The sequence below is a fragment of the Pelodiscus sinensis genome, chromosome 9, assembly GCF_049634645.1.
Source record: "Pelodiscus sinensis isolate JC-2024 chromosome 9, ASM4963464v1, whole genome shotgun sequence".
NCBI lineage: Eukaryota > Metazoa > Chordata > Testudines > Trionychidae > Pelodiscus > Pelodiscus sinensis.
In genome coordinates, this window is record NC_134719.1 from 35,226,272 (window position 1) to 35,802,987 (window position 576,716).

Genomic DNA, 576,716 nt, shown 5'->3' on the forward strand with positions numbered 1-576,716 from the left:
GTTGGGGACCACGGATCTATAGCATCTATCAGTTCCTGCTTGCTTGGCACGGCATCAAGTTCTTGCATTTGTTCCATGGTGGGAATGAAGTCCCTGGTTTCTGACATGATGTTTCATTTCTCTGAATACAGCTCTGAATAATGCTCAATCCATCTGGCCATTTGCTTGCTCTTATCTGTAATTGAGATCCCCTCCTTACTTTTTAGGAGAGCAATCTTAGTAATGTTGGGACTTAAAGCTTTCCTAAGGCCTTCATACATGGCTCTTGCATTTCCTGTATCGGAGGCAACCTGGATATTACTGCAAATATCTATCCAGTACTGATTTATGCAGCGCTTGATCTCTCTCTGGAGTAGACCTTTTGCATGCTGTAGTTTGGCCTTTGCGCTGTCAGATGGATCCTTGATGTATTCAAGATATGCTTCGTTCTTCTGCTTTATGAGGGGCATCAATCTGTCAGCATTTTCCTCAAGCCAGTCCTTATTGGATGACTCTTTTTCACCAAACGTGTCACGGGCTGCTTCATAAATAGCTCTACAAAAAGTTTGCCATGTTTCTTCAACTGATTCTACATGTGCATTCTCTTCCTGCTTTTTTGCAAAGGCTTTGGCAAAGTCTTCACATTTAGTACTATTCCTTGTGTTCATACAGTTAATTTTTGGCTTTTTGTTCAGTGTAGTTCGATGGAATTTTTTCACTTTTAGTTTTGTTTTACTGACAATGAAGGAATAGTCAGTGTCACAGTCAGCACTATGATAGGTACGTGTGGACTTTACGCAGTTTAGGTCCTTTCTTCGCACTAGGACAAAAGCCAGTTGATGCCAGTGGCCTGACTGTGGGTGGTGCCAAGAAACTTTGTGGAATTCTTTTCCAGGGAAGAAAGTGTCTGTTATGCAGAGTTCATTAACAGAACAAAATTAAAGTAGCCTTTGGCCATTCTCATTCATTTTTCCGATGCCATGATATCCCAAGCAAATATGCCATGATGAAATATCAATGCTCACTCTTGCATTGAAGTCTCCCATGATGAAAAGTTGTTCAACTACTTTCTGTAAGCTCTCATAAAAGTTATTTTTATGAGCTATTTGTTGTCAGAGTTGGTGCATAGGCACTGATGATGTTGATGTACTCTGATTCAGTGAATAGTCGAAGAGTCATGATGCACTTGGATTTAGCACTAGGTGTGCCTATTGACTTGAGCAGCCAGTTGTGAATGGCAAAACCAACTCCATTCAGGCGTTTCTCATCACTATGTTTTCCTGGACAAAAAAAGGTGTAGTGGGACTTTCTTATGGATCCAGAATTGTGAAGTCTAGGCTCTTGAAGGGCAGCAATATCGATGTCCAACCTGATGAGTTGTTGATCTATTAGCACAGATTTTCTGAGGATTATGGTCATATTGTCAGAATCATTATTAAGTCCAAGACACATGGTTCTTACATTCCATGTTCCCATTCTGAAATCTGAAGTTTTTCTATTACTGTTAGGCACGATTTCGTCTGCTTTTTGACTTTAGGTCTAGTCCCATGCACCCAATGAGACAGGCAGACATGGTGGGTCAGCACCTAACTGTCTGGGGACTGCCCAGCTTAAGGCGGGCAGTAGCTGACCAGAGGGGTGTGATGACTCCTCCCACCATCGAAAGTGACCCCTGGCATCTTTCTCTTCACCAATTTAGCAAGGCTTATAACCAGTTTCCGTGTCATAACCATGCTTAACAGCAAGGATAGTGTGTCCTCTCCATGTTGTCTTCTGCTGCATTGTCTGGGCAGATAATACGGAGATCGTGCATTGCCCAAGGACACTATCCTCCTGTCGATCCTTCCAATTAAGCCCAAAGGAAAGACAAAAGTCTATACATTTGGAACTGGACTGTGCATTAGATGCTGGAAAACAGACTGAACATGTCCTTCCTGTTAACTGCCTTAGGGTCTCTGCTCCTGATTTTCTGTTTGGGTTTACTCTAGTAGCCTTTGATTCTCCCGAAACTACTCTCAAGGCAGTGAGGGATTTTCTTTCAGGGGTTTCTTCCCTTAGCCTTCCACCCTCCCGGGCTAACCCACAAGGCAGTGGGGGCAGCAGCCTTACTTAATGGTGGGCTACATTCACCATGTCACAATGTTGTCATTGGGAACACGTGATTTTTTATCAGTACAACAGACGCCAACTGATGTCCCATCACACCCTGGTAGCGTTGTCACTGCTGATCCACGGCTGCATATTAGCACAATCATAGAATCATATGAATCACAGAATACTAGGACTGGAAGTGACCTTGAGAGGTCATCGAGTCCAGACCCCTGCCCTCATGGCAGGACCAAATACTGTCTAGATCAGTAGTCCCCAACCATTTGGGGTTGCCAGGCGCCAGGGGGCGTGGCCGTTCGCCCGCCGGGCGCCCGAGGGCGGGCCCCCCCCCCCCCCGGCGCCCGGGCCCCCCCCATAGCCGCATTCCCGGGGCCGGCGCTCTCCCCTCAAGCGCTGCGCGCCCGGGGCCAGCGCTGGCGCTCGCTCTCTCTCCCCCCTCCCCCAAGCACCGCGCGCCCGGGAGCCGGCCCTCTCCAAGTGCTGCGTGCCCGGAGCACCTTGCAAGCACCGCGCGCCTGGGGCTGGCACTAGCACTCCCCCCCCCCCCCAAGCACTTCGCGCCCGGGGCCTGCGCTCCCCCTATGCGCCGCGTGCCCAAAGCGCAGGCGGTCAATCCACGGCGCCCCCAGGGGCCGGTGCTCGCCATGCGCCCGGGGCCGGCTCCGGCACCGCGCATGCGCCACAAGCCCGGGGCCAGGCCAGCCCTGAGCACTTGGTGGGCGCAGACAAATACCCCCGCGGGAGCCATGGTGCCCGCAGGCACCGTGTTGGGGACCACTGATCTAGACCATGCCTGATAGACATTTATCTAACCTTCTCTTAAATATTTCCACAGATGGAGATTCCACAACCTCCCTGGGCAATTTATTCTAGTGTTTGACTACTATGACAGTTAGGAACTTTTTCCTAATGTCCAACCTAAACCTCCCTTGCTGCAGTTTAAGCCCATTGCTTCTTGTTCTATCCTCAGAGGCGAAGATGAACAATTTTTCTCCCTCTTCCTTATGACACCCTTTTAGATACCTGAAAACTGCTATCATGTCCCCCCTCAATCTTCTCTTTTCTAAACTAAACAAATCCAATTCTGTCAGCCTTCCTTCATAGGTCATGTTCTCTAGACCTTTAATCATTCTTGTTACTCTTCTCTGGACCCTCTCCAATTTCTCCACATCTTTCTTGAAATGCGGTGCCCAGAACTGGACACAATACTCCAACTGAGGCCTAACTAGTGCAGAGTAGAGCGGAAGAATGACTTCTCATGTCTGGCTCACAACACACCTGTTAATGCATCCCAGAATCATGTTTGCTTTTTTTGCAACAGCATCACACTGTTGACTCGTATTTAGCTTGTGGTCCACTATAACCCCTAGATACCTTTCTGCCGTACTCATTCCTAAACAGTCGCTTCCCATTCTGTATGTGTGAAACTGATTGTTTCTTCCTAAGTGGAGCACTTTGCATTTGTCTTTATTAAACAAATACCTCAATGAGACATGCGTATTTTGCAGCAGACCTCTCACAAGAGAGACTGCCTCTTATCTGCCACCTGGAGATGTACCGCATAGCAGGCATTAAATACACATCAATATATTTAAATACACCCTGAAACTGTGGGTATATGAAATACAAAGCTCTGTTTAAACCAGGAATTTGCTCCAATGTCAGCAATTTGTGGCCAGCCAATGATTTGTACATGTTTGAAACTGTGAAACTACATCAAATTGTAGCTTATGGTTTATACTTATACTGTCTATGCAACAGGCCTGTAGGCTGACTGCATGTCGTCAGCCTGTATCCCAGCATAAACAAGTCCTTAGACTAGAAAGATCCCACAAACAAGGTAAAGTTTCCACACTGTGATTCTGCCTTTGTTTTCTTTCCCATGCCACCTCCACAATTTCAATTCACTAAGCTGAATCCTTGGCATTTAACAAAATGTTTCCTAAGAGTAAGTCTATCATGCCATAGACATTATAGCAAATGTGCACTTAATTTATTATGGAACACAATATGTTTCATGCAACTTTGAGTGACAATTTGGATTAAAAAAAGATCACACTGGCAAAGCTACTATCCAACTATTGTAGGACAATTCTTAAATGTTTCATAATCAGTGTGCCTTTAGGAGATGTGAATAAAACTCATAAGAGTGAAAAGAAAATAAATATTTTTAGTTCATCTCCGTTAAAATAACTATGATCTCGTGTACCAAAAATAAACTGTTTTCCTGTCAAACTGATACAAAACTCTGGTCATCTGAAGAAGTGGGCTGTGCCCATGAAAGCTCATGATACCATCTACACGTTTTGTTAGTCTAGAAAGTGCTACTAGACCATTTGCTGTTTTTTAAGTTTATCTTGACACAAATATGTAAGATCAATTATCAGGTGACTATTACATAGTCCATCTTTATATAATAAAAGATTACTGCCTACAGGAAGACTAGCTACTTATGACTTTTAACACTAGCTAATTATTTAACACCAAATTAATTTTATTTCTAACACCTCAGAATTCTTAAGTCTCTTAGAACTCTGGCCAATTTTGAGGTGTTGTTAGTCTTCAGAAATTAACAATTTCCTGGGGTTGGATGTAAAGCATGATGTGACACAGTGGCACAGTGTTTCTGAAAGTGTTCTGTGAAACCACTTTGGCTACGTCTACACTGGCAGCTTCTTGCGGAAGAACAGCCGTTCTTCCACAAAAACTTGCCAGCTATCTATACTGCACAAACGTTCTTCTAGAAGTAAATTTACAATATAGCGTTGTAAAATAGGGCTTCTTCCGGAAGAGTTATTCCTCTCCCCACGAGAAATAAGCCCTCTTGTGCAAGAGTTCTTCCAGAAGAGGAAAGTGTAGACAGGCAACATGAATTTCTTGCGCAAGAAGATGGTTAAAATGGCCATCAGAGCTTTCTTTCGGAAGAGAGCGTCTACATTGCCATGGATGCTCTTGCGCAAAAGCACATGGCAGTGTAGACGTTCTCTTGTGGAAGAGTTTTTGCACAAGAAGCTGCCAGTGTAGATGTAGCCTTTGAGAAACACATTAACCGGACACCCCGGTTTGTTTATTTACTGGCACTGTGGCCACGGAGCCTCGCGGCTCCCATTGGCTCCGTTTCGCTCTTTGTAGCCAAGTGGAGCAGCAGGAAGCGGTGGCTCGGCCCACACCTCTACCCACGGCTCCCCTTGGCCGCAAAGGACAAAATGTATCAATGGGAGCCATGAGGCTCTGTGGCCATGGTGCCAGTAAATAAACAAACTGGGGTGGCCAGTTAATGTGTTTCTCAAAGACTACGTCTACACTGGCAGCTTCTTGTGCAAAAATTCTTCCACAAGAGATCGTCTACACTGCCATGTTTCTAAATTTGGTTTCTAAAATTGGTTTCGCGGAATACTTTCAAAAACACTGCAGTAGCAGGAGGAGAGTGTATTTTTCATAGAATCATAGAACTGGAAGGGACCCTGAGAGGTCATCAAGTCCAGTCCCCTGCCTTCATGGCAGGACCAAGCACTGTCTAGACCATCCTAGATAGATGTTTATCTAACCTGCTCTTAAATATCTCCAGTGACAGAAATTCCATAACCTCCCTAAGCAATTTATTCCAGTGTTTAACCACCCTGACAGTTAGGAAGTTGTTCCTAATATCCAACCTAAACCTCCCTTGCTGCAGTTTAAACACATTGCTTCTTGTCCTATCATCAGAGGCCAAGGAGAACAATTTTCCTCCCTCCTCCTTGTAACACTTTTTTTAGATACTTGAAAACCACTATCCTGGCCCCTCTCCTTTCCAAACTAAACAAGCCCAATTCTTTCAGTCTTCCTTCATAGCTCATATTCTCTAGACCTTTAATCATTCTTGTTGCTCTTCTCTGGACCTTCTCCTATTTCTTCACATCTTTCTTGAAATGTGGTGCCCAGAACTGGACACAATACTGCAATTGAGGCACAATCAGTGCAGAGTAGAGCAAAAGAATGACTTAAGTCTTGCTCACAACACTCCTGCTTTTGCATCCCAGAATCATGTTTTCTTTCTTTGCAAGTGTCACACTGTTGACTCATATTTAGCTTGTGGTCCACTATGGCCTCTAGATCCCTTACCTGTCCTTCCTAGACAGTTGCTTCCCATTCTGCATGTATGAAATTGATTGTTCCTTCCTAAGTGGAGCACTTCATATTTGTCCTTATTAAACTTCATCCTATTTACCTCAGACCATTTGTCCAGTTTGTCCAGATCATTTTTAATTATGACCCTATCCTCCAAAGGAGTTGCAACCCCTTCCAGCTTGGTATCATCTGCAAACTTAAGAAGCGCACTCTCTATGCCAATATCTAAATCCTTGATGAAGCTATCGAGCCTAACCAGTCCCAAAACAGACCTCTGTGGAACCCTGCTTGTTATGCCCTTCTAGCAGGATTGTGAACCATTAATAACTTCTCTCATAGAAAGGCTATCTAGCCAGTTATGCACACGCCTTATAGTAGCCTCATCTGTGTTGTATTTGCCTAGTTTATTAATAAGATCATGCAAGACCATGCCAAATGCCTTGCTAAAGTTTAGGTATACCATGTCCACCACTTTTCCCTTATTCACAAGACTTGTTATCCTAACAAAGCAAGCTATCAAATTGGTTTAGCATGATTTGTTCTTTACAAATCCTTGCTGGCAGTTATCTATCACCTTATTTTCTTCCAGATATTTGCAGATGAATTCCTTAATTACTTGCTCCATCATCTTTCCCGACACAGAAGTTAAACTGACTGGTCTGTGGTTTCCTGGGTTGTTCTTATTTTCCTTTTTTATAGATGGGAACTATATTTGCCCCTTTTCCAGTCTTCTGGAATCTCTTCTGACTTCCATGATTTTTCAAAGATGATAGCTAAAGGCTCAGATACCTTCTCTATCAGCTCCTTGAGTATTCTAGGATGCATTTAATCAGGCCCTGGTGACTTGAAGATATCTAACTTTTCTAAGTAATTTTTAAAATTTTATCTTCTAAACCTACCCCATTTCCACTAGCATTCACTCTGTCAGGCATCGCTTCATCATCAAACTTCTTGGTGAAGATCGAAACAAATAAGTTATTAAGCACCTCTGCTATTTCCAAGTTTCCTGTTATTGTTTCTCCCTCTTCTCTGAGCAATGGGCCTACTCTGTCCTTGGTCTTCCTCTTGCTTTTAATATATTTATAGAATGTCTTCTTGTTAGCCTTCATGTCTCCAGCTAGATTGAGCTCATTTTGTGCCTTTGCCTTTCTGATCTTGCCCCTGCATACTTGTGTTGTTTGCTTATATTCATCCTTTGTAATTTGACCTAGTTTCCACTTTTATATGACTCCTTTTTTATTTTTAGATCATGCAAAATCTCTAAGCCAAGGTGGTCTTTTGCCATACTTTCTATCTTTCCTATGCAGCGGAATGGCTTGCTTTTGGGCCCTTAATAATGTCCCTTTGAAAAACTGACAACTCTCTTCAGTTGTTTTTCCTCTTAGTCTTGCTTCCCATGGGACCTTACCTACCAACTCACTGAAATCCATTGTCTCTGTTTTGCTATTCTCTCTTCTACCATTCTTTAGACTTTCCTCATATTAGGATTAAGACTAAGTGCCTGTCTATATAAAGACACTCAGGGCAAGTCTACATGGCAGTGCAAAAGTCAAATTAAGATATGTAACTTCAGCTACATCAGTTACTCTTCCGTTGACTTCCCTTACTCTCTTGAAATGAAGGTTACAGGAGTCGGAGTAAGAAGTCCTCCATCTCGAAATTAATTTGAAATAATGGCTTGCTGTGTAGACGTGCACTATTGTTATTTCAAAATAACAGCAGTTATTCCGAAATAATGCTGCAGTGTAGACATGCCCTCAGGGAATTAACTGAATTAACTTGGTCTACACTTTAAATTTTAGATCAACTAGCTATAGCCCAGAACTGTAAAAGATCTTTGCATCCTGTGTGATGTAATTGAGTCAACCTAACCCCCAGTGTAGCTGCGAGTAGGATTGATGAAAGGATTTTTCCATTGACCTAGCTACCCCCTTGGAGAGTTCTAAAGGTTAAACTGCATTAAATTCCTATGCAGATGCTCTCTTTTGGAAGTAAAGTGGCCTTAGGCCATGTATAGGATTCAGGTGCCACCCTACGTGGAAGGGGTTTTTCCATTGTTGTAGGTGATCCACCTCCTCAAACAGTGGTGAAAAGGTCAATGGAAGAAGAGTTTTTCTGTCAGCCTTAATCCCTTTCAACATGGCCAACAGCAATCCTCTTGTAGCTCTCCAAATAGTCCTGCAATTGGAAAGATTGAAGTGTCTTTCACTTTCTCTGACCAGCTAACATGGATGTTGGTGCAGTGCCCCAGTGAGCCCCCAATACTTGCATAAACATAGAAAAAAGCCCTTTCTGCAATGTATTCTGTGGCAAGGTGTTCCATTGCCAAAGCACAGAGTTGAATACCAGCTATTGTTCCACCAGCTTGGGTTCCCCATTGCTGCAAATCCACCCACTATGTCCTGCACAATGCAGAGAATCAGTGTCTCATGTAGCAAAAAATAATTAATGGCCCCGCATACTCGCAAAACAATGGCCTCTGTTCTGCATTTTCCCCACTCCAGAATTACTTCCCACTGACTAGTAGCAATCTGATATTGCAAGTTTCCACCATTTGTTTCTCCATTGTCAGTGCAGCTCTCATTTTGGTGTCCCTGTGCTGGAGGGCTCAGGCTACCGAGCATGCAAATCTTGGGCTGACTAGACTACACTGTTTGACCAGTTGCAACTCCAAGGGCTCATGCTGTCAGACATTACACATGCTCTTCAGTCTGAACTGAGACAAGTGGTTTTGATTACAATAGCTCAGATGAGACTGACTTAGTACCCTCACCAGTTTAGTAGTAGGGATATACAATATCAAATTTACTGAGCCAGCCCATCGATACCTGCATTCATATATTCTAATCCCAATTTAATTTACTTTAGTTTGTTTGTTCATATCCTTAGTCTAAACTTCCATATTAGGTTTCAGTAGCCAACATTCTGACAGTGTTTGGAAGGGCTCATCTATGGAATGAAAACGCGATAGCTTCTGAAAAGAAAATCATTTACATAGCTATTGTGAGCAGGCTAACCTCTAAGCTGTTCCTGCAAACTGGCATTTTCAGCTCAGTCTACACTGCTCCTTCTTGCACAAAACCCCCCTCTTGTGCAAGAGCCGTTCTGCCTGAAAATGGCGGCTCCTTAAATATGCAAATGAGGCACAGCGATATTCCTCTCCGCACCTCATTTGCATACGTTCTTGCAGAAGAAAGTGCAATGTAGACGTAGCCCTCGAGAGGTTTAATCTATACTAGTATAATACTGGGACATTCAGAGAGAGGTTGGAAGTGGCTCCATTTTTTAACTGAATTTAATGTCTGAACAGCCTGAACTGACAACACTTGACAGACATTGTTTAGCAGTAGTGCACCGTTCCCCATGGCATAGTGACCATGTTTCTCACTTTGATCTTAAAGCAAGGGTGGGGAACCTAAAGTCTGGGGGGCTGGATGCAGCCCATGGCTTTCCTAGATTCAGCCCGCTCCTCCCCCCAGGCTCAGGGATCCCCTTCCAGCATTGGAGAGCCCACGCTTGTTCTCTAGCCCCTCCCATTAACCCTCCATGGGGCTGGAGCACACAAAATCGATTAGCCTGGGCCCCTCAAGCTCTGGTGTGTGAGGAGAATGTAGGAAGTCTTTTTCTTCTCAGTTGGCCCCCAACTGATTTTTCTGTGGATCAGTGGCCCCCCAAAAAGGTTCCCCACCCCTGACTTAAAGGATCACATCTAGCACTGAGGGGGTCGTTTAGTCTCTGTGCTCATTCAGTTCATAGCCTCATACAGAGACTCTCAAGACTGCTGTCAATTGTGATAATGTTTCTGTGATTCAGAATCTTACTCTTCTGGAATGAGACTCAGGCTCCTGAAAAGTTGCATATTTACTATTACTATTAAATTAGTTGTAAAACCATAGTGCCTATAAGCCCCAGTCGGACCAGGATCCCAATATGCTAGGAGCCGTACAAAACAAGAGCTTACATTTATTTGGTTGGAAAGTATCAATGACTATCATCAACAGGCTCTTTGATTTACAGACAGACAATCAGACTTTACATGTCTATTCTGCACCATCATCATTAAAACTGTTAGCACTCAGTGGACAAAAGTTATGACAAAAAGCAACAACGTGGACAGCACATTTTAAAGGAAAAACCAGCACCGATATACAGAACCCCTACACATACAAAAATATTAATTCATGAATATTCAGAACAAACCTTATAGGCAGTGCTCACACTTTCAGTATCTCCATTCAGCATATAGCAGCTGCCATTTTAAATTATACTTAGCAAGGATCCAATTTGTTGATATAAAGACTGAAAGTTTGATAATGACTTCCTATCAGTCTTAAACTGGAAACCAAAGAGTTCTAAAATGTTTTTAATGGTGAAAATTAATAAATTAGCTATTTTATTTTAAAAATTGTTATTTTACAATGCTAAAACTGTGATTTTAAATACTTCAAACCGTGAAGCCAATTTCAGTTCAAATTAGAGAGGAGACACCTAGACTCTATCTCTAAGCATTCCTTATTATATTTAAGACACTTTACTAATTTTAATAAATTTACCTTTTGAAAATCCACATAGTGCTCAAAGGTTCTTTTCTGTTACGTGAGAGTTTTCTTTTAAAATAATGATTAGTACTAATGTTTCTAATACAGACTTGATACAACTGTAAAAATAAAAAGGTGTGTTTCATAATTTCAAGCACAGCCCTCAAGGTAAACCAACATCTGTTTATTTAAATAGAGGGAAAACAGACCTGGAAAAACATTTGAAACAGATCAGCCACCAAGATTATAATTGCCACGCTTATGTACTGAATTACAAAACAGCAAATAGAATAGTGGTGATAGTTTCTAGAAATGTCAGCACAAAGTTTCAGTGGTTTCCCCTGCATCCTGGTTGCCCTGCTCCCTATGCGCCTCACACACCAGAGCCCAACATTTTCTACACCTCCCCATCCCTCTCAGCACGTTCAGAGTGTGCAAATCACTGGATTCACACTCCATCCCTGCTGCTCACCCTCCCTTGCAGAGCTGGAATGCCACAAATCAGCTGTTCATGGTATTCCAGCTCTGGGAGGGCGGGGGAGGAGAGGGAATGGAGCTTAAATCCAGTGATTTGTGCACTCTGAAAGTGCTGGGAGGGAGGTGGAGGTGCAAGTGATCTGGTACCCCAGTGTGAGAGAGGTGGTCACAGTTGGGGGGGCCCCCATGTATGGAACCCCAGTGCGCCACAGGCTGCTGCAGCCCACTGAGGTGAAGGAGGGCCACTCATGTAGCCCACTCACTATTAGTGGTTGCCCATCCCTGGTTTAGATGCACATACTTACGTTACTTGTACTTAGTTTGACAGTGTATAAACAAATTGATTTAACTGCAAAAATAATTCCTTCTTTACAAAATGCAGAGGGAGAAAAATTCTGCTGTGAAAATTCTTGCTACCATTTCAAAAGCTGGAGAAAAGCAAAAATCTTGAACAAAAAGAGATACCTGCCCATCTAGCATACTCTGTAGCAGAATAGAATGGATACATTTGGTGTTTGAAGAGTGGACTGTTGGCTATTTATTGCCTGATTAAAACTGGGTGAAAAAAAACTATTCATCTGATATATTTAACAAAGATAGTTTTGGGCTGACAAACTATTCATGAATTCATGTGATGTTTAAACCAATTCCAGTGAACGAAGGAAGTCAAAAGGTTTGATAATGTTGAAAAGAAATGGTTTCAACTACAAAAATTGTGTTTAGACTTTGATAAAGGCAAAGAGGACTAGATTCACAGAACAGGAGAAGGCATGCTGGCCACATTTGAGAAAGGCTGATCTACAACCACAGGTGACATACAAGGCATAAGTACGACAGGATCCTAACTGCTTAAGTTACTGAAGTTAAGTCAGCGAGGATTGTGCATGTAAACCAAGCAGGACTTGGCTTCATGTAACATAAGGGTCTGTGCCAAATAGCATAAAATATTAAATGTTTGCATGACTGTCTCACATGATAAAATGCTGCCAGTTATCTAATCTTCACTCTCCTGCTATAATCTATCAGGAGTAAAATAGGGGAGAGGTCCTGCAGGCCAAATTTAGGTTGCTAAGCAAGAGAGATTAGAGTCTAGGACCTCCATGGTAGCATTCCCTGAAATCTTTCCAGCTGCATGTGTAGGGCCAGTTAAATAGGCTAGACTGCAGGGTCTCAATGTGTGGATGAGACGATATTCAGAGGAGGGGATTTAGGTTTATTAGGAACTAGAGAGAACCACTTGGGCAAGGAGGCACCTGTACTGAATGGATGGGATCCACCTAAACCAAAATCAGATTGCTGGCATATAAAATTTAAAAGATCAGAGAGGAATTTTTAAACTACGGGTTGAGAGGAAGCCACCAGGTGCAGAGGAGCACATGGTTCAAACAGAGACGTCCCTTAGGGAGGATGTATTAAAAGGAGATACTCTATAATAGTGATTTTCAAACTTTTTTCCCTCATGACCCAGTTGAAGAAAATCGTTGATGTCCGCAATCCAACATATTTTGGCTAGAGTTTGGGCTGGAAGAAGAGCTCTGCTTGGGGGAGGGGTCAGGGCTATGGCAGGAGGAGCTTATCTTGAATGGTCCCCCGTCTGCAGTGCAGTGGGGGTGCCAAGGCCGGTTTCCTGCCTCTCCTGGCTCCGCAAACCATGCTGACCCCCCAGATGCAACCAGCAGCATGTTCCCAGCCAATGGGAGTGCAGAGTTAGTGCTCAGGGCAGGGTGAGTGTGGGGATCCCTGTGTGTTCTCCCCACCTGGCCCCTCCACACCCTTCCCCGCACACCTAGGAACCTGCTTCTGGGGCACAGTGCAGTCTGTGGTGTCAGTAGCCAGCCGGCCTTAGCACTGGGGTTCCCTGTAAAGTGCACGCCAGTGCACCAAGAATTTCAGTCCCCCCCTCCACCCCATCCTCTCAGCAGAAACACACAGCCTTGGCCCCAGCTTCTCCCGGGGTGGGAGGGGCCATGAGGTGGGTGGCTGCTCCACCCCAGGAGCAGCTGGGCAGCCAACACATGGCTTGTGCAGCTGCTTACAGAGCTGGAGTCTGGGCTGTGGTACAGGTTGGACCTCCCTGCCCCCTCTCTCCTCTCTTGCAGCCCAGCTGAACCATGCGCTGGCTCCCAGGCCCCCACCCACCATACCCACCCTACTGTAGTGCACCAGGACTCTCTGGTCCCACATGACCTCAGATATGCCAGGACCATGGATGTTGCTGGACCAGAGAATTCCAGATTTTAGAGATGCAACCTGTACTAAAAATAGCATCAGGACCTCAGCTCCAGTCCTGGCACATGGGGCATGGTGCCTCGAGCACCCGAGGAGTGGAGCTAGACAGCTGCCACTTCTGCCCTCAGGGAAGTGGAGAGGAGCCAGCAGCGTGCTAGAAGCTGGATTTGGCCTTCAGCTAGCAACCAAGCCACGTTTCTTTCTTCCCTGGGAGGCGCAAGGGCCAGTCCTGTGCTATGGCCACCTCTCCACGAGCTCTGCGGCCACCTTCCTCCCCACTTTTCCTTGTCTCCCAGCTCCTGCCCATCTCTTCAGCCCTCCCCACAGTCCCGCCTTCTCTTCCCTTCTCCTGGTCTGCCCTTACCACCCTCCTGTCTCGGACTTGCCTCACACCCTCCCTTCCTAGCCATCCCTCTCCCCAACCTCTTGCTAGATTTGGCAGCTTGGTGGTAGCAGCCTCGGTCGTTCAGACCCGTCTACAGCACCCCGTGCCAGGGAGCTACAGCTATGCACCTGGAACCAGCTTCAAGAGGAGAATGGATCTCCAAGCTCCATGAATCCACCAGCCCAGAGGGTGACCGGGGGCTGCCAGCAAACCGCAGCCTTCCCTCTTGTTCCCCCAGCCATAATTTTGTGCACCAAGGCCTGTCAACCCCCTCAGCTGCCCTGTGTGCCAGGACAGAACCAGGGTCATGGTGCTATTTTCAGTACCAGAGTCTTGACCCCAGGCACCATGCAGTTCCAGCCCCAGCTGCTCCTGGGGCTGGGCTGCGTGGCGGATGGCTGCCCCTTGTGCCGGATGTGGAGCTGGGCCGCAGTGCAGCTGCTCCTTCGTTGGGGCCAGGGTACTAAAAATAGCACCATGGCCCCAGCTCTGGTCCCAACGCCAGCAGCTGCCCACCATGAGGCCCAGCCCCAGAACCAGAGAGCTAGAGGGGGCTGAGGGATGCAAGTGTCAGGATGGCAGAAAGTAAGGGAAGGGAAGAGGAGAGGAAGAGGCTTGTGCTGAGGGCAGAGGAGGGGGCCAAGGCAAGAGAAGAAAGGGGAAAGCACCACGGGGCAGGATGGAGGAGAGACAAATGCCAGGGGGCCAAGAGGAGACAGTGAGGGGAAAGGGTTGGGGAGGGGAAATGGGAAGGGGTCAGTGGGAGTAGAAAGGAAGAGAGGAGGGGCACTGGGGGCAAGAGGAATGAAGAGGAGAGGGGAGGAGTGTGTCGTGAGAAAAGAGGGGTTTAAAGGAGGAGTGGGCATGAGGAAGGTGTGGAATGAAGCAAATCATGTATGAGGGTACCGAGGGACATGAGGAAAACTGGGGCACAGGGTGGTGAGCACCAGGGAAGAAGGGGACGAGGGGGGCAGGTGTTGGGAAAGCAGGGACAGTGAGGGAAGGGGGAGGCACCAGGAGGGTGCAGGTGCCAGGTGATTGTGGGGGGTGAAGCAGAAGGGCAGACACATGGAGGGGAGGGAAGGGCACCAGAGGAGATAGGTAGGGCAGGAGGATATAGGGAGGTTTTAGGAGCAGGGATGGGGAGGGGGGCTAGGAGGTGTGGACACAGGGAGGAAGCGAAGGGCAAGTGCAGGGCTCAGAGAGGATGGGCACGGGGACAGGTCCTAGGAGGGCTGAGGGGAGTGAGAAAGTCAGTAGCCAGGACAACAGAGGAGGGGGGCAGGGCAACAGCAGGCACCAGGGGAACAGATGGGGTGAGAGGAGGGTGGGAGACATGGCAGCAGAGGGGAAAGGGAACAGTTTATAACTTGGGTGCCACATCCAAACAAGTGCACATGACCTCAATATTGGTGCATAAGACAACACTCACTCTGTTCATGGATGGAAAAATCTCATAGAGAACACCACTTAGCACGCCCACAGGTCATCTGATCACCCTGCAGCAACAAGACCTAGTGCCTGAAATTCCATGACCCATAGTTTGAAAATCACGGTGCCGTAATATTACCTCCCCCATTTTGTCTCTCTCAAGCCACCTAGCAGGTGAGCAAGCCATAATGCTAGTACCAGTCTGTGGAAGAAACTCAAGAACAATTTCTGTTCCAAATCATTTTTTAAGGAAACGACTAAGCTCCTAAATATGAAGCAATGGGTGAATATGCCTCATCAGCTACTGAGTGGACCTGATGAGTTCCAAAGATAGTCTGTTTCAGTTCCCCTTGTGCCAGGATCCTCAAGTATTTCAGTTCAACAAGAAATTCAGAGCAAAACAAAACAAAACAAAACAAAACAAAAAAGGTCACATCAGAGGATCTTGCCATGAAGTGGTAAATGCAGTTCACAATGAATGTTGTTAGTAACTTCGGCCACCTTATGCTCATTCCAGCCTACATACTAATACATTTGATATGAAACCAGAAAGCACAGATACTCTCCCTTATACACACTAAATGCTGTCTCAGCTACAACAGCCATCTGCATCAAGCAGCAGCAGAGCCAGGATGGGACATGTGGGTGGATGGGCAATGATGGGGGTAGCAGCAATAGGGCCATCTCTCCCCACCTCCAGCTGGCCTTGGGGGAGGGCGGGAGAGACACACTGGCCTGGAGCCCCATTGAGATCTGCACCCCTACACTGCACACTCAAGGCTTGTGCCCTCTACCTATAGGGCACTTATGCTGGGGAGGAGCATCAGGGCATTGCCCTACTCCATACACCAGGGCCTCCCAGGGGTTGGGATATGGGGACCTGCCCTCATATTCCCAGTGAGGCGTGGGGCTTGCCATGCTCTGCCCACTCAGTGCTCAGAGCAGATGGCGGGGTCAGGGTGTGGGGCGCTTGCCCCACTCTGCCTGTCCAATGCGCCCCGGGATGAGCGGGGTTGGGGTTTGCCTCACTCCAGCCTGCTACTCCCATTGGGAAGTGGGGTCAGGGCTTGCCTTCCCTTGACCCACCTGCCAAGACCTCTGCTCCCAGCAAGAGCAGGATCTGGGGCAGTGGCTTGCCCTACTCTCCCTGCCCAGTGTGCTGGTGAGGTGTGGGGCACGCTCCCAGCAGCAAATGGGGTTGGGCACCTGCTCCTGTGCTCCAGCTATCAAGCAGGATTGGGAGCTTGCCCCGCTCTCCCTGTCCACCCGGCCCTTCTGCTGGGGATGGGGGTTGGACGCTTATTAGTCCCCAACTCTGCTCCCTGGCAGGACTGCCAGGTGAGCGAAGCAGACCTAGCCCCAAAACTGCTGTCCAGGCCTATCTGGAGCATCAGATGGAGAGGAGCAAGAGCCAGGACTGGGGGTGGGTGGCAGTGTTCCCTCTAATTTTTTGTCCATATATGTGAGTAATATGTTTTGTTATGTGCAGATGTGCACCACCAGTAGAAACATGCTGCTGGCTTTGGGCACTCCACTAATCAGCTGCATGGCATTTGAATTTTTTCCTAGGTGGCCACCCAAGTGCTCAGCTTTCAGGAAACATTGGGTGCACCTGGATCCTACGTGGGTGGGCTGTGGCCCAGTCAGGCCCACCCATGGCTATGCCCCTAGAATCAAGTTTTTGCTTCTCTTGTGTGATAACTATAAAAGTTTATTTTCATATTAAAAACCTTTCATTGGCAGCACCAGCCCAGCGGATGATATAAGAATGTATTACTCTCTTTCTGAGGACTTGAGAATAATATCAAAACCAGCCCTGACTCTTCAGTCACAATAATCTCAGGTCACTCATTTAGTAGGCAGGTGGAGGTTGAAGAGGAATTATATTAGGCTATTTTCCTGGGGGTTATTATATATTATTTTTCACTCCAACACCCCCTATTGTCACTTGATGAACATCATTACATTACAGGGAAAAAGACTATTCTATGAGGTAAGATTATACCACAGTGAAGCTATGGACAGGGAAAGGAAGAATAAGATTCTAAGGCACATAACGGTGCCCTCAGTTGGAGGGGCAGGTAAAAAAAAAAGTTGGTGTTGTATCAGTGCATGTGCATTTGATTCCAAGAGAAACACTTTTACTGTCAAATCATAACAGAAGCAGAACTCATGTCTGAATCACTCTGCTTTTAAAAATATGATTTTGAAGCTTGCATATTTTAATATAAACAAGTTCATGTTTCCTTCACTGATACAGACTTGCTAAACTGAAATTTACAGATTTCATTAAAACAAAACCCAAACACTTTTCAGCACATCATTTATACCTTGCATATAAAATGAGCACAGCATTTTTTTTAATCACAACATGTTTCTGAGCACAGAAACAAGTGCAGTCATGCTGTTGTCAGAATGAGAAGAGTAGACTTTATGCTGTCTGGACAATACAGATGCTTCTTTTGAAAACCTTTTTTCTGTGCTCCAGTGTTATCAGATCAGATATTTGCAGGGAGCACAATAAAGTTTGCACTTCCAAATCTTCAGCTTGTATCTGAAACTGATAAACTTTACTAAAGGACAAGGATGAAATTAAATCAAACCAAAATACAAAGAGAAGGCTACAGCAAAATGTTCTTTAATTTCTTCAAAGACAACTGAAAAGACTTCCAACAATAAGATGTGTTTTCTCTTTTCCTATTAACTCCTATGGCAGCTCTAATTTGCCAGAAAATTCAGATGACTGCAAAGTACTACTCTGAGTAAAACACATTAGGAAAAGTTTAGTGGCATTCGTGAACTTCTGAAGTGTACTGTACATGCAAGTTTTATGAAAGAGAAAGTAAAAATCTTGCTATAGTTAAAGGAGTTTTTTTAAGGAAGCAGATAATACTGTGAGTTATCTAGTTCCTCGTAGATTTTTATAGCATCTTGTCACATTACATGTTTAGATTTTGCTAGCATCGGAACTTTAAAAGCTATGCTGACATTGCTTACTGCAGAATAATTGCTGTTGCTATCTAATCAAGATTTTAAATTTCTCTGATCTGAAATGTCTGCACATAAACAATAGCTCAGGAAAAACCTCTTGCTATGCCTAACAATTGTTTATTAAAAACATTAAAATAATCAGTTCCAAAACCATAAAGCTGTATGGATTAGAAAAAAAAGTATAACAGTTCTTACCATTCAAGGTGGTCATCGTATTCCATCACTATTGCTAGAACTGCAACAGCGTCTGGTCAGAAGACACACCTTGAAAAGTCCTTCTGGCCAATCAGTGATCAGACTTGTTTCAGAGACTGCAACTGATGAATCATATTAGTGATAATCAAGCCTGGGGGGGTTGTTTTCTTTTAAATGAAGGAGAAAGCTCTGTGCCTTTTCCCTAAGGAATACAGGGAGCTGTTCTTTTTTTATTCCTTTCTTTCTAGATGAAACTATATGCCAGCTACATTGCCTGTAAGTTCTAATAAACGAAATACAACTGTGCACATTTCTCTGAGATTTGCAGGATATTTCTGGAAAAGAGAAATGTCTATTTACTAATCAGGATAAAAAAAATTAGAATTAAACTGGTTTTATAACACACACTTAAAACAGCAATTATTTAGCTCTTAGCCCCTGTTATCTTGATCTAACTTTTCAGAACTATACTTATTTACACTAGATGGGGACTGGTGCCCTATTTTTAAATTTTGTGAAATGAGCCAATAAAGATAATGCCAATACTCATTCTGCTACTTGTCATGTCCACCCCCCTGCCAATGTATGGATGTTCCTTACAGGACATTCTCTAGCATTTTGGCTAGTCTGATTTTAAGTGCTTTATGAACTTTGTTTTGCATTTTTTTTTTTTTTTTTTTTTTTACACAATTCCAAATAGATACTTAGGACCCATTATGACAATTTTCACATTTGTCTGCTTTCAAAATTGTGTGTGTGTATACACTTGTGTAAATAGAGAGGGAGGGTAAAATATTTTTATATACACATACACATTGTTTGTGCATATTATGTTTACAAACACAGTTTTTAACAGATATTGACCTAATGCCAATTACTCTATCAAAGCTAGCAAGGTCTTATTAAATTACTATATACTTAGGCAGTTTTAAATATGCATTATTAATAAACATACCATTACTATTGTTTGTGCTATAGTAGTATCTAGGAGCCAGGTTTAGGCTCCCACTGTGCTAGGCTCTTCACAAGCACATAGTAGAGACAGTTCCTGCCCTGAAAAGGTTAGAATCTAATAAAGAAAAGATACAGAAAGGTATAAATATAAATATTTATTACAGTGGTTCTTAAGCTTTTCCATATCCCCTGTTACAACAGAGAAAGGGTTGGACATGTAATGCTTTTGCATCTTGCCAGAGAGAAGGAGGGTGGCAGTGACCCACCTGATACCTAGCCATAACCCTCTGGGATTCACACCCCTTTCCCTGGGGATTCATGATTTCTGTGATTGAGTCACAGCACTTACCCATTAAAGATTCTGTCAGGTTCCTCAGTTTCTGAGTTTTCCCCATATCTCAAGCTTTTCCAGGGCTCTCCTCCAGGTCCCACATGTTCTTCTCCAAACTTTCCTCCTTTAGACCCCCCCCCTCCATACAGACCTTTTAAACATTACATGGGCCACCTTCTTTTAATGATTACTACACTAAGCTGCATTATCTCAAAGTTTGGCTGTTGCCTGTCTGGTCTACTTCATGATATTGCCTCTCAACTTTTCAACTTGTGCCTGCATGTTGAATTCTGATTGTTGCAAATCCTGTGCACTAGACAACTAGCCTTTAGGCATGTTACTGAAAGGGGGGGGGAGGGAACAGGTGAGGAGAGGGAAAGCTTCCCTCAGGGTCCTTATCAGCCAAAACAGATTTTAGATCCCTCACTATTCATAGTGGCACTCTGCAGAATACCAAGGCAGCTAGACAGTGCAAAGGTAACAAATGAATGCAATCAACCTTAAGGCATTAAGTCTTTGAATGATGTATGCACTGTTTTAAGATCTTTTAAAATAATGGTATATAATGTCTGAGCATCCTGGATAACTATTCAATTATAGAAAAAAAACAGATGGTCTGGTAGCACTTTATAGACTACAAAACATGTAGATGTCAAAGTTGCTAGCTCCTCTCCAAACTGTACCTTTTAAAAGGATTCATGTTGTATATTACAAAATTCCTCTTGGAATTTAGGGCAGTCCTGCAAGGGAACCCACATAGGTGGACCCTAGCATCTTCTTGGAATCCCAGCAAATACTTGTATGTCAATATTCACCTATACGGAACCCTTTATAGGATGAGAGCTGTCGCTATGGCTATGTTTGCATTGAGTTTTTTATTTCAACAAAGTTTTTTTAATGTGTTCTGCTACTTAACCATTGAAAACTGGCAAACGTCAGCAAGTATTCAGATCTGTTTACAATTGCATTATTCAGTCTACCCCAGGATGGACTAGACAGTGCATAGTGAGAAACAGTTCTGGGGTCAAGAATATTTCATAAAATGTGGAGGTACCAGACCCTTAAAGTGCCAGCTAGTTTTGCTTCAGTAATAGTGGTACCATACTGATACATTTAGACTTCAAACAAATTTCTGAGACTGCCACATTATCTTAGAGTCCAAATGTTTTTATGGGAAACTAAATGAACATGCTGGAGTTAACTCTGTCCTTAGGAATATCATTAACACTCAACATCTGCCAACATTTTGAAAACAAAATTAAAGGCCCTAGAAGAACAACGTGAGACTTTATTTCAAAGTAGTGCTCTAAATCAGCACTGAATATTCCTAAATTCTAGCACCACAGCTAGCACTGCACATTCACCACAAAGAAAGAAGCCTTTGTTTATGCACTATCCACACAGAAGAGCCTTTCATGTATTGTTTTGAGTGTCTTCATATTGTAACTTTTGCAGGCTGGAGAGATGAACTGCAGTAACTTGAGGGACAGGCTCTACATGCCAGAAACAGAGGGAAAATTTGGCACAAAGAATAGGTGGGGATCAGGTGGGGATCAGAATAGGTGGGAATCATCTTCTAGCTCAGTGTTCTTCAGTGATGGCTGTTCTGGAAAAGAATGTGGTTCCTGGGTGAATGACACTTTAAAATGCTCTTCAGCTGTGAAAAGTGACTCCCTAAATGACACAGAGAAAGTCTGTTTACTGTCCCTCAATGAGTTCTTAAGGAAATTCACTGAATTTACAAATAAAAATTAACTTCTCATTGCTAGCCTTGAAAACTCAACCTGGATCTGAAAGAAATAGAGCTTATCTGGCTTGTGCATCATTTATTTAGCTACCTAGATACTTCTATAGTTCCCATCAATGTAGCAGATGGGTGCTTAAATGATGTGTCTAGCTTCTGTTTGCCAGAAGATGGGAATGGGCAACAGGGTATGGATCACTTGATTATCTGTTCATTGCCTTTGAAGGCCCTTGCATTTATCACTGCAAGAAGACAGGATACTGGGTTGGATGGACCTTTGGTCTGATCTGGTATGGCTGTTCTTATGTTCTAAGATTCCACAGTGTATTTTACAGCTGTAGAAATCCATGGTCTTCAGATTCTGTGTTTAGTTAGGTCTGGGGAAGACAAGGTAGGTATCAGTCCTGTAAAAAACAGAACTGGAATGGGCCAGACAAGAGATGGTGGTTTGGCACATGAGCATCATTGTGAAGCTGCGATCTTGTTCTATACAACCTCAGCTTTTGTTTTCTTTTAGAGTAAGTTTCTAAACATGATGGCTGTGAAGAAAGCCTCAAAAACATGAGCTGAATGCAGCCTGATGCAGAGGTATTTTCAGGAGCTCTGACGAGACATGAACCTTTGTTTCAAAGAGGTGTTAGAGAAGAGTTCCCATGATGATCATTTAAGTGTCAACATTGTTAATTATTTCAGTCCTCATGTAATACAGAGAGAATCATAGCTCTATACAGCCTACCATAAGCAATGCCTCATTTTGGAGTCACTGGTGAGCGACATTCAGGAGATATAATCACAGCGCTCAATTGCATCTTTATTCTCCCTCTGTCTACCAGAAGCACCCAGTTTTAGATTTCTGCCTGCCAAGATATCACCTGTGCTGGGCAGAAACATTTTAAGTAGTTAACACAACAGAGCACATGAAGTCAGAAACTCTACACAGTGCTTGTAAGATCATGCTATCTTTTGTTCTCAAAATGGCATCCTCCGTGTGGCAAGAGCACCGAAATCCAGCCCCACTACAATGCCTCCCATAGGGAACTGCAAAAAGACATTGGAGGACTAACAGCACCCAAGTTAAATAACCAGAGTTGCAGCCTGTATTGACACTTCAAAGTGAGCAGGTTAAAGCCCAAAGTACAGGCTGGGCATGACACATACCTCCAGCCAGATAACCTAGACCACATTTAGAGCACCTCCAAACGTGCCTTAAATGCGTGTGGGGATGGGAGGAGTGTGAAGACTAAACCCATGCTTGGTTTGTGCTGGGACTGAGCCCAGCACTTCTAGGTTTGCTGAGTTACAGGGACATCAGAATGGGGGGGGGGGGGGGGGGGGCAGAGGGGCACCTGGCCATGGCCCTCTCACTTTGCAAGCAACAAGCAGAGAGGAGCAAGTAGGGGCAGAGTCTTGGAGGGTGGCATGGCACAGGCAGGCACCTGTGGCCCTTCCACTTTTAGGGTGCTTCCACCACTCTGGTGAGTTATGAAGGTAAAATAATTGCTTGAACTCCAACACCTAGTTATTTGATCCCTGGCAACTCTTAACTACAAATTCAGCACAGGACTAAGCCCTTAAGAACACAAGTTAACTCTGTAGTGACTTACTCAGTGCAATTTTTAGGTCTGCTTTTGTTGGAGACTATTCCATAAAATTCATTCTATTAAATGTGGTCTGCCTGCCTCCTGGCTTGTGAGGAACACCTAAGCAACCGCCATGGTCCAACACGGATGTTGCAGGAGCAGCGAGTGCCAGCAAAGGGCCAGTGGCAAGGATCCCTTCAGGGACCGCAGGGCAGTGGCCTTCCCACAGGGAGCCTGCTGTCAGCGTGTGGCAGCAGGTCTACCCTATGGGACTCAGACCCCCAGGCTACGTCTACACTGGCCCCTCTTCCGGAAGGGGCATGTAAATTTCAAGAGTCGTCGTAGGGAAATCCGCGGGGGATTTAAATATCCCCCGCGGCATTTAAATAAAAATGTCCGCCACTTTTTTCCGGCTTTTAAAAAAGCCGGAAAAGAGCGTCTAGACTGGCCCCGATCCTCCGGAAAAAGTGCCCTTTTCCGGAGGCTCTTATTCTTACTTTGAAGTAAGAATAAGAGCCTCCGGAAAAGGGCACTTTTTCCGGAGGATCGGGGCCAGTCTAGACGCTCTTTTCCGGCTTTTTTAAAAGCCGGAAAAAAGCGGCGGACATTTTTATTTAAATGCCGCGGGGGATATTTAAATCCCCCGCGGATTTCCCTACGACGACTCTTGAAATTTACATGCCCCTTCCGGAAGAGGGGCCAGTGTAGACGTAGCCCCCAGTGTGCAGCTGCCTGGTGGGACTTGGAGCCAGATCAGCGATGGCTGCCCAGCGAGGTTGGCAGGCAATGGTGCCAGCAGGAGGTGAAGAGCCAGGCATGGCGGGGGGGGGGGAGGGGGGGGGTAGGAAAGCAGCAGCAGGGGGTCCAGAAATGACCTCCCTTGGTCCATCAAAATTCATCATCCGAGACTGGTTAGATCCTAAGGGTGCCTAACCAGGGAGTCCAATTTGTAGAGCTAAGGCAAGAAACCCCCTCCCCCCAAGTATTGATTTTAAAGATACTATCACACACATGGTTGTGCCCCCATTGAAAAGCTGTACTTTGCTTGACATACCTAAATTGTACAACATTTTAAGTCAGAGTTATCTTCATACCGGGCCTTTTAGCAATCTGAACAGATTGCTAGGAATCCTGGTTTGATTACTGTTATTTTCTATACTTTTAGCTAAGTGATTAATGTGCCAGATGTGTAATCAAATTCAAAATATTAAACAACATGGATGTATTCTGCACAGAGAAGGGTGACAATTGGATAACAGCAAACAATAATGGGCATAGCCTACACGGGTTTCAGTTTCCCAGACCGGCATGGGAGCCTATAGTTTCTAACTTGCTTCCATTGAAGTGGATGGGAGTTTTGCCATTGATTGCTGTGGTAACAAGCATGGGCACCATTACTTGTAATTGTATATTCAGCTTTAGAGCTAAAAGGCCTGATCCTGCAGAGGCTGATGCTGCCAGCGCTCATCAAAATTAACAAGGAGGTTAAGTGCACTCAAGCTCTTTTAGGGTTGGGCTCTAAATGAGGCCTTTTCTTCCAGGCAGGATCACAAAGAAGGATGGTTTTATCGCTCAGAGGGGAAATAAAGTGCTTTCTGATGGCACAGTTTTAACACAACTCCTACAGTGATGCCACAGTCCTTGGAAGGGCTCTCGTATAATGTTTATTCCAAAGGGTGTGATGCTAGAAAGCTCTTTGGTGTTACTAGAGTAAAAAGAAGAGCTTGATGGAGATGGCTAGAAAATAGAGCTCAGACAAAAAAAATCCTGGGATTTGGAAAGATCTGGCTGGGTTTGTGTTCTCCTTGGCCCTTTTAAAGAAAATGTACTGTACAGTACAGCAAAGGCTGTTGTTAAGAGATCATTACACATTTTACTTCTCCCAGCTCTCTGACTTAAGAGCTGATGGGAACAATAAAAAACTCAGCACTTTTTCCACACACACACACACACACACACACACACACACACACACACACTAGAACAAGTAGACCACCTTACAAATTCTTTTGGGAATTTAAAAAAAAAGTGTCTTTTCCCCATGAAAAGTAGTTGCTTAGCTACTTTACATTCAGGTCATAGCATTGACCAGGATTTCCAGCTAAATACCTGGCTGGCAGCCTCAAAGTCAATTCTATTAAAGTGAATTTCCCTTCTCCTTGAGAGGGGAGCTCTTTGCAAACTACAACCCAATCTGAAGAGCAGTGTCACAAGCCCCCAATATACTTGTAGTTACCAATGATCCATTTATTAATTAGTGTCCAGCTGTCCACCCCCCTAAAAAAAAATTCAGAGATTTTTATCCCACCATTCCTAAATCATGTTTATAAAACTACCTGCTCTGCACTGACAAGTTCCGGTTAGAGTTTACAGTGTAGGACACTAGAATTTTTTCCTCACCCATTTCCTGTGACGGATTTGCTCTGCTCATTGCTGGATAGTACTGTCTGCTACACAGTTCTGCAATTTGTTAGGCCACACCACTTCCAGCAGCTCTACCCAGTCAGTTTCTCCTCTCAGGAAGTGCAGCTGTCCTCTTCATGACTCAGTCTTTCCACCGGATTACTCTCATGGTTGTCCTTCCAACTGGGGGTGGGGTGGGGAGAAAGAAGTGTACCAAAGTTTCTGCTCTCCAGTGGACTTCTGCTTCACTATAGTGTCTGTGGGAAACCCAGGACTACTCTCCACTCTTGGTTCCAGCTCAGGGACCCTCTAGAGAAGGTCTATTCTTGGAGCTATTTCTATACTATACCACCTTCCCTTCCTCTAGGTTTCCCACCCTCCTCCCAGGCAATAGCTTTAAGCAACTAGTCTCTGCAACTTCCAACACTCCTCCCAGGCAGTCTCCTTCCCTAGCACCCCTTCTGTTGCCAGCCTCCTGGCTTTTGTAGAAGCCCTGGCTGCCCTTCTCTAGTTAGCTGCTGCTACAGGAGCTCTTCTGTTTGCCTAATTAGATAATTGGCCTCACCTGGGTTAATTCAGCTCTTTAAGGGCTAATGTGGGGCATATACCCATTGCACTCTATTCCCTCAAGACTACAACCCAGGGGTGGGCAGGCATCCTCTGAACCTCACTCTCCCATGCTACACCTAGGCTACGTCTACACTGGCATGATCTTGCACAAAAACTCTTTCCCGCAAGAGTTCTTGCGCTAAAGTAGTTGCTCAAGAGAGCATGTACAGTGAACCCTCGCTACTTCGCGGTTCGACCATCGCGGATTCACGACTTCGCGGACTTTTTTCATTACATTATGTATATACGTGAATCCGCGATGGTCGAACCGCGAAGTAGCGAAGGTTCACTGTACTGTGAACATAAAATTGATCCTTACCAAAACTTTAAAAAGCCTCGGGGGAAGCCGGCGGGGGGGCATCCCAGGCGCGCCTGGGCTGCTCCCCCGCCGGAGCCCCTCCGCGGCTTTCAAAGCCTCCGGGGAAGCCGGCGGGGGGGGCATCCCAGGCGCGCCTGGGCTGCTCCCCCGCCGGAGCCCCTCCGCAGCTTTCAAAGCCTCGGGGGAAGCCGGCGGGGGGGCATCCCAGGCGCGCCTGGGCTGCTCCCCCGCCGGAGCCCCTCCGCGGCTTTCAAAGCCTCGGGGGAAGCCGGCGGGGGGGCATCCCAGGCGCGCCTGGGCTGCTCCCCCGCCGGAGCCCCTCCGCGGCTTTCAAAGCCTCCGGGGAAGCCGGCGGGGGGGCATCCCAGGCGCGCCTGGGCTGCTCCCCCGCCGGAGCCCCTCCGCGGCTTTCAAAGCCTCCGGGGAAGCCGGCGGGGGGGCATCCCAGGCGCGCCTGGGCTGCTCCCCCGCCGGAGCCCCTCCGCGGCTTTCAAAGCCTCCGGGGAAGCCGGCGGGGGGGGCATCCCAGGCGCGCCTGGGCTGCTCCCCCGCCGGCTTCCCCCTAGGCTTTGAAAGCCGCGGAGGGGCTCCGGCGGGGGAGCAGCCCAGGCGCGCCTGGGATGCCCCCCCGCCGGCTTCCCCCGAGGCTTTGAAAGCCGCGGAGGGGCTCCGGCGGGGGAGCAGCCCAGGCGCGCCTGGGATGCCCCCCGGCCGGCTTCCCCGGAGGCTTTGAAAGCCGCGGAGGGGCTCCGGCGGGGGAGCAGCCCAGGCGCGCCTGGGATGCCCCCCCGCCGGCTTCCCCCTAGGCTTTGAAAGCCGCGGAGGGGCTCCGGCGGGGGAGCAGCCCAGGCGCGCCTGGGATGCCCCCCGGCCGGCTTCCCCCGAGGCTTTGAGGATCCTACTTCGCGGATTTTCATCTATCGCGGTCGGGTTTGGAACCTATCTACCGCGATAAACGAGGGTTCACTGTACACTGGCATGTGCTTTTGTGCAAGAGCATCCTTGCCAGTGTAGATGCGCTCTTGCACAAGAAAGCTCCAACTGCCATTTTAACCATAGGGCTTTCTTGTGCAAGAAATTCATGTTGCCTGTCTACACTGGCCTCTTGCACAAGAACAATTACACAAAAGGGCTTATTCCTGAGCAGGAGCATCAGAGTCCTTGCGCAAGAAGCCCTGATTTCAAACATTAGATTGTCAGTTTACTTGTGCAAGAACACGCGGCCAGTGTAGACAGGCAGCAAGTTTTTGCGCAAGATCGCGCCAGTGTAGACACAGCCTTAGGCTCTCAGGTCATCACTTTCTTGTCTTAGGTCTGAGAGCATGAGCTGCAGGCCTCCAGCCTATCCTCCTCCTCCATTGTACCTCTGACTTCTTCACACAGGAATTCCAAGTCCTGGGCAGCCTCTGCCAGGCCCGCTCTGTAGTTAAAAGCTTCTGTCAGCTAATCCACCCACTCCTCATCCTCCAGCATCCTGACCCCCAAGCTCTGAGCCCCATTGTTCTGTCCCCCCTCCCCGCCACCAGTGTCAGATAGGACCATTTCCAGATAGGAAAGTAATTAAAACAGGGGCTGTCTCCTCCCCCCACCCAATGTCACCTCACATCACTTCTCTTGGGCTTTCCCCCCATTCATACAGACTATTTATGGCCCCGTGGCTCTTCCTTTCTCTCTAGTGGCAGCCCCAGTCCCTTGCCCTTTTCTTGACTTTTTCCCTATAGGAGCAATGGTTCTTTATATGGCCTGTTGACCCTCACTTCTGATAGCACATCCTCCTCTGACCCAATCACTTTGAGTGGGGATTTCTGGGCCCCCATCTCAGTCCTGAGCTATTAGTAGCGCTCTTTGCTTCCCTCTACAGAAAGGAATTCCCTCTTCAGATGCATTCTGCTCCCACAGCTGTAGCACCCTCGGAGTTGGCCCTCTGGCCTCCTCATCCCAGAGCACCTTTCCCATTCCTGGCCCTCATACCACTCCTGCTTCTTTCCTGCAGGATTCTGTACAGCTGCTGATGACCAGCTACCTGCTCTGTGCAGTGTTGGAAGGACACTTGAGTTTCCACAGTTTGTGCTGGTTTTTCAGTAGCTGTCTCCATATATCATGTGCCCAGCCCAGTTGCTTCTCCACTCCCCTCTGGGGAGCAGCATACTGGCATCCACCGTAGAAGGCAACAGCTTCCCTCAACAAAGCAAGTCTATACTGTGGGCATTTCCATTTTTGCCTTCCCTTAGCGGGTCTCTGTTATAGCCCCTTGCAGTAGGGTTCGAGTCCCTCACAGTTTCTCTGCTCCTCACCTCAGTGTTCTTGTCAGACAATCAGTAACTGACCCTTGACTCAGAGGTGACTTCCTGCCAGTGTTCTCCAGTTGTGACAGGTTTGCTTTACTCACTGTGGGATGGTTCGGCCTGCTGGCAGTTCTGGGGATTAGCTGATGCCCTTCTAGCAGTAAGGTCTTATCAGTTTCGCCCCTCAGCCTCTCTCCTGCTCTCAGGAACCACAGCTCTCCTCTTCACGATTCAGCCCTCTGGCCAGGTCACTACTGTGGAGTCCTCTTCAGGAGGGAGGGGAAAGCAGATCAAGGTTCCCGCTCTCCAGTCTCAGGTGGTCTTCCACTTCATTGTCTCACAGCATCCCTTCTGCAGTGGCTGGCAGAGAAACACAGGCCCATCCTCTACTCCAGGTTATGGCTCAGAGACCCTCTACACATCAGCCAAGTTCCATTCCCTGCACCCTACTCTCTTTGTATCACTTCCCCACTCTTCTGGATTTGCCAATCTCTTCCTGACTCATTCCTGGCTGGGAGTATCTTTAGGATACACTAATGAGGTGGCATATGCATGTTTTAGCTGTTAAGATAGAAGAGAAGAGAAGGGTCAGATATCTGAAATGTTAGCATAAAGGAAGCAACAAGAATTAGTAATGGCCTGATGTGAGGGGAGATGTCTAAGCTTACTCCAAGGTGGGATCTTGAGTCATGGGAAGTATTGACTACAACAGTAGAGAAAGATGGAGATAGAGAGGGCATAGGAGAGAAGTAAGGAGCTCTGTTGAAGCCAATATTTAGCTCGCAGCAAGCCATCCAGGATTAAGTATCAGAGAGATTAATATGTATGTCTGAACAAAGGAAAACAAATAAGATCAGGCAGAGTCACCAGAAAATCATCATTTGTTATACTGGATTACCCAGAAGCCCCAGTTGGGATTGTGCTAGGTGCTGTATAAACAGAGTAAAAGACAGGCCCTGTCCCAAAGATTTGACATCTAAATCAAAGATCCAATGAAAGCAGAGATAGGTGATAGGTGAAACTGTTTGGCTCAGAATTTACAAATTCTGAGCTTTGCAAAGTGCCTACAGAACTTGAGTTCCTGAACCATATCTTCTGGTTTGACAGACCTTCTGGAATCCACAAGTCTTATCTCCTGTTACTTGTACTCATCCTCTGACTATGTCCAGAGCTCACCATCCTCCCCCTGTGGTCAGAGGCAATGACAGCAGGGACAAGAAAGCAGTTGTGCAAGGATGTAATTGCTCCTGGCCCCGGGTTCTGAGCAGGATTAGATGGCATAGTGGTTAAAATGCTGGCAGCCAGCTTACCCTAATGTTTTTGTTGTTGATTTCAAGCTGAGAGTGTGGCAGTGGGATGTTTGAAGAACATTAGTTTGGACAAGGTTTTGTCCTTAGACACTTGCAGACTCATCAGGAATTGTCTGCAGATTTAATGAATTTCAGAGACATCACAAACTTATCAGATACAAATTTCTGTTGTGAAAAAAAACCCTCAAATTTATCACCCTATCTTCTAAAAACACTCCAACATGAATCTGCATTGAGGACACAAAGAAAACAATTTTCCCATTTCTAGATTATGACCCTGATTTGGAGCTCTGGTGTAGCCCCTCAAGGCACGAATAAGAATGTCAGAATCTTGCTCCATATAATCAGTCTGAAGAATTCTCCTATGAGATAGGCATTATCACTTTTATTTTACACACAAGGTAAAATGAGTTGTCCAAAGCCATACAGCAAGACAGTAACAGAGTCAAAATTAGAACCTGAAATTTTCTGGTACCCATTCTCATGCTCACTCAGACCACATTGCTCTTTATGGGCTTGGCCATACTAAGAATATTTGGATACATAATCCATCACTGATACATTTTCACCAACTGAAAATTATAGGCTCAAATGCTGCCAGCATAAACAAGATCTATTTAAAGAACACACCCTTATGACTGAACACACATTTCCAGGCACCAAAAAGTCAAACAATAATAATTTAGTTAAAAGAATAAATGTCCAATGCAAAAAAAGTATATTCCAAAAGATCCAATGAAAAAAAGATGGCAAAGATGAATGCACACAGTACTGTGCTAGCAGCCAGTTTAATAAAACAGTGGAACCCTCTTAAATAAAAGTCTGGAAAAGGACAGACTACTTAAGTTAATATTGCTTCTGCAATTAGATCGTGCATTCACTGTGCATGTATTACACACAATCAATAAATCATACTCAGAGCTGGGTGAACTGGCAAAGAAAATAAAATTCAATCAGGAATAAAGCTTTTCATCCTTTCTGAATGTGCTTAGCAAGCTCTTTCCAAAAATAGTGATGCTTACCCTTTCCCCAGAAAGTTCTGAACAGTTTATAGGACTCTGACCTCTAACAATCTTTCAGCAAGCAGCCAGCAAGAGAAACTCTCCGTAGCTACATCTACACTGGTGTGATCTTGCACAAAAACTCTTTAGCGCAAGAGTTTTTCTGCAAAAACTCTTCCAGAAGAGAGCGTTTGCACTGGCATGTGCTTTTGCACAAGAGCATCCATGCCAGTGTAGACACTGTCTTGTGCAAGAAAGCTCCGGTGGCCATTTTAACCATAGGGCTTTCTTGAGCAAGAAATTCATGTTGCCTGTCTACACTGGCCCCTTGCGCAAGAACAGTTGCACAAAAGTGCTTATTCCTGAGCGGGAGCATCAGAGTTCTTGCGCAAGAAGCCCTGATTTCATACATTAGAACATCAGTTTACTTGCGCAAGAACATGCGGCCAGTGTAGACAGGCAGCAAGTTTTTGCACAAGAGCGGCTGCTTTTGCGCAAGATCGCGCCAGTGTAGACACAGCCCTAGTGCAGAACTTTAGGTAATCACACTCCAATAAACCTAATGGAATGAGCAACAGGATGGATCACTTGATGGTTACCTGTTTTGTTCATCTTCTCAGGGGCACCTGGACTTGGCCACTATTAGAAGAGAAGATATTGGGCTAGATGGATCTTTGGTCTAACCCAATAAGACCATATTTATGTTATCACACACTCATAACTCATATGAAGATAGCATAAGTCTGCTAGCATTCTAGCCTCTTTGCCCTTCCAAAGAACAAATTATACTTAGTGCAGGGTAAAAAGCTTTGCTCAGCAAAGACAGTTAACCTGAATTTGGATGTGTTACTGAGAGAGAGTTCCAAAGACATGCTTGGCAAGAACCAGCAATATTTCCTTTATTAAAAAGAACACACTGTGCCAACTCTGTTCAGTCCAAAAATAAGATGTGCTGGGCAAATTTTGATCTCATTTACGCAAATATAAATTTGAAGTAATGCCAATTAATTCAGCGGTTCGTTCAGAATTATACTAATGCAACAACACACAAAATTTATCCTACTGTTCCCCTATTCTCCACACTGAACAAAATGACCTCCTTAGTCTTGCCATACTACACTACTTATCCTTAAACCTGTTTAATATATGCAGACCATTCAGAGCACACCTACACTGCAGAGCAAAAGTTGAATTAAGCTACTCAACTTCAGCTATGTCAATTGTGTAGCTGAAGTCGAAATAGCTTAATTTCGGCTTCTACACACCAAGAAATCAAAGGAAGAGCACTCTTCCTTCAACTTCCCTTACTCTTCATGAAATGAGAGTTACCATGAGTTGCAGTAAGAAGTCCTCCAGCTCCACATTATTTTGAAATAAAGGCTTGTAGTGCAAAATGCTTTGCAAAGAAAATAGTCTTCACAACTTGGGCTTGAATAAAGATATTAACTGGTTAATGCTCTACAAATGCAATTTCCCCCACCTTTGATATTAGCATTTGATGTGGGAATGCTAAGAATGGGACACCTCCAGCCTGACTTAATTAGCTTCATTAACACTGGTCCTGCAATTGATAGGTAACTGTTTTTGCAGTTTCTGTACACCTTGAATTCTGTCATTTCCAGTCCAACTAATCTGATGAAGTGGGTTTACCCATGAAAGCTTCATAATGTAATATATTTGTTCATCTCTAACCCCTGGTCTACTCTAGGGGATAAATTTGAATTAGGAGACACAACTTCAGCTACATTAATTGTGTAGCATAAGTTGAAGTATCTTAACTTGAGTTTTGGCACCACCCACACTGTGGGAAGTTGAAAGAAGCACATTCTCCCTTCAACTTCCCTTGCTCCTCATAGAAGCAGGACTCCCAGCATTGACGGAAGCACTCTCTCAATTCAAATTAGTGTGTCTTCACTAGACCCGCTAACTTGAACCCTGGAAGTTCAACTGCTTCAATGTTATCTGTAGTGTAGACATGGCCTAAGGTATCATAAAACTGCTCATTATTCTCACAGTTACAGAATAACACGGCTACCCCTTTGAGACTTACAACCATGTGAAAGAGATAAGGTGGGAAAGGTAGCTTTTATCGGACAAGTTTTTGAGTTTGAAGGAGCTACAACACCACTGCAATTCACAACATATGACATAGTAAAGTATTAATATCTTCATTTTAAAGATGAGGAAACTGAGGCAATACCTCATGTCAGTTGCAGAACTGAGAACCCAAGAGTTCACACTTTAATCGCTAGACCACACTTACAGACACTCACATTCCTACACTGAACTGTGTAAGAGGTATTAAAAATGTCCTCTCAACTGAGAAAGGCCCTGCTTAAATATCTGTCAGACAACTTCTGCATTTAACTTGTGTTACCCATGAGAACATGTGAATTGGTCATGTCTAGACTTCAGCCTGGAAGAGTATTTTCACTGAAGATGAAAGTTTGGCAGGTCTGCCTCCAGGCAGAAAGTGAAAATTTTTGAAAATGCAGCTCTCCATTCCCTTGCAGGACTGACTTGGAATCTGAAGCGAATCAAAGCACAATGTCCCCGATCTTTGAGGATCTGGATGAGGTAGAAGTAATATTGATAATCTGTTTAATTGTGATAGAAATGACATCTGAGTAATGATCTGCAGAATACCAAAGAAAGACTGAGTAATGATCTGCAGAATACCAAAGAAAACAACCTGAAATGGAACAAGAACAAATGCCTAAGCAGGCTAAATGAGAGCAGATATCTAGGACACATTCAGTAATAAAGGAGTTTGACCACATTAAAGAAAGATGGAGGCAACTGTAGAAATAGGTTAAAAAAAAAAGGTCTTTACAGAGACTCCGATATATATGGATATATTAAAAAATTATCTCTAATTTGACACAATTAAATTCTCCATTTAAAAAACTGCTTGAGAACAGGTCAAAAAGAGAAAGAGTGGCAAGAGAAGCACCTGAAAGGGTTACAGTTGTCCCCAACACACCCATACTGTGATATTATGAAATTAACAAAAAGACTAAGATCTCAGTCAGTACAAACTTAAATGGATTGGGATCAATCAGTGATATGCTTCCAAAGCACTGACTAAAACACAACAGAACTATGTAGAGACTGGAAAAAAATGTTGAGAAGAGTTTTGGGTGTGAAAAATTACATGAATAAGAAAAACTGTCAAAGCACAAACATCTTTGGAAATTGTTGGAGGTTATTATGCATAGCACGGCCCACACTTCAAAAATGATCATGAAATTGCAAAGATACTCATCAGTTGTGAAACACAGATCCTATAATCATCCTAGTATAGAGATCCCCATTTCAACAGTGCCTATAAACAGAAAAAGCAGGGTACTGCAGGAAGTTCAAAATAAATACAACTCAAATACTTTCCACATAGGAAACAGAATTTGATAAGCTTAGTTAAAAGACATTGTTGATTCAAATTACAACAGTACATGTAGGATTTTGCTCAGAACTTTGAGCCTCAGATAGTTGCTTAGAGTGCCAATTGACACCCTGACAGAAGACATGGCTCAAACTGGCACCTAGCCCCTCGAAGTTTCCTATTACCCTAACGTACAGTGCTATGAGAGATTCCACAGATGAACCTATGGACAGATCTGGCACCAATAGGGCACTGACTTGATGTAATTGTTTAGCAAATTGTTAGTTCTTCATTTCTCCAAAATGGATTTGTTTGTACATGTAATCAGGGACATTCATAACAAAAAAGGGGTTGAATGCTGAGAAATGCTGAGCACCTCCTGAAAGGGGCTAAGTATCCTCCACTAAAGGAAGTCTGTCTGTTCAGACTTTTGCATAATCAAGTTCTAAGTTTTCTCTGTGACAGAGACGTAAACCACATTAGATTATGGCTCATCTCTGTTCTATAATCTCATCTCATCTCTCTGCGATGCACAACCCCATCACTGTCTGCCAGCAGAGGTTATGAAATTCATTGCTCCTCTAAAAAGACATCTTACTACCTTTGCTGGGATTTGCAAACATTGTTTTAATCAAAGCACTAACCTGTTTTATAAGAAAAGTAAAACAAGTTTATTAAACAAAAAGACATAGGTTTAAGTGCTGCCAAGGATAAGACATAGAGACAGAGTTACAGGCAAACAAAAGTGAAAATACTCTTCTAGGATATGATTAAACCTGATTTTACAAACTACTCCAGAGAAATGTTGCTAAGTCACTTCAACATGGCTGACAAGAGTCTCTCTCCAGGACCCTTCATAGAGATCCTCTGGTGAAGGATAACTTTGAGATTCTCTCCCCCTTTTTAAAAAGTCCAATAAGCCTTTGAAATGTATTCTGAAGGGTATTCCTAGATAAATTTCCTTTTCCCTGCTGGGTGTAGAGGCCATACTGTTTTATGAAGATTTTAGGTTTCTTCCCCCACTGGAAATATTTTACAACGCAAATGTTAGGGTTGCCAACTTTCCCAATCAGATGGACAATAGTGTGACAACTGGCACTGGGGAACTCTTGACTTAATCAGGTTTCTTTTCAGGAGTGATATCATGCACTTCCTCATGCCCTCCCTTCCCAGAGTCATATCCCATGGGAATTAGTCATCAGGAGCATCCTTAATGCCTCACACACATCCTGGAAGCAGGTTCTACCCCAGCTAACTGAGAGACAAGCAGACGGGGAAAGTTCTTAAAGGGACAGTGTACATTATGTGCCAAAAACATCTCAAATGTCCCTGCAGAAGCACCCACTAAAACTGTCCTTTAAGAAACATTCTCTGCCTCCTCATTATAGGATCAGAGTAGCCACATCCCTTTTATAATCCAGGGAGAGGCTCTAAACTCCTAGTCACAGATGTGTGCATTTTTCATGTAAATTGCTGAGAAGTGCCAGATGGCAGCTGTTTTCCCTTCTCCGTTGGCACCAGTAGCTACAGCGGGGAGGGGAGTACTAGGAATAAGTAGAAGGGCTGCTCAGGAGGCAGCAATCTCATTTATATTAGTTGACTCTGAGATAGTTATCACAGAGACTGCCTCTCTGCAATCTCCCATGGTCTCAGCAAGTAGGTTTAAGCTAATATTCCCTCAGGTAACACTAGCAAGGCATTCTCTATAGCTAATGTGCAATTCTGCAAATGCCTACCATTAGAAAGCCACTCATAGTGGAAATGCGGAAGATGATTGTGAGGTCGAAGAAATTAGGTGGTGTACCACAATCGTTCCTTTTCTGCCTGCATTTTGTTACAGGCCTGGATGCTCTAGGCAGCCATTTGTGCTTTTTGCTTCTTATTATTCTTTTGTTATTCTCAAAGAGTGAGCGGTTTGCTCAAGATGGTACAGTGTAGGAATGCACTGTTGACTTTCAACAAGTTCTGGGACAGATCTCAAGGCCATGCACCTGCTACGGCAGTGCCGGAGGGCTTGGGAAGATCACATAGCTATCTTTGGGTTTTATTGTTTTATGGTTTGGGACTGTGAATCTGATGTCTGTGCTGTTCGAAATGGGCATTCCTCTCCTTTGTAACTAAGTTTTGGCTCATGGGAGTCCCCATGAGTATATTAATTGGCAGGGCTCGACAAATAATACAATCTACTCGCCATGGGCAAGTAGATTGTAACCCGGAAGAGCCGGGTTCAGGCGATCTGCGCATGTGCAGAATGATCTGCGCATGCGCAGATCGCCAGACAATGCAGCTGGTGAGTGGGGCTCGCTGCACTTCAGCGAACCCTGTTAATTGGTGACTTTTTCCATGTAGTCATTATGCTTGTAACAGGAATATTGTTTTGATAATAAAAATTTTCGTTTTTATTAACCCAGTATTGGTTCATTTCTGTGTACTGGAAAATCTGTCTGTGTGATCTGCATGCCTCTTCCTAGGGAATAGCAGCCACAGACTGCAGTTTGTATTTTCTCTTTCTTTTTTTCAAGCTCTTTGGAGAAAAGAGCTTCAGGTGTCCTGGGGTTGGTTTCAAGGGTCCACCCCTGTTTGAGTTCAAAAGCACTTGATGGTGGCAGCGGATTTTTATCCCCAAAATCTAGGTTTTTTGGATAGGGGGGTGTACCAAAGCCTGGAAAGATAAGGTTTTGGGGTACTTTTGCAGGCCCCCACTTCTGCATTCATCGTGCTAGAGTGGGGAATCAGTCTTGACAAGGTGCTTGATCATTGCTACATGGTACATATCACTTACATTGACTTCAAGTCACAGGACAAAATAGTTATCTGCTGTCACTCACAGGATCAAGTTCATTAGTGTCCTGGTGCACCTTTTTGACAGTTCAAAGGGATTCAAGACAGTAGATCTGGCACCAGGAAATTCCTTCTGCAGTACAAAGCCAGCATTTCAGCACCACAACACAAACGTTTTCCAGCCTGCTTCAAGCAGGGAGTGAAGCTACAGAGATGTGGGCATGCCTAGAGCATTGCTGCACTTCAGAGGAAACCAGATGAAAGCCTGGGCCTGCAGCTGAAGCACCCATAAGCCCCAGAACAGGAAAAGCACAAAGGAAACAAACTCACTTTTTCAGGTCCAACACCAAGCAGAGCTTTGATACAGGGGTGAATCAGACTCACCAGATCTTATTCTGCAAGCTCCATATATTGCCCATGGGCTGCTGGGATAAGACGTTTCTCATGCAGCAGCACCACCTGCTGGGCAATACACGAGGCAGATTTTTCACTGGCGGACATTTTTTAGACTGTAATTTAGAATGTCCCTTTGGGCTTCTTTTGTTTAAAATAAGTGGAGGTTACTGGCTAATAAAATAGCTACTTAGTGGAGGAAACTTACAGGGTCAGTTTGCCAGCTGGTAAACTCCATGTATGATAGGCTGAGCTGAGAAGCTAACCTACAGACTATCCTAATGCACCAACACAACAAACCAGGGAGCTACCTGAGCCTTTTAAAATGCATATTTGGGGGATCCTCCACAAAATATCCTCTACTGTGTCCATCCTCAGAGGAGAACTGAATGACCCTAGGTCCATGGAAAGTCACTTAAGTCTTCTCCGCTCATTTTACCTCTTTAAATCGCATAGCAGGACTTCTTCAGGGACCTCATCAGCAACTATCTTAGCTCCTTTACCAGGATGTACACAAATTAAGCACAGAGAAAATTTTGAAGAGAAGAGGTTGGTATGAATCTGAGGCCTTCACATGCATATATTCAGCATCAGGCTGCTCACTATGAATTCAGGCCTGATTCATTACTGTTCAGCAGCTTGCACACTCATTTCTTCCTGTGCTAAGCTGGTATGTAATAATATTGAATCAGAATTCCTTTAAATACATTAGGAGCAAAGGGAAAGACAAAGGAAAATGTGGGTACTCTACTTATTAGTTCTTCTCTGCTAACTCATGCCATCAAGAAGCCTCGAGGTAGTTAATGCATGTTTTTGCATGATGTCATTAAAGGACAATGAGCAGTCCTGTGGCACCTCCGAGACTAATATATCGTAAGCTTTCTTCGATAAGGCCCACTTCATCAGATGAGTTGGAGTGGAAGTTAAGGGTACATAACAGCAAAATCAGTTACGTGTCAGTTGTAGGACCAGTGTTAGTTTCATTAACACTGGTTCAATTGATTTTGCTGTTATGTACCCTGATGCTGAAATTTTCACTCCAGTTCATCTGATTAAGTGAGTTTTACCCAGGAAAGCTCATAATATATTTGTTAGTCTAAAGTGCCATATATTTTCATGTCACAAACTTCAGAGAGTGCAAAGGTTTCAGCCTTCTGGTTTATGTTTCTCATCCAGACAAAGCAATGTTAAGAAAAAAGATTATTAATAATTCTATCAACAGTGATATAAAATGTGCTTAGAAATAATATATCTAAGACTTGTTTTATTTATGGAGATTTCTTTACTGTTCATTGCTACTTGAGTAACAGGACCCAATCCAGCATACATGTATGTATGCAATTTATGTGCAAATTTGTAGAGTCAATGTCACAGTATGCTCTAATAATATTTTCTCAATAATAAAAGAGCTTAATATTAAGTAGTAGTGAATAATAAACATAATTATGTTTAACATAAAACACTAACAATATAAATTCTTAGTGATAGAAATAGCACTATTAACATGATTTGTTAATGTCTGTACAGCACTTTGGATATGTGCTCTGCTATCATTGATATAGTTTGTACAATACTTTCATAGTAGTAAGTATAAACCTAGTCATTTAAACTAAAATACAGAGAAATATTTAATATTCTGTCCATTAGAAATTATTAAAATATATCAGAATAAAATAGATTTTAAAATTCTTTCCTAATATAATTGTACTTTTTAAAAGTTTTGTAATTAAATTTGAGAAGCTACAGTTTAAAGAAAGGCTGCAGCACTGAGTAGGGTTGGGTTGGTGGCATAACTCTTTTCATGATCTAATAGTCTATTAGATTAAAAAGGGACAACCCCATCTCCACACAGAGACCCATTGCCTCTAATGCAGAGAACAAGAGTACTTTGTCTATAGGCTGTATAGCTGATGTGCGATGAATCCAACAGGTGGCTCCGTGGCGCAATGGATAGCGCATTGGACTTCTAGCGGGTGAAGAGATTCAAAGGTTCCGGGTTCGAGTCCCGGCGGAGTCGTGATTTTCTTTCTTTTTTATTTAAAAAGTATTTTAATGCTCACTCCCGGCAGCTTTCCCCGCGCAGGCGGTTGGACCCGAGCTGCCCATGTGCTCGAGGGAGCGGCCCAATCTGGACCCTCCCTTCCGCCCCAGCGGCCGGGCTCGGAGCCTCACTGGGCCGGTGTCCCGGTCGCTGCCTCGCGCAGCCACCAGGGTCGGGCCTGAGCTCGGGGGGAGCAAGGGCGGCGGCAGCCCCAGGGCCGGTGCCACGTACGGGGCAGCTCCGGCTGCGGGAGCCGCCCGCCGGGCCCGAGCGCAGGGGCGGGTTGAGTTGCAGCTTCTTTCCCCCAACCCCGCCTGAGCCATGAACCGCTGATTTATCATTTTATTCCAGGCTCTGCGAGAGCACAAAAAGCAAAACCAGCCTCCCTCCATCTTTCTACCCCCGCTAGCAAGGCAGTTGTTCATTTCCTGACTAAGTGCAAGGGGGGAGCTTCTTGTGGAAATATACGTGGAGCTCCTCCAAACAGCAGTTGCAAAAAAGCAATCCTGGAGCTGGCTTTAGGTTGGGGGTACAAGCCCTCATAATGCACACAAAACAAGCCGTTCTCTTTAAAGAAACACCCCGTTTGCACTGACCATGGAGGTAGGAAATCATTTTCATTTTTTTTTAATGGCAGGTCAAATTCGTCCTAATGGGCACTGCAAACCAGTTAAGTGTTGAAAAACGAGGGGAGAACTGATTAATGAGGGATTTCAATTAACTTTAAAGCCAGCAGGGAAGTGGAAGGGCTATTTTAGCAAAATCAATTAAACATTAGCCCTCCCAAAAAAAGTCAAATTTCAACTCCTCTGACTTTGTCATATGTAGTTTAGCCATATGCTTTAATGCAGTCTTTTCCATCTTACATTTCTCTTAGCTCCATCTTCTCCTGCCAATTTCATTAATTGTATCTAGAAGATTTACCCACATTCAAGTTCTTAGCTCAATTTTTGGTTTTCTTCATTTAAATCATTGCTCTGGGATGGGGCTAGGAAATGAGAGGTGCAGCATATAGGTTGCCCCAGGGAGAGGACCGCCCCAGTCCTCTCTTACTGCAGCAGTTTGGAGCTAGGGGAGAAGCACCTCTCCATGGCTGCTGCAGCAGGCACAGCCAGGGGAGGAAATGCATGTCCCTTTGCTGGGGAAGATCCAGGTTCATCTGCCTCTTGTGCTCCTCTGCCACAGTGAGGCATGCAGCAAATTGCACTTTCCCCTGGGGGAACAGCCAGCAATGTTCTGGTATGAGTTGGGGTGCAGGGAAAGTTCAGTCCCTCCCACCCTCCACAAAGGGTGGGAGGCTCACACACTGGGCAGTCCTAGAGATGGGGTACCCCCAACCAGCCCCTTTGACCTGATTCTTTCTTTCTGTATGGTTTCATGAAAAGCCAGCCTTTTCTGGGCACATCTCACTTTCCTAGCACAATCAAACCCTTACCTTGCTTTAAGTTATGATAAGAAGCTGAACGCTAAATTTGGTGGTATTAGCTCTTACCACTCAGGAGTTCTTGGACAGACAGACTCACTCATGCACTCTCAAATATATATATATATATAGATCATGACACTTGTGTCTTTCAGATTAAATAAAAATCACTGAGAAATGGGCCCATCAGACTTATAATAAAAACACATAGCTACTAATGTAAAATGCAATACTGGCACAGCATAATAATCCTGTTCCATGTAAATGAGGTGGTGACAGAGGCATTTCTTTCAAAGCAGGAGACATTAATCCACCATGTTCACAGCAGTGAATTTTGTCAGACAGTTTCCCTCTCCTATGTGCCAGCTGACTTCTGCAGCTTCAAATCTCTTCTCAGAAATCACATTTTGGTTTTGTTTCCATGGTTTCTCTTAGCTATGACACTTACCCATTATTAAAAAAAAAGGTGAAACAGTATGAAATAGTTTATGGAATCTGTTTTCTATGTAAATGCATCACTAACCCAACAGATGTATTTCCCTTCTCATTGTTCAGTGTTTCTCCTCCACTTTGTCCCTATGCTTGTACTAAGCATGCTTACTGCTATCATTTGTTCATTATCTACTTTACCTTGCAACAGTTTCAGGGCACAGAACCTTTTCTTATACTATTGCAAATAATTTATACAATACTTTACAAAACTAGATAATCTACCACAAAGAGCCAACCATGTAAATGAGCTCAAGAGGAAATAAGCTGGATTCTTAAATGAGATGTGTGGGAGCAGATAAAGATAAGGAAAGCCCTCCAAGGGGAGGGGAATGGCTGATAAAAGGCACCCAGCTGAGAATGGAGAAAAGAGCAAAAAGGCGAAGTGACAAGAAATTGTAATATGACAATGTAAAAGAAAACCAACAGAGGAATTCAAAAAGAAAAGTGACATGGTTGGAGTGGGAAGCAGAAGTCTATGTTGGGTGCAGCATTTTGGACCAACTGAAAAGCAGATGGATATAAAAAGCTGGAAGCCGAGAGACTAGGTTACAGTGATCAAAGATGATGTGCAGTGTTTGGACAAAGTATTTTAGTGGACAAACGGTAGATTAAACAGAAAGTAACAACTTTGTAAAATATTAGCTACATGATTCAAAGAGTCACATAATATGGTGGCTAGAATGGTGTTCTCTATGGAAAGGAAGAACATTTAAGAATAAAAGAGAGACCAAGTGGTCAGAGAGGCAACTAGAAAAACTGGGGAGTCAGGGACATGTCAAGAAAGTTATTTGGGAAATCAGCTGCATAAGAGTCTGTGTCTTACTTTTGTTTGCATTCACACAAAAGGCATTGTAATGGTACCCTATTCACTATACCAAGTTAATCATGATACCATTGCTAATCTTATTAACAAATAATTTCATTATATTACAGTAGTGCCTGTAAGCCCTACTCATGGACCAGGACCCTATTATATGAAGCATGTATAAATACAAAACAAAAAGGCAGTTCCTGTCTCAGAGAGCTTACAATTTAAGCATAAGACAAGAGAAAACTTGGATATAGACTAGTAGGAAGTATATGAAAATAAGAGAACAAACCTATTTGTTGTTTAAGTTTATCCTGTACAGACTAACTCGGCTACCCCCTGAAGCTACTTTGAATGTTCACCAGAGAATATGCAACTATCTAGGGACACCTAAGCCATCAGCAAGTGCACATGTAGAACATAGAACCATATCACCTGCTGTCTCAGAATCACAGGTTTCTACAATATGAACTAAAGAGGAATCTCTCTTGTCATTGTAAAGCTTATGTTTTCAGGCCAGTGTATAGAAAGCAATACAATTAAAATATCTGGTAAGGTCATTCCAGTACAGGATAATAAACCTAAACTAATATATTACATTCTGTTTACACAAAAAATGAAGTTTCTCAAAACCCACCATTCTTTCTTAAATGTATTTCTGACAGGCTTGTTTTGTCGGTGTTGCTGATCAGTGATTTGGCCTTGTGATAGGCATCTGGAACATTATGAGCGCGCGCCAATATACTGTTTAATTAGAACTCAAGAATTGCAGCCATGTGCTCATCTTTTAATTCTAAATTGTCACAAATCTTTTCATAGAAAATAGTCTAATAAAAATTTTAAAATAGTTACAAAAATTCTATATAATTTTCTACAAGCTCATTTGACTATCAGTCATAATCCTCTTAAACACTACAAATATCTCTTATCGCAATTTTGTTCTTTCCTGTTTGTCCAATATTGACATTCTTCTGCCTCAACGTTTCTTACAGAGCACAAGAGCACAGTTCTGGTTTTATTTCCTTATTCTTGCATTGTCATCAATGGTGTATGCACAGGTCTGCGATACAATCACAGGACTGACCATAAAAGAACAGAAACTACACCTCAGCCCAGATTTGCAGAAATGATGGGTGTCTGTATTTGTATGTCCTCAATCTGACACTTCAGCTCAGGTTTCAAAAATGAGAAGCTTCTATAAATCATTGAGTTGGCCACCTAAACTCTCTACAGGTTGAACCTCTCTAGTCTGGCACCCTTGGAATCTCACTGGTGCTATACCAGAGAATTTGTCCAGCAGCATTGCCAACACTTCCACTGCTTACTCTCAGAAATCATTTGGGGTAAATTAGAGCTAAATAACAGCACAGAACACAGAGAGCCAGCACTGTTGGCTGTAAACAAACTTTATGGGATCATAGAAAACTTGGCCACAGCCATGATAAGCGGACATCCAGCAAACTGAAATCATGCTGGCTCATGGTAGTTGTCAGGCCAGAGAATGTCAAACTAGAGAGCTTCAACAGGTAATTGTTTTTTAAACTCTTGGTCCTAGCCTGTCTCCAATACAGTGACTAATGTTGGATTGTTTTAGAAAAAACATACAAATGCAAGACAGACATGGGAGAATTTTTTCATAACCTCTGCTGGTGATCAGTGTCTGGCTTGAGCCATGAGGGCTGACTGCCTTTCTAAGTCTATCTTAGCTGCTCAGAGTTGAAGCCATTTTGAGACAAATGTCCAATCTCTTAATTAAAAAAAAAAAGTCAAAATTCCTTTTGTAAGAAGGTATAAAATAGGACCCTGAAGGCCATTTTCAAACATTTTACTTCTATTATATCTTCCCAAATTTTCTTCCTTTTCTTTCCTAGCACAGACAGCCCACCCCACATAATCCCACTATTGTTGAATGACATACCAATAATTTCCTATTATCAACTTCTATTCTACCATTACATTTTCTGCATTATTCTCCAGCCTAACATTAGTAATTACAGGCAGTTCTCAGACTTACAACAGGAACCAGTTGCGTAGTAAGTCAAAACATCATAACTTGGAACCGTAATCACTTCATTGTGGGATCAAGAGTCAAAGTGGAAACCAAAATTGTAAGTCGAATCAGGATGTCAATTCAGAAATGTCATGAGAATGTCGTACGGTCGAGGACTGCCTGTAATTTGAACTGTATTAGCTGCAACACCAATACAACAATATTATAGGGTAATTCAAAGGCAGCATAAACTTCTACTGAAAATACATGTGATTTTGAAAGATGATGGACTGATAGGCACAGGAACTGAAGAGCATTGGCACCTACAGAATCTGCAGGGGCAGTGCAAGCTTCCCACACCTTTGTTCCAGTTTCTCTGAATCTTGATTTAGAGGGACTATCATTCAGGTTGAAAAGAGTTCTGTTTGCTCATCCGTTCATTTCTTAGCTTTGCAGCTAAAACTGCCAACAAGAGTGGCAATTACCATACCACCAGTGTGGCAATCTTTGTATACTAAAAAAAAAGATTGAACCGCAGATTCATTTCATATAATCTTCAACATGAAACTGTGGATTTTTAAAACATAGATATTTAGAATCTAGAGGATACCATTCTATGTTCAACCTTCAGATGTGGAACACTCCACCACCACCGATCAAACCACAAAAACAAGAATAATTATATTTAAAAAAGCATGCCGGAATCATATCCCTGCTCAAGTCATTTCTCATTAATGGCTGCTAAAGAATAGTCAGCAACATCTTTTAACAAGCAACTAAATTAAGCAAAACAACAGGGGAAAGGTGAAATATAAGCTCCTTTCAATAGAAACTGTGTTTCGTAAACTATGTAAATAAGAGGCTTGACCCTACAAAGTAAGGATGTTAAATATCAGTTAATTTACTAGTTGAGTAGTCGATGGAATTTCCATGCAGAGTCCGGGCTCAGCTGGTGACCCTGGGCTCCATGCAGCGCTGCTGCTTTGAAACGCCAAGGTGGCGTTTCAAAGAGGCAGTGTCGCACAGCTGATCCCGGGCTCAGCTGTGCAGCACTGCTGCTTTGAAGCATCTCCTCTTCCCCCCACCCCCTTTGCGGGGGGGGGGGGGGGGGGGTCGATTAGTCCTTAACATCCTTACTGCAGAGACCAAGATAGAATTTTGAAGCTGGCAAATGTGATGAAGCCTTAGATTTAGCAGTATTTCTTGAAGTCTACATTTTTAACTTTATGTTAACATTAAATTAGACCAATATAGTATATGAACACCCACTTCAAGATAAAGCTGATAAAGCCTCTTGAAATCTCTTAAAACGCATCTCCATATGTGGCCAATTTATTTATCGTATATAGCACATAATACAATGCTATTTTTATAGCCCAGGTGTAAGTTTATGATTTTGCAGTGACATTGCTCAGTAAATCGGAATGGCTGCTCAATGTGACATTTAAAAAACTCAATGATTAGTTAAAAAAAATGTGTATTTTAATCCCAACTCTTTCACATGACCATTTCCATCAACAATATATTTGTACAGGATGTCTGTTTTTTCTTTTTCTATAAAGAATGAATCATGCTGTCTCTATTGCATATCTGTACCAGTCTACAGAACAAAATCCCATTGCCTCTCTCAAATTTCACTCTTCCCTGTCAAAATATTACAAAAGCAGGGCCAGCCCTGCCCTAACCCAGTCAGTATGATAGCTTCAATCTTAAACCAATCACCACCAAAATGTTCCATAACCAATTTCATAATTAAAAAAAAAAGAATTTCATATTGTTATTTTCTCCATGTCATTTGTGAAATTTCTTCTTCTTCCGATTCTTCTTGCCTGCTGCAAGAGCTGCCTTTTCAGTCATTATCTCCTGGTACTTCCTTTTATTGTATCTGAACAACAACAAAAAAGCATTTTTATTTAATATGTCAAAAGCAACAAATAAAAGATTAGTGTAACCTACCAAAAAAAAAAAAAATCACACATGAAATAATATTTTGTCAGAGTAAGTTTTGTCTCATTTTTTGTTTCATGCTTCTTCAGTTTGTTAGGTGTACAATTAGTAAAAGAGAAGTGACAGTGGTAGTAGAGCTGATATGATATGCTAATATTCTGAATCCTTTTAAAAATACTTCTGGAAGAACTAATGCCAAACTTAGGGGAAAAAAGGCAGCTGCATCACACAACACAAATGAAACATTTTAGTTCCTCTGAGGAAAAAAAGCAGCAATTAAATCAAACGCAAATCTGAAAAAGACCCAAGCATTTTTGCATTAGCAACTTTTACCTATACTAATGGATTTTTACATCATGCACACAATTAGGCTTCTAACGTGTTTTATAGCTCGTTAAATGCCTGTTTGTCAACAATGACCATGCTCAGCAAGAACTGTGGTGCTAATACCACTAATGTTGTCAGCAGTTTATGTTAAATGTTATGTTATCCCCTCAGTGTGCTCTTGTTATTAACAATCAGTAAGGCTACAATCAAGTCACAGGTATTTTTTAATAAAATCACACAGATTACAAGCAGTAAATGAAAATTTACAGCCCAAGATCTGTCCGTGACTTGTAGTCTATACCCCTAATTCTTGAGTGCTCTGGGGGGGACCCCTGCTGCTGGGGGGAGCTTGTGAAAGCTGATAGGCCCCCCTACCTGGTTCCACGCAGCTCCCTGGAAGCAGCAATTTGTCCCTCAGTTCTTTATGTTGCCTCTGCCCCAAATACTAGCTCTACATCTCCAATTGGCCAGAAACTAGTCAGAGCGCGCTGCGGTGACAGTATCTGCAGGCAGAGGCAGCATGCAGAGCCACCTGGCCGTGCCTTTGCCTAGGAAGGGAATTGTTGCCGATTCCGGGGAGCCCAAGAGGTAAGCGCAGGTCGCAGTTCTCACCCCCTCCTGCACCTCAACCACTTGCTCCAGCTCCTAACCTCCTCCAGCACCCAAACTCCTGCTGCTCGTGGGGAGAAGCGGTGCAGGCAGTGGGCTGAGACTGTCCAAACAGCTGCCACTGCTAACAGGCCCAGGGACTGCTGAAGGTGCTCAGATGGCCTCTGGACTAAGGATTTTAAATTGTGGTTACTTAGCTGATTGTATAGTCAATACAATTTGTATCAACTATACGATTACTCAATAGGACCACTCTGCAGAGCTGCAGTTGGGGTAGCTTCAGGAGCTGACTTAAGCAGTGCTGGCTCATGCTGGCTCTGGAAGCCACTCGTGCTGTCGCTCAGCATTTTAAATATAGTAAGAACTTCCAGGCTCTTACTACATTTAAAATGCAGAGGTGCAGCGTTCCAGACCAGCACAAGCTGGGACTGCTTGGTCCAGACTTCCACTGAGTGCAGCAACCTGTTTGCGGTGCAACAGGGACTGGTGCCGGAGCAGCTTCTGTTCCAGCATCAGCTCCTGTCAGCAGACGGAGGAGGGAAGGGAGGCAGGTGGCACCCCCAAAGATGGTGCTGGGGGGAGCTGGTTCCCCCCAGCACCAGCTCCTGTTCCTCACCCCCTTGCTGTCTCGCAGGGGTCGGGAAGGCAGAGGCTCAGCAGCAAAACAGCACCCCCACAGGACTCTTGCTACATTTCAAAGGCTGAAGTTCCACAGTGGGAACCGGCACACCATTTCCCTGCTGTGCCTCTGCCTCCCCTGCCTCCTGTGGAGACAGTGCTGGGGGGAACCAGCTTTTTGCTGATAGAGGCGGGGGGAACGACTAGTTGGGTCACTACTCAACTATCGGATAAGCTCATGCTTATCCGATAGTTGACTAGTCGCTTACATCTCTACTCCGGACCAGTCAGACCAGCTCCAGCACAAGTCACAGAGGTTCTGGAAAGTCACAGAATCCATGGCCTCTGCAACAGACTCACAGCCTTAATCAGTTTTATTCTACTGAAGATTTGAGAGAAGACTAAGATTAATAAGATTAAACAGAATGTACATAGTGAAGACAGGCTGACTATAGTTTTCTCAGGGCAGATTCTCCTGTTCCTGCATCATTTAGCAGTGTGAACAATATCAGCATTTTAAGTGCTTGCTAAGGCAGCTGTTTATCATCAGGATACTTGACAAACAGTTGTAATACCTAAGTGCTTTATTCAGTTAATTAGGTACAAAAATTAAAATTGTCAGGCTTCATGAGCAATTAATCTTTAAGCACTGTTTTTAATATTTTAATTAACTGGTAGCTATGAAATAGTACTGACTAAAGCTAATCATACTAGTAGGATATAGCTAGGAAGTTTCCATACACTATGCTGTCAATATGTTTAAAATCCTGACTTGCAATCAACTCCTGATATCCCAACCACAGTTCTCTTTGCATGTGCACACAAACAAAAAAAGTCATTTATATGAAATGATGAGAAATTGCAGCATATCATGTTAACAGATCCAAAATGGTTAAGGCTGCCAATCCGTGCCAAGAATTATCGTTACCAAATGTTCTATCAGTCTTTAAATACATTTCAAAGACAAATTTGATTATCACAAAGGTGCCCTATCGACCACCCTGTACAAAGAAATCCCATCTATATGCATGGCTATCTGACTGGCAACAGCAGAGCAGGTTCACTTCCATTTCCCCATCAACATGCCTAAATCCTATTCTGAAAAAAGTCACTTCCAGAAAAGAGGGGGTTGGCCAGGCCTAGTTCAATAGTTGGGCTCTGTGGCAAGACTGACACTTCTGTTGATTTCTGCACCTGTTATGGAACTAAACTAAGATCACTAACTCACCTCCTATAGTCCATTAGATAACGGACAACTTCTGTACAGTGCATATTGCTTCCAATATACTTCTCTTAATTGGTATTAATCAACACCTGCTATATACTGATCTCCAGAATAGAAGTGCTTCATGGAGGCACTAAGCTGAATCTAATGAAATTTTAAATACAAAAAGTAATTCAAGTTAACCGAAAGGAAAAGTTACTTTAATCAAAATTGTAATACATTCCTGACTCTCATTAATCATACTGATAATATTACAATTATAAAGACATTTATTTTACATACCTCCTAAACTCAGAATCTGCAAGCAGCTCTTCAACAATGGTTCTCTTTCTTTGTTTCTTGGGGATTCGAGCATGGTAAAAGTCTACCGGACTGTCAACCACAGTTCCAACCTGGGAAAAGAAAATTTAAAATGAACATTGCTGCAACCTAATAAAAGCGTTTTCTGTTTGCTTTTAAATGTCAAAACCCAGGTGTTTGAGGTGAAAAATTGGAGGAATCATGAAAAATTGTACTGTAAAGCATCAGACAAAACAAGCAGTGGTTTGTATACATAATCACCATTTTTCTTCTCATGTATAATCCAAAGAACAGCAACTAAAAACAGTGCAGCTCTGAACATAAGGATTGCTGCACCAGGCAGTACCTACCATGGTAAACACATCCTAGCTCTCTGAATTTACACGGGATTATATTTTTGTTTACCTGAGGGAGGGAAAGGACACCCGTATAAACTTCTGGGTAATTAAAATATTTCACAGGTCTTGTCCTTTCCTTTAGCCCAGATGTAGGGAACCTTTTTTTAGGTCTGGGGCTGTTGACTCTCAGAAAAATCTGTTGGGGGCTGCACATAAGTGAGAAAAGTGAAAAGCAAAAACCCCCAAACAACCCTCACTAATGTAGCCTAACTAAGCAGCAGCAAAACAACACTACCCACATTCCCCTCACACACCAGAGTCTAAGAGGGCCCAGGCTAGTTGATTTTGTGTGCTCCAGCCCCATGGTGGGGGCAGTGAAGGGGCTCGAGTACCAGCACGGGCTCCCCAATGAAAGGGGGAGGGGGAGCCCCATGCATCAGGGGCCAGATCCAGATGAGCTAGGGGCCACATCCAGACCCTGGGCCTTAGGTTCCCCATTCCTACTTTAAGCTCCACAAAGTTTTTGCTCAACAATTACTGTTACTTTTTAACCCAGTACAAGATTTAGGGGCCCTACTGTGCAAAGGTCAGATCTTTCACAGAAGTTGGTTTGTATAACATGGAGATAAGGGAGGCCCATAAAGTATGTATCTCCTATAATGGTAAAATGTATACCTTGAGTTTAATTAAACAGACTGCATCTAATAGTTTTCAATTTCTCTCATACCACAAAATACAATAAGTTGCAGAGTTATCGTAGCAGGAATTTCAGTAATTCAGTGGAGTCAGACCACTGAAGAGAATTTTGACTAATAAGAAAACTAATTAATTATTATTATTATAACAGACTTGTAAAACAGACAGATATTAGGGATGTTAATGTGTACCCGTGCACATGGTTACATGCACCTCACCCCCCCCAGCTGCTTCTCTATCAGCTATCTGACTGGCAACAGCAGGGGGGGGGGGAGAAGAGGCAAGAGCTGGTACTCGCGGGGAGCCAGCTTAAAAGTCTCTAATACAGAGGCAGCAGTACAGAGGGCTGGACGGAGCGCAGGCGGGGAGCCAGCTTTCAAGCCAGCTCCCCACAAGTAGCAGCTCTCATGGAGCTGCCTGCCCCCTTTGCTACTGCCTCAGATATAGTGCGTGCAGAGGGGAGGCAATTTCAGTGGTTACACATTTTCAAAAATAACTGTATTTTAACTTCCTTAACTGATATACTAGAGAACACTAGCAAAATCTGACAGGTTAGATATAAATTCATTACCAAGAAAGGGATGTACTGCATTGATCCTATGAAATCAGTTACAAGTCGGAAAACAAAAAAGCAATACAAAACGTGTGTATGTAGAAATACACAGATAAGGTTAAACAGTTGGTTGCATAAAATCCCACTTGTAAACGGTCATCAAGTTCAACTGTAAGTAAACAGAAATCAACAATTTCATGGTATGTACATCTAATTGTAAAAGTGAATTTGGACAGACATCTAAAAATAACTAGATAGGAAATAAGCCTAACTGTTCTGGACTAGAAAAGTGGTAAGAGGATTTCTTTATTTTTGTTGGTTCCTCACCTGAAAGTATTTGGGAAGCCCATCTCTATCATTCTTCTTGTAAAAATGTTTGGGGTCTATGGAAGCTCTCATCTTCAGCGCCTTCAGATCATTTTTTAATTCATTTGTCATTTCTGGAGCTTTCATACCAAACCAGCCATCACCTGTTGTTTTCTCTCGCTCTGCCTATGACATAATATAAAGAATAAAAATGCACCGAAGAACTTGTGGTGGAGACGAAGAAAAAAACAAAGGGTTGCTGCAATAAAAAGTTCATATAATTTAAGAGTGTTTTTCAGAAAACTCTACAGTCTGATTTTACAGAACAGCATTAACTAGCTTTAGCAACTGGTGCCTACCAAGGACCCGATCTCTATTTCTCAAATGTTCTGAAGAACGAAACATCTATGTAAGCAAAGATGTTTTTATAAAAAATACATGGAAACAAGATGACAAGGAAGCCCCAATCCAATTTACTTAATGCTGCAACTAGGACAAGGAGTCCTTTCTGGCTAGACATGGGGATGAGAATTTAACCTTTCAGTCTCTCTCAACATTTCCACAAGGCCGAATCTCAAATTACTGTTCAATACCGATATGAATTTGCAGTTGCAAAAATGGCTATACAGGCATGCCACCTCTACGTTTTCATTTAACAGAGATTATAAACAGGTTTATTCTACTTAGGGATGTGAATGGTTAAGTCTTACCCTTAATGAGTGAGGATTACCCAGGGGTGGGCAAAAGGGCCTCAGCGGGCTGGATCTGGCCCGCCAAGCGGGTGGATCCGGCCCATGGAGGCCCTGCTGCTCCCCCGCCCCCAGGCCAATTATGTCCTGGGAGCAGGGGAGCACACGAAGCCTCCTCCCACCCTGCCAGGAGAATGTGGTGATTTGAAGCACCACGCGGTGCTCGCAGGGCAGGGAGGTGGGGGGAGAGAGTGGAGGAGGCTTCACACACTCCCCTGCCCCCCAGGCCAATCAGGGCCTGGAGGCGGGGGAGCTGTGTGAAGCTTCCTTCACCCTGCCCAAGCTCTGCAAGGAGCCCGCAGCACTTCTAAGTGCCATGTGCTCCTCGCAGGATGGGAGGAGGCTTCCTGCGCTCCCTCGCCTCCAGGCTCTGATTGATCTGGGGGTGTGGGAGCATACCAAGCCTCTTCCAGAGCATGAGCGCCTAGTGGGAAGGGGGGCAAAGGGCTCCCCGACCCTTCCTGTTTAGGCCCTCCCCCTTCTGGGGTGGCGCCCAGGCAAAAATTATTGCCTACCCCTGGGCTTACCCATTCTGGTTAACGGGAGGGGGGCTGGAATAGCTCCCTGCCCACTGTGGGCAGGGGCTGCTACAGCTGTGCGGGGCCTGCCATGGGCGGCCGGGGTGGGGGGCGCTCCAGCCCAGCTGCAGCAGCCTCTGTTGGCAATGGGCCCAGCTCAGACACACTGCAGGCCGGAGCGTTCCAGCCTGGCCAGAGCACTCCAGCCTGGCCGGAGCAGCCCCTGTCAGCAGATGGGGCGGGAGGAGCTGCTTCTACCCTTTAATCAGGAAGGCGGGGGAGAGTCGCTTGCCCTTTTATCAGTTAACCAGTTAAACGCTACATTTAACTAGTTAAACGGGATTTTACATGCCTAATTCTGGTTTTTTAGTGCCAGTGGCACTACAGCCAGAGGCTATCCACTTACCTTGCGCTGTTTCTTTATCTGACGGATTGATTCCTTGAATGGTGGCACACACTCCTTTTTTTCAAAATCGGGAGTTATTATACTCTTCTGCAAGAGCTAAAAGATATCATTAAGATATTGTTTAAATAATGCTACAGATTCATATTATTTAAGAGTGTTTTTCAGAAAACTCTACAGTCTGATTTTACAGAACAGCATTAACTAGCTTTAGCAACTAGTGCCTACCAAGGACCCGATCTCTATTTCTCAAATGTTCTGAAGAACGAAACATCTATGTAAGTAAAGATGTTTTTATAAAAAATACATGAAAACAAGATGACAAGGAAGCCCCAAACCAATTTACTTAATGCTGTAACTAGGACAAGGAGTCCTTTCTGGCTAGGCATGGGGATGAGAATTTAACCTTTCATTCTCTCTCAACATTTCCACAAGGCCAAATCTCAAATTACTGTTCAATACCGATATGAATTTGCAGTTGCAAAAATGGCTATACAGGCATGCCACCTCTACGTTTTCATTTAACAGAGATTATAAACAGGTTTATTCTACTTAGGGATGTGAATGGTTAACTGTTAAGTCTTACCCTTAATGAGTGAGGATTACCCAGGGGTGATCAGATCTGAATTCTATTACACATGTGGTTACATAAATAATATAGCACAGAAATTATGGGGAATCATAAATAAGCATCAACTAAAAAATTTTTTTAAAGATGTTGCTAAATGAGACAAGCTTCCCTGCCCCATGATGGGGAAAGCAGAGGCTCTTAATACCAAGGAGAGGGCAGAAGGCTGGCTAGCTATAAAGTAAAGTAGAGTGGCATTGGAAGAAGCAAACCAGCAGGCAGAGTAAATGAGGAAACTGGGGATGGCATTACCTAAGAAAATAACTTTCCTGGAAAGCAATGCATACCAGTCATTCACTGGCAATCAGCCTAGAATCCCATCTCATACAGCTATGGAGGGGTCAAATGTCCATTCAACTCAACAGTTCTCATATTAAGTATAGTAAGCAGACCTAATTTTGCGGGTTTTGCACCAAGTTTTAGTTCCTGCTTAGGGTGTAACTATCTGAAGTCACAATATCATCCTCAATCTAAGTCACAACTAAGTGCACGAGAATTATTATCTAGGACTGCAATGATGCAGTTAGGGTTGCCAGGTATCCGGTTTTGAACCGGACAGTCTAGTATTAAATGAGAAAATATAAATGTCCAGCATTTTCTAAATAATATGTAATGTAGATTGTGATGTAATGTCAAGTGTGTCCAGTATTTTTGTTGAAACCATCTGGCAACTCTAGATGTAGTTTGGCAGAAACTCAAGTCATGAAATATAATCCGTAGATAAATTCCTGCCACATTTTAGCATACTGGACTTCTTCCTATTCTGTAGGAAAATTCCCTGTATTTACAATGTACTGTGAGTTCTATACTCAGTGGGTGGGTTCTACCATAAAAACAAATATAAATAAATGCTTTGGCCATAAAGAACTTATCTTCCCTCCAAACTCAACTAGCAAGACTTTTCTTTTTAAATATGTCACTATTGGACTAATTTTAATATCTTTGAATTCCAGACACATTTGTAAAATTATAACTTTAAATTAATATTACCTCTTCTTTCTTTTCCTTCTTTAACTGTTTAACTACACTTGGGCCAGCTTTTTGTTGTCCTGCATCAAAGCTAATATATAAGCCTCCAAGCCTCTTGATGTTCAGACCAGGATCTATGCTGCTTGACAGATGTAAACTGAAAGAGAAATGGCTAGTTAACCAATATGTAATATTAACAAGTTTTTTGCAATCTTCTGCTGTGCCCTCTGAAGAAAGGCAGGATAGAGAAAAATGTCTTTTATCCTCCTTCTCTGTGCACCTGGTGCATATATGATAGCTGTCCTATGGAGTTTCTAGATTACAGTGCTCAATGGGGTTTAACAACTAAAAAGGGAAGAAAGGAAATACAGACAATATAGCAAATCATTCTGTACTTCCAATTGCCATAACATAGACCATTTTAATCAAAGTTTGTTGGATAGAACTACAGGGGAATCGCTTCCACAACTACAGGGGAATCGCTTCCACAAAGCCTCCCTGAGCTGTTTGACTAGCTAATGAAAGACTAGATAGATTATCAATGTTATCAGAATATTCCTTGTCAATGAGTTTTGACTTTCAAAATGAAAAATGCAAGCTTGCTGTCTATCTTTTATACATTTTGTAATTTGTTAATAAGGAATCCATGTAGAAAGGCAAGCAGCAACAAGAACAAGCAAGATTATAACAAGTTGGAAATACAAACATATTGGATGCTTGAACACTAGTATCTGTATACTTGTTATCATTAGACATACACTGGGACGTGTAATGTCCTTGCCTGTATTCCTAACAATACTTTCCATTATTAGAAACTACATTTTGAAAGTGTATCACATTGCAGCATTTGTTCCAGTACTGCAATTCCCCAGATTAACTAATTCGTGAAGTATATTTGATGGTCAATTTGAAATGTGTGTTTGCTGTTGACAAGATGTATTGAAAACCATCAAATGTTAAGAAAACAATGATCAGTGCATGCACTTAACACAACAAATCCAGACTAGTCAGTTTCACCCCACCCTAGTTTGAATTGCAAACAACGCAGGAGGATGTGGAAAACCAAGTAAACATTTTTACTTAAATTCCAAAATATTCAAGTGTCTACTGTTGGATTTTGTAAATTTTTGGATGCTTAAATAAACAAAATACCCTAAATTTGGTCAGGTAGCTTAAAAAGTCTCTTGTGGTATTGATTAATATCAAACTCAGTGACAGTTAAATCTCTCCACTTGAGGCAAGTGTAAAACTAGGCTACTTATGCTTACTTTTGGGAATAGATTTGAGATCTATAAATGAAAACACTGTCTATGCAAAACAGGTTTTTAATATGTGGTAATCAAGGAAAAGAGAGGCTTAATAACTTGACCAGGGCACACTATGACAAATTAGTTAGGCTTTGCTAAAGAACAACCTGAGTTCTAGGCTCAGGTCTGGTGCTTAATGTTCTTTATTTTAAAGCAATTTTTACAAATGCTTGGAGCGATAAAAGGCTGTGATCTATATGCATATGGACACAGCTTAGCAACATAGGGAACTATTTCATCAAATGTACAGTGAAAAAGGCAGGTTCACAAATATCCAGTATATGTTTGGACAGCATCATACATTCCTGTTAATCTTTTATCTAAATTTAAAAAATCTTTGAAGTCCATTTACCTACCCCAAAAGAAAAAACAAGGAATGATGTTTGTTTTTTCAACTGCCCAGTTTTTTACACCTCATTTAAAAAAATAATTAAGATTACATGAGTGTTTTCAGTACTCAGTATACTGCACTCCATATCAAAAGTTCTGTAATTCATAGGCAAGCTGAAACAACTATAAATTGTTATGAAATTCAGCCAACAAAAATATGTAATAACAGAAAGCGTGTGAGAAGAGCCACTCCTGTGGCAAGGAAAGGTACCACTAAAGCTGGGAGGATAGTGATAACCAAAAAAAAAAATCAAACACTCCCATCCCCACAAAAAACAGGGCACCTGCTGGATGGGGAAAACACTGTTAAAGGTTTCTTAAAGGACAGTCACGCTAGTGCAGTGGTCTCCAACCTTTTTACACCCAAGATCACTTTTTAAATCTCTGAACAGGCGAAGATCTACCGCCCCGCCCCTTCCTTGAAGTCCTGCCTCTTTCTTAAAGTCCCGCCACTCTCTATTCTCCTCTTGTCCATCACTTGCTATCCCCAGCCCTTATCTACACACTCTGATAAACAGTTTATTTTTAAATTATGTGATGTATACAATTAAAATCACAGGTTTATAGTTATGAAATAAATTATCTGTTTTTTATTCATGCTATTTAAATCTAAAATGAAGCATCTATAGTTATACATTTTGTGGGGACAGAATTCTGTGGCGGGGGGCAGGGAAGAGGGAATAGGGTGCTGGGGGGGCAGGGAACAGGGTTCTGCAGCAGGGGACAGAGTGCAAGTGGGGACAGGAATGGGGACAGAATTCTGTGGCTGGGGACAGGAGAGCGGGGACAGTGTTCGGAGAGTGGGGACAGTGTTCGGAGAGAGGGGAAGGGAGAGGAGTAGAGGGGAGGGGAGAGGAGTGGGGAAATGAGGGCTGGGGAATTGGGTGCCAGTGGGGCAGAGTCCCCTGCATCTGCCTCCTCCCAGGATTTCCCCCCCGAGGGAAACCCCGCGTGCGCCTGCCCCGGGGCCGACCCTCTCGCGGCGCAGGGAAATCCCTGCGCGTGCATGCCTGCCCCAGGGCCGACTCCTCCCCCCCCCCGCAGGGAAGCCCCCCCACGCGTGCACACCTGCCATGGGGCCAACCCCCCCGGCGCAGGAAAACCCTGTGCGCACCTGCCCCGGGGCCTGACCCCCCCCCCGGTGCAGGAAAACCCCGCGCGCACCTACCCCGGGGCTAACCCCCCCCACCGCGTGCGTCTCCCCCGGGGCTAACTCACCCCTCCCGCAGCACACCCGGCAGAGCAGCTAGCGCTACTTCCGGAATCGCCGGATGTGGCGCTAAGCTGCGGGACTTCTGTCCATCCCCAGGAAACCGACACTAGCTCCATTTTCACTTGAGGTAGGTAGTGGGGCTTCTCGGGGGTAGGAAAGAAATGGGGGCGGGGCGGACGCCTCGTGATCGACCGGTCGAGGCCTCGCAATTGACCTGTTGGTGACCATGGCACTAGTGGAACCTATGCAGGTCACAGAGCAGCATCTGGATATATGCATAACAGAACAATTGGTTGAATTGCGGAGCTATAATTCCACTTTGGAGTTCAAGGAACTCCAGTTTCACACATTGATTATATCATCACAAGAACTCCCTCATTATTTTACATCACTGGATACTAACAATATGCCTGTTAGAATTATATGTGGCTGCTTAAATTATCTGTAATTCAAACACTTACATGTTAGGCTTTTTATTTTTCAATAAACTTGCATCCTCATCTTCATCTATGAACTCCTCCTCATTATCTTCCAGCTCTGAAGACTCCTCATCTCTTTCACTTTCTGCATCCTTACTTTCTGCATCCCCCCTTGTGTCTTCCTGTTCTAGGTAATACTTTTTGTTACCACCCAAACCAGGTTCTGTGTCTATTACAAACAGGCCTCCATACGATGAATCATTTTCTAAAGACTTGTTTGCAGATGACTTCTGATTTCTAGTTTCTCCACAAACCAGATTCTCTCCTACATCACCCACTTCTTCTACATCACTGTTTTCACTTTCATCACTCTCATCGCTGCTCAGGAGCAACATGGCACATTCCTTTTTATTACATGATATTTTGGTTACATGTGGAGAGGATTCAGTAACTAGTTCTGCTTGACCTTCACCATTGTCTTCATTGACATCAGACATTTTGTAGTCACTGACACTGTCATCACCAACTGGTAAGAGGTGTATGACCTTTTGTGGACTGTTTGTTGTGGTAGCTGGCTTGTCAGCTACCATTAATTCATTCGCTTGGGTGAAAGAACTCTGCATAACCTCCTCAATATCTGTTTTTTGATGTTCTGGAATTATTTTGCTTTCATTTGGGGTTGCCTGCCTTTGGGACTTAACGGAGTCATCAGGGTTCTCATGGTCAGAAAGAAAAAGGGACACAATTTTCAACTGTGATTCTTTTCCGGTTATGTCACTCTCCTTTTCTAACATTTCCTCTGAGTTATCTATAATTTCAGAGTGTGTCTCTTTTATTGTTTCTTTTTTAGGAGATTCTAGGATACAACTTTTTCCTGGTTTTTTAGGACTGTTGGGTATTGTATCAATTAAAATTGGTTTAGGATCATCGCTTGGGTTTGTATTAGTACATTCAGGCTGGCATTCGGACTTGCAAGGGCTGAATTGTTTATTATTGTGAGTGAGGTGTCTACTGGATGAAATAGAGGAAGCTTGTTCTGTATCAGAATCAGATTTTGTAGCATGTTCAGTGTCAGATATGGTTACTGTCTGGGATTTAATTCTGTCCTCAGTTGGTTTCTCATCTTCCAGCACAACTTCACTATCTTTTTTCTCAGTTTGTCTAATGGTTTCTGCTTGCAGTTTCAGCATACTCCTAGTTATTCTTTTGGTAGTTACCGCTGGCTCCGCAGAAAGACCAGAGCACCATGACTCTGCATCAGAAACTTCTTCTGCTTGAACTTCACAAACTGGATCTGGGTGGAGTTTAGCTTGGCTTTTCCTGCTTCTTGTAGTTCTTGTAGCACCAGTTGTACAGACTCCAGATACAGCTGAAGAACATGACTCAGCTTCAGAGACATCTTCATCTTGAGATTTACTTAATTCACTTGGAAGAGTTGTCTTATTAGACCTATTTTTGGCTGGAGATTCTTGCTGATAAGGAATTGTGATTTGTCTTCTCCTTGTTATCCTTATGAATAAAGGTGTCTGATGTTCAGATATAGAGTAATTTGATTCTGCTTCATCTCCATCAGCTTGTGGTTCAGCAACTGATTCTGCTGAATACCTATTTTTGTTTATATTCTTATCTGTTTGTGCCTCAGAGGCATCACCAAGCTCTGATTTTGTTTCAACATCTTCCAACTCCTCATCCTGAGATTCATGAATGACTTCTGGCTGAGAGTTTCCTTTAGTTCTTCTCCTGGACATCTTCACAGAAACAGGAGTACTAACTTCAGCAGATGACAGCTACAGAAAGAAAAAAATAAGATTAGTAAGCAAGACATTTCCAAAGAAAAATACACTTTTAAAAGAAAGTCATAAATAATTCTGAGCTCAAATTCACAAGCATTTGACTTTTTAAATAACTGCCTACAGAAAGTTAACCTGATGACATATATTTTGCGATTCTTAGTACCACAACCTGCAGGTAACAAAGCAGCATTATTCAGCACTCATTTGCCCACCTATGCCTTTTTTAGAATTAGCATCAGACTTTGCCCATATTGCTTCCTCCTGGCAGAATCCTACTTCCTCAGATTTGTGCTGTTGGAGACCTCAAACTTATGCTTTAAATCCAGCAACTGATTTTCCTGGTTTTTTTCTGCTTTATACCTCTACGCCATCTTTTATTATGTCTGCCAAAGTAAAGTGTGACTTATTCATGTAACTAGAATGAGAATGTCCTTAGTTCCAGAAATCTCCCTCTGTCAGAATAACTCCATGGACTGTCCTCTAGAACCACAAAGGTGCTCCTAATAGTGATTTATATATCAGATCCCACATCAAGGGAAGTTCTATCAGACCCAAGAATCAAGCTATCTTTTGGTAAGCACAAAACACACCCAAAAATACATACATTAAACCAAATGTCCTGAATCTATTTCAATCTGGGCTTGGCAGGCTCTCAGAAGAAACAGATTCCAAAGATGGAATTCCTAAACTCAGACAGCCATCCCTAGCCAGAAACTGTTAAGCATAGGAACTGATAGCAAGAGCATCACAGTAAATTGCCCCATTATTATGGTAGAGCCTTTCAGAGAGCTTCCCCCAAGACCATTCATAGATACAAAGATTGCCAACCCTTTGAACTGGTACTGGTAAATTACAAGAAGTCAGTACAAAGAGCTGGATACAAATGTTATATATTCATTGAAGCTCCTTCCACAGGATGCAAATGCAGTCTGCAATACCAGGAGCCTTAATATGCTATGCTAAGACTATACTATCAGAGTATTCCTAAACCTTCCTAACTTAGTGGTATCTATGGAAGAATGCTTGGGCAGTCTAGACTCTAGAGGTATGGATGACTGTTGCAAAGTCTGTATTGCATAGAAATACTCAAAACCTCCTGACTAGCACTGGATGATGAAAGGCACCATAAGTCACTGCTGCAATCTAAAAATGCATGGTGAGCCCAACAAAATCCCACCCTGTCCACTGTGATTCCTATTTGTCAATATGCTACCCATTTTATTCTGAACACCTTTGTCACACACACTGCCCCCCCCAACACTCCCCCCCCCCCTGTCAGTCTAAAAGACAAAGAATGAGAAAGCCATTCTAGAAAACATAAAAATGCAGAAATGCGACCAATTATTAAAATCCTCCTCGGGTCTCAAGGCCTTTGAACGGTCTCCTAGCACAGTCTGGAGCTACAACTGACACACACTATTGCACTTCCAAGCCTGTGGCGTCAGGCAGGCGGAGCGGGCCAGCCTCACAGGCGAGCACCCGCCACCACAGGCATCCGCAGGAGAACCAGGAGCCGGAGAGGGGACTGACAGAGTGAGCGGCTGCCACCCACCGGAACCACCCAAGGACGCCAGCGGACCATCCAGGGCCCTGCCGGTCATGCCTGAGAGGCCCATCACTGGGTTATCGGAGGGGGGGTATCAGGCTGGCGGAAGCAGCGGCCAGACCGAGCACCGCTCCCCGGCCCACCTCACGGCGAGCTCCAGGCCGCCCACCCGGCCGGGCTGCGTCCCTCTCGGACAGAGCAGCCTCCGCTCGGCGCGCGCAGCCTAGCCCGGCCTTAGCACGGGGCTTGCGAGCGCCTCCCGCTTCCTTCCTACCTCGGCTGCGGCAGGGGCAGCGGGCTCCGGCCCGCGCCGCGTAGCTCGCCGGGTGGCCACCATCTTCCGCCGCGTGCCGCCCGGAGCGTGCGCAGCGCCTGCCCGCTCCCTTCCGGCCGGGCCGCCGCGGAAAGGCTCCGGCGGGAAACAGCCCCGACGCGGCCGGGCAGGGACGGGACAGGACAGGCGCGGACACCGGGGGCGCGGCCTCCGCCCCCGGCTCCATGTCAGGGCGGGGCGGCTCCACCTCGTTCCGCGCCTTTCTAGCGGCCCCGGGCCCAAGCCCGAGCAGGGGGGGCCCCGTTGAGGCTCCGGTTCGCAGAGCCGCCGGTTGCTGGCGGTTGGCCCCGCGTGAGTCCAGGCACCGGGGGGAGGGGCAGGTGCAGGAAGAGCTGCACGGGGAAGCAAAAACCCCGGCGAGGGTCAGCAGGTGCAGTGAAGCCGCCCCCTTACTGCGCTCGTAGCCTAACTGCCGTAGCATGCACCGTCCCAGCTCCTCCACTGCCCTAAGCCTGGCACAACAGTTAACCAGCTCCGCGCTGGAGTCCAGCCTTCTGCCTTTGCTATTAAAACAAATCTAGAAATATCCCCACGCGTATTCTGCCACCATTTAGCAGACAACACTGTTAGAAAAACAGTAGGTGATCGCTGACTGGATGAGAGGCGCAGGAGCATGTAACAGTCAGGCAGACCAACGTGTAAAGGTAAAGTGAAGTGGTCAGGGCATGAAGTGCTACTACAACTGCGATTTCAAAAGCATGTGTTATGCGTGGTGGCTACAAATTCCCACATGAATTCTCCAGCTCGTAGACCTGTTGTCAAAAATAGGATTATACTAGAATACTGGCTAGTTTGGGAAAAGGACCAATAATCCACCACTACAGCCTTCCATAACTCATTCACTTATTAGAGAATAGTCAGCACTAGCCTTTATTTTAACAAAATATGTATATTTGTTCCATGTTACACCTCTAAGGAAACATTTTACCAGTGAACAAAACCAACAACAGAGGATTAAATAAAACTATGGGCAGGGAGGGGGTTAAAAAAAGTTTTTCTAAAGTCACATTGCTATTGTGTTTCCCAGAAATAAATGCTTAAGGGATATCCGTTTCACAGTATTAGTGAAAAAAATTCAAGCTTTGCCACATTAAGCAGCTAACAAAGGAACATTTAAGAGACCACTAATCATAAGCAAGTGCTTCCAGATTTTTTTTAAAGGTGCTAGAAATAGTTTTGAGCCAAATTCTGCCCTAACTTGAAAAAGAAAAGAAAAAAAAAAAAGGACTCCAGGCTGAGTCTCTGAAATGTGTACTGCCAGATTGGAGAAGAGGTTCAAGTCTCATCCCCAATGTACTATTCATAGGGAGAGGGATGCTGCCTCCATCACAAAATAAATTTGGGGGTAGGGGAGAAAATGGTGTTGATGTGTTACAAAGGAAGTTACCTTGTTTTTTTCAGATCTAACAAAATACAACCCAGCATTTATCTAGATATATTTGGCAAGATTTACATAATCTATATTTTAGTATAGATTGAGTATTTGTTTATAGGGAATCTTTAGTAAGTGCAATACAGGGAGGAACTAGATAAAATTAATGAAATCTTGAAAATATTTTTGTCATTATTTGATCAGTGATAAAACCATGTCCACAGCACTCTAATTTCAACATTAAAAACAAAATTGTACAAGATTATACATATACATTTTTATTAAGCTTTTCAGTGTTTGAGAAAACAATATTCAGCACAAGAACTACAATTTAAACTTAAAGAATGAAATTGGCTACACTCCAGGATTAAATAATAATCAATATACCTAAACTTGCATAAAATACACTTTATGCAAGAAATAAGTTACATACAACTAAATGGTGCTTTGATTTCTTCCCTTCCCTCACAGTTCGTGTAGAAGACCAATGATAGTTACAGAGACACACCTGGAAAACCAACTCCCCAAAAGAAGAAATGAATGAGATTGAGGGAAACATGGTGGTTAGAGAATTTGGCATTTGTGGTTTGTTACTTGTAAATGGGATCTAGCATTCAAATTAGTGAAGGGAATGTGCGCTTTAAGTACCACCTTCCTCTACCCCACTATGTCAATAAATTGAGGCATATCTTGAGTGATCTGATGTTCACCAAACTTATTTTCTGATAGGAAAGTAGAGATTCCTGCTTGCCTCCCAAAGAAACCAATGCAAGCAATGATAGAGAAATTTAGAATTCATACAAATCATCCACAAAAATGCAAGTCTCAAGTAAGGACATATACTATTACAGTAATTCCAATTTTTACATTTTCACTTCTTGAAATCTTACTTTTATATTCCTCCTCTAGAAAGGAATTCCTGTTAAGTATCTCCATAGACTAGAGTAATCAGTGCACTATTTAATTAACCTTAGCTCAATTAAGGGCTTAGCTATATAGTTATAGCACTTTTAATGTTTTTAGTCTTGCAGATTTAAACATATACATGTCAAGTAAATGTAAATGCTTGTCAACAGTCAGACTGTGGTATGCTCCATATGCAAAGAAGAAAAATGAATTACAAGTAGATGCTATACATCAATGCCTACCAGTTCTAACCAATAAGGAGAACACCTGGCATATAAGTTTTAAATAAGCATTATTTTGTAAATATGATGCACAAATAACCCTCCACGATCAAAATCAGTTTCTTCTATCAAAAGATAATGTTTCTAAATTTTTTCCTCTGCATTATCAGTGCCCAGTCTCCTCCAAGCCCACCTCATATTTATCACGTAATTGCATAAATCTAGACTGATATTTCCTTTTTTAGGGCAAGTCTAAGTTACGTTAAGATCTGAGTTATATTAACAGTGTAACTCAAATTGAAATAGCTTAGATCTACTCACTATGGGGTCCACACTGTCCTGGTTCAACAGAAGAAACTCTCCTGTCAATTCCCCTTCTCTCATTCTGGTGGAGTGCCAGAGCTGATAAGTGTGTTATTGGAGGTCAATTCAGTGAGTCTTTACTAGCCCAGAGTCACATACATAAATATTTAAGAACTAACATTTACCAGTATACCAAATCTTTAAAAATAACAGAAAGACTAACTCAGTGGCATGAATTAAAAAGTTTATATCTGATCATGTAGAAAACATTGTGATTTTTCTGATACACAAAACAATTAGTGTAAATTCATTGCTTTAAGCCACAAGTTCGAAGTCTAGAGAAAACTAAGTTAATAATTACCAGACTATGGCTTGATCTCACTGAAATCAATAGCAACTTCACTGATGCAGTATCAGTTGACTATGAAAAAAACTGAGCTACAGATAGCAATCGCATTGAAAAGATCTTTACTGCTAAATTGCATTAGATAAAATGTTTTTGCAACAAACAAAACTATTTTTTAAATGTCAAGTTCAATCTATGGATATATTCCAGGTCAGAAGACACACCAAAAGCCAGTTTTAGATCCAGCATTAGGATCTTTAGATTCAGACACCAACAATACTACACATGTTAAGATGGTAATGCAAAGGAACAAGAACACACAGGTTTAATAGTAGTTTGTTATTCTGTTCCCTGGATGATACCTGAACATCAGTTAATTCCCTAGGTAACCCAAATTAACAGACATTACATCCTTTAACCAATTATACAATGTACATCCCATCAACATTTATATAATTAACTGTTCTGATTTTATGCTCATTCTTAAAGTATCTGTGGCTCTTAAGCATCTAATACATAGATTAGAACAAAACCGGGCACATTCTGGTTCCAGTTTAATTTGATTTTGACTGCGTAATCCCAGATCTTGGTTTAAACACTACGTTTTACAATTTTAAGACAGAAAATGGCATCACTCCTATTCACATGGTAAAACACAGTAAGAGGAGTACAGAATAGGGATGTTAAAATGCACGTATTTATGTGCAAATTCAACAGTTGCACATTTACATGCAGAGAGCGGCTCCCTGGGAGCCAGTGCCAGGGGAGCCGTCTGCCCCCTCTTGTTACTGTCTCTGTATCAGAGGCAGAAGCACGGGGAAACGGGGGGAGGGGGAGCAAGTGTAACCGCAAAGGCCAATCGATGAGCCAAAGCTCATTGGCTAACTGTGTACACTATTACATCCCTAGTACAGAAACAAACTAATTTTTATAAAACACATATGCCTTTAGTACCATAATGAAAAGAAAGCCAAGTTTTCATTCATGTGAATTAAGCAGCTAACTTGCTATACCAGTTAATCAGATTCCAATGAATGTTTACTTACAGAATTTTCCTATGGATAAAAAAAACAAACAAAGAAAACTGTTTAAAAGTTATTCAACTGCTCTAATCCTATATAGCTAACTAGCGAGTAGCAATAAGCATTTCAGAAGAAATTCAAATTGTTTAGTTTCTTTCTTGAAAACAACAACAAAAATTATATACATTTCTATATATTACCTTAATGGCAGCCAAAATATACTTAGTGATAATTTTATATCAATCATAAAGAAAAATATTTCTTTAGATAATGTCAATTAGAAAACAGTTTAATGAACACAAAGTATTTCATATATTAGTGAACTGGTCCCTATGTTAAGAAAGAAATGTGCAGTATTTAACAAAGCTGTCTGAGCACTAGGCCTCTGAACAACCCAGGCATTACTGTCACCACTTTTGGTCTTCATTACAACGTATGATGGTTTCATCTCTGTACAGTTTTTAATGCAAAAAAAGGCAGTATGTTTCCAAAGCACTAAGACAGCAGGCTGTTGTCAAAATGAAAAATGTATTAAGAGACATTTCTTTTTGCTTGCAAGATATAGCCTTTGGATTTGATAATGCCTCTGCTTTTAACAATGACTGAATACCGGAGAAGCCACAATGGAGTCCATTCCTGTGCTCGAATGCTCTGGATACTTTCCTGAAGAGCTTCTTGAAAACTTGATTCACAAAGAAGTTCTAAAATTAAAAAGGTATTTGGTTAAATTTGAATCAAACCAAAATGTAAACAATTCCTTTCATTGTAAATAGGGTTGTAAGCATAAGCTTATCGGTCGACTAGACAGAGAGAGAGGAGGGTCAGGGCAAAACTGGGAGGTAAGATCAAATCAGTATCTTAGATGCCTCTATACAAATGCGAAAAGTGTGGGTAATAAGCAGGAAGAACTGGAAGTGCTAATGAATAAATACAACTATGACATTGTTGGCATCACAGAAACTTGGTGGGATAATACACATGACTGGAATGTTGGGATGGAAGGGTACAACTTGCTCAGGTAGAATAGAGAGGGAAAAAAGGGAAGAGGTGTTGCCTTATATATTAAAAATGTACACACTTGGACTGAGGTGGAGATGGATGTAGGAGACGGAAGTGTTCAGAGTCTCTGGATTAGGCTAAAAGGGGTAAAAAAAACCCAAGGGTGATGTCATGCTAGGACTTTACTACAGGCCACTTATCCAGGTGGAAGAGACGGATGACGCTTTTTTTAAACAACTAACAAAATCATCCAAAGCCCAAGATTTGGTGGTGATGGGGGACTTCAGCTATCCAGATATATGTTGGGAAAATAACATAGCGAGGCTCAGACTATCCAATAAGTTCTTGGACTGCATTGGAGACGACTTTTTATTTCAGAAGGTTGAAAAAGCTACCGGGGGGGAAGCTGTTCTAGATTTGATTTTAACAAATAGGGAGGAACTGGTTGAGAATTTGAAAGTGGAAGGCAGCTTGGGTGAAAGTGATCATGAAATCATAGAGTTCACGGTTCTAAGGAAGGGTAGAAGGGAGAACAGCAAAATAGAGACAATGGATTTTAAGGTGGAGGATTTTGGTAAACTCAGAGAGCTGATAGGTAAAGTCCCATGGGAATCAAGACTGAGAGAAAAAACAACTGAGGAGAGTTGGCAGTTTTTCAAAGGGACGTTGTTAAGCACCCAAAAGCAAGCTATTCTGCTGCGTAGGAAAGAGAAAATATGGCAAAGGACCGCCTTGACCTAACCACGAGATATTGCATAATCTAAAAATAAAAAAGGAGTCATATAAAAAATGGAAACTAGGACAAATTACAAAGGATGAATATAGGCAAACACCACAGGAATGCAGGGGCAAGAAAGGCAAAGGCACAAAATGAACTCAAACTAGCTATAGGAATAAAGGGAAACAAGAAGACTTTTTATAAATACATTAGAAGCAAGAGGAAGACCAAGGAGAGGGTAGGCCCACTGCTCAGTGAGGAGGGAGAAACAGTAACAGGAAACGTGGAAATGGCAGAGATGCTTAATGACTTCTTTGTTTCGGTCTTCACCGAGAAGTCTGATGAAGGAATGCCTAACATAGTGATTGCTAGTGGGAAGAGAGTAGGTTTAGAAGATAAAATAAAAAAATAAGTTAAAAATCACTTAGAAAAGTTAGATGCCTGCAAGTCACCACGGCCCGATGAAATGCATCCTAGAATACTTAAGGAGCTGATAGAGGAGGTATCTGAGCATTTAGCTATCATCTTTGGAAAATCATGGGAGACAGGAGAAATTCCAGAAGACTGGAAAAGGGCAAATATAGTGCCCATCTATAAAAAGGGAAATAAGAACAACCCAGGAAACTACAGACCAGTTAGTTTAACTTCTGTACCAGGGAAGATAATGGAGCAAGTAATTAAGGAAATCATCTGCAAACACTTGGAAGGTGGTAAGGAGATAGGGAACAGCTAGCATGGATCTGTAAAGAACAAATCATGTCAAACCAATCTGATAGCTTTCTTTGATAGGATAAGAAGTCTTATGGATAAGGGAGAAGCAGTGGATGTAGTATACCTAGACTTTAGTAAGGCATTTGATATGGTCTCGCATTATATTCTTATCAATAAACTAGGCAAATACAACTTAGATGGAGCTACTATAAGATGGGTGCATAACTGGCTGGATAACCATACTCAGAGAGTAGTTATTAATCGTTCTCAATCCTGCTGGAAAGGTATAACAAGTGGGGTCCTGAAGGGGTCTCTTGTGGGACATCAACTATTTAGATATTGGCATTGAAAGTACGCTTATTAAGTTTGCAGATGATATCAAGCTGGGAGGGGTTGCAACTGCTTTGGAGGATAGGGTCATAATTCAAAATGATCTGGACAAATTGGAGAAATGGTCGGAGGTAAACAGGATGAAGTTTAATAAAGACAAATGCAAAGTGCTCCACTTAGGAAGAAACAATCAGTTTCACACATACAAAATGGGAAGCGACTGTTTAGGAATGAGTAAGGTAGAAAGGTATCTAGGGGTTATAGTGGACCACAAACTAAATATGAGTCAACAATGTGATGCTGTTGCAAAAAAAGCAAACATGATTCTGGGATGCATTAACAGGTGTGTTGTGAGCAAGACACGAGAAGTCATTCTTCTGTTCTACTCTGCACTAGTTAGGCCTCGGTTGCAGTATTGTGTCCAGTTCTGGGCACCGCATTTCAAGAAAGATGTGGAGAAATTGGAGAGGGTCCAGAGAAGAGCAACAAGAACGATTAAAGGTCTAGAGAACATGCCCTATGAAGGAAGGCTGACAGAATTGGATTTGTTTAGTTTAGAAAAGAGAAGATTGAGGGGGGACATGATAGCAGTTTTCAGGTATCTAAAAGGGTGTAATAAGGAAGAGGGAGAAAATGTGTTCATCTTAGTCTCTGAGGACAGAACAAGAAGCAATGGGCTTAAACTGCAGCAAGGGAGGTTTAGGTTGGACATTAGGAAAAAGTTCCTAACTGTCATGGTGGTTAATCACTGGAATAAATTGCCCAGGGAGGTTGTGGAATCTCCATCTGTGGAGATATTTAAGAGTAGGTTAGATAACTGTCTATCAGGGATGGTCTAGACAGTATTTGGTCCTGCCATGAGGGCAGGGGACTGGACTCGATGACCTCTTGAGGTCCCGTTCAATCCTAATATTCTATGATTACGGCTCTTAATATATTTAATATGATTCTATGATTATGGCTCTTAATATATTTAAAAGGCAGAGCTGCAGTGAGGTTAGCGCCCAGAGCCGGGAGCTAACTCCACTGCTGCTCCCCCGCTTATTGACTAATTGATGGAAATTCCACCAACTAGTTCATTAAACTAAATTTACCTTCCCTAACTATAAATAGCAGGAGGCAGCGGGGCTAACAGCCACTGCAGAAAATTTCATCAGTTACATGGATACAAGCGGGAGTATGTAGCTCCCACCTTCTCCCTTGCACTGCTGCCTCTGATATCAGGAGCTTGTGTGCAAACCATGAAGGTTAACCGATAAGTATGGGCTCATCAGTTAACCATGTACATGGTTACACTTTCACATGCCTAGTCCAGATTCATAATTAGAAAAAATTAATATGTTTGACCAAATCCAGCAAGGTACTGAGCATTCTCAGTTCCTACTGAAGTCAGAGTTTAAGGTGCTCAACACCTTGTACACTAGGCCCTTAATAGTTACAGGTCTAATGAGGTAAATTCATATGCTGCATTGTAAATGTTTTCCATTAGTTTAAAGCACAATGGCCCTTATTAACTAGCATAAGATTGCGGAGTAGGGAACAAATCTCACAAATCCCACTCTGTCTCCGCTCTCATAGTTATTATTGGTGGGTATTAATGAATTTGCAATTTGTTTTGGTCTGCAGATTGCACTTGGCGCTTCAGAAGATACTGTGGTTGCAGCCAGCAATTACACTGATGTGTGTGAATACTGAGGGCTTCGTCCTTGATGAAAGATTGGTGGTCCTGGGCATCCTGGGGCATCCTGCTGATCTTGAAGTCTTATGCAGTTTGTTGGCACAGGCACTTTAAAAACATATATAGTCAGTTCACGTGGTACTATTTAACAAATCAGCATGGGTTTTGCTTTGTTTGTAATGTGTCCTTTATTTCACAATATCATAATCCAGGGTGCTAGCTCCTGGTAGCAGGGATGTAAACACCCTCCTTTTCAGTAGTGTAGATACTGATTTGGTAGCATTGGTTTAAACAGGCTGCTAAGTTCTAGTTCTATGATGTTTGGAATTTCTGTTACCAGCCTTCTACTTATCAATGATGAGAGAGCACTGGTGGAGCTGTTCATTTTCACTCTTCCCAGGCCAGACTGCCTCAAGAACTTACCCTATTACAGAGTTAATAAGTTTGAAGCTTCTTGCCCAAAAATCTGTATGTTTTCTGCCATTCACAAATTCTTGAATTATGAAAATTTATTTCAAAAAGCAGAAGATGCCCAGGAGCCAAAGCATAGATCAAATGTAGCGCAAGCAGCTATAATTTTTCAACTCAGTCTCTGAAGAAGATAGGGGACTGCTTAAATAGTGGTAGAAACTGTCCCCTTTTCTCCCCCCTCCTCCACGCAGTGAGCTTGCTACCACCTCTGCATAATATCCACCCCGCGTCTACATGAAAGCCAAAGCAACAAAAGAGCTGAAGATTTGGATTTTACAGTTTGCATAAGCAATGAAACGCCAGTTCGTGTGAAGAAGGTGAAACACGCCCCCCAGGGCAGCCTGTGTGCAAGGCAGGAACTGCCCCAGGCTGCTCTTTGTGGGGCAGGCTGAGAGTCTCTGCCTGGGGCAGAGGGGAGCAGCTGCCAGCACCCAGGGTTTTCAGGGAGTGAGGTGTTGGGGGCGGGGCAGTGACATGTGAGGCATGAGGGGGAGGGGGAAGCCAGAAGGGCCTTGAGGGGGAGCAGGAGACTCAGAGGGCAAGAGAGATGGGGGAGGGGAAAAGAGGGATACAGGGAGCCCCACACCAGGAGCAGCCACACCACAGCCTGGCTCTGGCCCTGGTCCCAACCCCGACCCCAGGAGCATCCATACTGTAACCTAGCTCCAGCTTTGGCAGCCACCTGTTATGTAGCCACTGTTCCACGGAGCGGCAGCCCACCAGGCATCCCCGGCTGTAGCTCCAACCCTAAAGGGTTGCGTCTCCTACCCCGCTGCCTCTAATAGAGGCAGCACCATGGAGCTTTTAAGCTGGCTTCGGCTCCCTTCAGTACTGACTCCCACTTGCCCCCCAGGAAGCAGAGGAGAGGAGGGAGGCAGGTCCTCAAAACCAGCATGTGCAAGGAGCCTACTTGAAAGCCAGCTCCCTGCGCGTATTGGCTCCTGCCTGCTCCCTTCATGCTGCTGCCTCTCTATCAGAGGCAGCAGCACAGGGCTGGAGGGAGAGGCAGGTGGATCCTGTTCTTCCGGGGAGCCAGCTTTTAAGCCAGCTCCCCATGGGCACTAGCTTCTGCTCCTTCCCCCACACCTTGCTGCCTCTGATATAAAGACAGCAGGGAGGGAGGAATGCATGTAGTTGAAAAAGTTAACCAATAAACCCAGTCTAATCAGTTAATCATGTGGTCTTCTTCATGTTGATGTCCCTACAATTTAGTATTTTAGGAATATTTTACAACAGCAACCTGAGGAGATAACTCCTCAAGAAGAGTTTGGAACCCAGAAGAGAAGCTGTATGATTCTACTCTACTGTGGTCATTATATCACCATGTCAAAGATATTAAAAACACTGTCAAACTAGGGGTGCTAAGTAGCATTTAATTAGCTAATTGAGTAGTCAATGGAATTTCCATCGACTATTGATTAGTTGATATGAGGGAGCACTTGCTTACCCCCTCTGCAGTGTGGCAGTTTAAATGTACAGGCAGTCCCCGGGGTTACGTACAAGATAGGGACAGTAGGTTTGTTCTTAAGTTGAATCTGTCTGTAAGTCGGAACTGGCGTCCAGATTCAGCCGCTGCTGAAACTGACCAGTGGCTGATTCCAGGAAGCCGGGCTTCCTGTAGTTAGCACTGGTCAGTTTCAGCAGCGGCTGACTTGGGAACGCCTGGGGCAGAGCAGCTGGGGTGCTGCTGGGTTGCTCCAGTAACGCCGCTCCTCAGCGCTACTGGACCAACCCAGCAGCACCCCATCTGCTCTGTCCCAGGCGTCCTGATTCAGCCGCTGCTGAAACTGACCAGCAGCGGCTGAATCAGGACTCCTGGGGCAGAGCAGCTGGGGTGCTGCCGGGTTGTTCCAGTAGCGCCCAGAGCGGCGCTGCGGGACCAACCGGCAGCGCCCCAGCTGCTCTACCACAGACGTCTTGAGAAAAGCCTGGTCTGCTGGGGGGGGGGGGGGGGGGGCAGAGGGCGCGCACTAGCTACACCCTCCCCCCAGCAGACCAGGGAGACGCGGGCGGTGGACCGAGACGCACCGCGGCTTTGCTCCGTGTCTCCCTGGTCTGCTGGAGACCAACAGACCAGGGAGATGGGGAGCAAAGCCGCGGAGCACGCGGGCAGCGGGACAGCCCAGACGCGCCGCGGCTGTCCCGCTGCCAGCGTCCTCCGAGGCTTTGCTCCCCGTCTCCCTGGTCTGCTGGAGACAGCAGACCAGGGAGACGGGGAGCAAAGACAGCCGCGGTGCGTCTGGGCTGTCCCACTGCCCGCGTGCTCCATGGCTTTGCTCAGCGTCTCCCTGCAGCAGACCAGGGAGACGCGGAGCAGCTTTTCTTGCCCCGGAGGATGCGGGTGGCGGGACCACGGCATATCTGGGCGTCCTGCCGCTCCCGTCCTCCGGGGCGAGAAAAACCCCGTTTGTAACTGCGGATCCAACATAAGTCGGATCCGCGTAACTCGGGGACTGCCTGTAGTAGGTGCTGGACGTGCAGGCGAGACCATGGGGATGTCAGTTAACTAGTTACCAACAAACATCACCTGGTAAGGGTGAAGCTTAGCGTGTAACCAGTTAACTGTTCACATACCTAATAAGATTTTCAAGTCAATAAATGATAAGAGGTATACATCTGAATCCAATGCACAGGGCTTTAAAGGGAAAAGTTTGCACTCTAATTAATACTATGCCCGGTCAGAGTCAAAATTACCCTATTCAGAAGTTTTCTGTTAATTTTGTCAAGTTCAACTACTGTCTTACCTTTTGGATCATTATGAGTCAACAGCTGGATGTCAAATTGTTTTGCAAATGCTGTGAGGTCAGGTGGCATCACACAACAGGAAGCTAAATTTACTTGGTTACTATTTGGTTTCACCTGAAAGGGAGAAAGATCCTTTAGATCAAAAGCCACTACTTTAGACATGTTTCAGCAGCTTTTATTATTGAATAAAATCTGCTCTGTATCGTTATTCTGAGCATTTTGACTTGAACCTTCTTTCAGATACCAGAAATAACAAACAAACCACACCCCTGACCCTACGAAATGCTGTCAAGCACACAAGTCCTATTGGCTGTAGTGACCACAGAACAAGGGTAGACTGTGTGGGTAGACTCTGCAAGGAAGGGTAGACTCTGCAAGGAAGGGTCTGATACACCTCCAGAAATCTCTCCCGGCTGCAGGAAGTGTTACATTCTAGGGATGTGAAGAACTAGTCGACTATCCGATAAGTAAATGCTTATCAGATAGTCGACAGGATAGTCAACTAGTCACTTTTTCCATCCTTTCTGCCTCTATCAGATAGAGGCAAGCAAGCGGAGTGGGAAGAAGAGAAGGGTACCTCAAAGTGGCAGCGCCACACAGAGCCCAGAGTCAGTTGCTCCATGCGGTGCTGCAGCTTTGAATGCCACAGGGAGCCCAGCATCAGGCTCTTCATGCCATTTCAAAGCGGCAGTGCCGCTTAGAGCCTGGGATCAGCCAGGGACTCCCCAGCTGTCCCTGGGCTCCATGTGGCTCTACTGCTATGAATGCCCTGGGGAGCCAAATGCCAGGATCCCCATGGCATTTATAGTGGCCACACCACACGGAGCCACCTGAGAAGTTCCCAGCTAACTCTGGGCTTCATCGCTTTCCACTTCGAAGTGTAGCAACAGCCCTAGGGTTGTTGCTATACTTCAAAGGCGGAAGTGCCCTACTGACTAATTGAATAGTCGACGGAAAAATGCATTGATTATTCAATTAATCAACTACCCGATACTTAACACCCTTATTACACTCCCCTCCCCTCCCCTTCCTGTCTTCATTGCTCCTCAGCCACAGAGGGGTCACTGTACAGGGAGCTGCTCTCCTGTCTGGCCAACCCATATATATCCAGACCATCCCATGCCCAGACTCATCCTTCTGCTATCTGAACTCCCACTTCACTGGCACCCCCTGCATCATCTCTTGCTGTGCCCCACCTTCCATACATGTTGAATCCCCCCTGTATCTAGACCTCCATTTAAGCCCCTCTCCTGTACCCCAGGACCCCAGGTTTAGCTCCTTGCTCCTATACTCCCCAGCCTCTGCACATGGTCTATCTTGACAAGCCCCCTGCACCTGCCTCAACCCCACTAACCCCCAACTAGCTGCACAGGAACCTCCACCACATCAAACCCCACTCCCTCAGCACTTGATCCCCAATGAATCTCCCCCAACCATCCCCATCCACTAATCCCCATCCTCACAGCCTCAGGCTCCCTCTACTGAGCCCCACACACCTTCACTTGGATCCCCCTGCAGTGTCCTATCCCCCTGTACCTGAACTCCTCCCCCACCCCGCCAAACAAGACCCTATTCATCCAGATTCCTACCAAGCTACTCGGGCCCAGATTGACCCACAGAGAATCCTCCTATTCCACACTTGGATCCCTCCACACCAAGCCCCTTCACATTTGGATCCAGTCAGGCTGAGCCCTACACCTGGATAGGTGGCCAGGGCTGGGCATTCATGTGAAACACTATCCCTTTGACTTGCTATTTTAGTACACCTGGCATGGAGGGGACAACGAGGAGTGTTTCTGAGGCAGGCCTGCCCCTTATACTGTGTCTGGTACAACCTCTCTGAGTCTATGTTCTGTGGGCTGGCCTTGCAAGATGATCTGCCACCTTGGTGCTCCCTACTGCTATGCTGAGGCCTCCACATTTAAATTTTAAAATTAAAAATCTTATTTTTATATATGTTGAACTAAATATGTGACATACCAAGAAAATAGTAAATACCACACCTTAGAGTTACTATGGTTCAATAGCCTGTCCTTACCTGTGACCACAGATACAGTTGCTCCAGCAGTGTTTTATCTAGATCAGAGGTACCTATGGCAACAATCTTTTTGTGTTCAACTAAGTTCTCAAGTTCGCCCCAGTAAGGCTGTAAATACTCCAAAGAAAGATTAGTTCCATCTTCAATAGGAGGTGGAGCAATGATCACAGAATCTAATTGGGCAACCCCAAGGGCAGAACATGCTGAGGGGAAAAAAAAAAACCTGAGATAAGAATATAAAGAGTAAGCTGGACAAGACATCTTTCAAAAACATGAATATATACTTAGCTTTACACCACTTCCATTTCTGAATCATTTTAGAGCCTCAAAGTATCTTTGTACCGAAAGACAGTAACTGAATTTCTGTACTTAGTTAAGAATCAAATATGGAGCTGAAAACTGAATTTCAGATGCATCTTGTGATGAAAAATGACTTCAACAGAGCCTGTAGCTCCCTATTCCTTCTTCAATCTTAACATATTTGATTTTACATCAAGAATGGTTGACATTCTTATTACTGGTTGCAATTTTGACTTCTTGTTCTAGTCTTTTACCCTCAGCTTCCATAGCTGCCCAAGTTCTGGAAAAGACCATGAAGAAACACAGAGGCTATTCACATGCAGCTGTGATTGAGGAGTTAATTGAAAACCAATACTGGATAGAATGGATCTACACTTAATATGATTGACATTAATAGTGTATGCTGTTCCAAATTTTGTCACAGTTTTGCATAGGATAACTTTGTAAAGGTTATCCAAGTTATTTGAGGTTTATGGAATAAACATAAAATATTAAATCAACTTAAATTGGCAGGTCACCCAAGCATCTTTCTGAATTATCTGTTAAGTTCATATCTGAAAGTCTTATAAATTATATAACTGAAGCATAAAGTAAATCTCTTTCTTTTTGTTGGTAACAAACTCATCATCATCTGACATGTTATTAGCATATGTCTACACTAGAGATGTCACACTGGGCTCATTAGTTAATCTGGACGGTAATGCGTGTCCACACTCCGCTGCTGCTTCTGTATCGGAGGCAGCACCACAGGAGGGCAGGTGGGAGCCACTATGTGCAGGAAGCTGACTTAAGCCATCCTGCCCCTGCTCTGCTGCACAACCTCCTGCCTCCGCCACATTGCTGGTTCTGATACACAGGCTTAAAAGGCCCCTCTCCCCAGTAAATGTATATCCACTGAAAGTTTCGGGCAGTACACATTTACCAAAACAAATTATAACATGCCTAGTCTACACTAAGCTACCAAGCTTCCATCAAACACATGCTAAAAATAGTAGCATAGTGAAAGTAGCATGGCTAGCTGTGCCTTCTACAAACTTGTTTGAACACATGGATATGTTATCATATATTGCTTGTAACAATGCTCACAGCTGTCCATGCTTTGCAGTTACACTACTATTTTTAGCACGCTAGCTTGAAAAGAGCTAGCACAAGCATGTCTACATGAGTTGGGAATCACACCCCTAACTCAGTGCAGATGTACTCTCAAAGTCATATCTTTGCACCCTCTGCTGACTTGCCCAAAATGAGAAAGATCTGGAAGAGGACAAAGTCCAACAATAAAAATGTAATTTGAATTAGATTCATTATGTACATTTACCTTGTACATTAGAAGTGCAGAATCTGTCAATAGTCTAAGTATTAAAAGAAGACTATATTAAAACTCAAAGTGACTTTGAAATCTTGTTCACAAAAAGTGACTGGAAGGAGGAATGAAAAGAATACTGTAAGGGAATTAGAATGTCTGTTCTTTACTCAGTCAATTTCTAATTTTCATTTATACCTGGTTTCCAACCCCTTAAGAGATTGTCTGTGAAAAGCTGACAAACATGTCAAATAGTCAGATGTTGATGTCGTTGAAAAAAGGATAAATATCAATTTAATTTTTCATATTCATACTAGTGATATAAATTAAGTCAGAGGTTCACCATCTGTAACATGTCCATCCTTAAAAATCAAAATGCTTTTACAAGTGATTCCAGGATTTTCAAACACATTTTTCAAATATGCATTCATATGAACTGAACATTTTTCAAATATTTTAAGAAAGCATAAGACAAGAGAACTAGACATTTTCTGACCCTCAGGAATTGTGCAAACCCAATGAACTTTCAAGATGGTATCAAGGTCAGTGTTCTTGTTTACTTCCCTTAAGTATTTGCAGGACATGCTTAGTTCCTCTTTGGACAAATAAGACTTCAGATAAAAGGTGTTATATTGACAGCGTATTAACATTACATTCACTTTTATTAAAACAAATATTTCAAATTTGCTGTTGCAGAGTTAAAGTTACATTACTAAAAAAGAAGCTTCAGGGGATAGCCAAGTTAGTCTATTACAGAAAAAAACCAACAAATGGTCTGGTAGCACTTTATAGACTAACAAAACATGTAGATAGTATCATGAGACATCAATACTGTTGTTTCTGCAGTATTCAGAAGTAGGAAGGGAAAACTGGAAAAACATTTAAAGTTTCACCCATGAGCTCAGAATCAGATAAGAATCAATTGCACATCTTATGCTAAATAGGGTTTGTTTAAATTAAGTTGATATCAGACAACCTTATTCCTGCAATTAGATTCACACAGGGGGGCTTATTGTATCTACCAGAGCAGGGCAAACAGATCCAACTGAAATGTGGGGACCTAAGTGCCTATATTATATTTAATGCATTCATATGAACTGAACATATAAATTAGACCTTAAAAGTAAAATGGCCAGACTTATTAAATTAAAATTGTTAAAACTGCTAAAGAAATTGCAGAATAAATTTAGGCAAATGTCATATTACCCTCTTCAGCACAGAGAGGAAGACAATCTAATATTAAGTATTACAAATTGAAGAATTCTTGGTAATAATCAGAAAGTAGAAAGCCTTAAACCAAGTTTCTGTTTTGCACTTACCGATATCAACTGCATCTCTGATTGAAGAAGAGTTTGATCCTGCGACGAACAGTTTTGCTGCACATTAAAGAAATGTGAGTTAACTAAAACCAGCTCTTCGAGAATACAAGTAAAACGCATACAGCAAGAACACCTCCAGTTATCTACTAGAATTCAATAAATCTTATGTTTTGGCAAGAAAGAGTGCTTAGGACACAAGTCAACCACCTAAGGAATTGAAAGGTATTTAAAAAAGATGTTCTTAAAGGAGAAACAGAATTGTAGTATGCTTTGTGAAATATCTTCAGAAAGCTTTTAAGACAGGAGGTTACATAGAAAGACAGTCTCTTGCAAAAGTGAAACAGATGTGTTTTGATAGTTTAAGAAACACTGGCTTAAAGTATGTTCCGTGAGCAACTCGCAAGTGTGCCGTGACCTCTTCTTTGTTTTTGTCTTTTTTTGTCTGACATTTTTTTTTTGAAGAACATTTTCATAGGTGTTCCACATAAAAAAAATCATCATTTGGTGTTCCATGGTCTCAGAAAGTTTAAGAAACACCACTTTAAGCAATCACAATAAGAGGTTTGTTTTTACAACCGTTAATCTCAGAACCAATAGATCTCACTCCTCAACTTACTGAAGCTCAAAGTTTACCATACATAATTTGTTCTTTTCCCTCAAAAAAAATTTGTACTAGATAAATCATTACACTAAAAATATGCTTTCAATGTTATTCCTTAATTACAGAATTTGTCATTCTGTGGACAACCTGGAAGGAGGAAAAGGGGCTCGCAGCTGGAGTTCTGAAGTTGACAAGAATATGGATTTCACTGCTAGTAGGCTCCCTGCTTTGAAACTGATCTCTAGGCTGGGCTCAAACTCAGGCTGTGAGCCTGCCACTGTGCTGACAGTAAGGAATGGGGCAGCCGTGAGCCTTTTACTAGACTCAGTTTCACAACAGGGAGCCTATCTGCAGTTAAACTGTTATTCTTCTTAATTTCAGGACTTCCACTAGAAACCTCTCCCCTCTTATAAGGGCAATAGCAATCATGAAACTGACAAGAATGACAACCAACAGCCCATGTGAGTCTCCCTGACTACATCAACATAACTTCATTTCCACAACACATGTAGTGTTTATGATGTCAGTGACGCAAGCCATTCACTTCGGCAGAAGCACCCTTCTAGTGTAGACACTGACGTAATAAGTGATAGAAATGTAGCCGTGTTAGTCTGGTGTAGCAGAAACCAAATACAGGACTATGTAGCACTTTAAAGACTAACAAGATGGTTTATTAGATGATGAGCTTTCGTGGGCCAGACCCACTTCCTCAGATCAAATAGTGGAAGAAAATAGTCACAACCATATATACCAAAGGATACAATTTAAAAAAATGAACACATATGAAAAGGACAAATCACATTTCAGAACATGTTCTGAAATGTGATTTGTCCTTTTCATATGTGTTCATTTTTTTAAATTGTATCCTTTGGTATATATGGTTGTGACTATTTTCTTCCACTATTTGATCTGAGGAAGTGGGTCTGGCCCACGAAAGCTCATCATCTAATAAACCATCTTGTTAGTCTTTAAAGTGCTACATAGTCCTGACGTAATAAGGTAGACATAAGCTGCCTTATGTTGATCAAGCCTCAATTTGGTTACAAACTAAGAGTATGTCTATATATAAACCCTACAGCTCCTCAGTGAAGACAGTAGAATAATTCCTAGTTGAACATTGTAGTTATTTTCCTGAAAAAGCTACTTAAGCAAAACAATGTTAAGTGAATCCAATTTCTGCATAAGAATTAATGTAAATAGGGGGTTTAGGTTCTAGGGAAATTTTTTTCAGCAGACAAAAGGATGTATATTTATATACAGTATAAGTTTTAAAATATAAGTTTTAAACAATTTAGTATTGTATATGGCAGGGGAGGGCAAGAAGCAGTTATCAAGCTGGATCCTGCCCACCAAGCTGCTGGATCTGGCCCGTGGCCGCCTTGCCAGAACTCTTTCTACAGAGTGACTGCCACTGTTTTAAACTGCAGTCTGCTGATTGCTATGCATTTGGGCAGGGAGGAGAAAGCTTGGCATACTGTCCCTGCACTCCAACAAAATCCCTTAGCTCCCATTGGCCAGTTTCCAGCCAATAGGAGCTGAGAAATTTTGCTGAAGGCAGCGGAAGCGAATGAAGCCTCCTTGTTATGCTTGTAAGGAGCACATAGGATCTTTTTCAGGGGAAAAAGGCAATACAGGAGGGCCCCCGACTTGCAACGTGATTGGTTCCTGGGGAAACGTCATAAGTTGGGGGTGTCGTAACGTGAACCCTAATTTACAATAGGCACCATGCACCATCGTAAATGTGGGCCAAGGACATAAGTCAGGGTTTTTCAACCCCTTCTGAACTTACAAAAATGGTTGTAAATGTGAGGGGTCAGAACCTGGGCGGTTGCAAGTCGGGGGACTCTTGTACACCATGTTTATTGAGAATACAGTAGAAAAAGCAGCTAGCATATGCTTCATAAAGATAAGCACGCACGCACACACACGTATACACAGGTACTGCAGATGGTGTATAATTACCAGTCTGTCGTGGCTCAAGTCCATCTTGCTGGCCAGGCAAAGCTGACTGACTGAGGCGTCAGGGTTCCTTTGAGACTCCTCTGACGCTTGGCTTTGCAGGACTGAACTCAGAGTTTCACTGGCAAAAGCCAGTGGTAGAAATGTAGCCATGTTAGTCTGGTGCAGCTGAAACAAAAAACAGGACTGTATAGCACTTTAAAGACTAACAAAATGGTTTAATATGTGATGAGCTTTCGTGGGCCAGACCCACTTCCTCAGATCAAATAATGGAAGAAAATTGTCACAACCATATATACCAAAGGATACAATTAAAAAAAAATGAACATACATGAAAAGGACAAATCAAATTTCAGAACAGAAGGGGAATGGAGGGGGACGGAAAGGGGGGGAGGTAAATGTCTGTGAAATTTGATTTGTCCTTTTCATGTGTTCATTTTTTTAATTGTATCCTTTGGTATATATGGTTGTGACAATTTTCTTCCATTATTTGATCTGAGGAAGTGGGTCTGGCCCACGAAAGCTCATCACATATTAAACGATCTTGTTAGCCTTTCAAGTACTACACAGTCCTGTTTTTTGTTTTGGCAAAAGTAAGTAAGCCTTCCTTTTTTTACATGTAAGTTCCCATTTGAGTCACTGGGTTTTGCAATGTCATGCTGCAAACCTTCATATGTTCATCTTAAGGTGTTTTTTTCCCCCAGTTATCCTTTGATGTTTGTGGTCAGGTTTCATAATCTCTTGTTAGTGGTCTCACCTTCAGGAGTGTCTGCCTGTTTCCAGGACTCAGCTATTTTGCTAATTTCTTCAGCCTTTATCCAGCCTCAGGCATCATGGATGTTTTCTTATCTCCAAGTATCTCAAGTCTTTTTGACCTCTGGACCTTCCTGATGACTTTCACACACATTCTCCACTCACACCAAACAATTTACAGAGCACTTCAGACAAAGGATTATAGAGTTACTAGAAGACACAACTTAGTTTGCAATGCAGACATTGTCTACTCATGAGAAACAGTGTGAAATACAAGCATATAGAACTTTATTAGAGGACTGTGCTCCCTGCTTGTACACTCGCCAACCTCCCTCTCACAGTCATCTTCCATCTACATTGGTCATCTTCCTTTCCAAGTGCAAACTAATGGTTCTTATCAGCCTCTTGTAACTATTTAGTTTTTAAGGTACTACTAGACTATTTGTTTTTTCACTTCACCAGGTGGGTATTTCAGTTTTAGGAAATTAATATCACCCTCACACTGGATGAAGCAGAAGCATGGAAGAGATTACAAACACTTCCTTGCAGAAATTGAACATGATATTGATCCCACACTATCCTGCTGGAATGCAACACTCTCTCATCACAGTGCATATGCAAATGCATAGTTACAAAGGGGGTATGTGTGCAAGAGAGAGTGAATGCCAGACAGACATGCATTGCCACTTTACGTACGCTGCCCTTATAAATAGACCAGGAATTCCAGACATATGACTCTGTAATTGTGATATCTAGCTTTGTAGAGATGGGGTTCTGACTGGGGACATCCTGACATCAGCAACCCTCTCCGCCTCCCTTGCACAGCAAGCAGGAGGCTCCCTGGAGCAGCTCCAAGCTACAGGGCAGGAGCAGCAAGACAGTGGGGAGAGGGGAAGCTGAACTGCAACTGCCAAGTTGCATACCTTACAGGGAACTTAGGGGAGCTGCCAGCCCACTCTGGTTTCAAAACTCCATAAGGACAGGCTGCTTTTCCAGAAAATTCAGCAAGTGGTGGACAAGGCAGGCAGCCAATGTTATAAAGAAGCAATGCACAACTTTACACATGCATGCGCTCGAATAGATAAGCAACGTACAAACTAAACAACTTTAATCAGGAGATCGTTAAGTGAGAGTTACTGTACCTACAGTACCTGGGTTGGGGAGTAGGAGGTCTCCCATCAGAGTAGGGACTCCATCTCCTCAAGAGGCAAAATTCTCCCATCAACTGGTTACTGTTTACACTGCATCATTCAAGGGTGTGGATTTTTCACACTCTTGAATAACATAGTTATACTAACGTAATTTGCAAGTACATACCAGACCTAAGGAATTAGTTCAACTGCTGCTCAGAATACATATACTATAGCCCCTGGCTGCAACAGACCCAAAGACTGTTCCAGCAACTAGGGACTGCTGGAGCAGTGCTATTCTACATACCCTGTATCAATGTAGTTACATGAAAGCAAATCTCATGTCTAAGAATATTTAACAGGAGGTTGCACCTATTTAACTAAGTCCATTTCCAAACCAATTTAGCTAAATCAGTGCAATTTGCGCAAGTAGACAAGGCCTGGCCTGATTGAGAGACCGAATGATTTGACCAAAGTGAGTCAAAGAGATGGGAATGGAACTCCAGTTTTCTGATTCTCACTGTATATCTACATGGGGATAAAAAGCTCTGGAATATGGCTGTAGCTGGCTTGGGTCACTCGCAAGTCTGTGTAGATGAATTCTGTGTAGATGTTTGGCTGCAATCTAAGCTCTGGGATCCTTTACCCACTCAGGAACCCAGAGCATGGGTGCCAGCCCAAGCCTGAACCCTTACACAGCAATTTTTCAGATCCAGAATCCAAGCTCCACATATCCAAGTTGGCTGACCTGGGCCAGTCATTATTTTTTTATCCTGTGCAGACATATTCTAAGTCATGTCTAAATAACAGGATGAGATGCTGTCTCATCAGGTTACTCAGTCCTTTTGCAGATTTTCTTTTTCCTCTTATTTCCACTCTCCTCTTTTCCTCCTCTTCCCAACTCAGATACACGCTACCTTAATTAATATTCATGAAGAAACTTAAAGTCACAAGCTTTGCTCCCACTGAACAGATCCTCCTACCAACCCCAAGTAACCAAACCTGCTAGCCAGAACAAAGCTATTTAGTTTTTTTAAGTTCACTAAGTTTAAGTATATTCTGCAAAGCAAGAATACTTTTTTTTTCATTCCTTACCTGAAACTTTTAATTCTTCCCTTTCTTCATGATTTATCTTTTCTATTGCTTGATCTACAGTACACTCCAGGACATCTGGCATTTCCTGCAGGAAATACATGACATTCAGGAACAGTTTGTCAATATTAGAAAATGAATAATCTTCAGAAAAATGCATCGACAGCACTACAGCTATTCTGTTGTAACACCATAATGTACATGTTTTCTATAGCAAGAGAATGAGGTTTTTCCATTGCTATAGATAATCCACCCCTCCAACTGGTGATAGCTAAATCAACAGAAGAATTCTTCCATCAGCACAGTCACATCTGCTATGGAGGCAGGTTGCCATAGCTGAGTTAACCTAACTTAAATGTAGACCAAGCCAGAGAACATCTGTCTCTGCCCTCAAATACAGAGATACTTTTGAGGCTCCTAGTGAAGTAGAATGGCTTTCAAGAAGCCATGTGCATGTTTTTTCATCACCCACAAGGATCCTTAATATGAAGCCAGCCATAGAAGCTCATACATACAAGGCTGTAGGTTCATGCAACATATACCTGGCCAAGATTCTCTTCTCTCCTGCCACAACCGTCAGATAAGTTATAAGAACACATCTAACTGGGCTCACCTATCATGTCGCTGTCCTCAACCATACCTCCACCTATCATGTCGCTGTCCTCAACTGAGGAGAGAAGGAGTCACAAAACAAGAGCAAAATCCCCAGAACAAAAATTAGAAAAAAATATTTTGGAAGCTCTACATATAGTTCCATGGTTAAGGTTGAGCTGAGCTTTGAACTTAAAGCAAGAAACGCCCACAACATATCCTTTCCCACGTTACAGAACAAACTTAGAATATGAAGTTTCTGTGAATTCACTGGTAATCAATTATTTTATTAATTAAAATTAACTTTAATTTAAAAATAGATCCTTTAAAACAACTATGCACATGTGCTGGACCATGTTTTGGGAAACAATATAAAAAGAAACTTTCTATATAGTTCACACTTACTAATCAAATACATTTGAAGAAAGGAGAAGGGGGATTAGTTTTTTCCCCAGATATACTTTGTAACCGAAAGTTTCTCTTTGAGCACTCGATAAATAATGTCCTTCTGGAGAATTCCACAAATTTCTCCCTTTCAAAACTGCTGCCATTTCCCATTGCTCTAAATGGGACTGACACCAAAAGTACTCTCAGTTGATGGTCATTTTGATGAGAAAAATGGTCTCATCAATTGGCTAGAGCTTCACTGGTGCCTCACAGCACCGGTCACTAATACAAGGATAGCCTGGCTCTACTCTCACTGATAAGCACTGGGAAATGACAGCTCTTTTGAGAGAGAAGGCAACTCTTTGTGAGCTTTGAAGTAAACAATTTCATGATTTAGCCTCACAAGATAGACTGACATCTTCAGTTGTGAAAATGACAAAAATATCATTAATCATAAAATATTTATTTTCATTTCCATTCATTCCTCCACACCTCCTCGAGAAATGGCAGAAGAAAGGTAAAGCCACAAGTGCATGTACAGGGTAATGTAGGAAGGTACAAGAGGGATATTAGTGAGAGAAGATATTTTATCTCTAGTTCTAGCCCTAATTAAGAGTAATCTTTGTTTAAAAAAACCGCAGAGAACTTTAAAAAAAAAAAAAAAGAGTATCCTTTTCTCCATGATTCATGGAGAAAAACAGGCAATATAATTTTACGTTTTTATGTTTTTCCAAATTTCAGTAAGAAGACTATAATATTGAATTGTCACCATAGAAAAAGCCACAGGGTCTTTAATGTCATCAACTAGTCAGGAGATTGGTGTCATGTGTTATCTGAAAGCTGGCATCTCAAATGAAAAATGACACTTCTGAATCATCAGCAACTCCTTCTGTAGTATCCTAATATTTCACTTAGAGAACTCCCTTCCAAACAGTGGCCAGGCCCAAGTTTAGTCTGCATGATATTACAAAACAGATTCATAACTCAGAAATTCCACCATGTTTGCATATGCATATTGCTGTAGTTAATTTTCAGGATCAGCTATACTATCTGAGATGTGTCCCTAGCATGTAATGACAAATCCTGTTTACTAGCCACGACTTTATTCTTATTAAATCTTATTTTAGTAAAACAAAACAGACTAAACCATCTAAAACAATATTTCTTTGTCCACTAACCTATTTCATTTCACAAGTATTGAACCAAATTGTGATAAAGGGAAAATATTTGGTCCATTACATTTAACTTACAAAGAAACTGTAGACCCCTTACCTGGTTTAGATCAGGACTGATCTTTGAGCTCCATTCATTCAGTGTTTTTTGAATGCAGTCCCGTAGCTATAAAACAATATTATATTATTAGTTTATATTTAATAGTTATGGTAAAATCTGTTTTGCCTGTGCAATTGTATGAACTTCATGAGTATCCTCTTTTAAGACAATAAACATTTAGTACAAGGTAAGAAATTAAGCAGACATTAGAAGAGCATTATATCACAACTTAGGAATCAGACTAGAATTAGGATCTTATCTTTCAACAACACTTTCCCTGAAATCACAGATGCAGAATTAAGCCAAGTAGGATTGCAATCATACAAATATAAGGATATTATATCATTACTACACATTATTTTATACTTCAGGCTTTGTTTTAGTAAATACATTACCAAATAATATTTATGGGGTCAGTTATTTTGTTGAGAGCTGCATACACAATAGCTGGACACATACACAATAGATTTGTAAGCCACTGCCTTATTTTTCTTTTAGGTGATTTTAAATCTGTATGGATACTCAGGCTCCAGGAGTTAATGCCTCTGGATGATTGAGACTGTTCTAGCACAATCCAGGGGAGTGACCTAGGATCTGTTTCCTTCAGGACAAAGAAAAAGTATAGCTGAATGTGCACATTATAAATTTTGCTCATTAACAACACTTCTAGCTTCTTGATCCAGCAAATAAAACTGGAAGTGAGGAAAAAAATCATTTTCTTCAAGAAATATAGAAACATATTTGTTTACTCTGACCATCACTTTTGTAAGTGGGCTTTTAAAGTTAGGCTCCTCGCATTTTGTAAAATCTTGGTCAAAATCTTTTCTGAAACCATAAGCACCTTAGAATATTAAAATAGCATTGTTAAAAACTAACCGTGGAAAATCAAGTCAATGTCGATTGTTTACTTTTTGAATTTTAAAGCAAATTTAGAGCAACTGTATAACACCATGTGTCTTTTGGATTTAATATGGTTATGCATGGTATTACCACAACACTGATTTAAATAATAATTCCAACACAGGCTCCAGACAAAGAGGTGGGAAGTAGGTATCCACAAATGTAAACATTTAATATCAATTGTCAATGTTAGAGTCTAAAAATTGTTGGAATATTTAATTAAAAAACTTTCTCTTTCAAGAATTAATGGTAGCCACAGGTAAAAACACTGTTTATAAAAGCTAAATCTTGGGTTTAAGTTGACCTCATAACTATATGTTAATTTACAACATCTGATCTGAGTAGTTAGATCTCTATGCGCATCTAGTTCTTAAGCTTTCTATTGAGGCAGACAACAAGCATTTCAACTGTGTTGAAGAAACTTATCCACTAGGAACTGATCTAATACCTTGTACTCACTTGCTGTCATCCAGCAACCACTCAATTAGAGCCAGTAACTTTAAAAACAAATGTTTCATAATCTCATTACCCATATCCTGTGACAGCCATTCCATCTTTTTCAGTATTTATCCATAAGTCTACTCATTGTACCTCATCTTAATAGTTATGAAAAGTGAAACTGTAGATCACTCAAAACAAGGAGTATAGAAACATGAAACTGTATTTAATAAACGTGTTAGTCTTTAAAATGCCACTGAACTCCTTGTTGTTTTTGCTGAAACAGACTAACATGGCTACTTCTCTGAAACAAGTAGATCATTAAGTTGCCAATGCTGCCTTCATATAATTATTCTAAAAATCACAATCTTTGTAGTTACTGAACAACTCCTAAGTTACTAGATAGCTATTTCCTGTGAGAATACTGAGATAAGGTTCTTGTATTTCATAGAATGTATAAGATCTGAAACCCATGGCAGTATGAACACCATCTCTAATAGGTGGCATTCCCATAGAAATCTAACAGGTGGGATTAGTTTAGTGCCAAATATGTAATACCAAAGGTAATAGCGTGGGGAGAGAAATGGTATACAGAAGCGTTAAGAGTCTGAAGAATTTTCAAAAAAAATTAAAAATGTAGTAAGCTCCTAGTTTTCAAAGAGAACAGCAATTATTGTAATATTAAGGAGTCTCAAGACTCAAGCATACAAAGTTTTCTAAAAAGCTGTCATCATGATACTGTGCATTATTGCATCTTCTTATGGATGTAAGCAAGTAGTCGAATACTCAACTACTCACTCCCCCCCCTTGCTGCATCTACATCAGAGGCAGCACAGTGGGGAGAACAGAAGCCAGTGCTCAGGGGAAGCTGGTTTAAAAGCCAGTTACCTCCAGCACTGTCTCCACAGTGCTGCCTCCCCCACTCCAGCAGTGTCAAGGATATAAGGAAGGCTGCTGCCAAGCAACCTCTGCCCTGGCAGGCTGAGGCTCACTGCAGGCAGAGGCTGCTTTAGCAGCAGCCTGTTCATGGCAGCATGGGTTGGTCACGGGCAGAGGCTGTTCCAGCAGCAGGGGCTGGCTGCAAACAGGGGCTACTAGACACAGTGCGAGCTGGGACTGAGCAAGCCTGGCTCAATCCCAGCTCACACCTATTCAGGACCACTGCAGCTCTGCATTTTAAAAGCAGTAAGAGCTGGTTGGCTCTTATTACATTTAAAAAGGAGAGCTTCAGCGGTTCCCGCTCTGTCCTGCCTTGCACTAATCCAGGATCTACCCCTGCTGTGGTTCTGAAGTTTAAATGTAATAGGAGTTGGGCTGCCTGCATGCTCAGCTCCTACTACATTTCTCTATAGCAGTGGTCCCCAACCTGTGGTGGTGGCCGGGCACCAGGGGGCGGGGACGGGGCCCCCCATAGCCATGCGCCCCCCCCATAGCTGCGCCCGTGGCTGTCGCCCCCCCCTCCTCCAAGCGCCCGGGGCCGGCGCCTCCTCCCCCCCAAGCTCCGTGCGCCCGGGGCCGGCGTCCCCTCCCCCCCAAGCTCCGTGCACCGGGGGCCGGCGCCCCCCCCTCCTCCAAGCGCCGGGGGCCGGCGCCCCCCCCAAGCGCCGCACGCCCGGGGCCGGTGCCCCCTCCCCTCCAAGCTCCGTGCACCCGGGGCCGGCGCCCCCCCCTCCTCCAAGCGGCCGGGGCCGGCGCCCCCCGCCCCAACCGCCCGGGGCCAGGCCAGCCCCGAGCATGTGGCGGGCGCACACGAATGCCCCCACGGGCGCCATGGCGCCCACGGGCACCGTGTTGGGAACCACGGCTCTATAGCAGTGTGTGTCAACCTTTTTTTTTTTTTTAAAGCACCCCTTTCCTCCCACCTAATAAATAAATAAATAGGTATCCCCAGTACCTACCGTTTTCAGACACACACACTTTTCTACCATTGCAACACATTTATTTAAACAACTTAATCATAGCCAGGTGGGCGATGAAATTTGAGTGTAAAAAGTACAAAAATAAGTGCTATAAAACTTAAAACAAAAATTCAGTTTTCTCCAAATTTCAGTTGTGTTGTCATACCCCTCAGACTTCTCTCAAGTAACTCTAAGGGTACTCATACTACTGATTGAGAAACACTGCTCTATAGCTCCCAGCACTAGGGATGTTAAGTAGTGGTTAAACAGCTAATTGAGTAGTTAATTGAACTTCAATCGACTACTCGATTAGTCAATGGGGGGGGCATTTGCTACCCCCACTGTGGCGCTGCAATTTAAATGTTGTAGGAGCCAACAAGAGCTCAGGCAGCCTGGCTCTTACTACATTTAAAATGCAAAGCTGCAGCAGGGTTAGCTCCCGGGGGGCAGGCCAAGCCATGACTAAGCAGCCCCAACTCATGCTGGCTCTGGGACCACTGCGGCTCTGCCTCCCATTGTTCCCCTCTTGGCACAGCAGAGACAGTGCTGGGGGTACCTGGCTTTTAAGCTGGCTCCCGCTTCTCCCCTTGCTACCTATGATACAGTGGCAGCGAGGTGGTGGGGGAGCCAGTAGTCAAGTTAGGCTTATCAGGTAGTCAACTACTCAAGTAGTTGCTTATATCCCTACCCAATAGTACATCCAGCCAAGTCAAATTCCTGGGGGAGACTTCTCCTATGCCCGTCACAGTACAATGCTCTCAGTATTTGCAGCATTTTATGTACTAATAAGCTTTAATAGCCACTATAGACCAAATTCATAACTAACCTAGACAGTTACAGGTCTACTGTGGTTTACCCACTTACACAAAAGAGTTGTGTCCTTGATTGTTAAAGAGGAACCAAATCCTACTAGTTTACTCAGGTAAGTACTCCTTCCTCTATCAATAATTAGCTCCTGATGAGGTATGGGGAACGTGTGAAAGATAAGAGGAATTTGGCCCTACATTAGGGCTGTTCAGAGGGGCAACAATTACTTTCTACAGCAACTCTTTGAGGTTTCAAGAATACTGAAATCTTTGGAACATTTTCACCAAAGGGAGTTGTGCCTAAACGCCTGTTACCCACTTGTAACCCGAACACCTGGGATGGGGGAAAGCCAGTTTCCAGTGCCTCCTCTATCTTCTTCAGGGTAACATGGTATGAAGGAGGAGCAAGGACTTGAGCCGCCCAAGGTTGGAGCCCCGATCATTAAGCCACAGAAGGTGAGTCATCCCCCGTCCTTCCCCGGAAATGACTGCTCGCCTCAGCTCGACCCCAGGGGCTGCTCCCCAAGCCCTGCCTGAGCGGGGCCGCCGGGGAGGGCTGGCAGCGGCTTCCACCCCCCGTTACCCTCTCGCCACCGAGGGGGGACCGAGGGGCTATTCCACAGCCACTTCCCCACCTCATGGATCCGAGCCCCGGCCCGGAGCCTGCGCCCTCCCGGCGGCGGGCTGAGGGAGGCCGGGCGGGCAGTCCCCGCCCCCTCACCTCCTCGCTGGGGGTGGACGGGCACTTCTTGCGCAGCCGGCCCCAGTTGAGCAGGTTGCCCGTCTGCAGGGTGAGGGTGGCCGCATGGTCCAGGAGGAGCTTGGCTCTGCCGCTGTCCGTCCCCATGGCGAGCGCGCCCTCTGCCCGAACTGTCGCCTTCGCTGGGCTCCGGCCGCTTCCCGCGGGCACCTGCGGCTGCTAAGGGCTGGCGAGCGGGCGGGTCTGCGCCGCGGCTGGCTGCGGTCTCGGCTCCGCGCGCTGCGGTCGGCCGGCCGGGCGACGATGACTAAGGAGAAAAAGTGCCTTGTAACTGCGGCCGGTCACGTGGAGCGCAGGGGAGGGCGCTGCCAGCCGCTGCTGGGGCCAAGAGGCGGAGTCCGGACGCGGGAACGGGCTGGGCCGGGCCGCTAAGGTGCGGCCTTTCCTGGCAACGGGAAAGCGCGCGCGAGGCGAGACTGGCCTGTGCGCATGTCCCGGGCGTCTGAGCATGCGCGTCCGCTCCCTGAAGCTTGTGCCCTGGTCTGGGGTCCCGGAGCAGCACGTGCCAGGGCGCTGAGCCTTCCCTGCCGCGCGTGCTACAGGACTGCTGCAAAACCCCTCTCTTGAATCACCATGGCTGTGTCTAGACTGGCCAGTGTTTCCGGACAATCAGACACTTTTCCAGAAAAACTTGCCAGCTGCCTACACTGGCCGCTTGAATTTCTGCAAGAGCACTGATGATCTCATGTAAGATTGTCAGTGTTCTTGCAGAAACACTGCTGCTCCCGTTCGGGCAAAAGGGCCAGTGTAGACAGCTCATATTTGTTTTGCGCAAAAAAGCCCCGATAGCGAAAATGGTGATTGGGGCTTTTTTGCGCAAAAGCACATCTAGATTGGCACAGACGCTTTTCCACAAAAAGTGCTTTTGCGGAAAAGTGTCCGTTCCAATCTAGACGCTCTTTTCCGCAAAATGCTTTTAACGGAAAACTTTTCCGTTAAAAGCATTTGCGGAAAAACTTGCCAGATTAGACACCGCCCATGGCTATGTCTACACCCCCGGCTTCTTGCGCGAGTAATACGCAAATGAGGCTAAGCGTGGAATATCACTGAACCTCATTTGCATACCTAATGAGCCACCATTTTTTTCAGAGGAGGCTCTTGCGCAAGAAGGAGCGTCTACACTACCCTTTCTTGTGCAAGAAAAACCCTCTTGCGCAATGCCGTTCTTCCTGAAAAGTAATAGGTGTAACGGCATTGCACAAGAGGGTTTTTCTTGTGCAAGAAGGGGCAGTGTAGATGCTCCTTCTTGTGCAAGAGCCTCTTCTGAAAAAAAAATGGTGGCTCATTAGGTATGCAAATGAGGCTCAACAATATTCCACGCTTAGCCTCATTTGTATATTACTCGCGCAAGAAGCCGTGAGTGTAGACATGGCCCATGTGTTCCAATAAATATCTGTGGGGATGCGTAAAACCCAGACATGCCTTGTTTTTACTGTAAATGCTGTTATTTAAAAATGCAATATCCTGGACCAGCATTTCGCTCCAGAGGTGGCTGCAGTTTAGCAGTGGGTGTGAACGGATTGGCTCCCAGTGAAGTCATTGGGAATTCTACCATTAACTTAAAAGTGAGCAGGAGCAAATGGTAAGAGCCCAGTCCTGCAAGGTGCAGAGCCTCCGCCCCTCCCAGTGCTCAGAAGGCTTTACAGTGATCCCCAACCTTTCATGGCTGCCAGGCGCCCGGGGGTGGGGCCGCTCACGTGCCGGGTGTCTGGGGGTGGGGCCACACATGTGCTGCATGCCCAGGGGTGGGGCCGCCCACATGCTGCGCGTCCGGGGCTGGCACCGTGCATGTGCCACGTGCTGGGGGCGGGGCGGGGCGAGCCCAGATGTTTCAGCGGGCACACATAAATGCCCCGGTGGGCACCATGGCGCCCGCAGGCACTGCGTTGGGGACCACTGGCTTAAGCCCTGTGGTCCAACCTCACTGTGAATCTCCGAGCAGGTGCAATAGTTGACTTTTGCTTAAAGAATTCTGCAGGTTTTGTAGACGAAAGGTGCTTTAAAATTGTAAAATAATATTTGTGTAAAAGTCCTCTAAAATTAGACAAATTCTTCATTATTGTTAAATATAAAGCTTATAAACACAACAGGCCAAATCTTGCTCCTTTACACTCAGTATAAAAATCTCGAATAAGCTTACTGACTTCAGTGGAATTACTCCAGATTTAAACCTAGAATTTGGCCCAATTGAACTAGGGAGTCCGTAAAATAGACAAGGATTCTTCTTTTGTCTGTAGCTGGTACTTGGGAAGGAAATCTTGCACTTATAATATGACAAACCTCTTACAAATATACTTTAAAGAACCAGTTAAAATACATATAAAACACATGTAAAAATGGCATCTCAGGAAACAAATGATAAATCAGTTTTCATCAAAAACCATTCCTGATTATCACAACACTAATCTGTTTTTCTCATGTGTGAAACAATAAAACCCACATATAAGCTGGAATTTGCTGTAGCAAGCTTATTTTTATCACTGTCTGTTGGTCTCCAATAATGTTTAACAAAAGAGTTGGAATTATTCCAATGGGCTACAGCTAGAATGAAAGAAAACACAGTTAATGTTGTTAGATGGCTAAACACCTCATATCAGATCTGGTGAGATCAGTGTTCTGATGGCCTATAGCCATGATTTAATCACATTATCGTTTCAGGCCTATTGTGGCCACCTGAAAAGAGCTTAGTTGCTCATTTATGGTCTGAAGAACAGGAAACTAGGAAAGACACTTTACAGATTGAACCAAACCAAGTACAGCGTTTTGAAACACAAATTACAAATAATTTTGCTGAATCTAGATCATACATTGCTTTATCACTTGATAACAATATATCATCCCTTTCCACCAAGGGTTTGTTTCCCAGCATTTGAGAGCAGAAGACTCTGGAATCAGCAGTCTAAACAATTCTAATGTGGGCAGTTAGACTGATTTAATTGAAATATTACCTATTGTTTACCCTGGGCCCAAAAGAGTAACTCACTTCTGGGTTGATCTGCTATAAATGTGGACTGTTGCTTTTAATTTTTAGATTTTTTTTCTGCTTCCTTTTTTTCTTTCTCATTTTGCTATCGCCAATGGAATTTTAATTGTGTATGTTTAGTAAAAATTTCCTTCTCTGACTATGCATTATGTTAGCAAGATGTAAATGAATTAATTTGCATTGTCTTTCTGCATTTCAAAACATTGGGGCTACGTCTAGATGTATCGCAATTGCTAATGAAGCGGGGATTTAAATCTCCCGTGCTTCATTAGCATAAAAATGGCTGCTGCTTTTTTTCAGCACGGAGCTTTGCCAGAGAAAAGCGCCAGTCTAGACACTGATCTTTCGGAAGGATCAAGAGGGATAAGGGATCTTTCGGAAAAGGCTTTATTTTCCAAAAGATCAGTGACTAGACTGGCGCTTTTCTCCAGCAAAGCTCTGGGCCGAAAAAAAGCGGCAGCCATTTTTATGCTAATGAAGCATGGGAGATTTAAATCCCCGCTTCATTAGCAATTGCGATACGTCTAATTTACATCCCTTTTACGAAAAAGGGATGTAGTCTAGACGTAGCCTATGTGTGGAATCGGACTGTTCCTAATCTAGAAAAATGGCTAAAACAGCATTATGTTTTAGCCTACCTAGGCTAGTAGTGAGTGTGCTCCATGAGTGATCCTCCATCTCAGTGGGCCGCAAGATTGTAGTAACCAAGACGATCTCCCGGGATAGAGTAGTTTCGCTGTGCTTCTGTACCTAAACTGTGCTTCTGTACCTAAAATTTCCAGGATGTGCTAACTGAACCATAGCAGCGATTTGATTGGATGCAAGAGATCATACAGCTCGCACAGTCAATGTTCTGTACAATCAGCACACACCTCACTTCATATGCCCTTGCTTTACATGCATATAATGTTAGTAATACCGGTAGGAAAAAAATATGTGGACAGAAACCAGCAGAATCTGGCAACTCTGCATTTGGGCAACAGTAAATAAATGCCACATGGGTCACACACAAAATCCCAGTGGGCCCCAGGTTGTCTACCACTGGCTTAAAATATTTTTATATTCTCTAATATTTTTGTTTTGATTACTTGTGCAAGCTTGAGTTATATTCTTCTGATATGCACACATACACAGAATATGCAGAAGTAACACTTATCAGGAAAATATTAACTAATTTTGAAGTGCAATAATAAAATTATTTTTTCTTTTATCCCAATATAAAAATAGAACATGTAGCCTGACCCAATATAATGGACCAAATTCATAGACTTCAATGGAGTTGCATCTGTTTGCCCTAGTAGTGAATTTTGTCCCACAGGTCCCTTTAATCTTTGCCTGTCTGATAGGAGCCCCTTTCTCAGATGAATTATCCTTTGATATTTTTCTTTATAAAATTTCCATGCTTTGAATTTTACACATACCAGTCTAAATTCTGGGGTTTCATAGGGTTATAAATTAATTCAGAATATAACTCACCTTTCTACTGTAGTGAAAAACATTAAATAATGAAAAGTAGTACATTCTTTTAATGTATTCAAAATGTACTAAAATTGTATTTATTATTAAAATCTGATTACACATCAGAGCCAAATATGTGATTTCATTAACTGACTGTCAGCTAGAAATCAAGATTTTTTTTTTTCCTTTTGAATAGTTTTTAATTATTCTGCACAAATCTAGATGGTTGTTTTTAAAATATAACAGACAAATAATCTTGCAGCACCTCTGGGTATTTCTACACTACCACCCTAGTTCGAACTAGGGTGGTAATGTAGGCAACCGGAGTTGCAAATGAAGCCCGGGATTTGAGACTAACAAAAATTGTAGATGGTAACATGAGCTTTCGTGGGCACAACCTACTTCTTCAGATGAATGGAGTTATTGAAGGTCCAGTTTCTAAATAAATGGTGGGGAAGAAAGGAGGGAAAAAACGGAGAAACAAACAGTAAATTAGGCTTCTACACTGCGGTTTTTGCCTCAACAGCCTATGCAAATGAAGCACAGATTAGCATATTGCCGTGCTTCATTTGCATAATTTATTCAAGCCAGTTTTGCACAAGGGGTCTTTGTGCAAAAACAAGCAGTGTGGACTTTTTTTTGGCACAAATACCCTGTTTTGCACAATATCCTTATGTCTCCGAGGCAAAACCGGCTTGACTAAATTATGCAAATGAAGCATAACGATATGCTAATCCATCCTTAATTTGCATACGCTCTTGTGGCAAAAGTCACAGTATAGACGTAGCCTTTGAGTGTCCATGCTACATCTCAGCTTCATGTTGCATGAACACTGACTATTTCTTTCCCCGTTTTTATCCCCTTTTTTCTCATCCCCCTCTCCCCATCCGCTATTTATTTAGAAACTTGGATCTTTAATAACTCCATTCATCTGAAGAAGTGGGTTGTGCCCACGAAAGCTCATGATACAATCTACATCAGTGGTCCCCAACCTTTTGGGGCTGCCGGGTGCCCGGAGGGGGGACCACTCATGTGCTGCACACCTGGGGGCAAGACTGCGCATGCGCCGCGTTCCTGGGGCCCAAGAATGGCTTGGGCCGGCCCTGATCATTCGGTGGGCGCACATAAATGCCCCAGCAGGCACCATGGCATCTGCGGGCACTGCGTTGGGGACCACAGATCTACATGTTTTGTTAGTCCTAAGGTGCTGCAAGACTAGTTGTTGTTGTTGTTGTTTTTTAAGTTTTTCCATTTACAGACGAACACGGTTACCCTTCTGAATCATTTGTGTTATATGATTGTCATTGTAACAGAACACTGTCATTGACCTTCCTTACCATTTTCCTGAAGTCCAATTTCATTATTGCAGGGGTAGAAAAAAACATTCTATCATTTAATGAGCACTGGTGATAAGGAAAAAAATACATAAACTGCTATTGTCTGAACTATTTATCTGAGGATAAGGAACTTCATAGCAGTATTGAAACAAATACTGAGAGGATTTCACAAAACTATATCCTCAACCAGATTCTTTCTTTCTTTCTTTCTGTCTGTCTGTCTGTTCAAGAACTCCCCCTAAATAGTAAGAGCTAGGACCACCACATCTGGTATGCAGCATCCTCTTATCCTAACTTACAGCAAGGTCAGGGTTTGATTGTGCCAGGAGACCTGGAAGCCCCAGGAAAAGGACTGTTTTCCATAAAATGGAAAGGGAAAGGCTGCTGTTCCAAGAGCTGCAATATGAGAGTGGCCACTGGGGGCAGCAAGCTCACAGGAGAAAGCTATATATATGCAGTGTCCATTGGGGACAGCTGTACCACCAAGGGAGTGGCCAGCAGGGCTGGGGCTCAGCCATCTTGTCTGCAAGTGTAACCTGCTTATCTACTCGGTGTGGTTCACTCTCCAAGCCTGGGAGGAGCTGTCAACCAAGGATTGCAGCCATTCCAGTCCTGACCCTACAGGAGGCGCTGCCAGCTTGAGAGAGCAGTCCTTCCCCTCCCCTGTGATGAGCTAGCCTGGGTGCCCCAGTAACCTCTTTGCCATGAGTCCAGTATCCACACCCTGTGCCTGAGTTCCCCACACCCAATCATCTGCTCTAATCCCTCTGCCCTATACAATAATGTAAATAAAGCATGTGCATTTTCCTGTTAATTTACAAAAACAAACCCCAAACATTACTACAGTTAAGGACACCAGCAATGCCAGGTACATCTGCTAATATCAGATACGCTACTGGAAAATAAAGGGAAGAAGTTATTTAGTCCTCTGCTCAATTGATTAATTTTTTGTGAGTCATCTCACTAAGATTGTTCAGACAAAGTAGGAGCAAATGTGATACTTGGTTTCTTGAACTAATTTTGTGATTATATTCAGCGAAGCAAATGATCGTGTTGAATCAAAAAACATTAAACACTTCAAACTGAATCCTTGGATTAGGGTATTTCCTCCACTGTCTGCACTGTTATTCAGTTTTATAAGTGCCCCAGTTTCTTTACTTATGGTTCCTCATCACTGCCTTAGGAAACAAAAGGTCAGCTCTGTCAGGTCATTTAAAGCCTAAATGTGAAGAGAACTGCTCTGCACATGTTTTGCTGACAAAACCAATATGATTAAGACTGGCAACCCATTAGAAACAGAAATTGAGGAAAAGCCAATTTCTATATTAAATTTATGATTGTAAGTGGCACTAGACATTATACTAATTTCCTTTTCCAATGCATGCATTGTATAGTTTGAGATTCTTGAAAATATAATGCTTTCATTCTTCCATCAAGATGATGGATGTCATTGTAAAAACTTATATAAATAGATGAGATAAATAATAGGATAGGAAATAATAATCTGATGTCACTCTCCTAACTAAATGAAAAACTTAAACAACAAATAGTCTAGTAGCACCTTAAAGACTAACAAAACATGTAGATAGTATCATGAGCTTTCGTGGGCACAACCCACTTCTGCCCACGAAAGTTCATGATACCATCTAAATGTTCTTGTTTGTCTTTATGGTGCTACTGGACTATTTGCTGTTTTTTCCTCTTACAGACTGACTCCGCTACCAACTAAAATAGGGTATGTCTACACTGCCACCCCAGTTCGACCTAGGGTGGCTAATGTAGGCATTCGAAGTTACAAATGAAGCCCGGGATTTAAATATCCCGGGCTTCATTTGCATCTTGCTGGGCACCGCCATTTTTAAATCCCCGTTAGTGCGGACTCCGTGCCCGCGGCTACACGCGGCACGGAGTAGGTAGTTTGAATTAGGCTCTGTAATTCGAGCTACCGTTACTCCTTGTGGAACGAGGTGTACCGGTAGTTCGAATTAGAGAGCCTAATTCGAACTACCTACTCCGTGCCACGTGTAGCCGCGGGCACGGAGTCCACACTAACGGGGATTTAAAAATGGTGGCGCCCGGCAAGATGCAAATGAAGCCCGGGATATTTAAATCCCGGGCTTCATTTGCAACTTCGAATGCCTACATTAGCCTAGTTTGAATTGGGGTGGCAGTGTAAACATACCCTTAGTTATTAAAGCCACGTGTGTTACACCAGGAATGAATCTGATTGCACATGATTTGTGGTAATGCTTGAACTTTGAAACCTATAAAGCTCTTTAAAAATGTCTCATCCATGAACAGTCATATGGTCAAATGTTCTGCCAACCTACATTAATTGGAGCTACACTAGCAGAGCATTTGGCTCATAGCAAATAAAAGATGTTGTTTTTGTCTGTTTAAAAACCAGAGTTTAATTCTTCTTTGAAACTCTTATAGCACTTAATTTTATTCAGACTATAGGACAAGTAACACAAACAGCTTTTTCAAACAGTTTCTTTCAATTTTTGACACAGGGAATCTACAGAATCTGTCATCTTTCCTCTTGAGTAGCTTTTGGCCTTAGTACTATTATGTGGAACCCTGAGTTTTCAATTTTTAAAAATATTCTTAAATGCTTACATGTTTAATTATTATTTTAAATTAAGTATAATGATTGTGAAAGATCCTGGATTGTCTCCCCTGGCAACTACAGTCTAGACAGCTAATTGTCAGTGGTGTATGGTAGGTGGAAGGGTGGGTAGTGAGTAGAGAAGTTGATGACATCTACAGTCCTGGGGGAAGAGTTGAGGCGGGGGCAGAGCAAGGGCAGGAAAGAGGAGGGAGAGGGTGGAGTAAGGGCAAGGGCAGGGAGAGGTGGGTTCTGCGGAAGGGAGATGTTCCAAACCTTCCCTGGCATATAGGGGGATTACATGGCTGATGGCCCCCATGTCCCTCCTCACCAGTCGCCCGTGGTTAAGTGACTTAACTTTTCATTTGCTTGTTTTTGAAGAAATAAGAGGCGTGGACTCCTAAGGAAATAACTCTACTGGGAACTTTGAGAGCATCCACGTAGACCAGGGGTAGGCCATAATTTTTGCTCAGGAGCCACTTCAAAAATGTTTGAAGTAGCCCCGGTCCCCCCCTGAAGGGGCGGGGCCTAATCAGAAAGGGGTGGGGCTACCCCACTCCCAGACCAATCAGGGTCTTGGGGTGGGGGAGCTTGGGAAGCCTTCTCCTGCCCTGCAAGGAGCATGTGGCGCTTTGAAGTGCTGCAGGCTTCTCACAGGGCCAGGGCAGGGCGAAGGAAGCGTCACAGAGCTCCCCTGCCTCCAGGCCAATTAAGGCCTTGGGGTGGCCCAAAGCCTTCTCCGCTCTGCCCCCGCCCTGTGAGCAGTGCACAGTGCTTCAAAGTGCCACGTGCTCCTGGCAGGGAGGGAGGAGGCTTCATGTGCTTCCCAAGCCCTGATTGGCCTGGGGGCGGGAAAGCAGCAGGGCCTCCGCAGGCCAGATCCACCTGCTTGGCAGGCTGAATCCAGCCCGTGGAGGCCCTTTTGCCCACCCCGATATATATCCTTGCCCAGGGGCATGTGCAAGGGGAGGACAAGCAGGGTGTGCTGCCTATCACTCACCTCTCCCAGTCATCAATGGGGGATGCAGAATTCCTCTGGCCCTGGTAAGAGGCACAGGGCTGGGGGAGTTTGCTCTCTTCCCCACCTCCATGGTCCCTGGGCCAGAAGAATTCTCTGTCCCCAACCAATGCCCCACCCAACACAGTACAATTCACATTTTTGCACACACTCCCTCCATCCTTGCCTATCTTTTGAAAAGTAGTCCCTTGGCTCCCATGCTTCCTTCTCACCAGTGTAGCTCCAAAGGAGGCTATTATGCTACTGATGATCTCCGCAGAGCTCTGCCTACTCTCCTTCGAGAGAGCGAGAGAGAGAAGCAAGGAAGGGAGCCAGGCTGTGCTGGCTATTGCTGATCCCAGCCACTGTAGCATCAGAGCAAATGTGCATGGAGAAAATTATTTGGCTAGGCAGGGGAACATGCTGTGCAGGGCAGCCATAATCTGGCTTTATATTCTCTCTCCTGAAGCTGCAGAGCCCTATCCCGTGGAGGGGTAGCAGCAGGGACTCTACCATAGTTCCTGCTAAGGCATGCACTTGTGTGGCTGTGCACAGAAAATTCTTTGCCCTCCCTGCTGGAAGGTTAGTGGTGCAGCTGGTGCCTGCTCTGGTGGGCGGGGCCAACTGAGGTGGCATGGGGGAAGCACTGGGAGGGGGCCGGGCCTGCCATGTGGTGGAGGTATCATAGTCTGCTCAGGAGACCAGGGGCCTGCCTGAGGGCCCCGGAGCCCGTTTAGAGGCCTGCTCAGGAGGTTGGGGCTGCATGTAGGGGGGCTGGGGCTACTCCAGCAGCCAAGGCCATGTGGTGGGGGCTGCTCCCAGGGCCAACTCCAGCTAGAGATGTTACATTTCGATTAATCAGCTAATTGAGTAGTTGATGGAATTTCCATCACCTACTCAATTAGTTGATAAGGGGGGAGGTGCTCGCTACTCCTGCTGCGCCTCTGCCTTTTAAATGTAGTAAGAGCCAGATGGCTTTTACTACATTTAAAAGGCAAAGCCACAACGCTGCTACAACTCTGCCTCCCTAGTTTCCCCCTCCTCCCTGCACTGCAGTGATGGTGGAGGGGGGAACCAGCTTTTACGCTCCCCCCAGGCTTATTGGGTAGTCGACTATTCAACTACTCTTTTGCATCCCTAGCTCCAGTCCTTCCCTAGGGCTGGAGACGTGTTGAGGGCCTCAATGTGGCTTCTCAGCTGTTCCCTGGGCTGGCCACGTGGCAGCCAGCCCAAGCTGGAGAGTTGTTCCTGAGGCTCCCTGCATCTTTCTTCCCTCCTCCAGCACCTCTCTTTTGGACCTCAGAGCCCCCTGCTCCCAACCCTCTGACCCCCCCCCATTCTCCACATGTTACTGTCCCACCCCCAGCACCTCACTCCCTGCAAACCCTGGGAGCTGGTAGCAGCTTCCCTCTGCCCCAGGTGGGGACTCACAGCAGCCCCATGGGGCGGGTCATGTCTCACCTTCTCTCCACAAGGGGGGGGCGCTACTTGGGAGAGTCCCTTGGGGAATAGTGCCACTGAGGGTGCCACAGTGGCACACATAGGAACAAGCACATATGACCTTATTGTTGGCACACAAAACAATACTCACGCCACTCATGGAGGCAACACTAGACTCTACCATTTCTAGATGCAGGAAGCAAAGTACTGCTCTTTTCCTTCTACCAGATGTAGGGTGTTTCAACCCTGGGTTGCTACCCTCCCCAGCACATAATAGAAAGTAGTGTAAGGAAATGTTATGGTAAAAATATGGGCGAGACCAGGCTTTATTTTTGGCTGTGATAGTCCAGGGATGCTGGAACAGTTTTTTATATTGGGGATGCTGAGAATCATTGAGCCAAACTGTAAAATATATGCATCATATGTCCCATGGGAAAGAGACCCTTGAAGAATTTCACAGAGACTTCAACAACTTCCACCCCACCATCAACCTCAGCCTGGACCAGTCCACACGAGAGATCCACTTCCTTGACACTTCAGTACAATTAAATGATGGACAAATTTCTACCACCTTATACTGGAAACCTATCGACTGCTACACTTACCTTCATGCCTCTAACTTCCAAACTATTGTATACAGCCAAGCCCTAAGATACAACCGGATTTAATCCAATCTCACAGAGACAACACCTACAGGATCTATATAGAGCACTCATAAAAATACCCACCCCGAGAAGTGAAAAAACAGATCCATAGAGCCAAAAAAGTACCCAGACATGAAATACTTCAAAACAGGCCAAAAAGAGAAAACAACAGAATTCCACTTGTCATCACCTACAGTCCACAATTTAAACCCCTCCAACGCATTATCAACAATTTACACTCTATCCTGGAAAATGACACTTCACTCTCAGAGGCTTTGGGGGAAAGGCCAATCCTCTCTTACAGACAACCCCCTAGCCTCAAACAAATTATTTCCAATAACCACCCAGCACACCTCCATCATAATCATCCAGGAACCCACCCCTGCAATAAGCCCTGGTGCCAACTCTGCCCACACATCTACACAAGTGATTTAACCACTGGACCCAACCACATCAGCCACCAAATCAGAGGCTCATTTAACTGCATATCCACTAATGCAGTGTTTTTAAACTGTGTTCTGTGGCAGTTGGGGGTATGCCGCGGAGAACAGAGTTCAAAATGTCCACCCTTAAAGGGGCAGGCAACTTTTTTTTTTTTTTTGCTCAACAATTTTTTTTTTCTCAATAACTTTCCCCCGACTTTTTTTCCCCCCAAAAAAATCCTTGGTGTTCTGCATAAAATATATATATATATTTGTTGGTGTTCCTCGGTCTTAAAAAGTTTATGAAACACTGCACTAATGTGATCTATGCCATTAAATGCCAACAATGCCCCACTGCCATGTATATTGGCCAAACTGGACAGTCTCTACGGGAAAGAATTAATGGACACAAATCAGATATCTGAAAAGGCAATACACAAAAACCTGTTAGAAAACACTTAAATCTACTTGGACACTTATTAATGGATATCCAAGTCACCATTTTGTTACAGGTCAATTCCACAAGCCAAATACACAGAGAAGGATTGGAACTTAACTTTATTTACAAGTTTAATTCTTCATTTGCAAATGGTATGAACAAGGACATCGGCTGGCTCACACACTACCTTCCACATCCTATGACTTAATCTGTCAACCAAACAATAGAGGTGCTCATTGTTCTTATCAGCCTGTTGTAACTATTTGAACCATCTACTCACTGTCTCTCTTTTTAATTTTTTTTCTCCTTTCCCCCTCCTTTTTTTTCTCCTCCCTCCTCCTTCCCTTATTTATTCTTGGATCTGGACTTCTAATACTCCTATCATCGGAAGAAAGAAAAGGGCAGGTCTCTGCTTAGCAGGCAAGTAAAACTAATGAATCAAGAAGGCTGAGGTGTTGCCTATTTTGGTTCAATCTTTATTAATATGTTAATAGTGATTAGATACTCCACACAATTAATACTAATAACCAAGATAAATGTTCAAGCCAAAATAGAGAAAGAACATTTAGATAAATTAGATATATTCGAGTTGGCAGGGCCTGATGAAATTCATCTTAAGGTACTTAAGAAAGTAGCTAAGCAATTTTGGAACCATTATTAGCCATTATTTTTAAGAACTTAGGGAGCTCAGGTGAAGTCCCAGAGTACTAGAGAAGGGAAATATAATATTGATAAGGAGGAACAAAGATGATCCCAAAATTATAGAGCAATCATCTTAACTCTGATTCCTGTAAAGATACTACATCAAATTATTAAGCAATCACTTTGTAAACACTTAGAGGACAATAGGGATACAAGGAATAGCCAGCATAGACTAGTCACAAAAAAATCATACCAACCCAACATAATTTTCTTCTTTGATAAGATTACCGGCCTAGTGATGGAGACAGAGAGGTTCTAGATGCTCTTAATTTTAATAAGGCTTCTGATACACTCTCATGGGATCCTCTCATAAGCAAACTAGGGAAATGTTAACTACATGTACATGAAATTACTATAATGTAATGGATGCACAACTACTTGAAAGACCATAAAGGGCAATTATCAATCGTTCAGTGGCAAACGGGAAGGATGTATAGCATGGGATCCCACAGAAGTCAGTTGTGAGTCCAGTATTATTCAATAGTCACTAGCGATCTAGATTAGTCTTTAGGAAAATTTCTCTAACTGTAAGGGCATTTTAAGATCTGGACAGGCTTCCAAGGGAGGCCATGGAATGCGGATCATTCAAGGTTTACACCTCTCGGGGATGGTCTCGGTATACTTGTCCTACCTCAGAGCAGGGGGCTGGGCTTGAGGATTTCTCTAGCTCTCTTCCACTCTGCCATGATATGCGCTGTGTTTGCTGTAGGCATGTGATATTGTTCAGCTTGTAGATAGCAAAGAGCGTCCCGGACGTGGTCCCTGTGAGAGCAGAAACTGCCCCTGGCTTGCGCGGGGCTGGATCTGCCTTCCCCTTGCGGTGGGGATGCTGAGCTCAGCGCAGCCTGGCTGCAGCCAGCGCACGGCTGGGGAGTGAGTGATGGAGGGTGGGGACAGGGACAGGCAGCGCGGCCTGAGCCGCAGGCAGCCCTGGCGGTAGGATTTCTGAACCGAGGGGAGAGCAGTGGGCATCTCCTGATTGGCCGGCGCGCTGGGGACCCGAGTTAAAGTGCAACGGCGCTAGGAAGAGGAGGCGGCGGCGGCGGCGGCTCCGCTCTCGGGTCCGGCCGCCGGAGCCGGGCACAGCGCGCGCCGCTAGCACGCAGGATGGGCAGCAGAGTCACTTTCTTTGAGGTGGGTGCCTGGCCCCGAGGAGCAGGGCAGCGGGGCGGGCACTGTAGCAAACTTGGGTGGGGAACTAAAGGGCGGGCGGTGGAAGAGGGGGGAGCAGCCCGAGCCCTGGCGCTGCCCAGCAGGGACGCTGGTGGCCAGAAGTGAGCGAGGGGCTTCTGCTGCATGCCCAGCAGGGAGCAGGGTGGGCAGTGTCCCCATGGCATCTGCGGCGAAGCCTTCCCGCCACGCCGGTTACTGGGGTTTTCGGCAGCAGTTTGAAGTTGCAGGCTTTTGAAACGGGGCTTTGATTTACTTTCATAAGAAGTAAGCACAAGGCCAAACCATCTGTGGCTTTCCATGCCTGTGTGGGGAGAAGCTAGGCCCCACGGTTCAGAGCCTCTCTACACCATGACACTAGGAGTCCCTTCTCCCCACCTGCCCATTGTTATGTTTGTCTCATCCATGTACCATTTCCCTCGCGGCTGCTTTTCTTCGGGCCCTCTCTTTCTGGCACTGATCACTCCAACTTGGCATTTTTTAGTGGCTCTGTGAAGTGTTAGGACTCAGTTGGCAAGCTGGGGAGGTGCAGGATCAATGGCGCTCATCTCCCTTTACAGCACTTCCTAATACCCCCTGTCATAGTCACTCTGCCAGGGGTATATATATCCTTGCTGTTTGGAAAAAAACCCAATAAACAAAACGGAGAGAGAAATGTCATTGGCAACATACAGCTCTAGCTTCTTGGAAGACTCTTGTTAAATGCTGCATATTATAACGCTGTACATAATAGGAGCCTTTTTAAAAACAGTATGAAAGCTTAAAAACATATCCATGGTATGATGAATTAACTCCTGAGGTATTTCAGTACAAAAGCACTGAACCCCTAGCACCTGTTGTAAGCTTCTTTCATCAAAGGCGATGACTTATTTATTTGTAAAGGCATTTGCACATTACAGTCATTTGCATACAGTGTCTGTCACACTTTGTGGCATTGCATAAACTATATATAATAATGATCACTGATTAATAGAGCTGTATTTTCTACTTCTAAAAGTGGATGGGAAAAGTGGTTCAAAATATTCTTGGCCATTTGTAAATGTCACTGGCTATAGATATTAATGATGCACTTGATTCTTGCATTTGTGTGTGTCAAATAAAAAGTTCTCGAGAAAGATTTCAATACATTCAACTTTTTCTGTGTGTATACAAAGCACAGCATCACAAAAGGCCTATTTATCTACGTTTAATCAGCTAAATTAAACTCTTTAATGCAGGGAATGTGTCCATATCAGCTAACAAAGTTCTGAAGACTGGTTTGCATCAAAGGGGGGGGAGGAGTGTTGGAATTTCAAAATAATGACTAATTAGCAACTAAAAAAACAACAAATGGTCTGGTAGCACTTTATAGACTAACAAAACATGTAGATGGAAGCTAATTAGCAACTGTCCTTGATAAGCGACAAGGAGTCCTGTAGCACCGTATAGAATAACAGATGTATTGGAGCATAAGCTTTCGTGAGCAAAGACCCACTTCGTCAGATGCATGCCATGAAGTGGGTCTTTGCCCACAAAAGCTTATGCTCCAATATATCTGTTAGTCTGTAAGGTGCTACAGGACTCCTTGTTGCTTTTGCAGATTCAGACGGACACAGCTACCCCTCTGATACTTGTCCTTGATAAGTCTTTCATTTTTACAATCTCTCATTTCAGATTCTCCATGGTGAGACTTACTCATATTAACATAATTGTGAATGCAAAAGTCTCTTTAATAAACAAACTCTGTAAAAATGCAAAATTATCAGTAAAATATCTGCACATTTCAATACTAACAGGATTTTAAACAAAGTAGCTGAAAAGCAGCTCCTCTTCTATTTACTCATCAAGTCCTATAGGACAGCGGTTCCCAACCACCAGTCTTCAGACCGGCCCACTGGTGGCTGGGCCATGCCAGCTGCCAAACCTCAAGCTCCAGCAATTATGGTGGCTGAGGTACGGCAGGAGGCACCTCCCTCCCTCCTCCACACTTGGGGAAGGAAGGGGAGCAAAGGAGGAGGGAGTGCGCGCACCACCAAAGGCCAAGCCCCCTTTCTGTGCGGCAGTAGTGGCCATGTTCCCTAAGGGGGCAGCCTCGCTCTGGGGAGTGTTGGGGAGGGCAAAGGGGTGTTGGGTGAGGGCATGGTGGGGTCAAGGGGAAAGAGGATGTTGGCATGGGCTATAGGGATCAGAGGTTAAAGGGTCAAAGGGCATGGGGCATGGGGCATATGAGTGGAGGGCGGTCAAAGGGTGTTAGGCACGGGGGAGCAAGGGACTGGGTTTGGGCTAGAAGGTTAGGCAACATTGTATTTGCATATGTGCATATTCATAATACACAAATATTCAAATAAAATGTTACCCATCCGCCAAAGATTTATGAATGGGTTTGCTGGTCCCCTGCATAAAAAAGTTTGGGAACCACTTTTATAGGACACGATTCTGTCTTCTACCAAAACTTAGAAAACACTTCAGATATCTCTGGCACCTAAACTGCATAAGCTAGATCAGTGTTTTCTAATTTTATTTGGCCACAGAACCCTTTTAAAATCAAAAGAATTTCGTGGAACCCCTAATAACGGTCTTGTATATGGAGCTGAAAAAGTAGACCACAAATAAGTAAGGATAATAATAAACAAATGCTAAACAAGGTCATGAGATCAACATTTAGTTTAATTGAACATATTTAAAAACAAAAATCACATTTAATGGGTACAAAAAATAAAGCTCAAAAACTAATATGCATTATATTGGCAGTTTTCAATGCAAACAGTGGGTTTTCTTCTTTTCTTGGAAAACTCTTTTTATATTTGGTTTAATACTGGAAGTTGGATTCGCATATGTGGCATGGCATTCAGTTGATTTCAGTAGTTCATTTTTGTTGCTGCGTAATTCGAGAACCTAATTTTGCACAAGTATGTGCTGGAGAAGGGACACATCTGACGAACTGCACGTCTTGATAAAGCTGAATATTCTTGACATAAGCCGTCCCCAAATGTAACCAGAGAAACTTCTTTAAATTTTTGTATTAATTGGCTGTCTGAAGCGATTTTGATTAGGTTTTCATAATCTTGCGTAGAAAAACTGACTGGCTTTTCTGTTATATTTAATGGATTTTGAATCCAGTTATTGTTTTCATTTATGGTTGGAAAATACTTTATAACATTTGTGTATAAATCATGAAGATGATCTGCAATGTCCTGGCCAGGAGGGAGGGTACAGGAGAGAGCTTGGGGCAGGGTGTCTGGCCAGAAGGGAGGGTACAAGAGTGGACTTGGGGCAGGGTGTCAGAGCAAGCTGGGAATGCGGGGTGTTGGCGGTCGGAAGAGAGTGAGTGAGGGGGATTTGGGTGTGGGGTCTGGGCACGAGGGCGACACTTACCTGGCTTGGAACCCTGCTGCAGCAGGGAAAACCTCCAGGCAGCATGCTGTCATTCTCCCAGCAGGGGGGCAGGAGAGGGAGCTCATTCCTGCCTCCCCTCCCCAGCCCCATGCAACGGGGATCCCAGCACAGCTGCAGCACCAGGTCAGGCTTCCTGCTGGAAGGGCCGGCGGTGGGGAGGGCATGTTGTAGAAACCCCGACCTTCCCCCCAGACCAGACTGCCGCTTCTTCAGCGGGATGGGGAGAGGCGCAGAGGAGAGAGAGTGGCAGCGCACGTGGGGGGCAGCAAGCCCAAGCACACTCCAAGGGGGGGGTCAGAGCCCCAGCCGAGTTCCGCGCGGCCCCTACCGGGGAGCAGGCAGCAGTTTAAAAACACCGAGGTCCAGGAGTGGCTACTCAGCGCCTCAGACCCAGCCACCCATCCTCCTCCTGGCAGCAGCGGCTGCCGCCTGCACATGAGGAGGAGGAGGAGGCTGCGCAGCACCGGAGGCCCCATGCGACAGTGGCCGGCCATCCTGCGGGATGAGGAGGGGGCCGCACCATGCAGTGGAGAGGCAGCCGCAGTGCATCGATCAGCGGCCAGAGCCATGTGCTGCCAGAAGCCCACCCCCGCCGGCAGTGCTCCAATGGGAGCTGCCTATGTGCTCTGCAGGGGGCAGGGGAGTGAGTAGAATTTTCTTGCTGAACCCTTAGTTTCACTTTGTGGCACCCCGGGGTTCCACGAAACATCACTTGGGAAACACTGAGCTAGATTATTTCTGGTCCTTGCATGGGCGAACAAGATAGAGAAGATGCACAGAGCCTTCCTCCTATGACCTTATCTATTTTAAGATAAAATTCCCACTGACACTACCAATGTTTCTGCTGCTTCAGTGTTAGCCTCATTAGCACTAGCATTAGTCAGGCACCTAGCAGCTTGTTGCACTTTTAGCACAGTGCAAATTGTAACTCAGCAGCCCAAGTTGTTGGGGCCAGAAACAAAATGCATACTCTGCTAGCATTTCCTGAGGAACAATCTGTTCTATGGCTGGGCCTTATGCTTCACATTTACTACTGCAGCTGAGTTGAGCTGAGCTGGCTGAGGGTGGCTCTTCTTAAGGGGTAGTACAATGGCTGCATTCCTAAGGAGATTTGAGAGGCATTAGAACAGATCATCAAATCTGTCTGAGCTGTACTTCATGCCAGTTTCAGAATATGAGTAATGGCAAAGATGGCTTTGCATTCCTTGGATCTGAGGGAAGCAGCATACTTTGGGTTGCTCTAACTTACACTGTCAATAACCTCACAGGGGTTGTTATGCTCTTGAGGCTCAGAGTACAAAGTGATTCTGTAATAGCCCCTGTATCTCTTCAGCATGTCATCTTACCACAGAGAAAATTGTAGAGTTCGGATAGCTGGCTTTATGCAAGCCAAGGATTTCCCTTTGCAAGAGGCATACTCAGCTTATCTGTGTGACATGGACCTGTGCAAAAAGACATACAGGAGGCCATGACCCTGGTCCAATGATTCTCCCTCAGGCAAAATGCTCCCCAGAGCCCTTGCTGGATTTGTACAGCTCTGCATTAACACTATCTGGCCCACTTTATTTACTGTTGCTAAATGTTAGTGATATCAGCAGGGGAAGTAAGGAATCCTAAACTCAAGTCTAATTAGGTCAGTAAAGAAAGAAAAAAAGTCAAAGTACTTTACGAGCTCTGTCTTTAAATGGGGGTTTTGCCAATGACTTCAGCAGACACAGAGGCTGGCAAAATGTTCATAACATGTTTGGTGATTTTTAGCAGTCTGTTTTCGTTTTAAGAAACTCTTTCATCTATAAGCTGACTGTGTAGGTCAAAAGCAGCCATTCTTTTTCCTATTGATCAACACTACTGTCAGGGAATGCAACAATTTTTGTTCCTTAACCCAGTAGATCTAGCAAACCACCCCTGGAATCTGCTTGTTGATCACTTATGTTCCCCTCTCACCTATCTTTTATCAAGATGTGCAGTAATTCCCATTTTCAAACAGGATTTGCAATGAGGCAGAGAAGGTCAGGTAGTGGCACTCCTCTAATCTTTGCCCCACATGAGTTCCAAAATAAGATGCTTCTTACTGTAGCTTATGTGGATGTTTCGTATAAGATCATGATTGTGCTGCGAGCTCCAGTGGTTCCTCTCAAATGCAACTTGAATGTACCCACCAGCTCTAGTAGGTTCCTGGGCTTGTTTCCTTCTTGAGTAATGAAAGAATAGAAGTAGTGATACTCTCCCAATTGCCACTCACTTGTGGCACCAAAATGACATGGCAAATTGTGTGATCTTCACTCTCTTTTCTTATGTGAGGAATGAAATAGATAACAATATTGGCATTTAAATAATCACTAAGCAACTGTGCAAATAGCTAAATGAGCAGAACAGAGCTCAATAGCTCAGAGCTGTCCAGCTTTCTTCAGCTTCAAGTAGATGTCTGTTCTTGGTTGGCCTTTTTGAGGTTTTCTTCTCAATCATAACAGCTAGATCCTTTAAAAAAAGAAAGCTGAGATTCAGGAGAACTAGATAGCAGCTTTAAAGAGGGGCAAGTGTGCCACACCACATAGTGGCCCAATCTGAGCTGCGTGGGGGTAGGGAAGCAGTATTCAGTGGGGGATAAGAAGGAAGCCTCAGGCCCCCAGCAGAAGCTGCACTGTGGGGAGAGAAGGCCCAGGACCCTGGCAGAAGTTGTGTTGGGGATGGGAGGACTCAGTTGTATAAGGCCCTGTAAATTGTAAGGACAGCCCTGTTAAGGCTTGCTCCAAGAAGGGAGAATATGACCAAAATCTTCCATTGTCCTGGTTAGGCTAGCACCAGCTATTGAAATGGTTCACATGCACCACTGCAGTTGACGTGGAAGTTTGGACAGATACTCTAACCTGTGGTGGTGTAGACTGGCTCCTAGCGGTGCCGGGACAGGGGGGACACACTGCCCTTCTATGGCTGGGCTCAGCACTAGTGTATGAAGAAAGCCAAAAGGAGGGTTCATTGTACCCTGAATAAATTAATGCAACTCTGTAGCTATTCTGAGACTTGTGAGATTACTAGATACAGGAAAGTAACCAAGAAGAGAAGTTTAATACTTATCCTATTAGTATCTACTAGAAAGAAGGAAAGCTGGTCATTTCATGAGAGACTTACTTAGGGCTCCTCTCAGTTTCAAACACCTTATGGAGTATTTCGTAAAACATTAGTGGATCAGAAGTAGGCAATTCCAACACTTACTATTAAGGTGGACATTGGTGAAGATTACACTGACAACTCAAATCTTACTGTATTGTACATTGAAGAAGTGCTTTACAAGAACATCTTTGTACAAAAAAATCAAAGTGTCAAAAATATGTAAAGTTCTGGATGTTCTTTCATCATGGCAAATATTTACTATGCTATAGAAAGTATAGGAAAATGAATACATCATGCCAGAGAAGTGCATCTATATATTTTTATTCTAAATAAACAAAGTGAACACTTACATTCTGAATAATTTATATATTTTTTTCCTAGCCTCTGATGTTAGTGTGTTCAGATTTGCTGAGTTCTTTGAAATTTTTTACATAGTCATTAGTGGAATATATTTGGTAGAGACACAGCAATTTAAGAAGTGACAGCTTTGCTGAGCTGCGTGGCTTTTAGGACAAATTACATCCTTCAGTTGCTGTAGACAGAGATAAAAAATGTTTTTAAAACAATACTTAATGAAGAGATTCTTATAAAAAGTATGCCACTTTGAGAAATAAGCTTTGCATGACATTGCAAAGCACAGCCCACCATGTCACTTGAAACAGGGTCCCAATACTGCAATGAGCTCCAGTACAAGATTGATGCCAGGGGTGGAATTGACAAAGGGTGCTTCTACACAGCACCCTACACTAGAAATAAGATACGCAGTTTATGCTATGCAAATTGCATATCTTATTTTGAATCTATTTTGAAATAGCTTATTTTTAAATTTGGCATGACTACACCACCAAATTTCAAAATAACATGCTATTTTGAGACATCCCTTAACCCTTGTGAAACGAGGGTTACCAGGATGCTGAAATAACAGGCCCGTTATTTTGAAATACTGGGCGGCTTGTGTAGACGTAGGGTAGCTATTTCGGGGTACCTCCAGTATCTCAAATAGCCATGCAGTGTAGATGCACCCAAAGGGACTTAGCGTACTACAACACAACCTATAAAATCACAGAAACAATACTGCAATCCACAAAGCCTGAGTTAGTTGCCTAAGATTCCCTATATAATTAATAGGGAGAGCTATGCACCTTTGATTGAGATCCACAAAGCCAGCATGCTAGATAGCCAGCTGCCTAAACTAGTTTATGGGAGATGCCAACAATAGGGGTGTGTGTAAGCTCTGCCCCACTATTGGAGATAAGTCTCTAAGTCTTAGCCAGAGCCATCTCGTCCAGAGAATGAATCGGGGTGGGGGGGGGGCTGCCCCAGGCTTCATGCTTTGGGGGTCTGGTTGCTGCTTCAGCTGTCCTGTGGACTGGAGGACATGGGGATTACCAGGCTTGCTGCAGGACAGCAGCGGTGGTCGCCCCTTGCCATAGCCCAGGACCTAGAGCAGCCCGGCTGCCTGCTCCACTCTGTTGCACTGCCCTCTCCTGGAGGCTGTGCTCCACTTCTCCATGGCAGCGAGAAGTAGAGCATCCTCACCCTAGGACACTCCACTTCCCATCACTGTGAAGAAATGGGGGCAGTGGGCTGGGAGAGTGGCGCAGAGGCAGAAAAGGCTTCCGGGCTGTTCTGACTCCCTAATGCCATGGTGAGTGTGTGGGCGGGGAGAACCCATGTTGCCGCCCCACACCAGGCCCTATAATCCTCTGGGCCATGTTGTTCTGGGGATGGGGCAAAGGAGCAGAGCCCCACACAGAGGGCACTGGGTCAGGTGGTTACCCCAAGTCCCAGATCCCCCAGCCTAGGGACTGTCCTGATCTTGGCTGCATGGAGGCACCAAATTTAGCCTGTTGAGACTTATAAACTGGGGAAGATAGGCATTCTCAAGCTAGGTCCTTGGCTGCCTAGTTGCACGTGGGATCCAAAACAAGAAAGCCAGAGAGGGAAGAAGGAGCAGCTATCTTATAATCTTTAGCCTAGTGGATTCAGTATTCAGCTAGGATGTGGGAGACTCCAGTTCAAATTCCTCCTCCTTTTGAGGGGGAGAAGGGATTTAAAGAGGGATCTGCCATTTCCTTTGTGTAACTAAGGCAGCTGAACACCCATCTTTCCTGGTTTGTGAATTGCTCTGGGGCTTAGGCAGGAGATATACATCTGTCCTGTGACCATGAAGCAGCTGTGCATAGGTGCCTGGGTCCCTAGAGTAAGTCTTCAGTCCTTATCCTGTAAACCTGTATTCATCCTTACATAAAATAATAATCCCGTTGATACCACCAGAATTACTTGTATAAGGACTCCTCATGTGAGTAAGTGTTTGTGGGGTGTTTGTGGGATTGGGTCTTTGGGTTGCTGAGACAGATGTATTTATAAGTCACCAGTTAGGCAGATTTAGTCAATTAGTTCTTTACTTCATTGCATTTAGGGACTGTATTGGGTGAAAGATTTTTCAAACTGAAAACGACTGAATAAACAGAGATATAAAGTGTGATGCCGAATTATTTAAGTGCCAATACAGTTTTCCCCATCTCTTCTTGAGGATGGACAGAGTTTTCTGTTTGTTTGTCATGGGCCATGAAGAAACACCTTTCAAAGTTTACTAATTGTGGGGAAGTTTGTTTGGTTTTTTGAAAAAGAACTGGAGGGTAATTTTCAAAAGTACAGAGGGCAACGAGGTGTCCAATTCCCCTTAAAAGTCAATAAGAATTGAATGCCTAGCTTCTATTGGTGTCCTTGAAACTCTTCACTCCCGATCTACCCATCTCTCTGAAAATGCTGGGTTGTCCTCTCTAGTAGTATTCTTTAGGGTATGTCTAGACTACATGGCTCTGTTGATGACTCCGTCAACGGTGCCATGTAAACTAGTTTACCCGGCATAGTCAATGAAGCGGGGATTTAAATAATCCCTGCTTAATTAAAATAAAAATGGCCACCGCACTGTGCCGACGATCAGCTGATCCTGCACAGTGCAGCAGTCTAGACGAGGCCTTTGTGAAACGAGATTTACTGGAGTAGTCGACAAAGGCTTCCCTTGTCAACCGTGCCGCGTGTAGACTGCCATGCTGTGCCGGATCAGCTGATTGTTGGCACAGCGTGGCGGTCATTTTTATTTTAATGAAGCGAGGATTATTTAAATCCCCGCTTCATTGACTATACCGGGTAAACTAGTTTACATGGCTCCGTTGATGGAACCATGTAGTCTAGACAGACATACCCGTAATGTTTTGTCTAACCTAATTCCTTCTGTTGCAATGGTGCTTATAACCAGCATTTTGCTCAATTCCTTAATTTTCACATAAAGGTGGCTTGAGCATTGAGTGCAATTCAGCTATTTAAGTGTACAGTCTGATCCTGAGTATGTGCTTTTCCAAGTGACATCAGTAGTAGTTATATGTGATTGGCACCTCTCAGGTTCAGGTCCGACATAAGGATTCCTGTTTCTGGGGGATTTGCAAACACTGCGGGTGCCTTTACACAGCCGGGCTTAACTCAAAATAAGATATGCAAATTGAGCTACATCAATTGCCTAGCTTATTTCAAAATAGCCTATTTTGAAATTCAGAGCGTCTACACAGCACTTATTTTGAAATAGAGCACTCTTCCTCCAACTTCCCTTAGTCCTAGTACAATTAGGGTTACAGGAGTTGGAGTAAGAAGTCCTCCAGCTTCACAGTTTTTTGACATTATTTTGAAATAATTGCCTGCTGCGTAGGCAGGAACTAAGTTATTTCAAAATAATTCTAGTTATTTTGAAATAATGTTGCTGTGTAGATGTACCCTCAAGTACTTGCAGATTTTGGCTCTGACCTCACTCTATTGAAATCATGCTGGAACTTACTGTTGTTGCTAATAATGTGGTTCTGGCATAATTTCCCTAACTGGTTTGGACAGGGAGCTGTTCTTGAGGACAATATTATCAAAACTTCATCTTGACTAGGGATGGATTGAGTTGGTATTGTCTACTGGCAGTATTCCAGTTGACCCTTAAGTTTTTGATGAACTGAAGCTGTAATTTAAGTCAGTTAAGTTTCTAGCTCTCCTGGATGTGACGATAAACCTCCTAATGAGAGCTAGTGTAGAGCTGCCTGCCTAGAGCATTGTTGGGATATTGCAGGTCCTATTACAAAGGTTTCCTTACTTGCTTTACTGATCTCTAGATTGCACATTATAGTAAGAATGCTGAGTTAAATGCATTAAAGAAAATTAGGATTCTCTGTTTTAAGGCTCCCTAGTGCACATAAGGTAAAGTAACTATGCATAAGTTCTTAAAGGTACACCACCACTCAAACCAATGTTGCTGACTGAAAATGTTACATTATTGTTACAAGCAATTCTGAAGATTACTATTGCTGAAACAATTTACAGGAGAAAAAATTCCTTCTAATTTCTTTATGTTGTGCATTTGACAACACTTTGTATATAGTCAGTTTCACTACTTCCACTTTAAGTTAGTTAAGCCATTCACCTCTTTGTGTGGATCTTGGAAGAGAAAATCATTTTTTAAAATAGGAAAATGTGTTTGTAAAGAAACACCACTTGGCAAGAAGCCTCAGTGTTTGAAACTGATTGAATTTCAAGCTGACTGTGTTCCTTCAAGAGAACAAATGTATTTGTTTAAATATGTTTTTGGAAATAAGTTGCAAATAATTTTTGGTAGGTGGGAATTTTGCATGTGAGCCCTAGATGACCCTTCTGCTTTGAAATCTAGGACCTTCAGCAAGAAAATTCTGAGGAGCTTTTCCTTCTTGTATTATATCCATTGTTGCCTTTGTTTCATTAACTTTAAGTCAACGATCTGTGCCTGTCAAAGATGTTTTAAGCACCACCTGTTCATATTGCCTCATAAGACCCATGGGCTAATCCTGCTCCCTAGCAACAGAACATCACAAAGAACAGGAATGCTAGAAGCTCCCAAGTCCTCTACTGCCACCTTCAGCCCCAAAAGTTTTAGACATCTTTACACTGCCAATTGGGAAAAGGTCTACCAGCCTGCTCAGGTTGATAGTCCTGTGCTAATAGGCTTACGCTATCACACTAAAAATAACAGCATCTAAATACCTTGTCAGTAGGTAACAACAAGATTCTCAGATTTGAAGCCATTAGACAAAAAGAAAAGATATTTCCCATAAATCAGCTACTTCACATATATCTTACAGCATACAGAAGATTGATATATCCTGGCAGACAACCTAGGGATGTCAGCGATTAGCTGTTAAGCATTATCCTTACTGACAGGGGCTGGGTGCTACTCTAGCCTAGCTAGGCCGACTGCACCATACTGTGGACAAGGGGCACTATAGCCCAGTTACAGCAGCAACCATCAGAGGCAGCCTATTATACAGTGGGCAGGCTGGACTCCCATCACCCCCACTGACCCTGAGCTCCATGCAGCGCTGCCGCTTTGATACGCTGCGGGTATCCTGGCGTCAGTCTGCACGCTGTGTTTCAAAGTGGCAGTGACAGGTGGAGTCCAGGATCAGCTGACCCTGCACTCCACACAGCACTTTTGCCTTCAAAGGCGGAGGCACCCTATTGACTAATCGAACAATGGATGCAAAATGCTGGCTCTTGGGGTGCTTGCTGCTACCCCGCACTACTGCCTCTGTATCAGAGGCAGCAGCACGGAGCAGCTGACAGAAGCTGGTTACTGCTTTACGCTGAGGGTGCAGATAACCGTGTAACCCCTGAATCTTTCAGCAGTTACACATTTACCCAGTTACCCACTTTTTATCATCCCTAATCCATACAAATAGTTGACAAAAGAATCCTCAAGGTATTGGTGGATCCAGACCTTTCCTGTATTGTCCTGTTAATTTTAAACACCGACCATTTGATTCTGCCCCTTTTCATTCAGGGAAGTCAAAGAATAAAATTATGATCTCACTGACGCCAATAGAAGTGGGGGGCAGGATTTCTTGAAATAGGGCTAAACACTGACCCAGTTATTACTTTGCATAAGGAAAGTGGCAGAACTTGGCCCTCATGTTGTAATCTGGTTTTTTCCCCTTTATGTATATTATGAAGGAGAGACAGAAGCAAAACAGACTAAAAAGTCTTGATTTTTCTCTCACACAGAATGATGTTAGACAAACTCTGCTGTCTTCAGGGGAGCTGTTCCTGATTCTTGTCAGCGTGAAGTTCCCCAAGTGCAAATTCACCTGCTTTTCTCAGAAATAGCTTAGTATGACCAAGAAATCACAAGGGAAGGAAGATATAATTACTGCAACTGAAAAAAAGTAGAGAAAAGTTTAGAGAGAGAGAAGTTTAATAACTGAAAAAAAAATCAAGTGATTTAACTTAAGAACAAATCGTATCATGGTCCTAGTTAAATCAAAGGAGTCTTGCTTACATAAGCAGTTTAACATAAGAGGCAGGATTAATTTATTTGGTGTTGCTCTGCTCTTGGTCAGTGATATTTTTTTTTAAATTGTAAAATAAGCTTTTTTTTTTTCCTGAGCGATTTTAAAAAAATCAATACAGTATTTGCTTGTGTCAGTACCCCAGCAGGATAAACTGAAACTTGGTGATGCTGTTCTAAATAAAAATGTCAACAAATATAACTTCTAGGATGTGATGGCATGATAACTGCGTCTTTGAATATTTCTGGAATGCTTATCATTTTGTAAGATCAGTTAATACTTGGATTTGCTACAGCTTCCTTCTTCTTTGAGAGTGTAAAGAAATGAATACATTTTAAAGCAGTGATATTTAAACTTGTCACTAAGGTGGCCCACCACTACATGTATGTCACCTCTGCCCAAGCACTGCAACCTTTGCCAGTGTGAAGAAAAAGAACCAGTGGTGAATGTTGGAGAATGAGCCCAACGTGTACTTGCCCCCCAGTGGCAGCTCCTGTCCCATATAGCTGGGCCCAGGTCTGTGCTCTCTGTGTTGTGACCTTTAAAATAAACAGATATTAATGTTGGGTGTGTCACATAAGGAATGGTATTTAATTTTAAAGGTTGAACATACTACAATAGCATCCACTGAATAGCAAAAAATCAGACATCAGAAAGCTACTTTATCAGAGATTAAAGAAGTCAGGTGTATGTTTAACATCAGATTTAAATGAAATAAATGGTGGTATTTAAATTCTTTGATGTTGCCCAGATAAGCAATAGTGCATCAGTATTTGTACATGAAGAGATCTATTAGTGCGCAGAATCTATGTTGGTTTCTGTTAGATATGTTATCTTATTTTAGTTAGAGGATTTCCAAGTGTACCATTATAAATGAGTTTTATAATAATAGGTATGTTTCTCTACCAAAAGTGTAGTTGTACTCTGAAAGTGACTCTGTAGCCTTGTGTAATTCCATGTTTATCATTGTTCAGTGATATACAGATCAGTGTGCTCTCCATTTAAAAGTAAAAATGATGATTTTTCTGTCTATGCCAAGCTATGTCTGACTTTTGCAACAGTAATAAAGATTTGGCAAGATACATTCTTTCGTCTGTTAGACCTGAGAAACCTGTTGGAAATCTGGCTTGCTATCTCAAAAGCTATGTTGTCTCTATTGTAGTTATATTAGCACAGTCAGTGGACTGGAAAATAGTAGTACTTTGTCCTTAGCAATGATCATATTTCTAAAGAATGCCCCAAGAACTGGGAGAGTAATCAGTCAGTGAATAATATGAGTTGACATTTTGTTCTCTATCAGGTGGAAATCCTCGATTGGAAGACAAAGCAACAGCTGTGCTTTCTGGATAAGGTAAATGATAATATTGTGGAAATGGCAGGTGACAGTATTTAGAAGCTTGTAATTTTTAAAAGTAAATACGGTGCTTGTGAAAGGAGATGGAAAACCCTTCTTCCTCCACAGCAAGAGACAACAGCCTGGGCAGCGTCAGGGGAAAACTTGCCCTCACAGCTTTACAAAGTCCCTCAGCTCACCATTGAAAGGATCAGAGGACATCTTCATTCAGATTCTCAGCTGAGGGGGCCGACAAATGTGCCAGTTAGTACCTGTTGTGATGTGACCCGGGAGCGATTTCACATAAGCCACCAAATTATCATCATATTGTAATAACTCTGGCCATTAATATGGATGGATTTACAACATGAGCTACAGATTAAATGCTCCCTTTTTCTATTACCAGTCGCTTGAGCAGTCCATACTAGAAATAGAATTTTTTGGCTATGTTTCAAAAAGTTAAAGGAATGCTGGCAACTTGAAAAATCCATGTTTCCACCATATTTTTTGTACTTACTAATTATCTTCCAAAACAAATGTCTTACATGACCAGCCTCTTTTGTTGCCTAGGTGGAACCACATGCTACAATTAGTGACATCAGATTGATGTTCCATAAATCCTGTAAGTATAATATTTTCAGAGACGCATACTAAGGTTTTGAGTCAAATAATTATGTACTGGGTATTCTGATGTAAGTATAAAATAATATAGTTCAATGGAAAATGTGATTTATACACACTAGTACAAGTACAGGCAGTCCCCGAGTTACGCGGATCCGACTTATGTCGGATCCGCAGTTACGAACGGGGCCCTCTCCCTGGTCTCCAGTAGACCAGGGAGAGGAAGCAAAGCGGCGGAGCACGCGGGCAGCGGACAGCCCAGACGCGCGTCTGGGCTGTCTGCTGCCCGCGTGTTCCGCCGCTTTGCTCCCCGTCCTTCTGGTCTGCAGACCAGGGGGACGGGGAGCAAAGCAGAGCAAAGCGGCGGAGCATGCGGGCAGCGGACAGCCCAGACGCGCATCTGGGCTGTCTGCTGCCCGCGTGTTCCACAGCTTTGCTCCCCGTTCCCCTGGTCTGCAGACCAGGGGGACAGGGAGCAAAGCAGAGCAAAGCCGCGGAGTCCGAGGGCAGCAGAACAGCCACGGCGCATCTGGGCTGTGCTGCTGCCCCCGTGCTCTGCGGCTTTGCTCCAGACGCCTGTGGTACAGCAGCTCGGGCGCTGCTGGTTGGTCCTGTAGCGCCGCTCTGGGCGCTACTGGACCAACCCGGCAGCACCCCAGCTGCTCTGCCCCAGGCATCCTGATTCAGCCACTGCTGGTCAGTTTCAGCAGCGGCTGAATCAGGACGCCTGGGGCAGAGCAGCTTGGGTGCTGCTGGGTTGGTCCAGTAGCGCCAAGGAGCAGCTGCTCTGCCCCAGGCATCCCCAAGTCAGCCACTGCTGAAACTGACCAGTGGCTGACTACAGGAAGCCCCTGCCCCGGGCTTCCTGGAATCAGCCGCTGATCAGTTTCAGCAGCAGCTGACTTGGGGATGCCTGGGGTTCTTAAGTTGAATCTGTATGTAAGTCAGAACTGGCATCCAGATTCAGCCGCTGTTGAAACTGATCAGTTTCAGCAGCGGCTGAATCTGGATGCCAGTTCCGACTTACATACAGATTCAACTTAAGAACAAACCTACAGTCCCTATCTTGTACATAACCCGGGGACTGCCTGTAATCAGCAAGTGGACATTAATGTAGCTGAGATATAACATTTTTCATTATCAGTAATCTACTAATTTATGCAAATCTTTGCTTTTGGTTTTTATAATCTATTATATATTTGAGAGAAATTGTCTATCTGTGCAAGAACTCCTCCTAAATGGTAAGAGCTAGGAAGAGCTAGCTTCCTCTTATCACAACATAAAGCAAGTTAAGGGTTTGGTTGAGCCAGGAAAATTGGATATGCCTGGAGTGGGATTGCTTCTCATAAAACAGAAAAAGACAGAGTCACCAGGCGGGTGAAAGGGATTATCCGGGGGCACCACTTCCCACTCCCCCCACCCCTGTCTGGGACTGCCTGAGCCTCCCATCCCCCCAGGCACCCTTTATAGTAGGCGGGTGGGGGGGCGGGAGAGGCTGCAGCTCCTCCTCCTGATTTGTATGGGAACATTGTGTACTTTCCTCTCACTCCCTGATGAAGGGGAAGGAGACAACAATTTGCTGCATTCTTCACTTTGCCTGGGGAGTGCAGGGGGCAGACTAACCTAAGACCAGCACCAGCTGGGGACTTACACCCCTCCCTTAGTTGTGCCCACTGGAGTTGCAGCAGCCATGGAGAGGCGCTTTTCACCTGACCCCAAACTGCTGCAGTGAGAGAGGGCTGGGGAAGGCCTCTCTCCCTGGGACAGCCTGCATACTGAACTCCTCCACCCCACCCCACAGCAATGATTTAAATGAAGACAAACAAAAATTAATTGAATTAAAGACCCAAGCAACACCTGGTAAATCTTCTGATAAAAAATAAAACAAGTAATAAAAATCCCTAACCAAGAGCTTCTCTTCTTCTGTTGCAGTCATTAAATCAGTGGATAATCCAAAAGCAAATACTGTATTATGGATAATTTTATACTTTTTATATTTGTCTTGCAGATCCACACTGGTATCCAGCTAGGCAGTCCATAAGACTTGATCCCAGTAAGTACCAGTCAGGTCTAGCATAATAAGGCTATAAACAGTGCTTGCACAGCGAGGTGCCACATCCTGCCCTTTCTAGTGGTATTATATGCCATGAGTGGTAGTTTTGCTGAATTAGTATTATGAAGGATTTTACAAAAAGGAGCTCAACACAAGCTGAATTCTTTGAACATTATTGCTCAGAGTCCTACTATGGGTCTGATGCTAGTAACCACTGTTTAGTTAACTGGGGAGTTTGCACATTGACTTAATTTGCTTTCAGCTATTGAGCACTTGTCCTTCAATGGAATCAGCATCTAATCTGTTTACCACCTGCATTTAACTGCAATGAGATGGAACCCAGAATGGTGCTCAAATATGAAAAGTCTGAAGGATTATGTACTAGTGCTAGTAATTCACGTTAACATTTTAAATCTCAGGTGGACATTGTAGCTTTTTTAAGTGATAAACTAATGAAAAATGCATTTGGGAATATAGGCTCTGCAAACTTAGCTGGTGCCAAGCGACTGATTCAATTAAATTGGTCATGGGTATTTCTGATAGAAAACTCTTGTTGCATGCCATTGGTGCTTAAAAATGAAAGAATAATTGAAAAAAACATCTTAATTATCCATATTATTCAAATAATATGTAGCATTTTTTGCTGCTATTAGGCATAGTTACTTACACAATCTCTTCAAATGATTGTTAGTAAAGATTAACAAATTGTTTTGGGATAAGTCCATGGGAAAATATGTGCTTGAGCAGCTTATTTTCTTCCACAAGAATTTATGTGAACAGCCATCCAATGGCTTATGCTGGGAAACGTGTTAGTAGGTGACAGCTGGAACTATGGGTATGCCCCTAAATGCAGGAAGGAAAAGCAAGGGTGCCACCAGCCCAGAGCAGGCTTGTGTCTCATAGGTCAAACCTCTGAAATGGAAAGATGTCAGTTCAACAAGAGTGTGTGCAAAAAAGTGTAATATAAATTGCATTTTACTAGAGCGAGAGATAGAGAGAGATCCTGTTCTGTGCCATGCCCCCTGCTTAGGACAAAACCCTGTAAAACCACATTTCCACTGGATTGAAATGGAAGGGCCCAAAGAGGTCACGTAGGAGGACAATGCAACCTCTTGCATTCTAAGACTTTCCTCCATGAAGGAGTTCACAGAAATGAGGAATGAGAAGGAGGCTGGTTAGTGGTCCGTGCTCTCTGAAAAATTCTCTGTCCCAACAGAGAGAGTATTGACTCACCTACCCCATTAGCATCTACCCATTTTCTTCAGCAGCAGTGGAATGACCATACTGCAGATCAGGGCGTGAGAATTCAATTCATGGTGTTGGCTTCAGTGGTAGTTCTGTGGGTGGACAGCATATTTACTCCTGTTTTTTGCATGCACGTATACGAAAACGCTAGGATTCTAAATGTGTATTTATCAGGTGGCATACTCTTACATAAGACTCTGGTAAAAGCATGAGTCCGGCCAAAAGGATTCCAAGATTGGTCTAAATGGACTAAAAGGTTTCTGTTACCAGAGTTTACTTTAATTCTACTGTGATGTGTATAACTACTACTTCTTCTTCTCAGAGGGAAAATCCTTGAGAGATGAGGAAATCCTGCAACATCTCCCAGTTGGCACAACCGCTACACTGTATTTTAAAGATTTAGGGCCACAAATAGGATGGACGATGGTGAGCTATGCTGCAAGCCTGGGACATTTTAATTAATGCTTCTCTTTAATTAATTTTTGCATCACTTTCTCTCAGCATTTATATAGAATTTCTATATGTCGCCTGGTCTGACAGCAGATGGAGAGAGCAGATCTTCATTTTTAACTATTCTAACCTTAAGAAGCATTTAATGAGAGACTTCAGTAAAAGTACATCATGAAATCCTGGCCATGCATTCAATGGAAAAGCAGTAGTGATTGTCTCACAACATAATCTGGCACTGTGGTACTAAGTAACTATGTAAATTCTGTTCCTTGGGCAATCAGAGATCAGGCTTACATTCTTGTCCTGGAGATCAATCCTGCAAAGACATATGAATACCTTTACTCATATCCGTCAATTTCATTGACTTTCATGGGTCTGCTCATGAAAGTAAAGTTACTCACATGCATGTTTGCAGTTTAGGTCCTGGGATACTACTGACAACTGGTCATTTTAGTGGCAGCATGAATTCAGTGTGAGTTTGGCTAAATAAACACTGGGAAAAAATTGAAACTCAAAAGTTTGTTTTGAAGCTATCAAAATGAGCTATTTCCACATTGCGTTTCAAATAATTTAATTTAGAAATCAAGTGTCACTTCAAATAGGCAGTCACAATGTTTCATTTGATCCAAACACTAATTTTTCATTTTGTCAAGAAAGAACACTACAAAAAATCAGTTTAGGTTTGAAACTACCCAAATATTTTTTTCATACCTTTTGGTTCCGCCACCAAACTCAGTAATCAGTTATTCATTCAGCTCTAACAGAGATTGAAGAAAATGTCATATATTCTGCACCCTTAATTCAAAGCAAAGTTCCATCATGGCAGCATTAGCCTGCAGCATTGAGTAGGAGGCGGTAAGAGAAATGGTGGCTCTGAAGTGATATGTGCAGAGCCTTCTGCAGTTACAGTGCACATACTGTCCTTTAGTTTTAACTGTAATGTCACAGCATGAAGGTAAAGTTAGACAGCAAGTTGAAGACAGATTATTCTTAGAACAATTAATGTAATATTATTAATGAACAATATCAAAGACAAAGGTAATAGTACACTCTGTAATATTAAAAACAGTAATTGTTTTTTGTTGAGTATAAATCCTCAGCATAACACTGGAGCCTATATTAGAAAAAGGACAACAAGCAAGAAATCTTAAACACAGTAAGATGATCACAGCAAATTAGAAGATCAAGATGTTTTCATATCAATGTACAGTGAAATACCACAGCATATCAAATTAATATAGTGAACATCACTAAAATCTCAACAACTTTTTTGGCCATCTCAGTAGCTTCAACTATATCAGAAAAAAAGTGGTGACTTTTTGTTATGTAAGTATAGTACATTTCCCTCATGTCTTCATAATTTGGATATCAACCTACCTTACTGAGTTATGGAAGCAAAAGTAATAATCAAAATTAAGGTCAATTTAAATTGGTGTTCATATGAAGTATTTTATTTTAAACAAAATTCATTCATTATAAACTAGTTTCTTTCCCTTTTTTTGAGAGATTTTTTTCCCCCAGCATTCTTTTTAAACTATATAAAAAGCAGTTTTATAGGACACCAAGATGAAAAATAAAGGCTAAGGTAATAAAACTATAATTTGCATTCACATTTCACAACTGTATGTGTTCCTTTGTTAATTGCACATAACTTGTTACACGTGAATGCAATTATTGAAGTTGTATGCAGTCACTGCAAATGCAAGTGCATGCCATATGTATGCATTTCTAACAGTCTCAGAATATAATTCCAAATGTTGTCAAATCAACCAACCAATCCTCCATTCTAGGTTAGTGGAGGAATTTACTAATAAAAAAAAGCACAGCTTCTGATCTGCTCTGTCTAATTATTCTCTCCCTTTTTTCAGGTATTTTTGACAGAATATGCGGGTCCATTGTTCATCTATTTTCTGTTTTATTTCCGCATGCCTTTTGTCTATGGCCTGAATGACAAGCTTACATCAAGCCCCCATCCAGTAGTTAAGTAAGTTCTGTTATGAGCCTCAAGCAATATTTTTTGTAAGCATCATATTTTTATTCCAACTGTCTTGCCACATTTGTTTCTGTAGCATTCTTAAATGCTTTTGTCTTGCTGTTTCTAGCTTGGCATGTATCTGCCATTCTTTCCACTACATCAAAAGGTTGATTGAAACAATATTTGTTCATCGGTTCTCCCATGGGACTATGCCACTGAGGAATATTATTAAGGTAAATTGTGACAAAAATCAACCCACAGCCCTCTAGTAAATACAATCTGGCCACTCTCCACACTGCTTCATTAGTACAATGTTTTGGTGTGGCTTTTGTGGTAATGACCCGCAGCTTTGACCTATAAATCCCTGTACAAGATCTCTCGGTAATCTTACCATTGTAACCTACATGCTACCCTGCCATTATAATTCCTGTCACAGGTTTCCCATTGCTCTTTCAAGATTTAATACCTTCAGTATTGAACCTGCTAGATCTCTTGGGTGCAAGAATTTCAAAAGCACAGTAGTGCATCGCTAGAGGTTTTCAAAATATTTTTAATCTGGTTTTTGTAATAGCATCTTAGAATCATTTCTCTTCTTGGCAATTATAAATGTGCCTTTGCTTCTGGTGCAGCATAAAGCACCATGGCTGTTCTGCATTTCCTTCCTGTCATGAACACAGCCTAGCAACACCTCTGTTCTGGGAGCAGGGCTGAGCCCACTGGTGGCTGCCTGCCTGCATAATAATATGGTATGTGCAATATAACTATAGATTTTTTTTAATGAGGCAGTGGAATACTAGATTTTAAAACAGTTTTATATAGCATCTAGAGGATAGCAGATTGTCATATCCTAATAGCCCCTTTAGGTATCTAATATTTTGTGTTTATTCACTTAAAAATACATTTGCATCTTAAGGTAGTGGTAGTCTGACTTGGGAACTGGAAGGTTCTTTCATTTTTACAACCTACCAATATTAGTTATTACTCTATTGACTATTTGACTCCCTGCAGGAGATTTAGTTATCTTTGTGCTTCCTACATAGGATAAGAGTCCTATATATTCAGATAGTAGCATTATCAGGGCAAGGTACTCACAGGAATTTATTTATTTATTTATATATTTGCACAGATTTATTTTCATTGCTTTCCTAAGCAGAGATGTGCACGGTTTTCTATCAGGCCAGCAGCTCTATTAGAAATGTCTAATCTGGACAAGTGGGAGCTATTTTAGATTAATAACATCAGATATGTGAAAGCAGCACAATTGTATCTTTAAAGTGAATTTATAAAGTGCATTAAATCATCACTTTTCATAGGTGTCTGACACCTCCATTGCACTACTCCACTCCAAACAAAATTCAGCTGCTAAAATCTTTCTTTGCCGGTCATTCTGACCTGGGCCTTTGAATTGCTCCCTCTTCTTCACCACATCATGTTCATGATACTTATTTTCATCCTTCATTCATATCAGGTTGGCCCTTACATTTTAAATTGAAATTTAAAATTAAATTTTCAAATTTTTCTTTACACCAAAAAGTTTTCTTAAAAAAATTTCTGGTAAAATGAAACATTTCATTTGAGCTTTTAAAAAAAATTAAGTAAATATCAGAATGAAAAGTCATTTGAATTGGAAAAACTGAAACATTTTAAAAATGTCAATACCACATTTCAATTTTTTAAAAATATTTTAAAATTTTGTTTTGACTGAAACAATTCAAAAAGTTCAGTATGAATTTGCAACAAATTTTGGTCATCCTGAATCAGCATTTCTTGGTGAAAAAACACTTCATGGAATAGTTTTACCCAACTCTAATTCCATTAACTGTATTAGCCTTAACACCCTTTTAAGTTATTTTCTCCCGTATTCATCTATATGTGTTTGTCCACTTCACCACATGTGTGTAGAAAGTTCTTCCTGGGGTGCAAAGACATTTAAATTGGGAAAAGGGGGATGTAAACATACTAAATGATCAAGTTGATGAAAGGTTGATTGGACTCTTAAAGGTACGTAGATATCTAATTCCCTTTGAGGATCTGCCTTATTACTTTCACTTTGTGGGTTGAGAAGAAAGTGATTAACAAATTTTCCAGGACATTTAATTATATGGAAAATATGGGTAATCAAGAAACCGTTTGTGAGATAGCAAGTGCAAAGAAATGTCAGGTATCCCTCCCCCCCCCCCATTCAAAATGGAACAATTTTTAACACCTTCTTCCAAACAACTCTGCATAACTTTCACTAAGATTCCATTGATAACCTACCACGATGTGTATGATTTTATATTAGACTCACCTTTTTTTATTCTATCCTAATTAAGAGACAAATTGTTACACTCTGCTCTGAAAGAAAGCTCAGCTCAGCCTTTAACTTATAAATATGGTTTAATATTTATTATATATGGTACATTTCCTTCTACCTATTCTACACATTTTTCTCCAGCGCTTGAATATAGGTGGTAGAAAAGATCTCCTATTTCACATATATTATTATTCATATAGGGGCTGTTGCTTGTTTGTTCTCTGGAGAACTCAATCATCATAATTCAGTGAGAGCCAATCAAGTTCCTTGGAAGCATGACTTAGAAGAGACAGGATTGGACATTTTTGAGAGGGGAGGAGGGTTTCCATCCTTCATGCTTGCTGAAAGACCCTTCACCTTTGTTTCACATACATGGCAGTAGGGCCATTTGGGTTCATTGTGGTTTCTGAGATTTGGAGGATGTGAGCAAATTCTTTTTTTTGAAGAAAGGATACAGATGTCTTTTTCCATTTTAATTACATCTGTATCCTTTCTTAAAAAAAAAGATTATGCTTTAGAAGGAATGTGGGATTTTTTTTCTGCAATAGAAGTCAGAGGCATACAACTCAGCTTATTGCAAGTTCCAAATTTATGGGAGAGTTTCCTTGCAAGATTCTGTTTTAAAAGTCTGAGTGCTTCAGGGTAGAGATTGTTTCTCCATAAGTCTGTACCATGCCTGGTGTATTTTAGGTGATAGTGTAATATAATAATGAGTAGAGAAAAAGGATGGTCTTGTGGTGTAGGTGCTGGACTGGCACACAGAAATCTGACAGTAACTTTAGGGAAATCACTTAGCCTCTGTGTGCCTCAATTCTATTATCTGTAATAGGAATAATCTTGCTTTCTTTGGCCCCACCATTTTTCTGTCTGGTCTGTAAACCTGTGATAGGAACTGTCTATGTGTTTGTACAGTGCCTAGCACAATGGGGTCTCACTCTTGCTTGTTATCTCTGGGCTCTACTATAATATAAATAATTGTAGGAAAAATGATAATGACACTCATGATAAAGCTGTGAGGGCACCCTTGGAGCATATGATATTTTACTATCTCTCACACCATAAACTGAAAGAACCTCATTGTTAGCTGTTCTACATTCAGCAAGTCTGGTTTGTAGATGCTAAAGAGTCTGATTTCGGATACATGGCCTCTTTGGGCATTACTGACTGAAATGTTACTGTAGTTTACCATATAGCTGTAGATAATGGCTATGTTGTTTACTCTCCCACCTTTCTACATTTAACAAGCAGAGCCCAAGCAACATACCTCTTCTTTTTATGGAAAAGTAACTCTTTCTGGTAGACCTGGACTTTCAGCTGGTCATAGATTTGTCTTCCATTGATGTCTTGGCAGCCAGAGAAAATCTCATGTAAGGTGCGAGAGTTACCATTCTTGTTTGATTTTAAAAGAAGACTTTGAGACTAAGTAGGTTGTGCTGTATTTGAAACTTAAATTAACAAAATAACAATCTGGTTACTTTCAGATGACTATTTGGCTGAGATGTGTTTACCATTAACTGACAATCTCATTGTGAGAGCACCTTGATTCTTGTGCTCTTCTCTGGCCCAATTGCTCTAGTCTCCTTGTCTTTTCCCCAAAGTCTTATCTCCACCACAATCACTCACTCTACTTACTCAGTGCCTGAGAATGAGTCTCTCTCTTCTTAAAGTCATGCTGACCGCTCCTCTAAATCTTCTTCCACACATCAGCCTCTGCTTTTTCTTTACATCTTGGGTTCTGTTTTGCAGCTAATTTATTAAGCAGAAGCTCAGAGTATTTTCTTTGCATGGTATCTTTAATGCCGCCGCCACTACCACATAAGATTTTACTTCTGGGCACTAGCAAGTCTAGCTGGGAACATCTTGAAAAGGCAGTAGGTAAAAATGCGAGCCACAGTTTCTTAGAGGAGGCTTTAGCTACTGCAGATCATTGGAAAAAACTATTTTGGATATAAAAAGAGTGAAAAGTCTTACCAAACATCCCCCTCCACCTCACTGCTGATTATGTTAAATTTATATCAGTTTTGGATTGAATGGCTAGATTTTCAGAATGGTGGCATAATTCCTTACATTTTTAACTCATAAGGTTGAATTGTATAAAATAACAAACAGGATTCATTTTGCATGAGGGTAGAATTTTGTATTTTTTAAACATTTGTTTTTCATGCTTTTTTACTGCTGTTCTATACAATTAAAAACATTAAACATTCAAAAAGTCTATTTGGGAAGTCAGGTTTGAAACCATTATGCTAATTAGTGAAAACACTTTGGATTTGGATTTGACTCAGTAGATTGTACATATCCTTGCTGACTTAAGAGGAGACTGTAACAGAACCATAGTAAAACTCATTGATGTGTGTGATTGTGTGAAACCCTTAGAAATAAACAAAAGGCCAGATTCTGCTCTGGTATAATTCAATCAATTTCTGTGGCCTTATGCCAGTGGACAAATTGGCTCTGGGATTTTGAATATCTTCAAACATTTTTCTTTTTTATTCAAACCATTACTCTTATGGTGTCAAAATTTAAAATCTTGGTTTTCTAATTAAATAAAAGCTAGAGCTATGTGGATAGAACAAGGCTGCATATATACAGACATTGCTGGCAGCAGAGTTTGAATTTGGAAATTTCAGTGAACAGCATAATCCCTTACCACTTTAGCTAGAAGAAATAACTCTAGTTGTGTTGTATGGCTCCGATCCTTAATGGAGCCAGTCACTTTGGGAAGACAACAACATGCACTAACCCATTATATCACAGATGCAAACAAAGCCTCTTATTTGAAAATAATATCTACCATGCCTGTGGGACAACCTCGGGAATTTTAAAAAATTGCAGCAAAGCTCTCTTGTTGTCTGTAATTTATTAATCAGCAAAATGTTGGTGCCTATATTCTGTGAGAGCACCAAGTCAGAAGTGACACCCAGGTTATGGGGGAAGAATGAGGGAAAGAAGATAAGGAGCACTGTTCTGGCCATGCTGTGTTTAAGGTGGTGATAGGCTGAGATACTAGATTGAGTGAAGGGGAGGATGCATCCATAGAGAGGTCAATTTATGAGCCATCAGCCTAAAGATGATAGTTAACCTCTTCCTTGCAGAGGAGAGCACCTAGAGCTAGAATATAGGAGCCGAGGAGCAGGCCAAGGATAGACATTCTTACAGGGGAAGCAGAACCTGGCAGAGACGACACTGAAAGAGCAATCAGAGAGGTAGGAGAAGGAGGAAGAACTGTGAAAGAACAGAGCCTTGGAAACCAACCTTGGACAAAATTTCAAGTACGGGGAAGCTGACATTGCAAAAACTTCCAAGAAGCCCAGGATGATAATGGTGAAGGGGAGGCCCTGAAATCTGGCTAGAATCTAGTGAGAACAGTTTCAGTGGAGCATAAAGGGTGGTAGCTGGATTGGTGAAGGTCAAGAACAGAATTGAAATTCAGCAAGTGGTTGCAGACTACCTATTCAGAGTGTTTGGAGGTGAAGGGGAGGAGAGTGATTGGCCTATAGTTTGAGGAGGATACAGGGCGGGTCAATGGTAGGTGTTTAAGGGCGGAGGATTAAAATGTGCTTTGTATGAGGAGGGAAAGGAAGCTGATAAGTGAAGTTGAGAGGAGGAGTGTGGGGAGGAGTGTGAACAGGGGAAGGATATTGCAAAGGGGGGAGGGCTCCTCACCTCTCTTCTGTGTGCAGAGAAACAAAATGGATTCCCAGATAAAACACTTTAGCTTTTTGGGTTACATTTTCAGAAATAATGTTTAGACCAAACAGTCCATATGTTATTTTTGCTCTGAAGGGGGAAAAATCATCTCACTCCAAGAGCAACATTTCCTGCTTATTTATTGTTGTCTTTTCCTGTTTTTTCCCTCCCATCCTACCACACTTAGTATGTTGTCATTTTTGTTGCTGAAACTTGTGCTTTTGGTAATCATGAGGTTAGATGACTAATTAAAACGATGAACAATTTTTTTTTCAGAACTGCTTCTATTACTGGGGATTTGCAGCTTGGCTTGCTTATTACATCAATCATCCTCTTTATACACCTCCTTGTAAGTAGCAAAATGGCCCTGAGAATGATTTGAACCTTTACCTGGGTATATTTGAGTGCTAACTATCCAATCAAACATTTTGTTTTCTAGCCTATGGACAAAAACAGATAAATTTTGCTGTGATCATGTTTCTGGTAGGTCTGTTGCTTTTTTATAATGTATTATTAAAGACTCTCCTTTATTATTCATTAGATTGTAGGGATAGGGGGAAATGTCAGGGATTTTATTACTTGAAAGCTCAGGACATAGAACTAAGAGGATATGTCTACACTACAGTGCTAATTCGAACTAACTTATTTCGAATTAGTTAATTTGAAATAAGTTAATTCGAAATAATGCATCTAGACCCAAAAACTAATTCAAATTAGCGTTTTGCTAATTCGAAATAGCATGTCCACACTGAGTGGACCCTGAACCAAAGTTAAGGCTGGACGGAACCAGTGCTAGCAGGGCATCAGGTTAGGACTTAGAGTGTGGAGCTGCTGCCTGAGGCTAACTGAGCTCCATGCTTAAAGGGACCCTGCCCCCACCCCGGACAGACAGTTCTCAGGGTTCCCCGCTTGCTTGTCTAACTCGATGAGGGACAGCAAAGCAGACCTGTCTTAGAGTGCCCCAAGTGCCCACACTCGGCGCATCACAGCACTTGGCCGTCAACCCGGCTGCACTTTCCGCAGGCTGCCATCTGGGGGGTCCATTGGGGGGCTGTCAGGATTCAGGAGGCCCTGCAGGAGAGCTTCCACTCTGAGGATCCCGCAGAGCCACCCCAGTCCTCCCCATCGGAGGCTCGTGCCCCATTCCTCCCTCACCTCCTTCCGCGTACCCCTCCGTAGCCCCCCTTCCTGATGTAAAAAATAAAGGACATGTGTGTTCAAAAATAGAAACTGTCTTTATTTAACAAAACGGGGGAGGGGGGGATTAACCTCTGGGGAGACTGGGAAAAGGAGGTGGGAGAGGGGAAGAGAGAGGGGGGGAGAGGGAAACCTGGGAGGAGGGAGCTGGAAGGGGAAAGCCAGGGAAGAAGGAGGAGGGGAAATATAAAACTATGGTACGCCCACATCTTGAGTACTGTGTACAGATGGGGTCTCCTCACCTCAAGAGAGATATTTTGGCCTTGGAAAGGGTTAAGAAAAGGGCAACTAAAATGATTAGGGGTTTGGAACAGGTCCCATATGAAGAGAGACTAAAACGACTGGGACTTTTCAGTTTGGAAAAGAGGAGCCTGAGGGGGGATATGATAGAGGTATATAAAATCATGAGTGGTGTGGAGAGGGTGAATAAAGAAAAGTTATTCATTAGTTCCCATATTATAAGGACTAGAGGACACCAATTGAAATTAATGGATAGCAGGTTTAAAACTAATAAAAAAGTTCTTCACACAGCACATAGTCAACCGGTGGAACTCCTTGCCACAGGAGGCTGTGAAGGCTAGAACTATAACAGAGTTTAAAGAGAAGTTAGATACATTCATGGAGGTAGGGTCCATGGAGTGCTATTAGCCAGGGGGTAGGAATGGTGTCCCTGGCCTCTGTTTGTGGAAAGCTGGAGATGGATGGCACAAGACAAATCACTTGGTCATTGTCTTCGGTCCACCCCCTCCAGGGGGTGGCCGCTGTCAGCAGACAGGCTACTGGGCTAGATGGACCTTTGATCTGACCCAGTACGGCCGTTCTTATGTTCTAAGCTCAGGGCTCGAGGGTCTCATTGGATCAACTTGATTTTCATGCAAACCTGCTTCTGGGTCCGCATGTGGCCTCTGGTGGCCAGGTTGGCAGCCATGCGGCTGTAGATGGCCACATTCCTGTGCCTAGTGTGGAGATTGTGAACACTGGAGGCTTCCCCCCAAACCTCAAAGGTCCGCGATCTCTGCACTAGACCGGGCAGGCGCCTGCTTTTTGTGGCCCTGGGCAGGCTCCTATGAGCTGCCAGCCTGGTCCTGGGAAGAGGTGGATGGCTGGGTAGCAGCAGGTGGCCGGCTCATCCCGTGCCGGGTGCAGGGTCTGCTGGCTGGATGCTGGCAGGCTTGCAACTGGCATGGGCACCGTAGGCACACCTTGCCCCTTTAAGGGCTCTGGGGCCGGGAGGTGGACAGAAGAGTTTCCCTGGTTTGGCCCAGAGTGGCCACCAGGGCAACCTGGGGAGGGCTAGCCTCCAACTAGTTCGAATTAAGTAGCTACACAGCCCTTAATTCGAACTACTTAAAATTCTAACTAGGCGTTATTCCTCATAGAATGAGGTTTTCCTAGTTCAAATTAAGTGCTCCGCTATTTCAAATTAAATTCGAAATAGCAGTTTGCATGTGTAGCCCCTATTAAAGTTAATTCGAACTAACGACTGTTAGTTCGAATTAACTTTGTGGTGTAGACATACCCAGACTGATTAGCTTAAGGGTTGTCTACAATAGCAAGTTACTGTGCTGTAACTTCCTCCCCACAAGTTCAGAAACATGGGGCTCTCCAGCCTATGTACTCCCTGGCGTGTACTTCAGGAGGTAAAGGACGCTTTGCCACCTACTGCTCGGGTTTATTGCGATAAGGTCCTGCAAGAGGGTGCACCCACCCGCCCTCACCCTGGCCCTCCTGATCTGTCCATTGGCCCCAAGACCCATGTACCTTCCCGACTGCCCCCCCCCTCGTCACCCGAGCTGGCTGCACGCATTGCAACTGGTCCCCTTCCAAACCGCGCCAAAGAGCCATCTGTACATGCTCATGCTTCACACACTCCACTTCCCTACCCTTGTGTCCCACCCAGATACCAAGTGGCGGGACCTCCTACCACCAATAGAGGGTGGGGAGCCCCGGTGGGCCAGTCTCTATTCCACCTTGATTCCACAGCCTACCGGGGACATCAGCTGGAGAATCCTGCATGGCGCTGTGAGCACGGGCTCGTACTTGGTGCGGTTCACCCCCATTCCTGACACTTGTCCCTTCTGTGGCGAGAGGGCAACCCTGGCGCACATCTACCTCGAGTATGCCAGGCTACAGCCTCTCTTTCAGCTCCTCCAGAACCTCATGTTGAGATTCTGGTTGCACTTCTCCCCTCACTATTAATCTATGCACACCCCATCCATAACCCCACAAAGTTGCTATCGCCAAGATGGTGAATTATAAAACCAGGGCGCAGACGTTGGCCAGGGGAGGGGCCTGTGACTGTGGGGCCTATTTCCATTCCTGCATCCGCTCACGCATCCGGGCAGAGTTCCACGGGGCAATGTCCGCTGGCTCTCTTGAGACCTTTGAGGGGCAGCGGGTGCGGTTGAGGGCTCTTTGCTCTGTGTCCTCATCCAGTTCCCTTGTTTTAGCCCTTTGACCCTCACACCCGTCCCTGTTTTTATCTTTATTTGTCCCAAGTAATCATTGTGTTTTCTGGGCTCAGTGGACCCTCCCCATAGGCTGGTGGGAGGTCCTTTAGATGTGGGTGGGCTAACGCCCGCCCACCTCCCGGACTCCAATGAGCACAACTGCAGAAAGTTACTGCATTGCAAAGTGCCATTATAAACCAGCTCCCAGCACTGTCAGCTGTTTTCCTCATAGAGCTGATTTACCTAGAGCAGTGTTTCTCAACCTTTTACTATAAAGTACCCCTTTTTTAAAAAAAAATTGTAAGTACTCCCAGTACCTACAGTTTTCAGACACATGAAATTGTTTTCTACCATTGCAACACATTTGTTTAAACAACTGAATGGTAGCTGGGCGGGCGTTGAAATTTTTGGGTGTAAAAAGTACAAAAATAATAAAATGCTGTAAAACTTAAAACAAAAATTCAGTTTTCTCCCAATTTCAGTTGTGTTGACATACCCCACCCAGACTTCTCTCAACTACCCATAAGGGTACTCGTACCACTGGTTGAAAAACCCTGACCTAGAGCACAGGGTGAGCTCTCCCCCAGCACTGCAGCCACAACCACAGTGTCACCTAAAAGCAGGTTCCTGACCAGTGCCGGGCCATGAATCGCTGTCTTCCGGGCCATAGCCGGGCCATGCCCATGCCGGCTGCTCTGGGGCACATGGTTAATGGCTACTGGAGCTGAAGCCAGCTGTTCTCAGCAGCTTCACGGGCTGTGACTGGGATATACCCTGAATCTCTGAGACACCACGCAGCAGCCGGCTTCAGCTCTGACAGTTGCCACGTGACAGGTAGCTGCTGCAGGTGAAGCCAATGGTTCGCAGCGGCTCTGGGGGCCAGAGTTGGAGTATATATTTTGGTGGACTGGTAACATTTTATTTTCATATTTGCATATTCATTATTTGCCGTCCATGGTATGAAAAAGGTTGGGAACCACTGCCTTAAAACACTGCTGCATCAGCGCTAAGAATTTTAAGGACTAGTCACGGGAGTGGGGAGGGGATACTCTAATGCGGCAATGCCACACGGAGCATGGGGTATGGGCTCCCTATGGTGGTGCTGCTTTGAAATGCTGCAGCGGTATTTCAAAGGGGCAGCACCGCACAGCTGATCTCAGGCTCTGTGTGGTGCTGCCCCTTTGAAATGCCACCACGGTGTTTCAAAGCAGCAGTGCCACATGAAGTTGACCCCAGGCTCAGTGCGACGCTGCCCCTTTGAAACACCGCTGCAGCGTTTCAAAATGGCAGCAACACGTGGAGTCCGGGGTTAGCTGGGGACTCCCTACCTGACCCCAGATTCTTCACAGCATTTCCACAGAAGCTGGGATCAGCTGAGGACTCTTGTACATTTCAAAGCTGGCATCCCACGTGCAGCCTGGGGCCAATGGGAAGTCCTGCTGACTCTGGGCTCCACGCGGGCCCTTCTGCTTTGAAATGCACAAGCAGAAGTGCCCACTTGGAGCCCGGAGTCAGCAGGATTTCCCGCTGGCCCTGGACTGCACGCTGAGTTCCAACTTTGAAATGCACAAGAGCTTCCTCATTTCAAAGGAGGAATGTGGAAGTGCCTATCGACTAGTTGAGTAGTCAATGGAAAGTCTATCAACTACTTGACTAGTAAATTAATCGATATTTAACATGCTTAATCAGCACCTTAATGTTCCGAGCGTAGGCAAGGCCTGGGATAAAACCAAACTGTCAGTTTTGGCCTGAATCTGGATGCCAGGGAAAGCCTTAGCTGTGTAAAAATGTCAAGATTGGGCCATTAAGTCTGCAGAAGTGAGATGCTAGTTTGCGTGTGGAGAAGCACACTCAGCTACATTCATTACAATGATCCTCTGCAGATGCTACCACTCTCTAGCACAGTTAAAACTTGTTCTGTTTGTCAGGTGTTGATAATCTCAATTAGGTTGTAAGTAGCTGACAGCTGGCCTACTACACCCTACTAGGGCCCTACTATTAAAGGGTTAATATTCAGGGCAAGGTTTCATCTTGGCATCTTTCCACAGAAACCCTGAGGAAATAGAATCCTGTGCGTGTCTTTTGACTAACGTCTCCAGGACAATTTTATTTCCTGGCTATACTAACGTTGCTTCTCGTAGGAAGGTTCCATTTTCTCTAGTGCAGATGTAACCTCTCGCTGCATTAAGAGAAGAATTTCTATAGTGTCAATGACTGGAGGATCTCATAGCGCTTTTCAAATGTGAAATTTTCTGAGAGTTGAATAATGGTGGATAATTTGAGCCAGAGAGGTTAAAGTAACATTCCCAAGGTCAGACAGCACAAGTGCAGAGCTGGGAATAAAACTCAGGAGATCTGATTACCGCTGCTATGCTCTACTCTAGTCGTAATTATATATATATATATATATATATATATATATATATATATATATACACACACACACACACACACACACACGGCTCGACAAATACACTCGCCCATGGTGAGTAGATTTTACCAGCTGGCGAGTGCAGGGGCGGACTGGGCCGGTGGGCTGTTGTGACGGGCTGGCTGAAGCCCTCACTACAGGCGGCGCAGCCACATCCGATCTGTCAGCCAGCGGAGGAGCAGAGCGCCGCCGGGGAGGGGGAAGTGTGTCGATTCTTGCCACTGGGCTGCCTGCATGCAGTTCTGGCATGAGAGGTGGGGCGCGAGCCAGAGGGCGGGACACCAGCAGACGCCAGGATGCTGGCGTGACATAGTCTCGTTGATTTTAAAGGGCTGCGGCAGCTTGGCTCTCGCCGCATGTCCCCAGGAGCTGGCTGCGGCATGCAGTGCAGCCAGACCCCGTCCCACCCCACCAGCTCCAGTCCTGCCACGGCCCCAGCCCCCTTGCTGCCCTGTGCCCCTTTGTCTCTATGCCACCCATTCCCCACGCCGCCCCTGCTCCCCTGGACCCCCGGTCTCCCTCTTCTCTGTGACTCTCTGGCTCTGCGCCGCCCTTGCACCCCGCACCCTGCTCCCCCCGATCCCTGCCCCCCCAGCTCTGTGCTGCCCGTTCCCTGCACTGCCCCTAGACCCTGATCCCTCTGCCTTTCCCGTTCTCTGCATCCCATTCCCTGTGCCTCCACCGCACCCTGCTCCCCCCGATCCCTGCGTCCCTCTGGCTCTGTGCCTCCCGTTCCCCACGCCACCCTTGTACAACCCCACTGTTCCCTGCACCCCTCTGGCTCTGTGCTGTCCCTGCACCCTGCTCCCTCTGTGGGTCGGGAGTGAGGGTGCTTGTCCATAGAGAGAGGCTGGACAGGGCAGGGAAAAGGCTGCTGTGACCCAGCAGCGAGTGAAAGGGGGAGTTCACTTGAAGCGCCTTTGCCTTTATGGAAAAAAAAGAATGAAAATGCTATTTGTTATTTATAGGGCTAAAATGCCGGGACAAAAACAAAAACAAAAAAAACAAACCCATTGCAAAATGCAAACTTGTGTAAAAGACAACAAAAAAGGGGGGGGGGGGAATGTTTTGCTTGGGGCAGCAAAAAACCTAGAGCTGGCCTGGGGGGGGGAGGGGAAAAATATGGGGAAGGGGCTTGTGCTGAGGGGAGGAGGTCAGGAGAAGAATAATAAGAAGAAAGGGGAAGGCACCAAGGGACAGGGGTGCAGGAGAGACAAATCCCAGGGGGCCAAGTGGAGACAATGAGGAAAAGGGCAGGAGGGGAGGTGTCAGTGGGAGGGGGGACAGGGTGATGCTGGGAGAGGAGAGGGTAAGGGCACTGGAGGCTAGAGGAGGAGGTTAAGTGCATCTCTAGATGTAACATGTTTGAGACAGACACTCTTCGGTGTGGACTACAGGAGAGGAATAAGTAATCATCATCGTCATGCCTGGTGAGGCTAAGTAGAAGACTCTGGTGGAGAGGGTAACCTAATTCTGTATATGGTCAATTTTTACATGGTAAGCAATCAAAGGAGGTACCAATGCAGTATCCTGGTCACAAATCCAAATTTCTGTTTTACTCCAAAGTATCCTACTTTGTTGGGGAACCAAGCAATTTCCCTCATTTCCCTAGGAATATAGTTAACCATTGTTGGCTCAAAGAGACCCACTTCATAGAAATGACTAATGATCTGGATTAAGTAAAAGAAGCTGTTAATGAAGGTAATGAGTCTAACAATCTTTGTTGTGGATGTTGGATTATAAAGACGGGTCATAAATCAGGGATTGAGATTATCATCATTATTCTAGCATACAAATGTAACCGGTATAAGCAAAGCATATCCCAGGAAGACACAAAAAATATCTTTAGGATACTTCTCCCTCCACTCCCAGGGAGGAAAAATAGCATTGAATCGTCCCTTCAAATGTCTGACCAATAACATCCAGACCTGTGTGACTGGATTCATTTTAAATTTCACCATCAAAGGGGTGTGTATAGCCTATAGAGTTAATTTGTTTGCTTACCTATAAATATAAAGATGTATTTCTTCATTATTTTGATATGTTTATTATAATAAGTTACTGTAGGCTTTTATTGGCAGCTTGGCTATAACACAAGGGATTTACAGACCACATCCAGTATGTTGAGGTAAGGCAAAGCTAGCATACACATGACTGGAACCTTTCATCAAGATAGCAAAGACAATGTGCAGGTATTCAGGACCTTTCAACCTAGATAAAGCAACCTTTTGTATTCCAAGAATACCCTCTAATATAGCAGGTACATCATTATTGGAAAAACCCAAAATAACTGTTTAAGACCAGACTAAATAACTGGCTAGAACAGAAATAACAATTGTGATGGACAACCACAAAAGGCCTATGGTAACGAATTGATTGCAACCTGTATCATAATGTCAATCATGTTATGTTTAATGCCAGTATACTGTCAGGGTAACATATTATAAAAGTAGCATCCCAGCCCAAGGGCCGTAGGAAAAGGAGAGGCAGTCCGTGGGAGGTGCCTGAAAATGATGGCCACTGGTGACTATGGGGAAGGTGATGGTGATGAGGAAGATGATGGCTAACACTGGTTAGCAAGTAATTAAGGAAATCATCTGTAAACACTCGGACAGTGGCAAGGTGACAGGGAACAGCCAGCATGGATTTGTAAAGAACAAATCATGTCAAACCAATCTGATAGCTTTCTTTAATAGGATAACGAGTCTTGTGGATAAGGGAGAAGCAGTGGATGTGGTATACCTAGACTTTAGTAAGGCATTTGATACGGTCTCACATGATATTCTTATCAATAAACTAGGTAAATACAACTTAGATGGGGCTACTATAAGGTGGGTGCATAACTGGCTGGATAACCATTCTCAGAGTAGTTATTAATGGTTCACAATCCTGCTGAAAAGGTCTAACAAGTGGGGTTCCTCAGGGGTCTGTTTTGAGACCAGCTCTGTTCAATATCTTCATCAATGATTTAGATATTGGCATAGAAAGTACGCTTATTAAGTTTGCAGATGATACCAAGCTGGGAGGGGTTGCGACTAATCTGGAGGATAGTGTCATAATTCAAAATGACCTGGACAAATTGGAGAAATGGTCTGAGGTAAACAGGATGAAGTTTAATAAAGACAAATGCAAAGTGCTCCACTTAGGAAGGAACAATCAGTTTCATACATACAGAATTGGAAGCGACTGTCTGGGAAGGAGTACTGCAGAAAGGGATCTAGGGGCTATAGTGGACCACAAGTTGAATACGAGTCAGCAGTGTGATGCTGTTGCAAAAAAAGCAAACATGATTCTGGGATGCATTAACAGGTGTGTTGTGAGCAAGACACGAGAAGTCATTCTTCCGCTCTACTCTGCGCTGGTTAGGCCTCAATTGGAGTATTGTGTCCAGTTCTGGGCACTGCATTTCAAGAAAGATGTGGAGAAATTGGAGAGGATCCAGAGAAGAGCAACGAGAATGATTAAAGATCTAGAGAACATGACCTATGAGGGAAGACTGAAGGAACTGGGTTTGTTTAGTTTAGAAAAGAGAAGATTGAGGGGGGACATGATAGTTTTCAGATATCTAAAAGGGTGTCATAAGGAGGAGGGAGAAAATTTGTTCATCTTGGCCTCTGAGGATAGAACAAGAAGCAATGGGCTTAAACTGCAGCAAGGGAGGTTTAGGTTGGACATTAGGAAAAAGTTCCTAACTGTCAGGGTAGTCAGACACTGGAATACATTTCCCAGTGAGGTGGTAGAATCTCCATCTCTGGAGATATTTAAGAGTAGGTTAGATAAATATCTATCAGGGATGGTCTAGACAGTATTTGGTCCTGTCATGAGGGCAGGGGACTGGACTCTATGACCTCTCGAGGTCCCTTCCAATCTTAGTGTTCTATGATTCTATAACACAGGTTGTTCTTGAAGGACTGGTGTACACTCCCTGTCTCTTACGAAATTGTAGTGTTTGTGGCTGTGCTAAATGTATTAATACCAGTATATTTGTAAATATAGAAAGTTCCTATAGTGTGAGTGTTGCAACTGTGCACATCAGGGTTCCCTGACCATAAAATAACTGAATACTGGGCCTGATCCTGAGACAGGTACTGCCAACCTTAAAGGCGATAACTGGAAATTTTTAGAGCAGACAGCATTATGGACCAGCTTATCAGTATTTATACCGCACAAATATGCCTTGGGATTTTGAGAAATCCAGATTGCCTACTTGCAGTTGTGGACCAAATCCCAAGAAGGTGCAATGCATTTGAACTATTCTGGTCAGACCCTAACACCATACACCCCTGAATGAAGTGGATCCAGCATGTGTTTCCTTAACCATTTGACTGGCCTGACTGGTTTAAAAATATTGAGCAATCTGAGAAATGCAAAGCAGCATATGTTATGGACTGTTGTGTATGGAAGGCTGAGTAGAACAGAAATCTCCTTACTGTCAGTCAGAAATCTTGTTTTGAGCTTTAAGATCTAAATACATTTTTAGTCCCATTGTTTAGTCCATTTTTCAATGGGTGCTTAGGGTCCTTTAAAAATATTTGTTTAGGAGCTAGCATTGGGAAGAGGAATGATAAGTAGAAGGGAAGCACTTTCCTTTACTATATTTTATGCTGTTTCTTGCAGATATGTGAAGCTGGAAATTTCTCTATCCACATTGCACTAAGTGACCTGAGAAGACATGGTAAAAGTTTGTTCTCTACCATTGTGCAGTTAAATTAGTGCTTCAGCAATGACATATACAGATGAATGGCCTGATCCTGCAAGGTGCAGAAAGCCTCCTGTGAGGGGCTAATCCAGGCCTGGGCTAAATATGGCCTGTGGGCCAAATCTGGCCCACCAAGCCACTGGGTCTGGATCGCAGAGTCAGTGAAGAGCCCCAGGCAGGCTCTCCTGTTTGCCCCACATGCCACTCAAATGTGGATGCCAGGCCCTGTTTCTGTTTCAAAACTGGAGGGGAGGAGGGGAACCTTCAGGAGCGGCCCCCAGCACAATCCCATTGGCCAGTTTATGGCCAGAAACTGGCCAATGGGAGCTGCCTATTTGAATAACAGGCAGCCAGGAAGAACCATGCTTCCTCTCCTCGGCTCAGTTATTCACACGATCACATGACTGGGTAGGCAGGCTGGCTGGTAAGCGTTTTAAGCTCTGCAAGCCTTACCTTAGGCAGGCAGGTTTGGCTGCTGGCTGGCAAGTGTCCTGACCAGAGCCTGCCTCTGGCACCCCAGCTCCTCCCTTCCCCAACCCTCTGTGTCCCCCCCCCCCCACTCAGCATATCCAAACCCTGTGGCCCCCTCTTGCAGCCATACCTCCTCCCGATCACAACCTGCCCCTACACTTGGTCACATCTCAAACCCCTGCACTCCAGTCCCTGACCATAGGTCACAACTGCCTCCTTCATCCCAACTCCCTCCCATACTCCATTCTCCCTTCTGCATCCAACCACCATCCCAGACCTCACATCTCCTCCATTAATATCATGGAAGAGTGCAGCTCTCAACCACTTTCCAAAATCTTGGAGTGACCTGAGAAGACATGGTAAAATTATTGTCAACCCCTGGGCTAATCACTCTCAAGCTAACCTTAGTGGGAATTGAGAGTACTCAGCACCTCCTAGGATTAGACCCTAAAGGAAGTTTGCATATGTAACAAAAGCATTTAGGGCCAGATTGTGCCATAAGGGCATGGACTTGTGTTATCCCCTGGTAGTTCAAAAGGGGTATTCGGGTTGGCTAGTTCTTTTGGCGGTGATAGGAGGAGCTGTGCTGTGGAGAGCAGTGTCTAGTAATTTGCCTGGCTCCTGCCCAGGGCACAAAGTGAGTGTGTGGCTGGAAGCATAAACACCCTTATGTTTGTCCCCTCTTCGTGTCATGGATGTGTAGGCTGTGGCTGATATTTGCTAACTGCATCCACAATTTTGTGTAAATGTAATCTTAAAACACCATTCGCGTCTGAGGTGTGGGAAATGGTGCAGACACTTCCTATCGGAGTGACTTAGGGCTGGTCATGCAGCATTGCCAATGATCTTTCCCAAGGATGCTTCTAGGTACTGCCAAATACTGTGTGCAGACTTTAATGTTGCCACAGGCACCCTAATCCTTCCTCTTGCTCAGTGGAGTGCCTGTTTCCAAATCTATTTTGCCCATCTCCCAGCCAGCTCTCTAATAGGCAGATTGTCATTGTCTATATAACAAATGACATTGTCCAGAAGTGAGCCAGTGTTCTGTGATTTATTTATTTTTTGTGGTTCTTTTAATGTGTAGGATCCAAGATCCGTAAGATCCCTTATCCAACAAAGAATCCTTTCACGTGGCTGTTTTTCTTTGTATCCTGTCCTAACTATACATACGAGGTATGTATTTTCATAAGTAAACCATACTGAAATTTAAGATTTGCAGGTTACATCTTAATTTATACCAGTGGTGCAAGCAAACCACATTTCTTACAGTTGCACCAGTGTGGAGTTGACTTGCAACATGGAGGTGACGTGTGACATCACGTTCATAGTGGTGCATATAACAAATTCATGTGGCAGGATTGGGGTCCAGGGTTTCTGAGTATGGGACAGAGCTGGGGGCTAGAACAGAGGTATGTGGTGCAGGAGTGTGAGGACTCTGACTGGGGGTGCAGGCTGGGGCAGAGGGTTACAGTGCAAGGGCACTGGCTGGAGGTGCAGGCTCTGGGGAGGGGCTGGGGATGAGGGTTATTGGGTGCAAGAGTGGGCTCCAGGTTTGGAGAGAGGCTGGGTGCACGAGTGGGTACAGGTTCTAGGCTGGGAGTGTGGGCTGTGGGGTGAAGGAGGGTTCAAGGGCTGGGGGGGGGCTCAAGTGGAGCAGGGTGTTGCAAATTGGGCATACCTGGGTAACTCCCTGTTGGGGACAGCGTGACTAGACCCCTTTCCCCTAGTTGCAGCATCTCTGTGCTGGGACCAGTGGGAAGGGGCTCCTCCTGGTGGCCCTGACAGCTTCAGGCTTGGGGAGAGAGATCTTTCCATGCTGCAGCTTTGAGCCCCTAAGCAGGGCTTAATGGGAAGCTGCATTAGGAGCTTAGGGCGATCGTAGCAGACATCCTGATGTACATATAGTGAAATTTACTTCTGTGCAGAACGACTGCATGAAGCCTTTGCATCCTTTAGTCCTTCAAAATTGAGATTTAAATGGGATGTGAGCCATGCATAGATCTTGTTCAGGTCCTGTACACACGAGTGAGCGTCTCCTCAATCCACACAACTCTGCTGAAGTCAGATTTATACAAAATCATGTCTTCAGGGGAGTTTTGTTGTTTTAAAAGGAATTCAAAAATTTGTTCCCAGGGCTGCAGAATGTCACCATTGCAAGCCCTGATTTAGGAACAAGCACAAAGTAGGTGGCGATGAGGGAGAAAGGCAGGCTTGCTGAAGGGGGAGGGGGTGGACAGAGTCAAGAGGGCACTGCCCCATGCCCTGGTGATTCAAAAGTGTGTGGGAGGGAGGGGGGTAGCGCCTCCTCAGCAGTGATGGTGGCTAGAGCTCTGGGCCCTTTAAATCACCACTGGAGCCCCAGGCAGCGTGCTCTGGGTGACAAGAAAGCTACTCCCACCCCGTCCCTTCTATACCGGAGGCCCCACCCCTTCTGGGAGCATGGAACCCCCTCCACCTTGCCCCAGGGCCTGGCAATTCTGTTTGCCTCCCTGGAGCAAGAAACTTACATCCAACCCACAACATATAATAACCATGATGACAAAAGGGGAGCTTTTGTTCTGGAATTAACAGGACGCCATTGATTTTGTTAAAAATAAATGATACCAGAAAAAGCTTTGGGTAACCCTATATTTTTTTGTTTTTGTTTGTTTACCAACATTAATGAGGGATGTTTTTGATAAGCGGTATCAACGTGAATGCTGCCATTAGAAACATTTTGAATTTCCTTGCCTATCACAGGTGGGGGCATGGATCAGCTTCACCATCATGACTCAGTGTGTCCCAGGTGAGTAGGATTCTGTCTTCTTCCAACTGGTTTGTTCTCAGGACACGATAATGTTGTTTTACTAGCATTGACATTGTTTTTTTTTTGTAGTGGGATTGTTCACATTGCTTTGCTTCATTCAGATGACAGTTTGGGCAAAGGATAAACACTACATCTACGTACGAGAATTCAAGGATTACCCAAGTATTAGGATGGCAATTATTCCTTTCTTATTGTAAGAAGAATGAACTACTTGAGTGGAACTACAGAAGGGCAAGCTGCTAGGTTCATTTATTGAGAAATCTGCTAGCAAGTGAGAATTCATTTAGATAACGAAATCAGGGTGGTTCTGCTGCATGTTGAATCCCCATTGCTGTTGGAAATTCTACAAAATTGGAAACTGCATCTCCCTAATAGTTCTAAATTTTCATAAAATCGCATTGGTCACCATGACTTTATTGCTTCCTTGGAAGCCATGGGCCTTTAAGGCTCACTGTTACCCTATTGGCCTAGATCCTTTCAGACAGTGACAGTTGTATCTTCCTACACCAACTTGGTTGGTTTTGTGCATCATTATGAAGCTTGCCAAGAGGAAGCTCCAACTTGTGGAACAGCATTCCACAGAAGTGCTGATTGACCACAGTGGAAAGGACATGCAATGATTTCTGGAGTCAGCATCAGGTTGGCTTATACAAAGAGAGATGCATGAGCTGCCTTTCCATGCTGGAGAGAAAGCACTATGGAGACAGGTGCTTCATGATGAAATGAAGAGGTTACAAAGGGGGAGAAATAGGAGTACTCAGAATAAAGAGGTGAGCCATAACTCGGATGACTGAGTCGGCCTTAACACACACTTAGAGAAGTCAATCTTAAATCACGAGTCATTATGGAGAGAACATCCACTGTTAGAAAAACTCCTTTATCAATAAATTTCTCACCAGCTAGTAGACTAGATTTTGAAGATGGAGTAGCTTCTGTAGCTGTGGTATTTGGCCTGTTTTCATAAAACAAGTCATTATGATACCAAAAAGAACTTTTAACCTTGGGTTTTATGTGAGTATTCTCTGAAGAGTTTACAATGTACTTGAAAATGCACTGACCTACAGTCCTCAAAATGATAGATCTGTCCCTGCTTGCTAAGCAGAGAAAAGAAATCAGTTACATATGGAACTTTCTGTATGACTTTTTTCCACAAGTTCAGTTTAAACTTGAAGGTTTTCTGTAAATCTATTCAAGAAACTACTGCAAATTCTGACAATGACTTTTTAAAGAACCAATTTTAGAATGTATCTACAAAGAGAAAACATATATAATGTTTTTCAGGATTTATTTATCTAGAAATAATGCATACAAATTTTACAGTTATTTGTAAAGATAAAATATGCAATAAAATCAAGCCTGTTTTGAACTGTCAAAATAATTATGGCAACAAATGATGAAGTATTACAGCTGGTTGCAGAAGTTTCATAGTTTACATACAAATATAATACAAAACAAAATGGTCTTTGTATTATATTTATATGTAAAAATGTTACATTCACTGGCTAAAAAAAAGACAAAATCCGCAGAGTACATTATTACATAACACATTCTACCACTGGACGAAGGGCTTAGGAGCACGTAATGATTATTGCTGGAGTAATCAAAGCAATAAATCATTATGAATAATTTTTCAGTCTGCTATTCTCTGGTAGTTTGGGAAACAGCAAAAGAACTAAATACAAAATTAGTGTCAAAGGTGAACATCAAAATGTGTGACAGTTCAGTAATATAATCCTCCAAAAATGCTGGGGAACCTGTCTGCTACCGTTGCCCCTTTTCCCATTGACTTCAAAGGGGACTGTATATATCCTGAAATTCCCTTGTCTACAGGAGGCCTGTGCAATATGTACATCCTGCTTGAGACGTGAGGGCTGTGCACAAAGAGAACATTTCACTTCAGCTGGTGATAAGATGTCAGTTCAGACTACCAAGATGTGAGGTTTCTCGTGTGAGAGTGCCAATATTTCCTACTTTGGGCCAGATCAGAAATACTGAACATTGCACAAATACTTTAAAAAAAAATCCTTTTTGGTATTTTTACCTCAGGCCCTGGAACTAGGAAATGAAGGGCCATGTGTTTACTTTGGTTACCAGAAATCACCAAGCTTTTTCAAATATCAAATGTTCTGTTTGAGCATGAGAATTGTCTTAACATTTGTGTCCTGGCTTGATAAAGTCCTTTGCATTTTAAGAAGGCGGATGCCCGTTTCTAAGGTGCAGCTCTTACTGGTTTGGTGTCCAATGCTACTTGTCGCAATTAATGTGGACAGCTTTAAAAAAAATCTTAAAGGTCTAACATAGAAAAACTATCTTTAATGCTTTCTTGTATGTCAGCAAGGAAGAGAGAGTTGTTTTTCTTTGTGGCATAGAATGATCCTTGATAATACAAGATGATTCTATTATAAACCAAGCATCTTTCACACCTTTGATCTTTCAAGTGTGTACCTCATGTCTCTCTCAAGCCAAGGCAGAAGAAATTTCTTGTTGCTAGTTGGTGATCACAGTATTCAGAAAGGTACAAAATATTACTTGAATACTGTGCCCATTGACTCCATAGAGCTGATATGGCACATCTGTGAGTTAACATGCTTTCAGTGTTAGCAGCTGCAGGGTGGCTCTATTCACCTGTCTGTCGAGGAAAAGCTGGAGACACCTTCACCACTCGACTGGCTCCAGCAGCACGAGGGTGTAATGGAATTTCCTCATCCTCCATTTGTTGCTTAGCAAAGTTCACAAATACCTGCAAGAGAACAGATGAAATATAACCAGCCCCTCCCTCCAAAGGCCAGGCAATGGAACTACTCTTGCCACTTGCACCACATCAGCTTCTCTGCAGAGGTGTGAAGTGGAACCCTGAGGTAGGTGCAGAAATGAAAAATGCCCATCAGCAGAGTTCACACATTTTTCCTCATCCTCTACTGAATACATACACATGTTCCAATGAGACCAAATCCACCTTTTATGTCAGCTGAAAGGGCAAGGCTCACAGAACATGCACCACACACTGGTGGGCAAGGGAGACGATATCGTACCCCTAGAGGCACGGTGTAGAGGTCACGAGCACTCACATTGTGTGAGGAGCATACACACTGGCAGCCCCTGTGACAGCAGCCTAGCAGGTGTCATCAGCACCGACCTATGGCCGCCAAGTGGGCATGATGCCCTCTAATGACAGTGTGTACTGCCAACAGCACTGGCCTATGTTGCGGCTTTTAGCATAGAAGCACTCCTGTACAGAAGTCAGTGCCTTCTGAGGAGAAGGGATATGTATGCAATTAGATGATTGGGTACTATAGGGCCTCCTGACACACAGCAATCAAAATCACTTTAAAACAAATCAGGAGAAAACTGTCTATTTCATATTCAACTAGTTTCATTCCGAATAGCAGAATTTGGTCTGATCTGCCCACCACCACTTCTGTTTCTGTCCTGAGAAGCCAAGAGTGATCCTAATGGAACAGATTGTGTGCACTTCTACACCTGGGATCAGCAGTCACGGTAGCCTCAGGGCATCAGTGTATGAACAGGTCTGATGCTGCGCTTTGACATGAGGTTTTGTCTGAGTGAGGAGTGCAAGATAAAGTCCATCAAAGGCTGATTTAACACTCAAGACAGATATAAACCCTAAATTATTGGGGGGTTTGCCTGATCCATTCCATTTCCCCACATTTGCCAGCTAGATTGTCTCATGGATGACTACTGCTTTCTTATTTACCTGATCCAATGTTGTTTGTGAGACTGAATATTCTTCGATATTCAGGTTTTCTTTGTTGGAGATAAGTAACCGAAAGATCCTGGCCAATGAGGAGGAGCAAATCTGGTACTGCAGCATATTATAGTGTTTCTCTCTTTGTAAACTGCCTGGGAAATTGACTTGTATGAAATGCTCAGCTGGGCTTGGATCTGGATGCAGCCCAGGTTTAGGAGCCTTGATTTTCATGGTGACAATATAGCCGTCTCCAAACCTGAGAAACACACATGGGTTTTGGTTGTTTTAGGAAGACATGTTTTTATTATTCAGCTGGGGGAAATCAGCTCTCAGCACTTAGCTATACACTCAGAAATGAAGAGGCAACACATTGGTGTCACATCCCCTTCCCCAATCTCTGCCACTGTGGGAGTTGGGCTTCATGTAGCTGAGAGGATGCAGCTGGGAAAGGACCTGGTAGCCCCTAGCACTCCCATTGAGCCCTGCTGGAAGGCACCTGGAGAAGGGAAGAGTTGGGGCTGGCAGTTCAGCTCCATCAGAAGGGGCACAGGGAAGCCCTCCAAGTCCCATCCCTTTCTCACCCACGGTTGTAGTTATCCCTGCTCAGGCCTGCATCATGCCCACAGTAGGGAGGCAATGGGAGAAGTAAAATGGGAAGGAGGCAAGGTGGTGCCCACTTGAAGCAGGTATGGAAAATGGTCTAGAAGTAATGCATGGGGAGGTCACGTCCCCCTGACCTTTAAATTGTGTCTCCCCCTCCAACAAGGGTTATGGGTCATTTCTGCAGAAACATATGAAGTAGAATACCCTAGAGCTAGCGCTACTGAGCTTCCTCAGAAGCTGAAGGATTCCCATGTATTCTCAAGTATTGGTCTGTAATATACTCAGGTGAGATGAAGGGGCCTAACTGAATGGTCTTTTTTATTAAACAGGTGCCTTCATAGGATGGGCACTGAATTATTTTTAACAACCAACATAGGAGCTAGACCTGTGTTCAACACCTGGAAGGCTGCATAATCACAGACTCTTTGAAACGTGTACTCCACATGAAGTACAGGTTGTGGTGTATCCTGAGCATCCCCATAATCTCCAGACAATTCTTTAACAGCACAGGGTACAAATATCCAACTTACTTGTATTTTAAATGCTGAATAGTGCCGAGGCATTTGAAGGTCCCTTTCACCATTATGGCCAGACGGGTGCAAAGAGCTTCACATTCTTCCATGCTGAGACAACAGAGAACACAGGGTCAGGATTAAAGCAGGATTTCAGCCCCGACTCCATTCCTGATGGTAGGAAGCAAGGGCTGCATTACCTGTGAGAGGTCAGGACTACGGCTCGCCCATCTCTGAGCACACTGACAATAGAGTTCCACAAGAAGCGTCGGGACTGAGGGTCCATCCCTGTAGTGGGTTCATCCTGAAGGGACAATATTCATTATAGTCAAAGATTTTGATAACACACATGTCCAAGGCTTTAGTTTGCAACTCCTTAAACCTGAATTTTTCTTTTTAATAGGAACCTGCAGGTAGGAATACAGTGCACCCAGTGAGGGACACAGCCATTGGCAAGGGATGTAGGGCATTACATCCAGCAGGGCAAATAGTTCAAAATCAGCCACCTACTGAGGAGTCTTATCTTTTGATCTCGGTTGCATTTGTAAAACTTCTACCACCATGGAGGTGCCAGTCCAATGAGAAGCAGGACAGAGATCATTCAGAAGCCATGCTACAAAATGTGCAAAGCTCAGCTTTGAACAAGCTCATAAACCCTGCAACAGATATTTGAACAACCTCAGGGAGCACATCTCCTCAGCTGGGCTGGTGTACGCTGGTACTGACTCATGTATACCAGCTCAGGTTCCTCCCATTGTCAACTTTAGCCCAGCAAACAATAAAACAAAGCAACTGATTTTGGGGAACACATTTTAAAACAGAATTAAAAAAAAATGTTTTAAGATACAACACAAAGGGATTGTAAAAAGCCACGGAATGGCATAAACTACAATGTAATTAGAGGGCACTCACTCAATGCTCCCTTTCATCATGAAAACAGAAGTGTGATCGAACAGCACGCACATTTACAGTGACTGCATCTGACTTAAATCATTACTGCCGAACAAACAGAAACCTGTGTGACTCTGGAACAGCCTCCAAGGTCCCGTTTCTGTCCCCATCTATAAACTATGCAGAGATCCTTGTGCTGTCACCTTCTGCAGCAGTCTATTTACAAGTGGATTCCCACCATATTCGTAACATACAGCTCCTCTATGGAGCCAGGGGGAACAATCTCTCCCTCCCCTAGATGCCTGCTTCCGTCCTTTCCACTTCCTTTCCTAGTTTATTTGTGGGCTCTGCCTAAGATAGGGATGTCTGCAACCTGCAGCACTAGTGCCACGTACGGCTCTTTGGCTGTGTCCTGGTGGGCCGCTGACTGTCCAGTGACTCAGCTGGGCTCAGGCAGGCCGTTTGCATGCCGTGACCCCACATTGCTCCTGGAAATGGCTGGCTGCTGGCATGTTTCTTCGCGCCCCTGGTGGAGTGGAGGCAGCTCTGTGCACTGTCCCCCACTCCCTAGCACCATCCTCAAGCTCCCATTGGTCTGTCCCTGGCCAACAGGAGCTGCAGGGGCAGTGCTTGTGGGCGCAGACAACACATGGAGACCCTCTGTCCCCCTTCTTCACAAGGGGTGCACAGAGACGGGCCAGCAGTCAGCTGCTTCTGGGAGTGGGATGGAGCCACAGCATGCAGGCAGTCTGCCTGAGACCTGCTTCACTGCTGGCCAAGAGCCACCTGTGGCAAGCGCTTTCTAGCTGGAGTGTACATCTCCCACTCTCTCCTGCACCCCAACCCGCCACCAGGTCAGAACCCAAACTCCTTCCCAGACCCCACTCCCACTCCTGTACCCTAATCCTCGGTCCCAGCCTGGGGCCCCCTCCTGCACCAAATGAATTTTAAATATAATTTAATAAAGACAATAAGCAGTTCATTAAATACTATGGAGAATGGGTCACTATATAATGTCTTGGAGTACCCCAGCATGTACCGACAGAGGCATGTAAAATAGGCTACCCGACATAATCAATGAAGCGGGGATTTAAATATCCCCGGCTTCATTAAAATAAAAATGGCCGCCGCGCTGTGCTGGCTCAGCTGATCATTGGCACAGTGCACGAGTCAAGACGCAGATTGGTCGACAGGGAACGCCTTTGTCGACTGCTCCCTTATGCCTCGTGAAAGGAGGTTTACAGGAGTGATCGACAAAGGCTTCCCTTGTCGACTGATCCGTGTCTTGACTCACGCACTGTGCAGACAATCAGCTGAGCCAGCACAGCGCGGCGGCCACTTTTATTTTAATGAAGCTGGGGATATTTAAATCCCCGCTTCATTGACTATGTCAGGTCGCCTATTTTACATGCCTCTGTCAGCAAAGGCATGTAGTCTAGACATACCCTTGGTGACAACAAAATGTACAAACTGTATTGTTAAGGAATAACCAAGAGGGGGAAAAAAACCTAGATGCAGTTTATTCCATCAACTATTTTAATTAAGTCAGAATTTGTTTGTCATCTACTGTATACCTGCTATCTGATATGGGTACAAATAGTTTTTCCGGGTGATGAAGATCTCCAAATATTTTGGTCAAAGACAAAAACAAAATATAGCTCTGTTTGAAAGGTTACTGGCTAAATTAGCCTTTCTGTCTTGCCTCCCTTCCTCCCCCCCTCCCCCAATTAGGCACAGCTCTGCTTAATCAGCTCCTGTCTGCCTTGCTTGATTGGAGCTGCTGTGACCAATGTGCTGACTCAACCTTTCTTACCTGGCACTGAGCAGGAGGTGAACATGCACTTGGGGAAGGCTATTGCTCAGCCTTTCCCCAGCTGCCTGAGGCCCCACACCTCACCCTTTCCTCCACCCCATCTCCTGTGGAGCACAACCCCTCGCTGGCTCCTCTGCGTGTGCACCTAGGTCCAGCACTGGATGGCATAGTCCCAGCACCTCCAGTGACATACAGATAGGCAGCACAGTGTGGGCCCAGCCCCAGATCCCCCTGCACACTGGCTCCAGACTGACAGCCCTAGCCTCTCGGCAACAGAAGAGCAGAAAGGGAACTGGAACAAGCAGGAGGGGGCCTGGGGCAGAGCATGGGCAGAGCCATGCTAAGCTGTACAGGGAGGCACAGCATTCTGCCTATGCTACCCATCACCCCCGGCACTGTCACATACTGGAACGGAATGTAAGGAACAATTGCAATATTATTTGCATGTTTTATTCCAAAAATACTGCTGATGGAAAAGACTAGTTATGCTCCACCCACACTTTTGTTTTGCTGGGTACATCAGATGGCTGTTTAGCTGTGTATGGGCCATACCTGATAATGACAGTACTGGTTGTTCTCTGGTTCAATCTCCATTAAAAGCAGATGTGGCTTTCAGACACAACACAGATTTGAACTTTCCCAACATTCAGGTGTTTGAATCCTAGACTTTAGCTTAAGCTTATCTGTGCTGAGAAGTTTTCCTCTGGCAGTCACGTAGGGCCCAATCCTATGAGAGGTTGAGCATCCCTGCCTCCCACTGAAATCAAACTACTGAGAGTGCCATTGAATTTCAGCACCTCTCTACATCAGCTAACACACAGAATGCATCATCACAGAGCTACTTTGCTGTGACACTTACTAGCAGAACTAGAGGAGGGCAGCCTATCAGGGCAATAGCAGTGGAGAGTTTGCGCTTGTTACCACCACTGTATGTGCCTGCCAGCTGGTCTGCATACATCTGGAGACCCAGCTTTTGAATCCCCCAGTCGGCAACCTGTGGGAGAGAGAATCATTTTTCTTTCATGCCGCAGATGTGGAACTGCATGTGCAGCTGATGACAGCCACACACATGCCACTTCTAGGTAAAGCCCCAGCAAAACTTCATCTTTTAGCACATGCATCTCAGAACTGGATTTAGGGCAAGTCTACCAGTGAGCACCACTGTTTGTGAAGCTGGGTGAAATTCTACTTCCTGGGGGAAAATAATACTGTAAACCAGCCTCTGCTGTACATTCCCCATCTCCACAACTAACTACCTTTTTCCCTTTAGAATCTGCTTTTCATTCTCTCTTACTCACTCATTCTTACACGCACATGAACAAGATAATTGGTAATTTGGAGAAATCACCAGTCCAGCTTTAAGCACTGGTTAACACATTTTAGCAAGCCTTAGTCAAGTTTCTGGTTTTGGTTTCTGTACCCTCACTTTTGCAGGTGCAGTTCAAGTTCCCAGGATGAGTAGGTGCCTGGATTTCTGGTGCAATCATAAACTTAGCTTTCCCAATGACAAACTGCACTCAGAATTTCAAGGCCCAGAAAGTCAAGCCAACTTTTAAAATTATTGCCCTGGATATTAAAGGGACCCAATCAAACATACCATAACCAACAAAGCTGATGAAGAAGAGACAGTTCTTACCCTCTCGATTTCCTCCGCAGGAACTCCTCGCAGGCGTGCATAAAGACAGAGGTGCTCCCGGCCTGTGAGGAGGCCATCAACAGCATCAAATTGTGGGCAGTAGCCCATGTTTTGATGGACATCAGAGATGTGGGTCAATATACTGGAGAAGGAAAGAAAAAACAAAGTCTGTGGACTATTGTAATGCTAATAGCTAGGTCTGGGGCAGAGAAATAGCTGACCTTTCTACTGTGGGCAACATCTTCTTCATTAGTGAAACCAGCCTCAAAATGAATTTCATAGTGTGAGACTCTGCTAAATGTCCAGCTGCACAGCAGGTGCTCTGCTGTGTGATGGCTGGAGTGCAGTGAATAGGGTCTACTCATCTCTACTAAAGGCGCAAAGCAAGTTTTCCTCCCCCATTTTTTTTGCTGCCATTAAATCATGTTGTAACTTTAAGGAAAGTAGAGTTAGTTCCTACTCAAGCAGCTACTCAGCAAATTGTAGTTTGCTAATGGTGTTTATTTCTAGATAATAAATCAGGCCATTTAATCTAGAGTGCTCCCTCAGGTATAGGTAAGTAGGAAACAATGCTGACATTGCCTCTGGGTAGGGAGGAAATGGAGGGAGAAGTGAAATAAAACAGATACTTTCTTGTGGCCAGAGTTACTGTCAGGCTATGCTATTTGTAAGTTACTGTCTGCAACATACTATGGGCTGAAGCATTCAACATCAAACATTCATAAAGAGCTACGGCATTCCACACAGAAAGACAGACCTCTACAGCACAGTGAAAGAAACCGCTAGATCATGAAATGTCCATAAACAGTGTCAACCTAATGCAATTTAAGCAACACAGCCTGAAATAGTCAGATATGGGCCCGTCATGTTCAGGAGTGCTGATCAACAACCAGTTTCTAAGGGGTTAACTCAGGTACCTAGCAAAGGGGTCGGCTGGGGAGGTTCAGGCAATCAGCCAATAACAAAGCGGGTAGGAATTTCAGACTGGAAAAGGGATTTTTTTCTCTGTTTGAGATCAGAGCAGTTTCTCCCAGGTATTGAGGGAGATAGGAGAGGCTTCTCTCTCTGAGAACAAACTTCTTGATATATGTAAGGGGGGAGGGATAGTTCAGTGGTTTGAGCATTGGCCTGCTAAACCCAGTGTTGTGAGTTCAATTCTTGAGGGGGCCACTTAAGGATCTGGGGCAAATCTGTCAAGGATAGTACTTAGTCCTGTCATGAGGGCAGGGGACTGGACTCAATGACCTTGCAAGGTCCCTTCCAGCTCTATGAAATAGGTATATCTCTCTATATATATATAACTAGGGAAAAGTTTAGATAGTCCATCAGGGTTTATTGTTTTCCTTGTTTGCAGGTTTGGAAATTATGTCTGAGCTGGTTAATTGCTTTACTCTTTTTTTTGTAACTAAGGATGACAGCCCAGGGACTTTCCCTGAGTATATAGATCAAATTGTGGCCCTTTACCACTTAGCCAATTTACTATGCTTGTGACAGTAGTTTTGTTTTGAGAATAAAAGAGTTTTCTTTTTATTCTAATTAACCGGTATTGGTTGATTGTTGCGTCCTTAGGATTAAATGTTTAGTTACAAGGGAAGAGTCTATTACTGTCTGTGTATTCCCTCTGTTTTCCCAACTCCAAGCAAAACAAAGGTTGGGGTAGGAGGGAGAGCTTTACCTTAGGGAGGGGATTCCCAAGTGATCTCTTCCCTGATTTTCTTGGAATCACTTGGGTGGTGGCAGCGAAGAACCAGTTGTTTTTTTTTTTTTAACTGAATCTCAGAGGGACTGAGATTGAATAAGTTTGTCTCTGGGAATCACAGAGACAAGTTTTGCAGCGTTTATTTGGTCAGCCGGCCCCCCAACTCCGCACGCATAGGATCAGGTTGGTGGATTGAGCCATGACAGGGCCCCAACCCCCAGACCTCATCACCCTTGCATGTTAGAGAATGTCAGAACTGGAATCTTCATCTGGATCTCAATAACTAAGACCTAGAGGAGCTCAAAACCAGGATTTTTTTCTTGCTTAGTCTCATCTCTAGCAGTTACATTAATTAGTCACAAACCTTCTAATACAAAATCAATCACACAATTAAAAAATATTCAGTAAGTCCCTGTATCAGGTTTTGTTTTTCAGTCTAAACTGTGTTAGGGTTTTGCAAGCAGCTGTCTGCAAAGAGCAGGAGCAACAGGAATTAGGAATGTCTCATACCACTGCTTCATTTTGCTGGACTCTTATTGATTGATTCAGAATGAAGACCTCTATTTATCCACATATCAGGTACAGCAAGGGCAATGACAGCATAAACTACCCCACTGCCCAGTCTCCACACTGGAGACTGTTGACACAAGTTGCCAGTGAGTGCCAGCTGTAGCAATGGATTCTGTGATGTGGACACATCCGCTGGTAAATCTGGGATATTGTGTGGCTACGTCTACACTGGCCCCTTTTCCGAAAGGGGCATGCTAATTTCACAGGTCGTAATAGGGAAATCCGCGGGGGATTTAAATATCCCCCGCGGCATTTAAATAAAAATGTCCGCCGCTTTTTTCCAGCTTTTAGAAAAGCCGGAAAAGAGCGTCTACACTGGCCCCGATCCTCCGGAAGAAAGCCCTTTTCCGGAGGATCTCTTATTCCTACTTCAAAGGGAGGAATAAGAGATCCTCCGGAAAAGGGCTTTCTTCCAGAGGATCGGGGCCAGTGTAGACGCTCTTTTCCAGCTTTTGTAAAAGCCGGAAAAAAGCGGCGGACATTTTTATTTAAATGCCGCGGGGGATATTTAAATCCCCCGCGGATTTCCCTATTACGACCTGTGAAATTAGCATGCCCCTTTCGGAAAAGGGGCCAGTGTAGACGTAGCCTGCATGTTTTTAAAGAGCTCACCTGTTGCCAGCCACTACAGCATCTCCAGATGTCACGTCAGTATCCCCAGTCAGCATTTTGAAGGTTGTTGTTTTGCCAGCTCCATTCACTCCCAGGAGACCAAAGCACTAAATTATAAAATGCATCATATTCTTAAGTATTTCCACCTTTAAAAAAAATCAATGGGATCATGAAATAAGAATTGAGCTATAGAGCTATTGAATGACCCACCTCTCCTGGACGGACGCCAACACAGAGTCTGTCTACTGCTGGCCTGTGTCTACCTGCATAAATCTAGAATGAGATAAGAAAGAAAAATTCCTACTTCAAGACATCTACAGCAGAGGGAATTCTCTGAACTTCACAGTTTATTCACGATGGGGTGAGGTAACTGTTAATGCTTGAGAGGAATAATACATAATCGTACACATTTTTTAAAAAGAATCTGTGAACATTCCACAGTGTTAAACATTAGCCCTATTTAGGAGACATTTTATCCATTATCATCTTTATCTAAGCTACCAGTCCAGATTTATACTTTATAGTGGTAGCTCATATTAACAAAATGCCTCTGATGTACCGAACAAAACAGCGCAATAAAGGAAATTAAGATTGAGGCTCGACAGTACTTCCATCCACAAGGCTACAGCAACTTTATGATATCTGGATACCTGCTCCTCAGACTGGGACAAGGAGCTGAGCGCATTGTGCAGATGTTTTCAATCTTCAGAGAGATTAGCTCCACACAATGGGTCTGTCCACACTGTCTCAGGGTGTGTGATCACGACACATGTAGACATACTTGAGCTAGCTTTAATCTAGTAAGTTTGCATGGGGATTACAGTGATGCTGGAACAACATGGACTTTATTTAGGCAGGTAGCCTGTGTCCAAGATGGGTTTGCACAGCCCAAACTTAAGCCCATACTGCCATGGCTTCACTGATCCAGTACCTGGGTTAACCAAATTAAAGCTAGCTTGGGTATGTCTGCACTTGCTGCAGTCACACACCCTGTTCCGGAATGCAATGTAGTGTTCACAAGTCTGATAATGTGAAGCCAACTAAATGGGAGAGAAGTGGAAACTGGGCCTTACAAATAAATGGAAACAGCAGTTCAGAACGAAGGGCTAGGTAGAGAATCACAGTCTGGGGAGATGGTAGATCTTGGATAGGGTTAGGCTGGGTGAGTGAAAAGGAGCGTAGGCTCTTTAGCCGAGGAGTGAATTGGAAAGTTTGCCTTGTCCATATACTGGACTTTTCTATAGCTAAATCAAAGTCTTTGGTTTGATTTCTGTGGTCACAGGGAAGTGGGAAAGAAAAGGTGGATAACATTGCTTTAAAAATGTTCAGATTTTTTATGGCTATGTAATATTGGTTTTGAAAATTGTCCACTTATCCAAGTGCATAAACAATATTATCCAATAGATAGCATGCCCAGCTATTGCTAACATACATTTTAAAATGCTCAAAATATTACCTTGGTCAGTTCTTGTAATTTTAAGATATCTGTTTTGTTTTCTCCATTCATAATTCTTTGTCTTTCCTCTGCAACATCCTCATCTTCATCACTAATAGGCAATTTAGCAGGCTCAGAAAACCTAAAGAAATGCAACATGGAGCACTGAGAAAATATGAATTTCATGGGACACCGTACAATTACAATAATAGAGCCTGAAATCATAGTTAGATTGACAGAAAATGTGACTAGGAAGAAAGGAGACCTTAATTTTATACTATGACATTGGGGGTGGGGGAAGACTCTTAGATTTGAAGAAATTTCTCCTTCTTAAAACCCCCAAGTACAGTGAACACAGAGGTCTTGGTGGATTAAGGGGTTTGCAATGGGCCATGGATCTGTTCATTTCTGCATCACTAGTTTGAATCTGACAACTCTGTGCTCAAAGCCTTCACTGTTTGGTTCCCCGGGTATACAGAGCTGATGGTCTCAGTCCAGACCTTAATGGAAAACTGTACATGTGGGACTGCATCTTCATGAATTGTACCCTTTAAAACATTTGTTGGCAATCACATCTGAGAATGGATTACATTCTCGCCCCTGGAGGAAGTTTCCTAGTGGGAGTGAAGCAGTTTTAAGAAGTAGTGTGGGAAGCTGTGCATAAACAGAGGGCTGCAGTCCATAGGGCTTCCCAGCCAGCACCAGCCATCCACATTTAAGTTACTTGAGAACTTTAAAAGTTCACTTTGTGGACTTGCTACTACCATTTTAATCAGAATACATCCTGAAATTCTGATTTAAAAAAATATTCCGGTTTTTGGAGAGCAAATAAGCATGTACATAAATCCCATGGAAGTAATGAACTTTGTGGGACTTAAGTACATTCTTAAATGCTTTCCTCAATCAGGGCCCTAGTGACTAAAGATGATGCTGAAATAATAAGGGCAACTCTCAAAGCTACCACAAACATGAGATTTGGTATCACAGTGGTATAAGGAGGCAGTACGGCCTCTGGATGATCCAGAAGGGGAAGTTCCCCTAAAGACACCTCAGTGGGTGGTGTCAGAGCACTCTGGCCCCGCCCTCAGAAAACAGAAGGGCGGGACTGGAAGTAGAAGAGAAGGAAGGCCCCGCTCAGTTGGAGCCCAGCAGCTGAATGGGGTCGACCAAAGGCTCAGCGGCTGTGGCAAGCCTTGCCCTGCCGGCCCAAGCTGGATGACTGGGACAGACCTCCAGGCCTGCTGCCGAGCCCGGAACCGTGCTCTATCCTGCAGTGGCCCCGGAGTGAGCACTGTGATCTGGGGAGGCTACCGAGAGCCCTGCTATGACCCGACGCTTCCGCTGGTTCTCCGGGCCCCAGACCTGACCCTTGCCAGTGGACTGGGCCCCCTGGACCTCTGCTACCTATAATCCCTGAGGAATCTATGGGCACCCTGTCACCTCCTTCGAACCCCACAGAGTCTGCTGAGCTGGACTGGAGCCAGGTAGGACCCCTGGGGGGACCGGAAGGTAGCCCAGGGAGCGCTGGCTTAGAGCTGGCTGAGGAGATGGATGTCAGCTGGGCAACGGGTTGTTGCCTGGACCCCCGCTAGCCCGACTAGGCTGGTGGGTTGTGGCCAATGGCCCCACCAACCTGACGGCAGCTAGTGCTGCCCTCATTAGGGCCCTAGGCTGGGACACAGTGGAGTGGGTGGGCCTGTGTGTCTCCCTTCCTTCCCCCAGCAAGGGGAGCAACCCCCCATGCCTGTTGGCTCTCCGCCAGCTAGGAAACCCGACCCTGATTTGACTGTTTGAACATTTACCCCGCTCTGACCCCAGGGTCAGGCACCTCAGCGGGGGATGATTGACTGTTTGGCCCGCCCTGGCCCCATAGACTGGTTGTGGGGAAGCAGCGGAGTCGGCCGCCGCCTGGGGACCACTACAAGTGGATAACTGAAAAGATTTTTGTTTAAAATGTTCATATCGGCTTCTCTCTCAGGATTTTTGTACATACCATCTTGTGGGGATGAGACGATGCTGCATAAGGAGATTCAGAGCAAAATATACAACTCCCTCAACTGCCATGGCAACCAGGTTCTTTCCAACAAAATGCCACTGGAATGGATTCAAGACATGCTTCTCACCTTTGGAGGGAAATCGCCAGAGAACAAGGTGAAATATAGCCCAAACACAGCACTGCTCCTCAGAACAAAACCCATTAGTGTAATGACTTCAGATGCAAATTTCTAATTTATGTGATCATTATCAGCCAATATCTGCTGTATTCCAACGTCCCCAATAAAGACTCTTATTGAAAACACAGAACCAAGTAGGGATGTAAGGGTATGTCTACACTAGCCCCCTAGTTCGAACTAGGGTGGCTAATGTAGGCATTCGAACTTGCAAACTAAGTCCTTAGTTCAGATTAACTGTTACATCTCATTGCAGGAGGAGTAACAGTTAATCAGAACTAAGGATTTAGTTGGAATTAACTTCTGACTGCTGCGTGTAGCCGTGGACAGTCAGTTCGAACTAAGGGGATTTGCAAATGAAGCCCGGGATATTTAAATCCCGGGCTTCATTTTCAAGTTCGAATGCCTACATTAGCCACCCTCGTTTGAACTAGGGGGCTAGTGTAGACATACCCTAAGAGATTAATCACCTAGTCGAGTATCCAATAAGCAGAAGCTTGCTGTTTCTATCAGAGAGAGGCAGCAAGGTGGGGTGGGGAGCAGGAACTGGTGCTGGGGGGAGCCAACTTAAAAGCCTGTTCCCTCCAGCACTGTCTCCATGGGGGCAAGGGAAGTAGAGGCACAGCAGACTGAAGCAGTCTCTGCTTGCACCGCTTCTGCTGTGATTCTGCTTTTGAAATGTACAAAAGTCCTGCTGAGGCTCCCATACATTTCAAAGGCTGAGGCACCACAGCGAGCCGAAGGGCCAGAAGGTGAGGCCTGCCAGAGGGGCAGGGCTTCTGCTTATAAAATGTACAAGATCTCCAGGGCACTTGTACATTTCAAAGGCTCAGGCACTGCAGGGAATGCAGAGCCAGAGGGGTCCCCTGCTAATCCCACACTCCCTGCTGGGTTGTGCCCATGAAAGCTCATGATACCATCTACATTTTTTGTTAGTCTCTAAGGTGCTGCAAAAAAAAAAAAAAAAAGCATTTAAAAAAAAAATTTGGTTACAAACATGGATACCCTTCCAACTTTAGATCTTATCTACAGGGGATTCTGGTGGCAGTTTTCCTTTTTGAGTAAAAATGAATGAACCTTGTGTTGATATATTAGCAAGAAGTGCTCTTTCACCAAAGGCAGCCACAGCACCACATGGGGACATTTAAAGAAATGCAGACACTTTTAAAATTAGCATGAGGACTATCAAAATAGCAGAGAGCAATGGAACACTGCAAACACACATCCAAGCTACAATTGTCTGGGGAGATTAGGTAGCTCAGAGCATGGAGAGCAATGACTTGACTTATTAGTTTCAATGCCTGCCTCCACAGCCATGAAGTCAGGTAGAGAACAGGGGCGGCCCGAGGTGGGCTGCCAGCAGCTGGCGCCGCAGGGGGAATGCGCGATTGGCACCCCCGCCTCCACAGCCCTCAATGGCATGACGTCATCATTGGACGCCCTGTTTAACGCAGTGCCCTAGGCGATGGCCAAGTCGGCCTACACTCACGGGCTGCCCCTGGTAGAGAATATTAGTGTTTCTGTGTTCTGAAGCCCACCCGTCATGAAAAGGGAATAAAAAGTAATCAGATCAAAATCCAAGTACACTAGAAATTGTTTACTTAGGACACAGGCTGGCTACTGGTATAGGCCATACTCCACACAGCACTTATATCAGGGTTGAATTTTTGTTCTTCATATAGACATGAAAAAGTGGGAAATCTGAGAAACAGTCACCAGTCCTCCTATTGCAATGCTTGTATATCTTAGCTCTGGCATGGACATGCCCAGCATTGGTTTCAAAACGTCCCTTGGAGTTACTACAATTACTTACCAAACTTGGCATATACATCCACCACTGCTTGGTTCACGGCTAGGTCAATGAGTCCACGGCCCAGGCAGAAATGAGGGAAGATTATCAGCATATTTTTCAATGTATTATTGAATTTCTGCAAAGACTGTAACATATGGAAATAATATCACACATGGAATGAATGGTACTGTAGGCAATGTATAATTCTGCCTCTATTTATTATAAACTGGGAAAGATTCTTGCTCACCAGTTATGCTGTGTTTAATGCCAGGTTATAACTATAAAAGGATGGGCACAATCTAGGAGATAATCAGTCTCAGAAGTAACATAACATAACACAAAGTCTGTCGCACCGCAGGCTGGGCAGCATTGGATTGTATTGTCACAACAGGAAGTTGTCAAGGAGCACAGACCTGACTTCTGAAAATACACTGAATAGTTAACATTGCCAGAGGGAATGATAAAGCTGGCACTGGAAACCATGAAGCCAGCTGAGCCAAAACCTGCATCTCTTCTAGGCCAAGCAAAAGCTCTATATCACCACATGTACCACTGAGGAAAAAGCTAACGCCTGGGAGTGGCTCAATATGGATTCATTCTCAGTGATCATAAGCACTTGGCTGTCACTCCTTTGTGTGTGTGGCTGCCCAGCAAGTCAGCTGTGTCTATTCCTCTTCATTTGGTTCCTTTGGCTCCACTCAGCACTCTCTGCCCTCCAAGTTCACACCCATCCAGTAGCATCTTCCCTGCTCACTCACTCCCAAAAACGCATCATCACCACTACAGATGGTGACCCACCATATGCTAGGCTGGGACACCTTACGTGCACTATGCTGTCTTGCTCTTTAAATCAAGGTCTCCATGAAAACATTGCTTACTGGGTTATTTTCAAACAACTCCAGGATAAACGTAATGGCACTGCTGTTGATACCAATGAAGAGATTAAGACAAGACAATGCAACGTAGGCAGTGCTAGGAACACTGAACAGGTAGGATGCTGGGTACATCATGGGAATTACTGCCCACCTGTATGAAAGACAGAGAAACAATATATATTAGCTTCTGTGCATTCCCTTCTGTTGGTTTATCAGAGTCATACGCTGAGCTCTCTTCTCTTGGCTCCATTCAAGGGCCAGGGTGAAATCTCAGCACCAATCAGAGATTTCACTTGGGACATTACATCCCTAGTGGCAACCACAGCTTAAAAACAGTTAAAAAAATACCAACTGTGTAACCTAGACGTGGGGAACCTCAGGCCCAAGAGCTGGATGCAGCCCCCAGCTTGCCTGGATCCAGCCCCTGAGGCTTAGGCCCCCCATAGCATTGGAGAGCCCATGCTGGCACTGCAGCCCCACCACTGCCCCACCTTGGGGATGGAGCACACAAGAGCTACTAGGCTGGGGCTCCCTAGGCTCTGGTTTGGGAGGAGAATGTGGGGAGTGTCTTTCTCCTCAGTCAAGGGCCACATCAGAGAGGGATTTTTTTCTGCTTCTCACTGGTGTGAGGTCCCCAACTGATTTTTCTGTGGGTCAGTGGCCGCTTGACCCAAAAAAAGTTCCCCATCCTTGGTGTAATGGATCAAAATTCCATTGGTTATACAGGTTAAACAGGCTGCTGGCTGCCCAGCCCCACTGGCTTCTGGCCCTAGGGGCCCCTGGCTGCTACTGGCCCCACACTCTATAGCAGAGTTTAACCATTAAGAGGAACTGATGAGCATCAGGTTATTGGTTAATCGGCTGTAAAATCTTCCCTCGCTGTCTGCCTAGTTTAATATGCTGTGCAAGTATGATGCAACATGATTCTGGCAAACTAATATGGGTATGGCAATTATTGTCACAACAGGAGATTACTCTGACACCTATGGACAAGGCATGAGTGCCACAGCTGAAATCTGTATCTCCAGGAGAGAAGCAAGCAAAGAGCTATGTGGTTTTGCCAAATACCTTTATGTCAACCCCCGGAACTGACCAGATAAATCAGACAACTGGTTACCAGAGATTATTTATAGCTATTCATCAGTCATGTGATTATAAGGACAGCAACAACACACAAGTGCAGGAATTGCACATGATTCATTTTCTACTTTCAACAATATTGGGGGTGAAATTTTGAGCTCACAAAAGTGAGACTCTGACAGAACACTGTCATAGCATAGCAGAGGTAGATACATTGGTAGCGCTAAGAAAGCATTTAAGTTTGTAAAGTATCTCACACTTGATCTGCAACCCAGCTTTGTGTCTCCCTGTGATACTACTTGTGACACAGAGACCCCTTGGAAAAGTGCCCTCTGTTCTTTGCAAATAGTTCTCATCGCAGACCTGACAGACTCATTACACCAAACACATCTCTTACAGGATATTTATCCATAAAAAGTAACATGTAAGGTATCTACAGAAAGTTTGGCAATACTCAATCATTGTGAGATGTATGTTCAGGTAACATTTAAGAAATATTGTATATATATTGAAAGTTTGCTTTATGGTCTTGGAGGAGAAATTAGTCACCAGGAGGTAATGTGTTTCAATGATAACCCCTTTAAGCAAGAGGACCTTGTCATCCTCCCTAGTCAGTCAGCAAGGTTCTCTCGTCTGTCCTTGCCACATGGCAGAACAGTCAATGGAAAACCATCAGGGAGAATGACAATCAAAATCACTTAATGATAGAAAAGAAACTCTGCAACCAGGTCAGGGTTCGCCCTGCCTGTGAACAGAAACAAAGGGCTGTCTTCAGTATAACAGAGTGTGGGGAAAGACCCTCTCGATCCATTCATTGAGGAAACCTTTCAAAGGTAGGGGGGTTTCATGGATGTTTGGATCCTGATTATTGAGAAATCAGACAGCTCTGCAAAGTACTGAACTTTGAGGGAAATTACTTTATTAGATTGGATAGGCAACCATGTAGATCCAGCTTCCTGTTTTATATTGTAAATACTTGTTTTCAGCACTCTCTCTTGTTTCTAGTTCAGTCTTTATTCTTTCTTAAGCAAATTTACTTTGGTCTTATTATAAGTGCTCACGAGTGTTATATGGTTTAGAAGAGTGGTGTTTTAAGGACAACCTGGTAAATTAGAGTACTCTGCACTTCTGAGTTACAGAAATTCCAGATCCTCTGGAGTAGCCAATGCCAGGGGGTGGATATCACTGCAAAATGGTTCAAAGGGACTCAGGGATTGAGGTGCACCTACTGTTAACCTGCCTGGGAAAGGAAAGGCTGGCATAATTCCAGAGAAGAGTGCTTGAATGGCAGAAGGGCTGGCAGTGTTAGGCAGAAGACAGTCCCTGCCACAAGAAAGCCCCTCTTTTGTTAGAGGCAAGGTGACTGAGGGCAGATCTACGCTGAAACTGCTGCTTTGGTGCAGCTCCACCGCTGCAGCTGTACCAAGGCAGCACAAGTGAAGATGTTTCATGGCAGTGGTCACCAGCCGGTCAATCCTAGGGACTCTCCCACTCAATCATGATCTCTGGCAGTGCAGTGGGGATGCCACTGAGGCAGGCTCCCTGCCTGCTCCAGCCACTTGCCACTCCTGGAAGTGGCCAGAATGATTCTGCCTGCGGGGGGAGGTCTCGACACATTGCTCCTGCCTGTAAGAATTGCCCCGGTAGCTCCCCCATTTGTTGGGAACAGGGAACTGTAGCCAAAGGGGGATGAGGGAGTGGTGCTGGCAGAGAGAAGCAGCATATTGAGCCCGGTGCCCCTAACCCTCAGAGGAGCATTGGCCCCTTCCAGAAGACATTTGGGGACAGGAGCAGGCAGGAAATCTACCTTAGTCTCACCACACTGCCAATGGGGAGGTGCACCCCAACCCCTTTCCTGAAGCCAGCATCCCATACCCCCTTCTGCACCCCAAACCCTCTCCAGCACCCCAGCCCTGCACCTCCTCCCAGAGCTAGGACTCCAAACCCTGTACTGAACCCCAACGTTTTCCCCCAGCCCTGACGCCCCCTCTCAGCACCTTAGACCATCTCCTGCACCCAATGTTTTTCCCTAGCCTGGAGTCCCCTCCTGCACCCAACTCCATGCCCCAGACCAGTGAAACTGAGTGAGGGTGGGGAGAGTGACAATCGGTGGGGAGTGGAGTGAGTGACACAGTTATATTGATATAGGTCTGTAGTATAGACTTGGCCTCAGAGTTATGAGTACCCAAAGAACTGTCACATTATATTGGGTATATATTCAGCAGCACAACAGAATGCTTCTTGAACATACTGATAATGTTAGGCAGCAAACAGTCTGACAAGGAGAAGCTGCAGTCACAACAGTGGTGAATTGCTCTAAACTGTGTTATACATTCCTGGCATGTACAAACTCAGGGGCTAAATAGAGGACAGTTACTTTGTTAGCAACTTCACAATTTGCTGCTAAAAGAAAATCTCAGAATTATGCAGTGGGTGTAGTGCACTTGGTCTTGCCTCTGGAGACATTTAAAACCTGGCTGCGGTGACAAGTGGAAATTTAAAATGACTCTCGTGTGATTTTTTGAGCAAAATCTGTCCATTTTTAGAGATTTTTTTAAATTTCAGAAACACACTCCTTTTGATGTAGATCATTCTTATGCCTATAAAAGTCCACTGACTAATCTGATTAAATGCTTTTAGATGTCTCTAACTAGTGACTACACGTCCTAGGCCAGGTCTACATTAGGAGGCTAAGTCAAACTAAGGTACACAACTCTAGCTACATAAATAGCATAGCTGGAGTTGACATCCCTTAATTCAAGTTACCACAACATCCCCGCTGTGGGGAATCAACAGGAGACTTTCGACTTCCCTTACTCCTCGTGACCCAGTGGAGCATCAGAGATGACAGGAGCATAATCAGCAGTCAATTTAGAACATCCTTACTAGACCTATTAAATTGACTTCCAGAAGATCAATCACCTACCAGTATTGAGCTCCTGGTAGGGGTAAATAAGGCCTTAGTGATTGTACTCTTGTAACTTATAAAACATGGGAAAGTGACTAGAAATAAAACTGGATTAGTGCCCATTCTAGACTTCTTTGTAGTGTATAAAGAGGGCCTGGAAAGTCCTGTGTTTGAAGATAAAAAGCTGCTTGGTTTTTTATATTAATTCAGATCTTGTCTGGTCTATTTTATGTAGAGGACACTGTGGACAGCTGCAGAATTAGTAGGACTGTGATTTAAAAGTGAACCCTAACTAACTGAGAGGGAAAAATAATTTTATTTAGTCTTCTAAAAACTCTTTTTGCCAAAACTTATTTAACTGAATTGCTTAAATGACTGGAAGAAATGTTCTGTTTGTTGAATATGTTCCATGCCTTCAGTTAGAGGCTAAAAAAGTTCACACTAAATATTTAAGATAGCCAGCAAGTCCCTCAGCTAAATCTCAGAAAACAATATCTGATATTTTTGACATTTCTAGGGGGGTAAACAAAAAAAGCAAAGGATATGTTTATTTTTTTTAAACAACACAACATTTAGTCCTTCTTTGCCCCTCAGAAAGCAGAACAGGTCACAGATCCAATTTCACCTTTAAGACTTTTAACACCCCTGGGAAGTAGGTAAATGTTAATAAACCCATTTATCAGCATATGGCAGAGCTAAGGTACAGAATCCTTGTGTCAGTTACAGTTGTAGGTTTCCTGTGTCTCTAATACCTAGCTCTTCCACATCCATAAATGCTAAGCTACAATGCCTCCTTTGCCTTTATACAAAGTGTCTAGAGCAATAGAGCCCCAATTCAGATGGGGGACCTTTGTGCCCTCCCATCATAATGACTATTACTAATAAATTACCCACACAAAGTTCCTTCCTTCCACATTCTGTCCAGCCAAATTAGCTAGTTAGTTATTCTAAACATTCCTCTGAGATAAAAAATAATATAATGTCCCGACTTTACAAAGAGGGGTTATGTGTCTTGCTCACAGCCATACACTGAGTTATTATCGGAGCTGAGATAAGAACCAAGGAGTCCCTGGTTCCCAGTGCTCTGTTGTGACCTTAGATTGCACCTCTTTAAAACTAGCCATGACTTAGTACCAAGCTTAGCAACCTGAAATTTATTTCTAACATGAAAATAAAGGTCATTGCTTGCTTAATGGACTCTAAATTAACAAACTGCCTGGAAGACTTACCCATACAGAAGTAGCAATGCAATAAGTACAGGCAGATTGCTTGGAGAAGTGTACGCTTTCTTTTCGAATCCAATGAATATACCCACAATCATCCCGGCACTCACTATGTAATTCACCTGTCACGGCAAAAGAAGTGTGATGTGTGAGCCATGTAGAGCTGCAAACATTTCCATACCTACTGGTCTGCTCCAGAATGGTTTTAAATTGAGGGGGGCATCGAAAATAATGGGTTACATCATGCTTTTAGCTGGCAGCCCATCAGAAGGGGAAGTGTGTAGGTGATTTGCATGGAGGCACTATGCCTCAGGGCCCAGTTCCTCCTTCCCAATTCTCCAAAGTATTGGTGTGTGGGAAGAAGTAATATTTTGCAACAGCATTTTCTGTGGGCATGTCTATGCTACAGAATTAAGTGACTTAAGTCAACCTACAGGCATTGTAGCAATTAAATTGATTCTTTCCCCCTTTGTGTCCACACTATGCTCCTTCTGTCAGCAGAACAAATCCTCACCAGGAGCACCTTCAGTTACGGAAGGGGGGCTTTGCAGGGCACTGACAGTGGGAACCCTACAGCTGTAAACCTCAGGACAGTGGGGCTGCTCTGGAGATTAGACCAGCCCTGAGCCCTTATGCCTGTATTTGAACAGGTACACAATGTAACACAATGCAAAGTACAAAAATTCCTCAGGATCCCCTCACAATCCCTTGCTTGGTTTTCCTAGGACACTCCATTTGTCCAGAGTGATGGTGATGGCTCACCATGTGGGGAACAACAGAAATCATCTAGCTGCATTTGATCTATTAGTATTTCCAGCCTGGGCTTCCTGCGAGGTCCTTGCTAAATTCCCAGAGGATCCCTTCAATTGCTCATGTTTTACATACCCTCTGGATCCAGATGAGAAGGGCTGGGACAGGACCCCTCCTGGAGCCCAATATCACTTTGCCTTAAGCCTAATTCACACTTAAAAATTGGATCCACTCAGCTGTATTTCTTGGGGCTGTAAACAATTTCACACCCTGATTGCTGTAAGTTAAATTTCTCCCACCCTCTCTCATCCCTTCCTCCCTCTCTCTTGGGGAGATGCAGCTAGACTGACTGAAGAATCCTCCCAATGACCTAGCTACCACTTCTTAGAGAAGTGGATTAACTACATCAATGGAAAATACCCTTCCCTCAGGGTTGGAAGCAGCTACACTACAGTGGCACAGCTAGAGACATGGCCTTAGTCAGTCAGAGAAGTTATTTCCTCCTGGGCTGGGATGAGCAAGCCATGCTCTCAGCATAGCTCTAAATTAGCCCTGGGTACTGCTTTATTCTATATTGACAATACAATTAATGGCACATACAAGAAAGATAAAATTGTATGCACTGGAAATGCACGAGGTTAACATCACTTCCAGCTTCCTCAGCTGACCCATGAAGCATGTTTCAGACTTGATTTAATTATTTGAAATGAATTAGAAACCAGTCAAGTGCTTAGAACAAGCTACATAGGTAATGTTTTAAGACGCGAATAGCTTTTTGTGCTTGGGATCTGCCGATAGAGCTGACAGCCACCCTGGTCCCCTGGGAAAGGTGTGGAGGGTGGCTCCATGCTCCTAGAAGAGGCAGGGCCTCAGGTGGGAGGGGCATATCTGAAGGCAGGTGGCCCTCAGTGCTGCCTGGACTCTGCTGCCTGGAGTGTGCTGCACTGTGCCCCCGTGTCCTCAGGCAGCCCTAAGTGGCGCCCAGAGTGCTGCAGCAGAGTTCTGGTGGTGATTCATCATGTTTGGAGCTCCAGGTGCCTCCACTGCCCAAGGGCAATTGCTCCCTTCCCCCTGCACCCGCTCCATCATCAGGCCAGGATCTACCTCACTAAACGGGTCTACATATTCAAACCAAACGCAGCAATAGCTCAAGGCCAGGAGCTACAACTAGCAGATACTCACTATGTCCCAAAGGAAATTGGTTAGCCAGTAAACAGCAGGGTTAACACCACTGACGAACTGGAGGTGCTTGGCTTTCGTCACCCGTTCTTGGATCAGATACAAAACAAAACTGGCTGGAATGAAGGACATGGCAAAAATCACACAGATGGCAACAACAGCATCCACTGAAGTGGTCAGCCTGCAACAAAAAAGAGGAGGGAGGGACCTTTTGAGCAAGAGTGAAAGTAACACAGAGTGCCACTAGAGAGCTCTGAGCCAGCATGAGCAGCTACAACCCCAAGCTAGCTAACACCATCAGCAAATCCAACAGGCAGTTTTAACATCTAGCTGTAACAAGAGTGTTTTGTAACACAAGGATTATTTAGCTGTTGGGAACTTGTTAGTACATTCTTTGGCATTAAGCTCAGGGTTGTAACTAACAAGAACAGACAGAGATACACACAGTTCCCTGCACACCCGTATGACAGATGCTCCCTCCAAATCAGCCCTGTTGTTACAGACAGTGCCGTCACTCATACAATAGGTGCAGACTCACAGAGGCATTCAGCATTCTTAAGTGGGATAAGAAAACAGCCTAATACAAGGAACAGGTGCGCACCTATGAAAATGCCATGATGTGTGAACTCTTTGGGCCAAAGACCATGTTTGACTGTATATCTTATACAGTGCCAAGTAACTGTGGGCACCTAAAAGCCAAATGATGGTGCCTTTATGACTTTTCTGATACATGGCACAGCTGTGTGCATGCCTACACCCATAGTTATGTAGGTGGGATGGGAGACCCTCACTACAAGGACCAGTAATGAGCTAGTCTCACAGGCAAAGTACACAGAAGAGATTTTATAACTAACTTCTGACTATGATAAAACTGAAGGAAAGGTGCTCAATTGCAAAGGGCACATAAAAACATATGCCCTGAATTAAACTATATCACTCAAGCTTCAGCTTGGTGTTTGAACTCTTGCCGGGGAAGAGGTGGGAAAAGGGAGGGGCTGAATGGAGAGGAAGGGAAATAAATGTGTGAAAGAACCCAGGGAAACTACTACAGCTTACACAGTGACTTCTGAGAGCTGCTCCTTGGTGAGGTTCAGAGGATGGTTTATTGCGGTGATCCCGTATTCTTCAGGAGCCTGGCCTTTCCACAGATTGGATCTCAGGACTGCATTGTTGGCTACATTAAGAAAGCTTACCATGGCATGCCAGCCTTTATTGTTAAACCACACCTGAGAGCCAGAAAGCAAAAGTGTCGTAAGCAGTCAGTAACGTTAACACAGAGTGGGAGTAGGCCACATGGCTACCTTTGGGTTACTTCTCCACTGGGAAATGTCAGCAGGAATGTACACAGCTCTGAGGGGTTGTTAAAGAAGCTGACTTTGTAAAATCCATTGCGCCTCCCAGCAGGGAGATTCCCCCCCAGACATTGTATTTTAATAGATAATTCCAAAACAGTGGCCTAAAAAAGCTTTCCAACAACAGGACAATGGATTTTACATTGGCAACTTTTTAACACCTAATATTCTTCAAAAGTGTATAAAATGGCAACTGGATAACGAAACTCACAATAGAAAACTAACCATAACTCCACACACATCAGAGTAATTACATGGGAGAAACAAACATTATAGATCCAAGGTGGGTGAGGTAATATCTTTTATTGTACCAATTTCTGTTGGTGAGAGACACGAGCTTTTGAGCTTACACAAAGCTTTTCTTCAGATCTGGGAAATTTACTCAGAGTGGGGTGCTGGAACAATTTGTATAATGGGGGTGCTGAAAGCCATTGAACAAAACTGTAAACCCTGTATATGATGGAAATCACTTTACACTAGGCAATACTGCTGCCACACCCCCAGCACACCTATTTCCAGCACACCTGACTCAGGGCCCATCTACATTCACAGTGCCGCGGCAGCACAGCATGGGTCGTGAAGACACTCTATGCCAATGGGAGAGAGCTCTTCCATCACACTGAAAGGACACCACTGCAAGTGACAGAAGGTATGTTGGCAGGAGAAACTCTCTTGCTAACATAGCGCTGGGGACATGAGCCCTGGAATAATGTTTCTCTCTCCAAGGGAGGGTGGGGTGGAATATTCATCCCCTCAGAGTATCACAGCTTGTTTGATACAAAGTGAATCAGACTCAGTAGTTAGCCCTTATTTCAAGACATCATTCAAGGACATATGTTGGAAATATATGTTAACTACTTATGATAAACAACCTGTTCCTCCTCATATTCAGTTGTGACACTCTCGATACATTTCCCAGACCTGAATGAGAGCTCTGTGTAAGCTTGAAAGCTTGTCTCTAGTTGCAGAAGTTGGTCCAATAAAAAAAAATTACCTTACCCACTTGGTCTCTCTAATATCCTGGGACTGACATAGCTACAACATTGCATACAAGAAACTCTTTGTAGTTAAGGACAACAATATTCACAGAGATTGGAATCTGGCTCTGAAACAGCAGTGTTCTTCCAGACTTTCCTCTCCGTATACCTTAATGTTGTCTTCCGTTTCCATGTATTTAAGGAAATTAGACATTTCTTTAGCAGCAGACATTGACGCTTGACCCTAAAAGTCAAGAAAACAAAGTCTAAAATCAGCCAGAAAAATGGGATTTTGGTGCTACACATTCGAACATTTGCATGCTGTTTTTTGATAAACAGATAAAACATTCCTGCTTACTCCTGTTACATTCATCATTTGGCCAAGGTGTCTCAAAAAATCAACAATTTCATTTCCAGTGACATGAAGGACTGGGAGTCTTCCTCCAATGGAAATCCCTCCGTACCTAGCGGAAGAGCACACATGGATCAAGCACTTATACTATAGATCCAAATCTCTTTAGTCAACAGAAATACTAAAAGTTGCCTGAGTAAATGTTTGCTTTAGACACATGTCATAATTCCTGTGTAACAGTTTCTACTTACTAACAAACCACATAGCTCTTACAGGTTTTGCATATAATAAACCATATTGATTTTAGACTAATAGGATTGTTCTGTCAGATACAATTCTAAAAAGAGTGATTTGGACTTTTGTGAAATCAATAGATCAAAACAATTTACAATCTTGACCATTTCAATTCTGGCTTCTCCCCATTTCTTAGACATAATAACCCAACTGGATGGATACCTGAAAGCACTTGATTACCTATTGTTTTCTTAACACCTCCTTAATACTTTGAGCATCTCAAGCATTAGTTATTGAGAGCATGGGAACACTGTGAGTCAGACATGAGATTGCAGCTGGTCCAGGAGAAAGAGGCACCTAGAAATGCTGATGCCAACCAATACTTAATAACAAATAACTACAAAATGTAATATTATATTAGCATGCCTATGTCTGCAATCCAAGTGCTTGAATTCAACTCCATAAATGGTACTATTTCCATGACAGCAGACATTCATAAAGAAGTCATGTGAAATAAGCCAGTTCTCTAACTGCTAATGTATAAAGCAGGGGTGGGGAACCTAAGGTCAGGGGGGTCTGGCCTGGATCCAGCCCCTAAGGCCTGGGGCTCTCCCTCTGCACCAGCATCACCCAGACCCCACAATTGCCACCTGCTTCTGAACCCCCCTCCTGGCACACCCCCACGCTCCTAGCCCACTCTTGCACCCTACAAACCTCCCAGACACCTGCCCCAATCACCAGCATGCTCCTGCACCTCTCAGCCCAGACTGCACACTCCCACTTCACTCCTGCACCCTCCTTCCCACCCAAACTCCCCCAGCCCAGGCCTGCTTCCCAGCAACCTCCCTCCCATGCACTGAACCCCTCATTTTTGGCCCCACAAAGAGCTTACGAAAGCCTGCAATCTATTAGTCCACGCCCCCCTAATCTCTGGTTGGTGAGGGAAACGTGGAGCATATTTCTGCTTCTCAGTCAGGGGTCACATCAGTGAGGTGTTTTTGTTTTGCTAGTTGCTTTTGTGCGGCCCCCGGACTAATTTTTCTGTGGATCAGCAGCCCCTAACCCAAAAAAGGTTCCCCAACCCTGAAGCAGTGTTCCTCAAAGTGGGCTGCATGCCTATTTTGGGAAAGCCGCTAGCGGACTTGAGCCACTTTGCTTACTTAAAGGGTCTGTAGCCACGGAGCTCCCCTTGACTGGAAATGGTGAACCAAAGCCAATGGGAGCCACAAGACTTCATGGCTATGGACCCGTTAGGTAGACAAAGCAGTGCAGGCCCATTAGTGGCTTTCCCAAAGTGGACCCGCATCCCACTTTGAGAAACACTGGTATAAAGTGAGCAATAATTTGTGAAGGCTTCATGTGAACTTTGGAAACAGGATAAGGGCTCATACTTGTAAGTCCTGTTTTCTCATGTTGTAAAGGATAACAAAGATTATTTTCAAACAGAATCGACTTTTTTAAGTTTTCAGATGTAAACTGTAACAATCCCGAATTGCCTTCTCCTAAATATTTTGTCTCTGACTTTAGACCTAGACGTTCTCTAAGCAATACCACAACTTCCAATTCATCTGAACAAGTGGGTTTTACCCACAAAAGCTTATGCTCTAACAAATCTGTTACTCTCTAAAGTGCCACAGGTCTCCAATTTATCAAGATCATTTTGAATTCCAATCCTGTCCTCCTAAGAGCTTGCAACCCTTCCCAGTATTGCATTACACATGTTAAAAGCATACTCTTCATTCCATTATCCAAGACATGACGAAAAATATTCAGAGATTCCAAGACTGGAAAGGGTCACTGCTGTGATAATCTAGTGAATCTGACCTTCTGTACAACACAAGCTGTGTCTGTTTTTTTAACCAGTCTTGATTCAGAAATTGCCAATGATGGAGAATCTATTAGGATCCTTGGTAAATTATTCCAATGATTAGTCTCCTCAGTCCCAGCCCCAGGACAGACCTCTACAGGACCCCACTATATACATTATCCCAGTCTGTCAGAGATCCACTCATAACTACTCTGAGTATGTTTTTTCAACCATTGGTGCACTCACTTTATAGTAATTTAATCTATCACATTTCCCTAGTTTGGGTCTGAGAACACCCTGGAGGAGTGGTTCCAAAGCATCAGTAAAATCAAGATACATCTTCCCCCAAGCCAAGAAGTTCCAGTGCATACTGCTCTGCAGCTACTACTCCAGCTCTGTGTGTGATCTGTTACCACTGCATACTTGCTATGCGGGTGTCCAGGTTAGTGTATTCTCTCCGACCTGTCTGCCCAGCCCTTCCTCAGGGTTATGCCCCTCCACAGTGCTGTAGATAGAGCTACATCAGAGCACTGTTGCAATATGCAGAGGTAGTTCCCCTGACTGATTCACATTGACCTCTGTTGTGCACAATGGAGCTGGTGGAAGTTTCATTGTGTGTTCGGGCCTTCCAAGCTTCTCCAAAGTTAAACAGAAAATCACTGTTTTATTTACCATGGCAGTTGATAAAATAGTTTCCTACCTTTGCTCGTTGACCCAGTATTTGCTCTTCAAGCTGAAAGAGAAAAGAAGATTATGAAGCATTTTGGATCAAACTGAGGGTATATCTGAACAGCATTTGGGTGGGAGTGGAAGCGAGCCTCCCAGCCTGGCTGACTGACTCAGGCTAGTGGGGCTTGTACTAGTGCTCTAATAACAACTGTAGAGAGAGCATCTGGAATTGCAGCTGGGGAGAGGGACAGACTTCAGAGCCCCAGGTCCCGCTCATGTCACATCTCCAAAGCTCCTTCTACTCAGTTATTTTAGAGCACTTAGCATGAGCTCCATTAGCCCCAGCCTGTCGACCAGTGCTAGGTGGCTTCTTCCAAAATGCTGCAAAATGGCTTGTTCTGGCTCAGATGAACATAAAGCAGGTACTTAAGAGCTCAGCTGAACAGAGGTCTCTTCAGGCATACTGAGTGCTGATGACACTGAGATGGGAATTTACCATTAGGAGTCCATGAGTTTTCTGGAGTGGGCTTTTTGCTTTTTTGTTGCTGCCAAAATTCATACCAGGAGAAGAATCAAGACTGAGAGCATCAACAAGTTAAGCAGAGGTGAGCCAAAATATTTGTACGGTCACATACAATAATTCTGTTCTATCTCTATATTGAATTAATATCAAAATGGCTTAAAGTTTTACCAGCACATAACAAGCATTCATGGGCCCGGCCAATGAGGGCAGGCAGCAGTGAGAAAACACATTCGAACGACTAACTTCAAGGACATTTCAAGCAGTGCAGCAAGTGCTGGACAGACAGCACTGACTGAACTCTGGGCTTGAAGTATGTCTGTGCCACTATAAAAGACTTGCAGCATGGACATGTCTGGCCCATAGCAGGTGACACAAACTCATGGTGCTCAGTCTGGCAATATAAGACGGCAGCGTAGCCTTTGGGCTTGAGCTGGAGACAGAAGCCCAAGCTTGAGACAGGAGCCCTAGCTCCAGCCCAAGCCTGAACACTTCACTGCAATTTTAGCCTAGAAACAGAAACCCATGACCCCAACTCAGCTGCTCTAGGCTCAGATGCTCGGTGCCACAGATATGTTATTGCAGTGTAGACATATCTTTGGAGTCAGGCACTCTCGGGTTACGTCTACACTGCAATGTAAGCCAGGATTAATAGGACTCAAGTCATCAGATCCTGGATTTGTTAACCTCAGGCTTAAGCATTTACACTCATTTGTTACCACAGGTTAGAATCTTAAGTCCAACATCTGCACTATATTATGTGGGTCTAAGTCCAGCCACCCATATCCCAAGTCTTCCTAGTGCTTTCTCAAAACGTGACTTCTCTACCTCTTTGTAGCACAGTGTGGGAAAATTTGAGTATCTAGAGGACAAAAAAAGGTCAGTAGACTTCAAGAGCCCAAGTCCAGTAGGGCTGAGTCTACACTACAAAACAACAGCGCTTGAACCCTGGAGCCTGGTTTGGCTCATTCTTGGACCTTCCACCCCCACAGGATCCTGCGATCTGGATTGGCATAATTTGTGTACAGATGGAAAGGGGCAGGGGAGGGAGGAGAGTCTTGAGCTTGAATTCAAAAGGCTTACTCTGCAGTGTGCATGTACCCTTGAAGTCTAAGCTCAGATCTGCCTCTAAGCAACTTGTCCACACACAAAAGCTGTACTGCTCTGGCCACGCAGTTCTAGTTAAAGCAATACAACCTGATTAGGATGGAGGCAGTTATATTGGTATAAAAATGCTTATATGGGTACAATTTAATCCCACCCAGGATGAATAGAAATCCTTTCCTACCTTCCAGGGCTGGGGAGGGTTAATGTTTGGATGCTTTGAGCAAATCTAGTGTTGTGTCATATTATTGCTAATGACTATATCACACATATGTACTCCATGCTGAATGTGACAAATAGAAACAGCTCAGTAAGAATTACCCCTACCTTTCTCTGATCAGAGTGGGGTAGGTTTTCACTAGGAAATCAGAAATGTTTCTGTAGGTGAGATCTTGAAGAATTTCTGTGCTGTGCTGCACTCTCTGTGAGGCAAAGAAAATCTAACCAGTTATTGCAAACTTCAGAGTCCCTAAGCTCATCACGAGTGTTTATCTGGAAAACTGGTTTCAGCTTACAGGATCTCACCTGAAAAGTAACTTTTATCCAGCTTTGATTTGAATTCCTGACTGAAACCAAAAAGTTCCACCTGTATTTGAGTCAAACTCAGCTTCACTGGGGTTTGAGTGGACATCACATGAAACCACAGTCTGCAAGGCTTGATACAATCCATCCTGGATTCACTCTGAAACTTTAACTGCATTCATTCAAAATATAACCCAAGGCTGACCAAGGCCTCACCTTCATTTTGGGGGGGAAGGGCGGAGGGGACCAACACAGTGTGTTCTAATGTGAGCTAACTCAAGATAAAATCCTAGTAAAGACACCTTGATTTAAGACTACACCTTGTTTTTAGTGAAGGCCAAAAATATGTAAGCTGTGGTGGGCTTAGGCTAAGTGTCTAATTTCAATGAAACTTAAAGCCAGATAATGAGTTTCTCCTGGATAGGGCTATAGTTATAAAGTTTCTGTGCAATTTCAGAGAATAAATCTTGTAGCCTAGAAGCAACACAGTGCCTAGAAAAATACCTTTAAAATACAGCCTATAGGGCGGCGATGCTGCTTAGATGAAAAACACAGCATGCCTCTGGCAGATTCTAACTAATGCAGAGGAATACTTTTAGCATCCATGGAATACCTACTCCAAATCAGTTGCTAATGTCTTGCCATATTCTGAAATTTCCTATAGCCTCTTGAGACCAGAATATGAACAGTCACATCCATGGCCAGTTCTGATCCAAATATATGTTCCACACTTCTCTCAGATGAACAGAATCACCCCAAAATCCAATCATTTTGTAACATATTTGTTGCTTCAAAGAGATTCGAAATTGCAGACCAAACTCTCTACAGTTGCAGAAGTGCACACTTAGGCTTTGTCTACACTTATCAGTTTACAGCAGAGCCGCAACAGCACTTAAAAGTGAAAGTGTGGCCACAGCACAAGCACTGGGAGACAGCTCTACCCGCACTCGATGTAAACCGCCTCTGTGAGGGGAGTAGCTAACAATGCTGGGAACTGCGCTCCCGGTGCTGTAGCCGGTTCACACTAAGGATGTTAAATTGTGGTTTATTTACTAGTCAGGTAGTAAATGGAATTTCCATCGACTACTTGACTAGTCAGTAAGCACTTCTGCACTCCTCCTTTGAAATGTACAAGAGCCCTTGCTCTTGTACATTTCAAAGGAGGTATGTGGGACACCGCATGCAGCCCGGGGCCAGCAGGAATTCCCGCTGACTCCAGGCTGCACACGGCGTGCCAACTTTCAAATGTACAAGAGTCCCTAGTAGGGGCTCTTGTGCATTTCAAAGCGGAAGCGCCCTTATGGAACCCTGGGTCAGGGAGGTACTCAGAGTCCCTGCTGGCTCCAGGCTCCATGCTGCACTGCTGATTTGAAATGCCACACCGCAGCCAAGGGTAAGCTGGAGACTCCCCAGCTGATCCCAGGCTCCGCGCAGCATTTCAGCGAAACCCAGGATCAGCTGGAGAGTTCCCAGCTGACCCTGGGCTCCAGGCAGCGCGTTTCAAAGGGGCAACACCACACAGCTGATCCTGGCAGGTGAGTGCTGCGCCTTTGCAATGCCTCTGCCCTTTGAAGTATCCTCTCTTCCCCCTACCCCCGTTTGCTGCCTCTATTTGATAGAGGCAACGGAGGGGGGGGGGGAATTGACTAGCTGACTGACTATATGATAAGCATTTGCTTATCGGATAGTTGACTAGTCTTTAATATCCCTAGTTCACACTGGCTCTTCACAGTGCTGTAACTTGCACTTGGCATGGGAGAGAGTATTTTTTTCACACCCCTGAGCCAGAAAACTACAGGACTGTAATGTGCCAGTGTAGACTTGGCCTTAGGCACTCCAAATCCAGATTGACTTCAGTTTAGGATTACTTGGAAGTCTGGAATCGGATAGTGTAAACGAGAAGAGAATTTGGCCTTCTGCATTCAGCTCTACATTGATTCAGAAGCCGTTCTTGAATTCTTTATACAATACTGCTTCACTTCTGTTAAAAGAAATGATGGAACCAAAGCAAACTGAATTTACATGCTTTAAGATAGTGTCATGGATTTGAATGCAGAAAGAGATCCATTTTATGCCCTCAGATGGTGAACAATAATTATTTCAATAAGACAATCAACACAGTCTCAGAGGGGTAGCTGTGCTGGTCTGTAACTTTAAAAACACCGAGTAGTCCTGTAGCACCTTAAGGTACGTCTACACTACCCCGCTAGTTCGAACTAGCGGGGTAATGTAGGCATACCACACTTGCAAATGAAGCCCGGGATTTGAATTTCCCGGGCTTCATTTGCATAAGCGGGGCTCCGCCATTTTTAAATCCCCGCTCGTTCGAACCCTGTGCCGCGCGGCTTCCTAGTTCGAACTACCGTTACTCCTCGTCCCTGATTCAGCCTCTGCTGGTCAGTTTCAGCAGCAGCTGAATTGGGGATGCCTGCAATAGAGCAGCTGGGGTGCTGCCGGGTTGGTCCCGCAGCGCCGTCCTTTGGCGCTGCGGGACCAACCCGGCAGCACTCCAGTTGCTCTGCCCCAGGCGTCCCCAAGAGCAGCTGGGGTGCTGCCGGGTTGGTCCCCCAGCCCCGAGGGGCAGCGCTACGAGACCAACCCAGCAGCACCCCAGCTGCTCTGCTCCCGGCTTCCCCGATTCAGCTGCTGGTCAGTTTCAGCAGCAGCTGAATGGGGGAAGCCTGTCCGGCTGCCCCAGCACTTCCGGGTTCCTGAAGGTGCCGGACCATCAGGAGTCCCGGAGCATTGGATGCTGGACTAATGGAGTTTTGTACTTCACTTATCATAATAAATAGCTCCCTTCCCCCAGAGATGTGTCCTGAGTGCCAGAGGATACCATGACAGCATCTGGAAGAAGGGTTGCAACTATGGGATCATTTCCCTCTAATCCAGTGAGATGTTCTCCTTCCCTGCGACTTTCATCCTCCTCAACAATACAGAAGCTATCAGATGGGTGAGGGGTACTCTACTGTGTCCCCTGAGTCTCCTCTAGACTACAGGGTTTTGTCAACAAAAGTGGACTTTTGTCAACAAAACTAAACCTGCATCTACACTACTGCTGAGTTCTGTTGACATAACGTCGACAGATCTCAGCAGTTTTGTCTATGCTGGTAAACCTCATTTTACGGGGAAAAACGCCTTTTGTCGACAGAGTTCTGTCAACAGAAGGCATTATTGCATCTACACTGTCCTTTGCGTCTACACCACCATGTAGACAAAGCAGCTTGCTTTGTTGACAGAACTGAATGTAGTCTAGACACTCTTTGTCGACAGAAGCTTTGTCGACAAAATTTCTGTCGACAAAAGCCTGTAGTCTAGACGTACTCTATGTGTCTCAGCTCTCTGCCTCCCTGAGTTTCTCCAGTTCAGCCACACTGGTCTCAAAACCCTGCCAATTGCCATCTCCGAAAGCCATAAGCTGACTGTATTGAATGCACACATATGTACCCTGCCACAAAGGCAGGCATTCAGACATGTTGCACTTAATGCAATAATCTGGATAGTACCACTCTGCTGCTACACCTCTGCCTGCATTCTTTTTACTCTTGCAAGGTTTTTTTATTCATTCTTTGTGGGGGAATTTTTTTTTTTGAAGGGAAGGGGGATTCCTAAGAACAGAGTATATTTACTAGGAGTATCTGTCTCCCAGGCACCCTCTTAACTCCTTTGCAGAACTTCCATTTGCTGCTCCTCTTTGCTTATGAGGTGGCTTTTTAAACTATTGTTCTCTTTGAGTTAGACAGGCTCCCTTATCGAGGCATCTGAAAGGGATTAGGAATCAAAGGATGACAGGCTTGTTAGGAAGTGCTCAGCTTTGCCTAGCAGGCAAGTAGGCTCAGCACATAGCTCCCCAAATAGACCATAATATAAACTTCTGTCAAGCAGGCACATGCATGCAGTTAAGCACACAACCAACTAACTAACCGGCAACAACATACCCATCAGTCCCATAGTTGCTCCTCCTTCACCTGGACAACTGCACCTGCTTGCTAATTCCATCCAGTCATCCAGCATCTGTGCTTAGACCCAGGGGGAAATGTGTTTCCTATCTCTTCCATAGCCAGCAGTGCTGTTAATTCAATGAATCACACCTTCCCCCTCCCCCGCCCCAAACATATTTTGCTTCGTAAACACTTTCTCCCCCAACGAATATCGGCAGCACTGTATTTATCCACTGTTCCATCCTCCCTCTGACTGGGGCTGCTCTAGAAGTGTGAGGCCAATGCATAGTACCTGTGGGGGTGGAAGGCCTCCAGCTCCTGCTGGGCATTCTGGGAGCATAGTAAGCTTCTTGCGAGTGCTGCATTTGCAGGAGGGAGAAGGGTTGTCAGGGCTCCATTTGCGTGTCAGAAACAGGTTGGTTATGTTAGGAGGAACAGACGGTGTGCTCCAGGCAGTTGACGTATTACTGCATGGGTAGTCCCTATACAGAGGAAAACAGTATCTCTCAGGAGTGCTGTCATATAGCTCACCAGAGTTCATGAACACACGATGCTGTAGTTTGCTCCCTTTGCATTGCTCATCCACAGCATCCTTACCAATGAGAAGAGTGTTTCGCAATCACAGAATCTCAGAGTGTTCAAAAAAAACCCAAAACACTTGTGTCTGAAACACTACAACTGCGAGGTTACTGTCCGCCTTGTACAGACAGGGAGCTGAAGAAGAGTGAGGTTAAGCGATATGCCCATTTACCTGAATTAAGTCTGTGGCAGAGCCAAGATTTTAACCCTTTTCTCCTAGCTCTCTATCCCGAGACCATCCTTCCTCCCTTGCTCTCCCATCACGCTGTACCTAACTGTACCTTCCCATCCATCCACAATGCTTACAGCTTTGTCTTGTTCTCACTTAGACCATACCTACATGACAGGGACCATTGTGGCTTACCCATGGTCCCACTGCTAGGCAGCCTACTGCAGCAGAAGAGGGAGGAACACCAACTCCCCAAGTCATGGCACCTAGGTCAATGAAAGCCCTTTTCTGTCAGCCTCAATGTGACTCCATCAGAGGAGCAGTCAGCATAGCTACATTATGCAGGGGTGTGGATTTTTATACCCCCTTAGTACAGTAGCTATGTTGGCCTAAGTTTTAAGTTTAGACTAGACCACAGACATTAATAATTCTGGCTACGCTAAATAGAGGAAAGGAGATGAAACAGGATTCTTCTAGAGAAAGGAATCAGGCAGTAGGAGAAAGGACAATGAGGGGGGCACAGGCAGTCTGGACTCACGTGTAGGGGGATGAACAGAAAGAGAGGGAGAGAGATTGTAAAAGCCAAGGCAGAGTGGGACTGACATTTTTTATGAGAGCAAACAGTTTAAAATTCACAGTTACTCCTTAATGCTACTTTTCCACCCTAAGTAATTGCTGTAGCCCTGGGAAGAACATGCAATTGTAATTTGGGCACTAAGCCATGGAAAACTGAAGCGGGGCAAGCCATGGGAAATAGAAGGGGGTATCTGGACATTCTGGCTTTATTATAGCGCTCTACACATGTACATTTTCATGTTTAATTCTTCATGCATGTGATTGATGTTCTACATAGAACTGCCTTTGCTGTCTTCTATCTATTAATATACAACAGTGTGACTTGTTCCTAGCCTGACTGCATTATTTTCTCATCATTTGTTGTCATCTCCAAATATCAACGTCAGAACTAAACATGGAGCACATGTATTTCAGTGAAAAGTTCTCTCACATCACTCTCAGTGTGGTATCCCCACATACTACTGGTCACATCTTACAAGAGACAATTTCTACTTCAAGAGAAAATGTCCAGTGCCTTACCGTAGAGGCTCATCCTTCATGCAGCGATTTCCAAATCCTGGTTTATTCAAGAAGGCATTGGTGAGGGAAGCCATCTGTTCACCACCAGGCCGCTCATTGCTAAGGAGATCGCACAAGATTTACTATACAAAAAACTGTCACTACTGAAGTAGAGAACAAAAAAACAGCTGGTGACAGCATCACACAGGTAGACACATAGCTTCTTCTCAGCATAAGCTTCTGATAATCTAGTCTCTTTAATAGGATCAAGTACATAAACCTTAAAGATTTAAGGGGGCTTAGAGGACAAAGCAATGGCCATTTTTTCTTGAGACCAAAGCAAACACTCACTTAATATAAATACACACTACCCTTTGTAAGCTTGGAATCATCTCACTCCCAAGTGAGCACTAATCTCGTATCCCCCGCACAAACAGTCATATTGGGATTCGGCAAACACAGAGAAATCGCAGGACAAGTATCACATCCCCAGATTTTAACATGGTGAGGCCAAAGAGAATTCTAACCATGAGAGGGAATCAGTTAAGCTACTTGGTACAGATGCTTCACAATCATTACAGCCTTCAAATGCTTAAGCTTTCTGATGATTGTAGTCCAGCCCAGGGCTGTTAGGTGAAAAAAAGCTTCTTGAAACCAAACAAACTAAAACTAAAGTGTTTCTTTGCATGGTGCATTCTTTTAATCTTTGTCAGGGTTTTTTTTCTTGAAGTGCAAATTCAATTGTGATCATATTTGCAGACAGCACAAAAAGTAGCAAATGCACAGGATGTCACAAGCAACCTACAAAGTGATGACGAGGTTCGGCAGTTAATAAAGAAAGGTTGAGCACTAACAAATGTAAGGTAATACACCCTGGAAATTGGAAGTCAGTAATTACCAAAACGGGAGGGACATAGCCAAGTAGCAGCAGCCTTCATTGTATCAAAGCAAATATATTTTCATGTTCTCTTTAACATTATCCAAGTAGCAGCAGCCTTCATTGTATCAAAGCAAATATATTTTCATGTTCTCTTTAACATTATCCAAATAATTACATACAACTAAGTGTAACGCCCGCACCACACATAACCAGCAGGGTTTAAAGCTGCAGCCATCAGCACCAAAGCATAGATCTACCTATTAAGCTAAAGGAACAACTCCATAACCTATTGGAAGTTGTAGGCTTTAGTACTTTAATTGGACCAAGGATTAAAGGGGAACATGACACTTTTAATGCATATAATACAAACAGGTTGAGAGATGAACCATTCACAGTAGGAAAACGTTTGAGAACCATTCTTTTGCAATAAAACAATGGACACAATGGGCTGGATTCTCCACTCATGCCAATTTCATGCTAATTTAAATATCCTGAGATGGATAAGAGGGAAACCAGGTCAATTAAGCAGCAGATGCAACCCAGCAGCCCTAAATGCTAAGGAGGAAAGGGGATGAGAGATCTATTTTTTAAAAAAAGGTTCCTCTGACCTGAAGAAAATAGTCTGGTGTCCATAGATCCATGGATGTAGTATTAAGCTGGGATATTCTCCAAACGGAGGGATAATAACTGTGAGTATTAGAGCTAACAACACAAAAGTAGCAGGGAGAACAATCTGCAGGGAACAGGAAAAAGATCATGGTTAACATTTATGTACAGCTCAGAACACGCACACACACAACAGACAGCAATAGCACATGGATTAGACCTATTCCTGTTCTCAGGTGCCACCATTTAATTCCCAGCACTATCAGCAATGTTCCAGTGTTGCTATAGCGCTGATTTTTATCAACCTGGATTACGCCAGGGACAGACTCAATCAAAGCAAGACATTTTGGAGGATGCAAATTGTGGGGGCAGCTAGAGTGCATGTGCTTGTAGAGCATGATGAAGAACATCTGGGATATTAATTAGAACAGCCTTTACAAGGACACTTGTTCCTGTCATCAACACCCTTGTTTTTAATGGAGCTATCCCTTATGCCAGGGCTACTCAACTTTGGAAGCCCTGGGGGGCCACAATGCTACTCACAGCACATGCCGAGGGCTGCAACTTAAGTGTGGTTGCATATACATGCAAATATATATGCAAATAGCTTCTTTCACACCGACGGGCATGAATACAAATATTACACCTTAAGCCTCGGCATCAGACCCAAACATTCCCAGTGTGAGCCAGCACCTCAGCACTTCCCACAATGCCCCAGCTCTCCTGGCACCTCCTCCCTGAGAGCTAGAAACGCCGACACCTGTAGCCGTCTATTCCAGCCAGCCTGTCTGCTTGCGTCTTTCAATGCTCAGCCCACATGGAAGACGCCTCTCCATTATGGAGCGTGTTCCCGGTGGAGGCCATGTTCAAAGGATCCCACTCGCAGGCCGCATGTTGAGCCCCGCGTAAACTGCACCCTAGGCCGCAAACAAACAGCCTGTGGGCTGCATGAGGCCTGCGGCCCGCGTGTTGAGTAGCCCTGGCTTATGCCATTAATGCTGAGACTCTTTCGGGAAACCTCAGTGGCAGTGATGAAGAACAAGCGGTACCTGAGCCAGGAAGTCCTTATGGCTACGCGTAGCATGGTGGAACCGTTTGATGAGCAGTGCTTTGATTTGCTGATAGACAAGCTGAGAGCCTTTATTCTGCCGGGACCCTTTGCCTTCGCTCCCATCCCCTGTTAGCCCTGCGGGGGTTCGAGAGGCTCCATTGGTTGCCACAGGGGGTTGTTCAGCCTTCTCTTTCTGCTCAGTGAGGGTTGTCCGGAGAGTAGAGCCATTTTCTTGAGCACCTCCTAGGTTTTGGGAATTGAAGTGATCACATGCATTACTCCTTGGGAGGAGGGACTAGGTGGCTATTTCAACCTTAAAAAACAACAGTCTAGTAGCACTTCAAAGACTAACCTGTACCAAACAATGGAGGTGCTAATGGTTCTTAACAGACCCCTGTAACTACTTGAACTATCTACTCACCATCTACATGTTTTGTTAGTCTTTGAAGTGCTAGACTAATTGTTGATTTTTTAAGTTTTATCTACTCACTGTCTCTGTTTTTCTCCACCTCCTCCGCTTATTTATCCTTGGATCTGGACTCATTATACTCCGGTCATCTGAAGAAGTGGGTTTTGCCCATGAAAGCTCATGATACCATCTACATGTTTTCTTAGTCTTTAAAGTGCTACTAGATTATTTGTTGTTTTTTAAGTTTTGCCTGTTACAGACTAACACAGCTACCCCGCTGAAGCTATTTCAACCTTGTTCATCATTGCTTAGGGTTGCCAGGTGTCCAGTATTCAACCAGACAGTCTGGTTTGTGGGCCCTCTGTCTGGTAAAAAAAAAAAAAAAATCAGAAAATACCGAACATGTGCAATGTCCGGTATTTTCTGGTTTTCTGGCTGGGTGCCCGATGGAAGCCTGGTGGGGGCGGGGGGAGTGGTCGGGAGGCGGGGTGCAATCAGAGCTAGGAGCCTCTGGTTGCATCTGACGTAGAAGTGAAGCCTTGGGGAGGAGGAGAAGCCCTGTCCGTGCTCCTGAGCACTGTTCAAGCACGTTGTGGAGCTTTGCCGGGACCGTGCGCGGGACAGTGCCCAGGTCAGTACCACTCCCCACTGGCCTATTTTCCCCCATCCCCCTGACCAGCCCTGCTTCTCACCAGCTACCCCACCCCTCGATCTCTCCTGGCCAGCCCTGCACCCGCCCTTCTTCCCCTCTCTCCCCACCCTCCAATCAAGTGTGTCCGGTATTTTTTCTGAAGCTACCTGCTAACCCTATCATTGCTGGGTAAGCTTCCTTAGAGATTTAGGCCTGATAGAAGCAGATTTTCCCAAACCTATATATTCCTGTCAATTACACTGCTTTATATTGTAATGCTCCTCTCCCTCATCTGGTACCAGGCAGGCTGGCTTCTGCCGCCTTAATCCTCTGTTTTGCCCCCTTTTCTCAACACTATGGATGAGTTAATCAAATCTGTGATGAACATGTTTACAGACAGCAGAGTGTTGGATGTCAAAACTATTTAAACTTTACAGACTTGAGGATGGATTTTGATGTATATGATTAAAGATCTAATCCATCAAAAATGGAAGTCTGACTTCTATTGACTTCTTGGATAATGGCTCAGGCCCAAAATCATCACTTGCTGATCAAACACAGAATTAAAAGAAAGACATCTGGGACTGGAAGCTATTTTCTCATGAATGCAAAATGCCCGAGAAAAGAGCATCAGACACTGAATCATGGATATTTACCTGCATTCTGTGATCCAGGATAAGTATCTGCTGTGACCTTCAGGAAAACCTGCCAAAGACATGCACACCTCTTGGTTAGCAACACATGTGAAGTCATCCTTCTTGTGAGACACTAGCCATCACCCTCTGAAATGTCATTTGCAAAGAACCTTGGGTACTTTGTCACTACTGCTGCTAATTATAGAACCAAAGATCCCCTAGAAAATACCTTGGGAAGAAAAAGGTGTGGGGAGAGGGGAGGGGACTTGGAGGGAAGGAGCAAAGAAACCGAAATAAAAAGAGGAACATCCGAGGCTAACAAGTTATCCTCTATTTATAAACTAATCTGATGAGCATTCAGGCTTAAATTATTTCTGAATTCCCATCTCTAAAGATCTGTTATCTGTGTTACTGGCTTATGTTAAGTTTTGAGGGAATTATTATGACTACATGTTTTCGGAACTTAAGTACTCCCCAAAGAATTTTTGGAACGAATGATAAATATTTCAATGCAACCATTACCTCTTCGAGTGGAGTGTCCGAAATCCCAAAACTGCTAAGTCCCAGGTCAGCCAGGGTTTCTTCCAATTCTCTGAAGAGACTGGCGTAAGCACGCTGTTTAAAATCTTTACTGGGCAAAAGGTAGACGAGTTCCTGACCAATACTTTCAATTAACTTTGCTTCTGGAACATGATGATGAATTAGTTCTGTAAGCTCATTCACATCCCCTGTGAAGAGTCAAAATAGTGCTCAAAGAAACAATTTAAATATCTTGGGAATGCTTCCAAAAGCTGTGCTGAAACAAGATGGGGAAGACTCACACATCTCTGTTCATATTCTACTAGACTGGTCTGAATCCTGGACAGCTGTGATCTTTGAAAGATGCAGCAGGAAATGTTTAAATGCCCGTCAATACCTTGATTTGACTTTCATAAGCATCTACTAAAGTATTCCCAAGAACGAGAAAAACTGAAGAGGTGCTCACAGAAAAATTTTCTGCTCTTTAAAGACTTTTTCTTTTCGCGATTGAATCACACATGGCAATACATAGGAGTTTAAAACTATTAGTCTATTGTAAAGGAAGACTCAAGCTTCCACCTTACAGTCTGAGCCCAAGATCTCAGATGTCTCAGAAAGGGGGTTAGTCACAGGAAGGTAATCAAAACCACCAGGAAGCCTTAGCAAGTTCTAAGTGACAATAAAATACACATACCTAAGACAATGATGAAAAATGAAATCTCAAAAGCATGGTTCTTTAGGGGTTAAGTGACATTACACTAGGAGAAAGAGCCATATTTCAAAAGACTCTGCCCTGGACCAGGTGAATGATCCCAATTCTTACCATCCAGTTCTTGCTCGGGACCTTCCACTGTATCTTTAGGTGCACATCTGGAACAGGAACATGAGCACTGAGATCCGCAGCTAGGGGAGTGCTAGTACAGATGAGGAAGAAAGAGGATGTTGCTTCAGATACATATAATGCATGCAAACTACTGTGTAAGAGTGTTGTCCTCAGGAGTTGTTTCATCAGCCTTTACCCTGCTTAAGGGCAGTGAGAAATTTGTCTTAGCTAGAACATCCTGAATATATTAACTCAGACTTGCAGTCTGAGATTTAGCATAATAGACAAAAATTAAATTTCACACAAGCATTGAGTCACGCCACCATGCAGGCGGTAATCACATGGAATTCTAAATAATTTGCATTTAACTGGGGAAGTTAAATGAACAATGGCCTTCAGAGAGCCACTATGTCATCAGGGGATTTACAAACTGGGATCTACAGGATTGAAAACAATCCAAGTCCTTCCTATTAGAGTTGCTATGAACTGCTTTAACCAGGAATTAGTAGCAGACTGACATGGTTCCTAAGCTATTTGCAGTAAGAAGACATGATAGCATCTAGTGTATTGCAGAAGGATTCATGCCTGGACAAATGAGACTCCCCAAGGAGCTGTTCAATGTAAGTGGTGGGGGAGATTTTCAGATAAGCATCAGCCTCCAGAGCTCCACTGACCTAAATGCTGTTTGAACCATTGAAAAGCCCTCTGCACTCAGGCATGTACATTCATAAAACTAGAGAAACTTTATTAAGAGGTGACTATTTAAAATCCCCCAATAGTTCCTCTAATTCCATGAGGCGAGGGGACCTCATGTTCCCATTGCTTTATTCCCTAGGACCTACCACTTATTATACAGCCAGCTTTGTCCACAGCAACAAACAGTAGCTACTCACCATCTGACCTGTTGCAATGAATGAATATTTGAATACTGCTTGTTCAACAAGAGAGCAAAGAACTTACTGAACCGCATTCTCCTCCTTGTGAGGTATTTTTCATCTTGCGAACCAAAGTGAGATAGAAGCCAGATCCAAAGCAGTTCTTTAGGAAGACCGGAGAGCCTGAGCAGAACAATTTTCCTTGTGAAATGATGGCCACCCGGTCTCCAAGGATGTCTGCCTCATCCATGTGATGTGTGGAGAGGATGATGGTTCTGCCTAGGAGAAAGAACAGAGTGATACTCTACAAGGTGCTGTTCCTCCAAAACAACCAGGGCTGTTTGCAGATTACAGAGATTAGTACAGCACTTCTGAAAGAAATTCTCAGAATAAGAGCCAAAGATTTCACTGTGAGCTGATCCTGTAGGGTTGGCCTTATTCAAAGAAAATGGTGAATATGTGGGCAAGATGGCAAGTGAGCAAATTAAAACAAAGAGCTTCATAAAATATAGATGCTCCCAGATGCGTAGGCAAACTCTTGGTGAGGCCCATGAGCATGCAATACCCATACCACCACCACCACCATCATCCCAGGATGCTCTTGAAAAACATCATTACACAACCAAACAAATCTCTTGAGAGTCTGACACATCAACTTGAACATCCATAAATGGAGAACGTGATAAAGAACTGGCTAAACCAGGGTGAGAAGAAGCAGTGACCAAGAGTTAAAAGCTTGGAGAAGGTATATAAATACATACAATTTTTGATGGGATTCTGCTGCCCTTACTCACACTGAAAGGTGCTAGTCATAGAGTAAGGTACTACTCAGAATGAATAAGTGTGACAGAATTGGGCCCATTGATGAGAAATCTCTCCAGCAATCTCTCCAGCACTCATCCTCAGAAATGAGCAACTTCGGTTTTTTTAATGGGAGTTAGATATTTAATAGATTCAGAAAGAAGCTGAAGATCTTCCTTTTTGTAGCTGTTGTAGGTTCAAGTAGCAGAATATCTAAATGTTTCCAAAGCTGTTTGGCTCCTCTGAAATATTGGACCCAACTGTGCGTCACTTAGGGCGTGTCTACACAGCAGGGCTTATACCGAAATAAGCTATGCAACTTCAGCTGTCTCAATTGCGCAACTCAAGTTGAAATAGCTTATTTCAGCTTTCGGTGCTATCTACACAGCAGGAAGTCCAAGAAAGAGCACTCTTCCTCTGACTTGGGCAGGGGACTGGACTCGATGACCTCTTGAGGTCCCTTCCAGTCCTAGTATTCTATGATTCTATGATTCCCTTACTCCTCGTAAAATAAGGGTTACAGGAGCTGGAGTAAGAAGTCCTCCAACTCAACATTATTTTGACATTATGTTGACATAACTGCTTTTAGTGTAGATGCGGACTATGTTATTTTGGAAGAATGCCAGTTATTTCAAAATAACACTGCTGTGTAGACATACCTTTAGTCTCAAGCTACATCTATACTTTCAAAAGAGGCTTTTTTGAAAGACTCTTTCAAAAAAGCTTCTTTGGAAAGAAAGCGCCTAGACTACAAGCAGATTTTTCAAAAAAGCGAGCTGCTTTTTCGAAAGAATCTAGATGTTCTCTTTCAAAAAAGCACAGTTTGCATTCAATAGCGCTTTTTTCAAAAGAGTACTTTTGAAAAAAGGTGTTATTCCTCGTAAATTGAGGTTTACCGCGATCGAAAAAACTGCCACGTTCTTTTGATTTACTTTAGAAAGAACGCGGCTGCAGTCTAGATGCAGGTGAAGTTTTTTCGAAAAAAGGCTACTTAAAAAAAAAAAGAACCTGTAGTCTAGACACACCCTCACTGAGCAAGTGCCTCTGAGGAGTTCCGCTAAAATAAAAGTAGATCACTTGCCTAGCATGATACTATTCTGTGAGAGTCACAGAATTGGGTCCTCTGAGCAGTTTAGTCTGCTCTTTCCATATGTATTTAAGTTACTGAATCATATTTCTACCTTTCCTGATCTTTGCCCTAAAACCACATGTCATGAGATAAGAGAATTACATGAATTTACCACTCATATAACATTTGTGAAAGCTTGTACCCTTACACTAATGAAAGCTTATGCAACAGACAGGTTTTTTTGTGTAGGGGTTTAAAAAGTGATTTCCTCTCTGGAGTGTGTTACCTGAGCGATATTTCAGTAGAAGATCCCAGATAGACCTCCTGGAATATGGATCTACTCCAGAAGTGGGCTCATCCAAAACCACCACTTTTGCTTCACCAACAAAGGCAATAGCAATAGATAGCTTTCTCTGCATACCACCTAAAGAGTGCAGGAACAAAACTGTGGGAGTGAGAAGGAAGAGCAGTACACATTGCAGCATGTGATAACAGTTGACTGTTTGTGTCTGCTGGAGACAAGACAAACTGGTAAAATAAGAACCTCGGACTAGAACTTGACCCTTGGACTAGAACTTGAACAAATACACACACCTTTGCAGGAGTTCCAAAAACTTTTCTATTTTTTTTCATTACTTTTCATTTTCACGCAGCATCTGCATTTCCTGATTCTTGCCTGAAGGCAATGCAGGAAGTTCTAGAGATGGTCTCAGAGAGCTTGTCTTGTTTTCATGATATCGTTAGCCCACATTTACAGAACCAAGAGATCAGTGATGTATAAAAACTCCTGAGTACTTACCTAACTCAACCTCCAATTCTGAACCTTTACAGGTGTATGATCGCTAGACCTACACACTGCACCTCCTTGCCACTGTACTGCATACAATTTTACCTTCTAAATGGCATGAACAGCCATTATAAAAATATTGCAGTATTCTAGGGTGTTCATCCAGGACACTGAAGCAGCAGTATTAGAAGAAGTTGCATTGTGGACACTGGTGGGGGTTGGGTTATTAAGGAAACACATATTTCTGTATATTAATTTTTTTTATTCAGCATTATTAAAGTAAGTTTTATGCATCACAGAGACATTCAGAGCTGATGCCTTATGGACAGATTCTGTCACCCACACTGCTTGAGCAAGACCACTGAAATTCAAGGGGCTACTCGAGAAGCAAAGGACTACTCTGGCAGTCATTGGCAGAATTTGTCCCCATGGAACTAAAATGATAGTACAGGTTGAACCTCTCTAGTCTAGCACCCTCAGGACCTGACTGGTTCCAAACCAGAGAATTTTCTGGACGACGGGAAATTAACATTGTCTAGCAGCATTACAAACACTTCCACTGCTTACTGGGCTGTTAGAGGACATTTTGGGGTAAATTAGAGCTAAATAATAATACAGAACACAGAGAGTTAGGACTGGTGGCTGTAAACAAACTTTATGGGACTACTGAAAACTTGGCCGTACCCATGCAAAGTGGACATCTGGCTAACTAAAATCATTCCAGATGATGGATGTTTCCCGACCAAAGAGTTCTGGACTAGAGAAATTCAACCTGTAGAACAAAAAAGGTGCAGCAGATTTTGTGAACAAATCCTTGGGCACCTGACAAGTTTTGAGCCTCTTCATTCTTTTTATTGGGGAGGCCAATATCTTCCAGCATCATCTCCATCTCCAACACAGCTTCTTTTCGAGACCTCCCTTTCAGCTGGGCATAAAACAAGATGTGCTCTGCTACAGTGAGGCTGTGAAACCAGACAGAAGGACACAGAGACAATTTAAATGAAGAAGCAGGTTGCTCGTCAGATCATTATAGCATTCCCTCATTTAAAGACAGAAACTAGTTCATCCCTTACACGTACCAACATTGGCTGGCCAACAACTCCTCAGGATCATCCTGCTCTTCCTTGCTCCTGCTGCTTCTCTGCCTGCCCTTCTACCTGCCTTTCCAAAATGGCACCCCCAACCATCAGAGTAGCCTAGTACCAGGATTCATGTGGTTTTTGGGGAATGGGGCCCTGGATTAGCATGCGCTTTGATTCTCAACCCTTACCACAATGCAGACAGTACCCAGATCAGCAGTCTGCTGATGGGGGGAAAGGGGAGAACAAAGGGGACAATTGCCCTGGGGCCCAGTGATTCAAAGGGGCCTGGTCTCCCAGCTGCTGCTACTGCCCCAGCTCCACCCTTCCCAGGTGCGCCATGGTACATTCACATCTTGAATACTGCGTACAGATATGGTTGCCGCATCTCAAAAAAGCTATATTGGCATTGGAAAAGGTTCAGAAAAGGACAACAAAAATGATTAGGGGTTTGGAATGGGTCCCATATGAAGAGAGATTAAAAAGACTTGGACTTTTCAGCTTAGAAAAGAGGAGACTAAGGGGGGATATGATAGAGGTCTATAAAATCATGGTGTGGAAAAAGTGAATCAGGAAAAGTTATTTACTTATTCCCACAATACAAGAACTAGAGGTCACCAAATGAAATTAATAGGCAGCAGCTTTAAAACAAACAAAAGGAAGTTTTTCTTCAATCAGCACACAATCCACAATCAACCTGTGGACAGGTGCGGCAGGTTTGTATAATTTTTGGTGGTGCCCAGAATGGGTCTAGTCCCTGCCCGCCCCTCTCTGACCCCCATTAGCCACACCCCCTGACTCCCATTAGCCATGCCTCTGGAGGTAACACTCTTAGGGCAAGATGGACACATGACCAGAAGTAAAAGGTGTCATGTGACACCCCCCTCCCCCGCAAGGACTTTTCCCACCATCCTCCTACCAAAAGGGTCCCCACCAAACCTGCCTCATGCAACTATTCCTGTATTACTAGAACCAGTCTGGATTGTTCAAACCCAGCCCTGGGCTCCCCCACAATGGCTGATGCTCCAGGTGCCCAAAGCAACTTCTTGCTCTCTAGCTCCTTCTCCCTCTTCTCTCCCCTGGCCCAGCCAAGGTGGGCAAGGGGCGGGCGAGAACAGTATAGCTGAAAGGGAGCTAAACACTACAGCTGAGCCAGGGGGCAGCCAGATGCCCCAGCCTGCCCCCTTTCACACTGTCAACGGCAGTAAGACACCGGCACCTGCTGGGCTGGTTCCCACCTTCCCACAAGCTGGGATTCCAGCTGCCTCCATGCAGGGCGGGCGGCCCCTGCCTGATGCCCCTCCGGGAGGCACTGCCAGAGGCAGGGATTGGAAAAGCCCTGGTTGGATTACAGATGGGGGGGTGGATCCCACAGCGATCAAACAGCCCCCTCCAGGGTATTTCTGGGGGATGCCACCCAGGGTGCATGAGGATTATCTGTTGTGATCCCTCCCTCTGGGGCACCTGGTATTGGCCACTGTCAGCAGACAGGATACTGGGCTAGATGGACCTTTGGTCTGACCCAGTGTGGCCGTTCTTATGTTCCTTCTGAGGCCCCACCCCTTTGGGAGCACAGAGCCACCCCCTCCTTGCCCAGAAGCCCTTACAGGTGGGGTGAGGAGGCAGAATGAGGTCAGCAGGCTTCAGTTAGTTATTGACTTATTGAGCATGCTCAGTCCATGTGAGCCTGCTCAGTACAAGCAAAGCAGCCTATCAGAGGATGGGGAGGGCAGCTAACCTTGCATCCCCCCCACACATGCATCTCCTTTTGGGGATTTATAGACAGGATAAAATGGCATCTGTCAAGAGGAGGAGGAAGGATGGTTCTGTCCCTGAGTTACATGCATTGCGGGAAGAGCGCAGCGGAGCAGCATGGGCTGTGGGGACATCCCCAATCTTCCAACCTGGCTGGTGGGGGCTCAGTTCTTGAGTATGGCATCAGATGGCACTTACTGATTGAACAAGATGTTGTACTGAGGGCACATGCCTAGACTCTGCCGAATCGAGTCCATGTGCATCTGGATGTCCTTGCCACCAACTAGGACAGTTCCAGACGTGGGTGGGAACAAGCCTGTTAAGATTGACCTGGCCAAACAACAGAGAAAAAAGGCAAAAGGACAGTTTAGATCGGCGGAGACACTTCTCTGATGGGCCACTAGGTGGCACACGATGACTTCTTATTCCTGTGGTTGCTGAAACACAATCCCACTGGGAAGCATGGACACATCTAAATCTAGTCCAAATACAATACACAAGTGAGCCCCTGGGAATGTGGACAGTAACTCTACTAGTGTGTGGTTCTGGTAGACATTTTCTATATGGTCTTCACCGAGGCTAAGTGTGGTTTGTACACAAGTTACAAAATAGCATTTAAATCAAGTTAAGCCGGGCTAGTACTTTTCTTACCAATTCACCAGGCAAGGTGGCCCAGGCCTGACTGCACATGGCCTTGAATAAAGTTTCCCTGGGGCAGAGAGCCAGAATAATGGTCCTTAGTTTTGAATTCAGAGACACAAACATAACAGTGCTGCCCATCATTTGTACTGGGACAACCCTGCCCTACTGCACTCTGCTTTACTGTAGACTGAAAGGAGCCAGAGACTATGTGGTAGATCATTAATGTGTGGATTTGGTATTACCTTCTGGCTATAAAAAGAAAACATATATGACCCCAGGCTTTCTAGTGCTCTGGTGTTCTGAGACTACAGGGCCATTTAAAATTGTACATAAATACAAAGCTGATATGTTACATGAATACCGCCTACATCTACTGCATATAAACACTGGGGCTATGTCCTACACTAGCTGCGCCCAGGCTATGCACCATATAAGATTATAAGGCAGTAACCACCTCCATTTGAGCTTGTTTTAGAGCATCTCAGCTCTTTCAGACAGAAGGGACCCCTGCTGCCATTAACATGCTTATGGGGGCTTAATCCAGGGACAGGTTTTATCTCATCTACTTGTGTGTGTCTTGAAATCATGCTCTCACTTTTTTATAGCCAGCATGTCCTTGCATGGGGATAGCCTGCCCTTATTGTTGCAGACATGGTAGCTAGGAGAATGGCAAGTTCACAGTCAGAGCAGAAGGGCAATGCCCTGAATTCACACTGTCGGAGCTTTCACCTATCTAACAACTTACATGGTAGTTGTCTTTCCAGCTCCATTGTGGCCAAGGAATGCTGTGATTTGGCCCTCATAGAAAGTAACAGTCATACCATCCACTGCTGGTTTGGGCCTGCCTGCAAAAATCTTCACCAGGTTATGGATGCTCACACCCGGGATCAGGTCTGGAGGCTCAGGTTCAAAAAAAGTAGTTACTTGAAAGGCAAGAAATCAAGAATGAAAAGCGAGTCAGAGACACTCCAGCCACAGCTCTCAGCACCTTGTTGCTTACAGAAGCACGATCTATGAAAACTGCAGCATAAAATCCCAAGGCCCAGTTGTCCCCTCACACTAGTTTTAAACTGGGGGGTAGGTATATTGACTTCAGCAGAGTTATTCCTTATTTGCATAGGTAAGGGAGGGGATTTGTGGAGACAACTCACTCAATCAGGTGACGATGACAGTTCCCTCTTTGTTCATATAGGACAGAAAGAGATTGTTTAGGTTTCATTGTCTGTGGATGTGCTGAGAGATTAAATCAGCCTGGAGATGAGGCTATATTTCTTGCTAAGCCATTCAAGTCATCTGCCCTGATGTGCCTTTTCTTTCACTATGCTGTTTAAAATAATAAAGCTTCCTTTTAATCCTAATGGACACAGATCCAGCCCAAGATCTAAGCATCACTAAAGATCAGTTTTGCACAGAGGTGAATTTCTCCCCAGGAGCACAAAAGCACAATTTTATATTTCACTATCGAGTTCTAGGCAAAGCAAAGATCCTCTGACAAACTCTTTTGTCAACAAAGACAAACGATAGGAGTCGAGAATATTTATTCTACTGATCCTGTGCACTTCTATTTACACAAGTACTTTAGGGTTTTCAAGGAGGGTTATTCTGCAATTGTAGTTTACTTCATTTTTCAGCCACCAGAGAAGGTGCAGTCCAGGCTGGCTGGGTGTGGCCAGACCTTTTGGTGAGCCTCACCTCCCTCAGCAACTCCATGGTTCTGCCATTCTAAACAAAGCAAACAGAGAAGCCCCAATGTGCAAGGTAGGTGCCACAGAGCAGCTACAATCACAGGACTGGACTGCTTTGTACTAAGACACGGTGCTTACCACAGACCTTTCCTTTGGGTCTCAGCACCTCACTGAATCGGGCCCAAATTCCCTGACGTACTGGATGCGTGTTTGAATGCTAGGACAGGAGCATGCACACAGGCTCCAGCAACCTGGCTCTTCTTGCTCTGCATGGAACAGTGGTCAAGAGCCCACCACGAGTCTTAAATTTGACATGAATTTGTTTCTCATTTGTCTATAAAACTCCTGGCCCCAGGTTAATGCATGCACTGCAAGGGTCTGTCCTCAGACTCGGTCTTCTGCCTTTTTTGTGGCCATCCTGACTCCTCTGTTATGTTGGCTTTCCTGTGGGGCTAAGGACTGGTACTTCTCCTGACTCCACAGGTGAATGGTGATAACATTGTGTTGTTTGTTGGGAATGCAGAAGGCGGCTTAGTGCAAACTGTCGGCAGCTCACAGCTAGGGCAGATCTATCTTGTGCCTGGCATTAGATGCTGCTCTGCTCTGTACTGGCACCGGATTGGCTAGTTCACTTGTCCTTTGCCCACCCTCTAACTCTAGTCACACCCACTCATGTCACCTCTCAATCCCACTGTTGAGTGTGTTTTATGCCCCGCCTACTGCTACCAGTAACAGTGGAACCTTGAATTACATGAGCTCTACAATTGCTTTATTGCGCATTGTTCACACACACAAGCTACTATATAGTGGGCTGAAGACCTCATGCTAGAAAGTGGGAATGCAGTCTGTTCCCTCTAGTGACAGGCACAGCCCCTGCTACTGCAGTTTCAGAGCTGCTGGAACTTGAGAGCTGATGAGCAAAGCAAAGATAAAGACGTGCTAGAAGCAGATTTGCTAAAATGACCTTTGCCCCTTGCCTGGCTTGTTCCTTTTGAAGCACTGTCCTGTTTCCATTCACCCCGAGTGCAGGTCACCAATACATACGTGAGGATGAGCTCTCATGACCCCAGTTTTACCTCTAGCTTTTCAAGAGAGCTTGAGAGTGGAGCCCTCAGCTTCATGCGGTAGTGGAATCTGCTGTGGAATCACCAGCTTGCTGCCGCAAATTCCTCCCGAGACCACAGGCAGAAAGCTCATCTGTCTCCCCACAAAAGGCAGCCCTGGCCTTTGACTACCAACCAGGTCATATCAGGAATGTTAAATGGGGATAATGTCAGCATCAGTCAAAGCAGTACAGGCAGAACTCAGATAAATCTCTTGGGAACCAGCCATTCCCCTGCATACTCAGGGCCTGCTGCAGGATGGGCTTGGGGAGGATTTTTGCCTTTATCTTACCTCATCGCTCTCAAATCCTAGTTTAACCCTAGCAAGCCAGCATGTGTCCCCCTCTGGTGTCACTCAGCAAGGACACTAACATGCTGTAAAGACAGACTGAGTTTCCACTGGAAGAGACCCAGCTGCAGAGCCCATATGGTAAAACACTTTCCTTCTGTGGTAACCAGATCAGCCCATAGAGAGGGAGGCTATGGACAGCACGGGAGCAACAGTGAGGTGGCTGGATGTTTCAGCACATCTCCTGGGAAATTTCTTCAGGCAGAGCACCTGTGGAGACCCTGGTAGAAATGAAATTTGAACCTCAATGGAGAGCTGGCAGCAGCAGTACTAATGTCAGCCCTCCTGGGGTGGGGGCAGCACTGACTTGGTGGAAGATGGGAGCTAACCAACAACGGATGGGCTATATGACCCATCACTGGTGGCATGCGAGTAGCTCGATATTTTCTTAGAGCACGTCTACACTGCACACTTATTTCGAATAAGCTATTCTGGAAGAAATATTCCAAAATAGCTTATTTTGAAATAACACGTCTACACTATAGGGAAGCCTCAAAATTAGTCCGAGTCAGGCTCCCTTAATGTGGACATGCTACCTCAATTTAGAGCCCCAGGAAGCACTAGGGAGTAATTACTTTGAATGGCCCTGGGGAAGAGAAATTTTGAAATAGCAGCAGTAGAGCATTCACACTACAGCTATTTCAAAATAGCAATTGCGGAAGAGGCGTTATTCCTCTTGGAATGAGGTTTACAGAAGTTGGAATAAGCCGTCCGTTATTTCAAATTTATTTTGAAATAACAGAACTGTGTAGCTGCTCGCATTGTTATTTCGGAATAACAGCTGTTATTCTGAAATAATGCTGCTGTGTAGATACATCTGTAGGGAAATAAGGGTCCAGGTCAGTGCTCCAACGTGGAATGCTGCTCTTGTTTCTCACATGTACAAGGTTTTGATTCTTTGTGAAGAACCAGGAGGTTAAAAATGTCTAACACAGTCACAGTTACTCAGGTTGCGCTCCTCTCTCGCACTCTCTCTCCTTACTAGTCATTTCCTCTTTGTCCTCTGCCTTAGGTTTCCCCTGCTTGGCATGCTCTTTTCTTTTGTGTTTACATTTGGATTCTTTACCGTCCTTCTCCCCCTGGTTGTCACTCTTTTCTTCCAGCTTTTCAGGGTTGTCTGCTTCTTCTGTCATATTTCCAATCTTTTCCTCTCCTGTGGCCTTCCAGGCTGGACTGCCTTCTTCCCTGGAACTTTTTTCTACATTAACCAAAAGTTAACTGAGTGATTATCATCATTCCTGGAGATGTATTGGGAGAATTGGGACAGTACATAAAAACAGGACTTAGCTTTTACTGTTGTTCATCATCAAAGCCCGTTGCTGACATTAGTAACATAGGAACTGCTCTCCTACTCTTTACACATAGTCCACCTAGTCTAATACCCTCACTTCCCAATACTTAAAACCAGATACTTCACAGGCAAGACTGACATTTTTACAATTCACAGTGGAAGTTTCTTCCTAATTCCAGGAGCCTGGTGGGCTAATTTATATCCTAACACTTGTGATCTGATATGCCCTGACTGTGTTGCCAACTGTACACTATATTCTTCATTGTACGTTCACAAACCCCTTCTTGTTAGATCCCTACTTTGTAACTGGGGTTCCATAGGTTAAGTGATGTACCCAAGGACAGAGTGAAAGAGTTAGAGTGCAGTTCCCAAGCATATGCTTCAACCATACCTCAATACGAATTTATGTGGGGGGAGGAACAAGGTAAGCAAGAAAAATGACTCCTCTAATGGGACTTTTTTCCACAATGTAGCTAGAAGCCGAGGATCACAGTAACCTGAAATGCCATTTGCAATACATTGACATGATCTGTAACTTTATTACTCTATACACAAAGTTTCTTTACATCAGAGTTTAGTTTTGCAAATCCTGTTCCCATTAAAGGTAATGGAAAAACTCTAACAGATCAGTGGTGCACAATGAGACCCCATATGCTGTGCTGGCCTCAGAGCATGTCTACACAGTAGCTGGAAGCACACAGGAAAACTGTCTTGTTCTAACTCTGGGCAGTAATCATTGCAGTGTAGATGATGGTCCCAGTGGGCCGGAGCTCAGGTGATTAGCCCAAGCCTGTCAACCATGCCACAAAGTCCAGACTGGGAGACACACTCTTCTTGGCAACACTAGAGACACACCCTAAGCAACACAATTGCTGTGGGAATACATGGCATGACTATATATCTTTAAAGTGTATCAGGTTGATTTGGCAGCTTAGGGCTTGTTTATACTTACATCACTGCAGCACTTCTGTGAACACATTATCTATGCCATGGCAGGCTTCTCCAGCTGGCATAGGCATGCCACACCCCCATGAGGTGAAAGCTATGTTGACAGGAGAATTCTCTCATCGACCCAGCACAGTCTACACTGGGGGTAAGTCTATTTAACTGTGTCACTCGGGGTATGGATTTTTCCTGATTTCCCACTGTAAACCAGACCTATGTCTACATTTAGAGCTAGAGATGTAATTTCCAGATCAAGCAGACATACTCACACCAGCTCTCATCATACTAGTGAACAAAAAATAATAGCATAGTTGCAGCAACACTAGTGGTAGTGACTTAGCTGTTCTGAGCACAGTCCTGCCTGGACCCTACGTGCCCTAGCTTGGGCAGCTAAATCATGCAGCCACTTGCCACTCCCCGTGTGGCTAGAGTGACTCCACTATTTTTTGCACACTAGTATGTCTGCTCAAGTTAGAAATCACACCCCTCGCTCCAAGTGTAGATGCAGCCTTACTTGCTTTTGCATTTCCTCACTTTTTTCCAGTGTTTGATAGTTTCGCTAAAAGGAAGAAAGATGTAATTGTTCATTATAATTGTTACCCTTGTGACACAAATGTGGCTGGGGAAGGAGGGAAGAAGCTATTTAAATAAGCTGAAAAACTAAAAGGACCCTGGTCCTTCAAATGGAAAGGATTCTTCAGAGAGCTATGATCTTTTCAGTTTTACTCTCTCTAGAAAAGAAGAGGGATGAGCAGTGACATATTGAACTCTTGTGAGCCAGTAGGGGCTTGTATTAGGCTTAGCTGGAACAGTAACCTTTCTCTTGATCCAAGAGCAGCACTAGCTTCTCCAGATTACTAAAAATCTATAATTTGTCATCCGTAATTATGATGCGTGCATTTTTTAAAATAATTTTGATCCTGGAAAATGAACTGCTGCTTGGGGCAAATGTTCAGATTTCAAATAGGCAGCAATTAATACCTCACTTGGATAATTTGAAAAGCACTATAACAGAACTTACACCAGAAAGCTTTAGCGAAAACACAGGGGTATTGTGAATATTCTGAAAGTAAAATTATTTTCCTACTAGTCATGACGCGCATTCCAAAGGTGGGGCTAAATCCTAAACCTCTCTAAAAGGCATGTCTACACTGGGGAGTTCTTTCAAAATAACTTTTTTTAGTGGAAGAGCAAACATTCTGTCATTTAAAAAGTGATCTTGGGTGTAAACGGGTTGGAGACCACTGTTCTACTTTATTTCGATGTAAGACAATGAGCCAGATGCTGTTCTGAGTTACCCTAGTAACAATTACAAGTGCTTAGACAGGCACTCAAAATAGCATACATGTGTCACATATGTACATGGGTACACATACACACAAAAGGCACAATTCTGACCTCATTCCAGTGAGAAGTAGCTCTACTGAAGTTAATAGTTATACTGGTGACAAAGTAAGTGAGACTAGGTCAAGGGAATGATGTGTAGCCCCACTGTAAACAGTTAACAAAGATCAGTATTATGTCTATTGTGACTCAATTCACCAATATTCAGGGTTGGATAATAACAGCTCATCAAATATCCTCATGAGTTAGAGAGAGGTGGCTCTGATGTTCCCAGCTAACCTACATATGCTTTAAAAGCTCTCGGATGGAACACTGACTCATCCTCTAATAACTCTCTAATAATAGTGGGCCCACTCAGAGTTCAAAGCCACCTACTAAGATTCTCACTGTATGTCTGTCTCTAATCTTTTCAGTGGCTCACATAATGAATGCACAACATATTCACCTCTAAACGGATCAGTGGGTTTTCATGTTATTTTTGAGCACCAGAGTTTTCAAATAACTTACCATCAGCAGTTGCTGTTTTCTCAGCGTTTGGGTGGCCAGATCCAAGCCAGTAAGATTTCTGCAGCGGGAAATACCATGACCGTGGTATCCCATACTCCCCTAAAACACAAACATGCACACAGAGTCCGTATAGTATAGTGAGTCCTCATTTTTCTTCAGTCCGGAGCTCAGATATGCAAATTTTTTAATGTAAATATCAACACTTGGCATTTCATTAACAATTATGTTGCAGCATATTACAAGATCTAACAAAGGATAACCGCCCACTGTGCTTCCAGTAGAATAACCCATTTCCAAATATTTTGGGAGGGGAGGAAATAAACACAATACGTGTGATCTGAACTAACTTTAGTTTTCTAAAGCAAAATGCAATTTAATTAAGGAATTAGGCTACCTCCTGCCTGGGGCTAGTTTGAACCCTTATTACCAGGCAGTAGCTGCCAAGAAATGTCCCAGTTTCAGTAGGTGGGCTTCTGACCCCAAGCAATGATTTCTTTTTGAAGTCCCCTTCAAAACTCTCCAGACTGAATGGGAGAAAAGCTCTTCATGTTTACAAAGATCACAGTGAGCCTGAATGCACAACAGGCACCAAAACTAAATTAAGAGGCAGTGCAGGCCAGAATTTCAACATGTAGCTTTTTAGGAAAAACAACTCGGGGGGGAATACTTTTCTTTTTTTAAAACAGATCTGGGTTTTATTGGTTTCAGGTTCTGTTCCAAAATGGGAAAGTGCAGCTCAGTAACTTTAATAAATCTCAGTAGCCCAGATTCTGAGATAGTATAATTCAACAGTTTCATTGGCTTCAGTGATGTGATGCCGGTTTACACTGGCTAAAAATCTGATCCACTATTTTAAAAGTCTTATTCTTTGTGAATCCATCTGTATGCTGTCTCTTTTGCTACGTATTCAAAATCAGCAATGAGCTTTGCAATAAGTAGTGCTGAGTCATTTATTTCTGTGTAGATAGTTATTAGAGTGCCTGCTCATTTCCACTTCATTTCTCTGGACTGGACTTCCAACAAGGAAGCTCTAAATAAGGACTGGAGAGACTTATTGCAAACAAGCAATTTATTCCATCACTGCTTCAAGTCTGACATACTAAGTTTGCAATGACTATATGTGTATGATTTCCATTTAAAATACTATCCTCTAGTCTCTAAGAATTGACTTCTTGTATTCACATTAAGGCCAATCTCTGTCTGCTCGCAAAAGCAGCCTGGGCTTATTATGGGTTGAGTTAAACCTTCTTGGAAAAAAACAATTGAACTCCTTTATGGGACCAGATAGCAGAAACAATAGGCACCACCACTCAAATCATGGTACTTAGAAAGGTTTAAGTAACAACTCAACAATGAAGCCCAAGGAGTTTCTTTGGGGATTAATATAGAAAACGCAGGGGCTGGGGCATTGATTGGTGGAGCTGTACATGTATGCATCTGAGAGTGACAGAAAAAAGCTATGAGAAACACATCACAGAAGGGCATGAAGGAGCAAAAAGCCCAGGAGACAGCCATACCAAACACCGGGCGTAGGCTGGTCTTGAAAAAAAGTCTAAAGTGCACTAAAAGGAGCCTTGAAATTGTGAATAAAGAATCTATCTCCTGTTTGACTCCCATGGTGTCCAGGGATCTAGGAATGCATACCCTTGATAATTAAACAGAATCACATGATCAATTTCTCCTCTGAACAGAATAACACTTAACACACTCAAGTCCGGCTAACTACTTGGATCAAACATGGGTATCACACTCATGCCATCTACTTACGTACTGTAGCTCTACTGCCATCCAACACCAGGCAGTAGAACTATACTATGTAAGCTGGATCAAAGGTGACCCCATCGCTTTTATAGCTTTTAAAGTTGTATTCCAACCATGTTTAACATGAGGCTAAAAAATTCTTTTCTAAGCTACAAAGGAAATGTAAACACTCACTTCTTCATTTGTATCATATTGCTAACATCATACCCAGAATTCTCTATAAAAACCTTAAGAAACCCCTTAGAGAAGATTCCTGACCTTCTAGTCAGTGAGAAGAACCACTAGAAAAAACACAGAGCATAGAGGGGCTATAGAGTTTGTATTTTGTGCTTCAAAATGCATTGCTAGGGTTTAAACTTTTTCACTATAACATGTCAAAAATGTTCAAATAAACAATTTTGATTTAAAATGGCCTTCTGAGCACAAAAGTTTTGAGAAAAATTTGTTTTATGAAATGTTCCCCCCTCCCTTTTTTTTTTAACACAAAAATCTGTTTTCCCTTCACCCCACACTTTTTCACTTGCAACACAGAAAAATAGGAGGAAAAAGGGGAAAGTGACAAAAAGGAAATGCCAAAAAAAAAAATGGTTCAAGGAAGAATTAGACTTGTAGTCCAGCTGATGCAATATCCCATGATGACAGAGAGGTAGGCAGATGCAGGGCAATCTGTCCCCATAAAGTCCTATTCTAGTCCCTAATAGTTGGAGATTAATTTAGGACAGTTATTTACAACCTCCACCACAAATGAGTGGGAGATTGACATACCTGGAAAAACACTTTCAAGGTACCATGTGAGCAGTCCATATAGCAAAGCATCAAAAAACATCATCTCCATAGAGAAGAAAAAACTGTATTCATCTCCTTCCAAAGGGCTGGACCTGATATTGTCCCACTGCAGCCCAATGCCTTGCTCTTCATAGCGTGACAAATATTCTGTCCCAAACCCAAAAGCCACTGGAGAAAGCAAGCTCTGGAATAAAAGTAAAACAACAGTGATTCAAGCAAGGAAAAAGACACCATAAATAAAAAAAATTGAGCTGAAGTATCAAACTTGGTTGTGCACAGGAATGATCAAAATGAATAGCAGGAAAGGGTTTATTTTAAACACAAGGTACAAAAGGACTGGAAGGTCAAGTGTTTGGTGAAGGACCCTGGAACATCTTGAATCTCAGGAATGGTGGCAGCTCTATGAAGAATTTAGATATAGTGGTCCAAATTCAGTCCTGGCATAAACAGGTTCAGCTCCCACTGACTTCAGTGGAGGAACATTTACTCACATGAGGGTGAAGCTCATTTATCATTTCTTTATGTTGAGACACAAATGGATATAACTTTGACAGCCTTTTACATGAGCTTAAACTGTCAACGTCAGCAGCATGAAATATATGTATGAAATAAAATGCAGGATGGCGGCTCAGGCCTCCTCTTCTTTACCAGCTGTACTGTACTCTCATATAGATGAGACAGATATGGCCAAAAGAAATGCCAAGACAAGGCATTATACAGTGTGAGTGGAATGCCAGTGTCTGTGCAGCAGAAAGTTCACATGAAACTCAGCTTAAGCAAAATCACAGTCCCCACCCATTTCCAACACAATTACTGTCCAACAGAACCAGTAGCATCTCTGGCCATTTTTTCCCCTAGTGCACTGTAACAGTTCAAGGAGAGGGGACGCTGTGCTGCATCCACAGGAGACGTAACTTGGCCCAGCCCATACTGAATGGGGACATGCACCACTTTGCTTGGTTCTCTCAATCATAATTTTCAGGTGAAATTTTCCCAGTTTTTTATCTTTTGCTAAAAAGTTGAAATTCTCCATGGGAAGATTCTCCCACCACTCCCCCATCCCATCCAATCAGCTCTATGTCATGGTCAGTGCTCCTTATTGGGCAGCCAGCAAGGGCCTGATTCCCACTCAGCAAAAGCCTGATTCTCTTTTCACAGATTCCTTCTTTACACCCATGTAACTCCATTGACTTCAGCAACCTAAATTCCCATTAATGCTCTGGAGTTAAGGGCTGTGAGCTCAGCACAAGATCACATGATTGATCCAGTTTTATTGCTTTCATCTGCAGAAACAGAAATGCTCAATCCTTAGAGATCCTGATTTACGGGCCCCATTTACAGCAAAGCTAGAGGATTAGTCATTCCCCTGTGCCAACAGTTGTAATACCATTGGACCACAACTGTATTCTGTGCAAAACAAAGGAATTTGCACTTGAGGTTCTGGATTTAGCCCATGTCTAGTTTAAGGGGTGGGCACTGTCAAGTCAATTTGAGTCCCTTGTACGCACGCACGCACGCGCACACACACACACACACACTTACTTTTTAAAGATTGGCAAATGCGCATAGTAATACAAATGTTTTCATGAAAGCAGCTTTCAGTGAATTTAAGTCAGTTAAAAATCATGTTACAATAGCTCTCTCTCACTTGTGTTAAATTGCAGTTGGCACATGTAAATCTCACATGATTTAAAATGATAATTTGCCTCTTCATCACTTCCTCTGTTTATTTACATTTTGATTTTGTACCTATTTGTTACTAGCTAGTTGCACTTTCTGGCTCTTCTGCAGCAGCACACAGCTGTGAGGTACAGGTTGCAAACACTGCAGGAACATATCTACATTAAAAAGACCCATTTTATTGAACTTTTTAAAAAAGCCACGAAAAACTTTTTGTGACTATTGTCTGTCAGAGGCTTATTTGCCTATGACATCTAATTTTTCAGCTTAAATTACTTGACAGTGCCCCTCTGAGTCAGGAGTAACACCACTGAAATCAGTTAAGTTTCCCCAGTAAAAAAACAGCATGAGGAAGATGGCAGCTCAGGTCTCTTCCTCTTTAGAAGGTTACAATAGTCTCAGGTTACATGTATACTATAGCCTACATCAATGCTCCCAGATCGATTATCTGGTGGTCAATTTAGCGGGTCTAATTAAGACCCACTAAATCAACTGCAGATCACTCTCCAGTGGGCCTGTTACTGTACTCCAGATGAGAAGAGTAAAAGAAAGTCAAAGTTTCTCCAATCAATCCTCCATGCTGTAGAACCCATGTTAACTTTATCTAAGGTATGTCATCTCCAGCTACGTTATTCACATAGCTGGAGTTGCACAGCTAAAGTAGATTTTCTGCTGTAGTATACATATAGTTTCAGTTATTCATAGGCTGACTAAAGGAAGAGAGACAGGGGCACAAGAAATTCAAGACAAAGGAATTATACAGCCAGAGAAAGTCTGAGGTCATAGATTTTCTGAAATGGAGGCTAAAAGATCCTTACTGCCATAATCTTCAGGTTAATAGTCATGCGGTCCTGCCAAGCAAAGCAGATGATGTGGGGCAGGTAGAGGGTGAAGTAGATAACTCCACTGCAGGCAGCTGCCAAGTTAGCTTTGGAGAAGAAGGTGCTGAGCAAGAAACACTGCATGATGGTGGCTGTGGTGAACGTCAGAAGAAACAGAAAGAGGATGAGGGGATTGCTGTAGTGAAGCACCTCGCCACACTGTAACCAAAGGAAACCAAACAAGTTTAAGTGCACTGCTCTCTCACAAACTAGCAGCAGAGCTCAGAACTACTGTTGGTACCAGATCTATAATGGTTAATTTATTTTAACCATGCTACCTAATCTATTTTATCTGTCTCTCCAAGCATTTTTACCAGCGTGAGAGTTTTACAATTAACCCCCCCCCAAAGATAAAGTAAGACAGTGGTCTACTTTCATCCCTTCTCTCTGGCTCTGAAGCATTTGGCATTGTTGCTAGTCCCACTGATTGTCCAGCCCAGAGTTTTATTTGATGATTTTCTGTTGTCTTTGTAACAAATGAAAATCTACTGTTCTCCCTCTGCACTCTTCAAACAAAAGTTCCCTGCAGACATTACATCCATACAAATCCAAGTGAGACATGTCTGTGTGGAAACAAAATCTGTTAAAATAAAACTGTCTGAACTGTAAGAACAAAATCCCTTTGTTCTCCCTGTGACCCTCACAGTGGGGAGAGGGTGTGGCTGACACACATTTAAAAAGAAAATCTATGAGGCATATTATAAAGCACTATATTCTGCACCCAAATGATAGTCACATTCCCAGAGCCTGTGAGGGCCGAAGAGGCTGACCAAGATGTCCCTTTGTGTAAAAAGTAACCCACTGGATGAACTCTTGTTGACCCTACTTCCTTAATGCTTTTGAATCTTTAATCTCCCCTCTCACTGAAGAGTGTGGTCTCAGCTCACTGACAACTTATCCTAGGGAGAAGAGCTATTTTGTTCCTTAAGAGCTGGTCTCCACATCATTTTTGTACCAGTATAACCAGGCCAGTTATGTTACAGTTATCCTGGGGCAGCTCCTAGTGTGGATGCAGTTGCACTGGAATAGCCAGTCCCACGAGTAGAGGAACAATTATTTTGGTAAAGTACATGTATAGTGGTATAATGGCCTCCACACTAGGGAAGTTGTAGTGCTTTAAATACAAAGTATAATTTAAGTAGTATACCCTGTGTGTAGACAAGCCCTAAGAGCTCAATGTACTGTGAAAGCTCATAAGAACAGGATTGATTAGAGGGCAGACTGAACTGTAACTCCATATTTTTAACAATTCACTGCACTGGGGGAAATGTAAGGTAGCTCTTCCCTGCCAGAGCTACACGGATTAAGGAACCACACACTCCTACTCAGTCAGGGGGGCGGACAGCCTTGCAAGACCCCTGGACGGGGGTGGGGTGTTCTATGTTTGCAGAAAGGGTGTTGTGCCCTCAGCACTTTCTGGAGCACACTGCACGGTGCTCCAGCAGCCATTTAAAGGGCCCGGGGATCTGGTTGCTGCTGCTGCAGTAGTAGGAACACCAGGGCCCTTTTGAATTGCTTGGCCCCAGGGCAGCTACCCCCCTTTGTCCGTCCACCCCCAACCCAAGCAAGCCAGCACTCTGTTAAAGAGGAGTTATTCCGTCAGCTAGGATTGGGAGGCCTTGGATATTGGGTCCAAGTCTCATAAACCACTTGTACAAAGCAGCAATTCTGAGACAAAGCAGCCAGGAGAGCTCTTTCCAGGGAGTGAAGAACAGATTAGACCTGAGTCAGTCCCTAATGTTTTTCTCTCCCATTTGAGATAGTGTCCTATTTTCAAAGCAGGCAACCGCGGCCTATGATAAATGACTCAGAGCGAATGAAAAGATTAGAATTCCTCAGATTGAAATCTTCTACATCTGAAGCAGTGATACCTGTTGAAAGACTGGCCCCCATATACTGGAAATGCAACAAATGGAACATGACCTGTCAATGTAATCAGGCCTGACACATCCCCGTGCAGACAGTCTTACAATAAGTCTTATTAGTGAACTTATCTCCCTCTGTCTCAGCCAACTGCTGATGCAGCCTGGAGGGCTGCTTACAAGAATGAGCGTCCTACGTGCTAAAATCAGAGTAGGCCACCAGTGGTTCTGGTCTCCTTCTGTGTAGCTATTGTTTCGTGATGGATAGCTAATATCAACAGTGCAAACACGCAGGGCAGGTTTGGGGCTTTCTAAAGTCACTCCCAAGCTAATCCTTACCGTAATTAGTGCTGTTAGGAGACAGACGCTCACAGCCATCATGATGAAGCTGTCTAGGAACCAGGTGTACCAGATAACCCCATTAGAAACTCCCCGGTTCTTCATGGCTTCTTTTAGTTTCATTTCCTTCTCCAGCACAATGCTCTTCACAATCATTGAGACCGAATAGATCCAAGCCAGAACCATGAAGACAGGGAAGGAACGGTTCAGGGTGATCATGAAGCTGTCCATGCATGGAGAGAGGAGTGAGTGAAATGCAGTAAAGCAGGGAATGGTTGTGATGAAAGGGAAGAAAGAAAGGAAAAAGAGGTATAAAGAATTCGTTGCGCTTATTACAGCTGAGCATTTGAAAGGACTCCAAGGTTTGGCATCTCTGAAAAGACTGTCGTAACCTCTATCAAAGACTCAAAGCACTTTACAAACAAGGAATTAAACTCCGAAGCCCTTATCTCCAGGGACTAGGTGTTATCTCCATTTTACAATGGGGAAACTGAGGCACACAGCAGTTATGAAACTTGCCCATCTGTGGCCAGGTATAGGTCTCACTCCACATCTCACTTTCTGAACACACCACCATGAAGTCACTATTATAACATGCAAACGATGTTTTGAGATAGATGCGAATGGTAAAAAAATAGTTTCCCATGTGTTATGTCTTTGAAATGTTTCTCCAGTTAAATTAGCAAATGAATCAATAAATATGAATTATTAAAAGCAGCCAGGTGCTACGGTTGTTATGCCATACGCAAAATATCATTCTTGGAAAATCTTGAGTGTCACTGATGGCCAATGTTAGTAGTTAGCTAACAAACTCTTGTGTCAGTGAGCTGGAGGGCTCCCTCTGTCCGTTGGATCATTTTTAGGTCACACACTGGAACCTTTTATCAATGGCTCCCTTGGTTTTCTCCTCCATCCCTACAACAGATATTAGCAGTAAAAGGTAGCCATGGAGAACGTATTTAGGATGATCCGGAGCTGCGATAAAACACATTTCCTGTTGTGAGGTGTGAGTAGCATTAAGTGAGCTATTCGACCAGGCTTGTGATGGTGGCATTTGAATGAAACTGACCAAAAAGCCAAAGGGAGCCCACCCCACTTCTTTCTGTATGGAGTAGAAGCCTGGGACTCTGAAAATCAAAGGAAAAGATGTTCTACAGGGAGCAGTCAGACTGATCTGAGTATCAGCAGGCCCTCTAATGTGTTAATAGAGTGGTGCCAGTCAGCAAAATAGGCAGAAAAACATCACTTTCCCACCAAAAATCTGGCCTGTAGAATGAATAGAAAATGTGTTATGGAGGCAGGATGGGAAAGGCCTCTTGCTTTTGTGGTCAGCCCCCAGACACATGTGACAGTTGCAGGCCCAAACTGTGTTTACACTTCAACCATTACATCAGCACACTTACAGTGCTGGAGCTGTGCTGCTATAGAATTCTCCGGTTGACATTTCCTCCAGTAACAAGGGTTTTTTTCCTGCCACTGCAGGGAACCCACCTTTTGGGCCAATGGAAGAATTCTTTGGTCAACCTAGCGCTGTCCACACAAGGGGCAAGGTCAACCTAACTGCATCTCTTGGGTGGGGATTTGTCATACCCCTGAGAGACATAGTTACGCCAATGTAGCTGGTCAGTGTAAACCAGCCTTCAGCAACCTTTGCACCATTTGAGTTTCTGCAGCTGTAATAACCCCTCTTGGTGTGTGTGTGTGTGGGGGGGGAAACCTTTCTATCAGAGTAACAGGTACTGAGAGGTGGGGAAGGATACCACAAAGGGTATAGCCCTGCAATCTGCAGCTAGCTGCAGTGTTAACAAAGAAGAGAACAGCACTATTCATGACATGGGATACCCAGAAGTAGGACTGTGTATGATTCAAAGGCACAGTGTTACGGGGAAATGCTCTCTGCACGAGTAAGGGGCACTGCAAATCTGCAGTTATTCACAGATCATTTTTGCAGATGTGGACGCAAATACCAGTTTTGCATCCACTCGGGGCTCTATGCATGGGCCCATTTTAAACATCAAAAAAGTTTATTTCATTTTAATTGAATTAACCTTTTTCTTCTTTTCCCCCAGTCTATGCAGCTTTGTAAGTGCCTTGAGTTTCCAGGCATTCTCCTGCTGCTATTCAAGTCAGGGGTTTGATGCCTGATGATTTCATCTGACTCTTCAATCTCCTGTTTTTAAAGTTCCACAGTTCTGGACTTTTTCTGCTTCTCCAACTTACTTATCTGTGTTAACCAGGGAAGCACAACCCTGGCTCCATGGGGTATTTCATTAATGCCATAGTCCTGGGATTTCTTTCTGGCTTTTAAATAAGATCAAAGGCAAAAGCAGTCAAGCCTCCTGAAAATCCTCTGCATCATCCAGCCACCCGATTAGTTATCAGAAATAGGATCATTAGCTGCTCTTACTTACATATCATCTACAAAGCAGGGATAGGGCATTTGCTGCAGGTAGATTCCTGGTGGCACTTCAGCATTGGTCTGGGTCTTTATAATCCCATGCTCAATCATGTCTTGTAGATATGCAAATCCTCCCCAAATGTAACGTAAATCATCCACTGGGTCAGCTCTTGGACCAGGATCCCAGTACCTAAAAAGAAAAAAACCACAAGGAATCACTCAGGCAGGCGGGCACTTTAAGAAAGGGAACGCTGAGCCAAGAACTTCCCAGGGGCTCCACCCAGCGCTGCTCCTTCCTAGTTATAGCGGTCAGGCCCCGTTGCTTGAAATGGGGTGGCAATCAGACAATCATAATTCAGAAAATTTAGTTTTGGTTTTGTTTCATTTTTAAGTTCTCTATACTGTCATGTAAAACAGTAATTTTAGCCAAGAATACATAAAGGGGGAAGGTAAAAATAAAACAACCATTATATGTTGCCATGTGCCAGACTTGGTTTCCGCTATTTATGGATTGTTTTTATTTTTATTTTGTTTGATTTTAAAAGTATTATGGCTTCAACTAGATAAACAAACTGTCAGCTCCCAGTGGCCTCTGAATACCTCAGCTTTTCACTTTAAAAGGTTTTTCTTTTTTTAAATATTGAAAGTTTTGAATGGATATGCTCCATTACATGTGTCTGACCTTGCAGCTTCTATCCTAAAGATCCAAATCAGATGACTATTTTCACTGGCTTGGATTTAAGCTGGTGACAGGGGCTGGTCAAAAATTTTCCATCTAACCTGTTTGAGTGGAAAATTGGATTTTCAACCTAATTAAATCTTTCACAAAACAATCTGCTGTCTGCAGACACATTTGCTTTTTTGCCAAAATATTTCAGCTGACGTCTATTGGTTTTCAGCTAAAATCTTTCAATTTCTGAATTTTCAGTGAAAATGCAAGTCTCCATGGAAAAATACAATGAAAGCATTGTCAAAACTTTCTGCAGGGAAGGGAAAAACCTCAGACCATTTCTCCTTGGGTATGTCTAAACTACACCCCTCTTTCAAAAGAGGGATGTAAATTAGAAAGATCGAAATTGCAAATAAAGCTGGGATTTAAATTTCCTGCGCTTCATTTGCATAATGGCAGCTGCGTGGTCTTTCGAAAAAGGGCTTTTCTAAAGTAAAACTGCCATCCAGACGAGGTTCTTTCGAAAAACACCATCCTTTTTCAAAAGTTCCAATACTAATTTTTTCAAAAGAACCCCATCTAGATGGTGGTTTTACTTTTGAAAAGCCCCTTTTGAAAAGACTGCCATTATGCAAATGAAGCACAGGAAATTCAAATCCTGGCTTCATTTGCAATAGCAATCTGTCTAATTTACATCCCTCTTTCGAAAGAGGGGTGTAGTTTAGACATACCTCTTGTGACACCGAGCGCCACTGTTTTCAGTAGCTGTTAATCAACTTTAATGTGAATAGCCCTTTCCTTATCCATCATTGCAGGGGTCTCAAACTCCAGGCCCATGACCAGTCTTGGCTGGAACAATTGTGAAATCCAAGCCAGGACTCCTGACAGGCCAGGGGTCTGTTCATTACTGGCCCCAAGTCCCACCTCTTCCTGTCATCATCCTGCTCTCTTCCCCCATGTCCCTCTGTCCCCCAAGCACATTGCTTTGGGGGTGTCCGGGGGATTTGGCCTGGCGCTGCACTGTGGCAGTGGTTGCACCCCCATGCACTCCCCACAGCTCCTGCCATCGCGGAGAATGCAGGGGGATTCAACTGCTGCCACCACACGGCATCAGGCCACCCCCACTAGTGATCTCCAAAGCTGTGTGCTTGGGGGATGAGGTGACATGGAGCACAGAAGTGGCGTGGTGGTGGTTTGGAGTTTGGAGGCTGGTAATGGACAATCCCCTCTCCCCAGCCCGCTGGGAGTCTCAGGACGGATTGTGCAATCGCTCCTGCTGGGACTAGCCCATGGGCTGAGAGTTTGAAACCCCTGCATTATAATATTTTTAACCACTAGTGCTCAAAAATCATGCATCGGACCCCAAAAACTCCTGAGATCAGCTTGTTGGGTGGCGCTGGACCATTTAAATACCATGTTTTCTAATGTTTCTCTGCGGTCATGATGTCTAGAAACTTGCTTTTCTTTAAAGTTTAAACTGAAAGCTGAGACTCAGGTAAGAGTGCGATTCCAGGAGTAGCAGCTTTAGAAAAACTACATCTCTCACGTGACTTGCAATAAAATCACATGACCTGGCAACATGTCTTAGAAACTCCTAGCCCATATCTGAAGTAGTCTCAGAAAACATGGGTGCTTACACTTTCATAAGCAAATCCAAGGTGGCAGAGGACACTTGTATGGTAGCAGCAGCATATTCTGCTGCACAAAGGGAGAGGACTGGATGTGCATGTCAAGGGTGGCAACATGTAGGCGACAAAAGGGGAGGGGAATAGATAGAATTCCCTGTCCACTCCTTACATGGGGAGGTCACCTACAGACCTTGTGGAGACTACTCCAGCCATATCTGGACAGTGTTGTAACAAGGCTTTTTTGCATCCAGGGCAAAATATTAATTATGCGCCCCCTCTCCTTAGGTCAACACGTGTCGCACTCTTTACTTTAGCAGCGTTTTATTTTTACTTATTCTGTCTTTGTGCCCCTGATTATGATACACCCAGAGCAAGAGCCCCATTTGCCCCTCCCTTGTTACAGCTATGTATCTGGATATGACTTCTCTTCTGTGTTACACTTGTGAAACACCACTGAACTCAATCAGCTCTCACATTTGTATTTGAACACAGACTCTGACCCCACCCTCAGAACACTGGAGAGGGTTCCTATTATGCGTTCAATGGACGGCTGAGGAAAGCAGAAATCATCACCTGTCTTTGATTTTATTTGTTTTCTCCACTGCATCTATATCCATCCGGATCTTGTAGCTCACATGTGGTGGCAGCTCGCTGGCCCCAGAGTGTATGTCAGGGAAGACCACTCCAGCCCAGAATTTGTTTTCCTCCAGCAGATTAAGAGCTCGACTAGTCAATTGTATTTCATCAGCATGACCTTCAAATTTATCCAGGGTTAAGCACTGCAGATAATCACAAAGGTGACAGTCTTATGGAATTCCAGTAGTAGGGATTATATATTGAAAAGACATCACTGGTTAGCAATGGGGCAGGAAAGTTGGTTAGGTAACTTTGGCATAGATGTCATTTTTCAGCTCTAAACTTGTATTGAAATTGTGCCTACAACTGATTTTTTCCTCCCCCTGAAGACTCCCCATTTGGTCCACTTCTATGAAAAATTTCAATACACACAATATTGTTAAAGACAACTGAAAAAATGCAGCAACCACCTTAAAAAAAGAACCATAAGCCTTATAACGAACACAAAAAACCAAGGAGGGAGGAACTGACCGAAGCAATCATGAAACACATTTTTGAAGACAGCTCATAAAAGCAAGTGTCTTGCCAGGCAAGATAAAGAGAAGAGGACTCTAAAGCTGCAACTCTCATCTCTGTAAGCAAACACAGACTGGAGGAATATTCTGAACCTGCTGCCTGGAAAACAAGATCAAACCTTCCAGGAGGGCAAACAAAACTACCAGCTAAAAACAAGGGGCGAGTATTTATCACCTTAGCCCTTTGCAGGATTACAGTATCTAGTGAAAACCAAAGCCCCCTATCTGATAGTAAGATCATAGCAAAACAAAGTTAAATAATTCCTAAAGTGTAGCAAACACTAGAAAAATATTTGGGGGAGGAAGAGGAAATCACAGCAAACCATCAGATAAACAATGAAGAGGCTTTGGTATCAGTGTAGTAGAATTGTTACTCTCTAGTGTTTCTGGTGTCTTAGTAGCTGCATGCTGAGTTTTTGAAATCTACTGCAGAAAGCCAAGGGCTAAAATAACTGGCATGGGCTCTCCTGTCAACAGTAGCAGCAGGGTTTGTTTTGCCCATCTTTGATTTTCATGGAGTGTATTTGCAAGGACCGTGAGTACATCAGTTAATTTTTCAAATGGGAGTTTAAAACTTTTTTTCTGATGAAAAACCCTGTATTTTTACAAATTGTGAGGAGACATCAAATAAAAATCAAACATACTGGTTTACATGTACAAGTGCAAGATATTTTAGGCATACTAAAAATGAGGGGCAGATTGTGGTAGTAATTTACTGCCCTTAGCTGGGGTGGTAGGGAGCACCCATGCCACAGGGTAAGCAGCAGGAGGTATATGAGCATTTAGTTTCAAGAGGGGTAGCCATGTTAGTCTGTTTCAACAAAAATGAAGAGTCCTCTGGTACCCTAAAGATTACCACATTTACTTTAGCCTAAAGACTAAAATGTATTTGGGCAAAGCTTATTGTCTTTAAAGTGCCACAGGACTTCTAGTTATTTTTGAGGATACAATGATTCCCTGAATCTCCTGGTGATGAGGGAGATTCTGTTCTGCCCCTTCGGAGAGTGCATGTGTGCTCCATTCTGCAGACCTAGTTGCCTAGGGGAACAAGGTCATGGTTCCCTTTTGGCCTGACTTACCTCCATGGAAGTATTAGCAGGGGTTCAGTACTCAAGAGTGCAGAGATTGCAGTTCTTCTGTCCCCCACATGTGGGGGCACAAAGAGTAGGAGGGTTCCTTACATGCCTGTCCTCACTTCCCTTTATACAACTGCACAATCTGGCCTTTAGGCACATTTTTGGGATTCACATTGAGACCACTTTGACAATATAGCTTTTGAAGTGAAAAGACATCAGAATAACACACACGTGACAGCTAGTAGGCCCGACTCTTCTGTCCATCCTAGCCTACTGATAGCACTAGCCTAGTGACAGTGGGACTTGAAGCATTACCTCACTGCACGAAAGAATGACAAACTGTCACCTTCTGGACAAATGTGAAAGAGCCTGTCTGGCCCCTGCCCTATTCTGGCATGAGGGGTGCCCACAGCAGTCATTGATAAGAGTGTGTCACTTCAATGGGAAGCTAATAAATGTGAGGGCACATCAGAGCATTAGTTCTGCCTTTCCCTCGGCTGCATTGAGAACAAACCATCTTCTGCACAAGACTTATAAATGAGAGGTCCCCATTCTTTGCCTGCTCCTATCTGAGACAATGCCATAAACCTACCAATCCAGTCTATACTAGCCTTTATGGAGATCTGTGTGGCTCCAGATCTGGTCCTGCAGACCCCATTCCCAAAATAGCTGAGAGAAATTTCTGCCATAAGAATCTCCATGATCTGGTTTGATGGTGTGTACCATAGAAACCCATGAAAACAAGGCTACAGGTCCAACATTTAGATAGGACCTACACTGCTAGTCACTTTACAGGCAGCCAACGTAAGGAATGCAGCAAAGGCATGATCTGATGGCAGTTGCATAGGGCTGCCAGATGGTTTAACTAAAAATACCGAACCCCGCCCCTCAAAAAAGGACCCCGACAGCAATTATTACGCAATAAATAAAATAAATACATACATACATACATTAAAAAATCAGCACGGCCCCTTTAAAAGGCTTTTTTTTGCCAGCGGCCATTTTGTTTCACAAGACAAGCCCCTGCAGAACCAGGTAAGCGGGGGGGGGAGGGATCAGGGGGCCCAGCGGAGGGTTCGGGGGGGTGGGCCCAGTTGCTGAGTGTGTCGTAGGGTTGCCAGGTGTCCGGTATTTTCGCCTCCTGGCAGGGGAAGAAAAACAGAAAATACCGAACATTTTAGGTGTCCGGTATTTTCTGATTTTTTACCAGAGAGGAGGCAAAAATACCAGACTGTTTGGGTCAATACCGGACACCTGGGAACCCTACTGAGTTGCACAAAGTGGGGCACTGCTGCACTCAGAACAAGCTCTAAGCCACACAACAGTTCTGCTAACAGCTTTGTTGAACGGAATTGTCCTCATGCCTCAGTCATGAGGGCATCTGTGGTCTCACTCTTATAGGGTAAAGAAGGATGAGACTGTACAAACTGCACAGTAGGCTCCGTGGTTAGCAAAAAGTCTCTGTGGAGATGGTGTGAGAAAAACTGATGCTAGATGTTGGGGTTGTTTCCTCTGGTGGAACTACACTCAAGTCATGCAGAATGGATCTACAATGTGAGCTGGGAGCAGAAGGCACCTCTGGACCCTACTTGACTCTCTGTGGCATTTTTACTAATAACAAACAACAACATGAATGTAGAACCCCAGAACCAAAGGCCTTAGAGTTGTACACCACAGTCTGTCTGGCATGGAAACAGGGATTCTGTGCAGACCTCGGCTAGACATGGGAAAAATCTCTCAGAAACTCAAACTGCCTAATAGTTGTGCTGGAAAAGTTGGAGCTGTAGTGTAGACTAGGTCCCAGAAACTGGAACTATTTATACAACCTGCTTTCAGGAGGAGATTTAACTAAACCTGTAATAAAAACTCTACACTAGCATTCTATCTGGTGTAAAACAGTTTTTTATTTTAATTTTGGGGGAAATCTCACCAACGTGTGTTTTTGGCAGCTTATTCATAAATCAAAAAAAAAGAAACCATGGTCCTTATCTGGAAAACACAGAATCATAGCATATTAGGACTGGAAGGAACCTCGAGAGGTCATTAAGTCCAGTCCCCTGCCCTCACAGCAGGACCAAGCACCATCTTAACCAGCCCTGATCAACGACTGTCTAACCTGCTCTTATTATTTCCATATTTCCAGTGATGGAGATTCCACAACCTCCCTAGACAATTTATCCAGTGTTTAATGACCCTACCAGTTAGAAAGTTTTTTTTAAATGTCCAACTTAAACGTCCCTTGCTGCAATTTAAGCCCATTGCTTCTTGTCCTATCATCAGACGCCAAGGAGAACAATTTTTCCCCCTTCTCTTTGTGACACCCTTTTAGATACCTGAACATGTCTACCTGAACTGCTAACATGTCTCCTCTCAGTCTTTTCTTTTCCAAACTAAACAAGCCCAATTCCTTCAACCTTGCCTGATAGCTCATGTTTTCCAGACCTTTAATCATTTTGGTTGCTCTTCGTTGGACCTTCTCCAATTTCTCTATATCTTTCTTGAAGTGTAGTGCTCAGAACTGAACACAATACTCCAATTGAGGCCTAATCAGTGCACAGTAGAGAAGAAGAATGACATCTTGTGTCTTGCTCACAACACTTTAGGGTTGCCAGGTGTCTGGTATTCACCCGGACAGTCCGGTATTTTTGGCTCCTGTCTGGTAAAAAAATTTAGAGAATACCAGACACCTAAAATGTCCGGTATTTTCTGAATTTTTCCTGGCCAGGAGGCAAAAATGCCAGGCACCTGGCAACCCTACAAACACTTAGCGCTTGGCTCCCCCCCCCCCAAGTCTTCCCCGTCCCCCAAAACCCCCAGCTCCCCAACCTCATGCTTACCCGGTTCCATAAGAGTTCCGGCACAAAATGGCTGCCGGCCAAAAGACCTAGGGGAAGCAATGCTATCAATGCTAGCAAGGCTTAAGTCCTTGGAGTCCTTTTTTTTTTTTACTCAGCAACTTTGGTCTCTTCTCTCCCCCCCCCCCCCCCCCTCATCTTTTTTCCCCCTTTAACAGAATTTTTTCCCGGTTTTATTTTTGGGGACGGGGTATTCGGTATTTTTGTTTCAACCATCTAGCAACCCTACAACACTTGTCTTAATGCATCCCAGAATCATGTTTGTTTGTTTGTTTTTTGCAAGTGTCACATTGTTGACTCACATTTAGCTTGTCATCTACTATGACCCCTAGATCCCTTTCTGAAGTACTCCTTCCAAGCAAATCACTTCCCATTCTGTATGATTGTTCCTTCCTAAGTGGAGCACATTGCATTTGTCCTTATTAAACTTCATCCTATTTACCTCAAACCCAGGGGAGGCCCTAGACTAGCTGCCAGCACCTGGCGTCCTAGGCGAACCATGCAATGCCGTCCCCTCCCCCCCCCCCAGCAACCCCAAGGGCAACCCCCTGAGGGTTTTGGTTCTGTGCTGAGGAGAGGGGGGCTGGGGATGGAGTTCTGTGGCTGAGGGCCGAGGGGCTGGGAGCCAGGGGGTTGGGGATGGAGTTGGAGTTCTGGGGTTGGGGGCCGGAGGCCAGCGGGCTGGGGCTGGGGCTGGAGTTTTGGGGCTGGTGACCGAGGGGCTGGGGATGGAGTTCTGAGGCGGGTGCAGGGGAATCTTTGCTCCGACTAGCACCCTGTTCCCTCTCCCCAGCCCCAGCACTCCGACTCCATCCCCAACCCCCTGGCCCCCAGCCCCAGAACTCCAACATCACTTAATGGATGGGCAATCATTGATTTCAATGATATCTACCTTTTTCATTTTGCAGTGTAATGGGTTTGTCACTAACCTGCTGTCTCCACTGAACATCAGCTAGCTAGCTCATCCATAAAGGTTCACAGTGCAAGGTCTTCTTCCTCAGTCTCTATTGTTATTGCAAGATGTATTATTATTGCCACATGCACAAAGCACAAAATCATACATAAATATATGTACCGTACAATAAGTTTGGAGGAACCCTGCCATTTTATATTTACCAGCCATCTTTACTATAATGAGAGAAAGAGATTATGAATTCTGTAAATGACAGTGTTAGCAACCTGGAAAATAACAATTCCACGTTTGTGTTTGTACATTATGCCTCAACTCTAAAATCAGTGAGGCGGTACGGTAGCATAGAGAGTAACTGTATTTAGCTTCTAAACTGACTGGGAAGAAATGTGTTCAATTACCTCACTTCATAGAATGCCAAGAGGCCAGCTTGTTTGATTTTATCTTTTTGATCATCTCTTGCAGGTCAATAACCAATAATTACTCTACATCAAAGTGCTCAGAGACAACTTGTTATTTAACTGGCAGACATCTTTAAAACGTAAAGACTTCTTTGTTTAACTTTTCCATCTTGTGAATTCTACTTCACTTTTTGTTTTTTAACTGAAGAATCCTGGTAACAGAATTAAGGATCTTGCATTATGAAGGCTGATAATATTCTGAAAGACTATTATACATTTAAGGGATATGTGTGATCATTTTTTTAAATTGTCAGTAAAACAACAAAGGAGGCACTTAAACCACCAATGTTATTACTTTGTAACTTTGCACTTGAATAGCATCTTTTATAAAAATATCTCAAAGTACTTTAGAAACATTAAAACCAAGTAGAATTAATTCACATAATCAATGAAGAGTTCTGACACACCTTAAAGGCAAACAGACTTATTTGGGCATAAGCTTTCATGGGCAAAAACCTAAATCTGTTAAGTCTTTAAGGTGCCACAGTACTGCTCATTGTTTGCAGATACAGACTAACACAGCTACCCCTCTGAGACTGTACTTCACAAACTTTAATTAAGCCACACAACTTCTCTCTTCAGTTTTATTCCTGGTAGGGAAACTGACACAGAAATGGCCTGATTTTCAGTTGAAAACAGAATCCTGGTTGGGTTGCCCCACCCAAATTGTAATCAACATTTCTCTCTATCATTATATTTTAGGTTAAATAAAAAAGCCAGAAGTTCTGATTCCTGTATCTTTGCATCAACCATTAGACAATTCTACCTCTAACATTAATTATATAAAAAAGAAACAGTAACAGATGGAGAAAATAATTTGTAGATTCATGTCACTGTCAGAATTTCTGTTTGGCCCATCCTATTTCATCTTATCTCCAAACACCACTGGTTCTGTGTAAATAGCAAAGTCACTAGAATACAAAGGCACATGATTGCCAGGCATAGCTATTGTCTTGGTTATGAATGTTCCAGTACTGGCCCTGCAGAGAGTGGCGTATTGCAGTTCAACATGCATGAGGAATTACTTTGCTAATACAGTGCAGAGAGCAGCAATAGAATTAATATAGTACAGTCACATGCAAAGGCTTCTCTCTCCCTCTGTCGTGATAGGTAGAGAAAGCACAAAGCTGATTAAGGCAGGCACTTTCTGCCTTCTTCCATAGGAAATATTAATCTTTGTTGTTGAAGCACAGGACAGGGACTGGGGAGACCTGAGTCCTATTTCTTGCTCTGCTACAGACTTTGTGTGACCTCAGGCAAGTCACACACATTCAGCCTCACTGCACTTCAAGCTTTAGTGGTGTTGTGAGATAAGGCACTTCAGGGCCCCAGGGGGAAGGGACTATAAACACAAGCACTAAACATTATTACTTTGGCTTCAGATAGTCAACCTCACTCTGCCCCAGGGTTGAGACCATCATGTTTGTCTATGCTCAAAAGTTTACAAATCGGAGTCTGTATTTTACTTCTTTTTCTCCTTGCCTCATTAAGAGCCCAATCCACCCATACCCATCTCCTACTTAATTCCAGACAGCCTAATTTACCCCTTTCCCCTGCATTCAGGAAGCTACTGGCCCATTAAGTCCATTCCTAGAAACCTGGGGAAGTATTTGACCCACCCTTCAGCCTGGCCCCCAGGACTGAAAATAACACCTTTCCATTAGACTTGCAGTGATTCTGAACCCCTCATTAAGATTAGATTGCCCAAGCCAAATCAACTTCTGGTTAAAATGCTTCTCAAGGACCTGCCTGAGAATGTGCCATGTTACAGTTAGGTCTGAAAAGTGAAAAGAGCAGATAAGGGCTATTACACAGCCATTGGCCCATAACTGGGAAAGGGAATGTAAAGTCTATTTGCTCTTTACTAAACAAAGCTGCACCTAACTTCCTCCGTGGTGCCTATGAGTGCCCTCAGGATAGTCCTAGAGAACAGAAGCTCTGTCATAGACAGGGTACACAGCCATATTTTCAGAAGTGGCCGCTGATTTGTGTTCCCTTTGTTTCAGGAGGTCTGAACTGAAACACTCTGTGCATTCAACACCATTTTAGAAAATATGATCAGGTGTGGATAGTTTGTCAGCATAATAACCACAGTGTAGCAGTGCTTTTATAATTGGAATTTCAAAACAGCAAAAGAAATCTCTTTGTAAGAAAGCATTATGATCCATAATGGTGCTGCTGCTGTATTGGACTGATTTCTATAAAATTCAGTGTTATATATTTTTAAAGGCATAACAAAATCTGATTGGGAAGAAACAGAACTGGGCAGTTGCATTTTCTTAGCATGCCAGTCTGAACTGGAATTCTTTCTGGCTACTCCCCCTGTTACACACAGGAATAAATCTCCAGCTAGAGTTTTGGATTACTATGGTTTGGGAATATTTGTAACATTGTGTCATATCTGCAATCCCTAAACATAATTAGAATTGTGGTTTTATCTGAAAGTTCTCTGCTCTGAATCTCTCTCACAGGGAAGTCCCATAAATGATGGTTCTATGAAATTGTTGAGTATGTGTAAAATATATTGTAGAGAATTATACAGTACCATGGATGGTCAAAACCAACAGACAGACAGAGATCACTTTCTGTTAAATTTTAAAAATTTAGTGCAATTTCTCAAGTAGCCCATTGTTTGATTCCTTATAATATCCTGAAGAATTTTTCCATAAATGAAGTGGTTCTGGGACAATGGGCAATGTTCCCTCTAATTTTTTTTCATCCATGTGCAGAATAAATCTTATTATGTGCACCATCAATAGAAACACCCTTCAGTCTAACAATCTGCTTGACAACATTTTGATGTCTCCTAGATGGCCTCCCAAGTGTTCAGCTTACAGGGAACACTGTTCTGGAGTCCATTTTAGGTGACCATCTGAATGGCTCTTTAAATGTTTTTCTCCTCGGTGTGTGATGTAATTGCAACACAAATAGTGTAAAGTGGGAAAATGGGCATGGGAGGAGGGGAAGAAGTAGTCTCCATAAGACACAAGCGTGTCAGGGTAGTCTCTAAACAGCTGGGATGTTTGGAAAACAGCTAGCATTTTAGGGTTGCTCCCATACATAAATAGTACTAGCAATCAGGAGGAAGGCAAAAAGTGGCTTGGTTATTTATATAGACAGAAGGAAAGGAAAGTTGATTTTGGTAGATCACCTAAGAAAAAAACAAAATAATGAAGTAACTCATAGGTTAAATTAAACAAGAGAGGAAGGAGTTAAATACAACTGAAGCAAAGCAAGGTTAAAAAAAACAAAAGAGAGAGGAATACAAATAAGAATTAAAAACCAGTAAAAGCCAAATGTTTGTGGGTTAATTAAAAGAAAGGCAAAGAGCCCAGGGTTAAATACAACAAAGAAGAGAATTTGCAACAAATTATCACCTTGTGCTTTCATGCACTGCCTGCCCCTCCCAGATATATCCATTGTTTGTTATTTTATTAAGTGATAAAGTCTTTGGGGCAGGCACCTGTCTGTTTACTTATCTCTAACAAAGTATCTAATGCATTTTCCAGGGTGGGGAGGGGAGGACTATAGAAATAATAACATTAATACTAATGCCTCATGCCCAGAGGTGAAAGTAAGGCAGCACGCCCTAGAGCACTGCTCTGGCAAGAGCAGGCTAGGGCACTCCACTGAGAGCCAGCTGGGGGGGTAGGGACCTGTCCACCTGTCCAACCAAGTAAGGTAACCTGTCCCCAGGGTCCCCCCAATTTTCTCCCCTCCACTCCTAGTCCCCTGCCCTGACTCCTGCTATCCGCAGCCCCCTGCCCTGACTCCTGTACTTCCCATACATACTACCAGTAGGGTTACCAGGTGTCCGGTATTCTACCTCTGTCCAGTAAAAAAAACCCAGAAAATACCGGACATGTGCAATGTCCAGTATTTCCTGGATTTCTGGCTGGGCACTGGACAGCAGCCTGGTGGGGGAGGGGAGTGGCTGGGAGGCGGGTCACAATCGGCGCTGGGAGCCCTGGCTGCATCTGACGCCTTGGGGAGGAGGAGAAGCACTGTCCCTGCTCCTGAGTGCATGATGGAGCTGCGGCCGGACTCACTCGTGGTTCTCCGGACCATGCACGGGACTGACAGTGCCTTGGGATCTGCACGTGTCCAGGTCAGTCCCGCCCCCACTTCCCTTAACTTTTCCCGACCAGCTCCGCTGCCCCCGACCCCCTCTCGGCCACCCCTGCTTGCTGCCAGCCAGTTCTCCTCCTCCCGATCTCCCCGGGCCAGCCACGCTGCCTCCCGCCCCTGTCCCCAGGCCAGCCCCGCTGCCTCACCCCCCTCGCCTGCCAGCCCCGCCCCTCGGGTCCCCCCCATCTCTCCAGGCCAGCCACACTGCTCCGACCCCCGCCCACCAGTTCCCTCCATCTCCCCCGGCCAGCCGCCCTGCCTCCGATTCCCCGCCCGCCAGCCCCACCCATCTCTTTGGCCAGCCACACTGCCCCTGCGTCCCTCCAGCCAGCTCTGCCCCCCCCCCCCCATCAAGTGTGTCCGGTATTTCTTCTAAACCTACCTGGTATCCCTAACTACCAGCCCCAGGCCCAGAGCCCCTGCACCCCCACACTCCAACCTCCTGCCCTGACTCTTGCACCCCAAACCTTTGCCCTGAGCCCCCTGCACTCCACCCCACACTTAAATTTCTTACCAGTACTGTTGTATTGCAACCTACTCTACCCCTTGCCCTGAGTCCCTCCAAGTGGGGCAAGGTTGTGATAAGACAGTACCTGTAAGAAATTTAAGTTACTTTCATCCCTGCTCACATCTCCAATAGTTTTTATAGTGTCACCTGTGGCCACAGTGATATTCACTTTTGTTATTTTCTGAAGGAAAAGCATCAGCACTGTTCAGTGATGAATGTCCCAGAGCTAGTATTTCTCTCTAAATAAGAAGTAAACGGAAAAGAGTCACTGAAATTGTAGTTTGTCTCAGTGCAAAAATCATTTTGAGAATAAAATTGTTGCACCTGCTACATCTTTTAGAATCCGAATATTCAGTAGCTCCTAAGGAAGGGAATCCAGTGATCTTTTGCCTTAATGTTCCCTTCTAAGCTCTTTTACCGACTCACCAGCTGGGCTTGGGCAATTCACATGAGCCAATGACCTTAAAAGTCAGGAAAAACATTGACTTTCAGTGAGCTTTGGATCCAATGGTTAAACTCAGCAGTTGGGGGGAGGGGTTCAAATCATTCAGAACCCTGCGCCCTGTGAAGCCAAGGGCAGATCTCTGCATGTCATTCACCACTTCTGTACGATGGCTATGATGACATTATGGAATCAACCACAGGAGATAGGACACTCAACTAATATGTTTAATTATATTTTCTCTATCAGAGTAAGGAATTAATTCTTCTGTCAATTTATTAGTTTAGAATACAGAGAAATAACTTGAAATACCTTGTGATTTAAATTTATCTTAGTTTCCATCAGTAGATCATTTACACACTGATGATGATGATGGTTTGATGTATTGTTTCTCTAGGGATTATCACTGGTGCCATCACCATAGCACAAGTGCCAAGCTTACCTCCAAATATTGATTAGTCAAACGCAAGGCTTGGTCTGTGACATTGAAGATATTTCGCCAATCAAAGTCTGCCACACCCTCTTCACGGTTCTCTGGACACCCATTATGAAGAAAGTTGATCACATCTTCAGCAGTTATACCTTCAGCACCCAGCTGTTCATTCAAGAAGTTTCTTACTGTGGGGTTCTTCAGAGTGCTCTGGAAAGCACAACAGTTCTGATTTACTATATTGCTCTTTATGTGTTTTAGATCAAGCCTACTCCAGCTCAAAAGGTTTACATGCCATCTTACTGAATCCCCAATGAGTGGGAAAGAGTAGGCCATGTAGTTAGTCTATGAAGGGTCATCTAAAGGAGAGTTAGCAGCATTAGATCTGTTTGAGCTTTAATTCTACTTCTCTTCATAAGGCTAGATCTAAAAACACCTGATCCCCGTGCAGGGAAAACAGCTTGCAAATACACACAGTATTTCACAGAATGAGTTGCTCTTCAGATCTAAGCTACATGAGCAACTTAACAGTTTGTTCTGGAGTCTCGGGGACTCAGCATATCAGTCTTTTTGCCAATGTAAACAGTGAACTTTTGTAGAATCCTTCCCTGCAGGCCTCCATAGAGAGGACTTTGCCAGAAGGGAGAGGACATGGCTACACAGCTGCTACCCCCAGCTGCCAGAATGGACCTTGGAGTCAGTAGCAGCTGGGTACAACTTGGAGCAGCTCTGAGACTGCTCTAACTTATAAAAGGGATCAAACCAATCCTGGCTGACTCAAGGATCATAATACCGCAAAAAAGCATATCATCACCTTTGCCATTTCCTTTCCTGTACCAAGCAGAGATTAGCTAGACCTGGAGATTAAGTCCAGGTCTTCATAATGCATAGCAGACAATTCTGCAAAACAAATCCAGCAACCATAGACCATGGTGGGCAAATATTGGCCTGCAGGCCAGATTCAGACAGCTAGGGGTAGCCCCTGCCTGGCAGCCATCTCTATATTTACTTTCACCTCCACAAGGTGCAGGTGATGGCAGCTCCTGTTGCCCATGGATTACTGTTCCCAGCCAATGGGAGCTGCGGTAAGTGGTGCCCTGGTCCACACTGCTTCTTGCCACGCCTATTGGCTGGGAATGGCAATCCATAGCCAATGGGAGCTGCAATCTCTGGTCCCTGCAGAGGGCTCAGGTAAATATTACAGCGGCCAACCAAGAGCTAGCCCCGGCAAAACACCACCATTTTATTGCCGCCATTTTACTGTTTCATACATTCTTAGGAATCATAACATTGTTTCATACAAAGGTTGTGCTTCCATCCAAAATTTGCAAATTAATTCTCCTATCCCCTATGAAATAAGGAAGCTGAAAAGCTGCATTCCCAAAACAGACACAACATACTCGGATCATATTCATCTGCAGGCTGTTTTGAAAGAAGTGCCACAGCTGAGGACCCACTTCTTCCCATGCTTTGGTCAACAGTCTGAGGCGCTCCAGTTCTTCAAATGTGAAGTTTGCCTGAGGCATTAACAACCAGAAAGGAATATCAATGTTAGAGAGCTATCCCGAAAACATACTGAACCACTCAGGGTCAGGAGCATGCAATGATGCTGCTGCTGGTGGTTTGCAGCTATTTGAAGCTTACAAATGTAATGTAATTTTAATTACAATATTTCAATAAACACGCTGAAAGAGAAATTGTGACAAGGGAGTGACACAAAGAGTGCACGTTACAAAGCATATTCCTTGATTTCTACTGGGCTCATCCTAGTCACCCACAGCACATTTTTCTATGTGTTTAACAGAAGCAAACCTGACTAAATCAAGGCTGATCCATCTATTTATATAACCTCCCTCCCCCAATTGCAATAGTAGCTACACACCACAAACATTTATTTATTTATTCCCAAAACCATGTGGGGGAGACCAATTTTACCAGTGGAATCCCAGACAAGTTTGCAAGACTTCAGCAGATCTGAAATTTAATGACCAATCTCCTGAATCCCTATGTTAACTGTGATGCCACTGGTTTGAGATCACTGAATTTCAGGTCTTAGTAAATGTTACAATTTCATCCTTCCTATGATGCATTCTAGGCATTAAAGCAAAAAGAACTCTATGAAGACAAGGTCACGGGGGCAAAATGCTGGGTTATTCTCTGGGGGGACAGCAGGTTAAAAATATTAGTTGTGTATACATCCGAGTTTCTTACATTCTTCAGTATTTGCCTTACAGCAGGCAAATCAGGAGCGAAGAGGATTTTTCCCATCAGCAGGGGCTTCACAGCACTCCAGGCTATTTTGGTTAAAGGGTTTGATTCCAGGCTCTGGATCAATGCATTACAAAAGGGTGCTACAGGAAGAAATGAGGACAGATTTTACACTCCTGTTCTATTGTTCATAATAACTTGCAGGCTTAAATCTGCCCCTATTACAAATGCAAACAGCTTTGACTCCTCCCTCTCTGAACAGGCTACTTTTGTGCTAGGGATATTAGCAAGTAGTCAACTGAAGTATTTACTACACGTCTCCTCCCTCCCCCTGCAAAGCCTTGCTGCTTCTGTGGGAAAACAGGAGCCAGTACTCTAGGGAGCCACCTGTCCCCACCTAGCCAGTACTCTAGAGTGCCACCTGTCCCCACCCTCCAATGCCTCTATCAGAGGCTTGAGGGGCATACTGTGAGGCTGGAGCTGCCCTCTCCCTCCGCAGACAGGGTCTTTGTGGTGGCCTGAGCTGGCTGTGCACAGGGGCTGCACTGGCAGCAGCCCTCTGACCATGGCCAACCCTGGCCACCACAAGCAGGGGCTGGTGCTGGAGCAGCCTCTGTTCATGGCAGACAGTGGCTGCTGGAGTCAGTGCAAGCCAGGACCGAGCAATCCCAGCTTGTGCTGGTCCGGAACGCTGTGCCTTTGCATTTTAAATGTAGAAAGAACCTGGTGGCTCATACTACATTTACAATGCAGAGCCATAGTGCATGTGGCTCCTGGAGCTACCTCCGCTGCGGCTTTGCAGAGCGGTCCTTATCGACTAATCATGTAGTTGATATAAATTATATCGACTACACAATTAGTCAGATAACCGCAATTTAACATCCCTCTTTGTGCTGTATCTAACTAGTCACACTATAGCTGCAATGCTAGAAAGCAGTGTGGGATCTCGAACATCATGGAATCAAGTGGCAAAGTTTGCTGAAAACAAAGACAGTTTAGAAGCTGACACAGAATTTCAATATTTGCTAGTTATCATTCATGAGACATTTCAGATGGCAGGAAACTAGGAAATCCATATAGATCCCCTTCCCTCTCACTTTTCTAACATCTATAATTTTCCTCCAATGATCTAGTACTTTGTATGGTTGTTGATATTGTACATAGTTATTTCTATGCCTGCCCATGGCAGCTGAATCTACACATGGTACAACCAGGAGGTGAGTCCAAACCAAAAGCAGTAGAACTGAATATTTTGAATTCTAGAAAACTTTGTAAATAGATCCTAAAATCTCTGTATAAGGATTTTCCATCTTATTCTTACATTTAGCATGGATATTTAGTTGGATAACATTTTTCTTCTTTTCCCTGATCAAGGAAACAAAGTGCTAGGCATGTATAGATAGATCTACAATCTTTGATGGATTAATATTCAAAGAGAGAGAAAAAGGAGTTTAATTGCATCAGAGTTCAGAAAAAAAAATATACAGGAAGCACCTTACACCAATGGATCTCAGGCCCTGGAGGCATAACTTACTTAATATCAATACCTATCACTAAGTGTTCCCCGTTCCATAGGACAAAAAGCTATCCAGCACCAGTTACGATACAGCTGGTAAGGTACAGCAAAAATAGAAAAGTTTTAATATACATGCAAAGAAAAACATTCGGGGCATGAAATAGTTCATTATAATAAATAAAAGATTGTAAAGCTGGGAAAAATGTAGACAGGAGGCAAACAAGAGAGGACATAAGAGATAAAATAATGAATACTAGAGAAGGTTAAAAAAACCAGATGGTTCTATTTACCCTCTGTCATAATACAAGAGCCAGGGGACAGTCAATGCAACTGACAGGCAACAATTTAAAACTGATACACAGAAATACTTTTTGTATGCTACATAACCTGTGAAACTCATGCCACAAAATATGATTAAGGCCAAGAGTTTATTATCAGCACAGAAAGGATATCCACAGTTCGCTGGTCAAGATTTTTTTAAAAAAAGATATTTAAAATCCTTGTGTTTGCAGTCAGAAATTAACCATTTGCTGATGGACTTGAGAATAACATTCCTCTTTGGGCATGTTATTCCAGAATTGTTCTCCAGAATTATTCCTGCCTGTCAGAAACAGGCAGATAGAAGGCCCGATGGACCAATGGTCTGGATTTCTTATGTTCCTATACTGTAAAGGAAAACGTGCCCCAGTCAGACCTATCATGAAAGAGTTTCCTGTCTCCAGTTCTCAAATGTGAAGGGTAACCATCTAGCCACTTGATAGTTCAAATCAACAGTTTAAAAATACCATCCCATAGCTCTAAAGCAGGGGTGGGGAACCTTTTTTGGGAGTGGGAAGGGGTCACAGATGGGGGCTTCATACAAGTGAGAAGCAACTGACATGGCCGCTGAATGAGAAGGAGAAAAACATTCCCCACATTTCCCTTGTACACCAGAACCTGGAAGTGGGGGGCAGCCTAGTAGATTTTGTGTGCTCCAGTCTCACGGTGGGGCAGCATGGGGGCTGGAGCACCAGTGCTGGCTCCCCCATGCTCAGAGGGGCCCTTATTAATTGGGGGCCAGATCCAGACAAGCTGGGGCCGCATCTGGCCCTCCAGCCTCAGGTTCCCCACCCCTGCTCTATAGCTAACCACACAGACCTAACTGTTTCCACGAGTTAATGGAAAAACTTACTGGTTGTATTGTCATACAAATAAATGGATTCCTTTTTGGTGGAGTCAATCCCTAGGAATGCTTTGTAGTTATTATCTTCATACCAATTGAAGGAGAGTATTCTGGAACCACCTCCCTCTGGATAACCACAGAGCAGATCAGACAGGGTGCTCATCAGGTGGCCAAAGGATTCTGGCCCTCCACCTTGTACAAATGGTTGCAGGACCAACAACAGGTCCTGAATGCTTGGTTTTCTGGCTAGCTGTAGTGAAACAAGATTTCTTTATTAATAGTAGCCTTCCAGGAGAAAACCAGAATGGACAAGTACTGACTGTGCCCAGCCCTCCTGCTGGTGAGCAGTGAGCCCTAATTAGGGTTGCCTGATGGTCCTCCAAAAAATACCGGACATATGGTATTTTGGTGAAGCAGGAAAAAAAAAGTGCAGGAGCACAGGATAATAAGTACTGCCTCTCCCAGCCACTCCCCCTCCCCCTGCCAGGCTTCTGCGCCATCACAGGCTCCTAATGACAATCATGGCCCCGCCTTCAAGCCGCTCCCCCTGTCCATGCAAGGCTTCCTTCCGGTGCACAGCCGGAAAAATCAGAGAATACCGGACATTGCACATGTCCAGTATTCTCTGATTTTTCTTACCAAACAAAGAGCTCAAATACCGGACTGTCCGGTAGAATACCATACACCTGGCAACCCTAGAGCCCTAAAGGTTCCTTCACCTCTCTTACCCCATACTGGCAACAAGATGGTTTCAGCTGTTGTGCTCTCCAGCCCTACTGAAAAAGGAGGTCATGGTTCATAGCCACTAAAGTTTATGCCCATATTTATGATTGGAAAACACATCCTTAATCTCTTTCCCTAAGATCCTTGACCATTTCACTGATGTAGTCTGGATTCTTTCAGGTAAGTCAGAAGTTTGAGAAACAAACTGATGGACCAAACAAGGGCAGAGGATAGCTATGCACTGCCAAAAACAGGTGATTCAGTTCATTATCAGACTGCTTACCTCTCGCACTGCTTGAGACACGTTAGACAGCACTCTTCCCCAAGATCTCAGGTCAACACCTTGTGACTTACTGTCTAGAACAGTGGGAAGCTATGATAAAATTGAAAATAGAGATGAAATGAGCCCAGTGTCTCCTGGCCAATGATGTCTCCTACCCAGTTACACTACAGAAAATGGAAAGCTCAGTTAAAAATGATGTAGATTCTTCTTTAGTTTAAGTGGGAGTTTGTTTTCAAGAAGAAGGTTCAGAGTTCTGTCCCAGCTATTGACTGTAAAATCCTGGAGGGTTATAAATTAGTTAGAAATGTGGGTGGGTGGGGGCATTCTGAGTAAAGTGACTAACTGCTCTAACTCTCAATGGGATGAAAGGCCAAGGGGCACTGAAAACACAGCTAGAGATTTATGCGGTGGTAGTCTTGGCTGCTTTCCCTTCCTCTGAAATAGGGTTGCCAGGTGTCCGGTTTTGAACCAGACAATCCAGTATTTGAGCTTTCTGTTTGGGAAACAAATGGAGAAAATATAAATGTCTGTATTTTCTAAATAAAGATTGTGATGTAATGTCAAGTGTGTCCAGTATTTTTGTCGAGACCATCTGGCAACCCTACCCTGAAACAGCAGCAGCAAGGATGGGGAATGTCTTAAAAGCCTCTGTGTCAGCTGCACTCATTGCTTTTGCATTGGGGTTATCCTCCCTGGGAAGTAAAAATGGCATTTAGGCCAGATTATGCCACTAGTGTGGCACAAAGTGCCAACCTGCACTGGAGTGTCTCATTCTCTTGCCCCAGGTTGCCATTTTCTTTAGGATTACAACTAAACATAAAGCTGGTCTTTTAAGTCAACTATTAAACTTTATAATCAGGCTGTCTCTTAAAAAGGTTCATTTGGAACTGCAAATCTGCAACTGCTTTCTGAGCCTATACTCTTCCTTTCAGATGGCAGGTAAGAAAACAGAAGAAGCTTCACTCTGCAGATAACAGAGAATCAGAAAAGTAGCAGTTTCATAGAACATACATTTGTACCTTAACATATCAGTTACAATGAACGGAGGAGCTTGCTACAAAAACTGTCTCAGATTATCTCTTCACTTTCCCCTCATGCCGCCAAGAGGAACCTAAAAACGTATGCAATTCTGAAAGGCTAGAGAGCAGGCTTTTCTTCGCCTTCTCCTTTGAAAAGTTTTGCAACACTGAACAGCATCCAGAGTAAACAACAAAAAGCTAGCAAAGTTCCTCCTATGCAAACAGAAGAGAGCCCATGGTAAATACCCTACATGGAAACAGCTCACATTAGCCAGAGAAGTGGGGAGAAATTGTCACCTCTGGCTCTATATTCTACAGAGCAATTTGCGTGTATGCCAATTACTGTTTTTAAATACTTCCAGCATGATGCATCTGCTACAATTCATGGCTCACAGAAAGCCCTTCTAAATGCATGTGCTCTGGAATGACTGAATGATTTACTAGGAGGCAAATCTTGCCCCACCAACATCTTCCTGCATTACCACAGGATGGGGGAGAGAAAGTACTGGTAGGGGTGGGGGAGGGCAGCGCATGTGCAGGCAGTGAGCTTCTCCCACCCCAAATATCAGAGCACTATTGCAGCTTTTTAGTACACAGCAGTGTACTAAGAGCTGTAGCACAGAGTGGGATAGAAATGTATCTAAAAATGTTCAGTTTCACTGGGCTAGAAAGTTACAGCATTAAAAAATGGAGCCCTTCAGAACATACAGGATCCTTCGAGCCAATAAAGGGCCCACTTCTGGAAATCTTACTCCCAAATGGCTGACTGATTCTACACTGCCTTGCACTCTGTGCCTTCATTTATTTTGCATAAAAAGTGCAAAAATAGGTACAAGTGAGAATTCTTCATTCCCATAGGAGGAAACGACAACAGAAAGTGGGCGGAAGTGGACAATCATGTGCAATGAGTAGGACTCACTTACATGAGAAGCCCTGTGAGTGCAAACTTAGATACATGGTGAATTGTGTTATACAATTGTGTCCACAGAGTGGCCTAAAGCAGTGAAAACCAACAGAGTCAGTGTCAAATTTACAGATATTCTTAATCCAAGCAATTCCATATTAATCCACCTGACAGAAATATATGCCGCATCTGCATTTGGGCCAAGACTGATTACATGAAGCAGGTGCAGAAAACTTGTTTGGGGTGGATTTTTGTGTTTCAGTGAGCAACTGATCCTGCACTGAGTAAAACTGTAATTCCTCCCAAGCTGTGACAAGGTTTTAAATAATTTTATCTTTGTGTTTATGTTTCATATAACTCAAGCATATGAAATGGAGTACACATGACAAGTATCCAGCCAGCTGCAATAACAGCAGAGCTCCAGAAAGAGGCTCACTTTCCTCACTGCAGCAAAACCAGCCCAGATAGCAAAGGAAGGGATCTTATTACACTGCATTCCTTTTACTGTCAGAACTGTGATTTGCTCCAGTTCCTACCAACAAGCCACTGGGTTGTGTAGACACATGCCTGTGTAAGTGCACACACACACCTGAATTTTAGCTTTTGCAGATTAAATCAAATGTGTAACCTGAATCAATTCCAGGGTAGGGAAAAAAGCACATTTTAAAAATACCCGTGGGCAAAGAGTGTTTATTACACAGAATCCGCTATGTGTGGCTAACCAATATTGAGATGGGCTTTGTCTTGAAGAGTGTTAGGATTGTTACAATTGAGAAAATAAGTCTGTCTAACATCTCTGAGTTATTTAATGTTTATATCGTGAGGGAACAAGTAGGCCTCAACCCATCATCTCTCTCTGTACCTGAGTACAAACCAAAAACACCAAGAATCAGATTCCAAACATCCCTGAGCTTCAGATCCACAATCCAGCTTTGCAGACAGATCTTATCTCATTGATTGGGCAGAGAGCTGGGATTCTACCCAAACATTCCAGATTTTGGATCAGTCTGGATGCTGACCCATATCCAAAATATAGGGCTCAGGCCCATTTCGTTCCTATGTGTGTGTCTATTTTTGGCAATTGCATTCTCAAAGCTCATCTCCTCCTATTTGATATGACAGCACAGCCATATTGGTGTAGTAGCTGAACCTTGAAAGGTTTGGCATTGGATGCTCCTCTCTGAACTTCTTAGCACTATACACCTGAGCTAGATACGTGGTGGGCATAACCCTCTAACACTTCTACTGTAAGCTGGTGAAAATGGTCATTTTGGGGCTTAACCACAGCATCAGTCTCGCTTGAAAGTGACAAAACAGATTGATCAGTTGCTTCTTTATAACATCTGTATCTTCTCACTGAAATATCCCCAACTACAATCTGTCTCTCCAAAGCAACCTGCCACTGTGTGAACCCTCTTGATATACAAAAAATATAAATGACCGCTTGGAACATGGGTATTATAATGCAAAGAAAACCCTTGAAGTAGAACACCAGAACCACCAAGATGGTTTGCGTTGATACTCACCAGCTGGAAAAGCTTAAAGAAATCCACATTAGTGTACAATGAGTCTTCTATTCGCTGCAGGTTCTCCTGGGACAGGGCGCACATTGCATTATGCACAGCATGCATGCCCCTTTGGCTGCTGAAGATAATGAAGCGGTTGAGTAGAGTCTGGCTACAAGCGATGTCCTTCAGAGTCAAGTCAGGGACTCCATAAGCAAACTGCAGCCAAAAGGAACAATTCACTTTTATCAGTGGAACAAGTGGTTCAGGCTTTTCAGCAGCAACCAGAGACAATACTAATACTTAGACTAGAGGTTACTATTAGACCCTCCCAATGCATTCATGGACTGTAGGGTGCTGCAACCATCTGAAGTCACAGCCTTCAAGTGACCGGCAATTTATGTCACATGTAATCACCTCCTGTTTAGGCAGGGATTTTCTCCCCTCACTGTGGATTTGGGAATCCAAGCTTTAAATACACCAGCATATTAAAGCAGGACAACTTGTCTGTGTGTAGACAAGGCTGTCAAGAATGTAACATACGGCAGATATGAAATATAGCACACAATAGCAATCAAATTAAAAAAATCTGTTTCTGCATATTTTAAATGACTGCTTATACTTTGAGTGCATGTGCAATTCCAGTTATTAGACAATGCAATAACCACAGCCAGGCCTGACACCACACAGGGTCTAAGGAGACACTCGCCCCCACGCCAATGATCTTCCAAGGACCCCAAATTATTGTCACAAAAGGCCAAAGCATGTACAGTATGCACAGTCCTCATCCATGATACAAATTCTAAACCACAGCAAAATTCTAACACAGAAGCCAAATTTTACTTTTTTAAACTTTGAAAATCCAAGCTTTTCCCCTGGGGCCTAACTAGTCCCTAGCTTACGCTCTTGCCCTGTACGTGAGCTGTGTTAGGATACGTTCACTCTGCAATAGCACAGCTTCAGGCTAATCTGCAGCATTGACAATCTAGTCATTAGATGATCAATCTTCAAATGTGAAACATGACAGATCTATGGAATGTAGCCTGTGACTGTGCCATGTGATGTCCCCTGGTAATCTGCAGTGGCAGGCACCACTAGGGAAGTAAAGTAACTTTATACTGATGCCCCCAACACATGAACCCTATGGCAAGCCAGATAGTCTAAGGACACATTTGCTAGATTATTAACACAACTCTGACAGCCAGGGAAAGGACAGAAAGCAACAGAGGACGTCAGTATTGACAGGACTTTTAAATGTGGTTTGTGTTTTTCAGGCAAAATCCAAAGAGGGACGGGTGAGAACATGTTAAAATGTTCTTCCAGTTTCGCTGAATTAACTTGCTGTGGGTCAAGGCATTTGCTCGGGAAACATAAGCAGCATTTTGGAATGTGGACACAGGGCTAAATCTACACTGATTGTAAACCTGGGTTTGTAGGACCTGTGCTTGTTGGAGTCAGTGTTTCACAGTCCATACTGCACTATAAACCTGGGTCTACAGTTGCTGGACCTGGGTCTCACAACCAAGTGAATGCATCCCACAGACTCTCTGACTTTCAACTGTGGCTTGAGCTATGGCCGCACTACTAAGTGGCAGTGCCCCAAGAGTGGGTGCTGGGGTTGGTTTTGTTCAACATCACAGTCTAGACTGGAGTGACCCCTAGACAAATTGGAGAATTGGGCCAAAAGAAATCAGATGAGGGACAAGTCCTGCACTTAGGAAGAAGGAATCTCATGCACTGCTACAGGCCGGCAACTAACTGGCTAAGTGGAAGTTCTGTAGAAAAGGACCTGGGGATTACAGTGGACAAGAAGCTAAGAAACCAAGAAGGCTAATGGCATATTGTGCTACATTAGTGAGAGCATCCTTAGCAGATTGAGAGAAATGCTTATTCCCTTCTCTTTGGCACTGATGAAACCATATCTGGAATACAGCATCCCGTTTTGGGACCTCTATTACTGAAGGGGAATGGGGGGGCAAACTGGAGAGAGTACATCAGAGGATAACAAGAATGATGAGGGAGCTGAGGCACATGACTTAAGAGGAGAGGCCGAGGGAACTGGGCTTATTTAGTCTGCCAAAGAGGAGAGTGAGGGGGGATTTCATAGCAGCCTTCAACTACCTTAAGGAGGGTTTCAAAGAGGATGGAGAGAGGCTGTTCTTACTAGTGGCAGATGACAGAATGAAGAGCTATGTTCTTAAGTTGCAGTGGGGGAGGTCTAGGTTGGATATTAGGAAATACTGTTTCACTAGAAGGATTAGACTAAATACTTGGTTACTTGAGTCAGAAATATGTATGTACATGTGGTAGTGGGAGTTTGGTCTCAAATCTACTCTAAGCCCAAGTTTACAAAGCAGTGAAGAGGTATTCAAAGTGTTTTGCAAGTGTTCCAGATGCCTGACTTTGGGCTGGCAAAGTTCCTGGCTCAAAGTGATCTGCACTGATAGTTTGTCAGTATGCTTGCGCTTGTAAATCAAGTGAGGAACCCAGGATGTGGATGAAACTGATAGGGATTCATCACAGAACAGCAAGAGGCTTATTTACAATGCAGATGCCCTCTGTGGTTACTCAAGAACGAAAGAGATTAGAAAAAACACCAAGTCTCCTCTCCTCCCTTTTGAGTTGTTCTGCAAACCTGGGCTGTAGTCTACCTTTTCTTATTTGCTGCAACCCAAAAGCAACCCTTTAAAGGAAAAGGATACTAATTTTATCAGTGTAATTGTTTAGCCAGAACACGCAAGCAGAAGTACAAAATACTTTTAGCTCCTAAGCTTTTTGATCAGTTTTTGCTTTCATTTCATGTGTCATTTCCTGCACATCCTGGGTAGTAGGCGATAGAAGCTAAAGACAGAGCCCGCTATTTGCCAAAGAGTGAGGCTCTTAACTAGTTGCTTTGAGGTTGGTTAGTTTGATGCTGTTCCCCAAATGGCACTGAGATTGCATATAACTGTGTATATGTGTAAAAGATTCAAATCTAGAGTAGCAAAAAATCCTTAGGAGAACATATGGCCTTGTGATCAAGCCTCTGGAGCAAGACTCAGAAGATCTGTATTCTAGTCCTGGCTCTACCACCTTCTCCAACAGGGGCAAGTTACTCGATTTTCAAAGGGGCCTACGGGAATGAGGCATGCAATTCCCAGTGCAAGTCAGTCCTAACAGCCCTTTGACAATTACAGTATTAGCGTAGGAGGTCTACACTTCAGCTGTCAAAAATGGTTCAGTTTTGGGGTAGAAAGAGGCAAACCTTTCAACATCATTCCAGAAAGCATGACAGATACCCATGTTCCAGGAAATCAGGATCATGCTTCCTAGCCGCTTTGTTAAAAATACTTTGGGCCTGTATATAGCCAAACTGATTTCAGCACTAGATGAGGGAAGGCTTCTGGGAATCCACTACTTACAACCAGTCACATTTCCTTAGTGTAACAGACCTGCAAGGAGGATGAGGAATGAAAGGAAATGCGAAGTGAACCTGAAAAGAGCTTTTTGCTGTATTTATAATTCATGAACACTGAAGAGACCTAGCTTTTCAGCTCCTCAGTTGGTGTAAATTGACAAAGTAGCACTGAAGTCAGCTAAGATATGCCAGTTTATGCCAGCTATGGATCTGGCCTGGTGGGGTCAGTGTGTGATGGAGCTTCCCGTAGCTGTCTAGTCAGACCTGTAGTATATTAGCAATCTGGCAACCAGTCACACCAGCTAGAACCTGTAAAGTCTGAAAAGTGAATGCAAGTTAATTAATCCTTTCTCCTGCTGGCCATAAGCAGACCCACACATTTCCAGCATTTTGCTTTACGTGGCAATGAAAAAGAGGAATTGTGTCATTCAGCCTGAATTATTACCTTTTCTCTCCCGCCTCTCCTCTCACACAGCATGGAGAGCAATAATCCCAGGGGTCTGATTCACCAGTGGTCATTCATCCGCACAACATTCCTCTTAGAACTCCCCAGCCACCAGCCCACAGAAGGCCAAAGACAGCCCAGATTTAGTCAGATACAATCCTCTGAGCAGTTACCTCAGGAATGATCTGACTTGCAATTTTCACTGTGCATTTGTGAGTAGATCTATTATTCATTAAGAATGCAGGTCCAGGACAGCTGGTCTGCTTTTCAGTCCTCCCACCTTTCTCTGTGAGACAGTGCCATAAAGCCTGTGTGTGACCCAGCTGACATCCAGGCGGTGAAGTTAAACATTTCTAACCACAGAGTTGTTTCTTGCTGTTCACCCCATTGTTCAATTAAAATGGGTCACAGCTGCACAATGTTCCTGAGCCAAGTCTTCCATCATGGGGACAGGTTCGCTACTAGGCAGTGTAACAGTTCTTAACTCCAGTGCTTTGGAGTAACACAGGCAGCAAACCATAGTGCCTTGGTTTGGTCCCTCCCCAGGGTATTTTTAAGGCCAAAGTAAGTATGGATTCTGAAAAAACCAACGAAGGGGGAAGAGCACTGTCTCCCATAAGGAGCCTCTAACTGAACTGCTTTTTATTCCTGGCTACCTCAAAAGCTGTTGTTGCACTACAAGGCCTTGTCTACCCTGGGTAGGGTACAGGTAGCCACCCAGTGAAAAGCAGATGGTGTCCCCACTGTTATGTAGCAGTTGAAGGCTCTGGGGCCAGGGTAGCTGGTTTGCAGAAATTTTGATGGTGCCCAGAATACACAGAGCCTGAAACCCCTCTCCCACCCCTCACCAGCCTAAGGTTTTGAAAGAGAATTTGAATGGGAGAAGGGTGCAGGTTCTGGGAGAGAATTTGGATGCTGAGTGCAGGCTCTGGACTGGAGCAAAGGATTGGGGAGCAGGAGGAGGGACAGGCTCTGGAAGAGAGTTTGGGTGCTGGCTCTGGCCAGGGACTAGGGTCCTTGAGTATCAGCTCTGGGAGGAGGTTTGGGGTAAGGACAGGGTGGAGGGAGACGGTGCAGGATCTAGAGGGAGAGGGGTACAATGAGATGGGTGGTGCCACACTTACTTGGGGGCACCCCTCTGGCCAGGGGATCTGCCTCATCATCTACACTGCTATTTATTATATCCCCACTGGGTTTTTTCGCAGTGTATGCACTCTACCTGCTGCTGAAAATGTAGACATGTAAGATATAGCTCATCATCTTACCTGTTCAGCACTTTAGTCCTGCATTTTGCTTCAGCTACACCAGACTAACACGGCTACATTTCTATTACTATTTTACCTGTTCAGGGCGCACTTGAGAATTAATCAGCTGGAAAACCACTGAATCTGAGAGGCCAGCATCATTCAGCAGAAAGGATGTCAGAGTCTCCTCTTCTTTCAAGATGTCTCTGATTCTTAACCCTCTTCCTGTGTGCAAAGAGAAGCAATATAAATACCACTGAGAAGCTGGACACGGTGAACTAAAGAATGCCCTGCTTAGACCCGTGGAAACAGCATGCTTTGGCCATGATTTTCAAAAGCTACCAGTGCCTTTGAGGTCCAGCATGAGACACCTTATGGGCCTCATTTTCAGAAAATATTGAGCCCCACCCATCTGAAAAAATCAGATCTCCTAAGCAGTTTTTGAATTATGGGGAAAAATGAAAAGTTAGGAGGACTTTAATGAAAATAAATGTTAAAAAAATAACAACTGTACATCTCCCTCCTTCTCCCAGCACTTGGAATAAGTCAGAATGAGCAGGAAGGGGGCCTTTCATATTCCTGAGCACCATTCTTAAAGGTACCTCAGAGTGAGCAACTGAAAACAGAGGCACCCAAAAGTCACTAGTAACACTGTGAAATCTTGGCCATTTCTTTTGAAGTAATGTTTTGTTTTACATATGCAATTATGTTGTTGTGATGCTGGAGCTGCCCCCCAATCCTTCTGCTGGGTGTTGTAAAAACAACCTTGGACATTCAGTGTCATTTACACTCACTTTGCATTCACTGTCAACAGCAATGTAGGCTCAGCCTATAGCTTAGTTTTCTAATTTGTAAAAATGAGTCATTAAAAGCATTTCACAAGCAAAACTTCATTACTCTTTTCAAGCAGCACATCACAAGGAACCACATTAAAGCTTTATAGTCCCCACTATTTAACAAATCCCACCCAACACACACGCACGCACACACACGCGCGCATGTGCACGTGAAAGGCCACAAAATTCCATTCCTTCCATTTTTATGATAATATAATTTATAGTAATATGTCGAAAACACCTCAGTTCCTGATAAGGTTACAAGTGAGCCAAATCTGGATAGCTCTTGCTTATCCTCAATTAAAACCCTCACTAATGTCAAGGGGAATGCTGCATGAGAACTGTCCAATTAAAAACTCAATAAAGAGCTCAGAATTTGACCCAGAAGTTCTGCACCATTACAGTTGAATGTTCGGAAGTATCTGATAAATAGGAAGTGCCACCCATTTATCAGGATGCTGGACACTTTCCAGTAGAAGACCTTATTTTCAGTTTGGGGTGATATTTTCCATGCTGGATGTCTGCCTGTCACTGAATGGTTTTGGAAACTTTCAGCAAAAACAGTTCAGCAGTTTCTCAGAATGAGTTATAGGAAAATCAGGGCTTTTGCCCATGTTAAAATATTTTATAATTGCTTAACTGAGAAGCTCTAGTTCTCTATGCTTTGTAGCAAGCACTTGAAATTTGGCTGAGAAGGTTGAGAGGGAAGGGAAATTGCACTCTGTCAGATGTGGCATCTTTCTTGTCCCTGGGAAAATCTGCCAAATTTGGCCAAGTTGTGAGTTTCTGAATATCTCAGTTCATACACAGACAGGGGCGGATATAGGGCAGGGCGAACGGCCCCGCGCATGCGCCGTAGCGCCACCGCGCATGCGCATGGCGTCACGGCGCATGCGCCATGGCAAAGGGGGGCCCCCGCAAAACAGTCATCTGTCCCTGTACACAGACTTCTTTGGCGGGTAAATACTCCAAAAATGCCATCCGTACTGAACAGGCTCCAGCCCAGGAGTCCAAGGGCTAAGCAAGGTTTTCCCTGTAATTGCTGCTCCTGCAGGAATCCTAGGGCTGCTGTAGCAAAAAGGACAGGAAGATGGTTTCCTGTATTCTCTGTGCTCCCCACTGCTCCTGGTCCTGTCCCATCATTGTGAAGAAGGGATCAGGTACACTGGCATGCAGAAAAGTTATCAGCTGGGACTGGGGAAACAGTAACTTGAGAGACTTGGTGGAATGGGACTGCAATGTGGTGGCTGTCTCTTGAGGCTGGTTCAAAGAACCAGGGGAAGGTGGACTGATATAGGCAAACTTAATTCTGGCATTTCCTAATTTTTGGCCACTTGACTATTCCCCCTTAATGTTCTCTTAGCCCAGGGTATGTATGTAATTTACTTACGCGCACGCGCACACACACAAAATCAGCTATTCCTTCTACATAGGGAAAAGAGTAGCGCTTCTCATCCTGTTTCTTTATCCCCAGCATTAGTTTTGTTGGCTGCTTTATGAACAGAGTACAACTTTTATTATAAAATAAATCAGGCTATTGACTTAAACAAAAAAAACTCTGGAATTCTGAATTAACACTAATATTGGGCTACACGGGAAGCCTGGCAGCTGGAACACACTTGTTTGTTTTCTGACTTAAATAGAGTTGACATGCCCTGTAAAGGAACACTGAATGCAGAACTGGGATTGCAAAGAAAGTTGAAAAGCTCAAAAAACCTGGAGTGCAGCCCTGAAACTCTGAACTTCAAGGCTCTGGCATTTTGTGCTTTCCCTCACTCCCACAGGGCTCACTGTTTGGGATCAGTTTTTGATTCTTGCTTCCAAAATACAACTCAGAATATATTTGTGGTGTTAGAAACCTACATTTTCGGATAGTCTGTGGTACTCCAAGAACTTACAGTGAGTTAGTCATCTCATAGCCTTCAGACACACCATCCCAGAATACCTGCTTCAGATGGCTTATTGGAGTCACTGTATTTATTGTCTTTATCTATTTTAGAACATGTCTATGAGTCCATTTGTTCAAGAACAAGTCCAGTGCTGGTCCCCAGAGTCCTGCCTGCCTGGACCAGCTGGAGGCCAGGGCCTACCCCATTACCGCCCCGCGAAGGACAGGCTGGAGACCAGGGCCTACTCTTGCAGCCTCCTGGCAGGAATTGCTGAATGGGGAATACAGTGCGGACCCCCTAGGAGAAGCACCTCCCACCCTCTGCCCTGACTCCTGCACCCCTATTTCCTGCCCTGAGGGCCCCTCCCCACCTCCATCCCCTGAGCCATCCAACTCCTACCCTGACACCTCAGCACTCAGCACCCAGCACCTCCTGCTCTCAGGGTTCCCCCACTGAAACCCCTGCCTTGACTTCTGCACTAACACTCCCTGCCCTGAGTCCCCAAACCCTGTGTCCTGAGGTCTTCACTCCTGCATCCTCACCCCCTGCTCTGGGCCTCCCCACCCCACTTCCATAGCTCCCTACACCGCCAAGCCCCTTGCCCTGACCCCTGTATCCCCAATCCCTTACCTGATCCCTCCCACACCTACCAACCCCACCTGCCCTGAGAGCCCCCCCACACCAAACCACTCCCCAATATAATCATTTATATACAACATGCACATTTTCTTTTAATTTAAAACAAACAAAAAACCTCAAACAGCCATTACTCCAGTTTAGGACCCAAGCAGCACTAGATAAATCTGCTAGTTAATAAATATTTGCTGAAGTCAAAATATTTGATTCTAGGAGAAAAATCCTCTTGAGATGAAGTACTTGTAGTTAGGATAAATCACTGTCACTACTGCCAAGGCCAATGATTTTAGTCCCACTAGTTGTGGAAGTGTTCTTTTAAATCAATCATTTCTACAACCATTCAAATACAGAAGTTTAAATGTATGTTTACTAACAGGCAGGTGTGAATTGTATTGTTACTCAACATTATCTGCAGAGGTGAGGATTGGGTTCTTGGGCAGGAATGTGCAACTATCTAAAGGATATAATGAAACAAATTGCCTGTAATTCTTTCCGGATTAGTCCTTATTGTTTCCATAAACTGGGTCATAATGCCCAATTCCTCCCAGATTCTGCCCAGGTGGTGGATTTCAGGTGCTTGGAGTAGGAGCTCTTGAGCATCTTGATACACTCTTGCTAAGCTGAAAGAAAAATCAATGCAGGTGAGACACACTTTACATGTCATGGGAAATGCATCCAGAACATAGAGCATGACGCTCTTCACACACTGGTTAATCTGAGCAGACTGTCCCCTAGATGTAGGTGGTAGTGCTCAGATCTAGGTTAGGATCCAAACTTTCCCAAAGTTTGTGCATATTAAGATGTGGGATTTTGATTAAAGCCTATTTCTGTACTTAAACCCTTTGGAAAGCCTTTAATGTTGTCAGGCTACAGACATGTCAATCTTTAGGGATTCATTATTACAGCAACTTCACCTTTCTAACAAATACTACAGAAAGACTATTTGAGCTGTTGTAACAGAGTCAAAGTGTTCACTAAACAGCAGCAACCTAGATGACAAGTATGAAAATTACTTTGAGCCCAATTTGGTCATGCTTGCTCATGCTGAGTAGTATTTTACTCAGGGTGTATTCCCTGCCATCTCACAGTAGGATGCAATAGTACAATACAAGTCAAAACCTTCAATCAGGCTATTTATCTGTGGGACAGGCACAAACAAATTCTAGTGAGAAGCAGTGTACATGTTGGTATTGAGCTGTCATAGATAACCACTCCTTGCTTTGGGCATGAGAGAGAACCTGGACATATATCTATCCTGAAACACTGCATTTCTTAAGTGTGCTATATTTTTTCATACAAAGACAGATACTTTCAACCTAAACAATTTATTTCAGACAATAGGAAACAGAGAAGCAAGAAGGAAGTCAAGTCTCTCAAAGATCACAATGTATTTGCCTCCTTTGATGTGTGAGTCTGATTGGCCTCACAAAGCTGCAGGTGCAAAAAGAGACTACCTGGAAAAGTAAAGGTGCAATATACAGAAAACAAATGCACTAGCTCACAGGCCACTGAGTTTGATTTCACATACCATTGTTCAAAGATAAGTAAAAGAAGAATCTAGAATGTAAAGGGAAACCCAACATAGGCCAATTTCAGATGGCTGCACCTTTTCAGGCTTTGCTGTTAGTTCATGGATGCTTCCACTTTGGAGTCTTGAAAGCAGTGATAGTCAGATTCAGGCTAGTGAACTGCAAGAGGCTCTTACATGTGTCTCTTGGGCTATGGAGAGATTTGATGAGTCCCAGGGCAAGATGGGATGGGCCCCCTACTCTGTGCCTCTGGAAGGAGTGGACCCTTGGGTGGAAGAGGTGAAGGTGGGGCTGGCCTCCCCAGTCAGCCCTTCAGAGGTGTCTGGAGCCACTTTATCTTATCTCCTGCCGCAATTTAAAGGGCCTGGGGCTCCAGATTCTCCCCCCCTTCCCCAAGCAGCCCTGCCTGTAGCTCTTTGGAGCACATAATATTAAAACACTGTGATTTAATTATTAACCAGTCCAAGTTATTAATTAATCAGGGTGCTTTTACTATGTTATTAGCCAACTGAAGTTGATATAATAATAATACTTTGCCAGTCATTTTGCTGTGAGAATAAACTAAACATTTCCCCTGTCGTACTGTATAAATACAAATACATAGTACAATAGTAAATGAACCACTCAATTCACACCAGAGTGGCTTTTTTGGACAATGCTGATTACTAATTTGGCTTCTGAATCCTTATGTTTGAGTATCACTGCTGAAAAGATAAAACCACACACTGACAAATGGGCATGCAGCCATTATTTCCTGCATGTTTTAACAGATTTTGCAATTGTCCTCATTTTACTCTAGTGGTCCTTGCCCTGTTTAACTCCTTGACTTTCATGAGTCAGCCATAATGCACAATACATAGAAACACTTGCTAAGATCATTCTGACCAAAAAATCAGCATTTTACCCATCTCCTTCCCTCCCTCCTAGTGAACTTAGTGTTTGAGAGTTGACCAACTGACCAAAGTCCTTTAGACAGGTACAGCATGGCCTGAGCCAATGCAAGCTTTCCCACATTGCCTGTTTCTCCATCGGTGGGAAAAGAATATTCAGATTCTAGACTTTTAAATCCTTGGCTTTTATTCTTAGACTTCTACCATAATTGCCAACTGAAGTGGTGGTGTTTGTGGTATGGGGACTACGTCTGTTCATTGGCAATTAGAGGGACACCACCTCATTTTACACAGGCCATAGAAGTGATGTCATATGCTACCTCTTTTACTTGTTATTGATCAGGGCTAGATCTAGATCTACATGCTACAGTTTAAAAGCTCTGTATTCTGAACTATCCAGGCTTCCTGGATGCTCAATTTTCTGCCAAGGATTGGATTTGAATTCACACTGCAGAATAATTCTATAAAATATCCTTTACCATGAGCCCATCATATGAGAGAAGATAGGGATTATAGCCAATTTGAGGGTGGACTTTAACTATTCCATGACTGCTCACCAAGATCTCTCAGATCTGTGAAATGCAGGGCTCGACAATCGCGGCAAAACCCACTCGCCAGCACTGCACTGCGCATGCACGAGACCTGCACGAACCACCGGTGAATGGGTAACCAGCTGAAATCTACTCACCATGGGCGAGTGGATAAGCAGATTTGTCGAGCCCTGGTGATATGCATTAGAGTCCAGAGATGGGCAAAAGGTGCTCATCAGGCCGCATCTGGTTTGCCTAGGGCTTTGATCCTGCCTGTGCAGCTGTTCCAGGCCCTGCCCTCTAGCACGTAGGGTTACCAGGTAGTCTCAAAAAAAATACAGGACGCACTTGATCTGGGGCAAGGGGGGAGGGGGCGCGGAGGAACCAGCCAGGAGAGGAGCAGCTCTGGCTGGGAGGAAGGGGGAGGTGCCAAGAGGAAGGGGATGGGACAGGAGGCAGGGCTAGCTGGGGAGGGGGGAGCTAGGGGCAGTGGGGCCAGCCAGGGGAGATTGAGGGAGGAGCAGCCAGAGGGAGCGGGGCTGGCTGGGAGGGGGGCCGGGGGAGATCTGGGGAGGGGTGGTCGGCAGGAAGCAGAGTTGGCCAGGGGGGAGGGGGGAGTCGGATGGAGCGAGGCAGGCCAAGGGGGATGGGGGGGAGCAAATTGGCCGGCAGGGAGCAGGACTGGCCCGGGCATGTGCAGATCCCAGGGCGCTGCCTGTCCTGCACATGGTCCTGGCAAAGCGAGTCTGGCTGCAGCTCCACCAGCAGCTGACAAGAGCTCAGAAGCAGGGACAGGGCTTCCCCTCCTCCTCAGATGCAACCAGAGGCTCCCAGCGCCGATCACGCCCCACCTCCCAGCCACTCCTCCCACCCCCACCAGGCTTTCTTCCGGCGCCCCACCGGAAAACCAGAAAATACCGGACATTGCACATGTTTGGTATTTTCTAAGTGTTTTTACCGGACAGAGGCCCCAAAAACCGGACTGTCCGGTAGAATACCGGACACCTGGCAACCCTACTAGCACGTTGCCTGGGAGATGGAGCAGCAAGTCCTTTCAACTGCTTCCATGTAAAGGCTGCCAGGCAACAGCCCCAGGGAAGACACAAGCTGTTTAAAAAAGTAGCTGAAAGGGCTTGCATGTTTCTAGCTCCCTCTAGCACAGCTGTTCCCATCCTTTTCCAGATGGGGACCCATTTTGACAATTCAGGAAGACTAGGTGACCCAGGGCAACTAAAAAAAAATGTGTGAATGGCTCCTTAAGAGCCACCTGGGGAGACACCTGGCAACCCTTTTGAAATGTAATGGTGACCCATATTTGGGTCTCGACCCATAGGATGGGAAACCCTGTAGCATGAGGCCCGGAGCAGTGAGCCCTTTAAATAGTAGGAATTGAAAGGGCTCACAGCTCCAGCTAATGTGAAGCCTAGGAGTGCAGGGGAGACATGAGCTCTTTCAACTCCTGCTATTTAAAGGACCCACCCCCTAAGTCCAAGGCCCTGTCCCTTCCAGGGCAGCCCGCAACCATTTCAAAAAATTTTGAAGTGGTCCCCACTCAAAAATTATTGCCCACCACTGCATTAGACACAGGATGCTAGGCATTTCTCCAGGACCTCAGTATATTAATGCAGCCCCAATACAGCAAACCTATCTTTTCCCTGAATGCATGAGATTCCTCTTTGCTTACATGGAATTGTTGTAGTTAGACACAATGCCAGGAGATTCTCCACGGGTGGGGTTTCGGAAACAAGGATTGTTCATGTTACAGAAGATGCCCTGTAACCATGGCAAGGTTCCTGCAGAGGGCATAGCCTTATTTGGAAAATGGCCTGTGTATATGAAACAGAGAAAAGAAGACAAAATATTAATAGTTGGGTTTCATTCCTAAAGCAGCTTGAATGAACATTAAGAGCTTCCCAGGTTTTCCTGTTGCAAGAGGAATGTTATGGTTACTTTGTTAGCCAAGAAAATTTATTTTGGGCTTCTATCCTTGACAATTAAAAAGACATATGTTCTGTGTACAGGCCGTCCTCGCTGTAAGTCCAAGATTCATTATAAATCCAAGATTTTTTGAATGTAACAACTTAAAGGGGAATTTTTTTCCTGTGGCTGACTTCCATTTGTGCAAATGGGGAGTGAAGGGGTCTTGTGACTTAAGAGTGGGAAATGGAAGGACTTATAATGCATCAGTTCCTAAAAGTATCAACTACTTTAGTGCGGTGTACCGGAGTGACTTATAGTGGGGACACCCTGTATTATTTTCAAAACCACTCAGAATTGTTTTAACTCTGCTCCCACAGAGGCAGAACTCCAATTGATTTCAATGGGAGCAGAACTAGGCCAATGCTGAGCCTTTTGAAAATCCTACTGTCCACATTTACTAAAATGGTTATATTAATGACTGTGTATATTAATATTCACAAATGTGAGAGTAATTGGGGAGTAACCCCAGAGTTTCCAAACCAAATCACTAATTTCTTGGGAAGGTTTCCAACAACAGGCCCAATTCTGGCCACATCTTCAGACTTGCAACCCCACCAATATCCTAGACCAGGGGTTAGCAACCTTTCTGAAGTGGCTTGACAAGATTTAACCCTCCTGCCCTGGGTTGTACCACTCTCCCAGGAAGGAGAGTTTGGTCTCCCGCACTGGGCTCTGTGCTGGTGTGACGTAGTGGGGGTACCTGGCTGGTTTCTATGCTGCTGGCTCTGGGGTAACCCCCACTGGCTGCCATGGGTACCACGACCCAGCAAAACAGGATGAGTCACTATGCAAACCAGTATGGCCAGACACCCCCCATGGAGAGAAACAAAGGAAGGTGGAATGCTGCCCTGGCTGGGGGGCAGGGCTGGAAGAAGGTTAGTTTGTGGCTGTCTGAGAACATGGAGAAGACAGCCTAGGGAAAGGGGCTGGAGTTTAGGGGCCCAGTCTCCCCCATCTCAAGGGGGCCTGAGGCATCCTAGCCCAGCTCTGTGACCAGATTACATCTGTGCTGTGCTGTATCCTGGAGAGGCAATAAACTTCCTCTATTCCACCGGCTGGTGCAGTCTGTTTTTGCCATTTCGGGGTGCAGGAGACGGGGGACCCCCAACGCGCCGTCACAGCTGGTTTTTCCTGTGGCGAGGGGAGGAGCAGTGCATGCATGCTTCCCCACAAGTCGGATATGGTGCAGAGCCTTATGGCTTCCTCCCCACAGGAAGCCAGCACTGGCTCCAATCTTGCGGTGGATGCAACGCTGGATCGCCGGCCAGGGCTCCCCGTTGAGGGTGGGAGGCAGCAAGGGGAAGCCGGTTCATTGTGCAAGTCACTGAAAATTATCTTGCATGCTACTTATGGCACACGTGCCATCCATTGCTGACCCCTGTCCTAGGGGGGTAAGTTAGACCAGTGACCAATGTGTGCATAAAATCAAGCAACTACATGTGGAAATGAGAGGAGGGGTTATTGTCAGAGCAGGGCATAATCAATGGCAGAAAAATAAGCAGCACTCAGCACCCTGAGCATAGACAACCCTCAGTATCCACTATTAGGATAATACTGGTATGGCAGCTTCCTTTATAAACAGGGAAGTGGCCCATACATTGTTAAGATAGGATGTTTTGTTGCATTACTTTAATTCAGGGATGTTATATAAAAAAAACAAACCCTAAAACCATATACTATTTAGGGGAGGGTCTTCTTTTTATGTGTATAACACTTAGCACAACTGGACCCTTGAGTCCTGATTAGGGCCTTTAGACATTATTGCAATACAAATTATTAATTATTAGTTTTGTTTTAGAATATATATTCTTACATTCATGTTGGCGATAGACTGGGTTAGCCTTCCTCAGCCAGACAAGGACAAGAAATAAAGACAAAGGCCATGCAAGCTCCACCAGAAAACGAAGCTGGGGGAAAAAAGTATAAACAAAAGAAATGAGACTTAAAATCTGACAAATTAAAATATTCACGTTCTCCTTTTAATGTCTTCCTTTGATAACTATAGCATGTGCAACATCTACCACATATTCCCACTTCTCTGGCCCTTTATTATTATTGTTGTTGTTTGTGCTTTATTACCAAACAGAGCCCCACAGAATATCACCACAAATTCAGTGCTCCTCTCTCTCTCTCTCTCTCCACTGAAAGAATGTTTATAAGACCCAGGGTAATGAAAGAGCTAAGATGATGAAGAAGCAAAAAAAAAAAAAAAAAAAAAAAAAAAAAAAAAAGAGAGAGGCGGCAGCATGGCTAAAAGAGCTAAGAATAGATGACACTAAAATAATAGCAAATAATAATTCCAGAGAGTTGAGAGGAGCAGCTAGTCAGATAGGGACATAGGACTAATGGGCTGGATGGGAGTGTTTTCGAGAAGAGTAAGAACAGCAATTGTTCACTGAGCTTCTTGTGGAAAGGGATTAATAGCCTCTGTGGTCTGCAGGAAATTATAGGGATGAAAAAGGACTGGGTTCCTATAGCATACCTGCCACCAACTCCTGCTGAGTTAGCAGTTATATCCCCACAAAATACATTTTCCCTTCAGATGCTTGTCTGACTAGTTAAAACTATTCATTTTCTCCTTTTTTATGTCTTTCTTGATAACTATAGCATGTATAACATCTACCATATACTCCCCACTTCTCTGGCCCTTTATTTTTATTATTATTGTTGGTGCTTTATTTGAGCAGGAAGGGCTTGCAGTGTTTTTCTGTGCCTACCCACCTTATGTTACTTTTTTCTATAACAGACACAACAGCCTCTTCCTAAATCCTGAGTAGTTAGTCTGTACTGTACATAGGAAATTCTCCCCCAGACACCAGCTACGTACAGCAATCTGTAGAATGCATCATGTGCCCCCTTCTTCAGGCTAAATGGTGAAAGGGGATCTACCAGAAAGAAATTCCACATTATAATTAAAAACAGGGGTTTGGAGCTGCTCCATCTTTTCCACTGTAACTTCATCTATTAGCTTCAAATAAACTCAGCCTAGGCTTATGGACGAAGCGTGAAGAAATTTTTGCTAAGCTAACATTTCCTATTTCACACATTTAATCTAGAGTTAAACAAAATACAGACCGGGGGTGGGGCTGGAGGGGGAGAGGGCCACTACTAGACCAAGGAATGGGAAACCCGCCACCATGAAGTTTTTTTCCAGCTCTCTCACCACAAGTAAGGAGGAGCAGTTCAACTGGGGTGAGGCCTCTCTACCTCTTCCAGTTTTCTTCTCCCCAGCAACTAATCTGGCAATAAATCCTAGATTTTCCTTCAAGTTAACATCCCTTTCAGTTCATTTCTTCAACTGGACAGGACCGTCCACCAGTGATTTTAGTAAAAGAAAAATCAAACAGGCTCCTAGGGAATGTTCACTGGTGTTCTTATTTGGACGTTGCCGCTAATCTCTGCCTGCCCACAGAAACTTCAGTCTCAACCCAGGTTAGCTGGCTCCTCACATGTGTTAGGCTAAACCTATTTGTTGCTTTCACTCAGCTCGGTAACCCGGCCACTTGAGCTCTGACTGTCCTCCAATGCCTTCCCTCATTTGCATGTGTGTGCTCAGAAGTAGAGACAAGTTCTCCCACAGCTCACTGGGAAAGAATCTAAGTGGCTCAACTTTGCACTATAAAGAGCCATGGGCTAACAGCCCCCAGAAGTTCTAGCACCTCACACAGGAGAGTGCAGCACCAGTCAGCACCTGGTTGCCATGGTGCTAGGCCCACACTCAGAAAGAGGCACAGCACCCAGACCAAGGCTCCACCCCCTGCTCGGTTTGTGCTCCGCTTGAGGCTCTGTCCCCACTTCGCATCTTCCACTTAATGCCACGTCCACTTCTCTCTGCCTCCTAGCCCCTTGCCACAGCTCATTCCTCTTTCCCCCTCTACCCGTTGGCCACTTGCTTCTTGGGTGATGTTTACTGGTCAGCTGGTTAAACTTTCACATCCCCACTGCTGACTAGACACTAAAGTCCAGTTGCAGGAGTAACCGCAAACAGCCTGCCCAACAGGAATTTGGGAAAAGCAGCAGCTGCTGGCTGGAGAAACTGCAGCTCAGCTGGGGAGGGAGAAAGAGAGATAAAACTGGTTCCTAAGGATCTGGCTCTGGCAATGACAGGTAGGTAGGTCCCAACTCTGTGCTGACCTGGGAGGGGTTCCTGTTTGTCTCCTGCCCACCCCTATGTGCTCGCTCCCCCTCAGCTCCTGTCTGGCTCCAGGGATTAATCCAGGCAGCCCTGTTAGCCCAGCCCTGTCCATGCTTCTGGTACACTGCCCCTGGTATTCCAATCCTGGGGGCCCCTCACTCCCAAGCCATAGCCCCCTGCCAACCCATTCCTTGGCTCTGCCCCCAAAATTAAGGACCTGCAATAGATGTAGACAAAAAACAAAAAAACTAACAAAAACCCAGCCCACAACCCTACCCTCTTCAGCACAGTGAAAAGAATATTAGACATGACTTATTTATTGATGTTACTGAAAGCTGTGCATTTTAACCTTTGTGCAGATTTTGAAATCTCAAAGATTTTCATTCTTTTCCTGCTCCGGAATGCATACTCACAATACTGTACATAGCTGTGTTTTATTATTTTCCTATTGTGTAGAGTTTGTTACCATGTCCAGAAGTCTGAGTTTTTTTATGCCAAAGATATTAAACATGACTCTTATTTATCAAATTAAGACCCTTACCAGGGGTGAAAGTAATTTATAAGTCTTAGTGGTACCTGGAAAGGGCCATAGACAGAAGGGGTGGGGATAGGGCCAGCATTCCCCAACCAGCCCTTCATCACTGCGCTGGCAGTGATTTAAAGGGACTGGAACTTTGGATGCTAACTGTGGTAGTAGCTGCAAGCCCTAAGCCCTTTTAAATCACCAGGCCCCAGGATAGCTGTCCCTCAGGCTCCCCAGGTCAGTAGCCCTGCCATAGGCTTACCAGGTGTCCGGTATTCACCCGGACAGTCCGGTATTCACCCGGACAGTCCGGTATTCACCCGGACAGTCCGGTATTCACCCGGACAGTCCGGTATTCACCCGGACAGTCCGGTATTTTCTGAATTTTTTCCCAGCCAGGAGGTGAAAATGCCAGGCACCTGGCAACCCTACAAACACTCAGCGCCCAGCCGCCTCCCCCCACCCCGAACCCATCTCCCAATGTCTCCAGCCCCCATGCTTACCTGGTTCCCCAAAGCTGCCGGCACAAAATGCCTGCCAGCCAAAAGACCTAAGGGAAGCATGCTTCCGCTAGGTCAGTGGTCTCCAACCTTTTTACACTCAAGATCACTTTTTAAGTCTCAGAACAGGCGAAGATCTACCACCCCATCCCTTCCTTGAAGCCCCGCCCTCTCCATTCTCCTGTCCATCAGTTGCTATCCCCAGCCCTTATACACTCTGTTAAACAGTTTATTTATAAATTATGCAATATATAAAATTAAAATCACGTTTATAGTTGTTGGTCTGTTTTTAATTCATGCTATTTAAATGTCAAATGAAGCATTTACAATTATACATTTTGTTCTCTGCTATTTTGTAAATCTAAAATCAAGTATTAATAATTATATATTTTTTCTTCCAATAACAAAGTCTCAGTGTGACACCTGTGAATGAACAGTATCTGCCAGTGTCTTGAAGTCTGGGTTGTAGTCTGAGATTGCTAGTCATATACAGTCCATCAGATGGTTATCTGTGATCCTGCGCTCAGCCTGGGAAGCTTGCTCCAGCACAGCTGGAGCTAGAAGCAGCCTCCCTGGGCTGAGCGCAGGGCAGCCAGGCTGGAGGGAAGAGAAGTGGCTGCCCGGCCAGCTGGTCATGGCACTCAGCCAGGGTGCACCAAGCTCCACGTGGGCAAGCGCAGAGGAGAAGCTACCGATCAGCTGGAGCGTGGGGCAGCCTCTTTCAGCTGAAAGCCACAGTCAGCTTGCTGGGGTGTTTCAGCCCTCCCGACCTCCCAGCTCCCACCATTCCTCGCAGCTACTCACCTGTGTTGTTGCTCGGTGAGTAGCCGCTCCTCAAATGAGGAAATCTAATGTAAATGTACTGTGCAGGTGCGCAGTTCAGAGAGGGCTCAAGAGCTACTCTAAGAGCCCCTGAGATCTACTGGTAGATCACGATCTACTGGTTGGTGACCACGGCCCTAAGTCTTAGTGCTCAACCGCGCCCCTGTTCCTATCCCTGCACTTAATGCTGTTTTAATGGTGGGGTTTTTTTTTGGCTTAAGTCCTTTTTTTTTTTTTTTTGCTCAACAACTTTGGTCCCCTCCTCCCCCCCCGTTTTTCCCCCCCCTTCAACAGAACTTTTTCCCGGTGTTTTTTTTGGGGGCAAGGGGAAGTGTTCGGTATTTTTGTTTCAACCATCTGGCAACCTTACCTGCCAGTATGATCCCTGTAGCGCTGGTGTTGCAGTGCTTTAACATTGGCTGTGTACCAGTCTGTACTCGTGGCCACTTTCTTACCAGTATGCTATACCAGTCCACTTTCACCTCTGATTATTAGCTTTGGAAAGTGGCATGCACTGAGTGGTCAAAATTGTATGGGATTATGAAGGATAAAATTAGGTTCATTTCTGGGGAAAAATTTCATGCACGCTTATGTCTGGATTTCTTGGAAGTGGATAGTTGGTCCTTGTGATTAAGTTTTCTTTGTCAGTAAGGAAATAGATGGACTCTCAAAGGCAAAGAATACAGTGACTTCATTCACTCGGCTGAATGGAGAGGGGTGGAGAGAATCCATCAAGGAGGAAGCAGGAGAGAGGGAATACAGTGAGCCACAGGGCCTTTGAAGGAAGAGGTGGGAAAGAGGAGGTTGTAGTACTCCCCTGTACTGTCCTGCAGAGGAGAAGGGCACAAATATATTTGGCACTGAGCCACATATGGTTAATCCAGCCCTGGCACCAGTGAGGACACAGTAACTTGGTACATATTTGCCATGTGGCTGCTCACATCCAGTATAGACTAATGCACAGCATCTCAATGCAGTGCATCTGCAGATGCGAATGCAGATCCATCAGCTGAATTTTTTGTGCAGTGATAACATTCCTCTAAGAATTAGTAGGTTGTTGTCATGCATGTGAAACTGGAAAGAGGCTAGGGGAAGTGATTTTTACTGATGCTTAAAACTTTCAGTTTTTTACTTATACCACAAGCATGGGAGTCAAAATACTTCTCTATTACAGATTCAATAGTCTACTTTTAAGGCTAAGAACACTCAACCTCCCTTAGAGTTCCCATGCAAAATCAGGAAAGACTTGATATAACATTACAGAGATTTCCACATGAAGAAAACAGTATGAAAATCCTCACTATTTTTTCTGAAGCCTCTTCATATTTTGAAGTGGCAGGTCAAATATCTAAATAGGTTCATTGAATGAAATTATTTCAGGCACTGAAATAGTGATATTGATAACAACCATTTTCTATAACATTAGTATGTTGAAATAATTGTCTTTAAGTTCTCCAAATATTCACAGTTAGAGACAGGAGGGCTTCTTAGAATAAAACACACTTAGAAACCAGACTGCAGCAGCATTTTCAGCTCTAATGCTAACATAGAATGGATGAGCACCAAAAACTCCTGCCTCCATTAGTTGCTTTCTTTAAAACAAACAAAATGCGATCAATGGAATGTACACTTGGTATGAGCAGCTAGGCACAGGCTCAGCCATCCCAGTGAAGTCACCTCCTGCACTGAAGTAAGCACATACAGGATGCAATATGAAATTTCCTGGGTTTAGTCACATCAGGCAGCTGCCTGGAGACACGTCAATTTTCTTAGCTACACAGAGAACCGTGAGAACCAGCTACACAAAAGGAACTCTCCATTGTGTATTCCTTCATGAGACTGTTAAATTTAACTACATGTCATAATATTGTAGACATGTAGTTTGCCAACCCCAAATGTTTGAAAATCACAACTTAGGCCCTAAAATATCAGGAGAATGACTTGAAAATTGCAACTTTTAAAAACACCACAATTTGCATTCTTTGTATTTGCCTTTGGGTTTCTGAGCCTTCACTTTGCATATTTTCAAGCTTTTCTCCACAACCCCTAGAAATTTACTTAACAAAAAATGAACTGACATTTTGAGGAAATCATGCAATTCCAAGAGTTCCAAAAAACATCAGATATTGCAAGACTTGCAATAACATCACATGAGCTCGCAACACAGCATAGAATAGATCACCAAGTTCTTTTGGTAAAGCAGATTGCAGGAGCAAATGTACTACTAGGCAGCCATGGGACAGGGGACAAGCAGATTTAACATGGAGACAAGCAGATTGGATTGGATCCTGCAGTCCTCAAGTACATGTGGAGTCTCCACTGACTTCCAGGTGTGAAGGAGCTATTGTAGAGGGCACAATGGCTCATAAGTTTCCTGCAGGTACTGCGTTTCCAGTACTACCTTTTTTGTTAAATTTTTTTAAGACACAAAATATTTGGGGTTAGCATGGATGTGATAGATGCTGCTCTGTAAAACCAGTAAGTCTCAGCTGAGTTTGCAAAATTGCACATAGTATTAAAAGTGGCCCAAAGCAGATTCAACTATGATCCAGTGGCAGATGACTGGCTATTTTTATGAATTGGGTGCCTTTGTCTTTGAGCCCTAAGAATCAGGTCTGCACAGGGGAAGCATTTTAACATGACTCTGATAGCTACAGAAATGTCTTACTGTAGTTCATGTCTCTTGTTTAAGCCAAGTGGTCTTTAGTTAGGGTTACCATACGTCCTGGTTTTCTTGGACATGGCCCATTTTTTTCAGCCCCTGCCCTCCCTCTGGGCAGATTTCTGAATTATGAGGAAACGTCTGGGATTTTTCTGCTCCAAGCATTAAAGTCAGAAAGAGTTGTTTCCATGCCCTGGTCTCTCCCCTGCAATCCGCCTGCCTTGACCCCAGCCAGACTGTCAGGTAAGCAGAGCCGCCAAATGCTTCTACATTGGACCACCTGCCCTGCGGCAAGGCCTCCAAGCCCAGTCAGGGGAGTGATAGACCAGGTCCCAGAGGCACGGACTGATGAGCAGGCTCTGTGTCCTGTGCCTGTGCCAGCCACCTGGTTACTGTGACAAAGAGCATGATACTCCCACCAATCTGTGAGGCTGCAGGCACTCCTTCCAGCATCCTCCAGCTACTGACTCCAGCGCCTCCCAAATCCCCCACCCAGTACACATATCCCTCCAACACTGGGGTGAAGAATGGAACACTGGTTTGGGGACGCTAGCAACCAGCTGACTCCAACTCCTCCAGCCCGAGCCCCAGCTCCAGCATGCCAGGTGGGAGGCATAGCTCCAGCCCCAGATCCCGCAGGGGCAAAAGGCAGACAGAGCCAGCAGCCCCAGCCCCACCAAGTGCCAGGCAGTGTGGCTATAGCATCTGCAGGCTTCCCAGACAGACGACAAGCAGCCTCCCTGAGCTTGGACCAAGCGGGAAGGGCAAGCAGGAGAACTGGTGGAGTATGGGTGGGGCCACGCTGGTCTGTTTGGGGAGGCATAGCCTCCCTCAGCCTATGATATGTATGCTCATGATCTGGTACCCCCTTCAAACACCCCCTAAAGTAGTCCCCAGATGCCACCTCCTAGCACACATACAACCTGCCAGTACCCCCTTAATACTGCCTCCAGCACCTCCCAACTGCGCCCTGCTTCCAGCTCTCCTCTCCCCCTTCCGCTGGTGTTGTCCTATATTTGGGAATTCGAAGCATGGTAACCCTACCCTTAGTCAGAAATATAAGGCCTGATCCTCTGAACTTTGACTTGAAGCCAGTGGAAACAGAAGGCTCCCAGCATCTTAGAGAAACAGGCTGTAAGATAATTTAGTTTAAACAAATGAAAAATGGACAATGGCAAATGAGGCATTTATATAATAAATGCTAGTTGCGCTGCCCTAGAGAAAGCATTATGTGGAAGGTTTAAAATGTTTCTCCATTTCTTGATTACCTGGTTGCTGTTGTCATTCAACCATATAATTAAAAAAAATGTGCTTTACTTTATACAGTTGGCTTCATCTCTAAATATAAACGTACAAATGTGGCAACATTAAGATCTGGAGCCAGACTTACCCTAAACTGTGGAGAACATAAGTTATTTTTTTTATAGGTGCCTATCTTATGGCCAGGCACCAAAACCTCAGTACTCCGATCTTCACTATATCAAGCCACGCTGTTTGTCAGATATCCAGTACAATGACCTCTGTTCTAAATTTACTCTGTAAAATGCATCTTGCAAACAAATAAACTAAGCCTGAGGGCAGGCCTACAGACACAGCACATCCAATTTCACTCTCTGGTTTGTCCATGTTAAGCAGTCTAGGTTGATAAATGCACCAGTCATTTGACTAACTGCACTGTATTATTCTCAGCATGTTCTAATGCAGAAACCCAAAGACTAAGACTTAATCTTTTACCTTTTGCCGTTTCCTGAGTGTCCAGTTCTTCCACAGCAGAAGTCTCACCTGTCTAAGAAAGCTCATTGTTCTTCTGCATCAACAACGCCACAGACCTGTAATATAAAATGCCTCCATCTTTATCTCTCACTTGGGTTCAGATAATAACCAACAATTTCTGTTCTTTTTACAACTCTCTTTCCATTTACTTTAGTGGCCAGTGCTTTTCAATCAGAGCTTTACATCTTGTTTTAGACAAATGTTGATCTCCGTTTTTGGGAGACTGATTCTTGTGACTTATTTTTCTGGGTCATAGACTCATAAACTTTAAGGTCAGACGGGACCATTATGATCATCTAGTCTGACCCCCTGCACAATGCAGGCCACAGAATCTCACCCACCCGCTCCTAGAATAATCCTCTCACCTATATCTCAGCTATTGAAGCCTTCAAATACTTTGAAGACCCCAAGATGCAGAGAATCCTCCAGCTGTGACCTGTACCCCATGCTACAGAAGAAGGCGAAAAACCTCCAGGGCCTCTGCCAATCTACCCTGGAGGAAAATTCTTTCCCGACCCCAAATATGGCGATCAGCTAAACCCTGAGCATGTGGGCAAGACTCACCAGCCAGACACTCAGGAGTTACTATAGAGAACTTTCTATCATCCCTCCATTGACCTATGTACCACTGATAATGAATGGTCAATTAGTTACCAAGATCATGTTATCTCATCAAACCATCCCCTTCATAAACCCATCTAGTTTTATCTTGAAGCCAGATAGATCTTTTGCCCCCACTACTTCCCTTGGAAGGCCGTTCCAGAACCTCATTCCTCTAATGGAGAGAAACCTTCGTCTAATCTCAAGTCTAAACTTCCTACTAGCCAGCTTATATCCATTTGTTCTTGTGTCCACATTAGTATTAAGCTTAAATAATTCCTCTCCCTCCCTGGTATTTATCCCTTTAATATATTTAAAAAGTGCAATCATGTCCCCCCTCAGCCTTCTTTTGGTTAAGGTAAACAAGCCAAGCTCCTTGAGTCTCCTTTCATAAGACAGGTTTTCCATTCCTCGGATCATTCTAGTGGCCCTTCTTTGTACCTGTCCAGTTTGAATTCATCCTTCTTAAACATGGGAGACCAGAACTGCACACAGTATTCCAAATGGGGTCTCACCAATGCCTTGTATAATGGCACTAACACCTCCTTATCCCTACTGGAAATACCTCGCCTAATACATCCCAAGACCGTATTAGACTTTTTCACGGCCATGTCACAATGGCGGCTCATCGTCATCCTATAATCAACCAGGACTCCAAGGTCCTTCTCCTCCTCCGTTACTTCCAACTGATGTGTCCCCAGCTTATAACTACAATTCTTGTTATTAATCCCTAAATGCATAACCTTACACTTCTCACTATTAAATTTCATCCTATTGCTATCACTCCAATTTACAAGGTCATCCAGATCTTCCTGTATGATATCCTGATCCTTTTATGAATTGGCAATACCTCCCAACTTTGTATCATCCGCAAATTTTATCAGGACACTTCCACTTTTGGTGCCAAGGTCAGCAATAAAAAGATTAAATAAAATTGGCCCCAAAACTGATCCCTGAGGAACTCCGCTAGTAACCTTCCTCCAACCTGACAGTTCACCTTTCAGTATGACCCACTGTAGTCTCCCCTTTAACCAGTTGCTTATCCACCTCTCAACTTTCATATTAATCCCTATCTTTTCCAATTTAACCAATAATGCCCCATGTGGTACTGTATCAAATGCCTTACTAAAGTCGAGGTAGATTAGATCTACTGCATTTCCTTTATCTAAAAAATCTGTTACTTTCTCAAAAAAGGAGATCAGGTTGGTTTGACACGATCTACCTTTAGTAAAACCATGTTGTAATTTGTCCCAATTGCCATTAGCCTCAATGTGTCTAACTACTTTCTCCTTCAAAAATTTTTTCAAGATTTTGCATACTACAGATGTCAAACTAACAGGCCTATAGTTACCCGGGTCGCTTTTTTCCCTTTCTTAAAAATAGGAACTATATTAGCAATTCTCCAGTCAAATGGTACAACCCTTGAGTTTAGAGAGTTATTAAAAATTTGTGCTAATGGACTTGCAATTTCATGTGCCAGTTCCTTTAATATTCTTGGATGAAGATTATCTGAGCCCTCCAATTTACTCCCATTAAGCTGTTCAAGTTTGGCTTTTACCTCGGATACGGTAATATCTACCTCCATATCCTTAGTCCCATGTGTTATGTTACCATTATCCCTAAGCTCTTCATTAGCCTCATTAAAGACTGAAGCAAAGTATTTGTTTAGATATTGGGCCATTCCTAGATTATCCTTAACCTCCACTCCATCCTTAGTAATTAGCGGTCCTACTTCTTTTTTTGTTTTTTTCCTATTTATATGACTATAAAACCTTTTACTATTGGTTTTAATTCCCTTTGCAAGGTCCAACTCTACCTGACTTTTAGCCTCTCTCACTTTGTCCCTACATGCTCTAACCTCAATAAGGTACCTTTCTTTACTGAGCTCTCCCATCTTCCACTCCTTATATGCTTTCTGCTTTTTCTTAATCACCTCTCTGAGATGCTTGCTCATCCAGCTTGGTCTAACACACCTGACTATAATTTTTTTTCCCTTTTCTTGGGATACAGGCTTCTGACAGCTTCTGCAAATTTAACTTAAAATAATCCCAGGCCTCCTGCACCTCAAGATCCATAATTTCTTTAGTCCAATCAACTTCCCTAACTAATGTCCTTAATTTATTAAAGTTAGCCCTTTTGAAATAAAAAACCTTAGTCTCAGATTTATTTTTGTTTATCCTTCCATTTAATTTGAAGTGAATTAGCTCATGATCACTGGAGCCAAGGCTGTCCCCTACAACCATTTCATCTATGAGGTCCTCGCTACTCACCAAAACCAAATCTAAAATAGCATCCTCCCTTGTTGGTTCAGCAACTACTTGATGAAGGAATTCATCAGCTATCACATCTAGGAAAATCTGAGCCCTATTATTATTACTAGTACTTGTTCTCCAGTCTATATCTGGAAAGTTGAAATCTCCCATGATTACGCAGTTTCCATGAGTATTTACTTAATTAAAAACATTAAAGAGGTCTCTATCCATATCCAAATTGGATCCTGGTGGTCTGTAACACACCCCAAGCACTATACCAGGGGAAGATTGGATAGTTTTCTTCCGCAATGTGATTTTTGCCCAAACAGACTGTCTTCTCCATTCCATCACTTTTTATTTCTTTACAATCTACCTCATCTTTGATATACAATGCGACTCCACCACCTTTACCCTTATTTCTGTCTTTCCTAAACAGTACATACCCTTCAATACCTGTACTCCAGTCATGCCTAGTATTCCACCATGTTTCTGTTATTCCTATAATATCTGGTTTCACTTCCTGGACCAATAGCTCTAGTTCCTCCATTTTGTTACCTAGGCTCCTCGCATTGGTGTACAAACATCTTAATTTTTGGTGTTTGGCCTCACTCACATTCTTTACCCAATTTGGCATGGATGTTGTACCTCCAATATGACCTATTAGACTAGTATCCATCCTACCCTTCCTCATGTACATTCTCCTACCCCCAGCGATATCCTTTCTTACTTCGTTTTCCTCCCTCTCAGTGTTAAACAATAAACAAGAGGGCATATTTTTCAAATGAAAATATGGACTTTTTAAAACTAATTTCAAATATTACTGTAGCATGGAAGGAAACATTTTAATTGTCTACCTGTAGCTACTACTGTTTTTCGTTTGGTCTTTTGTTTGATCAAAGAGCTATTTCTTTTTAAAGGATTAACTTGTTAGTTGATTCTACCACAAAAAACCAAAAACCAGTGAGTCAGTGTGTTTGGTTAATTTAGCATCTCTGATCCCTGGGCTTTCAGAAGTGCTAGAATAAAATCAGTATTCAAAGAAAACATTTAGGGTGACTATTTCATCTCTCGAGAAAGTACTTAAACCTCAACCAAAGATGAAAAGAGGCCAGCCTTGGACAGAAAATCTGGCACTAAGCATGACATTACCTCTCTCTTTACATTTTGAGTATGGAAGAAATTGAAGAGGGATATTTAAGACCAAATTTAGGTCACACTGACTATGTAGCTTATTAGCTGTTAGATAAAGAGAGAAAAACTCCACAGCAGGACTTCTTATGCAAAATTACCAGTGCTAAAACTAGAAGGTTTTTATTCTGTATATGTTAACAGTCACGTACTCTGAGTAGTCCTGTGGCACCTTAGAGACTCTCAAAAATATATATGAAAGCATAAATAATTATATGAGCTCATCTGAAGAAGTGGGTTTTGTCCACAAAACCTCATCATACTATATATATTTTTGTGAGTCTCTAAGGTGCCACAGGACTCCTCATTGTTTTTAGAGTTACAGACTAACATGGCTACCCTCAGAGATGTTTTAGTCACATACGCTATTCAGCATCATCCTGTCAGCTCTAATTGCTCATATTACAAACATGAAGCAAAAGGAAGTCAGATTGGCTATAAAAAGCTATTGTGGCACTAGATGGCAAACGGATCACGTATGGTGTTTGGACAGGATGCACTTTCCTGTCTATGCTATCACTGGGTGAAGGCCACCGGGTGGAGGCTACAGGGAGCCAACTGAACACACTGGTGGTTGTCTAACAGAGCTAGGCAATTTTTTTCAGAGGAAAAGTTTCATCCAAAAAAATATTTCCCTCTGCAATTCAAAGCTTTGTGTTTCAAAATGTAGCTAATATTTTAAAAACAAAAACAAACAGAAAGAGATCAAAATACTTTAAAATAAAAAAGTTTAGTTTTTGGTTCAATTAAAATATTTAATTTGTCCCAAAACACGCATTGTTTCTTTCGGGTTAGCCACCTGACCAAAAAATCCAATTATCCACACCATCTATTGTCCAATCAATGCTATAATAATGCTGCAACTGAATAAATAACTGGTGTTGGTATACTGAAGACATAAAACAGGCATATCACTGAGTGAGAAGGAGACCAACCCCAATGGGCTATTGGTGCCGGAAAGGAACATGAACTGGGACTGGGGAAAGGGAAGAAGGCTTGACAGAGTTACAGAAGAACAATATACTGATTGCAGGAGAACAAAAAACTCCATAAAGATGGCTAAATCTTGTTTACCCATGTTCAGGTGAAATGCTACCTGCTACCCACTAGCTAAGCAGAATTTTACAGACAAGAGGGAGTGTGGAGACACACACTTTTGTTTCTGAAATGCTGGGAGTCTGGCATAAAGGAGGTCAATCCTGATTTATTTTCAGATGTACAGCATGCACTCAGATTATATAATGGACTCATTCACTACTGAATGGCCATTTTTCCTCCTCTTCATTCAGATTTGGAAACAGGCACCTCCACTTCTGAAGATACACATCATTTGGGAGCATTTCTGAAGAATCAGTTGTCATAAGGGGCAGGATGCAAGGAGGAGATAAAATTGAACATCAGTAAGTTGATGACAGTTTGGCAACAGCATTAGTGACTACAGATTCTGTGTGTAAACAGGCCAACTGGCAATACAAGAAAGTGCTCTTAGACAGAAAGAGGGTCTGAGATCTTCACTGATGACAGTGCCACCAGTAACTCGCATGAAATTGCCATTATATCATTTTGATTGGAAATGCATATGCTGAGAGAATATACAGAGGAAGAACAACTGTACATGGAAGTTGGTAGAGTGAACAGTTGGTAGTGTGATCTAGGATTCAACAGGAATCTTCAAATGAGGTCCCCTATCTAGAGCTGTAGACTAATTAAACCTCTCTATTAAAGATGAAGGAAAAATACGCTGCGCACAAAGGACAAGTTCTAATATTACATGCACATGCTGCATGTAGGCAGCTGCCAGAAAACCCACTGTGATCCAGTGTACCTGGGGCAGCCTCACTAAAAATGCCAAGGTCAAAGCAGACTTCTAAAGGGAGAGCAGATATTCCCAAAACTGGTGATCAACACGGACGTTAAACTCCCCAACCAATCACAAGTTTTGCATCTGATCCATAGTGGTTATCAAACAGCTTTTAAAAAAAAATTTCAGCCCCCTTATTTCATTCCAGTTCTTTGGCTTCCAATCAGCACCTAGGCCCAGTACAGTGAGAAGTTATTTAAAAAAAACCACGCTTGTTCACTATACAAAATGTTCTTCTGAACACCAAAGGGCCAGCCACATTGCCAGGGCAATATTAGGGTGGACCTTACCCAAAATGCTATCCTGGCAGCCAATCCTTTAGTATCTAAAACTAAGGGTTAACTATAAAGAGAGGGGGAGGGGGAGAAGAACAAGAAGAGTTGTTAAATGATGAAGCACTCAAGGTACATACCCAGACTCAGGGTGCATCTACAGAACGGCTCTATTTTGGGATACTTCTTGTATCCTGAAATAGTGTTTTCCATTTGACAGCTTGCCCATTATTTTGAAATAGCTTTTGAAATAACAGGTGCAGTATTCTGACATCCCTGTAAACCTCGTTCTGCGAGGATTAAGGGACACTTCGGAATATTGCTCTGTTTCAAAATTTGGAGCTGTGTAGACAGTGCCAAATTTTGAAATAAACTATTTGTAAATTAACTCAAAATAAGCTATGCAATTTGCATAACTCAAATTGCGTAGCTTATTTCAAGTTAAGGGTACAGTGTAGATGCACCCTCAAAGTCCATGTATTAGGATCTTAGCAATATTGGTGAATTTGCTGGCTTGAAAGTCCCTCTGAATGTATCCACGTCCTGAATGGATCATTCGGTCTATTGTTCAGAGTCAAGTTTCAGTTTATAGAAAAATTATTCCAGAGATAACGAAGCAGGAATGAAGACAAAATTGAACTGATGCAGCTGCCCTTTATATTTCTTTTGTCATGTGGCTTCTTGTACTTTGTGTCCTAAAATGCAAGTTTCATAGTACCCAGCATGGAAAAGCCTTATGGTTCTGTCTGTAGGCTTGCTCCTGCATGCTTTGCAGACTCACAGCATATTCCCTGGCTTTCACAATCGGTTCGCCGCTGATGACCCTCCACAGGCCATCAAACAGACTAGGCTTTTCGGATTCCCATCTGTCTGGTGGTGTTACCCAGAAACATAGCACAAGTGTTGATATACAATACATAAGTACAAAGCTGTTACAAACATATAAACAAGATTATCACACAGTACTTGGAAAATCTTAATGTTTCCACTGACACCTTATATGGCATATCTGGCTTGAATTTAGGGTTGCCAGACAGTTTCTCAAAAAATACCGAACATGGCGGGAAAAAATTGATTGAGAGAAAATAAAAAGGGGAACCAAAGTTGTTGAGAAAAAATACCAAAAAATGCACCAACAAAAAAAAAGTGACACGGCGCCGTTACATGTCCGGTATTTTCTGGGTTTTTTTTTTAAACTGGACAGAAGCCACAAATACTGGATTGTCCGGGCCAATACCAGACACCTAGCAACCCTAGGCGTGATTCATTGCAATTGTACAATATTGGTATTCATAATAAAATGTCTCAATTCCATATAGCAACAGACCTATACCCAGCAGAAGGAACTCAGTAGGATGGGAATTAGACAGTCTAGTTCCTTTCAACTGCATGGGAAAGCTTCTCCAGAGGTCTTAACTATGGAAGAAAATTCCAGACTGAAATTTTGTCCATATGCCTCATCTTGCAATTCCTTCACACCCTCCCCCCAATTCCCCAGTCTTGCACACATACTATTCTCCTTCCTGGCTCCAGTAGCATAGCTATTCATCAACTTCTTTATGTCTTAATGAGGAATTAAGATATTAATGAGGAATTAAGAAATAATAGAACACAGAATTAGTCATTAGCCTGTTCCTTCTCATATAATGGGCAGTGTACCGTACCTTTCTATTGTCAACCAAAAGAATATGAGCACCGTTAGGACAATTACATTCATACTAGGAGCTCTAGGTATTTTTGTCACTGTGTTCTGAATCTCACTGAGATGTCCATCAGCAGGGATAAACTTGGGGAAGAAAAAGGGCAACAAATGGAATTATCCAGTCCCTGTTATGTTTAATTTGATAGTTAAGATTTGCTGACAGTAGTAGGGAAAGGATCACAATTCAAGCATTCCTTATCTGGGGAGGGACTCATTAACATAGGACAGGGTAATGATCATGTGGGAATTCCCAAAGGAATCCCTTTTTAAGATAGGAACAAGCCGATGAATTGTTCATTTGATAGTTTTAAGAGTCTGCTATTGTTACAGAATTAAAAGAAAAAATTAAAGGGACTTTTCCTTTTTTTGGCACAGAAAACAAAAGAGGGAAGATCACAATCAGCTATTAAGTCACAATTCAACAATGGCTCCAATTTTTTTTTGAAGATGAATATATTTTTACTTCTAAAAGCATCATCATTAGTGAAGGCTTTACAAAAGGAAAGAACCTTTATTTCCTATTAAAAACATGAATAGTTTTAAAGATGTGGATGCTAGATTGCCTTGAACTTGGCCTATTTAGGGTATTATAATTACAGAGACTAAGATTAAGACCCCCTGTGTAGTAAAAATTCTTCTTGATATAAGTAGTAGATTGAGAAATGAAATGAAACACAATATCTCAGATTCTGCAGAAGGACAATTAGTTCAGAATAAGGGTATCCTAAATATTCCTTCCTCCTGCCTGGATGTTTGGAGAGACCAACTGAAAGGAGAAATTTTCAGATACAGGCCCAAAGTGAAATGGAGCAATATAGTATAATAAAATCATGGATGAAAAGTCAGGCTCAGAAGTATACAGGATGTGAGCTAGATACCCTCCAAGTGTTCATTTGTACTTTGTCAATTTTCCTTTCACAGGAAGCAAGCTCCCTTTCAGAAGCCTGGGCAAAAGGGCCAAAAAAAATAAAACAATTCTATCACAACAGTATTAGTGAAGTGTGGGAAGTCTTTTCCAAGGTTCCTGCCTATAGGAAAATTAAAAAAACAAAAAACAAAAAAAAACCCAATTCTTGCTCAGTTTTCTTTGCTGGGCAATTACAGAACAGAAAATGATTTTTACATGTCAGAAAGAAAACCTTGTCACATTATTGGCTGAAGATAGTTTTGAGACTCATGAAATTTCTATACTTCATATTAGATCTGCATTTGTAGGGTATAGAAAAGTGTTAAGGATATTGTGTTTAAGAATTACCGGTACTGCATATCAGCTGACTGCTGAGCGGTAAGCAATAGCTATCCCTTATCTTATCCTGAAGCTATGCAGTAAAGCCACTTTTTCAGGGACCGGAGTTAAGTGGTTAGCAAGGGAACCCTATAAAACATTACACTATCAGTGACTCCACTTTATCAAGGACTGACTAGTGTTTCTTTAAGCAATATAAAAACTATTGTGAGTTTAAACAATATCGTTTTCACCTCTCCTTTAGCAATTTGAGCAATAGACTATTAATTGCACATTTCTTACTCTCTTGTTTGCTTAGCAGCTGTTTACTTGTCCACTAGTTCTGAAAAATTCCTATTCTCTCAAAATTGCTCTTGTACATAATCACCATCCTTTAGAACAGGGATGGGGTACCTCAGGCCCGGGGACTGGGAGCGGCCCCCTGCTTGCCTGGATGTGACCCCTGAGGCTCAGGGCCGCCCCCAGCCCAGGATTGGAGAGCCCATGCTGGTGCTCCAGCTCCCCTACTGCCCCACCATGGGACTGGAAGCACACAAAATCTATTAGGCTGTGAATATCCAAATGAAGTGTGGGATATTTAAATCCCGGCTTAATTTGCAATCTCGGATATCTTCATTTGCATCCCTCTCTTGAAAGAGGGTACAAGTGTAGACATACCCTCAGTTGGGAGCTATGTCAGTAAGGGTTTTTTTTTTTTTTTTTTGCTTCTTGTGTGTGCATCCCCAACCCAAAAAAGGTTCCCCTCTCCTGCTTTAGAACTTAAACAGCAAACGGTCGCAAGTGCCAGAAAGTCCCCTCTAAATGCATGATTAACAAAAACACAGATCAATGGGAAGAGGGGATCTTTTGCCTTTATGTAAAAGTCTCTGTCCATACAAGCTCTCAACAGTTTTTCTGAACTCTACGTATCTGATAAAGTAGTCCAAGTCTCACCTTTTTCTATTAGCAAAATGCAGGACTAGGTAGCACTTTAAAGACTAACAAGATGGTTTATTAGATGATGAGCTTTCGTGGGCCAGACCCACTTCCTCAGATCAAATAGTGGAAGAAAATAGTCACAACCATATATACCAAAGGATACAATTTCATATATGTTCTCTTTTTTTTAATTGTATCCTTTGGTATATATGGTTGTGACTATTTTCTTCCACTATTTGATCTGAGGAAGTGGGTCTGGCCCACGAAAGCTCATCATCTAATAAACCATCTTGTTAGTCTTTAAAGTGCTACCTAGCCCTGCATTTTGCTTCAGCTACCCCAGACTAACACGGCTACACTTCTATTACTCTTTTTCTATTACAACCTAATAGACTTGAAGCACTTTTGTAGCCTCTCTAGGTAAATCTGATCCTCTTGATGTTCAGGCCCAGTAGCTTGAAGATTTAATTGTCCATAAAGGACATTAAATCTAATTGACACATTGGATGGACATGTACTACCAAAACTCAGTTCTGTTGCCTTATTACCCTTGCTAAGGATTCCAGACAGGCTCACTTCATACCTCAGTTTTGTTTCTATTGTGTCTGTTTATCAGGTCTGACATTGAATGTTTTCTAAAAATATCTGTAAGATAAGGTCAGCTTGTCCTCTTTGTCAGCCTTTCAGTTTTCTCAGGGACCCTCATTTTCTAGTCTAGAGGTAGGGACAGAGAGATAAGGTAGGAGCCAGAGAATACAACTGGAGAGCGAATATGTCTGCAGGCTGATGAAGTCCAATCTCCATCCAACCCTTCATCCCTACTTTTTAGTTACCAACATTTCTCCCATAATGCAGCCACAAGCTCACTTAAGAATGCAATATATTGCTGACAGATAGCTGACTGCCGTGTTGTAGCAGCATTGGCCACAGGATACTAGTGAGACAAGGTGGGTGAAGAAAGATCTTTTATTGGACCAGCTTGTGTTTGTAAGACACAAGCACTGGAGCTAACATAGCTCTATGTCAGTGGACAGTTATCCATGTTCTGACTCAGAGCTCTACAGCAGCGGTGCACAACCTGTGGGTCGCAACCCCCTTGGAGGTTGCGGCTAGGGTTGCCAGATGGTTGCAACAAAAATACCGGACACACTTGATGTTACATCACAATCTAAGTTACATCTTATTTAGAAAATACCGGACATGAATATTTTCTCATTTATGGTTTCTCAATTTGTTTCCTGAACAGAAAGCTCAAATACTAGACTGTCCAGTTCAACACTGGACACCTGGCAATCCTAGGGCTGACTTTCTGGGGGATTGTAGCACTTGGAGCTGCTTTTCCTGGCTTCTCTGCTCGGTGTCCGACGTACACGTGGCGGGGCTGGGGGAGTGTCAAGAGAGCGGCCGTGGCCCAACAATTAAAGGAGCCACTTCCTTTTTTCTCCCCTTCCGAATTTGGTGGCCCCAAGGGGGTCACAAATGAAAAAAGGTTGTGCACCACTGGTCTAGAAAAGCAATGCTCCACAAAACCTACTCTACAGCCTCAACCTTGTGCCCACTGTTCAAAAGCTCCAGGAGAAGCATTTCTTGCTGAGTATGGACCAAGAGTGGAGTGCTTGGTTTCTTTCCCTTATAATTTTTTCCTTTTGCTCCCTGCAAAATTATAAGAAAATTATTCACATCTTGTATAAGCCATTGCATCATGGAATTTTGCCAGAAACCATGACACTCACTGCACCAGGGTGTAGTATAGGGCAAAACCACAACCTAACAGGTTGGCTACTGTTGCTGACACTCACACACTGGACTCTCTGTGCGTATGCTGCTATCAATCCAGCAGGTCAGTGCTGGCATAGCTCAGTCCTTGGAATCAGATAGCCATTTGGGGACTTCTAGGAAGGCTCGGTTTGATAGTCCTGGTTCAGCTTCGGCTCAACAGATGTTCAGATTATCAATGGGCACCCTAGCTACAGTCTCAGCAGAGAGATGAAGGACAGAACAAAGCCTGGAAACAGGTCTGTTCAGGCCAGGTGCAGGAGCTTTCATGAATTATGTGCTATACCACCTTTGGTGGATAAGCAGATAACTGGATACCCAAAGCTGTCAGTGCTCCACTACTTCATACATTTAACAAACTAACATTAACTTCTGTAACCAAGAGTCAATTGTTTTGAGACACTAGTTGCTGACCACATGCCTACACTGAAGGCAGCATCTAACAGATTAAGCTGTAATCGCCCTAATTAGATAATAGCATCACATTGGAAGGGGGTAAATTTGCTTTCCAGTTCCCTTACCTAGGCTGTGGCTGTGACCTACTTCCGCTGTGTGGAATGGTGGAATTTGTGAGAACAAACATGAAAGGCTTTTGTGGAGCATTTCAATGCGCATGGGATTGGCATATTCCAACATATAGCATATATGCTTGGAACACAGATTCTTAGCTAGCCCCTCTACAATCTGCATCTTATCACTAAAGAGTTTTGGACCATCCTTAATTGTTGCTAGTAAATATAATCTGATATTTAAGTGCAAGATTTCAATATGTGCATATAACTTAAATGCACATTGAAGATAGACCTTATGCTATTCTTATCAGGGATGAGGTAGTAGAGTTCTCTGATTTGTGTGGATATACACAGCCACACAATCCATGCATGAGTTTGGGGTGGCCACATAACGTATAAATTACAAAGCCATAAGTTGAGTCATGTTGGTCACCCTAAGGTCCAGTAAAACCATCCCACTCCATCATGTATTCTAGACATGCCACAATTTTAACAGAGAAGCTATTTTAAAAATGGCAGTATATTACTGCAACACTTTTATTCCTTCAGTATGTAAGAGAAAATTTCCATAAGTGTGATGAGTCCAATCAATTTAGGAGAGAGCCCTCCAGCAAAGCTGGGGAAGACAAGAGTTCACATGCCTGCTGTTTTTAAGATAATCAGAAGCAGGGAGGAAAAAACAGAAAAAATAAAGCAAGTATTGCACAATTTCATGCTAGTACTGTAGTTAATACACCCCTCTGTGTGGCAGTGGAACAAAGAAGGCCAGTGTTCAAAGACAAAGCCACTGTTTTTTAGCTGCCATACAATTAGTTACTGTACAAGTCATCTTGTCTTGCAGGCATAGAGGTTAGGACCCTTACCCCTTTCCCCAATATGGACCCACATTGTAGTAAGTGCTTGCACATATTGCTGAGCTAAGCTATAGACATACAAAGGTATGTACCCATGCCAGTTCTCTGTGTGCATGTGCTCACTGGGCTGGGGCTTCCAAAGGAATTTAAGGGAGTTAGGTGCCTCAGCAACTCCTTTCAAATTCCTTTTAGAATCCCAGCCAGCCTGGAGGTTTTGCAGCAGGGACAAGGGGCACACAGAGAAATGTATCATCTTTCCCCCTAAACCAAACCAAACCAAACCAAACCAATCACAGCTTATAACAATGTGATATGAAGGTTAAAAGGTAGAGAACCAGTAAGGATTTTTTCCACACAAAAAGACCTTCAACAACTTAGCAACAAGTAAAAATAGGAGCCATTTTCCCCGTGGCTGTGGCTTGGCCAGATGCCTCAGTTCCCTACATCATCCAGAGGGAAACTCCCTTCTTCTGAAGCAATTCATCTAAGACATGATGCAAGTACAAGCAGAAAATATTTTGAGTTTAAAAATTAAAAAAATCCCTTGACTACTAGCAATGTGTTCTCCTCTCTGGCATACTATTTGTTCATCTCTGTAAAAGAAAGGGCATTAAGGCAGTATGGGCTTCTACTCAGATCTGTCCTTATGCTCTGACTATTTTTCAGAAAGAGCAAACTATAATCTATTTCTTTCTGTTCAGTCATAGCAGGTCAGCAAGCAGTAACACCACAGATCGACATGTACAAATCCAAATGTCTACGTATAGTTATGTACATGGTACTAGGGATGCAACTAGTGGTAAATGAGCTAATTGAATAGTTGATGGAACGTCTAACTCCAATAGTCCGGCATCCAATAGTCCGGCACTCCTGATAGTCCGGCATCAAAATGGCAAGAGCCTACTGAGTGAGCTTCGGCAAAAAATGAGTCACAAGGTAACAGCGGCAGCAGTTGAACTGAGCAAAAAGGGTAAAAAAGGCTTAAAAAAACTAAAAGATTACAGTATACTGCATACAGTATGTACAATAAAAAGGGTTAAGAACACTTTATATCCAGTATACAATGTATACAGTATATATATATATATATATATATATATATATATATATATATATATAACCATCTTATAGTACCTCCTGATAGTCCAGCATATCTGATAATCCGGCACCACCTAGGTCCCATAGGTTCCGGATTATCGGAAGTCTACTGTACTACTTGCTTAGTCGATTACAGGAGGGCACTAGCAACCCCTGCTGTGGCTCTGCAGTTCAAATGTTGGAGGTCAGGCAGCCTGGCCCCTACTACATTTAAACTGCAGAGCCACAGGGGGGTTAGCTCCTGGGGGCAATGTGAGCCAGGACTAAGCAGTTCCATCTTACACTGGTCCTGGGACCACTCCAGCTCTGCATTTTACATATAGTAAGAGCCTACCAGACTCTTACTAAATTTAAAATGCAGAGCTGCAGCAGGGGTAGCTCCTGTGGGCAATGTGACCTAGGCACCGGATCCGGGACAGCTGTGACTCTGCCTCCCCTAGCCCCCTGCCCCCATCACGGAGATAATGCTGGGGGGAAACCTGCTTTTAAGCCAGCTCCCTCCAGCATCAGCTCCTGCTCCCCCCCACCCACTGCCTCTGAAACAGAGGCAGCGAGGAGGGGGTAGCAAGTAGTGGTTCAACTATCCATTAAGCCTAAGCTTATCGGGTAGCCGACTACTCGAGTAGTCGCTTTCATTTTGTGATCATTTCCCTAGGTTGGGCTGGGGTATTTTTTAGGCTTTGAAAAAGCAAGTAGAGAGAGATTTCAAGGAAAGGGTGGAGTCGTGGCAGGCTGTATCAAAGAGGTCATTACTGGGATATGAATCCAGGTGGAAGTAAACTTGGAGGAGAATGAAATGGGGGGAAAGAAGAGAGGGAGCAGAGAAGCTCGGGGAAACTATATTGTGCACATTTCTGCTGATATAACAACGTGAAGAGATCATTGATGCTAAATCAGTGAAGAGAAGAGGAGGGCCAAAGACACCTCTTTCTAAAGACAGAGTCTGTGAATCAAAGGAGCAATCACAGTACTATTGAAGCAAAATGCAGGACATAGCCCTTCGATACAACCGCATCTGCTCTAATCCCACTGACAGAGACCAGAAGCTTCAGGATCTCGACCAAGCATTTATAAACCTCAACTACCCACCCACAGAAATAAAAAAGCAAATTGAAAGAGCCAGACGAATACCTAGAAACCATCTACTTCAAGACAGACCCAAGAAAACCAACAATAGAACACCACTTGTCATCACCTACAACCCCCAACTTAAACCTGTCCAACACATTATCAATAAACTACAGCCTATACTGGAACAGGATACCATACTCCAAGAGGCTCTGGGAGACAGACCCATAGTCTCCTATAGACAACCACCTAACCTCAAGATGATTCTTACCAACAACCACAGGACATACCACACTAATACCAACCCTGGTACCTTCCTTGCAACAAACCCCGTTGCCACATATTCATTCTGCTGATACCATTATTGGACCTAACCAAGTGAGTTATAAGATCAAGAACACATATTCCTGCGCATCCAGAAATATAATTTATGCTATCATGTGCCGAAAGTGTCCGTCTGCTATGTACATTGGACAAACATCTCAGACACTTCGCCAAAGGATTAATGCCCACAAAACAGATATCAGACAAAATCACAAAGAAAAAACAGTCTCTTGCCATTTTAACCATAAAGGACACTCTCTCAATGACTTAACCACCTGCATTCTGCTACAAAGACCTTTTACATCTGCACTTGAAAGGGAATCCTCTGAACTGTCATTCATATTAAAATTCGACACTCTCCGGGAAGGAATGAACAAACACTCAAACTATCTTACCCATTACCAAGATAGCTTCCCCAATTATCACCTCTAATACCATTAGCTCACAGACATCCCACTCTCCCTACCTCTAATATCATCAATTCAGACACTTACCTTCCTTCCTCCCCCCCCCCGCATCTCCCTCCTGTTCTGAAATGTGATTTGTCCTTTTCATATGTGTTCATTTTTTTTAATTGTATCCTTTTGTATATATGGTTGTGACTATTTTCTTCCACTATTTGATCTGAGGAAGTGGGTCTGGCCCACGAAATCTCATCATCTAATAAACCATCTTGTTAGTCTTTAAAGTGCTACATTGTCCTGCATTTTGCTTCAGCTACCCCAGACTAACACGGCTACATTTCTATCACTAGTACTATTGAACCCACTGCACATCACAACAAGGACAAACTAAGCACCACAAATTGATTGTTCCTGCAGCTCATACCCAGAGAGTTGGGAAGTATAGAAGATCCATATATAGACAGGGCACATACTTGTAAAACAAGTCCAAAGCATACACTGTGTGTGCATCCAGTATGTATTCTTTGTTTTTGGCCAAAGCCTGATTTTACAAGGATACTTCTATTCAGGTCAGTTGCATTTTGTGAACCAAGTGAGTAGATTTGCCCACACCCTTTAACACTGTTGACCTTAGTTGCCTTTGAAGAGCGAGGGCTGTTCCTTTCTCTTTCGGAGTCACAAACTTTAGGGTTTTTCCAGATTCCTTTGCATCACTGAAATAGAAATGGACTCCCGAAGCAACATTTGCATCGAGAAATGAACATTTGGGAAGAGAAGCTGGTCTCTACAGCCTCCTCTGGTGAGTTGTACTAATACCACCCACTTTGGTTTTGTTTTCATTTTTATGTAAGTAAAGCATATCATTAATAGACAACACCCACAAAGCTTTTGTAATTGAACCCTGAATTGGTTTTCTCCTATTTCCCCATCACACTCAGAATGCTTTACAGAGCGTGCAAAGTCAGCATTGAAATTGATTCAATTAGGCCTTTGCCAGAGTACAGAAATGAAAGAATTCATGGATTTGCAAGAAAAAGCAAGCATTTAATCAGCAACAGTGAAAGCCTGGAAAAGTCACCAACTTACCTCACATAGGAAGAGGCATGGCGAGCACTGCTCTGCTAGAGGAAATTAAAATGTTTCTGAAGGGAAGTTCAGCATGGCTGGAAAGGAATTCATCTTGTAGCTAGCGCTGGCAAAATAACACAGCTCAGTAGTAAGGAGATTGTTTTAATCCCCAGCTTGATGTGGAACAACTCAGTCTGAAAATGTAAGTGCCATTGCATGAAAAACAAACACACGATGTACACTGGGCACAGACTATGGAGAAAGCACAAATTTATCCTTCCTTGAAAACTGTGTTATGACCTGAACAAATGGAACATTTGAAACAAGGACTTCAGGACTACTTAACAATCCTTAGGGACCCCTGCAAAGTGCTGTCATGACTAATTAGCTCAGGAAGTTATAGAAATCAGCACTATACCAAAGCTCCAGCAGGACTGGGTAAATGAAGTAGGATTAGAGACAACGTAATTGCCATGCAAATCAGGCACATGGAAAACAGCTTGCTAAAGGGCTCTCCCACAAGATATTTTAAACTTTTACTCCAAGAACTATCCTACTTGGCAAGCTTATGGTAATATTGTAAAGGCAGCTCCATCATTATAAGCTCTTAATTGTATAAAATATTGTCTAAATGTATGTTCCCTACACTTAATATATATGTTAGCATCTGTAGTTCAAAACAAATCTAAAATCTTCTCTGCAAGGTTTGTCAGAGGTAATGCGGTCTAGTGCAGTATCAATCTAATCAGGGTGGTGATCCCTTATTTGAAGTCAGTATTTGTCATAATTTCCTCCCCCATTCTCATAAAATATATAGAAAAAGTAAGCAAGTATCAATGCTAAGAATGACCACTCTATAGAACTAATGGGCATATGTGCCTCGAGAAGCTGACAGAGAACACTGGAGATTGAAAGGGGAGGGGAAGCAGAGAATTTGCTTGCTTTCCATTTTAACATATATTCAACATCTCATTTTTATGACACCCCTCTTTGGGGTACACTTGTCTAGAAACATTGGTCATGGGGACTGGGGTCAGGCAGACTGGGCTCTACTTCTGACTCTGCCCCTAGTTTGCTGCATGACCTTGGGGACATCACTTTACCTCTTTGTAGCCATGTCCCCTCCTCCTACTTTATCTTACCTGGTTAGATAATAAGATTATTAGGGCAAGGACTTTCTTGCACAACTGAGCTTCCATCACAGCTGGGCCTTCTAAACACTCCTGTTACACAAGCAGCAGATACTATACAATGGAAGATTATTTTTTAGCCAAATGAAACCAAGATTTTTAATTATACAAAAGGAAGATTTTTCAAGTAACTATAAAAAAACAAATTTAAATGTCAATTTTTAAAAGCCACAACTTTAAGCAAATGTAAATAATGAAGCAGTTTTATATTACAGCTTTGTGCTGTCACAGCCTTGCCCAACAGTCACAAAAATCTCTCCCACAAAATTGAGCAGCCATAATGACAAACTCACCCTGCATTCCTTTCGCTGGCTGCCTAGAAGGTTGCACATTTCATTAAAAAGTAATTTCATGGCAAGAAGAGGCATGAGTTCACAGATCTTTTCAAGTCTCCAGCTGTCGATTAGCTGGACTCTTAACACTGGCCTCCTTTGGGGGGGTAGAAATCTACCAGTGAAGCTTTGTTGTAGTACCTTCCAAGGTGCAGAACTTCCTCACACTGGATAGCTGCTCCTGCAGAGTTACCAGGAGCAGGAGTCAGTGCAGAATTTGGGCCAACTCTTCACTTTCTGGCACTATGGAGGATATAGAAACATTATTCCCCATATTTTGTCAAGAGGAAAGAGAGCTAGCACACTGGGAGTAGAAACTGCACCCAGCACTGATTAGTTATGCTGTGAGAGCCCACTATGTTTCATAAACATCATGAACTTTTTTGGGGAAGTGGACATCCCTGTACGGTATCACAGTGATTAGAGGAGGGAATAGGAATAGCTTTCCCTTGTTCATTGGTGTACAAAGATTAAGTACATTAGTGAGCACACACCTTGCATGATTCCATTCTGTTGTATACAATCATCTCCTCACACTCTGAAAGACCCTAATTTCTCCCCATTTGAAACACCATCTGATGCAGCTTTGGGTAAGTGGAACACAGATCAAGGAACAGCTTTCACAAGGAGACTGGCCTCACCCAACTGCAATTTTTCAGTTAATCCTAAAACCTTCACCATTTTCAGCAATCTGGTGCCAAAATTTTACAAGTACCTTCCACAAAAATCATGTGCATCTGTCAGTGAAACTGTACTTCTGGACTTTTCCAGTTCTATGTTCTCCCCTTCTGAGGGTTGCCAGGTGGTTTCAACAAAAATACCAGACACACTTGACATTACATCACAGTCTACGTTGCATCTTATTTAGGAAAAAACTGGACAGTTATATTTTCTCGATTTGTTTCCCAAACAGAAAGCTCAAATACTGGACTGTCCAGTTCAAAACCGGACTCCTAGCAACCCTACCCCTTCTCCCTAATCCATCTACTTCCAGGCCCTGTTCCACTCTCTCCTTGGACTCCCCCTCTATCACACCTCATACAAGTTCCTCTTGTTTTGTTTCTCTTTTAGTCAACTTTTCCTATTAGCAGCAGTGGGCCTAACATTCACAGTGCCTTTTGGCCTCCTGACTTTCACATGGCTGCACTGGGAGTTGGGGAGAAGAAAGAGTGGGTTCCCAATAACAATGGATTCCTAACTGGTTGGAGGGTTTTCACAGAAGCTACTGTGCAGTACAGTGGGCCCTCCCAAGGGGCAGCAACTGCCTGAGTGAGCAACAGCCAGGGTGGTCTCAGAGGGCCGAAGTCATTTTAGATGAGGAGAGCAGACATTAATCACCCCCATAACATCAATATAGTCTTCTAGCCACCTATCTAACAGCCAGTCTAGAGTTGGCCTGAACATTTGCAAATACAGAGATGATTTTTTTAGGATATGGCCCAAATGTCATGACTCGTTTTATGAGAAGTGGGTGTCAGTATTTAGATCCCTAACAAGCTTCCTGCTGCAGAAATGAATTTCAGCTGCTTATTCCTTCCAGTCCTCCTGACCGATGTTCTGCAGTCCCATGGCTCTTGTCTAAGGAGCGTGCGAGAAACATAAGCTACTTTGTAAAGGAAAGCCAAGACTCTTTTTCACAAGGTTTAAAACTTTACTCACTGTTGAAAAGGCAGACAAAATACCTCTGGTTTGGTGAACATTTGTTGTACAGTAGATACTACATGAAGCTACACAAGGATATTTGAAGGTTGCAGATGTGGCAATGTTAGGAAAGTTTTTCTAGATATGACAACAATTTAAAGTTTTCACTGAAAAATGGCCTTTTCTTAAAAAACACTGATGGCTATGGACATTATCAAAATACATTTTCTATAAAAGTTGTGTTTTTGAACAAAAGACCACGTTTTTATAATATTTGATGTAATAATGTTTTAAACAATTTTTAAATGACCCAATTAAATTTTAACCCATTAAATCTGAGAATAATTTTTTTCCACTCAAGTGAAATTTTTTCTTACCACTACTTATTACACATCAGTAAAAAGCCTGAAACCAAAAACCCTGCCGGATTCAAAGTAATAGGTTATAAGTGAACACTACACCCTAGTAAATGTATATTATCACTGCAACATGACAGTCTGATGGAAGCAATCTAGAGAGACTTGGAGGTAATCATTTATACCTTCTGGAGTGGGGTATAGCAGAGCCCAGATTTCCTGTGTTCAAACAGAAGTGTACCCCGGGAGCATGACATTGGACCAGGCGGTATGCACAGTGTTGTGATATAATCTACCAGCAATAATGAAGATTAAGCTTCAGGGAATAAAAAAGGTGGAACAGTTAAGAAACCAACCTGGTGTACTATTACACAGCTATGTGCATTACAGGCAGTCCCCAGGTTACATGGATCCGACTTACATCGGATCCCTACTTACAAACGGAGTGAGGCAACCCCGCACTAGCTGCTTCCCCCCAGCAGACCAGGGAGACACGAAGCTAGCACTCTCCCCCCCAGCAGACCAGGGAGACGCGGAGCGGCTTTTCTCAGCAGACACCTCAGCTTGAGAATAAAGGACTGAGGGAAGTGAGGTGTGGGAGAATAAAACTGAGCTCTGGAGAAATGTTTGGCTAGAGTTTCCCCTACAATATGTACCAGTTCCGACTTACATACAAATTCAACTTAAGAACAAACCTACAGTCCCTATCTTGTAGGTAACCCGGGGATTGCCTGTATAGCGATCCTACACCTCAGAAACATTAGTTATGGTTTGTTACCAAAGATGAAAAATTACACTAATTGCTAAATTGATACACCTCATTCATGAAAAATAGCTTCTATTAGTATTAAATAAAAGTAACGAAGATTAGTATATATTTGGTATCGAACAAACAAATCTATGTAAACCCTTCCAAGAATGGGGGGGGGGGGGGGAGAGAAAGAGTAATATGGAGCAGAAGAGAGATTTAATGAGGATTTTACACACTAGTTTGTCTATTGGAGCTTTTTTAAGTAGTTTCAAAACTGCCTATTATTTTTGCCAACTGATCACTCTTATTTTCTTCTTCTCTTAAAGTGGAACCTGTTCACACCTCAAGAAGAAATCTTCATCCTCTCCTGAACTGTCATATTTAACCTGCCTACCTCTGCCAGAATCAGACTGATTTTGCTACTAACCAAGTTCTCACACAAAACTGTTCTACTGCCTTTTAAGCCATGTGCTCAAATGAAAGAAACAATTCCAGACACCTCACAACTATGTAAGGGTGTCAGTTTTTCAAATGCACACATCATGCTTTCCTGGGGAATTGGAAGTTCAGCTTTGCATTGAATCTAACATTTCAACTCTGGAAACTAAGTTCAGGGTATAAGCACAGACTAGGGATGAAAGGAACTAGTCAACTATCCGATAAGCATAAGCTTATTGGATAGTAGAGCAGTCTCTTGACTAGTTGCTTCTTCCCCCATCCCCACCCCTTGCCGCCTCTATCAGAGAGACTATGTCTATACACTACAGGGTTTTACTGGGATATCCCCGCATCCTGGAGAAACTCTGCTGTGTCCAGGGAACACGTCTGCTCTTTTTTGTGTGTGTGTGTGGAAGAGCAGATGCCCGCTTTTGGAAGCGCTGTCTTCCTCCTCCCACGATGAAGAAGGGCTCTTCTGAAAGAGGAGGCTTTTCTGAAATTTGGCCCAGTGTAGACGGGCCAAATTTCGGAAAAGCCTCTGCCAAAAAAACTATTTGGAAAAAGGCAAGCAAATTGCAGAGAGCAATTTGTGTACCCTTTTCCAATAGATCAGTGTAGTGTACACATGGCCAGAGAGGTAGCAAATAGGGGAAGCAGGAGCTGGTGGGAAAACAGCTTAAAAGCCAGTTGCTCCTAGCACCATCTCCATGGGGAGCAGGGCAGGCAGAGGGCCCCTGCTACTGCACCTCTTTCTTTGAAATGTACGACTTACACATTTCAATGCGAGAGGTGCAGGAGCTGGAACCTAAGCAGTCCCACTGCACCTCAGCAAGCCCCCCCCTTATCGACTAATCCAGTAGTTGATGGAAATTTCGTCCCCCACTCGATTAGTTGATTAATAGAAATTTAATATCTCTAGTATGGACTACACACTCAGGGTTATTTTTGTTTTGAAGAAGGTAAGTTTGTTGAGATGTTTAGTTTCTTCTTTTATTTAGTAGGACTCCTTATTCAAACAGAAACAAAGTACTTCAGTGCCAGGTGAATTAAATACCAAACCTCAGTGAAGACGAAGAGTCTGTATTTTAATAACTTAGAAGGAAAACAAGATATTATAGAAACCATGGAGTCATCAAAATGTTAACAAGTTAATATATTTTCAAGCAAATATAACAGTGTACATATAAAACATTTAATACAAAGTGAAAAACCATTAGATGCACCTACTAATGCTGATTTTTTTGGTTATTTCCACCTATTTCACCCTGTCTCAAAGCTATACTCTTCATTTCAATTACATGAAACTGATCTACAGCAAGAGAAAGAACGGGCTATTCTGTAACTGGGAATGATAGCACCACTGCAACAGGTTCTAACTTGAAGGTCATCTGAATTAGAGCTAGATAGTGAGGAGATCAAACACGCACAATTATACTAGCTGTAACTTGATATGAAATCATTTCTGGTTTTCACTGGTAGAGCTCAGTAAGTGCATCTTCCTGTACAAACATTAAAGTGACAACATTGAAAACTGGCAACAAATGAACAGATTGCATAAAATATACATATGATACACAATTATAGGCCATGTTGGCCAGTACGTAATCTACTCAGGAGCAAAGCGTTTATTGCATAGACAGGAAAACTGAACAGGAGTTTTTACAGAGTAAAGCACAAGCTTTGGTTTATGCTTAAACAGTTGAACAAGTTCTGCAACTGCAGTACACAATTTACACCGAAAAAGGGCTCCTTCCATTGCTGCTTGCAAGAGCAATCCTTTCTCTCTATAAATAATTCATTCCACCCTGGGAACTGAAGCTCACTCTTTTACCAAATGCACCTTCTATTAGCTCCATTTAGATTGGGAATGCATTTAAATAGACCTGTATGAAAATTTACTGAATTAAACAATTCAATTTCGTTTTTTCTTCCTAGTTTCCTCCCCATTTTTTAATTGTATATATTTCAAATATGGCACAAGAGTGGGATCCTCAATGGGAGAAAAAAAATTCTATAGACAAGATCAGTAAATTGTATTAACATTCCAAGAAATATTTGGTGCTCTATACAAAATGAGCTTCCCGGTGTTCTAATTCTTGCATACGTTTTGGTCTTAATCTCTTATAGGTGGGCTTCAGGTCTAGGGGGTGAAGGTCCTCTGAGTTCATTTTTTGTTGATTTGCATTCTGTCCAGGAGCACCTGATGCAAGTGCAGAGTTCTGAACAAGTTTCACAGTATTATCTTGGGCAAGAACAGAGCTAGCATTGGCTGTAGCACAAGTGTTAGGAAGAGAACCCTCCTCATTTTGCTTAGCTTTATTATTAGAAGGAGGTTTATAAAAAGTTCCTGGTGGTGGCTGCAAAGTTCTTGGTGTTCTGAAAGCAGCAAGAGGATTAGAATCTGGACCATTCCCTTCTGTTGTCATCCTCACAGCTCTGACAGGTACAGTGTATGGCTTATTGGGAAGTATGGCATTCACTGAATTGTTACCAACGCTGTAGGATGAAGGTAAGGCACATGCACTCCCACTCTCATGTGCTCGGTTCTCCTGGGATACGTTGGTCATAATCATTGCTGTCCTTGCAGTCATATCATATTGTTTATACTGTTTGTCCCAAGTTTTCCTCAGACTCTGTGTGTCATAAGAAGAAAGTCTGCAACAGGTATTAACAGCAGGAAATGCCTTAGTCTCTGAAACCTCTTCAATAGTGGAACTCCTGCCAAGCTTTTCTGGACTTAAAACTCCTGCATTTCCCAAGTTTCTCTCATTCAAAACACACGGAGGAAGTATTCGATCTACAGGTAAACTCACAGGACGAATAACTGGCTTCATCCTTGGAGATCGTAACTGAACTTTGGTTATTTGGCGAATAGGTTTTATAGGTAGCAAATTATTGACTTTACAACCATCTTCAGCTGGAGAGAGAGACAGTTCATTGTCTTTGTTTGAAACTGGCATTACGGCGTTGCCTAGAGGGAACACAAATGAGTTTTACTTAATCATTTTCCTTAGATAACACTTTACAGATCAGGTTACCTTTAACCATTTGGATTTATTAATATACCAATGTACACATGATAGCTGAAGAAAAGGAATTAGGGTTGTTGTTTTTTTTTAAGAATTTTGTAACCTTGAAATTGAGGCAACAAAGTCACTAGAGAAGCCAATAGTGCCACTAATGAGTTAGAATGCAATTTCACGTGTTTTCTGAACAAATTCCATACTATGTTACTAAGCCCCCGACCACCACAACAATAGCTGAAATAGCATTCCCTAGAAGTTGTACGTTTCTCCTTCACCAGTCCATGAGATTCCATCAAATTCTTGTTCTTTGAAGCAAATATGAAGTATCATGGGAACTATACATGCATTTTAAAGAGAGATGGAGGTAGTTGTATAGTTTCAAGTACTCATCAATGCCCCTTCCCAGATAAAGAAACAAAAAGCCTTAAAATACATTGTTAAACCCAGATTCATGCTTTATGGTATATACAGAATAATGAAGGATTTTTGCCTCATCATGAGGGGCAACACAAACTAATCCTGCTGGACCACTGTTTCTTTCAATTAACTAATAAGCCTATTTCTTTTGAGGATACCAAATACAATTCCAGTGCAGATAAAACAAACACTGTACTACAGCATCTGGTTTAAGTCCTGGTAAAGGGCATCGTTTTCATAAAGAAAGTCACAAATGGCAATGGAGGCTGACTTTGCTGCAGAGGAAAAAATTCCACTGCAAGGAGCAGAGTTTTTGGAAAGAGTGAGCTTTCTATACTTCTCTACACATTTTTGGGACAGTCTTCCTAGACATGCCATACAAGTGGGGAGAACACACACAAAAAAACTGGAGAGAGGTGCTGGAAGGCTCCACATCTTGGCTTAAATCAACCACATTTGTGGTGGGAAACTTAAGTTTTGTCCCGTATTAAAAACTCTTTTCCTAGGAAGTGGAGTTGCAAACAGCCTAACCAAGGATTGAGGCAGATGCTGAAAGAGTGATTGCCAAGGAGATATTAAGCATCTCATGACAACAACTGAGAGTATATCTGGAGTGCCATCGTCTTTTTTGCTTCCAAATTTTAATTTAGTTATTTGCTATTATAAAAGGGATATGTGTTGCTAACATTAGACAAATATTTATTACACCGATGTATAAATGAATTGCTGTTTTTACATAAACTACCTAGCATAAGCCAGACCTGCAAGAAGTGATCTTTGGAAAATGGTTATGTAATTAAAAGCAATGCTAACCTTGCTCTTCTGGAGTAGGAACTGTGGTAGTGTGGGGTTCAGATGGAGAATTCCTCTTTCCAAAGTCCTCCTGTTTAGTTCCAGTGGTGGACAGTGACATGCACTCTAGAGAAGAATAGGAAAGCACCTGTTAAATATATCTTTGCTGCTTAACCCCAATACCTTTGCTGAAATCACATCTACAAATACAATAATCCAAAGGTAGTACAGCCTATCAAAATGTTGCCTTACATACTCAAGGATTGTTGCATTAAAACACCCGCCTCCCCCGCAGGTATAGGATATACGAATACGGGCTTCTTCGTAGCCACCTGAAGCATAAGTCCTTGCTTCCTCTAACCAACATGAAGGCCACATCAGAACAGTGAATGCTAAGTAGCTTTAGGAGTTTAGCATACTTTCTCCTTTATTTGCACTTAATTCACCTGAACAGAATTAAAAGATATACTTTACTCATGACTGGTATTTGTTCACCTGGCAATATATTGCCCCAAGATTCATGAAGAGCCACTAACCAGTCACAGATGCATCTGATCTCCCTCTTGGGTTCCTACTGTCATCTAGTTGCTCAAATGAGGGAGTCACTTCTGAAAGTTTACTTTCACTTGGAATTAGCAGGATGCCCTGTTAACAGAAATCAGATCTGAAGTGAATGAAAATTCAAGAAAAATCTTTAAATATTAAAAGATTTCAAGGTGATATATTGGAATGCTGCAGAATTTGCAAACAGTTCAATTCCAACTCTTCAAAGTTACATCAATTCCAGTTTCACAACAGTCACTCACTTCCTTTATAGCAATAAATGACTTCCTTTGCTGCTGTGGCTCTCTCTCTTCTGTTGATGAAGCAATTTTAAGCAGCTCAGCATTTTCTTCAGATTGAACTGCAGTTGAAAGTGGTTGCAGAGAAACATCAAAGATCTTTTCATAGTAAGTTATGAGCAGCTCTACCATCCGAGCTTGATACGGATAGTCCACAAGTGAAGAGAGAGAAACTGCGGCATCCGTCTGACGTGGCCTGATTAGAGTTGGGCCGAATATGATACCAAGATTGCTAGCTGACATTTTATTTTCATCAGATTGTTCAGTCACTCTGTATAGAACAAAATACATCAGGTTATACAGGTATTTACTTTTTAGGAAATACTACTACGGATATTATTCAAAAACCGCAGAAAAGATCTACAAAGCTGGGTGCTGTTACGTACAACCAGGAAGGCAGAATTCAGCCTATGAAAAATATGTTAGAAGAGACATGTGCCAAAGACCTCCTACATTCTGATTAATGATGACATACAGCATATATCATTCTTTCAATAAGATTTGTTTTACCTTTGCAATGCATTTTCAAGATTCTGGCCACACAGTATTGTACACTCCTATTGATGAATAAATATAAGTTTCTTAAACTTCTAGGTGGACTACATATGAATATTTAGCTTCTAAAAACATTTTCAAGATCCGCATTTTCAGCAATGGGTGCCTAGAAGTAAGCTCCCCCTAAATAAGTTTGGCCTGATTCTCAAGGATCTTGAATACCTTTGCCTCCTATTTATTTCAGTGATATCTGTGAGTGCTCAGTATCTTTGGAAAAAAAAAAATCAGGCAATAGCTTAATGACAGAAGTCAGACTTATGTCTAGAATGCTTCACTCAACTATTACCCAACAGCAGCAACCAGCTTAACAATACATCCTACCACATAACCTAACTATCGGCCTGATCAAAGAACCTCTAGCTGATACGGAGGATGGGGAAGCAAATGGAAAATGGTTGCTAAAATGCACAAGATAGTTCCACCAGGTTCTGGAGTTTTCTTAAATATGCATTTTAAAAATAATGCATATAGTGGATGAACCATAATCTAAGGCATATTCCCATGTAGTGCAGTGGTAGCTGCAGGGAGTCAGCAGTGGCTCCATGATTCACAACCACCAAACCCCTCTGCCAGTAGAGAATTGCCCCCTCATCAGAATGCATTATATGCTGGAGGTGGGAAAAGACAATTGATTTACCTCCAATTGCTATATACAGGCAAAGAGTTTCCCTACACAGGGAAAACTCTTCACTGACCATCTCCAGCGGCTCTAAGGCTCACAGGATGCAAAGTGGCACTTTTGCAAGTCTGCATCATCACTTGATGTTAACCTGGCACCACAATTAACCCCCATGCTACAGCTGGATTCTGTAATAGCTAGTATCCCACAGTACAGTGCAGAATGACAGAAGAGGCAGTGGTGGGCCACACAGGTTTAGTGTCCCCAATATGGTGATTGCCCAAAGGAAGCAGTTTTCAGTACATTAGGTTAGGAAAAGAAAGACCCTGTTTGGCAACAGCGAAGGGACAACCAAAAGAATGATCTCAAACAAGCAAAATATAAATGTATGTCCTTTCTTGCTGGTCAGTCACCAGCCTGCCTCTGAAGTACCTGAACCTAGTGACGGACTGGCTTGTCTGAATGAAGACTTGCCTCTTTCCAGAGGAACACTAGCATTTCAGAAGCAATTAAAAACTAGCTCTTTTTGCCAGTCACCTAGCCAAAATCTCTTCTCTGACAATGCACATTGCTATGTTCGTAAACCCTGTCTGAAATGCAGTACGGAATACCTTGCTTTTCAGGAGGAAAAAAATATCAGGAGGCCAGTTCTAATATTCAAGCAATACATCCAGAAGGTCTACATTCAAGTCAGAGCACTGCATTATCCTTAAGGAACACAAATTCAATTTGAAAATAAATACAATTACACATAAACCCCCTCCCCATGTAGTTTTCAGGACAGACATCCAAATATGTGGGCACATTACCTTTAAAAAAAGTTTTAGCCTGCAGCATGTAACATGGTTCATTTTTCAAAACAACATTTGCAGGTTACCTTTAAGGTCTGTGTCTCACCTATGAAGATGTCCTACAAGGTATTGAAGAGTGTTATAGTTTGGCATAGGCAGCTGTTTGAGAAGATCTTTAATTTTAATGATTATTCTGTTCAATTCAATACAAACTGATTGTCTTTTCTTTGATCTGGGACTTGTTTGTTTCATGTCTAGTTCCTCATTAACATTCTGACTCTCTTTTGCAAGTCCAATGAATTCATTGTAAAGCCGAAACAAAATCAAAGGTTCTGGGAGCTAAGGAAATAAGAGTATGTTAGAAATATATTCATGTCGACATTTTACCTCATCTATTTCCTTCCTGTCTCTCATCAACTGCTGCCTAGTCTAGTGCCTTTCCTTTAACTGGAAGGCATAATCTTTACTTTATCTTGATTAAACAAACAAACAAATACACTCCTTTCAAAATACCAACGCATTGTGTCATAAATAACAGACAAATAATAAATGCTCATGATAAAAACGCACATATTACATCAACAGTGACTGTTACGGAGTAGCATATTATTGTAATATCGCACATGCGTGCAGACACACAATGGGTATAAATAAACATGACACAGCCAAAGGAAGAGCAGCATAGAATCAAAGACATTGTAGTAGTGTATCATACCAAATATTGCTGCTAATTTTCACCCAAAACTACTACAAAAACCAATTTTAAAATCACTTAAGACCCTTTCTAACATTTCTATTATTTTTGTTTGTAAAACTCCAACAAAAATGTTTTCCAATGAAGTATCTCCTTGCTGTGCATTGCAGCAGTTCAGGAGGATTGGGAGAGAATCTCAACAGAACAACGGCATAAGAAAGATTAAGTGACTTGGAATATTTTTGTTGCCCATGATCAGATAACAAAAATAGCAAAATTAATCAGCAGTGTTAAAAGGATTAACTCAGAGTCCCTAAACAAGGTTAGAGCATTATATTTGAACTCTAATGTAGGGATTCCACCTAAGAATGCACTGCTCTTCCCTCTGTTGCTTACCCCCCTTTAAAATTTGGACAGGGTTCCTCTCACAATTCTATCATTTCATCTAAAATCTAACATTGGTACCCGGGCCATTTTCTGAATAAACACTGAAAATATGAGGTGGTTTATTGGTATGATACCCCATTTGCGAAGGATCAAGCTGACAAGGGGAACAAATTTTAACTGTGACTCCAACCAGATTTGAAGCCAAGTCTCCAAATATGAAAGGCTGGAACATTAACCTGGCCTCACAAATATGAAATCTATTTCAACTGGCCTCACAAAGTACAGCACTTCTGCGGGATTACTGTGCTTTTTGGGTGGCTAAAGTCACTCTGCCTCATAACACAGACTGTATATGTAATAGTTTCCGCTGAAATCCATTGCCAGATTTTACAGCTTAATTGTCCCAAAATTAACTTTACCACCACAAAAAATGCACTTCAAGGTAAAAATGTTTTCTCGGAGTTTGAAAGTGTGCTAATTATCGGTTACTAGCACTTCTATGTGAGATAGATCTTTTTCAGCACAGAAGAATCATTCTTAACAGCCAAGCCTAGCTACAACTGCACTGAAAGGGTTAGACACATGAGAAGAAATAAGACAGTAGGTAATCATGTTACAATCACTTCGAAAGAAAATCTGAAAATAAGTATTTGTTACAATTCAGGTCTTCCTATAGTGCCACAAAAGATCCTAATTTTAATGCACAGAGATTTTGAAGGTTAAAGGCTAAACGTGACATTTTCAAAAGCATCAAGAAATGTAATGAGCACAAATACTATTGGAAGCCACTGGGACTAAAAGACTGCCACAAATGGCACCAACACTTGTGTACTGCCTTGAGTGGAAAAATCACAATATAGTATTACTTCTATTGATAGTTTCATTGCTTTGCACTATGAAATCCAATCTGCAGAGTGAAAATACAGGCTATCCTATTAAACAATTTCCTCAACAATTATAGAGCTACTGAAACCAGTATTTTTCTCCACTCTCAGGGTACATCTACACTTGCTCCCTAGTTCGATCTAGGGATGCAAATGTAGGCGACCGAAATTGCTACTGAAGCAGGGATTTAAATATCTCATGCTTCATTAGCATGATCTCGCCAGCGCATTACTCCATTCAACAGCTGTTTTACTTTAGTGGAAGTGCGCGCTGGGATGCGTTGGTTCGAACCAAACCCCTTAGTTCGAACTAACATTACTCCTCATTTTTTTGAGGAGTAACGTTAGCTCGAACCAAGGGGTTTGGTTCTAACTAGCACGCCCGGGTGCGCACTTTCACTTTTGAAACAGCTGTTGAGCGGAGTAATGCACAGGCGAGATCATGCTAATGAAGCGCGAGATATTTAAATCCCTGCTTCATTAGCAATTTCTGTCACGTACATTTGCATCCCCAGTTTGAACTAGGGAGCAAGTGTAGACATACCCTCATCGAAGAAGAGCTCTGTTATCACAATAACTTTGCTTTTTCATCCAAATGCTATAGAGTGGCCAGAGTACATACCTGGCGAAGGTATAATTTAAGGACGTTACTGATGTCATGTGCATAGAGCTCTGACAGTTCCACCAAGTCTTTTCCATTTTCAAAAGCCTGACAAAGCTTTTCAACTCTTGATTTGGCTCCATTCACACGATAGATACCCTGAAATTGGGAAAGAATAAAACAAAAGAAAATTGTGCAACTATGAAACACAGATTTGAAATTGACAGTACAGTATTTTCCAGAAAGCTTATAATGTTGATTTAAGCCATACCTTTACATTCAGGGCTCTGCTTTCAATTTCAGAGGTACATTTTTTGATGATGAAAGGGATGCCATCAGGGACACTTTTAGCAGCTTGAGCAAATTCCACCCCAAACAAATGAAGTCTTCCATGCAGTTTTTTGTGACCGCACTGAATAGCTAAAGTCTCTAAACACTTCTTGTGGCAAGTGAGTGAGCACTGCAATAAATAAGGGTATATTAAGAAAAATCATGTCACATACCTCAATATAATTGCATAGCACTAATATTTCATATTTAGAGTTTGCTGATAGTGTCACGTGCCAGTGTTTCTTAAACTTTTTAAAACCGAGGAACACGAAGGATTTTTTATTGAGAAAAAGAATAAAGGGTCTGGGTCACAACATTATCTGAGAATCTGTAGCTTGTTGTTACCAAAAGAATACAGGTCTTAAAGTTTCATCTTAACACAAATGCCAACAATCAATCAGCAGCGGTATAATATACTGCATTGTTTTCCAACCTCTTACCTCTTCACATTCTGCTCCATGGAATACCACTAGGCTATCACATTCTCTGCATTTAGATGGAGCCCGCAACTTTCGCAGCTTGTGTGTCTGAGCTGCCTTGGACAGAAGAGTGTTTCTAAAAGGTCCCGGTGAACTGGCAATTTCAGGTGTTAGATCATTTAAACCTTGAAACAGAATTTTGCTGTTACGAGAGTTTCTAAACTATGTAGTCAAATGCACATTATGTGGCTACAGAATAAGTTACATTACTCCATAAGCAATCACGTTTATGGGAATAACTATTACACCAAACATGTGAAAATAATACTGCATTATATAACCTGCATAATACATAGAAATTAATAGTTGAATAATCAGCTCCACTACAAATTATAATCCATCATATTAATAAATGGTCTCACATGAGTTCAATTTATGCCCCTAGTCAACTACTGGTTTAAAAATGATGGCACTAGTACTCTAGAAATTATTTCACTAATGCATCTTCACTGCCATAAAGCTATTCAAATTATATATACAGACACAGAAGACCTCTAAATAATTCTGTTCCATCCCCATACCCAAAAGATAATATTTGAGCGAGTTTTAGAAAAATTGAGCCATCATTGGTAATTCTTGTGACTTGTTATTTCATGTAACTAGTTTTTATTCAAATTAGTGTTGACAAACCTCAAAACCACAAAATCTTACCCATAATTTTGGGCTTCCACTGAGGTTTTGTGAAAAATAAGAAAGCAGACTAGAAGCTCAAATGGATTTGGTTTTGGTTTTGTAAGGCTGCTATATTATCAAAACAACTCCCCTAAACGATGTAACAGTATTTTTTTAAATTCAAACTGGGGGCATCAAACATGATGACATCAAACCCAACTGGACTTAAAGGATAAAATCTCAGTTAACATACTAAACACAGTTGGATCTTGTAGACAACTCTCTCCCCTTGTCTGTGTGTTGGAAATATAGAGAAGATCCAGATATTTGGCATCAAGCAGTGTAGCTCTTCTTGTGAATACTAATGTCAAAAATTTCCTTGGTACTAGATGCTAACATGTGCTAAGGATGATCAATGAAGTACCATTGCTAGAGGTGTTTAAATGAAGATATAGGTTGAATCTCTAGAATTCAGGACTCTGATCCAGCAACATCCGTGATCCAGCAGGACCAGGTTCAGAAATGAAGCCCCTGGCGGGGCTAGAATCGGCGGGGCTAGAATCAGCGAGGCCAGCAGCTGGACACGGAGCATGGGCTGGCACTGTGGGGGGGTGTAGCCCCAGCCAGAGTCAGGGGCAACAGGGCTGGCCCCTGTCTGGAGCTGGTGCAGTGGGGGCTGCAGTCCCACTTAGGGCTGGCAGGGTGGAAGGCTGGAGGCAGCAGCAGGCGACAGGAAGAGCAGCCCTAGCCAGGAGCAAAGCCTACAGCTAGGTAGGGAGCCTTGACCTCCTCTTGTCTGGCAAACTCTGTGGTTCGGAACCACTCAGGTCCCAAGGGTGCCAGACAAAGGAGGTTTGACCTGTAGTACATTATTCTAAACATAAAGGACAATACAACACTACTGCACAGAAATTAGCACTATTATTCAGGTGGTCTATCTTGGCTGTGTATAAATAATTTTGTAAGTATATCAACTTTAGGTGGAGTCAGTTTGATTTTACACAAATCAGCTAAAATAAAAACACATCACACTTCAGACCAGCAAAAGCCTTCCACTAACTTACTAGAACACAGGGTTCAGAAACATTGTCCTTACCACAGTCTGAAGGAGAAGGTGGTTCCCTTTCATCAAGATCATCTGCAGATGACATGGTGCCAGTAGATGGTGTGCGGGGAAGTCTTCTCTTAAAATCCCCTATAGAGGAGAAGATGATGTATTTTCAGACCTGGAAATACAACCAGCCCAACTGCATATTCTCAATATGGGCTCAATTTAACTTCCATTGATTTAAAATAGACTGTGGGTCAGGTTCAATGAGAGGATTTCAAATCCAAGTATAACTGGTAATGAACTGTACCTGGACTAGCAGATGGAGAATCCATGGATCGTGATTCACTGCTTCCTCCTGCACTTTCAGAGTCACTGCACATTCCTCCACTTTGGTTGCCAACTGACCACGATCTGAATGGTGGGGGTCCTCGCACTGCTTTAAAAACCAAAACACTAAGATTTAAAACAGCCTGGTGTGAAAGGTCTTTGCTGAGAGCATCTTCAAGCAGCGTTGTAGAAAAGGAATATTATTGCAAGTTAAGCCAAGTTACATAAAACTTGCAACAGCCTCCAACGAAAACAAATCTGTTGCATTATTATTGAAAAAGCATTACCGTATCCATAAAAAATAAGTTTTTGAAATTTGACAACTGTTTTAGTCAACAGTTAAAACCAAAGGGGTATCTTTTAAAGAGTTAAATAAAAAACATCTTAAAATTGATTATTTTACTCTATTATTGAAACACAAATCTTTACTATATAAAGAAGATTTTTCCTGTGGGATGACGGAAATGACATCATGCGTGTCACTGCATTCTGTAGGAAAAGTTTTCGTCTTGCCACCCCACTGCCCTCAGTTGCCTTCCCACTCCCACCTTCCCGGCTTACAGTGGAAGGGGCCTGTCCAGGGTGAGTGGCCCCAGGCCAACAAGCAGCTGTTCCGGGGCTAGGCCACGGTGGCGCACTGCAGCACTGAGGCAGTGCGGGGCCTGCCATCCCCCTCCCTGGTTGCTCCCGCCAAAGACGGCCAGCAGCCTGGGCAGCTGCTTCCAGGCATGGGACCACAAGCGCAGCAAGAAGTCACTGCTTCTGCCCCCGCCATTCCCTGGCTCAGCCCCCGAGTCTCGCTGCGCAGGAAAGTACTCCCGATCTTGGGCTGGGGTAATAGCAGTGTCCAAGGTGGCTATCTGGAGCCTCTCTCTGCGCTCCCAATGGCCAGATTCTGCATAATGGGAGCAGCGTGAGGCCCAAAGACAAGTGCCCCCCCCCCTCCACCCCTCTCAGGCACAGACCTGCATCTCCGGCCCCCCTGAGCTGCCACACAGAAGATGGCCAAGTGGAGGGCGGATGCTGTTTTAAAAACAGCTGATGAGGCACCAGCAGCGGGATCCACATGGGGGTGAAGCCATGGCAGGATTGGCAGTGGGGGGGGGGGGGGGGGGGGCACGAGAGTGTCAGGACTGGGGTGTACTCTGGCTCAAGCTCCAGCAGTCACCACATGGCTGGCAGCTGCTTGTGTTTTAAAAACAGCTGCTCGGGGGCGCCAGTGGTGGGACCCACACCATGGGGGTAGGGAGAGAAAGGACTGGGTTGACGGAGACGGGGAGAGAGAAGGGGCCTGGTCTGGGGAGAAAGGATCCAGGGAGGGGGGAAGGGGCCATGGCTGGCAGAGTGGGGGGAAGGGAAAGGGGCCCTAGTTGGTATGGTCATAGCCTGGCCCTTTCCAGTGGCTGGGGGAAGAGCAGGTGTTTCCTGTAATAGGGGGGATGGAGAGCACAGAAAGCAGAGGGCACTGCCCCCTAGTTGTAATATATAAATTTATTATGAGAATTTGCTGTTTGATTTGCATTTCACTTTTTTTTGGCAATGGAACTAGTTTACTCAGGTAGTCAGTTTTACAACTGAGTTCTGTCCATTATCACACTTGCAGCACTTAGGCAGTGAACAAAGATTTAATTTACAGCTTTAATTATTTTTGTTAAATAAATGCTATATTGTGGCCCCATACTACTTAGCAAGTTTCTTCAAAAAAAACATTGGTATCTATTACTTATCATCATCATCTAATTACTGGCAAATAGGACACATCATCATCACCACACCTATTTAAGATGATCTTTCTATTTGTAAATGAAAAAAATGAAACATGGGGGAAAAAATCCCCTACCTTGGATATCTGTGCTGCTGGAAGACCTTTTCTCACCAATTTTTTGGAAACGACGGTAAGATGGGCTTCCAACATCTTCTAAAGACTGAGTAGGGAAGTCTCCTGAAGACTGGGATAAGTTTCCATGTGATGTATGAGCACTGTTTGTTGATTGTTTACTAAAAACCCTTTGAAGAAAAAAAGCCACTCATTGGAAACAGGCCTGAATACAACATTCAGTTAAAAACTCAATATATATTCCTGCCTAAGGCATTAAAATTTTTTCTATTTGCATCGATGTATTTTTTCTGTTTACATCGATGACAGAGTCAGGGCTGAGGACAGAAATACTGGGGCCTTGGGAAAAGTGAAGAGGCTGGATCCAATCCCTTCCAGAAGGGCCTAGCTTCCTCCACCCAGCCCTTCTGCATCACCAGGACCACACCACTTGGGAGCTCCAGCAGTGATTTAAAGCCCCAGGAGCCCTGGTTACTGCTGTGATAGCAGCTGGGAGCCCCAGGACCTTTTAAATCACTAGGCTCTGGGGTAGCTTCCTTTCCTATTTCTCCTCCTGCCCCTGCATTGGCAGTCCTGCTCAGGTATGTACCATGATAAATGCTTAGGGCTAAATACTGCTGTCAGCTACATCAGTGGAGTTGCGCATATGTAACAGAGCACAATTTGGCTCTTAGTATTCATGTACCAGTAATACTTCCCATACAATCAATCTTCGAGTGTTTTTGTGAGGTGGCTATGATCCCAATTTTGCAGATTATTGCAAAGGTTAACAGATTGTCCAAGATTAGAGGAATTCAGTGGTAGATCTGAGACTAGACCTCGTAGAGCCTACGTCCCAGTCCTGTACTCCCCTCTAAACATCATTTCTCCAGTAATGCATAGCTCTTTGCTACTTAAAACCATTGTAAACTTCAAGTTTTAACTTTGTGCCATTGGCTGGAACATGACTATGCATCTGTAGCATGTTGACCAGGAGCGGGCAAAATACAGCCTATGGGCTGAATCCAGACCTCCGCTAGGCTCCCCACTTACCCCACTCTCACACACTCCTCAGAGCAGCTCTCTGAACACTGTAAGCTGGAGGGAGAGGCTTTGAGCGCTGCCCTAGCACCAACGACCAGTTTCTAACCAATGGGAGCTGCCTGTTTGCAGGACAGGCAGCGCATAAAGTACTTCTCCCACTCTGGGCTCACAGCATTCAAAGGCATACATGGCCCCTGCAACTGGTACAGGGGCACAGAAGACAGGAACCTTGGTGGAGAGGAACCAGCTGGGCTGCTGGATGAAAGCTGCCCAGGTTAGCACCTCCCCGCCAGAGCCTGCCTCTGGCATCCCTGCCCCTCCCCATAGAACACAAACTCTCTCCACTCCTGCTTCTGCACCCATACCTCTAAGAGACTCTGCACCCCGCCCCCTCCTCAAGGTTACAAACCCATCCCAAACTTTGTCAAACCCTACTCCCCATCACAACCCGAATCCCTGCACCCTCTCCTGTACTCCTGCCCCAAGACACAATCCTCTCTTATCCCACGTTCCCTTCTGCACCCAACCTCCAACTGAGACTCTGATCCTCCTCCATTAATAGCATAGAAAAGTGTGACCCATGACCACTTAAATTCTTGGTGTGCCCTCCCCACATCAAAAATTACTGCCCAACCCAGATGTAGACTAAGGGTCAGAACAGTAACATACTAATATATTTTTAGGAGTACAAGTTAATAATCTAATAATAATCTCAGGCCTGGGGGCTGGCTGCAGCCCCCTGCTTGCCTGGATCTAGCCCCTGAGGCTCAGGGCTCCCCTCCCCCCCAGCATTGGGTAGCCCATGCCAGCGCTCCAGCCCTCCCTACAGCAGGGATAAAGCACCCAAAATCTACTAGCCTGGGGCCCCCTAGCTGCTGGTGTGAGGGGAATCTGGGGAGTGTCTTTCTCCTCAGTCAGGGGCCACATCAGTGAGGGTTTAGGGGTTTTTTTTGGGGGGGGGGAGGGACTTCTCACTTGTGTGCAGCCCCAAACTGATTTTTCTGTGGGTGAGCAGTGGGTGACCCAAAAAAGGTTCCCCACCTCTCATCTAATTCATCTAAAATGCTGAAGCACCTTAGAGACAAAATGGCTTACTGGCCAACTTTAGCCTGCACTTAATCAGCTCTCCTCTATCCCGGGGAAGGGAATTGCATAAGGAATCACAAAGGCATGTGCAAGAGAGTAGCATGGTGTGGGGAAAGAATCAGCAATGCAACAAACTCTGGGAGGTAAATGTTAAGGGGTACGCAATGGTCTTGGAATGCCAATCCTACTGATTGTTTGGATGTTGCACAGCTTATGTCCTTTCACTCTGAAAATTCACGCATATGGATCTGAATTAGAGTAAAGACACAGAATAGAATAAAACAGAACCTTCCCCTTCACTCTCCAGGCTGTATCTTGCCCTGGCACTGGGGGTCCAGGCTCTGCACATCCCAGCACTTCCTTGGCTGCAACACGACAGGAAGGTTTGCAGAGCTGCAGCCATAGAAGGCACATCCTAATACTTGGTTCCCCGGTTGCAGGCCTGCAAACCTGCCTTCTGCTTAATAGCTATTTCTAGATAATGGCAACATTTTTTTTGAGGGGGGGGGGAGAAGGGGAGGAGAGGGGAGGGAGGGAACCGAAAAGGTGCTAATCAACAGAATCCACTGTACACCAGAAAATACTCCATGCAGCAAAATGCTTAAAAACATAAGATAGTATTCAGCCATCAAGATGTGGTGGCAGCAAACACTGCACAACCCATGTACTAGGGATGTAACCAGTTAGCCAGCAGGCCTGGCTCAGCCCAGCCCAACCCCTGCCCATGGGATCCTGGTTAAGTGGGATCTTATTCCCATCCTCCAAGAATGAACAAGGATTTAGTGAAGTACTCCTGTTGCAGCATGTCTCACCAATTACACACACAGTTCAAGAACAACAACTTTTATATTACCAGCTAGCTACATCTACATATCAGCAAAGCAATTCAATCAAATTATTTATCTAAGTTCTGTCTAGTCCTATTATAAACAAAAGGGAAACTACAACACTATGGTGGGAATTTCAGATCTAGCACGGATGCACTAATTTAATGTGGTTACTGAGGGGCACACATCACAAGTCATGGCAAAATGACAATTTACATGAGACTTTTGTATGAATTTTGTTTCATTACAAGGTGCATCCTTCTGTAAACATTTTCCTTGTATTTCATTTCAAGTAAACAAGTGCCATTAATAGTAGCTCTCACCCATCAACCTGGGAACTCTGAATTTCAAAGGAACCTGATTCAATGGGAATGTCTTCTTTTGGCAGACTTTTCACAAACTCTGAATACTGCTGTCCTGGGTCATAGAGCTTGGCATTTTCACAGAGGGACTGACAGTTAACTGGAAGAGAGACAACCTGGGCATGCTGCATCTGGAACAGGTTAACTGTTGCCTGTTATAAAATAAAGATTAAAAACAACACGTAAATGCTTTTAAATGCCCCAAACAAGACAGTTTATATGCAATCCTCTCTTACATTAACTTTGCTGGGGAAAAAAAATTCATTACACCACCAAGGATGCAAACAAGTTTGCCAACTCTATTTGCTAATACTGGATCAGTCAGGCACACAATTCCGTGCTCCGGGTGTCAAGGTTCCCTCTAAGCTACACAGCCATAAAGCTACCTAAGACGACCCATAAAGGGGCACATGCAGAGGTGTACTCCTCTGGCTCCAGCAGGAAGTCCAGATTAAAAAAAGGGGCTTTAAGGGCTGAAGCCAGGGGTTTGTGGACTAAGGGGAGCTCCCTTTAGCCCATGGCCCTGGGCTGCAGTCCATAAAGCCCTGTGTTCTTAGCCAGCCTTTCTGGGAGGGGATGGGCAGGCAGTGGCTCTGCGCATGGCTAAGCACTGGATGTGTGGAAGCACCTGTTCCCCATTGCCAAACAGGAGCTGCCCCAGGCAAGCACATATCATCCCCGTATTAGTGCACATAACAAAATCCATTCTGCACAAGGATATAAAAAAAGGGAAGAGGGGAGGCAAAACAGCTAAGTAACCCTTTGATTGCCAGAAGCTGGGACAAGTGAACTATAGGAAAAGATGATTTGGTAATGGCCCTGTTCTGTTCATTCCTCTCAAGTATCTGGTGCAGATTACTGTCAAAAGACAGGGTACTGGGATAGACACTTTTGGTCTGATCCAGAAAGAGGAATTAAAAAAACAACCAATTTTCCAACACTAGTTGCACCCTCCTTTTCCTCACAGTCACAAACTGCTTTCCCCTTACAACTATTCCACCTCCAGCTGGTCAACCCAGCACCAGTTTCTCTACATTTGGATTGGTGTAAACTGCAGAGCTTTCTGTTCCTCCCACTAACAGGATGGTAGCCTCTAATGGTGAATGACTGGGAGTTCCAAACCCAGGCCGGCCTATAGCTTAGATTTTAGGGTTACAGATGACAAGATTTCTCCCCAGGTGGCAGACTAATTAGGAAAGGATACTGGGTGAGGTGGTCTGCAGAAGGATCAAATGGAGGGAGAAATTGTCTCCTCACAGGCCAGGAAAGAGGAGCAGAGCCACTCCTCATGGCAGTTACTGCAGATTCAGAATTACGGTAATCACTGCTGCACTTTTACCCTCCTCAGTATGGGAAGGATTCTTGCTTCTGGAGTCATATACTCCTGGTTCCATCACCACTGCGGCTTTGCAGTAGCAAAGATGAAAGCCCATATAGCTGAGTTTCATAATATGAACAGGATATGGATCCCATGAGTAAGTATTTAAATATTTAAATACTATGTAGCAAACTTGTTGTCCTCACTGTGAACTGAAATATCTCCTCCTCCCCTGTACTTAGTCTTTTCTAATAAAGTTAAAATTAGTAAGTTAGTCTGTATAGTAGATAAGTAATCTAAAAGACTGAAGAATATAGGCCTTAGCTTCTCTCCTGCCTTCATTCTTCCTCAAACTGGTACCAGATTGATTACTCTAACATGACAACTTCTAGTTGAATTTCATATACTGTAGCCAATCAAAACTGATTTCATGGCAGCTTCAAGCACATCTTCAATGGGGGTCAATGTTAATGGGGTCAAAACTGTACTTGTGTTAAGTTACGAGTTTTCACTCTCTAGCGTTGACCAAGCAAATGTCTTTTCTAACCTGCAAATGCAAAAAATATGATGTGAACAATAGCTGTACGCATAAGCAGCAGACTAGGGATGTTAAATTATGATGAATCATCTAATTGAGTAGTTGATGGAATTTCCATCAAATACTCGATTACTCAATGGGGGAGGGGAGGGAGAATTGCTATTTCCGCTGCGCTTCTGTCTTTTAAATGTAGTAAGAGCCACCCACAGGGAACCTGGAGGACTCTTACTACATTTAAAAGGAAGAAGCATAGCGGGGAACCCAGGGCAAGCGGGACTGAAGCAGTTGCCACTTGCGCCGTTTTCTCCACTGCACCTTTGCTGCCCCTGCCCCCTGGGAAGATAGTGCTGGGGGGAGCCAACTTTTAAGCTGGCTTCTGCTCCCCCCTGGGGAAAGCGACCAGTCGATAGACTCTCAACTACATGATAAGCCTAGGCTGCAACAGACACAGAGTAAACTTTGGGCACAGGCTCTTTGCAATGATTAGTGGTGTTCTTACATAAGTTCACAAAAATCCCATCTACCTTCAAAATTCTTGAAAGGCAGCAGTATGAAAAATGTATCCTGACGTACCTTTCTATTTCTTCCACTAGAAACACCTGCTACTTTAGAGGAGTCCCATTATAATCTAGTTTTCTTTTAGTCTGTTACCCCTTTAGGTAAACGTATCAACACTCTACTCCCATGAACAGCTATTTAAAAGTTATTTTCTAAAGCACAACTTTCTTTTTAAGTACAGAAATAGGTTTTAAAAGGGTCTTACAGCTTTAAGGGTAAGATCGCACTGATAAACAAGTTCCCGAAGCTGTGTTAAACTATCACTTTTGAGGCTTTCCATATCATTTCGCTTTTCTTCAACTTCTGCCATGCTGGTTTTGTAGTGTTCACTGGCCTCTTCAGCCTGAAAACAAAATAAAAAAATCCCTGAAAAATATAGGTAACTGACAGACCACAGAACTTTGCTATTAGAAATAAAACGGAGGGAAAAAATCGGATTAGTAAGCTTCTAAATTGGGGGTTCTTATAGAAAAATCAATATCTATAAAGCATAGATTGAAGTAAATTACAAGCACAACATTGTCTTACTTGCCTTTTTATTGTCCAAGCACAGGCAAAATTCAACACCACCACCATTGCAAAAAGAATTTTTGGAATAAGAAAAACAGAGCTCTTACTTTCTGAAGAGCTTCCTCTTCTAGCTTTCGCTTTTTTTCCAACTGTTTGCTGACATCTTTCACAAGACTTGTGTTGCTTGTGTTGCTTGAGTTCAGATGTTCTTCCTCAACACGAATGGTGGAGGATTTTGCCTTCTCATACTCCTCTTGACGCTGCAAGTACAGCAGCTTTGCTTTTCTTAGAGTAGCTTCTAGTTCTTGCTGTACAATATACAGTGCAAAAGCAAAGAATGAATCTCTTACGTCAAACAATACAATTATGCAACTGGGAAACAGGCTGTCAGGCCTCCATTTTACAGTACTGACCACAAGCAATATCTGATGTATCTGCAATTTAATGAAAGCCTATGGGATATGAACTGCCGCCAATGAAAGCTGTGTGTGGCTTAATATGAGTTTAGATGTCTAGCTCTAGGCACTCAGCTTTATAAGTTCTGGACTGCATGTTGAGCAATTTTTGAAAAAAGTGTTGGACACTCAGTTGGGTACACAGAAATACCAACCATTTTCTTCTGTTCTCGCTGCCAAAGCTCTTTGATATCTTTCCTTTGTTTATCCAACTCATTTTTTCTTCCTAGGAGAGGCTAGACAAGAAAAAGTTTATGAGCTAAGTAACAAAGTCATATTTTGTTAGAAACTATGCTATCAATTAAATGTAACAAATGCACAGAAAATAAAATTTTACCTGCACAAATTTGTTAGTCTGGAGAGCAGCTGCTGTTCTTTGCCAAAGCTGACCGTTCTCTATATCATTTTGAAAAGCATTTATGAATATTGACTGGAATGGCATATAATCCTAGAATTAAACACAAAACAAACTACTAACATTAAAGGGTAGGAAGACAGAGTCATTCCTGATCCTAGTAAAATGTAACTAGAGCCTCAGGTTTTTGTATGTGTGAAACCCAGAATTAAGTTGTAACATGAATGTTGTTATAATTTTCTCTAATAATTTCACTTCCATTAAGAGAATACTTTAAAAAAAAAAGGTGCTTCCTACAAATCTAATTTTTGTGGTTACTAAATAGTTCACAGAACAGTAACGTAAGGAACTTTTTGTTGACGTTAATTCCATAAAGACCACTCTATACTTCCAATATGACACAATTAGTCATCAAAATTTCCACAGAGTCAAATGAGATTCAGAAGGATTTAGCTGATAATTTACCATGTAATCTTCTTTGTATTCACTCATACAAAAATTAACTGTTCGGTGCCCAGAACTAGGACTTCCAAGAGCAAGAAATTCATTTTAATTTTGAAAGTAGATATCAACCTAAATATCCCATTTGATTTTTTTTTTTTAAGTGTAAGAGACATTTAAAAAATAGAATTAACTGAACACTCACCTGGGATCCAACAATAGCTTTTGTAGTTTCGGCCATTTTTGCTAAGTTTTTTGCACATTCCACTTCTGTAGGTGAAAAAATTGGATTTTTAATAAAAAAGGACATACCCACCACTATCTTCATTTTGTTACAATCTTTCCATTTCAGGAAATGGGTAAAAGTTCCTACTCACTTTAGTGGAACAGCTACTAATTTAGAAATCAGATTGACAGTTCACAGCACACGCCTGACAACAGATTTAATTCTACCGTGACAAAGCTGATTAGATGACAGAAAGAACCACTCACCCAAGCTAAGCTTTTTTTCTACCCATGAGACTACATCCTTGGTATATTTTGACCAAGCTTTAGCATAAGACAGAGCTGATTCAATTCCGCTGTCATTTCTTAGGAGCACGCTATCGACCTCTTCAGCCCGAAAATGTCCTGAAAATAAAACATCAAATGCAAAGAAGTGAATTTTAGACATGACCACACACTGACAATAAAGCTAGTATCAGCCAGCTGAACACTAAAGCAGCTCTGATCTAGAGTCATTCTTTAATGCTTGTTGACTCTAAATAAGACTGACAGGGATTTCAGAACAAATTAAAGGGTCATGGTATTTTATCTTGACTAGTTGTATAGCCACTATAACTTTTTAAAAAAAAAACAAACACTAGTCTCAATTACTTTCAAATGTGGCTCAGTGATGGTCTATTTTCTCCAAAAAGTTAATAAAGCACAAATAGGGACTCTCTCTCTCTCTCTCTCTCTCTCTCTCTCTCTCAACATTTAGATTTCTGACTTCATTTTTATATACCTGATTTAAAACCCCCTGAAATATCGAATTTATTTAGAGAATATGTTTGCAGTTCCATGCACATGCAACACAGAATGTACAAGTAAAGAAAGATTCACATTCATGTAAGAAGATTTACCTGTGTCTTGTACATCTTCCCGTTCATGTAGTGATGCCACAGACTCCACAGAAAGGTTTTCAAAAGACTTGATAGTAATAAAATAAAGTGTGTTAGGACAGAATAGTCAAACTGAAAACATACTAACTCAAGAGTATCTACCTGCCTTCTATTTTTCATAATTTACCACTAACACAGGAAGACAGAGGCTAGTCCGGGCTGTTAACTATTCATGCTTGCAAACCTGGAACACCTTTTAAGCTCCAAGACAATTTAAATACCAGGAAATTTTTGCTTATCTTTTAAACATTTTGAGCAGCTGTCTTCAAAGGCTTTGGTAAACAAGTGAATTGTTTAACAAAGCAGTTTAAAATTACCAAATCCACACATCCTACCCTACCCAACCCACTCACACCTTTCAGCAGTTCAACTGAGTTCTGGACAAGAATCAGGAAAGTGACAGAACTACCCCCATCCACTCACCAACCTTTCTTATGTACACTAAGGCTAAGCCGTAAACTCTGCAAAGAAAATTAATTAAAAAAATAAGCAAACTTGACATAATTTGATTCAATTAACATGTGTAATGTTCATCATCAGAAAGGTTTTTCCTCTGAGAAACTGTTTATACTCTGTCCAGATTTCCTCCAATACTTCATTTACCATTCTTATGTTATAAAACCAACAGAATACATTAATCTATTCTGGCAGCAGTTCTATATTTTGGCGGTATAATCTCCATAGAAGAGACAAAACACAACTGCAGCTCATTCTAAATGTTTAAGAGAATAGACATGAATAAAACTGATGGATTTGGCACTGGAAACAAACTTAAGATTAAACATATATGATGAGATACCAATAATAGTATCACCATCAAGCCCTTTAAATGACATTTTCATCTCAACAAAACTGACCAAGGTAAAGTCTACTAACAAATCACTGATCACTCATGAGCCCTATCCTAACATCTCAACATCCAGCCTCTTCCAACCCATAATATGTAAGATGTCTATCTGACTTCAATCATGCAGAGGGAGTTAGAAATTATACAGGCAATTTTCTAACCATCACTATAGACTGGAGAACATCAGTCCCGCAACAGAGTGAAGTCACTACATACCATTCAGGTTTGGAAAATAATACATGGAGATATATCTATCTCAGAGCTGGAAGGGACCTTGAGAGGTCATTGAATCCAGTCCCCTGCCCTCATGGCAGTACCAAGTGCCATCCCTGACAGATTTGTCCCAAATCCCTAAATAGCCCCCTCAAGGATTAAACTCACAACCCTGGGTTTCGCAGGCCAATGTACAAACCACTAAGCTATCCCCCCCCAAGTTACTTTACATACTCCATGTTAATAGTGCTTTTGACAGCAAAGTTTTCTACTTTTTTTTTCCCAGCTACAGTCAAGTGTTTTTACCAACATCAGGTACAATTTCAGAGAAGATCAATTCCTATGTTTCTTACCAACTCTTAGGGTACGTCTAGACTACATACCTCTGTCGCCAGAGGCATGTAGATTAGGCTACCAGACATAGGAAAATGAAGCGGCGATTTACATAATTGCCGCTTCATTTAAATTTACATGGCTGCCGCGCTGAGCCGACAAACAGCTGATCAGCTGTTTGTCGGCTCAGCGCAGCAGCCATGTAAATTTAAATGAAGCGGCGATTATTTAAATCGCCGCTTCATTTTCCTATGTCTGGTAGCCTAATCTACATGCCTCTGGCGACAGAGGCATGTAGTCTAGACGTACCCTTATACTACATATAGCAGCAAGTTTTTTCCTCCTTAATATTCACCTATCCAATGGCCTTGATCACGTGCACTTCTATAGACGGCCATAATTTAAGACAGATGACCAACAAATTGAACTTTCCTAGGTTGCCCTAGTTGCTCCAAAATTTCAAACATGTAATCATCCCCTCTCTCAGGAAAACAAAGGATGAGAAAAAGTTGGTGGTGAGTATGAATTGGTGACCATTACGAACTGATATAATTCGGGTTCCACAGTCATTTTGGTACAGTCTTACTGCCCCTCTTGTTTTCTTCTTGTCCTCATACTGAGGCTTTGCCTACACTGCCACTTATAAAGCTAAAACTTAGTCATTCAGAGTGGAAAAAAAGCACACACCCCTTAAGAAGCAAAAGTTATAGCACTGAAAAGCACAACTACAGACTGCATTTTATCGCCAGGAGTGCATGCTTTTTTAGATAAAGCTACCACCCCTTCATTAGGAGTGGTTTATTATCACCAGGAGAGCTCTCTCACACAAAGCGTGACTACTCTACCTATGTTATAGTGCAGTGCTGCCACTGCCACACTGAAACACGGGCAGTGTAGACATACACTTAGAAGAGTGTGCCCTTTGGCTCTCTTAACCAAGTTCTACATTTGTCTCTATAGGACTCATTTTATTTCCTCAGATTTACTATCGCACAACTTCCCCATTCCTTGAAAGTCTCCCTTTTCCCTGCAAATCTGTTAGTAAAAATTTCCACACAATTTCACCATTGGTCTCACTACTGAAGCAGTCACTGCTATGATCTGACTCGCTCTTTTGTATAAGAGCTACACAAATTATGAGAACTTGATCTGAGACTGCCAATCACTCCAGGTTTAAGAAATTCTCCCCTTTATATTTTCTAACACCATGAAACTTAAACCAGTCTAGAAACCGAGCTAAACTTTAAGCACTATATTAGTAGCTGAATAAACTCAAGGACTTCTAGAATGTAATTAGCGATAGCAGCTTTAAAGTAAGTTTATCAAATATGGTTACTTGTTTAGACAAGCTTCCTAACTTTCCAAATGGAGACTAAAATCAACCACAGCCTGTTTCTCTTTTGGTAACTTCCTGACTCAGGTTGTGGTAGCACTAGTTTTGTTAACAGCTGTGCAGATAGGAGCCCATTAAACTTATACCACCTTGGACTGTCCATTCAGCTGCCAAGCAGAAACCACTGAAAATTATTAATAAATTTACTGAGATTCTATGGTGCCTTACTGCCAATTAATTTTAAGTCAGGTGAAACTTGTTTTCTAAATGATTTAAATTCCTAATCAGTTACTTTCAATTTCCATCATTGTTTGGTTATACTGTCTTTTAACCCCAATTTCTCATGCTCCTACTCATTTAGCTACATGACAATCATGATTTTCTCTTTAAGATGTTCTTTGCACAGCCACAGAAATCATGGTTAAGCACAATTGTGTAAATAGCCAAGGTCAAAGCATATTATGAAATTACCTTCCTTTTCTGCATGGACAGAAAAATGAGCAGCAACACAGTTAACCCACATTTCTCCAAGTCCCTGCTTCAATACTAGCAACATTTTTTTAAAGTTTCCCAACTATTGCAGATGAACAAAGTGTTAACTTTGAGAGCCTCTTTATGTAGCTGGCCCACTGGCTCTCTCATTCAATTCTGTTGGGAACAAGCCTAAACCGTATAATGTCAAAAACTATCACAGTTCCTGGAAGCCTGTCTAAATGAGGGCTTCTGAAATGCAACAAAAAAGGCCATAGAGAACGATGTATTAGCCTTGCTTGTATAAACATGGATCTCTAAAAGTTTTTAAAAAAAATTCTAGTACAGAAAAGAAAACTTTAGAAGATCTGACCATAACAACGTGACTATATTTTAAAGATAGTTTCTAGTAGCACAGACAACACCTAAAATCATGCACTCCAACATCTGGGCTTGTATTTCAGCTTTCATTCTTGATAGTAATAGTTTGGATCATCATGCACACTGATTCTTAATTAAATTTTCTACCATACAATATACCTTAACAAGTTCAATTTTTTTCCAGCTTGCACAGCACTGTTTAGTACCACATTTTACTCATTTATGCATAATTAAACTTAGGTTCTGTTTCTAGGCTCAAGAGGTCTACTTTACTGGAATCAAACAATGCAATTGTTCTTTTGGATAAACTCGTTTTAAAGGTGAAATAATGTAAACAAGACTGGCAAAGATGAAACAGCACTGGTATTAACACAAAAATATTTTACACAGGGAAGCTTTAACAATAATATAAAATGACATTTTCAGTTTAACTGGGTTCATCTGTCAGAAAAATCGAACAAATTAACCCAGAAACAAGGATATTCAAAATAAGATGAAGAGGTTATGAAAATTTCCTTTAAAAATGTGACCTTATATTCCCAGAAGAATACATTCAGCCTACCCGGCTTCTACGAGATACAGGAAGTCCCAATGACGAACCATTGTCTACATCTCCCATAAGGAAGTCTGAAACACTGCCATGAAAACAGAAAAAAACCCGTGTTTTATTTGTTTGTTATTGACAGAATATCTTTAAGTCACCCCAAACAGAAAACTAGGTGTCTATTAAAGACTATCTATTTTAAAAAATTCTTCTAAACAGCATGCTTAAAAATAATCTAATTTTCTTTTAGCATTTTCAGACTAACGAGTTTTTAAACTATCTACAAGACAAGAACAGCAGAAATTGTGGTTTTACTTAAGCTCATGTCTCAATCAAACTTTACCGAGACTAATAGTAAATATTCATGTGTCTTCTGTGTTAATTCTGGTCAGCACTGTGCCTTTTACATTCCAATTTATTTCACTTACACGTTTCCAAAGGTGAACGCCAATGTGTCGATAGAAGAAAATATTTCACTGAAGAGTTCTCTCTTGTTTCCTTCATTCACCTCTTTGAAGTTCACAGCTTAGGAAATAGAATTCGAATTAGAAATTGTTCATGCTTACAAGACAGGAAAATTCATATAATAATCTCACAGAAAACACCTACAGAGAATAGTAACTTTATGCTTCAAGAAAGTATATTTCTAGAATTGTTTATAAAACATTACTGCAGAACAAAGTAATAAATACAATCAGTTTTAGAGCAAACAGACAAACACAACACAGAAACCTTCCAAACTGGGAATAAGGTTACCATCGCTCAATTCCCTACATTTCCCTATTCCCAGTTAAAATCTGTGTGGAAGTTCTTTGGGGGAGGAGGGAGGAGAAAGGAAGTGAGAGGCAAATGAAGAAGCATAGCCACCAACAGGAGTGATTCAGTCACCTGCCCAGTAACAGTCAACCCATACCACTGTGCAAGCTGGGAGCAGTGGAGAGTACAGACACAAATCTCTCCATCACCACACATGACTTCAAAACAGAAAAAGAGCAGGTTTACTCTTCACACTCTCATACTACAGTATTAGTGTTGAGAGCGACTGACCATGACTTGGGTTTTGAGGTGCTATAACAAAACAATGAGGAGGGAAAAATGATTTATTTTGGTAGCTTGTGTCAACAGCCTGAGGGAGGAGTAAATTTCTTACAGGCATAATCAAAAACAAGAGTGTGGCAGTGTGACATGGAGGAAAAGCAGGATGTCTTCTATCCTGTTCCAAATTTAAAGCCACAGAAAGAACGCAAAGAGCAGTTTTCATTCTGGTTCTCTTCAAAATACTCTTTCCCTGAATCAGGGGTGGTCCTCAGGTAGACAGTCTTGTGACTTGTCAGAGTGAATGGAACTTAGATTAGTATCTATGCTTAATTGGGCAATGTGAAATTCTGGTTTTCCAAGATGCCATAAAGTTCTCTCATACACACAAACACTTTTGCAACATTCCTTCATGACAATATTAACCCAATGCAAATAACTTAACCGATTTATAGTGCTTCAAACATACAAAAATTGAAATATGGAAATAACACTCATTGTATCTATTTCCAGACTCAGTAACGCCAACATTAAGTAAAAATTGAATTCACTGCAGTTTTCCTAATAATCTTATGCTTTTTAAGGGTTTAGCCTAAACTACTTCAGAAGTGTCCTACCAGATGCTTAAATCCTAGTGGTTAACCAAAACAAAGAAAAATACAGTAAATCAGGTACTCCCAGATTTCCTTTGTGAAAGGAAAAGTTTTCACCACAAAATTAACACAAATTCCTTCCTTCCTCCTTGAATGTACTGAGTACGCCAATTGGTTTGTCATAAATGCTTTTAAAAAAGTGTTTTTATAGCAAGCTAGCCTGATATTAAACAGTCCTATGCCGTATAACAATTCTTTGGCATACAAAGAACATACTGTAATGAAATGGCAACAATAGTTTAATAGTAGTCACATGACAAAAATACCAGCAGTTACTACAGTAGTCACTGTTCCCTGTAAAGATCATGGTTTCTCTCCCTTTCCACTTTAAATAGTGAGAGTAACATGAAAATAATGCCTCTGGTATTTTTACGGAAAAATAAATGCACTATAAAATTTCGCAGAGCAAGCATGTTAGATCACAAGCTAAGAGGATTTTTGCAAATCAAAGGAAGAAAACATTTTGAAAAAACCTATAATAATTCAAACCCTCAACTCTAGAAATCAGTCTACAAAGTTTTTCAAACACAGTCATTAAATATGACAAGGAGTTCTGTGGCACCTTCTAGACAAACAGATGTATTGGAGCATAAGCTTTCATGGGCAAAGACCCACTTCGTCAGATGCATTAAACATTTAATGTAATTAACATTTAAACAAACATTTATAATTTATGGATTTATTAATTACCAGCTCTCCATGAATGGAAAAAAATAAAAATGAAATGCAAGCAAAAAATTCCAGACTATTTGGAAAAAAAAATTACAAAATACATCAATTTATTAAACACAAAGGACTTACCATGAAAGTATTTAGTAAATCTGTTAACCGAAATATCCTCTCACTCTACTAATGAAACATTTAACTTGCAACCTCACCCTATAGAAAGGCTGTTTGCATTAAAAATCAGCTTTCCTGTTGCAGGAAGACTCCCGCTCAGTCTTGTGAGGCATTCATTTTCAGTGATGGAGAAATCTTTCCCTTTCAGAGTCCATCACAATTCATGGGTAACAAAAATTTTATGACAGAAGTTTCAGGATTCCCACCTCTCTTGTAATAAGATTCCAAAAACTTCCTACCAGTAGAATTAGATATAGACAGCTTTCTTCATGTCTCTTACTGTTGCTTTGCTAATGTACTTAACATCAACTTTAAACATGCACACTCTTTCCCCAGGACATCCTGACTGCACACAATAGCTACTGAAAACAATGGACTGTAGTAATATTTCTAAGTCTGGAAATGACAACTATCTATACTGATGTAAGTTTCAAAGTGAGCATGCAACTTCACACTGTAAAGATAACACATTAAGACCTGCCATCTAGTGCCTAAAAGGCAGTATGTGTAATATATTAAAGGTGAGCTGCATTCTTAAAGGAAAGATGAATATGTACCAACAGTCAGCTTAACTAATCAAATGAAGACACTGTAAACCAGATTTAATATCTTCAAAGCCAAGGAAACCATAAGCTTAATGCATATAAAATGCCTAACAGGTAAAATGCAGGTATGGGCGATCCCAGCTCCTACTGGCCGGGAATGGCAATCCACAGCCAATGGGAGCTGAGATCTATGCCTGCAGAGGTGCAGGTAAATATGCCAGTGCATGTAGTCAATTGTCTTCTTGGCTGGCCAGCAATCAATTAGCTAAGGAACACCTACCTGGCCTAATAAAGGGTTACAAAGCTTCAGACAGATTTCAAAAGACAGGAAGAAAACTCCAGAGAAGAAATTCGCAAGGAATTTTCTATTTAGAGAGCACACACATTTTCCCTTTGTAGAGTCTCCCATCCCTTCAGTCAAGACCTGTCTTGACATACAGCACACTAGTGCAGCTGTGCCACTGTACTGCTTTAGGAAGATGCTACAATACCAACTTGAGAGCTTCTCCTGTCACCAGTTAATCCCACTTCTCCTACATGGGGATTAGTAAGCATAACTGTAACTTCAGGATGGGGATTTTCCACAACCCTAAATAATACTGTTATATCGATATAAGTTCATAGTATACGTCTGGCCTTCAATTCTCTAAATGAGCTATGGCTACATGCCAATTCTTCACATGTACATAAAAGCGCTATAGTCATGCTATTTAACCTTGGGATGTAATAGTGTAGTCCAGTGGTCACCAACCAGTAGACCGCGATCTACTGGTAGATCTCGGAGGCACTAAGAGTAGCTCTTGAGCCCTCTCTGAAGTGCGCGCCTGCGCAGTACATTTACATTAGATTTCCTTATTTGAGGAGCAGCTACTCACTGAGCAACAGCACAGGTGAGTAGCTGTGAGGAATGGTGGGAATTTTTGTTTTTAAAGTAGCAGTATACGGATTGGGGATAGCAAGTGATGGAGAGGAGGAGAATAGAGAGGCCAGGGCTTCAAGGAAGGGGCGGGGCGGTAGATCTTGGCTTGGTCTGTCATTTAAAAAGTGATCTTGGGTGTAAAAAGGTTGGAGGAGACCACTGGTGTAGTCGATTAACCAATAAGTTAAAGTTTATAGGTTAATGCTATAGACTACATGCATTTCCCTCCTCCCCCCCTTGCCAGTACATTTTTTTTAAGCAGGCTGGTCAGCAGCCCAGTTCAGTTCTGGCTCGTACCAGGTCCAGAACCTACTCCTGCTGTGGCTCTGCATTTAAAGTTTATTAGGAGCCAGGTTGGCAGCCTGGCTCAGTTCCGGCTCACGATGCCTCCAGGAGCTCAGACCCACCTTAGACAGGGACTGCTGCCACCCTGTTCTGCTGTCTTTTTTAGCAGAAGCAGCAGCACTGGGCAACAGGCAGCCGGTTCACAAGTGGGGCTGTTTTTTAAACTGGCTCCCCTCATGGACCAGCTCCCACCTGACACCCTGCACTGCTGCCTCTGATACTGCGGCTGCCAGACCCACCCCTATAGAATAGTCAACTAACTGATAAAAATTCATGAGTTTACTCTACTATTCAATTAACCAATATTTAACATCCCTAATTCAACCTAACTGGGCTCACCTGCTGAAAAAAGAATAAATGATGTGACTGCAGTGTTATGCTTTGAACTAGGAATGTAAAAGTGTACATGTGTAAAAGAGTAACCGAGAAGCCAGGGCATCTGATACAGAGGCAGCGGCGTGTGGGCGGAGGGAGAGAATTTTGAGCAGTTATACATTTACCCTAATCAGCCACATTTTAACATCCCTACTTTAAACCTTATTTAAAATGTCTGATTTTAATAAAAAAGGGTTTCCCAAATGGCAGGAAAGTTCAAGGTAGGTCACCAGCCCAGTGCAGAGAAGAAACCCCACTGGGATAGGAGGGATGGAGCAGAAGTCAACAACCCTGCACTTAGAGAGGGGGCTCCTGCCCTGCAAGGGCTGGGCAAGTCCTCCCATTTTTAGTTTGACCAAGTTAAAATTAGTGTAATGGTGCTAGGGGCAAAGCATGCTGCTACAGGTGGTCAGTGCCCCCTCGGTGGGTTGAGGTGGTGGTATGATTTATATATCTTCTATTTAAATTAGGTATGCGAGTTACATATAGTCTATTTACATTGGAGATCCTGCTTTAATTGGTTAACTAGTTAAAGCCTAGGCAAACATAACATTTAACTGGTTAACTGATTAGCCAGGATTTTACATCCCTAATTTAAAAGGACAGAGCTGAGTTTTCAGACCTCTGACTTTATACACTATTTCCCACTAAAAATGTGTCTACGTTTATAATGACTACTCAAATCTGCATTCATTCGACACAATATACAATTTTTTCACTAAAACATTGTGTAGTAGGCTCTATTACTCTCAATTGCTGATAAAACTACGCATCTAGTTTCAAACTTTGCATGAACCCACTGAACTAAGGACATACGTTCTGATTAATTAGCACTAAACTGAACACTAGTTATCACATTCTGGTGTAAGGGTACTAATTATATGGACTAATTCAGTTTTTTTTTTTTTTTTTTTTTTTTTTTTACAGATAACCTGTAAAAAAAAAAAACAAGAAACAAAAAAACCAAAGCCAAATGGCATTTGTAGCCATTGTAGAATTGCAAACAAAAGGGGTCTGGCTTTTTTTTTTTTTTTTGAGTCAGGGGATGGGGCAATTGGTTTTAAAGTTTATTCTTCTTTAAGGATGTTAGAATGCATGTATTCTGGTAAGTTCTGGAAAATTTCAACAGTTACACATTTATACGCTGGGGGAGGAAGCTGGTGCTCACTTGAAGTCAACTTAAAAGCCAGCTTTCCGCATGCATCAGCTCCCTCTCCTCCCCCTTCCCCAGCTGCTGCCTCTGATACAGTTAACCATTTATACTTTCACATCCCCCCTCTTTTCCCTCGTTTTTTACATTAGAAATTCAGGCTCCAACAGTGCTGACAGCAAGTATAGAAGTATAGAAGCAGAGACGACATGACTTCACAGGAATTTCCATCTCTGGGAGAGCTGTACAGGAAACCCTACTTGTACCATGGAGACAGAAGACAGGTTCTAGTGTCTGCAGTACTTCTAGAGCACAAGCAGGAGGTGCAACTTGGAGAAATAACCATAAGAAACTTTACCTCCATGCATGAGAATGACACAGATAAGCCAAACACAATTCTTAACTGACATAGCAGGAAGAATCTATACAAAAGGGGAAAATGAGACAGAATGTTGAGCATCACTACAAAAGTGAAGAGAACAAAAGAAAGTGTCTTAAAGAAACATGAAGATGTCAGACAGAGAATTCCACACTTGTCTTACACAGGAAGCAATTCATGAGGGATTTTTACCCACACCTCAGAGCATTCTCTGTATCATGTAGACAGGGCCTAGTGACAGCCGTTTTAGCTGGCTCCACAATAACCTCCTGGAGGACAGGATGATCCCAGAACTAGACAAAGTTATATGCAAGCATACTCCCAACATTTCTAGTGGCTAAAATGGAACAAGTCTTTCCCCCAGAGTGGCAAGCCTAGAGGGTTGGAAGAGAAACCGTTGCAGAGCAAGCCTGCCCACAACCGGCAGTGAGAGACACAAGTCACTACTACATGTAGTAATGAAGCCTTTCCCTCCTTGATGGTGGGGCTCAGCTTCTCACGCTGGGCATCAATAAACTGGTACATAGAGTTATAGTGCTGCTAATTCAAAACAAACTGGTCACCACCTATAGGGGGCCAGCCCAAATCTGAGTGGCACTGCCACCCCATTTGTCAGAGCCAGGTCTCAATGTCCAGAATGGGGAGCCAAGACCAGCTAGCCCTTCAAATGGGCCAGTAGCTTTTGTGGGCAAGTCCTGAAAAACCAGAACTGCTGGAAGGTCTGCTAAAGACTAAGAGTAGAAAGCACAGCCAGTGCAGAGAGAGGTAAAATGATTATGCAGTTCACCCTAGTGATGTCACTTCCTGGCTGGTCTGGGCCTACAGCTAGCTGGAGTAGGATTGCCAGGTGTCCAGTTTTGAACCAGACAGTCCAGTATTTAAGCTTTCTGGGAAACAAATTGAGAAAATATAAATGTCTGGTATTTTCTAAATAAGAAGTAATGTCAAGTGTGTCTGGTATTTTTGTTGAAACCATCTGGCAACCCTAAGCTGGAGAACTGCAACAGCAAGTGCCAACATCTGCATCTCTGATATTGTCATTTAAGGACAATTTAACATACATTTTGTCCTCCAATTTGGGGATTACATAAACAAGGCCAAGAGAGCATTATAGATTTGTATTACTGATATGGAAGTTTCTTCAATCAGGATATGATTTGTATCACTCTATACATTGTATATTATGAAATCTCATAATAGTAAAAAGGGTTTGGTTGGAAGACCATAGTGAGCCAATTAAGGAAGGTAAACCTTGTGTCATGATAAATATATTAGTGTTAATCTCAACTACATACATGTGCAGTTAAAGATTGATATAAAGAGTCTGAGCTTTCAAAATAATAGGTCTTATCAATGTGCTTCCTGTAATACTGTAACTCAACTTTGCCTTTATTAAAAATGAAAGACCGAGCTTATTCAATAATGTACCTGACTTAGGGGAGGGCTGGGGGAAGTGACAGTTTAAAATTTACTGGACTGCTCAGTTAATCATCATTTATAACTGTTAACCTGGAGCAGCCCCCTACCTGTGTGTCACTGTGGGCTGTTCTGGCTCGGCCTGCCACACCGGGGGCAACCAATTAACCCTTTACATCTCTACTCAGGGGTTTAAAATAATTTGTAGAAATCTATCTTCATTTGTCATATATGCCATCTAGATAATAACATTTTATTTATTTCATATCTAATACACAGAAACAGACCCTGTGTTACAAATTACTAGTTCCCATTTTTCCTGAATTTGAGAGGTGACACTTCCTTACCTTTTACCTTTGCAATGACTGTTCCTGCAGCACTGAGAATGTCAACTGAATTGAGAGTCTGATGTTTACTTATCACTGCCTTTAGGACACGGAGCAGCTCCCCTAAACGTTCATGAACAACATGATGCAGACAGTCTTCATTTTCTGAAAGAGATTTTAAAAAACTGAGTTAAAGCAAATGTGAAAACTATCAATGACTTCCTTAAGTCCAGTCTCTCAGCCCTGGTCTACACTAGGGAGTTATTTTGAAATAACCCCCTTATTTCAAAATAATAAGTGGAGCAGCCACACTACAAAGCCCCTTATTTTGGGGGGGGAAAAAAAAAAAAAAAAAAAAAAAAAAAGGCTGGTTATTTCAAAATCTGTACCCTTGTTATCCCCCAAGGAAAGCATTTATTTCAAAATAGTTACATTGAAATAGCATTAGTGTGGACGCACCGCTGCTGCTATTTCAAAATAACTGCTCCCTGTAGTAATTACTCCCCAGTGCTTCCGGGTGCTCTAAGTTGAGATAGTGCATCCACAATAACAGAGCCTGCTTCAGACTAATTTCAAAGATCCCCTGTAATGGGGACATGCTATTTCAATTTTATTATTTTGGGAGTTATTTCAAATTTATTTATTTCTAAATAATTTCCTAATATAGACATTCCTCAGTGACATTCAAATCTTCTGGGCTGCCGTCCCTGCAAGGGTTAAGATTGCACTGAAAGTTACTGAAACCAGCCGTTCAACTTCGTTAGTTCTAAGCTAACAAAAATTGCTTTGGGTACATCTACACTCCACAGCTATTTCGGGATACTGGATGTATCCCGAAATAGCTACCCCGCATCTACACAAGCCGCCCGTTATTTCAAAATATTTTTCAAAATAAGAGGTGTGCGGTTTTGTCATCTTGGGAAACCTAGTTGCATGAGGGTTAAGCGATGGCTTGAAATAGCACATTATTTTGTAATTTGGCACTGTGTAGACATGCAAAATTTCAAAATGAGGTATTCTGGAACAGATTTGAAATAAGATACACAATTTGCGTAGCGCAAACTGAGTAACTTATTTCAAGTTTAGGATGCTGTCTAGATGCATCTTTTTTGTGTGTAATTACTTTAACTGGGTTTTGTTTTTGTTTTGCTTCAATATTATCTACAAGATTTAAAAAAATAATCTCCCAAAAAGAATTCCAACCAAATCACTAGAGGACATGATGGAGGGTCTTCATACCTAAGAAAATGAACAGGCCTAAATCATGTCCCTCTTGGTCCCTTCCCACAGTATCAGGGAATCTATTTCATCTGCTTTTATTTTGAAGTGATTCAGGTTAATATATGAATAAAGCCTGATGAAGCAACATTCTTTTTTCAAAATACATTTGAAATATGGCTTCAACCAGAAGCATAGTAGCAAGTTAGTGCAAGAGAAAGCATATTAAGGTTAGGTAGCTTTTAGCCCAAGCATCAACCAAAAGGTTCTTAATTAGTTACTAGTTTTTCTGGACTAACAAGCAAGGCTATGAAGTGGCATACAAGCCTTTTTTACAGCATAGTTCTCCTGGTATGCAGTTTAAGCTTTTTTATAGGTGGTTTTTGCATGCACGGTACAAGCTGAACCACAGACTCTTCCGTTTCATTACGGAAATGGCTTGGTGCACAAAGTTTAAGCTGCATGTGCACAAGTGCCAGTTTGCAACCTGTGGTAAAAAAAAGCTGTCAAATTCATGAAAGACTAGTTTATGAGAAAGAAAAAAATATCTAATACAAGCTGATTCACTTCTACACAGAACAGAAAGGGAAGACAAATTACCATCAAAGTAACAGAAATCAACACAATGTTACCTAAATTGTAGTTTTAGAACTTGTGAACAGTTTTAGCCTTACTATAAAAGGTTGCTCTGGGTTAAAATACCAAGATGATGTTGGTGGGTTAGTGAGGTATATTGAGAAGGATTAATTTTCTATCACACAGAAATCATAGATTTTTTTTTTAACAGAAGAAAATAGCAAGTCCATAGTTCCAATATCAGGATAAAGATGTTTCCAGCTCAAACAAAAAGCTTTGGGTTCCACATCCACAGTGAGCAGATCCCATATAGAAACTGTAGTCATATTCTAGACTCTCTGAAGAAATTCAATGCTTCATGTTTCACGTTAACTGAATTCCATAGTTTCATCATAACTTCAGGTCTTCCCTTTTGTGCAGGAAAAGTAACTACCCAAATCTGCAATCTCACACACTTGCCTGGGTCTGGAAAACCTTCTTTAATGAGTCTAAAAAAGCTTAATCTATTTCGTTTATCCTTGAAAGGTTAACTGTGAAAGATATCTTAGTCTATAGATATCTACAAAAGAAGTTCTCACAGTAGTGGACTTTTAAAAAAAATGCAGACAAAGATATAAAAAAATGTAACACCTGGAAGCTGACAAATTCAGACTAGAAATAAGGTGAACATTAAATTACTGGTAAAATTCTTTGGCCTGTGTTATGCAGAAGGAAGGTCCGACTACAGAATCATAGTAACCAGTTCAGTCATCAATCTATCAAAGCTATACTTTCACTCTAACTACTTAACAGAAACTGCTATTTAAGACTGGGAGCAGCTACAGAAAAGGAACAATAGGAAAAAAAAAATAGATAGCAGTGCAATAGTGACATATACTGAAACTAAAAGTGGTTCATACAGCAGTACCTAAACAATGCCCAGGGAGTACCGCACTATTAACATGCAACTTATTTTAATCTAAAGCAATCTGGAGCCTAGAGAATCAGTCTCTACAAAACCACATTCCATACTTTTAAAAATAAAACCTGTAAAAACAGATTATATCTCAAGCCAAAAATTACATGGACAGTTGGAAGTATAACTGGTGCCAAACTAGGGATGTTAAATATCGTTAACTGACTGGTCGATTAACCTCATGAATTCTTATCAGTTACTCAACTATTCTATAATTCCCAGGGGTAGGGATGTTAAAAGTAGATTAACCAAGTAATCAAATAGTTAATGGGATTCCATCGAATATTTGATTAATCAATCAGGCAATTAGCCACTAAGAGCCTGCCTGGCTGTTGCAACATTTCAAAGGCAGAAGTGCCACCTGGCATTCTGCCTTTGAAATGTACAAGAGCCCAAGGGGGACGGGGGAAGACTGACTAGTCGATTAGTGTGTTGACCATCCAATAAGAGGGGGTGGGGGCTAGTGAATCAGAAGGCGGGACTGACCTGGGCACATGCAGACCCAGGCATACGAGTGAGTCCGGCCCTAGGGATTCCATTTTGTCCCCCGCCCCATACCCTCCCTCGAGTAGCTGCGAACTGCCTGGCTGGTAGACACACTCACACAGGGTGAGCACATCTACCAGCCAGGCAGTTCGCTGCTGCGGACTGATAGAACTTACCTAATTAGAAAATACTGGTATTTTCTCAATTTGTTTCCCAGACAGAACCCTCAAATACCTGACTGTCCGGTACAAAACTGGACACCTGCCAACCCTACCCCTCCTTCCATCTCCCTCCTAGCCAGATACCCTACCCCAATCTGCTCCTGATCCCGCCTCCTGGAGTGCCTATGTGGCGCTGGGGCACATACACTGAAAATGTATTCATTTTTAATTATTTTTTTATATGCGTTTATATTTTTGGGCTGCAAAAAACAGTACTGGAAAAAAATGGGTTCCAACTAAAATAAAAAGTTTGGGAAACCCCGGTCTAGCCAGCTTTCTATCCATCTTACAGTCCATTTATCCAATCCATATTCCCTTAACTTGCTGACAAGAATATTGTGGGTGATGGTATCAAAAGCTTTGCTAAAGCTGGCACTGGGGGCTTTGGGAGGACCAGAAACAACTTATTTGAATATTCATAATTTGCTTAATGAATATGCAAATGAATGTTACCCGTCCTCCAAAAGCTCATGAATGGATTTACTGGTCCCTGTGTCAAAAAGTTTGGGAATCCCTCGTCTACAGCATTAACCTATAAGCTTTTGTTTATCAATTAATCGACTACCCTATTACATCCCAATGCCAAACCCAAGTTTCTAATACATATTAAAGTCTACACTTTAGCACATCACAGTATGAACACATTTTGCATGTAAAAGTCTCTCTGAAAGAGAAATTTGGCTAAAATCAAATTAGACTTATCCGACAACATAAGCATAAAAGCTCTGTTCAGTGGCTCCGTATTATGATTCTGCACTCTTTTATTTACAAAAACATTTGAAAAAACTATGTATTGTCTATACCTGATACTGGAAACAAAGATCTGTGATGAAAGTAATACTGACAGAAAAATGCCATCATGAACTATAGTTGAACTGCAGTCAGCAATTTTAATTTATCTAGGACAGGAAGTCTCTTGTATTATTGTCTGTTTGGGGAAAATATATAGCACTAGGGAAAGAAACAAAAGTGCGATATGCCAAGTTGATAAAAATAGAATTTCTACCACCAACCTTCCCAGTCTAGTTCAATTACCAACTTAGACAACAAAAAATATAGTTTCCAATGAAGAGACAACAGCTAGGACAATGTAAAACCAAAAAGTTTCTATGCTGACTCAATCTCACACCATTTTCAAGAGCATCGCATATTTGCTTTCAATTTGCCTTCTTCCTTTGCTTCCCTCCCATTCCGTTTACCTTATCTATATGCAGGCAAAGGAGACTGTCTACCATCAATGAATACTGCATCAAGTTCAAGCCTCGTCTTAATTGTTATGGGTTGTGATTAGGGATGGAAGAGTGTAACCGTCTCAGTCAACTGATTAGCATCAGTTGACTGGTTTCCATTGCTATTACACTCTTTGGCAGCATGTGCCAGCTCCCAGCTGTTGGCCCTATTCAGGAAAGCAAGCCGCCAACTTGGGCTGCAGGTTCTGCAGTATAAAGCTTTGCATGGCTGACAGCCCTGATTCCAGGGAGCTGGCTACTGCCCCATGCTCTTTATCAGTGTGGGTCCAGTTCCAAATGCACCAGCATCAGAATCCCACAAGTTATCCTATTTTCTCATTTTGCACATATTTCTCAAAGGCAAGCTTTTATCTAATAAAGATTAGATGGTGTAGCCAGACAGCCCCCCTCCCCCCATCTCATCCATCTTATTTGCCTCTCTGAAGCATACAGGGCAGAGAAGGAGCAGTAAAATCAGTATAGTCTATGCTGGCTCATCTGATCCTGAGAAGCTGAAAAAAACAGATATGTGGAGAGAGAGCGATTAAGTCAATAAGCTGGCCTCGAGGCTGCAAGAACTGCCCCGGCTGGCACCCATGTTGATTCGAACACACACACAGTCCCTGGGAGAGGAATTTCCCACTGAGAAAAGAATCCCCAGTAATTCCAATTTAGTTATCGCTCTTACAAGTGTAAATTAAGTTCACAACTCCCTTATAAGAACTGGTCTCACAAAAGACAGACCAGCCCCATTTGGCATGACAGATAAAGAGCAATACGTGACCCCATGAGTATAAAGGTGGTACAGCAACACACTCTTTTGAGTGTCATTCTAACCTCTACCTGCTGGTCGGGTTAGGTGTTTGACCTCCCGAGGTTCTATGGGGACGCCCACCTCGTATTTTCGTCTTTCCTAGGAATTGAGGGACTGGCCATGGCCTGACATGCTGGAGTCGAGAGGCACAGAAGGGGGTAAAAATTGTACCTGGATGTAGTCCTCTGTCTTAAGTGTACACATAGAAAGAGTAAGCTGTTACTTGGTACCATTATTTCTATTTTTCTATCTTTATCTTCTTTGTAACCATTTTTAAGATCTATATTTTGCTAGTAGTTAAGAAATAGAACAATAGCCATTGCAACCATATGATTTATAAGCTCCCTCAATAAACCTGTAACTGTTTAAGATTTAACCTGACTCCTTCAGTTGCTGTAACAGAACCAAGCACAATTTAAAAGAACTTTAGCCGGTCATTAGGGACAGATATAGGGAGAGCTTGGGCGTTTGGATTTGTGTCATACCCAGGTGACACAATCCACTGGGGCATCTTTCAGTCTTTCCCCAAGGCTGCCCGCTGCGAAGGAATTACGAATTCTAGCAGCTGAAATCTAAGGTGTAATAAGCTCTTCCTATAAACTCGGGGAATCTGAGAGCCTGTTGGCTGCCCTCTGCGACGGGACCCCGGTCCTAGCAGTAAAGTCACAGACGTTAAACTATTTTTTGGGGCGCCCTCCAGCCTCCTAGGCTGCCCACTGCAACGAGACTTTGTGTCTCAGCAGTTGAAGACTTGGGTGTAACATACACGCACACACTGCCCTGACCGTCGGCTGACAGATGGCGATAATGGCTTTGCCACTATGGATCTTACTCATAGAAAACAAAATAAAGTTCCATAATTAAGCTGGTCATCTTCAACACAACTTCCTGCCTAGTCAGTTTCCATTACATATCATATAGAAGGAAAAGAATTGTTGTATCAGCAGGGTCAGGTACTGCTCTCCCTCGCCCCCCGCATGTAGCTTTTCACCAGGCCCAAATGTTTTATGAAAAGCTATACATTCCAAGTGTTTTTGAAAACAGGTTACACAAGTGGTCAAGAACAGAGATTACAGTTAAGACTACATTATAGGGTACACACTAGGCAGCAGCCAGCTCCCTGGGAGCAGGTGCACACTGCTGCCTCTATCAGTGTCAACAGTGCAGGGTGGCAGCCAGCTCTCAGGAGCTGAACTGGGAACCACGTTTGGGGAAAATGTATAGCACTAGGGAAAGAAACAAAAGTGCAATATGCCAAGTTGATAAAAATAGAATTTCTACTACCAACTTTCCCAGTCTCGTTCAATTATCAACTTTGGTAAGTAGTTACCTGTTTAAATGGCTATAGTGTTACATTCCTTACTACATTATGCTTTGTTTAACAGCAAAGGAAAAAGGTAATGTGGGCTACCATGTTTCCCACCTTTTCCCTTTCCATCTACACAGAAGAACAAATATTAGAATAAATTTTAGTTTGTGGATTTGGTGCAGAGATCTTAATCCAAGGTTATATTGCTAAACATCCACATGAACTATTATATTATTAAGATATAAGCTAGGTAGTAACTTCCACACTATTCAGACCCAAAGTTTTCCATGAAGATTTCAATTTAATGTAAAGTTGAACATGATAGATTCAAAGTTACCACAAGGCCTATTATCTCTACTCACAGGTATACTCTAAAAGTTAACATAGTAAACATATCTAGACAGCTTAGTTTTTTTAGACGCTAGCCCTTGTGAAGAGAGATTTGTAATATTGCTTTGAGTTAGCAGAAATTCCCATTCCAGCATAATGGATAGCAGAGGCTGCCCTCCCCCAACACACGACACCAATACCAAGTAAATTCTGTTTCAATTAAATTCCCTGGAAAGATTACAAAGTTATAAGCAATTATACCATATAGATCACATGGCAGAAGATCAGCATAGACCCAAAACAGATCCATGTCAAGGCAACTTAATTCTGAAGTCTCATTCATACCAACTCAGTCAACTCTCATAACGTTTAATGTAGGAAACGGTCAGCATTCTCATCTGCACCGGACCCAGACTATGAGACTCCCCAATCAGCATTGCAGACTAAGCAAGCTGAATGTACAACAATAAACTCTGCTGAAGCTGCCTAACCCAGGCATCTGCAGGTTTTGGAAGATGTCCAAGATTAGCATATCCTCCATTTTTGAATTCTCCCTCATCAGCTACACTAACAAGACTATTGTCTAATCTGCCAGAAGTCAGGATCAGTTGAAGTCAATAATTCGAGAACATTAAGAAATTTTCCCAATAATGCTACAGATCAGCACAATATATGACCAAATCAAAATACTACAATTGTTCTTTACTAAAGATCTAGGAAACAGTCCTAAAAAAATAGTCCTATCAGACAAGCAATCACAGCAACTCTTATTGGTGCATCTAAGGATAGTAGTATTTGACATTGTAGAGTTTTGAAAAGTTTAATAACTATGAGAAGACACTTCAAGATACTTGGATGGAGATATATACAAAGGCAAACTAGTTTGTATTGATTCCTAATGCACAAGTATGTACAGGCAGTCCCCGAGTTACGCGGATCCGACTTATGTCCGATCCGCAGTTACGAATGGGGTTTGCTCTGCGTCTCCTTGGTCTCCCCACGTCTGGGCTGTCCGCGTGCTCCGCGGCTTTGCTCCACGTCTCCCTGGTCTGCTCCCTGGGGAGCACGCGGGCAGCGGACAGCCCAGACGTGCCGTGGCTGTCCCGCTGCCGGCGTCCTCAGAGGCTTTGCTCCCCGTCTCCCTGGTCTGCTGGTCTCCAGCAGACCAGGGAGACGCGGAGCAAAGCTGCGGAGGACCCGGGCAGCGGGACCGCGGTGCGTCTCGGTCCGCCGCCTGCGTCTCCCTGGTCTGCTGGGGGGGGCCCAGCTAGTACGCTCCCCCCCCCCCCGCCAGCAGACCAGGCTTTTCTCCGGATGCCTGTGGTAGAGCAGCTGGGGCGCTGCCGGTTGGTCCCTCAGCGCCGCTCTGGGCGCTACAGGACGAACCCGGCAGCGCCCCAGCTGCTCTGCGCCAGGCGTCCCCAAGTCAGCCGCTGCTGAAACTGACCAGCGCTGACTACAAGAATCCCAAGGCAGAGTTGCTCTGCCTCGGGCTTCCTGTAGTCAGCCGCTGGTCAGTTTCAGCAGCGGCTGAATCTGGACGCCAGTTCCGACTTACATACAGATTCAACTTAAGAACAAACCTACAGTCCCTATCTTGTACGTAACCCGGGGACTGCCTGTATCTGTACACCATACAATGACTAATGGATTGCCTACACTTGAAAATTAATTCAGATTAATCTGGGGCGTGAATTTAAAGTGCAAGAGGTATTCCTGTCCATGTGTAAGATAAATCTGAATCAAACCAACAACATGTAGTTAGCTCCCTGAACAGGAAACAGAAATCACGCAGAGGGAAAAACCACTGGAAATTAACAGAAGAGAGAAAATATGTTTATGCTGCCACATATTTAACTGTGAATGTTGTTGTTTTAAGGCAATCTATGGTGCCTACCATTCACGTGGCATTACAAAGGAGATCATCAGTCATTAATTTAACATCTGAGGTATTTCAGGATTTTGAACCTCTGATCCTACCAAGCCTATTTTTCAATTTTAAAAATACAGTTAATGCTTTACTATAATGATAATAGAGAATGGATAAGATAACCTTCAATGAAGGCCAAAATAATATTGCTGCTACCCAGCAAAAAGTCCAGTCAGTTGAAAGATTGTGACACGAAGTGTTATTCTGCTGTCGTCATATTAACACAATTTGCTACAGTTTTCACAACGGCCTTTATAAGCTTGTGGGCACAGTTAATCAAGTTTCTATTTCTATCTCGCAGACAGTAGTTTTCCCAGGAACTTCCCATTCTGCAACCCAACCACCCCCACAGTCACACTGAGTTAGGGACTCATGAGGCAAGATCCCTTGACTCTGTGCCAAAGTGATTTTTGGGAGGGTAGCGGGGAAAAAAAGGAACAAACTGCTTTTGAGCAGGAAGACAGCCAAGTGGGAAAAGGGATACACTTCCTATTACAATAAAACAGTCTCTAATCATTTTTTAAATATCTAGGGGTTGAAAGATGAAGTCTTGCAGAGAAAAGCCATTGCTGGGAACAGAAACTTACCTCATTACCGAAAAAAAGGTTTTGATATGATCAAGTTAAAGAGTCTTACAAAAAAAAAAAAAATCACATTGCTCTTAGGGGGAAACTGGCATGCAAAGAAATTATGTATTTAATTACATGTGAGAAACAGAATACAATAATATAATTAGAAATTACTGTAGTTGCATATTCCAAAGTGAATGGGTTAAAGTTATGCACCCAAATTTACCTTTGCCATTTCCAGATTTCTGAGTACTTACCAGGAGGGCACAGACTTCAGGCTTGTCTGTATGAACACCATTTGTGGAAAGCTGGGGTATAACATTCCAAAACACTAGTTTGCCATGTAGTAAGTGCCCATGAGGACCCTCCTGCCATTCACTAAAAACTTTGATCAAAGCACACTACAGATTTTTTTTAGTACATGGCAGTAGACTACATACAGACCTGTAGTGCACTGCACACTTGCACAGTCTAGATTTATACCCGAGCTTGTTGCAAATTAAATGTTTGTCTAGAGAAACCATTTGTAGCTGGTATAGGCTAAGCTTATTGCAAATACCTAGAGCTCTGCAAATGCACAGATATCAGCTTTATATACGTGGATACCTGCAGCCATGAACGTGATTACATATATCCACTGAGATGTTGGAACAGTTTGTATGGTGGGGGTGCTGAGAGCCATCGAACTAAATTGTAAACCCTGTGTATACTGGAAATCACCAAGCCAGGGGGATGCAGTAGCACGCCCCATACCCCTGGTTCCAGCACCTATAGATATCCACAGCTCATTTTTGCATATACAGATGCATAGCCGCACAGGGATCCACACATACCAGAAGCTCCTTGCATTTCTCCTCCCTAGTTCCCTGTGCATCTTCCATTGCACTTTATTTCAGGGATTCTCTGCAACTTCTGCTACTCTATCCCCCATTCTTCTCTCCTTCCCCAAGCCAAGGGCTCTGAACCCCTTCCTCACATGCCAAAGTTTCATATTCCCCCCAATCCCTTGGAGCACACCCCAAAGTCCCACAGTCAGTGCACAAGGTGAATAAACCACTCTTCTTTGTTTGGGGAGGTTTCTGATGAAGGTCATGGACATGGAAACAGATCTTGTGGAATGAATTTGCACATCAGGTATCAACATCATCTGATATCCTTTTAAAGAGTCTTTGCTTAGTGACTGAGGAGCCTTTAGATCTCTCTGCAGTAAAAAAGGAATAGTCTATAAAATTTTCTGAAATCTGAGTTTTATCTAAATAGGATGCCAATGCTCTCCTGATATCAAGGGTACGTAATATTGCCTCTCTCTCACCCCAGGTGGTTTGGGGAAAAAAGTTGAGCAGAGTATAGGTTGGTTTATGTGTAAGTGGAAGATATTTTCAGGGTGAATTGGGGTGTGATCACAATACAACTTTATGTGGAAAAAAAGTGTAAACAGGGGTGTGTTGTTAGCGCCCCTATTTCTTGGAACCTTCCAGCCAACAAGATGGCTACTAAAAACGCCATTTTTATAGATAGCTGTGTAAGTGAGCAAGCAGCAATGGGTTCATAAGGAGGCTTTGCAAGACATTTGAGGGAAAAGTTTATATTGATGTAGGATATCTGATTTCTGGGATGTAGTTACCCATTCACTTGGTAAATGTTTTAATTGTATGGACAAGTATGACTATGAAGTAGGTGTATCTTATGATAATTGGCCATTATGGCTGAGAGATGTACCTATACTGAATACAGACATCCTATTTTAGATTTAGGATGTAGTCTAGCACCAGCAGGAGAGAATGTGGAATAACAGGTTTTGAGTAACACCAAAATTGTTTTTTTCCCCCTCTTTTAAATAATGTGTTTCATGTATATTCTTCTGCTAGATAAACAGCACCTCTTTCACATCCTCTAAACAATACTCTCCAGCATTTCAAACCATCATTGTGCTATGCCTTGGATACAAGAACCTGCAGGTCAGGGTGATGGATCTGTCCAGTGTTCTGAGAAAGGAGATGAGGAAGGGCTAAAGTGTGATCAGCAGGCAGATCATTAACAGAATAAGATATGGGAATCATGTTTGTCTTGGCTGGTGGGAACTATGAGAATAGCCATTGATCTTTTCCTTATCTTAAGCAAGACCTTTGATATTAGAGGAAAGGCATAAGAGAGACCTGTATTCCAGTGAAAGAGAAAGGTAACGATGATCCAGTCTAGCTCTGGAGCAGAACCGGGAACATTTCTTGGTTTTGGCAGTGTCAATAAGTCTATTTCTGGGACTCCTTCATGTAAATATGATGTGGAAAAATAGGGATGTAAAATCCTGGCGAATCAGCTAAGTAGTTAAGCCTAAAATTTAACAGGTTAACTGATTAAGCTAGATCCCAGGGAGGACCACTCCAGCAGTGGGGATAGGGATGGAGTTGATAAATCTTTGTATTAGTCATTTTATAATATAGCAACTTCGTAAGTCTTTTAATTTTGTATTAGCCTTATAACGTAGTCTTCTTATAATGCTTTATGTTGTAGAAACTTTGTATTAAGGTATTTTCAAATTGTAGAAACTTTGTATTAAGCCTAATGTTATAGCCCCCTAAAAATAACTGAAGTAAAGGAAAATGTCTTTTTGCTAGTAGAATAAGATCTCTCCTCTTTAACTTGAACGCCCTATTGAATGAATGAGGTGTACATTTATAGATTTTCAGCTATGCCTGAAAACACCACATGTTGAGTCTTGTATGATGTATTTAAAAAGGTGTTTGCCATCATGTGTTTCAATAGCTCAGGGGTCACCAACCAATATATCAGGATCTACTGGTAGATTTTAAAGCCTCTCACAGATGACCCTGACTGGTTTGGCTGGGAGACTATGGAGTGCTGGCACTTTAGCTGCCCCTCCTACCACTGCCCAGCTGCTCCTGCCCAGAGCTGCCCCAGGACCTTCCTGCTTGTTGTGCAGGGGCGGGAGGAAACAGAGGTGGGGGCACTGATGTCTCTGTCCCCCTCTCCTATACCCCATCTTCACAGAGTGGGCCTCAGCAAAGGGGTGGAGCAGGGGTATTTGGGTTTGAGGTAGATCCTGGACTGAAATTCAAAAAGTGATATTGTGCTTAAAAAGGTTGGAGACCACTTCAGTAGCTGAAGGGTTTAAATGTATAGCTCGAGAATGCCGGGGGGAGCGGAGTTTATCAGGAAGGCGAAAGTACAAATGGAATTACGACTGGCTAAGGATGTGAAGGATAACAAGAAAGGTTTCTACAGGCATGTTAACAAGAAGAAGGTGATCAGAGAGGGTGTGGGGCCCCTACTGGATGAAGGAGGTAACCTAGTGACAGATGATGTGGGGAAAGCTGAAGTACTCAATGCTTTCTTTGCCTCAGTATTCACGGATAAGGTGGGCTCCCAGACTAATGCACCAAGTGACGCAAGATGGGATGAAGATGGACAGCCCTTGGTGGGTAAAGAACAGGTTAGCAACTATTTAGAAAAGCTAAACGTACACAAATCCATGGGTCCGGACTTAATGCATCCGAGGGTACTGAGGGAGTTGGCAAATGTCATTGAGGAGCCTTTGGCCATTATCTTTGAAAAGTGGTGGAGATCGGGAGAAATCCTGGATGATTGGAAAAAGGCAAATGTAGTGCCCATCTTCAAAAAAAGGGAAGAAGGACGATCCAGGGAACTATAAGCCGGTCAGTCTTACCTCAGTTCCTGGAAAAATCATGGAAGGGATCCTTAAGGAATCCATTTTTAGGCACTTGGAAGAGAGGAAAGTGATTAGGAATAGCCAGCATGGATTCACAAAGGGAAAGTCATGCCTGACCAATCTGATTAGCTTCTATGATGAGGTAACTGGCTCTGTGGACATGGGAAAAATCAGTGAATGTGATATACCTTGACTTTAGCAAGGCTTTTGATACGGTCTCCCACAATATTCTTGCCAGCAAGTTAAGGGAATGTGGATTGGATAAATGGACAGTAAGATGGATACAAAGATGGCTAGAAGGCCAGGCCCAGCGGGTAGTGATCAACGGCTCGATGTCAGAATGGCAGTTGGTTTCTAGCGGAGTGCCCCAAGGTTCGGTTCTAGGACCGGTTTTGTTCAATATCTTTATTAATGACCTGGATGAGTGGATGGATTGCACCCTCAGCAAGTTTGCAGATGACACTAAGCTAGGGGGAAAAAGGTAGATACGCTTGAGGGCAGAGATAGGGTCCAGAGTGACTTAGACAAATTGGAGGATTGGGCCACAAGAAATCTGATGAGGTTCAACAAGGACAAGTGCAGAGTCCTGCACTTGGGACGGAAGAATCCCAAGCATAGTTACAAGCTGGGGATCAACCACAGTTAAGTAGTAGTTCTACAGAAAAGGACCTGGGGGTTACAGTGGATGAGAAGCTAGATATGAGTCAACAGTGTTCCCGTGTAGCCAAGAAGGCTAGTTGCATATTAGGTTGCATTAAGAGGAGCATTGCCAGCAGATCCAGAGATGTCATTATTCCCCTTTATTCGGCTTTGGTGAGGCCATCTGGAATATTGTGTCCAGTTCTGGGCCCCCCCACTACAAAAAGGATGTGGACGCACTGGAGAGGGTCCAGAGGAGGGCAACCAAAATGATTAGAGGGCTGGAGCATATGACTTATGAGGAGAGGCTGAGGGAGTTGGGTCTGTTTAGTCTGCAGAAGCGAAGAGTGAGGGGGGATTTGATAGCAGCCTTCAACTTCCTGAAGGGAGGTTCCAAAGAGGATGGAGAGAGGCTGTTCTCAGTAGTGACAGATGGCAGAACAAGGAGCAATGGTCTCAAGTTGTGGTGGGAGAGGTCCAGGTTGGATATTAGGAAAAACTATTTCACTAGGAGGGTAGTAAAGCACTGGAATGGGTTACCTAGGGAAGTAGTGGAGTCTCCATCCCTAGAGGTGTTTAAGTCTCGGCTTGACAAAGCCCTGGTCAGGTTGATTTAGTTGGGATTGGTCCTGCCTAAAGCAGGGGGCTGGACTTGATGACCTTCTGAGGTCTCTTCCAGCTCTATGGTTCTGGCTGAGGTCTGGCCTGCATTTTGTAGATTAAGTTTTAAAAGGTACTGAACCTGTGTAAGAGGGGAAGACATTAACCGTTACTGCATCTAGACAGAATCCTATACATTCTAAATGTATTGGCATCAATTGTTTTTGAACAGTTCTCCAACCACCTCCCCCGCCCCCACTATCAGGAATATTTAGAATAGAAACCCTTCCTTCGGTATTGATTGGGAACTGGTTCTATAGCACTCAAGGTTTAGGAGATGGTTTATCTCCTGATGTAATAGATGCTCATGAGAGGATCCCAAAAGAGGGATAGGGTGGGAAAGCAAAGTAGATAGAATAAGCACTAGAGAGGATCTCCAGCACCCACTGCTCTGTTTTGTCACAAAAGAACAAGGATATAGATGATGCAGGTTTTTCAGCAAGCCATTGTGGGAGTGGGTAATTCAGGGCCTTGAATTGGTGTTTTGGTAATGACAGTTGAGGTTTAGGCTCTGTTAGTATTCGTTGCCTTTTCCACTGAATTTCACAGTGTCTCTGAGGAAGGGACAGAGCAGACAGATCTTTACAATGTCTGAGATTGACAAATTTCCTTTTCTGTGCAGATCTATAAATCTCCAGAGAATGCAACATGGCTCGACTCTCAGTGTATGGAAGGATTTGTTTCTTCTGCAAACAGTCTAGATCCTTCAAACAGAAGATCCTTCTCAGTACTTTGGATTTCTCTTCGGAGACCAGAAAGGTCAAGCCACGAAGCTCTCCTCATTACTACTGTTGTTGATACAGAATGGGCAGCTGTGCCAGCAGTACCCAACAAGGTCTGGAAAGATGTCCTTGCATAAAGGTGACTCTCAGTGATAGTGGCTTAGTACTGCTCTCTATGATCATTTGGTAGATGTCCAATAAAGTAGCTTAGTAACTGACACGATTATATTTTGCCATAAGGACTTGCTAATTAGCAATCCTAAATTGTAGGGTTGCTGATGACAACTATTTGGCAGGAAATGTACTCATTTCCAGTCCTTGTTATAGGGTGTTGATTTAGCATTGTGATGTCTGCCACAATCATTTACAGCATCTAAAACAATGACATTTTGAGATAGAAAGGACAATAAAGAGTGCACATCCTTAAAAGGGCCATAATATTTTTTTTAATCTGCCTTTGGGTTTATAGGAGGTGTTGTGGATGATGTTTGTCAGATGTTTTTTGCTGGGTCTAAAAGGGCTCTGATGACAAGGAATACAACATGAGCTGATGAGGTTGCATACAGGATGTCCAGCAGCTTATGTTGTGGCTCCTTCCTTTCTTCAAGGGAGCTGGAGTCCATTACTCTTACTCAGAGAATTGTTTTACGTTATCTGCCATGGTTGGTGGAGGCTTAATGGCTTAACCAGGAGAGGATGAGATTTTTTGCAAGAGTAATTGCTTGTCCCATCTTTCTAAATCCTCTGATCCTCAAGAAGAGGCTTTTTGAGGAACAAGAAGCGAGGGAAGCTGAGGGAGATTGTCTTTTTCTATCCTAGCATGAAACACCAGAGGTCCTAGATAACTGGTATCTGCAGGCTGCCTATGGATACCAGCAGAGTCACTTAGGTGGTCTTGTCTTTCATGGCAGTACTGTCTCTTTGTGACAGCTGCTAAGTGACTAATCCCTTGGCACTGTCCTGAGGAGCTGTCCACTGAGACTGAATATACATCATTGTTATCTTCCTCTTCTTCGTATTCGATCAAGATACAGACTTAAAGATGCTGACTATGATAGTCTTGTAATTCCCCATGGTACCAAGACACACAGAATATTGGTACTGAGTAATGGGAATTCTGGCATTTCTGAGACCAACCGAAATGAAATTTTACAGCACCATGGTATATCTTCAACAAATTAGTAAATTTACAGTAAAACTAACAAGGTTTACAATTTGCACATTAGAGTTTTTAGAGGTAATGTGCTATTTGAAGTAAAGAGTAACATTGTTTTCTGAAATACTATGAGTGCAATTTGAAAAAAGCTTTACCGTCTGCAGCAATTCTTTAGCATTGTCAGTATTTCCTATTCCAAAATATAAGAATCATCTTTTGAGGAAGTGGGTCTGGCCCACGAAAGCTCATCACCTAATAAACCATCTTTTTAGTCTTTACAGTGCTGCATAGTCCTGTCTTTTGTTTCAGCAAGACCAGACTAACAAGGCTACATCTCTATTACTATCTTCTGATTTGTGTTTGTTCCTGTATCAGACTCACAAGCCAAAGGCAGGAGTGCAGGAACCTACTGTATCCAGCACGTGGGGTTCTGACTAACTTTTAAAGTGGATTGAAAATTTAAGGAACTACTATAACAAGGAAATTAAGAAAAATGCTTACTTTTTATGACTTAAAGTATCTAGTATGTAAATATCCTTTGGATCACCATGCTAGATAATTTATAATAACCAACTAGTATGAGAGTAAACATTTTTACAAAACAAATTAGGGAATGTACTATTATAATAATGAAATAAAGTCAGACTATTTTTTAAAGTTTCAACGTTAAAGAAATTTTGTTTTGAATTTACACTGTAATGATTCTGCCCAGTGCCACTTAAAGGCAATCAAGCTACAAGATCCTGAAGTGTTTCAAACACACTCTCCTTTATATTAAGTCAATGGGCAATGCTAGTGCAGAGTTCAAAAGTGATCAGATCTGAAAAAATAACAAATAGTTTAGCAGCATCTTAAAGTCTACCATCTACATGCTTTGTTATCATGAGCTTTCATGGATACAACCCATTTCTTCAGATGAATGGAGTATTAAAAGTCCAGTTCCAAAATAAATAGGAGATGGGATGGGGGAAGGAAGGGGAAAAAGGGGAAAAATAGTACAGGCAGTCCCTGGGTTACGTACAAGATAGGGACTATAGGTTTGTTCTTAAGTTGAATTTGTACGTAACTCGGAACTGGCTCCAGATTCAGCCGCTGCTGCTGAAACTGACCAAGGGCTGACTACAGGAAGCCCGAGGCAGAGTTGCTCTGCCCCCAGCTTCCTAGAATCAGCCACTGATCAGTTTCAACAGCGGCTGAATCTGGAGCCTGGGACAGAACAGCTGGGGCGCTGCCGGGTAGCTCCCCACAGGACCAACCGGGCAGCACCCCAGCTGCTCTACCCCAGGTGTCCACAACAAAAGCCTGGTCTGCTGGGAGGAGGGGGGCGCACTAGCTGCGCCCCCCCCCACAGCAGACCAGGGACACCCGGAGCAAAGCCGCAGAGGCGCAGGACCCCGCCGCCTCTGCGGCTTTGCTTGGGGTGTCCCTGGTCTGCTGGGGGACTCCCCCAGCAGACCAGGGACACCTGGAGCAGCTTTTCTCGCCCCGGAGGACGCGGTGGCAGGACCACTGCACGTCTGGGTGGTCCCGCCGCCCATGAGTTCCGGGGCGAGAAAAGCCCCGTTTGTAAGTGTGGATCCGACATAAGTCGGATCCGAGCAACTCGGGGACTGCCTGTAGTGAATTACAGTGTTCATGTTACATGAAGCTGATAAAGAAGGTGCAAATTTTTCTCAATTACCTATTTTTGGTTGGTTAAGTCATTAGGATGTGGAAGGTAGTGTGCTAACCAGGTGATGTCTTTATTCATACCTTTGTGATGGGACCCAAACTTGTAAATGAAGTTAAGTTTTTCCAGTTATAGACTAACTTGGCTACCCCTCTGATGATTCAGATCTGAAAAATGCGTATTATTTTTATTCGCTTTCTGGCTTTGAACAGGTTTTAAAGTTTCTCTACAAATAGAACCTTTTAATCATGAAATTTGAAGATATTTTTTTTTCAAATAGCAATGCTGTTGGCATGCAATACCTCCTAGCATCATAGCCTTAGATTCGTAGTAGAAACACAATTAGCGCATATATGCTATAACCTACTATTTAAGATGGTAATTTCACAAGTACAGTGCTACAAACTTAAAATGCACTATGCATACAGCTTTACAAATTCTTATAATGAAGTCGTCCAATACAGATGGGCCTGCTGGTGTTAATCAAGTCTTTTACACCATGATTTGTGCATTGCAGAAGCCCCTGTACATACCAATCAAAGGCAGAAGTCTCACTGTACAGCACAACAAAATGACAGCTTTTGGCTTAAAGAACTTACAATCCAAGTACAGGATAAGAGGACACAGATATGTGACAAAATAATAAAATTAGCAGTAGTCTCCACTGTAGTCTTTTTTTCCCATTACAAGCTATTTTCTTTCATTCCTTTGGTACTTTAGGTTCACACATTTCTCTTCAATATTTACATTTTTCCATCTTTGAATTACACCATACATTCACCTTTAACATTTCATGTTTCACCTTTGTGTGGTAACTACTGAATAAGTTTATTCAAAAGAAACTTAGCTTCTCATTACAGTGTAACATTCCAAGGATCAATCTGTTGGTTATTAGCTTAAGCTTGCTTCTAAATTAAAAATGAATACTGAAGGAGGAATCATACCTATTTAAACTTTCATAGGGAAAAGCCCTAGATGACAAAAGCCATATATATCTTTGTACACAATATGCAGCCATTTTTTGTTTTCTTCTCTTGTATTCAGAAAATCTTGAGCATACTGAGAAGCTGTCTGCTTTTATGGATTTGAAAGAATAAACTGCATTAAGCAGCTTTTGTAAATAGAATTCAGCCTGCAAGCTACAAGTACAGAAAAGCCACAAATAGCAAGCTAGCCAATGCTTCATTTTTGTTAATTAGTATCATGGCAACCATGAATTCGGCCTGCTCGTTGTCAAGGAATCATATTTTAAAGAAGGTACCACAAGTTTATACATTTTTGTTTCAGAGATGTACACACCATAATTCATAGATCAGTTGTATCACACTAAATTGTAGTGATGCAAGACAGTGGCACATCATATCGAGAGCATATAGGAACCAAGTATCACAGATCTGTTATCTAACACACCAAACAAAAACTTTATTCTCTTTGATGGAAATGATGAGATCTGATGTGTAGGGAGAGGGGAAATCAGAACAAATCAAAACAAGACCAGAACCTAGATTTGAAAGCAATATGCAACATGATAAATCAGTCTCAAGAGTTAACCTCAAGAACAAAGATTTAATTCAGTGGGGTCTATGGAAAACATTTGAAAATTACCTTTAAAAAGCACTACAATTAAATTTGTTCTTAAGATAGGCAATATACAGAACTGCCAATGTTTATGCATAGTTATGGTAAAACTATGGTACTATAAATACATTTCCTCACAGGAAAAAAAGACCATTTCATATTTTGGAAACCAGTGATAAAATATTGAGTTGTGAAGTAACAATTTTTAGGGCGTATACACCTTTCCCTGCGGGCATCCAGAACAATATCTGTAGCAAACTGTTTCAATATTTTGTTAACCCCACAGTTTAAAATATTATGCCAAAAAGGCACTTCAAAACAGTGCCCAGCAAAATTACAGGTACAATTTCTAGCCCCCAGAGGTTTTGATAAAGCCTCTGAACTTTTAGATGCATATCCAACCCAAACTTTTCAGGTTTGCATCTCATTAACTGTAAGTGTCTAGAACAGTGGTTCCCAAACTTTTCGGCATCACACCCCCTTTTTGAGAAACCTTCAGGCCCTCCCCCCCAATAGCAGCAAAACAAAAACAAATAAATAAATAATAAAAAAGGGAACTGACCAGGGCCAAAAAACAAAAATAGCAGCACAACTTGGTGGGGGGGCGGGGAGGAGGGGCTCAGTTGCCTCGTACCCCCGCCCCCTCCCGGAATTTCAGGGGATTGGGCCCCTTAGGCAAGTTCCACAGCCAAAAGCTTGTTTTCTTCTGGTTTGTGCATCATTTTGGGGCTAACAGAGGAAACAGTTTTCTGGCTGACAGCCTTGAGTCAGTGCTGTGCGAGCTCAGAAGCAGAAACCTGAGCTGCTGGAAAATTTTGTCTACAAAAACTTAGCTGCCAAGTGAGTGTAGGTGCCTACAGGTTTCAGGGGGAATAATATACATCACAGTAATACCAAAACTGGAACCTTACACACACAGTTCCTTTAGGACAATCCGCCCATCATGACCCACATTACAATAATTGTCTGTAAGGAAGCCCATGGAACTGACCCTATCCTTGTCAATGTATTGACAAGCAGGATAGATGGCACAGTTTCAATGGATTAGCAGCTGCACAGGTTCCCTGCTGCTGGATGGGGTGAAAATGTAAATATTTGTTACACAATCTGGAATCTAATATCCCACCCGCAGTTTTGCTCATGCAATCAATTACACGAACATAAAACAGACGTGCACCTACCAATATGATTTAAGGGCTGCACAACTGATTGTAATACAATACAGAACCCACAACTGATTGCGGATGCAAAATTAGAAGCTGTTTAATTGGCTTAAAATTTCTTTGCCAAGAAATATATAATTAATAACAACACGGTTTAGGGAAAGCTCATTCTGCAGCCTGAAAGACATACACACTCATATTTTAATACCCTAAATAAAATGTAACAATTAGATAGGGTTTTCAAAACTGCTCAGCATTGGTCTAAGTCTGCTTCCACTGAAGCCAACGTTAAGATGCCCATTGACTTCTCTGCAAGCTAATGCTGAGAGTTTCTGAAAATCCCACCATAAACCAATCAACAGCTGCACTATCTGAAAAGCTACATGTCTGGGAACCCATGGTCTAGAATAACTTTCATGCAGATTGAGAGCGCTAGATTTTCAAGGGTGCAGTGGTTACAAGGAAATTCTGCTAACAGAACTGTTCCCTCTTGATCATCTATGTAATTCATTGTAGAGGAACGAGAATTTACACATTTGCTTCCTATGCTCATCCTGATCACTGGAAGAGGTGCAAAAAAAGTTAAAAGAATATTGGGATCTGACTCTGGGTTGCTGTCCTGCTATGGCACACATCTTCCTTGATCCTTCCGACCATTGTGATGCCATATATAATTGGACTATGAAGTCCAATTACACTTTAATTTAAAGCACAAATAAGAATCTGAAGTGTAAGAGGAGGCATTAATCCAGATGGATACATGTGAGCAGCAGCAGGCTATTACACATCTAGCTAAAGATTTTCATTAATAAAAGTATAAGATTATATTCCCCAAAAATGATTAGATATTTTATGTGATGAACCAGACATTTTCCATTCTGGAATAGAAGCACAATTTAGGAAAATGCTTATTTGCAACCAAGTGTCAGATTTCCACTTGAGTGACTACTGAAGCTGAAATGGAAAGATCAGGCAGTAAAAAAAGACTCCAGACAATCTCTCATTTGTGTGCTTATGGCAGTTAAAAGCTAAATTCACATATTTTAACAAGAAAATAGTTGCCAAATCAAAATGTCTGTATTACTTACTTCTCAAGAGAGATACCAACATATATCAGATGTAGTTTTTTGTTCTAAAAGCAGCAATGACAGATGTCTGCAAAAAGGCATTTGTACATGAAACTGTCAAATCCTACATTTGCACATTCCTGTAAAATAGTTAAATATTTTCAGCAACTTGACTTGTCAACTGACATCAGCAAGCCAGTTGTTGCTTTGCATCCATTTCACATTTAAATTCATAGATTAACTCTCCTTATAAGGGGAAAAAGAGCCTTTGGAAAAAGCCTACCACAAAGTAGCTTTTCATCAGTGTATTTCAATATGCTGTATGCCACATTCCTTCAACTTTTGTATTTTATTAGCCTTGAGATTCCAGTCTCAAGAAGCCTAGTTGTGTTCAGCCATGCAGTTTAATCTTTAGAATATATTAATTTTTAAAACCAGTTTTAAGGCCTATATTTTGCTTTAAAAGAGAAATATAGTACAGTTATTGGACTCTTTATTTGCCTTCTTCTGAGCACAGTAGTTGGCCTTATTAACCAATAATTTGATTTCCCAATGTCTTCCAATAGTTTGAGAATATACATTTCAGGGAATAAAGTTAAGTGAATGCATTACATTGGAGTCTTGACTTTTGGCACATTTTAATCATTACAGAAACACTCGGATTGCATTAATATTGATGTTAGATATACAAACAATTTATAATCTTAACATTACATTTTCCATGATGAATAAACTAGCAATGAAATCTAAGGTTTCATAATCCTTTTGGAAAATCAGAAATTAAAAATATTTCAAGTTGTTACACATTATCAGGAACATTATGCTGTAATTATCATTTCTGTGCCAGAGGTAAATATGAGACTTCACAAAGGTTAGGAGATGGTCCCTTCTTTGAACAGTTTACAATCCAACATGTTCTCAGAATGTCATCTTTTTCTAATTCTATTTTAAGTAAATAGCTGCCTTACCTGTTGGTTCAAGTCTTCATGGTTAATAAAAACAAAGTTACAAAACTTTAGGTTGGAGACTCAAAATTAACCTTTGCTAACCCATTTCAAGAGATTACAAAAATAATTTAACCTTCCACGCACTTTGTGTTTTAGCATCCTAATCATTTGTTCTGCACAGCCAATGCCTCTCTTTTGACTGATTGAAGAAGCTACTACTTACTGACAGCCCACCTAGTCAAAGGCCATGAAAAACCAATATTATGAGATTATAGGATGTTAGCAAAGGTATTTAAAAAACAATTAAAAAAAGAACCTTGCCACTTTCTACATATTGTTAGTGTTTATATATTGCATGGTAAAAAAAAAATTTTTGACAAAAATTGAGCCAAATCAATTGGAACTTTAAGTAGGATTCAAATATAGTAACCATTAAGGGTAAGAAATGGTAAATGAAGATGAAGGTAAGTCTCAGTTTCATTTTATACAGTTAACTCATGGAGCAACAGGAGAAAGTACTAAAATACACAGGTTTCATAGAAGTAGCCATGTTAGTAGTTTTTTGCTGAAACAGACAAGGAGTTCAGTGGTACTTTAAAGATTTATTAAGGTATTAGAGCAGAAGCTTTCGTGAGCTACAATACCCTAATAAATATGTCTGAAGTGCCACTGAACTCCTTGTTTTTAAGATGTACAGAAATGGGTGAAAATTTTACAATGGGTAGAATGTCCCAACTAGGATTAGACATAAAAACCTGGGCATGTGACTAGTACAGTTGCTGAGATGAAATGTGGCTGTAGACAAACATGCAATCTAACTTCTGACAGAGGACTGAGACTCTCAAGATCATTCCTTAGGTTAGTACATAGTATGGCATACATGCCTTTTTCCTAGATGTTGACAGTTACATCACGTTGTATACTTGTGCCCAGTTTACCAAGTGATCCTGATCATTCCAAATTATTGTTTCTCAAATTGGTGTCTGCGGACTCCAGAGAATCTGTGAAGGAAGATCTGGGAGTTCATGGGACCTGCTGATCAATGCCTCCTTTCCAGTGCACGCAGGGGCCCAAAGCTAAGGCAAGCTTCCCTACCAGAAGCAGCCACCAGACACATGGGTAGCCAGAGAGGCTCCAACATGCTGCCCACGCCCAAGTGCTGGCTCTGCAGCTTTGCAAGTGCAAAGGCAGTGTATGCCACCTTACTGGCACAGCCCATGTGCCTAGAGGATGCAGGGACCTGGTAGCTACTTCTTGTGACCTGTAGTAAGTGATGTCAACACCCTCAACCACCTCTTGCATCCCCTCCTCTTCCTCCCGTATTTCCAGCCCTACTCCAGAGCCTGCACCCCCAATGGGATCCCTCTCCCTTGCCACACCCCATCCCAGAGAATCCTCTTGCTCCTGCACCCCAAACCCCTCATCACCTGATCCACACCAGAACCCAAGCCCTCATCCTCCCTGCACCCTAACCCCCTGACCCAGAGCAATATCCCCTCTCTCAGCCAAACTCCTTCCTGTAGCCTACCCCCCCCCCCCCCACGTACTCCATATCCTTCTGCCCCAGCCTGGAGTCTCTTCCTGCACCTGAAACCCCTCATCCCTTGGGCTCACCACAGAGCTCGCGCTGCTAGCCAGAGCCTCATCCCCCTGCATACAATCCCCTTCCTCAGTCCTAATCTGCCTCCCACACCCCAACCCTCTGTGCTAGCCTGCTGTAAGTGAGGATGAGGGAGTATGGAGAGAAAGAAGAGGGATGGAGCAAGTGGTGGAGTAGGGCCTTGGAGAAGAGGGGGTGTGGAGCAAAGAGCCATGAACTAGAAACACAACTGCACCATCCATAATCATTCCCTTTTTACAATTATATTTTGAGATTTATCAGGTGGTCAACTTTTAATCCAGTCAAGGTCTGCGATGCTAATTTTATATTGTTCTAGTTTTTTTAATCAGTGTCATGCAGTATATCCAATCTCGTGTTTAAATGTATTCCAACAACACAATTACCTTTAACAATCTTATAATTTCATTTAAAAAGATATCAAGATCTATATACTATATACCCATGTTATTCATCATTATAGTACCTTCCTTTTAATTCTGCACCTCACAATTGGGAGAAGTTCACTATAATTACACCTCCCCCCTTCAGAGTCTTCCTTTAAACTCTTTTGTGAAACCCTGACAAAACACAGACAATAGTCAGGCTATTGATGTGCTGAGAGTTTTGCCTATCATGTAGCCCGTATTGTTGCATTGTTTTCTTGTACTTCCCTGCATCTTTGTCTATAACCATCTGTGGTCTCCTGTCTTATAATTAAGGATAAAATTTGGTCATGCGTTTGTGATTTTAACAGGATCTCCATGACTTCTTCCACTTTAGCCCGTTTAACCAGTTAACTAATTAAATGGGATTTTATATCTCTAGTTTTGAAAACCAGGACTTTAAGAGGTTTCAAAAAGGTACTAGATTGGGGTGGTCAATCCATTAAAGACGAAGAGCCAAAATAGTGGTGGATACAGCGCAAAGAGCCGAGGGGAAAAAATTGTTGAACAAAAATGCCCCGGCCACCATTTGGTCGAGAAAAACAAACAAAAACAAACCACAACCCCAGCTGCAGCCCTTTTAAGAGCAGAGCATGTATTGCCCTTTGAAGGCAACCATTTCTGAGGCAGCCATTTTGAAGTCTGTACAGGACACCCGACCCCAGCGCTGTCTCTTTCAGACAGAAACACGCTGCCTGTTTCAGGGGTGTGGGTGCTGAAATTTTTTCTTTGAAGAGCCGCATGCAGCTTGTGAGCCACGGGTTCGCCACCCCATAACTAGATAAATGCATGGAGAGCAGATCTATCAATGGCTATTAGCCAAGTTGAGCAGGAATGGTCTCCCTAGCCTCGTCAGAAGCGGAGAATGGGCAACAGGAGATAGCTCGCTAGATGATAACTTGTTCTGTTCATTCCCTCTGGGGCACTTGTCTTTGGTCAATGTCAGAAGATAGAATACTGGACTAGATGGACCTTTGGTCTGACCTAGTATAGCCATTCTTATGTTCTTAAGGTTCTCTGAAATGTTCTGCAGTCCACCTCTCACCTGCCCCTGTGTTGCAGTCTAATCAACTCAGCCTAGCAGTGCTGTATGCCAGATAAACATACCTGAGTGAGGAAGGCTGCAGCCAAACTAAGTTCTTGAGAAGCCATGTAAAAAAGATGGCTACTAGGGAATCCCAAGCACTGAACTTCAAACAGTTTTCGTTGAGACACCTTTCAAAAGTAGTTATGTAATATTTTTGCATTTTCATGGTTTTTATTTTTAATGCACAGTATTATATTTCAAAATAATTTCAGTTGTTAAAAGAATGGCTTACATGTAATCCTTGCATAATTTTAACAAAACAAAGAAAAAAAACCTTCTGAATGCATTATTACATTACTAAACAACACTGAATTCAAATGCCTGTCCCATACTCCCACCCTTCAGATACAAACAAGGCAGAATTTTAAATGATTAACAGGCATGTGCATTGAGGCAAGAAGATTTATATGCATTATGAAAATCTCTGCATTAACTTAAATATCATAGCACCTTCAACACCTTAGACTGACATTTTGAACAATGACCAAAATACAACTTATCTAAAGTGGCCCTATTACATCTGAGCAAAATCAATGTCTGCTTTAATATCTGGAAAAGTGTTAGGTTCCTTCACTTGTCTAGTTTGATCAGAATTACTAAATCTCAGATTAAGAATCCTTTTCAACTTACAATTTCATTTTATCCATCCCATCATTTCTAAAAGATAAAAGTCAAGCTTAACTAGCATTTATGGGAAGCAAACCAATTGCTAAACAAATCACGTGCTCATATTTCTTCAAGTGTGGGAAGCATATATTCTTTTTACTCTGAGTTCCTGCATCAGCAAAAGACACAGTAAAATTCATGTTTCAGTTCTTTGGAAGGGCTACAGAAGTAGTTAAAAATGTGAAGCAATTTCTTTGTTGTTTGCACATTCCCAAAATCACAAATCTCAATTTACAACAATAACTATGTGATCTAAGGAACAAACTTTCATTTCACTCAAACTCAAAAGGAACTGGAAAAACGTACACAACAAACAGTCTAGCAGCACCTTAAAGACTAACAGTAGATCATATCATGAGCTTCCTGGGTACAATCCACTTCTTCAGATAACTGACAGTTAAAAAATGTCATGCAGAAACAAAAACATCAACTAAAAGTCCTTGTTCCCTCTGATGGCCATGTTTCAACTGTTTAAAACTCTTGATGCTGGTCTCACTAGTTCAGTCCTCTAGCAATTATAGAAAAATTAAGACTTACTATTTTTAAGATAGGGGAATTTTATAAGTAATATTTAAAGTATTCTCTGGTTGTCATAAAGATTCAAAATATAAATATTCTGCACATTCATTTTCTCTTTTTCGCACATCACCTTTAAGCGCAGTGTATCCTCTAAGTGTGCACAACGATATCTTATTAATGAAAATGTTTTAAGCTGTTCTTATGGTGGATATGTAAATTATTTTAAGTCAACAAAACTGAATTTTCCCATTAAATTTTATTTTGTATTTTTAACTCCTACGTGTGCTCAAGACACACATCCCTACTGACTGTTGATCTTAGACTTCTATAGCAACAAGTTAACATTTGTTCTGATGGAATGTAAACTATGTGACTGGGGGGGAGGGGAAGCAGTATCAACCTCGAGCCAGTTTGCTTATCAAAGGGTCCATTTGGTTGTTATTTAACCTTAAAACTAACAACTAACTAATTGAAAGAGTAGCATTTAATATCTATCATTAACAAATCTGCATTAGACTCTCTGCAGCCAACTGTGAAGACTAGGGATGTGAAGGTTTAACCCATTAACATGGGGTTCTCAAACTTTGTGATACCGCAACCCCCCACTAAGTTGCTCCCAACTCCCCAGGGAGTCAGTACCCACAATTTGAGAAACATAGCGTTAACGGGTGGGGCTGGATCAGGACCCTGCCTGTAGCCAGCTCAGGCACTCTGCAGCCTGGAGCTGCTCTGATTGGGGGGCCCGAGCAACCCTGCCTGTGGGGCGCCCTCAGAAAGAGGAGGGCCTGTGTGTGGTGGACAAGAATGCTCTGCAAGAAGGAGCTGCCCTAACCGGGACACTGGAGCAGCCCCAGCCTGCAGCAGGAGTTGGGGGAGGATACCAACCTAGTAAGGTTGCCAGATGGTTGAAACAAAAATACCAAACCACCCCCCTCCCAAAATGGGAAAAATTAAAAAAAAAAAATTTAAAAAAAAGGACTCCAAGTAAGCCAAAAAACAAAAATTAAAATAAAACAGCATTAAAAGCATGTCCCCTTTAAGAGTTAGTGCAGGGATAGGAACAGGGGAGTGGTTGAGCACTAAGACCCAGGGGAAAGCATTGCTTCCCCATGGTCTTTAGGTCAGCAGCCATTTTGTGCCAACAGCCTTGGGGAACCAGGTAAGCATGGGAGCGGGGGGGGGGGGGGGAGGTGTTGGGAGCCAGGGAAGGGCTCGGAGGAGGGGGGGGGGGGGGGGCGGAGGAAGACGCCGGGTGCTGAGTATTTGTAGGGTTGCCAGGTGCCCAGCATTTTCGCCTCCTGGCAGGGGAAAAATTCAGAAAATACTGCACATTTTAGCTGTCCAATATTCTCTGAATATTTTTTTCAGAAACCAGACAGGAGCCGAAAATACCGGACTGTCCGGGTGAATACCGGACACCTGGCAACCCTACAATCCAGTGGTAGGCAGGGAGCCATTCCAACCAGCTTTGAGCACACTCCCTTTATCCCTTTTGATTCATTATGTTTAACCAGTTAACAGGATTTTACATCCCTAGTAAAGACCCAGAAAACAACTTTGATGGAAGTAAATGTCACAATTTCTGTTGTTTACGGAGTAATAGATACAGCAGAATAATGTTTCCATGAATGTGATATTTTACAGTTAAGACAGTGTTCTGCAATGAGCTATCAACACTAATATGACAATTCTTTCCTACCTAAAGTCTTGGTGGCAAGGTTTATTTTTTTAAGTACACATTCATGAAACTCTACCTCCACCGTCACCTATTTTTGACACTTCCATACTGATTTCTCTTTGGCAGTCATTTAGAAATGTATGTGTATTTCATACAATATACCTTAAGGTGAAGTTAAAAGATAGGCACATCAGTGGTTTGATGTGGTTTCAAGAATTTTACTGTTTCTACAAATCTAAAAGTTAAAAATGCAGAAAATATACCGTTGGTAAGCATTTGGGAAGGAGGGGAGAGGAGATTTCTGTCCCTCTGTGTGCGTACATGTTTAAGTGGTCTTAAGGTCTGCTCCATAGAGAAGCAAGAAATTATATTTTTCAGCAGACCTTAGGAACCCAATGAGTGTGGGGATATCAATTTGGTCTTCAAAGACTCCTATTAACCCTCAAAAACAGAAGTTCTTAATGTGCAGATCTGAAATCTGAAGGAAGAGCCCTACTCTCATGAATCTCTTCAAAGTTTTAAATTTCTGAAGATCCAGGAGTCTGCAAGAAATGGGAAGAAGGATATCTGACAGTCAGAATTAAAGGTATTCTATGGGGGAGGGGAGTCAGATCAGCCAGAGGGACAATAAAGGTCTTAATCTCACATTTCCTACCCATGATTTAAGCTAAAATGAGCTCAGTAATTAGGTACAGTGTTATTGATACACATCCCTGAATCACTGCAGGTCAGATGATCACTCAAAACAAACACAAATGCAATTAGTCCATTATGGATTAAGTCAGGGCAGCACCTATGGAATATAAAAAGGTATGAGGCACCATGTTTCAAACCCAAATTAATGTTTGGTATAGCCATAAAATCAGAGGAATCAGACAGAAACTGAAGATTCTAGAAGTGATCACGCTAGTAATTATTACGTAGTTCAAGGGTTTTTCTACTCTGCAATTGAAGACCCACAACATGACAGTGGTTGGCCAAGGTCAGCTAAATTGGAGTCATGGGGCTAGAGAATTGCAGTGTAGACATTTGGGCTTGGGTTAGAGCTCAGTTTCTCAGTCCCAGGGAAGGGGGATGTGGCCTCAGAGCCCAGACTCTAGTGGAGCCTTACTGCCTACACAGCTAGTTTTAGTTCCACTGTCCAAGCCCCATGAGCCCGAGTCAGCTGACTTGGGCTCTGTGACTGTTTTTGTTGCAAAGTAGACGTATCTCAAGTTGCCAGTATCCTGAAATTCTGCAGCAGCTGTAAGAGGATTCATGCATTTCATGGTAGATGGTACTTTATTTCCCCCCTTTGTTCAGTGTTATCTGCCACGGCAGAATCAACATGCCATTCTTTACCTGAATAATTTCGACCTCTCCAAGATACATGAAGGTTACTTCATTAACGAGCAAATTAACTGCACAAGTATGTGACATTATTTTATGCGCCTGTGGCCACTGTTAAAGATATACTTTAATATAGTGATTTACTTTCTACACTTACAAAAGTCTCTTTATTAATTTAAGGTAAGACATGATCAAAAAGGATGCCAACTATGGCAGTCTGAAAACAGTATGAGAGGTAAGAAACGAGGTTCATTTTGCTTCTCATGAATTGATATTGTTTCCATAATTACTGCTGATCAAATTCAACATTTGGAAAAAAACCCACAAAAGAGCAAGGATCAGAGCAGCTACTCAGCAGTTACTGGTCACTTTCTCGTATTCAGATCCTTGGGGCAGCACTGTACTATACCAGAAAGTCAGTTTAACATGCACAACTCCAGCTATGTCAATCATATACATTACCTTAAGCTGAATTTCTCCAGCATCCCCACCATGAGAGCACAATAGGAAAAACTCTCTCATCAACTTCCATTACTCTCTGTGACACAGTTCACCCTCAACATTTAGCGGATCTAGTAAGGACCTGCTAAATCATATTGAACACCAGAAGATTGACCTCCATTGCATTGATCCTCTGTTTAGTACAGACATGGCCTGTATTTCAGTTATAGGCTCTCAGGTTCAACAGCCCAATCCTCCTTTTGCAAAAGCAATAGCTTTAATGGTCATGCCAGAATTATTCAATCAGAAAGGCACTGACCAGAACAACAGATGTAAGGATGTTTACTAAAGAAATACAAACTATTCTTGGTATTATAACAAGTGATCATTGTATTTTCTTCTGAAAAAGCCTCTGTATGTTATAGCCAATGGCTGCTTTCAGATTTCTGCGTTGATTCAAGATAAGCAGGCTTTGTAGTCAGCAAGGCTTTAGGAAGCAAATGTGGAAGTTAATGGTTTGGACTAAAAAAGTCTGCAAAGTTGAATGCAACAACAACAATACTGTAATATTTTTAATTTAAGGCACGGACCATAACAGCACCATCAAGACCAAAAATTAAAGGAGACGCAAGAGATCTTTCATCTTTGAAAGCCAGCTCCCTGCATGCACCAACTCCAGAGGAGAAACCCTACCCCGCACTACTACCTCTGTATCAGAGGCAGCAGTGTGGTGGGGAGGGACAGGCAGGAACTGGTACACACAGGAAGCAGGCTTAAAAGCTGGCTCCCTGCACCCAATCACTAAAGTTTTCAGCAGTTATATGGTTACTTAAATGCAGTTTAACATCCCTATTCTACACTAAATTAAGGCTATGTCTACACAGGGAAGCTTTGGTGACAAAAGTGCTTTCTACATGCAAAAGGCACCAAAAGTGAAAACTGGTCTAACCTGTTTTTCTGCCTGACATTGACATTTTGAGGCCATATTGCTTTGCTCTGTCAACAGGGTTCTAGCAATGTAGGTAAGCATCCCACAGCGCAGTATTGTGGGAAGGCAAAACTGATCCCAGTGCTTCTTGGGATTCCCTCGTAATTATATGAGCTCTTTACGCTGAGGAATGTCAAAGCACTACAGCAATCTCTCCAGCCCTCCCTGCGCAGCAGCAGTCTGCCCGGCTAGGAACACAGCGGCAGACAGAACAGGAGCATTCCAATGATTTGTTCTTTGTTTGTTCCTCAAACACAGCAGCTCACTCAGTGGTCAGACACTTCCGGGAGCTTTGAAAGGGGAAGGGTGCATGCCTACAGAGTAGCAGATTACAACACTGAGCACAGCCATCAGGGTAGGAATTGTGTGATAGAAGCTGAAGCCAGCTCTTGACAAAAACAAACCGAGTCCACACTGGCTCTTTATCAACAATAAAGGGAGGAGGAAAGACAAAAGTCTCTCACAGGGGTGGAAGTTTTGTGTCACCAAAACTGAGTGTTTTTCCTCAACAGAAGTTGCACTGCCGTGTAAAGGCTCTCAGTTTTGTCACCAAACAAGTGCCAGTGTAGACAATGCTTAAGAGTGGGAAGTGTTTTAAAGTTGGTAGCACTAATACAAGGTTTTCAGACAAGGCCTTAAAGGTCTTCAAAAGTGCTGGACGTCTTTGCTCTGACAATCGGGACTCAAGATGTCTCAACTGGGCAGCTCTCAAAAAAAGGCATTCAAACACTAAGGCATTTTAAAAATCCTGGTCCCACTGTAACTAGGATGCAGGCATATCTAACTAGTGTCATCCAGCTGCACAGATATGGGACATTAAGTCCTAATACAGATGCTCCTTACGGAAGTCATCCTCCCAGCTCCCCAATGCAAACAGAAATGTAGGTGTGCGCTCTCTCTCTCTCATATTATTTCCCTTGCTGCCCTGCAAAACCAACTTGTCTTCCTCATGTTTGGGGGCAGACGGTCCATCCACAGGAATTATTTCTTCAGGCTTGAGTTAGCAACTTCCAAAACATAGCACCTATTCTACTCTGCTTGGCCAAACAGGAAAAAAGTCATAATTGGTGTTTTAACCTCTCTGGCAAGTCTACTTTCTCTGCTAGCTGTATGATATCAGGGCAAAGAATGTACAAGAGTTATGTGTACATATGTAAGACTAGATTTAATGCTAGTCATAGAATATGACCATCGCAACTCTACAACTATCCCAAATTAACACACTAATTTCACTATGTAGGGATACGAAATAGATGAGCAAAAGAGGTATCTGCATATATTTCTCGTACATAGAGAAATAGCAATGACCTATTGCTAACAGAATTTGCAGGATGAAAGCCTTCTACTGGTTCTGATCTGAAATGTAATGCTTCCTTAAGTCGGACCCCTAGTTACGAACAGGGGGAGGCGGGAGGCCCCGCTAGTGCGGGGTGCCTCCCCCACTGTCGCCGCCTCTGGCAGCGCGGAGGGCACTACCCCCCAGCAGACCAGGGAGACGCGGAGCTAGCGCCCCCCCACCCAGCAGACCAGGGAGACGCAGAGCGGCTTTTCTTGCCGCGGAGGACGCGGGCGGCGGGACCGTGGCGCGTCTCGGTGGTCCCACCGCCCGCGTCCTCCGCGGAGAGAAAAGCCGCTCCGCATCTCCCTGGTCTGCTGGAGGGGAAGGGGGGGGCGCGCAGCTAGTGCTCCCCCCCCCTCCCCAGCAGACCAGGCTTTTCTCGATGACGCCTGGGGTAGAGCAGCTGGGGGGCTGCCGGGTTGGTCCCACAGAGCTAAGGTGCGGCGCTACTGGACCAACCTGGCAGCACCCCAGCTGCTCTGCCCCAGGTGTCCCCAAGTCAGCCGCTGCTGAAACTGACCAGCGGCTGACTACAGGAAGCCCGAGGCAGAGCTGCTCTGCCCCGGGCTTCCTGGAATCAACTGCTGATCAGTTTCAGCAGCGGCTGACTTGGGGACGCCTGGGGTAGAGCAGCTGGGGTGCTGCCAGGTTGGTCCAGTACCGCCAAGGAGCAGCTCTGCGGGACCAACCCAGCAGCACCCCAGCTGCTCTGCCCCAGGCGTGTCCAATTCAGCCGCTGCTGGTCAGTTTCAACAGCAGCTGAATCTGGACGCCATTCCGACTTACATACAAATTCAACTTAAGAACAAACCTACGGTCCCTATCTTGTACGTAACCCGGGGACTGCCTGTACTTATAAAGTCCAATATCCTCATTGTGGAAGTAATAATACCAGACAATGCAGGGGAAGGTTTACATACACAGAAACACACACCTAAAGTAATGACATCCAAAGAAGTCAGGAGAAATTCCTTACTGACCTCTACAGCTGATTGTTTTACACTCAAACATGACATCAGTTGAATAATTTAAGGTGGTGGTAAAACACAAACACAGGTTGAACCTCCCTAATCCAGCACATGTGGGACCTGACCCATCTGGAATCAAGGAGTTTGCTGGCCCATGGGCCCACCCACCAGGGTGCCACTACTTCACTCCTGGGTTCCATTCTTCTACTAGCCTTAGCCCACCAGTTTTTCCCTGTGACTGCTCCAGAGCACCCACGGAGTTGCCAATGATGCTGGACCAGGAAATCCAAAGTTATTCCTGCGGGACAACAGAGTGATGTCGTCACATCATTCTGCATCCCTCAGGCTCTTCCCTCCCATGGCCTCCCTGCCCCCAAAACGGTTTGGGGACCAGCAAAGCTGCCTGGCAGCCCAGCCTGGGCAGATTCTACTTCCTGAAAGGCTGCTGCCAGAATTGAGCAAGCAGGAATTGAGAGGCAGAATCTGCCCAGGTTGTGCTGCCAGGCAGCTTTGCCCTTCCCAGAACCATGTCCGGGGCAGGAAGCGAGTCCATCCAGGGCCTTGGTGCCACTCCAAATCAGCCTGCTGCAGGGAATGAGGCTGCAGCAGCATCACCACCATTGTTTGCAGGGGAAACCCTAGGTAGAGGCTCCAGGGCAGCTGGACGTGGGGATATTCGGGGCCTTCATGGTGGCCAGAGGGCCTGAGGTACCATGCAGGAGCAGGCCCACAAGGGAAGCAGCGTGGGGCCTGGTGGCTAAGGGGAAGTGCTGGCTGTGCACCAGCCAACCCTGGCGGCCCCCTGCTCACGGAAAGCAACCACTGCACCATGCTCCCTTCTGGCAGCTGGCTGTGGTGCACAACCGTGTGTGGAGCAGACTGAACTTTGGCTCACTGGACGAGGGCCACAAAGCCATGCTCCTCCTAAGCAGGGGCTCCCAGCTCCCCAGCCCAAGGGGCTGCATCAGCTGGTGTGAGGCCCAGGGTACAGTCCACTTGCAGCGGGAACAGAGGCACACTCCGCATCCCTCATCCCCAGCCACCCCATCCTCCGCTGTGCCCCGAGTAGTCGCACCAGTGCCAAGCTGCCTCAGTGGAACCTGCCGCTGCAGTCCAGCAACCCCTGAGCAATCACAGAGGGGAGGCCCAGCTGCATTCGGAGGGGCTGCCAATGCAGCTGAGTGGGGCAGAGGTTAGCAGGGGGAGAGGAATAGGGAGGGCTGCCTCTGCATAGTGGTGTCCGGAGACTCCCCTTACTGCATGGCTCCCAGGTAGGGATGTTAAGAAATGAGCCATCAGCTAATCGTGTAGTTGATAGCAATGCTTAGTCAATAGGGTTGGAAGCCTCCAGGAGTACCCTGCACTGCAGCTCTGCAGTTTAAACATGGTAAGAGCTAGACGCACAGGCAGCCTGGCTCCTACGGGACCAAGCCACTCAGCGCCCGCCTGCCCAGGACGAAGCCCGAAGCCCAGGCAGTGAGTAAGCCTCAGTCCCTGTCCCTGAACCCAGCACACTGCTGCCACCAGTGCACAGTGTTCAGCACCCATCCTGGGCTCACTCCAGCCAAGCAGTGAGCCCAGCCACCTTGGCCTGACTGCTAGAGCCACCTCCCAGGTGCCCTCCAGGTGTGGTCACACCTCCCAAGCACCCAGCCTGGCCCAAGGTGCTATCCTACCTGCCCAGCCCAGGGCTCTGCACAATGCCACCAGCAGCATCAGCCCGGCTCATCAAAAGAGACATATCCGTGGAGCGCAGCCAGCCCCGCCAGTGAGGCAAGCCCATATCTCCTCGAGCCCAGCCTGGGAGTGCCAAGCTCGCCAGGCCACTGTGCTCCACCTGCCCGGGCTTCAGTCCTCGGCTCCTGGTCCAGTGCTGGGCAGCTCCAGCTCCTTCCCTGACTGCTGGGCATGAGAGGGGCCATCCAGGTATGGGGAATGGGGATATGGCCCTCCTTCCACCCTCCATGTGTGTCCTCAGCCTCAATCCTCCTCCCCCAGAGACTCTCATCGCCCCTTTTCAACCTGGCATCCAAAAGGAACCCCCGCACTCTGCCCCTCCCTCCAGCCTCTTTATCCGCCTCCTTTCCATTTCCTCTGCTCACCAACATCCCCCTTTCCCACAGCACAGCACCCCAGAAATGCCACCTTTGCTGACTCTCCTCTCCAGGCAGTTGCCCAGATCCTGCTGCGACAGCACCCAGAGCAGCCCCTCCACAGAAATTCCTGTATATGAGCCTGATGCCATTTCTTTACTAGTTAGGTTACCTGTTCGTGGGAGGGTGCATAATTTACATGGGGAGGGAAGAGAAGGGATAAGGATGTATGTGGGGATGGGTGGTGCGGTAAGGTGGTGGAGAGGAGATGGTGGAGATGAGGGGGATATAGGAATGGAGGCAGAGAGATGGGCAGTGTGAGGCTATGGGGGGAAGATTAGGGAAGGATAGGAGTACATGAATATGGAGAAAGGATATGGGAGTAGGGATAGGCAGTGTGGGGATGTAGGGATGGAAGGAAGGAGATGGGGAGAAGGGTTAGGGAAGATGGTGGGGGTAGGAATGGAGGCAGGAGGAGGGTGGGCTGTGGGCCATGGACTATTTTACCGGCAGGCGAGACAGGAGTGGGAAGGGTGGAGGCATGGGGGACTGGCTAGCAATTCAAGGGCATGAGCGGATGGGATGGGCCAACAGCATTCAGTTAGAGGGGCCCATCCAAGGGTGTGGTGAGTGGGAGTGGAGAAGGATGCAAGTGACTTGGAGGGCACAACTGGGCTCAGTGCAAGATTAACAGGCTCTCTGGCCGAGGGGGGGAGGGGAGGGAGTTGGTAAGTAGCGAGCAGAGGTCAAAAACCCCTAGTATATGTAAACACTATTTGCTGTCTCAGTGATCCATGTCAAAGAATTCTAGACCAAGGTTACATATTGTGTGAAGTTGATCTTCCTTATTTACTCAAATTTTCTAGCTGCTAACTTCAGCCTAAATGTTCAGCCAGTTTATTGGACAGCTGTACAAATAACAGCATCTTGGTTAGTTTACTACTACATTATTCATCTTTTTTTTTTTATAATTACTGTTATACATGTTCTTAGTCCGTGTAAATTAATTTTGGAGAATATCAAGTGAGAGCACTCAATAGCTGCAAAAAAAATTCAAGACCCATCCTTTGTCAAGAGTGAGAATTTTGTAACTGGACAAAAGTGAAAACATTTTAATAAAGTTATTGTATGGTCTAGACTAGAAGGAAATTGTATGAACTACCTTCCCACACTACATCTTGGAGTCCCTGGGCTCGTCTACACTGGCCCCTTTTCCGGAAGGGGCATGTTAATTTCACCTATCGTAGTAGGGAAATCCGCGGGGGATTTAAATATCCCCCGCGGCATTTAAATAAAAATGTCCGCCGCTTTTTTCCGGCTTTTAAAAAAGCCGGAAAAGAGCGTCTACACTGGCCCCGATCCTCCGGAAAAAGCACCCTTTTCCGGAGGCTCTTATTCCTACTTCGAAGTAGGAATAAGAGCCTCCGGAAAAGGGTGCTTTTTCCGGAGGATCGGGGCCAGTGTAGACGCTCTTTTCCGGCTTTTTTAAAAGCCGGAAAAAAGCGGCGGACATTTTTATTTAAATGCCGCGGGGGATATTTAAATCCCCCGCGGATTTCCCTACTACGATAGGTGAAATTAACATGCCCCTTCCGGAAAAGGGGCCAGTGTAGACGTAGCCTCTCAGTTTAATGAAAACTGTCTCTGTGGCTGACAGACTACACTTGTGTCGTGGCAGTTGTTTCCTGTGGGATTGCACATTCACATGTCAAAAGGTGTCAGACAGACATGTTTGACCAAATGAAATGAGAATATCTAACCACGTGTCTAGTAGTGGTGAACAATGTTGATTCTTAAGTCAAAATTAGGTTTTAAAGTTCTGTACATTTAAGACTTGTTCACCCCCTTTTCTGGTGCAATTCTTTCAATCTAACTACAGGCAGTCCCTGGGTTACCTACAAGACAGGGACTGTAGGTTTGTTCTTAAGTTGAATCTGTATGTAAGTCGGAACTGGCATCCAGATTCAGCCGCTGCTGAAACTGATCAGTTTCAACAATGGCTGAATCTGGACACCAGTTCCGACTTACATACAGATTCAACTTAAGAACCCCAGGCGCCCCCAAGTTAGCTGCTGCTGAAACTGATCAGCAGCTGATTCCAGGAAGCCCGGGGCAGAGCAACTCTGCCTCGGGCTTCCTGTAGTCAGCCGCTGGTCAGTTTCAGCAGCAGCTGACTTGGGGACGCTTGGGGCAGAGCAGCTCGGGTGCTGCTGGGTTGTTCCAGTAGCGCGGCCGCTCCTCAGCAGCGGCTGAATCAGGACTCCTGGGGCAGAGCAGCTGGGGTGCTGCCGGGTTGGTCCAGTAGCGCCAAGAAGCGGTGCTGCGGGACCAACCGGCAGCGCCCCACCTGCTCTACCACAGGCCCCGGGCTTTGCTCCACGTCTCCCTGGTCTGCTGGGGGGGGCACTAGCTGCGTCCCCCCCCAGCAGACCAGGGAGACGGGGAGCAGCTTTTCTCACCCCGGAGGAGGCGGGCGGCGGGACCAGGCGTCCTGCCACTCCAGTCCTCCGGGGCGAGAAAATCCCCGTTCGTAACTGCGGATCCGACATAAGTCGGATCCGCGTAACTCGGGGACTGCCTGTACTGACTCAGAACAGTAATATTATTTACAATATGGTGACTATGTTCACATCCTGAACCTCTCTTTCCCCCCCCCCCGTCTAAATAAAACTTGGATTCTAGAGGACAACTAAGCATAGGCAGGAGAGCCACATCACAGGACAGTAGCATTTTCCACTCCAGCTAATGTTTACTATCCTTGTTTGTGATCTTAGGCCAGGGTTTCCCAACTTATGGGTCGCCACTACATTTAAAAAGGGTCGCCAAGTGTCTCCCCAGGTGGCTTTGCCCCCCCCTTATCCACTTGTTTTTGAATTGCCTCGGGTCACCAAGTCTTCCTTAATTGTCAAAATGGGTACCCATCTAGAAAAGGTTGGGAACTACCGTCTTAGGCTTTTTTTGGGGTGATCCAAAATCCTCTAACACAGAAATCCATTTATGGGAGAATGGTTACACTGACTCAAAAACTGAACAGGAAGGCCAGAGGCTGTCCCACACCACAAATGTAAACATAACCAAAAATCAGATTTCAGAAATCATAAGCCACATTAGTAACAGCAATAAGATTTTTTTCAAGTGGTTTCTCACTGAGAAACGGCAAATAGACGATATCCACAAACTAGCTTTAGCTAATGTACAGAGTATTGTGTTCGCTAAAGATGTTTAACATGTTACAGGTTTCACGAAATCCAGGATTTCAATGGACTTTTCCTTTTCTAAAAGTAGATGATTAAGTCAAACTTACTCATTACAAGCCCAAAATTTCAACTAAGAAAAAAGGGAGAACTGAAAAGTAGTGGTGAAAAGAAGAAAAGGAGTTGCAACCACCTACAGTTAAAAACAGGTGAGAGAAAAGGCTGTTAACATTCAATGAATCCTGGGGATGTTAAGAGTATAACTGAATAACCATTTAACCAATAAGCATCTGGTCTCGATTACACTTAGCCGGCTCCCAGGAAGGCCTCCTCGCTGGGAACCAGACTAGCAAGGGCCGGTGGCCCCACTCCCGGGGTGGCTTCGCTGCAGGCTTTGCAACATAAAGCTAAATGTAACCATGTAACCGCTGAGCAATTACATAATTATTCTAATACATGATTTTTAGCATCCCTAGGACATACTTCATAGTACTGTGAAACCTGTGTTATCCGGCACGCTCGGGGATTAGCACATTCAGATTATCTAAAAATTCTGGTTATCTGACAGTCCCATCAACCTAGGAAAAAATAATGGACAATAATAGTAAAACTCAAGTTTTTAATATTGGTAGTTTTGTAGTGTGAGGCAGTTGGTCTCACATTTCTATTTTGAGTTGAAGATGATTAGTAGTACTTAAATAAAAAATTGTTAAACCAATCATGATAAACCAAGCCAGGCCTGCGTGCCTGAAGATTTGACAGTATTGTGGCTGGGGGCAATGCCAATTAAGGGGCAATGCTGGTTAAAGTTTTCTGGTTAACTGAGTGCCGGATAACAAAGGTTTTGCTGTATTATGAAAGAACACCTTCAGAAAAAGTTTTCCTGCTGCTGACCAAGAAGAAAAAATGATAGCATTTTAGCTTTTTCCTTTAAGAAAAAGTGGTATATTCCAGGAGCATGGGCTAAGCAAGCAAAACCATAGTTTTCACCTGCTAGCAGAAGATGGTAAACAAATACTTTGAGTTAGAAAAAGGGAATCACCAGAGAAAAGTAAAATTCCATTAAAATTAGACCTTTAAAACTACATTCTAACTATTACCATATGAGCCTATTAAACAGTAACAATTGTAATAGCATGGAAAACTGGATCTTGGCCAAAATATTGATGGCATGCTTCGTAATTAAAAAAAAAATCAATACGTTGTTTTAAAACCTCTGAACGATCGATTTAAAGTCTCACTGTTTTTCCCCATGTCAGTTCAGCCAGTCTGACAGAAACCTCCCTTTTACTCAAGTCTTACCAACTGTATCAGCGCTCTATATTATGCCTCATTATGAAACAGAATGCACTGTTTGTGTTGAGGAAACACAGCACCCAAAGTAACATCCACCACTTCCCGTAATCATGCAAGTATTTGGCAGAAAAAAAAATCAAGTAAAAACCACAGTAATGTTTGTTCCTTCAGAGTATAGCAATGTGTATGAATTTTAAATCAGCTAAGAAATAGGATAAAGCAGCTGACGCACCTTCTGAAAGAATGGCTTCTTTCAAATAGAGTAGCACATCTGCAAATTTTCTGACATCGTTCACCAACTGCATGATGTATTCTGGATCCACAACAGGACTGTCATAGCAATCGGAGTTGGAGCTAATACTGCTCAAAGAGTTGCTCTTGTTACTGCGCCCCATTCCCCGGTTTCCTGAATTGGAGATGGTGAAGAAATTGGCGGTAGACAGTCGGGCTAATCCCAAACCACGCTTGTTACTTCCACCGTTCTGTCGCAACATCCCAGCTGATGCAGTGCTTATAAAATTCTTGCAGCTAACATTCGATGTCACTTAATGTCCATTTGAAAAGCCAAAGATGAAGCCCTTAAAATTAAAAGAGGAGGGAGGAAAGAGGAGGATATTTAATGAAAAAAATAACATTTAAAAAAGTAAAATGTTCAGACTGACAATTCCTAAAAATATTGTCAATGTCAAACTGCTGGATATTGAAACATATAGTCAAATTGTTTTAAAATCCTTTGACTATCTGAAGTTATAAAGCGAATAATGCTAGTAATTCCCAGAAGAGCAGGTGGACTTGATGTATGAAGGTAGCGTATAAGCTTTGTCCTGTGGCTAAACAAATTATTCTCTAAACTTATCCCAAAGAGCTGTTCTCTTTCCTGAACATTAGTTTATGAATTCTTAATTATAAGGAGGGCAGGATCTACATTATAAAATGTTATCATGGCTTAACAATCATGAAAAACTGGAATAAAGTAGTACAGAAACACATGCCACTAAGCCATGTTCAAAGCCATTTCAAATGATAAGACTGTTGGTTACCATGTTTAGACATAGTAAAATTTCATGGGGATCCTATTTGTCTACCAATGGAACAAGAAAAACACTTTGAAGCCAACAGTTTTTTAAAATTTTTAATAGTAACTGGCACTAAAAACACAAAAGAAAAGAAGCCAATAGGATTCCAAAAATATAACTTCTTTTAGTGTGTTCAAATCTGTAAAATCTACTGAATTTCAGGGGATTCTATTTTATTTTAGTTTTAGCACAGCATTTTTTAGGAAGTTCACTCCCAAATAAATGAATTGATATAACTAAGCAGTCATTTGTATTCAATTAGTTTAAGAAAACCAGAGCCATTCCTACTTCTTCATGTGAAGTAACTTGCTTCAGAGCATAAAGCTCCAGGCAGCAAAATCAGGTATGGTTCCATTTTAATAAATGACTATATTTATCTTCTAAATACAAAGGGTACCTCTCTAGAGCAGTGTTATTTTGGAATAACTGATGTTATAATGTAAAAATAATATCGAACTGGAGGACTTCTTACTCCAACTCCTGTAACTCTCATTTTAGGAGAAGTAGGGGAAGTCAGAGGAAGAGTGCTCTCTCTTGGGACTTCCGCGCCAAGACAAAATAAGCTATTTTGGACTTGAGCTACGTCAACTGCATAGCTTAAGTTGCATAGCTTATTTCGGCTTTAGCCCTGCTGTGTAGACATGCCCAAAGAGAAGAAAAATTATGTTTATACTGATGTTTATCACAAAGAGGAAAAACAATTGTGAACAGTATCATATAGGCTACGGTTTAAGATTTTGAAGGTTACAATAACACTGATTTGCACCTCAGTGAAGTTGACAGCTTAATTATTTGTATTATAAACACTATAAAGCAAGAATTTATCATCACACAATCCATAGGCATTAACTGCTATTTGAAACGAGCATTGAATACATATTTTATAGAAAATCCAAAAGCCAGTAACTCCTCTATTTTGAATATTCCCACTATATGTTCTGACAGATAGCATTTCCATTACTTTTCTCCATTTTTTTTTAAACTACTACCAGGAATAATAATAATGATTAAATTAGTTAAAAAATTTAAGCTACAGCATTATTAGTTTGTCAGATGCTTAAAAAGAAAGCAAATTTAGAGTTTCACTAACCCAGATTAACACTTTAAGAAAATAAACAAACAATGCTGAAATTGAAATAAATAGTTACAGAGCAACTACATTAAAAGAAAGCTGCTAATGCATGCGGAGAAATGACTTCAGGTAAAGTTTACATTAAACAAACATGATGTTGAGCAAACCATTTGTGCAACCTTCCTCAGTTCCCATGGGTTATTTTCTTAGCCAGAAAGCTACTTTGCAATCCTATCTTTCACATAACCTTTCTTTTTTTCAAGAAGTGAAACATCTACTATTGAGACATAAGCAGAATTCTGACAGTATTTAAAAGGACACATGACTAAGGTAAAGACAGTTTCAATAATGAAACTTCTGAAAATGTTTCTCTATTGTGTGACTAACCCACACTAAAAGAGGAAGACAGCAATGACTATGCCAAAAAACACAGTAAGACAAATGTAAACACTTCAAAATACACCAAAAATACTTTCCCCCCACAATCTCTTTGAATTGTAATATTTGGTGTTATATAATATATATGCCCCTTTTAGGTTATTTTTTGCTGTAGATATGGTCTTCTGTTTTTTCCTCACTCGTACTGTCACAAGACAGGGGAGGCGGGAGTTTCCTTACAGAACACTCCGTATTTCATTCCGGGGGGGCAGAGGGTGGGGAGTTTCCTGTTCCTTTTAGAGAGACACTCTGGCCTTAAAAAAAGTGTATAAGAATGAAGTCCAACAACTCTCATATCCAGACTTTAGTGAAGAGTAGGTAGCTTCCATCTCAACACAGACAAACCAACACACACTCCACACACCAGACAAACTATTTCAGAAATCTGCTTTCTCAGCACAATTTTCTCTCGCGGACGATAAAGCTCCCGACTACCAGGGCCAAAACATGAGGAGTTCCTTTGAACGAAAGTCTGCAAGTCCGATTGTAAAGGGGACAGCAAATAGCTCAAGCCCGATTGTTTCTAAAACGAAGCCAGACGGAGCACACGGCACAGCGCGGCTGTGCAGCTCCAAATGGGCCCGATTACAGCGAGAGAGCTGCTGTGCCTCCCACGCCTCGCACCCGGAATGCCTCGCATTCCTAGCAGGACTCTCCGCGGCAGGCAGGGGCCCCTCGGCCGGCCGACGCAGCCAGCTGCCAACTCGCACGTCCTCGCCCTCCTGCCCAGCATTTACATACAATGGGGAGGACGGGGAGTCGCTCCAGCCGCGCACACAGCGCAGGGGAAGGGGCGCGGCACGGGGCGCAGGTAGCAGCCCGGCCCGGGGGTGGGGTCGCAGCGGGGGACGGGGCTCTTCACGGGGCGGGCAGATTCGGGGACGTTCCTGGACGCAGAGCGAGAGGCTGCCCCGCCAGAGCCTGGAGCCCAGGAGCCAGAGCGGGGGGGACGCAGGGGCCGAGGGACCCGACCCGCAGGGGACGCCCTTCGCCGGGCGGGGAACGGATCTCGGAGAACCCCCGCGGCACCAGCCAACCGACTCCCGAAGCCCTCAGAGCCCCCGGCCGGACCCCACTCCCCGCCCAGGCCGCGCCCCGGCTCCCCGAGCCCGCCTGGCACGGCCCCTTCAGCCCCATGTGGGCGCCCACGGCTCCGGACCGACGCTGGCCGGGCTGGGCACCGGGGAGGAGACTCGCCCGCGAGCGGGTCCTTACCGGGCTGCGGGCGGGGGTCGCCGTGAGAGGACAGGAGAAGCGTGTCCCCGAGCGCAGGCAGCAGCCGGGCCACAACGGGCCCCTGTGCATCCCTCCGCGCTGCCCATTGAACTCACGCTCCGGCCAGCGCCGCCGAAACCGCCCAGCCCCCAGACCGCTCCTGGCCCCGCCCCCGTCGCGCCCGCCATCTTCCATTGGGCAGCTCCGTGTCAGAGGCGGGACTATGCTAATGAAGCAACAGGTGGGGCGAGGGACTGGGCGTTGAGCTGGCGAGACTCATCGCAGCCGCCTGGGGACTGGGCTCGTCCGCCGAGAGCGGCGCTCTAAGGGCAGCGCGCACGCGGTCGGTGGCGTGGCGTGTGCCTGGGGCTGCAGCGCGCGCCAGGCGCTACCGGCCCCCGGGCGTTCAGCCTGGAGCGCCGCGCCATGGGCCAGGCGGCAGCGGCCGGGCCGGGGATGCTCCCGATCGTAAAGCCCCAACGTGGGAGGCGCTGGCAAGCTCGCGTGTAAGGGGGCTGGAGTTGGGCAGCTGTTACTGGCGGGTCAGAAATGCGGGACGGGTCGCTCACTCCAGTTGAGGCGGCCGCCGCCCTTCTCGGCTACAGTCTGGTGGCCTCTTTGCAACCACAAGTTTGTAAACCCAGCCACAGTAATAATGGCAAATAATAATCATTGCAAATGCTAGGAAAGCCTCTCGTCGGACCCACAGCCCAGTCTCACATTCCTCTCTGCTGTCACTCCCCGCACAGAGGGTGCTGCCATTGTTTCAGTGATCTCCCAGTCGGCTCATTCCTGATCTTGACTGGGGAGATGGAGGCATTGTTTTCTGCTTCCTTCTGTCCCTCCGAAATGCTTGCCATCACAGCACAAGGATGCCTGGGTGCTGTCCTCAGTATTTCAGCTGGTCTTGATGGATAAATACCAAAAATATGGTTCATAAGAACGGCCCTACTGGGTCAGGCCAAAGGTCCATCTAGCCCAGTAGCCAGTGGCCAACACCAGGTGCCCCACGGAGGGTGGACTGAAGACAATGATAAAGCGATTTGTCTCCTACCATCCTTCTCCAGCTCTGACAAACAGAGGCCAGAGACACCATTTCTATCCCCTGGCTAATAGCCTTTTATGGACCTAACCTCCATGAAATTATCTAGCTTCTCTTTAAACTCTTGTTATAGTCCTAGCCTTCACAGCCTCCTCTGGCAAGGAGTTCCACAGGTTGACTACATGCTGTGTGAAGAAGAACTTTCTTTTATTAGTTTTAAACCTGCTACCCATTAAAAAACAGTGAATGACACATTCAGGTCTTCATAAGAATCAGATTGTCTTCACTTGTTTGGGCCTCCAGTCCTGTATTCAGGATGCAGTTGGGTGTTTGGGCATAGGCTCACCAACAGTTCAGTCATAACTGGATCTTGTTGCCCATCTTGGTCATCACTGCAAAAATGTCTGCCTCATACCACCAAGCATAACTGGCAAACAACTCTGCCAAATTAACAGGAGGGAGGAGGGAAATTATCGTAAGAAGTCTGAAATGCTGATGAGAAATTGTCTTGGTTCATCAATAGAGAAGAAACTTGAAAAAACAGCAAAGAGTCTTGCAGTACCTTAGGGTATGTCTACACTGCCACCCTAGTTCGAACTAGGGTGGCTAATGTAGGCATTCAAAGTTGTAAATGAAGCCCGGGATTTAAATATCCCAGGCTTCATTTGCATCTTGCCGGGCGCCACCATTTTTAAATCCCCCTTAGTGCGGACTCCGTGCCGGCGGCTACACGCGGCATGAAGTAGGTAGTTCAAATAAGAGATCGTAATTCCAACTACCTACTCCGTGCCGCATGTAGCTGCGAGCACAGAGTCCACACTAAGGGGGATTTAAAAATGGCGGCGCTTGGCAAGGTGAAAATGAAGCCCGGGATATTTAAATCCTGGGCTTCATTTGCAACTTTGAATGCCTACATTAGCCACCCTAGTTGAAACTACGGTGGCAGTGTAGACATACCTTTAGAGAGTAACAAAAATTTAGATGGTATCATGACATTTTGTGGGCACAACCCACTTCTTCAAATAAACTTTTGTTACATTTGTGTTAGTCTCTAAGGTGCTGCAGGACCATTCGCTGTTTTTTCAGTTGCAGACTAACACAGCTATCCCTCTGAAACAATAGAGAAGTCCTATGGTGTGTACGTTATTTGTTTGGAAAGGGGGCTCCTGCAAAACTTTACCCCAGGCCTATAAAGTTCAGAAACTAGGCCATACAGACCTTCTAAGCATTAAGTAGTGCACTTTTGAACAGCAGGAGGAGAATTAGTACCCTGCATAGTATTAAGTTAGCATTTGTGTATATTGGTGTAACCCCCAAGGAGATTACTTGGATTCCCGGGGCCTTGTCTGCTGGCAGCTCAGGGAGAGGTACTCTGAGTTTGTCTTGGCTCCCCCTCCCTACCAGGGCCAGAGTCTGCCCGGCAACCCATAGGGAGTGAGATGCCCCTCCCAGGGGGAAGGAGAGACCATTGTGGAGGGGAGTCTGGAGCCAGCCAGGGCAAGGGGAGGACTGGCTGTGTCGGAGCTAGTAAGCCCCAGGCCTGCATGCGGGGTTCCCCCTGAGAACTAGCCTCTGCATGCAGGATCCCTCAGCTGGGTTTTATATCTCCACTGTTGATTCCCAGTTTGTGGAGTTTGCTGGGAGGCTTCCCCAGCCAGGCTGAGTTGGCTCTCCAGCACCCTGGGTGAGAGGAGTCACCGCATGGTCAGCTCTGCTCTAGTGAGTTCAGGGCTGCTGCTTGCTGTGTGGGTCTGAATGCTGGGCTAGGAGGTTATAGTTTGAATTTTGGTTCAGTTGTGTGGCCTGCACCTTGAGCCCTGCACCCCTTCGCGGTGAGGGGAAATTCTGGGATGGAAGCAGCCTGATTCCTGCCTGAAGAGGATCCCTGGGAGAAGAGAGCAGCCCCTTTGCAGTGACTGAGTCATCTCTCAACCTGAGGCTCATTCATGGAGTGTGTGAGTGCACCAATTTTTAATTAGTGAGTCAGGGAATTTGTTTGGGGATTTTATTACCTGCTGCATATTAAACCTATGGAGGGATTTACTGCCTTCTCCCATTTGTGAGTCCTTTGGGCTGTACTGGACCTAGTCAGCCCCACTGCTAAACCACTGCAGAGAAGTATTTTGTGGTCGAAAGTCATCAAGGGCCCCAACAAAGTACTCGTACCAACGGGACACTGATCTTACAGTTGCTGGCCACCGGTGACCCTAAAAATCGTGTTTTACCCTGTTCAGTTATATTTGTCTCCTGTTTAATATAATATTGTTTATTATAGTGTATGTGTTTGTGCTATTTTCTGGGAGTCTCCAACTATCTGGCAAATACGTGGGGATTACCCTGGGCTAGAATTTTCCTCCCAAGCTGCCCTGGTGACCCTGCCAGGAAGGAGTGAGGGGGGTGAAGGCACCACCAAATAAATCCATCAGAAAAAATAAAGTTGAGTGGGTGGCGGGATCCAGAAGAACCAAGACCTATCCATCAAAACCTGTAAGGAGATTGGCTTTAAAGAAGGTAACCAGGTGGAGAGGGGGCGTTACATTGGGAGGGAGGAGGCCTACAAGCTGGTTAGCCTTGCTTGAAGAAAGTCTAGTAAAAATGTTGGTGTCAGTGCATGGGCATTGTTGGCATCATGAAGACATGGAATATTACAGTCATGTTAAGAAGCCCAAATAGTTAACTTACCAGACTTCTCTAATGAATACAAGGTGTAAGATGAGGACTTATTTTAATATAGCATACTAGTGTATAAAAAACTCTCACAAAAATAATTTAAATAGACATTTATGTTGGGATGTCAAACACTCAGGAAATGTGAGAAGTGAAGAGTTTAAGTGATTTGCCCAGCATCACCAGGGAATTCTGTGGCAGAGATTAGGATAAAATTCAGTTATTGAGGGGCAATATTCAGCTTCCTAAACCATAAGAACATCCCTTCTGGCCCCGTAATTCTGTGTCTCCCTCACTACACACCTTCCAACATCTGTAGCATATTATGTAGGGTCCTAAAAACAACATCTTCCTTGACTGTACAACCGTGATTCATCCCCAGAGTACAGTCCACCCTGTTCTCTAAATGAGGCCAGGGGTACTATGGAAAAATATTACATGATCATGTAATTAAAGTCTGTCATGCATATGCAAAAGACAGCCCAATAATGTTTCATGGACAAACTTAACTAAGGCATTCCCTAATTTCTTTAGGAATCTTAATTTTCTTTTAATGTTTCCTCAGGTGATATCATATTGAAATCCATGTGGTTAATCAGCAGGGTTGAAACCTTTAGATAAACTGCACAGATTTCTGTCACTGGAGATAAAAGAATTACTGATAGCATAAATACATTCTCATCCTCTATCTGGTCCAGTAGAGGGGAATGACACGTTTTGCTAATAGATATTTGCTGACAACAGAGGAATGTTAAGATTTAAATTTGGGGGTTAATTTCAGGGTCTGGAGAGGCATGTGCTCTAGAGAACACACTAGATCACACCCAAACTCTCTCTTCCAGTCTCAGTCCTAATCTCCTTGCCTAGACAGTCCAAGTCTCCATCTCCCAAAGCTCCTCATCCCAGTTCTAGCTTCTAAGTCCAAGGTTCAACATTTCTCCCACTGGGGAAGTCAATAATTTTTGTCAAGGTCCAAATTTCTTGGTCAAGGTATAGTCAATATCCACACTCCAGAGAAAATATTTTAAAAAACCATAATGATAATAAGTAAATACAAATTTATGGATCCTTCCAAAAGGATCTGGCAGTCTGGATTTGGCTAGGGGTCTGCCCAGGAATCCATTCCCCCTTAGGGCTCCATGTTGCAGTTTCCTTGTCCAGCCAGTCACAATCTTCCCACCACAGCTCCTCATCCAATCTGTCATTATCTGCACTCCCACACACTAACTCCCAGTCCCTCACCTGGACCCTGCTCTCAGGTTTTTTTTCTTCTTCCCTGGCTCCTAATCCAAGTCTCCTTGCCCAACAGTCCTAATATCTCTTTCCCAGCTCCAGGAACCAGTCTTTCCTCAGGATACTGGACCCAATCTACTCCATTCATCCTTTTACCATATTCCCTCAAGCCCCAGCACCTCATCTTTCTATATCAGCCCTGCTTCAGTGTCCACTATGCTACCAGAGCACCAGCAGGGGTAGCACAGGGAGCACAAGAGAGAGTCTTCCTCCTCTCTGTTCCTGTGTTCAGTACCACAGTGGCCCCTGGCTGCAAAGAGGAGCAATTGAAGGGAAAGTCCTGCTCCACCTCTGCAGACCTAGGGCTGGATCATGTTCAGTATTAGCAGACTCTTCAGAGATACTAAGCTACCACACTTTAACAAGTCTCTACTGAACATGTGCAAAATGATTTTTTTCAGAACCTTATAAGTAAGCCAAACTTAAGCAAATTGTCACAGAGATGACAACAAAGATAGCTCTGACAAATGTCAAGTCCCTATTCCAAAAAAATGGAAGTCCATCAGCCTGCAGCAAAGAACAAAAGCCTTTCAAATTCCTCGGTAACAATAGTTTTATTGGGTTAAATTTCAGCACTGCTAATCAACATTTTATTTCCTTTCTTAAATCCATTTAACAAAATAAGTGTTAATATAAATATATAAATCCATTAAATGGTTACAAGTTATCCAAGATTTCTGATACTAAATTTGGAGAAAAAACAAAGAAGAACAATACAGTGATGTTCAAAAGGATTCAGAAGATTGATCTAGCAAAAATGTCAAAATCATATAAAGTTATGTACAGGCAGTCCCTGGGTTACGTACAAGATAGGGACTGTAGGTTTGTTCTTAAGTTGAATTTGTATGTAAGTCGGAACTTGCGTCCAGATTCAGCCGCTGTTGAAACTGACCAGCAGCGGCTGAATCGGACCAACCCGGCAGCCCCCCAGCTGCTCTACCCCAGGCGTCGGCGAGAAAACCCTGGTCTGCTGGAGGGGGGGGGCGCACTAGCTGCGCCCCCCCCAGCAGACCAGGGAGACGCGGAGCGGCTTTTCTCGTCGCGGAGGACGCGGGCGGTGGGACCGACACGGCGCGTCTCGGCGGTCTGCTGGGGGTGGGGGTTGGGGTGGGGGGGCGCAGCTAGTTCTGGGTTCCCTCACCCCGTTCGTAAGTAGGGATCTGACGTAAGTTGAATTCACGTAACCCGGGGACTGCCTGTAGTGGAAGAGCAAGGAAACAAGTTAGGGAATATGTGCTAAATGCTACAATGATCCATCGTAAAATAAGGAAAAGGGTTTGAGGAATTATGGATAAGTCATTGAAACCATCATAGTATACAGCAGTAGTAAAAAAGGCAAACAAGAAATAACACTTTTATTCACCAACAAGTAGGACACCAAAAAGTTGAGACTGTTACTCTAAGGCCATGTCTTTGGAGGGTTGCAGGTCCAGATGCCACAGTGAGGGGGCAAAAAATATATATATTTATCTTTAGCCATGATAGGCTACATAGAGTCAGTGGCCCTGAATATCAAACTGTCCCTGAAGATGATGCATGGTTAGAGGTATTTTGGGAGTATTGCAACTGGACACAGAATGACTCATTCTGTAAACAGCTTCAGATAAAAGGACTGCAGTGTATATGGCCAGTGGTATGTTTCCAAAATGTTAACAAGCCATTTCTTAAAAAATGTTCCCCCTCAGTTAGTGATCAGTTGGAAAGCTGGTGGATACTTAAAAAGGAGGAAAGATGCTGTGAAGTAGGCAAAACCCAGAAATTCCTCCAGTTGCCAGATGCTCCACTGAGTAGTATATCTCGTTCAAGCTCTGTTTGCACTACCAGGTTATTTCAAAATACGTTATTTCAAAATAACTCCCAAAATAACTATTTCTCTTCACAAACAGGAATTATTTCAAAATAACAAGCCCTTTATTTTGAAATAATGAGCTTGGTAGTGTGGACACTTGCCTTGTTATTTCTAAATAAGGGGAGTGTTTTTGAATTAACTCACCAGTGTAGACATGCCCCACATTCCTATTCTTCCACTGCCACAGCTCCTCAGAATCCTCCTAGAGGAAGTCCCATTCCTTGTTTTAGTTATTGTCCACAACATTAAAACAAAGTGCCTTTTGGACACTGTGCTAATCAGCTTTTATTACCTTAATGCCAGATGAATAAAAAATTCCACTCTTGGTTAGTAAAGAAACTGATATTTCACAACAATGATGAAAATGAATATAGTGACAGCTACAAAATATTAGAACACAAGAACGGCCATACTGGGTCAGACCAAAGGTCCACCTAGCCCAGTATCCTGTCTTCCAACAATGGCCAATGCCAGATGCCCCAGGGGGAGTGAACAGAACAGGTAATCAACACTTGATCCCTCTCCAATCATCTATTTCTAGCCTCTGACAAACAAAGGCCAGGGACACCATTCCTACCCATCCTGGCTTAATAGCCATTGATGGACCGAACCTCCATCACTTTATCTAGTTCTTTTCTGAATCCTGTTAAAGTCCTGTTGTGGTATTCACAACATCCTCTGGCAAGGAGTTCCACAGGTTTACTGTGTGAAGAAAAACGTTTTTGTTTTAAACCTGCTACCTATTGATTTCATTTGGTAACTCCTAGTTCTTATGTTATGGGAACAAGTAAATAACTTTTAGCTACTCACTTTTTCCACACCACTCATGATTTTATAGACCCCTCTAATATGCCTTTTTAAGTGTGAGAAAAGATACATATTTTTACAATAATTGAAAAGGGGTCTCTACAGAGAGATGTCTTTGGCAAAGGTTAAAAGTATAATATATTGAAGAAAGAAAATAAAGCACTTTTATCATCAGAGATCAAGTGGCAGTGAAGCAGGACTCCTTTTTGTGCCAATCTCAAAAATGCTGTTTGGCATCAAAAAGCAGTTTTATTGCCAGAGCTCCCAATTATGCTGGGGACTGCATTACTATATCAATAACAAATGCTTTTGGATGCCAGCAAAGGCCTACTATACACACAGATTTTGAGCAGTGTAACTATTTTGATTAGGGGTGTAATCGTTTTAACAAAATAATTATACTGGTACAAGCCCTGAATGCAATTTGTGCCCTGGAAAGGTTCTTTTTTTATTCCCCTCTAATGCAGGGAAAAAACTGTTGGTATAAGCATGTTTACAATGGTATAACTGAATCCTCACTAAGAGGTTTGTAGTGTTTTAACTATACCAGTATAATTAAAGCGGTACCATTTCTGTGTTTAAGTAAGGCCTTAGTTTCAACTCTGTATTGCTACTGAAAAACTAATTTAAATTTGGCCCTTGATTTAAGTTAACATAGCCCGTGGAAGACCTCTACATACTCTCAGAGGTATGTGTATCCATGATTGAGACTCACTATATAATAGAACCATACTACAAATAGCACTATGTAATCCCACTCACATATAATCCAATAATCCCATCTCTTACTCAAGTAGCCATTGTCAGAGGGTGGCTGCACCCTGTAAATTAAGTCATCCCATACCTCTGTGCCAGAATGGATTATCCCAATTTATTCAATTAGTAAAGCAGGGCAACACCGTCTCATCCTTGACAGGTGTTTATCTATCCTGCCCTTAAATATTTCCAATGATGGATATTCCACAATCTCTCTGGGAAATTTATTCTAGTGCTTAACTACTCTCACAGTTCCTGAAATGTGATACCCAGAACTTGGACACAATACTCCATCTGAAGCCTAATCAGTGCAGAGTAGAGTGTAAGAATGACTTCTCATGTCTTATTCACAATACTCCTGTTAATGCAACCCAGAATCATGTTTGCCTTTTTTGCAACAGTGTCAGTGTTGATTCATATTTATCTTACTAGCCAGTTAGCCCATCATAAAACGGGATTTTCAGGTCTCTCCTCCACGTCGGTCTTCTCTCCTGAGCCTCCAGTCTCTTGCTCCGTCTCTCTCTCTCTATCTCTCTCTCCCCCTCTCCCCTGTCTCCTGCCTCTCTCTCTGTCTCTCTCTTTCTCTCTCCTCCCCCTCCTGCCTCTCACTTGGGGGAGCACGGAGCCCAAATGGTCGCTTGCGCCACTTGCTCCCACGTGGCGGACCAGCTGAGCAGCGCAGAAGTCAGCCGAGCACCACGGCAGGAGGCGAAGGATGTGACTCAAGCAACAGCACCCCTCAGAGGGAACAGCCAGCATTTCAGCGTTACAGACTCTCAGACATTGGGCTACTTTATATATGACTAGCCAATTAGCCTGTCATAAGAGCTCAGGTCTTCTCTCCTGAGCTTGCTCTCTCTCTTTCTCCCCCCTCCTACTGCCTCCCCCTCTCTCTCAGTTCTCCTCTGCCTCCTGCCTCTCTCTCCGTCTTTCTTTCTCTTCTCCCCCTCCTGCCTCTCACTCTCCCCTCCGTCTCTCCCCACCCTCCTTCCCCTTCCCACCTGCTGTGGCGCTTGGCTAAGTGCTGCCTGCTCAGCCGGGCTGCATCAAGGGAGGGGGGCGGGGCGGTGACATACACAGCCAGGGGGCGGGGCCATGTACATCACTGCCCTCCCTTCCCGTCCCGACTGAGGGGTGCAGCACTCAGCTGAGTGCCACAACAAGAGGGGAAGGGGAGCGGTGACGTACACGGCCCTGCTCCCTGGCCGTGTACGTCACCGCCCCGCCCCCTTCCCCTCCCTTCGTGGCGGCTCAGCTGAGTGTTGTGCGCTCTTCCGGGCCATCGCGGGGGAGGAGGGGAGGGACGGTGATGTACAAGGCCAGGGGGCGGGGCTGTCTACGTCACCACCCCTCTTCCATGGCTGCCCAGCTGAGGGGCGCACCACTCAATGCCACGGTGGGAGGTGGACGAGGGGTCGGTGACGTACACAAGGACTCTGGCTGTGGCCACCGGCTGCACCCCCCACCTCACCAGGTCTGCTTCCTGCCCCCTCTTTCTGCCGGCCAGCCCCACAGCCCCCTGGACACCCCACCCCCCACCAGCGCTGCTTCCCTCCCCCCTTCCTCCGGGCCCCCCCATCCTCTCCTCCAGCCCCTGATCCTCCCCCAGCTCTGCTTCCCACCCCCTTTCCAGCCAGCCCCGCCCACTTCCCCTCCCTGTATGGCGCCCCACCGCCCTTCCCCTCCCTCCATGGTGCGCTCCGCCACTCATCTGGGCCCAGCTGAGCGGCGCTCTTGCCGGGCCCCGGCAGGGTAGCAAGTGGTGGCAAGTGCTCGGCCGAACCCCCACGGAGGGAGGGGAAGGGGGCGGGGAGCTGACATACACGGCCAGGGGGCGTGGCCGTGTATGTCAGCATTACAGACTCACAGATAAGGGCTACTATAAATATGATGGTCCACTATGATCCCTAGATCCCTTTCTGCAGTACTCCTTAGACAGTCACTTCCATTTTCTATGTGTGAAACTGATTGTTCCTTCCTAAATGGAGTACTTTGCATTTGTCTTTATTGAATTTCATCCTATTTACCTCAGACCATTTCTCCAGTTGGTCCAAATAATTTTGAATTATAAACCTATCTTCCAAAACACATGCAACCCCTCCCCGCTTGGTATCCTCTGCAAATTTTAGAAGCATACTCTATGCTTTTATCTAAATTGTTGATGAAATTGTGGAATAGAACTGATCCGAAAACTGATCCCTGCAGAACCCCACTTCTTATGCCCTTCCAGCAAGACTGTGAACCTTTGATAACTACTCTGGGAATGGTTATCCAACTAGTTATGCACCCACCTTATAGTAGCCCCATCTAGGTTGTATTTTCCTAGTTTATTTATAAGTTGGTCACACAAGACTGTATCAAATACTTTACTAAAGATTAGGGATACCACATCTACCGTTTTCCCCCATATCCACGAGGCTTGTTATCCTATCAAAGAAAATTATCAGTTATCTTTTGACATGATTTGTTCTTTACAAATCCATGCTGACTGTTACTTATCTAATTATCTTCCAAATGTTTGCAAATGGATTCCTTAATTTCCTTAATTTGCTCCATTATCTTTTCTGTCACAGAAGTTAAACTGATTGGTCTGTAATTTCTTGGGTTGTCCTTATTTCCCTTTTTATATATGGACACTATATTTTCCACTTTTCCAGTCTTTTGGAATCTCTCCCATCTTCCATGAGTTTTAAAAAATGGCAACTCCTTGAGTATTCTGGGATGCATTTCATTGGGCTCTGATGACTTAAAGACATTTAACTTTTCTAAGTAATGGTTAACTAGCTCTTTTAACTACCTCATTTTCTCCAGTTTTTTTTTCCAGCATTTCTCTAGGCATTAAATCACTACCAACCTTTTTGGTGAAAACAGAAACAAAGAAGTCATTAAGCACCTCTGCCATTTCCACATTTTCTGTTATTTCCCCTCTTAATTGAGTAACAGTCCTCCCCTGCCCTTGGTCCTCCCCTTTCTTCTAAATATATTTGTAGAATGTTTACTTGTTACCCTCTATGTCTCTAACTAGTTTCAGCACATTTTGTGCCTTTGCCATTCTAATTTTGCCCCTCCTTACTTATATTATTTGTTTATATTCATTCTTTGTAATTTCACCTAAGCTATGTCTAGACTGCAGGCTTCTTTTGTCAGAACCTTTTCTCGGAAGAGATCTTCCAAAAAAAAACTTCTTCCAAAAGAAAGTGTCCACACACAAAAGCGCATTGAAAAAGTGATCTGCTTTTTCCAAAGATAGCATCCACACTGAATGGACGCTATCTCACATTTAAGCTGTGATTACTATGGATGGAGTGGCCACCTGGGCACCTGTGCTTTTTCCTCTTTTCTCCTCTTTCGAAAGAACTCCCTCTTCACTGTCCACACACGCCTTTTTCCAAAAGAGCTCTTTTGGAAAAATACTTTTTCCTCATAGAAAGAGGATTACAAATGCTTGAAAAAAACCCTCAGTTCTTTCGATTTACTTTTGGAAGACCACAATTGCAGTGGGGACATAACTCCAGTTTTGTTGGAAAAACAGCTTTTTTTCTGACAAAACTCTGTAGTGTAGCCTTTCCCCTACTTTCCACTTTTTGTAGGACTCTTCTTTGGTTTTTAGATCATTCAGAATCTCCTGGTTAAGCCAAGGTGATCTTTTCCATACTTCCTATTTTTTCTATTCAGTGGAAAAGTGAACAAGGGTCCTGCAAGGCCTGCTGACAAGAAGAGGCAAAGGGGGCAGTTGCCACAGGGCCTGGCAATTCAAAGGGGCCTGGGATTCCTAGTTGTCACCCCTGATACTGGGGCAGCGGCTGGAGACCAAGCGCTCTTTGAATCACTGCTGGAGCGCCACTCCATGCAGCTCTGAAGGCTGGTATGGGGGGCTGTGCCCTGTGATCCAAGCAGTGCCGAAGGCTCGCTGTCCTGGCCCTGCCTCTTCCACCTGAGGTCCTCCCCCCCCCCCACATACACACCTTGTCCTGAGGCCCACAGTGGCTGTTGGCCCCATTTCCTGCAAACAAGGGACCGTGAGAGGAAGAGGAGATCCCCCTGCTGAACGAACAGGGTATGAGTACAGGTCGAACCTCTTTAATCCAGCACTCGCTGTTCCAGTAACATCCGTGGTCATGATTTTAGTTAGCCGGATGTCCACTTATCATGGGTGGGGCCAAATTTCCCATGGCCCCTTAAGTTTGTTTACAGCCACCAGTCCTGGCTCTCAGTGTTCTGTGCTCCTGTTTAGCTCTAATTTACCCCTAAATATTTTCTAAGAGTCCAATAAGTAATGGAAGTGCTAGTAATGCTGCTAGACAGGGGGTGGGCAATCATTTTTGACTGGGGGTCACTTCAGAAATGTTTGAAGTGCCCCCCAGGCCACCCTGGAAGGGGTAGGGCCTCAGGCAGAAGGGGCATTGTCAGGACACTTCCATGCTTCCTCGCCCAGACTCTGATTGGCCTAGGGGTGAAGGATTGCGTAAAGCCTTTGCTCGCTCCCTCTTCCCCACAGAGAGACCCACCAATTCTGAACAGCTGGAGGTTTCCTCTAGGTGCCTGTGTTCCTGGCAGTGGGAGGAGACTTCACATGTTCCCTTCCCCCTGCCCAGGCCAATCAGGGCTTGGGGCGGAGGGAAGCACATAAAGTTTCCTCCCACCATGCCCCTGTCCTGCAAGGAGCACAGACCTTAGAAGCGCCGCACCCCTTGCAGGGCGAGAGGAGACTGTGTATGCTCCCACCATCCCCAGGCCAATCAAAGCTTGGGGGTGGGGGAAACACACAAAGTCTCTTCCTGCCCTGTCCCCTTCCTGCAAGGAGTGCACAGTGCTTCTTGCAGGGTGGGAGGAGACTTCACATGCTTCCTCCACCCGAGGCCAATCAGAACCTGGGGGCAGGAGGAGTGTGTTAAGTCTCTTGTTCCCTGCCCTCGGGTGCGTAGCACACTTCCTGGTCTCTAGGCCCTAGGGAAGTGGCAGGGCCTCCGTGGGCCAGATCAACCCACTTGGTGAGCCACATCCAGCCCACAGAGGCCCTTTTACTCACCCATGCCAGACAATACTGACCTCCCATGGTTCACCAAATTCTCTTATTTGGCAAGAGTCAGATCCTGAGGGTGCTGGATTAGAGACATTCAACCTGTACTACCTTTGGCCTGAGAGGTTTGACAAAGTCAAGTAAACTCATTTTCATGCAGTAGCAATAAGAGACACCAGTAAAGATCTAGATCTTATTGTAGAGGTCCTATACAAAACATAGGAAGATAAACTCTCTCCCATAAAGGGTGTGTCTTCAATGAAGAGTTAATTCAGTCTCATACTCAGGTAAAACTTAAAACACAACGAATAGACTTGCAGCACCTTAAAGACTAACAAAACACGTAGATGGCATCATGAGCTTCCGTGGGCACAACCCACTCAGGTTGTGTTAGTAAGTTGTTATACTTAATCTTCTTCCATTCACACACACAAACATCTCCAATGAATTTAGTGGTGCTTTCTATCTGGACTAATTGGGATATGAGTTAGAATACATGTTCCATTTTCAAGTAGGCTGGTAAGCTATATATTTTGCATTGAAGATGCAGGCTAAATCACTTGAGTGGTGATGGTCCTCCAGTGCCTTCCCACAATTCTATGTGGAGAACAGATAAGGACTAGGGTTGCCAGATGGTTGAAACAAAAATACCAAACCCCGTCCACTAAAAAAACCACCGGGAAAAAATTCTGTCGAAGGAAAAAAAGTGGGAGGGAGGGGAGACCAAAATTGTTGAGCAAAAAAAAAGGATGGGTGCTGTAGGTTGCCAGATGCCCGGCATTTTTGCCTCCTGGCTGGGGAAAAATACAGAGAATACTGGGCATCTCAAGTGTCCAGTATTCTCTCAATGTTTTTACCGGACAGGAAGCAAAAATACCAGACTGTCCAGGTGAATACCAGACACCTGGCAACCCTATGATCAAGACAAGCAAGATGTGAAGTCTTGGGGGAAGGATATAATCAAATGCTATTATATGTCAGTATGAAATACTTAAATCTATGCCAAGAAAATATTTTATTGGTAGCTCTACAGGTGAAACTCCAGTTCTGTCTCCAATGAAGCAGAATTGTATTTTCAGTGGTTAAGTCATGATTGTAACAGCATAATCTCTGTAATCTTGTGGCCACTGTTGAGTAGTATTAACTATTTTTAAAAGGTAGTTAGTCATTGTGGTATTGTTCTTTAGGAAAATTGTAAATGATAAAAAACAGCATATTTAAAAAGTCCTCCTGTTAAATAATAATAAAGTTGCTCCTCCAAAAACAATGCTAGTTTGGCTCTCTCTTATTTTGTTTCTCTTAGTTTGAATAGTGAAGATAAATTTCACTAGTTTGAAGACAGTGGATACTATACTGTTGTCAGATTAGAGCAGGGTGGGCAAATACTGGCCTGCAGTCTGGATCTGGTTCCCCAGAGTTAGCCCTTAGCAGGCCACTGCAGCTATATTTACCTGTGCCTCCACAGGTACGGGCAATTGCACCTCCTGTTGGTCACTGATCACTGTTCTCATCCAATGGGAGCTTCAGGAAGTGGTGTCCTGGTCTGCTCCGCTTCCCACATCTCCCATTGGCCAGGAATGGCAATCTGTAGCCAACGGCAGTTATCACCTGTACGTGCAGAGACGCAGGTAACTATAGCAGCGGCAGCCCACAAGGCTAACCCTGACAGACCACTGCCAGTTTATTGCCCACCCCTGGGTTAGGATAATCTGGAAGTAGAACCTGGTGGCATCAGTTTTAAATTACAACTTTGTTGCTTATTACTATTTAATATTTTGTTATACAACTTAAGACTACTCTTTCACACATTTCTTAAGTAAAATTGTCTTAGATTTCTGCCTGAACAAATACAAGATCTGGGCCATTAATATTAACTAATATAAGGAAATTAAAGATTACTTAATAAAGCAGTAGTGAGTAAATAAAATTCATACTTGAGAACATGATAGAGATCATGCAGGAGAAGAAGGGAGGATAACAAGATAGTGGAACAAATCTATTTTTGGTCAGTTTGCTTGAATTTATAAATCCAATTTGATTCCAATGGGCCTAATCCAAAGTCAATTATAGGGAATCAGAAAACCCTCAATGTAATTTCAAGAAATGTATGTGGCAAATATACTGAGCCAGAATCTACTCTTTTTAAAATAGTACAGTAATTAAAATGGATTTTTGAATGTATTTTATGTTTAAATGGGAAACAAATATTTGGATGGCTCTCACTTCCTACTAAACTTTAGTATTTGTTGAAAATGAACTCCCCCTCAGTTCCTCATGGAATACATTGATAGCAGAAATGGGATGAGAGTCCTACAACATTCTTAAAATAGCAATAAATTGTTGTATTCAATAAAAAACCCAAATTGGCTGCTAAATAGTGTGAACACTGTCACTTGTGCCCCATCATCTCAGTAAACAGTGTGATTTGAAAGTGAAAAGAAGAGTTTGTACCTATACTTCCCCATCTTTCAAACTCATGTTAATTTTTTTTAAACCGTAGTAGTAATATAATAGTGGTTAGAGACCCACAGGGATCAGAGCTCTACGTGCCACTAAACCTGCCAGAGCTCAAATGTGGGATGCCATGTGTCATGAAGATCCGAAGTGAAGGGTACAGTAGAGTAATATGCAGGAAACTTTAAATGTTTGTGAATTAATTCCTGTAGTGCAATTCCCAGTAACTATTTTATAACCTCTACTATTAGAATTCTTTTTTTAATATAAATTTAACAAAGTGAGGGCACAATTTATGTAGAAATAGGTAACATTGGGACTGAATTAAGGACATTCTTCAGAATGAGGGAACTGAGAGTAAAGTAGTGCCATTGTTCTCAGTGACATATAAACATGTTGGCTGTGTCTAGACTGGCCAGTTTTTCCAGAAAATCAGCCGCTTTTTCTGGAAAAACTTGCCAGCTGTCTACACTGGTCGCTTGAATTTCCGCAAAAGCACTGACTTCCTACTGTAAGAAATCAGTGCTTCTTGCGGAAATACTATTCTGCTCCTGTTCGGGCAAAAGTCACTTTTGCGCAAAGCTTTTGCACAAAAGGGCCAGTGTAGACAGCTCAGATTTGTTTTCCTCAAAAAAGCCCGGATCATGAAAATGGCGATAGGGGCTTTTTTGCGGAAAAGTGTGTCTAGATTGGCACGGACGCTTTTCCGCAAAAAGTGCTTTTGCGAAACAGCGTCAGTGCCAATCTAGACACTCTGTTCCAAAAATGCTTTTAACGGAAAACTTTTCCGTTAAAAGCATTTCCGGAAAATCATGCCAATCTAGACGCAGCCGTTGTTTAGATCTAATATTGTAAGCTGGGAAAAGACATGTCTACAATGTGCAAAATGGTGCTGGCTAGGTTCCTATACTTCTCTGAGCAGGTAACCGGGTTGAGGCCTTAGTTAATGAAAAGGTGCAGCAGGTGAATGAAACATTCAGTCAGGTTTAGAAGAGGGATGATGTGAATAACAATAATGTTACCTTGTTTACAGAATAGAAAAGTGCTTTCCAGAACAGTTTTTAAAACTTCCATGTAGCACTCTAGAGCACGTTCAAAATTAATTGAGCTTCATGCCAAGATTACAATCTTAACTAATGTTTGGATTTAATTTCATTTGGCACTTAAAAGTTATAGTAAAAACAGTTATCTAAAATATAGTTCCCTTAATAGAGTTTAATACTTGCAATTGCTGGGAGCTAGGACTTGGCCAGTGGCAAATAGTGATCTCTAAGGGCCTCTGACAGGTTAGCAAGGTAATGCATTTAAAGACATGTAGGCAGGTGGTTGTGCTCTATCAAATAATTGTCCTGCTTCACAGCCATGCAAAACAACACAACAGTCAGTTTAGGGCTTAAAGGGAATTGTTATGGTATATATTCCGAGCGCCTAGAAAAGGATTCATTTGTAGATTACCCTTCTCCCTGGTGGAACATAAAACCATACCTTTTTTCCTTGGTTAGAAAATAAACATTTCCCTTGTCCTCACAGTGATAGCAAGCCCCAACAAGGAAAAATCAGGATGCATTCCTTCCTTCCTTTATAACCAGTCATTTGATTGCTCCCAGCACATTCCAGATCTACTAGGAAACCTTAATTGTCTTCACCTGGAGGCCCTTGCCTGAATTCCCGTCCACTACCACAACCCAATGGAATGGAAAATTCTTCTTTTCCTCCAAACAACCCCTCCCTACGAAGTCTGAATTGAGTTATACATCCTATCCCACTAATTTATGTAAACATGTGTGTTATGTAGGTGCAAATGACTCTCTGGAAGTACATTTATAGGTGTGGTAAAATATTTTAAATACAATTTAACAGCACAGATTTAGAACTGGTAAAGAAAATATTTTTTCCATAATGAGTAGAGGTGATTACATTATTTAGTTGTTGATTTTATAGTTTATTGTAATTATTCATTACAGCGTTGTCTAAGAGCAAAAATAACTATTGACTATTTTTGTGCATACTGTTATTGCAGGGGTTAAGTCAATTTTTCATAGCTATCTCCACAATCCAGACACCAGTTAATCCTTCTCACAGGATGGATCAGTAAAAGATTGTAGACTAAATTCAGTTCTCTGAAGGTATGAGATTCATGATGACAAAAAAATCACACAGAATAATTGGGGGGAGTGATGAGATCTAAATCAGTGGAATGTAAATAACTCCGGAATAAATAATGCACAAGAAAGTTTATACTCATAGCTAAGCAAGCAGTTCAATAACAAAACTAGAAAAAGAGGATAACTAGCAGACTGCAGAATGCAAACCTAGTCAAAGTAAGGACATTTGTAACACTCCTGGTGTTACAATTTCTACATCTGATAGTCCATGATGAGTTTTGAAACTTCCTGGCTCCATCCAATAATTCAAACCCTGCCCATTCCTGCCATCAATTTATTCCATGAAGGACAAGGAAACCTCTGGGGCTGACCTTGATCTCTTGCTGATTTTACACTCTAAATATGATGTTACTCCTGATTTACACCAACCAATGTGAGATCAGAAGCAGGCTCACTATTTTATTTGAGATTCTCTAATTTTGGGGCTACTGCATTTTTAGAAGTTTTTGTTTTTCCTTTCCAGATTTAGCTATAGAATTGTTTGTGGCTAAGAGGCATTGTTTGAATTAGCAATTGTATTGAGCATGTACCATTGTCTTAATATATTGCTTCATGGAGTGCAACTTTCAGAGAGCAGATGTGTGTCTGAAATGCCAATGATAAGCACAGCTGGAAAATAGGGTAAACAGATTTTGCACACTAACATAAGCGACCATTACCTGAGCAAAAATGAGAGGGTCATTTTGATCCTCAGCAATAAAAACATGTCACCGATTGATGAGCAGATGGAAAGACAGATGCACTGGTATGGCACCTAAATAACAGTCTTCTAAAACTGTCATCCTGAATAAGCAGATCAGGTACAAAGTCTACTCACTCTACTTGCTCTTACAATGATGAACCACCAGAAGTTATTCACCCCATGCAAGCAGAATTCTGCTGGGGAATGTCATGGATATTCATGCAGAATGTTATACCAGGTACTACCAAGTTTGCAACAGAATAAGTCCTTTACTAGGACAAGCATGTTATGAAAGATGTAGGAATTGGAACTCTGACTGACCGTGGAGCTCTTCTCCATGCTGGACAATTAACAGGAATTAGGATTAGAAATAAAGTAACAGTAGCTGTGACTGTGAATTCATCACTAAGCCTGATAAGACTTTATAGTATGCTGTTGCATTCCACTGTCTGGAATGGCATGTTACTCTGAATTTTACTTCTTGGATGATCAGAATGGGGAAACAAGTTATTAGCAATGGAAGAAAACCATTTAATGGCCATGATTTATAATAGAATTAACCACATAAATGTGTCCTAGTTAAGGGTCCTAGCACATAACTGCAGGAAGTATAGATGGGAATTTTTCAGAAAAAACAATCTATTATTACTACACCAGTGCAGCTTTATCATGGGCACTTTGGCGCAATTTTGAAAACAACTGCCTCCACCTAGAAAAGCTTTCTGGCAGTTTTATGTGGGTACCTAGAAGTTCTCCAGGACAAATTAGTATCACATCTGTTGTCTGCATAAGCTTTAGTATAGACTACCATAACAGTGAAGAGCAGTGTCAGCTCTTTATTCAGGCATTCAGTTGCACAGGAGAGTAGATGTTGAGGAACAGTGTGACAGATATTGGAACCCCAATACCTCTGGACGCCATATGAATTAATTTTCTGAATGTTGTATGTATTTTTGTGGACTGGTGTTTGTAAGACTGCAATATGTGAATTCACACTAGATGGAGGGAACTGATAATAATGTCTCCACAATTTCTTGCTGACTCTTGTGGACTGGTACTCTGATTTTGATTTAGAACTTCAATCAACAAATGCGGGGAGGGCAATATAATGCTAGGAGTCTTATGTGTTAGTGAATGAATAAAATACTTCCCAGTGAGGAAGGGTATCCTTCAAGGCCCTTCCCAAAAGTGGGGGTGGGGGTGGGGCAAAATGATCTTCTGGGCCTGTGTCCCCATCCCCTGGATTCCTTGCCCAGTACAGATGGAAGTGAGATCAAGTCATGGAGGCTGGGCCCATGGAGTGGTATTAGCCAGGGAGTAGGAGTGGTGTCGCTGCCCAAGGTTTGTGGAAGGCTGGAGAGGGATGGCACGAAACAAATGGCTTGGTCACTGTCTTCGGTCCATCCCCTCCAGGGTCCCTAGGGTTGGCTGCTGTCGGCAGACAGGCTACTGGGCTAGATGGACCTTTGGTCTGACCCAGGACGGCCATTGTAAGCTCGTGGTATGTCTACACTACCCTCCTAGTTCGAACTAGGAGGGTAATGTAGGCATACCGCACTTGCAAATGAAGCCCGGGATTTGAATTTCCCGGGCTTCATTTGCATAAGCGGGGTGCCGCCATTTTTAAAACCCCGCTCGTTCGAACCCCGTGCAGCGTGGCTACATGGGGCACGAACTAGGTAGTTCGAACTAGGCTTCCTAGTTCGAACTACCGTTACTCCTCATTCCACGAGGAGTAACAGTAGTTCGAACTAGGAAGCCTAGTTTGAACTACTTAGTTCGTGCCCCGTGTAGCCACGCTGCACGGGGTTCGAACGAGCGGGGTTTTAAAAATGGCGACGCCCTGCTTATGCAAATGAAGCCCCCGAAATTCAAATCCTGGGCTTCATTGGCAAGTGCGGTATGCCTACATTACCCCGCTAGTTCGAACTAGTGGGGTAGTGTAGACATACCCTGAGGGTCGGGGGTCTCACTGGACCCCCTTGATTCTCTTGCACACCTGCTCCTGGGTGGCCAGGCTGGCAGCTCTCCTGCCCTAGACGGCCACTTTCCTGTGCCTAGTGCGGAGATCGTGGACGAGGTCCACGATGTCCGCACTAGCCCAGGCGAGTGCCCGCCTCTTGCGGTCCCGGGCAAACTCCCGGGAGCCGCCAGCCTGGTCCCGGAAAGAAGGGGGAGGGCTGGGGGGCATCGGGTGGGTGGCTCGATCCATGCCAGGTGCAGGGTCTGCTGGCTGGGTGCTGGCAGGTTTGCACCTGGCATGGGCACCGTAGCCAGCCAGAGGTCCGGGGCCGGGAGGGGGGCAGAAGAGTTTCCCTGGTGTTGGCCAGAGTGGCCACCAGGGAAATCTGGGGAGGGCTAGCCTCCCACTAGTTCGAATTAAGGGGCTACACACCCCTTAATTCGAACTAGCTAGTTCGAACTAGGCTTAATCCTCGTAAAATGAGGTTTTCCTAGTTCGAACTAACGGAGCGCTAGTGTAGCACCTATGAAAGTTAGTTCGAACTAACATTCGTTAGTTCGAACTAACTTTGTAGTGTAGACATACCCTAACAGAGTTTAAAGAGAAGCTAGATAAATTCATGGAGGTAAGGTCCATAAAAGGCTATTAGCCAGGGGGTAGGAATGGTGTTCCTGGCCTCTGTTTGTTATAGGCTGGAGATGGATGGCATGAGACAAATCTTCGGTCCACCCCTTCTGGGGCACTTGGTGCAGGCCACTGTCGGCAGACTGGCTACTGGATTAGATGGACCTTTGGTCTGACCTAGTATGGCCATTCTTATGTTCCTATGTTCTTAATCCAATGCCAATTAAAGTTAATGGAAGGCATGGCCTTGAGCTATTTTTTGCTTTTTATGGATGGCTATTAAAGAGGGGTTTCTTTTTGTTTTTTGCACTAGAAACTCAGATTTTATCCACCTTGACCTTTCAGGGAAATCAGATGACTGAAAACATCATGGCTGTGTCTCAACTGGCTGCTAGAAGCAGCTGCTTTTGCGGAAAAACTTGCCAGCTGTCTACACTGGCCGCTTGAATTTCCGCAAGAACACTGACTTCCTACTGTCTGAAATCAGTGCTTCTTGCGGAAATACTATGCTGCTCCTGTTCAGGCAAAAGTCCCTTTTGCACAAAGCTTTTGGGCAAAAGGGACAGTATAGACAGCTCAGATTTGTTTTGCGCAAAAAAGCCCCAATCGCGAAAATGGCGATCAGGGCTTTTTTGCGGAAAAGCGCGTCTAGATTGGCACGGATGCTTTTCTGCAAAAAGTGCTTTTGCGGAAAAGCGTCCTGCCAATCTAGATGCTCTTTTCCTCAAATGCTTTTAACGGAAAACTTTTCCGTTAAAAGCATTTGCGGAAAATCATGCCAGTCTAGACGTAGCTCATGGGATTATGACATCAGCAAAACCCCACAGGTCCTTTTAAAACAGGACTGGACAAAATACAGCCTGCGGGCCACATCTAGCCTGCCAAGCCACAGGATCTGGCCCGCAGAGGTCGCAGGGAGCCCCAGTCAGACTCCCTGCTTGCCCCGCAGCTCCACAAACTGATCAGAAACGCAGCTGCTGGGCTCCATTTCTGTTTCAAAACCGGAGGGGAGAGAGTCAGCTTCAGCTGCTTTCCCTGTCCTCAGCACAATCCCATTGACCAGTTTCTGGCCAGAAACTGGCCAATGGGAGCTGCCTGTTTGAATAAAAGGCAGCAAAGAAGAACCACACCCCTTCTCGGCTCAGTTATTCACACAAGCACATGGCCAGGAAGGTAGGCTAGCTGGCTGGGAAACATTTTAAGCTCTGGAAGCCTTAGCTCTGCAGCAGGCTGGTTTGGCTGCTGGCTGGTAAGTCTCCTGGCCAAAGTCTGCCTCTGGCACCCTAGTCTCCCCCTTCCTCAACCCTCTGCCCCCCAATCAACATACCCAAATCCACTGCCCCCCTCCCAGATCTATCACCCCAATCGCTTGCCCCAGATCACAATCCCCTCCTACCCTAGGTCACAACCGCCTCCTTCGCCCAAAGTCCTTCTCAGACTCCATTCTCCCTTCTGTACCCAACTTTCATCCCAGACCCTGTATCTCCTCCATTAATATCATGGAAGAGTGCAGCCCTTGGCCATTCTGCAAAATCTTGGAGTGGCCTCTGTCAAAAATTATTGCCCCTCCCTCCCATTTTAAAAGCTGTAAAATGATGCACTCACATAAGTTGAGAAAATTAAAACAACTGACTCAAAATACTCCTTCTCTCTTGGAAAATGTAGTCTTTGGGTCTCAGTTTAGTTCTGAAACTCACCACTTCAGATTCATCTTGAAGATGAAAGAGGGTCAAAACTGATTGTCATATATTAACTTAGTGAATGGTTGAAGGGGGAAATTTAAAACAATGGCCCTTTAAATGCATAGAATGGAACCGAATGACCAGGGAAGTTGCTGACAACTAAGGAGCAGTAAAAACAAGGTTATTTCACTAGTGCTCACGAGAAACAAGATGCCCAAAATGGAATTAAATTTGATGGATGGGGGAATGGCAGAGGGAAATTAAGGACATTAGCAATTCCACCTAACCAAATCCTGATAGTCTTTCGGAAGACAGATCAAACTGTAAATGGAATGGGTTACACCCTATAATCTAGGAGATGGCTGAGAAGATTACTGGTGCATAATGGATACTTCTGATGTTTCCTTGGAGAGAGGGGAAGAACTCTTTGAACAAGACAAAGTACATATACTGTTCTCTCGGAAAGGAATTACAGTGGGAAGAACCAGGAAATTAAAGACCACAAAAACTGGCACTGGTGGGACATAAGATTCGTTAGTAAGGGATAAAATCACAAAATACCAGAAGCAATATGAACCCAATAAAGTTTTCTAGCTTTGATTCATAATGCGTAAATCTGATCTAACTTGGTGATATTTTTTCAAATAGATAATGTAGATCAGATAAGATTGAATAATCTACTTTAATTTAAAAAAAAATGCATGGCTTGGTATCTATTTATTGTAAATGTTTATATTGCTGCCCTTCACAGTAGTATCTGAGCTCCATTAATGTGAAATCAAAAGCAATAGTGAAATCTCTAGTGAATTTCATGAAATCTCTTGCACGTCTCCCTTTTCACAGTCAAAACCAATGGGGACTATTGGGGAGGGACACAAGGTGGCCACCATTCATATGACTGCCCCCCCACAATTCCTACCCATTCCACCACTACCACAGGGGAGAGCCTCACCTCTTCCTGCCCCACTCCACTCCACCCCAGATCCTGGGGGCTTGGCTCCAGCAGCAGGGATTGACCCCCCCACACACAGTGGTGGTGGCAGGGAGTGGAGCAACCCAGCCTCAGCCCCAGCCCATTCATCTCTTTTTCAGCATGACATGGCTGAAGAGCAGCATTGTACCAGATTAAAATAAAGAAACAATCATGTGGGCTGTTGTTACCCATTTTTCTCACCAAGTTTCTACTGCATGGAGGAGTTTCATTTGAAAGAAGTTATTACTAGCTTTGCCTTTTCTGTATAAATAAATTCAACATGGTTTAAAAGAAAGAAGTTTTAATAAACTTTAAAGCTTGCTGATTAACAAAAATGGAAATACTTGGGTATAGTATGCAAAAATTAAAAAGGATAGCATAGGGCAAAATGAATAACTTTTTTTTATTCTTTACTTGTATTGTAATACCTTATTGTATGAGAAAAACTATAGAAATGTAGGGTTTGTCACTACAAGTCTTAACTCAAGAATATAAAGTTCGTAAAGATTTAATGTGTAAAGCTGTGTTTGGGGGGTAGGGCGTGGTTTATTTGTTACTGGTTATTGTTAGCTTAGGTTTTGGACTTATAGCAGCCGAAATAGATTAGTACATTTCTTTTTAGTTCTAGTTATCTTCAAAAGAGTGTAAAAATCAAATAAATGCTTCCATTTGTTTTACTTAGTGACAGTACATAGGTTTCATAAAACTTAAAAAACTCTCACAATATAAATTTTCTGTCTAAGATCTGGCAATGTCACTTTAAATAGAGGTGGTCCAGTTTCTGAAGGCTGCATAAATTACTAATACAGTTTTCACTGTTTATAAGTTTGGATAAACTATTATATTTTCACTTCCTGCAGCTATAAATAGAATAGGTACATCTCTTAGAAAAAGTTTTGGTTTATGCACATAATGGGATTTATTGGTTTTATTATTAATTATTATTATTATTATTATTATTATTATGTATTGGAAACTAAAATTATTTTTTAAAAGTCAGGAAAACAAATTAAAAACTGCATAGTAGTGACTGATCTTCATAATGTCAGGAGCTCAGCAACAGGGAAGCTGATAAGAACATGTCCTCAACTAATGGGTTTAATAATGGTGTTGATCACTTTCCTTTACCATTAGCTTTTTCCAATAACTATTCTTAGAGTCCCTCTGAAAGGTTTAGGAAACTAAACTGCTGGCACCATCCTGTGGTGCACTCAGGAATTACATGAAACTTGAAAACAATCCTTTCAACTGCTGTTAACTGACTGGACTTTCCTAATAAATGTCTAGAATCCCCTAGATATGTACGGAATTAGTATCCTGCATGCCTTCCTTGTGGCCACATGTCATACCAACTATTCAGCAGCAGAAGAAGCTCATTTACTGGCTGCTGACTGGGAGAAAGCTTGCTCTAAAATAAAAGGACCCATGACTATGGTTTGTCAAGTTGCAAAAACTCATTACTCTGATTGTTTAAACAGGTTCTAATGTGTTTGATAAAATCTGATATTTTTCTTAAAGGCTTAGGACAGAGCTACTCAACTTTGGAAGCTCTGGGGGCCACAATGATGTTCATAGCACATGCAATGGCCGCAACTTAAGTGTGGTTGCATATACATGCAAATATATATGAAAATAGCTTCTTTCACACTGGTGGGCATGAATACAAAGATTAAGGCAAGACTACACTACACACAGGCCCCATTGAAGTCAGTTCTGCTGATATTAATAAAATACAATATTTACCTGATTTCCACCCATATGATAGCACTTTTAATGAGCAATCCAGGAATTTAACTACTAAAACTCATATCAACAGAAGACCATTATATTGACTCGCCATTGTGGAGTCAATATTCAAAAGATCCCACTCATGGGTTGTATGTTGAGCCCCATGTAAACCCAAACCCAAACCACACCACGGGCCGCAAACAAATAAGCAGTGCGCCATATATGGCCATGGGGCCGTGTGTTGAATAGAACTGGCTTAGGATATATTATGGATAGTCTATGGCTACACCTACACTGCACATTGTTGTGCAAGAAGATATGCAAATAAGCGGCAGAACGGCTCCTGCGCAAGAGGGTGTTTTTGTGCAAGAAGGAGCAACTCCTTCTTGCGCAAAAGCCCCTTACACAAAATGGTAGCTCATTAGGTATGCAAATGAGGCGCAACAATATTCATCGCTGCACCTTATTTGCATATCTTCTTGCGCAACAATGCGCAGTGTAGACGTAACCTATGTGTTTTGGTGGCTTGTTAGATCCTGATTATACAACCTTAGTAATCAACTGGAATTCTATCTCTGACTTCTTTGGCTGCAGGATCAAATTGTTGTTTTATATACTTTACGTATGAAGCCTAATTTTCTTTTCAAAATTATATTTATTTTCATATGATGGAAAGAACATAATATGATACTATGAGATTACAAATTTCGCTGAAGTGTTTTCCTAATGTAATGTATGCAGTTACTTTAATATTTATAGATCCTCACCTTAAAAATATTCAGCTTGGTTGCAGCCACTTTCCATGTTAATAGTACAATAATTTACAATATGACAGTGTTTTGCTCTAGAATCTTTCATGTGTAATACATATAAGGGCTCGTCTACATTGGCCCCTTTTCCGGAAGGGGCACGTTAATTTCAGCGATTGTAATAGGGAAATCCGCAGGGGATTTAAATATCCCCCGCGGCATTTAAATAAAAATGTCCGCCGCTTTTTTCCGGCTTTTAGAAAAGCCGGAAAAGAGCGTCTACACTGGCCCCGATCCTCCGGAAAAAGCGCCCTTTTCCGGAGGATCTTATTCCTACTTCAAAGAAAGAATAAGATCCTCCGGAAAAGGGCGCTTTTTTTGGAGGATCGGGGCCAGTGTAGACGCTCTTTTCCGGCTTTTCTAAAAGCCGGAAAAAAGCGGCGGACATTTTTATTTAAATGCCGCGGAGGATATTTAAATCCCCTGCGGATTTCCCTATTACGATCGCTGAAATTAACATGCCCCTTCCGGAAAAGGGGCCAATGTAGACGTAGCCATAGTGTATGATGTTGCATTACTTCTGGTGGGAAGGCCTAATGGAGAATAGGCTGCGTGGCTGGTCCCTGACAAGCTACATGCAGCTGCTGGAGGTAGGAGACCAGCTGCATCAAGTGCCTAGAAGGTGAGGGGGTTAGGGCCATGAGGGAGTGTAGGAAGGTTAGGGGAGAAGTAGGCACAGAGTGGACTCGGCGAGGAGGACTAGGGACTGCAGGAGGGGAGACGCAGTGCAGGAGGAGATAGGGTGAAGCAGATACATAAGCATCAACATAGGTACTAGGCAGGTAAGAGGTGTGCAGATGGGGTTATGTGATGACGCCTATGTGAAATGTGCGTGGTACTGTACAGATCTGTGCCACAGGCAGAGCTGGCTCAAGGTACAGGCGAGGCAGGCTACCGCCCGTGGCGCCCCATTGTAGGAGGCACCGCGTGGGGCTGCCAGGCCGGGTGGGAGCGGCACCGCGCATGATCCACGCGCCCGGGGCGGGGCTGCGCTCCTGGAGTCCAGAGCGTGCAAATGGCTCGGGCCGGCCCTGGCCACAGAGGACTGTGTGGTTGATTGGCTCCGGATAGAGCTGTTGCTTTCCCCAGCCACACTGCCCGTGCTGCACTGGCTTTGCTCACATTCCCTGTGTGCAGAGCAGTGTCACCAGCTTGCGGCCTACCCTGTCCGGGGGCAGAGAGGGCACATGAGGTTAAGGCTCTCATTAAAGTTGCTAATCACCAATTGTACTCAACCAGAGGAAATTGAAACAATTTAAGCAAACTCATCCCTGGCCAGGGCTTTTCTGTTGGCAAGCCAATGCACAGCCAGGGCTCTTGGTTGAACATTGCACTGACATACACTCACAGGGCTCTGACAGGGTCAGTGACATCTTGGGTCCTTTGTCACACACAGAGCTGACCTCAGTCTTTCGACTGTTGATTAGGGATCCTGTAAAATCCTGTTTAATTAGTTAACCAGTTATACATTAAGTTTAATCAGTTAACTGATTAAACTGGGACAGGAAGGCTGAAGTGGCCACTGTGCTGTAGGCAGGGGCTGCTTCCGACCCCATGTTAGGTTATCAGCCCCCAGCCCGTGGAGGCTGGGAGTCACCAACCTCATGCAGGGCTGAAAGTGGCAGTGCGGGTGCTGCTGCCAGCTCTCCCCCCACTCCCACTACCGGTCCCCGCCTCCTGTGTCAGGCTTCAGACTCCCAGCACGTGAGCCTATGTGGGCTAGAGGGGCAGCCCTCTCCCTCCTCTGCCACTTCCAGCCTCCCCCACATGCGAGGCTGCCAACTCTGGGAGCCAGCAGCCCCGCAGGGTTGGAGCAACCTTCCAACCATACGGGGCTGCAGGCGGGAGGAGGGTGGTCCCAGGTAATGGTTAACCATTAATCGGGATGCATCACCCATTAAAGGTGATGCTTATTAGGTAATCCCTGCTGTTGACCAAACTTTGACCCTGACATAACTGCCTGGCAGTGGCAAGGAGAAAAAGCCTCCTACAGCCCCATCTGTCAGCAAGCACCCCCGGGGCACTCCGCTCCGCGGAACTGAGGAGTGCCAGTTTGGAATTCCAGAGGAGGTGAGAAGAGACTCAAGTTTTTCATAGTTACTAATGAAAGGATGGCCCCTATGACTCATGCATGGACTTCAAATTACTGTGACCAGCTTTTATTTGACCCTTTGTTCTATTCCGTAACAACCTTTACACTGCACTGAACAGCTCACTGGGCGCTAGGATGGTGAAAGAGTAATTCAGGGAGATTGTGCTCAGTTGGGACAGTTCCATAGCCAGTTGGCATTGCCACATGTCATTCTGCTGCACACAACAGCCTGGGAGAGCTTCACAGCTCTGGTTGGAGCAGAACCCCCTCACTTGCACAATGGCCCAAGCAAATGGAAAATGTCTGCTATCTGTTAATAGCGTAGGTCCCATGGGCCTGGGGAGGGTCCTTTTTCAACTGTGTGTTCAGTTGAAAACCAGATAGTGGGCCACCCTAACTGATCAGCTAGTGGCTGCTGTTCTAAGCACCCTACTATTTTTCCACAAAATCGGTGCCTATGCCCCAGGGAATTCAGAGTACAGAGACTTTGATTCTCTTCGCAGCAGTAGTGGTTGGCCAGAAAGGGATGCTCACTAGTGTTTCATCAATAAGAGTGAAACTGAATCAAGTTATGCTTAAGAAATAGAACTTTATTAAATCCTATCTTTATTAATCCAAGCTCTGTCTAAGGGTGCGTCCACACTGCACGGTAGCTCCAAATAAGCTGTGCAATTTGAGCTACACAAATTGCGTCTCTTATTTTGAAATAGCTTATTTCATAATTTGGAGTTGTGTACACAGCACCAAATTTCTAAATAACCCGCTATCCCGCTGTGGTTGCTTATTTCTGTCTCCCTGTCTGTGAGTCTACCAAGCCATTATACTGTGACATTTCCACCTTCCTTGTAGGTTGTCTTCCTATTCTGGGTGATCTTTGTAGGCTCTGAGTGTTGTATCTGTTGGCTCATAAGTGCTTCCTTTTCTTTTGGACCACTTGTCCCTCTTGTGTAGTCACTGTGTATGACCCCTACTTGCACAGCACCCCTCCTGACTCCTTTAGTGCACTCCTCTGGTCTCTCTCTAATGGAATGCCAGTCTTTAAGACTGATAGGAGCAGAGCCAACCAGTCATGCGCTGACGCCTGCTTTCATTGATTGTTGGCTGCCTCCTCTAGATGGTGTCCCCATTCGTTTGGTTGCAATAGGTCTCCCTTAGTTGGTAAAAGGGGTTTGGTCCTTCATCCCATCAGTGCCTGCTCAGGACTGTTTTGACACACTTGTGAAGGATATTCCTGCATGTCAAAAGTGTGTGTGAAGTAGGGATGTAAGAGTGTACTGTTTAAATGGTAACTGATAGCTTGAGCTTATCTGTTATCTAAACGGTTACTCACCGGGTACTCACCTGATACCCAGACAGTTACGCTCTTGGTCCAGCTCCTGGAGAGCTGGCTTCCACCCCACACTGTTCCCTCACTGATGCGGCAGGAGTGGGGCGGCAGGTGGGAGCCAGTATATACGGGGAGCCAGCTTAGAAGCCATCTTCCACTGCGCACCAGCTCCCGGGGAGCTGACTGCTGCCCTGTGCTGCTGACTCTGTGTGACAGTCTGCAGCATAGGGTGGCAGCCGGCTCCCCAGAAACGGGGCCAGCAGCTAGGAGAGCACTGGCTGCTGGCCACACTCTCAGGGAGCCAGTGTGTAACTGTATAACCACTAACATTTTTAACAGCTACCCGGTTACAATAACTGTTTTCAACATTCCTAGTCTGAAGATACAGCCATGTATAGCAGCCTCTTAGCTATTTTCACAGCTGATTCCATCATACCATTAATCACTGGGTAGATTGGGGTGGAGATGTGGTGGTCAAACTCTCATTTGTATTGAATTGTTTTAATGTATCATTTTTCAGTAACTACTGAGTCTGGAATTCCATGTTTTGCAAAGTGGGCATTTAGTTTGCTAGTCACTGACTTGCTGCTTGTATGAGGCAGGGCATTGGCCTTGGAAATACTTTAATTGTCATCCACTATAATCAAGTACTGCTTTTCTTTGAAAGTAAATAAGTCTTCTCCCATCTGTTATCATGGTTGGGTCAGCTGCTCATGTGGTAACAGTCTTTCTGCTGTGATTAGCACATGACCAGCAGATGTCATGACCTTTTACCAAAGAATGTAGTTGTGTCTTGATTCTTGGCCAGTTGACATACCTTGGAGCCTGTCCAATACAGCTGTCAATGCACAGGTGTCAGGCACACTTTTATTTTTTTGTTCTAACAATCTTACAAAATGAGGTGGGGACAACAGCCTCTCTCCTGCACACTCGGCTCATTTTTTATTTGCAAATATGATTTTGCTCCTACTGGTACTTGGCTTCTGTCTTCTGGCCACTCCTCTTATTGCTTTCTTGAGTGCCTATAGTTTGTCCTTTCCCATAGTCTCTTTGTCTTCCATCAGCTTTGCTACTGAAACTGGGAGATAATGCAGCATGTTGATGGATTCAGTGTGCTGATTCCCTTCCACAAACTCACTCAGGGCTGGCCTTACCATGAGGCAAACTGAGGCGGCTGCCTCAGGTGCCAGACGGTGTGTGTGTGTGGCTGGGGGGAGGGCGCCACTAAGACCCAGAGTATAGAAAATTGTCTGCTGCTGGTGCATATGTGTTCTCTCTGCTCTAGATGCACAGAGATAGTGGAGTGTTGTGCTAGAGGAAGGAGGGCACAAGAGACATAACAGGCAGGCAGGAGAAAAGGTGAGAGGGAATAAAAAAAAGCAGCAGGAGCTGCAGGGATTGAGAGGAGGAGGAACCTCTTATGTACCTCTCTAGCACCCCCAGGAGCCTGGACTGATTAACACCAGCTTCTCTGGGAGCTTCCTGTTTCCTGCGGCTTCCCTGAACCACTTGAGGAGAACAGGCAGTCAACTGAAGCCAGTTAGGTCCTTAAGACGCTGATATCTTCCCTCACTAAGGCCCTGCTACCAACCTGCTTATTTGTGCCCTTCAATTGAGTGTTGAGAGCCACTATAACTGGCACAGAACAGCAGTCATGAGTGAAAGAAGAAAACGTCCCTCTGGGGCAGCATTCAGAAAAAGAAAGAAAAGCGTCCTTTGCTTTCTATCTGAGCAGGAAGGAGCTCTTCTGAGATACATAGACATAAATGTTCACGATGAGCCTTCTGGCCTCAGTGAGAATGTGAATGGTGAGGAGATGCCATATTTTCCCAGAATGCTGTGTACAGTTTTTGTTGCAAACTCTTCAGCTGTGTCTACACTGGCGCGATCTTGTGCAAAAGCAGCCGCTCTTGCACAAAAACTTGCTGCCTGGCTACACTTGCGCAAAAACTTGCTGCCTGTCTACACTGGCCGCGTGTTCTTGCACAAGTACACTGACATTCTAATGTATGAAATCAGGGCTTCTTGTGCCAGATTTCTGACGCTCCTGCTCAGGAATAAGCCCCTTCGCCCAACTGTTCTTGCTCAAGAGGCCAGTGTAGACAGGCAACATGAGTTTCTTGCACAAGAAAGCCCTATGGTTAAAATGGCCATCAGAGCTTTCTTGTGCAAGAGAGCGTTTACACTGGCATGGATGCTCTTGCGCAAAAGCACATCTCTTGCAGAAAAGCACATGCCAGTGTAGATGCTCTCTTCTGGAAAAGTTTTTGCAGAAGAACTCTTCCGCAAAAGAGTTTTTGCGTGAGAACACGCCAGCGTAGACGTAGCCTTCAAGTTTAATAGGGTTCTACAGGAACAAAGGACTGGAAAAATCTGGTTAGAAATCTGGCATGCCATGATAAGGCAGCAAATCACCAGAGAGCATTCCATGAGTGGAAAGAGCTTGAGATGAGACTAAGGTTAAAGGCCACTATAGATGATCGGCATCAAGAGAAGATTGTATCAGAGTCTCTTTACTGGCAAAATGTTCTGAAAAGGCTCATTGCCATTGTGAGAATGCTTGCTACCCAAAACCTAGCACTGCGTTGCACTTCAGATCAGCTGTATGTGCCAAACAATGGAAACTTCCTTAAAATTGTGGAGCTGATGTCTGAGTTTGATGCTTTACTCCAGGGGCATCTAAGAAGAGTCACCACCCAAGAAATGTACACACACCACTACCTTGGAAAAACAATTAAAAATGAGATCATACAGTTACTGGCAACAAAAGTCAAACAGAAGATTGTGGCAAATCTGAAGTCAGCAAAATATTACACTATTATTCTGGACTGCACACCTGACATCAGCCATACGGAACAAATTACTTTAACGGTGCATTTTGTAACAGCAACAGAACCTAGTGAAAATGTCCCTGCGACGGTGACTGTCAGAGAGCATTTTCTAGAATTTATTGACATTGATGATACTATAGGAGCTGATATGACAAATGTGCTTCTTAAAAAGCTGGAAGATACGGGAATTATGATAGGTGACATGAGAGGTCAGGGCTACAATAATGGTGCCAATATGAGAGGAAAGAACAGAGGAATGTAGACACAGATCTGAGAGTTAAACTCTCGAGCTTTTTTTGTCCCATTCAGTTCTCATTCATTGAACTTGGTGGTCAGTGCTGCAGCATCAGGTTCTAGTGAGGCTGCTGAATTTTTAATATAATTCAGAGCACCTATGTATTTTTCTCTGCATCAACTCATCAATGGCAAATTTTGAATCAACATCTGGGAACATCCTCTCTGACACTGAAACCACTGAGTGCAACACGATGGGAAAGTTGAGTAGAGGCAATAAAGCCTATCACACCGTGTCGGGGGCCACCCCTTATGCTCGTGGTTGCCGCCCTTACCCAGGGCATAATCCAGCCCGCTTGGGCCTAGGCCCGAAGCATGATGCCCCTTATTTAGGGGAAATATGGCCCCCTGGCCTACTCTCAAAGTCTACTGCCCCTGCAGTCGGGGAAATACGGCCTCCCAGCCTAGTCCTCAATATGCAGGCCCTGAGGCCTAGTCCAAAAATCCTTTATCCCAGCCCCCACTCGCCGGGGTCCATGGCAGCTGGGGTAGGGGGGCCCGGGCCCTCCCTCTCCACTAGGCCCCAACCCAGGGCCCTGTGAGCAGTGGGTGGCTCCCACCACGGGCTCGGCGAGGGCTCCTCTCTGCAATGCGCCGAGTCTTCAGGGGCTTTTCCAGCTCCCTGCCCTGGGTCACTTCCTACCCCCTCTCCCCGACCCGTAGCGGTCTCACCAGTCGGCGTGAGTGGCGTGGCGGTCATGGCATGTCCCCCGTCAGTGTCAGGGCTGGGGGGCGGCTGGTCTGGTGCCTGGGTCCCAGCGAGGGTGGTCGGCTGGCGGCTCCGTCGTCGGGGTCGAGCTCGGCTTGGGACTGGTGGCGGTGGATCCAGCAGGCCTGGCGACTCCATCTCTGTCCGTCCAGTCTGCGCCGCGGGCCGTGTGGCTCTAGCTCCAGCTCTGGCTGCAGTTTCCCCTTTTGGAGCAAGCCGGCAGTCCTTTATACCCTGGTCCCCCTGGGAGCATGCCCAGTAGGGCTGTGTGGGTGGAGCCCTCTCCGCCCCCTGCACCAGGTGGCTGCCCTGGGCTTGAGTGCGGTGCAGGACTGCCCCGTCTCACACACCAAATTGGGAAGATAGATGATTCCATAGTTACCATTATGGAGGATAATGCTATGACAGGAACGGTTTGTGGGAGAACAGTGGAAGAGGGAAATGGAATCACCAGAAACATACATAACTTAAAATTTCTGTGTGGCTTAGTGTTGTGGCATGATTTACTGTTTGAAATAAATGTTGAAGGCAAGAGACTCCAAGGTGTTGACCTTGATATATCTGGAGCAACGGAACAAAGCAAAGTCATACCTATAGTCTTACCGGTCAGACGAAGGATTTCAAAATGTTCTGAAGAGTGCACAGAAGTTGGCAGAGGAACTTCACACTGAAGGTATTTTCCCACTCATTCAAGAATACAAGAGTCACCGAAGAAGAAGACATTTTGCTTACGAGGCACGCGCTAACCCAATAGGAGACCCCAAACAACAATTCAAAGTTGAATTCTTTAACCAGATGCTAGATTGTGCAATATAGTTAGTTGAAAAATGTTTCATGCAGCTCAAGGAACACAGCAATATATTTGGGATTTTGTATGATATTCCAAAACTCTGCACTATACCTGAAGAAGGCCTACACCAGCAATGCAGGGCACTGAAGACAGTGTTGACACACGATGACATGTGCAATATTGGTGCGAGTGATTTAGGTGCTGAACTGAAAGCCTTTCAAGATACATTTCAGCAGGATAAACTCCAAAGGCTGTTCTGAAATATATGTGCACAAATAAGATGACCACCCTCTTTCCAAATGCTTTTGTTGCTCTGTGCATACGTCTAACACTTCCTGTAACAGTTGCCAGTGGAGAAAGCAGCTTCTCCATGCTGAAGTTAATAAAAACATATCTACGTTCCAGAATGACACAGGAGAGGCTGGTCGGCCTTGAAACCATCTCAATAGAGCATGAGCTAGCCCAGATCGTGGACCTTCAGGAAGCAGTTCAAATCTTTGCAACCAAGAAGGAATGGAAAGCACCACTTTGATTATTCAAACAGATAAAAATGCCAGTGTTTACTATGCAGACAAGAAAAGTTACATTTGCTGTTCAGGCATTTGAAAGTTAAGTGTTACTTAAAATTTCTGAACAAGGCATTTTAAGTTGTTAGTTCTACTTTATTGGGGTAGGTAGCAGAGCAGTACCATGAGAGGAGTAGAACAGGAAGAAGGCAGAATTGAGACCTTTCAAAGTTTTGGCCCAAGCAAGGAGGCATGGGGGCGTCATTTGAGCTCCACGCCTCAGGTGCCAAAATGTTGTGGGCCGGCCCTGAGCTCGCTGATGGTCATGGGTGGTCAGTGAAGATAGGAGGCAGCCCCCACCCCTTCTGTCAAGGCCCCACCCCTGAGAGCCAAGCTGCCTCCCTGCCCCACCTCATCACAGAGAGGTGGGAGAGCACCCCACACAACGGGGAGGAGAGAAAAGAGGAGGAAAAGAGAGGGAAGGGGAGAAGTGCAGGCAGGTGGGTGGGCGTGTAAATCCAACCTTGTCTGCTCCAGAGCATGGGGAGGACAGGTGGTGGGTGGCTACAGCCTCCCCAGCCCCGGAGCACGGGAGGGCAGGTGGTACACAGCTCCAGCCTCCCTGGCCCCGGAGCACAGGGAGGAGTGAGGGTGTGCGGCTCCAGCCTCCCTGGACTCAGAGCATAGGAAGGGTGGGAGGCACATGGCTCCCATGTCCCGAGCCCAGAGCACTGGGAAGGGAGGAGGACAGGGCTCCAGCCTCCCTGGCCCAGATCATGGGGAAGGCAGGGGTTGGGGGCAGCAACACTCCACCCCCAGAACGCCTACAGTAGGCATTCTGGAGGCGGAGCATTGGTGGGGCCTGGCTGATGGATTGGGAAGGCAGTGTCTTCCCCCTGCCTAGCATACTAGCTGCCCATGCTGATGGTGGGTACATATGCCCTGCTCTGGTTATCAGCTAACCTCAGTAATTGTCCTGGACAGTATCTCTATATAATAGGACGAGTAGCACATCAACATAAGAGGAAGAAGGACCTTTGCCATGATTTCCTCCAGGCCTAGAGATCTGATAACACTATTCCTCGGAAGCCACCAGTGTGGTGCTAAAATCATTCCAGTCCACATACCAGCACCAGAAGCTCTTTTTCCATTTGTGTGTACCCCTGTTCAGTTGCTGCTGATCTAAGTAATCCTTTGCCCCTGCAGAAGAGCTACTCCCAGTGTTCTTTCTCTAATGAATCACGTGTCAGTAGTTTTCCTGGCTGGCTGTACTTTAAGGGTGTGTCTAGACTATATGCCTCCGTCGATGGAGGCATGTAGATTAGACAGATAGGCAAAGGGAAATGAAGCTGCGATTTAAATAATCGCGGCTTCATTTAAATTTACATGGCTGCCGCGCTGAGCCGAGAAACAGCTGATCAGCTGTTTGTCGGCTCCGCACGCTAGCCTGGATGCGCCGTGCCAACCTGAAAGCCTTTTATCCACATCCCCCGTATGCCTCGTAGGATGAGGTTTACAGGGGATGTTGATAAAAGGCTTTCATTTCGACAGGGGAGCGTCCAGACTAGCGCCCGGAGCCGAAAAACAGCTGATCAGCTGTTTGTCGGCTCAGCGTGGCAGCCATGTAAATTTAAATTTCATTTCCCTTTTTCGAATACACAAATCTACATGCCTCCGTCGACGGAGGCATGTAGTTTAGACGTACCCTTAGATAGGGGCAGTGCTTTTTTTGTGATGTGCTGTGGCAGACGGAAGCCTAGTAGGGACATGTGGCAATTAAAGGGGCCACGACCGCGTTTTGGCCCCTTTTTTCTTGCTCAACAAAAGCATTGGCAACCCTAGCACCGGCACCTTTGTTTTGTTTTGTATTGTTTTGTTTTCCAAAAGAGCACTGGACAGGGGTATACATTATTATTGATTACAACATGTCAAATGGTTGCTGTTGGACTTATCTAGTGCCACTCAACACCCTCCCTTATGAGCTGACATATAGGTTCTGCTACTGCAGCCAGGTATGGACAGAACTTGAACAGAAAAATGTATTATTCCAGTGAATCACTGTATCCATCTCTCAACCAGCAGAGCTGACTGCCTTGGTTTTGTTGGGATCCGCTTTCAGTTTCTTTCCTGTGAGCAGCTGTCCAATGTGTATCACTTCACAATGAGTTGCATTTTTGTATCTGAATTAAGTTTTATGTTATTTCTTACTAGAAGATTTACCTAGCATTCAATTACTTTTTGTTTTTCTTCATTTAAATCATTGATCTAGGGTGGAGATGGGGATGAGGGATTCAGGCTGCCCCACGGAGAGAAGACTACCCCAGCCGTCTCTCATTACAGCAACTTCTTGCGCAAAAGCCCCTTCCGCAAAACGGTGGCTCCTTATGCAAATGAGGTGCAACGATATTCATCACCGCGCCTCATTTGCATATCTTCTTGCGCAACAATGCGCAATGTAGATGTAACCTATGTGTTTTGGTGGCTTGTTAGATCCTGATTGTACAACCTTAGTAATCAACTGGAATTCTATCTCTGACTTCTTTAGCTGCAGGATCAAATTGTTTTATATACTTTACGTATGAAGCCTAATTTTCTTTTCAAAATTATATTTATTTTCATATGATGGAAAGAACATAATATGATACTATGAGATTACAAATTTCACTGAAGTGTTTTCCTAATGTAATGTATGCAGTTACTTTAATATTTATAGATCCTCACCTTAAAAATATTCAGCTTGGTTGCAGCCACTTTCCATGATAATAGTACAATAATTTACAATATGACAGTGTTTTGCTCTAGAATCTTTCATGTGTAATACATATAGGCTGTGTCTAGACTGCATCCCTTTTCCGTAAAAGGGATGAAAATTAGACACATCGCAATTGCAAATGAAGCGGGGATTTAAATCCCCCCCGCTTCATTTGCATAAACATGGCTGCCACTTTTTTCTGGCTCAGAGCTTTGCCGGAAAAAAGCGCCAGTCTAAACGGGGATCTTTCAGAAAATAAAGCCTTTCCTTAAAGATCCCTTATTCCTTTTTTTAAGAGGAATAAGGGATCTTTCGGAAAAGGCTTTATTTTCCGAAAGATCCCCGTCTAGACTGGCGCTTTTTTCCGGAAAAGCTCCGAGCCGGAAAAAAGCGGCAGCCATGTTTATGCAAATGAAGCGGGGGGGATTTAAATCCCCGCTTCATTTGCAATTACGATGTGTCTAATTTGCATCCCTTTTAAGGAAAAGGGATGCAGTCTAGACACAGCCATAGTGTATGATGTTGCTGCCCTTCTGGTAGGAAGGCCTAATGGAGAATAGGCTGCGTGGCTGGTCCCTGACAAGCTACATGCAGCTGCTGGAGGTAGGAGACTAGCTGCATCAAGTGCCTAGAAGGTGCACAGGTTATGGCCATGAGGGAGTGCAGGAAGGTTAGGAGAGAAGTAGGCACAGAGGGGACTCGGAGAGGAGGGCTAGGGACTGCAGGAGAGGAGACGCAGTGCAGGAGGAGGTAGGGTGAAGCAGATACATAAGCATCAACATAGGTACTAGGCAGGTAAGTGTAGCCAGACATGAACCCCATTTTGTTTCCCCCCCCCAGAGAGCAAGAGAAAGGCAGTCAGCCTTTGATGCCCTGAGAAAGCAGGTGTGCTGCCTGTCCCTGACTCTACCATAAACAGAAACCAGACAGTAAATGGGCTAGCTGACGACTGGGAGATCTTCCGTCGCCGTGATGGCTAGTATCAGTAATTGACACGCCTGCACTGTCCCAGGAGAGGAATCTTTGCCCATCACATACCAGAGGTGCCTATTGTCTGCATTTTCCCAGGTGTGAATTATGCTTTGCACCCTTTGTGGGAAACTTGGCATTCAAAGCCATTTTTCCTAATTGGCCACTTGAGACCAGAAAGAAGCCTACGTGACCCAAGGAGTATAAAGAGGGGCTTAGTAGCCCACCCCATTTGAGCTCCAATCACCTACACATGCTGGCAGGTATTGATTGTCTCCCGAGGTCCGTGGGACGCCCAACCTCGCCCTACTTCTTCCCGAGGGATTGCGAGAAAGACGCTGGCCACGCCAAGTCTGGAACGCAGGGGTGAGAATTGTACCTGCAATGTGTTTCTTTATGTGTACACTTTAATTGTTGCTCTGTTATAAGTTTAGTTACTTTATTATAGTTTCTTAAGGCAAACTGCTTCATTTCTATTGTAAACTGCCTTTGGTAAAGTGATTTAGCTATAAACTTTGGGAATAAGTGGGGTCCCCTCATTCACTTATAAATATATATATATTGAACCAAGTTTCTTTATTTTATTTTCTCTTTCTTTCTCCTATAAATAAGCCAGTGCGTGTCAAGCTTCTAACTTGAACCCGTGCTGCTGTACCCGAACCGAACACAAACAAAAGAACTTCAGCCGGTCAAAAGGGACAGGTATAGGAAGAGCTTGGGCGTTTTGGATTGTGTCACTCCCAGGTGACAGATCTGTTGGGGCACCTCTCAGCCTCCCCAGGCTGCCCGCTGCGAAGGGATTTCTGTATCCTAGCAGCTAAAATCTGAGGCGTAATAAGCTCTTCCTATAAACTCGGGGCGTCTGAGAGCCTGTTGGCTGCCCTCTGCGACGGGACCCCGGTCCTAGCAGTAAAGTCACAGACGTTAAACTATTTTTCGGGGCGCCCTTCAGCCTCCTAGGCTGCCCACTGCAATGAGACTTTGTGTCTCAGCAGTTGAAGACTTGGGTGTAACACACATGCACACACTACCCTGACCATTTCGGCTGACAGAATGAGGTGTGCAGACGGGGTTATATGATGATGTCTATGTGAAATGTGCGTGGTACTGTACAGATCTGTGCCACAGGCAGAGCTGGCCCAAGGTACGGGCGAGGTGGGCTACCGTCCGGGGTGCCCCATTGTAGGGGGCACCGCATGGGGCTGCCAGGCTGGGTGGGAATGGCACCGCGCATGATCCACGTGCCCGGGGCGGGGCCACACACGCGCTGGGTGACCAGGGTGGGCCCGCGCACGCGTTGCACTCCTGGGGGCGGCGCTGCGCTCCTGGAGCCCAGGGCGTCCAAATGGCTCGGGCCAGCCCTGGCCACAGAGGACTGTGTGGTCGATTGGCTCTGGATAGAGCTGTTGCTTTCCCCAGCCACACTGCCCATGCTGCACTGGCTCTGCTCACATTCTCTATGTGCAGAGCAGTGTCATCAGCTTGGGGCCTACCCTGTCCGGGGGCCGGGCAGAGAGGGCACATGAGGTTAAGGCTCTCATTAAAGTTGCTAATCACCAATTGTACTCAACCAGAGGGAATTTAAACAATTTAAGCAAACTCATCCCTGGCCAGGGCTTTTCTGTTGGCAAACCAATGCACTGAGCTGCACAGCCAGGGCTCTTGGTTGAACATTGCACTGACACACACTCACAGGGGCAGGCGCATGTGGGAGTGGGGTTCGTCCCTGGGGCAGGTGCGTGCAGGGGTTTCCCCGCACCACGGGGGGCGGAGGGGATTGGCCCAAGGGCTGGCGTGGGTGGGGAGGGGGTCGGCCCCAGGGCAGGCGCGCGCAGGGGTTTCCCTCGCCGCAGGAGGGGGAGTCGTGCCCAGAGAAGGTGCACGCCGGCTTCCCTCTGGGGGGGGGGAATCCTGGGAGGAGGTGGATGCAGGAGACTCCCTGCCCTCCTGTGCCCCCATTCCCTGTCCCCGTTCCCTATTCCCTCCCTGCCCCCTGTTCCCTGCCCCCTCTTCCCATTCCCCAGCCACAGAACTCTGTCCCCGTTCCTCTGTCCCTACCCACAGAACCCTGTCCCCAGTGGCACCCTGTCCCCAGCTGCAGAACCCTGTCCTCTCCCGTCCCGGCACCCTGTTCCCTCTCCCCTTCCCTCAGCTACAGAACTCAGTCCCCACTGGCACCTTGTCCCCTGCCAAAGCACCCACTAGCACCCTTCCCCAGTACCATGTCCCCTACTCCCATCAACAGAGTTGGGGCCACATTAGTGAAGTTTGGAGAGGGGGGGTTGGAGAAGGTTTTTTTTGCATCTCACTGGTGTGGCCCCAACTGACTTTTCTGTGGGTCAGTGATCCCTGACTCAAAAAAGGTTCCCTGTCTTTCTCAGAAATAAAGACAATGCAGAAACTTTTTGTGTTTGACACAGCATTTTATTTAAAAATGAAGCCTGGCCAACAAACCCCCAATTGGGGCCAAGCCCCCATCTGGCCACAGCATCATAACCCTCCTGCACTCCACTTTCCCCCAGACCCTACATCTGAGCCTATCGTACACTGGAACCCCCTGCCCTGAGCCCCTCACATATCCCAACCCAAATTCCTGAACCCTCACATCTAGAAGTCTGTGGCTTGCTTAGTACCCTAACCCTACATCTGACCCCAACACTGCCCAGCCTGGAGACCCCTCCCCAAGCCAGCGTCCCCTTATCCACCTCCTCCTTCATCCAGGTTTCCTCCCAGAGCTTGCACCTCACCCCTTCTCACACCCAAATCCCTCATTCCCACCCCAGAGCCTACACATCCTGTCTCAACCCAGCAAGGGTACGGCTAGACTGCAGGAGTTTTTCAGGATTCCGGAGATATCCCAGAAAAACTCTTCTGCATCCATGAATGCATTTGTTCTTCTGCTTCTTTTAGTGGAAGAGCAAACATGATCTTTCGATCACCCCTATAGTCCTCTTTTCACGAAGAATAAGGTGGCTTCCAAAAGAAGGGTTTTTTCTGACATTTGGTCCAGTCTAGACAGGCCAAATGTTGGAAAAACCTCTTCCTACAGAAAAATTGGGAAAAAAGCAGCAGTATAAGGGTTAGGGATAGCAAGTGATGGAGAGGAGGAGAATAGAGAGGAGGGGCTTCAAAGAAAGGGCAAGGCGGTAGATCTTGGCTTGTTCTGTCATTTAAAAAGTGATCTTGGGTGTAAAAAGGTTGGAGACCACTGTGTTAGAACTTCTGATGCAGATGAAGTAAAGCTGAGTCTGAGCCCCTGGTGCTGGGTCCTACAAGCTCTCTGTGCCCAGACCCGCTTCCCACCCTGTGGGCTGAGCCCAGCCACACCCCCATGCATGTATTGGGCCCACACACTGGGGCTGCAAACCTCACTGGGCTCCTGTTCCTTGCAGGCACATCAGCAGCTGGCCAGCGCCCTGCTGCAGTCCTGGAGACCTCCCGTCCAGAGTGGCCCCAGTATCCACTGACCTACACTTGTAGACAAGGGAAGAACATTCAATGAAACAGCAACAAAATGTCTGAGCTGGTTTCCTTGCTGAGCTGCGTGGCACTGCCTTTGAAAGGGCACAGTGTCCCTATGATGACTTCACCGACTAAGCAGCAGTGCGAGAGGAAAAGATTGTTTGTAACTGGTACTGCTTGGCTAAAACCTGAGTACCACTTTTAAGAGTGAGCAACAGGCTGGTAACGAAGCAATGCTGAGAGCTCACTTGAAGACTATGATTAAATTGACCCAGTCAGCCCCACTGGATGCAGGAGTGGGCTGAAGGTGGTGGTGGGGAGGGTGGCCTGATAGGTAAGGGATCAGCTGACTGTCAGGAGGTAGGTCCCAGTGGCCTAATGGATAAGGCATCAGCCTGTAGTGTCTGGGACTATGAGTTTGAATCCCACCCATGCCTGTTCTCTCCTTTCTCTCTTCCCCTCTCCCCACACACACAGAGGTTGAAGAACCAGCACCATCTTCCTGCTGGTGGGAAAAGAAAGCCCCCACCAGAATACAGATATGTTGCCTAGAGGCTTTCCTCATTGCCCAAAGTGGATGGCTTCCCCTATTTCTCTCAGACACACTCACCAAGACAGCTCCTGCAGACTCCCTCCACACCCAGCAGGGCCACCATGGGCTTCAGAGCAAGGTAGGAAGGAGACCACTCCCCACCCCCAGAAGAGGCAGGGTATGGGCCAGCCTGGTCATGTGGAGGAGCTGGAGTCCAGGCTGCAGCTCCAGCCCTGAGGAAGCTGGTGGTAGCTGCTCTCTGGGTGGGCTGAATGGCAGGTGGCTTGCTCTGTGTGATGGAGCTATGGCCAACAAGGCCATAATCAGGCAGTAGCCTGTCTCAGGACCTGCAGTGCAGCCCCCATTCTGGCACACACTCTGAGCCACTCATACGCTCCACATCCCTGACTGACTGACAGACAGCCTGAATGTGTGCATGAAACTGGATTTGACCACTTATGATGTAAACTTCAAGGAAAGATGCAGGAGTCCCCTTAAATAAAGTCTGTGAGTACAGTGTTTCATTTCATTTATGCTATTACTAATCATTATGTCAATTATCAATAATATTAAGTTGTATATTTTCAGTCATGCAAATGGGCATTCTTATGTGTCAACCACTTGTTCTGAATTTTGATGTAGTTTGGCTCTTTGGTTTGATAAAGTTGCCAACCCCTGTGCTGAGGGGTGTGAACTTTTTCACATCCCTGACTGACATAGGTAGCTTCAGAAGGGTGGCCAAATTAGTCTGTAAGAGGAAAACCTTAAAAAAACCCAACTACTTTAGTTAGTCTTTAAAGTGCTACTAGACTATTTGTTGTTTTTAAAGTTTGACATATGTAGGTCAATCCACATTTTCAGTGTACACTAGCAACAGGAGGGCAAGTGGTTCTGGTTGTAATCACCACGTTGGGGTATATGCTTGCATGTGAGGGAAGACAGAACATACAGTAATTGAGAACAGAGAGAGGGGCAAAAGAAAAAAATCCAACAAGAAAACCAAGTAATAGTCAGTGAACACACTGGAATCCCAGCAGAAGTATGAGAGCTTCTGGGTCTGATGCTTTAAAGAAGCTTTAGGTTGTAAGCTAAAAATGGCTCCTTTTGTCCCACTCCTCCCTAACTACCTGCCTCAGGCCATGGCCCAAACCCTCTGTTTGCCATCTCCCCACCTCCTCCAGGTTATGACTCTCTCCCAGACACACCCTCCTGTACCTCTCCCCTGGCCAGAATCCTTTCCTGCACTCAATACCCCTCCTGGACCCTGCATCCCAAGTCCCTACCCCAGATCATAACCTCCTCCTTCACCAAAACTCCCTCTCAGACCCCACACTCCCTCCTGCACCCCAGTCTTCTATCCCAAGCTCCCTTCTATACTCCACCTGCAATCTCAGACCCTGTGGCTCCCCCGCCTTAAAAATTATTGTCCACCCCTGCTGAAGAGAATAAAAATGACAATATGGCACTCTCTACCTTACCTGACACAGCCAGTCAAATATAGCAGACCAGCTAGGAACATGATAAAACTGACAACAGGTATGCAAAGCACCACCCTGGGCACAAAATAGTGAAGATAAACATCGAGAACTTGAGCAGGAATAGAGAAGAAAGGGATTACTGGCAAAGAGAAAATACAGTAACTTTTAGGTGAGGAGAGAGTCTGATAATCAAGGATGGGTACACATAGTTTTTGTATCAGTTTAACTATATTAGTTTAAATATAGCTGCTAGGCACCTTTTTATCAATATATAAATGTTCAATCTATTGGGCTGCTCTGCTAATTTAAAGCTTGGTCTACACACAGTCCAACAGTCCAACATTTGGGAAAATGAAGGGCTTATGCCAGCTGATCTTCTGCCAGTTTATGATGATTCAGCACTAGTCAGCTTTGCCAGCATAGCTATACAGCAGTGGTCTCCAACCTTTTTAAGCATGAGATCACTTTTTTAATTTAAGTGCAATCCAAGATCTACCTCAAACCCAGATACCTTTGCCCCGCCTCCTTTGTGACCCTTCCCCGAGACCCCTCCCCTGCTCACTCCAATCTCCCTTCTTCCCCCATCCTCCCTCCCTTTTACCAGGCAGGGGCAGCGAGTTGGGGTGCTAGCTCTGGTCTTGGATTAAGGGATTTGGAGTGTGAGAGAGTCTCTGACCTCACCTTGGGGCAGACAGTTGGGATGTAGGAGGGGGTTCTAGGTGCAGGCAGTGCAGAGAGGGGCAGCTGAAGTGCTGGCCCTTGGTAGCCTCTTGGCCAAACCAGTCAAGATTCCCTGTCAGAGGCTCCAAGATCTACCAGTAGATCCTGATCTACTGGTTGGTGACCACTGCTATACAGGCTAAGGTTCTGTAATGTAAACCTGGCATTGGTGTGATTATTTCTCCTCCCTTCCCCCAATACTTTTATTACTAACAAATCCTTGGTGTAGATGTAGTTACTTATACCAGCATGAAAGCTGTTTTGACAATACAATTTATTTTGCTTGCCAAAAATAGTCCTTGTTATATCAGCAAAAGCACATTTTTGCTGGCAAACTAGGCCTACACAAGGAGGTTTTGCAGACACAGGTATGCCAGCAAATGCTTTTTAGTATATAACTGGCTTTATGCTGTTATAATTATACTATTACAAGTATCAGGGGGGTAGCCATGTTAGTCTGAATCTTCATAAACAACGAGAAGTCCTGTGGTACCTTATAGACGAACAGATTTATTGGAGCATAAATTTTTGTGGGCAAAGACCCACTTTGTCAGATGCATGAAGTGGAAATTCCAGAGGCAGGTATAAATATACAGGCACATGAAAAGAAAGGAGTACCAATCAAGAGGACAGCCAGAGGTAACGAGGTCAATTCAGTCAGGGAGGATGTGGCCCACTTTTAGCAGCTGATATGGAGGTGTGAACACCAACAGAGAAGAAACTGCTTTTGTAGTTGGCTGGGCATTCACAGTCTGGCTACGTCTACACTGGCATGATTTTCCGGAAATGCTTTTAACGGAAAAGTTTTCCGTTAAAAGCATTTTCGGAAAAGAGCATCTAGATTGGCACGGACACTTTCCCGCAAAAGCACGTTTTGCAGAAAAGCGTCCGTGCCAATCCAGATGTGCTTTTGCGCAAAAAAGCCCCGATCGCCAATTTAGCCATCGGGGCTTTTTTGCGCAAAAGAGTAGTGTGCTGTCTACACTGGCCCTCTTGTGCAAAAGTCTTTCGGAAAAAGACTTTTGCCCGAACGGGAGCAGCATAGTATTTCCGCAAGAACACTGACGATCTTACATGAGATCGTCAGCGTTCTTGCGGAAATTCAAGCGGCCAGTGTAGACAGCTGGCAAGTTTTTCCGCAAAAGCAAATGATTTGGCGGAAAAACTTGCCAGTCTAGACACAACGTCTTTGTTTAATTCTAAATTGGTAGTGTCAAATTTGCAAATGAATTGTAGCGCTGCAGTTTCTCTTTGAAGTCTGTTTCTGAAGTTTTTTTCTCACAGGCTGGCTACTTTTAAATCTGCTACTGTGTGCCCAAGGAAATGTAAGTATTCTCATCAAGTTTTTGTATGTTACCATTCCTGATATCTGATTTGTGTCCATTTATTCTTTTACATAGGGACTGTCCAGTTTGGCCAATGTATATGGCAGAGGGGCACTGTTGGCACATGATGGCATATATTACATTGATAGATGTCCAGGTGAATGAGCCAGTGTTGGTGTGGCTGATGTGGTTAGGTTCTTTGATGGTGTCGCTGGCGTAGATATGTGGACAGAGTTGGCACCGAGGATTGTTGCAGAGATTGGTTCCTGAGTTGGAGTTACTATGGTGTGGTGTATACTTGTTGGTGAGAATTTGCTTCAGGTTGGCGGGCTGTCTGTAGGCGAGGACTAGCCTGCCTCCCAAGGTCTATGAGAGTGAGGGATCATTATCCAGCATGGATTGTAGATCACTAATGATGCATTGGAGAGGTTTTAGCTGGAGACTGTAGGTGATGGCCAGTGGTGTTCTGTTATTTTCTTTGTTGGGCCTGTCTTATAGCAGGAGGCTTCTGGGTACACGTCTGGCTCTGTCCATCTGTTTCCTCACTTCCTTGGGTGCGTATTGTAGTTTTAAGAATGCTTGGTGAAGATCTTGTAGGTGTTTGTCTCTGTCTGAGGAGTTGGAGCAAATGCAGTTGTACCTTAGTGCTTCACTGTAGACAATGGATTGTGTGGTGTGTCCGGGATGGAAGCTGGAGGCATGTAGGTAAGCATAGCAGTCAGTACGTTTTTGGTATACGGTGGTGTTTATGTGACCATTCATACTGTAGTGTCCAGGAAGTGGATCTCTTGTGTAGACTGGTCCAGGCTGAGGCTGATAGTGGGGTGAAAACTGTCATATGTAGTTTGCATTTTAAATTTGTGCAACTCCACATTTAGACAGGTTCTTAATATGCAAATAATGCCACAGAGAGGTTGACATTGGAAGATTAAAATAGTAATTGGAGTAAGAACTAGAAAATGCATTTCAGAACAAAATGTAAATTTAAGATAACTTTCTCATTGCTTAACAAAATCCCGCCCCAATAAAAAAGGAAAAAAATATTTTAATGTAAGATGATAAAATATTACACTGGTGACCATAGTTTAAATACCACAAGCTCTAAGGGAAAAGAGAGAAAAAACTTGATGAGTAATTTGGAAGCTTCATGAGCAGATATTATCTGAGATTACAAATGTTACAAAAGAAATAAAGTTAGAACACTTTCTATTAGCTAAAACTTACCAAACTAGACTTGTTTCAAGGTAAATCCTTATTACAAGTTCTCAGCAACATTGTTAACTAAGCTCTCAGATCAGCAACCACCTCAGAATCAAAGGGCTGGTTCCTTTTTCTTCTTAGATGAAATGGAGCAAGGGAACACCTGGGGGATTTTACCCCTTCCTTTTGTACTCTGATCATCTTTCGAAAGGCATTTTCCTGAAAGTTTTCCCTACATCGGGGCTACTCAGCACACGGCCCATGGCCATTTGTTTGAGGTCTGTGGTGCAGTTTTGGTTTACACAGGGCTCAACTCGCAGACAGGTGGGATACTTTGAACATGGCCTCCACTGGAAACACACTCCACAAAGGCGAGGCATCTCCCAGGCAGGGTGAGAACTGAAAGATGCAAGCGGACAGGCTAGTTGGAACAGATGGGTACAGGCTGTTGGTGTTTCTAGCCCCCAGGGAGGAGGTGCCAGGAGTGCCGGGGCATTGTGGGAAGTGCAGGCTGCTAAGCCTTATGAGCGGAGCCTGAGACGTGCTGACTGGCTCACACTGGCCACATTTGGATCTGGCACTGCGGCTTAAGGCTTCATCTTTGTATTCATGACCATCAGTGTGAAAGAAGCTATTTGCATATATTTGAATGCATATGCAACCACACTTAATTTGTGGCCCTCAGCATGTGCTGTATCATTGTGGCCCCCAGAGCTTCCAAAGTTGAGTAACCCTGCCCTAGATAAAGTTCCATCCCACAGGAAGGAGACCAAGTTTCATGGTAAAAGAGGTTCCATGTTGTTTCTTGCTAAAATGCAGCTCCACCTGTTCCTGCCCTCATTCCTTGCAAAAGAAACACTTGATAGGTGATTGCCAATCAGCTTTGATGATGGCTGGGGGCCTTAGCTTGTCGGTTGAGAAACAGGTTTACCCTCTCCCTTGTCTGGGAAACACAGTCATAATTTCAGCTAATGTTCATATAATGTAATATGCTCATAATAATGTTGGCCAGTGAACTGTTAGTTTTCAAATGAAACCTAACAAAACATAGTGGCTGTGTCTAGACTGGCAAGTTTTTCCGCAAAATCATCTGCTTTTGTGGAAAAACTTGCCAGCTGTCTACACTGGCCGCTTGAATTTCCACAAAAGCACTGACGATCTCATGTAAGATTGTCAGTGTTTTTGCGGAAATACCGTATTTTCCGGCGTATAAGATGACTTTTGATGTTAAAAAACATCCCCCCAAAATCGGGGGTCGTCTTATACGCCGGGTATGCGGCTTTGCAAAGCCTCGGGGGAAGCCGGTGGCAGGGCATCCCAGGTGCGCCTGAGCTGCCCTGCCACCGGAGCCCCTCCACGGCTTTGCAAAGCCTCGGGGGGAAGCCAGTGGCGGGGCAGCTCAGGCACGCCTGGGATGCCCTGTCGCCGGCTTCCCCTGAGGCTTTGCAAAGCTGCGGAGGGGCTCCGGCGGTGGGGCAGCCCAGGTGCGCCGGGGCTGTCCTGCTGCCGGGGCGTCCTCAGAGGCTTTGCTCCTGGTGTCCCTAGTCTGCTGGAGACGGTCCCCAGCAGACCAGAGGCACCGGGAGCAAAGCCGAAGTGGCGGCGGGGTGCCGCGCTTCTGAGGCTTTGCTCTGGCAAAGCCTCAGAGGCACGGGACCCCGCCGCTGCTGCGGCTTTGCTCCCGGTGCCTCTGGTCTGCTGGGGACCGTCTCCAGCAGACCAGGGACACCGGGAGCAAAGGAGGCGGAGGGGCGCTGGGGTATAAGACGAAACCCTATCTTTTAACTAAAAAATTAGGGTGTCGTCTTATGCGCCCAGTCGCATTATACGCCGGAAAATACGGTACTGTGCTGCTTCCGTTCGGGCAAAAGTCTTTTTCCGAAAGACTTTTGCACAAAAGGGCCAGTGTAGACAGCAGAGATTTGTTTTCCGCAAAAAAGCCCTGATCGCGAAAATGGCGATTGGGGCTTTTTTGTGGAAAAGCGCGTCTAGATTGGCCACGGACACTTTTCCGCATAAAGTGCTTTTGCGGAAAAGCGTCCTGCCAATCTAGACGCGCTTTTCCGAAAATGCTTTTAACAGAAAACTTTTCTGTTAAAAGTATTTCCGGAAAATCATGCCAGTGTAGACGTAGCCAGTTTGTACACAGAGTATTAAAACAATGTTCAGCGTGTGTATGAAGGTGTGAAAATCTGGCCCCTCTATGCTGTTCCAGTCTCTTGCTCTGGCATAAATCTAGTACTGCCCTGCACCAGCATGGTGAGGTGCAGAATTAGAGGTTCAGGGGATGCAGGGACTCAGTGAGGTGCAGGAACTGAGGATGTGCAGAAGTGGAGGCACCAGGAGGTGCAGTCTCTGGGAGATTTAGACTGGAGGAAGTGCAGAAGCAGGGACTGAGGGAGGTGAAGGAGCAGAGGCAGGGGAGTGAAGTAACTGAGGAGGCCTTCAAGCAGGGGCAGAGGCTAGCCCTGCAAGATGGCACTGGAACCCTCCCCTCACACTCTCTGGCTACGTCTAGACTGGCATGATTTTCCGCACATGCTTTTAACGGAAAAATTTTCTGTTAAAAGCATTTGCGGAAAAGAGCGTCTAGATTGGCACGGACGTTTTTCCGCAAAAGCACTTTTGCGGAAAAGCGTCCGTGCCAATCTAGACTTGCGTTTGCACAAAAAAGCCCCGATCGCCATTTTCGCGATTGGGGCTTTTTTGTGCAAAACAAATCTGAGCTGTCTACACTGGCCCTTTTGCGCAAAAGCTTTTGTGCAAAAGGACTTTTGCCCGAACGGGCGCAGCACAGTAGTTCCGCAAGAAGCACTGATTTCTTACATGAGATCATCAGTGTTCTTGCGGAAATTCAAGCCGCCAGTGTAGACAGCTGGCAAGTTTTTCCGCAAAAGCAGCTAACTTGCCAGTCTAAACACAGCCTCTAATCTACTGCAAACAGCCGCACCCAGCCATAGCTGCCAGGTCTCTCTGGGTTAGAGGGGAGCTGCAGGGGCACGGCCCGGGGCAGGGACCCGCCACTCGGTCCCTCAGCGCAGGGCACACGGGCAGGGCTGCGCACGCGGCGGAGGGCCCCGGGCCGTAACGGCAGCTCGCGTGCCGGAGCGCCCGCGGCTTGCCCGGGACCCCACCGACCTTTCCTCCACACCTTGAGTGACAGGAGGAGCCGAGGCCGCTTTACCCGAGCCGGCCTGAGGGGGCGGGGCTGAGCACCAGCAGCTCCGTCAGTTCCCGGCATTCCCCGCGTCAGCCTCTGACTGGGCTCGGATCCGCTCATTTCCCCCGGCCGCCGCGCTCGCGCCATGGCCGCCTACAGCAAGTACCTGACCGCGCGCCACTCCGTGGTGGCCGGCGCGGCCGCCTGCGTCCTGCTTTGCCTCCTCAACAAGCGCCGGAGAGCGGCCGCCCAGCGCGGGTAAAGGGCAGCCCCGGTTCCCGGAGTGGGGGGAAGGGACGGAGCTGGGGGAGGCGGGGCAGGAGTGGGGGCCGAAGGGGAGGGGATAGAGAGGGCGGGGCAGGGTTAGAGTAGAAGGGGCTGGAGGGGCAGCGGTGGTTTGGATGGGGGAAGAGGCGGGTGGCGGAGGGCTGGGCAGGGGCGGGGTGAGGGATGTTTGGGGTGTGAGAGAGGGGGAGATGGGCGGAAAGTAAGTTGTGGAGAGCCCTGCTGGTCGCCCACCGCCTCTAGGCCCGGCCTGGCAATGTGACACCCCCCCCCCCCCCGGGCATGACATGTTCTGCCAAGAAAACCCTTCTGTTCGGGAGACAGAGCTGGCTTTCTCCCTCGCCATTCACTCTCCCTCAGCCTGGTAAGTGCTGCTGGAGAGAGAATTCACAGCCACCCAACTTGGAGAGTGAAGGCAAATTATCTTCATCCTTCACCCAGAGTGGGTCTTGTTGCATGAAACGGAGATTGGGCTGTGAGTGATGTAGCTCTGTTCTATGTCGTCTGTTGTGATAGCAGAGTATGTTGTATCAATAAGAAATTCAGGGCAGCGGAGCATCTGAATTTTGGTATATTTGTTTTCCTATGTCATTGGGTTAGCTAATTGGTGTAACCGAAGAGTGAGTTTTGTGATGAAGCTGTTCCTGTTAGGAAGTAGTGGGGGAGGTGCGTGATATGTTAGCAATCTATAATTAAATTCAACCTATTCTTTGCTGTCACTGACTAATTGACAATGTATTACAGGCATACTTAGTGCATACTTAACACACACAACACTTCTGAGTGTTGCACAAACATAAATAAATCAGGATGGTGGATCTCTAGAACAGGGGTGGGGAACCTCAGGCCCAGTAGCCTGATGTGGCCCCCTACTTGCCTAGTTGCAGTCCTCTGAAGCTCAGGGCCACCCCCAGCATTGGGAAGCCCTTGCTGCTGCTCCTGACCCCCTGTTGCCCCACGGTGGGGCTGGAAGCACAAAATCTACTAGGCTGGCCCCCCCCCCCCCCAGGCTCTAGTGTGCAAGGGGAATATGGGGAGTGTCTTTCGCCTCATTTGGGAGCTATGTCAGTGAGGTTTTTTTTTTTTGTTGGGGTTTTTTTTTTGGCTTCTCCCTTGTGTGTGGCCCTCAACTGACTTTTCTGTGGGTCAGTGGCCCTGACCCAAAAAAGGTTCCTCACTTCTCTGGAAGATGAAATGGTTTGTAAAAAGATACACTGTACTAGCTGTAAATAGCAGATTTAAGTAAGAATTTAGCAATGTTTGAGTAATAACTTTTTCATTTTGATAGTGTCTTTCATACAAACTGTCATAAACATGTCACGATATTAAACACTGATGCAGCTCCAATAAGGCAGGTTCTGAAAACTGCTTCATGATGATGTGTTGCACAGCGACAGCAACAGTAACAATGACTACTGTTGTAGGAAGTAGTCAGTTTGTCAGAATGACAAGTAAGGATAGTATTTCTTAAGATTTATTTTAATTCAACAAAATATGCCAAAGCAATTTGAAGTGAAAAGGCAAACCTTTGCTTCCAAATTAAAGGGTTTGGGCTAAGATAGGATTTTTGTAGTTAATTCTTTTGTTTGCTTGGACGAGTTGTTAAGTTGTTGCACTTTGATTGTGCAACCTTGCTGTCCTCGAATCTAATCCAAATGCTTCTGCTAAAATAATTTTCATTGCTTGTCACTTTGATCATGTCACCTTCCTCTCAGTATTTCTTCACCTGCTGGATTTAGTTGGGTAACTGAGCAAGGTGTGTGGAGAAGTTGTAGTCTCTAGTCCAGCCTATAGAGTATTCTTTTTTTGTGGTGGAATTCTTTCCGCTTTGTAACTTCTCTGCCTGTGATCCGTTGGTGCAGGGAAAGATAAATTTCACTTTTAAAAGTGTTTGGACTTTGAAATTCTGTTTTAATGACTTTCGTGAAGGATAGTGCAGGTGTTGCCTGCCCTCATTTAAGAATAAAATAAAACTTAGAAAAATATTTTCTTAAGTAAATCAAAGAGTTGTTTATTGGAGAGATTTGGAACACATGTGTCTTGCACAAAGTATCATGGTACCTTTCCTAATATTGATTTATGCAGAGTATTTGCAAAAAATGTAACTTCTCTTCCAACTTTGACCTGCTTTTCTGATGCCTTTGGGATTAAGGGCAATGTAAAGTATGACTCAAGTCATGTAGTAATTAATATACAAGTTCCTTAAGTGATGCAATAATAGTATATTGTATATCTTAGTAGGGAAAAGGTCACTTTACTACCTTACAGCTGGATGTGCCTCTACATTGTCTAGCAGAATTACCAACACTTCCACTGCTTATTGGACTGTTAGAAGACATTTAGGGGTAAATTAGAGCTAAATAACAGTACAGAACACAGAGCTAGGACTGGTGGCTGTAAACAAACTCTATGGGAGCATAGGAAACTTGGCCACACCCATAGAAAGTGGACATCTGGCTAATCGGAATAATTCTGGACGATAGATGTTTCCAGACCAGACAGTTCTGGATTAGAGAGGTTCAGCCTGTAGTCTCATTTAGGAGCATATGTTCTTTTGCATTGTAATGCATTCTCCTATCCAAATCTCACAGAAGTTATTGGGGGGGAAAAAGTGACACAAAACAATCTTTTACTGGAACTAATATATTGGTGTTCTTTATGAATGCCTCTGACTGAAATATCCATATAGTGGAATATTTCACAATAAATTACCCAGTTCTCATATTTATGCCTGTTTCTGTAATTTCCACTCTAGTGCATTTTATGTGTCAGTGTATTCTAAAACTTTGAGTAAAAACAGCAAAAGCAATACATTTTACTTACTGAGTGCTAACAGTTGATTTGCTTTGTACAAATGTAGATTCAAGTTTGACCTTCCTGGCCCAATAACCTCTGGAACTGAGTGGTCCTGAGCAAGTGAGTTTGCAGGACCAGAGTAGGTCAAGCCTCTGGAACTCCCCTCCTGGCTCACCAGCTCTGGCCAGCGCATTGCCCCAGCCTGCCTGCCAGGCTCCACTGCTTCTGGTGTGCTGGTGGGGATCTGACTCTGCCAGCTAGCCCAGTGGACTGCTTATTGCCACTTGGTGGTGCTCTGTTCCTGGCTGCCAGCCGGGCTCTCTACCCTCAGCGATGCTCTAGTGCTGGCCCACTTGTGGGGATCTGCTCCTGGCTACCGGCCAGGGCTCCCTGCTCCTGACGGAGCTCTGTTGCTGGTGCTCCATTCACATCCACTGGCTGCACTGCTCACTGGGCTCCCTGCAGGCTCCTGATCTGCCACCGAGCTGTTGGCAACCTCTGTGGCTGGCGCTCTCTGGTCCAGCAGCCTTCTTGGTCTTGCTTGGACCATGGATGTTGCTAAATCCTGGATGAAAGAGCCTCAGCCTATAATATGGTACTTAGTACAAAGCCCTAGAATTGTGCACTATATTTAGCTTTTCTAGCTTACATATAAAATACATAACTATCGCCTGTGAATGCTCTTTGGAAATTAGTGTTACCAATGGTACTTTTTAGTAGTAAAACAGAGGTCTTGTTTACAAGAAAATACTTATCTACTAGGGATGTTAAATATTGAGTAACTGACTAATTGAATAGTCAATGCATTTTTGCATCAACTATTCGATTACTCGATAGGGCGCTTTTGCCTTTGAAGTGTAGCAACAGCATGGAGTCTGGGGTCAGCTGGGTACTTCCCCCCTGGTGCCAGGTGGCACTGCTGCTTTGAAATGCCATGGGGAGCCTGGTGTCAGGCTCCTTGTGGCATTTCAAAGTGGCAATGGCCTGTGGAGCCCGGAATCAGCTGGGGATTCCCCTGTTGACCCCAGGTTCCATGCAGCGCTGCCACTGTGAAACACTGCAGAGAGCCCGGTGTCAGGCTTCTTGCAGCATTTTAAAGTGGCAGCGCCGCATAGAGTCTGGGATCAGCAGGGGAGTCTCCAGCTGATCCTGGGCTCCACGCAGCACTGTCTCTTTAAAGTACTCCCTTCTCTTCCTCCCCCCTTGCTGCCTCTATCAGAAGTGACTAGTCGAGTAGCCTGTCGACTATCCCATAAGCATTTGCTTTTCAGATAGTTGATTAGTTGTTCACATCCCTAATATCTATTGATTAACTGTTAGAGAATTTTACAAATTAGTTTAAACTTTGTGCTACATGGGGATTTAGTGCACACTAACTTAATTGGTCTAGTCGTTTAATATCTGTGTAAACATAGCCTAGCAAAGAGCTCTTTCTGTATTTATTGTGTACATTGGAGTTCTCATTCAAGGAGAACTAAATTTGGTGTGCATTGAGCTAGATCAGTCTGTTGTTTATATGGATGTGCTGCTGCTGTATGCTACTTTGGCAGTTCTCCAGCATCTATCCCTGCTGCTTCATAGTTATTGGAGATGGAGACAGCTGTCTGTTTACCTGTGTACCCTCCATTGCTCTGGTGCCAAGCTGTCCAGATGGTCCCTTTCCCGTTTAAAAGCTGGCTAAGTCACAGGATTGGCTCATTTGTTTAATATTACTTTAACACTCATTATAACATGTCTTGTTTAGTTGCTTAGAGCTGCTCTGAGATCCTAGATATCATTGCAATCGGGGGAGAAGCAACCATCTTGGGCCCAGCTATCAAAATAAGGATGGATTTGTGGACATTGCTGGAGCTAGACATTTGCCCAAGAGGGGTTACAACCAGGATGCCTTTCAGTGCCAGATAAATATCAAACAGCTGACAAGAACTTACATTAAAACCAGAGATGGTAGGAAACTGACTGACACTGGACATAGAACACTAGAACTGGAAGGGACCTCGAGAGGTCATCGAGCCCAGTCCCGCATATATAACTGTCCATTTTTTGAGGTGGACAGGGTTTTATACCATTAGACCACTACTGTACCCAAGGATATTGTGGACGCTGCCCTCTTTTCCTTTCCCTCCACCAGTTGTTATATTTCCTATGACTGCTCCCTGATTTTTTTTATATTAAAATGCCCTCCTGCGTGTGATATCTAAGGGCACTGACTTGCAGCAGTAAGTACTTTTCTCTTTTGACACTTCAGCTCTGTGCAGACAGAGGGGGTGGGGGACCAGAGAACAAGCCTAGCTTGCGCTCATCTCACAGCTTTGCTGACCCTGCAACAGCAGCACCACGTGTTATGACTTGGCATGTGAGGTTGTAGCATTGCTCATGTTTGACCCTGTTTTCCCTATTCTAATGCAGGGTCAGATGGGTCTAATTTGAGTTGCACTGTGAACTGGTATGCTCTCTGCCACAACACACAGCAAGCTGGACCTAGTTTCTGTGAGGCAAGAGCTGCTTCCGGGTGAGTCACAGACACACCAAAAAAGAGACAAACAGGCAAATCATGCTGTCTGTGACGTTTTCCGCCATGACAAACATGCAGTTTTAGCTATGACCATCTACTTTTCTACAAACCCCTGACGTGAAGAACACACACCCATTTACCTATCTCAGGGAGGGAAATCAAAAATCCATGTTAAAAATGCATTTTTGCCTCTCTGGAAAACAATAACCACTTGGTTTTTTTTCCATACTCTCCCAGCCTTGGCATCTCCAGTCACCATAGTTAAGGACAGGGCATTTACCAGTGGCTGAGCAGCTGAATATCCAGAGGGTGGAGAAACAGTAAACTCAGGGTGATATGTTTGGAGATCTCATTGCAGACTTCCTGTCCCCCAAATAGAAGCAGTGGAGAGCTGGAAGTTAATTTTGAGGTCAGAAAAGCAACCATCTTGAGAGAGTTGTAGTGACCAGTGACACTGTAGTGAGAGGGACAAGCAGAGTCAACTCCTGGAGGCAGCATGGAAGCAGAATGCTCTGTGGAGCTCATACTGTCTGGCCCACTGTAGTGAGGTGGGTTGGCATCTCTCTGATCTGGAAGGAGAAGGCTGCCTTACTGTACCCTGGTGGGCAGAGGGCCCACACTGCTCTTACCGTGCTCCCCTTCCAAAGCAGAGAGGCATAGCTGGAAATATAAAGGATGAAGATGAGGGCTCAGTTAGAGCCCACCACTGAAGGAGACCGATGCTCCTCCCAGTCTCCTGTATGGGGAGATTGTTGCCAACCTGAAGAAGGACAATGATTGGCTTGGACTGCCTAGACCACTGACCCAGAAGAAGCTGATGATTTGTCAGGATTGTCTGGACCCCAGACAGACTTAGATCCTGAGAAGCTGTTTGTGTTATCAGGACCCTCCATACTGATCAGGACAATCTCGAGACCACAGGTATGCCTAGAGGAGTATGTGTGGCCCAGGATCAGCAAGGCCCCGAGGCTAGCCATTTTGCCATCTGAGGGGCATCAGTGTGTTGCGGTGAAGATTCCCTAATGATCAGGAGTGAATTAGCATGTTGTGATGTGATGTGGACTCCTGCTGACTAGGTGGCAAACCAGTCTCCCTGGGTTGGGGCATAGTAGAGCAAGTGGGTCTGCACTCCTCCTGCCATCCAGCTCGTGGGTGGCAGTCTTTCCCTCCTCATAGCCTAGGCTGAATTGTTTCTGCACTGCCTGCAACTAGGTTGAACTTTTTAACTTTTCTGTTGCACTCTGAACCAGAGTTGGAGCTAAACTGTGGCTACTCTGCCTAATACGAGGCCTGAGTAGATGGCCTTTGTTTAATGTTCCGTCTGGACCTGAGCCTAAAGGACAAACATCACCCAAATCAAACCACTTACAAACTGGGTTGTATAGCATCATTCTACACAGGGCAGAGTTAAAGTTGCATAGATGGTTCCACATCCATTATTGCAATAACTATTGACTACTTTTTTGCAGTAAATACTATCAGGGTGTATCCATTTTTGAAGGTGGTTTGAATTGTTTTATGGCTTTATTCCATACTTCCTGATTGTTTTAGTTTTGAAGTGGGTGGTGTTTGCCCTAAGCAACTGTAACTGTACTTAGTGATTTTTGATGCTTTTGTGTTACCAACATTTATTGTGGCACTCGTTACCAAAAAACCGGGCACCTCACAATAATTGCTTGCCTCTACCTTATATCAAGAAGCTAGAGGCTCTCCTTCTCTAGCCATTTGACCGCTCTCTGCAGAGTAGAATGAGTGAATTCCTTATAATTATTGTTTAGATAAGTTTTTTGTTTATATGTATGTTGCACCTTGCTTTGTAAAAAGTGAGATGATGGCTTGACTTGTTCTCTTGTACTCTTAGGGTGTGTGTGTGGGGTCTGGTGGAAAAGAGGGGTCAGGAACAGGCTGCAGATAGGGTTGCAGGTTCTGTGAGGAAGGCTGCAGGAGTGGTGGGAGCAAAAGATTGGGGTACCTACTAGGCACAGCTGTCTTTGTGTAGCTTTACAATGCTCCCTCCACTCTCCTCCCAGCACTTCCATTAGCCAATGGGAGCAATGTGGGGGAGAGGGCACTGCCTGCTGGAAGCATTTCCGTGTTGCTTCCTCCTCTCTGCCAGGCCAAGCCTGCTGTTGCCTTGATCAGACCTGTGAGGCTCTGGGATCCATCCACTCTAGGGATGTAATAGTGTAACCCATTAAACAATGAATCGCTAAGCAAAAGCTTATCGGTTAATGATATAGACTACCCTCTTCCCACCCATGCCAGTAAATTATTTTAGCAGGCTGGCCTGCAGTCTGGCTCAGTTCCAGCTTGCGCCAGGTCGGGGAGCTCAGATTGCCTCCCTCCCCCTCCCCCCTTACACAGGGGCTGCTGCAACCCCATGCTGTTTCCTGTTTATCAGAGGTAGCAGCACTGGGTGACAGGCAGCTAGTCCACAAGGGGAGCTGTTTTTAAACTGGCTCCCCTTGTGGACCAGTTCCCGCCTGGCACCCTGCACTGCTGCCTCTGATAGAGAGAGAGGCTGCTGGCCCTGCCCCTGGGGACTATAGAATAGTTGACAGATAAGAATTCATGAGGTTACTCGACTATTCAATTAACCAATATTTAACCTACCATATCCACTCCCGTAGCAGGCTGGAACACCAGCACCAGTTTGCTGTGCTGGGGGGAAGGAGCACCTTAGCCTCAGACTCACAGGCTGAATCAAGGCAACCTGTGGGTTGAGTTCCCCACCCCTGTTGTAATTTAATCCACCTGGTGAGAATTCTTCTATCCATCTAGTACTGTCTACACTAGGGATTAAGTTGTTTTAACTGTATCACTTGGGTGTGGATTTTTCACACCCCTGAGTAACACAGCTGAGTTGACCTAACTTTTCTGTATAGACCTGCACTGAGACAGATGTCATTATAACAATTTCTGTCCAGTCTTTTCAAGGTTATCTCTGCAACTATTCTGAATCATTAGGGTTCTGTTAAAAAAATTAACTAAGACATTTTAATAGAAAAATACAGGCAGTCCCCGGGTTACGTACAAGATAGGGACTATAGGTTTGTTCTTAAGTTGAATTTGTATGGAAGTCGGAACTGGTACATATTGTAGGGGAAACTAGCCAAACATTTATCCAGAGCTCAGTTTTATTCTTCCACACCTCACTTCCCTCAGTCCTTTATTCTCAAGATGAGGTGTCTGCTGAGAAAAGCCGCTCTGCGTCTCCCTGGTCTGCTGGGGGGGGGGCGGGCACTAGCTTCGCGTCTCCCTGGTCTGCTGGGGGGGGGCGGGCACTAGCTTCGCGTCTCCCTGGTCTGCTGGGGGGAAGCAGCTAGTGCAGGGTTGCCTCACCCTGTTTGTAAGTAGGGATCCAATGTAAGTTGGATCCATTTAACCCGGGGACTGCCTGTACTGAAGTAGGTTCGACTTGCAAAGCCAAACATTAAAAAGATAGGAAAGCCACAACTGAGTCTCCTGACATATATAACTTACTTTTTTTTCTTCTCCTTGCAATCTTAACACTTTTCGGTATACAGGCAGTCCCCGACTTACGCGGATCCGACTTACGTCGGATCCGCACTTACGAACGGGGCTTTCTCGCCCCGGAGGTCGAGGTAGCGGATTGCTACCTGCGAGCTCCGGGGCGAGAGAGCCCCATTCATAAGCTGCTCCGGTGCCCCTGGTCTGCTGGAGACCGTCTCCAGCAGACCAGGGGCACCGGGCGGGTTCCCGCGCTTCTGAGGCTTTGCCAGAGCAAAGCCTCAGAAGCGCGGGAACCGCCGCTGCTGCCGCTTGGGTCCCGGTGCCTGTGGTCTGCTGGGGACGGTCCCCAGCAGACCACAGGCACCGGGTTTCAAGCGGCAGCAGCGGCGGTTCCCGCGCTTCTGAGGCTTTGCTCTGGCAAAGCCTCAGAAGCGCGGGAACCCGCCCCCTGCTGCCGCTTGGGTCCCGGTGCCTGTGGTCTGCTGGGAACGGTCCCCAGCAGACCACAGGCACCGGGACTGAAGCCGCAGCCGCGGGGGGGAGGGGTCCCGTGCCTCTGAGACTTTGCCAGAGCAAAGCCTCAGAGGCGCGGCACCCCGCTGCCGCTGCTGCTCTGCTCCCCGTGTCCCTGGTCTGCTGGGGGGGGCGCGGATAGTGTGCCCCCCCCCCAGCAGACCAGGCTTTTGTTTTGGACGCTGGAGCAGAGCAGCTGGGGCGCTGCGGATTGGTCCCGCAGCACCCGCTCTGGGCACTACTGGACCAACCCGGCAGCATCCCAGCTGCTCTGCCCCAGGTCCTGATTCAGCCGCTGCTGGTCAGTTTCAGCAGTGGCTGAATCAGGACGCCTGGGGCAGAGCAGCTGGGGTGCTGCTGGGTTGGTCCAGTAGCGCCGAGGGGTGCTACTGGAGCAACCCAGCAGCACCCCAGTTGCTCTGCCCCAGGCGTCCCCAAGTCAGCCGCTGCTGAAACTGACCAGCGCTGACTACAGGAAGCCCGAGGCAGAGTTGCTCTGCACCAGGCTTCCTGGAATCAGCACTCATCAGTTTCAGCAGCAGCTGACTTGGGGAAGCTTGGGGTTCTTAAGTTGAATCTGTACGTAAGTCAGAACTGGCGGTCAGTTTCAGCAGCGGCTGAATCTGGACGCCAGTTCCGACTTACATACAGATTCAACTTAAGAACAAACCTACAGTCCCTATCTTGTACGTAACCCGGGGACTGCCTGTAATGCTTTGGCTGAACAAAGCAAAGTCCTAAATTCAGTGTGATGGCATAGATCTTTCAGTTGGTCTGTCTGTAGTGTATTAACTTTTGAATGCTGACTAATTCCAAGGTAGAGCTGCCCATACATAACACATCCTGAATCTTGGCAGAGGTTAGACTAGATGATCCTTCCAGTCCCTTCTGACCCTATGGTAATATGAGTGCAAAATTTCAGGGAATTCTAGAAATCAGTGATCAGAAATCTGTTGATTTTAGTGCAAACTGGAGAAAGTGAAAGGGGAAAATGGGGGAACACACAGCCCTTGTATTTGGCAGCATCAGCATCTTCGGGAACCTCTGTAATTCTCTTTAACTTGTTGATGGCAGCTAACAACACATTCCAGCATAAAAATATCTCCCATGGAGCTCTATACAGCCTCACATTACAGTTTAAAATGTATAATGGACTTGTCTCCCGCACAGAAACAAAAATGGTAATGGGGGTTCCTCTGAACCTCTGATCAGGGAAGAATGTGGGACCGTGTTAGAAGAGAAACAGGGAAGCATGTATAGCCTTTGGCATGGGAGGGAAATGGCTGATAATGGTAGGGGAGTACAAAGCCCCTGGCATAGATGGGGAGATAAGGGGCATACAGAGCACTTGACATGGAGTGAGTAGGAGTGCATCCATGAAATAAGAGTGAATGGGAGGATGGCACCCAGGACCGTCCCTAAAGGGAATGCGTGACTCGATGCAGTCCCCCTGCCCCAGGCTCCACCCTCTCTTCCAAACATCCCTCCTGCCCCCACTGCACCCTTCCCCTGAGACATGTGACCCAGGGGATTACTTGGAGGGGCCTGGAGTGGGGCAGACACAGAACTTGCTTCCTCCTGGGCCCCACACTTGCCACAGCAGCAGGAGCTGGACCTACTCTGCCTGTCTCCCACTGCAGCAGTGGGAAGGAGAGAGCCCCAGCCTGTTCCCCTGAGGTTTCTCTGCTTGCCGCTGCCACAGTGAAGTTGAGCACATCAGGTTGGGATATGACGGTGGGGTGAAGCAGGCTGCTGTTTTCACTTCTCATGGCTCCCATTGACATGGTTAGTATGGGAGTGGAGATGTCCAACCTTTGTTATTGCATGTTCCAGTCCCATCCATAGGACTATTGAGGTGATGAGGAATGGAGGAAAGCAAAAAGCCACTGCTGTGTGCAGTTAGCTTGGCCTGCAGAAGTTGCAAAGTATTCATGTTCTTCTGTCAAGATGTTTTTTACATCACTATCATGATTTTACTTGCATCCAAGTCTTTGTGGTTTTTCTGCTCCCTGTCTGATTTCACTGTCACAACTTTTGCAGCCTCATCTGCATGCTCTCAGTTTCTGGGGTCAGCTGAACTAATATTCTGTCTTCTGGGTACCTCTTTGATAGCCCTTAAATCTGAAAAGTCATTTTCATTTATGCACGCCGTTTTGACATGAGCAACTATATCTATGATCCTCTTTGAATGCAAGAGGTAGTCTTGGAATAGTGGAAAACAATATTTTTCTAAACCCAAATATACTTTGTCACAATGTAATACAGTATTGCTTACAACCACCAGTCTTGATGACTGATTTTCAGGGTATTCTTTGGTCTTTGAAGCCACTGAGCATGTAACCACAGTTCCCACAGAAAGCTTTACAATAGAATAGTAGAACTTGGGTTAGTGCCAGTGTGTACCAAGCTGAAGAAATGAGGCTGTTAAGGAGGGGAGAATAAAGAAACAAAGCAACCCTATAGCAGTCAGCCTTGAGAACAGGAGTGGGCAATAATTTTTGAAGAGGGGCTACATCACAAATTTCACAAGTGGCTGTGGGCCAACCCGGAAGGGGCAGAGTTGAGAGCTACCCTACCAGGAACTTTGCTTGGCCTGGGGGGGTCCCTGCCCCTGACTTCTGGCCAATGGAACGGACCTGGAACAGATGGGAGGATGCTGTGGGCTAGCCTCCTTTACAGAGTTGTCTGAAGTGGAGGCTTAGAATTCACATAACAGGGCTCGCAGCTCCTGGCCCCCGCTGCTAACCTGTTGCCTGGCAGTTACCCAGCAGGCACAAGCCCTTTGAACAGAAGCAGTTGAAAGGGATCACGCCTCCCGGGCAACTCCCAGGCAATGGGCCAATGGACCGAGAGCCCTTTCAATTGCTTCTGTTTAAAGGGCTTGTGCCTGCCAGGTGTTTGCCAAGCAGCACAGCTCCCAGCACCTCTAGCACATTGCCTGGGAGACAGGACGTGTGAGCCCTTTTAACTGCTCCTATTTAAAGGGCTCTTGTGTTTCCTGAAGCTGCCAGGCAACATGTTGCCCGACAGGCACAAGAAAGGTGCGAGCCCTTTAAATAGAACCAGTTAAAAGGGCTCTCACGTCTCTGGCTCCTAGGCAATGTGCTGGGGGTGGGGCCTGGAACTGCCTCGTGGGCCGGATCAAAGCCCTAGTCAGGCTGGATCTGCCCACTGAGAGGCTATTGTCCACCCCTGCTTTAGAGGTAAGTTTGTAATAGACTTCCAGAAACACAGCTTTTCATCCTCAACAGAATTCCCCTATATCTAAGACCCAAAACTTTTACTAGTTAAAATGACAATGGATTCATTTATTTCTGTTGGGTCAGTTTCTTTTTATTATTTAATGAAATTTACATTTCCCTGGGTGTTTTTCATTTTATGGGTTGGTTATGAAATGAACATTTTCTTGTCATTGCTGTAATGTTCATGGAATGCATGACTTGTGAAACACTGAACCTTAACTTATCACTGTTTCATCTCTCCTGTGTCACTGGACCAGGTATTGGTATAATTAAAAAGGCAAAGCCACCAGACTCCTTGTTGTTTAAGGCTGTCTAGTTCTCCCTGCTCTGATTTGCAGATTTCCATTACCTTAATTTTTAACTTCCCTTTTCCTCTGACCTTCCCTTTTCTGAAGTTGAGTTCTTTTTCTTCTGTTTGGCCCATGATGACACACATGGATCCTTGCATTAAAGATTTTTTACAACTTACATTTAGTTCTGGGCCCTATTTCATTGCAACGAACCCAGAGCTTTCAAGTGCAAGTGTTGGGAGAGGAAGGAGTGCTGCTGTAGCCTTGGCAGGATGGTTGGATACATTATAGCCACTTTAATAGCCACCCAACAGAACATTGGTGCTGCTGTTTGTGCCTCCCTTCCATCCTCTCTTTGCCTGCTACTTCTAATATCTCATTTTGAGTTCCTATCTGCAAATACAGGCTGTCACAAACTCAGGGCCTCTGCAAAAAATGTGTTTTGGGACTAATGAATTTATTGAGAAATGAAAACTACCTTAATTTGTGTTTATGCTCTGAACTTTGTGTGTACTTGAATGTTTCCTTTATTGTGTTTGTTTCGTGTGTGCTTTCTGGATGCTTGCCATCTTTCTTCTTTGCCAGTAACTTAATATTTTTATATGCCAAAGTAGTCTGTTCTAGAAATATGGGAGAGGGAGTGACTTTGTACTTTAAATGAAGGACTGTTGTTAGCGCACAAGTTTTATAAACTATTTTGAGGGGAAAAAAGTTCTTCAGAAATCTGGTTTCAAGAAATCTAATTGCTTCCATAAAAGGTTTATCTAAAATAATAATCTCTAGTATAATAAAATTGTCAAATACCATACAAAACATGTTGGTTCAGCTACTGTATATGGAGTGAAACATCAAGGCTAAAATGACTGGATTTTTTACTTGTGCTTGGGCACATATCTTTCAGTCTTAGTGGAGCAACTGCAGATATGCTTGAAGAGTCTTCATTTGTTAGACAAAGATCCCAGCAATGTATGCTCTATGTTGTTTTCTATACTATAAAGTCCCAGGTTTAGTATCCTAAAGTGAAAAAAGTTGTAATGTTTTTATTTTGAGATGAAGGGTGTTCTCATGGCTAAGGCAGTGGTTCTGAGAAAATAGAATTCAGTTTCCAGCTTTGCCATAAGTGTCCCTTAGGTAAGCCAGTTAATCTTTCTGTGCCTCAGTTCCATCTCCCTCTAAAATGGAGGATAACCACACTTCCCATCCCTTAACGGTGGTTCAGAAGATGGATCTATTAATAGGTCTAGGGTACTAAGATACTATAGTGATGGGAATGCCAGGTAAATGCTTAGCTTGATGTTCTCCAGTAATATAAAAGCTTTAGAGGGCTAGCCGAGTTAGTCTATAACTGGAAAAACGTAAAAAAAAAAAAAAACCCCGAATACAGGCAGTCCCCGGGTTACGTACAAGATAGGGACTGTAGATTTGTTCTTAAGTTGAATTTGTATGTAAGTCGGAACTGGTACATATTGTAGGGGAAACTCTAGCCAAACATTTCTCCAGAGCTCAGTTTTATTCTCCCACATCTCACTTCCCTCAGTCCTTTATTCTCAAGCTGAGGTGTCTGCTGAGAAAAGCCGCTCTGCATCTGCCTGGTCTGCTGGGGGGGGCGCTAGCTTCGCGTCTCCCTGGTCTGCTGGGGGGAAGCAGCTAGTGCAGGGTTGCCTCACCCTGTTTGTAAGTAGGGATCCGATGTAAGTCGGATCCATGTAACCCGGGGACTGCCTGTAGTCTAGTAGCACCTTAAAGACTAACAAAACATGTAGATGGTATCAAGAGCTTTCTTGGGCAAAAACCCACTTTTTCAGATGATTGGAGTATTAAAAGTCCAGATCCAAGAATAAATACTTAGAATACTTACAGCCAACTCTATTAGGCTCATGTAGCATGGACACTAATTGACAAACATTTTTTTTCTCAATTTTTCCCCTTCTCTTTCCCTCCACATCCCCTCTCTTTCTCTATTTATTTGCAACCTGGACCCCTTTACTCCATCTGAAGAAGTGGGCTGTGCCCATGAAAGCTCATGATACCATCTACATTTTTTGTTAGTCTCTAAAGTGCTTCAGGACTATTCATTTTTTTTTAATTTTTTCCAATAGTATAGTTGGTAATACTTTTAAGATTTACAGGTATAAATATAGAAAATTAATGGAAATGTGCTTAGAATCTTGGAAATCTGGACTAATAGATTCAGCAAATTAGTCAATTTAATTTGGTAATTATGTGATACAAATTAAAAGATTAATGTCTAGTATTCGTTAAAGCTGTTAATCAGACTTTTGTAACATAGGCAAAAACACAATTCCCTTAATCTTTCTAAAAGATAACAGCATCAGATGAGACTTGTTACTGCTTGTTTAGTTCTATCTATGCCTAAGTATAAACAAACTGACCAGAAATTCTGAGCTAGATTATGGTATAGGTGCATAAACTACAATTACAACTCTCATATTTCATAAGATGCTTTACTGTAAAATGTATGTATTGTACTACATAAATGCTATTTTGAGAATCCCGTTGCTTATTAGAACTTTCTAAAGAGGCCAAGATTTTGCAAAATTAAATATAAAAAATGTTAGAGAAAAGCTAAATAAAATCCTCTCTTCCTCCACAGTACGAAAAATGAAAAACCAACGTTGCAGAACAATGAGGTAATTATTTCTCGTTATTTTTGTATTTTAAATAATACCAATAAAATGTGGTTTAAATTTAATTAATCCTCTTCTTCCAAAAAATGAACTCTTTGTACTCTTTCCAAATCTGAGTGATAGCAGTTGTACAACTAGTGCAGTTTAGGAGGATGCGTAGTGGTGATTGGTTTCTAGATTTGATTACTGGATATTTTTGGCTTTTAAGTACTGAAACTACCAGACTTCAATGCCTTCAGATCCTTTAAAGTTGATTTTTTCAAAGGGGAAAAAATATTTATGCCTTTTTGCTTTCATAAAGGTATATAAGCATGTCCTGAAAGGCTGGTTGGTTGATTTATTTATGTCTTTTATTAGATATTCAGATCTTGTGTGCTTGGGAAAACTATAATCACTGAAGTAGTGAAATTATAATAAGAAAAGAAAAACTGAAGTTGCATCTAAACTACATCCCTCTGTCAGCAGAGGGATGTAAATTAGACGTATTGAAAGTGCAAATAAAGCTGGGATTTAAATATCCCCCACTTCATTTGTATAATGGCGGCCGCCGCTTTTTTTGAAACAGGGCTTTTCGGAAAAGAAAACGAAAAAACCAAACACCCTGGTAGTTTAAACGTAGTGTTTTCTACTGATCCTGTCATTTAAACTGCTATGTTTTTCGAAAAGCCCCGTTTCGAGAAAGCGGCGGCTGCCATTATGCAAATTAAGCACGGGATATTTAAATCTCAGCTTCATTTGCACTTTCGATATGTCTAATTTACAGCCCTCTGCTGATAGAGGGGTGTAGTTTAGACGTAGCCTGAGAGAGAAAGGAGTTTCTTAGCTCCTGTAAAATTTTAATGTCTATTAAATGTTTACAGATTAAGCATGTTTACCAAAAAACTTCACTAATTAGAAGAGTAAAATGACACTCTTTCCCCTATTTCTAGGGCAGACCATCTTAGCATATTATCAATGGGTAGTAAAGTGCAATGTTGCAGGCATAGGCATGCACAGCACATTTCATTAGGGTGTGCACCCAAAGAATTTTTTTTAAATGTCCTTTGACCCCATTAGCCACACCTCTGACCCCCTGTTAACCATGCCCCTGACTCCCATTGATCACACCTCTGGAGGTAACACTCTCTGGGCAAGAGGGACACATGACCAGAAGTAAAAGGTGTCATGTGACCCCCCCTCTAAGGACTTTTCCCACCATCCTCCTACCAATAGGGATTAGTTTGCCCCCCCATCCCCAGCTTCCCCTCATGCAACTATCCTGCAGTTGCATTACCCCAATGTATGTGACATTAACTTGGGGGCGGAGAGGCTGGGGGAAGTGTTCCTTCTAAGAATTTCCTCCCATGAGCACAATGAATTTTGTGTTGTGCACCAGTACTGAGTTCATGTGGCTTGTTTGGATGTGCCACTGTGGCACCCTAGTTATTAATAAATATCTCATAAACCTCTACCTTTTCCCTCTGCTGCCATGTCTCCTTCCCTTGCTCCATCGGCTCCCCTGGTGCCTGCTGCCCCCCCAAACCCTCACCCTCCTCTGCTGCCCTGACTCCTGCCCTCAGCCTTCCTGAGAACTGCCCTCCTCTACCAGCCCTTCTCTCCCCCTTGTGCCACTCCTCCAGTAGCCCCATTCTGATCATGTGAGCTACCCCTCCTCATCCCCTCTCCTAACACCTTCCTCTACACACCTGCCCTGCCTCTTTTCTCTGGTGCTGGTCCCTCCCCTGCAGGTGTCTGCCCTTCTGCTTCACCCCCAGAATCCCCTGGCACATGTACCTTCCCTTACCCCTGCACCCTCCTGGTGCCTCCCCCTTCCCTCACTGCCCCTGCCCCCGCCCCTTTTGCCCTCTTTTTCCGTGATGCCCACTCCCTCACAACCCTCATGCCCCTGTGTCCTCACACATGCCTTGCTCCGTCCCTGCCTACCTCATGCTCACCCCTTCTTTCAAGCCTTCTCCCAGCACCTCCCCCCCCAACCGCAATCCCAATGCCCCTACCCTCTCCTCTCCCAGCATCACCCTGTCCCCCCTCCTACTGACACCTCACCTCTTGCCCTTTCCCTCATTGTCTCCACTTGGGCCCCTGGCATGTCTCTTCTCTACCCTTCCCCTTTCTTCTCCTGACCTGCCCCCCTCCCCTCAGCACAAGCCCCTCCCCTCTCTTACCTTCAGCTTCTGCCTTCCAAATCGCGGGGCTGGAGTCAGAGCCATCCCAAGCTACAGGCTGGCCAGGTCCTAGCCCAGCACTCCACCGGGGTGCTGCGCAGTGCTGCCGGGCCGGGTGGAGCACCCCTGGGGCGCCATGCGGTACTGCTGGGACAGGCGGGGCCCAGGGCACAAAAATTGCTCGGGCCGGCCAGTGTTTGTAGTTGAGCCCCAGCTGCTTCTGGAGCTGGGCCATGTGGATTTAAAGTCCTGGGCCATGACATCACGCCACGCCCAGGCGTCTCCCCTCTCACCTGTTGCTCGGTGTTTGAGCATGCCGCGCATGCGCTCTCTCTGCCCCACAGTGCCCCGTAGATGGCCGTGGGGAATTTAAAGTGAGGGGCTGCAGCGCCCCATCACAAATCCCTCTCCTCCTCCAGCAGCTGCCCGAGACATTAGGGTGTGCCTGGGCACACCCAGCACACCCTGTGCACACGCCTATGGTTGCAGGAATAACAAAATGAATTTTAAAACAATTAACTTAGTGCAAAGCCTTAAAGCGCATACATTGTTTTATATCCTGTTTAAATAAATTTATCTTAAGTTGTTAGATCAGTTTAATTGTATTTTTATTTTTTTTCAAATGTAGATTCACCCTGAAATATAAAGAAAGTACACAAGTAAAACTGTGGAATTACCAGACTTGATATTTGAATTTTTTTAACGATTTTTTTGAAAGTGCGGGAGACTTCTTCAGGTTGTTAATGCAGTATTCAGGAGCAGCCAGGGTGATGGAGCGGCAGAAGCACATTTTAGATCTGGGGTGAGGAACCTGTGGTCCCTGGCTTGCCTGCAGCTGGCCCCCAGTATTGGGGAGTTTGTGCTGGCGCTCCTGCTATCCCCTCTACCGCGGGGCTGCAGCACACAAAATCTATTTGCCTGGGGGGTCAGCGGCCCCCAACCGAAAAAAGCTTCACCATCTCTGTTTTTGAAACTCTTTAACAAATATAAGGTCTATATATGTGTGACCTTGACAGTTAGGGCTGAGATGTATGCATTGGATCCAAGATCATCTTGTACCATAAGATGAGATAATTTATTAAACTTTTCTATTGTGATGTTTTTAAATTGTGCAATAGATAATCTAGCTATAGCAAAGGAATGGCTAGAAAGATTCTGGACCCAGTCTTGTTGAATTGACTACAGCGGGAGCAGGATCCAGCTGCTTTACCATGAATACATTTTATGACCTGAGAAAAATGCCTTTGCTCTTGATAGCTGGGGACAGATCTTTGTCTTGTTTACATTATTGTAAATCCAGTGTAATACCATTAGCTTTTAAGTTACTGCAATATCACATTTTGTGTGGTAGAAGCAGATTGTAAAATGATGACCTTTTCCTATCAAAGTGCTTTCCAAAGTTGAACCAGCATTACAAGTTTGGCCACATTCCTTTAACAACCCTGCCTATAAACTTAGTACACTTGATATTTAAAGCGATCATCACTAATTTTCTTTCAATTTTCAGTGTGAAAAAATGACATAATTATAATACTTTTTAAAAGACAAAATCCCCTTGAAAGTTCATAATTTTCACCAGGGGTAACTGCTGACAAAGGACATGGGGGGGGGGGGGGGGGCAGAGGAAAGAGTGGCCACTTAACCCCTGTTGTGATTCCTCCCAATGCCACCACTAGCCTGGGGGACAATCAGAATAACCCCCTCTCCATTGCAGGACCCCTCCTCTGCTTCGCCTCTTCCCTGGAGCGATGGGGCTCAGGGGATTAGTGGGTGAATTGCACCAGCAGCAGGAGTTGACAACTTCCCCTCCACATTCAGTGACAGTGGAACACAGCCTCTGCCCCTGGCTCCTGGCTGCTTTGCTTCCTGTTGGTGAGTGTTGGGGAGCAGTCCTGCCCCTTTCCCTTAGCAACATGGCTCGAGGAGCAGAGCGAGCCAGGACCATATTATTGTTTTTCTCTGCCACTGCTGATGAGTGCAGGGACGGGCCCAAACCCTATTGCCAGTTCCAGCTCCCCTGCTAGTCCCACGGGCTGCACGGAGGTGTTGCCCCAGTGGGCTGCTGGCACCTTGCCCCTTCTGCCCTGTACCTTTTTAAGTCAAAATGTGTGTGTTTGATCTTAAAGTACAATGTAAATTAAGATGAGTTTGTAAGAGTTGCTGAAACTAGCATAAAACTTACTAAGTAAATGTCAAGGCCTGAAGTTGTGTGTGGGGAGGGGGGGGAGGGAGTTTGGGTTCTGCTTGGTTTTAATATTAGAAATTTGTGTCCTTTCTATCTTTGAAAGATTCTTTCACTGGAGACTTAGTAAAATTGACATTTTAAGAACAAAGCAAGTAAAGTTAGAGCTGGGAAGTGACATTTTCGTCACTGTTTGGCCTTTTTACGAATAGTATATTTCAGTTAATAACACTTCAGTGAGAATGTATGTCTTCAATGTTTTTCTTCCGTATCTTCAATTAGTATATGAGAATTTATGATAAACATGATTTAGCATATGGCATATCCTCCATCAGAACCAGAGAAGACTTGACCAGATGAAAGAAAGCTGGTGCACTGCTCTGAAAAAAAAATTGGCCATCTGGGGCACTTACCTGCAGGAGGAAAAGGCAAAGTTTTCCCAGTCTGTTCCTTGGGCTTTTTGTAGGTTTTTGCACTCGAAGCAGGCAGTTAAAGGGGTTGTGGTGGAGGGAGAGGGTTGGAATAGAGGGGAGGTTTCAGCTGCACTTACCTAGGTTGCTGAGGTTTTTTTTGTTCTTTTTGTTAACTTTACTCTCGCTCCCTAGTAAACAGCCTGCTCTCCCTCACAACTACCCAGGAGGGCAGAGGAGGGAGGGCACAGGCTGTGAACTTTGCCTCACTGCCTAGTCAGCAAAAAATTAAAAAAACCCTCAGCAACTGGTGTAAGTGTGGTTGCAGGCCCCCACCCCCTGAAATGGTGGCAGGGGGCTCCAGGCTGGCCAGTCCCAGATGTGTGTCTTCCCACCAGCCTTTCTAACCTGCCTTTGGTCTCCTCCCTCTCTCTTCCCCCCCCCCCCCCCCCGCACTCACACAACTCTCTGACCTGAGCTGCCTTCGCATACCCCCTGCCCTGAGCCCTCTTCTCAAATCCTGCTGCCATAGCCCCTCGTATATTCAAACCCTGACTTCTGAACCCCCCCCCCACTCCAATCTGCTGCCCTGAGCCCCCACTCATTTCCCCTAACCTTGACTCCTGCATCCCCAGTCCTAACTCGCACACCCAAATCCTCTGCCCTGAACCCCCACTCCACTTCACTCATAAATTTCTTACAGGTACTCTCCTATGGCCACCGCACCCGTAGCCCTCCCAAAGGGGAGGGGGCAGGTTGTGATAGTACAGTACCTGTAAGAAATTTAAGCTACTTCCACCCCTGGGCTTGACATTTCTGATACTTTGAACTGAAAAGTAAACAGAGAAGATAAAACACAAAACAAGAAACAACTTTGGTGCCCCTTTCCTACATTATAAAGAAACAGAGCACAAGCCCAATTTTTAAATTCAATTAAATTTTCAATTATTTGAAGGTCACCTTGAATTTTTTAATGCAATGTAAATAGTTAAAAATGTTTCCAGAAAAATTAAACATTTCACAAAAAGCAATTGTCATACATAATTTTTGCAACATACATCTAGATCTGTGTACAGTAGAGAAATTTACCATGCTAAAAAGTGTTTGGTTCTGGTCTGCTTGCAATTTGTTCTGTATCCATGTGTAAATGCTTTCAGAAAGTCTAACAAATGTGCTAAATATTGTTTGGCTGGTACTTCCATACAGCAGGGCTGTATACGATGCTTGCACCATTGAAAGTGATGGTATGGACACAGGCTAATGAAACTCAAGCAGTCCTCTGAATGTTTCAGTGCAGTTATCTTTTAGAAATCTCCAAATGTAGATGTGATTCAAACCTGCAAGAGCTGTTAACGTAATAGTGCATGGCTAGTATAGACACAATGAACTATTTGTATGTGATGCTATCAGTTTACTTACCAACTCTAGAGAAGCCCTGTGGTGAAGCCAGTTATCCAAGATAAATTGCTTGTTGCCTTGTCTGTTCACTGTATTTGTAAGCCACAATGCTGCAGACATTTGTGTGCATGCTTAAATTTATATACCACAGTATCTGCATTGACTTCTTACATGCAAAATGTCCTATAGAACAGAATCAGGGCTTTACTATTATTATATTTGCTTGATTTTTAGACAGATTTGTTGCTAATTTAGATAAAAATACTTATTTTATTAACATAACTAAAACTGATTCCATGCTGCACATTGACAATATTTTTTCTTTGTGATTTAATGAGCCTGAGTATTTTATATAGACTTAAACTTAATTATAGTTTCTGTCATACACTCTAAAAAGATTGAAAATAGTTAATAGTTTATTTTCCAAATGGCTTTTGTTATTTTACATTTGACAGATGTAATTTGTACTCATTTCGGGTGAGTCTTGAAATGAACCTTTTTGTTAGTATCTTTTGCTCTATATCATCCATTTTAATCTTAAAGTAACTTAAAAAAAAACAGATAAACTGGTCTGACACTAATGGAGCCCAGCGTGAAGGATCAGTATTCACATAAACTATTGTTTTTTCTCTAACTCTTTGACAAGAGGGACTGTATTTTTAAAAAATACTGTATGATCAAGGTGATGCTGTCTATTAGAATCTAGCAGTTTCGAGATGACAAATGTGAGGCCTATTCTTTACTTTTTAAAATTACTCTTAGCTATATGAAGTATTGAACAACAATTTTATAAATCATGGCATGTACTTCAGGTACATTGTAGCATATCTGCTTAACTTCATACAAATGATGTACATTTTTTTGTCTCATGTTGTACATGCTTTGTAGAAAGAAGTGAAGAAAGAGCGAGCAGTGGTGGACAGAGTATTTGTTGCAAGAATATGTCGAATCTTGAAAATAATGGTCCCTAAAACATTTTGTAAAGAGGTAAGCATGCCATGCTGTTACAAATAAAAATGATCAAACTTCTGATGTAGCTCTTCGTTGTAATGATAGCTCTGAAAACACAGAATAATTGTTCTCTGACTTGTATTGAACTAGAAAAATAAAAGCCTAATGATTTTTTATGAAATTTTAGAAATTCAGGTTCACAGTTACATAATTTTAAAATTAAATAGTTATTTAGTATGATCATTAAAACACAAGCCATTGAGCTTCACTTAGTAACTTCTGCACTGAGCCCAGTAATTTGTGGTTGAGTCATAGAGTATCTTTTAGAGGGAATGCTGGTGTTGATTTACTATATATGGTGGAGAATTGATTACCTTTCTTGACAATTCCTTCCAATGATAACCTTCACTGTGAATTGTGGGCTAGCTTTTGGTGGCCGAGCTCTGCCTACTAGAGTGCCATTTTGGTCAAAATCAATAGGTGTCTTCCTAGGAAAATTGTTTAGACTAGAATTTTCAAGATAAAACTCTTTGTATGCACCAGTTGTGAATTGCCAGACATCAAACTTGTATGTTCTGTAAACATCTGAAGATATTTTTGGGATGAAAGTACTGAAGTACAGAAATTGGAGACTGATTACAAATTGTATCATTTGGCTTTCTAGGCTTCAGTTGTCCCTAAATCAGGATAGGGTAATTATATGGCAGGCCACCAATGTAGGGTTTGGGGTAGAGGGTTGGAGTGCTAGAAGGGACTTAGAGTTGGGGTGCAGGAGGGATTTGAAGTGTGGGCCCTGGCCATATACCTCTTTCCTTGGCAGCAGTGCAGCAGGGCTAAAACATGTTTTCCCCCCTCCCTGGTTTTGTCCTGTGCCACTGTTGGAAGTGGCTAGCATGTTTGGCAGTAGCTTCTGGGTATGGAGGGGTGGGGCAAGTGGCTCAGTGTGCTGCTCTTGTCTGCAGGCACCCCATTCACAGCTAAAGGAGCTGCGAGTATGGTGCCTGCTGGTGATAGCCACGTGCAGAGCCCTCTATCCCTACCTGCCCTGTTCAGGAGTGGCAGAGGGTCATGGGAGGGGGTAGTCTGCCTTAGCCCCTCTGTGCCACTGGACTGGTAATCTGAAAGGCAGGATTAAAAGCCCTACTGGACTAGATGCAACCCTCAAGCTGTAATTTACCTACCCCTGCACTAACTTATTAAATTTGGTACATAAACTTGTTCCTTGACACTTCTACATTTTCTTTCATTTTGTTAGTACAGTATACTTATGCCATGTGTGGTGTACAGCTTTCAGTTGGATAAAAGTAGTAACGTATAGTAGCTTTTAGAAAGCTGAAAAGTAACCTCTTCCACAAGAGATCTTCCTGATAAGTGTAGTAATTGACTTTTGTTATAAAAACATTTAACATATTAGAATCTGTTCTATAAATTGAACAAAATTATTTCCCTTGAAAAGGAGTGGGAAATTTCTTCCTACCTGATAATTTTTCATTAGGTGAGCTTTTAATTTTTGTGTTGTCATTACTAAACATTGAATAATTGCTTTGCTTAATTTGTATTAGACAGGTTATTTGATGCTTATTGCTGTTATGCTGATAGTACGCACATATTGTGATATTTGGATGATTCAAAATGGAACAGTCATTGAAAGGTACCTGTAAATTATTTATGTAGCTATTTTTAAATATCTTGTTTCTTTGTTCAATGTTATGATGGTAGTGAAAGGCAAGTTTTTTGATAAACATGAAATGTCTAAGCAAAATAATATGAAATAACATTGTATATGAATATCTGCAACACTGTTTAAATGATAATACTTTTAAAAGAAAAACATAAAACTATACTTATCATAGGTGCCATCTTTGTCTGGACAACCCCCCACTCTGCCCCAAGCTACACCATCTCCTGATCCCTTCGCTCAAGTCCTTACCCGGTCCTGCCTCTTCCTGCCCTGCCTCTTTCCTCCCCTGAATGCACCTACTCATTGCTCCTCCACCTACCTCCCAGAGCTTCTTGTGTACCACAGAACAGCTTATTGCAGTGGGTTGAAGTCTTTAGGAGGGAGGAATTGATTTTCTGGCAGGCAGGAACTGCTAGAGGGGAGAGGGAGAGCTAGCTGCAGGTGGGTATTACGCATTCATTAATTTTTTTTTGTTACTGCTCCAGCCCTGCATCTCCCAGAGTCAGAAACTGACACTTTTCAGCAGTATTACCACCTAACCTTGTTGTTCCTAATTTTGTAGTTGTGCTTTCTATTTTTTTCCTGGGGGTAGAACTTTGTGCTTGCCTCTATTGAATTTCCTCTCTTTTTGACTTCAGACCAACTGTCCAATTTGCCATTTTGATTTCTGATTTAATCTAGTCTTCTAAAGTTCTAGGAACCCCTCTTAGCTTTGTGTTAACTGCAGATTTTATGAGCATACTTTCCATTCCACTATTCAAGTAACTAGCCAATTAGCCCATCATGAGACGGAATTTTCAGGTCTCTCCTCCACGTCGGTCTTCTCTCCTGAGCCTCTGGTCTCTCTCTCTCTCTCCTCCTCCTCCTCCTCCTACTGCCTCCCCCCGCCCTCAGCTCTCCTCTGCCTTCTGCTTCTCTCTCAGTCTCTCTCCCCCTCCTGCCTCCCACTCTATCTGCTCACCTCTTTCTCAGTCGGGGATGCACGCTCGTCCAGGCTCTGCCCCTTGGGTGTGTATGTCACTGCCCCGCCACCTTCACCTCCCGCCGTGGCGCTCGGCTGAGTTTTGCGTCGCTCATCCGGGCTGCCGCAAGGGAGCAAGTGGTGCAAATGGCCTCTCTCTCTTTTCTCCTACTGCCTCGCCCTCTCTCTCTCTCAGTTCTAGTCCGCCTCCTGCCTCTCTCTCCTTCTCTTTCTTTCTCTTCTTCCCCTCCCGCCTCTCACTCAGTGTTTCTCTTCTCCTGCTGCGTGTCTCTCTCTCTTGCTGTCCGCCGCCTCCTCCATTCTCCTCTCTGTCTCCTCCACATCTGCTTCACTTTCCTTCTTTTGAATCCGGCGCCCTTTCCTGACGTCAGAGAAGCCCACTCGTCCAGGCCCCACCCCCTGGCTGTTCCTTCTGGGCAGCGCTGTTGCCTCCCGCCGTGGTGCTTGGCTGACTTCTGTGCCGCTCAGCTGGTCCGCTGTGCGGGAGCAAGCGGCACAAGTGGCCGTTTGGGCCCCGCGTTCCCTATGCAGCGGTCCTGTGCTGCATCGGGAGCGGGGACCCCAAACAGCTGCTTGCGCCGCTTGCTCCCGCATGGCAGCCTGGCAGAGCAGCACAGAAGTCAGCCGAGCGCCATGGCGGGAGGCAACAGCGCTGCCCAGAGGGTATAGCCAGCATTTCAGCGTTAAAGAGTCTCAGACATTGGGCTACTATTTATATGATTGCTGGGACTAGAACTAGTCAATATGTTTATTACAGACCACTGTTCAATCTTAGTATATATGCCCCCTCAGTTAACTTTGAGGGTGGAAATAGGATACGTCTTAGTTACATGATTCTAAAGTGGGATATATATATATTTTTTTTTTTAATTTGAAGTTAGCTCTTCATACTGTAGATATTATTATTTCCTCTTTCTTCTCTCGTGGATATTGGTGTCTTTGAGGGTATTATTCGCTCATGAGAGAGAAATTAACTGTCCCTCCAGAATGCAATACCAAGATAGTGTTCCTTTTAGCAGATGAAAATCAATTTAACTTTTGCACTTCTATAGTAATAATGTATTTTACAGTGCTTTGGAACTGAATAGTTATCCAATAATTAGAGCAACATTATGTTCTGTTATCCAAATCCATTGAAGGCAAGACAAGAAGTAATGGGCTTAACAGGCAGCAAGGTATTAGGAAAAACTTTGTAACTATTAGGGCAGATAGGCTTCCAGTGGAGGTGGTGTATCCCCATTATTTGAAGTTTTTAAGAAAAGGTTAGAGCAGGGATGGGGATCCGGCCCACAAGGCTTGGGCACCCCTCTCCACGCCCCCCCTCCCCCCACAGAAGGTTGAACTGGTGCTGGTACTCCAGTCATGTGGGGGTTGCCGGGTCCCTGCTGCGGGGGTGACCTGACCCTCAAGCCTCACAGATCCAATCAAGACAAGACAAAGACCATGTTTAGCCCTCAGGTTCTGCCTGGCAGGGGATAGGAAGCCACTCTGCCGCAGGGAATTGCTCCCTGCAGTCATTGTTCCTGGTCATTCCCATTGCCTGGGAATTGCAGCCAGTGGGACCAATGGGTAGGGTGGGGCATTGACTGTAAGCTCAGGGCCACATGGAGCCATCTGTGCCTCTCTGGGAGCTGTGCCAGGTAGGCACCCCAAACCCTTGCTCCTCCCACATCTTCCATCCCTCCCAGACCTCACCTCCTCACCACTCTTTCCCTTTCTCTTAGATCCCATATCCCCAGCCCATTCCTGCACTCTGCCTTCTACCCACAATCCGCTCCCTGGCAGCCGCCTCCAGTACACAGAAGCCCTCATTTTTGGCTCCACCCTTGAGCCTAGAGGCAACCCACAAAATCTACTAGTCTTGGCTCCCCTCAGAAGTGTTAATCTGGCCCTGGGGGTGAGCCCTGAAGGTTTACTTAGTCTTTCTTCAGTGTAGTGGCCTAGACTAGATGTGTAGCTGGAAGAGACCTCAAGAAGTCATTTTTATGGTTCTATAATTAGAAACGTATTCAGTTGATGAAACATGTACGATTTAATTTTTCTTGCGATGCAATTATAAGGAAGAAAAGGCACTTCAGGTTTTTTTTTTAACATTTATAGCTTCAATCTCACTTGGTAAACTTGGTAAAATAATAGCATTCACACGCTCTACTGATGCTAAATGTTTTATAGAGCAGTGCAGTGCTGAAGCAATTTGCTTTTCCTCTCGAAGTTTTTTCCTTAATAGCTGAAATTGCTCAATCTTTTTTTTTTTTAAATCTCTATTGCTCCTATGTTTCCATGTTTGTTTTTCCTTCAAAATCTGTTCACACTATGGTAATTAAATTAAATGGTGACACTGATTCTTTATTCTTGCCTGCCATCTCTCTGAAAATAAAAATCTAGTCTTTCAACAGAGATGAAGAAAAATAGATCTCGATTGTGAATGTAGTTTAAATGCTTGCCTAAAAATAAATTTGCAATTTTAAATTGGTTTAATAAAACTTGTATTTTTGTTGATAAATTAAATAAATGTTCCATCATTTAATTTCATCTTCTTGTCACCTTTCCTTTCTAAATAGTTTATCAAAGCAACAGTGATAATTTTTTATTAAAAGCTAAGATATGAAGGAGCCAAATGGGTACTACTTTGTTCTGCCCTAAGACTGTGTTCTAATAGTCTTCTAGTATCAAGGAAACTATTATAAAGAGTAGCTTTTCCTGCAACAGTTACCTCAATATAAAGGATGCGTTAGTTTTCAGTAGTGTGTCATAATAAAGGTGAATAGCAGAGAAGAAAAAAATATTTTATTTCTTCTCTGTTTGTTAGAAGCCATTTTCATACCTTAATTTGTAATTGCTTTTTGAGTGAAGGTTTTTTGTGTGTGAGCATTAGAAAACACATTATAAGCGAGTATTAAATGGGCGGGGGGGGGGAGGGAGTAGTCCTTTCACATTTTTTTTGCTTTTCAGCAGTGGTCTCCAATTTTTTTATCGACAAGATCAGTTTTAAGTGCAATGTAAGATCTACCTCAAACCCAAATACCCTTGCCCCACTTCCTTCCTGTCCCTTCTTAAAGCCCCTGCCCCTGCTCCACCCCTTCAAGGCCTCCATCCACTCCATCCTCCTTTCTTCTCCACCCTCACATACTTTTCTGCAGGCTTGGCTGGGGGGTTGAGTGCAGGCTCTAGTCTTAGGCAAAGAAGTTTGGAGTGTGGGAGGGGCTCAGGGCAGGGCATTGGGATCCAGGAGGGGGTCTCAATGCAAGCTCTGGGAAGAGTTTGGGTGCAGGGAGACACACCTCTGGGACAGGAGGTTTGTATAGGAGAAGGTTCACGGCTGGGACAATGATTCAGGATGCAGGCTCTGGTTGGGCTCCAATTAACTGAGAGGGTTTCCGGGTGATGAAGCAGTGGGGTTAAGGGAGGCTTACTCCTGTGCTGGCCCTGCACCACTCCTGAAAGCAGCTGGCATGTACAGCAATGGCTTCATGGAGCCATGTGTTGCCCCTCATCTACAGATACTGAGCCCACAGCTTTTACTGGCCACAGTTTCTTGTTATTGATCAGTGGGAGCTGCAAGAGTGGTGTCTGCAGGCAAGGACAGCATGTGGAGACTCCTTGCTCTGCCTCTCTCAGGAGTTGTAGGGACATTCCAGACACATCCAGGAGCACCAGTTACCATAAGGATAATTACTCCAGCCGTGACAGGTTAGGATTTGAGAACTCACTACTCAAAGAATTAAATTTAAGTGTAAGAGAGAAATGAAAACAGACCCACCAAAAGTCAAAAATAACACACTTTGCAAGCAGTAACAGAAGTAACAACAGCCCCTCACATATGTATTGGGTCAGGAGATGAGATTGAAGGACAGTGTGAGTTTGTGGGAATGACAGACACACACAGTGTCTCAATGACAGAATTGTATTGCAAGTTCCCTCCATCCCCTTCTTTTTGGGTGGAGATGAAGTACAGGAGTGCGGGGAGGATGGACACCCTGACATCTTTTTTTCTCCCTTGAACCTGCACAGCAAGCAGGAGGCTCCCAGGAGAGTAGCTCCAAGGCAGAGGGTAGGAGCAGTATGTTAGTGGGTGGAGGGGCAACTGAAGTGCCAGCACTAGATAGCTTTCTGGCCAAACCAGTCAGGATCATCTGTCAGAGGCTCCAATATGTACTGGCAGATCCCGATCTACTTGTTTGTGACCACTGCTTTACAGTTATCTATTATGTATAAGACTTTTTATACCCTGAATAATTTCTAGCTGAGACAGATTTTTCAGGTACTAAATATAGTTCTAAAATGCCATTAAAGACTTATGAAATCTGGAACATTGTGTTGCTTTGGTCTGTGTATAAGCTTAAAGAACTGTCTTGGGTAACTTCTGCTCCAGACCATAGCCAACTTGGATCTGGGATTCCAGTACTCTCCTCCTCCCATTGCAGTGGGTTGGCAGAAGGCCTATCCTGTCTTAACACCATGTTCTCACATAGTTGCATGTACTCATAGTCTTTTCCTGTCTTATTTGTTTTCTCTCATTTCATCTTGTCTGTTGTGTTTTTTCCTTTTTTGTTATGTTATCTGTGGTTTTTTTCCCTCTTCTTTTACATATTTTTGCTAACTTAATTTTTCACCTTGAACCTTCCATTATTTCCTCTCTCCTCTTCCCCCCGCTCTCAAAGGGTGTATGCTCCTGGGGTGAGTGGTATCTGTTTGTTACACACAAGGTTACTAAGTGCAATGGAAACAGAGAAAAGTGTATGTGAGCTCCTCCTGTACCCTTTTATGTTAGGGGCCACAAAAAGAACAAGGAGAGAAGGCAAGTGGCTTTCAGTGAGAAACCTTCCACTTTACTAGAAGATATTACTGATGCAACAAATTGGTACTGCAGTTTTTGACTGCAGTACTTTTTTATACCTCGTTATCCCTGCTCTCCTGAACTAATCAGGTCCACAGACCTACCCTCCAGAGGAATACTGGTGTGCATAGTATTGACTTACTTGCAACTAACATGTATCATCTGGTGGTTTGCAGTGCTATCATTGGTCGCAGCAGGAAAGATTTCAAGAAGTACTTGTTCAATTTCATCGCTGCCATGCCTGCAGTAAGTGCTTTTTTTTCTTGCCGTCTTTTTGGTAAAAGTAGTTTAAAATATAAATTGAGAAAAAATAAACAGATTCCAAATAAGTTTCTTGGAACTTTTAGAAATAAATTGTTTTTATAATGTGTGGTTTTATTTCATTTTCTGGTTGCAAGAAGTAGGGAAATATTTGAGTTACGGTTTCTCTATTGGCTGCCTGTTGATTGAGCAAAATTGACTTGCCTTTAATTTCTTTTAGACTGGTAGGTTTGTCAGTTGCCATTAAGTAATTTAAAATCCCTGTTGCCAATAGACTACATTTGCAAAATCTGGGTCTTTGTTAATTTAAATCAATTTATATACAAGTTCTGACTAGGTAAAATTTTGTTTAAATTGGTTAAGTACAAAACTAATATATGGTATACTAAATCAAACTGTTTTGGTTTGTTTGTATTAACTTGTATTACTATAATTTATTCATAGATCTCTCTGGTGAATAACTTTTTGAAGTACGGGCTAAATGAACTTAAACTTTGTTTCAGAGTAAGACTTACCAAATACCTCTATGAGGAATATCTACAGTAAGTCATAACTTTTTAATACTTAAAATATTTAAAGTGCAGTATAATATATCAACTATAAAATAAATCCAAGTAAATATCAAACAAGAGATGGGATTGTTTGTGGATTTTATAAAAGTTTTGAAATGGTTTTCAGCTACTCATTTGATACTACTTGAATAATTTGATTCATTTTAGGTACAACATGACATAGGTTGCTCAGTCACTGTTTTGTTGATGTTTTAGGGCTTATACATATTATAAAATGGGAAATCTGGATAACAGAATAGCTAATCCAGATCAACTGCTGACACAGGATGTGGAAAAATTCTGTAACAGTGTTGTGGACCTCTATTCAAACCTTAGTAAGGTGAGTTCCTGTAATAAAACTTTTAATTATTTATTAATAGTTGTCATTTTGAATCATTAAACTCTGTGCAAACTTTTACAAGAGTCAAGGTATGCAAATAGCATTGTCTTTTTTCCCCACTCCATTTCATCTTCAGAAGTAGGTTTTGCCCATGAAAGCACATAATACTGTTTATATTTTTGTTAATCTCCAAGGTACCACAGGAGTACTCGTTTTTAAAGTTACAGACGAACACAGCTACCCCTCTGAGACTGACTAGCATTGAATAAATGTATGGGTGATAAATCTTGTCGGTTTGGGAAGATCAATTTTCATTTAGGAATTACTGTTTAGGATTGTCTACTTCATATTAGTGAGTTCAATTATGTCAAGGGAAAAAAAATCTCATTCTTATTTGTCTTTGATTTTAATATGAAAGTGGTTTTTGTTTCAAGGGTGGGGTGGGATGAATAAGGAAATTTCTTCTTTAACGATTGCAGTGTGTTTCCTAACTTGAAAGCAGGGAAGTACCTTATCCTGCAGTCAGTGTTGTAATTTTGTGAAGTAGTTTCTGCTATTGAAGTGGCTAGAAGTTCTCTATTTGGGGAAGTAATTGGGTGGGTAAGTGAGCAAAGCTAGCAAGTTTAAAAATACTTATTAGGATAACTGTCCTTGAAATTACTCCTGCAAGAGACTCTGATGGGATAATACTAGATTTCCTTAAGTTTCACAGTTTTGTAATAGCAGCATCTAGTCTAGCAAGTTTCTTTAAGATCTGATTTGATGAAGCAGAAGACTTATAAAAATTGAACAGATTAATCTAATCTGTTTTACAGATTTTTTTATGAAATATGCATTTTTATTTAAAAGCACCAGAATAATTTTATAGGACATTCTCTTACGTATTTCAGTCCAAATATTAGAAATTGACTATAGAGTAAAATGAAATATTCATGTATATGTAGTCAGACAATAGGTGTTCATTGTACTGTACTGGTCGAATATATGTGACTTTTGTCCACTGATATTTGCTTGACCCAGCTGACTGAAATAAACAAAATGAACAAATAATGTTGAAAATATTTGGAAAATTGTCACCAGTGGTGAATATAACAAACCTAAAAAAAAAAAAACCCCAAAAACTATTAAATGTTTTCTTTCATTAGAAAGAAAGTCACATAATTGTTACATCTTTTCTTAAGATATAGTTACTATGAAGTAAGTTTCTATAGTTCCTGCTACAAAATCTGATTATTTTGACTTTTTATATCCATGTTTTCTTCTGTCTTCTAATACTAACTTTTTTTTTTGTAGCCATTTCTGGATATAGTTTTGTATATCTTCAAGCTGACAAATGCAATAGGAGCTCAGGTAAATCTGTTTTTTAAAATTTAAATTTACTGTGCTTGAATTACTGAAGTGTTTAATTTATGTATCTTGGTTATTGTATCCGTTTGGAGACTGAGAAAATCAGTCAGCTACGTTTAAATATCCTGTGTCCCTTTTTTTTTAAAGCATCTGTTTTCATACCAGTTATGAAGTTCAATAAAAGCTTACTATTTTAAAGCAAGCAAAGTAAAAAAAAAAAAAAACTGATAGAGAATTTGGAGAATTTTCAAGAGAATGTCTGACTTCTAGAAAGAGCTCTAGATTCATGTTTTCCTTTCATCTTATTGCATTAAAGCCTCTCTTTGTGCAGTAAGTTTTCAGGTTGGATTATATCCTGTAACAAGGTAGTTTACACTCTGCAAAAAATGTTTCCGATTTTTATAAAACCTACTACACTAAAAGGGAGATGTTTGTTGCACAGGATTTGGGACATTTCATAAGATAGAAATGCATGAAGCAACATCCCAGACTTACTATGAAACATAGTCAGTACATGCTTTTAAATTATTTGCTTTACCTTCTCGGCGGGGAAAATAAAGTTCTCATTACAGGTCAGTTCTTTTCTGTCAAATTCTTGCTTTGTTACTATTTGCTAGTCTTGTCTCTGTTCATGAGTTGTAGAAAGATAAAAGAAGATATGCTTTACAATGGAAGCCTAATTCTTATTCAAGGCATACTTGTTTAGAGCATGTCACTTTCTTTTCCCCTGGATAACGATTGTTTACTGATTTCATATTGAAGTTTGCACCAGATTATGCATAGATAGGTTGTATGTGCTTCAAGAGGGAAGAATGTATAGAGTTATCTTTAAAAACTATGAGTGGCCTGCATAATTATTAAATTTCAACATGTGATCTTAAGTTCAACTAGATGAGTTTCTTCTCAGTTACGTTTGAGAGAACACATTTATATCTCAGTACAGTATTTAGATAGCAAAATGATATCATCTTGGATTCCATTATGCCACTGCTTTCAATGTTGACTCGTTAAGAGTGAATGCTATGTATTGTAATTTTACCATATGAAGAAAATGAAAGGGTTTTTTTTTCCCTATGGGGTAACTGTTTTAGTGATGCTAAAGTTCTAACAAACCTAAAAATAAAAATGTCAAAATAGCAAAATTAATATTCCCATTGCTCTATTTCCATTCTACTATTATAAAATCAGAGTACTAGAACTGGAACAGACCACAAGAGATCATCAAATCCAGTCCCTTGCCCTCATGGCGGGACCAAGCACAGTCTAGATCATCCTTGAACAGGCATGCTCAGAGAATGACAGAGGCCTTGGCCACTTTGAGTTTAGAGGCCCCAGCCCCCTGAGGTAGCTAACTTCTCATCTACAGGGTCATACTAAAACCAAAAGAATATATGAAAATGAACATGAGACATTTATTTATTAACAATTAAGTTGTTATATCAATAGCATGTATATTAAAAATCAATTGTGAGTTTCCACTGCAAGCAAAACTCTTCATTTTAGAAATGCGTTTCTGGCTTTGTGTGTGAACTCATTTATAATTGAAAAAATATCTAATTTATGTGCAACATCACTATTAATATTAAGCATTGTGAGCCTATTCCAACGATCTTGTCCCATTGTAGAATGATGATAGTTCTTTACTTGTTTTAACAATTGAAAGTGCATTCACCTGAAGCCACTAATGCAGGGAGACTGACAAAAATACATAATACTACTGTGATATTAAGAAATACCTTATTATCTTCCTTATCATTAAAGTGTTTTCCAATCTTACAAACTTTGTACATTGACAAAATGTAGCAGCAAGTAACTAGCATGTGTAGTGCCAGGTTTGGTAAGGGCCAGCAAGCTAGTTAAGTGGCAGATCTTTTGACTAATTGTAGCAAACTTATGTCCCAGTGTTAACAGAACATTTATTTTCAAATAAACCAAATACATTCTTGCTGTTTTTAGATGGTTACATAATTTAGTAAGTCTATGGTAATGGAGCAGTACTGATAAGAAATTTGATTTTAAAATAATTAGTAAATACAAACGTCAGTGTATGTAGCATGGCACTCTGAAAGTTACATGTTACATAAGCACCTATTAAAATATCCAGGTTCTAGCTTTGAATTGAAATCATAGTTTAATCCTTCATCACTGTGATGTGATTTTCTCAAAGACTTTGAAGTTGTAAAAGTATTGCTAAAAAGAAATGCAAGGTCAAATACTTGATGGCATTTATCCGCAATACCATAATTTTTGAATGTTTTGTCCAATAAATTAAAAATTCCAGAGAATGTTCTAGGAATCTATAGCACAAGAGTGTCTCTTGATGCAAATTGGAATACTATTCCTTGATTCTCAGGAATATCAAGGCTTCCTAGTGCTTCAGGTAGAGTTATCTCCCTGCTACCCATGGCTGCTGCTTACATAGATCAGAGTAGCAACTTATTACACTTTTCCCATGCACAAAATTAAGTCTGAATTGAAAATAGGACATAGTTACAGGAAAGGAAGCCTGAGAACAGATGGAGAAAAAGTGTGGGGGGGGGGTAGAGGGGAAGGAAGGTAGGGGTGAAGCAGCAAGGACTAGCATTATAGAGCAATGGTGGTGGCGGGGAAAGAGGCATAGATCCAAAGAGGAGTAGGGTCTCATGGTTGTGGGAAAAGCAGGGATCTGGAGGGCAGTGGTCTTGGTGACCATAGGGGGAGCAATATACACCCCTCCTCCCATAGAACTTGTAAAGGATTTGGAATGGTGGGTGATAAAGGGAACAGAGATATGGAAATTTAGGTAGGTAGGTGCACACAGAAGCAGGGATCTGTAGAGGAGGAGTGTGGAGGGAAAACGAGTACCAGGTATGTGGTGGAAAAAGGAATGGGGTGCACAGAGCTCTTGCCATGGAGAAGGAGTAGGAAAAATGGTGTCGTGGATAAGGTGACAGGGGTTCCTAAAATAGAAGAGCAGGGAAGAGCGGCATACAGGAACCTGCGGGGCTGGAGGAATATAGGGATGCTAGGTGGGTGCAGTGTGTATGACCTATCAGCGTTACAAGTTCTAGTTTTTATAGTCTTATATTTTTCTTTAATATTCACAGGGTCCCGCTAGCATGATGGCCTACTTAATAGTTTCAGGGTTTTTCCTTACACGTCTAAGGAGACCCATTGGTAAGATGACAATCACAGAACAAAAATATGAAGGGGAGTACAGATATGTCAATTCACGGCTCATTACAAACAGGTATGAATTTATTTGTTAAACTGTAAACAAAATCTTTGTAATATTGCAAGGTAGGTAGAAGAATCCTTATTCAAATGAACTCTTAAAAACTTAGTGAATTAATTTTGAGAAAAATGTTTCTAATTTTGTGGCCTAATTATTTCATAACTCCTAGCTGCATTATTTACTCATTTTGTCTTGTGGAAAATATTGTAATCTCATCTTTGATGAGAAGGTAATTTAAAATAATGTCTTTTATTAGTTTCATTTTTATAGCTAACTTTTTAATGCATTGTCTTTTTTTAGTGAAGAAATTGCTTTTTATAATGGGAATTTAAGGGAAAAACAGACGATTCACAAAACCTTTCATAAACTGGTAAGCGAACATAAAATACTAGATAGTAGCTTAAATGCTAAATTTTCACTTAACCAAACTAAGTAATATTGTCATGGTGGTTCATGATGCGTAATTTATTCTAGTCTCTTTGTTTTTTGCCTCAGTCTTTCCTTCAATTCAAAACTGTATTATGAGAGGAATAAATCTTACTGTAGTCCAGCAAACATTCACTAAATTAATCGTAGCTTCTTAAGGTATGTCTGCACAGGGATAAAAGACTGGCACGGCCACTGTTGACCTGGGACAGGTGACTTGAGCTGCAGAGGTAAATATTGCTGTGTAGACATTTAGACTTGGGCTGGAGCCTGAGCTTTGGGACCTTGCAAGGGTGGAAGGGCCTAGAGCTCAAGCTACTGTCCAAGTTTGAACATCTACAGAGTGATTTTTTTTTTTCCAACCCCAGGGCCCTAGCTCTATGAGCCTAAGTCATCTGGCCCTGGCCAGCTGTGAGTTTTAAATCCTTATCCAGACATATGCTTAGAAATTTAACTCTGAGATTTCCTGGATTTCTAATGAGTTTTGTTGAATTCTGAACTTAAAAGTTGGTGGTGTTGTTTGTCCTTCAAGTTTGAAGGTAACCATGACTTCACATATTGGCTTAGCTTTTTGTGACCATGTGAATGATTGATTCAGCCAGTTTGAGTTTTGAACTATCTGTGGCACACTGAACAAGAGATGCTATGGGTTTCTTAACAATGGACATGCTCCTGTTGTGAGATTTATGCTGCTGGTATTTCCGCTTCGCTTCAGTTGTTCTCTTCTCCTCATAGACTAAGTCAAGTATGGATGACAGTTTGTTAGGTGAAACAGTCATGAGTGAGATCTTCCTAGAGTCCTGGGGCAGTGTTGAAACAACTCAAGGGTAACTTAAGGGAGTCTTTGAAACATTTCTTCTGGCCTCCCTGAGAGCACTTTCCCGCCTTTAGCTCACCATAAAAGATCTTTAGCAATTGCTCGTCTGATGTTCTGGTGCCCTGGTTTGCCCATCTCATCTGCGATTTCATCAACAGAGTATGGATGCTTGGAATGCCTGCCCATATGAGAATCTCAGTATTTGGAATCTTGCCTTGTCATCATATCCTCAATTGTGGGACCTTGTTCATATTTTTTGAAGGTGTCTTAACAGAAGTGAGTTTGGAGGAGGCATTTGATGAAGTGGTTAATGATTTCACAGACTAATTCAAAGAAGATGTTCCACTTATAAGAAACTGTTATATATACTCTGGATTTTTCTTTGAGAGCTGCCTCAGTGGATGTTCCACGTTTGGTCTTGGTGCCGTCCCAGTGCCTGGATCGGAGATTTTGAAGCAGTTCCTGCATGGGCTGCGCATGCCAGTAGCCACTGCACATGTACAACCTGAACCCTCCAGTTCCTTCTCAGCTGTCCTCATCCTGAGACCGAGGTCCTCAGTTCTCTGCTCTCTCTGACATTTCTGGAATAGTTTTTCATAGTTAGTTAGATAGATTGATTGATAGTCATTTTTTAAAAAAGAAGAAACTTTCTTTCACCATGCCTGGTTCTCCAGTTTTAAACACTGCTTCCTGAGGGAGGCAATGCCAGTTTCTGATGGACATTTTCAATGTCATATGTCTGTGAAAACATCATTCACCTTAGGACTGCTCTCTCTGTGCCAAACTTAAGGCCAGGGCTTTCAAGACAGAGACCTTTGCTAAAAGCTAATTCTACTTGAGAAAAATATGCACCCTGCCTCGGACCCAGGATCACAATCTAGGGAGGTATGATCACTCCCAGGTTCCCATCAGGGCAAAAAGGCACCAAAGAGAAGTTCCTCAGTGCCTCATCATGAACCCTCCTGTAAGAAATGGTCCCCTGGCAGTCAATCAGTACAGAGGTCATACATCAGTATCTGTGAGTCTCCATGCGCCTCAGGCACTGCGGCACTGTCGGCTGCTGCTGGTGCCAACCATAAAGGGTCCAAACAATGCCCTAAAGCGTCACTGGTAATTGCTGTGGTACCGATGACTACACTGGTGCCACAGTCCACAACATTGTTAACGACGACTGCAAGGGTACTGAAACCAATGGCCCTACTACTACCATCGGCACTGCCGATGAATCTGATGGCACCGACCAAATTAGCAGCACCGATTAGATACTTGGTACCACCAGTGTACCAACGGTCACTACCTTCTGTACCGACCATGTCATTGGCATCACATAGACCAATGCTGCAGACTCCAGCACCGGATACTTACATCACCGCTGCCATATATGCGGCATGCAGATCTGGGGGTGACGTCTGCCCCGCAGTCACCTCTTTTCAGCATAGATGCATCTCTTAGACCCATGAATTCTCAGGTGGTGTCCCTGGTACCGTAACTGTTCTCCAATGATGAAGAGGAAGGCTTACAGGCCACTTCCTCTCCACACCGTAGTCTTCCAGTGAAGTACTACAAGCTGTGTTATGACCTCCGGGGATTTCCCCCGTGGTATGGTCACCACTGGATGCCTCCACTGGTGCTGCATCCTATACAATGGAGCCCTTGGGGTTCCTATAGGAGACACCATAGTTTGCAGACTTAGTCCCTACAAACAAGCTAGTTTTTATATACTATGCACAACTTCATGTGTGCAAAAGCCTCTCAATACAGAACCTCAAGAGGCTCAGGGTATGGAGGAACCACCCCTTGATATATCTCCTCTGACAAACTCCTTGTTTTCACCTGATGGGTCTGTGATGCCTCCTCACCTTCAACCGTGGATGACTTTGCGCACTTTAATGAGCTTTTAAGAGATTTGACACCTGAACTCAAAATTACTGTAGAACCTCAGCACGAGCTCACAATAACATCCTCCAACCCATCATCCAAAATAGCCCTCCCTATCAATCCAGCCATTCTGGACTCTGCCAGCATGAATTGGCAAACTCTTGCACCGATACCACCTATGTGCAAGAGAGCTGATTAAAAAATACTATGTACCCGCTAAGAGCCTGGAGTTTCTCTTTACCCATCTGTCACTGAACTTAGGGGTGGAAGCTGCACACCAATGGATGAAGCAAGATCTCTTCCCATCACTCCATGAGACAAGAATAGTAAGATATATCTCTTTGTTTATAAGGTCTAGATGTCCTGAATTGTAAAGTTCAGGATCTCAAACTATGCGGCCCCTGTTGGCAAAGTATGATTTTAGAAATTATTATGAGCTCATGGACTTTGCGGATGACGTTCTGGAGGCAGAGAGACCTCAGTTTATAGTAAGTCTAGTGGATGGGCAGGTTATTTCCTGTGTTGCCTTCCAGGTCGTGTTTGATGCCGTAGACACAGTGGCTAGCACCACAGCAACCACTATTGTCGTGCGCAGGGCCTCTTGGTTCTCTCCTGCTATGTTCCCATGCCAAATACAATCCATTGTTGAGGATTTGCCCTTTGATGGGGCAAGGCTGTTTGTGGGCAAAACTAAGTCCTCAATACTATGAAGGACTCTCGTGCCAACCTTCACACCCTGGGTATTCAAGCTTGACATATAAGCCTCTAAGACGGGACCCCGTGTTTCTCCTGCTTACTATACTTCACTAGGTCAAGACATCTCCCCAACCAATCTTTGCATGGGCAGGTTCCATTTCTCCAACATTGCCCCTCATGAACAATCACTACAGATGCTTCATGCATGGCTGGGATGCTAATCTCCATGACCAGATCACTCAGGGCCTCTGATCTACTTGAGATGTGCTTGCACATAAACCTGTTGGAGCTGCACGCTGTGTGCAATGCTTGCAGGAATTTCCTGCTTTCCATTACCAACAAATGTGTATGTCCTTACAGACAACATTGCCTGAGTATTCTATAACAGGCAAGGACGAGCCAGGTCTCGATCCATGTGCATCGAGGTCATAAAGCTGTGGAATTTTTGCATCAACCACAAAATCCACTTTTTGGTAGTTCACATATCAGATATTACAATGTAATGGTGGATGCTCTCAGCAGAAATTTCCCTCGGCATCACGAATGGGTATTCAACTCCCCAGTAGTATGCTCCCTGTTCTGCAAATGGGTCGCCCATTGTTAGACCTGTTTGCAACACTTCACAATACCAAATGCATATGGTTTTGTTCCAGAGTGAGTATCAGGAAAGGATCTCTTGAAGACGCCTTCCTCATTCCATGGAATCATACACTCTTACTCCTTTCCCCAATACCACTTGTTGCCAAAGTCATTCTAAAGATCAGGACAGATGAGGCTAACGTTGTACTAAAAGCCTTGCCTGGCCAAGACAACCATGGTATGCTCAGGATGTCAATTCGCCCACCCATCACTCTCCCTCTCCAGCATAATCTCATCACTCTGGGTTGGACAAAACAAACCTACCTGGACCTACGTAAGCTGCGTCTAACAGCATGGCTTTTCCGTGTTTCTCGCACTCTTAACTAGGGCTTTTGGAGCAGGTATGTGCAGTCCTCCTCCAGAGTTGTAAGGATTCCACCTGTGCCTCCTGCACCTACAAGTGGAAGCGCTTCTCAACATGGTGCACCTCAAAAGGGTGCATCCAACGTTAGTGCTCCTATATTTTATCCTGGACTGCCTCCTAACTCTTAAGTAATCATTGTTTTTATTCAGTTCTATCAAGGTACACCTAGCAGCCATTACATCCTTCCACCACAAAATTGAGATGGTCCGGTTTTACTCACTCTACAATTTAAAGGTTCCTAAGGGCAGCATCTCCTTCATCCTGATATCATACAACCTGTATTTTCCTGGGACCTCAGGTTGTTACTGCGAACCCTGAACAAACCACCCTTTGAGCCTCTTGCTCTCTTTCACACCTCTATGTGAAGGTTGCATTGCTGGTTGCCATCACATTGGCTTGCTGCATGGGAGATATGGCGGCACTCGTGGCTGACCCACCTTTTACAATATTCTATTTGGATAAACTCACCCTTCACATGCACCCAAAATACTTACCTAAAGTTGCTTCATCATTCCATATAAATGAACCAGTGAATTTACCTGTATTTTTCCTGAAGCCACATGCAAACACATTCAAGACTTCCATGCATACGCTGGATGACAGGCAAGTGTTAGTACTTTGTAAGTAGAATGCTAAGCCCTTCAGGCGAACCCCTCACCCCTTACTTACATTGTTTGAGCGGGTTAAGGACAAGCCTATTGAAACAGGATGTCCAAATGGATCACCAACTGTATAAAACTTTGCTACACTCTCAAAGGCCTACAACCACCTTTACGATGGACAGCTCATTCTACCAGAGCTGCATCTTCTTCCACTGCATATCCACACAGTGTGCCACTCATGGACATTTACAAGTCAACCACTTGGGCATCACAACTTAGCAAAGATAAGTACTATGCACTTTCTATGGGGTCACAGTTAACACTTCGATGGACTCTGCAGTTCTGTCATCGGCCTTCCGCAATATTCTGAAGCTCCAGCCACCACAGACAGAAACTGCTCGTTAATCACCAAACGTGGATCATCCACGGAGACACATCTAGAAGACATGAAGGTTATTAATTTGGTGCAGTAACTTGAACGATTTGAGATGAATGTCCCTGTGGATGCTCCACGACCCATCCTCCTGCCCTCTGCTTTGGACTTGGAGGGTCTCCAGGGCAGGGAAGGAACTGGAGTGCTTGGCCTGTAAATATGCAGGACCTACTGGCACATCATGCACTGCTTGGCAGTGTGCACGTGCAGCCTGTGCAAGGACTGCTTCAGAATCTCTGACTCTGGTGCCAGGACAGCACCAATCAAACGTCCACGGGGACACTCATCTCAAAGAATTCCAGTTACTGCATCAGGTGAGTAACCTGTGTTTCTGTGATTTCCACTCTAACTCATCTGATGAAGTGCATTTTATCCATGAAAGCTCATGATATACCGTAATATTTTTAATAAGGTGCCACAGGAGTGCTCATTGTTTTTACAGTACAGCTAAGTGTTTTAGCAGTTAGGTTCAGCTGATTTTATTTAATATATTTTCACTTCCTGATTATTTGAAACTGTAGATAAGCTATTCAACAGCGACCTTTAGTTTACTACCCACACCCTTTCTACCATTTGCAAACTTTATTTTGTAAATTCTTATTTACTGTTGTTTGTGTGTTTCTGATGACATTGTTAGCACTTTGGGTAGGGACTTCATATATCTGGATTTGCTCAGTACCTAAAACAATTAGAACACCATCTTTACTGGAGTCTTTGTAATTTACTGCAAAATAAATTTGTTTAGAATTAAATTTGCCTCTCTATTTTAATTGCATGGAGCATGGAAAGTATCTGTGTACACTACATTTTTTTCATGTCTATTTTTTTCAGGTGGAACATTTGCATAATTTCATCTTGTTTCGGTTTTCTATGGGCTTCATAGACACTATCATAGCCAAATGTAAGTGTTTTCCCCACGTTGTGGATTGCTATTTATAGTTGAGGTAGTTTTGCAACTATTTTAGTGAGTGTTCATTTTATGTTGGGATTTAACTTTTCTTGCTAGAAAACATTTACTTTTAAATATTGCAGACCTAGCTACTGTGGTTGGTTATCTGGTCGTTAGTCGTCCATTTCTGAACCTGGCTCATCCTCGCCATCAAAACAGTACCCATTCCGAACTTCTGGAGGCAAGTAATGCAGAGTAGATAAAAGTAAAATATAGTAATTGGTTGAATTCTGTTGTTTTACATAAGTAAACATGGTTGTATTTTGCTATTTAAGGATTACTACCAAAGCGGAAGAATGTTATTGAGAATGTCTCAAGCGCTGGGTAGAATAGTCCTCGCAGGCCGTGAAATGACCAGATTGGCTGGGTAAGCTTGGTAACTGGTATTCACAGCCCAGCTCTCTACACTCACCCAACCCCCCTCTCTGGGGTAGGCAGCCCCTGGCTTCCCCCCAGTCTCCCAGAAGACCCAGGCTGAAGAGTGGCAGGCGTGGCTTCCCTCCGGCCTCGGCTGCCGGGGGCTTGGGTGGGGCCGAGACTGGCCTGCTCAGCTCACTCCCTCTGGCTACTGTGGGGTTGGGCTGGGCCAAGGCTAGCCTGGCTCTCTCCCTCCAGCCATCAGGGAGAGTCCAAGGCTGCCTCAGCTCTTACCTTTCACCCCCAGAGGCTGAAGTTGCCCCAGCCCTTGACTCTCCCTGCTACTTTGCCCCCCCCCCCCCTCCCCAGTGATAACAGCTGAGGCCTGGTCATTCCCAGTTCTCCCCCCACTCCACTTCCTGGCCAGGGTGGGGGAGGCCGTGCAGCTCTCGGACCCCCTTGACACCCAAATCTCTGGAGAGACTGGGAAGGCCGTGTGGCCAGGGCCCTCAGCACAGGTGAGGGAGGGAGGGGAGGAGGCTGGTTGTCTGAAAGGGGGGAGGAGGCTGCGGGATGCAGAGTGACATAATGACATCACGCTGTTAACATACAGGGAAAAACATATATAAACACACACACTCTCTCTCCCATAGCTTTTATTTATAAATAGAATCTGTTACCCATATTGCCAGTGTAGCAACAATATAGACATTAGTAAGCATTTTACTGAGAGAATATTAGGGAAAACTAATGTTTTCAATTACACTAGTAATTTCTGAGGCTATTAGCTGCAGATATTTGAATGTGAGTTCAACAGTGATGGGCAATATGGAAATAAAACATTATACATCTTAATGTAATATTGTTTAGAGAAAATTTTAATATGAGCGTTTTTTATCTTAAAGCTTAACTTTCTAAAGTATTAAATATTTCACCATTTCACACTAAGGGCCAGCTTTGTAAACTGTAGAAGTTAGGAGAAACATTTATTAGAATTAGGAGGCTCTTAATTCAGTTCTGGAGCAAAACTGATTATATTGCAATTTTGCAATAGCCAAATGCTTAAGGTATCCAGCCCAAGACATATAACAAGAAATAAACACGTGTTTTGAAACAGTTTGTGCTCTAAAAGTGCAAAAATGTGATTCTAGTTCTTCCTTACTATGATTTAAATTTTGACAATTTTTAGGGTACCTATTAAAATTTTATGTTTCTGTATAACAATGAAATCTTTAAAATGTTTCTTAAAATTAATTCTTAATGTATCTTTAGCTTCACAGCGCGAATTACAGAATTAATGCAAGTATTGAAGGACTTAAACCGGGGAAAATATCAGCGTACTATGGTATCGCAACAAGAAAAAGGTAATTATGACAGAAGTTTAATGTACAGTAGTCACACCTTGACAGACACAAATCCAGTCTCCTAATTCTCGTTTCTTTTCTTAAATTTAAGATGGAGATAGAACTCAAACTATTCCCTTAATACCTGGGACTGGAGAAATTATCAACACTGATAATCTTATCAAGTATGTACAGTAGTAGTTACTTTCTGTAATAATTACAATGTAAACCTGCTTTTTATTATTTCTGTATATCATTTTAATACAATTTGTTATATATAAAGATATTTTATATCCATTTCCTTCTGTATAAGGTCTGCAGATTTTTTCTCATAATCCTCACTGCATATTCTACAACCTTAGTGTACTCTGCTGTGGAATACTGATACCACCTATTCTCCAGAACCAGTCTCTCTTCTGATCTGTCCTGCTGCCTCTGCAATCTGACTACCCAAATGATTCTCTTCCATCAGTTAAACCACATCCCTTCCTTTCTAATATTCTCTATTTACATGTCAATCCACTTCATTTTGGAGTCGCTTGACAGCTATGGCTTGCCTATATAATTGTTCTTGTGTTTTTTACAACCCGGTCAGCAACTTTTAGACCGTTAGACTTTTACAACCCTACATATGCATAGAAGAAGCTTTCAGTTAATGGTGTTGTGCTACCTTCTATTCTTTTATTAAATTTAAAGAAAAACAATCCAAGAAGCAGCTTTCCACATGCAACTCTGTATCTTTATAGCACCCGCTTCTGTTTTAGTATCCCTTTCTTCTACTGAGTAGATCTAGCTAGTAAAAATTATACATAATAGAAGTAGTAATGTTTCAATTTTATCCATAGGTTTGATCATGTTCCATTAGCAACACCTAATGGAGACATTTTGATTCGAGACCTTAATTTTGAGGTAAGTGAAGATATAAATCTTCATATAACGCTTCAAAAATGAAGGTGACTATTTCCTATAAACTCATTCTGTGTTAAGAACAAACAAAACAATCGAGAATAAGACAAAGGATTTGTGTAGGATACTGTCTGTGTGCTGGTTATATTTTTTAATTAACTATGTTAACATACTGGGTTTATAAGGTATATTTTAAAAATATTTCTTTTTTACAGTTAATGCTTGCTTTATATGTATATCATTTTTAACACTTAGCTTGCCATTGGCACTGAAAAATAAAATCTATTTCACTATGGGCTCTCCTACAGTAGCAGGATGTTGTGGTACTATACCCATACACAAAACTTGTCTTTAACTGTGTATGTGTAGTTCAACTTTTATTGTTCAGAGAACCATTGATTTTACCTCTTTGGGAATTTATCTGATAATTGTTCAAATGCCAGTGCTACACCATTATATATGGCACAAACAGTACAAAAGTGATGAATATATACAGCAATTTAAAAAAAAAATCTACATGAGTAGAAAAGAGTAGGGATGTGAACGACTAGTCACTTCCCCGCCCCTTACTGCCTCGATCAGAAAGAGACAGGGTGGAGAGAGAAAGTGGTGCTTCAAAGCAACAGGGCTACGTGGAGCCCAGGGGCCTAACCCCTGGGCTTCATGCAGTGCTGGTGCTTTGTAATGCCATGTGCAGCCTGGGGCCAGATGGGAATCCCCTGCTGGCCTCATGCTTCTTGCAGTGCTTTCACCTTTGAAGTGTAGCAGCAGCCCTGGGACCTAGCTTTATGATTTTTTTTAAAATTTCACCCTTTAAAAAATACAACTATCTTTATCTTTGCTAAGAGCTCTAGTGTTTTCAGTTTTTAAGATTAAGTCTTGGCATAATTCTACTTTAGGGTACACTTGTTTAAATTAAGAATATTTGTTATACTGGTACATAATGTTTGATAAACAAAATGATTACATGTCTATGCCTAATCTCACAAATGTTGTAACAGGTTTGCCCATTTAAATTTTAAACTTTAGTGATTTGACCTGAATCTTGATGTTATTATGTAGTACTTGTCTTCTGTTATTAGTGCTACAGTCAGGGTAGGCAATATGGTCTAAGCACTGACGGGATAGCCTTCCAAGCAGGCAAAAGTAGAGAAGGGATTTTAAAAAGTAAGTTGATAAATGTAGTTGATTGGCACATATTTGGTTCTGTAGAAGGAGATGGGATTGGTCAGATGTTACTTATTTAATAAGACAGTTCTTTGAGGGGAGCATTAAGGCTGCAAGGACTCTTGAAAAAAGTATGATTTGAGGAGGAAGTGAGAAGGGCAAGACAAATTGCCTAAAGGGATTATAGGCCAAAGAAGAACATAATTCTTTCTCTCTAAGATTTTAAGTCCCCATTTACTATTTTTGTATTTGCCTATAGACAGATGTAAAAATGGACAGAACAAGTGCCTGCAAGTTCTTCAGGATGCTTTAAAAACATATTTTGTATTTCATGAGCAAAAAACTTTTTGAATTCTGTTGTTGTTCTTGAGTATTTGGAAAGCTAATAAGATAGCTCATGGGAGAGGGATCAGAAATTGGGGGTGGGGAGCTGTAATAGCAGGGATAAAGGAGAGACAGAATTGGGGGTGTGGGGAAAATCAAATGATTACCTTAGTTGTCTATATAATAATGTGAGCAGTATAGGGAATAAGCAGTAAGAACTCCATAATGCTAGTAAATAAACACAACTATTACATAGCTGGCATCACAGAGACTTGGTGGGATAATACACATGATAGAATACTGGTATAAAAGGGTACAACTTGCTCAGGAAGATCAGGCAAGGAAAAACGGAGGACGTGTTGCCTTTATATGTTAATGTATACACTTGAACTAAGGTTGAGATGGAAATAGAACACTTTTGAGAGACTCTGGGTAAAGTTAAAGGGGTAAAGAACAATGGTGATGTCATAATTGGGATCTACTGCAGACCATCTAACCAGAAAGAAGAAGTGGGTCAGGCTTTTTTGAACTACTAACAAAATCATCCAAAGTGCAGGACTAGGTGGTGATGGAGGACTTCAGCTATCCACACATCTGCTGGGAAAATAGTACAGCGGGGCAGAGATTATCCAACAAGTTCTTAGAATGTATTTAAGACAGTTTTTTTTATTTTGGAAGGTGGGGAAAGCAATTAGGGTTGCTTGATTTGATTATAACAAGTAGGGAACAACTGGATAACAATTTTGAAAGTGAAAGGTAGGTTGGATGAAAATGATCATGAAATGATCATTCACGATTCTAAGAAATAGGAGGAGGAAAACAGTAAAATAGAGAAAATGGGTTTAAAGAAGGCAGACATTGGCAAACTCAAGGAATTAGTAGGTAAGATCCCATGGGAGGCAAGTCTAAGAGGAAAATTGAAGACAGTTGGCAATTTTTCAAAAAGATATTAAGGGCAGAAGTGTAACCTATTCTACTGCATAGAAAGATAGGAAGTGTGACAAGAGACCACCCTGGCTAACCAGGAGGTCTGGAATGATCTAAAAATCAAGAGTCTATGCAAAGTAGAAACTAGGTCCGATTACAAAGGCTGAATATAAACAAATAACATAAGTATGTAAAGGCAAAATTAGAAAGATGAAGGCACAAAACAAGCTCTAAATAACTAGATACATACAGGATAAACATTCTGCAAATATATTAGAAGCAGGCAGGCGACCAAAGACCGGGTAGGTCTCTTGCTCAACGAAGAGAGAAAAACAACAGAAAATGTGGAAATGGTAGAGGTGCTTAACAACGTCTTTATTGTAGTTTTCACAAGAAGATTGATAGAAAAGCATGGAAATAGGGAAAACTTCAAATAGACTGATTAGTTGAGGCTAAATTTAATGTTTGTGCAAAGGATGACTTCTAGTCTTATCGGGATACTGGCATCTCTACAGCAGTGCAAATTTTCCTATTGTTTGATATTTGTATTTTATAATTGCTTTATATTTTAGGTTCGGTCTGGTGCAAATGTTTTGATTTGTGGGCCAAACGGATGTGGGAAGAGTTCTCTTTTTCGTGTTCTTGGTGAGGTAAGGAAATACTGAAATGAAATTTAAACATACTCCCTCTGTCTCTAATTTCTTGAGACATTTCCACTTTGTGACTTTTGTTTTCTTGTTGCAGTTGTGGCCTCTGTTTGGTGGATGTCTAACCAAGCCTGAAAGAGGAAAGCTTTTCTATGTCCCTCAGGTAAAGCAACATACCATAGTAGTAATTGATACGTGCATTTTTTTGTTTCCACTTTGTTTGATGACTGTTACACTTTTCAGTAATGCTGTAATAATCATTTGCAATTTAATCCCAGAGACCATATATGACACTAGGATCTCTCAGAGACCAAGTAATATATCCAGATACTGTAGAAGACCAGAGGAAGAAGGGGATATCTGACCAGGTAAAAAAGGCATTCTGTGCAATAACCATTATTTACAGCCATTACTTTCCCCAATTCTTTGTAGTGTGAGATGATACGTACAGGCAGGGTAGGAGCCAGGAGGGGAGCCCCAGGAGATCCCGGACACCTGACCTCCCCAGGTCCAGAAATTCCCTTGTACAGGTCCCAAGGGTGCCGGACCAGGATGGTTCAGCCTGTAGTGTAAATTGTTGATCTTTTATAGAATGTTTGAGATTGTTTGGCATAGAGGCTATATGTTTAAGCAGAGGTTTAAAATTGAGGACTGGTCAAATTTCACTGTTCATTTAAATTTTTCAAAAGTATCGTTCATTTTTAACTGCAGTGGTGTAGCAAGTAAGAACATTACATTTGTTTACATTTTGAAATGTTACTTTGGTACTGATATCTTGTGAGATAAAAGGATTTTAGTATTTTGTAGTATTATAGCTTACTATACTAATCTGACTTCTTGCAACATAAAGTATGTTTAGGTGTATCTGTAAGTATTTTTTTTTGTTGTTTAAAGGTGCTGAAGGAGTATCTGGATAATGTCCAGTTGGGTCAAATCCTGGAACGTGAAGGAGGCTGGGATAGTGTTCAGGACTGGATGGATGTGCTGAGCGGAGGAGAGAAACAGAGAATGGCAGTGCGTCTCAATCTTATATGTACTTAAAAAAAAAAATACAATAGATTAGAATAAGTAATCTAAAACTTAAGTGATATCAGTGATTTTTTTCTATTGTTTGTTCTTTAAAGAAGTAATATAAGGTTTTTAAAATTTTAGTGCTTATGAAAATAACTTAAATTACAACAGGTAGGTATTGTTTGTAATACAGATTTCTGAATGCTTTCTTATCAGTTCTACACATTCTCTTTTGTTATATAAGCAGATGTTGTAAAATATTGATTTCTTACCCTTGGAAAGTGTACAAAGAATACTATACAGTGTTCAGATTTCAGTGATGTTCAGTAAATTATGGCTAAATTCTTTTTCCTTTTAATTTTAAGTCAATTTCTGGTTAAAACGTTCAAGGCTACAGTTTTAATTCTGATAGTTGAGAACACTTTCTCCTAACAGCATTTACCATTATATTTGTAAATATTTTGGCATTCATCCTTTTTCCTCTAGCAAAAATCAAACCAGAATGATGATGATATGGCAGCACATACTCAACATTTCTGGATTAATAAGTAACCACATACATGTGGAAAGCAGTCCATATGTTACTCATACACTTAAGATTTATTGTATAACAAACTATTACCGTTTTTAAGTATTCATATTGACTGTGATCTGCCTAATTCTCTGCTAGAACACAAACTGACAAGACTGCAAAGGAAACTTTCATTGCACACTAGCTGTAATCCACTGTGCTTCAGTATTACTCAGATCTCTGAATATTGCATGGTAATGTACATATTACTGTATCTGAACAACTAAGAGTGATGGAATGGAATCATCCTAAAATGTCTTTACATTTCAAATATTTTATCTCCATTTTTAGTTGTAAACTGAAATACCATATTTTCCATGTGTGCCTTTTTGGAGAGAGAGGCAATGGTGCACCAAAACCGAAGTATTTGAGCAACTGTATAAATATTTCCAACCATTTGTTAAAAAGTTCTATATTTCCAGTAATTGCAGTAATTCCATCTCTTAAATGCTCATATAGATGATATGCTACACTGTTATAAAGATGAAGAAACTTGCTTTGTGCTTGTGCTTTCTATTCACAAATGGTGTATTGTTTTGCCTCCAGATGGCAAGGTTATTTTATCATAAACCTCAGTTTGCAATTCTGGATGAATGTACAAGTGCTGTTAGTGTTGATGTAGAAGGCTACATTTACAGTCATTGTCGAAAAGTAAGTTTGTTTTGCTTCTGCTTTTTCTAGATAGTGTTGAAATACACTTTGTGAATGTAATTTTTAATTTGAAAAATGTCAATTTGATAACTAAGTGCAGAAACAATATTAGATATTATGACATATATTTCCAAAACTTTACTAAAATGGAATCTAGCTAACACTGAAAAATAATCCTACACTTTCCCTATGGAAAAAAGCATTCTCAGCAAAACTCGCGTTTCCCCCCCAAAAAAGGGACTTTTAAGTGGGCCTGTTTTGGAGATAGGAGTCAGAGGTGCTAGGTGAACTTTCAAACATATGAAAAAAGTGTTTTAAAAAACATGAAGTTTTAATTTATTTTCTATTACCTACCCTGTCCCCAGAATTCTCCATAAATAAATAAAGCTAACAACTTACCCTCATGTGAGATGTGGTGTGAGAAATATCAACGGGGTTGATTTATTTCTGGGGAAAGAGAGGAAGAGCTTGAAAATAGAGCTTATAATAGGAAACTCACTTTAAATTTAACAATAGAACAGTGGTATCCTTAGAAAGGAAGCAGAAGCTCCTGCAGGTACTGAAACCTTTATACAAATGCCTTTGTTGGGAGTAGGAGTAGGCCTGAAGAGCCTTTTGTAGTAGTTAATTTTGACACTGGACGGGCTCTCTGTGAAAGAGCAGCAGGTATTTCACTGTTTAAGTACTTCTATCATAAATAATACATGCTAATAAGGAAACATCTTATGGCATTGTTATTTTTTAAAGCAACCTAAATATTTATTTTTAAATTATGTTGTTAACATTTGGGTGCCAGATTATACTGCTTGGTATTTTGAGGGCTTACTGTTGCAAAGTGGATGATAATGCATCCTCTGGAAAATCAACCCCCTTGACAGCTGTCTCTTTCAGAACAATAAAAAAGTAAAAGTTTTGTTATCTAGCATTCATTGAAAATGGGGATTGCCAGTTAATTGAATGTGCTGGATGCTCGAACTTACTGTTCTGCCTCTGTCTCCTATCTGGAAAAAACTGTGGCAACCAACCCTTGCCTCCTTGGGAACGCCTAGTAACCCTTTCTCTCTCCCTACCCCTGAGCTGCAGAGCCATCCTGTGCGGCAGGCAGATAAGTGGGCTAGCTGCCCTCTGACAGAGCCAGCTTAAGCTGGCTAGCTGGACAGGTTGGGAGGAGGGCGCGTGCACGCCTGAAGCTGCCACAAGTATGGTGGTGAGGGGGAGAAATGACAAGAAAAGAGGAAATTCCTTACTGTAAGAGTCAAATAAGTGGCTAATCTGGGGTCATCATGAATACAAAGACAGCCTCCCCACCTTTTGATAATGTGTAAGATAATTATCATCTCGATTAAGGCCCATTCACAACATGGAATTTTAGCATAAATAAAAGTTCACCTCCACCTTCTGTTCTGTGTAGCTGATTTGTCAGTTTGTAATTTTTTTACCTGCTTTCATTGTATCCCTCTGTTTTAAAATGGTCATGCCTACTCACTTTCAGAATATGATCTGAAGAAGTGGGTCTGCCCCATGAAAGCTCATCACCTAATAAACTATTTTGTTAGTCTTTAAAGTGCTACATGACTGCTTTTTTGTTTTACCAAGATCAGACTAACACAGCTACTTCTCTCTGACTAAACCTATTTTGTGTTTCCTCTAATATGTGCAATACTGAGGCTATATACGCATAGTATAAATGAGTTAAGACATTAAAGTATTTGTGTTGATTGATATAAGCTTTTAGTTTCACTTTTTAAAATATTAAGAATGAGAGATTAAGGGAATTAGTTGAGTTTGTCTTAATGTTTTTATTCTTTTCTTATTGCAGGTTGGTATCACTCTCTTCACTGTATCCCACAGGAAGTCTCTCTGGAAACACCACGATGTATGTCATTTTTATTGTTGTTGATTATGCATTTAGCCTTTTTGTGGGTATTAAAGGGACTTTGAGTTCAGTTATATTCAAACGTCTTGATTTCCAACCAGACACTTTTTTTTTTTTAAAAGAGTGTATCATAAATATTTTCATAGTCCAGCAGTAGTATTTGAAGGAGTCACAAAAAGCTGTTATGAAAATCAAAGAAATTGATTGTCCTAAATGTATTCGGTAGTATTCATATGCAGTATTCACAGATTAGTGTTTCTTTCAGTGGATACAGATTTTAAAAGGTCCTGTAGCTAAACAAATGTGTATAACTTTTCTGATTAAGGTGCCAATGCACATGTTTAAAAAGGGCCTTTGCCCAATGCAAGATGTATTTTTAATGAGGGGCTAGCCCTTTATGCTCTATAACGAAGTACATTTTGATATTGTTGAGAATGTAAATTTTGTTAGTATGCAATGAGGGACAATGAAGAGAGCAGCTGAAGTATGTATGGCTTATAGTCCTCTAAAATGGTTATGGCAAATGTTTTCACTTCCAATTACAATAAGATATGATTACCCCATAGGTGGGGAGTATAAAATAGGTTCATGCAGATATTTGGGAAAAGGCATGTCAAACATTTTAAAGTTGGAGAAAATTTTACACAAAGTTCTTTCTCGTTATTTCATCTGTTATCATATTGCTGAAGTGGGTGAGGATTGTAATAAATAATAATTTAACAGATAAATTTAATCTTAGGCTAGAACTACACTACGAGGTTTTTGCGCAAAAACGGCACAGCGTCTCCACTTCAAGCACATTTTTGTGCAAGTAAATTGGCAGAATAGAGGGCTTTTGCTGGTAGAGATATTTCTTTACCCACGAGGAATAACTCCTTTTTGCACTACAGCTCTTATGCAAAAAGGCAGGTGTGGATGCTCTGGATGGGTTTTTGTGCAAGAAACTTGTATCAGAAAAAGCACAGGTGCTCTGATGGCCATTCTGTGAATGGCCATCAGAGCTTTCTTGTACAAGAGTGTCCATGCAGTGTGGATGCTCTCTTGCGCAAAAGCACATTGCTTTTGCAATGCGCTTTGAAGTCTGGATACGCTTTTGCACAAGAAGTTTTTGCTGAAGATCTCTTCTACACTGCAGGGTTTTTGCGCAAGAAGCCTTTTGTGGATGATACCTTAGAATATAGGTAACATTTGAAGCTCTGTGGGGATATGTTTTTGCTAATTTTCATCCCCCAGCACCAGACATATCTTAAATCAATATTCATTTAACAAGCTTAATTTTCAAATAGCTTATGTCTAGTTTCTGTTTTAGAGATGTAAAAACCACCCACAAAAGACTGGCCCGGGGGTGATGGGCTGCTCAGACCCTAGCCCCGCTGCAGTAGTGGGCAATGGCTCAAGTCCCAGGCTCTCTGACGTTGAGGGGCAGGGGGGACTGCAGCTGTCTGGGACTGCTGTGGGTGGGATGTAGGTATGTAATAGTATAGTCAATAAACTGATTAACCAATAAGCAAAAGTGTATAGGTTAATGCTATAGACTGCACGCATTTCAACCCCCCACCTCTCGCCAGTAACTTTTTTAGCAGGCTGGCCAGCAGCACAGCTCAGTCCTGGCTTGTGTTGGGACTGGGACCTACCCCTGCTGCAATTCTGTGTTTAAAGTGTATTAGGGGGCAGGCAGGCTGCCGGTCACAGTTCCAGCTCACATTGGGTCTAAGAGGTCACACCCCTACCCTGGACAGGCTGCTGCCTCTGTATCAGAGGCAGCAGTGCGGGGTGATAGGCAGCCAGTCTGCTACGGGAGCTGGGTTTTTAAACTCTCTCTCCTGGACCTGTTCCTGCTTGGCACCCTGTACTGCTGCCTCTGGTAACAGTGGCAAGGGGCTCCTCGGGAGTGGGGTTTGGATTGCACTGGCTGCTGGCTCCACCCCAGGGACTTTAAAATGGTTGATTAACTGATAAGAATTCATGAGGTTAATCAACATTTTAATTAACTGATATTTAATATCCCTAGTGGGATCCAGCTGGCAGGGTTGGTTAACTGGTTACCTTCTGAGCAGGCCAATATGCTTACTGGGTAACCAGTTAACCTTTTACATCCCTATTGTGTATGCAAAAATATCCACAATTTCATACCTTATTTATGCACTAATTTCTTCAAATCTGCTATTTGGAGTAAGTGACTCACTATATGTACAAGGTTTCTACAAATTATAATTAAGTATGCAAATTAGGCATTTGTCACAACTAACCAATTCCCAGTGATGAGCAGTATGACCAACTAGCAGATGATGGAGACAGGACATATGCAAAAAATCATGTCATTCCTCAGAGGCCGTTGAATTGACTAAGCTTTGTGATAAAGAGATCCTATTCTGATCAGTTGAAATAGGGGGTTTAATTTTTGTTCTTTAATAAATGTCCTTATACTGTTTTGTTATGATGACAAAGCTAATACCACAATATATTTTTGTCTCTTGGTTGCTGATTCATTCCACAGTTTTACCTGCACATGGATGGTAGAGGAAACTATGAGTTCAAGAAGATAACTGAAGACACAGTTGAATTTGGATCTTAAAATCTATAAAGCTGCAACAACAACAGAGACTGATAATTACAGAGAACATGTAGAAAGGAAAAATACATAGTAACTAAAACTACTTGGCTTGTTTTTAAACAAATTAACTAGTTAGAGGATAACCCAAAGCAAGCTGTTAAGCATTTATTATTATGTAGGATATTGCTAATTGTGTATATGTTGGTTTAATTATTAATATGTACTAAGAATGTCCTTATTCTTGTGGTTAACAACCTGCCTAAATTAAATTGGGCTTAAATCAATGTAACCTGATTCATCCTGGGATGTAAACCATTTGAAGTCAGCTGATTTGACTTTTATGGGCCTTCCTTTCCTTCAGTGAAGAACTCTGTCAAAAATTAGGGTTGCTACCCCTCCTGTTTCTGGCAACAACTGTGGATTTTCACTGTCTTCTCTATGCATACTTCTGAACTATCCCATATGGTGCACGATGCCCTCCTATTTTAATAGCTACATCCTGCTATCCTGTACAGTGCCAGACCTGGGTAGAGGCCAAGCTTTGTGATGGGTGTTTGTATGTGCAGCATTTCTGGTGCAAGGTGGGCTGAATCCAAGTTGGCAGGGGCCTAATTCCATCTGCTATTGAAGAGATTAGGCCTCATCTCCTGTTGGATCCCTTGGCCCTTTCAGCCTGTCTGTCCTCAGATCTCCTCTGTGTGTCTCTCTCCCATTCTTCACCCTTTCAACAAAAGCAATGCTGCACTGTGTTCTTTTCCTTTTCTGAGGAAGGAAGAGGAGGCAAGTGGAGAGAGTTGGGAAGAAATTGAGATGGAAGGGAACTCAACAAAAATGATAGTAGTAAAAAAGGTATTTCAGGGGTCAGGGTGCTTGAATATTTTTCATTTGGGGTTGTGTAGGCTCCCATGACAGCTCTAGGAAATCAGAGTATGATTTTAGTTCCCACAGCAATGGTGGAAGAGGGAAAATGATTAAAAGACCAATCTGCCTGTTGAAGTCAAAGAAGTTTTGCCACCAACATTAATGGGCTCCAGCATTGTGTGCAAAGTGTATCCTCCTAAAATGCTTGGTATCCCTCCTTGAAAACTTTCTGTTGCTCAGAAGCAGACTTTAAACTGTCCTCTTTGCTCCCATTACTGGGATGTGGTGGTGATCGACCATCCGAGTCTCTTTGTCCCTCTTGTTAACATAGGCTGTATGCCGTTCAGCTGCTGTATAAGTTTTGGTTTTAAGAAGGTGTGATGATGGTAGCCTCTGTTTTGCTTTCCACCGTTTTATGTGATGTCGGGGATGCCACATCTCAAAATTAATTAAAAGTTGACTTCACTTCCCGAGCGCTTTTTTAGGCAATTTTAATGTAAATTAGTAAATCATCATTAACGGTCCTCAAACAGAGGTACATGGATCACTAGTCTGTGGATTGCTGATTTTTTTTTTTTTTTTAATTTTTGTATTCCAACTGTCAAACCTCATTAAAGGACAGCTACAAATACATTAGATGCTTTTCCTAATATTACTTTTCCATGTAAACAGTCAGTGTAGTTGCCACATGATTTTAAAGAGATCACAAATGCAAAAAGATGGTTTGTGTGATCAGGAATTGGAGACTTGTGGTCCATGAGACCTGTGTTGCCCACACTGTGGGGAAAAAATCCCTGCCATACATTCTGGTGGCTCTGTAGTGTTGCACACGTGATGTAACATAGGAATGCACTACATGAAGACATGCACTAAATACACAATAAATGTGATCTCTGTAAATTTTATTTTTGTGTAAACAACATTTTATTTTTGTGTAAACAATATACACTTGGGTGTATATCTTCCTCTGAGTGACTAATTCAGCTCTGTGAATACTGAACACCATCTTTTATATTAAGATGGTTACTTTTTTTCCCTTTTATCTTTAAAACTTCAGGTTATTGCGTCTCTTGCCCATATTCATTCTTTCTCTCTCTCTCCACACAGACACACACACACTCTCACTCTCACTCTCACTCTCACTCTCACTCTCACTCTCACTCTCACTCTCACTCTCACTCTCACTCTCACTCTCACTCTCACTCTCACTCTCATGTAACAGAAGAAATACCAGTGAATTCATGTCTTAGTACACAGTTACCCACTGGCATAGGAGACATATTCAACAGCATCAGCAAAACTCCAAAAGGCATTTGTTTGAAGCTTAGCTTCATCCATTGATCACCTGACACCAAAATAAATGTTCATTCTGCAAGATGGCTGTTAGCTTTTTTTAAACCAGCTTTTAGTTCAAATTCTTAAAACACTATTATCAGACTAATTTATAATGATGCAAGTGATGCTGCTATAGGTGAGATTGTAGTGTTTTCGTTATAGGCCTATATTTTCAGATCTTGCCATAATAGCTGTTTTATGAAAGTGTTATCCAGTTGCAACTTTTTAAAAAATAAATGATTTAGTAGCTTTTTTTAGAGAAACAAAACAAAGACTATTTCTCTACATACCAATATCTGTTTCTATTTTTTTGGCTAGAGAAAAATTTGCAGTAATGTAAAGTAATGGATTTGGGATATTTTTAAAATGTCATGAATTTTTGACAGTAACAAGCAGAATATACTTAGAGTGCATTTGTATGTCATCCTCTACAGCAAGTTCAAAGAGGCCGACAATTGAAAATTGATTAGTAACAGCACTGAGCACAAACTTTTTCAATTATACCTTTAAATACTAAACCAGATCTGGCATTATAAACCAGGAGAAATGGGCCTGTTCCTGCATTGTATGGAAGTCAGGTTGAGCATCAAAGGTCATCTCGTATAAGTTCTAACTTACATTGTGGATAAAATAAAGAATCACTGGATAACCCAGTGAGCAATTAAGAACATATTCTAAAAACAATTTGGAAGATGACTTTTGACTACTGTTCTTTAATGGATTAAATAAAAGTACTTTAAAATATAAACTTTTATTGTCAATCAATGAAGAGATTTTAAATCTGGTTTAAATGATTGAATCTTTGTTCAATTATTAAATGGAGCTGTGGCATATTTTGGTTGTAGTTTTTTAATTGCTCAGGCTAAAATTTTGAAAATACATTATAATGAATATATTGATAAAGCATCTTCATATCCTCAAGTATGGAGTCTCAAGTGAGTGAACATTTCAAAATAGCATTAGTGGTAGTTGGAGATGATTGCATTTCAGTGGTTTGGGGAGATATTCATGTTTGTGCACATACTATAGTTTGTAAAGTGCTGTGAAAAGAAAGGCGCTATATAAATGTAAAACATTTAAGTGCCTCTGGAATAATAAATTGGAAGAGAAAGTTGCATTAGGCTTTTTACATTTGTTAATGGTGTAACTGCCCCAACCCCAAGCCTCCCCCCTGTCCCCTCAGCACCCCTTAGGGAGAGCTGAAGCTCCCTGTCCAGATTCATAGGGGAACTTTGCTGGCTGTTCTACTTCATCAGGGAGTGAGGTGAAGTGCATAGTTTGCTGCATTCCTCACTTTGCCAGAGGGGCATAGGGCCAGATGAAACTGGGCCTGCCCCAGCTGGAGGATATGCATTGTCCTGGAGTTGCATCAACTGGAGCTGCAGTGGCCATGAAGAGGTGCTTTTTACCTGGCCCCAAGCTGCTGGGGTAGTCCTCTCTCCCCAGGGCAGCCTGCATACTGAATCCCTTCTCCCCAGGCCCATCCCACAGCAATGATTAAAATGAAAAATGTACAAGCTTCATTTAATTTCCCACAAAAGAAAAACTGAATTAAGGACCCAGACAATGTGGGGTAAATCTTCTAGTTTGTTTATAAATTTCAGTTGTTGAGTAAATAATGTTACTGCTAGATACAAAATCTATTACAGCCAATATATGATAAACACTGCTCAAATAAAAGACTAATATTTTTGTGGTGTTGCTGCATTCCCCTATAATGGTGTTGTTTTTTATTGTCTTAGTGAAAATATACAGTACTGAGGGTAACACTGGAATTGGACTCTGCTGCAGCGATCAGAGAAGTGAGATTGTACGTTTTATTTCAGATTGCAGGATTGAGTTCTCATATTTGACGTGATATTACAGAACTGCAATGCAAAGCAGCTGAAAACTTGATTCCTAGAGACAACCCTTAGAGATCACCAGTTAACCATAACTAATATCTTGAAGTTGCAAACTGACCCCTGCATTGTCCTCTTTAAATTAACGAAGCTTTGCATAGTCACAGAAGTCCATGTGAATTAATCTCACTGCAGGATCAGAATCGAAGACAATAAAAGGTGATTTATTGTTTGTTGTTGTTGCAGTAGCACCTAGAAGCTCTACTCATGGACCATTGAATAGCTTCAGTATAGACCTTGTGATCTGTTTGTAAATAGCTACCCAAGATAGGCTGTGTCACCCAGTGCTAAGTCCCTGTAGCAGATAGCCATGTGAATTGTGCTGCCTGGATAATAGGACTTGATTTTTTTTTTAAAGCCAATGCTAATATTTATGAAAACTGCCAGAATGGCAACATTGGAAATTGAGCATTTTTGTTGAAAAAGTATGGACAGACAGCACCAGTGCAACTTTCCCAAACTACTTTTCACTTGTGCCTGACTTGTGTTTTGAAATGATTGCCGTTAGGAATCAGGTAGCTGTCATTCTTTGGCACCTAACATTTTTACCAGGGATTCCAGCTCATGTTGAAGATAGTTTAATATGATCTTGGCACCATCTACATTACAAGTTAATCACCATTACATAAATTACAGTTGAGACCTTGTTGAATATGGCCTGAAGTATGCTTTGTCTATTGGCAGTGATAAATGGAATTTTCCCTTCTTAAGCTAGCAGTAACCATTTTCAACGTCATCTGATTGAGGGCCAAGGAACAAATGGCTGAAAAACATTGTCCGCACTTGATCATTTTCCTAGCATAGAGTGAGCCGGAAACAACCAACTCACTTCAGGTATGCGTTTACCCGACCGTCAGATAGTCATTTGTTCAAATTTTGACCCAGACATGGCTAAGGGTACGTCTAGACTACATGCCTCTGTCGCCAGAGGCATGTAGATTAGGCTACCAGGCATAGGAAAATGAAGCGGCGATTTAAATAATCGCCGCTTCATTTAAATTTACATGGCTGCTGCGCTGAGCCGACAAACAGCTGTAGTCTGGACGCGCGGCTGTCGACATCAAAGGCATTTGTCGACCACACAGGTATACCTCATCCCAGGAGGCATACCTGGGTGGTCGACAAATGCCTTTGATGTCGACACCCGTGCGTCCAGACTACCGCGCTGAACCGACAAACAGCTGATCGGCTCAGCGTGGCAGCCATGTAAATTTAAATGAAGCGGCGATTATTTAAATCGCCGTTTCATTTTCCTGTGCCTGGTAGCTTAATCTACATGCCTCGGGCGACAAAGTGAGCAATGTAATTTCTTCCTCATAATCTTGTGAGCAAATCTATCCCCTCAGTAATATAAAGTTAATAGGCTATGTCTATGTAAAGGAAATTCACATTGGTTCCTGCTAGGAATTTCTCCAGAGGAGATGTGGTTATGGTGGCAGCTTTAATTTTTTTAATGTAAGTAATATATTTTATACACAATATGGATTTTGATACCAAATACTACTTTTTGCTTTTGTAGAATTGTCTGATTTAACCCATTGAAGTAATTTTCTCTTAGTCTTGCTCCATTTGACCTCGTGCACAATGAGATCTAGTTTCACAATATTAAGTTGATTTTCAAGAATCAGTTTATCTTCTCCCGTCATACTCCAGCAGCCTGGGCTAAGTATCTAAAAGACTGCTGCAAGCTCCAAGGTTCAGAGCATAGACTACAACCCTGCTCTTCAAGGCACCGCGGAACTTTCTATGATAAGATTTATAGCTTGACTGTGCAAGTTAGCACCTATTCAACAGCTACTCTCAGACTCTATTGAACTCCAATAGGAACTAAGGAAATCTTCACCCTCTTCTGCCTTTCGGTGCCAAAGGAGCCCCCCCCCCCCCCCCTCCTTCCAAAAACAAACCAGCCATACACAATTTTTCCTCAAGGGAGAGGAGAGCAAATTCTGTTGCTTAATGCAATACTGCCAGGTCTTCAAATACTACTGAAATAGTAGGGAAACGTAGGAAAAGTGTTCCGTGTATAGGTTTTTAAAGGAAAATGTCAAATTCCCATAGTTATTACTTTAAGGTAGTAAGGTAGTATTACACTATTTAAATACAAATCATAGAATACTAGAATGGGAAGGAACCTTGAGAGGTCATCAAGTCCACTCCCCTACACTCATTGCTATGTACAGGCAGTCCCCGACTTACGTCGGATCCGCACTTACGAACGGGGCTTTTCTCGCCCCGGAGCTCACGGGCGGCGGGTCGCCACCCGTGTCCTCCGGGGCGAGAAAAGCTTCTCGCGGTCTCCCTGGTCTGCTGGGAGGGGTCCAGCAAAGCCGCTGGACCCCCCCCCCCAGCAGACCAGGGACACCCGAGCAAAGCCGCCGCCTGGGCGGCTTTGTTCCCGGGCAAATGAGCAAAGCCCTGGGCGGCTTTGCTCTGGTGTCCCTGGTCTGCTGGGGGGATCCAGCGGCTTTGCTGGACCCCCCCAGCAGACCAGGGGGACAGGAGCAAAGCCACAGAGCACGCCCACAGCGGGACAGCCCGGGCGCGCTTGGGCTGTCCCCCTGCGGGCGTGCTCCGCGGCTTTGCTCTCTGTCTCCCTGGTCTGCAGGGAGACGGGGAGCAAAGTCTTGGAGCACGCCTGCAGCGGGACAGACGCAGCGCGCCTGGACTGTCCCGCTGCCCGCGTGCTCTGTGGCTTTGCTCCGCATCTCCCAGGTCAGCAGACCAGGGAGACGGAGCAAAGCCGTGGAGGACTTGGGCGGTCCTGCCACCCCAGTCTCCCTGGTCTGTTGGGGGGGGGGGGTGCAGCTAGTCCCCCCCCCCCAGCAGACCAGGCTTTTCTCTCCTACCCCTGGGGTAGAGCAGCTGGGGGCTGCTGGGTTGGTCCCGCAGCGCCGCTCGGACCAACCCGGCAGCACCCCAGCTGCTCTGCCCCAGGCGTTCTGATTCAGCCGCTGCTGGTCAGTTTCAGCAGTGGCTGAATCAGGACGCCTGGGGCAGAGCAGCTGGGGTGCTGCTGGGTTGCTCCAATAGCGCCGAGGAGCTGCGCTACTGGAGCAACCCAGCAGCACCCCAGCTGCTCTGTCCCAGGCGTCCCCAAGGCAGCCGCTGCTGAAACTGACCAGCGGCTGACTACAGGAAGCCCAGGCAGAGTTGCTGATCAGTTTCAGCAGCAGCTGACTTGGGGATGCGTGGGTTTCTTAAGTTGAATCTGTATGTAAGTCAGAACTGGCATCCAGATTCAGCCGTGGTTGAAACTGATCAGTTTCAGCAGCGGCTGATGCCAGTTCCGACTTACATACAGATTCAACTTAAGAACAAACCTACAGTCCCTATCTTGTATGTAACCCGGGGACTGCCTGTAATGTGAAGTAGAGTGGTGAGAGAATGATGACACTCATTGTGTCTTCCTATTTCTGTAATTCCCTTCAGGAGGAACTCTTGTGCCCAGCATAAGCTACCCCTTCATTGTCCTTTCCACTTCAGTGGCAATAATGCTTTAGACCAGTGTTTCTCAACCAGTGATATGAGTACCGTTATGGGTACTTGAGGAAGTCTGGGGGGGAAGGGGGGGGTACATCAACACAACTGAAATTTGGAGAAAACTGAATTTTTGTTTTAAGTTTTACAGCAATTTATTATTTTTGTCCTTTTTACACCCAAAAATTTCATTGCCTGCCTGGCTACAGTTAAGTTGTTTAAACAAATGTGTTGCAATGGTAGAAAACATGTGGTGGGTCTGAAAACTGTAGGTACTAGGGGGGTACTTTATATATATTTATATTTAAAGGGCTACTTGATTTAAAAAAAAAAAGTTGAGAAAAACTGCTTTAGGCCACTACTTCCACTCAGAGCCATAGGGCATTTTCACCTCTACACAGTGATTATGTCCAGAAAGAGGGAATAATTGCCCCAAGCCCTGAAAATGGAAGGAGAGGATAGATAAGTTCAGTGATTCCTGTGTTAAATACTGACCCTCTCCTAGGAGTAAATAACAGCTATGCATCACTTAAATCATGCTTCTAGGACCATTCTCATTTGGCCCGCTACAGAGGGATGAATTTAATTCCCTTTGAATGCCTGTTTTGCTAGAGCTACCCCAGATAGGAAAAGCAAGGGAGACTCACTCTCCTCCCTTATACCTCAGGTCTGAGCATGCTGCATCTTTAGTGTTCCTAGTGTGGCATTCAGAAATGAAGCAGGAAGCTACAACTTATAAGACATTGGCATACTAGACCAGCTGCTCTTGCTTTCAACTTATAAAATTTTCAGAAGTTATCATTTTAGCAGAGCACAAAGGTTTGTCTAGTTTTTTTTAAAGCCTAGATTTTGTGCCTGCTGAAGGCATAAGACCTTGCTACAGTTCCCACTGAAGGTAAATTAAAATTTTGGCAGTGACATAATTAGGAGTATGTCCTCAGAAAGTGCTGTCAATCAATAAATAAATCAGAGTTTTAAGTTCTATACATCACTTCCCCTCTGTAGTAATCAGACTTTGCTGACAAGTGTTTGTATTCTTCCAGTGATCCATAGAAACTTCTGGAGGGAGGAGTGTGCAGAGGCTAGACTTCAATTTCCAGAATGAAAAACAAGCAGAAGGGGAAAAGGCTTTGTTTAAAAACAACCTTTTTCAGACCTTGTTTAAACACCATAGAGAAACCAAGAAAAAATAAGGGGTGAGGGGACTTCTTTGTCTGCAAGGTCACTCTTAAATGACCACTTTAAGGCATCGCCAAGCCTTCCAGTGTGATTTTATTCAATCTTACATTAAACTGCACAGTAATACGCAGCTATTTGTGCCGGTCCCTTGTGTGGTCTCTCAAAGAGTTTTCCTCCCTTTGAAAGTTCACCACTCTAGATTTGTCCCTTAGACACTGAGTTTCCAGAACCTTCTGTAGCTTTAGGGAAGAAGGGAAATCTAAGGGCTTACGCAGTAAAATCCTCTGATTAGCTAACTTTTCCCACCAGCCGTGGAAAGGCAGCCCCGGAGAGACCTCTCGGAAGGCGGGGGGGGGGAGGGGGGAGGAACAGACAGCTTCTCATAGCAGCTAGAGGAGCAGCAGGCACTAGGCAGCGTTCCCTCCTGGGAAAGGCACTGGAATGCTCCTGGCTCGTGCTAGGGAGATTGCCCAGCCCCCGATGTTGTTGTGTGCTAGCGTGGGGGAGAAAAAAACCCGCGCGTTGGTGGCTCTCGTTACCCGTCCCTGCCACAGCTAGTACCAGGCGGAGCAGCAGCATGTGAAGAGGTGTGTTTGCCAACCCACTGCTGGAGCGGGTGAGGGGGCAGCCAATTCACTAATGAGGCAGACTCTGTGTGCGCGGCGGAGTTATGCAGCAGATTAATTCAGTTGGGCGGTTTGTAGAGAGGAAGGGCAGATCAGTTGAGGCCTCTTTTGTGTGAGGGCATGGAAATAGCAGGCTGATTTGGGGAGAGCAGCAGGTGGGTTCCACCCCACACCTTGTGTGGAAAAGACACAAGCAATTGATAGGGGGTAAATGTCTTTAGGCAGGTTACTGAAGGTTTCTAGCTCTTCTTCCCTGATGGGGGGCTCCAAGTAGGGAGAGCGCACAGTGCTCCTCTCACTGGGCTTGGAGCCCTTGCCTAACTACTCTGAGGCCTTAGCTAAACTGGGGTTTTACCTGCTGCCAACCGTAGGTGTAGCTTGGTGCAGAGTAGCCAGACAAAACCAGTAATTGGATCCACGGGGTTTATTTGCCTTTGAAAGCCTGAAGGTAAAGCCGCAAGTGCAAAGGGGTTGTGCTGGTACAGTTTCTTCAGAGACTGTAATTAAAGCAAAACCCTGGTCAAGAAAAAGTCTAATTTCATGTCTAAAAATTCCTGCATGTTTGGAAATGTATTCTTTTGCTGAAAGATGTTGGCAGATAATCTTAGTGCAGGTTAAGAATGCAAAAAGAAGGGTGGTAAAATTAGATGGTGAATTTTTCAAATTGTCCACTATTAATTTCTATTCCTCATTTAATTTCTCCTTCTGCCGCCTACTAATTTCTAGTAATGTATGAATTATTGCTTCATTTCCTTCTTTTATTTTCCTCTATCCCCACACACTGTCTCCTGATGACTTTTTACTATTCTAGTAACATCTGGTATCATACTCTTCTATGAAAGTATCTTGAGTTTGCGCTTCTTTCTTGATCTCACTGATTTTTTTCTCTACCAAATGTTGTCTTTCTTTTTATAATAAACATCTGATTTTTTTGCATGTTTTTGTGTCTCTTCCTTTCATCTTCATATAACTTTTCCAGGGTTTTTGGGGTTTTTTTTGTATTCCTAGTGTGTAGCTCTTGCCAAAGGATGTTGGTCCAATAAAAGATTACCTCACCCATCTTGTCTTTCTAATATCCTGGGGCTGACAGGAGCTACTACTATATTGCATATACTAAGTATATTGTTCAGTTGTGTAATATTATTCATAAGCTATAGATGGTGCCATAACCAAAATAGCTTTACTATTGTTTTCATGGGTCTGCACATTTTATAAACCACTGTTACTATTTATTCATTTGCTGGATGATTGGCATATGTTTTCCAAATCTAGCTTTAAAAGTACCTTCTCAAAATGCCTTTTTCCATAATATGCTATTTTGATTCATTTATTTAATAAAGGAATTACACTTAAATCTGTACAAAGGATCAGTAAGTGACTAAATCTTCACCAGTCTTTTTTTCCAGAGAAGAACTGGAAAGGTGCAGTACCAAAAATTTGAGATGGTCCTTATTCAGATTAAACTAATAGATGAGCAATAAAAAATGTTGTGTGTGCCAGATCCCATATTCCTTACACACCCAATTTCAGTGGTAGGTATTGTGGGTCCAGTAAACTGAAGATCTGATTGAAGATAAGAGATATAAACTGGATAAATGTATATCTTAAATTCTAATAGTGTGTATCATCGTCTGTAAGTAATATAGACAATGTCTTTCATAGTTCAATGTAATGTACATCTTTCTTGACAATGTCACTGTTGCTTCTCAGCAGCTTTACAGTTTGTTTCACATTTGTTGTACTAATTATTTCCATAGTCTGAAACAACTTGTATAGCTCTGATTCATCCCCATTTCTTCTGAAATATCAAAATAATTTTCTCATACAACTGTGTTATCAGTGTCCAAATATGGCGGTGGGTGTTCTAGAAATACTAAGGTAAGTAGATTTATAGCTATGTGAAATAAAACCCTGGGTTATATTCTAAACCAACCCATTTCTTGAGGCTCTTTTCAATCAGTGTATTTGAGGCTATTTTTAGTTTGTTTATTTTTCCTGTAAAATGTCTTCATGAGACATGCCGAAAAGTCACTGAGAGGGAAATACAGTTGGAAGTGAGTAATGTAATAAAGAAATTTGCAGTGTATACTGCTGAGAAATTTAAAATTTCCCTGATCAGTTTTTCAAATCTGGTTAATTCAAAGTGGTTCCCTCAAATATTCCTTGTGGAGAGCTTCCACGGAAATGAGTTTCTAACTACCAAAGCTTGTCTGTAGCTGGCTTTCATAAAGGAAGGGGATGTATAGATCAATTTTTTGTACTGCGTAGCATCATTGAGCAGTGTATTAAATGGCAGAGGTAGTTGTACATCGATTTTATTGATTTCGAAAAAGCCCTTGATAGCATTCATAGGGATAGTCATTGGCGTATTCTGAGCATATGGAATACCACAACAAGTAGTACAGCTCAGTAAGAGCTTTTATAACAATTTCACATGGAGCCTGGGGAACAATGATCTAGGCTTCGAAGTTAAGACCGGAGTAAGGCAGGGATGCGTCATGTCTCAGATGCTCTTTAACTTAGTCATAGACTGGGTTATGTGGCATACAACAGAAGATGAGCCAAGAGGCATCAGATGGACCGTCTTCTCCACATTAGAGGACCTTGATTTTGCTGATGACCTCGTGCTGCTCTCCCATATGCATCGTAATATGCAAGAGAAGACAAATCGACTCTGCACCTTTGGAAAACAGGTTGGACTAAGAGTTAGCCAGAAGAAGACAGAAGACATGACCCTAAATATTGAGGCACCAGCATCAATTAAGATCGATGGCCACGACCTACCAATCACAGAGAGCTTTACATACTTGGGTAGTATTATCAGACAAGATGGAGGCATCAGAAGTGATATCCAGAGCAGACTTAGTAAAGCCAGAAATGTCTTCATGAGTATGAATGCTGTATGGAGGTCATCACAATATAGCATCCATAACAAACTGAAGTTTTATCAGAGCTGTGGTTTATTAACACTATTATATGGATCAGAATGCTGGCGGATGACAGAGTATGACCTCAATAAATTGTCAACTTTTCATACCAGAAGTCTTCGGAGGATCCTCCGTAATTTTTGGCCAAAAATAATTTCAAATCAGGACCTTTTTGCGTGGTGTAAACGAGATGACATGGCAACCGTCATTATGAAAAGATGGAAGCTCCATCACAAAGATTGCTGTGCACTGGACACCTGAAGGGAAGCAGAAACGAGGACGACCCAAGACAACATGGCGCCGGACCGTTGAAGTAGAAATGAAGAGCATGAATTACACTTGGGGCACTACTGAGAAGCTGGCCAGAGACAGACAGAAGTGGAGGATCTTTCTAGCTGCCCTGTACGCCAGTGGGCATGAAGGACTACGATGATGAAAGCTTGTCTGTGCTGGATCACATTATCCTTCCTGCTCATAGGATCATACTTGCTTTGGAAGACACATGAACTCCTTCTCTGTAAGACAGTGACAGCATGCTGGAAAATACAGGCAGTCCCCGGGTTACGTACAAGATAGGGACTGTAGGTTTGTTCTTAAGTTGAATCTGTGTGGAAGTCGGAACTGGCGTCCAGATTCAGCCGCTGCTGAAACTGATCAGTTTCAACAGCGGCTGAATCTGGACGCCAGTTCTGACTTACATACAGATTCAACGTAAGCACCCCAGGCATCCCCAAGTCAGCTGCTGCTGAAACTGATCAGCGGCTGATTCCAGGAAGCCCGGGGCAGGGGCTTCCTGTAGTCAGCCACTGGTCAGTTTCAGCAGCGGCTGACTTGGGGATGCCTGGGGCAGAGCAGCTGGGGTGCTGCTGGGATGGTCCAGTAGCGCCGCCGCTCCTCGGCGCTACTGGACCAACCCAGCAGCACCCAAGCTGCTTTGCCACAGGCGTCCTGATTCAGCCGCTGCTGAATCTGACCAGCAGTGGCTGAATCAGGACGCCTGGGGCAGAACAGCTGGGGTGCTGCCCGGTTGGTCCAGTAGCGCCCAGAGCGGCGCTGATTCAGGTGTCCAGCTGCTGTACCACAGGTGTCTGGAGCAAAGCCACGGAGCACGGAGGCAGCGGGACAGCCCAGACGCGCCATGGCTGTCCGCTGCCCGCGTGCTCCGCAGCTTTGCTCTGGTTTCCCCCCCCCCCCCCCCGTCCTCCTGGTCTGCAGACCAGGGGGATGGGGGGGGGGGGCAAAGCAGAGCCAAGCCGCGGAGCGCGCTGCCAGCTGCCAGCCCAGACGCGTCTGGGCTGTCAGCTGACCATGCGCTCCGCGGCTTGGCTCTGCTTGGCTCTGCTTTGCCCCCGTTCCCTCCCCCCCCCCGTCCCCCTGGTCTGCAGACCAGGGGGAGGGGGGGGGCAAAGCAGAGCCAAGCAGAGCCAAGCCGCGGAGCGCGTGATCAGCTGACAGCCCAGATGCAGACCAGGGGGACGGGGGGGGGGGGGCAAAGCAGAGCCAAGCCTCGGAGCGCGTGGGCAGCGGACAGCCCTGTCTGCTGCCCACGTGTTCCGCTGCTTTGCTTCCTCTCCCTGGTCTGCTGGAGACCAGGGAGAGGAACCCCGTCCGTAACTGCGGATCCGACATAAGTCGGATCCGCGTAACTCGGGGACTGCCTGTAGATGAATGTGCTTAGCAATTATTCTACATGTTGCTGCTAGTGAGACTGTAATAATTAACAGATAACTTTAAAATGAATAGTTCACCTTAATGTACTGTGTGCAGCATTTCCTTATTTATTAGATTATTTAAAATGAATAAATGGCAGTCTGCCACTTGTTTCTTTTTCTACATATTTTATAAAAGGACAGATTCCCACTCATCCTCCGCAAAAGTAGATTGTCACATTAAACTTCACCTGGAAATTTAAAAATGCTGACACATCTTGTGTAGAACAACATGTGGTGTTGTACACTTTGTGTTGACATGCTCATATTCTGCCTCCAGCACACACACAGCCAGTTGCAGATACTGAGATGGAATAAAACCAGGCTATATTATCAACAGCAATGTTGTGTTTACATTTCATTTTATTTCTTCCTGTTAGATAAATGTTATCCCTTAAGCTATCCAGTGATTTTTTTAAACGCTGCAACATCCTCTGCTTGGAGTAGGAGTACAGCCAGATAAAACACCCAAAAAGCTCTCAGATGCAGGAGGCCTTGATTCAAAGGAGACTTGAATCTCAGTCACACAATTTTTTTATTTCAACTGTAAGCTGAAACCCTGTTTCCAAAGAGCTGGTGACGTTCTTGTGGGTACAAATTCCTCATAAAGGAAGGATTTGGTGCCAGTATTTCAGTAAGAAATAGTGCAGTGTGAGAGTGCTCATACAATTGATATTCTGATTAAATGTAAGATATGGGGGTCCTAAAACACTCACCTTGGAGAAGGAAAGATCTGTTCCAATCAAAATATCTTTCAAAGACCAGATTTGTGATCTGGCTGCGATTTCAAGCTACCATCTCAGAAACTTGCTTGCTAGATGTATATTTTTCCACCATCTGAAGCAAAAACCCTAAAAGTTTGAATATTGATATAGCATGGGCACCACAGGTCCATGTAACTCACCAGCCATGTGAGAATCAGCTCTTCATACCAGTGCCAAGCAGTCTTAAGAGTGGGAAAATGGGCCACAACGAGACTAGCTATAGTATGATGATCCACCTATGTAAAATCTCAGCAAAGGAAGGAGGAATGTAGCAGCTACAGCTACTGATACAATATATTGTGTTTCACGTCCTGAGGAGATAATTCTACCTCTCCTGGTCAGCAGAGTTGAGCTTTACAAGATCTGGTTATTCAGGTAGCTAGGATTGTACAGGTAGCTAGGATTTGGGCACATGTAATTACCCAAGTAGAAGTTTTCCAAAGATATCAGCCAGGGTCTGTTTAACACGTTGCAGACAGCTGTGCTAAGGAGATAAATAAGCATTGTTTCGCACCCTTGACTGTTTTAAATACTAATTTCAATTTCCATGTCTGATACAATTTTTTTATGCAGATGACTATTACGTGGTTGTAGATCACAAAACCAAGATAGCCATTTCTGCCTAAATACCATGGTGATTGGTACATCTTCCAAGAATTAATTGACCATCCTCCTTGTATATTTATGTGCATTTATGAATGGCTTATACAGGATTAATAAATGTCTTAGTAAGCAGTTAAACAGTTGTTATAAATGATTTGACTACAGAAGTCAGTAATTTGTTTATAAATGGTGTATAAATCATATTGTTGAAACGCCTTCTACTGTGCGGATAAATTACCTCTAGCACATATTACTCATGTCTGTAGCATGCTCAGACATCTTAATTTATTAACTTTTTATAATCTATTTGTAAATATATATTTCAGTTGATTTTTCACTTTCTCCAAAGAGAATTAAAGCCCCACTTCTTAGTGTGGACACATTTTAAGGTGCTAAGTGACAACATTTTACTTGTCTTTTCCATAGTTAATAAAACTAAAGCACTTAGAAGTATAAGAATGATTAGTTTTGAAAATGTAATGACCTCATCCTAGTTGAGAGGGCAAAAGGTTAAGCAGGCAGCGGATACTTTGCTTGGGGGAAAAAGTTATTCCTCTAAAAAGTGAAATCTATCTATCTATCTAAAAATAAATTTATCAAATGTAAGGTTTACAAATGGTCAAATAGAATATTTTAAGTTATGATAAAGGAAGTAGTGCAGGATATTTTCTGGAGATTGAAGACTGATTAGTAGGATCTTACATCCTCTAGCTGTAGCTAGTGTGGTTATAGTTTGTGTAATAGGTGATTAACTTTCATTAGTATGTTCAGAAGAATTCTAGGGAATTCTTTATACAATGGTTATTAAATTGACTCATCTTTAAAAAATCCATTAATCTTAGCATTATAGTAAGAAGTTCGGGCAAACATTAAAGTGTGATTTTTGCAAATTGTTTTCAATGAGAGATTTTGCTGTCAAAATATATTGGGTGCAGGAGTAGGGCCATACAACTTTTTCCCCCAAAATAGTCAGATTTTGGAGGTTAGCAAAGTAATGGAATCTGTTATCTTCAAAGTAATCTGTTATCTTCGATGTTTCAGTTTATAGTGAGACTGGCTCAAGAGATTAGGCAACTTCTCATAGTAGGAGATTGGTTCAAATGTAACAGACAAGTTCAGCTGCATCTGTATTAGAAGATCACCATCAGGTAGCAACCAATTTTTGTTACTCTAGACAAGTCTCACTGTATAGCTAGGTCTACACTATACCGCTCTGTTGGCAGAGGGATGTAAAGAAAACACATCGGAAGTGCAAATGAAGCAGAGATTTAAATATCCCGTGCTTCATTTGCATAATCACGTTCTGGCGCTGTTTTGAACAAGCGTCATTTCGAAACTGAAACTATGGTTTAGACACGGTTCTGCCGACAGTGGGGTGATTTTTTCACAGAGCCTGTACTCAAAAAATGAGGAGTACAGGCAGGATCTGTCAAAAAACCACCCCGCTGCCAGCAGAACCATGACTAAACCATGGTTTCAGTTTTGAACAAGCGCCATTTCAAAACAGCGCCAGAACATGATTATGCAAATGAAGCACGGGATATTTAAATCCCCGTTTCATTAGCACTTTCGATATGCTTTATTTACATAGCTCTGCTGACAGAGGGGTATAGTATAGACCTAGCCTATATGTGTTCCAGAAAATGTTGTTCTTTAATTCATACATTTTATGCTGTTGCTTTTCTAATCTACATGCTATCATGTTCAGCTTGATTTTACACTACTGTGGTACTATTTTTTTTTTTATTGCCTCCTCTGCAGTCCCAGCAACATGTTTTCATATTTCATTGATTTCATTTCTGTCTTAGTGGGATCTTATATTTTGTTTGACTTATAATTATGTATCATTTTAACAGTGAAAGGAATGAGCAATCTTTAAGTCATTTAGATACGTTTCTTTGGTAAGGTACCAAATTGAGCTCCCAGTGCTCAGAAAGATTAAGTGAATAGCTATTTTGTGGTGCAATTTTGTATGTAAAGCAGTGTTGAGTAACACATCGATTAGTACAACAGAGCCATCTGTGAATCACAGCCCCTCTGCATTATTTTTATACCATGTTGGGATAGGCAATATGGATGTAAAATCCTGTTTAAAATGTGAACTGGTTAAACTATATGGTTAACCAGTTAACTGGCCCACCACAGCGTGAGTATCATTGTGGCCCCTGCGGCTTCTAAAGTTCAGTAGCCCTGATCTATGGCTATGTTACCCAAGTGGCCGTACAAGGGAGGGAGCTGGCTCTACTCTTGATGTTATGCAGAAATAAATTAAATGTGAATAAAATGGTGAGGCAAGAAACCAAATCAACTGCTATTTTTATTGCAACAAAAGTATCTGTGATGTGATCTGAATAGAGAAAAAAGTATGCAGGACATCATCACGTCGGGTAAAAGCTATTAAGTTAAATAAATTTAATATTTTGTTCATATTTTTAAAATGCTCTCATACGCTCTGATATTGCTTAACTACTGTACACTGTACTGACATAATTTTAAAAATTGTGAAATTAATTCTGGCACTATGATTTACTTTTGAAAGAATGAATGAGAAATGTTTTATGCAATCTCAATGGAAAATGTTAATTTTTCCACCAAGGTGAAGGGCTTTAATTTAGTTGGTCTGTTGGTAAAATATTTGAGTGCAAAAGTGAGCACAGATTCTCTTTATAAGATGACTAATGTTCAAGTAAATTTGTTTTAAATATTTCACTGTGTAATATGATTGAATAAAATACAAGCATGAAATTTACATCACCAAGAGTAAGAAAGAACTGGAAAAGCAAGTCCTCCTGGGTTTTAAGTTGGTTATATTAGCTCTAGTTAACAATGGATCAGAAATAATCATATGAAAATGCTGTTGTATATGCTGAAGTAGGGACTTAAAAAAAAATCGGAGCATAATCCACTTTCAGTAGGGTTTATTGTAAAAGTTTAGTCTAAGGAAAATTAGGGTTAATTTGCCATTATTTTGTATAAATGTTTAATTTGGGCATTCAGGAGAAGCTATAGAAAGCTGGGAAATGCTGCTAGTGTCTTATTTGGGAGGATCCAATGAGAGAGAGACAGATGGTTGCTGGAGGAATCTTAGGAAAAGTGCTTCTTTGTGTCTCTTTCCCAACCCCTGCTCTGCAGAGATGGGATACAGGGACAGAGACACACCCAGACATCAGTATTCCCCTCTTGTTGTTCACCCCAATCCTTCTCTGCACAACTAGCAGGAGAGTCCTGGGAGCAGCTCTGCTGCAAGATGGAGTAAGGTGGTGGGAGGGGCAGTTGAACACATGCAGGGAACTGTGGATGTGGAAGTGCAGGAGTTTGGGAATGTGAGGATATGAGGGGTAGGGAGTTCACGTGTATGATGAGCTCGGGATTGGTGCGTGAGGGAAGGTTCAGAAGTGCTATGACACTGAGGCCAGATAGGGGTTTCATTTTAAATAAAGTCAAATAATATGTCCAGCAGAAAAGGTTTCAACATTGTCTTTATTTATGGTGGGTTGAAGAATCTTTTTTGGGTTGGGGCCACTGACCCACAGAAAAATCAGTTGTGGACCACATAAGTGAGCAAAATACAAAACAACCCCCCCCCCCCCAAATCCCCAACTGAAACACCTCACTCCCCTGGTGCTCCAGGAGTCTTCTGGGGCTCCAGGGTTAGTAGATTTTGTGGGCTCCCGGGTGAGGCAAAAAACAAAGGGTTAAGACCAAGGCTGCCATGAGTGGGATAGGGATGGGAGCGAGGATCTGGGTACGCAGTGAGGTGTAGTAGGGGGTGAAAGTGTGAGGTCTGGGTGGGAGTTTGGGTGCAGGGGCAGGCTGGGAATAGGGTGCTAGGGTATGTCTACACTACCCTCCCAGTTCGAACTAGGAGGGTAATGTAGGCATACCGCACTTGCAAATGAAGCCCGGGATTTGAATTTCCTGGGCTTCATTTGCATAAGCGGGGCGCCGCCATTTTTAAAACCCCGCTCGTTCGAACCCCGTGCAGCGCGGCTACACGGGGTATGAACTAGGTAGTTCGAACTAGGAAGCCTAGTTCGAACTACCTAGTTCGTGCCCCATGTAGCCGCTCTGCACGGGGTTCGAACAAGCGGGGTTTTAAAAATGGCGGCGCCCCGCTTATGCTAATGAAGCCCGGGAAATTCAAATCCCGGGCTTCATTTGCAAGTGCGGTATGCCTACATTACCCCGCTAGTTCGAACTAGCGGGGTAGTGTAGACATACCCCTAGGGGGAGGAGGCAGGAGCAAGGGAGGAGGCAGGAGCAGGCTGGGGGCAGGGTGTTTGGCCAGGGGACGGGGGGGGAGTGGGCTGGGGGTGCAGGATTTTGGTGAGGGGGGAGGTTGAGAGGAGTGTGGGCATCTGGGCATGAGGGGGACCACTTACTTGCTTGTAAACCTTTCCTGTAAACCTTCTTGCAGGAGGCATAAGGGATTTGTTGAAAAAGGCTTTCTTGACAGATTCCCCTCTAGACTGCTGCTTTTTGCCAACAAAGTTCTGAGTCGGCCAAACATGGTGGCCATTTTTATGCAAATTAGGCACGGGATATTTAAATTCCTGCCTCATTTGCAATGTTGACCTGCCTAATTCTTCATTCCTCTGCCGACAGAGTGATGCAGTCTAGACATACTTTAAGTTTACACAATGAATCACAAAAAAGTAAAGGATAGTATTTCTTTCTGCACAGCTATTAATTAAGAGGGTGAGTGTGCTGAACTACTCACAAGGAGTAGGTTGATAGGATGAGACAAGGAAGATATTAATTGAGCTAATTATGCTAAATAAAATTAGGTGTGTTCAATACCTTTTTCTGGGTGTGCTCCAGCTTACTTCACTTGCTTACACACACTCTATCCTAATTAATTCAGTGAACCACCCATGCATGAAGGAGGGACTACGTGCATGTTCCTAACTAATCAATCACACTTGATTAAATTGAAAACTATGTTCCAAACCCTAATTTCTGATACTGTATATCCAGACAAGCTCCTTGAAAGCAGTGCAGTTGGGCAGGAACAAGTGAGAACATACTGTAGTCCTCTGCTTATTTTAATCTGCTATGAAATTTTCTTCGGTACAATTATAATAGTCTCATGTTGCAAGGCTCTGGAATTGTGCTACCAGGCGAAACAATAATCAGTATTACAAAAATGCAGCTGTGTAATCTTGCTAAGTTTGTCACTTATGCAATGCCATAAGCTGTTTGTCCAGAGTTGTCATATGAGTAGTGATCCAAGCTAAGCTCATAATCACATTATTTTCCTTTCATTATTTTTCTTAGCAGCAGACTTGCCATTACAAAGAGCTGAGTTTGCAATACTAGAAGTGAAATGTATATTTTGCTTGGTTTTTGTTGCACCTAGCATAGATCTCTAAAGTTTCATTAGACTTTAGTGTGCTATGTTAAATTGATTTTATTTCTAACTTAAGTACATGTTGTCATTAACTTAATATGCAATTGTGGGTTTTTTTGCATTGCTCTTTAAGTGATTGCACATAACAGCTAGTACATAATATTGAGAGGATTTAAAACAAAAAATATTTTAATAAACTACGGACTTCAGTGGGCATCACAATAAAAACCTTGTTGCATTAGTAATTGCCTAAGGAACTGTATACATAAGAGGAGACTAGTGATGTCTGAAGGAGCACAGGCATATTGGATGTGTCCCTATCTTTCCCCACAGAAGGATTCTCTAGATAATTTTTTTTAATTAAAAATGGTGCAATGTTAGGGCTGGCTAGACGTGGGCTAGAAATGCTTTAACTCAGACCTTTGTGCTTCAAGGACTCCTATTCTTTTTACATCCTCTGCCTAACACATCAGTTCCTGTCCTTTTAGTACTCCATGCACAGCTTTGAGATGCATTTAGGACTCTGATATTCCCCACTTCGCTTTGCTGAGTTATGTCAGACTTTGTCTACACTAATAGTGTGCATCCTAGGGGACAACCACCCTGGCTGGGGCTGGGGGATAAGAGTTTCTCTGGTGGGATGTGAAACTTTGGCCTTTTGCCCGTTTAAAAAAACAAATAAAAACACAGGCTGGCTTATTTTCAACAATTTGATAACATTTATGACTACAGTAAGTCTTCTCAACCTTGAAAATTAATGATGATTCTTATTAATTTGAAAAGTCATCTGATTAATATTAAAAAGTAAACCAACAACATATACAGTAAGAGTTGAGAGCCTGCAATCTTGAGTGAGTCATGCTGTAACACTAAACTGAATGAATAGTTTCATCTTTGTGTTCCCCTCCACCTTCTGGCATAACCTTCAGTTTGGTTGAATGCACAATCTAATTAGCAGTGCACAGATAATGATGACATAAAAAGTGCCAAGAAAAGAAATGGATCAGCTCATTGTGTTTGTCAGGCATTGCTATGAGTATGAAATTCTGGAAGAGATGGTCTTCTGCAATACCACTTCCGGAGTGAACTCTTATTATGTATCATCCTCCCCCCCTCCCCAGTTTACACTCTATTGGAATAGATTAGAGGACTAAGGTAGGAAAAGTGGTTTTATTCCTAATCACTAGTTTGCTGTGTTGGCTTAACCAAGTTATAAAATATCTCAGTGATTCATCTGTCCCATTTATTGAATAGGATAGGTATACAAAGGGCTCGCCTAACCGCGGCGAGCCCCGCTCACCAGCCGCACTGTCCAGCGATCTGCGCATGCGCAGATCGCCCGAACCCGGCTCTTCCGGGTTACAATCTACTCGCCCGTGGTGAGTAGATTGTATTATTTGTTGAGCCCTGGGTATACAGATACTTAACAGTGCTTTACCTTCTCTATTGCATTATGCAGGATTTGCTATGAGAGATTATCCCAATAGAGTTCTAGATAAATTGCTCTAAAAGTTCATAGAATTTAATTGAGTGGAATGTGTCTGCTATAGGTTTGTATAAAAATGCTTCAGGATAGTATTCATTCCCTAATAAATTCAATAGGACTGTTTGGTTGTAAGGATGTAATAGTGTAGTCGATTAACCTATAAGCAAAAGCTTGTAGGTTAATGCTATAGACTACATGCATTTCCTCGCCCCCCCCTCCTCCCAGTAAATTTTTTAGCAGGTTGGCCTACCTCAGTCCTGGCTTTCGACGGGTCCAGGACCTATCCCTGCTGCGGCTCTGCTTTTAAAGTGTATTAGGTGGTAGACGGGCAGGCAGCCTGGCACAGTTCTGGCTCATGCTGGGTCCAGAAGCATAGACCACCCACACTTCCCCCAAGAAAGGGGCTGCTGCCACCCCTGTATCAGAGGCAGGGGGGGCCCGTGCATATAGGCAAACTAGGCAGTCGCCTAGGGCACCAAGTTAAATGGGGCTAAATGGTGGCACAATATCGTTGAGGGGTTTGGAGGTGGGGGCGCCAATTGTATGGTTCGCCTAGGGCGCCAGTTGCTGGCAACTAGTCTAAAGCCGCCCATCAGAGGCAGCAGCACGGGGCGACAAGGAACTGGTCTGCGAGGGGAGCTGGTTTTTAAACTGGCTCCCTTTGCAGATCAGCTCCTACCTGGCACCCCTGCGCTGCTACCTCTGTATCAGAATCAGCAGCACAGAGTGAGAGGGTGCTCCTTGGGGCTGGGGCTGGACTGCAGTAGCTGCCAGTCCTGTCCCCGGGGACTATAGAATACAGGCAGTCCCCGAGTTACGCGGATCCGACTTATGTCGGATCCGCACTTACAAACGGGGCTTTCTCACCCCGGAGCTCGCAGGCAGCGGGACCGCCCAGAGCGCAGAGGTCCTGCCACCTCGACCTCCGGGGCGAGAAAAGCTGCTCCGGGTGCCCCTGGTCTGCTGGGGACTGTCTCCAGCAGACCAGGGACACCCGGAGCAAAGCCGGGGGAGGCGGAGGGGTCCCACGCCTCTGAGGCTTTGCTGTGGCAAAGCCAGGGAGGCGCGGGACTCCGCTGCCGCTTTGCTCCCGGTGCCTCTGGTCTGCTGGGGACCGTCTCCAGCAGACTAGGGACACCTGGAGCAAAGCCGGGGAGGCAGAGGGGTCCCGCGCCTCTGAGGCTTTGCCGCTGCGGCTTTGCTCCCCGTGTCCCTGGTCTGCCGAGGAGCGGTGGCGCTACTGGACCAACCCAGCAGCACCCCAACTGCTCTGCCCCAGGCGTCCCCAAGTCAGCCGCTGCTGAAACTGACCAGTGGCTGACTACAGGAAGCCCCGGCCCCGGGCTTCCTGGAATCAGCTGCTGATCAGTTTCAGCAGCAGCTGACTTGGGGATGCCTGGAGTTCTTAAGTTGAATCTGTAAGTCAGAACTGGTGTCCAGATTCAGCCACTGTTGAAACTGATCAGTTTCAGCAGCGGCTGAATCTGGATGCCAGTTCCGACTTACATACAGATTCAACTTAAGATTCAACTTAAGAACAAACCTACAGTCCCTATCTTGTATGTAACCCGGGGACTGCCTGTAGTCGAGTAACCGATAAGAATTCATGAGGTTACTCAACTATTTAATTAACTGATATTAATAGTTATTCAATAGGACAATTAAAATGTTTTGGGATCGATTGCTGAAGAGCACTAAGCATAAGTACAGTATATATTTTTATAGCTCTAGAGTAAGTCAGGCTACACTAGTAACATACAAAGTGGAATTACTCAGGAATTAAATATAAAAGTAATATCAATCTAGGCCACTTCATGACTTTTTGTTCAGTTCAAGAATTACAGACTCTCACGGCGTGTTTTTCCTTTCTATGGGGTAGTTGACTGTGTTTTGTTTTATAAAGCAATAATCTGGGGCCTGGCTTTCTAAAAGAGGCCAAATTCTGCTCCACATTTCTTAGATCTATGTCTATCTTTATTGCGAAAATGAATATTGATCTGCAAAAATGAATCTTTTCCCATTCACCTTTATTTCAGTAAGAAAGTATATTAAATAAATTATCACAATATATACAAATATCACCAGTATAAATATTATTCCAATTTATAAAAAAAGTCATAAATATATTAAAACTAATAGCAAGTGGTATCTCCAAATCACATCACCTAAGTAGTTAATTTATATACCCCATTATAAAAATAAAATAGTTCTCTCAAGTGTTTAATCATCAGTATAAGTGCTAAATTCTATTTCCAATTGAATACGTGCAAGAAATTAGTTATCTATTGATTTAAATTGATTGCAAATAAAACAAGCTACTCAGTTTAGCAGCTGGAGTGGCCAAAAGTCTAGACAGGTAATTCTGTGTCTGTGTGGACAGCAGATTCTTCTTGAAATGACTATTAGATGTTTGGATCTGTTGCATTATGGTTTTCAAAGTTAGTTTGACATGGTACTTTCTCTGCCTCACGAGCGCTTGTTAGGATGTCATATAGTCAGTCTTTTAGTTTTTATAACCTATATCAACTGATACACAGAATAAACCAACCTACAATTGACTTATCCAAAAAGTGCAGAAGGAATCGTAGTGTTCATCTCTGAGTTAATATTTCATCATATATATTTCATCCGTTTACTAATATTAAAATCAAAACAGGGTTTTAAAAAGGGTAGTGTTTTGCTTTAAATATATAAAAAAAGTTTCACAGAAACAGGAAATGTTCCTTTACACTTAAGTAAAGGCTAATATTTAGAGACAGTAGTTTTTTTTCCCCCCTCCAAGTACCATAAGCTTTTCTGTCTGGGTATGCAGCAGCATTTGAAGTAGTAACAAAAGACACTTCTTGTAATTTTCCTTAAACATCGTTAAGTGGCACCGTTTCTTTTTCCTTTGCAGCTTTTGTTTTCTTGCATTTATACAGGGTCACAGACAAGACAATGATTGTAATGAGGATTACAATGGCTGCAGCTGCTATGATAATAAAAACTTCGGTCCCATACTCTGTTGGGGGGAGAGGGGGGAGAAAAAGCAAGCAAAGAATTAACAGCTCATCAGTGCATACAGATTTTTATATAATGTTTATTTGCTTTATCTTAACATAGTAACTAACATGGATCCCAATCCTATAAATGTATTGAATACCTCTCATGAGGTGATAAGACCATTCATGTCTCCTTGAAGCCAATCTCTTCCTGTGAAGCACTCTGAACCTTAAAGGATCAGGTATTCAGTTATATCCATAAATATAATGATTGTGCAACAGATTTGGACACTTTAACAGAAACTTATTCTGTGGTTTTACACTGTTAAAACCAAAACAGTTTGGACAAAATTTAATGAACTCAAATATTTTGTGATACCACATTGAATATTCTATATTGCAGGAATGTTTTTTGTATGATGGGGAGAGGAAATGAAATTTTGGGGAAAGAAATGGTTTCTGCTTATGAATACAAAATGCACAGATTCTTTCTTTATAGGGAATGAGAAGGGACTGTAAGGGAGAGCAGACAGCACTAAATTACGATCTGATATTTTTTTCAGTAAAGTGTTTCTCTTGATACCAATGAAGAAAATAATGCTTTTAAAAACAGCCAACTGATCAAAATACCAACTGAAATTTATTAAATAATTGTGGATATTTTGGGCAGTTTCAATATTGATTTAAATTACAGCACAATACAAACAGTTACAGTGCTCACTTTATATTATATTTGATTACAAATATGCACTGTAAAAAGATAACCGATATAGTATTTTTCATTTAATCTCTTTAAAGTACTGAAGTGCAGTCCCTTTACTGTGAAAGTGTAACTCACAAAATGTAGGCTTTTTTTGGTTACACAACTGCACTCAAAAAACAAAGTAAAATGCCTACTAAATACTACTACTTGTTCTGCCATTGCTAAGACAGATAAGTTTGTTTACATTGACAGGAGATACAGCTACCTGCTTCTTATTTACAATGTCAGCAGAAAGTGAGAACAAGTATTCACATGGCGCTTTTGTAGCTGGCGTTTCAAGGTATTTACTGCCAGATATGCTAAACATTTGTATGCCCCTTCATGCTTTGGCCACCATCCCAGAAGACATGCTTCCATGCTGATGATGCTCTTTCACAAAAAAATAAAAAAAAAAAGGTATTAATCTGTGACTGAACTCCTTGAGGGTGAATTGTATGACTTCTGCTCTGCTTTACCATATATTTCATGCCATAGGTATCTCGGATGATGACCCAGTACATGTTTGTTTTAAGAACAATTTCACAGTAGATTTGACAGAATGCAAAGAAAGTACCAATGTGAGATTTCTAAAGATAGCTTCAACACGCAACCAAAGCTTAAGAATCTGAAGTGTTATCCAAATTCTAAGAGTTGTGGAGCACACTTTCAGAAGCTTTTCAGAAGCGAGACTCTGTTGTGGGAGCTACAGAATCCAAACCACCAAAAAAAGCAAATTCTGCTGGTGGCATCTGACTCAAATGGTGAAAATGAACATGCGTCAGTCCACACTGCTTTGTATCGTTATCAAGCAGACCCCATCATAAGCACAGACACATGTCCTCTGCAGTGGTATTTGAAATATGAAAGGACATATAAATCTTTAGTGCATCTGGCAAGAAAATGTTTTGCAGTGCCAGCTATAACAGTGCCATGTGAATGCCTGTTGTCATTTTCAGGTAACACAGTAAACAAACGGGAAGTATTCTTCTGCAAATTGTAACCAAACTTGCTTAGCTGGGAAACTTTCATTATAAGTAAACTATTTATCAAAGGGAAAGAAAAATATAAGCCCAACGATGAGGAAATCTGAAATCTCAGTGAAAAGTCATCAGTTCCGGCCCCCAAAAGAGGAAAAACATTTTTAAGTGAAGAGGCAATTGCAGTTGGTGGGAAAAGGTGGGATGTTTAAAAGTGCTCACTGTTGAACTAACTTTCTCTCACTGAAGTCAATGGTAATGTTGAGATACAGTAGAAATCTCAATGATTGCCTCATGAAGATTCTTCTCTTGGGTTTTTCATATGGAATGGGTAAGGGGGCCCAAAGTAATTTAAACAGAAAGCCATTTCTTCTGGAATCAATGAAACTTATGTATCCCAATGCTTTATACAGAGAATTACAAAAAAGTTGTTGAATGCAAGAGACAGCAAGACAAATAGTCTGTTTACTTGTTTCACCAGATACATACCATCCAAGATATCTCTCTGATGACTGGTACAATTCATCTTGCTTTCTTGACTTTTGCGGTTCTCTGTGTGAGAGAGTACAGTTGCCTGTACATTGAAGCAATAGTTCTTTCCTTTGTCAATATTTATTTCAAATTGATTACTTTTTGTTGTTGCCTTTTTCTGCATTTAAAGGGAAAAATGACAGTTTCTTCAGGAAGACATTCTTTGTAAAAGTTTTAAATAGCACAGAAGATTTGTAACTATACAACATACAAAATTAGAAGTATAGGAAGTTCAAAATAAGGATTTACCTTTCCTGTACTTGAATCTTTCCAATAAGATAGTGTGTATTCCAGGTCATTTTTAAAAATATCTCTGATACTTTTAAAGCTTTTATTGGAAAATCTGTATGGTGTAAGTGGATCTTCAATTACTACTTTCAGCTTGGAGTTGATTTGTTCATAAGTTTGAATCCCAGGTCTCCCAATTGTAGCTAATACAAATACAAAAACATTTTTAGACTCAATTCCAGGCATAGGAAAAAATTATTGGTAATTTTCACATAACATTCCCCATTATTACCTCAACCTTTGCCTCTCCAAAAAAAACCCCAAACAAACCCAAAAAAATCCATACACATTCTCTACTTTTACCAGATTTAAACACAGTGCCTAAGTCACGGATGGTACTTCTACACAGCAGAGCTAAAGCTGAAATAAGATACGCACCTTGAGCTATATCAATAGTGTAGCTTAAGTCAAAATAGCTTATTTCCACTTTTGGTGCTCTCTACACTGCAGGAAATCTGAGAAGGAGCACTCTTCCTTGAATTCCCTAACTCCTTGTAAAATGAGAGTTACAGGAGTCGGAGAAGTCCTCCAGCTTGACATTATTATGACGTTGAAATAACTGCTTGTAGTGTAGATGCGGATCCAAAATAACATTGCTGTGTAGATGTACCCATAGTGACTGGCCCAGGCAATGTGCATATTAACATTTCAACCCAATGTACACCGCTCACACAAAACTCTAGGCACCACTTAAAATCCGGTGTTAAGGGATAAAGTGGTGCAAGTCCCCTGGAGTGGGAAAGATTTCCGCTATAGCTAGAAGGTGGCCAAACACCACAATGACAAGAGCGAGAACCTAAATAGAAAAACTCTAGGCTCAATCCAAGACCCACTGAATCGATAGGGCTGATATAAAAAGGTGATGTGATATAACAAAGAATTACTAGACAATCCTACTTACTCTGATTGTATGGTGTGAATTTTGGGGAGATTGCATAAGATGGCTCTTCAAAGTTTTCTGACCTTGTAAGCATTTCAGACTTTATATGTGCAGTATAGGTGTCTTTTACATTCCCCAGTTTGTCAGTAACATCACACTCTGTTTCTTCTGTGTGGATGCACGCTTTTTCCCAGTTTGAGTTGATTCTGAAAGGAACCAAGAATGAAATATTGATAACACTTTCTAAACAAAGTTTCCTGCATATGCATCTACATTCATGCATGTTGTATACAATGCCTGGGATAAAATGGTTCTTAGTAATCATCAAAGTCCACAATTTTTACAGTTTCTTCTGAACACATCATGCTTGTACCAGTAATCTGTTTTGTGAAGTTGATGGGAAAAATCCATACCATGCAAACATGCTTGATTCCTATTTTTAAAAATTTAACTAAATTTCTGTTTCTGGCCAATAGCAGCTGCCTGTTTGCAGGAGAGGCACCATGTGAAGTACCCCTCCCCACCTCTCATGGACCCTGTAGCTGCTCATATGGACCTTTCTGCACTCCTATCCCATGTAACCCAAACCTTCTGCACCCCCACTACAGCCCCCATACATCTTCCCAGACACTGTACACCCTCCAATGCCACCCTCAGGTCACATCCCACTATCCGTGGTCATAGCCCAAATCCCTGCACCCACTCCTGCCCCAGCTTACAACCCCCTCTCAGACCATGCACCCCCTTCTAAATTCCTGCCCCAGTTTACAACCCTCTCCCAGACCTTGTAATTCAGGGGTGGGCAAGACAGCCTCCACAGGCTGGATCTGGCTTGCGAAGCCCTTTGATCTGGCCCACGGCCGCGCTACCACTCCTCCACCCCCAGGCCAGTCAAGACCTAGGGATGGGGGAAGCACCAGAGGAAACTGCTAGCTGTTCAAAACAGCTGGCAGTTCTCTCTAGGCACCAGGCGCCTTTGGCAGGGTGGAGGACAAAGACTTCATACGCTCCCCGCCCCCAGGCCAATCAGGGTCTGTGGGAGGGGGAACACGTGAAGTTTCTGCCTTCATTCCTTCCACCTGAGGCCCCACTTCTTCTGGGGTGTCCTGCAACCACTTCTGAAATTCATGAAGTACCTCCCACCTTCAAAAATTGTTGCCCACTCCTGACTTAGCCCCTCATCCAGAGCTCACAGGAAAAAAAAATACAGGAAAGTTATTGCATATTTCACCCTTTGCTCATGAAGTTTAGCTTCCAGTTGTAGACACTGGAACGTGTCCGAAATTGTTACAATAAAATGCTTTCCAAAAGTCTAGTGCGCAGACAGTTAATAATTCATTTTCTCTTTGGGGCATGTTCAGTCATTGTTTACATGATAATTCATAGACCATATGCACAGTGAAGATTTGATATTCAACAGAGTTTTGTAATAAAAATAAAATTAGGCACTTAATATGTGCTTGTTTCTTATTAGCCCTGTGTTTTGAAGAAGTCTATATTAATCTTAATATAGTCTTAATTCTATAGCTTCAGGGCGTAGCCGAGTTAGTCAGGATAAATTTAAAAAACAAAAAATGGTCTGGTAGCACTTTATAGACTAACAAAACATGTAGATGTATCATGAGCTTTCGTGGGCACAGCCCACTTCTTCAGATGACTGGAGTTTTTACCAGTCAAATGCTACCAGACCATTTATTAATTCTATAATCCATGAACTGAAGTAAGCTTAGGCAGTTAGATGGAGAGATTATTTTTTAAAGTTACCCAGCAAGGCTAAATAGCACTGAGCTACTTAACTAATGCATTAATCATTAAATTAGAATAAAATTAGTCATATCTATGAGATGTCTGCAACTACTTTCTCTCAGCATTAAAATGAGGGAATTGTTTTAACACAGTGTTTCTCAAACTGTGGGTCCCAACCCTCTGGAGGGTCGCAAGCAACTTAGAGGGAGGTCGCAAGCAACTGAGAGGGTGGTATCATGCAGCAGTGGTATCACAAGTTTGAGAACCCCTGTTTTAACAGATGAAACCTATGATTTTTTTTAAATGTAGTCTTCATGAAGGGCTCTAAACCGGTGCAAAATATTTTTGGCCAAATTTTCCAGTACCAGGTGGCCTGTATTGAAACCCCAGAGCCAGCATCTGATCCATACATTTCATTTCTACAATGAGCAGACTCAGAGACTGGAATCAGGTACACATACATTTGGAAGCAACCAAAACCCAAAATAGGGATCATAACTTTCCTAAAAGTTCCCATGTTTGGACTCTGTGCATTACATTAATAGATTCAAGATATTCAATCATTCTGCCAGCATGACTATACTTTTTCTGTCTTGATCTCAAATGTCTGTTTAAAATTGCCATTCATTATAATCCAGTGGACAGAAGGGCAGGGGTACAGGCACTCATACTTATAATTTTATCTACTTACCCAGATATTTCTACTGTATAGACATAGTTAGTTGGCTTGGGTTGCCACTGTAGTATTGTTTTGAAATTGATTGATGACCAAGTTATATTAACTGCTGTTGGCAGTTCTGAATTACCTTTAAAGACAGGAAAAAAAAGTTGTGATGAGTCACATTATATAGAGCTCTAGATTTATTACATTCCCTATTTAGCAGAAGTAAAATTTTTATTTATAATGGTTTGTGGGGAGAAAAAAAATCACAGACATCATATTCATTTTACTTCTGCTATGGAAAATTCTTTTTTTTATTGGCAAATGTGGGAAGAAAGTTCCTCTCCTCCCACTTGATGATCTAAATCTTTTGCAGTACAGCATAGTTGGCCCCAAATGTGCAGAAAGACCACTGGATGCATCTAGGAACTGTTCAGAATTTTGCTTGCTTCTGTTGTTTTACTACAGTTTAAGCCAACACACATATTTTATAATGAGCATGTAAAGACTTGAAAGAAATGTGAGATTTTGCATCATATTTGCCATTCATATATATTACATACAGTATAGGTAAAAATAATTTATAGTATAGAATCCAATAACTGAGTTTCCTGATTCTTATTCAGATGAATTCTCAACCATAGCAATTGCAGATCTGACTTACTTTTTTCTTATTTTAAAAAGCACACAGACAAGTAAACTGTGCACCAAATAACTGCAAAATTTCGTTTTATAAAAGCGAAAAAGTGCATGTATATTGTACACTTTAGTATTAATTTTCAACATTTCCAATCATAAATTTAATGAAGTCTAAATTCAGTTTAAAGAACTAGAAGTATGTGAAAAATCCTACAACACTAGTCAAAGCACAGGGAGTAGTGCATTAAAAGGTCATACGTTCCTCACACAACTATATTAAAATGGAAATAATTGTTTTAAAATTTTTATAATCTGTTTCCTTGTATGAATATCACTTGCTTCTGTAAGTATATAACTCATTTGATATGCTTTTAAAAAATATATATATATATATATAAAAATCAGAGCAGTCCAAGGTGGAGATATTGAAACGAGACTCCAAATAATTCCAGTAAAATGTTGGTGCTAACAGCACATCATTCTTAATAAATGTATTACCTGCCTTCTCTCCTTCGCTTTACCATTTAGTAACATAAAAGATCAGTCTCCAACCTACCCATAAACAACTATAACGCTGAAACTTAATTTTGAATCTAGAACTGTAGAAAAAGAGGCGCAAAATATGTAACTTTCCCTAGAAAGGGAAATGGGCAAACCCCCCTGGTGCTCTCATGGGCTCTGCTGTCGTCAGTCTAAGTTTCAGCAGAGCCCTGTTCATTCCATAGGTACTTCCTGGAGCCACGGGCTCCATTTGCGGCACGACCCCACCTCTACAGCTCCCAAGTCCAGCCAAACGTGCCAGCCCCGGTGGCGCTGGGAATTCTGACACACCGATGGCACCAGTCTCGCCCCTTCGGCCGCGGGGTTATGGCCCTCAAGCCAGCCACGGCTCTTGCGCCCAGGTGCAGCTCCCAGGGAGGGCTCCTGGATGTTGCCTTTTATCCTCGAAACCCCTCCTACAGCCTCGTTTCTCCGTCCGCCTGCCCGCGCTCGGGCCGGACATTGCCCCCAGGCTTTACCCCAACAGCATCCCCGCGGAAGCGGCGCGCCCCAGAAGTCTCTGTACCGCTCCCCTCCGCGGCGGGGCAGACTGGCCCGCGGGGCGCCCCGCTGGGCACTGCCCCCGGGCTCGGGGAGCGAGCCGCATCAGCTGAGCTGCTGGCCCGGCAGGGAGGGCGAAGGCACCGGGCGGCGCTGGGCAGCGACACTCACCTGCGCAGGGACCCAGCCGGGAGAGCAGCGCGGCCAGGAGCAGCGCCCGGCCCCAGGCTGCGAATAAGGCGTCCGAAGCGCTCGCCATCCCTCGCGTCGCGTCGAGTCCAGGTGCCTGCAGGGGACGGTCGCTGCCGCTGTCCGAGCGAAGTTTGTCAGGGAGGCGGGACTGACGCTCTTTATAGCCGGGTGGCGCAGACGGGGAGGGCTGGGGCTGAGTCACTGGCGGTGATTCAGTCCCGCGCCGAGGTGCGGAGCTCCCCGCCGCTCCCCTCGGCCAGGTGCCGGGGAACAGAACGAGCGAGCGAGCGGGGCCGGAGCGGTTTCACTTTTTGCCTATTCACCGGCAGAGAAGTGAAAAGCCCGGCTCCTGGCGGGGGAGAAGGGACACTCCTCCCCTGCCCCGCTCTTCCCTTCTCCCTCGCCTGGCGGAAGAGGGCGCCTTCCGGGGAGCTGCTGCGCAGCCTCTTCCCCTGCTCTAGACCGGCCAGCTGCCTGCCTCAAGCAGAGGGCTCGGTCCTCAGCAAGGCTGGGCTCGCAGGGGAACCTGTAGCCCGCGCTTCGGTGACCCCTCTTCGCCCAAGCACCTTCGTTCTAGAGAGGGGCACAGTCATCGTGGTTTAGCTCCTGCGCCCATCCTATGGGGTGGGGGGAGAGGGCAGAGATAGTGTTTGCGGCCTCAAAGAAAAGGGCAGGGGGAGAAAAGAGTTAATTTGAAGAGGCCTGTTTTTGCAGTCTTCTTTCTTCTAAAGAAAGAGTTCATCTGAAGAAGTGGGTTGTGCCCACGAAATCTCATGATACCACCTACATGTTTTATTAGTCTCTAAGATCTCTAAACTACAGGTTTTTTTGGAAAAAAGTTAAAAAAAAAACTGTACCTGCATCTAGACTACTGCAAGTCATCTTTCGGGCGCTATTGCATTAAAACAGCGCTTTTTCGAAAGAGAGCATCTAGACTCTCTTTCAAAAAAGTGAGCCGCTTTTTCGAAAAAGCTTGTTGTCTAGATGTTCTTTTTTGAAAGAGGCTATTTTGAAAGATACTTTCAAAAAAGCCTCTTTCGAAAGAGGCTTGCAGTCTAGACATAGCCTAAGGGTTTGTCTACACTTGCACTCTCTTTCAATAGAGGGATGCAAATGAAGACATTCGAAATTGCAAATGAAGCCAGGATTTAAATATCCCACACTTCATTTGCATAATTGCGTTATGGCGCTATTTCGAAATAGCGCTATTTCAAAATAACAGACGCAGTTACTTCAAGAGAAAATCCTTCTCTTGAAATAATTGGTAAACCTCACTGTATGAGGAATAAGGGTTATTTCGAGAGAAGGGTTTTCTCTCAAAGTAACCGCGTCTTAACAGCGTCTGTTATTTCGAAATAGCGCTATTTTGAAATAGCGCCATAACGCGACTATGCAAATGAAGTGCAGGATATTTAAATCCCGGCTTCATTTGCAATTTCAAATGTCTTCATTTGCATCCCTCTCTCAAAAGAGGGTGCAAGTGTAGACATACCCTTATATGGTGCTGCAAGACTATTCCTTGTTTTTTTAACTTTTTCTTTCTTCTAGTTAGTACCTGGATTCCAAGGTGGTAGAAATATCTTTCTTGTTATATTTTGGAGTGGCCAAACTTACTGACCCTGGGAGCTGCATATAATAGTGAGGCAGGGCACACCTGCTAGGGCTCAGGGCTGTGGACCCTCTCCCCATGGCAATGGGCAAAAGCCCCCACTCTACCAAACCAGTCTGGTCGGTGAAGGGGGGCAGGGAAAGATCTCCAGGAGCTGCGTTTTAACAGTAAAAGAGCTGCATGTTGCTGCAAAGCCACAGTTTGACGATCTCTGTCATATATCCTGTAGCTCATATCTGTATAAAGATCTGCTCCTCTTTCTTATATCCTCTTGTGATTAGAGTTACAAACCATGTTTGTAACTATAAAAAAATAATAGCCCTGTGGCATCTTAGAGACTAACAAAACGTGAGCATCTGATGAAGTGGATCTTGACCATGAAAACTCATGATACTATATGTTTTTGTTAGTTTCTAAAGTGCCACAGGTCTACTCACTGTTTTTGTGATTTTTGGTCCATTCAAACCCCAGACTCAAACATGCAGAAAGTATAAACTGCATTAAAATGAAACTGGAGAAAATGGTTTGCATGACATTATTCTGTGGCTGTGCACAACTTGGAATGAATTCATTATAGGGATGTACAGACGGTCCCTGAGTTGCGAACGGTTGAGTTACGACAGTTCACATTTATGACCAAAGCTCCCATAGAGCGGTTGTAAAGGCGGTCCCTGAGTTACGAACGCAACACGCGCTTACGAACAGTGCGGTTGCTATGTAACTCAATGGGGTCCAAGTTACAAACAAATCGAGTTATGGCCAAGTGTTCGGTCCGTAACTCGTTCGTAACTGGGGGAGAGGCTGTTAGCGACTAGTTGACTATCCGATAAGCAAAAGCTTATTGGATAGTTGACACACTAGTCAACTAGTCACTTCCCACCCCCCTTGCTGCCTCTATCAGAAAGAGGCAGCAAGGGGAGGGAACAGGAGAGGCCTCTGGAGGGAGCTGGCTTAAAAGCAGGTTCCCCCCAGTTCCAGCTCCATGGGAGGGGGCAGGGATGCAGCAGTGGCGTTCCACCTTTGAAATGTACAAGAGTCCCCCCCCATGGGTTCTTGTATATTTCAAAGGCAGAACTCCCTGCAGCATTTCCACATTTGAAATGTAGCAACAGCTGTGCAGACTCCTGCTACATTTCAAAGCGGAAGTACCCTTATCGACTAATCAAATAGTCAATGGAAATTCTATTGACTATTTGATTAGTTGATTAATCTAATTTTAACATCCCTAATTTGTTAGTGTGTACCAATGCCATCTATTGGAAATAATTTCTTGCCCAAATAAATTATCAGCAAAACTAGAGGAATTGTTTTTTGTTCAGCAAATTAGAAATGTGTAACTTTTGAAGGTGAATGTCTGTGCGTAAGTTCTGGAACTAAGGGTTCTGGAAATGCTTCTGCACCTACCCTCTGCCTTGAATGGGGGTTCCATTATCTGAAGAGTTCATGGTTTGGTTCAGAGGCTCTCAGCATTCCCGCTAGCAAATTGGTTCAGCATCCCTGTTTCTGTGCATACTCTCTTGCATTCCTGTGATGATAATGTGACATGGATCATTCGTCACCATAGTATTTGAATACGTCTCAAGTGTTTCTGGAGTTATTGTCATAATAATAACATTGTAAAGAAAGAACATATTATAGCAGTTTTAAAGGTGAGGTGCTGAGAAGATAAGTAACTAGCACAAAACTATGTAAGAAGTCTGTAGCCTTTTTACCAAAATCTTCTGAATCCCCATCTAGAGCCCTAACCACAAGCCCATCCATCTCCCCACTGCATTGCCCTGACTTCTTTTCTCTCCATCTCTTTCTTTATTAGGACTTCTTAGTCTCACTTAAAAAAATCAGAAATTCTTTAGGCTGCATGTGATTACTAGACACCCTGTTGCACTTTCCTCCCTGCATGCCACCTTCCAATAGTCTGCATGACCTTTTAGCCTGTGGTATTTCACTATTGTATATATTTGGTGATCTGAAAAGTGCCAACTAAATGTCAAATAGCAGCAACGCTATGTATAGAAAAAGCTATAAAATGAGAGGGGGTATGTGCATGTATATGTTGTGGCATGAAGCTGACTGTTCCTCTGGAATCAAAGTTGAATTTGACAAAGTCCAGTGCTTGGAGTCTGTAGGAGAAAGAGGGGAGAAAAAAGGATGGCAAGAAGAATGGGCAGGTCAGTATCTGTATGTTTACAAAACACATTAGTTTTAATTGCCATTTACTGGCAGGCTCAGCACATTAAATCTTTTAAAGCGTCAGTTCTGTTTTGTCATTTAAAAATAATATTTAAGGCCAAGCTAAATTCAACCCTTTGTTGCATCATGGTTCAGTATATGCCACACAATTTCTAATTTTTCTTCACTGCTTTAGATTAAATTTCAGTATTGTATGCCGTTATGCAGCTGCACTTTTCCAGCAGAAAGTTTTCATTCTTTATATAACAATCTTATTTTATATGTGGGATTAGATTGTCTTCTGCAGTAAATATTTTGATGACAAGATAATGACCTTGTGAATTCTGCAGTCTGTGTTTCTTCATTTAAAGAGAGCTTTATATGGAGAAATCTTTCCCCTTTGGTTACAGAGAAGAGCCATTTATGTAAAGCTTTTATGCTCTAGAATTTTATTTTCATTTTTATTTCCTTACAGTTTTTCTATAAAGAATTAAAAGTAAGAACATAAGAATGCTGACACTGGGTCATTCCAATGGTTTAGATTCCTCAGTATCCTTTCTTTGACAGTGACTGGTGCCAGAGACTTCCGAAGGAACAAACAAAACAGGTCCTTTTATCCAATCCCAGTTTCTGTCAGTCAGAGGTTAGGGATACCTTCTGCAGACACATACTCTACAATAGCTATTCATAAATATTGTATTTGGTCAAATTCTGCCTCTTTTTCAGTGGAGAGTAGTCAAGCATATAAGTTAAGGCAGAAATTTTCCCTATGGCTGTGTCTAGACTGGCCAGTTTTTCCGGAAAATCAGCCACTTTTCCTTAAAAACTTGCCAGCTGTCTACACTGGCCGCTTGAATTTCCGCAAAAGCACTGACGATCTCATGTAAGATTGTCAGTGTTCTTGTGGAAATACTATGCTGTTCCCGTTCAGGCAAAAGGGCCAGTGTAGAAAGCTCAGATTTGTTTTCCGCAAAAAAGTCCTAATTGCAAAAATGGCGATCGGGGCTTTTTTGTGGAAAAGCGTCTCTAGATTGGCACGGACGCTTTTCCGCAAAAAGTGCTTTTGCAGAAAAGCGTCCGTGCCAATGTAGATGCTCCGTTCCGAAAATGCTTTTAACGGAAAACTTTTCCGTTAAAAGCATTTCTGGAAAATCATGCCAGTCTAGATGTAGCCTATGTGTTAAAAGGTGTATTTACATGCCAGGCTCTATATTGACCTGCAACCGTTGCTGCCCCCTTGCCAGGCAAAAATTTGGCCCTTTGTATCTACTGTGAAACAGGACGCAAAAGGCCACCTAGTTAGGCAAAAGCAAAATTTCTGGTGTCCGACTATTAGTTGCCAGTTTCTACAATATTATTATGAGCTTTGCAAAATGTATTATTTTTAATTAACTCTCCAATTCCTGGAATCTCTGTTTTCATTAAAAAGGGAAGTATGTTCCCAGCTGTCATGTATGTTTGCAAAGAAAAGCCTGAAAATATGACCTGAGTGTATCCTAAAGCAACACTTCTCAGCTCCCCTGGGGGTCCCCAAGCCCTTTCAGAAGGACAGTGGGGCCACATAGCTGAGACCAGATTCACTGAGCCCCAGTGCCCTGCTGCAGGGCTGAAGCTGGGCGTGACGCGGAGCTCAAGCTGGCACATATCCCCCCAGAAAAAGCTGGGAGCAGCACTTGGTTGAAGCTGGTATAGCCCACTGCCCTCGCTGGGAGCTGCCCAAGCTGGGAGCTGCGCAGGGGTTAATTCCTGAGACCAGGTGCTCCCCATGGGTAGAAGCCATGAGCTCCTAGGCAGAATTGAGGGAGGGAGGGCCACAAGGGCGTTACCCAGAACGGGGAAGTTTGTGGGCAAAGCCATCTCAACCCTCCTCCTCCTCTCCCCCACCCCTTTCTGGCAAGGTTGTAGGTGGAAAGCTGGAAGTAGGCTGTGCAAGGCAGCTGCTCTCCTAGCTGGTGGTACCATAGAGCAGGTAGCTGTGGCAGTCACCCACCTGCTGCTGATGTCCAGGGTTGAGGCTCCTCATCAGTTCCCAGCCAGTTTAACTGCTCACATAACCAGTATCAGGCACCTGGCTCAGGGGAACCCAGCTCTAGTTTGGCAGGGCCCTCAGGTAGCAGCCACAACAGGCGAACCCTCCTAGCACACAGCCCTTAGCTGTTCTTTTCCTTGCATCCTGAACTATGTCCCCAGCCCATGCATTCCCAAGCACCCATTACCTGCACCCTGAGCTACTTCCCTGCCCTTACAAAGCCCCTAGCTACCCCTTGCTTGCTCCTACAGCAACTTCCCAGCCCGCACACGGTCCCTAGCTACTCCTTCCCTGCATCCTGAGCGGTTTTCAAACGTTTTGAGTCCCCCCTTTTGAGTTATATTTTTTGGCTGTGCTGCCCCCCCAACCTGGAGTGTCCCACTGAGGTGAATCTGGAGGTAGAGGCGGTGCTCCCTTCCTGGACCCCGCTGTGCAGATCTGGCCTGAGCTCTACCAGCCCTTGATCCCCCATAATAGAAGTCAAACTATGCCTCTGCCCAAGGGTCTGCCCCTGGACCCTAACTTCTATCCTAAAGGCTCAAAGAGCAAATAAAAATAATCCTAAATATATCTATTTTTAAAACATCATGATTTTAAGCCCATCTCTTGTTTTTTGAAAGCCTGAGGTTTGGCAGTACTGCCAGCTATTAAATTCTGTGAAAGAAATTCTGGCCCCCTTGAAGTCCAGGGGAGTTGATTTCAATGAGGCTAGACTTCAACCTATATTTTTCAATGTGGATGAAACACAGACAGTTATTATAACTGATGGCTGAGCTGCCTCCCCGGGATCAGGAGGATGACCTTTTGCTCTCTTACATGCTTACATTGGAATGAGGACTATTCAGCACGTAGAGTGTATGCTAAATCTGGTGCATACTCAGGTAGAGACTCCAAACACTCATTCTGTGTTGCATATGTCTGGGAATCTCACCTATTAGCAAGTATGTAGGACTTTTATTTGCCATTTCATAATGTTTAAAAAATAAGTTGTGATCTTGCAGCTGTCAGTTAATTTAGCCTCACAACACTCAGTGACATGGAAGTATTACCCCCATTTTACATATCCTCCTTGGCTTGATTTTGTTGACTTCTATTCCTGTGCTTTTATACTAGATTGTCCTTCTTCTTTAGGTTACATTAAGAAAGCAAAAAAATCAGAGTTTGAACTCACTGGAAAAAATGGATGTACTATTATGATGATAAAGGATACATTCACAAAATAATACTATTTTTTTCATGTAATTCTTCAAATATCTATAGCAAGTTGAATAGTCAATTTGCACTAGTGCTTTGCAATGGGGTAAGTTTCATCCAGAATGAATATAAGGTATTTCATGTTGTATTTGCACTGGTCATACACAGTGTTAAAACTCAGCAGGCCTAAGTTAAATAAATTCCTGATTATTCAAGAATGTGACTTCTGATACCGTGTTTTTAAAGTTCATCCTCTATTCCTTTAATCTTGAAAACATAGCTTCATATCATCCGTTGTTATTTTAGTAGTTGAAAGCCAGGCACTCCTCAAGGCAGAAACTATGTGGGGATTTTTCTGATCTGGATTTGCTCTTGTCTCCTGTTGGTACAGTAATCATCTCTGCATTTCTCGCATGAGAAACTGTACTGTTAGAAAAACTGTTGACAGTTTCAGACACTGAACATATTGACAAACATTCCTCTAACTCAAAACTGCCAACTTTTTATCTGTTTCTCAATACAGATGTGAACTGTGATGGTTTGATCGCTTTTTGCTACCTTCTTGGTTCAAAGGAGTTTATATCTACATGTGTTCTTGCATTTAATTCAGTTTCCTTTATTTTGAAATAGTTTACTCAGAAGCAACACAAATAGGATTGTGTGAGGGCAGTTGAAATTGGAAACTGCTTCTTGCATAGTTGGTTTAACATGTAAGATTGTGGAAACCCTTTCAATAGGCATTCCTATATGAAAAAAGCAGTATTAGGTTCAGTGTGGCAGCGTGCCCAGTATTTTAATACATTCTTCCAGGGAAGTCACACAGTTCAAAGTGACTAATAGGATCATTTCACTAAAACAGCCCTGTGTTCATTATAGTACTTTCTTTCCCAATGCTCATGGGGGCACCCCAAAAACCCCCAGTATCACAGAAATTACCATTTGGAACAAAATGCATTGCCAGGCTTAAAGTTGTGCTAACAGCCAATGGACATTCACAGGAAGGGAATAGCCCGTGACCTTGAGTGGCTATAGCAATACCAGAACTATACTGCGATGAGTATTAGAGTTCCTGTGAAGTTCTGTATATCTGTCATGATTAATCCACTCCACTGGTACCTGGCAGGAGATCCTGCATAGCTAATAATAAGAAATGCCATCAAAGCACAGCAGATGTTGTGGATGAAGAAAAAAACAGGACCAGAGATCACATCAACGCAGCAGAATAGCAATTTTCTCCTTTTCTCTTTTGTATCAGTTTTGTACTTCTGTTGCAGAATGTGTCCATAAATTACTAGATTTTCAACAGACACACCCATTTGCTGGCTGAACTTGTGTTGTAGAGCAGTGGTTCCCAACTCTGCTGCTGGGCTGCAGCATCTCGGGCGGGGCTGGAGCACACCACTTCTGCTGCGTCTGTTGGGAGAGGCGTGTCCTACCTCACCTCTCAACCAAGAAGTGCTGGGCAGGGGTGGAGTCTCTCCCCAGATGTGGAAGAGCGGTTCGCTGCATGGCAGGATGGCTGTGTGGAGCCAGGCATGGTAGCTTTAGAGCAGCTGCGACCTGGGCAGCAGCGCGCAGCTGGTGGCTGGGAGTCAGCACAAGGCTACTAGGTGAGGGGGCGGGGTAGGCTGGGGGTCTTTGGGAGTGGGGGGGCTCTAAGAGACGGAGGGCTGGCACTGTGAGGTTCTGGGGGCAAAACTAATACTGTGGACAGGGCTGGACTGAGGCATGGGCGAGCCGGGCTGCTGCCCGGGGCGCCAACCGATGGGGGGCGCCTGATGGCAGTTGTAAGGGGCGCACGGCGTCCCTTACAGCTGCCATCAGGTGCCGTGCGCCCGGCTCCCACAGCGCCGGCCCCACGGTGCCAACCAGCAGCATTCTTCCCCCCACGGCTGCGGGGCCCTGCATGGCCCGGCATGCACGCCAGCAGCGGTGGTCAGGCCGGGCTGGGCAGTGCATGCACCGTGCGCCCCAGGGGCAGGCCCCAGGCTGCATGCCAGTTGCCGTGGCCAGCCCGCATATGCGCCGTGCACCCTAGGGGTGGGCCCGCACACTCTCGGGGGGTGGGCCCGTGCCCTATGGGTGAGCCCGCACATGTGCTGTGTGCCTGGGAGTGGCATCGCGTGCCCAGGGCCTAGGGTGCCAAAAGGGCTCGGGCCAGCCCTCACTGTGGAGGCTCTTGGGACAGGACTAGTACCAGGGAGCTCTAAGGGATGGGGGACTCCAAGAGATGGGGGTTGACATTGGGGAGCACTGCGGTGTCTGGGGTTGGGAGCTGGCACTGGGGGGCTCTAGGGGCAGGGCTAGTAGTGGGGAGCTGTGAAGGCAGGGCTGGCACTGGGGGAATCTGGGGACTGCCACTGGGGAGGGCTCTGGGGGAGTTGCGTGCAGTGGGGATCTGGAAACAGGAGGCTAGCATTGGGGGGTGTGGTGAGGAGGCTCTAAGGGGTAGGGGGCTGGCATTGAGCATTTGGGATGGGGAGTTGGCACTGGGGGGCTCTGAGGGCAGGAAGCTGGTGCAATGGGGCTCTGGGGGCTGGGGCTTTTGATATAGAGGTTACATTTTATTTGCATGTTTGCATATTGCAAACATGAAAATAAAATGATACCGGTCCGCCAGAAGTTTGTGAATGGGTTTGCTGGTCCCCGGTATAAAAAAGTTGGGAACCACTGTTGTAGAGGGGTACCTTTATAAAGTCAGTGTTTCTGTGCAGACTCACACTGTGGAACTCTATTGACTTCAGTGGATTCAGGGGTAGCCGAGTTAGTCTGTTACAGAAAAAAACCCAACAAATGGTCTGGTAGCACTTTATAGACTAACAAAACATGTAGATGGTCTCATGAGCTTTCATGGGCACAGCCCACTTCTTCAGATGACCAGTCATCTGAAGAAGTGGGCTGTGCCCATGAAAGCTCATGAGACCATCTACATGTTTTGTTAGTCTATAAAGTGCTACCAGAACATTTGTTGTTGTTTTTTTTTACTTCAGTGGAGTTATTCTTAACTTACAGTGAAAGTGCACCAGAATCAGGCCTAATGTACTTTCAGGTTTTTATGTTACTCAAGTTTGACAAATATTTGGAGAAAGTTATTGCTGCTTTTGCCCACTGTATAGAACGACTGCATTTTTCTGAAAAATCTAAATGTTAATAGTTTTAAAAAAGAACATCTCCCTACTACTCAGTCCTTGATATCTAAAAACTTGATCCAAAACCCATTGCCAATGTTTCCATTAACTTCAGTTGGCTTTGGATCAGGCCATAAGAGAAAACGTGGTAAAAGGGGCAATCACATATGTCCCCAAAGAAACAGGGAACGTATTTTTTAAAGTGTGACTAACATCTATACTTTAAATGGCATGTCCTCAATAATGCATATAGTTTTGATTGTAAGCCATTCATGATGGAGACAGTGTCTTTGTATGCAGTTGTATGGCATCTAGCAAAGTAGGTCTCTGATACTTTCTGGAGCCTCTTGGCACTATTGTAATAAAAATAGTAAGTGATGACAAAAAGAGGTATGCATTGAGAACCGTTTCTCCTTTGATACTAAATCCAAAGAGCTCAACCTCTCTGCCAGATAAGCATAATAGTTAATTAATTACAACTGCTAACAAAGATTACATTTTCCTCCAATGCTTGTTAAAACAAGGAATGGGTGTTTGTTTTAAATGCTGTATGTGGCTTACATTTGTTTTTACAAATACACAGGCAGCCCAATTCAGAGCTTTTAAAAGGACTGATATGATTGTCTCATTTGCCCATTTAATTGTCTGACCTTGAAGACATAATCAACATTTCAATCTGAGCTAATCCAGTCCCCAGATGGGAATTGTAGAAGAGAGCAACCTAAACCCCATTCTGTTTAATATGGCTGTTGACATGTGTAAATCTCTTGTAGCATAACCCTTTCTTTTGTGATAATTTAATAAGAACTAAAAACATAACTGAGACGTCCAGCAAAACCTAGGCTAAGTGTTTCTCTAGCATGTTTCATTTCTGGGATGTTCATTTCCTTTGGACATTTCTTTCTGAATAAATGTGACTATATTCTAGGCTGTGTCCAGACTCAGGGGTTTTTTCGAAAAAAGTAGCCTTTTTTTGAAAAAACTTCCCCTGCGTCCAGACTCAAGCCGCGTTCTTTCGAAATTAATTCGAAAGAACGCGGCTTTTCTTTCGTTGGCGGTAAACCTCATTTCACGAGGAAGAACGCCTTCTTTCGAAAGTTCCTCTTTCGAAAGAAGGCGTTCTTCAATGTAAATAGGGCTTCTTCCAAAGAGAGCATCCAGACTCACTGGATGCTTTCTTTCGAAAAAGCAAGCCGCTTTTTCGAAATTTCTCCGTGCAGTCTAAACGCTCTCTTTCGAAAGAGCCTCTTTCGAAAGATGCTTTCAAAAGAGCCTCTTTCGAAAGAAGCCTGCAGTCTAGACATAGCCCTAGAGAGCAATTACCCCACTTCCAAAGTTCACTCCTCATTCAACACTCCAGGAGGATGGCAAAGCCCAAGCCCTATATTTCTAAAAATGTCACAGATTCTCCAGTTTAGCATGGGAAACAAAAGAAAAATATGTAAGCAGTTTTCAGAATCCTCTAATCTTGATACGCCATCTATACACCAATAACTATGTAAGCCATCTATGACTCTGTTTATTCTGATACCAGACATTAGTTTGTTGTGTTTCTTCAATATTTTATAATGTAATTAAGTATATATTTAGGAATCTGCCACCATACTGTTGTAGTTTGTATCTTTTATTGAATTACTCTAATCAAGAACTACGGCACACTCTATTTATAATTTACTTTTATTACCCTATGAATCTCACAGAAGACGACTAGATGGCTCAAGGGATTGATAATGGGTCTTTTATTTCCACTATGGTGGTTTGAAAGCTAAACTGTTGTTTGACTGGTGGCATAGAGAACCTACTCCTTACATTAATGCTTATTCCTATTACATGTGCATAGCTGTTGCCTTTACACATTTCCCTTTCTTGTGGCATTTCCCTTTCTGGTGGCAGTCTTAGTAAAGAGGTCTAGAATTAAACAAGCAAGTACAGCAAATTGCATTTCAGATCAAAGACGAGGCATTGTGCATGAATGGCATCCTCATTTTGGCACTGATCATCCTTATCTTGTTTTGAGAATAAATAGAAGATTTACATCTTCTACTGATTGCCGTTGATCAGCCTCAGGATCCGCCTTCCCCGGTGTGGCTAACGAGGGGGTAGGCCTAACCTAGGTGAGCGGGCTTTAAAAACCAGAGGCAGAGCGACAAGGGGAGTGAATTAGACGGGGGCTGCAGACAGGGGAAGCAAGAGATCCTGCTGCCGAGCAGGGTAGCAGGTGAGTGTACTAGCTTTTGGTGTGAGTGAGCTTGCTTGACTGTTTGAATTTTGATTCTGATTTCAGATGATTTCGGTTTCAGTTATTGTGGCAGTAGGGATTGTGTGTCTGGGAGCGTTTGAGCCTTTGTTCCCTTGCACCTGTAGCCAGACAAAACACCTGAGCATGGATGCCTCTACCCAGATCCTGGTGTGGTTTTGCAGGGACCGTGGCTTGCAATTCCCACTTACTGAAATCCAGGCTGGGGGGACCATCCAGTGTGAAAGGTGACTGCTGGTGGAATCTCTCAGGAAGCAGGTGGGAGAGCTATAGAAGGAGGTGCCTAGGCTGAGGAGCATCCAAATCCATGAGCAATTCCTGGACAGTATTCATGTTGAGACAGCTGAAGTGGCGGTCTCACTACAAAAGCTGTCCCATTGCTGACACACCACTGGTGGAGGAGGAGATGGCTCTGGGGGGACACTGGCAGCTGGTCAATTCTGGCAGCAGGCAGTGCTTCACCCCTGCTCCCAACCCTCCCACCATGGTACTGGAAAACCATTACACTCTTTTGATACAGGAGATAAGGAATCACCCCCTACACCTGAGGAGGAGAAGCTTCATACCCCCAAGGCTGGGAGGTCTGGTGCCACCACTGCGAAGAGGAATTGTAGGGTAGTGGTGGTCTGAGGCTCTCTTCTGAGGGGGATGGAGGCATCCATCTGTCTCCCTGACATGTCATCTCGGGGGGGCATGCTGCCTGCCAGGGGTCCGTATCTGAGATGTTACAGAGGCATTGTCAAGGATTATCCAGCCCTCTGACCACTACCCCATGCTACTCATCCATGTGGGCACTAATGATACTGCAAGATGTGACAGTGGATCAAGAGTGACTACAGGGCTCTGGGAGTACGGGCAAAGGAGGTGAATGCCTGGCTGTGAAGATGGTGTCGCCAGGAGGGCTTTGGCTTCCTCGACCACAGGATGCTATTCCAAGATGGACTGCTAAGCAGGGTTGGGGTTCACCTTTCAAAGAAGGGGAAGACGGTATTTGGATGCAGATTGGCTAACCTAGTGAGGAGCAGGGGCAGCCCTAGACTAGCTGCCAGCAACTGGTGCCCTAGGCAAAACATGCAATTGGCACTTCCACCTCCAAACCCCTCAATGATATTGCACCACCATTTGGCACTCCATTTAACTTGGCGCCCTAGGTGACCATCTAGTTCGCCTATATGGACGGGCCGCTTCTGGTGAGGAGGGCTTTAAACTAAGTTCGACAGGGGCAGGTGACCAAAGCCCATAGATAAGTGAAGAACATGGACACCTGGGGGATGGGTTGGAAATGGGAGAGAATGTGGGATGTAATAGCAGAGAAAAAGGAGGGACAAGGCAGAACTGGGAGGCAAAATAAAATCTATATCTTAGATGCCTGTGTACAAATGCAAGAACTATGGGTAATAAGCAGGAAGAACTTGAAATAATAAATAAACACAAGTATGACATCATTGGTATTACAGAAACTTGGTGGGATAATACACACAATTGGAATATTGGTATAGAAGAGTACAGCTTACTAAAGAAAGATAGGTGGGGAAAAAAGGGAGGTGTTGCCTTAGGCTGCAAATGTAGGCATTCGGAATTGCAAATCAAGCCCGGGATTTAAATATCCTGCGCTTGATTTGCATGTTCCTGGCCGAGCGCCATTTTTGAAATTTACAAGCCCAGACTAACTGCCCGCATCTACACACAGCAGGGAAAAAGGCGTTCGAAATAAAGCCATTTCGAACTACCTGTTAAAATTCATTGCAGGAGAAATAACAGATAGTTCGAAATAGGGCATTATTTCGAACGCCCGTTTCCCTGCCACGTGTAAACACGGGCAGTTAGTCTGGGCTTGTAAATTTCAAAAATGGCGCTCGGCCAGGGACATGCAAATCAAGCACGGGATATTTAAATCCTGGGCTTGATTTGCAATTCCGAATGCCTACATTTGCAGCCCTAATTCAAATTAGGCTGCAAGTGTAGACATATCCATAGATATTAAAAATGTATACATATGGAGCGAGGTGGAGATGGTCGTCGGAGACAGATGTTTTGAGAGTCTCTGGGGGTATATCTACACTACCCCGCGAGTTCGAACTAGCGGGGTAATGTATGCATACCGAACGTGCAAATGAAGCCCGGGATTTGAATTTCCCGGGCTTCATTTGCATAAGCCGGCCGGTGTACATGAGGTGTACAGATAGTTCGGAATGGCTTGCTAGTTCGAACTATCTAGCCCGTGCCGCGTGTAGCCGCGCGGCACGGGGTTCGAACAAGCCGGCATTTAAAAATGGCGCCGGCCGGCTTATGCAAATGAAGCCCGGGAAATTCAAATCCCGGGCTTCATTTGCACGTTCGGTATGCATACATTACCCCGCTAGTTCGAACTCGCGGGGTAGTGTAGACATACCCTGGGTTAGGTTAAAAGGGGTAAAAATCAAGGATTATGGTCTACTACAGACCACCTACCCAGATAGAAGACGTGGACAAAGCTTTATTTAAACAACTAACAATCATCCAAAGAACAGGATTTGGTAGTGATGGGGGACTTCAACTATCCAGACATATGTTGGGAAAGTAACACAGGGGAGCACAGACTATCCAATAAGTTCTTGGATTGCATTGAAGACAACTTTTTATTTTAGAAGGTTGAAAAAGCTAGTAGGGGGGAAGCTGTTCTAGATTTGATTTTAACAAATAGAATAATAGAATCATAGAATACTGGGACTGGAAGGGACCTCGAGAAGTCATCGAGTCCAGTCCCTTGCCCTCATGGCAGGACCAAATGCTGTCTAGACCATCCCTAATAGACATTTATCTAACCTACTATTAAATGTTTCCAGAGATGGAGATTCCACAACCACCCTGGGAAATTTATTCCAGGGTTTGACTACCCTGACAGTTAGGAACTTATAGAAATAGGGAGGAACTGGTTGAAAATTTAAAAGTGGAAGGCAGCTTGGGTGAAAGTGATCATGAAATCGTAGAGTTCATGATTCTAAGGAATGGTAGAAGAGAGAAGAGCAAAATAGAGACAATGGATTTCAGGAAGGCAGATTTTGGTAAGCTCAGAGAGCTGGTAGGTAAGATCCCATGGGAAACAAGACTAAGGGGAAAAACAACTGAAGAGAGTTGGCAGTTTTTCAAAGGGACATTATTAAGGACCCAACTGCAAGCTATTCCTGGTGATTGAAAGCCACTTTTAAATAGGGGACTAAAGAAAACTGCACAAAATGACAGTGGAGGCCTGGTACAGAGTGAAGGGAGTGAACAAGTGAGCCTTCACTCTGATAATTTACATGCCAGTTTATTCCTCAGAGGCAGCTGATTGGCTTTGGCCAGATAGGTTCTTTATCCCACCCAGTCCAGTCTGATAAAGAGGTATAGGAAGGAAGTGCCAGGTGTTTGTCAGTCAGGAAGAAACCTGGCTAGTTGAGTACATTCAGACTAGGGGTGGACAAATACTGGCCTATGGGCCAGATCTGGTTCATCTGGGTTAGCCCCTGGTGGGCCAGCATCCCTATATTTACTTGCGCCTCTAGAGGTACAGGCAATTGTAGCTCCCATTGGCAGCAGATCACTATTCCAAGCCACTGGGAGCTATGTGAAGTGGTTTCCTGCTCCATGCCACTTCCCACAGCTCCCATTGGCTAGGAATGGTGATCCGGGCCAACAGGAGCTGCAGTCACCCGTACCAGTGGAGACACAGGTAAATATAGCAGCAACCAGCCTGCTAAGTGCTAGCCTTGGTGAATCGCCACCATTTTATTGCCCATCCCTGTGCTAGATCCTGAGCTGAGGGTCAAAAGCACAGAAGATACTGTAAATAGATGGTGGCATGAGGACTCTAATGGTGTTGGTGCAGAGATTTCCAAATGAATGGCACTGTGAATGCACAACTAGTATAAAGAATATTGCATTTGCAATAGGAACAGCATTTTAAAAAAATCTAGCAATTAAATTTACATGTTATTTAGAAAACAGTTTGTTGGGTTTGATTAAAATATTAAAAACTTCCAATTAAGACATTTAACAAGAGAACAATAGGTTATGTAACAGGGTATGGCTCACCACCACAGGCACCTCCTACTGGTCACTCGGAATCAGTGTCCCCTTCTGGCTGGTGTCACCCCTACTGTTACCTGTTCTTCTCCATCTCTGTGATAGGACTGAATTTAGAGGCTGTTCTACCAGTGTCTTAGACTACATCTGAGGCCTACACCCATGAAATCAGAGCTTACGGGATATCCAAAATCTGGAAAATTACATATTCCATGAAGAATCAACTCATGATTGATGTTTCATACTGTAATATTGTGTGTGATTACTATTTTTTTTGGTGTTGGGATCCAAGAAAAAGGTGTCTGAAGACAGAAATGACAATTCTGTGAGTATTTATATCCCAGACACTTCCATTTCAGACCTATTGATACCTAACTGAAGAGGAGTTCTACTGGTTTATACGCAGACCTTCCCCATGTCCAAAGGTTAATTTTATCAGGTGTATTTTCAGCCTCAAATGCAAACACTAAGAAGAAGGAAGAAAAATACTTTCATAAAAGCAATTCCCATTGTTTCTGTCTTCAGGTGTCTATCGATCAATAAAAGCACTGAGTCAACATTAACTCTAGGACAGCAGCAAGGTTTTTCTACTTAATGATGATGGCGATCACTTGTTGCTGAGTATGATTATCTTCCATGGGAATTGTGGACCCTCAGGTGGCAGATAAGGTCAATCCTTGAGCCACACGTTCTGTTACAGTGAGGACAGATTTTTCCAAGTACAGCAGGAGGCTGTTGACTATGACTAGAAGCCAGTCTCCCCTTCCTCCTGCACCTCTTCTCAGCTTGTCAGCAGGCAAGTTCAAAATGCAGGAAGCCAGTGCCAGTGCAGTCTTTGCTCATTTATGGCACAGGGTTTTTGAAGATCACAACATTTGAACACACACCAAACTTCTTGTCTATCAAATCGTCTTTCTCCCAACACTATTGTATGGGTCTGAAACCTGGACAACCAACAGACATCACTTGAAAGTCCTTGAATTCTGCCTCTGCAAAATCTTAAAGATCAAATGAGACGACAGGTGCACTAACATCAGTGTTCTGGAAGAGGCAAAGACCACTGGTATTGAGACAATGATCATCTGTCAGCAATTTCACTGGACTGGTCACTTTGTTTGGATGCCAGACTGTTGCCTTCTAAAACAGGTCCAATTTTCTCAGCTGAAAGAAGGATACTGTAACATGGGAGGACAGAAGAAGCATTATAAGGATCTGCTAAAGAATAACTTAAAGAAGTGCAACATTGACATTGACACTTGGGAGACACTTGCCCAGGATCACTCAAAATGGAGACAAGTCCTACGCCAATATTATTGACTTAATACTATTACTGCCAGTCAGGGATGGTCACTGCAAGGAAGACTGGAATTCCTTTTCTATGAGTAAATGAGATTTCAAAACTCCTTTCACAGTCCTGTCTCTCTCTTGCAACACAATTCTACTCATGTCCAGGCTCGTTGTCCAATGTCTGTTCCAAAATTGTCTGCCCCCCACAAGGAAATCTTTTCTGCCAGTTCTAATTCTTATGTGCTTTCATGAGTGTTTTATTGTACTTTCAAATGCTTTGTGGTTTCTTGTGCAGAGAACATTTAGTTTAAAAGTTCAATGAGAGTTTATGAAAAGACTTCCTGTACTAATTGGAAAATCCGGCATGGAGGTGAATAGAAAATAGTCAGCTAATAGTTCTGTTTCTTCAGCTGTGTGCTTTGAACTGTTGTGTGTTTACAGAGACATTGAGCATTACCTTTCCCAGAACTGCTTTTGATTCCTAAATGTTTACATGCAACAGATGAACAAACATGATCCTTTCATCTTGGATGTAATTTGAATGTATAAAGTAGTAGACCCAAGACATGAGGAACAGGGACCCTCTTAGAATAGATACTTCACATTTTATCCAGAAATTCCAAATGCATCACTCACTGGTCCATTCAGATCTCACATCTAACACACCACAGTATTTTTCAAGAATGGGTGAGACCAGACATCACTTTTCCTGGTCATGATGACACAAAAGTAGGCACCTAGTGGAACTAAAAATCATTCACTGAGTATGGATAATTCACAGTTTCTTAAGAACATAACATAAGAACGGCCATACTGGGTCAGACCAAAGGTCCATCCAGCCCAGTACCCTGTCTGCCGACAGTAGCCAATGCCAGGTGCCCCAGAGGTAGTGAACTGAACAGGTAATGATCAATCGATCTCTCTCCTGCCATACATCTCCACCCTCTGACAAACAGAGGCTGGGGACACCATTCCTTACCCATACTGGCCAATAGCCATTTATGGACTTAACCTCCATGAATTTATTTATTTCTCTTTTAAACCCTGTTAAAGTCCTAGCTTTCACAACTTCCTCAGGCAAGAAGTTCCACAAAATGACTATGTGCTGTGTGAAGAAGAACTTCCTTTTATTTGTTTTAAACCTGCTGTCCATTAGTTTCATTTGGTGGCCCCTAGTTCTTATATTATGGGAACAAGTAAATAACTTTTTCTTATTCACTTTCTCATGATTTTATATACCTCTATCATATCTCCCCTTAGTCTCCACCTTTCCAAGCTGAAATGTCCTAGACTCTTTAATTTCTCCTCATATGGGACCTGTTCCAAACCCCTAATCATTTTTGTTGCCCTTCTCTGAACCTTTTCTGATGTATATCTTTTTTGAGATGAGGAGACCACATCTGTATGCAGTATTCAAGATGTGGGCGTACCATGGTTTTATATAAGGGCAATAAGATATTCTCCATCTTATTCTCTATGCCTTTTTTAATGATTCCTAACATCCTGTTTGCTTTTTTGACTGCCGCTGCACACTCCATAGATGTCTTCAGAGAACTATCCATGATGACTCCAAGATCTCTTTCCTGATTAGTTGTAGCTAAATTAGCTCGCATCATATTATATGTATAGTTGGGGTTATTTTTTCCAACATGCATTACTTTACATTTATCCACATTAAATTTCATTTGCCATTTTGTTGCCCAATCACTTAGTTTTGTGAGATCTTTTTGAAGTTCTTCACAGTCTGCTTTGGTCTTAACTACTGTGAGCAGTTTAGTATCATCTGCAAACTTTGCTACCTCACTGTTTACCCCTTTCTCCAAATCTTTTATGCATATGTTGAATAGGATTGGTCCTAGGACTGACCCTTGGGAAATACCACTAGTTACCCCTCTCCGTTTTGAAAATTTACCATTTATTCCTACCCTTTATTTCCTGTCTTTTAACCAGTTCTCAGTCCATGAAAGGATCTTCCCTCTTATCCCATGACATCTTAATTTACGTAAGAGCCTTTAGTGAGGAACTTTGTCAAAGGCTTTCTGGAAATCTAAGTACACTATCTCTACTGGATCCCCCTTGTCTACATTTTTGATGACCCCTTCAAAGAATTCTAATAGATTAGTAAGACATGATTTCCCTTTACAGAAACCATGTTGACTGTTGCCCAACAAATTATGTTCTTTCTATGTGTCTGACAATTTTATTCTTTACTATTGTTTCAACTAATTTGCCCGGTACCGATATTAGACTGTAATTGCCGGGATCGCTTCTAGAGCCCTTTTTAAATATTGGCATTACATTAGCTATCTTCCAGTCATTGGGTATAGAAGCTGATTTAAAGGTTAGATTACAAACCATAGTTAATAGTTCTGCAATTTCACATTTGAGTTCTTTCAGAACTCTTGGGTGAATGCCATCTGGTCCCGGTGACTTGTTACTGTTAAGTTTATCAATTAATTCCAAAACCACCTCTAATGACACTTCAATCTGTGACAAGTCCTCAGATTTGTTACCTATAAAGGACGGGTCAGGTTTGGGAATCTCCCTAACATCCTCAGCTGTGAAGACTGAAGCAAAGAATGCGTTTAATTTCTCCACAATTATTTTATCGTCTTTAAGTGCTGCTTTTGTATCTCGATCATCCAGGGGCCCCACTGGTTGTTTAGCAGGCTTCCTGCTTCTGATGTACTTTAAAAACATTTTGTTATTACCTTTTGAGTTTTTGGCTAGCTGTTCTTCAAACTCCTTTTTGGCTTTTCTTATTACATTTTTACACTGAATTTGGCAGTGTTTATGCTTCTTTCTATTTACTTCACTAGGATCTGACTTCCACTTTTTAAAAGGTGTCTTTTTATCTCTCACTGCTTCTTTTACATGGTTGTTAAGCCATGGTGGCTTTTTCTTGCTGCCAAAAATAAAAAAAAGACTGATTTTGTTATTCTGCTAGTGCCCAATGATGTGTACTCCCCATTGGAGAGTGAAAAAAGCCCACATGAACACTGCAGGCATTGTTAGTATCCTTGACTACCTCTCCTGATTTTTTTTTCATGAGTAATTTATACTGGAAAAATATCCCACTTTAATTCTGAAAGAAAACTCAGACTTTGAAAAATGTGTTACTCTGTTACAAGTGGGCTCGATTTGTTTTTAGTTTTTAAATTGACACTTAGTTGTAGCACATTTTCCTTGCAGATCGGCATAGCATGTATAACTTGTACATTTTGGGTTTTCTCCAGAATCGCCTCTTAGCACTGGTTGACCCTTCAAGCCTCCTTTCCAATAGGAAATGTAGGGTATGGTAAAAGACTAAATTTAAATGTTATTACAGCTACCTCTTCTCACATTCACACACTTACAACAGCTACTTTCATTGCCATAGATCCCTAAGGCCTTAATCAACATTAGGATCTCATTGTAGTAGCCCAGGGGTGGGCAATAATTTTTTGCTGGGGGCCACTTGAGAAATTTTTGAAGTGGTCCCAGACCACAGCAGAAGGGGTGGCACCAGGGTACTTCCCTGCTTCCCCACCCACAGACCATGACTGGTCTGGGGATAGGGGAGTGCCATTGCTCCCCCCTGAGGTTCCCCCTAGATGCCCATGCCCTTGGTGGTGGGAGGAGACTTTGTGCGCTTCCCCTTCTGCCTCCAGGCCAATCAGGATTTGGGGAAGGGGAGTGAATGAAGTCTCCCACCCTGCCAGGAGCGCGTGGTGCCCTCATTGGCATTTCATAAGGAACATTGCTGCAGGGTGGGAAGAAGTCACTCCACAATGTACGAATGGCATATGGAAGAAAATCCTAAAAAGATTTGTGAACTGTTTCAAAGGGTTTGAAAAAGAAAAGGAACTGGAAGACATTTCTAATAACATTGTACAGCTGGCGAAAAGTGGATCTGGAAATGGATAATGAAGACATACACCAATTGGTTAAGGATGTTGGGGAGGAGCTGAGCAATGAAGATTTAATGCAACTTCAGGTGGAGAGGGTAGCAGAGGAAGAGAGAGAAACAGCCCAAGAAGAAGAAGAAGCCCCCAAAAACTTTGTGATGAAAGAAATGGCTGTAGCTTTCAGCAAAATAAATGAAGGAATGCAAATGTTTGAAAAAATGGACCCTAATGTTGCAAGATCCTCAAATGTGGATCATTTAATTCAGGACGCCCTAGCTTGCTATAAGGAAATTTATAACGAGAAGAAAAAACAAATTGTCCAGTCCAAAATGGATATTTTTTTTAAAGAAAACCCCCAGCAGTGCTGCCTCCCATACTGAACCAATGCCTTCTACAAGCACAGGAACTGCTGAAATAGAATCTGTTGATGATGTTGATGATGTTCTTACTGTAGTTTTTTACTCCTCCCATTCCTCATCCAATTAATTCAATTCACATTACTGTATTTAAATTACTGCATTGTGTTTTGTATTTCATGTTCATGTTTGTTAAATAAAGTTTGCTGTTGCTGCAGTAGTGTTTTTTTTCATGTGTTTCTATTTTTCGTTGTTGATTGCTGTGTTGTTGGTACTTGGTTATGCTTCGAGTCTAGAACCTTCAAGAATATCAGCAAGGCTACTTTACCAGTCCATTATCGCGCTAATAAGAAAGCCTGGATGACGCCTGCACTTTTTGAAGATTGATTCATGAACTGCTTCATCCCTGAAGTCAAGTAATATTTTCTGGAGAAAGGAATTCCTTTCCAAATTTTGCTTATTTTGGATAATGCTCCAGGTCACCCTCAGTACCTAAATGACTTACATTCCGACGTGAAAGTGGTGTTTCTGCCTCCCAACACCACATCTATTCTCCAACCCATGGACAAGGGGACCATAGCTGCTTTCAAAGCATATTATCTTCACAACACATTTGCAAAGACAGTAGCTGCCACAGAATGCGAAACTGGCAAAACATTACGTGATATCTGAAAATTGCTATCATGTCCCCCCTCAATCTTCTCATTTCTAAACTAAACAAACCCAATACCTTCAGCCTTTCCTCATAAGTCATTTTCTCTAGGCCTTTAATCATTCTCGTTGCTCTTCTCTGGACCCTCTCCAATTTCTCCACATCTTTCTTGAAATGCGGTGCCCAGAACTGACCACAATACTCCAATTGAGGCCTAACCAGCGCAGAGTAGAGCGGAAGAATGACTCCTCATGTCTTGCTCACAACACACCTGTTAATGCATCCCAGAATCATGTTTGCTTTCTTTGCAACAGCATCACACTGCTGACTCATATTCAGCTTGTGGTCCACTATAACCCCTAGATCCCTTTCTGCCGTACTCCTTCCCAGACAGTCGCTTCCCATTCTGTATGTGTGAAACTGATTGTTTCTTCCTAAATGGAGCACTTTGCATTTGTCTTTATTAAACTCATCCTATTTACCTCAGACCATTTCTCCAATTTGTCCAGGTCATTTTGAATTATGACCCTATCCTCCAGATTAGTCACAACCTCTCCCAGCTTGGTATCATCTGCAAACTTAATAAGCGTACTTTCTATACCAATCAGCAGTTTAATTCTTAGAAAACTGTGTAACTTCCAGGCTAGTAAGATCTGAGAATTAGGACTTTTCCAGAATTTTAGGTTTGAGCTATTTGGTGGATGTGATAGTTTTCCTACTGCACCAATGCAGTGTGGACCCTGTAAAGAGGACCGTAGGTGGTTGTAGCATCGTAAGGATTCTGTTATCCAAACCTGGTCACAACAGGTCTTTGTGACATGATAAAAATACAATAGCGGCCACTGGCACTTCTGTGCTTCCCGCTTTTGTTATCACCAATGGGGAGACACCAGTCGAGGTGTACAGCTAGTTCGGATTAGGAAGCCTAATCTGAACTAGCTAGTTCGTGCTGCGTGTAGTCGCGCGGCACGCAGTCCGAACTAGCCGGCATTTAAAAATGGCGCCGGCCGGCTTCATGCAAATGAAGCCCGGGAAATTCAAATCCCGGGCTTCATTTGCAACTCCATATGACTACATTACCCCCGCTAGTTCGAACTAGGGGGGTAGTGTAGACATACCCAGAGACAGCAGAGAAGGGAGGCAGGACCCCGTGTGCTCGGGCAGCTGGCTTTTAAGTCAACTCCCTATGTGTGCTGGCTCCCACGGAGCCATCCTCTCCTTGCCCCCTGCGCTGCTGCCTCTTCAGAGGCAGCAGGGGGGAGCAGGAGGGAGCTGATACGCATGGGGATCCAGCTTTTAAATGCGGAGCCTCCTGCCTGCTTCTTGTGTATTAGCGTATTTCAACATCACTAATTAATGTAGGTAATAGTGAAGTATTCCTGAAAACAGATGATTTCTAACACTTGAGCCTTCTGTAAAGCATCCCTTTCAAATTGTTTAAAACTGAGACTATTAGGTCTATATTGCATGTATGCATATGTAAGTATACACAGATATCCTGTTTAAATATTTTCCTATCCCAACCTTTATCAGTGGCATCAATAAAATTTCATGCTGGTCTCTTGACTTTCAAACCTTTCTGCCAAAAAGCCAGTTATCTTTTTCTGATGTGATATTATCAATATATTGCAGGTAAACATCCCTCCATCTGGAAAGTTAAATGTTTTTTAAACAGTCACCTAATGATTTTTAAAAAGTTATGTTACTTTTAAAGAGAATTTTAAAACTGATACTCCCTAGAAGAAATTGTGAAAGTCTTTCTCAGTGGTATTGCTGCTTGTGTTCTGCTTACGGAAATGACTCAGGATGTTAGTGCTAGTTAATTACCAAGTTTATTACTGTGAGCTGTGTTATACTGTCATACTGATAAAGGCAGAGCTGTTTACTCAAGGTAAGGAAAGAGTCATATATACAAGTCACAAATGGTCTAAGGGTTCTCAACCTTCATTACACGCCAACCCCCTTCTGACAACAAAAATTATTTTACAACCCCAGGACAGAGGACTGAACAGTGAGCCTGCCCAAGGCCCACTGCCCCGGGTGGAAGGGGGCAAATCCTGAGTCACCCCTCTGAGTCCTGTGCTCAGAGGTTGAAGCCCTTGGGTTTGGCCTTGGGCAGTGGGGCTCAAGTGTCAGCCCCAGATCCCAGGAAATCTAACCCCATCCTTGAGGTCCTGTTCAGAGAGGACCATGATCCATAGTTCTAGAACTGTTGGTCTAGATATGACATGAATGCAGGGGACTGGACTAGATGACCTCTTGAGATCTTTGAGTCCTATGAGTCTATGAAAATATTGCCAAGTTTCATTGTGCAGTGATGGTATGTTTAAAACTTATTTGGTTTGTACCATGGAGAAATCATTGCTTCTGACTTGTAACCTAAACACAGGCATACATGTTCTCATTAATCACAATATCTTGTTTCCTGAATTGTCTTCCAGAGTTCTTTGGTTTCAGTAGCTCAGTTGATATATCATAAATTTATTAAAAGAGAGGCTATTTTGGTTTTATTTACATTGGCATTCATTTATGAGTAGCTGTACTGAAGTCAGTGGAGTTATGCTAAGTTAAAACCATTCAGAATCAGGCTGATAGTCTCCCCTTATTCATTCTGATCTTAGAAAGTAAGTTCTCAAATAATTTCCCTAAACCAAGACCCACTATTATGTTTATGTACATGGAAGTGGCTGAAAATATTCCAGAGTATTAAGAATCTGTTTGGATGTTAGGGTATGTCTACACTACCCTCCTAGTTCGAACAAGCGGGGTAATGTAGGCATACCGCACTTGCAAATGAAGCCCGGGATTTGAATTTCCCGGGCTTCATTTGCATAAGCGGGGAGCCGCCATTTTTAAAACCCCGCTGGTTCGAACCCCGTGAAATGAGGAGTAATGGTAGTTCGAACTAGGAAGCCTAGTTCGAACTACCTAGTTCGTGCCCCGTGTAGCCGCGCTGCACGGGGTTCGAACCAGCGGGGTTTTAAAAATGGCGGCTCCCCTCTTATGCAAATGAAGCCCGGGAAATTCAAATCCCGGGCTTCATTTGCAAGTGCGGTATGCCTACATTACCCTCCTAGTTCGAAATAGGAGGGTAGTGTAGACATACCCTCACTGTGTTCTGCCATCCTTAGCCCTCCTACATAAAAAAATGTAGAGTATAATTCTGATTTTGGACAGGAACACATAATTTTGGTGTTCTCTATACAAGACTTTCTCATAGAATTTGCATCATAGCTATCACATGTGGAACTCTGCCGGTAGTAGCGATAGGAAAGTCCAGATAGTTTCCAGCAGTCAGAGTCTTTCATCACTGGGTCCTCCAGACCTACTCTGATCAGAGTTAACTGACACAGAGCTTAAATATAGTCTGCACTAGAGGTTACACTGTAGTTATCATCAGTGAAGCTTCAAGAATGAAAGCAATGGAATGAGATTTTATTTTAAAAGTGTAGTGTATAGATATCTGTAACCATAGTCACTGGATGGGCCACACTGAGTGCTCACTCATGGCAAACTATAAAGAACGGGGCAAAAGATCCCCCCAAACTGATAGGTTATTTTTATAATTAGATTCACAGATACGGTCACAAAATAGCTCTTTAATACTTTACTACTTGTTAGCTATCAGCAAACCAAAAAGAGAGTTCCCTTCAAGCAATCTAGCCTTTGTGTCCCAGTCAAATAGTGAAATCAAATAGAGTGAGGATTACTTAAAATCTTTCCCAAAATCTACAAAGATCTGGTAAGCACATATTATCCAAGTCAATGAATGTTTTAAAGACTTTACCCAAATACATAGTTACAGCCAATTGTTTATTAACTAATTTAAGATTTATTTTAAAAAGATAGTTACCATGGTTGAAGGATTATTATATATATCTGCATGTAAGAAGGTCTTAGGTCAATTTCTCTGGAGAGATGGTGAGGCTGCTGATTTGTAAAAGTCCTTCTGGACTCAGTTAAAGTTATAGTCTAATGGGCATTTTATGTGAAGAGTTTGCTCAGATTCTTCCATGAGAAATTAGGGCTAATCCATATAGGAGACCTCAGTCTTGTTGCTTGAACTTCAGATCTGCAAACTTTGTCATGGGCTAGTGAGAATCAGGTCTGAAGTTTCCTTCCGTCATAGTTCCTAGAGGGGAAATAGCCTTTTGGCAGCAGACATCACAGGAGGCAAGGCATTCCTTAGATGAAGAATAGGTAATGTACATTGTTGCTTTGAAGTAAATCTGTATTTCCTAGGCACACAGTGGTAACTAGCTTCATTCGTAACATAATTGACAGTATAGTACAGAATTCAAAGAAAAAATAGATAATATTACTACAGCACAAGTTTTATCTGAATGTTCATATTCTTATTTTGATTTCTAAATGAATAGAATATAGCAGTGGTCACCAACCCATTGATTGTGATTGACAGATAGATCCTGGAGCCTCTGCCAGTTGATCACAATCCTCCGGAAGGCTATCTCTTCCTGCCTGGCCCCATGCTGCTCTTGGAAGCAGCCTCACAGCCTCTGGGGGTGGGGGTGGTGAGTGCAAACTCTGGGAAAGAGTTTGGGTGCAGGAGGGGGCTCCAGGATGGGGCAAGCTACCTCCCAGAGCGTGCACTCCTTGTTCCTGCACCCTAGAGCCCTGGGGAAGAGCTAGGGTTGGAGCCAGCCCAAGCCACTAGAACAGACCCCTACCATGTGGCTCCAGCTGCCAGGGTAGGCCCCCAGTCCCTTGAGCCAGCCCTGACCCCCCAAGCCGTCCACCATCTCCCCTGCCCCCAAGCCAGCCCCAGCTGCCCGAGCAGGCCTCTGGCTCTCCAAGCAGGCCACCAGCACTCCGAGCTGGTCCCCTGATCAGGCCCTCCCGAGCAGGTCCCAGCCCCCCAAGTAGACCTGCCTGAGCAGACCCTAACCCCCCTGCCATCTGGGGGAAGATCAGAATCAGTCCCTACAACTGCATGTATATCTTTTCTGTGTACATTTATGGCACATCTGTAATAGTGCTGCCTAGATATATTATTAGTACATCAAAATAACATTTACAGTAATGTCCTCCTCTGTTCTGAGGTCTGGCTTGTTCTTAATTTGCTGTGCATGGAGAAGATCTGTTTTCTTTCCCTCTTTGTAAGCCACATGCCTCCTTCCCCCAAACCCAATGTGATTGTGCAAACCAGTAGTATGAATTTTTAAAGCAAGATCTGTAAGTGATTTGATTTATGCCAATATAAATGAGAGTAAAACAAGCATAAGTAGGATCAGATTCAGGCCCATGCAGTCAATAGAATGGTATATAATTTGCTAATTATACTAATGACAGTTATTTTTGTTGACATAGTTCTTCCAGATTTTTTGTTTACAGTTGACTGTCACTACACCTGTGCTCATTTTCTTAAAATCAAAGAGTGGGTTTTTTTTGGGGGGGGAGGGGAGGATACAGATAACTCCCATGGATCTAATTATAACTCATATGGGTATATCCAAAAGTGGAAATGGGCCCATCAACTTGAAAAACATACTAGTAAAGAGGATACTTCCAACAGTGATATAATCCACATATGGAATATTAGCTCATCTGAAGGCTGCCAAGTGGAAACCTTAATTGTGTGCTGCACCAGAACTGTATTCTTTCTCATGACCTGATCTTTGCTGAATGAGTACATACAAACTGGAAAAGTCTTTAGAGAGGATCTTACTGTCTGGTTCTCAAAATTTTACTTTTGACATCTGCTTTCTTCAGAAACTTCCCCTTTGTTCACAGAACCCTGTGTCTTTGTCACTGTCCTTTCTCCTTTCATCCGTTCTCTTAGTTTCAGAACCTCTTAATTGTTAATATTGCTATTATTTGCATTCTTATTCCAGATTTCTCTTTTTGCCTGAAACTTACCTCACCTCCAGCCTGTAGTATCTGTGACTGTCATTGTTATAGGAACTGACATCAGATCAGACAAATGGCCTGTTCAGTTATTGTCTGTCACTGTGGGAATGTCTACATTGAAGATGAAATTTCCAGAAGGTAGATATGTTCATGCTAGCTTTATTTCAGTTAGCACAGTTTAAAAAAGCAATATAGCTGTAGCTACGTTGGGATGGGCTAGCCACTCTGAGTGCAGTTCTGTCTGAAACCCCATGTACATAGCTGACCCACCACCTGTGCAGCTACACTATTTTTAACATGCTAGCTCAGTCAAAGCTGGGGCAGGCACACTCACCAATCTGGAAATTACACCTCCTGTTCCATGTACCCTCGCAATGGTCAATATGAACATCAGCTGTCTACATAGGGGTTTGTAGCAATGCAGCTAAAGCAGTGGCTGGCTTCTGATTGGCTGTAATCTGGCAAATTCCCAATATAGAGATGGCCCCAGATGCACTCAGATCTATGTTGAAGCAAAGCAGTCATTCTGAGACAGAAAATCCATAAATAAGTGAAACAAATTAACCTTTTTAATTTAAGCAATAGGAAGAGTTTATGTAGCCAGAATTATCCACATTGGAATTTTGACTAAGGGCAGGTCTACATTTACCTGGAGACTGGTGCAATGGGAGAGTTTCTTCCCTGCAGTGGAGACCCCCCAGCAACTCGACCTAAGGTACATTGACTCCAGCTATGCTATTCACATAGCTGGAGTTGCGTACTTTTGTTTGACATTGCTCCATAGTTTAGACTTGCTCCAAGACACAGAAGTTGCACCTGCAAAATCAGTATAATGTTTTAATAATAAAATGGCATAGGTTAACATCTCATCCAATCCACTTAATATAGTGCTTCACTCAGTCCTGCACTTAGGATGGAAGAATCCCATGCAAAGCTTTAGGCTGGGGACTGACTGGCTAAGCAGCTGCTCTACAAAAAAAGGGGATTTACAGTGGATGAGAAGCTGGTTATGAGTCAAGAGGGTGCCCTTGTTGCCAAGAAGGCTAATGGCATATTGGGCTGCATTAGTAGCAGCATTACCAGCAGATCAAGGGAGGTGATTATTCTCCTTTATTTGGCACTGGTGAGGCCACATCTGGAATATTGTATCCAGTTTCAGATCCCCCACTGCAGAAAGGATGTGGACAAATTGGAGCGAGTCTAGCAGAGGGGACTGAAAATTATTAGGATGCTGGTATGCATGACTTCTCAGAAGAGGCTGGGGAAACTGAGCTTATTTAGCCTGCAGAAGAGAAGAACGAGCGAGATTTGACAGCAGCCTTCAACTACCTTAAGGGGGATTCCAAAGAGGATGGAGCCAGGCTATTCTTAATAATGACAGATCACAAAAGAAAGAGCAGTGGTCTCAAGTTGCAGTGCAGGAGATCTAGGTTGGATATTAGGAAAAAAACCTATTTCACTGGTGGTGAAATACTGGAATGGGTTATCTAGGGAGGTGATGGAATCTCCACCCTTAGAGATTTTTAAGGCTTGACAAAGCCCTGGCTGGGATGATTTAGTTGGGGCTGGTCTGCTTTGAGCAGGAAGTTGGACTAGCTGAACTCCTGAGGTCTCTTTGAACAATAATATTTTATGATCTGTGTATTTTCAAACTTGTGCTGTTTCTGGGTGACACCCATAGAAATGTTGGCATCATCAATGTCTCGCCTGTTTGATGGCCCATCAAAGATCATCAGCTGTACAATAAACGCATTGAAAGACAGGTACTATACCTAGTGAGTCAGTGAGAAATATAGGGGCATTCCTATGGCCAGAACATTATGGCTACATCTAGACTGCCCCCTCTTGCACAAGAGAATATGCAACTGAAGTGAAGCGGTGAATATTGCCGTGCCTCATTTGCATACATAATGAGCTGCCATTTTGTGCAAGGGGCTTTTGCGTGAAAAGGAGCCATGTATATGGCTCTTTTTTGCGCAAACTGCCCCTCTTGTGCAAGAGCTGTTCTGCTGCTTTTTTTCAGGCAGAACAGCTTTTGTGCAAGAGGGAGGTTTTGCGCAAAAAGGAGCTGTGTAGACGGCTCCTTTATGCACAAAAGCCCCTTGCGCAAAATGGCAGCTCAATAAGTATGCAAATGAGGTGCAGCGATATTCACCGCTTCGCTTCATTTGCATATTCTCTTGCACAAGAGGGGACAGTCTAGATGAAGCCTATGGCTTTTTCATGTCATGCTGTAAAGTTTATGTTTGAGACAGAGAAAGTACAAGCCACATAGTAAAAGGAATACAGGCAGTCCCCGGGTTACGTACAAGATAGGGACTGTAGGTTTGTACTTAAGTTGAATTTGTACTTAAGTCGGAACTTGCGTCCAGTTTCAGCCGCTGCTGAAACTGACCAGCGGCTGACTACAGGAAGCCCGAGGCAGAGTTTCTCTGCCCCGGACTTCCTGGAATCAGCCGCTGATCAGTTTCAACAGCAGCTGAATCTGGACGCCTGGGACAGAGCAGCTGGGGCGCTGCTGGGTAGGTCCCCTCAGCGTCGCACCTCGGCGCTGCAGGGACCAACCCAGCAGCACCCTAGCTGCTCTACCCCAGGTGTCCCCAAGTCAGCTGCTGCTGAAACTGATCAGCGGCTGATTCCAGGAAGCCTGGGGCAGAGCAACTCTGCCTTGGGCTTCCTGTAGTCAGCCCTGGTCAGTTTCAGCAGCGGCTGACTCAGGACGCCTGGGGCAGAGCAGCTGGGGTTCTGCTGGGTTGGTCCAGTAGTGCCGCTCCTCTACTACAGGCATCCATGAGAAAAGACTGGTCTGCTGGGGGGGCACACTAGCTGCGCCCCCCCCCGCCCCCCCAGCAGACCATGGAGACGCGGGCGGCGGGACCGAGACGCGCCGTGGTGCCGCCGCCCGGGTCCTCCGCGGCTTTGCTCCGCGTCTCCCTGGTCTGCTGGGCGGGGCCCCAGCACACCAGGGAGACGCGGAGCAAAGCCGCGGAGGATGCGGGCGGCGGGACCGCCCAGACGCGCCGCAGTCCCGCCCGGGTCCTCCGTGTCTTTGCGCCGCGTCTCCCTGGTTTGCAGACCAGGGAGACGCGGAGCAAGGCCGCGGAGGACCAGGGCGGCGGGACTGCGGCACGTCTGGGCGGTCCACATCTCCCTGGTCTGCTGGCGGGGCCCCCCAGCAGACCAGGGAGACGCGGAGCAAAGCCATGGAGGACCCGGGTGGCGGGACCCCGGCCCATCTGGGCGGTCCCGCCGCCCGCGTCCTCCGGGGCGAGAAAAGCCCCGTTCATAAGTACGGATCCGACAGAAGTCGGATCCGCGTAACTCGGGGACTCCCTGAATAGAGGACAGCTGTATCATCTCTGTTTGGTCTTAATTCCCACTTCTTATCTTTGGAGTAACTTTTCTACAAACTGAATCTCTGAACAAGGGACTAAATGGTCCATCCAACCTGTGGATGTGTTCTGGGGGACTTTCAAGCCAGCAAATTCAGCAGTACTAAAAACCTGATATATGGATTTTAAGTCTTTCTGTGTATGTGATTGCTTTACCTTTCAACAACTCTCCTTTTTCTTTCTTTATAATAAACCTGTAGCTTTAGGTGCTAAAGGATTTGCTGGCAGCATCATATTTTGGATAAGATCCAACTTAATATTGACCTGGCAATGTGGCAGTGAAGTTGGCCCTTTGTTCAGAAGAACATTTTGTATAGTTAGAAGAGCTTTTAAATAACTACTCACCTTACTGCACTTCCATGCTGTTTGGAAGCCAAAGGACTGGAATGCAATAAAGGAGGCTGTGTGATTTCTTTTTTCAGCTTCTTGATAATCATGATGGGTACTTATCAGGTAGCCAGCCCTGACAGTAGCTGGAAGAGGCTGGGTGCATGTGCTGCCTCAGCTTCTCTGTTGATTCGTCTCCACTGATGCCCCGGAGCGAAGGACCCTTATACACTTCTAATCAGTAGCTCTGTTGATGATTCACTGAGAAACTGCTGTGTAAAACTTTTTATCCGAAACTGCTGCACTGAACTTTCCTTTGGGTATCACACAAACAGTCATTCTCCTTAGTCTTGCCTTTTTCATGTTGTTTGTTTCATAGTCACTTTGCGCAATCGGGTCACCTGATGTTTTGCCTCTTTGCCTTTGGCCTCTTCTGTCCACTCCATAATCATACCACATCCACACTTATTCTTATTCATTCTTACCCCATTAATTCATTATGATCAATACATAAATCAATAACATCTGTGTGAATCATATCAGGGGATCCCCAGGGACATATTGACAGACCAAAGGATAAATTTCACTTCACAGGTGATAAAGGAGCCATGTGACCGACTGGAGGTCAACACTCAAGAAAGTTGGTGTATCACTCTGTGACGCAGTCACCTCTTATTAACACCCCATGTCCAAGTGCATGTGCCAGCATTTTCTCTCTCTTTGTGGTGGGTCTTTGGTGACTCAGCCAACAGGCACCCTATCTAAGTACTCCTCATTTGTCCTCTCTTTCCCTGTGATTCTCTCCAGGCTCAAGCCCTTACCTAGTCTGGTAGTCTCTAAAATTGCCTTTGTGCTGTGCTATTGAACTGTACTCTAGGGTTCCCTTCCTGGAGGCAATGGTCTTGCCCTCTCTGGGTGTGTGTGTTTGGGGGGGATAGAGGGAGCAGGGGTTGAGAATACAGCAGGAAAAATAAGACAGTGCCTGTGGTCACTAGGCTGACAGGAGAATTTTCCAAATTAACTGAATTGCTTGGGGATGTGAATTTTTTTTACACTTCTGACCAACATAGTTATACCAACCTAATTTCCTAGTGTAGACCAGGTCTAAGTAATGCTTAATAATGTGATATATTGGGATACAGCACAGCCTGCCTACTCATTAAAAAAAGGGAACTAGGAATCCAGAGACTCAACTTCTAGTGCCAGCTCTGCCAGAGATCCCTTGTCCCTCAGTTTCTCCACCTGTAAAATGCAGATAGGAAAATAAATATCTCTTCCAGATGTGGTGGATCAGTGTTTGCATAGTACTTTGAGATCCCTGATGGAGAGTGAAATAGAGATGCTAAGTATTATTACTTATGTACACTGACTTTTGATCACTGCAATATGAAAAAAATCTAACTTGTCACAGAAAGTTTATACTTTATTATTTAAAAAAAAATAGAATAATAGAATAATATAACTGGAAGGAACCATGAGAGGTCATCAGGTCCAGTCCCCTGAATTCACAAAAGGACTAAGAACCATAGACCATCCCTAACAAGTGTTTGTCTAACCTGCTCTAAAAAATCTCCAATGATGGAGATTCCACAACTTTCCTAGGCAATTTATTCCAGTGCTTAACCACCCTGAAGTTAGGAAGTTTTTCCTAATGTCCAGTCAAACCTCCCTTGCTGCAGTTTAAACTTCTTGTCTTATCATCAGGAGTGAAGGAGAATATTTTTTCTCTCTCCTCCTTAAAACAACCTTTTAGGTACTTGAAAGCTGTTATCATGTCCCCTCTCAGTCTTCTTTTTTCTAGAGTAAACAAACTTATTTCTTTCAGTCTTCTCACATAGGTCATGTTTTCTAGACCATGAATCATTTTTGTTGCTCTTCTCCAATTTGTCCACATCTTTCCTGAAATGTGGACCCAGAATTGGACACACATACTTCAGATGAGGCCTAATCAGTGCAAAGTATAGCGGAAGAATTACATCTTTTGTCTTACTTAAAACATTCCTACTAATAGATCCCAGAATCAAGTTTGCTTTTTTGCAACAGTGTCACACTGCTGACTTATATTTAGCTTGTGGCCCACTATGACCCCAAGGTCCTTTTCCGCAATATTTCTTCCTAAATAATCATTTCCCATTTTGTATGTGTGCAACTGATTATTCCTTCCTAGGAAAAATTCCAAGTATTTCACTTTACTGAGTTCCACCCTATTTATTGCATACCATTTCTCCAGTTTGTGTAAATCATTATGAATTATAATTCTATCCTTCAAAGCACTTGTAGCTTTGGGTATGTCTACACTACAGCGCTAATTCGAACTAACTTAATTCGAATTAGTTAATTCGAACTAAGCTAATTCGAACTAGTGCATCTAGACTAAAAAATTAGTTCGAATTAGCAGTGCCAGCAGGGCATCAGATTAGGACTTAGAATGTGGAGCTGCTGCCTCAGGCTAGCCGAGGGCTGTGCTTAAAGGGACCCGACCCCCACCCCGGACAGACAGTTCTCAGGGGTTCCCCGCTTGCAAAGCAGTCCTGGCTTGGAGTGCCCTGAGTGCCCACACTCGGCACATCACAGCACTCGGCCATCAGCCCGGCTGCACTTGCCGCAGGCTGCCATCAGGAGGGAGAGGGGGGGTCAATCAAGGAGCTTCAGGAGAGCTTCCACCCCGAGAAGCCCGCAGAGCCACCCCAGTCCTCCCCATCGGGGGCACGTACCCCTTTCCTCCCTCACCTCCTTTCACTTACCCCTCCCTAGCCCCCCTTCCTGATGTACAAAATAAAGGACACGTGTGTTCAAAAATAGAAACTCTCTTTATTGAACAAAACTCGGGGAGACTGGGAAAAGGAGGTGGGAGAGGGGAAGAGAGAGGGTGGGAGAGGGGAGGGCAACTACAATATCAGGGGTTTGGAACAGGTCCCATATGAAGAGAGGCTGTGGAGAGGGTGCATCAAGAAAAGTTCTTCATTAGTTCCCATAATAGAAGGACTAGAGGACACCAAATGAAATGAATAGGTAGCAGGCTTCAAACTAATAACAGAAAGTTCTTCTTCACAAAGCAAATAGTCAACCTGTGGAACTCCTTGCTGCAGGAGGCTGTGAAGGCTAGAACTAGAACAGAGTTTAAAGAGAAGTTAGATAAAGTGATGGAGGTTGGGTCCATGGAGTGCTATTAGCCAGGGGGTAGAAATGGTGTCCCTGGCCTCTGTTTGTGGAAGGCTGGAGATGGATGGCACGAGACAAATGGCTTGGTCATTGTCTTTGGTCCCATCCCCTCCAGGGTCCCTAGTGCTGGCCGCTGTTGACTGGGCTAGATGGACCTTTGGTCTGATCCAGTACGGCCATTGTAAGCTCAGGGCTCAGGGTCGGGGGTCTCAGTGGACCACCTTGATTTTCATGCACACCTGCTCCTGGGTGGCCAGGCTGGCAGCTATCCTGCCCTAGACAGCCACTTTCCTGTGCCTAGTGCGGAGGTCGTGGATGAGGACCCAGCCTGGTCCCGGGAAGAGGCGGAGGGCTGGGTGGCAGCGGGTGGCTGGCTCGAGCCGTGCCAGGTGCAGGGTCTGCTGGCTGGATGCTGGCAGGCTTACACCTGGCACGGGCACCGTAGCCAGCCCGTGCCCCTTTAAGGGGTCCGGGGCCGGGAAGGGGGCAATAGAGTTTCCCTGGTGTTGGCCATAGTGGACACCAGGGAAAGCTGGGGAGGGCTAGCCTCCCACTAGTTCGAATTAAGTGGCTACACAGCCCTTAATTCGAACTAGGCGTTAGTCCTCATAAAATGAGGTTTACCTAGTTCGAATTAAGCGCTCCGCTAGTTCGAATTAAGTTCGAACTAGCGGAGCGCTAGTGTAGCGCCTATCAAAGTTAATTCGAACAAACGTCTGTTAGTTCAAATTAACTTTGTAGTGTAGACATACCCTTTGAATCTCTCCTGTGTGACCACTCAAGTGCTCAGCTTAAAGAGAATACCTTTGTGAACCATTAATAATTACTCTCTGGGAACGGTTATCCCATCAGTTGTATACCCATTTCATATTATCTTCCTTTAGGTTGTATTTCCTTAGTTTATTAATAAGAAGATCATGTGAGACTTTATCAAATTGAGAGGGGACACGATAGCAATTTTCAGGTATCTAAAAGGGTGTCACAAGGAGGAGGGAGAAAACTTGTTCTTCTTGGCCTTTGAAGATAGAACAAGAAGCAATGGGCTTAAACTGCAGCAAGGGAGGTTTAGGTTGGACATTAGGAAAAAGTTCCTAACTGTCAAGGTGGTTAAACACTGGAGTAAATTACCTAGGGTGGTGGCGGAATCTCCATCTCTGGAGATATTTAAGGGCAGGTTAGATAAATGTCTATCAGGGATGGTCTAGACAGTACTGGATCCTGCCATGAGGGCAGGGGACTGGACTCGATGATCTCTCGAGGTCCCTTCCAGTCCTAGTATTCTATGATTCTATTATTCTAAATGCCTTACTAAAGTCTAAATGTAACACATCTAGGCTGTGTCTACACTGGGCCACTTATTCCGGAAAATCAGCTGCTTTTCCGGAATAAGCTGTGAGCTGTCTACACTGGCCCTTGAATTTCCGGAAAAGCAACGACGCTCTACTGTACAAAATCAGCCGCTATTCCGGAAAAACTATTCTGCTCCCGCTTGGACATAAGTCCTTATTCTGGAACACTGTTCCGGAAAAGGGCCAGTGTAGACAGCCCAGTAGTCTTTTCCGGAAAAAAGCCCCGATCGCGAAAATTGCGATTGGGGCTCTTTTCCAGAAAAGTGTGTCTACATTGGCCACAGATGCTTTTCCGGAAAAAGGGCTTTTCTGGAAAAGCAGCCTGCCAATGTAGACGCTCCTTTTCTGGAAAAACTGAAAACGGAATATTATTCCGTTTTAAGCAGTTCCAGAAATTCATGTCAGTGTAGACACAGCCCCCATGTTTACCCTTGGCCTGTGTCTACACTGGCAAGTTATTCCGGAAAATCAGCCGTTTTTCCAGAAAAACTTGCCAGCTGTCTACACTGGCCGCTTGAATTTCCGGAAAAACACTGACAATCTAATGTAAAATCATCAGTGCTTTTCCAGAAAAACTATGCTGCTCCCGTTTGGTCAAAAGTCTTTTTCTGGAAAACTGTTCTGGAAAAGGGCCAGTGTAGACAGCACAGTAGTGTTTTCCGCAACAAAGCCCCGATCGCAAACATGACAATCGGCTCTTTTTTGCGGAAAAGCTCGTCTAGATTGGCCACGGACGCTTTTCTGGAAAAAGTGCTTTTCCGGAAAAGCATCCTGCCAATCTAGACACGCTTTTCTGAAAATGCTTTTAACGGAAAACTTTTCCATTAAAAGCATTTCCGGAAAATCGTGCCAGTGTAGATGTAGCCTTGTTGTCTTACCAAAGAAAGCTGTCTGGTTGGTTTGACATGATTTGTTCTTTACATATCCATGCTGACTGTTACTTATCACCTTATTATCTTCCAGATGTTTGCAAATGGATTCCTTAATTATTTGGTCCTTTATCTTTCCTAGTATGGAATTTAAGCTGACTGGTTTGTAATTCCCTGAATTGAGTTTATTTCCCTTTTTATAGATGGGCACTATATTTACCCTTTCCCAGTTTTCTGGAATTTCTAATATATGTAAATCTCTAATATAGGTAAAAAACTTGTAACTGACAACCCTATCTATCCTTGTATGAAAACTGCTGTTGAGATCATACGAACTATATAATAGTACCAAATGTTCTTGAACAATGTTTGTAGTTACACTCCACATTCCAGCTGTCTATTACCCAAATAAAAGTGTGTCTGGAGTTAGATCTTTATTTTACCACAACCTGAAGTAGTTTCAGTTTTAAACTACTTGAGCGTTTACAACATAAAATCCTTTATCCAGAGCACCCATGTCCATTCAACAGTATTATAGCACTGCCTTTGATGTCCCAGACCTCTGGGCTGAAGTGAGTAGGTTGCAGGATCAGTTCAGATGAATTTGAGACCCTATTCAAAGCTTTTACAACTAGCTTTAAACTCTTAATTTGTCACGTGAGGAGGGTGTATAGCTCAGTCCCACAGAAAGTGATTAATGTGTACAAAAACCTTCAGAATGAGTGTATGTGGAGGAGTGATGTGTAAAGAGATGGAGTAGTTTCCCCAAGATTTAATATGGTATCAAAATACACCCTGCAAATGTCTCAGTAGCATTGGTGGGGACCCCTTTAGGCTGAAAGTTTAGCAGTACTCTTTGAACCAACCCCAGTAGTAAGAAAACCTATATACATTTGATACAACTCACTGGCATTATGAATGTGGGGTTTTTTTCCACTCTCTCTGTTGGTCAAAGTTCTTAAATTGCTACATTGCACCGGTGATGAACTTCTGCCACAGATAAGTAGCTTGAAACATGTTCATATGTCTATTTGACTAATATATATACATGAAGAAAACAGGAAGGATTTTGCATTACATTGTCCTGTTATGAAAGAGATATGCATAAAAAGTATTAAAATTAGGGCACACTTACTTCCTTTCTTACTTCCTTTTTTGGTCTTTTTATTAGTTGTTGGCTCTCCTTGGGAAAGTATCAGCAACACATACTAAGATAGGAAGGTGACTGGGCCAATCATTTGCATTTAGAAGATATGAAATTCATGCCAAATTATACAGAAATATTAATAATTCTGTCTTTACAAATGCATAATACTAAGTAATGAGCCAAACACGGTAGTATGCATCCTGGCCTATGACTATGGTTTCTAACATTCCTGTAAAGAACAATAATAAATATTAACAGGGCAGAAGAGGGGGGGAAAATCCAGGAAACAAATGTTTTAAAAAATGGCCATCTACCTTTTTAAAGTTCTTTCCTGAAGGGCGAGCAGCAGAGGAGAGGGTGAGATACAGATTTCCTGTGGAAAGACAGAATGCCCCTGGCTGGGCAACAGACATGGGTGGCAGCTGTAATAGGCCCCAGGAGGCTAAGCCTCTCCTGGCACAGCTGCTGCCAACCCGCTGTTGGAGACTGGGCCATACTGGCCCCACCTGTGCTCAGGCTCTGCTCCGTCCTCAAAGTCCCCTTGACTGTTGAGTCCCTCCTTGCTCTTCTCCTTCAGTCTAGCACCCCACCCCCAGAGAACCCCACCACTCGCCACATTCCTCCTTACCTCTGCCCTGTCCCTGTGAGACCTCCTACTCACGACATCCCTCCTCTCCTCCAGTCACTGCAAGGCCACCCATTGCTCGCTGCATTCTCCTCAGCCCCACTCCTTCTGATGGGATGCAGTGAGCAGTGAGGAGAAATGTGGTGAGCAGAAGGTGCGTGTTGTTGCAGAGGAGGAGTGTGTGTGAAGAAGGATGCAGTGGGAGGCCTTATAGGGGAGGGGAGTTGGAGAGAAGGATGGAAAAAATTAGAGAGAACATTGCCCTCTACCCATGTCAGTAGTTCTGGATTTTATATATGAGTAGCTGTGCAAGTGAGCCAGATAAGAGAGATGGGTTCAAGCCAGTCTATGTACTTACCAGCCCTTTCTCCCAATAACAAGCATTATAATTTTGAGGTGTTAGCTAAGTAGGGCTGTGTCCAGACTCAGGGTTTTTTTTCGAAAAAAGTAGCCTTTTTTCGAAAAAACTTCACCTGCGTCTAGACTACAGCCGCGTTCTTTCGAAATTAAATCGAAAGAACACGGCTTTTCTTTCGACGGCGGTAAACCTCATTGCACGAGGAAGAACGCCTTTTTCGACAGAGATCCGTCGAAAATAAGTGAGTGTGGACGTGGGGAGGCCATTTTTTCGAAAATACTGGCCTCCAGGAAGAAGCCCTGGTGGACAATCTGGGGCATGGGTTGCATGTCTCTGGTTCCTGTCTGCAGCCATTTCTTAAAGGGACAGGCACCCTCACAGCCACTTGTTGCAGCAAAGGAGCCAGAGCACACGGCTACTTAGGTGCAGCGTGTCCCACCCCCAAGACCCTCCTGGCCCTTCCAGAGAGCCTTCTGGGGACCCAGCCAGGGGCTCCAAACGCCGGGCACCATCATGGTCTGGGCCAGAGCTCAAGACCCTTCTCGAGCTCTGGGGAGAGGAGGAGGCCTTACAAGCCCTCAAAAGCAGGCGGCGAAATGCGGACATTTATGGCCTCATGGCAGAGGCCCTGGCCCAGAAGGGACACTACCCCCGCACCCAGGACCAGGTGCGCTCCCAAGTTAAAGAGCTGCGCCAAGGATATGTCAAGGCCAGGGAGGAGAGCTCCCATTCTGGTGCAGCCCCCTACTACTGCCCTTACTACAGTGAGCTGGACCAGATCCTGGGTGGTGGTGGTGAAGCACGCACACCACGGCGTTTCGTCCAGTCAGGCTTGGCAGACCCTGTGGTGGACGCGCCAGAGCAGGACCCAGAGCACTCAGGAGACGGGGACATGGTGCCAGAGGAGGACAGTGAGGAGACGGCGACCCTCACCCTGGAGCCAGTCACCCAGACCCCAGAGGCCTCCCAGGTGTCATCTGGCGCAGGAGATGAAGCAGCAGGTGAGTGCAGTGAGGTTGTGTAACACCGGGGGGGGGGGGAGGTAGGTGGGTGCACAGTGGGTGATGCACAAGGGAAACCTGTCATGCTCAGGCTGATGCCCAGGTCACACACAGTGTTACCTTCAGAATGTCTGATTCCCCTGTCTCAAGGAGAGGGCATGCCCTTTTGGACAGCTGTTGCACACATGACTGATTGTGATAGAAATGTAGCCGTGTTACTCTGATCTGAGGAAGTGGGTCTGGCCCACGAAAGCTCATCCCCTAATAAACCATCCTGTTAGTATTTTAAGTGCTACAGAGTCCAGTTTTTTAGGACTGATTGTGTCTTCTTCTTTTCCTCCACAGCCGGACCAGCCGTGCAAGAGGGCCGCAGCACCCCAGCCCCACCTCCATCTCCATCTCGGGGACATGGGAGCCGCAGACACAGGCGTGTGTATGCGGACATCCTGAGGCAGCATGTGGAGGCCGTGCAGGAGCTCAACTCCATCCTGCGAGAGAGGGCGGAGGCAGAGGATCGGTGGCGTGACCTGCTGATGGAGGAGCTGGTCCAGCAGCGCATGTCCCTGACTGCCACTCTCAGAGAGGTCTGCGTCTTGCCTGCTCCTGTGCCTGGTCCTGCTCCTCCAGCACCCCATGACCCCGCCCCACCAAACCCCCCTTCCACAATAGCATCCCTTTCCCCCCTTGGACCTCCCTCTATCCCAGCCCCCCCAGTTCCCCAGCCCCTCTCTCCCCCTGGCCCTCCTCTCCCCCAGGCCTCCCCGTCCCAAGAGCACCCTATCCAGCCAACCAACAGGTGCACCACCCGATCCCGTGGCCATGGTGGACCCCGAACACGAGGCCCAGGCAGGAGACTGAGATCAGGCAAGCACCGTGCAACCTGATCCTCTTCCCCCCTCCAGGTTTCAAGTCCCCTTCCCCCCTCCAGGTTTCAAGTCCCCTTCCCCCCTCCAGGTTTCAAGCACCCCCATCACCCCAGTTAAATGACAAAGAAAGTGTTCAACAAAATGTTTATTGTACATAGTTTTTTCTACATCAAAAATGAACAAAAGCTTTTTTATGTTTGCAACAGTTATACTATTTTTTGAGTGATATTTTAAAAAATAAAACAGAACTTATTATTTTGAGACAAACCCTGGTGTTAATGATTTCTCCAAACAGGGTCAGGAGATGGGTTGTGGAGGGAAGCTTCTTTTGGGCCAGGGCCCAGTCCCCAGGCAGAAGCCCCTCAGTAGAGTCAATGGCCTCCACTTGAGAATTGCTCCCGTAGGGCCTCCCGTATGCAAACAGCAGACCGGTGAGCCTGGCGGATGGCAGCTGTCCGGGGCTGGGCAAAGTGCCTCTCCTGGCCATCAGCACCTGTACCCCACCCTGGTAGGAAGGCCTCCCCTTTCCTCTCCACCAGGTTAAGGAGAACACAACACGCAGCCACCACCTCAGGGATGTTGCTCTCCTCCATGTCTAGGCGTGTGAGCAAGCACCGGAATCTGCCTTTTAAACGTCCGAACGCACATTCCACCTGGTTGCGAGCCCAGTTAAGGTGAGCATTAAACTGCTCCTTGCTCGCATCCAGGTGGCCGGTGTAGGGCTTCATCAGCCACGGCATCAGGGGGTAGGCCGCATCAGCCACTATGTACACCGGCATGTGCACATCCCCAACTGCAAAGTCGTGATGCGGGAAAAATGTTCCTGCCTAAAGCCTCCAGTAGAGGTACGAGTTCCTGAAGATGCGGGCATCATGTGCCCGCCCTGACCACCCAACACAAATGTCAGAAAACTGGCCATGATGGTCGACCAGGGCCTGGAGGACCATAGAAAAGTAGCCCTTTCTGTTAATGAATTGGGCTGCTCAATGGGGCGGTGCACGGATTGGAATGTGTGTCCCATCGAGCGCTCCTCCACAGTTCGGGAAGCCAAGGGCAGCAAAGCCGGCCATGACACTGTCCAGATCTGGTAGATAGATGAGCCTGTTGAGCAGCTCCGAATTGATGGCCCTCACCACCTGCAGAACGAGACAGACAACAAAATGTTAGAAGGGGTGCCTTATCTCTTAGGAGGAGAACCCACCACACACCTTCCCTCTCAAACACTCCGGGAATCCCCTCCTCAGAACCCCCCCCCCCCAACAATTCAGGGTGAGTGGAGGAGCTCCCTCCCACTCCCACTCCACTTTGCCCTTCCTGACAGTCTCCCTTCCCCCCACCCCAAACTGTGACTGTCCCCAGACAATGACTTACCTCCATCAGGATGGATCCAACAGTAGACCTGCCCACTCCAAATTGGTGTCCCACGGAGCGGTAGCTGTCGGGGGATGCCAGCTTCCAGAGGGCAATGGCGACCCTCTTTTCCAGGGGGATAGCGGGGCGCAGGTGGGTGTCTTGCCATTGCAGAGCAGGGGCGAGCCAGGTACACAGCTCCTGGAAAGTGGTCTTTCGCATCCGGAAGTTGCGTAGCCACTCTTGGTCATCCCAGAGCTCCATCACGAGCCAGTCCCACCAGTCAGAGCTGGTGTCAAGCCTCCAAACATGCCTGTCCACAAAGAAGTTTGGAGGCAAGGGCAGTGCGGCTGCTTGACGGACGATCCCTTCGTACCTCTGGTCTGGGTCCAGATGGGGAAGTAGCCTCATGACTGTGTCATGCAGATGCAGCAACACTTGCAGTATGATGGCGTGGGGCCATCACCTGCCCAGGGGCAGCTCTGGCTCCATGCCAAAAAAATGGGTCTAAAACAGAAAAACCTCCACACAAAAAACCTGCTGGGGTGTCCCAGGAAGCTGAGCACTCCAAACCAGCACTGCAATGCCTTGCTTACCTTCTAGAGGGACAGCAAAGGCAGCTGCAGAAGCAGAGCAACGGGTGTTCAGGAGTGTCCCTTTAACCACGCGTCTCTGCAAAGGGCAGGCAGGCAGCACCCGGAAGGAAATGCTGCCCCCATGCCCTGGCAGAAGCGGTTCCGGGTGGCTTTTAATTTCGAAAGAGCATCCAGCAGTCAGGACGCTCTTTTTCGAAAAAGCGGATCGATTTTCCGATCCGCGTATTGTAGTCTAGACGCGCTCTTTCGAAAGAGGCTTGCAGTCTAGACATAGCCTAGTAGGTTAGTTATCTTTTTAGCTTCATCTTCAAGTGACTGTTTCCTCTTTTGCGTCCCCAGTTCTCCTCCTACCTCCTATGATGCTGGCAAGCTTGTCAGTGGGTCACAATCAACCTTCTGGAAATCTCTCAAAATGTGCACATGAGGCTTTATAGTTGTTGCATGAACAACAGCAGCTATTTCCTCATAAGATGCAATAATATAATTAATGCATCTCAATTCTGAAACCTTCTTTCTGGAAACACTTGCTGACAGGATCATCTTCACTTAGGAAAGGACAGTCAGTTTCACACACACAAAATGGGAAGTGACTATCTAGGAAGGAGTACTGCTGAAAGGGATCTAGGGGTCATAGTGGACCACTAGCTAAATCTGAGTCAACAGCGTGACACTGTTGCAAAAAAAGCAAACATGATCCTGGGACGCATTAACAGGAATGATGTGAGCAAGACATAAGTGATTTTTTCCACTCTAGTCTGTGCTGATTAGGCCTCAACTGGAGTACTGTGTCCAGTTCTGGGCACCACATTTCAAGAAAGATATGGAGAAATTGGAGAAGGTCCAGAGAAGAGCAACAAGAATGATGAATGGTGTAGAAAACATGACCTGTCAGGGAGGACTGAAAGAACTGGAGTTGTTTAGTTTGGAAACGAGAAGCCTGAGGGGGGACATGATAGCAGTTTTCAAGTATCTAAAAGGGTGTTAGGAGGAGGGAGAAAATTCTTCTCCTTGACCTCTGATGATAGGACAAGAAGAAAAGGGCTTAAATTGAAGCAAGGGAGGTTTAGGTTGGACATTAGGAAAAACTTCCTGACTCAGGGATGATCTAGTTGGTGCTTGGGTCTGCTGTGGGGGCAGGGGAAGATGTCTCTTCCAGTTCTAGTATTCTATGATTCAAAAGGTGCCATATTAATAATCCTGGAAAATGAATTTCCCCACATAATAGGTGCAGTCTTCCTAAAATACCCCATGAATTTCCCTCACCTTTATTCTTAGAATGCCACTATTAAGGACTCTTTTTTTTCTATTTTCCACACACAGCACAGACGCAAACTGCACAGTGCCCCAAAATCCCAGATAATGAACTAGTGAATTTTGTTATGTGATGGAAAATGACAGGAGCATAAAGGGTTGTTAGAACACTTTGCTGTGTGTACCTCAGTGATCCAAGGCTCTTTGTACAAATTGAGTAAAATGCAGTACATTATTGATATAAGTTGAGGTTCCTCTTCACTGATGTGCAAGGGTATCTTATTTGTAGTACGGTAGGATTCTCTGGCTTATGTTCATGCAGGCACACATATATTACCCTGTAACTGATTTAATTGGTTATACAAACTACCACAAAGCTCCTTTTAAATGAATTTATTGCAATACACTCACAGTTTTGAATATCTTCTTGTTAACAGATCATCACCACTGTACAAATCCATTCATTCTTGTTCCCGAAGTTATATAGGCACAAATCAAACCGCAAAACTTGTATCCAGAGCTAAGTTTTTTGAGCATCCTCTCAAAAATTCAAGGACATTTGTATCTGGGAGTTTAATGTGCATGCCTTTTCTTCTTCTTCAGGTCTAACTTGGGAAACTGACTTCCATATTTCATTTTTAGCTATTTGTGCAAAGCTGGCTAATACAGCTTTATTAGTTGGAATTATCAGAAAATAAAAGCAGCTTTCCAGATCTTTCACCATTACTCCCAACTGATATTTTATAAGTCACACCCTTTGATTTGTGCCAGCATAATGAATCAAACTGGCTGGGTCCAGCTTAAAGTGCTTTTCATTCTGAATATTGGGAAAACATTAGCTTTGTTTGCATACACCACCACCAAAACTGTCTTTTCATGTCTTGAAATTCCATGCAGGAAAAACAAACAGAACTTGTTTGCTCATTTGAACATTGTCAAATGTTTTACTTTGAAAAGTGAGATTGTTTCTATAGCCTGCATTGTTTCTATAGCCTAAAATATCAGCAAAGATTTTTTCAGTAAATGGTGGAAAAGCCACTCCCCGTCCCCAAAAATAATCTGCCAAAGCTGTCTCAACTTAAACATGGCTTTATGGCGAGGCAAACAAGAATCTGGTGAAAATGAAAAAAGTAGTGTTAGGGTTCTCATTCAAAAAAGATTTCTAATTATTTTATTTAATTATTTTGTTTGTAGAGCTAAAAAAGTTTCCTAAAAGCTTGTACTTCAATGTGACCATATTCTTAAGGAAACTTCCCCAATGAAAATCTGAGCAACAGGCAAAAAAACAAACAAACAAACCCCACACAATAAATAAATAAATAAATAAACAAAACTTAGACCTCACAGAACCCTACAAGAAGAGAAACTCTAGCAGCACATGGTCCTTGCTGGGGCCAAAGGGTGAACAGGGTAGGGTAGGGATCAGAGTGGGGACTGGGAGCTGGTTTGGGTGCAGGTTCTGGGTGGTGCTAACCTCAAGTAGCTCCTGGAAACAACAGCATGTCCTCCCTCTGTCTGCTATGTGGAGGCAGAGGCAGGCAGCTGTGTGCTGTCCTATCTGCAGGTGCTGCTCCTGCAGCTCCCATTGGCCATGGTTCCTGGCCAATGGGAGCTGCGGGGATAGTGCCAAGGCAGGGGCAGCATATGGAGCCCTCAACTGCCCCTACGCATAGGAGCTGGACGGGGGGCATGCCAGCTACTTCTGGGAACCATGTGGCATGGAAGTTAGCAGGGAGCCTGCCAGACCCAGCGCACAGAGCCACCAACTGAACAGCCAACCGCAGAGTCACCCTTTTTGATCGAGTGTTCCAGTGAAAAACCAGATACCTGGTCTCTCCAAGCGCATCACAGCTAATTATAAGGTGGGACAGACTGTTAAGCATAAGGAGTTAAACACATGTTTCAAGAAACCATTGAAAAATGAAGCAGACAGTTAACACATCTGTGGTCCTAAGACAAAGCAGAGTTAGTGCATTACAGACTGTTGTTGTGAGACAACACCAGTGTCTCTATTGAGTCCACGACTTTTGGTTTCAAGCAGTGATAAATTTGAGCTCCCAGTCTTATTTTTGAAGGTGTTGTGCAGATTTCCTTTGAGGCAGAGGACTGAGAGGTTAGTTATGGAGAGATCATTTGTGAAAGTGTTCACCCATAGCTGACAGTGTTTTTGTATTACCGTTTTGTGTGTTCATACGAGAGCATAGCAATTGTCTACAATCACAGTTGTAAACCGTAGTTGGGGGTATATGATGCACTGGATCAGGTATATCACACGTTGTTGTCAGCATTCGCAGAACTCATGAATCTTGAAAGATGTGGTGTGGCAGCTGCAGGTTTTGCATGTGTTGTTCTGGCCTGGCCTACCAATGTGGTGTAATTGAGTAGGTTTGCTGTGGGTGGAGGAAATGGATGGGTAGAGCAATATGGTTGGGCTGGGTATCTGAGTGTTGTCCAGAATAAAGAAACAGATGAAGACACTGATTACTTGTCTGCATTTGCAGTTAAATCATGTTGACTGCCTGTTGAGCTGCATCCAGTGCTGACATTGCTTGACAACTAATGCTGCTAGTGTAAGCAAGATCTGAAAGTCTGCACCTCTTTCCAGACCTGCCACTGTATCTTCCAGATTTTTATGTTTAGCCTAGACTGAGACTGCATTGCCAAAATTATCTACCATGAGGGAAGAAAGGCATGATCTGTAACCATAGGGCTTTTGTTTGCCAAACTTTGCTGATAGCTGGTGTCTGAGTGCATTTTTAAATACTCCTCCTCCTCTTTCTTTAATTTAAATGTAGTTCCCCATTCCTCCGAATGTATGCCCATAGCCATGACTTATCCTTAATTCCTTTAGCAGTTGGAACATGTATATGTAAGTTTCACAGACACTTGAGCATTCTTGACTGAATTTTCAGAAATTCTGGGACTTTTGACCCATATTCACACTTGGTTTACATGCAGGCCCACCAGCTGTGGGAAGGGATAAAGGGGGGAGTTGCCCTGGGGCCGGGAAATTCAAAGGGGCCTGGGGCTCCTGGCTGCTGCTGCAGCTACTGTGACAGCGATGGTGGTTGGAGCCCCGGGCCCCTTTAAATTGCTTCCAGAGTGCTGCGTTTGGCGCAGTTCTGAGGGCTGGGACAGGAGTCTTGAGTGGAAGGGACGGGGCCAGAGCAGCCAGCCTTTGGTGCTGTCGTGGTCTGGGCAGTGCTGAGTGCTGAGGGTCCTGACCCCACCCCTTCTGCCTGAGGCCTCTGTATCTTCTGGATACAGGGATCCGCAAAAGTTGTTGGCTCCCCCTGCATAAATGCTTTTGAATGGAGTTTCACAAACTATCCATAATGGCAGAGGAGTTTAAATAGAAGTCCTAATGCAGTCTGTTCTAAGAACAGTAATATCTGTTCTTGAGGTTTCATAGGAAACTAGAACAAAAGTTGGTTAATATCGACATCTACTTGTCCAACAGAGAAAAGTCGTTAATGGACATTCTTGTACTGTAGATTTTTGCATTGGATCAAACTGCTTTAAACAGATACGTGTCTAGAAGTTGTTGCTGTTGGCATAGGATATACACCAGCTTTTACTTTTCCACAGGGGTGCTCCATCCATGTTCCATCCCAAAGCAACTCCTTTTCTCTACCCCTTCCTCCAAAAGCCTGGCTTCACCCTGCCCTTTCCCACCCTAGCTCTGCCCCTCCCTGGAGGCCATGCCTTCCCTCACTCCAGCCTCAAGCCCCAACCCTCTCTTTGCCTTGTGTGTCCGTTCCCTGAGACCTCTGTCTGCTTGCTAGTCTCCCCCATCCCCCAAGCTCCTCCCTGAGTTGCCCATCAGCTGTTAGGCAGCATCCCTTTCCAGTTGTTTGGTGGCGTCCCTGATCAGTTGAGCACTTGCTATTTTTTCCCATGAGTGTTCCAGTCCTAGTGCACCCATGGAGTCTGCGCTTGTGGGTGTTGGTATGCTAGAAGGGAGAAGCACAGCAAGCCAATAGAACACACATTGCGCATTGCTATACCACATCAAGGACATGTGTGATAGGTTTATTCCAACTGTCTCTGCATTCTTCTAGAGGCTGATTCTTCCTCTAAAAAAGAGCACCATCCAGTTAGAGACTTTTCAGGGATCTGGGGAGAAGAGTGTTTTGCTGATAAGGAGGGTGGGCATCAGAATGACAGACTGTGCTCTGACACTATGGAATGAGAATTATGTGCTGTGCTGTGCTGTGCTGTGCTGTGCTGTGCTGTGCAGAGTCAGGGCAAAGTAAGGGAATTTGGGAGCACGCATTGCTCTAGGGTCCAGCACAGGGACCTGAAACTGAGGTCTACTTAATCTTAGGCTCTGTGGCTGTTTCCTTGGACTCTTTTCTAACTTACTTTTCTATCTTTTAGCCCACCTCTGGATTTGCTAGCCTGAGGCATGTCTACTCCCAGAGGCTACCGCATCCTTTTCAGCTTCTTCCCAGACTCTGTATCCAGGGCAGAATCCCAGGGCTTACCTTTTGCATAGAACTCTTCCTTGTCCTTAACCAGCTCAAACTTAACCTTGTCAAACCAATCTGATTGCTTTCGTTGAAGGATAACAAGTCTTGTGGATGGGGGGAAGTGGTAGACATGATATACCTAGACTTTAGTAAAACATTTGATACAGTCTCACGTGTCCTTGTTATCAATGAACGAGGGAAATACAATCTAGATGGGGCTACTATAAGGTGGCTGAATAATTGGGTGGATAATCATTCTCAGAGAGTAGTTATTAACGGTTCACAGTCACACAGCCAGGCGCAGCCCACCCCAGGCGGCCCCGGGCTGCGCGCCATCAGCAGTGGCCGGGCCAACTGGGCAGCGCATGCGCCATGTGTCTGCCCATGAGCCCCAGGGGCGGGACTGTGAATGTGTTGTGCACCCGGGGGTGGGCCTGCGCATGTGCTGTGTGCCTGGAAGTGGGGCCGTGTGCCCTGGGGGCGGGGCCGCATGCCTGGGGCCTGCAGCGCCAAAATGGCTTGGCTAGCCCTGGGTGCGTGGTCGTGCCACGAGGGAAGGGGTCTGTACTTGATTGCCTCTCGAGGTCCCTTCCAGTTCTAGTATTCTATGATTCTGTGGAGGAGCACGTTCCTGCTCCCCCCTTCTTCCCAGCCTACCATGGGTCTGGCGGCTATCTGGCCATCTCTTCTATGCACAATTTTACCACGCTGCAGCCTCTGTAACCGTCTGTTATGGTCTCAAGCCACCATAATTTCAAATATTTCTCTCCGGCTGATGGCGGGTGGGGGTAGGGAGACCTGGGCCTGCCTTCTCTCACAGGTCCCAGCCCAAGACCCTAAGGACAGGTACAGGCAGAGACCTGTCTGGCTGGTGGGGCTTCTGCCAAAACGCACCAGCCCGCAGACTGACCACAAGAAAGCCTCGCCCTGGGCTACTTCCTATCCTGAAAGCCTTTGGCGCCGGCCCGCCTTGCTCGCGCTTCTCCACCCCGTCCTTGCGTCTCTACTGCAGACACTGGGACTCTCCTGGTGTTCTTTCTATTCCTCCACTTCCTTCCTCTGTCCTACTCCCGATACTCCTCTCCCCTCCCCCCGCTCTCTCTACCTCTCTCTCTCTCCCCTACCTCTCATGGCCGTGCCCCTTTTGAACCGCCCGTCTGGTCCCACCCTATTTGCCCCTCCCCCTGACACATGTTCCCCGTAATGTCTCCCGACTCCACACCCCTCCTGCGGATGTACCATCTGGTGTGTCGTTGCCACCCCTGTGTTCAGCATTCTCCTGGCCGTGGCGCTGCTCAGTTGGGCCGCTGCATAGGAGCAGGTGGCACAGGTGGCTGACCACCCACTGTGCACTCTATAAAGCGTGGGTATCGGCGCAGGCTGACTGCAGGGCGAATCGGTTCCACTCCCAGGGAGTGGATCCGGCCCATCACAGATTTTATGAACTCCCCTTCTCTCTAGGGAGTGATAGTAGAATTCCTTGAAAACTTCTCCTTTTTCCTTTTTTTATGACAAATCAGATTTGACAAAATAATCTGTATTGCATCACCAGCTAGAATTTCACAGTACTTAATGATTTCTGTTCTCTCATTGGAGGAAGCCCGTGTCTGTGGCAGTCACCCAGGCTGTGTCTAAATTGGCACCCCTTTCCGGAAAAGGGATGCTAATGAGACCAGTCGGAATTGCAAATGCTGTGGGGGATTTAAATATCCCCCGCAGCATTTGCATGAACATGGCTGCCGCTTTTTTCCGGCTCGGGGTTTTTCCGGAGAAAAGCGCCAGTCTAGACAGGATCTTGCGGAAAATAAGCCCTTTTCCAGAAGATCCCTTATTCCTACTTTCAAAGGGCTTATTTTCCGCAAGATCCTGTCTAGACTGGTGCTTTTTTCTGGCAAAACCCCGAACTGGTCTCATTAACATCGCTTTTCCGGAAAGGGGTGCCAATGTAGACACAGCCCCAGGGTGCTCAGATCCCTGCTCTGCCCAGGCCCCACTTAACCTCTTCTCCCAGACATCCCATTCCCTGCCTCTTCTCTCCCAGTTCCATCCCCCCATCCCCAAACACAACGGCTACGTCTAGACTGGCACGATTTTCCACAAATGCTTTTAACGGAAAAGTTTTTCATTAAAAGCATTTGCGGAAAAGAGCGTCGAGATTGGACAGATGCTTTTCTGCAAAAGCACTTTTTGCGGAAAAGCGTCCCTGGCCAATCTAGACACGCTTTTCCGCAAAAAAAACCCCGATCACCATTTTTGTGATCGGGGATTTATTGCGCAAAACAAATCTGAGCTGTCTAAACTGGCCCTTTTGCCTGAACGGGAGCAGCATAGTATTTCCGCAAGAAGCACTGATTTCAGACAGTAGGAAGTCAATGTTCTTGCGGAAATTCAAGCAGCCAGTGTAGACAGCTGGCAAGTTTTTCTGCAAAAGCAGCTGATTTTGCAGAAAAACTTGCCAGTCTAGACACAGCCAACTTGTCCTTGCTCCTTCCTTTCCCAGTGCCTCGTACGTGCTATGAGACAGCTGATTGTGGCAGTAGGGAAGATGCTAGGAGGGAGGGGGTGAGTTGAGCAGTAGAGAAGATGCTGCAGGAGAGGGAAGAGCTGGCTGCCAGTGGATGCTTAGCATCCACTCTTCTTTTTGTGAGTGTTACACCCTTGGAGCTCCCAAAATGTCAGCACCTATGTACTCTGCCCTGTGTCTTTCCGGTAGTACTAATGGGCTGCACCTTCTGCTCACTACGCTTGGCACCTCCCTTTCCCTCATGGCTGCTTTCGCTTTGCTGAGAGAGCCTATTGATGCTGATGACACTGATGATGTCATTCTATTGCCTGGTTAGAAAAACATACACATATATATAGTGGGGATGTAATAGTATAACTGATTAACTGATGAGCAAAAGCTTATAGGTTCATGCTATAGACTACATGCATTTTCCCTCCCCCTTTCCCTGCCAGTAAATTTTTCAGAAGGCTGGCCAGCAGCCTGGCTCAGTCCTGGCTTGTGAAGGGTCCGGGACCTACCACTGTTGCAGCTCTGTATTTAAAGTATATTAGGAGCTGGGTGGACTGGCAGCCTGGCTCAGTCCTAGCTCACGCTGGGACCAGGACCTACCCCAATTTCAGTTCTGCATTTCAAGTGGATTAAAAGCCAGGTGGGCAGGCTCAGTTCTGGCTCGCACCATGTCTGGGAGCTCAGACCCCCCTCGACAGTGACTGCTACCACCCCACACTGCTGCCTCTTTCTCAGAAGCAGTGGCATAAGGCAACAGGCAGCTAGTCCGCGAGGGGAGCTGGTTTTTAAATTAGCTCCCCTCGCAGACCAGCTCCCACCTGGCACCCTGCATTGCTGCCTCTGATACAGTGGCTGCTGGCCCTGCCCCCAGAACTATAGAATAGTTGATTAACTGATACAATTTCATGAGGTTACTCAACTATTCAACATCCCTAATATATAGAGCGATGATAGTGCCTTTTTAATAATACTCCCTTCCCCCAGTGCTTTTACTGAGTAACAATGTACCTTAAAACAGAGTTTCCCAAACTGTGGGGGCCTGGGCCAGCTCCCCTGGGTGGGGTGGGTGAAGAGGGAGTACCACATCAAGCTCCACTCCTGGCCCTGGCTTCCGTGCTCAGCTGTGGCCCCAGCCTGTGCCCCCTTATGCCTGTCCATGTCCTCCCATTCCCAGCCCTGGTTCCCGGGGAGGATGGGCAGACCAGGATAAGGGGCCCACTGTCTTAAGACATATGGATTCCTCTGAAAGCTTTTTCCTTTCTTTATTAAAGCCTTTGCTAGCTGGTAAAAGGTTATCAGTCATTTCTTCCACCTTACTTAGTCCATTTGTGTGCCAACTTATTAAAAAATAGGATTTTTGTTCAAGCCACAACAACCAGTTAGTACTCTAATCAAAAGCACTTCATTAGTACTATCCAGGCCCTGTAGGGCTTCATCTTCAATTAGACGTTATCTACTATTGGCCTTCTACCCAGTGCAGTTGATAAGGTTAATTGGCCCATTTGAACCCCGTCAGGCCTTGTATCTAGTGGACATTTCATCATAGACAGCTATTGGCTTGGTTACTACCCGTGTAATATACGGTGTATTTAGCTAATGATTTTTCAAATGAGATAAAAGTAAGCTTTGGACGTTCTTTAGTAAATGCTGTAAATGGCACAGAGTACATTGTTTTGACATAATAGCCATTGGATTGTAACAACTAACATGGCTGCTCTTTTGAGGGACTGTTTAAGTCTGGTTTCATTTAAAGTGTTACTGGTTTTGTGGCCTGGGCTTTGAGCCCATCTGTTTGGAGGCTTTCAAACTCATCAGGCACAGATTAACTTTGTGACTAACCAGAACAGGCCACACAGAAAGGGAAAAACAAACATTGTCATTTAACCAAACTGTAGTGATGACAACCATGTAGGATGGAGGCTAATATTCAGCTGTTTGGGACCAGTGCAAAGCCTTGATGATTTCAGCCAGTAAAAGCAGCTAGAAGTAAGACAGAATAAGGGTATTAACAGGTATAGGTAGAAAAAAGGATCAGCTATTTTTGATTTAACTTCCGCAATAAAGGAAAAAGCAGGCAGGTTTTGATATTATGGAGAACATAAGATGAATTTGAGGTTCAAACACAGGCTTTGTTTTGGGAAGACTGGGGTGTACATTTTTTTTCACCTGGTTATTGAGGAGTAAATTGATCATATGGTATTAGAGAAGGGGTTTAGATAAGAAGTATCTAAAACTATGTACACACTTGTAATTGATCAACAAATCTTTTGTCATTAAGCGGTGGTGCCCCCAAATGATAAAAGTTTTGCAGCGGAAGTGCAAGTGTGTTGACACCGCCTTGTTGCTAAAAGCTGTGAAGCATAGACATAGTCGAAAAAATTGCATAGGGAACAGCATGGCTAAACCCTACACAGTGCATTGAAAATGAACCACTGAGGGGTCATCTATAGTGCACTATAACACTCCCATGATGGCCACAGCGGGTCTGGGTCAGTTGTTTCAGGCTTGTGGGGCTATAACATTGCTGTTTAAATGTTCAGTTTCGCATTTTAGCCTGGGCTCTGACACTCTGCAAGGGGGATGGGTCTCAAAACCTGGACTCCATCCTGACAACAAACATCTACACTGGAGTAGGCAATAATTTGTGATGGGGGCCATGCCAAGATTTTGGTAAGTGGTCAAGGGCCACACTTTTGTGTGGAGGGGCTGCAGGGTCTGGGATGGAGGTCTGGTGCAGAAGAAAACTTTGGGTGGGGGACTAGGGTGCAGGAGAGAGTACAAGGTCTGAGAGGGAGTTTGGGTAAAGGAGGGGGTTATGACTTGAGGCAGGGGACTAGAGTGCAAGAGAGGATTCTGACCTGGGAAGGTGTATAGGCGGGGTGCATGGTTTGGGGGGTGACCTGGGGTGGTGGGGTGCAGAGAGTTTGGGTGATGGCCTGGGGCAGGGGGCTGGGGTACAGGAGGGAGTGCAGGGACAGGGAGGGGGTATAGGTGCAGGAGAGGATTCTGGCTTAGGGGAGCAGTGTAGGAGGGGGCGCAAAGTCTAGGAGGGAATTGTGACCTTGGGGAGGGTTTCGGTGGGATCTTGGTCAGAAGGGGGTGGTGACATGGGGCAGAAGTTGGGATGTAGGAGAGGCTGGAGTGACAGGTGCAGGTTCTGGCTGGGAGGTGCCTACCTAGGGGGCTCCTGGCTGGCAGCCCTGTGGGACCCTCAGGCAGACTCCTTGTCTTTCACAGCTCCTGGTCTCAAAGCAGCTGTCTATTCTGGGTACTTCTCTGTGCCATGCACTGGGGTGTGAGTGGGGGGAGATTTTGCATGCTGCCCCCACTGCCCAGCACATAATGGGGGCTGTGATGATTGTACTGGGGAGTCTACTTTCTCCCCTCCCACCCTGCACGCAGCACACAGAGGCACTCAGAGCAGTCGGCCACTTTGAGTGACCTGGGGCTGTGGCAGGCAGGGAGGGGCCATATTTTGCCTGCCATGATCTATCAGCCCTGTTGCTAGAGCCCCCTCAAGCCTGAGTCACTTGACCCAGTTTTGGGGCTCAGTGCTACAGGTTTTTATTGCAGTTTAGGGGTGCCCTAATTTGCTGATCTGTCATGGATAACCTGTTGCAAGGTTCCCTCTAAGCTGCACAGCTGCCTAGTGAGCCCTGCACAAAGGTTCAGGGCTGCCACAGCTGGGGCAGAGCTGCCTCTTCCCCTGGCCGTGCAGCTCCCTGCTGGGGCCAAAGGAGCACATCTCTCCCCTGGGCTGTGGCAGCTCTCTGCTGGGGCCCGAGGAGTGCACGTCTCCCCATGGCTGCAGCAGCTCTGTCCCAGTAGGGAGCTGCCATGGCTGGGGGAGAGATGCCTTCTCCCAGCCCCAGCATCCAGGCCGGATTAAGAAAGGGTCTTTAGGGCTGCATCTTTAGGAGGGTCCTCCTTAGCCCAGGGCCCTGGGCTGCAGCCTGTAAAGCCCTGTGTCCTGGGCCAGTCCTTCCTGGCGCTGGAGGAGGGAAAGCAGCTCTGTGCTCCCCTTCCTCCTCCCGCCCCCAGCTGGAGCCACATCACTGCATGTGCTGGAAGCTCCGTCCCCGCAATTTCCATTGTCCAGGAATCACGGCCAATGGGAAGTGCCTGCAGGTGAGTGCTGGCCATGTGGAGCCATCTGTCTCCCCTCCCCACCAAACAGGAGCTGCCCCAGGTAAGCGCCCCAATCCCGTCTCCCAGCCCTGAGCCACCTCCAACACCCTAGCTCCCTCCTACACCCCACACCTCAACCCTAAGGCCCTCCTCCGCCCTAACTCCTGCCCAGACCCAGCACCACCACCCTAACCTTCTGTCCTGAGCCTGCTCCTGCATGCCAGACTCCTTGGCCACCGCCTGGAGCTCCCTCCCGCACCTGAAACACCTCATCCTCAGCCCCACCCCAGATCCTGCACCCCCAGTCAGAGCCCTTACTTCCCTAACCCTGAGTCCCTCCCATACGCCGAACCCCTCAACCCCTGCCCCCAATCGCTCATGTGCAGAATGAATTTTGCTTTGTGCACCAGTATGGAGGTGATGTGTCACACGTTATCTCTATATTGGTACACATAACAAAATTCATTATGCATATGGACATGTGCACACAGGCCTGTAGGTAAACTGCTGCTGAGTCAGCTGGACTCTTTGGTAGCTTTGCTGTCTGTCTGCTCACTATCAGTTTCAGGATTATGTGTAAAGTGATTTGACTATTGTTTTTTTTTCCATTGCTGTAGTTAACCCACCCCTCCGGGATGCAATGGTTCCCTTACCAAAAAGTCCATATTATTTCTAAAATAAAACATCTGCCACTATGGCAAATATCTACAGCTATACTGTTAAACTCAGCACAGGATAACAGTAATTGCACTAAAAACAATGAGGAGTCCTGTGGCGCCTTAAAGACTAAGGGTATGTCTACACTACAGTGTTATTTTGAAGTATCTTATATCAAAATAGTTATTTATAAATAGCTTATTTAGAAATAACGCATCTACACACAAAATGCATTTCAAAATAGCATTTTGCTACTTCGAAATAGTGCGTCCACACTGAGTGGACTCCGAATTGCATTTAAGGCTGGCCGGAACCAGTTCCAGCAGGGCACCAGGTCAGGATTTACTGTGTGGCGCTGCTGCCTGAGGCTATCTGAGGTCTGTGCTTAAAGGGACCCTCTTAGACAGCCAGTTCTCAGCTTTCCCTGCTTGCTTGTCTACCTCGATGAGGGACAGCAAAGCATTTTGTCTCTGCGTGCTCTGGTTGCCTTCACTCGGGACACCACAGCACTCTGCAACATGGAGCCAGAGCTGCCCCTGGGCACTCTGGTGCTTCTCTTGGATGTGTTGCTGTGAGCCTGGCTGCACTTTCTGCAGGCTGCCATCCGGGAGGTCCATTGGGGGGCTGTCAGTATCCAGGAGGCCCTGCGGGAGAGCTTCCACCCTGAGAGCCTCCCTGGTCTGCCCCACTGGGGGCTTGTGCCTCATTCCTCCCTCACTTCCTTCCATTTCATCCCTAACCCCCCTTCCTGATGTCGAATAAAATACATGTATTTTCATGAACACAAACTCTCTTTATTTAACAAAACTGGGGGGGGGGAGGGAGGGAATGAAACTTTGGTGAGACTGGGGAAAGGAAGCAGGGGATGGGAGAGGGGAGAGGGAAACCTGGGAGGAGGGAGCTGGAAGAGGGAAGCAAGAGGAAGAAGGGGGAGGGGATGTTCAGGACCCAGAGTTGGGGGTCTCGCTGGACCAACTTGATTGTCATGCAAAACTGCTCCTGGGTTCTCATGTGGTCTTTGGTGGCCAGGCTGGCAGCTATCCTGCCATAGACAGCCATGTTCCTCCATCTAGTGCAGAGATCATGGATGTTGGGGGCATCTCCCCCAAACCTGAATAAGGTCCATGAACTCTGCCCTGGACCAGGAAGGTACCCACCTTCTCCGGGCCCTGGCAGGCTCCTGGGAGCTCACAGACTGCTCCTGGGGAGCAGTGGAGGGCTGGCTGCCAGTGGCTTGCTGGCTCATGTTTTGAGACCACTGGGTCGGGGCAGTGACTGCTGGCTCTGGGCTGGCAGGCTTGGAGCTGGCACAGGCACTGTGGCCAGTCTCTACCCCTCTAAGGGCTCCGGGGGGCGGGGGAGGGAATGGAGAGAAGTGTTCTTGTTTGAGGCCGGAGTGGCCACCAGGGCACTGTGGGAAGGCTGGAGGACCCCTATTTCGAAGTAAGTGTCTACACAGCACTTATTATGAAATAGCTATTTTGAATTTGGCGTTATTCCTCGTAGAATGAGGTTTACCAAATTTGAAATAAGCACGCTGCTATTCTGAATTTATTTCAAAATAGCGGTTTGGCTGTGTAGATGCTAGGAAAGTTATTTCGAAATAACTTTGCTGTGTAAACATACAGATTTGTTTGCGCATAATCTTTCATGGGCTAGAACCCACTTTGTCACATGTATCTGACAAATTGTTTTTTGCCCACAAAATCTTATGCCCATATAAATCTAAGTCAAGTCTTTAAGGTGCCACAGGATTCCCTGTATTTTTTCCAGATACAGGAAACACGGTTATCCCTCTGAGACTTGTCACCATGCAAGTAATTACACTCTTAAATATTCCTCTATTGCTCAATAAATGGTTGTCAATACATTCCTTTTCAGTACAGCTTTGCTTTCACAAAGTAATAGCAAGATACAAGGGTTTCACAATCCTGAATCGCTAGCATTTTTCCCTTTTTTATCACAACCGCACCCAACACAGAAGAGAAACTTCAGAAACAGAAAACAATTTTGGACAATCTAAACTGAGAACTGCTTTGTTATAGGAATTTTATTAGTTCAATATACTAAGGAATCATTTTACAGCTTTTCCTGATCGAATTCTTAAATACATGCCAGATAATAGGCTGAAAAACTTCTTTACCCCATGTTGGCCCGCAGTGGTAGCATAAAGCAATAGAAATTAAAGCTAGGAAAGAACTGTTAGGTCTTAGATTGTCTAGTCTGTACCACTGCAAAAGCACGGTTGTCTCTGACTCTAGTGCTCTGTCCAGGTCCAGATTATGAGGTTTCACTAGTTGCCCTTGGGATTCTGCTACACAGTCTAGATTGTGGTTCGCAAACTTCATTGTACTGCGACTCCCTTCTGACAACAAATTACTACTACCCCAGAAGGAGGAACCAAAGCCTGATCCCATCCAACCTCCACTGCTTGGGGTGAGGTGCACGTGGATGTGTGTGGGGCAGGGTATGTAACCTTATCCCTTCTGCCCAGAGCAAGGGGGCTTAGGTTTCAGCTTTGGCCCAGAGCCCCAGCAAGTCTAAAGCCAGCCTTGATGATGCCATTAAAATGGGGTCAGGACCTATTTTAGAGTCCTCCTGACCCACGGTTTGAGAACCTCTGAGCTGGATAAATAGATATTATTTGTTTATTTTTATTAAGATTAATCTTATTTTTTCTCAATTTTATCCTATTATCCCTGTGTTTCTGATAATTCCTCTCCCATATTCATGTTTATCCCCCTTATATGTAAAATTGTCACTCAGCCAAGCTACATATATTTAGCTTTTAACCTTTCCTTATACATCAGTTCTGTGTTCCCCTGAACAGATTTGTTGCTGTTCTTGAAATCTCTCCAGTTTGTTAATATCTTCCTGATATCTTCTCAGCATATTACCCCAAACTGAATGCAGTATTGCAAGTGCCATCTCTCCTCAGTTATAAATAGCTCGCTAATCTTCTTGGTCCATGATGTAATCTTCTTGGTCCTATGTAAAGAGCCCAAAATTTCACTGGATGCGTTTTCTGCTGTATCAGATTGCAAACTTGTTCAATTTGCTGTCTGTTATTACCCTCATGTCTGCACTGCTTTTCGGCTTTCTTTTTCCTGTTTAATATCTGAGTAAAAGTCCCTCCCTAGATACCTAGCAACATAACAATTCAGGGCTCTTTGGGTACGTCTACATAGCACCCTAAACTCAAAATAAGATACACAATTTGGGCAATTTTGCAAATTGTGTATTTTATTTCAAATCTATTTCAAAATAGCTTATTTTGAAATTTTGCATGTCTACTCAGTGCCAAATTTCGAAATAACACGCTAATTCAAGCCATCCCTTACCCTTGTGAAGTGAGATTTACCAGGATGGTGAAATAGTGCACCCATTATTTCGAAAAATATTTCTAAATACTGGGCAACTTGTGTAGACACTGGGTAGCTATTTCAGGATACCAGAAATAGAATAGTATCCTGAAGTAGGCATGCAGTGTAGACATACCTATAAAGGGTTCTAGCCTGCACCATTCAGATCATTTGCCATCATCTTCAATAAGACTTAAAGCAGGGTACAGTTGTAAATCCTCTAAATAATTTATGATAAAAATTATCAACATTTTACATAAGGACTTCAAATAAAAACTTACATATTCTCCAGGAACATTTTGTTTATCTACATTGCTTTTTAAAGCTGGTCTCAGGGCATTCAGATAAAACTTTAAACTGTTGGAATTTATTGTTACAATGCAAAAAGGTGAAATGTTTGCTGGTACTAATGGAGCCACTCACCCAAACAATTTGAGTAAATGGTGGGAGCAGGTCATTGCCTAGCCTTAGAAAATGTCCATCACGGAAGACAGAATGTGAAACTGTTGTGACAGAATGGGAAGGTTATACCATGGCTGTAATGAAGCAAATATTCAGACTAACTAGCATCTTGAATACTTGAATACTGGTTAGATGATTTTTTATTTACTTAATGTAATACTTACCATGCATAATCTCTCTAAGGTATTCAGGGGTGTGTGTTAAGGTAATTATTGCACACATACCAGTTGAGATTGTAAGCTCTTGATGCTAGCAGCACAAAGCACCCCCAGACAGTCAAGTGTGTTTTATTGCTCAATGGTTCTCATTTGTGCAGATAGGATTTTTTCACACAGATGGCCTTGCCCTTTAGTGCATTCCTAGCATTAAAGCTAAGATTGCAACAGGCACTTTAAGCCTCATGACTGCAGGAAGGGATAGAGGGAGCCACACAAGGGCCTCTCACAAATCACAGCACTTGGATTTAGAGGAGCACAGAATTTATTCTTTCAGTGCATCCATGGGGGCTGGTGGAACATGAAGAAGACATGGCCATGGCCCATTCCTCTCTGTCCTCTAGTTGGCAAAAAGGACTAGTCAAACTGCAGGGGACAGGCTGCACCATTCTAGTGGGTAGCACAGAGTTTTGGGCTCCCCATGAGATAGTGCTGTTCTACACCACTCCCAACACAAGGTTGTATGCAAATATCACAGTGTAGGGCTAGGCCAAAATGTCATCTTATTGTCTGGTGACTTAGAGTTACTCCAGCTTTTCTTCCCTGATATGTTTCTCTATGGCACTTTTTATTTTGTTAGATTTTTTTTCCAGAACTCTCAGTGATTAAAGGGTAGTATAATTTATTTCATATAGTGTCCTTCCTTTTCTCAAGAGCTGAAATATACCATAAGTCTTAGTGGGGTGGATCGTTCTTCCTCTAGATACCTTTTCTACAGCAATCAAATATTGTTATCCTTTTTTACCTTAAAAGGTTACCTACTGAATTTGCTTTCCCATCTGCCACGTACAATGAGTAACTCAGAATAGCTATTGTAGGTAGTAATTTGCAGTTGTTTCTTGCAATAGCACTTAACATCCAAGTGTTACTGGAATAACTGACAAACAATTGATGATTGACTGAAATCCACTTGTTTACATTACTTGGTTGATTAGATGTAAACTTACCGTAACATGACATAATTTTCAGGTGATTCATGTGGCAAGTGTTTGAGGGAAAATAAATATTAAGATCTGTCTTACTTGTCAATGACATTTCTAGAGCATCTATCACTATAGTAGATACTAGACAACCAAGGAGACATATGTAAGTGCCTCATTTGAAGCACAAATGAAATATCAGTTACACAGTGCAAATCTGATGACAGAATTTGTCCCTTACTACGGATATGAAGGACTAGTCAACAGACTATCAGAAAGAGGCAGCAGGTGGGTGGGTGGGGGGAGGGGACACGGGGACGGGTAGAGGAGGGTGTACTTCAAAGCGGTGGCGCTGTTTGGAGACTGTGGCCCTACCCCCAGTTGGGGCATCCCCAGGCTGCATGCGGCTTTTCAAAGCAGCAGCACCGTGTGGAGCCCAAGATCATGTGGCGCTGCTGCTCTGAAATGCCACGGGGAGCCCGACACTGGGCTCCCCATGGCATTTCAAATTGGCAGCACCACATGGAGCCTGGGGTCAGTGGGGTACTCCCCCGCTGTCCCAGGCTCCACGTGGCGCTTTCACCTTTGAAGTGTGGCAACAGCCCTCAGGCTATTGCCACACTTCAAAGGTAGAAACGCCCTATTGACTAATCGAATGGTTGATATAAAATGCATCAAGTATTCGATTAGTCAGTTAGTCGATATTTAACATCCCTATCCCTTACTACAATTCAGCAGCAGCAACAAACAATACGTAACCAATTAGTGTGAATATTTTTATATAGTAGTTTTAATGTAATCTCCCTCTTGATTTAAAACCTATTCTGTGTTGTCACTTGTACTTTCACTAGCACTTTCTGGGGTTCTGCTGAATTCTGTCTTCTATACATACTCCTATTGGAGAAAACCAGATCTTTCAGCTGAATGGTAACAGCAACCATGGCTGTTACAATGCCAAGAGAATGTAACAACAATGGAAAATGTTTTAAAGATCAATGGTGGAAGAACTTTATCACAGGAGAAGATATTTATTAACATGGAGAATGGAATAACCTCCTCTTAGTTTGGAATCCCATTTCACTTTATAAATTCAAACATTTATAAACATGCACTTGCATTGAAGGGGTAGAGTTACAATTCCCTGTGACATTACAGAGGATGAATTTCCACAGAAAAGTATGCGTTTTTGTTCTATGTGCCTTAATATGATCCATCAGAGAGAATGTTCATCACATTAATAAATTTTATGGAACTTGCAGCCCTGAAATTCTTTAAACAAGACTTGGCACTAACTTGCTGATATCCCTTACTGCAGGAGAAATTACTGTAAAGCGAACAATGTGTTGGGTAATACATGGAGACACAAACATATTCTGATATTTGATTAAGATTGAGGTATTATCCAGAGTTATTGTTCTTGCCTGACACCTGGAATCAGAAGTCTCATATCTGACTCTGCCAATGATTTTTGATACAACATTATCCAAGTCATTAAAGCTCCCAGGGGTTCAATTTACCCATCTGTCAGTTGAAGGTAATAATAGATTTCTACCACTCAGGGTGTTGTGAAACACATGAACCTGTTTGAAACACTTTGTTGTAAGTGCAGTGTATTGTTGTTATATTAGGCTGAGATTTTAAAGCACTTGAGGAAGTTAGAATACTCTCTCCCAATGCACCATCTGCTCAGGACACTCCCTAAACAAACACAGGAACAAATCGACACACCCTTAGAGCTCCGACCAGGGTTGTTCTATCTATTATCCAAGATCCACAAACCTGGAAATCCCGGACGCCCCATCATCTCGGGCATTGGCACTCTCACTGAAGGACTGTCTGGCTATGTGGACTCTCTACTCAGACCCTACGCCACCAGCACTCCCAGTTACCTTCGTGACACTACGGATTTCCTGAGAAAACTACAATGCATAGGTGATCTTCCAGAAAACACCATCCTAGCCACCATGGATGTAGAGGCTCTCTACACAAACATCCCAAATTCAGATGGAGTACAAGCTGTCAGGAACAGTATTCCTGATGATGCCACAGCACAACTGGTGGCTGAACTCTGTGAATTTATCCTCACACACAACTATTTCAGATTTGGTGACAACATATACCTCCAGACCAGTGGCACTGCTATGGGCACCCGCATGGCTCCACAATATGCCAACGTTTTTATGGCTGACCTGGAACAACGCTTTCTCAGCTCTCGTCCACTTACACCCCTTCTCTACCTACGCTATATCGATGACATCTTCATCATCTGGACCCATGGGAAGGAGACTCTGGAAGAATTTCACCATGATTTCAACAGCTTCCATCCCACCATCAACCTCAGCATGGACCAATCTACACGGGAGGTCCATTTCCTGGACACCACGATACAAATAAGTGACGGTCATATCAATACCACCCTATACCAAAAACCTATCGACCGCTATACTTACCTGCATGCCTCCAGTTTCCATCCCGGACACACCACACGATCCATTGTTTACAGCCAAGCACTGAGGTACAACCGCATATGCTCCAACCCCTCAGACAGAGACCTACACCTACAAGATCTTCAACAAGCATTCTGTAAACTGCGATACCCACACGAGGAAGTGAGGAGACAGATCGACAGAGCCAGACGTGTACCCAGAAGCCTCCTGCTACGGGACAAGCCCAAGAAAGAAATCAACAGAACACCACTGGCCATCACCTAGGGTGTGTCTAGACTACATGCCTCCGTCGACGCGCCGCGCTGACAAAGAAGCCTTTCTTGATCGGCACAGGTATGCCTCGTGAAACCAGGTTTACCTGTGCCGATCAAGAAAGGCTTCTTTGTCGGCACGGCGCGTCCAGATTGCCCCGATCTGCCGACAAACAGCTGATTGGCAGAGCGGGGCAGCCATTTAAATTTAAATGAAGCCGCGATTATTTTAATCGCGGCTTCATTTCCCTCTGCCGATCTGGCTAATCTACATGCCTCCGTCGACAGAGGCATGTAGTTTAGACGTACCTCTACAGTCCCCAGCTAAAACCTCTCCCACGCATCATTAGTGATCTACAACCCATCCTGGACAATGATCCCTCGCTTTCACAGGCCTTGGGAGGTAGGCCAGTCCTTGCCCACAGACAACCCGCCAACCTGAAGCATATTCTCACCAGCAACTACACACCGCACCATAATAACTCGAACTCAGGAACCAATCCTTGCAACAAACCTCGGTGCCAACTCTGCCCACATATATACACCAGCAACACCATCACAGGACCTAACCAGATCAGCCATACTGTCACTGGTACATTCTCCTGCACATCTACCAACGTAATATATGCCATCATGTGCCGACAATGCCCCACTGCTATATACATCGGCCAAACTGGACAGTCCCTACGTAAAAGAATCAACGGACACAAATCTGATATTAGGAATGGCAACATACAAAAACCTGTAGGGGAACACTTCAATCTTCCTGGACACACAATTGCAGATCTAAAAGTAGCCATCCTGCAGCAAAAAAACTTCAGGACCAGACTTCAAAGAGAAACTGCTGAGCTACAGTTCATCTTTAAGTTTGACACGATCAACTCGGGATTAAACAAAGACTGTGAATGGCTCGCTAACTACAAAAGCAGCTTCTGCTCTCTTGGAATTCACACCTCCAGATCAGCTGCTAGAAGTGGGCCTCATCCTCCTTGATTGGATCCACCTCGTCATCTCCAGCCTGATCCTGGCCTGCATATTTATGCCTGCCTCTGGAAATTTCCACTACATGCATCTGACGAAGTGGGTCTTTGCCCACGAAAGCTTATGCTTCTACACTTCAGTTAGTCTATAAGGTGCCACAGGATTCCTCGTCGCTTTTGCAGATTCAGACTAACACGGCTACCCCCCGATACTCTCTCCCAATGAAATTCATGTCTCTAATTTCTTTAAAAGCCTTTGAATATTTCAGCCTTTATCTATATTGCATGCACAACTACATGTACCTGTGTTTAAAGAACACTGTTAATTGCACAGTCACACGCTCAAAAATTAGGAAGGTTTGCCTGTTCAACCTTACTTTAGCCTCCTTGTGGATATGAACAGTATATGCAAAAATACAGTCTTTGGTAACTAAATCACACTGTTTGTATTGTTGTTGATTTCCCCCCCTGGACCTCTGCCTCATTCAGCACATAGGATAGATGTGCTCACTAACTGCACATCTACACAGCAGGGCTACAGCTAAAATAAGCTACGCAAATTCAATTACGTCAATTGCACAGCTTATGACGAAATAGCTTGTTTCGGCATTTGGCGCTGTCTACACAGCAGGAAGTCCAAGAGAGCACTCTTTCTCCGACTTCCCTTACTCCTCATACAATGAGGCTACATCTACATTAGCATGATCTTGCGCAAATACTTCTTGCGTTAAAGTATTTGTGCAAGAGAGCGTCTACACTGGCATGTGCCTTTGCACAAGAGATGTGCTTTTGTGGGGACGGTCCCCAGCAGACCACAGGCACCCAGATTGAAGCGGCAGCAGCGGCGGTTCCCCGCGCCTCTGAGGCTTTGCTCTGGCAAAGCCTCAGAAGCGCGGGAACCCGCCCGGTGCCCCTGGTCTGCTGGAGACGGTCTCCAGCAGACCAGGGGCACCGGAACAGCTTACCAACGGGGCTTTCTCGCCCCGACTTCTGGGGCGAGAAAGCCCCGTTCGTAAGTGCGGATCCTACGTAAGTCGGATCCGCGTAAGTCGGGGACTGCCTGTATATGATTGGGATTATGTTTTCTGTGTTTTATTTTCAGTTCGCCCACTAGCTCTCCATGGTTCTTCTTCGAGTGCTTGCTTATGTCCATTCTATCTAGGTGTGTGTGCACCCCATGCACAAGTTCCGGAAGCTTTTTTGCCCGTAGCAGTACCCGTTGGGCCAGCAGGGGAGCCCCCTGGAGTGGCCCTGGTATATCTACGCATGTAATCGCCTGCTGTCCCTCCACCGCCTCAGTTCTTTCTTTCCACCCCTTGCTGGAACACTCTGCTTGTCTTTGCAAGTGTGCCTAGGGCGCCACTGGCCCGGGCGCCCGATGATGACGTCATGGCCATTGATGGCCATGCAGGCAGGGGTGCCAATTGCGCCGACCCGCTTAGGGCGCCGGCTGCTGCAGCCGGCCTCTGCCGCTCCCCTTATCCTTTCTTATGTAAATAGTTCACTGATTAGAAGTAGTTAGGAGTTGATAGTTCAGGTTGAGAATGTTAGGAGTGTTAATAGTTGTTTCCTTGCTTCCCTCAATGAGGAGGGCATACCGGGGCCCCATGGTTTCAAACCCTGTTGGCAGTGCTCCAGCCTATGCCCCGCGGGGATCCGCACAAGGCCTGTCTAAAGTGCCTGGATGAAGGCCACTTAAAAGACGCATGCAACATCTGCAGGTCTTTTAAGCCACGCATGCAAAGAGAGAGAGACTCCAGACTTAAACTCCTTCTCAGGGAGTCGGCACTTCAACTCCCGGTGCCGGAGTCAGCACCGTCGGTAAGGAGCACACCGGTGTTGACCAGGGACGCGGAACACGTGCCTAAGCACGCAATGGAGCATAACCAGGGACCCCCCCCAGCAAGTCCCAGGGCTCCAAGTCAGGGTTTTGAATCACAGAATCATAGAATCATAGAGCTGGAAGAGACCATAGAAGGCCATTAAGTCCAGCCCCCTGCCCAAGGCAAGACCAATCCCAATTAAATCAACCCAGCCAGGGCTTTGCCAAGCCGAGACTTAAACACCTCTAGGGATGGAGACTCCACTACTTCCCTAGGTAACCCATTCCAGCGCTTCACCACCCTCCTAGTGAAATAGTTTTTCCTAATATCCAACCTGGACCTCTCCCACCACAACTTGAGACCATTGTTCCTTGTACTGCCATCTGTCACTACTGTGAACAGCTTTTCTCCAGTCTCTTTGGAACCTCCCTTCAGGAAGTTGAAGGCTGCTATCAATTCCCCCCTTACTCTTTTCTTCTGCAAACTAAATAGACCCAACTCCCTCAGCCTCTCCTCGTAGGTCATATGCTCCAGCCCCCTAATCATTTTGGTCGCCCTCCGCTGGACCCTCTCCAACGCATCCACATCCTTCCTGTAATTGGGGGCTCAGAACTGGTCACAATACTCCGGATGTGGCCTCACCAGAGCCAAGTAAAGAGGAATAATCACATCTCTGGATCGACTTGCAATATTCCTCTTAATGCAACCTATTATTCCATTAGCTTTCTTGGCTACAAGGGCACACTGTTGACTCATGTCCATCTTCTCATCCACTGTAACCCCCAGGTCCTTTTCTACAGAACTGCTACTTAGCCAGTTGGTCCCCAGCCTCTAACAATGCTTGGGATTCTTCTATCCCAAGTACAGGACTCTACACTTAACCTTGTTGAACCTCATCAGATTTCTTGTGGCCCAATCCTCCAATTTGTCTAAGTCACTCTGGACTCTATCCCTGCCCTCCAGCGTATCTACCTCTCCCACTAGCTTAGTGTCATCTGAGAACTTGCTGAGGGTGCAATCCATCCCCTCATCCAGGTCATTAATAAACTTGTTGAACAAAACAGGTCCCAGAACTGAACCTTGGGGCACTCCGCTAGAAACCGACTGCCATCCTGACATCGAGCCATTGATCACTACCTGCTGGGCCCGATCTTCCAGCCAGCTTTCTATCCATCTTACCATCCATTTATCCAATCCACATTCCCTTAACTTGCTGGCAAGAAGGTACGCCCGAGGACGGAATACCAGCCACTTCTCTAGATCAACCCTTCTGCCACAGACTGTCCCCCTTTTACCGTGCCTGGTGCTCCGTTACCATGGACCATTGGGTGCTAGACATGGTGCAAAGGGGATATTTTATCCCATTCCTTACTCTCCCACCCCCCCATCCCTCTTCCCTGTCCCTCTTCAGGGACCCCTCTCACGAGACCCTGCTTAGGCTGGAGGTCTTCTCGCTGTTGTCCCTGGGGGTGGTACAGGAGGTTCCACTGGCATTCAGGGGGGAGGTGTTCTATTCTTGGTACTTCCTTATCCCAAAATCCAAAGGCGGTCTTCGTCCCATCCTAGACCTCAGAGGGCTCAACGCCTTCATAAGGAAGTCAAAATTCAGGATGGTGACGCTAGTCTCCATCATCCCCTTCCTCTATCTAGGAGACTGATACGCTGCTCTCGATTTAAAGGACACGTATTTCCACATCTCAATCATTCCCCACCACAGGAAATACCTTCGGTTCATGGTGGGGATGGACCACTGCCAGTTTACAGTACTACCGTTTGACCTCTCCACAGCCCCCAAGGTGTTCACCAAGTGCATGGCAGTAGTGGCAGCATTCCTTTGAAGGAGAAGTCTGCATGTGTATCCCTACTTAGATGACTGGCTGCTCAGGGGCCAGTCCATGGACCAGTTACTGTCCCATATCCCATATCAACATTCTCGGAGTTGGGACTGATATTGAACAAAGAGAAGTCTACCCTTACTCCCACTCAAGTGATAGAATTTGTGGGAGCACATTTAGATGCGATGATCGGGAGGGCATCCCTTCCACATCCAAGGTTCCTGACCATGGAGGACATCATACAGAGCCTCCAGGATGTTTCCATGACCACAGCATGAAACTGCATGAGGCTATTAGGTCATATGGCAGCATGCACATATGTGGTGCGATATGCCAGCCTATACCTCAGAACCGTCCAGAACTGGCTGGCATCTGTTTACAAATCAGCCCATGACCATATCAACATGGTGGTCACAATCTCCCTGGTGATATTGTTGACCCTGAACTGGTGGCTGGGGGAAGTGGAAGTGGGCGAGGGGGTCCCCTTCCAACAACCCTCCCCCATGATCCAGCTGGTGACCGATATGTCAGATGCGGGATGGGGTGCCCACCTGGCGGATCTTCGCACACAAGGTATGTGGTCAGAGTCAGAGAAAAACCTGCACATCAATGTCAGGGAGCTGAGGGTAGTTCGACTGGCTTGTCAGGTATTTATGCCCCGACTAAAGGGAAAGTGTGTCTTTATTCTCACAGATAACACGACGGTGATGTATTACATCAACCATCAGGGTGGTGTTCCTTCTTCTCCCCTGTGCCAGGAGGCGCTAGCCCTCTGGGATCTGTGTATTGCTCAGGGGACACAGCTGCAGGCTACCTACCTGCCAAGTTCCTGCAACATCCCGGTGGACCACCTCACCTGGGCCTTCTCGGCTCACGAATGGTCTATCAGGAAGGACGTGGTACGCTCTCTCTTCCACAAGCAGGGCACTCCCCTAGAAGACCTTTTTGCTTCTCAGGCCAACAGGCAATGCCTCAGGTTCTTTTCATACAGGTGTCAGGGCAGGGGTTCCATGGGGGATGCCCTCGTGGAAAGGTGGCCTGCGGGCCTCCTGTACACCTTCCCCCTCTTCCCCTTAATTCACGAGGTGATCATGAGGGTCAAGAGATACGGAGTGCAGCTCATTCTCATAGTCCCGGATTGGCCCCAGCAGCATTGATACACCACTCTGGTGTCGCTATCGGTAGCAGAACCTGTTCTCCTCCCGATGGTCCCAGACCTCCTCACACAGGAGCTCGACCAGGGTCTGCTGTGCCACCTGAACCTTCCATCCCTCCATCTCAGGGCCTGGATGATCAGTGGCTGTGGGGTGGGGAACTCTTGCTCAGACCCCATGAAGCGGGTACTCATGGAAAGCAGGAAACCCTCCACCAGGTCATCCTATCTGGCTAAATGGAAGAGGTTTTCAATTTGAGTCAGACAAACAGGGAGGGACCAAGAACAAGCCTGCATTCCCCTGATCTTGGACTACCTCCTCGACCTCCGGAGTCGGGGGCTATCCACCTCATCGGTTAGGGTGCACCTGGCAGCTATTGCAGTCTTCCGCCAGGGGAGGGTGGGAGATCTGTTTTTGCACATAATATGGTGAAGTGCTTTCTAAAGGGGTTGGATAGGTTGTACCCCCACATTAGACAGCCAATACCTCAGTGGGATTTGAACCTGGTGCTCCAGGGGCTTACACTCCCGCCATTCGAGCCACTGGCCACGTGTTCCCTCTCTCACCTCTCCTGGAAGGTGGCATTTCTAGTAGCCATCACCTCGGCCAGAAGGGTTTCCGAGCTACGGGCCCTCTCCTCAGAGCCACCGTATATGGTGATTTCTTCGGATAAGGTGCAACTGCACCCTCACCTGGCTTTTCTCCCTAAGGTAGTCTCGCTATTCCACATGTCCCAGGAGATTTTACCACCAGTGTTCTACCCGAAACCACACGCAGATGAGAGAGAAAGGGCACTCCATTTGTTGGATGTTAGAAGGGCTCTTACCTTTTATTTAGACAGGACTCGGATGTTTCGTAAGTCCACTCAACTGTTTGTATCAATAGCAGACAGGATGAAAGGTTGTCCGGTGTCAGCTCAACACTTTTCATCATGGATCACGTCATGTATCAGAACCTGTTATGATCTAAAAGGAAAGGTGGCCCCGCCCCTCACTAGAGCACAGGCCTCCTCGGTGGCCATTTTGGCTCAGCTGCCGATTGTAGACATCTGCAGGGTGGCCACCTGGTCCTCGGTCCATACCTTTGCCAAGCATTATGCCATCATGCAGCAGGCAAGTCAGGGCTCAGCAGTGGGTAAGGTGGTGCTGCAGTCCATTTTGCTCTAGGTTCCGACCCTGCCTCCTAGGGGGTTTGCTTGGAATCACCTAGATGGAATGGACATAAGCAAGTACTCGAACAAGAAAAGACGGTTACTTATCTCATAACTGTTGTTCTTCGAGATGTGTTGCTTGTGTCCATTCCAAACCCACCCACCTCCACCTTCGTTGGAATCTCCAGTAAGAAGGAACTGAGGGTATAGAGGGCCAGCAGGGGATTATATGTGCGGATATACTGGCGCCACTCTGGCTGGCCCGATGGGTACTTCTAAGGGCAAAAAAGCTTCCAGAACTTGTGCATGGGGCACGCACACGCCTAGACTGAATGGACATAAGCAACACATCTTGAAGAACAACAGTTACGAGGTAAATAACAGTCTTTTACATCTACATAGCAGCGATATTTTGGAATAATTAATGTTATTCCAAAATAACATAGTGCGCATCTATACTACAAGCCTTTATTTAGAAATAATGTTGAGCTGGAAGACTTCTTACTCCAACTCTTGGTAACCATCATTTCACAAGGTGTAAGGGAAGTTGAAGAAAGAGTGTTCTTCCTTCAACTTTCTGCTGTGTAGACAGCGCCAAAAGCTGAATTTAGCTATTTTGACTTAAGATACCCAATTGATGTAGCTCATGTTGAGTAGCTTAATTCAGCTTTAGCCCTGCTGTGTAGAAATACCTTATAATCTAAGAAAAGTCACTCAATTCTCCTTTGCTTCCTCTTTTTTAAGTGGCTAGTATTATCATTATCAATTTGTTATGCACCCACTGTGCTTAATGTTTTAGGACACAGAAAAAGTCACTCTGTTCACAAGAGTTTGCAATCTAAACAAAGTCTATATGTTTGACAGATGTGTCCTGATGATTGATTCATTCAGATCTGTCAAGTATTTTGAGGTCTGTATGTTTTGGCTGATGAAACTATGAATATTTTTAGAGTTTAATTATTACAATTATTGACACACTTTTGCTCTACCATGAGAATATCAGTTTAGAGACATAAAAAGGACTGTTCTAAATGGAGATAATATTAGGGTCAGTTAAACACCAAATCTAAAGCAGAAACCCCACCAGTTGGGCTCCATATTACAGGATACACAGTGCTCATCACTCCTGCTAAATGAACAAGAAAAGGAAAAAAGAGCAGAGTCGTTTCCTCAATAGCAGGAATGGCCAAACTGTGGCTTGCAAGCCACATGCAGCTCTTTTACTGCTAAAGTGCAGCTCACAGATCCCTTCACACTCATGTGCAGTGTCCACCTACCACACTTGGGCAGGAGGAAGCTTGGGATCTCTGCCTTCCAGCAGGACAGTGGGGTAGGGACTCCTGCCAACCAGGGAGGGAGAGTCTTTGGGCTTCAGTCCCACAGGTCATGCCTGCCAGGGATTCCTGCTAGGCACCTCCTTCAGGGTTAAAGCTCTGAACCCCCACAGGTGGCTTTGGCTCTTGAACTTCTGAAGATTGTTGTATGCAGCTTGGAGGGCCAGTACATTTGGCCACCCCTGCTCAATAGCTACTTGTACTCTTTACCCTTATTCCTGGCTAGAGTGGTTAAACTAATTTTGACTGATAGGGTCAGTAAACTGATGACTTTTTCAGTTCTCTTACTTGGAATCTTCTTTCTTAAATTGCTCATAATTGACTTAAGATACCCAATTGATGCTGTTGTTGCTTAGTTACCATATAAAGTATCTCTTTGAAGCAAGATTAAAAAATGAAAGCTAAATCCTTTAGTTCCCAGTGATTTTAGTTTCCTGAACACTTCATCACTCTCATTCAAGATAAATGAAAACCCTTACACCAGAATCCCTTGTGACTATTATAAATAATAATGTATTCAATCTTAACTTATATTTATTAATTTATTCAATTATATTATTTATTCAAATAATAAAGTATCACCATCCTCAGTGACTCTTTTAGAGTCATTGAAAAAACTGCAGCCTTTAAATTAATATAAAACTATACCTCCAAATGGGTTGCCATGACATTCTCACACAGCCTGTTCTATGGATAATTTATAAAAGTTTGATATGCAGTTTTATTGCTTGACTACTAAGTGCAATAGAATACCTCAGAAACTCATAGGTTCATGCCCAAGGCTACGGGGGAAAAGCTATCCAAAGTTTAAGTTGGATAGATTACCAGAAACTCTAACACACAAAGGGATAGTGGATGGAGCACTCATGAAAATTAAAAGCTTATTGTTAACTCATTTGTATATGGTGAAAAATTAAAGGCTAAATCAACTCCCACTGAAGTCTATCAAGAGTCACACTGACTGGACAAGCACTTGCTTAGGGAAATCATCGGCCTTTTGTGTTTCATCCAATGTACTGGTCTGCAGGCAAGAGCCAACGTGCAACACAAATGCTAAGAACATGACTGCTCATAGCTGAGCTAAGATTTGTTCTCGGATACATTTGACTTTTAGTTTTTCTCCGGAAATGAATGTTCTGCAAAACAATAGCAGATAGGGGAAGCAGAGTCTACTGTTGAAAGCTTCCAAATGAATAAGTACAACAATCCTGGAAATGTAATTTGACTAGGCAGAGAGGAGTGCGGAAATCATGATCTAATGAGATTTGATGTCTATCTAAACAATTGACAGATCATTTTGATACTGCATAAAATGAAGCATTTTTATTGTAAATTAAAGGTCATTTTACAGGTTTATCTACCAAAATATCACATCCCAGAACTAGTGTTGTTGACTTGTCATATTCCACAGAGAAATCTAATGCGCGTTAAACTGTTAAAAAAACCATGGTGTGCAAAACTACATTATACAGTGTATGTATAGTGCATACAGCGTGGTTATGGAGTTTTTTGTTTTGTCTTTGTAGTGAGCTAGTCAACACACTCAATGACCCACTACAGGTGTAGCAGTAGTAATGAACCAAGGGCACATACATTTATACACACACCACACTGATAATAAGCTGAGATTGAAATAGGACGATCTGTGCAGAAAACAAAAGCCTCTAACAGTTGAGCTAACAGAGAAATCCTCTACCTGTTGTTTGTTGCAGATATTTGGCCCATTTGCTAAAGTGTGACGTGCGGATGTGAATTAAGGCAGTGTATCATATCAAGATGCCAGCTTCCTACTGTAGAAACCAGTGGTCCAGACATGTTGTCTTTGGCTTTATAAATTCCTTTTTATCCCCATCATGGGTCCAGTAAGTGCCACTGTTCTTGCTGTTCTTACCTGACTTCAAGGCAATATTTGATTAACATGTAGGCAGCTCTTATTCCACCAGACAAGGAAGAAGGGGAAGCTCTGGGAGAACACTATTCCTCCAACCTAAGGAGAATAAGGGGCACTTTGGAATTTTCCCTAGATAGTCTATGGTTTGGGTGCATATTTCACAAACCCTAGCCACTCATGAATAGATACTTAGTTTATTTTACAGAAATTACATGATGAAAAACACTCACACTCTAAGCCCTTGTGAGTGTCTTTTATACCTGGAGATAAGTTCTAGTTGTAGAATTCACACTGGGAATGAAACAGGGCTCATTACACTTTACTTTTTAAGGGATTATATAATCCAGTTACATTTGTAATTGAGTGTACTTTGTCAGGTTCACATACCGTGGATTGACATGTATTGGCATAGTAAATTGCATTTTCCACTAGTATAACCTTGTTTAAAAATACCTAATTTGACATTTGTCCCTGATGTCATTCCACTATACTCACTTAAACTAGAATTTGTTCCCACTCTATGCAATGGACCCTTTCAATTAGTTCATTCATGTGGAAAATGATTTACTCATTTTATGATCGTTAATCATTCTATTGCATCACTGCCAAAGCAAACAACTCCTACTTAATTTACAGTAAATGACAACAGATTCATCGCATCAAATCATCTTCCCTTTTTGTAGTATTGTGTGAACAAAAAAACTAGAGATAAGAGGCTTTGATAGATGAAGTAATACTGGACAGGATCATAGATCGGTGAACAAACATTTAATGAACCATAAGAAATCCACATAACCATAGGACAAAGTAGTGATTCAAAATTTAACCATGGAAATAAAATGGATTTTTTAAAATCTTCAGAAACTATTTTTCATAGACAATCCAACCCACAAACAGATATTTTTCTTGAAGACAAGTGTATGCAGAGATTATTAGGGTGGTCTTACTCTAAAATGTAACTGTGAAAAACTGGCATTTTCTTGCTCAACATGATCCTGATCCAAAGCCCATTGCAATCTATGGAAAGGCTCCTCCTCACCCCTATGGGCTTAGGATCAAGCCCAGCGCAGATCAAATTCTTAGGTGTTGTCAGAACTGTATGTGCTTATTTTATGGCAAAAATAAATCTTACTGATTTTTCTTTT

General features: G+C 43.8%; 8 protein-coding genes, 1 long non-coding RNA gene and 2 other non-coding genes across 16 annotated transcripts; 6 read left to right on the plus strand and 5 right to left on the minus strand.

Moving 5' to 3' along the window:
- The first annotated feature begins 39,465 nt into the window (after nt 1-39,465).
- TRNAR-UCU (transfer RNA arginine (anticodon UCU)) lies at nt 39,466-39,550 on the plus strand. The gene is given in 2 exon segments: nt 39,466-39,502; nt 39,515-39,550. It is a non-coding gene; the product is annotated as a tRNA-Arg (tRNA).
- Nucleotides 39,551-43,063: 3,513 nt separating this feature from the next.
- Nucleotides 43,064-61,656, minus strand: DNTTIP2 (deoxynucleotidyltransferase terminal interacting protein 2). Its single transcript, XM_075936561.1, has 7 exons — nt 61,416-61,656; nt 57,845-59,589; nt 54,495-54,630; nt 52,880-52,975; nt 51,228-51,392; nt 49,296-49,405; nt 43,064-46,172 (listed from the first exon to the last, which is right to left on the minus strand). The coding sequence occupies exons 1-7, from the start codon at nt 61,476-61,478 to the stop codon at nt 46,079-46,081; spliced, it is 2,409 nt and encodes an 802-aa protein (XP_075792676.1). The 5' UTR covers nt 61,479-61,656; the 3' UTR covers nt 43,064-46,078.
- Nucleotides 61,657-61,664: 8 nt separating this feature from the next.
- On the plus strand, nt 61,665-70,874 carry LOC112544284 (uncharacterized). The gene is made up of 3 exons (XR_003087614.2): nt 61,665-62,119; nt 66,205-66,360; nt 70,030-70,874. It is a non-coding gene; the product is annotated as an uncharacterized LOC112544284 (long non-coding RNA).
- Nucleotides 63,110-104,653, minus strand: GCLM (glutamate-cysteine ligase modifier subunit). 2 transcript variants are annotated; one of them, XM_075936563.1, is made up of 8 exons: nt 104,506-104,653; nt 90,806-91,091; nt 86,043-86,108; nt 83,796-83,880; nt 78,258-78,314; nt 75,336-75,538; nt 73,297-73,411; nt 63,110-66,346 (listed from the first exon to the last, which is right to left on the minus strand). In XM_075936563.1, the coding sequence occupies exons 2-8, from the start codon at nt 90,929-90,931 to the stop codon at nt 66,177-66,179; spliced, it is 822 nt and encodes a 273-aa protein (XP_075792678.1). In that variant the 5' UTR covers nt 90,932-91,091; nt 104,506-104,653; the 3' UTR covers nt 63,110-66,176. The 2 variants fall into 2 exon arrangements, with proteins under 2 accessions (XP_075792678.1, XP_006114207.2); XM_006114145.2 differs by lacking the exon at nt 104,506-104,653 and having other exon boundaries at nt 90,806-91,253.
- Nucleotides 90,419-146,345, plus strand: LOC102459125 (very-long-chain enoyl-CoA reductase-like). 2 transcript variants are annotated; one of them, XM_006114146.4, is made up of 13 exons: nt 90,419-90,540; nt 119,187-119,237; nt 119,790-119,841; nt 121,849-121,893; nt 123,461-123,564; nt 125,457-125,572; nt 125,691-125,796; nt 131,826-131,898; nt 131,989-132,032; nt 142,245-142,302; nt 143,882-143,970; nt 145,537-145,582; nt 145,673-146,345. In XM_006114146.4, exons 1-13 carry the CDS (start codon nt 90,478-90,480, stop codon nt 145,798-145,800), a joined length of 975 nt encoding a protein of 324 aa, XP_006114208.2. In that variant the 5' UTR covers nt 90,419-90,477; the 3' UTR covers nt 145,801-146,345. The 2 variants fall into 2 exon arrangements, with proteins under 2 accessions (XP_006114208.2, XP_075792677.1); XM_075936562.1 differs by lacking the exon at nt 90,419-90,540 and adding an exon at nt 104,833-105,008.
- Nucleotides 146,346-146,802: 457 nt separating this feature from the next.
- On the minus strand, nt 146,803-283,991 carry ABCA4 (ATP binding cassette subfamily A member 4). The gene is made up of 50 exons (XM_075936565.1): nt 278,386-283,991; nt 261,186-261,280; nt 252,623-252,716; nt 250,514-250,655; nt 246,361-246,500; nt 242,617-242,744; nt 237,455-237,652; nt 234,006-234,095; nt 233,009-233,249; nt 230,325-230,464; nt 229,514-229,630; nt 228,126-228,323; nt 216,726-216,931; nt 213,868-214,044; nt 211,457-211,679; nt 209,193-209,414; nt 206,674-206,878; nt 204,155-204,246; nt 201,151-201,208; nt 197,669-197,846; nt 196,480-196,611; nt 194,270-194,409; nt 192,947-193,084; nt 190,876-191,069; nt 189,916-190,006; nt 189,096-189,301; nt 188,595-188,643; nt 186,897-187,141; nt 185,850-185,974; nt 184,383-184,481; nt 182,832-183,021; nt 178,404-178,498; nt 176,484-176,516; nt 173,749-173,854; nt 173,560-173,634; nt 172,118-172,287; nt 171,065-171,242; nt 169,139-169,254; nt 163,925-164,072; nt 163,068-163,191; nt 161,077-161,206; nt 159,105-159,225; nt 157,859-157,921; nt 157,649-157,755; nt 154,768-154,909; nt 153,991-154,125; nt 150,628-150,731; nt 150,446-150,538; nt 149,319-149,568; nt 146,803-148,343 (listed from the first exon to the last, which is right to left on the minus strand). The coding sequence occupies exons 2-50, from the start codon at nt 261,249-261,251 to the stop codon at nt 148,221-148,223; spliced, it is 6,837 nt and encodes a 2,278-aa protein (XP_075792680.1). The 5' UTR covers nt 261,252-261,280; nt 278,386-283,991; the 3' UTR covers nt 146,803-148,220.
- Nucleotides 283,992-284,211: 220 nt separating this feature from the next.
- ARHGAP29 (Rho GTPase activating protein 29) lies at nt 284,212-362,586 on the minus strand. Of its 3 annotated transcripts, none has more exons than XM_075936560.1 (24): nt 362,429-362,586; nt 358,860-359,205; nt 318,082-318,225; nt 310,506-310,602; nt 310,096-310,168; nt 305,917-305,983; nt 305,285-305,422; nt 304,998-305,062; nt 304,334-304,444; nt 304,152-304,232; nt 303,649-303,849; nt 303,237-303,374; nt 300,579-300,769; nt 297,323-297,489; nt 295,463-295,588; nt 295,201-295,299; nt 293,454-293,617; nt 292,955-293,143; nt 292,705-292,842; nt 290,224-290,456; nt 288,117-288,423; nt 287,847-287,955; nt 287,332-287,436; nt 284,212-286,046 (listed from the first exon to the last, which is right to left on the minus strand). In XM_075936560.1, the coding sequence occupies exons 2-24, from the start codon at nt 359,119-359,121 to the stop codon at nt 285,139-285,141; spliced, it is 4,113 nt and encodes a 1,370-aa protein (XP_075792675.1). In that variant the 5' UTR covers nt 359,122-359,205; nt 362,429-362,586; the 3' UTR covers nt 284,212-285,138. The 3 variants fall into 3 exon arrangements, with proteins under 3 accessions (XP_075792675.1, XP_075792674.1, XP_014424531.2); XM_075936559.1 differs by having other exon boundaries at nt 295,463-295,591; XM_014569045.2 differs by lacking the exons at nt 318,082-318,225; nt 358,860-359,205; nt 362,429-362,586 and adding an exon at nt 312,567-313,294 and having other exon boundaries at nt 295,463-295,591.
- Nucleotides 362,587-404,759: 42,173 nt separating this feature from the next.
- Nucleotides 404,760-404,894, plus strand: LOC112544287 (small nucleolar RNA SNORA76). The gene has a single exon (XR_003087618.2). It is a non-coding gene; the product is annotated as a small nucleolar RNA SNORA76 (small nucleolar RNA).
- Nucleotides 404,895-413,140: 8,246 nt separating this feature from the next.
- Nucleotides 413,141-470,072, plus strand: ABCD3 (ATP binding cassette subfamily D member 3). 2 transcript variants are annotated; one of them, XM_075936566.1, is made up of 23 exons: nt 413,141-413,347; nt 428,819-428,855; nt 435,893-435,991; nt 437,518-437,606; nt 443,632-443,701; nt 444,161-444,258; nt 444,484-444,607; nt 445,901-445,957; nt 449,041-449,183; nt 449,469-449,538; nt 455,855-455,924; nt 456,056-456,153; nt 456,248-456,339; nt 457,602-457,693; nt 457,785-457,857; nt 458,518-458,581; nt 461,569-461,646; nt 461,741-461,806; nt 461,922-462,011; nt 462,538-462,657; nt 463,772-463,876; nt 465,696-465,752; nt 468,250-470,072. In XM_075936566.1, exons 1-23 carry the CDS (start codon nt 413,235-413,237, stop codon nt 468,325-468,327), a joined length of 1,983 nt encoding a protein of 660 aa, XP_075792681.1. In that variant the 5' UTR covers nt 413,141-413,234; the 3' UTR covers nt 468,328-470,072. The 2 variants fall into 2 exon arrangements, with proteins under 2 accessions (XP_075792681.1, XP_025036003.1); XM_025180218.2 differs by lacking the exon at nt 413,141-413,347 and adding an exon at nt 413,646-413,738.
- A 22,462-nt stretch (nt 470,073-492,534) lies between these two features.
- Nucleotides 492,535-501,607, minus strand: F3 (coagulation factor III, tissue factor). Its single transcript, XM_075936567.1, has 6 exons — nt 501,182-501,607; nt 499,361-499,475; nt 496,945-497,129; nt 496,005-496,186; nt 495,714-495,873; nt 492,535-493,525 (listed from the first exon to the last, which is right to left on the minus strand). Exons 1-6 carry the CDS (start codon nt 501,267-501,269, stop codon nt 493,380-493,382), a joined length of 876 nt encoding a protein of 291 aa, XP_075792682.1. The 5' UTR covers nt 501,270-501,607; the 3' UTR covers nt 492,535-493,379.
- Nucleotides 501,608-541,348: 39,741 nt separating this feature from the next.
- On the plus strand, nt 541,349-546,597 carry LOC142830639 (uncharacterized). The gene is made up of 3 exons (XM_075937116.1): nt 541,349-541,912; nt 542,258-542,708; nt 546,579-546,597. Exons 1-3 carry the CDS (start codon nt 541,528-541,530, stop codon nt 546,595-546,597), a joined length of 855 nt encoding a protein of 284 aa, XP_075793231.1. The 5' UTR covers nt 541,349-541,527.
- Nucleotides 546,598-576,716: the final 30,119 nt, after the last annotated feature.

Excerpts from the sequence above, each read along its gene's own strand:
- ARHGAP29 (XM_075936559.1), bottom strand. The coding sequence starts at position 359,121 with ATGTTGCGACAGAACGGTGGAAGTAACAAGCGTGGTTTGGGATTAGCC. Across the intron at positions 310,169-310,505 it reads GCGTTCACCTTTGGAAACGT|TGTTTCAGACTTCCTTATGG; the intron begins GTAAGTGAAATA and ends TTTTCATGGCAG. Across the intron at positions 304,445-304,997 it reads AAGCTATTGTTGGATCCCAG|GATTATATGCCATTCCAGTC; the intron begins GTGAGTGTTCAG and ends GTTTAATTCTAG.
- LOC102459125 (XM_006114146.4), top strand. The coding sequence starts at position 90,478 with ATGAAGGAGGAGCAAGGACTTGAGCCGCCCAAGGTTGGAGCCCCGATC. Across the intron at positions 121,894-123,460 it reads GTCCATAAGACTTGATCCCA|AGGGAAAATCCTTGAGAGAT; the intron begins GTAAGTACCAGT and ends TCTTCTTCTCAG. Across the intron at positions 145,583-145,672 it reads CATGACTCAGTGTGTCCCAG|TGGGATTGTTCACATTGCTT; the intron begins GTGAGTAGGATT and ends TTTTTTTTGTAG.
- ABCD3 (XM_075936566.1), top strand. The coding sequence starts at position 413,235 with ATGGCCGCCTACAGCAAGTACCTGACCGCGCGCCACTCCGTGGTGGCC. Across the intron at positions 413,348-428,818 it reads AGAGCGGCCGCCCAGCGCGG|TACGAAAAATGAAAAACCAA; the intron begins GTAAAGGGCAGC and ends CTTCCTCCACAG. Across the intron at positions 435,992-437,517 it reads CTAAAACATTTTGTAAAGAG|ACAGGTTATTTGATGCTTAT; the intron begins GTAAGCATGCCA and ends AATTTGTATTAG.
- LOC142830639 (XM_075937116.1), top strand. The coding sequence starts at position 541,528 with ATGGCAGAGGCCCTGGCCCAGAAGGGACACTACCCCCGCACCCAGGAC. Across the intron at positions 541,913-542,257 it reads CGCAGGAGATGAAGCAGCAG|CCGGACCAGCCGTGCAAGAG; the intron begins GTGAGTGCAGTG and ends TTTCCTCCACAG.
- ABCA4 (XM_075936565.1), bottom strand. The coding sequence starts at position 261,251 with ATGAGCTTTCTTAGACAGGTGAGACTTCTGCTGTGGAAGAACTGGACA. Across the intron at positions 234,096-237,454 it reads TCTTTAAGCTTTTCCAGCTG|CTTCCCACTGTTCTAGACAG; the intron begins GTGAGTATCAAC and ends ATTTTATCATAG. Across the intron at positions 163,192-163,924 it reads AGTTGTTTGAAAATAACCCA|TCTTTGCAGAAATTCAATAA; the intron begins GTAAGCAATGTT and ends CATATGTTACAG.
- DNTTIP2 (XM_075936561.1), bottom strand. The coding sequence starts at position 61,478 with ATGGTGGCCACCCGGCGAGCTACGCGGCGCGGGCCGGAGCCCGCTGCC. Across the intron at positions 52,976-54,494 it reads AGAAGGAAAAGAAAGAAGAG|CTCTTGCAGAAGAGTATAAT; the intron begins GTAATATTAATT and ends GATATCTTTTAG. Across the intron at positions 51,393-52,879 it reads AGATAAAGAAACAGCGCAAG|GCAGAGCGAGAGAAAACAAC; the intron begins GTAAGTGGATAG and ends ATTATGTCATAG.
- F3 (XM_075936567.1), bottom strand. The coding sequence starts at position 501,269 with ATGGCGAGCGCTTCGGACGCCTTATTCGCAGCCTGGGGCCGGGCGCTG. Across the intron at positions 499,476-501,181 it reads CCGGCTGGGTCCCTGCGCAG|GTAATTCAGAACTGCCAACA; the intron begins GTGAGTGTCGCT and ends CTGTCTTTAAAG. Across the intron at positions 497,130-499,360 it reads TATACAGTAGAAATATCTGG|AATCAACTCAAACTGGGAAA; the intron begins GTAAGTAGATAA and ends GGTTCCTTTCAG.
- GCLM (XM_075936563.1), bottom strand. The coding sequence starts at position 90,931 with ATGGGGACGGACAGCGGCAGAGCCAAGCTCCTCCTGGACCATGCGGCC. Across the intron at positions 86,109-90,805 it reads CGTCCACCCCCAGCGAGGAG|CTACGGGACTGCATTCAAAA; the intron begins GTGAGGGGGCGG and ends ATTGTTTTATAG. Across the intron at positions 73,412-75,335 it reads AACTGTATCTGTGGTCACAG|GTGAAACCAAATAGTAACCA; the intron begins GTAAGGACAGGC and ends TCTCCCTTTCAG.